Source organism: Capra hircus, chromosome 1 (assembly GCF_001704415.2).
Source record: "Capra hircus breed San Clemente chromosome 1, ASM170441v1, whole genome shotgun sequence".
NCBI lineage: Eukaryota > Metazoa > Chordata > Mammalia > Artiodactyla > Bovidae > Capra > Capra hircus.
Genome location: NC_030808.1, coordinates 43,871,521 through 44,353,516, shown reverse-complemented (window position 1 = coordinate 44,353,516; position 481,996 = coordinate 43,871,521). Strand labels below are relative to the sequence as shown.

At 40.3% G+C, this 481,996-nt stretch overlaps 3 protein-coding genes across 7 annotated transcripts; 1 reads left to right on the top strand and 2 right to left on the bottom strand.

Moving 5' to 3' along the window:
* On the bottom strand, positions 46,386 to 72,675 carry LOC102177192 (cell cycle control protein 50C). Its single transcript, XM_018058475.1, has 8 exons — positions 72,283 to 72,675; positions 71,079 to 71,277; positions 67,664 to 67,774; positions 59,375 to 59,476; positions 58,017 to 58,104; positions 57,481 to 57,621; positions 49,517 to 49,726; positions 46,386 to 46,810 (listed from the first exon to the last, which is right to left on the bottom strand). Exons 2-8 carry the CDS (start codon positions 71,268 to 71,270, stop codon positions 46,623 to 46,625), a joined length of 1,032 nt encoding a protein of 343 aa, XP_017913964.1. The 5' UTR covers positions 71,271 to 71,277; positions 72,283 to 72,675; the 3' UTR covers positions 46,386 to 46,622.
* CMSS1 (cms1 ribosomal small subunit homolog (yeast)) lies at positions 75,080 to 472,906 on the bottom strand. Of its 2 annotated transcripts, none has more exons than XM_018058548.1 (10): positions 472,688 to 472,906; positions 116,233 to 116,321; positions 99,593 to 99,664; positions 96,783 to 96,912; positions 89,675 to 89,734; positions 88,627 to 88,729; positions 85,274 to 85,334; positions 84,752 to 84,839; positions 76,783 to 76,871; positions 75,080 to 75,374 (listed from the first exon to the last, which is right to left on the bottom strand). In XM_018058548.1, exons 1-10 carry the CDS (start codon positions 472,749 to 472,751, stop codon positions 75,291 to 75,293), a joined length of 840 nt encoding a protein of 279 aa, XP_017914037.1. In that variant the 5' UTR covers positions 472,752 to 472,906; the 3' UTR covers positions 75,080 to 75,290. The 2 variants fall into 2 exon arrangements, with proteins under 2 accessions (XP_017914037.1, XP_017914094.1); XM_018058605.1 differs by lacking the exon at positions 472,688 to 472,906 and adding an exon at positions 258,358 to 258,381.
* Positions 153,025 to 445,490, top strand: FILIP1L (filamin A interacting protein 1 like). 4 transcript variants are annotated; one of them, XM_013972898.2, is made up of 5 exons: positions 153,025 to 153,495; positions 348,090 to 348,342; positions 349,074 to 349,247; positions 358,405 to 358,583; positions 442,339 to 445,135. In XM_013972898.2, the coding sequence occupies exons 2-5, from the start codon at positions 348,100 to 348,102 to the stop codon at positions 445,133 to 445,135; spliced, it is 3,393 nt and encodes a 1,130-aa protein (XP_013828352.1). In that variant the 5' UTR covers positions 153,025 to 153,495; positions 348,090 to 348,099. The 4 variants fall into 4 exon arrangements, with proteins under 4 accessions (XP_013828352.1, XP_017913766.1, XP_017913875.1 ...); XM_018058277.1 differs by lacking the exon at positions 153,025 to 153,495 and having other exon boundaries at positions 348,099 to 348,342; positions 442,339 to 445,490; XM_018058386.1 differs by lacking the exons at positions 153,025 to 153,495; positions 348,090 to 348,342; positions 349,074 to 349,247; positions 358,405 to 358,583 and adding an exon at positions 415,700 to 415,831 and having other exon boundaries at positions 442,339 to 445,490.

Here is a 481,996-nt window from a genome sequence, read left to right as displayed (position 1 = left end):
AATTTCTTTTAATGTGGCATGAGAGTCTAGATGACAGCTATCAAAAAGAATAAAAGGCATGGATCTGGGTCAAATTACCATCCCAATATTCAGGATCTCTACTGGGTCTCTTCAATTGTTGTCAGGGGGTTTTCAGAAGCTTTTCTAAAATGTTTTTTAAAACTGTTAAGCCAGTGACATGACAGTTGTTCATCAGTTAAGGTGATCCTAACCCTCACCTGTAATTCATCTTGAGAGTAATTAAGCCAGTGACTGCTTTATACTCCATGTGGTAAAAATATTATTCCACTAAAAACATATCACTTGACATTTTCAAGCATTTTTGTTCATTCTGTAGAAGACGAAACTTCCAACTTGCATTCTCTTTAATAGGGCCAGGGTCAGCTTCATGGGCGTGTAGTCTGTGCAACAGCACAGGACTCCATGCCATCTGGAAATTCTTTTCTTTTATTATTTTATTTATGTATTGATTGGTTTTTGGCTGTGCTGGGTCTTCGTTGCTGCGTGGGTTTTTCTCTAATGATGAGAGGGGGCCACTCTCTAGTTACCATGTACAGGCTTCTCATTGCAGAGGCTTATTGCAGAGCATGGGCTCTAGGACAAGCAGGATTCAGTAGGCGCAGTTCCCCGACTCCAGGTGGCTCATGGGCTTAGTTGCTCTGAGGCATGTACAATCTTCCCGGATCAGGAATCAAACCCATGTCTCCTGCACTGGCAGGTGGATTCTTTACCACTGAGCCACCAGGGAAGCCCTGGAAATTCTTAATTTTGGAACAGGAGGCCCCTCATTTTCATTTTGTACTAGGTACCCCCACAAATTATGTAGCCATTCCCAACAGGATCAATATGACATTGATATATACCCCGTGGGGCCAAGATTTCAATAGAAATTATTTAGTGATGATATCTTCTGAAGTGTTTAAATCATCTGTTCCTTACTCATCAAACCTTTCAGTGTCATACCGAGTACTCACTCTGAATTCATGATATCCACCAAGATGACATCCTCTTCCTCCAGTGGTAATTCTAGAAATCTGCTTGTTAGCCAAAGTCTTTGAAACTTGGCATGCCTTTAGTTCCTCTTGCTTGAACATGTTGCGCTGGCTGCACCGCACTCTCTGCAGTGTTTGCTTGTGTTTGGCTTGTTGATATCCAGGCTGCTGAATTCTCCAAGTGAGGCTTCAAAGGTATGTGAACCAAGAACTTCCAGATGTTCAAGCTGGATTTAGAAAAGGCAGAGGAACCAGAGATCAAATTGCCAACATCCACTGGGTCATAGAAAAAGCAGTTCCAGAAAACATCTGCTTTATTGACTATGCCAAAGCCTTTGACTGTGTGGATCACAACAAACTGTGGAAAAGTCTTAAAGAGATGTGAATACCAGACCACCTTACCTGCCTCCTGAGAAATCTGTATGCAGGTCAAAAAGCAACAATTAGAACCAGACATGGAACAACAGACTGGTTCCAAATAGGGAAAGGAGTACATGAAGGCTGTGTATTGTCACCCTGCTTATTTAACTAATATGCAGAGTACATCATGTGAAATGCCGGGCTGGATGAAGTACAAGCTGGAATAAAGACTGCCGAGAGAAATATCAATAACCTCAGATATGCAGATGACACCACCCTTATGGCAGAAAGCAAAGAGGAACTAAAGAGCCTCTTGATGAAGGTGAAAGAGGAGAGCGAAAAAGCAGGCTTAAAACTCAACATTCAAAAAACCAAGATCATGGCATCCCATTCTATCACTTCATGGCAAATAGACGGGGAAACAATGACAGAGTTTATTTTCTTAGGCTCCAAAATCACTGCAGATGGTGACTGCAGCCATGAAATTAAAAGACGCTTTCTCCTTGGAGGAAAAGCCATTTCCAACCTAGACAGCATGCTAAAAAGCAGAGACAGTACTTTGCCAACAAAGGTCTGTCTAGTCAAGGCTATGATTTTTCCAGTGGTCATGTATGGATGTGAGAGTTGAACCATAAAGAAAGATGAGCACCGAAGAATTGATGCTTTTGAACTGTGGTGTTGGAGAAGACTCTTGAGAGTCCCTAGGACTGCAAGGAGATTAAAAAAAAAAAAAAAGTCCTGAATGTTTATTGGAAGGACTGATGCTGAAGCTGAAGCTCCAATACTTTGGCCAACTTATGCGAAGAGCTGACTCATTAGAAAAGACCCTGATGCTGGGAAAGATTGAAGGCAGGAGGAGAAGTATCACTGACTTGATGGACATGAGTTTGAGCAAGCCCTGGGAGTTGGTGATGGACAGGGAAGCCTGGTGTGCTGCAGTCCATGGGATCGCAGAGTCAGACATGACTGAGCCACTGAACTGAACTGAACTGAGTTATTGCAGATCTCGATGTTGGTTGAGTCTTCTGCTCATAAGCCCTTTTTCCTTTTTCTCTTGCTCCGGATCAGGGTCATCCACGCTTCCCCTTCACTTTGTCTTGTCTTCTGAAAGGACAAACACCAGATTGGGTTATTGATCTCCAGTCTGCTAAGTTAGTTTTCTAACTCATGAGTTAGAGAAAATGAGAAAATTCATTTTAATGAGTTTTCTGATCTTTCCTCTTGATCTGGATCCAGTTTATCTACATTTTCCCCAACATGCCTCACTTCCTGAGATGACAACAATATTACTATGCCCAAAGAACATTCTCTAGCTGGCTACAAGTTTTTATACTTGTAACTTTCCTAGTATTTTTGTGCTTTTAAAAAAATCTCAAAGTCCTACCTTTTACCTGGATGGTTGTGAACTTAAAAGATATATAAGCATGAGATTACAGTAAAAATTTGTTAAATTCTAGTAGTAACTCTCTGCTTAAAAATTTTTTCAAGAGCTAGAGAAGATTTTATTATGAAATTGTCTAAATGTATTTTCTTACATTACTCTTTTCTCCTAATTATAAGAAGATTCCGTCAATGATACTAGGAGCTCTCTCTGCTTTTATACATCTTTGGTATCCTTCTGGAACAGAAGAAATTGGAATTTCTTTTTTCATAGACCTGCTAATGCTATTAATTGTGACCACCTGGTACACAATGGAGCCATTCCAAGATATGTCTTCAAGAAATGCATTTCCAGTCATCTACATAGAGTGTATTATCTGCCCGTGCATCACAGTTATTTGTATTTTCATCCCCAAATAGTAAGGGGTAGTAGTATTCTATATTATCCTTGGATAAAACCAAATTGCATTTTTATAAAGGGAAAATTAAAGTTTGTTGTTTTGAATGAAACTGTAAAAACCAAAAATATGTTTAATCACTTATTGGTGTTCTGTGCCATATAATTATGTAATTCCTATTGTATTAGATGTACACAGGTCATATTATGACACACAGCCTATTCTCAATACATACCTGTGAAATGAACTGAAGAATGTTTTTAAAATATTTTGGAATGGATGAAGTCATTCACCAATATAGAAACAGCTGGTTGGGACTAGAGGCACGTGAGGATTATTACCTCAACTGTGTGGTCAATTTTTATGTTGGGGGTAATAGCACTTATTTCAGCTTTTATTGTAGTATTATCATAGCATTTCTTTTAAAAGGGTAGACAGAAGCAGTCATAGCTCTTGATCTTTTCTTCCTTCTCAAGCAATCTTTTCTAAATTCTCCTGCATTCTTAGGTGAAGATGAACATCCACTAATGTGTATTAATCTATTGCTACATAAAAAACTACCCCCAAACTCAGCATCTCTAAACTATAAATATTTATTTATCATGATTTCTGTGGGTCAGGATTTAGAAGCCACTTAGCTAGATGTCCTGGCACCCCACTCCAGTACTCTTGCCTGGAAAATCCCATGGATGGAGGAGCCTGGCAGGCTGCAGCCCATGGGGTCACTAAGAGTCAGACACGACTGAGCGACTTCACTTTCACTTTTCACCTTCATGCATTGGAGAAGGCAATGGCAACCCACTCCAGTGTTCTTGCCGGGAGAATCCCAGGGACGGGGGAGCCTGATGGGCTGCCGTCTATGGGGTCGCACAAAGTCGGACACGACTGAAGTGACTTAGCAGCAGCAGCAGCAGCAGCTAGATGTTCTGACTCAGGGTCTCTTGAGGTTATAATCAAGATATTGGCCAGGGTTGCAGTCATGCAATCATCTGAAGGCCTCCCTGGGCTAGAGAGTCTTCTTGGACAGTGGCTCACTCACATGCCTGACAAGTTGGTGTTGGCTGTTGGCAGGATTCCTATGGTGCTCTCCAAATGAGACTTTCCATGGGCTACTTGAATGCCCTTTCAACATGGAGGCTGGCTTCCCCTAGAGCGAGAGTTAAGAGAGACCGAGATCAAAGTCACAGTATTTTTTTTATGACGCAGCCTCAAAAGTCACACTCTATCATTTCTGCCATATCATTGGTTACCCAGGTCTGCCCTATTCAGTGTGGGAGGAAACTACAAAAAGGCCTGAAGACTCAAAGGCAAGAATTATTTACGGCAGTCTTGGAGGCTGGATGCCACTTGAGGTAACATTAGACCCTATAGATTCTTCATTGTCCAATCAACTTACCCCTGAGGTTCCTGCCTATATTATCTCAGCTCTCAAGTTCTACCTCGTCTGAACTTGTAAAGGACTAGCAGCAGGCTCTCTTATCTGGGCACTGGTTCATACAGTATCATATATTCTTCAACTCTGAGAATGGCAACTAGTTCATTTTCTGAGTTCGTGTCCTCCACTACACCAAATGCAGAGCTGAAAGTGTAGATAGTGTCCAAAAATTCCTGCTGAATAACAAAAGATTGATTTTTGTTCCTTCCCGTATCATGTGAGAGTTTCAGAATTCGAAACTTTCCCAGGAATTTTCCTTATCTTACAAGGACAAATGTTTCCACAATTTTCAAAATTACTTTAGTTATTTGTAATTTTAAAACCCCATCAGGAACAGCATTCCAACACTCTTTAAACTACTGAAGCCTAACATTTAATTTAATGATGAACAAAACCAAGTTAATTCCCTTTCACAGATGACAAGTGTACAGTTGGCAGCAATTTCAACATCTGCTTTTAATTCATTTAAAAGTGTTGAGCAAACAGTGATAAAAAAAGAGCTGGAAACTATAATATTTCTCCATTATCCTTCTAGTGGTTGTCTTTGCTAATTGAAGTTGACTCTTAATTGGCTATATGGATGGACTCAGAGTAAACATTTGGACAGGGATTGACCCATTCTCGGGTTTGGGATGGTTATGCTTTAAAGTGGGAGCCTGTTTTACTCTTTCCTCTTTCTAAATTTGTTCCCAGATGTTCCAGATAAAAGGCTTTTATTAGGATTGAGACACTGCTGGTTAGAAACAGAGATAGTAAACAATATGTTGGCTGAAATAAGCTTTTATTTTAAAGACTTAACTTCCTGCTTTTTGTGAGTCCACACATTCACAATATGTAAACAATATCCTTAGATAATGATTGTGCTGTTCTTTATGTATCATCTGTCTCCATTCTCCTCGTACACTTATACTCACCTTCCTTTTAGGCATATGTCTTTTCCAATAAAAGAGTTAGCAAGTAACCACATAAGGTAACTAGATGAAATTGCATTATAAATGCTTTTAACAATATGTGTAAAAATACAGGTATGTATCACAATTTTTATGAATATGTTATTTGTAGACTGATTTCTCTAATACCCATGCTAACTTGTACAGCTTATCTCACTCCTGGGCATATACCCAGACAAAACTATAATTCAAAAAGATATGTTCATAGCAGCACTATTTACAATTGCCAAAATATGGAAGCAATCTAAATGTCTATCAACAGATTAATGGATGAAGAAGATGTGGTACTTATACACAATGGAAGACTACGTGCTAAGTTGCTTCAGTTGTGTCGACTCTTCGTGAAGCTATGGACTGTAGCCCACCAGGCTCTTCTGTCCATGGGATTCTCCAGGCAACAATACTGGAATGGGTTGCCATGCCCTTCTCCAGGGGATCTTCCCAATGCGGGGATCAAACCTGCATCTCTTGCAGCTTCTGCATTGCTGGTGAACTCTTTACCGCTGAGCCACCAGGGAATACTACTCAGCTATAAAAAAAGAATGAAATAATGTCACCTGCAGCAGAGATTATCATACTGAGTGAAGTCAGACAGAGAAAGGCAAATACCATATGATATCACTCATGTGTGGAATCTAAAATATGGCACAAATGAGACCTCCCTGGTGGTGCAATGGATAAGAATCCACTTTGCAATGCAAGAGACACCAGCTTGCCTAGGGCCACTGTGCTGAGAAGCCCATACACTGCAAGAAATAGTCTCTGCTCACTGCAGCTACAGAAAGCCTGCGGGCAGCAACACCACCACAAGTGAAAGTCGCTCAGTCACGTCCAGCTCTTTGCGACCCCATGGACTATACAGTCCACGGAATTCTCTAGGCCAGAATACCGGAGTGGGTAGCCTCTCTCTTCTCCAGGGGAATCTTCCCAACCCAGAGATCGAACCCAGGGCTTCCGCATTGCAGGCAGATTCTTTACCAGCTGAGCCACAAGGGAAGCCCAACAACCACAGCCAAGATAAATAAATAAATAGATCTTTTAAAAATATAAATAAAATATGGCACAATGAACCTATCTACAAAACAGACTCACTGATACAGAGCTCAGACTTGTGATTGCCCAGGGGAAGGAGGGCAGGGAGAGGGAATTTGGAGTTGGTAGATGCAAAACATTATGTTTAGAAAGGATAAACAATAAGCTCCTACTGTATAGCAAGGGAACTATATCCAATCTCTGGGATAAACCATAGTGGAAAAAGAATATTAAAAAAATATATATATAAATGTATATATGTATGTATAACTGAGTCACTTTGCTGTACAGCAGAGATTGGCATAATACTGAAGTCGACTGTACTACAATTTTTAAAATGAAGAAAATAAAAGAAATTGCACAGCTTATCACTGTCATTTCTACATTCCAAATTCACACAAGAATTTAAAAATTAAATAAAAAGAATTCTTAGGATGTAATGAATGAACTCCGGGAGTTGGTGATGGACAGGGAGGCCTGGCGTGCTGCGATTCATGGGGTCGCAGAGTCGGACATGACTGAGCGACTGAACTGAACTGAACAGAACTGAATGAATGTGAAAATTACCACAGAAACAAAAGCATTTAAAACATTTAAATAAAGAATTTCTTCTTTATAATTTTGCTCATACTTTGTTCTGGACAATATCAACTACTTCTCTGTTGTTAATTAGCATCTGTAACCTGATAAGTCCTAGGTCTGTATTTCCAACGCTGGCCTTTTATAGTTTGCATCGTAAATCTAGCCATCTGTTGGAGCTTGCATTTGGATGACCCATAAACACTTCAAACTCAATATTTCTAAACGTAAATTCGTTATGTCTACCTGCTCCCCAGTCCATATCATCTCTATAGAGGTAAATGGTTTTAGTATGTTTATTCATCCAGTCATCTAAGCCAGAAACGTGAGAGTTATTCTAGCCTTCTTCCCTTCTTCCTCCCCATGGGTCATCATGGGACTAGGCAGATTTTCCTCCCTACATAGTCTTCAAGCCAGCTAGTTCTTCACCATGCTCCAGTTTTTCTCTTGTTTTTGTTCCTCATTATGTTTTACATGAACAGATTCCTTAATTAGCTTCCAAACTTCTTCCACTGTTTTCCCCAAACAGTCAACATGGACTCTATATCCAGAGTTCATACTGACAGTCCTCAGATTTGCTTAGCAACTTTTATTCTGTCATTTTTAATCACTTGAATATCTTTATATACTTTTAGTTTGTCTCTTCCACCACTTTGGACCAGCCCCCAATTTATACGTTTGTCATTTGCTTGGTCCTCTTAAGCGACTTCACTTTCACTTTTCACTTTCATGCATTGGAGAAGGAAATGGCAACCCACTCCAGTACTCTTGCCTGGAGAATCCCAGGAACGGGGAGGCCTGGTGGACTGTCGTCTATGGGGTTGCACAGAGTCGGACACGACTGAAGCGACTTAGCAGCAGCAGCAGCAGCAGCAGCAGCAAAAGTATTTGAATTTGTGGCCCTTGCTGCATTTTCTAAAATGGAATTCTACCTAAAATCCTCCAATTGCTCATTATTCTCTATAAAGAATGTCTAAGTTCTTTATCATGGATACAGTACTCTCAGAACCTGAAGTATTTTCCCTTCTTCCCTTTCAACATATGCTTCAGCCATTCTATATTTACAGGCGATGCTTTTGAACTGTGGTGTTGGAGAAGACTCTTGAGAGTCCCTTGGACTGCAAGGAGATCCAACCAGTCCATTCTGAAGGAGATCAGCCCTGGGATTTCTTTGGAAGGAATGATGCTAAAGCTGAAACTCCAGTACTTTGACCATCTCACACGAAGAGTTGACTCATTGGAAAAGACGCTGATGCTGGGAGGGATTGGGGGCAGGAGGAGAAGGGGACGAGAGGATGAGATGGCTGGATGGAATCACTGACTTGATGGACATGAGTCTGAGTGAACTCTGGGAGTTGGTGATGGACAGAGAGGCCTGGTGTGCTGCGATTCATGGGGTCACAAAGAGTCGGACACGACTGAGCGACTGAACTGAACTGAACTGAATATGCCCTGCTCCTCCATGACTTTATGTCTTTGTTAAAACTTACTTCCTCTGCTTTGTTATGTCTAACTTCCTTCAACTGGTTACACTTAGCCACATGGTTTGAGCAACATTTTCTTTGTAACCCTCTCTCTCCAGCAGAATTATTTACCCCTGCCTTTTGCTACCACTTTCCCTTAAATATACCTCAAAACTTATATGCTTATGTATTTGTTTCTCTGCTAGACATTATATCCATAGGACCAGCTTATTATGTCTTTACACTGCTAGTGCCTAGCAGAGTCTTTTATACATAGCTGTAATCTGTTGTATGAGTAAATGGATGAATGGATTGTGTGTGTGAGTGTGTGTGTGTAACCTTGTTACTGCAAACACTTAAAGAATATTTACTATGTGTTGGCATTGTTCTGATTTCCCAGGTGGCACAGTAGTAAAGAATCTGCCTGCCAATGCAAGAGATGCAGGTTCAGTCCTGGGTCTGGAAGATACTCTGGAGAAGGAAGTGGCAACCTGATCTAGTATTCTTGCCTGGAAAATTCCATGGACAGAGGAGCCTGGTACAGTCCATGGGGTCAGAAAAGACAACCCCAGAACTGAGTGACTAAGCGCGCACACACACACACACACACACACACACACACACACAGAGGCATTGTTCTAAGCACTTCTAACTCATTTAATCCTCCCAACAACCTTACGAATTAGTAATGAATAAATATGAAACCAGATACAAGTTAGATCAAATAGGCGAGTAGTTTCTATTACAATTTAAGAAGCATTTCTTTAGAAGTAGAAATGATTGTCATGTTTGTATGAAATTTAAAAAAATAAGTTAATGAAGACACACAAAAGATGAAGAAGAGGCAGGCCATTACATCAGGGTCCTTATATATATATCACAAGGTGCTGTTGCTCAATTGGATGTTCCTGCTTCTGCTTAATGAAATCTTTCCTGGGAGAGGCAAAAATCTTGTGTCATCATTTTTAACCTGAGGAAAAATAATTTCTCCTTGCCATAAAAACTTTATCATTTTTTTAAATCATCGATTTGTATAAAGCACTTGGTGACAATCTATCAGCAGAAACAAAGCCTACATTCACAGATAATGATGATGCTTAAATTTTATCTAGTCACAGTCTTGACAATGTCCTACCAAGCTCTACATAATCTGCAACTCCAGTACTCCCTCCATCTAGAAAGCTCTTTCCCCAGATATGTTTATGGCTCACTGGGTAGACAGCGCCCGGGTAGCCAGAGATACGGGAAAGAACTTCAGGGAGGGACTGACACCATGAAATACAGAAAAGCCGCAGGCATGTTGGCGGTTCCGAGAGTAGGCCGGTGACGGGAGAGACAGCTCAGCTAGGATCTGGCAGGAATGAAGAGTAACTGAAAGTTCTCAAAGAGGACAAGGCTTTATGACCCAAGGAGAGTTTTACAAAGATGTCCAGGGGATTGAGTTCAGTTGGACTGAAGGTAAAAGAGATCAGAGATAGGGTGGTCAGCCCGGAGCCGATAAGATCCTAAACTGGGATATGAGCCACAGAGCCACAAGAAAAGTAATGAGTGAGAAAGATTGTGGGAAGAGAAAGATGATGAGAGACCGCATTCCTGATCAGATACGAGAGACAAGAGAAGGGGGGTGTGGTCCAGACGCTAGTGGCCGCAGCAGGAGCAGAGCCCTCAGGAGGGATCTGCTGGGGATAGAGGTTTGATTGAATGTGGGTATATTAGGCAGCTGGAAATAACGCTGTGGCCCAAAACGTGGGTTAGGTCTAAGGATACAAATTCTGTGAAATTCTGCTTCTGGTTCTTTCTGTAGGATGAGAAGTAATGAATCAAGAGACAGAGATGGAAATGGGCACTCTCACGTGCCACTGTGGGAGGTGAACTGATGCAATGTTTTTGGGTTAGAACTTGGAAATACTCATCAATATCTAAAATATGCATGCCCTAAACATTCTCTGTAGAATTTATCTTATAGAGATATCTCTATAGATATAGAGATATGTATAGAGATATCTGTATATCTTATAGAGATATCCATACTCTTGAGCAAGAGTACGGACAAGGATGGACTTTCCAGGTGGTGCTAGTGGTAAAGAACCTGCCTGCCAATGCAGGAGACACAAGAGACGTGGGTTCAATCCCCGGGTTGACAAGATTCCCTGGACCCACTCCAGTATTCTTTTCTGAAGAATCCCATGGACAGAGGAGACTAGTGATCTACAGTTTCAGGGTTGCAAAGAGTCAGACACAACTGAAGCCTCTTAGCACACATGCATATCAAGGATGCTCATTGATGTATTGTCTGGTTTGTAATGGCAAAAAACAAACAAACAAAAAAAAACCCTAATTGTCCATCATCAGATGGTACCTGTATATGAGAAATACCATGTTGCTGCTAAACAAAATGAGGTAAAACTATGTATAATTATACAAAAAGATGTCTATCATATATTAAGTTTAAAAAAAAGCAAGTTGTAAGTTGTAGATATGTTAAAAAACTAGATATGAGGAATCTTTTTTCTTTTTATGATGTGGACCATTTTTAAAGTCTTTATTGAATTTATTGTGTCAATATTGTTTCCTTTGTATGCTTTGGTTTTTTGGCCTCGAAGTATATGAGATCTTAGCTCCCAGCCCGGATCGAACCTGCACCCCCTGTATAAGAAGGCGAGGTTAAACATTGAACCACGAGGGAAGTCCCAGGAAGAAACTTTTCACAATGAATGACATGAAGTCACTCAGTCGTGTCCGACTCTTTGCGACCCCGTGGACTGTAGCCTACTGGGCTCCTCCATCCATGGGATTTTTCCAGGCAAGAGTACTGGAGTGGGTTGCCATTTCCTTCTCCAGAAGATCTTCCCAACCCAGGGATCGAACCCAGGTCTCCTGCATTGTAGGCAGATGCTTTACCGTTTGAGCCGCAAGGGGAAGCCCTCACAATGAATATGTATCAATGAATAATATCATATTATCACCACGTACACTACTTTTTCATGTACATTTTACGTATCTTTCCATTTTACTTGTCAATTATACCTCAATAAAGCTAAAAAAAAATTTTTTTTTTAAAAAACACGTTTAAAATCCCCACAGCCACCACTAACAGAACAGTTCACTGGTGTCTGTTCTGGTTCTACCTACCCTTGAAAAGCTGGGTCCAATAGCGAGTCATTTCTCCATCCTCCAGGAATTGTGTAAATCATTTTATTTATTTTTAAGTAAAACAAAAGGGTGGGGGGAAAGCAAGGTGCAAAATGATGTGTCTACTGCAATTCTACTTTTCGAAAAAACAGGGAGCTGTGTAGTTGGACATGCACCTAGGAAGGTCTGAGAGAATATGTGGACTTATTAACTGTGACGATTTAGGCTGGGCGTGACTTGAGAGGGCATTGACCTTCCACAGCGATAAATTGTTAGACTTTCTTCCACTAACCATGCATGATGCTTGTAATAAGAATAGGAGTGTGGAATGTTAGGAAAACCACTTTCAGACTTTCTTAAGTCACTGTCAGTAAAGGTGAGGTGAAAGTAGGTCAGAGCAAAGCAGGAAAAGATGAGGTGAACTGACTGTGCGCAAGGCATGTGGGGTGTATGTACACAAACAAGTGGACAGGGCCGTGCCCGTCTAGCCTCCTCTCCTAGCACCTTCCCCATCCCCTCACACTTGCCTCCTCTGTGTTCCTGGACTAAGCCTTTCAACACATGGCCTCTGCACATTCTGTCTCTGCCTTGAAAACACCCCCAAGCCCCAAACACACAGAGCTTCCAACATGCACACACCTTGCTCTTACTTCACATACCAGCTAAGCTGCCACTTCCCCCAGAGAAGTGATAGGATAGGACAGGCTTTCAGATTATAATAGCAGGCCCCTCTGTTGTATGAGTTCTTGGATACGTCACACATGATTTGCATGGGAAAACAAGAAATTTAAAATGGGAAAAGAGAAGGAAGGCAGAGACTGCCTTCCTTTCATAGTATTCATGTTTTGAAACTTTTCTTCTTCTTTCAAAAGATCCACATTATTTTTTGGATAATAAAGTAAAATCCACGTAAAAGTAGATCCGCATTATTTACTCTGCCTGCTTCTCCTACTTTTAAATGTACTTGTGGTTCTTCTTAGATATTTCCTATGAAGGGCAGCAAGAGAACCCAGAAATTGTTAGTAGATTGTTAGTTCCTGCAGCATCGTTTACAATTTCTCTTTGGACAAGTTCTTTCTGTGGTTGTTTATTGAGCACTTCAGCACGCATCAATATTAACTTCTGTTTGAGACCTGGGTGGAGATGACCTTCTCTGTCTCCCATCTTCCTATTTACACCTGTTCTACTCTCTTATGCAGTGAAAGCCCAGCCCATCACTGTGATTGTCAGTCTTCTGAGCAGTGGACTAACCCGAAGTGAAAGGGAAAGTGTTTTTTCAGTCGTGTTTGACTCTTTACCACCCTGTGGACTGTCTCTGTCCATGGAATTCTCCAGGCAAGAATTCTGGAGTGGGTAGCCATTCCCTTCTCCAGGAGATCTTCCTGAGCAAGGAACTGAACACGTGTCTCTTGCATTGCAGGCAGATTCTGTACCATCTGAGCCACCAAGGAAGCCCAAGGAGTTTTTTAAAGTGTGGGAATATATCCTCAGGGATTCTGACTCTGCTGATTTAGGATCAGACCCAAGCACAAGGGTGTTCTGAACGTTCCTTGGGTGATGCTAATGTGCAATCAGCATTAAGTACCATTGGCCAAAATTAATCTTGAAACAGAAACTCTATTTGGAGAACTGCAGAACATCTGACTTCTGGAAATCAAAGCCTGGGTGGTTGCAGTGGCCCTTGTCTCTTAGATGGTGTCTGAGTTGCTTCGTTCACAAAGGTAGAAGCTGAAGGCAGACATCATAAAGGGTGATGGCTGAAGCATCACCCTGAATCAAGGCTGATCACTTTGGACCCTAGCACTTGCTTGTAGGAAATAGCTTGATCACTTGAACAGCTGGAGTAGGGCAGGTGTTCATGCACAAGCAGACTAAATGCTTCTGGGGACCTATACTAACTTTCAGATTCTGTTCTCTGTCACTCATGTGTCTCAAAGACTTTCAGAACAAGCAAGTATGCTTTTAGGAGTTTAATGCATGGGGCACCTGAGGCCCTGGAAGGTTTATGCTTTATGCTGAAGGTTTATGGTTTATGCTGAAGAATATTCTTTAGCACAGTCCAGCTCCCTGGACTCCTGACTCCCAGAACTCCTGACTCCCAAACTCCAGAGGTTATCACCAGCTGTCCTACCTGAAGAAGGGCCTGAGTCCTAGTCCTGGCTCGGCCACTGAACAGATAGATGTGGGCCTCTTAAATCACCTCTTCACTCAGGGCTTTCGTTCCCTCCTTCCCTCGGATGAGCTCAGTTAAACCGTAGCCAAACCCCCTTCAGCATGAACAAGTGACACTAGGTGGCACTCATGTAACTCCGATGGGGAACGCTTGGCCCATGTGGGCTGTCAAGCTCCTGCCCCTGAAAAGATCCAAGGACAGGCGAAGCGCAGCTTGGGAAACAATGCATTTTATGAGGACTTCTTGGGCCTCGTTTCACCAAGACTTTTTGAATCTGTGAATGTCTGTTGTGTTTTACCAGATACTTTTTACTAATGTACTTCAGATTTCATATTCCTCTCCTTTTCATCATCTCAAATCTTTAAATGTTGTAGAGAAAACTATTCCCCATGGCTTAGCTACACACACATGCTTGTGTGACATAAAAGCGTGTGCTATTACCTTGCCAAGTTCTCCCTGTCATGTGCCACTACACGAGTAACTTCTAGGAAAGAGACTCGCTGTCCCAGCACCGAGCTTCAAGCAAATGGGATTCTTCCCTGCAACGAGTCGCCACTGGACACGGTGACCCAGACGTGGCTTTTGTTTGAAGCCTTGCTCCCCACAGCTGGTTTGTTCTCATGTTTCCAAGATGTTCATTCTGGTCCAGGTTCATTTCAAGTATGCAGTCTGGCTCAGCTTGAATTCAGGCCTTGAGCTTCATGATCAGGATATTATCTCAAAGGTGATGCTTTCTTCACTGACAAAAGTCACCTAAAACATCTTTCAGATGCTTCTTCACTCAAGGACCAGAGTAGTAGTGTGCAAGGATAAAAGTGAAAGTGTTAGTTGCTCAATCATGTCCAACTCTTTGCAACCCCATGGACTGTAGAAACAACAGCTGCTGCTGCTGCTGCTGCTAAGTCACTTCAGTCGTGTCCGACTCTGTGCGACCCCATAGACGGCAGCCCACCAGGCTCCCCCGTCCCTGGGATTCTCCAGGCAAGAGTACTGGAGTGGGTTGCCATTGCCTTCTCTGAGAAACAACAGACTGTTTCCAAATAGGAAAAGGAGTGCGTCAAGGCTGTATATAATCACCCTGCTTATTTAACTTATATGCAGAGTACATCATGAGAAACACTGGGCTGGAGGAAGCACAAGCTGGAATCAAGATTGCCGGGAGAAATATCAATAACCTCAGATATGCAGATGACACCACCCATATGGCCGAAAGTGAAGAGGAACTAAAGAGCCTCTCGATAAAAGTGAAAGAGGAGAGTGAAAAAGTTGGCTTAAATCTCAACATTCAGAAAACGAAGATCATGACATCCGGTCCCATCGCTTCATGGCAAATAGATGGAGAAACAGTGGAAACAGTGGCTGACTTTATTTTTGGGGGCCCCAAAATCACTGCAGATGGTGACTGCAGCCATGAAATTAAAAGATGCGTATTCCTTTGAAGGAAAGTTATGACCAACCTAGACAGCATATTAAAAAACAGAGACTACTTTGGCAGCAAAGATCCATCTAGTCAAGGCTATGGTTTTTCCAGTAGTCGTGTATGGATGTGAGAGTTGGACTATAAAGAAAGCTGAGCACTGAAAAATTGAAGCTTTTCAACTGTGGTGTTGGAGAAGACTCTTGAGAGTCCCTTGGACTGCCAGGAGATCCAACCAGTCCATCCTAAAGGAGATCAGTCCCGGGTGTTCACTGGAAGGACTGAGGTTAAAGCTGAAACTCCAATACTTGGGCCACCTCATGCAAAGAGCTGACTCATTGGAAAAGATCCTGATGCTGGGAAAGATTGAGGGCAGGAGGAGAAGGGGATGACAGAGGATGAGATGGCTGGATGGCATCACCGACTTGATGGACATGGGTTTGGGTGAGCTCCAGGAGATGGTGATGGACAGGGAGGCCTGGTGTGCTATGGCTCATGGGGTCTTAAAGAGTTGGACACGACTGAGCAACTGAACTGAACTCGACTGCAGGCTGCCAGGTTCCCTCTGTCCATGAGATTTCCTAAGCAAGAATACTGGAGTGGGTTGCCATTTCCTTCTCCAATCCAAGGGTATAGCAACAAAATAAACGTAGAGGACCTAAGTTTGGCATCCAAACCTGTGAGATCTGAGATTTAAGAAGTTTCATATTGTTAATTCATCTTGGGAGTAATAGGTAGATTTCAGTGACTTCACCCTCAATATAAAGGATCTTGAACTTGCATGAATGTCCTGGGTGAATTATAGTCATGACTTCCCAATGTAGCATGGTGTTAGAGTCAGAGTAAGGAAGTGAGGGTACATATGTGTGCACACTGGTGGACTATGAAGAGCTAAAGCCAAATGCTAATAGCAGTGGTGTTATGGGTAGCTTTCACTGTCATCTGTATCAGTTCAGTTCAATCGCTCAGTCGTGTCCGACTCTTTGCGACCCCATGAATCGCACGCCAGGCCTCCCTGTCCATCACCATCTCCCAGAGTTCACTCAGACTCAAACTCATCTGTATACATTTCTGTATTTCTCAAATTTCATTTAATGACTATGAAATTGTTTTTGCATTTTATTATTTCAAAGTTCAAGAGAAAAAAGAGGGAAAGAGAAAAGAATGATCAAGCAGGTTTCAGTAAAGAAACTGTTATTTGTAACTTACCTTGTTTGTGGTTTCTTTTTTTTTAAAAGAAACTAATAATAGTATGATTTCAAAAGGGGATTGTACTGTTTTGCCGCTGCTGCTAAGTCGCTTCAGTCGTGTCCGACTCTGTGCCACCCCATAGACAGCCTCCCATCAGGCTCCCCTGTCCCTGGGATTCTCCAGGCAAGAACACTGGAGTGGGGTGCCATTGCCTTCTCCAATGCATGAAACTGAAAAGTGAAAGTGAAGTCGCTCAGTCGTGTCCGACCCTCAGCGACCCCATGGACTGCAGCCTACCAGGCTCCTCCGTCCATGGGATTTTCCAGGCAAGAGTACTGGAGTGGGTTGCCATTGCCTTCTCCAATGCATGAAACTGAAAAGTGAAAGTGAAGTCGCTCAGTCGTGTCCAACTCTTAGCGACCCCATGGACTGCAGCCTACCAGGCTCCTCCGTCCATGGGATTTTCCAGGCAAGAGTACTGGAGTGGGGTGCCATCGCCTTCTCCAGTACTATTTCGCTAGGATGTAGAAATTACTTGACTCTGGGGTGATCCACTGACAGTGAAGTAACATCTGGAAACACCTCACATTAACATTACAATTTTCCTAAACATACATGAAAGGAATTGCTAAAATGAATACAAATATTTAGAATAATTTTTAATTCTCCTCTTGTTTACACAATATGTACTATGTTAAGGGTGAAGCTGTTTTCAACTATGATGTTTTACTTTTCTGCTTTATGCTAATTCTACAAAGCTTGGCAGATCCCCAACTGTGACTTCTTTTAGGACTTTTTGTTGCCACTCTTCATTCTGCTTAACATTCCCCCGGGGGTAAAGAGCACCAAGCTTGGAAACGATCTGGAGCAAGGTTCTAATCCACCTTTGGTACAGCCCAGGAGTGTAAGCACGGTCAGCTTACTTCAGTGTCGTGGGTTTCAGGTTTTCCATTTCTAAAGTGAAGCATGGTTGTTTTTATTATCTCTACCACCTCAGTTATTATAGGTATAAAATAAGATAATGGACGTGACAGGAGTCAAAATTCTATAGTGAGTTCTTTTGGAAACAGATGGTGAGATAAAGTTAGGAGTGAAAAAGGTTTTCTGAGGGTGTGACCCTCGTAAAAGGAAAGAGGAGTGAACAGGATTGAGGAGGGGAGTGGTCAGAGGGCAATGCTTTCTCAGCAGCCCAACAGGGAGCACAGAGCTCTGATGGCCAGTTTCCAGAGTCCGTGTTGGATGGGAATGGCCGGTTCATACACCACTGCCTCGCTCAGTCATTGCCTCGGGGGCTAATCTCATGAAGAGAGTGACTTCAGCTCCAGCACAGAGCAGGTTGTGGAAGGAGCTGACAGCCTCTAGTTCAGTGTCTAACCACACTTCTTGAAGCTGAATAGCAAGTCCTTTCTGGAAAGGAGGATGTGAGCAATAGATCTCACGTCTGCCACACTGGGCCCTAACACGATTCTACTTGGGGTCACCACTTGAGACAGGTGTACATTATATGTCAAGATTATGAGTTCCCTTCTTCTGACCACAGACTTCTGTCCTTTGATACTGTCCACTCCTTCTCTGAGCATTGAGCACGCCCCTCCACCTTCTGTGACCCCTCTCCTTCTCTCCCTTCCCTATCTTGACAGTCATCTCCTTCTGATTTCCCTGACCTCTCTAGCAAGGTTCACCAGCTTGGACTCAAGGGTCTGGCATTTTTAATATTGCCTTCTCTTGCTCCTCTTGACCCTTTGATTGTCTCTCCTGCTTGCCAGACTGATTTCTAATTCTGAGTCACCCCACAGTCTTCTGTCCTCTGAAACTTGAGTGCCAAAACTTACTGGAAAAATTCATGTAGGGAATTCCCTACAGGTCCAGTGGTTAGGACTCCAAGCTTCCACTGCCCGGGGCCAAGTCCCATCCCTCGTTGTCAGGGAACTAAGATCCCACAAGCTGCATGGTGCAGCCAAAAACAAACAAAAGTAACTCATGTAAATCCACTGCGCGGTAAACTACACTTCAATGACAGCCAATTTCACCAACACATTTACTGTAGCAATCCTTTTATCCAGTTCTAGTTGTCTTCCTGTTCCATTTATACTATGTCTAACTTGTAAGACATAGTTGACATTTATTCAATTCCACCTTATGCAGAAAGTATCTATGGAATTGATTTACTCCCTCCCACTCTTCTCCCTTCAACTTTTATATGGCAACTTAAAAAAATATTTATTCATTTATTTATATTTTTGGCTGTGCTGGGTCTTTGATGCTGTGCAGGCTTTCCCTGGCTGTGGTGAGCAGGGGATGCTCCTCCTCGACGTGTGCAGGGCTCTCCCTGCGGCAGCTCCTCTTGCTGCAGAGCACGGGCTCCAGGGCGAGTGTTGTCAACGGCCCAGGGGTTGTGGCACACCAGCTTAGTTGCCCTGAAGCATGTGGGATCTTCCTGCGGACCAGGGATTGAAACCCATGTCCCCTGCATTGGCAGGTGGATTCTTAACCACTGGTCAACCTGGGAAGTCCCTATATGGTGACTCTTGAAGGTTGAGCTATGACCTGAACTACCTTGACTCTTGTGCCTCACCCAGAACAGTGCCATAAGCTTATCTGGCACCGAAAAAAATTGTTGAATGAATAGTTGAATGAAGAAGAACAATTAAAGTTGTTTTGTTATATGTCTATTACAAGTTAAGGACAATGTCAAGTATTTTATGTACGTCACCTCAGTCTGCACAGGACTCCCATTTTGTAGGTTTTATAGATTTGTTTGTTGCCTATCTCGTGCTGCTAATATAAATTCCTTGAGGGCAAATAACTAGTCTGATTTGGTTCTTTGAGCTTCACTTTCCAGGTGATGCCTGGCACAAAGATGATGCTCAATAAAAGTTAGATGAGGGAGCAGATAAATGACGGGATGACAAATGAAGGGTCAGTGTTAAGACTGCTCAACATCAAAGCTTGTATACTTTGTGCCATGTCATGTGGCTGTGTCTGTTTTAAGTGTTGTCAACTGCCCAAAGCTTCACAACAATTTCATGACCAAATATGAATTAGAAGAAAATGATCCTCCATACCATACTTCAATCAAAATGGTGGCAGAAATTATAGTTGTCACTTGCTTTATTTACTTCTAAAGAATGTACCTAATAACATAGGAAGGATAATGGGCCAGCTCGTGAATTTTCTACCTCAAACATCTGACTATAATTGTTTCTTTATCTTGGTCTGAGGTCATCCATGACTCAGTGTATGTTTGGATATCATTTGGGAGCCATTTGAATTCATAAGTCTTCTATTTCCTACCATGAGAATAAGAATGGACAATATTTGCATATGCTAACCTTATAGTGGGAAAATTATAAAGAATGACTTAAACAAAATGGCACTTAGCAGATAGTGATAATTAAGTTCTTAATTAATCTTTCTGCCAGAATTTGGCTTTTAGTCAACCATTTGATAATAGTCCACATAATGTGGTAAGCACCAGAAAGATGGTTCTAGACAGCTCATGGATCTTAAAAGTATGCAAATCTTTGAACCTATTGTTGGAAATTGAAACAACAATAGAGGTGAGAGTCTAGAATTTCCATTCTTACTACTACTTATAATGGAACCAAACAACTGTGAATGAATTTTAGAGATTGCTGAGGCCTTTATTCATAAAGCATTTTATGAACATTTTAGTGTAAATACCAACTATTTGTAAATCTTATGATTCCATAACGAAATGTTTTCCTAAACAATTTGGACCACTCCATAATCGTTCTAATGGTTTCCCTATTAAGTACCTTTCAAAAATAGCCACAACATGTCTTTTTTAAATAGATGAGTATTAACCAAATGGAAGCATGCACTGAAAGTTTCTGCTAAAGCAATGAAACCAATATAGTCTATAGAATAAGGAACTCAAACTAAATGACCACTAAATTTGCTTTTAGGCATGGGGAAAAGAAATCTATGGCTGTAACCTTGAAAAAGTTTGTTGCTGCTGCTGCTGCTGCTAAGTCATGTCAGTCGTGTCCGACTCTGTGCGACCCCATAGATGGCAGCCCACCAGGCTCCCCGATCCCTGGGATTCTCCAGGCAAGAACACTGGAGGGGGTTGCCATTTCCTTCTCCACTGAAAAAGTTTAGTCAATGCTAAAACCTGAATACAATTCACATGCTCTGTTATTCATGCCTTACATGATGAATTCTTGCCCATTTAACTCAAATCTGAAGGGAAGTTAGCAACTCTATGTGAATTCATCCATTTGTTTTTATTAACTCATCTTTCTATCGCCATGTTTAATAAAATGGTCATAACCTAACAGGAACTTCCAGTTAAAGGAAGAGGCATTTTCAGAAATGTTTTTTCCTTATGTTTTTGGCAAAAGTGATGATGTATTTTCAAAACCCAGTTTTATGTTCCACAGTTATAATTTTGTGCCATATTTTCATATAAAAAGAGCTGATATTGCAGCACCTCTTCCAATAATAGCTTACCTTCCTATTACACAGTTTAACAAATTTATATTTATTTTTTGGCACTGAGACAGGATCTCAGTTCCTTGACCAGGAATGAAACCCAGGCCATGGCAATGAAAGCATGAAATCCTAACCCTAGGCGAGCAGGGAACTCCCCAAATTTATTTTTTCAGTTTTTAAATTTCCTATCACATTCACCACATTAACTCCTCTAAACCTTCTCATCACTCCTTAGGCACCCAGTCTCCTTGACCCCTCATTCTCTACCTTTGATCCCCTCAGTGACCCTGAAGAGAGAGCTTGGCAGGTATTCTCAGCCAGAAATGAGCAAACCAAACCTCAAGGAATCAAAGAAGCTAGCTTGTGGAAGATGATGCCTCAGATTACAATTTATATTGCATTGGTGAAGTTAACTTGAATGAAGTTTTGAATGAAAAAATAGTCATTTGGACAACTCAAAATGGCTAAAACCATTCTAGGAAAGTTGATAATTGATAGATCCATTTCAAGACCATTTGCCCACCCACAAGGATCCACAGGGACTTCTAAACTGAACTCATTATCTCCTGATGTGTTTTCTTCCTGCTATGCTCAGATGGGTTTGAGTTTAGACACTGCTGACTCCCTAACTCTGAGACATGTTGGATAGATGGCACATAACTGAACAAATATTTGTTGAATTAATAAGTGAACTTAAATTTTTAATAGGCTCATTTTTTATTAGCTGTTTCTTTGGTACAACTATTTTGGAAAACAATAAAACAACATATAGCAAGAACCATAGGAATATCTGTGTGATACTGTTTGATTCAGGAATTCTACACCAAATAATTTTTCGTAAAGAAAAAATCCTATGGGAGTAACATCTTGAAGGTATTCTCAAGATTATTAATCATAGGCAAAATACCAAAACAGCCTCAAAGCCCAGGATACAGTATCTATGAAGGATATAATTTCTGGCTGCTAAGCATGTTTCTTCCCTATCACTTCCTTCATCCCTTTCAAACATAAAGGTAGGCAAATGACCCAAAGCGACCAATCAAATTGTCCCATTTCCACAGCACACAGTGATTGCTTTAGGGATGAGCCAATAAAAGTCCTTTCCTAGGAATTTTCCTTTAGAATTACTTAGGAAGACATTCTTTTGCTCCTATTGTCAAGGATTGGAAAAATACAACTCCATGTTGCCAGCCACGTGGGGAAATTCCGGCTGGCTGCAGCAAAATCAAGTAAGGCCAATACACAAGCAGACACAAGAGGTGAAACGAGACAGAAACTCAGCTGGCACATTCCTGAAAACATAATGTGAGTCCTGAATCCTAACATCTCTCCCACTCATGTCTACTCCAGTTACATAGGCCATTAAGTCTCTATTTTTGTTTAAGCTGGGTTTCTGTCACTTAGAATTAAGAGCCCTGATTACTACATCCACACAAAGGAATGCTATGTAGCCTTTAAAATAGCAATTTTGCAGACACATGGGAAAATGTCTATAGCAAATGTTAAGTGGTAGTAACAAAAGACAAAATAATAGGTGTGTATGTATGAATATACAGAAAAAAGGTGGTTGTGTTAACAGTGCTTACTCCTGAGTGAGAGTGAGAAGGAATAAAATTTTACTTTTATATGCTTCTACTACTTAAAAATATTTCAGTGAACATGTGTAATATTGCTATTGTCCCTTAAAAAGAAAAAAGTACATACCTCAGGATTACCATGATGTAAATACACTTAAACCACCTGCAAGATTATATGAAAATAGCAATTATGCTAAAATGTGAGGTTTTAGTTGTTTAAATTTTTCAAAAACATCTTGGAGATGACCTTACTTATTTATTGGCTTTTCAGTAAGAAAGTAAACATTTTAAGGAATAAAATGAATTAACTCTTTCATGTGATAACTTGAAAGATTAAGACTAACAAAGGAGAAGAGTAATTTCATCTGTTGGGAATTTGTTTATAAATTATAATTTCATGTCAAATTAACGTTTCACTTTAACTTTAAAGTGCTTGTGGGGACGTTCAGTGCTAGATTGCTGATTTTCCTACCATTTGCTTGCCATTTCTCATAGTTCGTTTTAATGATTGTATAATTGTAAAATTTGTCCAGTTAATTTATACCAAGACTAGTTGTGGAGGAAATCATCTTTCCTTTTGCTTCATTTTAGTATTAGCCCTGGTAGTTAATTCCATGTACGATATCTCAGCTCACTTCTGCTCAGTTTTTCTTACATGGAAAATGAGAACTTTAGGTGTACAATTTTGTATATAAAATAAAGATTTTACCTGATGATGTGATTGGTTGTTTGGTTTAGAAAAAAATTTATTAGTCAACGATTTTAGATGGTTACTTCTTTTGGTAAATTTAGAATAATAAACTTCTATATACTTTATTTTTACTTCTACTAAGAGAAGTGAAATATATCTTTACTCATTTTTTTCTACCTGAATATTGGAATGTATGAGATATTGGTATATAATTAGTAACATATGATTCTGAAGCACCACTTCCTACTGAGAGGGAAAAAAAAACATAATTAAGACAAGGCATAACATTTCTTCACCTTCAATACAATAAAGCACTGTTTTAGCCCTGATTCACAAAGTAAAAAGTAATTTATGTACTTTTAAAAGATTATTTATCTTCTCTTTACCTCTTTTTTTTCAGTTATAATATAACTGAAAAAATATAATATAACTGGTGATGGATAGGGAGGCCTGGCGTGCTGCGGTTCACGGGGTCACAAAGAGTCAGACACAACTGAGCAACTGAACTGAACTGAACTGAACTTAGGACTTCCTGTCCATCACCAACTCCCAGAGGTCACTCAAACTCACGTCCATTGAGTCAGTGATGCCATCCAGCCATGTCATCTTCTGTCGACCCCTTCTCCTCCTGCCCTCAATCTTTCCCATCATCAGAGTCTTTTCCAATGAGTCAGCTCTTCGCATGGGGTGGCCAAAGTACTGGAGTTTCAGCTTCAGCATCATTCCTTCCAAGGAACACCCAGGACTGATCTCCTTTAGAATGGACTGGTTGGATCTCCTTGCAGTCCAAGGGACTGTGAAGAGTTTTCTCCAACACCACAGTTCAAAAGCATCAATTCTTTGGCACTCAGCTTTCTTTATAGTCCAACTCTCACATCCATACATGACTACTGGAAAAACTATAGCTTTGACTAGACGGACCTTTGTTGACAAAGTAATGTCTCTGCTTTTCACTATGCTATCTAGGTTGGTCATAACTTTTCTTTCAAGGAGTAAGCATCTTTTAATTTTATGGCTACAGTCACCATCTACAGTGATTTTGGAGCCCAAGAAAATAAAGTCTGACACTGTTTCCACTGTTTCCCCATCTATTACCCATGAAGTGATGGGACCAGATGCCATGATCTTTGTCTTCTGAATGTTGAGCTTTAAGCCAACTTTTTCACTCTCCTCTTTCACTTTCATCAAGAGGCTCTTTAGTTCTTCTTCGCTTTCTGCCATAAGAGTGGTGTCATCTGCATATCTGAGGTTATTGATGTTTCTCCTGGCAATCTTGATTCCAGCTTGTTCTTCTTCCAGCCCAGTGTTTCTCATGATGTACTCTGCATATAAGTTAAATAAGCAGGGTAACAATATACAGTCTTGACATACTCCTTTCCTAATTTGGAACCAGTCTGTTATTCTATGTCCAGTTCTAACTGTTGCTTCTTGACCTGCATCCAGATATTTCAGGAGGCAAGTCAGGTGTTCTAGTATTCCCATATCTTTCAGAATTTTCCACAGTTTGCTGTGATCCACATAGTCAAAGGCTTTGGCATAGTCAATAAAGCAGAAGTAGATGTGTTTCTGAAACTCTCTTGCTTTTTCAATGATCCAGTGGATGTTTGCAATTTGATCTCCGGTTCCTCTGCTTTTTCTAAAACCAGCTTGAACATCTGGAAGTTCATGGTTCATGTACTGTTGAAGCCTGGCTTGGAGAATTTTGAGCATTACTTTGCTAGTGTGTGAGATGAGTGCAATTGTGCAGTAGTTTGAATATTCTTTGGCATTGCTTTTCTTTGGGATTGGAATGAAAACTGACCTTTTCCAGTCCTGCGGCCACTGCTGAGTTTTCCAAATTTGCTGGCATATTGAGTGCAGCACTTTCACAGCATCATCTTTCAGGATTTGAAATAGCTCAACTGGAATTCCATCACCTCCACTATCTTTGCTTATAGTGATGTTTCCTAAGGTTAATTATCCTCATTTATGTAACAGTCACTCCAATGGAGAGTGTGACTCTATCCTGAGATGCTGTTTTAATTAGTTAATTAACAAAACATATATTTACAGACTGCTTCATGTGCTTGACACTAAGAACTCAGAGGTAAATAAGAGTAAGGAAGATAGGTACATATCTGGCTACATGTACTGAAAGCAATAATAAAGCATATGTAAACAGAAAAAGGACCTTGTTTTATTATACAAGTGGATATGGGACACATGAGAAAGATACTTTATGCTCCCTCCTATGGCATTTTCATTTACTTTGCTACCTCAGTTTCAGGTTACAGTAATTTATTCAAATAAAACCACAATCTGGCCAATACATTAATGCAACATCAAGGATGGAAAATGCTCATCTTTCATATTCTTGTTCTTTATTTTGGGTTGTTTTGGTTTTGGGCTTGTGTGTGTGTGTGTGTGGTTTTCTTGCTTTTGTTTTGTTTTTTTCTTTTTTGGCATCTTTCATAGCTCTTCTTGGAAATCATTTATCACTCCTTGACTTGAAGCTTATGAGCTATTTTCCGTTGGTCATTTCTGATGGATGCAGGCTCACAATCTTCTCCAAACAGCTGTTCATTGGCTTCCATTTGTATGTGTCCATCCCACACTTTCCATCCCCAGCTCCCAAGTTCACAGACTTGTTACATGTGCAAGAATTTAGTGGACAAAAACAAAAAAAAATACAATGCCAACAGATTAGTAGAGTATACCAATTGGTAGAGTGTGCCAATTGGTAGATTGTAGATTGGTACAGGGCACACTGCTGCTCCTGCTGCTGCTAAGTTGCTTCAGTCGTGTCTGACTCTGTGTGACCCCATAGACGGCAGCCCAACAGGCTCCCCCGTCCCTGGGATTCTCCAGGCAAGTGGGTTGCCATTTCCTTCTCCAGCTCATGAAAGTGAAAAGTGAAAGTGAAGTCACTCAGTCGTGTCTGACTCTTCAAGACCCCATGGACTGCAGCCTACCAGGCTTCTCCGTCCATGGGATTTTCCAGGCAACTAGCAGGTCATAAACCTTAACGAGCATAGGAATCACTGGAGTGTTCTAAATGCAGATTTCCAGATCCCACTCCAAGAAACTTTGATTCAATAGTTTTGACTCAGGAGTCTTCATTTAATAGTCAACCCAGTTGATTGTGATGGAGTTGGTTCTTGAACCTCATTTTAAGAAACCTCACTTTTTTTTCCTACTTAACAAACACACAAATACTCCACAGAGAAGATGCAAATCTCTGCTTGGCTCCTTCTCTATGCATATAGGCATTGTGCGTGTTTGTGTGTGTGTGTGCATTCTCAGTCGTGTCCTGACTCTTTGCGACCCGCTGGACTGTAGCCCACCCGGCTCCTCTGTCCATTGGATTTCCCAGGCAAGAATATTGGAGTGAGTTGCCATTTCCTACTGCAGGGTATCCTCCTGACTCAGGGATCAAATCCGTGTTTCTTGCATTGGCAGGAGGATTCTCAGCCCTCTTGTCAGCAGCTTTTTCAGGTTTTTGTTTTTTTTTTAGTGCACTTGATTTTTTTAGAAGAAGTTTCAGATTTATAGAAAAATCAAATAAAAGTACATAGAGTTCCATGTGTGTGCACTAAGTCGCTTCAGTTGTGTCTGACTCTGTGGCCTTATCGACTGTAGCCTGCCAGTCCACTGGATTATCGCAGCAAGAACTACAGTGTGTTGCCATTTCCTCCTCCAGAGGATCTTCCCGCCCCAGGCATGGAACTCTGTGTCCCTGGGATCTACAGGAAGCCCTGAGTTCCTATAGACCCATTAGAAATCCTGTGTGTTCCCCTATTCATCCTTCCCTTCACCAAATCTGTGATGACCACTGATCTTTTCACTGCTGGCATTTGGCATTGTCAATGTCTGGATTTTAGCCTTTCTAGGGGCTTCCCAGGTGGCACTAGTGGTAAAGAACTGGCCTGCCAATGCAGGAGACATAAGAGACTCGGGTTCGAGCCCTGGGTTGGGACGATCCCCTGGAGAAGGGCACGGCAACCCACTCCAGTATTTTTGCCTGGAGAATCACATGGACGGAAGAGCCTGGTGGGCTATATAGTACATAGGGTTGCAAAGAATCGGGCATGACTGAAGTGACTTAGCACGCATGCAGGAGGTATGTAGTGCCATCCCATTGTTTTAATTTGCAATTCCCTAATGGCATATGATGTGTATCCTTTCATATGCTTATTTGCCATCTGTATATGCAACTGCCGCTGCTGCTGCTGCTAAGTTGCTTCAGTCACGTCTGACTCTGTGCGACCCTGTGGACAGCCAGGCTCCTCCATCCCTGGGATTTTCCAGGCAAGAACATTAGAGTGGGTTGCCATTTCCTTCCCCAATGCATGCATGCAAAGTCGCTTCAGTTGCGTCTGACTCTGTGCGACCCCATGGACAGCAGCCCACCAGGCTCCTCTGTCCACTGGATTCTCAGGCAAGAACACTGGAGTGGGTTACCATTTCCTTCTCCAATGTAACTGCTAACACCATCTAACTCCCATTCTGTTAAAATATCTCCCTTGGGATGATGTCTCTTAATTCTAATCCCAGAGTGCTGTTGGCTTAAGGCTGTCTGTCCCCAATAGACATCTTGCTCTTTACATCCTCTTTACTCCTACATTTCATTAAAACAGAGGGCCCATGGATCTTTCAAACAATATACCAGTTCCTCTAGAGGCCTTGACTTGGGTTGCTGACAGAGAAATCTTTAAAAATGATATTATTCAAGACACACACAAGGGAAATGAATGATGAGAAGAAGAGGTACTATTACAAAAGTGGTCCCAGGATATTAGGTTTATCACAAAATTCTTTCCATGAGTCAGTTCATCTTTTCCATTTTCGTTTCAAGGAGGATATTTGATCCCTTGGAATTAGGAGTCTTCCCCTACTATAACCAAATTACTAAAGCCAATGAATATGCAAGTGAAATCTTATCCAAATTCGGGGCTCCCCTGACCACAGAGGACCCTCTGCCTGAATTATTGCTCCTGAAACTCACACAGCTGTCTCTGGAGAGCACAGAACGGAGGCCAAGTTTCTTGCATGAGATGCAGTAAGTTTTCCAAGGAGGTGGTTGATCCCAGAAAGCACACAGCTAATTCATAAGGAAGCAGCCACCTTGAGGATAATATATGAAGAATTCAAGAGGTTGAGAACTGACCTCCGTCCATATGGGAAACTCACTGGTTTTAACTGAAGAAGCTTACATGAAGCTATAGGCTCTCTAAAACCCCTGATGATGCTCCTTTATGTTTTAGACAGAAAGAGGCCAAAGGTAAAGATCTTGAAATACAAATTCTCCCTCTGCATTGGCTGGGAGACTCATGGCACCTGAGCCGGCTTGAAGGAGGCTGGGTAGTCGGAAATGCATGCCTAATGCATGCTAGTCCTGATCCTAGGATTTATCTTCAGTCTAAAAGAGTCCAATGGGTCTATATATTTTAATAGAAGAGAATTTTTCCAGTCTTAGAGTCTCTCTAGAAGCCAGTAAATCATGTTAAAAGAGGCTGAGATTATCTGTCTTCCTTCATCCTGAGGCCTCCACAAGATTGGGCATGACCTCATAGGACTGGTATGTGACGGATTCTATTCTGAGTCTTCCGATGAGCCCTTCATTTAGTCTTTCTTGAGAACCAGAGTTCAGAAAAAAATCTGTGAAACTGGAAGTGGCCCCCAGTCCCCTGGATCTTGCAGCCCCAGTTTCAAAGAGGTCAGTGTCTTCTTAAGGGCCATGTGGAGGCTCCAGCGTGTTCCCAGGAAAATGCATTCCTAGTACTAAGAACTTATCTACAGAGCATCTTAGATGGATTTCTGTTCAGTGCTGCAGTGACAGAAGATGTCTGCGGCTGAAGAACCTTTTGAGTTGTTAAATAATGGACTGTTTTAGTGAACCCAATAAACCCTAGTTAATAAAACTCTCCATTGATGTGGACAGTATTCATTTCCAATGAAACTAGCAAGACAGGACTCATACAACAAGCATGCTGTCCTAACTTGTTGGAAGATGACTACAGCTGAAAACTACAGCCGGTTTCACTCCATCTTCCTTGCTGGTATTTGACTTGATCAGATGCTTAACACAAGTGCAAAAAGCCACTCAAAACGGCTTTTTGCCGTCATTCTAAATTCCACGCTTGGCACATTGACCTTGAGATTTTTGTTTGTTTTGGTGGTAAAATATATATAACATAAAATTTACCCTTTTAACCATTCTTTAGTGTACAGTTCAGTGGCATTAAGTACACTCATACTGTTGCACAATCATCACAAGCCTCTACCTCAAGAACTACTTCATTTTCCCAAGATGAAAGTTTGTACTCATTAAACGACAACTTCCTACTCCCTTCTACCCCTAGCCTCTGGCAACCACTATGCTACTTTCCATCTCTATTTGACATAAGTATATCATAAAAGTAGAATTATACAATATTTGCCTTTTTGTGTCTGGCTTATTTTTTTCACTTAGCATAATGTCCTCTAGGTACATCCATGTTGTAGCACGTGCTATAGAATTTCATCACTTTTAAAGGCTCAGATAAATACTATTGTATGTATATACAAAGAAATGTATATACACACATACATATACACACATAGTGGGCCCTTGAGCAACATGGTATTGAATTGTGCAGATCCACCTATATACAGATCTTTTTCACTAAATATTACTACATGATATTACATGATTTGTGCTTGATTGTTCCTTGGATCCTGAACTGCAGATGTAAAGTCATATGCAGATTTTGACCACTCCTAAGGTCAATGCCCATAACCCCTAAGTTTACAAGGATCAACTATATGTATATGTGTCCGTCTGTCCACATATGTATATACATACACACAAAACAATATATTATGTTTATTCATTTGTCTATTGATGGACACGTGAGTTGCTGCCATCTTTTGGCTATTGTGAATAATGCTACTATGAACATGGGTGTACAAATATCTGTTAGAGTTCTTGCATGTTTGGGTATACACCCAGAAGTGGAATTGCTGGATCATTTCGTAATTCTATTTTTATTTTTTTGAAAGATCACCATACCATTTCCCACAGCAGCTGTACCATTTTACATTACTACCAGCAATGGGTTCTACTTTCTTCAATCCTTGTCAACACTTGTAACTCTGCCTTTTTTTTTTTTTTTTTTGGACAATAACTATTTGATATGAATTTCCCTATTGATTAGACATTGAGCATCTTTTCATGTGTTTAGTGGCCATTTGTACACTTTTAGAGATGTCTATTCAAGTCTTTTGCCCATTTAAAATTGGTTGGTTGGTTTTTTGTTGTTGGGATGCATTTTTAAAATATATATTCTGGATATTAATCTAAGACATATGATTTTTTATCCCACTCTTTTCATTCTGTTGATAGTGTCTTTTGATGTACAAACGTTCTTAAATTTGACAAAGTCCAACGCAACTATTTTTCTTTTCTGACAGTGCTTTTGGTGTCATATTTAGGAAATCACTGCCAAACCCAATATCATAAAGCTTTTTTATTCTTCTAAGTTTTAGCTGTAACATTTAAGTCTTTGATTCATTCTGAGTTAATATTTGTAAGGCTATGGTTTTTCCTGTGGTCATGTATGGATGTGAGAGTTGGACTGTGAAGAAGGCAGAGCACCGAAGAATTGATGCTTTTGAGCTGTGGTGCTGGAGAAGACTCTTGAGAGTCCCTTGGACTGCAAGGAGATCCAACCAGTCCATCCTAAAGGAAATCAGTCCTGAATATTCATTGGAAGGACTGATGCTAAAGCTGAAACTTCAGTACTTTGGCCACCTCATGCAAAGAGTTGACTCATTGGAAAAGACTCTGATGCTGGGAGGGATTGGGGGCAGGAGGAGAAGGGGACAACATAGGATGAGATGGCTGGATGGCATCATGGACGATGGACGTGAGTCTGAGTGAACTCCGGGAGTTGGTGATGGACGGGGGGCCTGGCGTGCTGCGATTCATGGGGTTGCAAAGAGTTGGACATGACTGAGCAACTGAACTGATTGAACTGAATATTTGTACATAGTGTAAGGTAAAGGTCAAACTTAACTTTTTTGCAGTTGCATTTTTCTGCATTTTGAAATGCAGTTTTCCCAACATTATTTGTTTAAAAGACTGTCTTTTCCCCATTAAATGGTCTTGGCACCCTTATAGAAAATTATTTGACCCTATTTATGGAAGTTTATTTCTGCGTCCTCTATTGTACTGTATTGTGTATATGTCTGTCTTTATGGTAGTACCAAACTGTTTTGATTGTCATAGAATTATAGTAAATTTTGAGATCAGGAATGTGAGCTCTCAAATGTTATTCTTTTTTTCCAAAAAAAAATATGTTTTGACTATTTCAGGTCACTTGATAAAATTCCATAATAAATTCAGGGCTAATTTTCTATCTGAAAAAAGTGTTGAAATTTTGATGAATCTGTAGATCCTGTTGGGTAGTATTGACATCTTAAAAATATTAAAACTTCCAATCTGTGAACATAGGATGTCTTTCCATTTATTGGTGCCTTTCTTTCAGGAATGTTTTGTAGTTTTCAAGTGTAATTAACCTCCTTGGTTAAGTTTATTGCCAAGTATTTCATTCTTTGATGCTACTGTAAGTTGAATTGCTTTATTAATCTCCTTTTAGACTGTTCATTGCTAGTGTATAGAAGCAAAACTAATTTTTTTAAAGCATGACTGGTGTGTGTGTGTGCTCGTGTGTGTATATGTGTATGTGTGTGTATCTGCATGTGTATGTGTGTACGTGGTGTGTGTGTCTGTGTGTGGTGTGTATGTGTCTGTATATACATGTGCTTGTGTGTCTGTGTGTTTGGTGTATATGTGTGTGCGTGTGTGTCTGTGTGTGTCTGTGTGGGGTTTGTGTCTGTATACATGTGTGCGTATCTGTGTGTGGTGTGTGTGTGTGTGTGTGTCTGTGTATATGTAGTGTGTGTGTGTGTGGTATGTATGTGTATGCATGTGTATCTGTGTGTGTGTGTGTGTGTGTGTGTGTGTGTGTGTGTTTGGCTGCACCATGCAACATGTGGGAATCTCAGTTGCCCGACCAGGAATCACACTCATGCCTCCTGCACTGGGAGTACAGAAGCCTCACCACTGGACTACCCGGAAAGCTCCTGCGTGTTGATTTTGTATTCTGCAACTTTGCTGAATTCTTTTATTGGTTCCAACAGAGAGAGAGAGAGAGAGAGAGAGTGTGTGTGTGTGTAATTTTTAGGGTTTTTCCTATGTATAGGATCTTATTACTTGCAGACAGAGATAATTTTACTTCTCTGCCAATTTGAATGCCTTTTATTTCTTTTATCTTGCTTAATTATTCTAAGTAAAGCTTCTAGTACCATATTGCCATGCCCTTCTCCAGGGGATCAGGGATCAAACCCACATTTCCTGCATTGGCAGGCAAGTTCTTTACCACCAGTGACACCTGGGAAGCCACGATGCTGAACTGAAGTGGTGAAAGTGAGCATCCTTACCTTATTCCTGATCTTTCACCATTGAATATGTTGGCTGTAAGTTTTTCATATACAGCCTTTACTATGTTGAAGTAAACTTTTCTAATCCTAGTCTATTGAGTTTTTTTATTAGGAAAGATGTTGAATTTTTTCAAATGCCTTTTTTTCTACATCGGTTGAAATCATGGACCCTGAGATTCTGTAACAAGGGAAACGGCTTTTTCTTTTGTTCTTCCACCCCCCAGCCCTAACTGGGAAAGGCCTCAGCAATTAAGAACTTGCGGCTTTATTTCTTGAAACTGTTCTCTTCCATATTTCTTAGTGAAGCCAACCACTGTTGTCAGTTACAGCAATCAGATATTCCCTTTCCTTACCTAGTTAAGCTCAACAGCAGCCAACTATAGCACATCCTCTTTCTTGTTAATAATTATATAAAAGAGTAAATCAATTTGGACTTAATATGAATGACTGGCTAGAAACTATTTTTAATGGGGTGAATTTAATTTTTAAATAATCACATAGTAATAAAATCACTGCAGATGGTGACTGCAGCCATGAAATTAAAAGATGCTTACTCCTTGGAAGAAAAGTTATGACCAACCTAGATAGCATATTGAAAAGCAGAGACATTACTTTGCCAACAAAGGTCCGCCTAGTCAAGGCTATGGTTTTTCCAGTGGTCATGTATGGATGTGAGAGTTGGACTGTGAAGAAAGATGAGTGCCAAAGAATTGATGCTTTTGAACTGTGTTGTTGGAGAAGACTCTAGAGAGTCCCTTGGACTGCAAGGAGATCCAACCAGTCCATTTTAAAGGAGATCAGCCCTGGGATTTCTTTGGAAGGAATGATGCTAAAGCTGAAACTCCAATACTTTGGCCACCTCATGTGAAGAGTTGACTCATTGGAAAAGACTCTGATGTGGGGAGGGATTGGGGGCAGGAGGAGAAGGGGACGACATAGGATGAGATGGCTGGATGGCATCACCGACTCGATGGACGTGAGTTTGAGGGAACTCCAGGAAATGGTGATGGACAGGGAGGCTTGGCGTGCTGTGATTCATGGGATCACAAACAGTCGGACACGACTGAGTGACTGAACTGAGCTGAACTGAATCATGTACAGTATGGGGCATGTATAGTCCTAGGAATAAACACAGGTATAGAGTCATGCAACTGCCACCACAATCAGAGCTCACTTCCATTACCCTAAAAAGGCTCCTGCATTCTATTCTTTTATTATTATTCCCCTTCCTTGAATCACTATTTTTGACTTTTTGAGAATGTCATACAGTGTAAAACATGTGTTTGTGAAAGGAAGCTTAAATATAACTGATGGCTTTGCTAGTAGCCATTATAAATAACAGAACAATTCTAAACTGGGAACCTGGTATCATCAACATGGTAGGAGACAATAATCATAGATTTATATATTGTATCAGTCTCAGAACTTCTATCAGTTTGCTAGGAAGAATGTTAGCCAAATTATAAGACTAATGGTTAAGGACTGGTGCCAACCTTTAAGCAATTGAATCATAAGAAATAACAGAATGTAAGGTTACCATCTGTGGTCCATGGTCATTTCATGGGGACTGTTAACAGGGACGCTGAGGAAGAAATGCACTAAGCTGAAAACCGCAGAACTGTACAAGAGATGATTTCCAACAGATTAGAGAGCAACTACACTTTATTTCCACTGCAGTGATCAGCAATATAATTTTCTGGCCAGATGAAACACATCTAGTGCAATAATATGGAAATCATCACATTTTTATCTATTAGAATGATTTTGGCTGCAAGTCATAGAATATCCATCTGAAAGTGGGTTAAAAAAAAACCCTCACATAAAAAGTCTCTAGAGGTAGGTAGTTTCAAGACTGAATCAGTGGTCTCAAAAATATCATGAGGAATCCAGCTGTTTAAAAAAAAAAAACCCACAAGATCTTCTCAATAGATGCAGAAAAGGTATCTGACAAAATTCAATACCCATTCATGATAGAAACAAAATCTCACCAAAGTGGGTATAAAGAGAACGTATCTCAACATAATAAAAAGCAATTTACATTGAATCCACAGCCAACATAATACTCAAAGGTGAAAAGCTGAAAGCCTTCCCGCTAATTGAAGAACGAGACAAGGATGCCCACTCTCACCACTTCTACTCCACACAGTACTGGAAATTCTACCCACGGCAATCAGATGGGGAAAAGTGGTAAAAGGTGTCCAAACTGGAAAGCAAAGAGCCAAACTGCTACTATCTGTGGATGACACCTGTTTTGTCATCTCACCAGGTTTTTGTCTCAACACAAAAACCATTAGAACTAACAAATGAATTCAGCAAGAGAGCAGGATACAAGATCAACATACAGAAATCTGTTGCATTTCTTTACACTAACAATGAAATACCAGGAAGAGATGGCAAAGAAACACTCCCATTTAAAACTGTTAGGGAGTTCCCTGGTGGTCTAGTGGTTAGGATTCTGGGCTTTCACTTCCGTTCAGTCCTCAGTTGGGGAACTGAGATCTTGCAAGTTGTGTGATGTGGCCCACCCCCCACTTCAAAAAAAAAAAGCCACCACCAGCATAAAAACAAACAAACAAACAAACAAACAAAGAACACCTAGGAATAAACTTAAGGAGGCGAAAGACCTAAACACTGAAAACTATAAACACTGATAAAGAAAACTGAATATGATTCAAAGAAATGGAAAGATACTCCATGCTCTTGGATTGGAAGAATTAATGCTGTTAAAATGGCCATCCTACCCAAAGAAATCTACAGATTGGTCGCAATCTCTATCAAAGTACCCGTGGCATTTCTCACAGCACGATAACAGATAATCCTAAAGTTTATATGGAACCACACAACATCCAGATTTGCCAAAGCAATCCTGAACAAAAAGAACAAGGCTGGAGACATAACCCTTCCAGACTTTAGATCTATAATTCTACAAAGCGACAGCAATCAAAGCAGCATGGTATTGGCACGAAAACAGAGATATAGATCAATGGAACAGAATAGACAGCCCAGAAATAAACCCACAAACCTATGGTCAATTAATCTACAACAAAGCAGGTAAATAGACAATGGAGAAAACACAGTCTCTTTAAGAAGTGGTATTGGGAAGCCTGGAAACAAGTGGTGTTGGAAATCAGCTACATTTAAATCAATGAATTTAGGACACTCCCTCATATCACATACAGAAATAAACTCAAAACGGTTTAAAGACCTAAGTATAAAGACATGGCGCCATCAGTTCAGTTCAGTTCAGTCGCTCAGTCGTGTCCGACTGTTTGTAACCCCATGAATAACGGCACGTCAGGCCTCCCTTGTCCATCACCATCTCCCGGAGTTCACTCAAACTCACATCCATCGAGTCCGTGATGCCATCCAACCATCTCATCCTCTGTCATCCCCTTCTCCTCCTGCCCCCAATCCCTCCCAGCATCAGAGTCTTTTTCAATGAGTCAACTCTTTGCATGAGGTGGCCAAAGTACTGGAGTTTGAGCTTTAGCATCATTCCTTCCAAAGAAATCCCAGGGCTGATCTCCTTTAAAATAGACTGAATGGATCTCCTTGCAATTCAAGGGGACTCTCAAGAGTCTTCTCCAACACCACAGATCAAAAGCATCAATTCTCTGTGTTCAGCTTTCTTCACAGTCCAACTCTCACATCCATACACGACCACTGGAAAAAACATAGCCCTGACTAGATGGACCTTTGTTGGCAAAGTAATGTCTCTGCTTTTCAATATGCTATCTAGGTTGGTCATAACTTTCCTTCCAAGGAGTAAGCGTCTTTTAATTCCATGGCTGCAATCACCATCTGCAGTGATTTTGGAGCCCCCCAAAATAAATCCTGACACTGTTTCCACTGTTTCCCCATCTATTTCCCATGAAGTGATGGGACCAGGTGCCATGATCATCTTCTTCTTCTTTTTTTTTTTTTTACTTTATTTTACTTTACAATACTGTATTGGTTTCATCAACATGAATCTGCCACGAGTGTACACGTGTTCCCAGTCCTGAACCCCCCCCCCGCCACCTCCCTCCCCATACCATCCCTCTGGGTCATCACAGTGCACCAGCCCCAAGATCCTGTATCCTGCATCAAACCTAGATTGGCGATTCATTTCTTATATGATATTATACATGTTTCAATGCCATTCTCCCAAATCATCCCACCCTCTCCCTCTCCCACAGAGTCCAAAAGACAGTTCTATACATCTGTGTCTCTTTTGCTGTCTTGCATACAGGGTTAGCGTTACCATCTTTCTAAATTCCATATATATGTATTAGTATACTGTGTTAGTGTTTTTCTTTCTGGCTTACTTCACTCTGTATAATCAGCTCCAGTTTCATCCACCTCATTAGAACTGATTCAAATGTATTCTTTTTAATGGCTGAGTAATACTCCATTGTGTATATGTACCACAGCTTTCTTATCCATTCGTCTGCTGATGGACGTCTAGGTTGCTTCCATGTCCTGGGTATTATAAACAGTGCTGCGATGAACACTGGGGTACACATGTCTCTTTCAATTCTGGTTTCCTTGGTGTGTATGCCTAGCAGTGGTATTGCTGGGTCATAAGGCAGTTCTATTTCCAGTTTTTTAAGGAATCTCCACACTGTTCTCCATAGTGGCTGTACTAGTTTGCATTCCCACCAACTGTGTAAGAGGGTTCCCTTTTTTCCACACCCTCTCCAGCATTTATTGCTTGTAGTGATCTTCGTTTTCTGAATGTTGAGCTTTAAGCCAACTTTTTCACTCTCCACTTTCACTTTCATCAAGAGGCTTTTTAGCTCCTCTTCACTTTCTCCCATAAGGGTGGTGTCATCTGCATATCTGAGGTTATTGATATTTCTCCCAGCAATCTTGAATCCAGTTTGTGCTTCTTCCAGCCCAGTGTTTCTCATGATGTACTCTGCATATAAGTTAAATAAGCAGGATGACAATATACAGCCTTGACGTACTCCTTTTCCGATTTGGAACCGGTCTGTTGTTCCATGTCCAGTTCTAACTGTTGCTTCCTGACCTGCATATAGGTTTCTCAAGAGGCAGGTCAGGTGGTCTGGTATTCCCATCTCTTTCAGAATTTTCCACAGTTTATTGTGATCCACACAGTCAAAGGCTTTGGCATAGTCAATAAAGCAGAAATAGATGTGTTTCTGGAACTCTCTTGATTTTTCCATGATCCAGCAGATGTTGGCAATTTGATCTCTGGTTCCTCTGCCTTTTCTAAAACCAGCGCAAACATCTGGAAGTTCACGGTTCACGTATTGCTGAAGCCTGGCTTGGAGAATTTTGAGCATTACTTTACTAGCGTGTGAGTTGAGTGCAATTGTGCAGTAGTTTGAGCATTCTTTGCCATTGCCTTTCTTTGGGATTGGAAAGAAAACTGATGTTTTCCAGTCCTGTGGCCACTGCTGAATTTTCCAAATTTGCTGGCATATTGAGTGCAGCACTTTCACAGCATCATCTTTCAGGATTTGAAAGAGCTCTACTGGAATTCCATCACCTCCACTAGCTTGGTTGGTAGTGATACGTTCTAAGGCCCACTTGACTTCACATTCTAGGATGTCTGGCTCTAGGTGAATGATCACACCATCGTGATTATCTGGGTCATGAAGATCTTTTTTGTACAGTTCTTCTGTGTATTCTTGCCACCTCTTCTTAATATCTTCTGCTTCTGTTAGGTAAATACCATTTCTGTCCTTTATTGAGCCCATCTTTCCATGAAATGTTCCCTTGGTATCTCTAATTTTCTTGAAGAGATCTCTAGTCTTTCCCATTCTGTTGTTTTCCTCTATTTCTTTGCATTGATTGCTGAGGAAGGCTTTCTTATCTCTTCTTGCTATTCTTTGGAACTCTGCATTCAGATGCTTATATCTTTCCTTTTCTCCTTTGCTTTTTGCTTCTCTCCTTTTCACAGCAATTTGTAAGGTCTCCTGAGACAACCATTTTGCTTTTTATAGGTGCCCAATATGCTACTGGAGATCAGTGGAGAAATAACTCTGGAAAGAATGAAGGGATGGAGCCAAAGCAAAAACAATACCCAGTTGTGGATGTGAATGATGATAGAAGCAATGTCCAATGGTGTAAAGAGCAATATTGCATAGGAACCTGGAATGTTAGGTCCATGAATCAAGGCAAATTGGAAGTGGTCAAACAGGAGATGGCAAGAGTGAACGTCAACATTCTAGGAATCAGTGAATTAAAATGGACTCGAATGGGTGAATTTAACTCAGATGACCATTATATCTACTACTGTGGGCAGGAATCCCTCAGAAGAAATGGAGTAGCCATCATGGTCAACAAAAGAGTCCTAAATGCAGTACTTGGATGCAATCTCAAAAACGACAGAATGATCTCTGTTCATTTCCAGGGCAAAGCATTAAATATCACAATAATCCAAGTCTATGCCCCAACCAGTAATGCTGAAGTAGCTGAAGTTGAACAGTTCTATGAAGACCTACAAGACCTTTTAGAACTAACACCCAAAAAAGATGTCCTTTTCATTATAGGGGACTGGAATGCAAAAGTAGGAAGTCAAGAAACATCTGGAGTAACAGGCAAATTTGGCCTTCGAATACGGAATGAAGCAGAGCAAAGGCTAATAGAGTTTTGCCAAGAAAATGCACTGGTCATAGCAAACACCCTCTTCCAACAACACAAGAGAAGACTCTACACATGGACATCACCAGATGGCCAACACTGAAATCAGATTGATTATATTCTTTGCAGCCAAAGATGGAGAAGCTCTATACAGTCAGCAAAAACAAGACCGGGAGCTGACTGTGGCTCAGATCATGAACTCCTTATTGCCAAATTCAGACTTAAATTGAAGAAAGTAGGGAAAACCACTAGACCATTCAGGTATGACCTAAATCAAATCCCTTATGATTATACAGTGGAAGTGAGAAATAGATTTAAGGGTCTAGATCTGATAGATAGAGTGCCTGATGAACTATGGACTGAGGTTCGTGACACGGCACCATAAAACTCCTAAAGTAGAACATAGGCAAAACATTCTTGGACATAAACCAGAATATTTTCTTAGATCAGTCTCCTAAAGTATAAGAAATAAGAGCAAAAATAAACAAATGGAAATCTAATCAAACTTAGAAGCTTTTGAGCAGCCAAGCTTATTGTAAAAAAAATTTAAAAGCTTTTCAATAGCCAGGATATGGAAACAACCCAGTGCCCATCAACAGATGAGTGACTTAAGAAGGTGTGGTATATACACAGTGGAATATTAGTGAGTCGTTATAAAGAATGAAATATTGCAATTTGCAGTAGTGTTGATGGACCTAGAAAATATTTATACTAAGTGAAGTAAGTCAAAGACAAATATATGGTATCAGTTATATGTGGAATCTAAAAAAAGTAATACAAATAAATCTATATACAAAATAGAAACAGATTTACAGACATAGAAGATAATGTATGGCTATCAAAGATTATAAACTAGGAGTAGTGATTAACACAAATGAATACACATAATACAGATAACCAACAAGGATCTACTGTGAAGCACAGGAAACTGTATTCAGTGTCTTGTAATAACCTATAATGGGAAATACTCTAAAAATATAGATGTATATATATAATCATCACTCTGCTGTACATCGGAAACAAATACAATCTTGTAAATCAACTATTCTTCAATTAAAAATAATTTATGAAAAAGAATCAAGCTCTTTCCACCCTTCAGTCTACCATCTTCAGGATGAAAACTTAGAGCCCTCAAATCTTTTACCTGTTGCCACAGCTCCAGGCATCATGCCCTTGTGAAAGTGAAAGTGCAGTTGCTCAGCCGCGTCCGACTCTTTGTGACCCCGTGGAGCCCATCAGGCTCCTCCGTCCATGGGATTCTCCAGGCAAGAATACTGGAGTGGGTTGCCATTTCCTTCTCCAGGGAATCTTCCCGACCCAGGGATCGAACCCAGGTCTCCCGCATTGCAGGCAGATGCTTTAACCTCTGAGCCACAGGAAAGCCCCTCATGTCCTTGTACAACCGCATTTATATGTAGGAAGCAGGTGGCAGGTAAGTGATGAGAGAGCTCTTCCCTTCCCAGTTCCACCAAGAGTCTTTCTCTTATGTCCCATAGTCAGAACTGGGTCCCTTGGCCATTCCTACCCAAAGGCAAAGAATGTGTCTAGTGGGCTTTGAGTCTCTTTGAGAAGGGTAAGGGAAGAGATTCATGGGAGGGTGACAGATTTGACTCGTCCCTTTGTTGCGAAGATGAAACGCAGCAATGTAGGCAGCGACATCTAATTGGGCCAGACACATCCTCAATTCTTTGTTTCATTTCCCCTCTTTCTCCCCCATCAGGGGAGAGCTTATTTTTCAGCTTTACAAGAAAGATGGAAATCCAAAAGATTTGCTCATCTTCCCTAAACCGAGGTACTGCTTGTCTTGTCTACCCCAACCTACTTTGTGGAGTTTTGTGGCTCTAATTTCCACAAACCATTTGGAGTCTTCCCCGACCTCTCAAGAAAGTTCCTGACCTCAAACTCAGGAATATATTTTTATGGTCAACACATGGATGTTGATTATAAGAAAGAAACAGAGAAATCTTTATAAACAAAAAAGAAAAAAAAGTCGACAGTCTAAGTTATTTCTGCCATGTTAGCCTGCACTAAAAATCATCTGTTTCAGTGGAGTAAAGCTCTTTCCATACAGAAAAGGGGCGAAAGGCGCCCCCACGCCCGTCTGCACAGATTGCTGGCTCTGTGGGTGCCGCAAGATGTTTCTTACCATCAGAGCAATGACTTCAGTTTTTCCATTCTAACTGTGGTGAAAATGAATAAGAAAACTGGATCCTGTCTCTGGAAGCAGGAGACAGGCTCCACTCTAATCAGAAAAGGAAGATTCAGTGTAAGACAATATTTCACTCCCCAGACTTTGAAGAGTTCCTACGTTCCTCAGAGTGGCTCTGAGTCATCTCGCTGATTGCTACAGGATTAGAAAGGGGACATTGCACAAGCCTGACCCTTTGCAGGAAAAGTTTTACCCCACCTAAAGAAGGTTTGGTAAAGCGTCTGCCTGCAGTGCAGGAGACCTGGGTTCGATCCCTGGGTTAGGAAGATCCCCTGGAGAAGGAAATGGCAACCCACTCCAGTACTCTTGCCTAGGAAATTCCATGGAGAGGAGCCTGGTGGGCTATACAGTCCATGGGGTCGCAAAGAGTCGGACACGACTGAGTGACTTGGATTGGATTAAAGAAGTTTGCTTGCTACTGAGTCATTGCAATCCAAATCTCATAATTTGACCTTCTTTCTTCTAATCATTTACCAGATAGCTAGCTATTTTAAGGGAACTGGTAGGGGGCCGGGCAGGGAGGAGTGTAGATAAAACATGGCTCATTCTATAGAGCATTTATCTAAGAAGTGTCAATGATACTGACACTGTCAACAGGTGAAAGGAGAATGAAGGCTTTTGAAACCTGGTTTAGCAGAGATGAAGACTTCAAGGTGCTGCACTTATTTGCCAAACTAAGGCTGATGTCTCAGAGGTTAAAGCATCTGCCTCCAATGCGGGAGACCCGGGTTCGATCCCTGGGTTGGGAAGATTCCCCTGGAGAAGGAAATGGTAACCCACTCTTGCCTGGAGAATCCCATGGACGGAGAAGCCTGGTAGGCTGCAGTTCACGGGGTTGCAAAGAGTCTGGCACGACTGAGCGACTTCACTTTCACTTTCACTTTCACTTTCAAGGCTGATTTAGCTACAGACTCATGAGCCAGGGCTGAGGAGTGGGACCCTGGGCTGAGCACCTGAGTAACTTGTGGCAGCAAGAAAGGGGCATGGGCTTCCCTGTGTTGCAAGCAGTAGAGAAGCCACAAGAAATCTGCTCTCCTGTCCTACACTTAGGAACATCCAGAGACTGAAATGTTGACAGCTGCAGGCTGCAGCGTGGTCCTGTCAAGGAAAACCACCAGCAGCTGTCTGAAGCTGGTTTTCCTTTATTAACACTTGGTTAATAAAGCCTCTACATGAAACAAACCAGCTGAAAACCCAGGCTTTGCAACAAAGGCTTTAGTGCAGGCTGGGAAGGATTACGTTTTTTATCAATTTAAGAACACCTCTGTGTGCCCAGTGTGGACTTTGGGGTTCTGGGATCACACTGCAGAGGTGGGGGTTGGTGCTGTCCTGAGGGGGGCATAGTCTCTCTTCAGTCCTGAGGCCAGACTGACATTTTAGCAAGCTGCGTGAAACCCACATTAGGCGAGTGTGGGATCCACGCTCAGCTGGGCAAATGGGATTTGAACGACAGAGAGACCTGTGTGAGAAGAGTCCCTTGAGACCAGGGCCCCAGCTGGCTCATTTTGGTATCCTTGGCATCGTGGATGTGTCACCTAGGCAGGGGATTAATTGGTTAAATTTCCAATAAAGGTTAACTCTACACTTTTATTCCCTGGTGGCTCTGACAGTGGAGAGTCTGCCTGCAATGTGGGAGACTCAGCTTCTATCCTTGGGTTGGGAGTATCCCCTGGAGAAGGGATAGGCTACCCACTCCAGTTTGCTTGGGCCTCCCTGGTGGCTCAGACGGTGAAGAATTAACCTGCAATGCGGGGTCTCAGGTTTGGTCCCTGGGTTGGGAAGATCCCTTGGAGTAGGAAATGGCAACACACTCCAGTATTCTTTTCTGGAGAGTTCCATGGACAGAGGAGCCTGGCGAGCTACAGTTCATGGCGTTGTAAAGAGTCAGACACGACTGAGCGACTATCACTTTCACTTTAACTGGGCCATGGTGCCCAGATATTTGGCCAAACATTGTTCTGGATGCTTCTGGGAGACTGTTTTTTAAAATTAATTATTTATTCGCACTTTGGCCGTGCTGGATCTTTGTTGAGGCTTTCTCTGGTTGTGGAGCACAGGCTCTGTTGCATGCAGGCTCAGTAGGTGTGGCAAGCATGTAAGGCTGCTTTTGGACGTGATCTATAGTTAAATCAGTCGACTGAGTAAAGCAGATTGCCCTCCATAATGTGAGTGGGTCTCATGCAGTCAGTGGAAAGCCTGTAGTACAAAGTGCTAACCTCCCCGGAATAAACGGGATTCTCCAGCTGACAGACTTCGGGCTCCTCTTGCAACACCAATTCCTCCTGGAGTTCTAGCAGATGGTCTTCCGGCTTGAACTGCGACTATTTCTTAAGCATCCACCCTGCTAGTCTCCCTCCCCCATCAGATTTTGCACTTGCCAAGCCCCCACAGTCATGCAAGCCATTTCCTGAAAATAAATCTCCCTACACACACACACACACACACACACACACACACACACTCACACACACACACACACACTTACACACACACCTCCAATCTGTTTCTCTGGAGAACCTTGACTAATACAGCAGTTTATAAGCTGACAAACAAGACTGAGATGTAACAGATGTCTTCATGACTTTTTCCAATCAACATCATAACTGAGGAGTGTGGACTGAAGGGGCGAGGGCCCAGAGTCTGAAGTCGCTGGGTTTGGTTCCTGTGTGAGCACTGTTCCTTCCTAGCTCTCTGCCCTGGACCGGTCACCTAAGCTCAAGAAACCACAATCGTTCAGATGACCAGAGCATTGCCAACCCATGGTATTAATATATTAGTTTTCTATCGCTACTGTAACAACTTACCATACTTGTACTAAAAACAACACAAATTAATTTTCTTACAGTTCTAGAGGTCAGAGCTCTCAAATTTAGGTGTCAGCAGGACTTTTAGCAGCTTGTGTCTCTTGCTTTTTTCAGCTTCTAGAGGCTGCCTGCATTCTTTGGATCACAACTCCTTCTTTGTATCACCCCAACCTCTTGATTCCATAGACACATCCCCCCTACTCCTCTGATCTCCTGCCTCACTTTTATAAGGGCCCTTATGATTACATTCGGAGAAGACAATGGCACCCCACTCCAGTACTCTTGCCTGGAGAATCCCATGGATGGAGGAGCCTGGTAGGCTGCAGTCCATGGGGTCGCTAAGAGTCAGACACGACTGAGCAACTTCACTTTCACTTTTTACTTTCATGAGTTGGAGAAGGAAATGGCAACCCACTCCAGTGTTCTTGCCTGGAGAATCCCAGGGATGGGGGAGCCTGGTGGGCTGCCGTCTCTGGGGTCGCACACAGTCAGACACGACTGAAGCGACTTAGCAGCAGCAGCATGATTATATTAGGCCCACACAAATAATCCAGTACAGTCTCCCCATGTCAGTATCCATAGCTTAAGCATATCTGCAAACTGTCTTCTGGGCTTCCGAGGCGGCGCAATGGTAAAGAATCTGCCTGCCAATGGAGTAGATGCAAGAAATGCAGGTTCAATCCGTGGGTTGGGAAGATCCCACTCCAACTTTCTTGCCTGGAAAATCCCATGCCCGAGAAGATCCCACTGCAATATTCTTGGCTGGAAAATCCCATGGAAAAAAGCCTGCGCCTGGCAGGCTACAGTCCACGGGGTCACAAAGAGCTGGACACGACTGAGAGACTGAGCACACACCCACACGAAGTGTCTTCTGGGTACAAGCTCACATTCACAGGTTCCAGGGATGAGGATGTGGGTATCTTTGCAGTGGGCATTACTCAGCCTACTACAGCCTGGTCAAGCGAGGTCAGTGGTTGGCACCTGAAACCGTTTTGTTTCCTTTGGAAAAGTACTTGGCCATTTGGTGAACATAGAAAGTTGCAGCAAAGAAATGCTTTCTCGGCTGCTAAAGAGACATCTATGTATTGGTACTATGTTTCTCTCTAACAACGAAAATTCTGCTCTTAGAGCTACCATAGAGAAAAGCTTCCCTCAACCTCAAAAAATAAAAATAATATATAAACATGTTTTTTACAGTACAATACGCTGGTTATCTAGTTATGCAGATCCAACAAGTCTCCTGCCCTGCCAGCTTGACCAAGTACAGCTGATCCTCGAACAACACAGGTTTGAAGTACAAGTGTCTACTCGGATAGGGTTTTTTTTCAATAAACACTTCAGTACTACATGATCCACAGTTGGTTGCATCCGTGGATGTATCGATAGAACCACAGGTATTAATGGCCAACTGTAAATTTATAGGTGGATTCTTGATGGAGTGGGGGTCCGCGCCACTAACCCCTGTGCTGTTCAGATACATGCCATTCAGTCTCCTTTAAAGTGGCCTTTAGCAGGACTTCAAATCTTTTAAGATGGACCCTAACAACTCCCTCAAAATGTATAATTCAAGTATCACAAATCCGCGTCGCCACCTGCGTTCTAGAGAATGTCATTCCGATATAAGTTTCAGAACTGTGTTGCACACTCACATGCTGAGTACAGTTTTTGAGAGCATCAGTCACTTTCAGTACTTCCTTTTTGGCCTCATGAGTAGCTTTAGGGAAATTCCTAGACTTTCTTTTTGGTGTATTGATGTATTTTGGGTGCTGTGAGGACTACTGCCATAACCTTCACTTGGCTTACTCTCAGTAAGAAAACTTCATTTTGACCCACAGAAAGAAGAGAACATTGAATAAATCCATTTTCAAAAATCACCCTGATTGTTCAATTCAGTGATCAAAAATTGTTGCTGGGGAGTCTATAATTTCAACCAGCCAATGGAGGATCATGGTCTGAGCCTGACTGATGGTTAAAAAGGACTCACCTAATCTTGGGGCCCCAGGTTTACTTCCTCTCATCTGGTGATGCTACCCTCCCAGGCATTCACCTGTTTTCAGGCACAAGGGCTTCAAATAAATACCCGAGACTTGGTTTAGCGCTCAAGGATGATTTATCCTCCCCATTTCAAGGACATTTTACTATACCTAATTTTCTCTCCTCCCCTTCTTTATCTTTACTCTGAAACTCTTATTGCATCTCTCTCTGGAAGAACACTTGGTCAGTCGGTCCAGTTCCCCTTGGTAGAATGCCCCATTTTGAGATCTTTGGCTCCACCACTTCACTGTCCATTTCTGTATTTTCTGCTTTTCTTTTTAACGCTTGACTTTACTACTGGAGGAAGAACGTTTTCCTTTCTTTCAGCTTCAGGTGAACTGCCATCATGGAAAAGGAGGCCAACAGAGTCACAGCTCCCGTCACCAGATAGGCGAGGGCTAAGAAAAGGCTGCTGCCTCCACTCCACGTCAGGGTGGAAAGAACAACTGCTTTTTGTCCTTGGAACCTGCCTACGGGAAAGTCTAAGGAAAGACAATTGGTTAAGGATCTGTCTCAGCACTTCTCAGCCCCACCTCTACACCTAATATTGCTGTTTTTGTTGGTAATAAATGGTTGACTATTCAATTTCATTTAGCGTAATTTTTACCAAGCAGTATGTTTTATCTTGCTGGTAACTAAGTGAAAACAAGGCCTCCCTCTACATAGTTGTAATTTACGAAAGAAACTGACACAAATAGATCTGAATGACTTACAGAAAACTCAATAATATGAACAAATGTGGTTAATTTACAAACCCAAGGAAATGAAAAGCCTATAGACAGATTGTGCACCAAGCCGAAATTTGTGTTTGTGGATCAGGACACCCAGGGTAGGCTCAAGTCCTTTAGAGGCTAAGGTTCAAATCTGTACCTCAGGGAAAATTCTTCAAGAGGAGTGAAGAAAAAAAGAGTAGTGAGAGAGATGGCAAAACATTTTTGGTGGTGTATTCAAGTTTTGAAAAGGCCAGCATCCCTCACTGCTAGGGAGAAAGTGTTTGAAGTGGCTTTGCTATCATTAGCATTTGAATGATGTCATTTTGATTATGCATGTGGCCTGAGGTTTTTAAACATCTGGTGCTTTTTGTAAACCGAACTAATAAACAAATAAAGGCTTCTCATAGCAACGGCATTTCCCAGCAAAGCTCTTAAAAGGCCTCAAATCACTTGGCAACATGCTATTTAAAGGCACAAAGAAACTTGTTAGGAAAGCTAGTTTGCTTTCTTTTCCATCAAAATTCCTCTTGGTCACCAGGTTCCTGGGCTCCTTGGGTGCAGGTCCTCAACTAGCCCTCTGATTCTTTTCTCCCCCACTCCCCCGATTTCGTTAAGAGGGTCTTTTCCTCACAAGGGGTCAGTGGTAGAACTATCTGCAGCTCAGGCTTAGTTCTCTGCATATTAGCCAGGCCGTGAGGCTGGACGGGTAATACTCACACTAGGGTTCGACATAGGTGGTATAGGTATAGGGCTGAAGCTCAGGATTGAGGTTCTGAGCTAAAGATTTAGGTTGGAGAGTTGTCAGCATTAAAATTTTCCTGTGAATAAACACATCCAAGGAGAGCATGTTTCACGCAGAGAAATAGTGTCTTCTTTGTTTGAAAGTGGACTCCCTCTTTCCATCAACCTTAAACTCACTGCAGTGCCTTGTGAGACCACCAGTGCCCAGGGGTTTTTTCCCCTGTGTCTTGATTGCTATCCTAACTGCTTTACTGGTAGGGTCATCACAGAAAAAGCTGATGAGAACTGAAGGTCCAATTTGAAAGACTACTTTGAGCAACTTTCAGTCTCAAATTTTCTAGGAGGCAGAGAGAGGGGTGGTGAAATCCTATTGAAAAGGTAATGTTCTATGGCCTGGTCTTTGATCTGTACACACAGAGAGCAATTTCTGACTTTCCTTTTCACAGACTAGCATTAGGGACCATGCTAAAGGAACAGCTGAAGGCAAACCATACTCCTGGTCAGTAAACAGAAGGAAGCAATAAGCTGAGAGGCAGAGATGGTGTCTCTTCAGTGGAGGTCTCTCTGCCCAAGGAACATCCCCACTCCTGTGTCAGGGAGGAAACCTCTGCTCTAGGACAGAAAAGAAGAAAAGACGGAGCAGGGAACTGGAACACATATCATCATTCACGGACCCAAGAATGTTTCAGTCAAACTCCTCGAGTGTAAAGAAACAAAAGAGGTGGAGAGTTCAGTGTTCAGATCCTCCAGGCTGCTGGGGGTCCTGTGAAAAACTCCAGTGGCCCTGAGATGCCACGGGGGTGCTGATGCCTAATGGGCTGACATCTCAAAACTGTGTACAAGTCCTGAAAAGACCTGCCTCTGGGAGAATTCTGCCTCAGAGAGAATCATGACAGGACTTGAAACCTAAGTCTGAAGACCAGAGTTAGTACAAATTATATATATTAAAAATATATATATATATATATATATATATATATATATATGAAAAGATAGTGTTTGGTGTCATTTTGAAGTTAAGAACTTTTTGTTCTTAAGTTAAGAGTGACATTTATATTTTTAAAGTAACTGAGAACACTCAGAATCTCATATTCAAGTATGTCTCCTAATGTGGGCCATATGTCCACAACCAAGGCCTTGGAGCCTACTAGCTGGCTTCGGACCAGTACAGAAAGAGCAGGGCATCCTCAGTGCAGAGCTGGTGGTGCAGCTCACGTGGGCTGGAGGAATCCAACCTGCTCCCTGAATCCAGAGCTGCTCCCTCGGCCCATGAGACTTACGCCTAAAATACAAGGTTCTACCATCCCTCTCAGTTTTCGTTGTTTTTAGTCCATATTCAAATCTACTTCTTCGTAATCCTATCTTTACTTCCAGGGTCCTCCATGTCATCCCATCCTCTGTAACAGGCTTCTCCTCATTGTTTTAGATCTCTAGGCCCAGTGTTACTTAATTTTTCTCCTAGGGAAGAAACAGTCCTTCCTTATTTACCCATACCTGCTTACCTAATGTCGCTACTGTTACTCCTTAAAAAAAGTGCACATTTGATTATATATAAAGTAGACACAAATAGCTATGTGGTGATGGAGGGACAGTATTGCCTATAAGATAAATATGTATTTCTTTTACAGTGTATATAGATTTGATTGGAGAATAGAGAAGTATAGAATGAAATAGTTCGATAACTAGTAGGCAGATGGACCCTGATTTTCCTTTAGCCCTGGAATAAAAGGATACTGTAGTTTATGATGAAACTATAGCTACCAGCAGGTAAGCCTTCGGTAAAATTGCCTATTCGATGGAGTCGGCGGTAGAGTTTCTTGAAATTGGGAAAGGCGGCTGTCCGCATCCACACGATGAAGTCATCATTGACGAAGCCGTTGTTCCCTGGGTCCTTTTCATCTAGTTCATAGACAGGCTTAGGCCAGTTCGGAGGCTTTGCAGTTCCTGCGGAAAGTTAATAATGGATGTGGTTGAGAAAAATCATCTACCGCCTTCAGTTTTTCTTAAAATGTACAGAATGGAACAACTTTCATATTCTTGAGGAATTGAAATTACATTTTTTTTTAAAGTATGTGTGTGTAAGCTACATGAATATGCAACCTTTAAAGATAATGATTATAGGGCTTCCCTGTTGGCTCAGGAATAAAGAATCCGCCTGCCAGGGCGGGAGACACAGGTTGTATCCCTGATCTGGGACGATCCCACCTGCCAAGGAGCAACTAAACCCACGTACCACAAGTACGGAAGCCCTCCTGCTCTAGAGCCTTGCTCTGTAGCGAGAGAAGCCACTGCGACTAAAACTTGTGCACCGCATCTAGAGAGCAGGCCCGGCTTGATACAGCTAGAGAGAAGCCCGCTTGCAGCAATGAAGAGTTTTGACTTAGTGCAGTCAAAAATAAACAATTATATAAATAAAATAATAAAATTTAAAAAAGATAATAAAGACTCTAAGGAAATGTCGGGGGCCAGGAATGCTGATGATACTGTTATAGGGTTAAAAAAAAGCAGAATATCACATTGTATGTGTATTATTTATCCAACTATGTGCTGTGCTGTGCTTAGTCACTTAGTTGTGCCCAACTCTTTGCAACCCCATGGACTATAGCCCGCCAGGCTCCTCTGGCCATGGGGATTCTCCAGGCAGGAATACTGGAGTGGGTTGCCATGCCCTCCTCCAGCAGATCTTCCCAACCCAGGGATTGAACCCAGGTCTCGCTCATTGAGGGTGGATTCCTTACCATCTGAACCACCAGAGAAGCCCGTATTCAACTATATTAAATGTATAACAATTGAAAACATTGGAAAAATAGGTGCAGCAAAATACTAGTGGTGGTTGGTACTCAACGAGAGCATCATGGGCAATGCATATTTTCTTTACCTTCACTGGTAATGTAGAGAACAAATTAAAACAAGATACCGTTTCTCCTCAAAATGGGCTAATATTTAATGAAGAAAAGAATGAAAATCACTCATGAGGCAGTGGAAATGGGAATTCTTGTACAGAGCAGATAGATGCATGGATTAATGACATCTTTGGTAATCTAGGAACAAGCAGCAAAAGATTAAATGTATCTTGCATATGTTTTAGCTCAGGAATTCTACTTCTAGGACTGTATTCTAAGGAAATGATCATGGGAAGTGCATGAAGATTATGTTACACAGATACTCCCCGCAGACCTGCGCCTAAGAGCGTGAAGTTGGAAGCAAGGAAGAGGAATTGGTAGAAGGGAGAAGGTGGAGAGCAGAGGGGTGGCAAGCCTGTTCTAAAGCCAGGAAGCCTGGTGGGTCTGGGAGCGGGCGCTCGGGTGGAGGGCTGGCGCCTTGAGTCCAGTCTGTTGAGTTTACTCTCATCCTCTACTTCCCGCTTTACAGTGGTAGCCATGTCTCTCTCCCACTGGACAGCAGACTCTTGAGTTCAATGTCTTCCTCACTGTGGTTTCATTGTCATTTAGTCCAACCCCTGGCACATGGTAGGTATTCAATAAATGCCTGATAAAGGGAGGAGCGATTACGATGAAAGTTGACCGAAGTTGATAATTAAAAAGCATTCTGAATTTTGAAAAAGCCAACAAGAAGTTGTTCAGTGAGCCTTTCACTTCTGTAAAAATGGTTCTACTATTTGTAAGGAACCATTCTTTCTTAACTCTGACCACTGACTATTTTCTCTTAAAAGAAACACAGTCTTATTTCTAAGCATGGGCTGTAGTGCTTATAAAGGTATGTGCTAAGTTTGGTTGGATTAATCTGCTGAATTCTGTTTGTAGACTTATACTTCCTCTGGAAATAACCCTTTGCTGAGAAATTTCCTCTCCAAAAACGGTGGAGACGTTGGTTGTCCCGAAGACTTCAATGGTTGTTGATAGAAGAATTTTGATCGACATTGAAATTGTCTTTGGTGCCTGCACGTGGATGAGCTTCTCTGGGAGCTCGTTGGTCAAGAATCCACCTGCAATGCAGGAGACGCAGGAAATGTGGGTTCAATCCCTGAGTCTGGAAGATCTCTTGGAGGAGGGCATGGCAGCCCATTTCAGTATTCTGGCCTGGAGAATCCCACAGACAGAGGAGCCTGGCAGGCTACAGTCTACGGGGCTGCAAAGAGTCAGATGTGACTGAAGGGACTTAGCAGGCATGCCTGCACACGGACCACACACTCTTTATTTTAGCCAGAGCTCATGCTCCAAGACAATGTGTCCTGTGGACCAATGACATCCAAATCACCAACGGAGTGAAAAATGCAGGTTCAAACATGCCTTTCCTTACCAACCTCCAATCCCATCCTATCCCATGTCTCCAGAGAGTATGAGTATAGGAAGAACCAATTTCTTTCATTTTCCAAGTTCAGCTGGGTCCTTGGTATCCCTCCATTCACTCAACAATAAGCATTTCTCGATTGCTCACTTGTATCAAGCACCAGGGATTTAAAACTGTATGAGATCTAATCCTTTTCCTCAAGGAATTAACGTACCAAATGGGAATGACAAGTATTCAGACAGATAATTACAGTAAAATATGGTAACTCCTACAACAGAAGTTAAGAACAAAGTGCAGTGGGAGATAGCCAAGGATGCTTATGTTACATGGCTGTGGTTTTGGTACGACAAAACAATAGCATGTTGCCAAGTTCCTTTCTAGGAGTTTAATTACAGATACAGTGTGCATACCTGCCAGTGTGCCTAGGACAGTCTCATTTATGTTTGTTGTCCATTGTCTCATCTGATTTAGCATTTATCCCAAGCGAATAATGTAAGTATAATTTCATCCTCTCTATTCTAGTCATGGTCTTAGCTAGTAGTGAGAGATACCTATATATGGTGAACAAGAGTGCTTACTTTAACATGTTATTGATGAAAGATAACCAGAGGTTTTTCACAGCAGAACATAACATATCCCCATGACTCTTGCCACTGTTTGATAGTACAGCCAGTTAGACCACAGCCTCTGTTTCAATTTGTGTGATGTATTAATATGAAGCTGCCAGGTTGCAAGTCATTGGGCTTAGTAGAAAAAGTGGGATGTTGCAGTTTATGTTATATGGACATAGTATGAAATACAGATAGTGTGAAAATATATAGTGTGAAAAAAATGTACAGTGTGAGAATAGCGTGAAAAACAGATACTGAGCAGTCTTTCTGATAGTAGTTGGAACTCTCTTGCAACAGTGTTATTTATTATATGGTGTAAAAATATAACTATTTTATTGTTCAGTATCCATTTTTTAATTTGCTAGTAAATTCTTTTACTAGCTGTGGAGAGCTAAAAAAAGAACACACATGTTCAATGAAAAATTAAGTACAATTTTTTCAAGGATGTAGATGAATGTGATACTTGCAATGTTGGCTGACATTTACTCTCTACCACAGGAGCCATTATGATGTCAATGATCACGTGAAAATCCAAAGATATAAATCTGCTGAAGAATATCAAAATCTACTTCAAAAGTTTGCACTTATTTTTAGAAGAGTGTATTCAAAACAGTGCTTTACCTCATGTAGCTACAGAAAGTTCATTTATATATCATTATGTGAACATGACTTTTCATTTAGATCAAATAAGTTTCTGTCTAGTGTCATTAAAAACATTTTTTTTGTAATCAAAGGAAAGTTTTAATGTTTTGGCATTGTAATCACATAAAGAACCTTGTAAACGGTTAAATGAAGTCAGTTTTACATCAGTCTTTTCAGATGTATTCATCTCTGAATACATTGGCTTGATTTTATTGATTTGATTTTTGATGGAATCAAAGCAAAGATTTTCAATGTTTAATACTGGAAGATAAAACTTCTGACAAAGTTATAAATATTACTATAAATTAAGTTAAAATCAACAATCAAGTCTAAATTTTCGGGTTTTATAGTGATACTATAAATACAAATTTGGTAGAGTACAGGCAGAGTAAAGAAAATATTCTTAGTAAATCAAGAAATTTATGGAGAGATGGGGCTTAAAATTGGTTGTGAAACATAAATAATAACTATATCCAAACAAACTACAATATTTTGTTAATCAAGAGAGGTGTAATTATGCAAATTTAAATATTTTTATATAGTCATAGAGAAAATGAACTTTAAAGTTTTTACAATGACAAAGATGTTAAAGAAATGGTTCAGCACGGTAGTACTTTTTTTGCTACACAACGTCAATCAAAATTTTAGAAATCTTTGAGCCTTCAAAGGGCTATTTTCTCTATCAAATGATGAGTCCTACAATTAGCCTGAATTTTTTCTTGGTAAATGAGCCCTCTAACTTTTGGTGAAGTTTTAATCAAAATAGTTGAAAAGTTTTAGACAAAGTATTCTAAATGTGGAAGGCCAGAAATCTTAGGTTTTGAAGGTATAGTTAATTGTAATTATCAAAAATCAAGTTTGCAAACAAGAAGGTACTGAAATTTACCCCTATGAAAGCAAGGGAACAATTTAACATATTATATAATGATCCTATCATATAATGATAGTTCAAAATGTGTACAAGATTTAATTTTTAAATTCTATAATTGTGCTTTGGAAAATCTCAACTTATGTGAAAAATATTTTGATGGAGCTCCTATTTTAATAAGATCAAATTTTCTTCTCGATGAGAATTAAATGATATCCAGAAAGCCTAAGATTTCGTACCATCTAAAACTAGTAACACATTTAAAAAATCATAGAAAAAAAGTGAAGTAAAAAAAAAAAAAGACCTTGCCTATAAAAACATTTGGGTTGCATATTCTAAAACAAAAGAATTGAAAATGAGAATATCCTCCATTTAGTAAAATGACTGTGAGCGTAATAGGTATCTCAATACCTATAGATATTTTCTTAAAAATAAAAAAAAAGGCCAAAGGAGAAGGATCATCTACAGGTGCTACAGTTGAAAGTGATTAACCATAAAATGCTCTTCAAAAAAGACTGCGGCTCAGACAGGACAGGGTCCGAAGAGGACCGCCGGCGGGGATCTGCGCGCCTGGAGCCGGGCGCGAGCAGTGGAGCGGCTGCTCTCCGCCCTAATTCTCCTCGCCTCCTCGGCCGCCACCCAGCCTCAGAGGCCCTCGCCCGGGCAGCCCCGTCTCCCCTGCACGTGCCGCGCCCGCGAGCGAGCTTAACAGCAGAAAAAAAATCCTCAGCACCAACCAGGCACCTGGCCCAGAGGAAAAGGGGAGAGATGGTCATGCCAAGAAGGCTGAGGAGGAGGAGAGGACCGACACTGATCTGCCGGCACCAGAAACAGAAGGCTGCCCTCGCCGTTGCGGGCAAATTCCGGCCACTGCGGAAAAGGAGGAAGGATCCCAGCTCCCGAAGAGCCAGCCTTACCCTTCACTCGGCTCCCTTCTCTTCCCTCTCCACGGCTCTGACTCCCATGAATCTGTGTCTCTTGGTTCCTCTAGCCGCTGGGGGAGGCATGGTCAACCCTTAGACATTATTTGCCCTGCCCCGTCAAGCCATCTCAGGCCCCTTAGCTGTTGAGGCACCAGGGACGTGTGTGTGTGGAACATGTGTATGTGTGTAACGTGTGTGTGTGTGTGCTCAGTCGCTCAGTCCTGGGACTCTTTGTGACCCCTCGGACTGTAGCTTGCCAGGCTCCTCTGTCCATGGGACTCTGAAAGGCAAGAATATTGGAGAAGGTTGCCATTTCTCCTCCAGGGGGTCTTCTGGCCCAGGGTCCATTAGGCATCTCCTGAGTCTCTTGCACTGGCAGGAGGAATCTTTATCACTGAAACACCAGGAAAGCCTACAAGGCACACGGGGAGGATGAATTCAACAGGCAGTCCCTCCTCTAAGGGTGGACCATTTTCTCCTGGAGATGTAGCTTCTATGCACAGTGCCTATGCCTGCCCTTTGAGGCTAAAGAGCAAGAGGTTTTGAGGTTGAGAGAGGGACCCCTGGCAATGTGGGAGGGAGGGAAAAGCCTTCAGAGTAGGGTGTTTGAGGGTGGGGCATATACCCTGTTCCGCTACTTACAATATTCTCATTTTAGATAGCATTCTTTCCTCTTCATGTCCCCTTAGTCCTCCTATGAACTAAGCCAGAGTGGGACCTGGAGTCTCTCTTTCCCCTGGGCAGACCTAAATAGCTGCTTCCATGTTAGTGCATGATGAGGGACAAGGAAAAGTTTCTTGCATCATCTAGTCTAGAACCATAAGAAGCAGAAGTGAAAGAGGTTCAAGGAGCCACAGCAGGGAAATGGAAAGATTTGGAAAGGAAAGAAAAATGGGGTAGGAGGAGATCTCTAAAGACCCAAGTTACTACGGCTGAAGGTGTATAACCTGCCTACCTCTAACCCCTCACGTCTAGCCACCCCCAGAGGCCACACAAACCAAGTGACCCCTGTAGCTACCACCTGCCCCACTGTGGAGTCAGAGCAAAGTTGGAACAGCCACTCTGTGTGATTCTAGCATGCGTAATAATTATGAAAACAAAACCAAAAAGCCTCAAGTGGGGGATATTTGGGAAAAAAAACAAAAAGATTGTAGATAATTTTGTGATTTTTTTTCCCACAAAAATTCAAAATTTTAATTAGAAAAATATAGGGGCATTTAATTAAGACTTATATGGCCAAGAAACTGATTAAAGTATGTGACTCCATATCCAGAATAATTATTCTGTTATCTTTTAGCATTTAGATAATATTTAAAGCATTTTTAAAGTTGGTTTAATGTACACAGATATAGTCTTTTAACTTTTGAAAGCATTGTATTTTAAAAATAATTTATAATAGAATTATTTTATCGGCCCATCAATATGGTAATATCAACTTGTTGATCAATAAACATCACTTTCTAATAAATATGTAACTTTAGTTATTCCTGTGACCTCTTTCACTCTCAAGAATGCACTAGTTTGGACAGTAAATTATATGATCACTCTAATTATAGATAAAGGAACAAGTTTCTTAAAACATTGCCTTTTTCCTGATGGTAATCTAGAAGGAACCAGGCTACCAATCATTTTGTGTTTCTGATAGGGATGTGAAGGATGCTTACTCCTTGGAAGGAAAGTTATGACCAACCTGGACAGCATATTGATAAGCAGAGACATTACTTTGCCAACAAAGATCTGTCTAGTCAAGGCTATGGTTTTTCCAATGGTCATGTATGAATGTGAGAGTTGGACTGTGAAGAAAGCTGAGCGCTGAAGAATTGATGCTTTTGAACTGTGGTGTTGGAGAAGACTCTTGAGAGTCCCTTGGCCTGCAAGGAGATCCAACCAGTCCATTCTGAAGGAGATCAGCCCTGGGTGTTCTTTGGAAGGAATGATGCTAAAGCTGAAACTCCAATACTTTGGCCGCCTCATGCAAAGAGTTGACTCATTGGAAAAGACTCTGATGCTGTGAGGGATTGGGGGCAGGAGGAGAAGGTGATGACAGAGGATGAGATGGCTGGATGGCATCACCGACTCGATGGATGTGAGTTTGAGTGAACTCGGGGAGTTGGTGATGGATAGGGAGGCCTGGCGTGCTGCGATTCATGCGGTCGCAAAGAGTCGGATACGACTGAGTGACCGAACTGAACTGAACTGAACTGAATCTAGAAGGAACCAGGGTACCAATCATTTTGTGTTTCTGATAGGTATGTGATAGAGATACTCACAGGCAGGAAAAGTTAGAAACGAAGGTAATAAAAAAAAGAAGTAAAGAAGGAGGAATCATAAACATGCCCCCACAGATCAAAACCAATGTTTTCAGAAAGAGAGAGGAATACTGAGCTAATGTATGGATCTTACCTGCAAATGCACTAGAAAGATTTTGGAAAGTTGGATTCTGAAACTTGACATACTTGTCTGTCCACCATGCAGTTTCAGTCCTTACCATTGGGACTCTGATATGTGTAGATGAATTAAAGTTGTACAAAAGAACAATGGTGTCTGTGGGGAAAATTAAAGACTGTGTTAAGAGATTCAGGCAAGCATTTTCGCCACGCTTGGAAGTGCACAATCAGACACAGCTGAAAAAGCAGGGTTTGAGCAGACTCTCCACATGCCTGCATGCCATAGATGCTGGAATCGGAAGACGATTCCTTTTCTTTCTAAGGCCCCAATTATTGAGAAATACTCTTAGGCTCCATTTAACTAATGTTTCCCAACTACTTCAAATCTCTGGTGAAGAACTTACTTGCCAATGAAGTATCATAAATCAGTGGATAATGTATACAAACATTAAAAAAAACAACCTGCCACTCAGCTGCAGGAGTCATCTTCTGGACATTAGGTTTTACACGCTTATGAAAGGAAAGATGCTGGAGACAGAAAAAGTCACCTACCATTGAACATGCTGTTGGCAATCGCACCGCAAGGAGCGATGGGGAGCCCATTGTCAGAGGTTTTGAATGGAGCACAGTTTCTAACATCCTGGAGGAGAAATAACACAGGAGTACGTGATTTTGGTAAATTCTTACAATGCTGGAAGTGAAAACACTGGCAATGTCAACCAACTCACTCTGACCCATTGGCACAGACTGAGATTATGGACTGCTGCCTGTTGTTCCCAGGCTTCTGGCCCACCTGGGCTAGAAAATGTTTGTGTTTTGAAGATATTTATGTGTGTATACACATGTGTGTAGTTTCTTTCCTCATTAACAGTACATAGCATACTGAGTATGGATGCAGGAAGAAATTTTACTTTCCTGGCTATGCTAAATATCACACTAAGCCTACATTGGAATGCATTTTAAAAAGTTTTTCTTATTGGAGTATAATATGTTCTAAAAACTATATAAATTGTGAGTCTACAGCTAGATGACAGACCACAGGGAAATCCACCTACATAACTACCAGAATATATTTTAAAAAGAATGGCTGCTAAAAACCATTTGGTTATCCCTTTTATATAGTGTCAGTATAGAAAAGGTTTCCTTTAGCTTTTCCTGCCAGTATGTTGAATATCATCTACCTAAAGTAAAGTTTTGTAATCTTAGGTCTGAAAGGATATTCAGTAAACCAAAGGCTTTTATTCAATCAAGTAGAGCCCAGTTTCCTTAAACTAGGCTGCCTGAAGGCCCCAGTTATAAACAAAAGACAGTGGTGGATACAGAGTGAACCAGATGGAGATGAACCACTCAAGGTTACTATCAAAATGGTTGGTGCATCCATCTACTAAAACGGGGAAGTTTAAAGAAAACTACAGAAATCAAGTGTGCAAAAATACTGAAATCTATTTGATGTGTCAGTCATTCAAAGAAGCAAACACTCTACTGTTTGAAGCAGCTCCAGTATGCCATCAGCTTATTAACAGAAACAAATCCTGAATTGTGGTTGAAAAGGTACTTGAAGATTTGCCCTTCTGACACATTCATTATCTCCAAGACTTGGGCAGTCCAGTATGAATCTGGCTTTAATATAAGACGTTGTTAAACTGAAAAATGGGTGACACGTGAAAGGATAACCATCTCATTGGAGAAGACTCACATTCCTGTTCTGAGGAGGGGAAGGGCTCATTCTCAACAGCAGTTATCCTGAATACTCAGCCCCTTTAGTTCACAAAAGAAAGAAAGGAGCATTTCTGTCTTGTAAAACCTTAGCTTTTGAGTTTATTTTCCATATGCTCATTTAGACTGAAAGATCTATCTGGTTAAAAAAAAACAACACAAGGAGTATTATACCAAATTTAATAAAGCCCTACCTTTACATCTGTACCCACCAGCTGGATATTACTTCTGGACAGAATATACCGATAGAGGTTCTGATAGAAGCCATACAGTTTATAGTACAGATAAACATTACCCTGTGGAGGAGAACATCAAGATATAAGAAGAAAGAAAAATAAATGGAAATATTAATAAACATGGATGGGATTTGTTAAATATAAGTAGTACCAAAAATATTGATTGGGAACTGAAAATTTCCTTATTTCAAATAGAAATCCAAGAAATTGTTTTTAAAAATCAGTGTTGGAAAATCCTAGTATATAGTGTATACAGAATTATTAAAATGAGTAAATAACTTATTTTTAATGTTTATGTAAGGGTTACTACATTCCTGCCTTGAAAAAAATTTTATAACTAGGCTTTGTATTCTTAATACATAAAATCTGATTCTTCAAATATTTCCCTCAAACACTAAGAAAGTTGCTTTGCCTAGGGGTTGTGGTAGGCATCAAGTTCACGTAGTTTCAAAGCAAATCCATGAAATATAATTTAAAATTGGAGCCACTAAGCATATTTAGGTGCATGTGCCCACTGTCTAGAGACAAAAACCCGACTCCAGGGCTGCACTCACTGTCCATAAACCCAGCTCCAGGGCTGTGCCCACTGTCCACAGACATACACCCAGCTCCAGGGCTGTGCCCACTGTCCACAGACATACACCCGGCTCCAGTGCTGTACCCACTGTCCATAAACCCAGCTCCAGGGCTGTGCCCACTGTCCACAGACATACACCTGGCTCCAGGGCTGTGCCCACTGTCCAGAGACATACACCCAGCTCTAGGGCTGTGCCCACTGTCCATAAACCCAGCTCCAGGACTGTGCCCACTGTCCAGAGACATAAACCCAGCTCCAGGACTGTGCCCACTGTCCAGAAATAAAAACCTGGCTCCAGGGCTGTGCCCACTGTCCACAGACATACACCCGGCTCCAGTGCTGTGCCCATTGTCTAGAGACATATACCTGGCTCCAGTGCTGTGCCCACTGTCCATAAACCCAGCTCCAGGGCTGTGCCCACTATCTACAGACATAGACCTGGCTCCAGTGCTGTGCCCACTGTCCACAGACATAGACCCAGCTCCAGGGCTGTGCCCACTGTCCACAGACATAGACCTGGGTCCAGGGCTGTGCCCACTGTCCATAAACCCAGCTCCAGGGCTGTGCCCACTGTTCATAGACATAGACCCGGCTCCAGCACTGTGCCCTCTGTCCACCAACATAGACCTGGCTCCAGGGCTGTGCCCACTGTCCACAGACATAGACCCGGCTCCAGCGCTGTGCCCACTGTCCACAGACATAGACCCGGCTCCAGTGCTGTCCTTTTATCTTAAGATCAAACACAGACCCATAGCATGTATCACTTGATCAAGAAATGGTGATCCATTTGTTATGGACAGAAAGATGGAATAGTTCACTAATCTAGAAGAATGATGATTTTCATCTTAGCAATAAGTAGTCTTGGTGCCATGAGAGATACACCTTTTCATGGATGCTGCCATGAGACTGCCCACTTACCGGCTACCATCATGCTTCTGCCCCTTTGGTGACATACCAGGGCCCTTCTCTAGCAGGGCTTGATACCGATTTTACTAACAGCACATATGATGCAAATGTAAATGTCCAGTGTAGCTACTTATTATAGCCCTCCAGGCTCCTCTGTCCATGGAATTCTCCAGTCAAGAATACTGGAGTGGGTAGCCATTCCCTTCTCCAGGGGATCTTCTTGACCCAGAAGTCAAACCAGTTCTCTTGCTTTGCAGGCAGAGTCTTTACCATCTGAGCCACCAGGGGAGCCCCAAATAATACACTACCTATCTCCAAAATAATAAAGGCGTGCATCTAAAACTATGAAGGTCTAAGTTTTTATTAAGTGACTCCTAAATGTTAGGTGCTATATTCAGTGCTAGAAATACAAAAGTATTCCATTCCAGTTCCCTGAGCTAACTGATTCTCTTATGCTACGCAAATTTGCCCTTGCCCTAAGGATCTCTAAGAGGATGAGTATGGGAGATGGGATCTGGGACCCAGGGCAGGCTGAAAATAAAGGTCATAGTAAGTGTGGCCAGTGACAGAAAATCACAAAGCCTGAAGAGCTTAGTCCCTGGTAAGAGAAAAGTCTCTGGGACACTGAGAAGGGGAGATGCTAGGCCCTGACAAAGGCAGGTTGCAACATCATAAACAGAGAGCATGGATGTGAAGGCAAACAAGTCAGGGGTAGTGGGAATGACGGATTGCATTTCCTCACACAGAGCTGCTGCTGCTGCTGCTGCTGAGTCACTTCAGTCGTGTCTGACTCTGTGCGACCCCAGAGACGGCAGCCCACCAGGCTCCCCCATCCCTGGGATTCTCCAGGCAAGAACACTGGAGTGGGTTACCATTTCCTTCTCCAATGCAGGAAAGTGAAAAGTGAAAGTGAAGTCGCTCAGTCGTGTCCGACTCTTTGCGACCCCATGGACTGCAGCCTACCAGGCTCCTCCGTCCATGGGGTTTTCCAGGCAGGAGTACTGGAGTGGGGTGCCATTGCCTTCTCTGCCTCACACAGAGAGGTAACCTCTATTGATGACCCATAACAGCAGAAATAGGAAGTCCATAGGATGGAATTTGCCATACATTTTCTTGGGAGCTAAGAAGAGAATTCTACTTACCCAAAGTTATATATCCATATAAACATGACAGAATAAATAGTGAACACTCACACTTTAGAGACAGGAGTGTTTTTAATAAACTTTTTTCAGTGATCCTTTGTCCAAGATTTTACAAGGCCTCCTTGATTGTCGTCTTTTTGATTAGTCCTGGAGGCAAATGCACTGTATGGTATTTCTTCTCTTCAGTGCAGGATTCCTAGGTCAAGGCCGAGAGCCTTGCATGATCTAGCATGTGTAATGTGTGTGAACTGGCGAGGGGAAGGCCCTGTGGTGGCCCTGAACAGTTTGGTTAGATTTTTATGAGAAAGACTCTGTCTGAAAGGAATGGTCAGCAGCTGGTAACACTTATTTGCCTTTAGGATTTCAAAGGACACAGACAGATGGGAACTTGAAGCCTTTTAAGGTTTTATCTTTTGGATTTTTTTTTTTTTTTTCAAAAAAGCACACTGAGCCCCTAAGAAGAAACCAATCCTGCTGACACTTTGATTTCAGATTTCTGATTTCTAGAATTATGAGAGAATAAATGTCTAATGTTTTAAGAATTTAAAAAAAAAGCAGCGCTAACTTTACTTTTGGGTGGTGGTAGCATGGTGAGTTGAGGAAGGCAAGAAGGCACACAATTGTAGACAGCTAGAATTTTGATCTCTAACAAAAGAACACAGATATGAAACTTCCCCATGGACTTTATATACACATCACTTTTGACCCAAGTACTGATTCTCTTATGCTATGCAAATTTGGCCTCGCCCTAAGGACTTTAAGAGGATGAGTATGGAAGATGGGAGCTGGAACCCAGGGCAGGCTGAAAATAAAGGTCATGGTACATGTGACCAGTGATTCAGTAATTTTCATACAATTTCCATGTGAATTACTCAAAAAATAATTAAAGATATAGTTGTATTCATACTATTACTGATGCCAACATGCTTTCATCTGGGATCAAGGGGGAAAGGGACACATAGAACCAAAACTTCTTAGAGCATAAAGCCATAACATCAAGCACTGTATCTTTTTTCCATTCGTTAAAATTTCAGCGTCTAGACATTACTGTGCTGACTAAGGTCCGTCTAGTCAAGGCTATGGTTTTTCCTGTGGTCATGTATGGATGTGAGAGTTGGACTGTGAAGAAGGCTGAGCACCGAAGAATTGATGCTTTTGAACTGTGGTGTTGGAGAAGACTCTTGAGAGTCCCTTGGCCTGCAAGGAGATCCAACCAGTCCATTCTGAAGGAGATCAGCCCTGGGTATTCTTTGGAAGGAATGATGCTAAAATTGAAACTCCAGTACTTTGGCCACCTCATGCGAAGAGTTGACTCTTTGGAAAAGACTCTGATGTGGGGAGGGATTGGGGGCAGGAGGAGAAGGGGACGACAGAGGATGAGATGGCTGGATGGCATCACGGACTTGATGGATGTGAGTCTGAGTGAACTCCGGGAGTTGGTGATGGACAGGGAGGCCTGGCGTGCTGTGATTCATGGGGTTGCAGAGTCGGACATGACTGAGCAACTGAACTGACTGAACTGAACCACGTATACTGTGCTATGCACTGTGGAGAAAGCAGAGGTTCTTATGTTCACCCAAAACCATTAACAGAAACTACAGGTTGCCAGACAGTTATAGGTGAGCATGCATGCTAAGTTGCTCAGTTGTGTCCAACTCTTTGCAACCCTATGCACCATAGCCCACCCGGCTCCTCTGTGGGAGGAGCCCAGTCCTCTGGAGTGGGTTGCCATGCCCTCCTCCAGGGGATCTTCCTGACCCAGGAGTTGAACCCAATGTCTCCTGCATTGGCAGGTGGGTTCTTTACCTCTAGCACCACCTGGGAAGACCAGTTAGTTGTAGGTGAGAGACAGACAATAAACAATACATATAATAATCTGTTCATTTATATAGTAAGTTCAAAGGTGATAAGCATAAATGGAAATTACAGCAAGGTAACATGAATCAGGAGTGCAGGGGCAGGGTGAGTAGACAGGCAGCAGTATGAAATAGGACGGTTAGCTGATAACTGAGCCAAGCAAGACCTGAAGGCAGCAGGGGCGTTAGCCGAGGGGATGTCAGGCATGCGGACGAAGAGAATGCCTGACTTGTCTGTGGAACAAAGAGCCCACTGTGGTCAGAGAGTGGGTAGGGAAGAGAATGGAGAAAGGAGGTGAGAGAGGAAATCAGTAGTCAGATCATGTAAGGCCTTGGAAGGACTTGCGGTTTTTCATGGAGTGGAAAGAGAGGCCATTGCAGGGATTTTTTAGCAAAGGAATAACATGATAGGACTCAACGGTTTAAAAAGTTCAGTCTGGCTGTTATTCAAGATTTGGATATAACAGGGAGATCTGGTAGGAAGCTATTGCAGAAATCCTGGTGAGAGCTGAGTGTGGAGCTGGGAGCAGCAGCAGAGGTGGGTAGAGGTGAGCAGACTCTGGATATATTCCAAAGGTAGAGCCAGGAGGATGGGTTGGATGTGAGCTGTGAGAGAATGAAAGTAGTCAAGAATCACCCTGGGCTTTTAGCCTGAGCATCCGAAGGACAGACTTGTTGCCAGCTGAGATGGAGAAGTCTGTAGGTTGGAATGGTATATTTTTTGGGGGGAGGGCATGGAATAGGTAAGGGGGAAAAGTGGATATTCATTGAGTTTTAGAAACATTAAGCTTTAGATAGCTATTAGACACTTGAATGCTGACATTAGGAAGGCAGCTGGAAATACAAGTGTGGATATTGGAAGAGATGTTTGGGATAGGGAAAGGAAAGAGAGCATTGGTGATAGAGGGTGTTTAAATCTAGGAGGTAGATGATGTTTCCTAGGAAGTGAGTGCAGACTGAGAGGAGAAGACCAGAGACCAAGACTAGAGCCCCGAAGCTCTCCACAGAAAGGGCCTGGGGAAAACAGGAGGAACAGCACAGGAACCAAAGAAGGGCAGTCAGAGAGGAAGGAGGGAAACCAAGGGAGAAAGATCTCTGAGAGGAGAAGATGTGTCGAGGAAGAGGGAGCGGCCACCTGTGTACAGCGGGTGACAAGGCCCCGGGGACTGAGCCCTGGATCTGTCCAGAAGGGAGGCATGGGGAACCCTGCAGTTTCGCTGAGTGAGGGAATGAGAAGAATTAGAAATAGCCACGACAGACTCCTCTGGCTACGTTTCCTGCTGATCTGAGGAAAGAAATGGGCCGATGGCAGGCTGGGAAATTGCGGAGAATAGAAGACTGCTTTGTTTCTTAAAAGATAGGTGAGGGACTTCCCTGGTAGTCCAGTGGCTAAGACTCTGTGCTCCCAATTCAGGGGGCCTGGGTTTGATCCCTGGCTAGGGAACTGGATCCCACATGCCACAGCTAAGAGTTCACACGCTGCAGCTAAGATCCTGCACAGCCAAGTAAGCAAAGTAAATATATATATATATATATTTAAAGATAGGTGAAACAATGTGTCTCAGTGCTGGTGGGAATTATCCAGTAGACAGGAAAGTTGATGATGTATGAGAAGCGAGAACTGCTGAGTTAAATCCTTACAAAGGCAAGAAAGACTGGCATCTACCGCACAAGAGGAGAGGTGAGCCTTCAGATGGGAGCATGGGTGGTTCACCTGTGATCACAAGCGGGAAGGCTTAGTATGCAGTATAGAGATGAGTAGGTGTGTAGTTGTGGTGTGGCATGTCAAGCATGGTCCCTATCCTCAGGGACGTTCCTGTGAATAGTGGAAGTGAGTACAGGATATACGAGTGATTGTAAGTTCATCAGAGGAGAGGAAACAGCGCTCCCAGAATACAAATGTGGGCAAATGCTTGCTGGAGGCATGGGTGAAAAAGAGGCTCAGGGAATACTGGGGGTGATATTAGGGGCTCAAAACTAGTGAGATCTTACAAGTGCAAGTGAACGGGGAGACTTTCTAGGCAAAAGAACAGCAAGAACATAGAGAGTTGTATTGTGGCAAAGCAAACTGGTCAGTTTGGCAGGAGTACAAGGTCTCTTGCAGAGATAGAGATGAAAAGGTAGTTGGTCCTCAGGTGTTGAAAAGCAATCTGAAAGAGTGCACACTTTGAGGGGGTGCAGGGCGCGGTCTACCGTTTCTGCAAATAACAATGGGAGACAAATAGGAGAAGCCAAAGGCTGGAAGTGCAGTTAAGGCTGCTGTGCCACAAGACCAGGAGAGCCCGAGCTCGGGTGATGCCAAGGAACTGGAGGGACAAAGTGGCTGGGAGAGACATGGAATACAGAACAATGCTTACACATCAGAGGTGTGGATGAGAACGGAGCAGGCAGGGCGGAGTTAAGGAAGAGAATTTTGAGTCGTGGTGATGAGATCTTTCCCAGAAATAAGGATTCTTTCCCAGAAGTCAGGAGGATTTTTTCAGGAGATGATGCTGAGTCTGGTTTTGGAAGGAAGCAGGGCCTTGAGGACTGGATGGTCAGTGATTAGCTCAAGAGAAGTCCTGCCCACAAGGGAAGACTCCTATGCAGAATCTCTAAGCAGGGGAAAGAGAGGGAATGAGGCAGTTTAGGGAGGAGGGCACTGTCAGGGGAGAGGTGTGGAGACAAGGGGGCAGGATCTTTGAAAAGTTGTAGGAAACACATTTTCATTTGATCATATCTTTGCCACCTAGAAAGACTGTGGAGGCCCTGAAAAGGTGCTTCTTGATCTCCTAACTGCAGGGAGTGGACTGAAGGGACCGCCCCGGTGGCCGTGCTCTGAGGTCGTCCTGTGTTTGCACTGAGGTCATGCTTCCCATGGCTGGTCCCAGCCAGTGGCTCAGCCATAGTGATCCTGAGGGAAGGACTCTCTGTTGGCCTTGCTGAAACTTTCAGAAGCACACACTGCATCTGAGATCTTCCTTCCCTCCTCCCTCCTATTCTCCCTGTCTCTCTGCCCTCCTCTTCCTCTGTCCCTCCATCCTTCCTTCTCCCCTTCCTGCTCCTTCCCTGAGGGGTGGGAGTGGTGTTGTGGTTCAACAGCTCTCCCAGCCTTCTCCATATTTTCCAAGGCAGGCAGTTCCCTCGGTACATCTCTGGCGTGTCTAATCCTGTCCTGGCATCTGGTTCTCAGGAGGACCTGGACTAACACGAGACTTTAATCAGTGCAAGAGCAGGGACAGCTCTTAATATTTCTTCGGCATTTCTCACAGTGTCTGACAGCCAGGCAGGAGTCGCCTTAGGGATTAGGCAACTGCATGCAAAGGATGACTTGGAGAGGGGCCCAAGGAGAGTCCCACCAGGTGTGTGACCCTTGACACTAACTCAGCGTGTGACCTTGGCCAAGTCACTTAACCTCTCAACCCATTAATTTTCTCACTATAAAATGAATGGCCAGATTCAGAGATTTCTATGGTCTCCTCCTGTGCTGACACTTGCCGTACAATCTGTTTGACTGATGTTAAGAATTATGTTACAAAGTTAAGTAAAGAATCTGGAAATTTAGACACAAAGGAGAAGAATGAAAATTCCAAGGGGGAAAAAAATGGTCAGGGAAGAGAGTTGCACACAAACTCAATACTTTATAAGACCGGCTGCCATTCCCACCCTGCTTTACTTTTTTGTATTTTCAGTTTTGGAAAGCATTTAGTGGAGATCACAAACTCACTGCCATGTGTTAATTAGGAACAGAGCAGCATAGAGCCAGATGAAGGCTCCTGAATCTCACCTCCATTTTCTGTGGAAGGTAAAAGGAAATAGAACAGTTGCATTCTTTGTCAAAATTAGTGGCATCTTCCCGCAGTTTTGCACAAGTTGCACATTTTGCTGTATAATTAATCTGTCAGGGAAAATAACAATTATTAATTAAAAAGGGATGTGAGTACATATCTTAAAATCCTGAGTCCACTCAAGTCACCAGGCTCACCGGGTCAAGGGCATGCTGTCTGGGACATGAACCAAGGGCTGCTCCCTCGATGCGCAGGAGAAGTGGGCCTCCTTTCATTTTGGCACCTGGCAGTATTCTGCCATGTACTGGAGTTCCGGGTTTCTACTGCATGTTTAGCCCGTTGTGATGAAGGCTTACACCTCCATTATAAGAAGTCACCATTAGGAAAGTATTAGCCAGTGACTCAGGAGAACTGGGCCCACGGCCCAGGTCTAATCAGCTTTATGGGGAAGTCACTCCACTGGTTTTCCATGTTATCATATGGAAAATACTTATACCAGTGAATTCTTCTGCATGATGTCTTGAGGAAGTTATTAAAAATGACCAAACATAGAAGAAGTGTTTCAGAAATGTAGAATTACAGACGTATGTGAAGCAATTGTTTTAAAAATGCTGTTACGTTCTGTAAAAGTTAAATTCTGTGCAAAATGGAATAAGTGGACTCTTTAAAAAAAGGGTAGTGTGTCCCACATGGGCAAATTCTGTGAGCTTTGGCTCCACTCAGTGACATGAAGATGGAGTTGGAAGGAGAGTTGGGAACGGAGGAGCAGAGAGAGGCCATGGGGCCACGCATTTCCCTCCTGCTCCAGGGAACACTCATCTTGGGCACGCGGGGGTGGTGTGGCTGCTGCTGGCAGCTTCTGCTTTTTCCTCACCCGTGCTGAGGAGTAATTAGAAGAGTCTGGGGATGGGAGACGAGCAGGGACTGGCTTTCTTCCCAGTAAATTACCAATCAGATTTTAGATTCTCTGGGAGAGAAGACTAACAAGAAAGAAGGAATTTTGAATACTTGCAAAGCCACTGGGTGTTTGGAAGTCAAATGGGTAAAGTGTGAATACTAAATTAAAGATTAGCCAAAAGGCTACTTAATTGTACTCAGTTGCTTATATTTACTTAAATCATTCTTTAAGTATGCAGAAAAACTTGAACTATTATTTTTTAAAATACTGACACCTTTTCTGTTTGTGAAACTGCATTCCAATTTTTTAAAAGCAATAAAGAACAGGGCTGTATCTAACTGAGAGCTAGCACACTGAACTGTGTTCATCCAGTCTCTGATATTGAGTTAAATACTTAACCTCCAGGGCCCACATTTTGTTCACCAGGATCATTTTGGCTAGCAATGAATTGATTTGTGAGCTCACTGTAGTAGCGTACATTGTACTTCACGGATTCTTATGAGAGTTCTATAACGCCAAAACAGAAAAAGCGTCTTTGTTGATGAATAAATTTTTGAATAGATGACATCCAATGTGCTTTCTAGCTCTAAAAAATTTTATGAGGAAGAAGTATCAAAAATCAACGTGTTTAATCTACTTTGCTGCGTGAGTGCTTCTATAAGCCTGTAGCTCTAAAATGACAGCAAAGATCATAGTCTGCTCCTCACAGAATTTTGGAGAGGCAGGAATTATCATTCTTGCTTAAAGTGAATTTGCAAAAAGGGCACTTTCTTGTTGTGCCTCAGGGCTGACTGAGAAGAGGAAAACCAGCTCAGAACTCTTCTACTAAGTGTGTGTTGACAACACTGGCCTGATACACACACTTCATCTCATCACCCATTATAATAAAACACTTTCATGTACAACAGAGGATCACACTCTATGGGTGGCTTCTGGTTTTTCTGTATAAAAACAAAACGTTTAGAAACAGTCCTAGCTGAAGTGGCTTAAAAGAACAGTCGATTGAAAAATCCTCTTAAGATCATGATAAAACCATTCTGTTGAGACTTGTTTGCAGAGTGGCCTTGGCCAACCATGGGGTGAGGTTCTCCTCTCACATATAAGGTGACATCATTCAGCAATGGCTGCCTTGTGATGGAGGCGGCACTTCATAGTGGGTGGGGATGGGTGCTCAGAAGGGAGGAAGCTGAAGGACACGGGAAGAGGAGGGGAAGAACAAGAAAGAAAGGGGTTGGTGAAGAATAAAATGGAAAAGTAAACAGGATGAGCTCTCTGTGGAAATGAGTATCAACCTTGTAAGCCAATTACTTTGCAATCACCTTCAGCAAGGCAAGCTTATTTTCCTCCTGCCATTTTGGCCTCTGCCACATGGTAGGGCCTGGCAGTTTACATGATCACACTGGAGGACTCAAGAGGACTTAGGGGCATTGGGAAGCCAAGCTGCCAGGAGTGGGAGGGGAGAGCAGAACATTTCAGGGGAAAGGCAACACAGCAGGATGTGTTGGTGGGAGGAGTGGGACCTGAAATGACATTTTCCTTCTTTGAAGTCTGTTTGCCCAAATCTGTTCTTTCGATAAGTGAGTGCCTGTTATGCACTGGCAACATGCAAGAAAAGGGTTGTGGATACAGCAAACAAGCCAGCCGCAGCTGAGCTCTCTGTTCTTGGCACCCACCGTCTTGCTTACTCTATCATTAGCTCACTGAAGGCAGGAATTGACTCTTATTTGGAGTTGACTCATCTGCACACCCAAAAGAACTCTGAGCATGTTCATATACTCATGAATGTTAAATCGGTGTTGCCAGACTTAGCCTCGATGGTAATTTTGCCGCTAGCCTATGGGGAGAGGGACTAGATGAGCTTTCCACAACGGCCTTCAGAACAGAGGTCATATGGTCTTGGTAATCTGCTCAGAGCTGATTGGCATGAAGCATTTACTTAATTTATTAAACCAAATGTGGGTATGGCATCAGGCCAGATCTGAGCTCCCCTCCCCAGACCAGCCTCTGGGCTTCTCATTCTCCAATAGCTTGTTAGTCAAATTGGCAAAAGGCTTATGACTGAGGGGGTCACAGCTTAGCTTCAGCTTTTCTCAGAGTAGAACTGATTTATTTTAGTAAGAATCCTTTAGAGGCCAGAAAGATTTGCGTTCTTTCCTTTCCTGGATTAAGACAATGATCTGAGGGAGTTTATTTGCAAAGGCAAAGGCAAATGCTTGAAAGTGGCACAAATTTGAAGAGCTGTATCTTTGGCTCTTCACTCTTTTTATCAATATGATTCACAGGCGTCTGGCAGGTCCCTATAAACAAGTATGGCTGAACTGAGCAGGTTGAGAGTGCCTGTTCTCAAGAGGGAGGAGGGATGAATAAAGCACACAGAAGGTCTATCACCATCTGCAAAAGGGATGCTCCAGTCTCATCTAGTTCCCTGTGGTGGGGCTGAGCTCTCAAACTGACCATTCTTTACAGTCTCAAAGCTAAAATTCTTAGAATGCATTAAAATGTAAGATGGGACAAACCTCTACTTCCCTGATGCTCTTTGCAGACAACAGAAGGATGATGCCCATGCCAAGGCAGAATAGCCCTATGGCAAAAAAGCCAGAGAGGATTTCATTGGCTGAGAGCTGGAGCCGGAAGGCAGGCAACTGCTGCTGCTTCATCGCAGTGTTGTCTGGCAATCTGGACTCGTAGTCCTGGCATTTCCTCTTCATTCTGGTCCTGCAGGTGACCCACATATACTTCTCAGGCATTTATGACATTACTGTTCAGAGTAATACCACTTAATGTTAAGAATTATGTGACTCTTCCCTTGTGGTGGCAAAGTATCTCTGCTTCCTAGAATTATTCGTTAATCAGACCTGCTGTTCAGTAAGAGCACAGCTCCCTTCAATCAGCCACGGCTTCGTACATTTTTCTTAGGTTCAAACACCTTGTTGTGCTAAGTGCCATGCCTAGGAGGAATAGTCCCCAGCAGGTCTGTATAAACCAACATCTGGCGACACTGGGAAGCAGTTACAGCAGGCTATTTCTGGGACGTGGTGACTAATTCAAGGCAAGCCTTTCCTGAAAGGGGAAAATGGATTTAAGAACTTGCCCAAATCCTTGGAGATTAATACAAAAAACAGAAGTGAGTGCAGTCAACTTTCAACAAATGTGGTTGTCCATTAACATGAATATAAACTAAGTTGGGAAAATGCTAACTTTTTCCCAGGTTATAGTTAACTTTGCTCTTTGTGATAATGAGGGAGGGAGAAAGAAACAGGAATTGCAGAACACAGATGTCTAATCTCAGTAGTTTCCAACTCTCTCATATATAAGAAAGACTCTGGTAAGAAGGTGTAGATGAAAAACATCTCTTCCTAATCTTTCTCCGAGCACCCGCTTTGATGGAGCCCAAATGAGGTAAGAGAAAGCAAAAGGAAAATAATCCTTTAAGTGTTCAATATTGTAATATGGTATTATTGCTTGGCTTGGTTTTGCTTTTTCACATATTAGAAATCTACTAACATTATTTTCATTAGGCTATTAATAATTACTTCTTCAAGATGCATTTAAAATGTAGAATTAGGATTTTAAAAAAATTAGGCAGCAGATGAGTTTCTAATCTTTTTTTATTAACATTAGGCAGACAAGCCATGCTGGACTCTTTTTATATTAAAGACGACAATGACTTTGGCAAATCTACCTAGTTTAAAAGAATACAGAACAAATATAACTACTTACACTGGGATGTTTCCAATTCAGAGTCAAAGTTTCCCCTTGCAAGACTGGAAAAAAGCAGAACACCAATGGGAACTTTTCAGCAAGCCATTTGAATCGGGCTTGAGGGTAGTGACAAGTATGGCTGTTGGTATCAGGCAGATTTGTGTGAGAAGACGGTAGTGAACACTTCTAGTTCACACCTACTATTTGTTTTAATAAGTAAATGTGGTCAAGAACCTTAGTTCAGTAACAGCCCGTGAGATTAGATTAAGTGTGCAGAGTTGGCCTACAAAATATCAGGTATGTTTGCAATCTAGGTACTTGTTTCAACACTGGGTGAGATTATAGTAAACAGGTAACGTCTACCAGAGGGGTCATTACAAGAACAAATCAAGAACAGTATTTGTTACACTTTTTATAGAGTGACAAAACCAATCTAGCCAAAATCCCAAACTAAAAGGTGCTTCACAGGAGTATAATAGGATTTCCAGAGAAATCCTAATCACAAAGAATTGGCTCACAGGACTACAGAGGAGGTTGACAAGTCCAAAATCTGCAGAGCTGATGTTCCTCAAGTCTGAGTTTGAAGGCCAAAAGCTGCTGAAGAACCAGAAACTGGCGGCGTGTCAGTTTGAAGGTCATCAGGCAGGAAGAGGTGATGCTTCAGTTGGAAGGCGGAATTCTGTCTTACTTGGGGGAGGGTCAGCCCCACAAGGGTTACACTGAGCTATATATAGCTTGCGTGAATTTTCTTTCTGTGGAGGCTTTCTTTCTTTTTCCTCTAACTTTTTGAGTTTGTTCCGAGGTCCCGCAGAATGGAACTTGCTCCCTTAGCCTCGGAATTCCTGTGTGTGGCTTCTAGCCCACAGAGGCGCATGAGCAGCAGGCAGCTGGTGTGAGGAAGCAGGTGATTTGCTGGAGTGTGATTTGCCATGCTGCTAGGCTCCTTTAAAATTTCACAGCATTCGAATGTGGAATGCACTAATGGCATCTGTTTGCTTTATTTTCTCATTTGTTGTATATGCCTGACTCTCCAAACAGATAACCATGGTGTCTTTAAGTGAGTATGGGAGATCTGGGTTTGCCTTCTGGTTCTGCTGCTTAAATTAATGTGTATCCTTTCTGAGATTCTGTTTCATCATCTATAAAATATAAATAATAAGACATTTCCTCCAGAATTATTTTAATGATTAAATGTGACAGAGTATACATATTTTTCTAAATATATTTTCTAAGGAATGACAACTATATGCAGTGTGGGATCCTTGACTGGATCTTGGAATAGAAAAAGGACATCAGTGGGAAAACTGGTAAAAATCCAAATGAAGTCTTTAGTTTAGTTAGTTAAATTGTACCCATGTTGATTTCTTAGTTTTGATAACTGTACTACGATTATACAAGATGTTAACACGGCGGGACGCTGGGGGAAGGGAATATGGGAATTCTCTATGCTATTTTTTTCTGTAACTATGAAATTATCTCAAAACAAAGAGTTAAACAGATGAATAAGGTAGTTGTAGTTATACTGTTGTCTTTTATTTATAAATTGCCACATGTTCTTGCAGCTCTTTCCACCACTACACCCTTCACATTGGGACCAGGCATTGCAGCTGATGAATCTGTTCCACATGTACCATCTCATGAAATACTCAGCAATCCTGCAAGGTGGTATTCCCATTTCACAGCTAATGAAACTGAGGCTCAGAGAGGGAAGGGGCTTGCCTGAGGCTGCCCAGATGCTCCTTCCCTTTGTAAGAGAGCGCAGCCCTTAGCAGGTAGCCGTTGCTGTGCATCATTACTTTGCACCCTGTTACCAGGCAACAGGTCCTGCTCACCCACTGGTCAGAGCCTCACTGGGCCCTGCCCACAAGCAACCAACTGTCAGTGGGTGACCGTTAGTAGCCCTGCTCAGCTACTGGTCAGCACTGCAGGGGGCCCTGCCCACAAGTAACAATCTGTCAATGAGGGTCCATTAGGGAAATGATTAAGCCAACAGTCAGTGGTGTGGTGGTCGTCAGGTATAGAGTGAGGTAAGAGGCAAATTCAGGCCTTCTCTGGGAGGCCCCCCCCAGTTCAGCTAGCCCTGGGCCAGTGGACAGACTGGGGGCTGTGTCCAGCAGGACTCCAGAGCCCTCGCCAGAGCCACTCACTGGTCTTGAGGCTGTGGTGACTCTCCCCCAGCCCTGTCTCTGCTACCTTAGAGCAGTGGCCTTCTGCCTGGGTCGCAGTCTGAGGAACCTGGTTCCACCCACCAGGCCCCTCACCCCTTGTATGGGGGGCGAGGAGCCTGAGGGCCAGCTGGGTTGGATGTCTGGCTCCCTCAGCGATGACGGCTGGGCAGGGTGTGGGAACCTGGCTCTGAGGAAGCTGCCGACTAAAATCTACCTCCTCTTAGCCAGGACCAAGACCCTGAAGGACGATAGCTATTCCTTGGGACCTTGCCCTTTCTTGTCAGAACAGAGAACAACATTTGTTTGGTAGAGATTTATAGGAACATCGTTTCTGATCATGGCCTGACCTCAAGAACAAAGGAGCTGACACTAAGAAATCTGCACCAACTACACCCTCTTTCCTCACTTTCCTAGAAAATGGCTTTGCTGAAAGCTTTCAGTAATTTTGGGGTTCTTAAGGGATGAGCTACCCATCTCCTTGCAGGAACCTGTAATAAACCTTTATTTGTTCCAAACGTCCATGTTTTAGAATTGTTTGGCCTCACTGTGCATCGGGCAAATGGACTTGTGATTTGGTCCTACTGTCTCTTGTATAGTCACGTCAGAGGCCAGCTGGTGAAAGAAAAACTCAGTCTCCTTAACAAAACTCACACACAAGTTAGTGATGCTTTATTACACAAGGGATTTGGCAAAGGACACATTCATTTTGTAAAAGAATCCCCACCTAAGATTCCTAGTGATCCATCTGGTGATATAGTCAACTTAATAAACAATAGCTGGTATTTACCAAGTGCTTGCAATGGGCCAGAGCCATACAAATCCCACCAGGAAAACAGGACTTTGCATTAGGATCCGGATTTAGAAAAGGCCCAGCTTCAAAGATTCTGTCTTGCACAGACTTAGGACTCCCATTTCCAGAAGTTCAAAAACTTCCTTTCTTATCTAAGGGAGAGAAAAGAAGAAAAAAAAAAAGTTTAAGATCAAGAGAGGATGGATTTGGTGAATAAATTCAACTATCTGGATTCCCTGGTATTTATGCAGCTGTTATGGCCAGAATCAGGAAGAGTAAAACCTACATTTTATTCAGGTTTGAAATATTTACATAAGTAAAGGAAGAGGAACTATATAAGACATCAGTTTCATGTAGATGTCCTTTTGTTTGTAGCCCTTCAAAATAAAATCTCATAGAAAAAAATCTTACACAATGGTGTTTCTCTAAGATATCCAAAGTATGTCTAGACTATACACAGTATTTTAATACAGGCTAACTACTAATAATGACATCATCACAATAAAAATAAGTCTGGGTTAAAAGAGTTTTTGTGAATACTATTTCTTCCTCATATTATAATTAGAAAACTAGTAGTGGCTTACTCAATTTAACATTATAAGCAAAATCATCAAATGTGACCTCATGTGCCTGACATCAAGTTGGTTAAACTGGTTTTAAGAAACCAGTCAGTTCAGGAGACTCTGTGTGTGTGTATACATATGTGTGTGTGTAGGAAACTCAGACAGTGGTTTTTAGCCTAACTCACTAATCAGTTAAAATCAGGTTTGGTTATTCTGAGGATATAGTTTTATACAGCAAATTAATTCAGCATATTTGGATTGCAAGCTTCTTTGATAGTCACTGTCATGATTTACTCCTGGTTGGTGACTGGCAGCCATGTTTATTACTGCACAACCCTGTTCTCTCCAGCAGCTACTTCTAAGCATCAGGCTAGACTGAAAGATTAGCCCCATGATAACATGGTGGGTGTCAAGTCAATTGGCACTTTATGATGATAATGGATGACTTTCATAAATATATAACCAGCTAATGCTGGTCCCACAAAGGTATTCAATCAGTTTTAATTCACTGAGACATCAAAAAAATTTCCCCGCTCCTCAAAATGTAAATCGCTCATTAAGTAAGCAGGTTTTTGGGTATGTGGAGATGCAAGCAATGAGGCAACTTTGTGCCCCTCACCTCCAAATGCACTTCTAAGGATAAAAAGGCAAAGATGATCATGTCTCTAAAACAAGGCACAGGGAAATACACCAAGTCCTCCAGACCTTCCTGTTTCCCAACAGTACAGTATAGATGTGGACCCCAGAGGGGCAGAGGCCATTGGGCATTTAATGAAGAAACAAAGCTGATTCCTATAAAACACATGGAAAGGATACAGTTATGTGTAAGGGGTGAGATGGCCTCTATAATTGTAGTTACTTCAGAGTTAAATCATTTCAAAGGCCAGAATGTGCTGGCTCCCCATGTCAAAGACTTTATTGCTGTGTTTGAACTCAAGTTCAAATTGAAAAAAAAAAAAGATTAAAGGGAAGTGCTGGATTGCTGGTTACACGGTACCTCGGGAATGTCCATCATCCTTCTCAACTTCTGATCTCTCCAGTTCCAGTCAAAAATCAGAAACTTTAAGGGGTTCAAATGAAGGCCACCTGAAAGAGACAGAGAGTTGCTACATTAAAGAACTCATGACATAAGCTTATTAAAAGGATTTTTTATTCCTTTGGTTGCTTTTTTTTTCTGGCCTCATTTGTTCTTTTCTCCCCACCCCATCCCCCCAACACTGGCAACTAATCTCTGCACATTAAGTGCTGTCCCTGTCTGATGGAAAACAAATGCAGCGCTCCGAGACTTGCTCTCCTTATAATCTTATCACTGATTCTTGGGGAAGCTGCTCTTGCTAAGCTTGTGAAATGTTCAAGGGCTGGCAAAGAATCAATCCCAGGCCTCCATTTCACCAAGCCCCAGAGGGTGAAGTCTCATTCTGACAGGAATTTGGTAAGATGTATCCTACAGTTCATGAGTTTGAGTAAACTTTGGGAGCTGGTGATGGACAGGGAGGCCTGGCGTGCTGCAGTCCATGGGTCGCAAAGAGTCGGACATGACTGAGCAACTGAACTGAACTGATCCTACAGGTCAGGGCAGGGACCCTTCAGGAGTTGAATCCAGTAGAGTCTGCCTGTCTCTGAAAAGGTGAATCAGCAGAAGTTTGAAGACAGGGCTGAGAGGTTAATTTCAGGCAGAGAAGAGAGTTAAGATGAAAGAGCTCCAAAGTCTGTTGTCCTTTGAGAAGACTGGTAGACGACTCATTCCTGCTGCCTTCCTGTCTATCTAGAGACAATATTGAAATGCGGGGTGGAAGGGGACCTCAGGGACTGTCTTTTCTTCAGAGGTCCCAGAATTGGGCAGTCAGCTTTTCCCTACTCCCCATTGCCCGCAAGCTGTCACATCTGGAAACATAAATAACAAAGCCTTCTTTTATCCCGCAGCCCTTCCCCTCATTACTGGTTTATTTCAGTAATTTTCTCTCTCCCTAAAGACTTTTTCATGCTTCTTATAACTACAATGCCTCTTATTTAAGACTCTCTCTGTAAATTAAAAATGATATAAATGAAGAAAGACAATGGCTTGATAGTGTTCCTTTAAAAATAATTGACCTGATGGTGGGATAGCAAACAGGTACAGCCTCTCTGGAAGGCAACTGGACATGATATAACATGAGCTTTAAAATGCTTGGAGTTTGATAAAATAATTCTTCTTCCATTTCAATAAAACACCAGAAACTTAAGCAGTTACTTAAAAGATGATAACTGTGTACCTACTTATACAAGCAAAAAAATTAGAAACAACCCAATATTCTGCCTTAATAGAACTGTTAAACACCCATATAACTTGGAATCAATATCCAAAATATATAAAGAACTGGTAACAGCTCCATGGCAAAAAAAAAAAGAGGCTGATTTAAAAATCGGTGTAGGAACTGCATAGATATTTTTTCCAAAGTAGACGTCCAAATGGCCAACAGCTATATAAAAGGAGCTCAACATCACTAACCAACAGGGAAACGGCAAATCAAATCCACAATGACCTGTCACTTTTTACCTGTGAGAATGACTGTTACCAAAAGACAAGAGATAACAAGTACAGGCAAGGATGTGGAGAAAAAGAAACCCATGCGCACTTCTGGGGGGACTGTAAATTTGTGCAGCCATTATGGAAAACACTATAGAGGATTCTCTACAAATTAAAAGTAGAACTCACACTACAGCCCAGTAAATCCACTTCTGGGTATATATCCAAAGGAAACGAATTCACTATCTTGAAAAGATATATGCACCCCAATGTTCACTGCAAAATTACTTCGAATAACTAAGACACAGAAACAACCTAAGTGCCCACTGACAAATGAATGGATAAAGAATGTCAGTGTTCTTTGTCACACACACAGACACACACACACACAAACATTAAAATCTTGCCATTTCTGACAACATGGGTGGTCCCTGATGGCATTATACTGAGTGCAACAAGTCAGACAGAGAAAGACAAACACTGTATTATTTCACTTCTATGTTGAGCCTGAAAACAAACAAACAAACAAACCAAAAAATGAACTCATAGCTACAGAGAATAGATTGATGGTGGTTGCCAGAGGTGAGAGGCAGGAATAATAGATGAAGGTGGTCAAAGGGTAAAAACTTCCAGCTGTAAGGTAAATAAGTGCTGGAGATGTAAAATATAGCATGGTGATTACAGTTAACAACACTGTACTCTGTATATGTGAAAGTGGCTAAAGAGAGTAGAACTTAAAAGTTCTCATGACAAGGAAAACAATTGGAACTATGTGAAGTGACTGATGTTAATCAAACCTACTATAGTAATTATTTCACAGGTATCATATGTACCCATGATAAGAAAAAAAAATGGGGAACTATGCGAAGTGACAGATATTAATCTAATTTATTGTAGTAATCATTTCATAGTTATCATATGTACCAGTCACGCACACCTTGGTTAATACAATGATATATGTCAATTATATCTCTGCTAAACTGGAAAAAAGCCCAACAGGATATTATGCAGCCACTAAAAATGAAAAAATAAAACTATTTCATGCCATGGAAAGTTCTCATGATATATTGACATATTGGGTGCTGTGCTTAGTCGTGTCCCACTCTTTGTGACCCCATGAACTGCAGCCCGCCAGGCTCCTCTGTCCATGTGGATTCTCCAGGCAAGAATACTGGAGTGGGTTGCCATACCCCCCTTCAGGGGATCTTCCCAACCCAGGGATTGAACCCAGGTCTCACAGTGCAGGCGGATTCTTTATTGTCTGAGCCACCAGGGAAGCATATTAAGTAGAGAAGACAGTTATAAAGTTATGATATGCAGCATGATTTCCACTTATAAAAATATATTGATAAATGCATAAAAAAAGACTGAAAAGAAATATAGTTAATATTAGCTGATAAGTGATATCTCTAAAGTAACTTCTTTTCTGTATCTTTCTGCATTTTACAAAGGCTCTTATAATTGGAAAATCCCCTTATTAAATAAAACAATACAATTCTGTCTGTAAATGTTATGGGATAGCTTTTGACGTTTAGAAACTCTCCTTAATATAGCATATATATAAACATCTCAAGTCATAAACAGCTACATAAAATGTGGTATGTGCCATTTGACTTACTTTGTTAAATTTTCAGTTTTTAGAGTGATGGAATTGTTTCTCTTTAAACGCTTTGTATACAGCCTAACATCTGTAGTCAATGAATATTAAACCATTCATTCAGTCAGAATCAGAAGAGTTATTTTCCTTTTATAAAAAAGTCAATAGCTCCTTAAATGATTTTTCCACTTCTTAGATGAAGTAAGGTTTCACAGTGAGTTTTCACAACTCTGTAGAACTCTAATTTCAACAATCTGAACAGCTTTGTTTTCTCTGTCTCCCTCTCTCTCTTTTAAATATTAAATATGGAAAAAAGTGGCCCTGTTGCCTGGGGTGGGGGTGGGGCGGTGGTGGTGACACACAGAAAACATGTGGAATACACTAAGGGAGCGGTGAGCCTTTGGCTAAGTGGTGGAGACGACCGCGCATCCCTGGGCCCTCCGGCTGCCCAGCCAGTCTCTCCTGACTCCATGTCTCCCAGATGGACTATGAGCACCTCTCACCTGCTCTTTCACTTTCAACACCCTCCTGAGGCCACAAGACAAAAATCCAGGCAATCACTGTGCAAGGGCCTGCCTCCAAAATCTGACTTTCTTTCCAACTGAAGTACAGACTACTATAGCCAGTAAAGTCTCCAACCAAGAAAGGTGGTCTCTTTTATAAAAGTAGTAACTAGTATTTGTTGCAGAGAAGGCAATGGCACCCCACTCCACTACTCTTGTCTGGAAAATCCCATGGACGGAGGAGCCTGGTGGGCTGCAGTCCATGGGGTCGCTAAGAGTCGGACACGACTGAGCGACTTCCCTTTCACTTTTCACTTTCATGCATTGGAGAAGGAAATGGCAACCCACTCCAGTGTTCTTGCCTGGAGAATCCCAGGGATGGGGAAGCCTGGTGGGCTGCCGTCTATGGGGTCACAGAGTCGGACACGACTGAAGCAACTTAGCAGCAACAGCAGCAGTATTTGTTGAGCTCCTAAGGAGTGACACTCACTGTGTTTAGTTTTTTATTGGCGTAACATACCCCTTGTTATTCGGTCGCTCGATAGTGTCCCACTTTTTCAACCCCATGGACTGCAGCATGCCAGGCTTTTCTGTCCTTCACCATCTCCTGGAGCTTGCTCAAACCCATGTCTATTGAGTCAGTGATGCCATCCAACCATCTTGTCCTCTTGTCGTCCCCTTCTCCTCCTGCCTTCAATCCTTTCCAGCATCAGGGTCTTTTCTAAGGAGTTGGGTCTTTTCTAACGAGTTGGCTCTTCACATCAGGTGGCCAAAGTACTGGAGCTTCAGTCTCAGCATCAGTCCTTCTAATGAATATTCAGGATTGATTGCCTTTGCAATGGACTGGTTGGATCTCCTTGCAGTCCAAGGGACTCTCAAGCGTCTTCTCCAACACGACAGTTCAAAAGCATCAATTCTTCAGTGCTCAGCCTTCTTTATGGTCCAACTCTCACATCCATACATGACTACTGAAGAAACCATAGCCTTGACTAGACGGACCTTTGTTGGCAAAGTAATGTCTCCGCTTTTTAGTATGCTGTGTAGGTAGGTCATACCTTTTTTTTTCCAAGAGCAAACGTCTTTTAATTTCATGGCTGCAATCACCATCTGCAGTGATTTTGGAGCCCCCCAAAATAAAGTCTGCCACTGTTTCCATGGTTTCCCCATCTATTTGCCATGAAGTGATGGGACTGGATGCCATGATCTTAGTTTTCTGAATGTTGAGTTTTAAGCCAACTTTTTCACTCTCCTCTTTCACTTTCATCAAGAGACTCTTTAGCTCTTCTTTGCTTTCTGCCATAAAGGTAGTGTCATCTGCATATCTGAGGTTATTGACATTTCTCCTGGCAATCTTGATTCCAGCTTGTGCTTCATCCAGCCTGGCATTTTGTATGATGTACTCTGAATATACGTTAAAACAGGGTGACAACATATAGCCTTGACATACTCCTTTCCCAGTTTGGAACCAGTCTGTTTTCCCAAGTCTGGTTCTAACTGTTGCTTCTTGACTTGCATACAGATTTCTCACGAGGCAAGTAAGGTAGTCTGGTATTCCCATCTCTAAAAAATTTCCACAGTTTGTTGTGATCCACACAATCAAAGGCTTTAGCATAGTCAATGAAGCAGAAGTAGATGTTTTTCTGGAACTCTCTTGCTTTTTCGATGATCCAACAGATGTTGGCAATTTGATCTCTGGTTCTTTTGCCTTTTCTAAATCCAGCTTGAACATCTGGAAGTTCTTGGTTGAAGTACTGTTGAAGCGTGGCTTGGAGAATTTTGAGCATTATTTCGTTAGTATGTGAAATGAGTGCAATTGTGCAGTAGTTTGAACATTCTTTGGCACTGCCTTTCTTTGGGATTGGAATGAAACCTGACCTTTTCCAGTCCTGTAACCACTGCTGAGTTTTCCGTATTTGCTGGCATATTGACTGCAGCACTTTAACAGCATCATCTTTTAGGATGGCCTTCCTTGGTGGCTCAGCTCCTGCAATGCAGGAGCTCTGGGTTCAATCCCTGGGTTGGGAAGATCCCCTGGAGAAGGGCATGATTACCCACTCCAGTATTCTGGCCTGGAGAATTTCAGAGATGCAAAGAGTCAGACACAACTGAGAAACCTTCACTTCTTTTAGGATTTGAACTAGCCCAGCTGAAATTCCATCATCTCCACTAGCTTTGTTCATACTGATGCTTCCTAAAGCCCACCTGACTTCACATTCCAGGATGTCTGGCTCTAGGTAAGTGATCATACCTCGTGGTTATCTGGGTCATGAAGATCTTTTTTGTATATTTCTTCTGTGTATTCTTGCCACCTCTTCTTAATATCTTCTGCTTCTGTTAGGTCCATACCATTTCTGTCATTTATCAAGCCCATCTTTGCATGAAATGTTCCCTTGGTATCTCTAATTTTCTTGAAGAGACCTCCAGTCTTTCCTATTCTATTGTTTTCCGTTATTTCTTTGCATTGTTCACTGAGGAAGGCTTTCTTATCTCTCCTTGCTATTCTTTGGAACTCTGCATTCAGATGGGTATATCTCTCCTTTTCTCCTTTGCCTTTTGCATCTCTTCGTTTCTCAGCTCTTTGTAAGGTCTCTTCAGGCAGCCATTTTGCCTTTTTGCATTTCTTTTCCTTGGGGGTGGTTTTGATCACCACTTTCTATATAATGTCGTGAACCTCTGTCCACAGTTCTTCAGGCACTCTGTTTATCAGATCTAATGCCTTGAATCTATTTGTCTCATCGTAAGAGATTTGATTTAGGTTATCCCTTTATGGCCTAGTGGTTTTCCCTACTTTCTTCAACTTAAGTCTGAATTTTGCAATAAGGTGGGTGCATTTCTCATCTCTGTCATTCAGATAAAGAAACAGGTTCAGAAATGTTAAGAAACTTGCCAAGCCCCAGAGATGGTAGCTGCCAGATCTGGGATGTGCACCCAGAGGCTTCAGTCTACAGCAGAGGCTCTTCTCCTTGACACGATATTGCTTATGTGTTTCCTCCTCTATATAGACTGTGTATCTACATGCCTACTTCTGATTCAGCTGTTCTCTCATTCCTGAATGCTTTTCTCACATCTCCATACTTCAAAGATCCTATTTTAATCCTATCCATACTTCAAATATCAGTTAAAGACTCCTTTCTCTATAAAGCCTTCCTTGCAGATTCAGCCACCGAAACAACCTCTCCTTCATCTCAACTCATACAGACCCCTGCTGGTTTGGCCCTCAGCTCTTCCTGCTGTCATTCTCATTCCATGTACACTTATCTCTTCAACTAGATCAGTAGTTTCTTGAAGGGGAAAGCCTCTGGAATCAGGAAGGCCTGGAATGAGAGGGTCTTGGGAGGGGCTACGTAACCCTTCCAAGCTGCAGTTTTCTCTCTTAAGAAATAAGAATGCTAGCCTGCAACGATGCTGTGTGTACTAAATGAGATATGTAAGGGTGTTTAGCATAGCACTCAGTACAAGTAGGAACTCAAAAAATATTTCTTTCCCTCTCCTTGTCTGGGTCTACCAAGTTTGCTACCTGTAATTGCACAGACTTCTGCATATAGTAGGTTCATTAATGCATGGTTTTCATCTGGAGAGAAACAATAGTATTTTTAGCTCTTTTTTGCTTCCAGGTAAAAGACCATCTCTATACTGAGATACTATGTTGATGAACACATTACTTTTAGACACACAGAAATCAAGGAACAGCTCCAGACAGTTATAAAATAAAGTTTTGAACATGTCATTTGGAAATGAGCATTTAAAAGAAATACTTTAATCTGTCTGGCAGGTAGAAAAATATACTAAGATCATCAGTAGGCCAAAAGGTTTTTAGGCTACTGGCTTTGAGAAAGTCATCAAACTATAAAAACCCACCAGTGAATGCTACCTGGAATACTTTCTGGGTAAAGCACTAAAAGGAAATGAACTCGCGAGAAGTGTTCTAGAATACTTGAATTTCATCCATAGAAACTGCGTTTTTTTAACATGTTTTCTATATCAGCCCTCAACTGGAATGGGAGCCTTGGGGAGCCTCTCAATTAAGTGAGAGGGAAACACTCAACACATTAGCTTTACAAAGTCCAGAGGCTGCAAACTGGTGTAATAAACTGTGAATCCACCAACCTCCTTAAAGCAACTGGAATGTGAATGTGTTTAGATGGGCACACGTACTGTAGTTTGCAACAGTCCTTATCATTCCCCACTGCACTACACCTGCTGGCTGGTTTTTCGAGACTAAAGGCTGAGCTTCCAACCCTGAATTAACTAAAAACACAGAGGTCTGGTCTCACTGCATCACACACGTGATTTCCCAGACTCACGCAGGGTAAGGCAAACACTCAGCTCTGGGTAGGAGTATTACTACCTCTTTTCATACCTTGTTTAATGAGCTCTTTAATCCTCCCTGGAGTTCCTACACCCAGGTGTACTACCCGCTTCTCCAGCAATTTTACCTGCTCCTGGACCTATTTCAAAATGGAAGAGAAGGGAAAAAAGAAGAGTCATTAGAAAGTTCAATCACAGCCCAATTTTAAGAGCATTTAATCTAAAAGCTAAACAGCAGAAGTGAAACAGCAAAAGGAGCTACTCCTGTTTAGGGTCAACTTCCAGGGCAAAGAAGGTTAACATCAAGACAGAAGAGAACATCTCCCTAGAAAACTGGTTAAGCCTCAGCTTCTGTACAAGAATATCAGAGCACAGAGGAATGGTGACTGTTGTGGGGACAAAGGCAGGGAATGCAAAGAAAATCAGATTGGGTGTTAAATATGTAAGGAAGGCACCAAAGAACACGCTTGCTAAGGAGATAAGGTAAAGCGGTTGAAGTGAAGAAACTGAGGTCTGGAAGTGGCCCTGAGGTATCACTTCCACTCCTCACCAGGAACCACAGGCCCTCGCTTACCTTTATGTGTTTTGCGAATAATTTTATAACTTTGCTGTCTCCTTTGAATGCAGTCATTGACCTAATGAAAAGAAATAGATTTACTTGTAAGAAAACTCACTCATTCAGGGCCATGCCAACTACTTATGTATTACCCTTTGATTTATTTAAAAGAATATGCACATTTATGTAGGTATATATGTACATATATATGTGGATATACACACATAAACAGAAATCCTGATTTTCAGCCCATCTCTGGAACAAAAGTGGGGTGGCCTTTATTCAGGCATGCATCTGGATTGGCTTTTAACTTTCAGAAACAAGGTTAACTTTACTTAGGTTTCCTTGATTACTGAAACATGTAGACTTGCCTTTTACCTGTATTAAAATGAAAACCACAGTCTCAACATGGCATCACTCTTGCTAAAAGCTCATGATACTGAACCCAGATTTAATATTTGATCTAACTACAGTTTCCACTTCTCTCAGAAATGTAATCTTAATCAACCAGTCTGAAATTTCTGGTCAAGCCCCAGTAAGATAACCTGTTCTGTGGGGCTCTCCAACCCCCAAAGGAAGCTAAAACCTTGCTGCTTCCTCCCCTACCCCAAAAGATGTTTTGGCCTAATAATAGGTCGTTCTGCTCTCCCCTTGCTCCACCGTTTTTCCAAAAAACCTTCCACTGTGCACAACCCCTCAGGGTGCCCTTCTAGTAGCTAGATGGGATGCTGCCTGATCCACGAATTGTTGAAAAAGTCGATTTGACCTTTAATTTACTTGGTTGGATTTTGTTTTTTAACACCTTTAATACAAAAGTTCTATATTTTAGATCCCTGGCGGAGAATTTATCTTCAAACTCTGCAGTATAGTTCTCACCCAAAATTTGGTTGGGAGAATCTTAGCAGTGATGTCAGCCTGTGCTCCTCGGAGCCCAAGGCCATGTACAGAGGTCTGTGTGTGGCTGCCCAGAGGGCTCAGGGTAAGCGGGCTCGTGCCCTGCATTCAGAGGAGCCTCCTACTTTTATTGACTTTGAAGAGTGAGCTTATCTGTAAAATTTTACATGTGGGAATGCTTTGGGTATAAATGTGTAAAACTGGGTATAAAAGAAAAATCTTCTAGTTGATGTTTGGGATGAGAACATGGGAATGCTGCTTGGAATACTACTCTCCTTTATATATCACTATTATACTTGAGAAATATTACTGACCAGTGGGAATATATGAAGTTACAAAGTGGTGACTCATTCTACACAAATTCTGTTGCACTTGAGTCTGTACTTATATATGAGCTTTCTCCGTGATGAGGTTAACTAAGAAGACAATTTAGGGGCCATATTTAATATAGCGTATGGTTCTCAAGAGAACAGGTAATCTTACAAAATTTAGAATTATTCAATAGTCACCTTTATGAATAGGGTTCATTGTGCCTGCTCAGAAATCACCTTCTGCAAATCACTTAACCTTGACATGGATCATAATATTACTGAAGACACAGAAAAACACCGAGAATTGGCAAATGAAGTACAACACCACGGTGCTTCTATGCCTCTCAGAAAGGCATTTATGTACTCAAATCGATGTGACAGCTTGTTTTTAAGAAGCCATCTTCAGGCCAACCCCTTTGCCACTAGTGTTTGAATCTGAAATAAGTTCTGCAGCAGTAGTTTTTTAAACACTGAAAAGTCAATGTGAACTCCTATGATTTCAGAGCCAGCAAGTACAGCTGTCCAAAACCAGTTGGAGTCTTAGAGATCAATTATGTTTAGAGCAGAAAAAAGGAACACTTCTGTTTTACTGAGAGGGAATTTTACAATTTAATGTGAGTGCCGAGCAGGAAAGAAGGATTTGAAGGACTATTAACAATCATTAAAAACTACTCATGGTCAGATTACTTCATTTAGAAAAATAGAGGCTAAATAACTACCAAGAATCTACTTTGCACTTTAGTGTATTTGATCAAGTTCTTTTTCTTCAGGACTTGGATTCTTCTTTGTTTTGTCTCTGGTCAAAGCTAAGCAAGAGCCTGGCTCCGGGAGAGGGCTGAGTCCCAGTAAATCCATTTTACTCTGATGGCTCTTCTTTGAAACTGAATGTTACTACAGATTCAGTGGAAGCCTTTTTGTTTATTCTACAAAAACTACAGTAAATGAAAAGGTATGTGAAAGCACTTAGTAAAGTACCTACAAATTATCTATAAAATGGAATTTTTATATGTAAATTTTTGGTCCATTTGGCATTTTTCTTGGTATAAGAAGTGAGATGTGGATCCAAGTTAATTTTTTCAGATGGCTACCTGGTTGTTCCAATGCCAATTATTAAAGTCTATATTTCCCTACTAATTTGTTACTTTTGCCATATTCTGTACATATACACATGGGTCTACTTACGAACTTATAATTCTGCTCCACTGTTTTGACCTGTCATGCACATGCCCGTTCCATACTGTTTTGATTGTTGAGACTTTGCAATATGGCTCTTAATAAAACAATCTGATGGATACTATAGGCCTTTATTACCATTCTTTTTTCGAATTTCCACAGCTATTATTTCTTCTGTATTATATGAATTTAGAACTATTTTATCTAGCGTAAAAAACAACTTTATAGAAGTTTCATTGGAAATCTATGAAATTTGTAGATTATTCTAGGTAAACAGATATATTTACATCAAATTTTCCAATTTAACAACATGGTTCACTTTTCTGTTTAAGATGTTCTGCATCCCTTGTGTAATATTTTCTTCATCTAAATTTTGAGAGGTTTATGCATTGGTGTTCTATTTTTTCTTGTTATATGGTTTTAAATTAGATCTTTTCTTTCATTTATTTCTCCAAATTGGTTATTGCCTGTATAATCTCCCAGCTTTCACCCTTGCCCTCTACAAAGTGTGTTCTCCACACAGGAGCCGAAGTGAACCTTTAGAATAATAATTCAGATCATGTGACTCCTCTGCTCAAATCCTCCAACGGTACTCCATCTCAGGGCCTTTTGTATCTACTATGCCCTCTGCCTGGAACACTCTTCTCCCAGACATCTGCTTGGCGTTCTCATTCACTGTGCAAAACTCTCTGTCCAAATGTCAGTCTCCTAAGAGAGGCTTTCTGCAATTATCCTTTTAAAAGCAGCCCCCATTCTCTTCTATTCCTTTGCCATGAGTTGTTTTTTTCTTACATAACTTATCACTACTTGACATTATAATGTGTATTTTATTTGTTTATCATCTGTCTCCCTCATTGGAGAGTAAGTTCCATGAGAGAGGAGACTCTGTGTATTTCGTTCACTGCTACATTGCCAGCAAATAGAACCTATCAGCTTGGCATACATCGGTTACTCAGAAAACAGTCACGAAATAGAACAGGTGAAGCTTCCAACCTAATGAGCTCCAGAGCTCGGATGGCAGAGCCACAGATAATCAGCATCAGGACTGATTTCTTCTCACTGTGGTTTTTCCGAAGCTTCACCCATTTGGGGCAGACTGAAAAAAGAGCATAAGGAAAACATCACCCTACGTATAGCAAACTAAGGCTCCAGAGTTGAACACTGTCCAGTTACTTCACTATTATTTCATACAGTGAGCATTGTCAGATACTATTCTCTGGTTATGCTAGACATTAAAATGGAACATCATTAATTTATACCACAAAACATAAAGTACGCTAACTAAATAACTAAATGCGACCAGCTTTAGAACTAAGTAAAAAAAGTTTGTACAAAAGAAAAAAGACAAAGAAAACTTAATAACCAGTGAGACTGATTCTATTATTACCTGCATTTACATTTGCTGTATTTGAGGCTAAGAAAGGTTTATGAACTCAAGTTGAGTGTCATCAGAATTGGTTAGAATGTGAAAAAAGAAGGCTAAATTACTGTATCTAAACTAGCTCATTATTGGTCACAATGAATGACTATCTACCATGAGTAATCTAATTATTACCGCCTACATACAATGAAAAAGACAAAGTCAGACCGAGCAACAGCCAAGGTCTGAGTTCTGAACATGGGAACAGAATTTCAGAGTTGGGGTCAAGATCATAGCCCCACTTCCCAGTCTTTCAGATAACAAAAGAGTCCTGGAGGAGTCCTCAGTAACTTGTGCCAAGTCAAACATCAAATTGATGGGGTACTTGGGGCGAGAACACCAATATAATTCTCTGGATTCCAAGAGCAACACATCTAATGTGCTGTACAACAAAAACAAGACCAAAACTCAAATCCCCAAAACCAGAGAAAAACAAGAAAAAATTAAAGTAAATAAATTAAATATCAAGATGGACCTAAAAAACATTAATTTAAAATCCACTTAGGATGGGAACTTCATTTTAAATTTGAGGTTTTAAAAGTTTTTATTTTAAAGAGACAAACCTCATGTTTTAATGGAAATAACAATTTGATGAATAGTTTTTTAAAAAAGTTTACTTACCTTCTTTTAGATATGACGAAAGACTGTGAGTTAAATCATTGGCCTTGAGGAAGCAGGAGTCTAGAAATATGAGAAGCATACTTTGTAGACGATTTTGCAAACACACTCGAAACATTAAATGTGAATGATGTATTCTTGAACAGGTTGTACAACATTAATGAGTTGAGGACTCATTTATTTTAAAGTGTTGTCTAGCATTTTAAACAACAGCAGCACCAACAATAGACTTTTAACTGCCCATCATTTTTTTTTCCTTTGAGCTGTGAGTTCAGTTTTATTTGGGACAAAACGAGGATTATCGCCTGGGAGACAGCATTTCAGAAAGCTCTGAAAAACTGTTACAAAGAGTTAGGGAGGAAGGTCAGGATACACATAATTTTAGTATAGGGAGAGTGCATGCAATCAAGCACATTTGTTTGCAGAAAGTTGCTGCTACTACCAGTCATATGAAGGTTACTGCTAGTCACAAAGAGCATACACTCACCATGAAGGCTTCTCTAGATATGAAAAGATGGAAGAATTGGGCTCAGAAAATCGTCTCCTGAAAATAATCTATCTGAGGACCTGTTCTGCCAGTTCTTCCAGAGCACAGGGTGCTTCATTTCTTTTTTTTTAATTAAATTTATTTATATTAATTGGAGGGAGGCTAATTACTTTACAATATTGTATTGGTTTTGCCATATATCAACATGAATACGCCATGGGTATACACATGTTCCCTACCCTGAACCCCCCTCCGACCTCCCTCCCCATACCATCCCTCTGGGTCATCCCAGTGCACCAGCCCCGAGCATCCTGTATCCTGCATTGAACCTGGACTGGTGATTCATTGCACATATGATATTATACATGTTTCAATGCCATTCTCCCAAATCATCCCACCCTCTCCCTCTCCCACAGAGTCCAAAAGTCTGTTCTATACATCTGTGTCTCTTTTGCTGTCTTGCATACAGGGTTATCGCTACCATCTTTCTAAATTCCATATATATGCATTAGTACACTGTATTGGTGTTTTTCTTTCTGGCTTACTTTGCTCTCTATAATAGGCTCTAGTTTCATCCACCTCATTAGAACTGATTCAAATGTATTCTTTTTAATGGCTGAGTAATACTCCATTGTGTATATGTACCACTGCTTTCTTATCCATTTGTCTGCTGATGGACATCTAGGTTGCTTCCATGTCCTGGGTATTATAAACAGTGCTTCGATGAACACTGGGGTACACGTGTCTCTTTCAATTCTGGTTTCCTCAGTGTCTATGCCCAGCAGTGGGATTGCTGGGTCATAAGGCAGTTCTATTTCCAGTTTTTTGAGGAATCTCCACACTGTTCTCCATAGTGGCTGTACTAGTTTGCATTCCCACCAACTGTGTAAGAGGGTTCCCTTTTCTCCACACCCTCTCCAGCATTTATTGCTTGTAGACTTTTGGATAGCAGCCATTCTGACTGGCATGAAATGGTAACTCATTGTGGTTTTGATTTGCATTTCTCTGATAATGAGTGACCTAAACAGACATTTCTCCAAAGAAGACTGCCCATCATTTTTTCAGTTCAGTTCAGTTCAATTCAGTCGCTCAGTCGTGCCTGACTCTTTGCGACCCCATGAATCACAGAACGCCAGGCCTCCCTGTCCATCACCATCTCCCGGAGTTCACTCAGACTCACGTACATCAAGTCCGTGATGCCATCCAGCCATCTCATCCTCTGTCGTCCCCTTCTCCTCCTGCCCCCAATCCCTCCCAGCATCAGAGTCTTTTCCAATGAGTCAACTCTTCACATGAGGTGGCCAAAGTACTGGAGCTTCAGCTTTAGCATCATTACTTCCAAAGAAATCCCAGGGTTGATTTCCTTCAGAATGGACTGGTTGGATCTCCTTGCAGTCCAAGGAACTCTCAAGAGTCTTCTCCAACACCACAGTTCAAAAGCAATTCTTCGGTGCTCAGCCTTCTTCACAGTCCAACTCTCACATCCATACATGACTACTGGAAAAACCATAGCCTTGACTAGACAGACCTTAGTCGGCAAAGTAATGTCTCTGCTTCTGAATATGCTATCTAGGTTGGTCATAACTTTTCTTCCAAGGAGTAAGCGTCTTTTAATTTCATGGCTGCAGTCACCATCTGCAGTGATTTGGGAGCCCAAAAAACTAAAGTCTGACGCTGTTTCCACGGTTTCCCCATCTATTTCCCATGAAGTGATGGGACCAGATGCCATGATCTTCGTTTTCTGAATGTTGAGCTTTAAGCCAACTTTTTCACTCTCCTCTTTCACTTTCATCAAGAGGCTTTTTAGCTCCTCTTCACTTTCTGCCATAAGGGTGGTATCATCTGCATGTCTGAGGTTATTGATATTTCTCCCGGCAAGCTTGTGTTTCTTCCAGTCCAGCGTTTCTCATGATGTACTCTGCATAGAAGTTAAATAAGCAGGGTGACAATATACAGCCTTGAGGTACTCCTTTTCCTATTTGGAGCCAGTCTGTTGTTCCACGTCCAGTTCTAACTGTTGCTTCCTGACCTGCATACAGATTTCTCAAGAGGCAGGTCAGGTGGTCTGATATTCCCATCTCTTTCAGAATTTTCCACAGTTTATTGTGATCCACACAGTCAAAGGCTTTGGCATAGTCAAGAAAGCAGAAATAGGTGTTTTTCTGGAACTTTCTTGCTTTGTCCATGATCCAGCGGATGTTGGCAATTTTATCTCTGGTTCCTCTGCCTTTTCTAAAACCAGCGCAAACATCTGGAAGTTCACAGTTCACGTATTGCTGAAGCCTGGCTTGGAGAATTTTGAGCATTACTTTACTAGCATGTGAGATGAGTGCAATTGTGTGGTAGTTTGAGCATTCTTTGGCATTGCCTTTCTTTGGGATTGGAATGAAAACTGACCTTTTCCAGTCCTATGGCCACTGCTGAGTTTTCCCAATTTGCTGGCATTTGAGTGCAGCACTTTCACAGCATCATCTTTCAGGATTTGAACAGCTCAACTGGAATTCTATCACCTCCACTAGCTTTGTTCGTAGTGATGCTTTCTAAGGCCCACTTGACTTCACATTCCAAGATGTCTGGCTCTAGATTAGTGATCACATCAACATGATTAACTGGGTTGTGAAGATCTCTTTTGTACAGTTCTTCCGTGTATTCTTGCCACCTCTTCTTAATATCTTCTGCTTCTGTTAGGTCCATACCATTTCTGTCCTTTATCAAGCCCATCTTTGCATGAAATGTTCCCTTGGTATCTCTAATTTTCTTGAAGAGATCTCTAGTCTTTCCATTCTGTTGTTTTCCTCTATTTCTTTGCATTGATTGCTGAAGAAGGCTTTGTTATCTCTTCTTGCTATTCTTTGGAACTCTGCCTTCAGATGCTTATATCTTTCTCCTTTGCTTTTCACCTCTCTTCTTTTCACAACTATTTGTAAGGCCTCCCCAGACAGCCATTTTGCTTTTTTACATTTCTTTTCCATGGGGATGGTCTTGATCCCTGTCTCCTGTGCAATGTCACGAACCTCATTCCATAGTTCATCAGGCACTCTATCTATCAGATCTAGGCCCTTAAATCTATTTCTCACTTCCACTGTATAATCATAAGGGATTTTATTTAAGTCATACCTGAATGGTCTAGTGGTTTTCCCTACTTTCTTCAATTTGAGTCATCATTTTTTAGAGTAGTGAAAGAGAAGCTTGTTGTACATTCAGTGGACTAATGAAACATTTTTATTTTCAAATCCATGGAAATAGGCAATATACAAAGGTAAAGCTGAAACAGCTAACGGATCTTTGTGGAGATGCCCAAACTCACCAGTCACCATAGACGTACAAATTAATATAAGATGAGATAACATTGTGCATATACATTAGAATGGCAGTTGTTAAAAAGATGTACCAAGTATTGCTGAGAAGGTAGGATGATGGAAATTCTTGGGAACTACTGGTGAAGTATAAAGTGGTATTGTTATGCTGGATAGTAATAAAATTAAGGCGTACATCGTGAAGAAAGCTGAGCACCGAAGAATTGATGCTTTTGAACTGTGGTGTTGGAGAACACTCTTGAAAGTCCCTTGGACTGCAAGGAGATCCAACCCTCCATGCTAAAGGAGATCAGTCCTGGGTGTTCATTGGAAGGACTGATGCTAAAGCTGAAACTCCAATATTTTGGCCACCTCATGAGAAGAGTTGACTCATTGGAAAAGACTGTGATGCTGGGAGGGATTGAGGGCAGGAGGAGAAGGGGGTGACGGAGGATGAGATGGCTGGATGGCATCATTGACTCAATGAACATGGGTTTGGGTGAACTCTGGGAGTTGGTGATGGACAGGGAGGCCTGGTGTGCTGCAATTCATGGGGTCACAAAGAGTTGGACACGACTGAGCTACTGAACTGAACTGAACTGATATCATATCCCTATGAACCCAGGATTACATTCCTGGAATGTAATGGAAAGAAAGAAACATTATGGAAAGAAATTCTCATGTAGTCTATAAAGACACACTCAAAACCTTCACACAAGTATTATTTGTAATGCTGGAGAACTAGAAGCAACCTAAACATCCATATAGGAGAAAATGCATGAACAATAAGTGGTAGATGAACTCACTGGAATACTATGTAGCATTTTAGAAGCAATGAACTACATGTACGTAAAGCTACACAGGTATCCTGAAAAAGCTTTCAGGGAGGAAAGAGAAGGAGAGGTGCAGCACAACTTCATTTAAATAAACTGTAAAAAGCTTCCACGTGCAACAATGTGACATACGCATTTTAAAAAATGAACAGTGACTCATTAGCGTCGATGCCTATGGAGAAAGGAAATCGGAGTGTGGGTGGGGAAGAGCAGGAATAACACATCAAAATGCGATATTAACACAACAGAGCACAGCACCACAATGAAAGACAATGAAACAAACCGCAATAAAACACAGGGGCCTTGATCAACCAATGATGAGCATGGTCTAGCAACCAAGCAGTATTATTAATGCTGTACCTAAGATGTATAAAAAAGCATGTCTATCTTCCAAATTCTTTATGTCAGAAGAAGTCTGTCTATAAATACTTCAGAGTGTTAGGGAGTAAACTATTACTGAATTAAATGAGACTTATGTTGTGACCCAGTGCATACAAATTCACAGTATGTGAGTAACTTCAAAGATGTTGCCCTCTGTATCCTGTTGTAGAGCCTCTGATGATCTTTAAAATTATAATCTCCCAAGTCTGGATATGATCAGACTTGCCTGCAGAGCATTACAATAGATACAGATTCCTGGAATGGAGTCCCCTTGGCACAGTAAGTCAGAATTCCTTGGGGCTGGGCCTGGGAATTTGCTTTTTAAGTTTCTGGGTGATTCAGTTGCTTACAGGCATTTAGCACTGATCTGAACTACAATGCAGCTCTCAGGAGGACAGCTAAGTTAGCTCTAAGTGATTCTTGCTTCAAAACTCTAATTAAGTTCCCATGTATATGACATTAACAATGTACAGTGCACAGTATTAATTGAAAAGACATGTTCCTTCCCTACAGACACAAACAACGTGCAAACCACAACCAAGTCAGACACTGGGCAAACTAAATAGGAACAGTATTTTATTACTTATATCCATATAAGTAATATATGCCCCTTCCTGAGACTGTTCTGATAACCGATGGCATGTCCCTCCTTCAAATAACAGAGACCTCCTCTCTGTCTCGGCCCTGACGGTGTAGTGATGGGCCTTTTCTCTAAAACCTTATGATGTTTTCATACACTGTGACTCAGAATGGCCTAATTTCTTAACTAAAAATGAAAACCTGTTCCTTTTGGCTACAACAGTCTTCTTTTAACATATTTTAAATATTTTCCCCTAAGTCAATCATGACCACATATTCTTACCTAACTATATTATTGAACTCTAATGATGATATAATATAAACTCACTATGGAACTCAAGTGACTCCTTAAAGGGTTCTTCTGACTTTTGACTCTCTGCAATTCTAACAAAGAACTGGAAGGGAAAATTGACTGCTGAGTCACAATGAAATCAAACTGCAGTTAAACCTTGAAGAGGCTTTGTTACAGCACCTGGTTCCTGAGATAGAGGAGTCAGGAGGAGCTCTCCTCCTGAGGAGCTGCTGTGCTTAGAAGAGTCATCGCTAATTGCTATTGGGGTTTCTGAGCTCAGTAAGTAGGAAACTTCAGGACTCACTCATGTAGAAATGAGTTCCTTCAATTCTCTACAGGGCATTTCTTTTGGAAAAGGAACAGACAGGGGAACTGGTGTCTCCAATCCAGTGTGCATTAAAAAAAAACCATGCACACATCATTTTATGAAAGAATTATAAAAATTCAGGGAACGGGCTGTTTTTCAGCTTCTCGAGTCTCTAGAAAGTATAAAGTTGTAATGGAAAAAGGAAATCAAGCCACCTCTGACTTTTTCCAAAAGCGGTGTTAGATATTCCTAGTAGTCTACAGATAGCTCATCTGAAGCCGTGGTGCCCGATATTTTGTTGTTTGATTTTACGACATCTATTTTCTTCAGTCTCAGAACGAAAGAGTAATAGATCATGTCATTATTTTGAAATTCATTAAAATTGGTTTTTAAAAGAATTTTCCAATATTTTTAACTTAATTATAAATATTCTAAGGCAGTAGATCTCATTTAATAGTATACTTAAGAATCATACATGGTGAGGTGTCAGCCTTGCTAAAAAATGTAGAATTTTGTTCATATCTTTAGATGGTTTGCTTGAGAAAGTCTTGGTTGGAAGCTAAAATACTACCCTAAAAGCAGAACAATGACTAGACATCCACGATGAGGGCAACAACAGAACTAGAATGTTATTAAAGCTTAAGTTCTTGTCTATAAAGGATGAGTAAATTAATCACCTCTACTTTTAAATGTGTGCTTTATTTTTATTTAACTTCTATCTTCGTTAACGATTCTTATTCATTGAAAAATCTGCCCCCAAAACACACCCACTACCTTTGCAGTAAAAAAATTTACCAATCTATTAGATTGAACAAATACCATTTAGCATCTTAATGAAGAAATCATGCAACAGTTAAAATGAAAAGGTTCAGGAAAGGAGTACCAGCACATGGAAAACACGGTCATTAGAGGGAAGAACAGGAAGCCTGGTTGCACCTGGTAGGGTTAGTTCTTCTAATTCAATCACTGAGCGACTGCTGCTGTAATAGCCCTTCATCAGCTTCTGTAGGTCTTCAGGTGTCCCTGGTTTTGGCTCTGATCTTGCAAGAATATCAGTAATTTTCTTCTGATGAGAAAGAAGTAAAAATAGGAAGACAGATTTTTTGAGTGGCATTTGGCCGAGGATAGGTTGATAACTCTGGCATTTAAACTGTAAATAGGTTCTGGTGATGGCCAAGCATGAATGGGAGTTCTAGTAAATACACTTGAGAAAACTTGAAAGATACTTTTTAGACGTAACTACTGCTTTGAAAAGTGGATGATCTAAGAGACTCCTTGGTCTATGATTTCTAGGAGAACTACAAATTTTGCAGGAGTCTATAATACGTGCTGCTGCTGCTGCTGCTGCTGCTAAGTCGCTTCAGTCATGTCCAACTCTGTGAGACCCCATAGATGGCAGCCCACCAGGCTGCCCCATCCCTGGGATTCTCCAGGTATTTTCTGTTAAAAGTCAGTAAGTGTTTATTTTATTTTTTGATTCTTTCACTTACTTGTGTTATATACAGAGCTTGCAGTCAGTGTGATACAATTTCTTTAAAAACTGTTAACTGACATTTGCATTATGCCCAGGCATGTGGTCAGTTTCTGTAAATGATCCTTGTGGGTTTTTTTTTTTTCTTTTTTAGAGTTTTTATTTATTTTACTATTTCTTTATTTATTTATTTTGGCCATGCTGGGTTTTCATTGCCGCACAGGCTTTTCTCTAGTTGTGGCAAGCAGGGGCTACTTTCCAGTTGTGGTGTGCTGGCTTCTCACTGTGGTGACTTCTCTTTTTGTGGAGTGTGGGCCAGGGTGCTCGGGCTTCAGTAGTTGCCACACGTAAGCTGAGTAGTTGCATCTCCCGGGCCTTGGAGCACAGACTCAACAGTTGTGGTACACGGGCTTAGTTGCTTTGCGACAAGTGAGATCTTCCTGGATCGGGGATTGAACCCGTGTCTCCCATACTGGCAGGTGGATTCTTTAATCGCTGAGCCACCTTGGGCTTCCCTGATGGCTCAGAGGGTAAAGAATCTGCCTGCAATATGGGAGACCTGGGTTTGATCCCTGGGTTGAGAAGATCCCCTGGAGAAGGAAATGGCTGCCCACTTCAGTATTCTTGCCTGGAGAATTCCACGCAGAGGAGCCTGGTGGGCTATAGTGCATTGGGTCGCAAATAGTTGGACACGACTGTGCAACTATGACTTTCACCAAGGAAGTCCTAAAAGTCAGTAAATCTTGTTGCTTATGGAAACCCCTTTCTAAGCTTCAGACAATGTGTATTCCTGGGAGAGTAGAATTTGAGAATTTCTTGTGTAACCTGGATCTTAAGGCATTGAGTTTCAGTTTGGATTTCTGGGATTCAAGAGCTGCAGGAGTAATCCCAGCAAAGGAGCACACTGGAAAAGGGCACTTAAGACCCTCAATGCTCAAGTCTTGGGAGAGATATCTCGAATTGGCCCCATAAAAAGCAGAACAGGAAATGCTCTACAACATCTATTTTGATTTGGATTTATTTGTGTAGCATATTCCAAATGCCTGCAATGTACTAGGAACATAAATTGTTCATTTAACTTTCATCATGAATTTCCCTTCTTATATCTTTCTAATATTTCACCAAAAATTCAGAAAGGCCCTTCCTTGCTTCCTACGCCACCTTTTTCCCCCTCCGTCCATACTATGTTCCTTTTCATACCATTGCCAAGAACAAAGCTCTGTTAAATGAATCAACTTTACAAAAAATATATATATATATCAGTGGGCAGATTTCAGCATGACCTCAGCCAAGGCTAAACTATCTAGCTAGAGTTCTGACCTTGAGCCCCAAGAACGTAACACTCTTGAGGCTATTAGTGTACAAACTATCAAAGGGAAGTTAAAGTCATTTCTTTAAGGACTTGCCAAACCTCAGCCAATTTGGCATCTCCCATCTTCCTATTTGGCCATATGCAGGCAAGGAAAACATAGGCACACACACTCTCAGTTTTCTAAAAGCTTGCTGTTAAGTAATTGGTTTGCATCCATCTTCTTTCCTCTAATCCCAATCATATTTCCTCTGCTGACTACAGCAGTAGACCCTTCTTGGCAGGGAGAGAATTACACTGCTGTTTTCATAACAGTGGTAGAAGGTCAAAGCTAACCACACTTTCTTCAAGGCTGAGCCATAAGAAAAGTCTGTATAGGAGCAACAGAGTTTCCCATATGTTCACAGGCAAGTCTGAAAATGCAAGGGTAGTCTTTTGCTTTAAATTATGGTTCAAACTTAGAGTCAGAAATGCCTTATACTTACACTACTTTCATCTGCTTAATCTTTTCTTATTAATACTCTGAGATATAAGATTTTTTAAAAATGAAATGGTTAAGAAAAGAAGGTTGGTAAATTTCTTTTCTTGGATAAATCCAGAGGGGCCAGAGGGCAGGACAGCTCTGGGCCACTTCTAGAATTAGAAACCCATGTCTGACTTCTAACCACAGTGAAAACACAGGGTAACAAAGATGCCTGGTAATCCACAAGACTGAAATAGGAATTCGAAGAATTTATTTTTAGCTCCAGCAAAAACACTTATTACTAGTGACCTTAAGAGAGTCACCAAAGCTCAATGAGTTTTACAACTTTTGCATCTCTAAAGTGGGGATTACAATAACTGCCTCATCAAAGTACACGATATAACAATGTGATGAAAAAAAAAAGAAAAACAAACAAACAAAAAAAAACCAATGTGATGAAAACCATACAGGGCCATACCACTGTAAAAAATAACTAATATTACCTTTTTCCTCTTCCTGGTCTTGGTGGCATCTTCATTTGTTTCCTTTGGTTGTATCAAGAAACATTCTTTAGGCTATAAAGAAACATAAATGAGAAAACTTTCATCTTAGCATGATGAGCCATTCCCTGGTGGCTCAGCTGATAAAGAATCTGCCTGCGGTGTGGTAGCCCTGCATTTGATCCCTGGGTGAGGAAGATCCCCCGGAGAAGGGAACAGTTATCCACTCCAATATTCTAGCCTGGATTTCTGGAGAATTCCATGGACTATATAGTACATGGAGTCGCAAAGAGTCAGACACGACTAAGCGACTTTCACTTCACTTAGCATGATGAGGTGTCAACTAATGGTATGAATCCCAAAGTACCTATTGTCATGCATGTATTCTTCAGAATATCTTGGTAATACGGACAAAGAAATGTTGCAACATCTACTGTAGGCTATCATGCAGGGGCTGGCTGACAGAATTTGTAAAAGTGAGAAAGTGCAGATGATCTAAGACAGGAAAGTCTATGAACAAAGGTCAAAATGTGTGAGTGAGTGAATATATGTTTTGAGGTGGTGGTGCAGGGTATTCAAAGTGGAAGACAGTGGCCAGGTTTGTAAAATATAGGCAGAAAGAGATATGGTTAAAATTAAGATGTAGTAAAAATAAAAGTCTGACTAGCATGACTGGTGTGGTCTACGAACCAGCAATGTGTGAGACTGTATTTCCAAGCCACTGACTTATCATTTTGTTATCCATTTCTTTCCTCTTCTCAATAGGCACACAAAATCTGAAGTAGGATATATTTACTTACATTTTTATAAAACCAGCTGCACCAAATGCCTTATCTATAGTGACTATAAAATGAATGTTTCTGCTAATGGTCTGACAAAAGTCTCAGCACCATGGCATCCTGAGTAATTGATTTTGCCTGTTGCCTTGACCCCTGGAGTACCCTATACAGTTTAGTGCTATTTTTACCCTAAGGGTTTTTTTTTAAAGTGTAGAAAAACAGGAAATTTGGGCTAAGACTTTGATTTATAAAATGGAATGCTTCAAATTCCATATTTATTAATCATAAGCAGTTGTATAAAATGTTTCCTGTGTTGGATCTTTTATGCAACATTTTCAAACCAGTTGCCAAGTAAGATATAAAACGTAAGTGAAAACTTATTCCAAGTTTTTTCTTCATTGAGTTTCCATTCCAACTAGAGAGTACTCAGTTTTAGCTGGTAAACTACTAACTACAGCAATCTTGTCTCCACTGGTTCTGTTTAAAATGATTACAGATGAAGCTTTCTATTAAAGTTTGCAGACAGTCTGAAGATTAAGAATGCCTATGGCCTGAAGCCAGAGAAATATAATGCTACATAATTTCTTCAAGACATGGGGCCAGGACCAGCAGTTTCTAGACTCTATTTCAGTGGTAGAGAAGTAGATTCAAATGGGAATCTTGAAATCTCAGCTGGTTCTTAGTTAAAACAAAAACCCTGCAAAGTACAAAAGTATCATAGCTAAAGAAAGAAAGATATTATGATCTCTCTTATTTAGAAAGTTAAACTGTCTTGTAGATGCAGATACACTCTAATTTGATGCCAATTAGAACCGGGGCCATGGCCGCTAATATGTCACAGAAGCTGCCAGACAGTCCTAAGAGTCCAGTTACAGATCAGGTCAACATCGGCTTATGCTCCTATGGCAAAACCTGCATACAGTTAGTAGATCCCTAGGTGCCTCAAGGCATACTGCAGTATCTTGTCACCAGCAGCAAGGTTTTGGGGAAGCAAATGCAAAATCTATTTCATTTCCCTATTGAGCAAATGGAGGTGCTCTCTGAGAGTATGTTCAATGTGTGGAGCTGTATTCATGTTAGGTTTACAAAGCTAATTAAACACAACAGAAATTAAATGTGGAAATGAGCTCAGTTATAAGGACATGGATTCTCCAATTCCAGAAGGAAAAAAAAAAATCAACAATTCTGAATCATGCAAAGAAAAAAAAAAAAACAGGCTTGACAATTGCTTTTGTCAAGATTCTGTATATTAGGTTCAAATTCTTCCATCATCTTAAAGGAAATACAGTATGATATTTATTTTCTGGGAGCAGTCACTTTAGCTGGCTGCAGTAGGATGCTAAGGAAGATGCAAGTTTATGGGGTCAATTTCCATAGAAGTAAGATGACTTTATGAAGAAATACAAATCCCACAGTATTGAAACTTCTTAAACTTTGCTAACTGCATTACAAATGCTGATGTTTACCCTCAGAGAGATGAGGTAAGAAGATGAGGAAGCACCACAGCCAGCCAGCTAACCATTTAAAGAATCAATTTCAACAGTATCTGTCTTTGGCAGGTAATAAAGTAATGTCATTTCTTTATGCAGTGATTTTTAAAATATGTACCTGGAGCATGAAGTTAAAGATTTAGAAGAATCACATTTGTCCCAAAACATTTAACAGAAAAACTTATAAAGCATTTAGAAAAGCAATTAATTGGGGGTATGTTTTCAATTACTTAAAGTGTCAAAAATTATATTCTTTAAGAATGAGGCTTCTGGTTTTAACCATGGCAAATCATTTTCAAAACACTACTAAATGAAAATAAAGGAAACTGAAAAGATATAAATCTATAAGGACCAAGAAACCAGAAGAGAGGACAACAGTAGTGGAGAGATTTCAACAATGTTTTGAAAAATGGAAAGTGGCTGAAACTGGATGGATGCTATTTAGCAGAGGGAGAGAGATAGCTAGGCCCTGAGTTTCTAGCGAGCTGGCAGCTAGCAATAAGTGTGTCTGTTTCACCTACTGGGCCCTGAAAAGGTTGAGTAGTCGGTGGTACAGGGTACTACTGAGGGGGAAGGGCTTGAAATAAAAAGAGACTGGATGAAAGTTTACATTTAGAACAATTTGCCTCCTTCCTACTCCCATCTGGCTCTATCTTCTGTCCAGGCAGCCAAGCAATTATCCTATTACTGCTTCCTCTCATCTTGCTCTTCCTGACAGAAGACTGGAGATTTATGCTCTGGAGAGAATAAGACCAAGAAGTCTAGCACAGGGGAGACAGGGCAGAGACTGAGACTCATCTCCTTTTCTTGTTCCTCTTTCAGGATGTCTCAAGCCAGGTTATACAGTACAGACAGGAGACTACTGAATTCTTCTCTGGAAAAATAAAATGACCTAAGACAAATGCTACAAGAGAGTGACTTTGGGGGTTCCATAGTAAAAGTCCTGCTTTCTTATCATATCACCCTACCAAAAGGTCTACTAACTGACAAGTCCCATTGATGCACAACAGTTTTCCATCAACTTTTTAGCATATCTCTCTTCAATATGACTAGAAAGCTAATCAGACATCTAAGGAAAGTCTCTAACATGAGAGCAAATAAACAAAAAGAAAAAAGAACCCCAAGGAAACAAATTACAATTACAATACTATTCTTAGAAGTACAATTACAAACAAAATGATTACAAATTATTCAAAACAATTACAATTAGTATTCACAGAGAGATGAGGAAAGAATTTCCAGCTATGAAACAAAAACAGGATGCTATACACAAGGGGAAAAAAATCAGAAAAAAATTAAACATTAAAACAAATAAGAAAGTTGGAATAAAAATACAGGAGGAAGGCTTGAAGAAAAGTAGAAAAATCTTCCAGAAAGATGAAAAATAATAAGAAAAAAGTAGTAACAAAATTAGAGAATCAGCTTAAGAGAGTCAACATGACAATAAAAGGTATTATAGAAAGTAAGAATCATATAAAACAGTGGGAAAGAAGTGATAAAAAATAAGAAAAACTTTCTGAACTAAAAGAAACTTTCTAGAACATGAAACTGCAAATTCAAAGTCCATTAAGTATACAGTACAATGGATAAGAAAAATACCCACACTAAGGAAAACTACTATGAAATTTCAGAACATCATGGACAAACAAAAGACTCTAAGAACTTCAAAAGAAAAACAGTAACATAAATAATAAAAAGGTCAAAGAAAATAATAGTGTCAGACCTTGCAACAACAGTAATGAAAGCCAGAACTCAGCGAGACAAAGCTTTCAAAATTATAGGGAAATTTTATTCGCAAATTATAGATTTTTTTATACCCAGAAAAACTATCAGTCAAGTTAAAAGGAAAACGTTTAGATTTCAGTAAACATTCTCAGATATTTAAGGTCTCAAAAAATTTACTTCCTACTTGCAGATACGAAAGGCTCTATTCCATCACAATAAAGGGCTAAATTAAGAAAGAGGATGACATAGGATTCAGAAAATAGAGAAACCAATCCAGAAGACAACTGAGGGAATAGCAAAGAGAAATCTCAGTTGCTCTGCAAGTCTAGAAAATAACCAGTTCCAAGTGGAAAAAAGAGTGTGGAGATGCATAGGAAAGGACAATAACTGTTCTACTTGAGCATATGGAAAATATTATTTATGGGCATGTGGAAGAGATGTTGTAACATATGGGAGCAATTAACAACAGGAACATAGCAAGTCAGGCAAATGAAGAAATGAGGTAATTATTAATGCCATGAAAATAAACAGTTGTATAAGAAAGTAGAGATGATTATAGCTTCTCTTTTTCTCGGCATTAAGCAGTGTTTCCATGGTCATAATAATGAAAGAGTGACAACTGCTGTAACCAAAATGTAATATTGTGTTGGCAGAGGAGGTAGCAGCTGGAGAGGGACTAGGGCACAGATGACAGGATCATGTCTTTGTATGCCACCTCAGGGAGATAATGTCAAAAATTGGGAAGTCAAGAAACTGCAATATAAAATATAAGGTAGCAAATAAGAAAAACAGTTAAAGACTGAGAGTGGCTGCCACTGAGGAAAGACTTAGATAAGAGAAGGGAAGAAGATTGCTGTTTTTCCACTAAAAACCTTTAATTGTCATCATCGTTGTCTTGAAGTCACTCAGTCGTGTCCAACACTTTGCGACCCCATAGACTGTAGCCTACCAGGCTCCTCACTCCATGGGATTCTCCAGGCAAGAGTACTTGAGTGGGTTGCCATTTCCTTCTCCAGGGGATCTTCCCAATCCAGGGATTGAACCTGGGTCTCCTGCATTCTAGGCAGACGTTTTAACCTCTGAGCCACCAGGGAAGCGGTGAAAAAACCTTTAATAGTGTCTGATTATTGCTTTGGTAAAAAGATAAAATTTATAACAAATTTTATAACAAAAACAAGCATGTTTACTGTAAAAATTAAGACAACGTAGGGACCTCCTTCATGGTCCAGTGATTAGGAATCTGCCTGCCAATGTTGTGAACATGGGTTCAATCCCTGGTCCGGGAAGATTCCACATGTTGTGGGGCAACTAAGCCTGTGTGTCATGAGTGAGCCCTCAGCTCTAGAGACTGTGCCCCATAACAGCAGAAGCCACTTCGATGAGAAGCCCACACACCTTGGCTAGAGAAAGCCTATGTGCAGTAATGAGGACCCAGCACACCCAAAAATAAATAAAATAAATGAGTAAATATTTAAAAAACAAGCAACTTAGAACTGCTTATTTGGTTTGGTCAAAAGTCATTCAATATACACTCACCAAAATGTTTAAATAAAAAGACTGATTACTCCAAAAGTTGATAAGAGAATAAGGCAAGTGAAACTAATATACTGACAGTGTAAGTGGAAAAATGGAACACTCAGTTTTGAAAAAAAGTCTAGCAGTTTGTACAAAACTAAATATGATCCAGCAGTTCTATTCCTGTGTGTTTACTCAAGGGAAATAAAGATTTATGTTAACAAAAAGGCTTGTACATGAATGTTGATTACAGATTTATTCATAATAGACCCTAACAAGAAATAGTCACAGGCATCCATTAATAGAATAATGGATAATAAACTGTGACACATTCATATAATTGAAATTATTTAGTGTTATGGACTGAATTGTGACCCCCATAATTTATATGCTGAAGCCCCAATCCCTAATGTGACCATATTTGGAGACAGGGCCTTTAAAGAGGCAATTAAAGATAAAGAGATCATAGAGATGAGGTCATAATCCAGCAGGACTTGTGTCTTTGCAGGAGGAGGAAAAGACACCATGAATGTACATACACAGAATTAGACCACATGAGGACATAGTGAAAAGGCAGCCATTCACAAGCCAAAGAGAAAAGCACCAGGAGGAACCACACCTGTCAACACCTTGACCATGGACTTCCACCTTCCAAAACTGTGAGAAATACAATTCTGTTGTTTACACCACCCAGGCACTTTGTTATGACAGCACTACAGACTAATACACTCAGCAAAACAAAAGAGAAAGAGAAAACAAAGAAAGACCACTACCATCAACACAGATGAATCTAAATAATATTGTGCTGAATAAAAGACATCTAGAGCCAAAGAGTGTACCCTGTATGATTTAATTTGTGTGAAATTCTAGAAAAAGGAAAACTAATTTTGGGGGGAAAACATCAGAACAATGGTTGCCTCAGGGGTAAGCAGTTTTGAAGAAGACATTCGACACTTCTGTATTTTTTTGTATGTCAACTTTACTTTAAAAGGGAAAAAAAAGAACTTAAAAATTTTTATTTATTTATAAATATTTTGATAATATTTATATTAAATATTAAAATACATATTTATTTTAAAGTAAATATTGAACTTTAAAAAATAATATGCGTGGTGAAGCATCTGAGCAGATTGTACTGATTTTGCAAATTACTTTGAAATGTATCAAAAATAAGGTGATAGATGGATAGTATCTGAGCACACTGTTCAAAACTTTTGGACAGAGACACAATCACATAAGAAATCTTGAAAGGGAATTCCCTGGCAGTTCAGTGGTTAGGACTCTGTACTTTAACTTCTGAGGGCCCAGGTTTGATACCTGGTCAAGGAAATAGGGGAGAAGGAAATGGCACCCCACTCCAGTACTCTTGCCTGGAAAATCCCATGGATGCAGGAGCCTGGCAGGCTGCAGTCCATGGGGTTGCTAAGAGTAGGACACAACTGAGTGACTTCACTTTCACTTTTCACATTCATACACTGGAGAAGGAAATGGTAACCCACTCCAGTATTCTTGCCTGGAGAATCCCAGGGACAGAGGAGCCTGGTGGGCTGCTGTCTATGGGGTTGCACAGAGTTGAACATGACTGAAGTGACTTAGCAGCAGCAGAAGCAAGGAACTAGGATCCCACAAGCTCCACATTGCAGCCAAATTAACAAACAAAAGTCTTTAAAGAAATTAAAGGTGTGCCTTGGCAATTCTCTCAAACACAAGTCTAGGAAGCTTAAGGGGTCTTGTCCAGTAATTGTCTCAGCTGAGGCCCAAGGTACAGAAGGCTTTATCTGTTTCTGTTCTGTAAGTTCATTTTGTATCATTTCTTTTTAGATTCCACATATAAGGGAGGCCATACGATATTTCTCCTTCTCTGTCTGATTTATTTCACTCAGTATGACACTCTCTAGGTCTATTCATGTTGCTGCAAATGACATTATTTCATTCATTTTAATGGCAGAGTAATATTCCATTGCATAGCACATGGAACTCTACTCAATGTTATGTGCCAGCCTGGGTGGGAGTTGGGTTTAGGGGGAATGGACACATATATATGTATGGTTAGGTCCCTTTGCTGTTCACCAGAAACTACAAACATTGTTAACTGGCTATATCCCAATACAAAATGGGCTTCCCTTGTGGCTCAGCTGATAAAAGAATCTGCCTGTAATGTGTAAGACCTGGGATTGATCCCTGGATTGGGAAGATCCCCTGGAGAAGGGAAAGGCTGCCCACTCCTGTATTCTGGCCTAGAGAATTCTATGGACCATACAGTCCATGGAGTCACAAAGAGCTGGACATGACCGAGCAAATTTCACTTCACTTTGATACAAAATAAAAAGGTTAAAGTTTGGGGAAAAAAAAAAAAAAGATGGTTTATCTGGAAAAGATTTGTGGGTGTGACTTCTGTCTAATAGAGTAAATCCCCAGAAGAATCATAGGAAACCCACAAAATTCCTAAAGTAGTTATATATTCAGAAACTGAGAAGATCAGAGATAAACCCTCAGATTTCTATTGTCAAGAAGCAAGCTGAAAGAGCTGCTTAGTTGCAAATACATGTTACCTTTCATTTTTTTTTTTTTAAAGAGAGGATGACTCAAAGGACAGAACAAGAACCTAAAGAGCAGAGCCAAGAACCATAAGACCTTGAGCCTTAAGACTTAATTAAGAAACTCCCAACACTTTCTGAATGTTGTGGACCAATGACTCCGTTCCTCTGGTTTGAACAGAAATGTCTATAAAGTCATCCAGTGTTTGTCTTACTGCTTGGTGTTGGATACATAGAGGTTACATAACTTGTCTCTTTAGTTACACAGGTTGAGAAGAAATATACTCAAAGAGCTATACTTAAGGGATTAAATCCAAGGAACCTCAACTGCATGTGGACTTGATCTATACAATGAAATTCTGGGCACTGAACTCATGCTATAATGGCATCAGATTTTTGCAGCCTTGGGGAAGGGTGAATATATTCTGCATATGTAGTAGTAGTAGCGTTAGTCGCTCAGTCGTGTCCCACTCTTTCCAACTGTATGGAGTGCAGTCTGCCAGGCTCCTCTGTCCATGGGATTCTCCAAGCAAGATTACTGGAGTGGGTTGCCATGCCCTCCTCCAGGGGATCTTTCTGACCCAGGGATTGAACCTAGTTCTCCTGCAATGCAGGCGGATTCTTTACCATCTGAGCTGGGCTAGAGGGAAGAACCATTCTGCATATGGGAGGAATGTAAATCACTAGGGGTCAGAGGACAGACTGTACCCAGACCCCAGGACACTGCTGCTGCTGCTGCTAAGTTGCTTCAGTTGTGTCCAACTCTGTGCGACCCCATAGACAGCAGCCCACCAGGTTCCCTCGTCCCTGGGATTCTCCAGGCAAGAACACCGGAGTGGGTTGCCATTTCCTTCTCCAATGCATGAAAGTGAAAAGTGAAAATGAAGTCGCTCAGTCGTGTCAGACTAGTGAACATTATATCCTGGTATTCATCCCCTCCTCTTAAATGTGGATCAGATTTACTGATCTACTTCTAATAGCATATGGAGGAAGTGATGTGATGTCAGTTCTGAGTTAGTCTGAGATTAGTTCTGGTTTCAGTCTTGAATGATCTTGCTCATTCCCTCATGGGTCATGTGGCCTGGAGGAAGCCAGGGGCAATGTTGTGAGGCAGCCCTAAGGAGAGGCTCACTTGATGAGGAAGTTCAGTTCAGTTCAGTCCCTCAGTCAGGTCCAACGCTTTGTGACACCATGGACTGCAGCACACCAGGCCTCCCTGTCCATCACCAACTCCCGGAGTTTACCCAAACTCATGTCCATTGAGTTGGTGATGCCATCCAACTATCTCATCCTCTGCCATCCCCTTCTTCTCCGACCTTTAATCTTTCCCGTCAGGTGGGAAATGCTCTTTGCATCAGGTGGCCAAAGTATTGGAGTTTCAGCTTCAACATCAGTCCTTCCAATGAACACTCAGGACTGATCTCCTTTAGGATAGACTGGTTGGATCTCCTTGCAGTCCAAGGGACTCTAAGAGGCTTCTTCAGCTCCACAGTTTAAAAGCATCAATTCTTTGTGCTCAGCTTCCTTTATAGTCCAACTCTCACTTCCATACATGACCACTGGAAAAACCATAGCCTTGACTAGACAGACCTTTGCTGGCAAAGTAATGCCTCTGCTTTTTAATATGCTGTCTAGGTTGGTCATAACTTTCCTTCCAAGGAGCAAGCATCTTTTAATTTGATGGCTGCAATCACCATCTGCAGTGATTTTGGAGCCCCCAAAATAAAGTCAGCCACTGTTTCCACTGTTTCCCCATCTATTTCCCATGAAGTGATGCAGCTGGATGCCATGATCTTAGTTTTCTGAATGTTGAGTTTTAAGCCAACTTTTTCACTCTCCTCTTTCACTTTCATCAAGAGGCTCTTTAATTCTTCTTTACTTTCTGCCATACGGGTGGTGTCATCTGCATATCTGAGGTTATTGATATTTCTCCCAGCAATCCTGATTCCAGCTTTGGTTCATCTAGCCCAGTGTTTCTCATGGTGTACTCTGCATATAAGTTAAGCAGGGTGACAATATACAGCCTTGACGTACTTCTTTCCCAATTTGGAACCAGTCTGTTGTTCTGTGTTCAGTTCTAACTGTTGCATCCTGACCTGCATACAGGTTTCTCAAGAGGCAGGTCAGGTGGTCTGGTATTCTCATCTCTTTCAGAATTTTCCATAGTTTATTGTGATCCACACAGTCAAAGGCTTTGGCATAGTCAAGAAAGCAGAAATAGGTGTTTTTCTGGAACTCTCTTGCTTTGTCCATGATCCAACAGATGTTGGTAATTTGATCTTTGGTTCCTCTGCCTTTTCTAAAACCAGCTTGAACATCAGGGAGTTCACAGTTCACGTATTGCTGAAGCCTGGCTTGGAGAATTTTGGGCATTACTTTGTTAGGGTGTGAGATGAGTGCAATTGTGAGGTAGTTTGAGCATTCTTTGGCATTGCCTTTCTTTGGGACTGGAATGAAAACTGACCTTTTCCAGTCCTGCGGCCACTGCTGAGTTTTCCAGATTTGCTGGCATATTGAGTGCAGCACTTTCACAGCATCATCTTGTAGAATCAGAAATAGCTCAACTGGAATTCTATCACCTCCACTAGCTTTGTTCATAGTGATGCTTCCTAAGGCCCACTTGACTCACATTCCAGGATATCTGGCTCTAGGTGACTGATCATACCATTGTTGTTATCTGGGTCATGAAGATCTTTTTTGTATAGTTCTGTGTATTCTTGCCACCTCTTCTTAATATCTTCTGCTTCTTTTAGGTCCATCCCTGGAGAAGGAAATGGCAACCCACACCAGTAATGTGGGGTTTCTTGCCTGGAAAATTCCATGGACAGAGGAGCCTTTTAGGCTACAGTCCATGGGGTCACAAAGAGTCAGACATGACTGAGTGACTTCACTCACTGTTAGGTCCATACCGTTTCTGTCCTTAATTGGGCCCATCTGTCGTTTTTGAGATTGCATCCAAGTACTGCATTTCGGACTTTTTTGTTGACTATGATGGCTACTCCATTGCCTCTAAGGGATTCTTGCCCATGGTAGTTGATATAATGGTCATCTGAGTTAAATTCACCCATTCCAGTCCATTTTAGTTCCTAAAATGTCAACATTCACTCTTGCCATCTCCTGTTTGACCACTTCCAATTTGCCTTGATTCAGGAAACTAACATTCCAGGTTCCTATGCAATATTGCTCTTTATAGCATCAGACCTTGCTTCCATCACCAGTCACATCCACACCTGGATGCTGTTTTTGCTTTGGCTCCTTCTCCTCATTCTTTCTGGAGTTATTTCTCCCTGATCTCCAGCATGATACTGGGCACCTACTGACCTGGGGAGTTTATCTTTCAGTGTCTTATCTTCTTGCCTTTTGATACTGTTCATCAGTTTCTCAAGGCAAGAATATTGAAGTGGTTTGCCAGTGGTCCTGTGGACCACATTTTGTTAGAACTCTCCACCATGACCTGTCCATCTCGGGTGGCCCTACACGGCAGGGCTCATAGTTTCATTGAGCTGGACAAGGCTGTGGTCCATGTGATTAGATTGGTTAGTTTGCTGTGATCATGGTTTTTAGTCTGTTTGTCCTCTGATGGAGGAAGTGAGGCCTGACAACAGCCACCTGAATGAGTTTTGAGGAGGCTTCTTCACAGTGGAGCCACTAACCCTCAGCTCATAACCTGACTGATGACTGATGAGATATAGGTAACAGAAGCTGAGATAAGGAACCTTCTCTGTTTTAAGCTACTAACTTTGGACGTAATTTGTTATGCAACAAGAGATTATTACAAAGAGAGAGAGCATTAAGACACTGTATGGAAAGGAAGAAGGTAAATCAGAGAGTGGACAGGACATAGTCCTCTTTTTTCTTCATCAAGAATAATACTGAAGTTAAAGAGCAGGAGAGATATGAAATGATCACTGTGAAAATAACTAGTAAAAATATGCTGCAGTGAGAAAGATAAGTAAGAGGGGAAAGTGATAAGTACTTTTGCTGAAGATTCTTTTATGATCCAAGGAGATAAACAAAAAGCTAGTTCAAGAAAAAAGAAGTTCAGTGTGGTCTCTGAGGGGGAGAGGATGGGTCATGGAACCATTAAAAGACTACTGACATCATGGAGGCATCAATGAAAAGTCACGAAATCCCTCATAAGGGATTACATTCTGGGAACCATAATTACAAAGTCACTAAGGGCTAGCTCTGAAATGACTGATGTTGAGGAGGAAAGAGGGTGATGCAATCTCTAGAAGTAGGGGAGTTCATGATTTATTTTGGAAGCAGTATTTGGAAAAAAAAAAAAAAAAGAACTCTTGGCAAATCTTTATACTCACATTATTAAGGAGGCCAAGGATGATTATTCAGATGTAAAATGGTTGCTAGAGATGATGTAGTTGTAAGGGTAAAAAACTTTTATAAAGTTATAAATCTGCTGCTTGAAAAACTGGACAGATGGGAGATGTAGACTCAGTAAGAGAAATGCAGGCCCAGCTATGGCAAAGGAGGAAACACCATCCAACTGGACACATACTCTCACCTGGTGATATTAAAGTCTAAATGTGCATTACAGCTAAAAGCATAAGGCCAGGCAGCTACTATGCAAGTTTAAAAAATCAAAACAAACAAACAAAAAACCTTAAAGAACAGCAAACAACTAAGTGAATCTGAAAAAAAAAATTCAAAACTTGAATATAGCAAAAAATAATTTCTTTTATTTTCCTTTTTTATCCAGGAAAAAAAAAATAAAATTACTGTTAGAAAACAAATACTTGGTTATATGTGCCAAACAAATCATGCACCTATGGCTGTGCTAGGTTACCACAGTGGACACAAATGAAATGCTGGTCCCTAAGGACCTGACCTACCTCTTGAGAAATCTGTATGCAGGTCAGGAAGCAACAGTTAGAACTGGACATGGAACAACAGACTGGTTCCAAATAGGAAAAGGAGGACGTCAAGGCTGTATATTGTCACCCTGCTTATTTAACTTCTATGCAGAGTACATCATGAGAAACGCTGGACTGGAAGAAATAGCAATAACCTCAGATATGCAGATGACACCACCCTTATGGCAGAAAGTGAAGAGGAACTAAAAAGTCTCTTGATGAAAATGAAAGAGGAGAGTGAAAAAGTTGGCTTAAAGCTCAACATTCAGAAAACGAAGATCATGGCATCTGGTCCCATCACTTCATGGGAAATAGATGGGGAAACAGTGGAAACAGTGTCAGACTTTATTTTGGGGGGCTCCAAAATCACTGCAGATGGTGACTGCAGCCATGAAATTAAAAGACACTTACTCCTTGGAAGAAAAGTTATGACCAACCTAGATAGCATATTCAAAAGCAGAGACATTACTTTGCCGACTAAGGTCCATCTAGCCAAGGCTATGGTTTTTCCAGTAGTTATGTATGGATGTGAGAGTTGGACTGTGAAGAAGGCTGAGCACTGAAGAATTGATGCTTTTGAACTGTGGTGTTGGAGAAGACTCTTGAGAGTCCCTTGGACTGCAAGGAGATCCAACCAGTCCATTCTGAAGGAGATCAACCCTGGGATTTCTTTGGAAGGAATGATGCTAAAGCTGAAACTCCAGTATTTTGGCCACCTCATGCGAAGAGTTGACTCATTGGAAAAGACTTTGATGCTGGGAGGGATTGGGGGCAGGAGGAGAAGGGGACGACAGAGGATGAGATGGCAGGATGGCATCACTGACTAGATGGATGTGAGTCTGAGTGAACTCTGGGAGTTGGTGATGGATAGGGAGGCCTGGCGTGCTGCGATTCATGGGGTCACAAAGAGTCGGACACGACTGAATGATTGAACTGAACTGAAGATGCTTATGGACTAGCTGGAGACTCAACCTTTATGTGCATAAACAGCTCGAGAAGGACTCAAGAAAGCACAGTCAGCCTGATGAAAAGGTGGTCCTTGGGATGATGAGATGCGTTCCAGAGGGAGCAGAGCATCAGGAGACAGGACGGGGAGGCCAGAGAGGAGCTCAAGGGACTGTGTGGTACTAGGGCTGGAAGAGGAAAGATTCCCAGCTCTAGTATCAAGGTGGGGGACCCTTCAAGGAGGGGCTGATGATAGGACAAGCGTCAGGGGGCTCCACTGGCAGCAGAGTCAGGGAGCTGATGCCTCACAGCTGGGACATGAAGGGTTGAGATGGGAAGGGTGGTAAGAAAACTGGGATTCCAGTCTAGTCATTCATGCCTCCTTTTCACAAATGAGTGTCAGTTCAGGGAAGGTTCTGTGCCAGTGGCAGTGAAGATGCACAGAGGTGTACAGCCTGGTGGGGAGACCAGGGAGTGAGATGGATAACACTTAAATAAGGCAGAGGGCACAAGGAGATCCCTGTGTGAATTCTCTGATCAGGACAGTAAAGACAGGCCTGGGAGAGTGATTAGGGCCCTGTGTCTACCTAGGACCTTGATTCTTTAAAGCTATTTGTTAGCAAAAGAAATCAGAGCAGGGTGAAAGAGGTTAAAATGAACAGTCAAATCTTAATTTTTTGTGATTTTTTTTTTTCCCTTAGCAGAAAATAACAATGGTATGTGACCAACAAAGCACTTGATGACGCAGTAAATCTAATTTTTCCAAGCTGAATGAGGAAGGACAGGTGGAAAGGGAACTGGAAGCAGTGTCATTCTCAGGGAGTGCCTTGAAGGCAGTCAAATGGGTCATAACTCCTGGTACCCCTTACTCTGAGCTTCAGGTTCTTTGTCAAATGGGATCTCCCTGCCCTCCCAGGGCAGCTGTGATGATTTTGAGTCATGACCTTACACAGCGCCTGTACTGAGTGCTCAACCAATTGTTTTATTGTTATTGAAACGGGTTGCTGAAAGATAGGTGAATGCTCATGGCAATTAAGAACGTGTTTAACTTTTTCTTCCTCAATTTTCCTCTTTTCTTCCTGTGGTTCTCTGTCATTTACCTAACTTGATCGTGGGAAAAGAAGACTCAAGGAGGAAGAAGGTAAAAAAAACAGGTGGATATTCAGCAAGGTGAAAGCTCTGCCAATAAAAAGAGTACAGATTCAGACCTGAGTGAGTTTATTAATGCAAATTTATTCTTTCACCAAATAGCCCAGAAAAAGTGAGGTGCAATCAAAAAGAAAATCAAGGGAGAAAGTAAGGAAAAAGAAAGTCAATGGGCTACAAAGGATACTGGGAAACAAGTTCTGCAGTGAGGCACCGATCAGAGGCGGAGGTTAAAGGAGGCATGACTATGGTGTGGTCAGTGGAGTAAGTTAAGATAAAAATCAAACCCCATCTTGGTGAGATAAATTGAAAAGCTAAAGATGTTAACCTGTAGGTCTTAGAAAGAATGGTTAAAACTGAAATTTATACAGGACGTTGGAGTTAAATATTTAATGGCTGGAGAGAAAACCAAGATGGATTATACATTAACTATGTAAATTTTTCTGCATCCCCCACCTCACAAAGAAAAAATAAAAGACCTGAAGTATATTTCACTATAATATTTATCACTTCAGTGCTTACTCTTTGCCAACCACTGTTTAAAGAGCTTATTTATTTAATCCCCGGAGCAACTCTGTGAAGAAAATACAATTAACACCATTTTACCAATAGAGACATGAGGCACAGAGAGTTTAACTTGCCCAAGGAATCACAGCTTGCAGGTAACCGCAATGCAAAAACTGCTTCCCACAATTATCCTAAGCCTGGTCACAAACTTTGAGTAGAGTCACCCTCTAGTGGAATGAGTTTAGGGCCACCTACAATGAGAATGGGCTTCCCTGGTGGCTCAGTGGTAAAGAATCTGCCTCCCAAAGCAGGAAAGCCGGGTCTGACCCCTGGGTTGGGAAGATCCCCCAGAGAAGGAAATAGCAACCCACTCCAGTAGTCTTGCCCGGGAAGTCCCAAGAACAGAGGAGCCTGGCGGGCTACAGTCCAGAGGGTCGCAAAGAGTAGGACGTGATTTAGTGACTACACAACAACAATGAATAAGATCACAAATCATTCCTGAGAAGGAGATGGTGACTTTGGACTGACAGTAGGTAGTCCTTTAAAAATCATACACGGTTGCCAGTTCGGTTGGAGGGACACATAAGGTGAAAAAGCTGCAAATGGATGTGAGTGGCCAGTAAAAAGAATGAAAAGGCAATAAAAGATCGTAAGTCCAAGGAACAAAGTTTATCAGATTCCCACTTGTGGTAATACAAAGGTGGAGAATCTCTGATAAGAATTCGCACAACAGACATGGTGCTAGACAGTCATGAGGCTCTGAGAGCCTCCTCACAGCATGGTTTGCCCTGAGACCATGTATTGGTGTGGGGCTCATCTTGCCTATATTTATGCTATTTGTCTCCTCCTAGGAACGATACCCAAAAGAATAAGGCTGGGTCTTTGGTAAGAATATACTACAAGAATCTGAGATATCATTATCATACAGTACATTTCTATTATAAAGAAACACACAAACCACTAGAGGGAAAATTTACCTTGCTGGTCTGTAATTAATGAAGCCTGACTCTTTCAAAGGCAGAGAAGGTACAAGCTTCCCTCAAACCCCACCCACAACTGGCGCTGGAACACAGGGAATGCTGCAGAAGGGAAGAGGCTGATTTCAGAGCCAACAATTGTGACTCTCACCGGTTTGATTTTCTTTGACGGGGCAGGACCTGGAGCTGTCTCCTGCTGAGTCATTTCCGTGTCTCCTCCTCCTTCACCATCTGATGCTCCTAGGAAACATAATGATTAAAAATTAGAAAAGCACCTCTCTCATTCTCCCATTTCTAGCATAATCTTGGTACCGTTTTTTCAGAGGGTTCTGTCCCTTGACTCCTTAATTTCAGCTCTAAGAAGCTGAATTTAAGAAAATGATCCAAAATGAAGAAAGCGATTGAAGAACCAAGGTGGCAGTGTTATTTATAAAACTGCACAAATGAAGATTATTCAGATGTCTAAAACTGAGCCTGTTTAATTAAGGAACACACACTGAGTTCCCTGGTTGAACTCTTCATTTTCAGATAGAAAACTTGTTGCTTGTAGGGATAAAGTAATTTGCCCTAGGTCACATACCTGGGAACCCAGATCTATCTGAGTCCAAACTCTTCCCCCACAAGTGACGCTGCCTGTACTGAGAACCAGCCAGCTCTCAACACCTGCGTGTTGGCCCCAGGGGTAACGAAAGAAAACGTGACAAAAGATTATACATCATGAGAAATTCTTATTTTAAATTTATAAAATCTTTCAACACTGGAAAAAGTAAATTCTTATCCTAAGAATCAGGGAAAAAAAAAGTTTTAAACAATTTTTCTGTTTAAAAAGCTCTTTTTTTTTTTTTAAAGAGGCTATTTTTTAAATTTAATTTTATTTTTTATAATTTTAAAATCTTTAATTCTTACATGCGTTCCCAAACATGAACCCCCCCTCCCACCTCCCTCCCCATAACATCTCTCTGGGTCATCCCCATGCACCAACCCCAAGCATGCTGTATCCTGCGTCAGACATAGACTGGCGATTCAATTCTTACATGATAGTATACATGTTAGAATGCCATTCTCCCAAATCATCCCACCCTCTCCCTCTCCCTCTGAGTCCAAAAGTCCGTTATACACAGCTGTGTCTCCTTTGCTGTCCTGCATACAGGGTCGTCATTGCCGTCTTTCTAAATTCCATATATATGTGTTAATATACTGTATTGGTGTTTTTCTTTCTGGCTTACTTCACTCTGTATAATCGGCTCCAGTTTCATCCATCTCATCAGAACTGATTCAAATGAATTCTTTTAACGGCTGAGTAATACTCCATTGTGTATATGTACCACAGCTTTCTTATCCATTCATCTGCTGATGGACAAGGGTGCCCACTTTCACTACTACTATTCAACATAGTTCTGGAAGTTTTGGCCACAGCAATCAGAGCAGAAAAAGAAATAAAAGGAATCCAAATTGGAAAAGAAGAAGTAAAACTCTCACTGTTTGCAGATGACATGATCCTCTACATGGAAAACCCTAAAGACTCCACCAGAAAATTACTAGAGCTCATCAATGAATATAGTAAAGTTGCAGGATATAAAATCAACACACAGAAATCCCTTGCATTCCTATACACTAATAATGAGAAAGTAGAAAAAGAAATTAAGGAAACAATTCCATTCACCATTGCAACAAAAAGAATAAAATACCTAGGAATATATCTACCTAAAGAAACTAAAGACCTATATATAGAAAACTATAAAACACTGATGAAAGAAATAAAAAGCTCTTTTAAAGAAACATGGTAACCCTAAGTTTTTTACTTCCCATAATGCTATCCTGTCTTCCAGATTTTAGTGGCTGTTCTATCTGAACACATTTTTGAATCTTTGAAAGACTTCACTCACTCCCTTTGAGTTTTTCTGTACATCTCAAAGTCCAAAATGTGAGTCTTGAGTAATACTGGTCAGAATTCATATTTAGGTACAGATTAACTAGTCCGGTAGTCCTGAGATGGTTAGTTTTATGTATCAACTTGATTGGGCCACAGGGTGGTCCAGATATTTGGTCAAACATTACTCTGATGTTTCTCTGTAGGTGTTTCTGGTTGAGATTAACATCTGAATGGGTGGATTGAATAAAGCTGACTGCCCTCCCTAATGTGGAAGGATATATCCAATCAGGTATGGCTGGAATAGGACTAAAAGTATGACTCACACTGAGTAAGATAATTTTTTCTGCCTTTGGACTTGAAATGAAACATTTGGCTCTTCCTGGATCTAGAGCCTGCAGGCCAATGGGCTGGAACTATACCATCAGCTCTCCTGTTTCTCGAAGCCTTCTGACTAGAATTGTAACTAAACAATTGGCTCTCCAGGGTGGCCAGCTAGTCGGTCCACTCTGCTGATCTTGGGGCTTGACAGCCTCCATAACTGCATGAGCTAACTCCTTTAAACACACACACACACGTGACAGAGAGACAAAGAGAGAGAACAATAAATATAGATAGATATGTAGCAAAGATATCTATTTCCCTATTGCTTCTGTTTTTCAGGAGAATCTTGCTTAATAACTGTGTAGAGTGAAAAAAAGGACTCTACCCAATGAAGCAGTAGCAGGTAGAAGATTAACAGGGCTTTTTAAATGAATGATTAAGTTGGCACTAAAAGTATTTATAGAACTGCTTCTGGGAAGAAGGTAGTAGTAGTCATATTTTCCCCTATTCCTCCTATTAAGTTACAGCGAAAACCCCTGAACATTATACATAAAACAAACAGAGGAAATCTTTGAAAGGTGGAGAGAAGTCAGACGGGCTAGGGACCTTGAGGCCCAGGGAACAACACAGTGGTGAGCTCAGTAGATTTTCTTTTAGCTCATTATCTCAGACTTGGAGCTAAAGAAGCTAGTAACTTGGAAATGCTAAGTGAGAGCAGAAAAAAAAAGCCCCAACAAACATATGCTATATTTAACAAAATGACCAGGAAAAAGACAGCCTACCAAGACTGAAAACCTTTAGATAACAACTACTTGATTCCAGCCAAACACAACGGAAAAGCTGTGACCCTGCCTACACCAGCAAAGGCTGAGTGGGGTCCAAGCCTTCCACCTTTGTCTGGCTATAATGAGGCACCCCAACTTTTCTTCTACCTTCCCTCAGGGTGGTGGTCAGAAGTGGTCAAGTAGGGACTGAACTCCTGAAGAGATTTTCATCCCTGATGGGTTGTGGGAAAGCCCTGTTCTCTAGCACCGCCACCACCAATGCAGTTCAGTGGAGAACATGTTGTGAGCCTGGACTTACACCTCCTCCTGGTAGTAATGAAGGGCACCTCTCTTCCCCACTAGGGTCAGGGAAAGCCTAGTTGAGAATCAGGACTCTCCATACTGCCCAGTGGTAATGAGGCCAACACCTACACTAGTGTTTTAGCAACCACTAAAAAAGCTATACAAAGAGGTACACTCAAAAATATTAAGACAAATCAAAACAGAATTCTAAAAAGTTCAAGTAACTCACAAGAAGGCAGGAAAGATAAACAAGAAATAGCATATAAACAGAAAAGATGAGATAAAATGACAGATTTGAATCCCAACATATCAATAATTATATAAATTTAAATGATCTAAACACACCAGTTTAAAGACAGAGACTGACAAAGTGGATTAAAAAACATGACCTAACTATATGCTGGGGCTTCCCGGATGGCTCAGTGGTAAAGAACCTGATTGCAATATGGGAGACGTAGGTTCAGTTCCTGGATCAGGAAGATCCCCTGGAGTAGGAAATGGCAACCCATTCCAGTATTCTTGCCTAGAATATTCCATGGACAGAGGAGCCAGCCAGGCTACAGTCCATGGGGTTGCAAAGAGTCGGACATGACTGAGCATGCATACAGCTATATGCTATTTATAAGAAGCTTATCTCAAATATAACTATAGCTGAAAGCAAAATGATGGAGGAAATGTAACATGTAAATATCAATAAAAAGCAGGGGTTATATTACTACATTATACTCTATTGATTATATTAATATCAGCCTACATTAACATCATATTTATATATATCAGATATTAATATCAGACAAAGGTTGAATAAATTAGTTGTCTCTTTAGCCTGTGATGCTTTTTAGTTCCAAAAAGAAAACTGCTCTTCTGAAGTAAAGATGCTAGTTCTGTGATTTCCATTAAGAAAGTATGACAAGAACAGCATGGGGACCCAATCTAGCCAGCCTGGCTCCAGCATCTAGATCCCTCCAGGACTGCTGGCATTTGAGGAATTGAAGCCAGGACTGCGCCACTCAGTCCCAGTGGCTGATTCAGCCCATGGAGTGGAGTCCCCAGGACAGGCTGCCTTGTTTCCAACTCCCTGAGGATCTACATTAAAAAAATGACACAACCAGATGGGATTCGTTAAACTCTTCCAGAAGTGGAGTCAAGTACACTGTTCTTTTTCAACCCCAGGGGAAAAGAGCAAAAAGCTAAAATTAAAAGTTGCACATATCTTTTTCCTTCAATCCCTGTCTTTGTCCTCTTCATGAGAAGTATCAGAAATCCAATTTCTCAGCAACTTCTGTAAGCTTCTAAGTATTTGCTTGCATGGACTCCTTCAAGTCCCTAGGGAGAGTACTGGCAGTGGATCGGAGTTAATTTTCCTTTAAAAATTAGCAAAATACAGATATATGGGGATTAAAATAAATACAGTAGACCACTGTCTATTTCCACTCAGAACTCATCTCTGTCGCTATCCTAGTGAGTGATGTTGGAGCTGGAGTGAGCATTCTGGGGATCCAATTAGAGGGAGATGACTGGACAGACTCTGAGTTTAATGAAATATTATAATATAACCTTATAATAAGGCTCATAATCATAAAGCCTATAGTTAAACTACTGCAGGCTGTCCTGGTGTAGGAATGTTTCCAGGAATATTCCTACCACCCTATGCCAACTTACCAGACATCTGACACAAAGTGTGCAGGGACAGAAGTTGTGGATTGTGATGCCTCCTTCCTTGGAATGATGCAGGAAGTGGAGGAGAAAGCAGGTTTGGGATGAATGAAACTAGAAACTAGTCAGTGGAAAATTCTTCTAATCATCAGAAATGTAAAACTCTAAGCAGAAAATTAGGTTCTCGTTTTGTGTGTTCAAAATGGAAAGTCTCTCTCATATAGGAATATATTAGATAAAGCATTTTACAGTTAAAAAAAATTTTTTTTCATATCTAATGAAAATGAATAAAATAAAACTTTTCAGAATTCTTGTGTTTATAACAGTACTGTTATGATTTCTTATTTAAAACAATGTATTTCATATCTTATTTTGTATCTGTAATTTTGTATTCTTTTTCTGAGAGGCCCCACCCCACCAAACTACATAAGATTCAGGCCTCACAAAACTTAGATCTGCCCTAGCTATAGACCTGCTTAACTCCCCTATGGTTCTCATATTTTCTCAGCAGAATAAATTCCTGAAACATACAACCTGGTAAGTTTCAAAAGCATGACGCTAAGCAAAAGAAGCCAGAATCAAAAGGCCATATAATGTGTGGTACTAGAGAAGGCAAAACTATAGGAATAAAAAACAGATCAATAGTTACTGGGGATTGGAGACGGGAAACTTCTGGGGCTGTTGAAAATGTCCTATATCTTAATTGTGGTAGTGGTTACAGAACTGTCAGTCAGTCAGTATGTGCTTAGTTGCGTCTGACTCTTTGTGACCCTATGGACTCTTCTGTTTATGGGATTCTCCAGACAAGAATACTGGAGTGGGTTGCATTACAAAAAACTCATGGAATCATACACAAAAATGGGTTAATTTTACTATGTAAATTATTTACTATGTAAATTATTCCTCAATAAGCCCAACTTTAAAAAATAATGATAGAAGCTAACTTTTTAATGTCTGAGTCTACAAGCTTAACCCTCACACTACCCTTGCATGAGAAGATGGTGCTTATTAGCTAAATGTTTAGCTAAATGACATTTCCTTCTATTCTGGTTGCTAAGAGGTTTGTTTGTCCTTTCATTTTAAAACCATGAATAGGGAGACTTCCCTGGTGGTCTAGTGGTTAAGACTTCACCTTCCAATGCAGGGGTTTTGAGTCTGATTCCTGGTAGGGGAGCTAAGATCCCACATGCCTAGTAGCCATAAAACAAGAAAAAAGGACCAAAACATGAAACGGAAGCAATATTGTAACACATGCAATAAAGACTTTTAAAAAATGGTCCACATCCCCCCCCCCGCAAAAAATAAATAAAACCATGAATAGGTGTTAAGCTTAATGCAATGCTTTTTATTTTTGCATTAATTGAGATGATCTTATGGGCTTCTCCTATAATCTGTTAATGTGGAAAACTGTAAAAATAAGTTGTCTAATATTAAATAAACCATTCTTGCTATTCCTAGGATAAATCCCAATTTGTCAAGATATATTTCTTTTTTAATAATGTTGGTTATATTTTGGCTACCATTTTATTTTAGACATTTATTTAGATAATTTTCCTTCCTAGTATTGTTCCTGTCTTGTTTAAGTATTGAGGTCATATTAGCTACATAAAAGGGCTTTCCTGGTAGCACAGATGGTAAAAAATCTGCCTGCAAGCAGGAGACATGGATTCAATCCCTGGGTGGGGAACACCCCTGGAGAAGAGAATGGCTACCCTGTCTAGTATTCTTGCCGGGAGAATTCCATAGACAGAGGAGCCTGGTAGGCTACAGTCCATGGGTTGCAGAGAGTCAGACATGACTGAGCAACTACCACTTTCACCTTTTTTAACTTCATAAAAGGGTTGGGAACATCTCCTCATTTTCTGTTCTCTGAAATATTTGTATATAGTTAAGATGACCTGTTTATTGATATTTGGTAAAATCTGTTAGTAAAAGAAGCAGAGTGTAGTATTCTTTTTGTAGGTATGTTTTAACAAATGCTTCAATTTCTAATGGCTATATAATTATTTAGATGTTTCATTTTTTAACCTCAATTTTGGTAAATAATATTTTTCTTTGCCGACTAAGGTACATCTAGTCAAGGCTATGGTTTTTCCAGTGGTCATGTATAGATGTGAGAGTTGTACTGTGAAGAAAGCTGAGCACCGAAGAATTGATGCGTTTGAACTGTGGTGTTGGAGAAGACTCTTGAGAGTTCCTTGGACTGCAAGGAGATCCAACCAGTCCATCCTAAAGGAGATCAGCCCTGGGATTTCTTTGGAAGGAATGATGCTAAAGCTGAAACTCCAGTACTTTGGCCACCTCATGCGAAGAGTTGACTCATTGGAAAAGACTCTGATGCTGGGAGGGATGATTGGGGGCAGGAGGAGAAGGGGACGACAGAGGATGAGATGGCTGGATGGCATCACTGACTCGATGGACACGAGTCTGAGTGAACTCCGGGAGTTGGTGATGGACAGGGAGGCCTGGCGTGCTGCGATTCATGGGGTCGCAAAGAGTCGGACATGACTGAGCGACTGAAGTGAACTGAACTGAATATTTTTCTAGGTAATTTGTTGTTTTACTTTTCAAATTTATTGGAGAGAGGTGATCATTATATGTATATATGTTTTTTTTTTCTTTTCTCACATTTTTTATTTGCAACCTGTTTTTCTTGTTCTATCTTGGAGAGGTATTTCTTAAAAAAAAAAACCAACTAGGTTCTTTATTATGCTTTCTATTGCTTCTTTGATTTCTAGTGCACTAGTTAAGATTCTTTACTTTAAGTATACTCTATTGAGGTCTTAATTTTTGTAGTTGGATATTTAGCCCACTGTTTTTCTTCATCTGATATAAGCATTAAGGATATAAAATTTCTTGTGTGTGTGTGCTTAGTCGTTAGTTGTGTGCAACTCTTTGTGACCCTTTGGACTGTAACCCATCAGGCTCTTCTGTCCATGGGATTTTTCAAACAAGGATACTGGAGGGGGTTGCCATATCCTTCTCCAGGGGATCTTCCTGACCCAGGGACTAAACCGTTGCCTTCTGTGTTTTCTGCATTGCTGGTGGATTCTTTTCCTCTTGAGCCACTGGGGAAGTCCATATATTTTCTTAACACTTTATAACTTAATCTGAATACCATACATTTTAATATTATAGCATTTTCATTATTATTTAATTCTAAATATTGTTTAAGACTCTATAATGACTTTCTTTGACTGATGAGTTATTTAGAAGTGTATTGTTGCATTTCCAAACTGATTTTTTTAAAGTTACCTTTTTGTTATATTGTGGTTGGAAAAATGGCCTGCATTTTTTAATAAAAGACTTATTTAATAAGACTTTTTAATAAAAGACTTGTTTTATTTTCTAGCACAGGGATCAATGCACTTTTTAGGTTTTTAGGGCCACACAGAAGATAATCTGTAGGATTTGCAGAGCAATAGGGTCTCTGTCATTAATTACTGGATTCTGCTACTATGCAAAATCAGCCCTAGACAGTATGTAAATGATTGGGTGTGGCTGTTTTCTGATAAAATTTATTAACAAAAATACATTCGGGTTGGATTTGGGCTATGGGTCATAGTTTGCCAGCTTCTGACCTAGTAGATAAATATTTATTTAAAATATTTATATATATTTTAAATAGTTGACATACAATATCACATGGATGTCAGGTAAATTACATAGTAGTTTGATATTTGCATACATTATGAAATCATCACCACATAAGTAACCATCTGCCTCCATACCCAATCAATTAAAAATTTTTTTAATAGAATATGCAGGATCTAATTGTTAGGGGCACAGTTCTATACAGGATTATGGATAGACTTAATTATGTTTTTCAAATCTGCTATATGTTTATGAATTTTTATGTTTTATCAGCTGGGCCTCCCTGGTGGCTCACTGGCAATTACTGACATGTATATTAACATCTTCCACTCTTATTTTGAAGTTCTTCATGTTTTCTAATAATTCTAGCAGTTTTTAGTTACATATCTAAGAGGTATATTAGATATATGCAAGTGTAGAATTGTTACAAGTTCCTGTCGGTTGATCCTTCCTTTTATCACTATGTAGGGACCCATCTTGTTTAAAAAATCCATCTTGTTTACTTTAGTTCAAATTCACTAATTTGGGGAGGGGTGTTCTATATTTCTAGAGGTAGTCAGCTGTTCTCTTGGAAATATAACTATACACACTGAAAACTCATGTTGGAGACACAGCTGTAGTTCAACAGTCTAAAGTGTTTTGCTAAAATTACTCATCCCTAGGAACCAGAATGTTTTATTTGGCCAGGCGAGGCCAGGCTAGGAACTACTCTTTAAGAACCGTGTTCCCAGCTCATTAAGGGACTCCCACCAGCATCATTGAGAAGGAACACAATTCCCACATCCAAAGAACAGGACCATGTAAAAGTGAACTCAGTGAAGGCCCAAAGCAAATAACACAGGGCAGGGGAAGGGGCGCACAGAGGACGAGGGAGTGGGGAGACTAGGAGGAGGGAGGGGAGGGGAGAAACAGTGAGAAATGTAGCCAATGAAAGAAGAGGGCTCTCAATTCTGACTCCATGTACACTAACAGTCATACAGTGAAGGAAGCTCCGTCCAAAATAATTCCTACAGGTATGCCAAAAAGTAAGGGCTTACAATTAATGGGTCCATGCCAGAAAAGAATCTGACATCTGGAAGTGGACCTCTCATTGACTCTGGGTGTGCAGAACGCCTGCTTCTCCCTTTATCTCTTGTCATTTCTCCTTCTCTATCAAAATCTTAGTCCCATCTTCTAAAATTCAACACAAGTCATGTCCTCCCCCCTACCGCCACCCGTGTAGAGACCTTCCAAAAATAGGAACAAAAATACCTTAGGACTATAATCTAGCAAAGAGCTCCAACTTTCGCTGGTTAAAGAAAATGCTGAGAAAAGAACAGGATCCAGCATGCAAACGAAGAATTACGTGATCAGCAGCAGGAGGAATAGCAAACCCTGGGCCAAGTCTATCGTGCCCAATCCAGGGCACCTGGCTGTATGGAAGCGCTACTCTGAGAAGCCTGGGCAGGTTCAGTCCTTAGCCTCCTGGCCTTTTCTGACCGCAGAGTCCCCACCTTGGATACAGGGACACTGGACCACTCAAAGTCTTCTGTAGCCTAGTGGTGGCTCGTTAGGCTTTACATTAGCATGGCATATGTCTCTCTGATTTTGTCTCGTTTTTCTGAGGTACCATCTGTTTCTTTTTCATTTGCATATGCAGCAAGAAACTGGGCATGATTCACCTTTTCCAACTCTCAGGCTCTTTAAGATGTTCTCTTCCTTTCTCCAAAAGATTTGAGAAAACAAATGCTTCTGAATGTAAGTCCCCTGTGAGTTAGTTCTTCCCATCAGAAGTTTTCCTTGCATTCTCAACTGGAATGGGGAATGGGGTAGGGAATCCCTTTTCCCATTAAATTTTGCTGTTTCCAGTGGCAACTGCTACAGCCAATAATGTTTCAATTAAGTTCCTATTTTCATAGCTGAAGATGTCCCTAGCAACAGTTTCAGACTTTGTTTATAAAATATGTTTCCAGTTTCCACAGAAAACTTTAAAGTTAGATGGTACAACTCTAAACTGTTGTCATTTTAAAACTCTGAAAGAAGGTAAAGTACTAAGACCAATAACATCACCTCAAAAATACATAACCAAAGAAAAATACTTCACCTTCCGTGGGGATCTTAAACACTACACAATTTGCTGCCAGTTACTTGTAACTATACATTACAAGTTGTCATGTATAGAACTATGTAATGACTATGTTGTGGATTGGGAACTAACATAATGTTACAGGTCAGGGAAAAGTGAAAGTGTTGGTTGCTCAGTTGTGTCTGACTCTTTATGACCCCATGGACTGCAGCTCTCCAGGCTCCTCTGTTCACTGAATTCTGCAGGCAAGAATACTGGAGTAGGTAGCCATTCCCTTCTCCAGGGTATCTTCCTGACCCAGCGATTGAACCCTGGTCTCCTGCATTGCAGGCAGACTCTTTACCATCTGAGCCACCAGGGAAGCCCAATTATACTTCAAAAACAAAAACATAGAAAAAGAGATCAGCTTTGTGGTCATCTGAAGGAGGGGGTGCTGGGAGAGAGAACTGGATGAAGGTGGTTAAAGATAAGAACTTCCAGTTACAATAAACAAGTATTAGGGATGAAAGGTACGTCATGACTAACACTTCTGTATGTTATATATGAAAGTCATCAAGAGAGTAAATTGGAAGAGTTCTCATCATTAGGAAAGAAAAATTCTCTCTTTTTCTTTCAGTTTATATCTATATGAGATGATGAGCTTCCCTGGTGGCTTAGCGGTAAAGAATTCATCTGCAATGCAGGAGATGCAGGCTCAATCCTTGGGTCAGGAAGATCCCCTGGAGAAGGGAATGGTAACCCACTCCAGCATTCTTGCCTGGAGAATCCCATGGACAGAAGAGCCTGGAGGGCTACAGTCCATGGGGTCGCAAAGAGTTGGGCAAGTCTGAGCAACTGAACACAATATGAGATGACAGATGCTCACTAAACTTACTGTGTTAGTCATTTCACGATGTGTGTAAGTCAAAACAGTATGTCATATACCCGAAACTTACATAGAGCCATAATGGGGGTCCACCTCTCTGCCTGGAAAAGGTGTGGACATGACCCATCTTTAGCCAAGAAGGCCTGAGCTATGTTTTGATGGCAGAAAAGGTTTACTTTTTTATGGACATGATTGGTCTCACAGGATACTTGTGACAGATTTTTCGAGTCTCCAAGTCGCCCAACCTGGATAATGACTTGCCTCATGTTGCTCTGGTTTGCATAATAATAAAGACCTTATTTTAAAAAATTAGATCTCTATAAAACTGGAAGAAAGAAAAAAAAAACACTTAACTAAAAAGCAAAACAAACAAAAACATATACAGGACAGGCTCCTCATAAAGGGGTAAAACACCCAAAGCCACAAGAGCCTGATCTCTTCTGTAAATGCTCACACTTAAGCATGGCTGCGGTGGCAGCAGAAAACAACCTTTAATGCCAAAACTGAGGGTGCCATGGAACCTAATGATAATAACACAGTCCTTATTTTGAGCAAAACAGTGTTCTAAATGCTCTACACATATTAACTCACTTAATTCACATGTCAGTCTTACAAGATGGGTACTGTTACTATTAATATAATCTCTGTTTTACAGAGGTGGAGATGGAAGCACTTGCCCAAGATCAATGAGAGAACATGCCAGGATTTGGATCTAATTGGTTTTTATTCAGTTTGCTCTTAACCATTATGCAATATGGGCTTCCCAGGTGGTGCTAGTGTAAAGAATCTGCTTGCCAATGCAGGAGACACAGGGATGAGGGTTCGACCCCTGAGTTGCAAAGATCCCCTTGAGGAGGTCATGGCAACCCACTCCAGTATTCTTGCCTGGAGAATCCCATGGACAGAGGAGCCTGGTGTGCCGCGGTCCATAGGGTGTCAAAGAGTTGGATGTGACTGAAGCGACAGCACGAGCGTGCATTGTGCAATACCACTGCCCCCTAACTTAGAAAGAAAACTAGGTGTCTCTCAGGTGGTACTAGTCATTAAGCTGGGTACTGGAATCACAGGGCTTTGTATGCAGAGCCCAGTTTAACAGTAACATATGTTCTTACATTTGAATAAGACTCATCTAACTGGAGAAGGAAATGGCAACCCATTCCAGTATTCTTGCCTAGAGAATTCTGTGGACAGAGGTGCCTGGACACCTCTGTCGGACACATCTGAAGCGATTTAGCATGCATGCATGCATTGGAGGAGAAAATGGCAACCCACTCTAGTATTCTTGCCTGGAGAATCCCAGGGACAGAGGAGCCTGGTGGGCTGCCATCTATGGGGTTGCACAGAGTTGGACACAACTGAAGTGACTTAGCAGCAGCAGCGGCATCTAACTGAGGCAGAAGCTGCTGCTTCTGGTGACTAGCTCCTCTCCTCCAAAATAAACACACCCAGAATCTGTTAGCAACTCTCCCCCACCACCCCTGCTTCCATCCTATATTTTGGCTTGGGAGAAAATATATTCTGATTTAGCAAGGGTATTCCTCGTTTATGCTTGTCATTCCCACATCCCATCTGATTTAGTATCTGTCTTATTGCAGGGATCCTTTAATATATTATGCATTACTACTCTCCAAGTGTGAGAACAGAAATGAGATCATCCTTGGGTTTATTTAACCCCTGAACTCTGCTCTTTGCAGCACAACTGTTAACAGCTCCCAGAATAGCACTCTGTGCACACCTTTTGTAAAGTTCCAGCATAGATGAGTGAAAAGGGAAGTTCTAGAAGTCTCAGCTTCTAGTTCCAACTTTTGTGATCTTGGGCTAATCATTTATTTTATGCCACAGTCTTCCCATTTATGCAAGGATGAAGTCATACTGCTATGATTTATGATTCTCTTCTGGTTCAGGCCAATTTCTACTAAGAATGCTATATGCCCTGGACAAGTCAAAATTTCCAGAGTGAGGTGAAATGTTGAAGTACAGAGGTATAGGGTAACATTAAAAAAATATAGGTGAACGTGGCCTGTTACATGATTATGTGAGTTACGTCATGTCCCCTGAACAGAAATTTCATAAGGAGAAGGCCTATGAGGCTGCAGTTAGACCTGCTCTCCATTCACCCTTGTGAAAAAGTATGAGCCCAAGAGGAGAAATGTTGAAGGGAAAAGCACAGTTTCTGTTATGACTGCCCTAAGCCTTCACAGAGACTTCCACTACCTATTAGATGACTTCATGTAGGCTGTTAATGTGCATCCTGTGAACTGTTAAAGGTGGGGGTAATGTTCACATGCCCTGCCTGCTCCAGGATCCTTAACCTTCTTGTCCAGCTTTCTCAATGGAAAACCCAGATCTTAACTCCCTTTTTGTATACCCTAGGAAAAGGTACTTTATTTAAAGGTACTTTAAAGTTTCCTGCAGGTAAACTGGGCTTAAGGATGTTCGTGAAAGTTGCTCAGTTGTGTCTAACTCGTTGCAACCTTGTGAACTATACAGTCCATGGAATTCTCTAGGCAAGAATACTGGATTGAAAAAAAAAAAAAAGAATACTGGACTGGGTAGTCTTTTCCTTCTCCAGGGGAATCTTCCCAACCTAGGGATCGAACTCAGGTCTCCCACATTGCAGGTGGATTCTTTACCAGCTGAGCCACAGAGGAAGCTACTTATCAGCTAATTACCAACTACATGGGAAATATAGAGAGAGGGGTTTGTGTTGGGAATGATCTTCCAGAACTGTAACTCTGAGGTCTTCCATGATAGTGCGGGATACATCTCAGATGTAACAGTCAAATGTGGTAAATAAATAAGAGATTAAAATAAGACTTGATTTGCCAATCCTTTGCTATCATTTTGATGGGGTCATCATTAAAAAATTTTTTTTTACCTTTTTCCTTGATATAAAGTCATACATACTAATCATAGAGAGCTCAGAAAATACAGAAAAGTAAAAATCTGGTACTACCATAAAAAGATAGTCCCACTATAATAAGAGATATATTTTTATAATCGTGATACAATAACTTCCACTTTTTGTTCTGCCTCTGTGTATATGAGTATGTGTGCATGGGTGCTAAGTCACTTTAGTCGGGTCTGACTCTCTGTGACCTCATGAACTATAGCCTGACAGGTTCCTCGGCCCGTGGGGATTGTCCAGGCAAGAATTCTGGGAGTGGGTTGCCATGCCCTTCTCCAGGGGATCTTCCCGACCCAGGGACTGCACCTGCGTTTCTTACGTCTCCTGCATTGCTAGGTGGTTCTTCACCACTAGTGCCACCTAGGAAGCCCATGTATATATATGTTATACATATGTGTGTGTGTGTATACATACATATACATATGAGTATGTGTTAGTCATGTCCAACTCTTTGTGACCCCAAGGACTATAGCCCACCCTCCAGGATCCTCTGTCCATGGGATTTTCCAGGCAAGACTACTGGAGTGGGTTGCCTTTCCCTTCTCCAATATATGAGTATATGTATGCATATATATGGGGCTTCCCTGGAAGCCCAGATGGTAAAGAATCTGCCTGTAATGCTGGAGACCTGGGTTTGATTCCTGGATTGGGAAGATCCCCTGGAGAAGGGAATGGCTACCCACCCCAGTATTTCTGCTGGCTGGAGGGCCACAGTCCATGGGGTTGCAAAGAATCGGACAGGACTGAAGCGATTTAACACAAACAAATACATACACATATATATCTGGAACTACATGTTGTATACAAATACTGTATCTTTTAATATTATATCATTAGCATTTTCCCATGTCAGTAGTACTGAAAAATATTTTTAATGGCTATATGACAAACTATTGCTTACTTACAGTATATTTAATTTGTTCTTCTATCATTAGATTATTTCTAAAAGTTGCTTTTGTAAATTTATTGTAATAGACATTTTTATAACTTTTATGCATTTCTGATTAGAGCAGAATTCTAGAAGAGAAATCACATTGTGAGAAAATATGCACGTTTCTTAAGGGTTTTAACAACTTCTGAACTGTTTTTCAGATGGTTTGGGGTCAATTTTAAAGTCATCAACATGTATAAAAACACCTTTTGCATCACACTACAGCAAATACTCAACTTTTAGACATTGCTAAGAGGTAAAAATGATACTGTATTTTAATTTTATTCATTTGATATGACCAAGAGTATTTTGCTGTTTTTATTAGCTATGTGTATATCTTATAGGAATAGACTGGTCTTCACCTCTGTTAATTTGTCAAGAAGGGTTTTAATGTTTTCTTTGTATAAATCTTAGTATTTGAAATACAGAATACAAATTTGAAATACAAAATACAAATACAGATTTTTACAAATCTTTCAATGTTAAGGTTAACTTGTTTTATCTCTTAATTTTAAAAATTATTTTTGACGTAGAGATGCTATAAATTGCAATGAGATCAAACATGTCACCTTTCTTCATTGCAATTATGCTTTGCAAAGTTCACCCTAAAGTAGATACTTTTACTTAGTTTAAAGTTATATGATCCTTTTTTAAACATTTAACTTAAATCCTATATAGTAGATTTTGTTGTATAGTATAAAGTAAAGCTCTAACTTTATTATCTTTTCACATATTTAATCAGTTGCCCTAACCTCTTACTGAAGGATTCTTTTTTCTCTCATTATCTTATTCTAGCACTTTCATTTAATCAAAATACGAATCATACACATTCCTGGGTCTGGTTCTGTTGATCTGCATGTGAGTCTTCTATAGGTAACACACCATCATGTTATTTTAAAAGACATATTGAACTTTTAAAAAAGTTTTCTAAGTGGCTAAAACATTGGGGTGCAGGGAGTAACAAAATAGGGAGCACCAGATTCAGGCCAAAATCTCTGGTAGAGGTAGAAAGCACCACGGACGATGGAGGTCAGTAAGAATGTAGGGATAGAAGTTGAGCTGCTTCTCTCCAGAATCTCACATCACACCTCTGTCACTCAATAGCTGTTTGGCTTTGGGTAAGTTAATTCACCTTTCTGTGCCGTGATTTCCTTATATGAAAAATGAGGTTGTTAAGAGGTTAAATGAGTTAGTGTAAAACTCTTAGGACAATGCGTAGCTCATGGCAAACATTACTGTCAAGTAGTTATTTGAAGCGATCTTCTACTTCCATCGGGCTTCCCTAACGGCTCAGATGGCAAAGAATCCGCCCGCAACATGGAAGACCCAGGTTCAAGCCCTGGGTTGGGAAGATCCTCCGGAGAAGGGCAAAGCACTCCAGTATTTTTGCCTGGAGAATTCCACGGACAGAGGAGACTGAGGGATTATAGTATATGGGGTTGTGAAGAGTCAGACATGACTGAGCGACTAATACACTTTCTGCTTCCATCATGCCACTGACGTTACTCTTGCTAAGGACATCAATGATCCCTTAATTGTCAAATTAACATGGGACAGGGATTAAAAATACAGGCTCTCTGGAATCAGGCTGCCCAGATTAAAACAATACCTCTGCATTTTAAAGCTGTGTGACTTTAGCAAAGTTACTTGCTCATTCTGTGCCTTAATTTCTTCATCCATAAAATGGGAATATTAATAGAGCCAACCTTACAGGGGTATTACATGGAGTCCAGACACAATAAATGTAAATTGCTTGATGCACACTCCTGACATAATAAAAGTAAATTTCTTGGTGTACAGCCTACCACACAAGCAAATTCTCAGGAAATGGTCATTATAACCATCATCTTATCTTACCTGACTGCCTTGGGGAATTTGGCACTGATGCTGACCCTCAACTTTTCGATACACTTTTCTCCTTTGTGTTCTGGCGCACTATGGTTTGGTTCTCAACCCACTACTTGCACTCTCTTCTTTCATCTATGCTGTAAAGTGCTGGCATTCTCCAAGGTGTCCTCCACTTACCCTATTCTTTGGTGACCATACACTTTCTTGGTATTCCTTCCTCTAAGCCAGGAGTTGGAAAAATTTTTATTAGAGGATCAGATAGTTAATATTTTAGGCTTGTGGACTCTACAGTCTCTGTCACAACTACACATTGAATCATGAAAACATTCACTGAAAACATGTAAATGAATGGGCATGACTTTGTTACAAACAAAACTTCCATGTACAAACAAAACTTTGTACATGGAAACAGGCAGTCAGAAAATGGCCCAGAGTTTTTCAACTCTTCCTCTAAGTAGTTGTTACAGCTCAGGTATCCCTTACTTAGACTACTCATCACACAGTATCTGTCCTCCCTTCTGGACGGAGGGCTACCCAAGAGCCCAGTGCCCTTCCATCCTTGCATGCTCTGAATGTAGCATAGAATCTGGCTGCTATAGTAAATCACCATCTGCTGAAAACACTGAATGAGATGAGCATATAATATCAATCTTAACAGTTAAAACTTTGTTGTGCTGTAGGGAAGAAGGCACTTCTTCCATATGAACCCTTCAGTAGCTACCAAAACAAACTATAGAGAAGACCTCATGGCCTGTATAACACACTGGGATGCCTACTAGAGTTAATCTTTCTTTCCCAAATGTGAAAGGGAAACTCAGGTCCAGGAAATTCGCAATTTCAAGGACCAAGTAATATTGCAGACATCAAAACAGAGCTGTCCAGCATGATCTATAAAACAGGACGCACTATATAGGAATTGAGAAACAGCTGTTTCCCCATTTCTGCCTTAAAAGGAATAGGCAACAGGGCTCAGGGGTATATGGTAAGCATATGGAAAAAATTTATTTGCTTAAAGAAATGTGACATGGAGCTGGCAAAGGGCTCAGTTTGTAAGAGATAATGTCGTGGTGGGTAAAATTAAGAGTATTGGAAGGATATATACAGAGTCATTTCAGCATTGTGATTAATGAAAAAGGAAACACCAATAAACACTGGAGGGAAAAAAAGAAAAGTAAAGCTTAAGCTGGAAAGAACCGAATATACTCCAGGGAAGACAACTGGCTGGAGGAACCAAGTATCACTTGCAATAATAATGACTTTAGTAAAATAAATTTTAGATAAAGGTGACACTGATTTAGTGGAAAATAAGGAAACCAAAACTTGAGTCACAAGTAACAGGGTGAATACTGAGCTTCTCCAAATATAGTGCAGAGAATACTTATAGACCTAAGAATACCTGGAAAATATATTAAAGACTCTGGGAAGAATTTGAGACTTCTGAAATACCCTCAGAATAGGTAATAGACAAAGAAGCATGTTTAACTGTTTCCTTTTAATTTCCATGTTTAAACTTAACCGGTAGTAATATTTTCAGTATAATCAAACATTTGTTGAACTCCTTTTAGGGGTGATTACTCATTTGTGTGATCCAACATATTTTTTCAAGTGGCCAATTACCAGGCAGCACTCTTTAGAATTTCGTAAAATTATAAAATTATTATTCTGTGAAAAAAAGACCTAAAGACTTTCTTAAAAAGAATAGAGTTAATACTGATTTTTTTAGCTTTCTACTTACTCTTGTCTCTTAAGAATTATGAGAGGATTCATTATGTGGCTGTGAAAGCTGTTTAGTCATGTTCAACTCTTGTGACCCCATGGACTGTATACTCCATGGAATTCTCCAGGCCAGAATACTTCTCCAGGGGATCTTCCCAACCTAGAGATCGAACTCAGGTCTCCCGCATTGCAGGTGGATTCTTTACCAGCTGAGCCACAAGGGAAGCCCAAGAATACTGGAGTGGGTAGCCTACCCCTTCTCTAGCAGGTTTTCCTGACCCAGGAATTGAACTGGGGTCTCCTACATTGCAGGCAGATTCTTTACCAACTGAGCTATGAAGCTCTCATATGTGGCTATATGGACATTAATTCATTCATCCTTCAAGTAATTAATAGGCACCTGCTTATGTACCAGGTTGGAGAAGGCAATGGCACCCCACTCCAGTACTCTTGCCTGGAAAATCCCATGGGCGGAGGAGCCTGGTAGGCTGCAGTCCATGGGGTCGAGAAGAGTCAGACAAGACTGAGCGACTTCACTTTCACTTTTCACTTTCATGAGTTGGAGAAGGAAATGGCAACCCACTCCAGTGTTCTTACCTGGAAAATCCCAGGGATGGGGGAGCCTGATGGGCTGCCATCTATGGGGTCGCACAGAGCCGGACACAACTGAAGTGACTTAGCAGTAGCAGTATGTACCAGGTACTGTGCTAAGCATAGATGAGGCAAGAGGAATAAAGAAGGATCCTTACTCTGTAAAGTTGATAGTACAGTGAGAACAACAGATGTGTATAAGCAATTAAAATGCAGTGTGCTTAGGGACTTGGGGTGGGAGGAGGGTAGGACTATAAAGCGAGCACCAGGGAGTTTTCTAAGGTGACAGGACTGTTTGCATACTGATTGTGGTGCTGGTCATACATGTCTGTAAGCATGTTAAAATTCACAGACCTGTATGTCAGAAGAAAAAAAGGATAATGTTACTGTACAACAATTTAAAAAATAAGATGACAAAACATGATAGATGTTCAACAATAGGAGAAGAGATAAATAAACTCTGGTATATTTGTATGATGGAACACTAATGAGCAATAAAAGGAATGGACTATTGATAAATACAACGAGGGAGGTGAATCTCGAAAGCATGTAGTGAAAGCTGAGTGAAAGAAACAAGATACAGTGAAACACAGCCTGCTTGAGTTCATTTATACGAACTTCTAGAGTAGGCGACATTAATATGGGATGGCAGAAATCAGATCGGGGTGGCTTTGGTAGGGAGGGTGAGGGTGGGGCAGGTATTGACTGGGAAAGGAGCTCAGGGAACTTCAGGTGTGACTGAAATGCTCTGGGTCAAAACTGACTAAAGATTTGAGAATCTTAATACATGTAAATTATATACCTCAATAAAAAATATGCATTTAGCTATCCTGACTTCTCTTTCACAACACAGAATTTATAATTGTGTTTAAAGATGTAAAATATAAAACATTAACAACCTGTCTACCATATGAAATCATTTTCTTTTTAAGATAAATTAGAGTTCCTTTTGATTTCTTAATGAAATAATAGTCAACAGTAAATCTCATGACAAACATAATTAAAATGCAAGTGCAGAGTATGCAGCAGTAGGGGGGCAGGGAGGTCAGAGCCCTGCATTCTGCTGGGTTGAGGACGTGTTACCATGGAAGACCTTCAGAAAGAAGTGAATCTCATTGGGATGCTGAAGAAAGAGTAGGAAATGCTCAGGGCAAAGACCAGGAAAAGAATGGCCTTCCAGGATGACGTGTGTAAAGTCACAGATATGAGGGTTGGGGTATGTCCTTCTGGGTGAGGTGCACTCAGGGGACATGAAGCTGTAAAGGAGGGCTGGGCCTGGACCATAAAGACCACCCCCTTCCCTCACCCACCCTCTAGCACACCAGTGCTAAGCACTTTATGTGGACAGTTTAATTTAATCACAGCCATCTCCAGTTTTCAGAACCGGGGTTTGGCAAGGTGCAGGACCCTACGAAGGGTTCTTGCCCTTTAAGGTTCCCACACAGATAGCCCAGCTCCAGCTTTCACTCTGATCCTCAGCCGTGTGTTTCTTCCTATTCTCCATGCTGAGAAGTCTGGCCTTGATTATGACACTGATGGGACCTAATGGAAGCCTTTACTTGTCCAGAATCTGCTTTACAGAGATAACAGGCCTCTGACAAGGATGGATCATTTGAACTGTGGTTCTCAGTCTTTTTCCCCCCCTGCCTCAATTCCCTTGAGAGCTATTTTTAATATCATTAGTAATGATGGTTAAGCAGTAATCACCAAAGGCTGTCTCCATGCCCTTCTCACCATTCTACAAATATTCCCCCACCAAGAGGTTCTAATTTGGGGACTGGGTCAGCAACAAAATGATTGCTCTATAAGTCTTTAAGTGGGAGATGGTGTATCTTTGGAATCCGCAAATCTAAATGGGAACATGTGTGGAGTGGAGGGGATGGTATTGGGGAATTCCGTGCAGAGTCTGAGATCCTAAGGTAAGTGGATTTGTTGATCAGCTATTTTCCAGGCTTGGTGATCTAGATGGTCCTGGCCCCTGGCCCATCTGAGCTATGGAACTCTGTCAAGTTTGAGGTTTCAGAGACGTGCTTGAAGAGAGGACATTGCCTCTGTGGTGCTCTAAGGATTATGGTTCTCTGCTCTAAGGAATCCCAAGAAGGCTCTGATCTCAGAGTAGACACTTCCTGAGAAGCACCATCTTCTGGGTGGAGATGAAGACTGAGTAAAGGGCTTGGCACTGGCATTGGAGAATCGCCTTAATTGATAATGGATTTAAAATAATCACAACAAAGTGTCACAGAGCTCTGTAACCTATCAAGTGTGTTTACATTTGTTATCTAAAAATAATTTTGAGGCCCAAGAAAATGCTGGAGGGCAGATGAGGAGGAGCCTGGTAGGCAGCAGTCCATGGGGTCGCTAGGAGTCGGACACTTCTGAGCAACTTAACTTTCCCTTTTCACTTTCATGCACTGGAGAAGGAAATGGCAACCCACTCCAGTGTTCTTGCCTGGAGAATCCCAGGGATGGGGGAGCCTGATGGGCTGCCGTCTATGGGGTCGCACAGAACCGGACACGACTGAAGTGACTTAGCAGCAGCAGCAGCGGCAGATGAGGAAACTGAGGCTTAAGGAGGTTAAACTGTTGATACTTGCATGGTTTGCCTGCCTTCCTTCCTTTTTTTCCTTAGTTCTCTTCCTTCCTAACTTCCTTCTTTCAGTTTTAAAAAATATCTAGCTATTTGAGTTAACTATGGGCCATCTTATTCTAGAAAGGATTCAAGGCAGCTTGAGTGAGTGAAGTCGCTCAGTTGTGTTTGACTCTTTGTGATCCCATGGACCGCAGCCTACCAGGCTCCTTCATCCATGGAATTTTCCAAACAAGAGTACTGAAGTGGGTTGCCATTTCCTTCTCCTCAAGGCAGCTTACAAGGCTACAAAAAAAAAAAAAGAAAAAAAAAAGTATAAAAGTGGGAGTGAATGTGAAAGAAAAATAAGTATTAGAACTGAAATCAATCCAAGAGTTACACTAAAGATGTTATAACGACATATATATTTGTTACTGATGGGGCACAAACTGGACTCTAAGTTTCTAGCTGTTGGTGTGAAAAAAAGGAAACCACAACACTATTCAGAGTGGCCACTTGCTAAAAACTAATAGCAGTAGCAAAACAATCGATTCCTCAGAAATATGGCTTTGGGTTCTTAATTACAACGTAAGCCAAAATGCATAGCAACTTCCTTTATAATTTAACAGCTTTGAACTTAGGCCTTAAGGGGCTTACCTGGTGGCTTAGATGGTAAAGAATCTGCCTGCAATGTGGGAGACCTGGGATAGATCCCTGGGTCAGGAAGATTCCCTGGAGAAGGGAATGGCTAGCCACTCCATATTCCTGCCTGGAGAATTCCATGGACAGAGGAGCCTGGTGGGCTACAGTCCATGAGTTCACAAAGAGTAAGACACGATTGACTGACTAAGCATGCACACAACTAGGCTTTAAAAGGTAATTCTGATTTTCACACAAGAGAAACTACCATGTCATGGTTTAAAGAACATGAAAAGCAGACCACCTCTCTGAACTCCTGTAGCAAATTCTATTTACAGAAACCAAAGCAGGTGAGACCCTAGTGAACTCATTAGTTGTTGAAACAGCTTTAGGACCAAGGGAGACAGGCAGGGTGACTATTTCCATACCTGCTAAGGGGAAGAGACAGAAAAAAAAAAACACCCCACCTACCTACCAGGCTACAGGAATAAGAAGGTCTTCGTAGTGATAGTTCATCTTATTTTGTAAATTATTTTAACTTCATGATTAGCACTTGGTGGCAAATATTAACAGGACCTTTTTATCTCTTACGTTTCTAATGATGACTATGTTGGACTGCCAGTTTCTATATTGTACATCTTGTGCCTTTAGGTCCCAAGGCCAGGTTTTATTTATATTGGCTATTTTATACGCTCTTCACTCAACCATCCAGTTTCCCTTACTTTTACGACAAGGAACAAGCACAGAGTTTTTCCTTTCTATAATTTATGTATGCAGAAAAATAAATCCAGGTCAGGAATACCCCTTGCATCCACAAGAAGAGTCTGGAGCCACCTGACTCATTGACACAACAAGCCCCAAAATAGAAAAAGCAATCTGGATGAAAGGCAAAGATGAGTGGAAACTTCTAAGCCAGCACTAAGGTGCTATGTCATGTGAAATTAATTCTCTGAGGTCAGCAGTTAGAGTCAGGTTACACCCCAAATGTAATTCTGCCTGCTAATTACTTGACCCGGTATTTGTTTCGTTAAGCAAGATGCCCAGCCACAACTTCCAAGTATGGGCTTGGGGGCAGAGGGAAGGAAGCAGACAGCCAGAGAAATAGCAGCTCCTTTCTTTTACAAATAGATGTGTCTCCCAGGCCCCTAACTGAAACGATTTACCTTCCTTTCTAAAGTGAGAGATCAGATGTGTCATGCTCTCCCTTTCCAGCAAAATGAGGCACCTGAGGTCAAGGAACTCTTTAGCCAGTGGATAAGATGCCTGAAGAAACAGTTGTGTCCTGTCACAAGAAGCTCGGAGCTAAGATGCTAACAAAACCACCCTTTGTAAGGCAAAGAGGAGGAAGCCAGGTGGGAATGGAATGGTGGATGTATGTATCTTTGGACTTACTTATATCTCCCACAATAAAGACATTCAGAGTGGCAGTAAGAAGGAATGTCACTTGCCAGATGGAAATGTTGGATTAATGAGAGTACCATGAACAGGAATGACTCTCAAATACAGGGAGTAAATTAGGACAACAGCCTTTCCTTAAAGGAGGTGTCACATAGTTGCCCGAGAGGTTGATGAGGGTGCAGAAAAAACAGTAGAAACAGGATAAAAAAGCTGGAACCTGACCACATGAGACTCATCAATAATAAAAACAATGGCGTCAGCAGGTGCTGTCACCCTATGCTACAGGACTGCTCTGGGCCAGACAGTGCACCAAGAGCTTTATGTCTGTGACCTTGCTGATGAGTGCTGTCCCCTCCCTTCTCACATGGCTCCCACGGGGCATTCTGCCATCTGGGGATGTTTCTCCCCTTACGGGATGTCCGTGATATTCAAACAAGCTAGTGGCACCTAAATAACAATGGTGGACGGAAAGAAGACATCTACCCCATGACTGGCTTGCTGCTGGCCCTGAATCATGAAGTTGCTGAGAGGGTCAAGGTCACCAGCTGTGTGACCTGGGGGCCGATGGGAAGGCCAGAGTTCCCCAACCTCTTTCTTTCCCCCATCATTCTCATTTCTGCCCCTAAATCAACACACAGTGAAAGAAAAGAAGGGAAAGACTGATGCCTATAGCTGAAGTGCGCAGTTTAATGGCCAGAAACCAGACTTGTCACATGTAATCAAATCATCATAGTGCTGGTGACAGAGTTAAGACAGTTGAAAAAACAGTTGCTATTCCAACTTCCAATTTTCAAGTTATTGTTGGGGCTGAAATTTCTCTCACCTCAAGAGTTTTTATTTTGGAAAATCTCCAAAGCACACTTTTAGCCATATTCGGGTAACTGAAACATGAAAAAAACAGCAATGCTTTTCAGTCATATTAAATTCTAACCAGATGCTCTTAAAAAACTTTTCGCACATACACAGCACCTTTTATTCTAGAGGAGTCATTTTTTTTTTCACCCTGAATTGTATTCACCACAGACTGACAATACTAACTCTTTAAGAGACCTGGTAACCCCACTGATACATCGTCTCCAGAGAGGAAGTAAAGAGGACCTCATCGGCCTTTCTAATTCTCCCTCTACTCACACTACTGGGAATCCAAGTCAAATCAATCTAACAAACAAAACATTTACTGAATACTTTCTGCATACTGGGAACAAAGCTGAAGAACAGTGGAAAGTTGGCATGAATTTAACTGACCTGCAAAGTGAAAATGACATAGAGGATTCCTATAAAAAAGTGCTAGGGCAAGAACTCTACCTGAATAACTCATCTGACTGACTCACCTAAAAAACAGTGCTTCTGGCATCTTTTCCTCTATGAACCATGAGGCAAAGAGAGAAATGGCTTGGTGTTTGGAGAAAAAGCAGAGTGGAGAAAAATTAATAATATTGTCTAGAGTCCATGAGATCTCAGGTCACTATCCTCAGGAAAACCCCAGAGCATGACCCAGCAGTACCTTGCCTGGTCCCCCACTAACCAGTTTGACCCCTTCTATTCTCTACATGAAAGCCAGAAAGACCTTTTGAAAATATAAACAGGACTACACAATCTTCCAGTTTAAAACTCCACAGAAGTTTGCTTTCACACATAGAATTACATCCCTATTCCGTACCACAAAGCACAGGCCCTGCCGTGACTGGCCTCCACTTACCCCTTCTGCCTCCCTTGTTCTCCTCCATGGCCCACTGCACCCCAGTCACACTGACCTCCCGAGGCCCCTGGAACGTGCCAACCCCCTTCTCGCCTCAGAGCATTTGCGCTCATTGTTCTCACACTTGGACTGCTCCTCCTGGTCTAGCTCCTTCCCAGTACTCAGGTCCAGCTTCAATGTCACCTCTTCAGAGGTCTCCTCTGACATCCCAAGTGGGCCCTCTCCTCCCTCTCCATCCTCTGCCTCAATTTTCTCTTATTTTCTACCACAGCACTATTGTAAGTTGTCGTTACCTGATTTATTTATTTGATCCATCCATGACTTTAAATTCCAAGATGGCAGGAGCCAATAACGTCTGTTTTGTGTGTGTGTGTGTGTGTGTTTGCCATATTTCCAGGGTTCAAGATAGTCTCTGGACACAGCAGAAAGGCAATAAATAATTGTTGAATGGACAAATGAAGTGAATACAACTGCAAATAGTAAACTGGAAAAAACAATAGAAGAGAGTCATCTTTTTATGTTTTCGCTACCATAAATACTGTTATACTGCTGAAAATCTTGGCTTTGCTTGAGGTTTTTCATGTATTCATTTTAACCAGGACCACCCTGACTGAACTTAAGAGGCTAAAGGAATGGTGACCTAACTTATGGCTACAATTAGAAAGTTTCAAAATGATGGCTTTATAAGACCAGGTTTGGCATACAATACAGTTTGAGTAAGAGGGGGATTAGCCCTTTCTCATTCAGAGATGCTTGTGGTTGAAAGTAGAGCTGCTGTTACGCATGTAGCACAGTGTTCCTCAGGAAACGTGACAAAAGAACCTTATAGCCACGCACCTGAACAGTAAGAATGGTGACAGGATGAGGTATTCCTGGGAAGCTCCTAAGAAGCTGGTCCGAGTGGAATGTCCTTGTCACCCTGCCGTGTGGCCCTGGCCTGGGATGCCGAACAATGGAGTTGCCTGGAAACTCAGAAGGACGCTGGGCAGCAGGCCTTCCTCTTCACCTCTGCCCACCTCTGACTAAAAAATAATATCAGGAGTGTGTTCTGTCTGGTTCTTTGGTGCATAAGAACCATGACTGGTCTGGCCATACTAGAAAGGGAGCCTAGAATTGCCTTCCTGCCGGGGGACACTCCCTGGAGTGCCTGCAGTGGCCCCAGCTCCTCGTCCACTGGGTGTAGAGCAGACTTTTTCCAATTACTTCCTGATTTGTCCAGCCCTTAGGATAGAATTTTCTCCTTGGTTTCCTCAGCATACTCAGCTTTTCTGCTCGGACTACAGATGCTCAGCACCTAGTTATTTGGATGGGGTTCAGCTTTCCTGCACAGTTCCTGTCTTTCCCTGTCTCCTCCTCCCCATTCCCTAGCTGCTGCCTGGGATCTGGTCCCACCTCAGGCAGCTCACTTGGCCCCTCACTGCAGCCGCCTACCCAGATTCTCCGGGCAGGGCTGAAATAACTCCACTTGTAATGTATGCTGCCCAGTCCCCATGCTGGGGCCGCCTCCCCCATTCTCCATTCTCCACCCCACAGAGGTCCTAGCATCTTTCATCAGTCAAGTGCACAGAGGTGACATTAGTGGTCCCCTCAGGTCACAGGGACAACCTTGTTTAAACCAGGGATGACTCTAGGGAATCTGTGATGTAGTGGCTTCTCTAAGGCTTCATGTCAAGTAGAGGGCAACCAGTGGTGTGAAATTTAAACCTGAGTTACACAATTTTCATGAATAAAACATGAGGCTAAAATTAGATGAGCACTGAGCTTCTTTTCAGGAGAAACACCCCAGAGTCCCACACAGAGCCCTTCCGGATCCAAATCCTGAAGGTTTCCCACTATACCTCTCTGACCATAATTTTCTGCTAAAATGCCTCTGGTGGCTCCCCACTGTCTGTGCGGTTATAACATCTGGCATCAACGCATCAAGGCTCTTAACATTTTGGACCCAAACAAAGATTCTACTTTACCTAAGACAAGGCTGGACACCACATCCCTGTTCTCCGGGCATAGGAGAGCTCGACTCTGCTGGGCCCATCCTGTGCTTTCCTGCCAGCCTGCCTGGGCTCACACTGTGTCCTCTGTTGAGAATGCTCTCCTTCTTAACCCTGGCCCTGGCAGAAACCCACTCCTCCTCCCCCAGGGCGTTCAGTTCAAATATTTCCACCCCACCTCCACCCTGTGCAGCTTCCCAGACCTGCAGTTCAAGTAGACTCAGACAGCATTATGTTAAGCCCTATATTACAATGCACAGCCCATCAAAATTATAATTGTGATGAGTGTCTCTCCTACTACATTCGGAGTTTTGCATGGTATGTTGCGGGCACTCAGTAAATATCTGTGGAAGTGAGCTAAAACCGGTGTGCTTATACTTGTATAACTGGCTATTAAAGACAAAAGTTACTAAGCCAAGATTTGAGCTGAAAAAGGAATCAACTTTGTGCTGATATAACATGTCTTTGTAAGATGTGTCATTAGAAAGGAAAAACAAGACTAGACTAAAACAACATTGTCAAGAGAAGAAGAGCTGAGAGGGGAGAAATTCTTCTAACTCATGTATTTTCCTGTTCACAAAGGAACTTTCTAGTCAAGGAGAAAACATTGATTCAGTTTGAGAGGTTGCTGGAATTCTCTCCTTTTTCCTCTAGTTTTGGGAGAACTAGCACCCATTTGGAAAAGTAATGGGGATGTAAAAGTGAAGACAGCAATGCGGCGATATGCATCAACAAGGCTACTGAGTGATGATACAGCTATGCCCAGAGAGAAACATTACAGAGCAACATTAAGTAGGACACTTGAGGAATGCCTTAGAACTGAGACAGCTGTCACCTGATATTCTGACATTTTTGAAGTATGTGAAGAAATAGCACCTGGAAACCAAAAAGTATAAATTGTTTGTAACAATGACATTCCAAAGTCAAAAGTATATTTTCCTCATCTTTTAAAAAAAAGTTAACCTGTTAGCATCATTCTCACTTTAGAAAAATGTGAAACCCTAAAACATGTATAATTCTAGAACATTGTATATAGGTGGCCTTCAAAAGAGAGAGCTGCCCTTCACTATACCAGATTTTCCTAAACAGACTTGTTTACCTGGAGGTATTTTTCTGTTTTGTGGATTATCCAGAACTTTTTTCCACCTCTTAAAATTTTTTTTTTTAATTGGAGTATAGCTGCTATACAATGCTGTGTTAGTTTCAAGTGTAGAGCAAAGTGAATCAGTTATACATGTTATACAGACCTTTTATTTTTACATATAAGTCATTAATCCAACCCTTAGGGAAGATGAAAGAAAGGATAATATGTGAAATTTAAATCTGTCCATTTCTCTGCTGGTAAATGTTTACTAGGAAAAATTTTAAAAGCCTGGAATTTAAAAATGACTGATTGATAGGTTTAATATGTAAGCTTTCTTCTTTCATGACCTTTCAGCTCACGGAGACACTATTCTAAAGCTGCTTTACTCGAAGGTTGCTTCTTCCTCTATCCACTAAAATGGCCAGTGATCCTGCCTCCACACAGTACATATTTACTGAGCTCTGACTTTGTGCTCAGGGCTGGGGCTACAGCTCTCTGCTCTAAGAACTCCCAGATGCAGAGCAGGGGGGAGAGACAAGTGTGCTGGCAGTTGTAATTAAACTGGGATTGAGGGAAAGGTACAGTTAAGCTCTGGGTGCCTTGGGAGTACCAGGGAGGAACATAATCCATGTGGGCCCGAAGAGGACAGTGGGAAGGAAGGGTCTGGAATGTGGGTCAGCATGAAGTGAGGTATGCCCAGGGAACAGTGTCTCGGATGCCCAGTGATCCAGCTCTGCTGCTGAGACCCCTGCACTTCTTTTCACAGATCACAGAAATAAAGAGACAAAAAAGGACAAACAGTTTAAAATGAGTTTAAATCTCACTATATTTTTAAGAACTGATACTGATACATCTCTCAATACCCTGCAGATATCCACAGTGATAACTATTAGTAAGAGTTGAGCAAAAGGCATACATAGCGTTAGTGCTTTCCGGGATCATTTTCAGGTTGTCAATTGACAGCCTCATGGAATATTAGTGCTTAACTAGAACCAAGATCTTTCAGTCCAGAACCTTCACAAAGGGGGAAATTGAAGCTCAGGATGAGTGAAAAAAAAATGACCACTAAAAGATAAGGGATACCTTCTCCTGCTATTTCCCTTCTTTACTTGGTTGTTTGGTCACCTGTGAGTAGACGGAAACACAATCCTTTAGAGAATCTGTTCTGGTTATGTGCTCACAATTCTATCAGCTGTCTGTTCCGCCACAGAACTACGAGTCTGCCCAGCTTTCCGTTCCCTCCTCCCCTGCAGATACCCGTTGGCAGTCGACACTGTGATAGGAGGGCTACAGGAAGGGGAGAGAATGACTGTCTTGGGACCCAGTTTTCAAAATTTAATGGTCAGACTAATATTAACTCCATGGACCCAAAGAAACTTTAATCATGATGGAATTTATGACAATTATATTTCAGGGTATACATAAAGTGAACAGTCGAAGTGTTAGTTGCTCAGTCATGTTTGACTCTTGGTGACCCCATGGACTTAGCCTGTCAGGCTCCTTAGTCCATTGGATTCTCCAGGCAAGAATACTGGAGTGGGTTGCCATTCCCAACTCCAGGGGATCTTCCCAACTCAGGGACTGAACTCAGGTCTCCTGCATTGCAGGCAGCTTCTTTACTGGCTTAGCCACCAAGTTGAGACAATTATATCAGTTCTGGAAAGAGGCCTAGTGGATATTGTGCAAATGGAAAATAAGAAATTATTAAAACAACAAATGGTTACTTGTCTCATAAAGTTGCTTATATCTCAAAAGTATATCTTATTAGTATAACTTTAAGTGAAAAGCTGCCCTTTAACTTTTTCAAAGGTGAGTAAACAAAAACGTGAAAAGTCTGATTCAGACCCCTGGCAGTATACCAGAATCTCTTCAATATGCCATGTGAAAAGGGAAAGACTGACAAGGAATTTGCTTCATTTTATTCATAAATATAATACTACAGCAGTGCTGTCTGACGGAGATATAAGCCACCTATGTAACGTTAAATTTTTTAGTAGTCTCATGCAAAAGTAAAAAAAAAAAAAAAGAAGATAAAAACAATTTTAAAAAACTATGGTAAAATATAAATAAGAATTTACTGTCTTAACCATTTTTGAATGTAAAATTCAATGGTATCAAGTATATACATTCACACTGTTGTGCAACCACCATTACTATCCACTTCCAGAATCTTCCTCTCATCCCAAAAGAAACTCTATACTTGTGAAATAATAACTTCCTAGCCCTACCCCCCAGCCCTTGGTAACCTTACTTTACTTTCTATGAATTTCACTATTCTAGGTACCTTATACAAGCAGAATCAGACAGTATTTGTTCCTTTGGCTTATTTCACTTAGATTTGTCGTCAAGTTTCATCAATATTATAGCATACATCAGATTTCCATTCTTTTTTAAAGACTGAATAATATTCTACTATAGGCATATGCCGTATTTTGTTTATCTACTCATCTGTTGTTAGACATTTGAGTTGTTTCCACTTTTTGGCTATAGTGAAGGTAAAAATAATTTTAATGTATTTTATTTAACTCAATATATCTGAAGTATTAAACTTCAACATGGCCAATATAAAAATAATTAATGAGATATTTTCTATTCTTTTTTGCAACAAGTACCTGAAATTCAGTGTGTATTTCATAACTATAGCACATGTCAATTTGGATTAGCCAAGTATCTTGTACTAGTTAGCCACATATAGCTAGCAGTTAATATAGGAGGGTTTGTAGTCAGGTTTTGGTAAATCATGACTCCTCCTGCAACACATCTTAGTGGATAATCACACTTAATTGGTTCTCATGTAGCCCAAGTGTTTAGAACTGGGGCTCTGGAGTCAGATTAATCTAAATTCAAATTTCAGATCTCTCACTAATTACCTCAGTATATTACAAAGGTTACTTATTAATAATATTTCCAAATGTTAGTTTCTTCATCTGTAATATGGATCAAAAACACTATTTCTCCCACAGGGTTGCTGTGAATTAAGTTAAGTAACACAAAATGCTTAACATAGCATTGCCACAAAATGCTACTAGTAAGTATAATTAAAAAAAGTCGTATTCCGGTTCATTAAGACCTTTGTTTTTGTATAGTTCTGTGTATTCTTGCCACTTCTTCTTAATCTCTTCTGCTTCTATAAGGTTCTTACTGTTTCTGTCTTATCACGCCCATCCTGCATGAAATGTTCCTTTGATAGCTCCAATTTTCTTCAAGAGATCTCTAATCCTTCCAATTCTATTGTTTTCCTCGATTTCTTTGCATTTTTCAATTCGCATATTCTTGCATTGATCATGATGGTATGATCACTCACCTAGAGCCAGACACCCTGGAATGCAAAGTCATGTGGGCCTTAGGAAGCATCACTAAGAACAAAGCTAGTGAAGGTGATGGAATTCCAGTTGAGCTATTTCATATCTTAAAGATGATGCTGTGAAAGTGCTGCACTCAATATGCCAGCAAATTTGGAAAACTCAGAACGGCCACAGGACTGGAAGAGGTCAGTTTTCATTCCAATCCCAAAGAAAGGCAATGCCAAAGAATGTTCAAACTACTGCACAATTGCATTCATCTCACACAATAGCAAGTTCAGTTCAGTTGCTCAGTCATGTCTGACTCTTCGTGACCCCATGAATCGCAGCACAACAGGCCTCCTTGCCCATTGCCAACACCCAGAGTTAATTCAAACTCATGTCCATTGAGTCGGTGATGCCATCCAGCCATCTCATCCTCTGTCATCTCCTTCTCCTCCTGCCCTCAAGCTTTCCCAGCATCAGGGTCTTTTCCAATGAGTTGGTTCTTCACATCAGGTGACCAAAGTATTGGAGTTTCAGTTTCAGCATCAGTCCTTCCAAGGAACACTCCAGACTGATTTTGTTTAGGATGGGCTGGTTGGATCTCTTTGAGTCCAGGGGACTCTCAAGAGTCTTCTCCAGCACCACAGTTCAAAAGCATCAGTTCTTTGGAGCTCAGTTTTCTTTATAGCCCAACTCTCATATCCATACACGACTACTGGAAAAACCATGGCCTTGAACGAGACTGACCTTTGCTGGCAAAGTAATGTCTCTGCTTTTGAATATGCTAGGCTGGTCATAACTTTCCTTCCAAGGAGTAAGCATCTTTTAATTTCATGGCTGCAGTCACCATCTGCAGTGATTTTGGAGCCCCCAAAAATAAAGTCAGCCACTGTTTCCCCATCTATTTGCATGAAGTGATGGGACCGGATGCCATGATCTTCGTTTTTTGAATGTTGAGCTTTAAGCCAACTTTTCGCTTTCCTCTTTCAATTTCATCAAGAAGCTCTTTAGTTCTTCTTCACTTTCTGCCATAACGGTGGTGTCATCTGCATATCTGAGGTTATTGGTATTTCTCCCGGCAATCCTGATTCCAGCTTGTGCTTCCTCCAGCCCAGTGTTTCTCATGATGTACTCTGCATAGAAGTTAAATAAGCAGGGTGACAATACACAGCCTTGATGTACTCCTTTTCCTATTTGGAACCAGTCTGTCGTTCCATGCCAAGTTCTAACTGTTGCTTCCTGACCTGCATACAGATTTCTCAGGAGGCAGGTCAGGTGGTCTGGTATTCCCATCTCTTTCAGAATTTTCCATAGTTGATTGTGATCCACACAGTCAAAGGCTTTGGCATAGTCAATAAAGCAGAAATAGATGTTTTTCTAGAACTCTCTTCCTTTTTCAATGATCCAGCAGATGTTGGCAATTTGATTTCTGGTTCCTCAGTTCAATTCACTTCAGTCACTCAGTCGTGTCCGACTATTTGTGACCACATGAACCTCAGCACGCCAGGCTTCCCTGTCCATCACTAACTCCCGGAGTCCACCCAAAACCATGTCCATTGAGTCAGTGATGCCATCCAACCGTCTCATCCTCTGTCGTCCCCTTCTCCTCCTGCACTCAATCTTTCCCAGCATCAGGGTCTTTTCCAATGAGTCAGCTCTTCGTATCAGGTGGCCACACTAGCAAAGTAATGCTCAAAATTCTCCATGCCATCCTTCAATGATACATGAATTGTGAACTTCCTGATGTTCAAGCTGGATTTAGAAAAGGCAGAGGAACCAGAAATCAAATTGACAACATCCGCTGGATCATCGAAAAAACAAGAGAGTTCCAGAAAAACATCTAATTCTGCCTTATTGATTATGCCAAAGCCTTGGACTGTGTGGATCACAATAAACTGACCTCTTGAGAAATCTGTATGCAGGTCAGGAAGCAACAGTTAGAACTGGACATGGAACAACAGACTGATTCCAAATAGGAAAAGGAGAACGTCAAGGCTGTATATTGTCACCCTGCTTATTTAACTTTTATGCAGAGTACATCATGAGAAACGCTAGACTGGAAGAAACAGAAGCTGGAATCAAGATTGACGGGAGAAATATCATTAACCTCAGATATGCAGATGACACCACCCGTATGGCAGAAAGTGAAGAGGAAGTAAAAAGCCTCTTGATGATAGTGAAAGAGGCGAGTGAAAAAGTTGGCTTAAAGCTCAACATTCAGAAAACGAAGATCATGGCATCCGGTCCCATCACTTCATGGGAAATAGATGGGGAAACAGTGGAAACAGTGTCAGACTTTATTTTGGGGGGCTCCAAAATCACTGTAGATGGTGACTGCAGCCATGAAATTAAAAGATGCTTACTCCTTGGAAGAAAAGTTATGACCAACCTAGATAGCATATTCAAAAGCAGAGACATTACTTTGCCGACTAAGGTCCATCTAGTCAAGGCTATGGTTTTTCCAGTGGTCATGTATGGATGTGAGAGTTGGACTGTGAAGAAAGCTGAGCACCAAAGAATTAATGCTTTTGAACTGTGGTGTTGGAGAAGACTTTTGAGAGTCCCTTGGACTGCAAGGAGATCCAACCAGTCCATTCTGAAGGAGATCAGCCCTGGGATTTCTTTGGAAGGAATGACCAACCTAGACAGCATATTAAAAAGCAGATACATTACTTTGCCAACAAAGGTCCATCTAGTCAAAGCTATGGTTTTTCCAGTAGTCATGTATGGATGTGAGCTGGACTATAAAGAAAGCTGAGCCCTGAAAAATTGATGCTTTTGAACTGTGGTGTTGGAGAAGACTCTTGAGAGTGTCTTGGACTTCAGGGAGATCCAACCAGTCTATCCTAAACGAGATAAGTCCTGAGTGTTCCTTGGAAGGACTGATGCTGAAGCTAAAACTCCAATACTTTGGCCACCTGATGTGAAGAGCTGACTCATTTGAAAAGACCCTGATGCTGGGAAAGATTGAAGGCAGGAGGAGAAGGGGACGAAAGGGGATGACATGGTTGGATGGCATCACTGAGTCAATGGACATGAGTTCAATTAGGCTCCGGGAGTTAGTGATGGACAGGGAGGCCTGGTGTGCTGCAGTCCATGGGGTCTGAATGAGTTGGACATGACTGAGCAACTAAAATGAACTGAACTGAACGAAATTTCTTTGCATTGTTCATTCCAGAAGGGCTTGTTTTCTCTCCTTGGTGTTCTCTGAAACTCTGCCTTCAGTTGGGCATATCTTTCTCTTTCTCCTTCGTCTATAGCTTCTCTTCTTTCCTCAGCTATTTGTATAGCCTCCTCAGACAACTCTTCAAAAACGTCATCACCAAAGACAAAGAAAGACTGAAACACTGTTCAGATTGAGGGAGAGCCATGACCACTAAATGCTGCACATAATCCTGGAACAAAAGAAAAATAAAATTTCCCGATGCAAATAATACTATGAGATAGTTGGTAAAAAGTTGAATGGGGACTATGGATTAGAAAATAATCTGGTGTCAATATTAATATACTGAATTTGATAGTCATATTATAGTTGTGTAGAAAAGTGTACTTGCTTTTAGGATAATAACACTGAAGCACATAAGTTGATTCAGAAAAACACACACACGTATATAAACACAAGGGGATAGGTGGGAAGAGGGAGATTAGAGGAAAAAAGAGAGAGAGACAGTAAATGTGGCAAAATGCTAAACTTTGGAGAACCTGAATGAAGAGTACACAGGAGTTGTTTACTATTCATGTGTCTTTTCTGTAAGTTTGAAATTATTTCAATGATAATAGCTAAAAATAAAGAGCATGGGTTTCAGTGGGACTCAGATCGAAGTTTGAATTCCGAGTCTGATATTTATCATCCAGGAGACTGTAGGGAGGTTCATTACTGGGAGCTTTGGTTTTCTTATTTGATCACCAGCTCAAGCCCAGCTTGGTCTTCCCAGATGGCTCTAGTGATAAAGAACCTGCCTGCCAGTGCAGGAGACATAAGAGACGCAGGTTCAAACTCTGTGTCTGGATGATCGCCTGGAGGAGGGGATGGCAACCCACTCCAGTAATCTTGTCTGGACAGAAGAGCCTAGCAGACAATTTGCATGCACAGGACTGACTTAAAGCGGTGCTGTGATGGTTACGTAAAACAATACACAGAATGGAGCACCTGGCTAGTGGTGAATCTGCCTGGCAGAGGACCTGATGCCTAACTGGTTAGGAAGTATATACTCGCTAAAGACATGAACAAGCTCCTTCCTCCTGCCCCTCCCCACCAATCAGATTAAGTGATAGCACTTAGAGAAAACGAACAACTTTTAACGAAGTATGAGATTTTTCTTAACATCTGCATAACACAAAACAAAAACCTTGATTAATCATAATAAATATCATCATACATTTGAATGTTGCTTTTAAGTTTCCTCAGCATTTGCCCTCATGTCTCATATGACACTGAATGGAACAGGCAGGCATTCAAGTTAAAGTTCAACACAGCGTTAATAATAGCAAGTCTCTGCAGTGCCTTGGGTCATGACTGTCAAAGAAGAGGGCATGCCCTTATTACTTAAATCTCAAACAGGGCTTGCATCAGTTCTTGGTTGCAGGGTACAAAATGAGGTGCGGTCTAACGTCCATCTGGGCATCTGTCCTTAGGATGCTCGCGCCGCTGTTTGTTGCGGTTCACAGTGTATCTGGGGCAGTGACAGGGCACAGAAGGGGACCCAGGTTGTGCCTGGGAGGTTTCTTCTCTCGGCCAAGATGTGCACATAAATTTGAAATCACCCAAGAGGGTGCTTTCAGAGTTGCCTGCCAAAGAGTGGTGTCTGCTAATCCGGAGAGCAGCTGCTGGGCACAGGCATACACACACACACACACAGACAGACACACACACACCCAGACACACTCAAGGAGCCTATACCTGCCTCTACTTGTCTGCTCTGGGCAGATGGCTCCCGGGTCTTGGGTCGTCTCATTCTGCACCTCAGTCCAGTTAGACCCTTTCTTCTGTGGAGGCTGGCAAGCTGTGGGGTGAGGGATTCAGCCAGGTTGCCTGCCTTCTGAGTATGAAGGACACAGCCTGGAGAGGGAGGAGGGTTATTTTTAGTGTTTGGGCCCAGTCAGTGTTGGGCTCCCCTCTGCCTCTCCTCTGCAGAACTGTCAGTGGACCCTGGTTGCAAGTTCTCCTTGACTTTGAAGCCCACAAAACAAAAACTGAGAGACTGTCCAAAAAGAAAAGAAGAAAACGCTGTTGGTCCCTGGATTCCACTGTTGGATTTGGTGGGGATGAGAAGAGAGGACCACCGGGTGTGACTGAGCAGAGGCACCTGCGCAGTAAGGTAAGTGTCCCCAGTGCCACTGAGAAGAGGCTTTGGGGACGTGTCTGTGATATCCAACATCCAGGAACTGCCCCCACTGCTCTCCAGGAGCAGAAGCTTCTGGGCATTATGCAAGGGAATAGAGTAAATCTTAGGCATGATTAAGGGCTTAAGAAGGGTGATGATGTTTTTTAATATGAAGAAGAGCTGCGTGCAAAATAGAGGAACTATCCTGACAGGAGATATGAAAGGAGACCAAAATAAAATCTTATTTGCTATCCTCTTTAGAGTAAGACAAATGGTCAAAAATTTTAAAATGGTTTGGGCAGATGACTTTGCTTGGTAACAGCTTGATTTTGCAAACTAATGTAAATGATCAATGCATAATTTGAAAATCATCCCAAATGTGGTATCAATGGAGAAATGTATTGGATAGGCTAGACTGGTTAGGAGGCATTTTCTTTTTATGGAAAGACAGAAGAAATTAACATCTTAAAATGGCAACTTAGAGGTATTCCTTTTCATTTCCTTTTGTTCCTATTTCTTTGGTGCTAAAGATTTGATGAATGGGGGCCAGAGAAGAGAAGCAGATTCTTGAGGTGGGGTTTTTTGGAAGGTCTTGGAAGATACCTATCACCCCAAAGCATGACTGGATGTTTATGGCACAACAAACCTCAATGTCAATGGGAAATGAAGCCTGATTGCTGCCAAATGATACCAGAGAAAGTTCTGAACTTGCTCAGTGGGAGTATTAGTCAGTGTTTAGGGTGAATGCATAGTTTTGAATACAGATCCAGTTCGAGAGATACATGTTCAGCTAAAATTTTTGTGACATATTCAATCACTCTTTTTCATTACACCTGATGATCACATCTTTCTTCAATATCTATGCAAGTCTTACGAAGGACTGCAAGAAATGCAATGCGTACACTGCTCAGCTACATCCACCATGTTCTACGTGTGCGTTAGGCTTGTAATAAAGGAGGGCAAGGGGTAGCATACTACTGGTGAAAACTCTTCCAAACTGTGGCAATGCTCCTCTTGCTTCAACTAAAAATACGTTTCCTATGATGATACTTTCTAATACATCAATCTTCTATCCTCCCAAAACAAATATTCCAAGTAAATACATCTCTACAGTCATCAGTTGACACTATTATGAAACTCATATTATGCTTAATTAAAAATCAGCATAAATATTTAAACAGCTCTTTGCTACTGAAAATTTCTAAAGGCAGCAATAATATTCATGGGCTATTTTTATTTCTTTAAAACAAATATGTTGGGCAATCAAGACAAGTCTATGCTTACAAGAGTTTTTCAGGTAATTTCCCAGAGCAATGTTGAGTTTGGGTTCTTAAGATTACCAGTGCAAAAATATTCTGTAAAAATTCTAGGATGAAGAAGGTATTGATTATAAACATACAGTGTAAAAAAATTTTTTTTAAGAGTTTAGCTTCTGTTAAAGTTTGTATGTAGTTTTCTTTTTTCATTTAAACTGTTGTTGAATAAAAAAATTTGTTAGCCAAGAATTGGTCTTAGGTACTGACATTGTCACTGGAGATACAGATACTTTATTGTGGTTTCAAAATGATGATCCATTTACCTGCTGTATGGGCTAGATGTTGCAATGTGCCAAGAGTTGAGGAGCAATGGGGATGAGCTCCACGGATGGGGAAAAACAGAAGTAAAGGACCCTGTATTCTTCAGAAGAAAGTCCATGTTATTCTTGTCTTAACGTAAAAAAAAGTTTTCATTACTACTGAAATACATGTCTCGCCTCTTCAATATGTTACATTAAAAAACATTTAAAGAAAAAAATGTTGCTTTTATTTGCATTTGGACAGAACTAAGTGGCCACCAGCATTTAATAGCCATTCATACAGAGAACAACATAATTTTTTTTGTTTTGTTTGTTTCATTGTAATTAGGTAGACCAGTCTTATGGTAAAAGGGCTTAATTAGTTTGTTCACTTGTTCATTCATTCAACAAAGGTTTAGAGTGCCTACTACATGTTGGGTTACCAGAGATACAGCAGTGAATGGACCAAAAGTGGTTTCCATATTCTCTAAGTATAGAGATCTTCACAGAGGGGCCAATTATTAGTGATTTGAACCTTAATACTGTTCATTTTTCTCAAGAGGCAGGACAGGTGGTCTGGTATCCCCATCTCTTTCAGAATTTTCCAGTTTACTGTGATCCACACAGTCAAAGGCTTTGGCAGAGTCAATAAAGCAAAAATAGATGTTTTCCTGGAACTCTCTTGCTCTTTTGATGATCCAGTGGATGTTGGCAATTTCATCTCTGGTTCCTCTGCCTTTTCTATAACCAGATTGAACATCTGGAAATTCACAGTTCCGTATTGCTGAAGCCTGGCTTGGAGAATTTTGAGCATTACTTTACTAGCATGTGAGATGAGTGCAATTGTGCGGTAGTTTGAGCATTCTTTGGCATTGCCTTTCTCTGGGATTCGAATGAAAACTGACCTCTTCCAGTCCTGTGGCCACTGCTGAGTTTTCCAAATTTGCTGGCATATTGAGTGCAGCACTTTCATAGCATCATCTTTCAGGATTTGAAACAGCTCAACTGGAATTTCATCACTTCCACTAGCTTTGTTCATAGTGATGCTTTCTAAGGCCCACTTGACTTCACATTCCAGGATGTCTGGCTCTAGGTGAGTGATCACACCATCGTGATTATCTTGGTCATGAAGATCTTTTTTGTATAGTTCTTCTGTGTATTCTTGCCACCTCTTCCTAATATCTTCTGCTTCTGTTACATCCATACCATGTATGAAATGTTCCCTTGGTATCTCTAATTTTCTTGAAGAGATCTTTAGTCTTTCCCATTCTGTTGTTTTCCTCTATTTCTTTGCATTGATTGCTGAGGAAGGCTTTCTTATCTCTTTTTGCTATTCTTTGGAACTCTGCATTCAGATGCTTATATGTTTCCTTTTCTCCTTTGCTTTTCGCTTCTCTTCTTTTCATAGCTATTTTTAAGGCCTCCCCAGAGAGCATCACCAACTCGATGGACGTGAGTTTGAGTGAACTCCGGGAGATGGTGAAAGACAGGGAGGCCTGGCGTGCTGCAATTCATGGGGTCGCAGAGTCAGACACGACTGAGCAACTGAACTAACTAACTAACCAACAGTTCATGTTGCCTGCCATGGTATTTTCTCCCTTGTTTCTAAGTAAAAGACTAGAAAAAAAAAATTTCCTACTTATAAAGGTTGATTTAGTGTCTGCAAGATAGGGAGAGAATTCCAGGGACCAAATAATCAAATAATCAGATTGGAATATACATTTTATTGAAACTACTTGAGGCTTCTTTGAGGGACATTAACATTTCTGTTCTAAATCATAGATGTCAAACAAAGACTCATATACCAATAGTTTGCTCCTTCAGAATTGGGTCAGACAAGATGTCTCTAACGAGGACATTAGAGCAAAATTTGTATTAGATAGCCTCATAGCTATCTGGGGCTCAAATCTGATGAGGGTTCAAGATGTTTCTGTCTGATTTGTCTGACAAAGACAGTCAATCACCAGAGGCTACAACAGAAAGAGTGGCAGTACTATGCTCTCACTATGGTTGAGGAAACTTTGTATAATATTTGTAACCACAGGGTCATTTTATACCTGGGAGGTGTCCTACATTGTTTACAGAATTCGAGCATCAGTCACTCACTTGATCCTAAGGTGACCGTGCATGATAGGAAATGCAAGTATTATTCCCTGTTCAGCCGATGGAAAAACTAGGTTTTAGACTTTTAAGGAACCAGCCCAGCTATGTTCTTTCTAATGCAGTCTCCTTAAATAATTTCTCAAATGAAGTCTAGAAAAATTCTGAGTTTTCAACATGAGTACTCACAGTTCCGAGCACTGGTTGAAGGTGGTGGTGGCCAACTGGAAGCTGCCAATGGGAGAGTTTCAGGCCTTCCCACACACCATTGTCTTCCTGCCTCTACCTCCCTTCTACACTCATCCAACAGTTCTTTTCTCTGGCCCTCAAAATAGTGTAGTTTCTAAACAAGATATAAGCTACTGCTTTTTTCTTCTTTTTATGATGGGAACAGGATAGTATACTCATCTACATGTGAATATAGATAGAATTTTAAACTTCTGGTTAGTGCCAAAAGTCTGGCAACATAAAAAGCTGTCAGATCAGATTAGACCAATTGTCCACCCAGCCCAGATCCTGCTACTAGTGGATGCATAAGTGGGCCCTTGAGAGAAGCAGTTTATCAATGGTAAGTGAAAATATCACAGGACAAAATTATGGGGGAAAATGGTAAGCTGACAGCTATATCAACTGAGACATATGAGTTAACTGAGAGCTCTATCAATATCGGCAGAGCTGATCAGAGCAGTCTTGAGTGAAGGTCTCCCTGGTGGATTTCAAGAGAGTAAACTGATCTGCGGGTAACTGGGATACTGAAGCTAACAGGGTGTAGGGTACTACTCATAGCTAGTATTCTCTGTTACAGCTAGCTATGATCAATCAAATCCACTTTGTTTCTTTCTTACATTTTTTTCCTGGAATTTATTGTGTACCTATTTAAGGTTTATTATAATTGTTTGGAGGTGTTTAGCTATTGGGTTGGCCAGAAAGTTTCTTTGGGTTTTCTCGTAACATCTTATGGGAAAATCCGAACAAAGTTTTTGGCCAACCCAATACTTTGTTCTAGCGGCTTGGACAGAATGTCTCAGATCCCCTTGACGGATCCAGGGACAATCCTCTGACTAGGAAAGTAGAGTTTAGGGAGGACAGGAATGTGGGTAAAGCAGAGGCTGCTTCTGTGCTGCTTCTAGGAGCTGCTGCTGCAAGCCTTGAGACAGAAAGAGACAGAGGCAGCTGCCTCTGAGCCACGGTATTAACTGCCAGGTTGTGACTAGGGACACCAACCAGCTCCTTAGTTTTCAGCTGCTCCAAACATCTTCACCCGGAGCTATTTTAAGAACCTTTGCATTTGATCAGGGAGCATGTGGGGTTAAGCCTTGTGTTTTCCATTTCAGTTTTAGATCCCAAGCAGGTGCAGTTAGTAGTTCAGAGTTTAAAAACTTATTATTGTATTTCTCCCCAATCAATGCAAAATAACTTCATATTAGGGGAGAAAAATCATGTAACTGAGATCAAGACTTGTTTCTTAAATAAAATTAAAAGTATTTAGAACTTGAACTTAAAAAAATCACTAGCATTTTCCATTATAATTCTTGTTTGGCAAACTTGGCTAAAAGTATGAAAGAATAAATAAAGTCATTTGGCTACAGTAGTCATGTATGGATGTGAGAGTTGGACTATGAAGAAAGCTGAGTGCCGAAGAATTGATGCTTTTGAACTGTGGTGTTGGAGAAGACTATTGAGAGTCTCTTGGACTGCAAGGAGATCCAACCTGTCCATCTTAAAGGAAATCAGTCCTGAATATTCTTTGGAAAGACTGATGCTTAAGCTGAAACTCCAATACTTTGGCCACCTGATGCGAAGACCTGACTCATTTGAAGAGACCCTGATGCTGGGAAAGATTGAAGGTGGGAGGAGAAGGGGACGACAGAGGATGAGATAGTTGGATGGCATCACTGTCTCAACGGACACGAGTTTGAGTGAACTCTGGGAGTTGGTGATGGACAGGGAGGCCTGGCGTGCTGCAGTCTATGACGTCGCAGAGTTGGACATGATGAGCAACTGAACTGAACTGAACTGAAAAGTCAGGACGATATATAACTATTTGTGCTACTGTCCATTAATCTAATGCTGTGCATGTGTGCTCAGTAGCTCAGTCATGTCCAACTCTTGCAACCCCATAGACTGTAGTCTGCCAGGTTCCTCTATCCATGGAATTTCCCAGGCAAGAATACTGGAGTGGGTTGCCAATTCCTACTCCAGGGGATCTTCCCGAGCCAGGGACAGAATCTGCATCTCTTGCGTCTCCTGCATTGGCAGGTGGATTCTTAACCACTGAACCACTTGACAAGTCTCAGTCTAACCCTACATTCTACTTAGTATGCTTAGAATATTGCTGACAAGGACATCTTTGTATATTAGGGACATTTATGATGGTCTGACAATGTCAAACAATGATTTAACCACTTGAACTTTGACAATCAGAGAAAGGTTTCCTCTAAGACTCAGCCTACTCCCTGAAGAGATAGAGTTGAAAAAAAAGTGAAGGCAATATAAAACAAAAAATTATTTCTTTCACAAATCTTTCAAGCTAAGTATCTGTAAATTCCTCCAAAATTTATATAGGTCTTTCTTGGTCTGTTCAAGTTCTGTATCTCTACTGGTCCACTACACACTTATGAATCTGAGCCAGAGTTGCCCAATTTCTTAGTTTAAAAGATTTATTTGTACCCTTCAGGAGATTCAACAAAGCAGAAGCGCTGGAATCTGGGGCTTGGATACAGCTCTGGAAAAATAAAGGAGGTAGGACAATCATTGGTCGAGGAGTATTTGGGACTGTGGAATTTTCTAGGCTTCAGGACTTTCACTGCTAAAATCAGAATTGTCCCGGGAAAACTGGGGCAGTGGGTCACCCTAAATGGAGAACACACAACTGAAAGGATCAAATTATAGTGCCTACTGCTATAGAGGATCGGGGTACAGAAACCAGGTGCCCTAATTCTGTCTGGTGCACTGTATACATGGCAGATTCCTTGTTTAGGGAGATGTGGGGAGAGCTTTGGTCATGAAGATTCACCTGTTTATGGAATCTCACCCTTCCTAACACAAGAAGAGATCTGGAGGCATAATAACGAAGCGCCATCTTGAAGCTTGGGAAGTTCAAGTTTCCCAGTGAATTGGCTCAGCTTCCCACCAAAAACAACCAAGACTCCAAGATTATTCAGGTATTCCACAGTTATATTTTTTGTTTAAAACTTTACAAGGGCAACATAGACATATGCACACAAATTCAAGGGGCAGCAGTGCATAAAATGTACAAGTCCACCAAACTTCTAGACCAGAGTAGGAAAAGAGTAAGGGCTATCTGAACTGGCTATCAATATCAAACAAAAGCCAGTTATTACTAAACCAGCAAATGGATATACTCATTAGCATAACGCCTAATGCCTAAGAGCATGGATTTTTTCCAGATGACATCATGGGTTTTAATCTCCAAAAAGTTACTTAACCTCTCAAAGCTTTAAGTTTCTTCATAAAATGAAGATAATAACTGTATTTGTCTTCTGGGGAACAATAAATGAGAAATATAAAGTGTTAACTACAGTTAGTGACAAATAATAAGTGCTCGATAATCAGGAGATATTTATGGCAATCCAGTCCAGTATTCGTGCCTAGAGAATTCTGTGGACAGAGGAGCCTGGTGGGCTGCTGTCTATGGGGTCGCACAGAGTTGGACATGACTGAAGCGACCTAGCAGCAGCAGCAGCATTACTACCATCATTAATAATATAGAAAATTCCCAGTGTTATAGATTGGGTCTAACAAAATTCAGTCTTGAAAATGTGGCATGTCAGGTCTTCCTGAAAAGCTGGTAAACATTACAAGATCCTGGATACACAAAGACAAATTGAACCAAATTAAGAAGTCTTGGGTTAGAAATGTCATCTAGAAATCACGGGAACCGGCATTTGAATAATGTGTTTCCTTAGGGACTCTAAGAACCACTGCTTTAGATACTACATGCCCACAGACAGGTATGAATTTAAAGCCAAATTTTGTGGTTTGGGCATAAAAAAATTTTCAGAAAGTTGATTATTGAAAGTAAACCACAAATTTCCTTGCAGTATGCTAAATAAGCAGGAATATTCTTTTCCCTTCCTTGAGCTTCTCTAACCATAAGTGTCACTACTTTTTTGCAATTCTCTTGCTCTCTCCTTCCATAAAAGTTAGATTGTGTATGGAAGTTCCATCAAAATGTAATAATTTATGGGCCCACAGCCCAGAAGATTTTGAGGAGACAATCAAATTCCTAAATGTGTGCAAATTATTCCAGAATGGGAAATGACTCTTCCGGTGTAGCAGTAATTATTTATGTAACATTACCTTGGGAGAATGTTAATGGTAGAGCATTAAATTTCTCCTGCTAAAACAAAGGCACTTCTACAGGGTTTTATATCTTCTTTCCTAATTTGGAAAGACAGCATTTGTACACACAGAATAGCAAGTTTTACTATTTTACTGTTAAGTGGTTAGGTCAGGTTTCAGACAGACTGTCCTGACACATTAAATACCTGTCATTTGTGTGGAAGGAAAACTCCAGTTCAAATCGTGACAGAGTTGCACATGCATCACTCTTAAAGTAACCAAAGTAAGCAGCAAATTCCAATACCAAAAAAGTGCCCAAAGAGGCCATAATGCCTATTGAAGGGAGAAAAACTTTAGTTTACCTCAAATTTACATGCACTTAGTAATTTCCCCAGATGGCATCATAAAACTGCAATCATGACCTAAATAATCTCAGTTATTTCAGCACGTAATTCTATTATTATGTTCCCATCCACATCTGGATAGTTTATTTGTACAAGGAAATTTCAGTTGAAAAAAAGAACTCCAAAAGTTCAGCTAGGTCTAGTGGAACTAATCTGTGTATAAACAAGGATTTTTTTTTTTTAAACAGGATGGAAGAATATAAAGATTTTCACCTGTACTTGCAGCACTAAAACAGTAGTTCAGTCTGAACTGGGAGCTACAGATTTACTTCTCTTGACTCTGTCACAAAATCCGTAAGAACTTAATACTTTCAGGGTTAGACCAGATAGAGTCAGTGGCAAAACGCCAGCCACCATCTTAGTGGGGTTTTTGCATTTCAACCCATTGCCCTAGTGACCAAAAAACATTTTCCTTAGCGTTTCCTTTAGCATACTTGTGCTATCTTATTAAATTTCAGCAGTTTTTTTTTTTTAAACAGTAAAATAACCTCTGGCATTTAAAAATTTCCAAACATGTGAAAACATACTATGGGAATCACAGTATCAGCCTGGGATTATAGAACAGCCAGACACCACTTGAGTGAATCAGATGGTGCTGAACTTATCTAAAGGATTCCAAAGGAAGTGAGCATTCCTAGCAGGAAGGTGAGCAACACACCCCAGCACAAGCAATGGTACAAGCTTCTGAACTGAGAGCTCTCACAAGGACGTGCATGCGTGCTAAGTCACTTCAGTCGTGTCCAACTCTTTGTGACCCTATGCACGGTAGTCTGCCAAGCTCCTCTGTCCATGATTCTCCAGGCAAGAATACTGGAATGGGCTGCCATGCCCTCCTCCAGGGGGATCTTCCTGACTCAGGAATTGAACCTGCGTCTCCTGCATCTCCTGTACGGCAGGTGGATTCTTTACCACTGAGTCACTGGGGAAGCGCCTCTCACAAGGACACACAGTTATAGAATATGATGCCTGTGCATGAAGGCAGACCTTAAAAAACCCCACAACTCAGTGATCATCCCCTAGCTTTTAACTCTTTTTAAAAAGCCAAAGTAGGGCTTCCTGGAACAATCCTTCACCAGGTAGCTCTAGTTTTCCTGCCATGCTTTCTCACTATCTCCACCACAGTCCTAGAAGTCACACTGAACCCTGCTTAATCTTGAAATTAATGAATCTGTCCAGATGGGAGCGTTGTTAGAACAGATCTAGATTAGCAGGCATGCAGAATGGATTTAGTCTACACTGGCCTGGAGGAGAAAAGAGATCCCACCAAGTCTGGCATTATCTGCAAGGGTACAGCTCTGGTGGTATTCTGCAGTCTGGAAGCATGTACTCTGTCTATCATCCTGGCCAGACTGACTTGTTTCTGTGTCCTTATGATGAATCAACCTCTTCAGATTTACTGAGGTGTTGTCTAGGTCTGATTGTTCCATTAACCCCAGCCTACCACTGACAGTGACTGCAGCCATGAAATTAAAAGATGCTTGTTCCTTGGAAGAAAAGCTATGACCAACTTAGACAGCATATTAAAAAGCAGAGACATTACTTTACCAATACAGGTCCATTAGTCAAAGCTATGGTTTTTCCAGTAGTCATGTATGGATGTGAGAGTTGGACTGTGAAGAAAGCTGAGCACCAAAGAACTGATGCTTTTGAACTGTGGTGTTGGAGAAGACTCTTGAGAGTCCCTTGGACTGCAAAGAGATCCAACCAGTCCATCCTAAAGGACATCAGTCCTGAATATTCTTTGGAAGGACTGATGCTGAAGCTGAAACTCCAATACTTTGATCACCTGATGTGAAGAACCGACTCATTGGAAAAAACCCTGATGCTAAGAAAGACTGAAGGCATGAGGAGAAGGGAACGACAGAAGATGAGATAATTGGATGGCATCACCGATGCAACAGACATGAGTTCGAGTAGGCTCCAGGAGTTGGTGATGGACAGGGAAGCCTGGTGTGCTGAAGTCCATGGGGTCACAAAGAGTTGGACATGCCTGAGCGACTGAACTGAGCTGAACTGAACCACTGACAGTAACTTTCTATTTCCTGCATATCTTATGCCTTGAATGTACAAATATGTTATTTAACTGAAACTGTAGGAAATATACTCTGATTGGTTGGATTTCTAGACTCCCAAGCACAACTCTGTTCACTCCAATAAATGAGTCTGATAGTGAGAAGCTATGTGAAAACAAAGGACTTCCAAGATGAGTTTCATCTGAGAAAGAGTGTGAAGAGGAAGCCAACTTATAAAAGAGATTTTGTTTGTGGAGAAAGGGAATGAGAACAGTAGTTAAGTATGGGCTTCTGCAAAGGTAACATCTTCTGAAACATCTCCTGGGACTGTATCATCTTGACCCAGCTGTTGTTTTTCATTGCTACTTTCCGAGCTACCTTTGTGTAAGGATTAATGACCTTCCCTTAGTCCATTAACTCAGAGTGCCATTAATCTCCAGGAAATATCTTGTCAGTACTGCCTGAAGGATACATGAGAAATGCTATATTTAAGGTTAAAAATGGTTAATTGTACAGCTCCTTAACTACCTTTTTTTTTAACAGAAGTATTTTTATTTATTTTTTTTACTTTACAATATTGTATTGGTTTTGCCATACATCAACATGAATGCACCACAGGTGAACACGTGTTCCCAATCCTGAACCCCCCTCCCACCTCCCTCCCTGTACCATCCCTCTGGGTCATCCCAGTGCACCAGCCCCAAGCATCCTGTATCCTGCATTGAACCTGGACTGGCGATTTGTTTCTTATATGATATTATACATGTTTCAATGCTATTCTCCCAAATCATCCCACCCTCTCCCTCTCCCACAGAGTCCAAAAGACTGTTCTATACATGTGTCTCTTTTGCTATCTCACATACAGGGTTATCATTACCATCTTTCTAAATTCCATATATATGCATTAGTATACTGTATTGGTGTTTTTCTTTCTGGCTTACTTCACTCTGTATAACCGGCTCCAGTTTCATCCACCTCATTAGGACTGATTCAAATGTATTCTTTTTTAATGGCTGAGAAATACTCCATTGTGTATATGTACCACTGCTTTCTTATCCATTTGTCTGCTGATGGACATCTAGGTTGCTTCCATGACCTGGCTATTATAAACAGGGTTGCAATGAACATTGGGGTACACGTGTCTCTTTCAATTCTGGTTTCCTCGGTGTGTATACCCAGCGGTGGGATTGCTGGGTCATAAGGCAGTTCCATTTCCAGTTTTTTAAGGAATCGCCACACTGTTCTCCATAGTGGCTGTACTAGTTTGCATTCCCACCAACAGTGTAAGAGGGTTCCCTTTTCTCCACACCCTCTCCAGCATTTATTGCTTGTAGTCTTTTGGATCACAGCCATTCTGACTGGTGTGAAATGGTACCTCACTGTGGTTTTGATTTGCATTTCTCTGATAATGAGTGATGCTGAGCATCTTTCCATGTGTTTGTTAGCCATCTGTCTGTCTTCTTTGGAGAAATGTCTATTTAGTTCTTTGGCCCATTTTTTGATTGGGTCATTTATTTTTCTGGAATTGAGCTGCAGGAGTTGCTTGTATATTTTTGAGATTAGTTGTTTGTCAGTTGCTTCATTTGCTATTATTTTCTCCCATTCAGAAGGCTGTCTTTTCACCTTGCTTATAATTTCCTTTGTTGTGCAGAAGCTTTTAAGTTTAATTAGGTCCCATTTGTTTATTTTTGCTTTTATTTCCAGAATTCTGGGAGGTGGGTCTTAGAGGATCCTGCTGTGATTTATGTCAGAGAGTGTTTTGCCTATGTTCTCCTCTAGGAGTTTTATAGTTTCTGATCTTACATTTAGATCTTTAATCCATTTTGAGTTTATTTTTGTGTGTGGTGTTAGAAAGTGTTCTAGTTTCATTCTTTTACAAGTGGTTGACCAGTTTTCCCAGCACCACTTGTTAAAGAGATTGTCTTTTCTCCATTGTATATTCTTGCCTCCTTTGTCAAAGATAAGGTGTCCATATGTGTGTGGATTTATCTCTGGGCTTTCTATTTTGTTCCATTGATCTATATTTCTGTCTTTGTGCCAGTACCATACTGTCTTGATGACTGTGGCTTTGTAGTCGAGCCTGAAGTCAGGCAGGTTGATTCCTCCAGTTCCATTCTTCTTTCTCAAGATTGCTTTGGCTATTTGAGGTTTTTTGTATTTCTAAACAAATTGTGAAATTATTTGTTCTAGCTCTGTGAAAAATACCGTTGGTAGCCTTGATTACAGACTCTTTTTGGAGTTCTCTTTGCCCCAGAATTTAATATTTTAATTAGAGTCTTAACTTGTAAGCTGTGAAGTTTACAGCTTAGGGAAATAGGGACTGCAACTGATCCAAAAGAAATGTCTTTCTGGAGAGTAAACTGAGTTTTCAAAAATACATGTAAAAAAGGATTCTACCAAACTAAATTTCTATAATTCCTATGTGTCTTATGTATTTGGAAACTGAATGTTGCTAACCCCAAATCTGCATTGTTGGTCAGCTCTAGTTATGGGTTATTTCAATTTTAATCTTTGGTAGAAGAATATGTTATCTACTAAATCAGCTTTGTAAAATGTCTAGAAAAGTTGACATAGGTATAAATATTTGTATACTTTTAAAGGAATGTTTAAGAGACTTAAATAATACTTCCTGTTAAATGTTCTTGAGGGCACTCCAAGAAAAGGCTAAAAAGAGTAATAGCTACAGTCAACAACGGCAGGAAAAAAACACTCATAAATGAGATTTCCTATAAAATATAAATTATCTCCTAAGGAAAAAGTTAGATAAAGGCAGATTCTTTTAACGGAAATATTAGAATGAAAGCATAGTGGGGATTTTGGCTGTTACGGAGAGAAGTGATGACAGAAGCAGGAAGCGTGCAAGAAACGAGGATGCCCACGGTCGGGCAGTGAGCTAGCTACGCTGAAGTTGGTGGCTCAGTCTCGAGCTGAGGGCAAAATACCAGAAGTGATTGTTTTCATCCCCGCTTTTCCTGAACTTCTCTTCCACTCGAGGAGAGTTAACAAGCGGAGGGCACTGGTGCAAATCAGCAAAGCAGCAGGGCCAAAGTCACTGCCATCCCAGCAGAAAGGGAAGAGGCCCTCAGTGCTGACACTGGGTTCCTGGCTTTTGCCAGAGCAGGTCGCAGTCAGCCAGCTCTGAACTGGATTCTTCTCTGCTTTGGTCACTGTCCTCGGGGTCCTGAGAAGACTGGCCTGTGCTCCAAAGCCATTGTTCTTTAAACAAAGTTGTGAACCACTAACAGTTTTGTTTAAAAGTTTATAAAAGGGTAACCACATTGCTACATCTTTCTGGAATATCTCAAACAAAATGTGGTTCAAATTTCTTGTTAAAAAAAAAAAAAAAAAAAAAAGAAGTCCAGAGTTCCCAAATAAACAAAGACAGCCGATACAGTTAACAGGCTTTCTGTGACCACAGCTCTATTGTTTTGTCTTCTGCTTCTTGCTTTGGGTAGAGGGCAGGGTGGCCATTCAGTGAAGGAGCCTCTGACTAGTCCCACAGCTCAGGAGCTGCCTGAGCGAGCTTCAGTGTGGCCCCCCTCCCTTGCACCTCGGCAGGACTGGTGGGAGGGGTAGGCAGAGAGGCTACCTTACCTGGAGCCTGCCCCCTCCTACTTAGACACATACACACAGCAGTTACTCCATTTCGGGCAACTGAGAAGCCAGCTCCATGTGGAGGATCACAAGGAGCCTCAACTTGGTGACTTGGCCTCTGTGCCTATAAGCACATAAGAGGTACAAATGGACACCTCTACTAATTGAAAACTGCTGCATTGATGCAGCTGATTAAACAAATGATGGAAATCTTGGCAGGGACCTGCTCATGGCTTTTATTAATAGACATTGATTGATCTTTATATAGAGATCACTGATAATGCCTCAAACACACAGGGTACAAAGATTCTTTCCTTTAGGGTAGATGAGACAGATCCATCTTAGCGCAACAATCTATTATTTGGACAAACATGCTTACCCCAAAGCCAGGCCACCCAAATCCAAGCAACCACTGGATATGACCACCCTAGAGCTTCTTGTACAACCCATGCTGCAGGCAACGTGCATCTCCCCATCCCAGCTTCAGTCCTTCATTGACCATCCCTCCTTTCTGCTTGACATTCAGGATGACTGTGGCTACTTGCCCCATCGATGCTTCAACTTTCCAAGAAAGGCCAGATTCAAGATTTGAGGGGGAAAAAACCCCTAAAGACTCTAGCTCTTTAGTTTCACAGAGGGATGCGTGCTCAGATTCTGCAAACATTAAAACAGCTGTCCTGTCACTGATTTGGTTTCCTGTCAATGTCTGTGCAGCAGTTCCTGAAGGAGCAACAGCAGCCTTCAGCAAAGAGCTGCTCTGCCTAGGACTCGGGGTTCCATGTGTGTCCTTCTGGCTGGCTCTCCCCGTTCCCTCTGCTCTTGCCATTCTGAGCTTCTGCCATCTCCCTGGGATAAGTGGGTTCCTCTTAAAGGGCCACTCACTTTGCTCATACAGTAAGATCTCTAGTCATCAGCTGCTTTTGGAAGACTCTGAGCCTGAGATCACCGAGTACACAGGAATATACAAAGGTCGGGGAAGGTATTTAAAACACACATAGAGCTCTGCACGCTGGTTGGTTGGTTGGCTCCATTTTTACAGCACTTAGCATCCCAAGCTGCAATCACACACATTTTCCTCCTCTCCTGGCACCTGTGCTGGTGTGAGCAGAAGGCATTACATTGCTTTTTCCTTTGAAACCACCCTTGCCAATCTGCTCTGCCCTGACGGAGCTTGGACGTAGATGGAAAGGCTATTTTTGATGAGAGGGCTTAGCAACATTCCCTAAACAGAAAGTATCTCTCCTACACACTCAAAGCATTATAGAATACTTTTTATCTACTTGAGTCCCTGATCCTGGAGAAAGGAGAAAGTTGGCTTTGTAAGGTGTCATCTTTGTTGGCCAAGAAAAGAGTTTAGTAAAGAAATTTAGAGGAATCACAGTGTCCTTGGGTTCGTTCTTTCAGTTGAACACTGAGGAGCTACTGAGTACAAAGCGCTGCAGATGGTACAGAATGGACAGCGCACTATCGCTGTCTCTGAAGAAGCACCAGTTCAACAGAAGCAGAAAAAACAAAAACTACAGAAGAGTGTGGAAGGTGAAACGTGTCACAACAGAGGTGGAGATAATGCGGCAGCATGATTCAAGGGAAAAAGAGAATCTTCCCCCTGTAAAGAAGCAGAAACCACGTTTACAACAAGCATCCAACTTCTGCAAGCAGCCTATGCCTAGCACAGGGTTTTAAGGCTATTTCCACTTCTGTTTCCTTATTATCCCCTTTCTGAGGGCATTTCTTCATGCTCTCACTGCCCAACCCCTCCTGTGACGAACGGGATCAGACGGCACCTGTGTTACTTTGAAGGGCATGTTTATTTTTACCTCAATCAAGAATTCCAGCAGGAAGACCTTAACTGAAAGCAAGGTCGTGAGGTTCATAACTTCTTCAGTTACTTACTTGTCCTTTTTTCCTGTTCTTTGCGTTTTCTAACCTGATCTCTCTCACCTGAGGCCACTCTTACCTGGCTGCAGAGCTGGACTGCCACCACTCCCCTTAGGTACCAAAACCTGCTTCCAGAAAAGTCTCTGGTCCTCTCCTGGGCCCATAAATGTCAATGTATAATACTACACATGGGACTGCTGTTTCAGCTGCAGCATTAACTGTCCCCCAGTAAAGGAAAGTAGGACGTTAGCTGTGCCAGGATGCTGAGGAAGGAAAAAAAATACTTTCTTCCCCAGACTCTGTTAAAAAGCCGTCTTGGACAGTAACTACTAACTGCCACCTGGGAGAGGCTGATATATGTGTTTGCTTTTCACCATAGTCTAATGAAAATTCCAGCTTGCATCACACAGCTCCAGAGGTCCCCAAGCACAAAGTGGCCAAGGCACCTCAATATCTGATGGGCTGCCACCCTTCATGCAAGTGAGAGGTCATCTCACACATCCTTCTCTGCTCTCTATTGTCTGGGCTGAAAGACTGATCACTGACACTTAGGAAGCTAAGCCTCTTTGACCATCCTGCCAGGAGAAGTTGACCTTTGTTACTATCTGCCCTGGGAGAATTTTCTTCAAAAGACATTACAATACCTTGACAGCAGTGCTCCCCCGGGACCTGCAGCAAGGCAATCACTAGCCTCACCAGGCCTCATCTCTGCTAGAGGTCTCAGTGGCTCTCATCCTCACAGCCCTGGCATTTCCAGCCACCAGCAAAAATGCAAGCATCACTAGGGAATAGTCCTCTATTGTATCTTCATTCCCATGTGACTCTGCTTCCTTCCTCGGGTTCTTCCCTTCTCTGATTTCCCTCCAAATCCCTTGCATGGTGCTCTCTGAACGTCTCTGAAGACACGTGAAATGGTGCAAAAGCTCAGCTTTGCAGTCAGGCAGATCTGGGTTTAGAGGTTCTAACGTGGACTTGCTGTGTGACCTTAAATGATGCATGTGACCTCTTTGGACCTTATGCCCTTATTTGTAAAATCCAGATGACAGGCATTCGTTTGTAGCATCCTGTGAAGACTAACTGTACAAAACAGCCAAACACAATAGCTGGTACATCTGAGGAGCGCAATAAACAAAAGTTATTGCTATTACTGGAGGCCCTACATGCTCAAGGGCTTCCCAGGGGGCTCAGTGGGTCAAGAATCTGCCTGCAATGCAGGAGACACAGGAGATTAGGGTTTGATTCCTGGGTCAGAAGAGCCCTTGGAGGAGGGCATGACCACCCACTCCAATATTCTTGCCTGGAGAATCCCATGGACAGAGCAGCCTGGCAGGCTACAGTCCATGGGGTCGCAAAGAGCTGGACACGACTGAAGCGACTGAGCATACACATGCATGCCACATGCTTACCCTTCTTACATACTCGTCTTCCCTCCTCCTGTTCCACTTGTTGTCCAGCTCTTCCCCCAGGACTTATACTCTTTCAGCCCCTCAAGAGAAGACTGGTCATACTCCCACAGCCCAAGCCCTAAGCCTGGGGCAGTACCATTCTCCAGGCTTCACAGTGATGCTTCCTCGCCATTCCTTGCCATCTTCACATCACTGGCCACCGGCTTCCCTTGAGGTTCACGTCATCTGCCCTTACACGCTTGTCCAATTCCCAGTTCTGCCATCTACTGACTTTTCTTCATCATTCCACCTATTTAATAAGGACTGGCAATTGGATCAAGCTTTTTTCCCTCTTAATTCCCTCCATGTTGAGGGTAGCCTCAACTTGAACATAGACGATCTTTACAAGAATGTGTCTTCAGTGTTTCTCAACTCTAAAAGCACACTGCATCTCAGTAATTCAGTTCCACCGCTACCCCTGGAATGTTCTGCCTCTGCACACCTGTGATGTTTCATGGTACTTAAGTGCTTCCCGTGTCTCTCTTTGGTGAACTGTTACACAGTAGGTGTCTGCTCCCCGTAGGTGTCTGTACGCAGTAGGTGTTTAATAAATATTTATGGAATGAGTAACATAGTACATCAGTATAGTTTTTTAGAGCTTATATGCTTCTCTGTCCATTATCTTATTTGATCATCACTTTAGGAAGGCAGAGACATGATCACAATTCCCCTGTATAAATATGGAAATGAGGCTCAGAAAAACTAACGACTTACTCAAGGTTACCTGGTTAGACCACAACAAATACCTATTTATTATAGCCCATAGATGCCAGCTAGGGCTTTTCCTGACATCCTAGCAATGAAAACAGTCCTGTTCTTCCCTGCCTTCCTTACCCCTGTGTACTTATTTCCTTTGAAAACTTAAGAGAAAAATTGGAAACACGATAGCTTGGTCATCTTAGGTACATACGAACAGTTCTGAGGAATATGTCTCTCTGTGCTCCCAAGGGTCTCCTGCCATCAGACTGTACATTAAACTCTCAGGATCTTCTTTAAAGAATTATGTAATGTTATATTTCATTGCCCCAGTGTGAACACTAACATCATAAATGTTCAGTCTATTACTAACATTATGCAGATTTCAAAACTGGAAAATGCAGAAACCTAACCTTGTGTTCTCTGATTAATTCAATCCTGGATTTAAGCTCCCCGATAAAGCCCACAAAATGACAACTCAAAACTCCTCTGGTTACCAGTGAAAGATGATCATTGGCAGAGATATGAAAACTCTCTTTTAATATATAAAGATGAGTTCTGCAATTGGCAAAGCAAAAACAGCTTCCTGAATCACTCCGCACCACATCCCACACACACAGCTGAATCCAATAAGTTCTTAACTGGAATTTGATTTACAATCCCAAACTACAAAGTATCTAGTTTCAGGCAGTGAATGAAAAGTCTTTCTTATCTGGGCCATTTGCTATCTTTAAAGCATTTTCCTAGTTTAAGGAAGCCGTTTTAAAAAAGGGATTATAGCTAATGGGTTCTTTTCATGGTAAGATTCCACTCCTGTGTATGGCAATGATTTTTGTGAAATCCAGCATTCTTCAGGAAGGTACTGTGCTAGACACTGAGGTGTAAACAAAGTATGTAAAGTACTTGTTCCCTGAAAACCACAAAAAGCTGATGAAAGAAATCAAAGATCTAAAGAGACAGAGACACATAGTATGTTCATAGACTGGGATACTCAATACAGCAAATATTTCATTGTTGTTGTTTAGTCGCTCAGCCGACTCCTTTGTGATCCCATGGACTGCCCCCCACCAGGCTCTTCTGTGCATGGGATTCTCCAGGCAAGAATACTGGAGTGGGTTGCTATTTCCTACTCTAGGGGATCTTCCCCACTCAGGGATCCAACTGGCATCTCCAGTACTGCAGGCGGATTCTTTAGTGCTGAGTCACAGGGGAAGCTCTGCAAATATTTTGATTTGCCCCCAATTGATAAACAGGTTTAATGAAATTCCAACCAAGATTTCAACACACTTTTTTTTTTTTTTTTTCTGTCGATATAGACAAGATAATTCTAAAATTTCCATGGGGAGGTAAAGAAACTAGGAAGCTAAGATACTGTTGAATAAGAAGAAAAGTGGGAGCTATCAGTGTACCTAATTTCAAGATTTATATAGCTGCAATAATCAAGACTGTGCATATTGGTGGAGGGACAGACACACAGATCAATGGAACAGAACAGAGAACCCAGAAATAGACTCATGCAAATATGCCTGACTGAGAAGGAATTAAACAACAACAACAAAAAGATATGTTTTTTCAACAAACAGTTCTGGAGCAATTGGACATTCAGAGGGAAAAAAATGAAACTCAACCTAAGTCTACTGCCTTACACAAAAACTTAACTCAAAATGGATCATGGACTTAAATATAAAAGATTTATCTGTAAAACTCTTAGAAAAAACAATTAAGTGAAGATCTTTGAGGTTGAGGACTAGGCAAAGAGCTCCTACACCTGACACCAAAAGCTCAGTCCATAGAAACAAACAGAGAGACATTAGATTTAAAATGAAAAAGCTTCTGCTCTGTGAAAAACTCCTTTTAGAGGATGAAAAGAATCTTGAGATTGAAAAAAAAAAAGCAAACCACACATATAACAAAGGATCACTGTCTAGAATACATAAAGCCTCAAAATTTAATAGTAAAAAACCCTATAATCCAATCAGAAAATATGCAAAAGATAGGAACAGACATTTCATCATTGTGGATATTCAGATGGTAAATAGGCATATGAAAAGATATTCTACATCATTAACCATTAGGGAAATGCAAATTAAAACCAGAACAATGTATCACTACATGCCTCTCAGGATGGCTAAAATTAAAAAAAATAGTAACAATAAATGCTGGTGAAGATTCAGAGAAATTAGATTATTTCACATTGCTGGTGTGAATGTAAATAGGTATAACCACTCTGGAAAACAGTTTGGCAGTTTCTTAAAACTAAAATATGGCTCAGCAATTGTACTTCTGGGCATTTATCTCAGAGAAATGAAAGCTTAGGTTCACCCTACAAGTTATACACAAATGTTTATGGCAGCTTCATTTGTTAGCAGTCCCAAATTGGAAATAATGCAAATATTCTTTGAAGGTGAGTAGTATGGTTTATTGGAGAGGGAAATGGCAACCCACTCCAGTACTCTTGCCTGGAAAATCCCATGGATGGAGGAGCCTGGTGGGCTGCCATCTATGGGGACGCACAGAGTCGGACATGACTGAAGTGACTTAGCAGCAGCAGCAGTATGGTTTATAACCATGCTATAGAATATTACTTGGCAAATAGAAGGAACAAACTATTAAGACACACAGCAACCTAGAATAAATCTCCAGAAGGTTACGCTGGATGGAAAAAATTAATCTCAAAAGGTTATATACTGCTGCTCCTAAGTTGCTTCAGTCGTGTCCAACTCTGTGCGACCCCATAGACGGCAGCCTGCCAGGCTCCCCCGTCCCTGGGATTCTCCAGGCAAGAATACTGGAGTGGGTTGCCATTTCACTACATGATTCCATTTATACAACATTCTTGAAATAATAAAATTACTGAAATAGAGAACAGAATACTGGTTGCTAGGATTTAAGAAGTGGAGGTGGCAGGGAAACAATTTTAACTATAAAAGGTTCTTGTTTTGTATGCTGATGGCATCGATGTTAATGTCCTGGTTGTGATGCTATACAACAGCTTTGCAAGATACTACCATTCAGGGAAACTGGATAAAGGACACATGGGATCTCTCCACATCATTCTTACAATGGCATGTGAATCTGTAATGATATCAGAGTAAGACATTAAACTAAAAATATCAAAAGTATATATTTCATTTTTTTTAATAAGAAAAGAATGAGAAGCTATGTATCAGAATCTTTACCCTTAGGTAGTAGTGAATCAGTGACTTTTATTTTCTTCTTTTGCATTATCTGACTTTTTCTACAATGAACATTAATTGTTTTGGTAATTAAAAAGGAAGACATTGGCTGTAAGGAAAGAACTAAATTCTTATGTCTTAAGCTGTGAAGAAGGCTGACCGCCAAAGAATTGATGCTTTTGAACTGTGGTGTTGGAGAAGACTCTTGAGAGTCCCTTGGACGGCAAGGAGATCCAACCAGTCCATCCTAAAGGAAATCAGTCCTGAATATTCATTGGAAGGACTGATGCTAAAGCTGAAACTTCAGTACTTTGGCCACCTCATGCAGAGTTGACTCATTGGAAATGACTCTGATGCTGGGAGGGATTGGGGGCAGGAGGAGAAGGGGACGACAGAGGATGAGATGGCTGGATGGCATCACTGACTCGATGGACGTGAGTCTGAGTGAGCTCCGGGAGTTGGTGATGGACAGGGAGGCCTGGTGTGCTGTGATTCATAGGGTCGCAAAGAGTCGGACACGACTGAGCGACTGAACTGAACTGAACTGAACTGAAGCTGTCCAACTTGGAATACTTGGTTATATGTTAGACCAGGGATCTCTGCCTTGACTTTGAGATTTTAAAGGGTCTAGTTTAAAATGAGTCAGGCTTTCTTTTTTAAATTTCACATTTCAATGTTTTTAATTCAGTATTCTATTTTTTTCAGTTATCCAGTAATATCTAATTTATTAAGGTACTTATGAAATTGCAGATTCCCAATTTATGATACTTTTAGCATTAGGTTGGATCCATACATTAAGAAAATTATGTGTATCTAGGAGAAGAAAACACTTATGGACAGCCAAACTAAATGGAATTTGACCAGAAAGTTCCAGTAGTTATACTTGGAGTGAGTTTGTCTCAGGAGAAGAATAAAACTGTAATCCTAATAGAGCTAACAGATTTTTCTGATAGTTAGTGGCTTAATTCTAAAATTAAATTACCTGAATGCAGACAGGTAAGGTTTGAGGACAAGGTAGAAACTCAAAATAAGTAGGCATTATTCTTTCTGGAGGGGGAACCTAACAATAATAATAGTTATAATAACTTACTTTTTGCTCAGGGCTTATTAGATACCAGGAAATGTTCTAAGAGCTTAATGTTTACCGACTTATTTAACCAACTAGTGGTCTTCGTACCAAGGTACTAGATATGCAAATATTTTACAAGATAATGCACATGCAGGGGTATTTTAAAGAAATTAGTCTCCGGACTTTAACTTTCATTTGTGCTTTATTTTTTAACTGCTTGAGAATTCACCTTGCATTCATATCAGCCCTTTCTCTTTATTAAACAGCAAATGCTTCATCTAAGACAAGTATTTTAATTACTGCCTTGGACTTCATTGTCTTTGGAGTACACACACTTTCTGCAATCCAAACATGCTGTGATTAGCAAGCATCCTGTATTCTATCTCATACTCATTTTTACTAAGTGTGAGATTTAGTCAATATTGAGATGTTCTGAACTCTTAACAACGGCCGGGGTAGAATGCATAAATGATGCAGATGCTTTTACATGTTGTGAGCATCATTTCTGAGAATGAAAAATTACTCAAATACAGATTCAAAAAATATGAATACCTGTTTTCATTTCTTTCCAGTTTTCTCTGAGTTACTCAGCAAAGCAAGCCAAACATGTTTTCAAATCGTGTTAACTATTTCAGCCGTATCAATCCTCGTCTTAGCTCATGTTATACTCCTTTCTGCCTGTGTGCATGCTAATTGTTTTCAGCCGTGTCCAACTTTTTGCGACTCCATGGACTGTAGCACCGCAGGCTCCTCTGTCCATGGGATTTTCCAGGCAAGAATACTGGAGTGGGTTGCCGTGCCTGCCTCCAGGGGATCTTCCCAGGGATTGAACCCAGGTCTGTTACTGTCCACCTGCCATTGGCAGGTGGGTTCTTTACCACTGACACCACCTGGGAAGCCTGTCTGCTGTTGCTAAGTCACTTCAGTCGTGTCCGACTCTGTGTGACCCCTTAGACGGCAGCCAACCAGGCTCCCCCGTCCCTGGGATTCTCCAGGCAAGAACACTGGAGTGGGTTGCCATTTCCTTCTCTAATGCATGAAAGTGAAAAGTGAAAGTGAAGTCACTCAGTCGTGTCTGACTCAGCAACCCCATGGACTGCAGCCTACCAGGCTCCTTTGTCCATGGGAGTTTCCAGGCAAGAGTACTGGAGTGGGAAGCCTGTCTACCTCTTACCAAAAATAAGCTTTGAAACCTATGATGAAAAGTTTTAGATCTCAACTTGAAAATGTGTGAGGATGTATACAGGTTTTAAAATTTATTTTGGGAGTACATTTTTCAAGTCCTCTACTCATAACACCCTATGAGGTAGATATTAATACCCCCATCCCCATTTTACAGAACTAGCATAAATGAAGCCCAGAGAGGTTGAGCAACTTGCCCTAGAACACACAGCTTTTAAAGGTCAGAGTTAAGAGTCTAACTGGTAGAATATGGCTCAGAACCTGAGCTCTTAACCACAAGACATACTGTCTTCAGGGTTTCAATTAGATTTACTCAGGCCTGACACAGAATCAGAACTGTGTACCTCTGATTCATGAGAGAAGATACTGGAAAAAGACTCTGTCTTAAGGAAATGTTGGAGAATGTCCATAAAGAGAAGTTTAGCTTGTACCTAATGATACTGGTAGAAAATTGCTAGTTTTCCAAAATTACTCTTCTCTTCCAGAGACGATGGAAACAGGAATTTGGGATATTCAACTGGGTTCAAATACAAGGATTATTTGGAAAATTGAGGGGCCCATATGTTTTTCAAACATGCCAGGCACAAAGTTAGAACATGTTTATACTTCTAGTGACAGAATAACTTGTGATGCTTATTACTTGGGGATATGGAAGAAGCCATACAAGCTAAGTATCTTTAAAATTAGATGCTCTTTCCTTGTTAACATTTTCACACTTTGCTTCTTCCCTTACAAAACACTAGGTCTTTCCAATCAAATTCCACAAACATTTATGAAAGCATTTTGTTTTAAGGGAAGTGGACACACACACACGCACATATACATACAAACACACATCCCTTAAAGACAGGGTACCAAGAATGGCATTTTCCAAATGACCATGGGTTAAAATTACTTGTAAGCCCAAGTCTCTTTGCAAATGTTTAACCTCTACACTAAGTTCAAGTTTTAAGATATACTTTAGACTACGTGGGATGGAATGAAGTAGGCCAGCCTGGGGAGGGTTGGGGACACCTGGGGTTAGACTGGTCCATCACACCGGTACACCTGCAAGGAGCCCTCTCTGCTCAGAGAGTGCAGTGAGACAACTTTTGTGGTTCCTTTAGAGCTTTTCTCAGCATCCAGACAGGCTAATCATGTAGATCTCATTGTTCACGCCGACAAAACTCATGCTCAGAGTGAGGCAGGGAAGGCAATGGGAAATGCTAGAGGGAACATGACTGCAACCCCCAAACAGTCTGCTGTGGCTCTGTAAAGGCTGAGACTGGTAACCCAGGGGGAGGGCCCAGTCGGGGGTCCCAGAACAGCTTTACAACCTACTGTCTCAGAGGCCCTGGGCAAGTCACCTATCTCTAGGGCCTGCCTTACTCTCCAAGTCTGTGGCTCAGAAAATCCGAGATGGAAGTTTCTCTAAATTTATTAGAAAACATTAGAGAAACAGAATAGGTAGAGAAATAACCTTTTCCCTGAAAAAGCACGCTCAGCATGACAGAATCGCATGCTTGCATTCCCAGCTGCACTTTCCTAAAAAGGTGTTTTCAATTATTTTCAGTGAGCTAATGTTCCCCCGACTATCTTAAAGTCTTAGAAGCGCAGGACAATTAAATTTGAATCTTGACGAAAATGAGCAAACAGCTGCACAGTGGACCTGGGCAGATACAGACGCCTGTGGCTGGACTGGAAGTGGCCCTCCCAGAGAGCTGCCCGGTCCACAGAGCCACAGCCCTGGAGCAAGCCCGCCAGGAAAGGAGCTCCAATGGGCAACCACAGTGAAAAACAGAGCAGAAAGAGCTCTGAGAAAATGGGAACGTTTTCTGTGGCCACACGCACCTGTACTTGTATTATGAGAAAAAATGGCTGCCTTTGGGGTGGTATAGGGGAGGAAACTCAGTGTGTGACTTCCACCCCCCTTGAATTTTGTTAAGAACCAGGAGACCTTAAAGATCATGGAATTTATTTTCTACATTTCACAACTGAGGAAATGTAAAATGAAGGCCTAGCTGACTTGTCCTAGGTCAGCTAGCCAGCTGGTTAGTAAGTGGCAAAGTGGAGACCAGAACCCAGCTGTTTCTACCACATATGCCACTTAAAGAGCCTGCCCAAATCTTCCTCAATCATGCACCAGTGTTTTCTCCTTCAGATTACTAAGGAGCAATGAAACATTACTTTATATAAATGAAATGGATGTTTATACTATTTATATTACTTCCATAGAGAGGTATCTTTTCCATCAGGGGTAAAATATCAAGTACATGTTGCAGTCACAGAAGACCATATAAAGAATCATAATGAAGAATGCTGAATTCCACTTCGTTAAACTAAAGCATGATTATTTTAGAAATGTTTCCTGCTTCACATGCTTTTTGCCTGACATAATGCTTTGACCCACAGGTGAATATGGAAATATCTTCATATCTCCATTTCCTCTTTAATGCTTTTAAATTAGGTTACTACATTATTTATATAAAGTTCAGTTCAGTTCAGTCGTTCAATTGTGTCCAACTCTTTGCAGCCCCGTGGACTGTAGCATGCCGAGCTTCTCTGTCCATCAAGAACTCCTGGAGCTTGCTCAAACTCATGCCCATTGAGTTGGTGATACCATTCAACCACCTCATCCATGGTGGTCCCCTTCTCCTCCTGCCTTCAATCTTTCCCAGCATCAGGGTCTTTTCCAATGAGTCGGTTCTTCACATCAGGTGGCCAAAGTACTGGAGCTTCAGCTTCAGCATCAGTCCTTCCAGTGAATATTCAGGACTGATTTCCTTTAGGATGGACTGGTTGGATCTCCTTGAAGTCTAAGGGACTCTCAAGAGTCTTCTCCAACACCACAGTTCAAAAGCATCAATTCTTCAGTGCTCAACTTTCTTTATGGTTCAACTCTCACATCCATACGTGACTAATGGAAAAACCCTAGTTTTAACTAGACAGACCTTTGTTGGCAAAGTAATGTCTCTGTTTTTTAATATGCTGTCTAGGTTTGTCATAGCTTTTCTTCCAAGGAGCAAGCATCTTTTAATTTCATGCCTGCAGTCACCATTCGCAATGATTTTGCAGCCTGAGAAAATAAACTCTGTCACTGTTTCCATTGTTTCCCCATCTATTTGCCATGAAGTGATGGGGCTGGATGCCATGATCTTTGTTTTTTTGAATGTTGAGTTTTAAGCCAGGTTTTTCACTCTCCTCCTTTTTCTAACTTGTATAAAGTTAGTAAAACTAAAAAAGATTTAGTTTTTAAGAAATTAGCCATTATTAAGCAGGAAAGAATTAGAAAGTCATGTAAACATCTTGGATGGTTTAGATTTTGGATATGCATGCAGTAGTATGAGGAAAATGAAACTGAGGGTCAATAAATAAAAAAACTTCTGTCGGGAAAACGTAGTCAGAAAATTGGAAAGCAAAACAATAAAATGACTAAATTTCTTTAAACTGCTGAAAATAAGGGTTAGATATTGGAATGTATTAACAAAATAACCATGTCTAGAGACTGTTAAAAATAAAAGAAGGAACACAGTGTCCCTCATCATCCAGAAACTCAAAGGGTTAAGTTATAACCCACTGCCTCTGCCCACCCACAAGGCAATGCACCCCAGAAGGGAGTTCAGGATGGGAAAAAAAAAAAAAAACAGGATGAGGCATACAGTGCTTTGAATAAATGGGCCTGCAGATGGTTATGATGCACATCTTAGGAAGAACTTCAGCGACTCCAGATTTTTGCATCTTTCCATACACAGAAAAGCACGAAAAGCATCCACCTGAGAAATCTGCTCTTTGCGGACAGCAGTAATCTTTTACCAAGATACTTGTTCTGCTACATGTTTTCCCTAGTCAAAAAAAAAAAAAAAATCATATACGTACTGGTTCCTCCCCTACTTCTCTGGAAAGGTTTACTCAGAGCTAACTGAGAGGCTGTCTTCCAGGCTACAGTCCTCAGTAAGACCTTGAACAAAACTTCAACTTGCAACTATCATGCTGCATGTTTTCCTTTAAGTCAGCAACACCTAATGTTGATGATATCAGGCACATTTTAAAACTGGGATACTTTACTGGCAGAAAATGGCTAAAAGAATCCTTGATGGTGCTTTCAAATACTGATGCTTTGCAGAGAAGAATGGCTAAAACAAGAGAAAACAAGCAAAACTTAACCAACCAACCAACCAACCAACCAAACACTGACAATGCCAAGTGCTGGTGAGGATGTAGGGTAACTGGAACTCTCATATACTGTGGGAATGCAGAATGCTACAGTCTCTTTGGGATACATCCTTATAAAATGTTAAACATACATTTACAACAAAATACAATAATCTAACTCCCAGAGAAACATCCCAGAGAAATAAAAAGTTATGGTTACTTAAAAACCTGTTCATGAACATTTATAGTGATTTTTTTCATAATGACTCCAAACAGGAAACAACCCAAATGTCCTTCAACCAATGAGTGGATAAGCAGACTGTGGTATGTCTACATGATGGAATATTACATGTTGGCAAAATGGAACAAGCTATTGGTATACACAGCAACCTGGGTGAATTGCAAGTAAATTATGCTAAATGAAAGAAACCAGATTAAAAATGCTATTACTCGATTCATGTGACATTTAGGAAAAGGTGACATTAGAGGAGAAAACAGAGTGGTTGCCAAGGGTTGAGAGTGGGGATAGGGGTTGACTTAAAAAGCCAGCAAGAGGGAATTTCTTGGGTGTGATGAAAGTGTTCTATATTTCAATTGTGGTGGTGGTAACATCACAGTATGCATTCATCTATATCATGGCACTACACATAATAAAGTGAATTTAAGTCTACGTAAATTTTTAAAAAGTGAAAAACTGGGTTACCTGTTGCTCTCAACTTCCCAGTGAATTTATTAAATATTTTTAAGAGGTTCTACACTAAACAGTTGTAATGATCCATAGGAATAGACATCATATTTTGGACTACAGCCTGCTGGGTAATATCTTAAAATTAAAAAAAATAATTTAAATTGAAAAATAAAGTACTCAGTGTGTCAACTAGGGGTCAGGTACTGTTATTAAATGGTAAAAATATAGCCATGAATAGGATTTGTTTTGGGCCTTGTACAGTGTTAGAACTGGAAGGTGCTGTACAGTGGGGAAGCTGAGTCAATGGTGTTTCTCTAGAGCCAAACTTGAAATGATACAGTCATTGTTGTTGATGTCCAAACAAGCACAGGCAACTTCGTGGCTTTTTGCTCCCTTTCATCTGTAGTGCTGACAATGAATTGTTCTGCTAATCAGCTCAACAGGTTAACTGTATGAGACTGAATAAAATAAAGCAGCATGTGGCAGGTTAAAGATTTCCTGCCACTGCCAGTAAAGAAATGTAACTATGCTATGTGCTTTATGCTGGTCTGCTGCAGAAAGGTACACGTTTATTTCATTAAAAGTTATTTTATTACCTGGGGGAAACCAAATGTCAAGTTTAGCTCTCTAACACGAATCATATTTTATCCAAATGCAGATGTACTTTTGAACTATGGCAGTCATTTGATTAACTCGTCCAATGACTAAGCTCATGACCTTCTATATTAAATGTGGTGATCTTTATGCCAAAGAATCTAACCCAGAGCAAAATTATCCATTAAAATCCAACTTGGGACTATGTTACTCTTCACAAAAAAGTAACCTCCTCTGTTTCTGCTAGAGGGGGTCTCCAGAGAAACACCAAATGAATAAAAGACATGTAATTTCTTTTATTCGGCCATTTAGGAAGGGGGTCATCAACACACAGAGCTCTGATTCTCAGGTAACAGACAAAGCTGACAGAACACTGAGGTGGCTGAGAATACTTCAGAAACACTTCAGTTGGAGGAAGGGTATTCAGTGTCCTCATGGGAGTTGGAAGGCCTATGTATGAGGAGGTTATTTGCTTGCATCTTAGGGCTGTGTTGACATGCAGGATAGAAGAGGACCATAGAGGGGCCCTGGTGATAAGGGAAGATGGAATAGGAACATTTTTGCTTCTGAACAAAAGAGGAAAGAAACTTTGGACTGACACACAGTTTTGAGAAACCATAAATGCCTATAAAAAGCATAGTCCCAAATGGGCAACATATATATGAAAAAGACTGCTATATAGTAAAACTCAGTCATTTTCCCCTAAGTGAGGAAAACATAGTAAGAAATGGATTCTTAAAGAGAACTCACAATGTCATTCGTCTTGCTATGAAATAACTCTCATTAATTTACAGTCACCATCAAGTACTAAAATAAGCTGTCCTGTCCAAAAATCAATGTTCTGTTCAGGCACACAGTTATCCACTCTGCCAGCACAGTAGAATCACCTTAAACACCTAAAAATATTCCATCGCCAGTGAGTTTAAAGCCATTGATCAAGGTTGTGTACAAGTATCAGCAGGTTCCAAAGTTCCTCTGGCGATTCAATGGAGTAGTCAGGGCAGTGAACTGCTTTAGGGGATAAGACTTGGTTATTAGGATGATCACTCTGAAGCTAAAGAAATGGACAGGGAATAAACTTCTACATTATGAAATAATTCCTGGATTCATTCCTTAAGAGTGGCCCTTCATATAGTGGCTATTTTTCACTAACTTAATGCTAAGCTGGGGATGACTGGGGATAGGTGTTTTAGCTGCCATATTCCAGCCAAGCTAGCAAAAGGGAAGATACAGCATCTATAAGATGATAATATGAGCCAACTAAAACTATGATTTTATTTATAAATATTGCTTTTATCTGACTTTTTAGGAAAACATTTTAGTGGAAAAAGTGAAGAACACCTGTATATCCATATGCTTGTGTTTATACATAAGAGATGATTTCTCTAACTTGTGATTTTTATAATCAAATCCCTCGCAAATATAGAGTAAAACCACAGCAGTTCCTGTTTATAAAGCTTCCTTGAATAGACACAGTCACCATAAGGTTCTTATTTCCCATAATATCATATTATCTTCCAGTTTTTAGAGGATGCCTCCTTGAAGCAAACCTTTAAATCTTTAAAAATCTTAACTATTCCATGTGTTTTTCTTTGTATCTCAAAGTGAACACAAAATGTGAATTAGAAAGCAACCTGATCAGAATTCATATTTAGGACCAAATTAACCTGGTAGGTTGACCTGAGTTTATCAATGCTGGCATACTTAAAAGAATGTAGCATGAAAAAAAAAAAAAATCTCTACCCAATAGGATAGTGAGAAATAGTGGGTGGAAAAGTAAGAAGGCATTTTTAAAATGAGCCATTCAAAAAGTTTGCATTAAAACTATTTATATGTGCGCATGAAATAACAATATGGAACTTTTGGTACACATGAAGAATCTGGAAGCCCAGACATGCAGTGAACGAAGATGAATCTCTTCGTCCAAAGTTTTCCTTGAAAACTGAGCACCTTTCTGGGATTTCCATGGTGGTCCAGTGGTTGAGAATCTACCTTCCAGTGCAGAGGATGTGGGTTAGATCCCTAGTCAGGAAATTTAGGTTCCACACGCCGAGGAGCAACTAAGCCCATGCATCACAAATGCTGAGCCCATGCACTCTGGAGCCTGCAAGCCACACCAAGAGAGAAGTCCATGTGTCAAAACGAAAGATCCTGTGTGCTGCAACTAAGGCCCGATGCAGCCAAATAAATAATTTTAAAAACTAAAAACCAAAACAAAACTCCCAAACAGCACCTTTCTGTTGGCATGAAGTAAGTAGATTCTTAATGCAAGCATTATTCTTATAACTTTATGAAGGGAAGGAGTAACACAAATTATCTATGACTTAGTGAAATGAACCTTGAAAACCAGCTGTCAACTTCAGAATACCTAATTTTTATAATTCTCTTCAGAACCTTAATACTTTTGTTCAAAAAGCGACTGAAGATCATCTATGGCAGAATCAAAGAAATGGTGATGCTTAAAGTTTTTTGTAAAGTTGAAAACAGAACTTAGTTAAGACTGATTTTAAAGACCTTTTTAAAATATGAGAGTAAATGTAGACCTCATTTATTGTGTGTGTGTGCTCAATCACTTAGTCATATGTCCAACTCTTTGTGACCCCAGGGACTGTAGCCCACCAGGCTCCTCTGTCCATAAAATTCTGCAGCCAAGAATACTGGAGTAGGTAGCCATTCCCTTCTCTAAGGGATCTACTTCTGAGTAAGTTATATTTTCTTCTTGATAAAAATCTGCTTTTTATAGCATCAGAGATGATGACCATCAAATCAGGTAAGGGAAAAAAGTCACAATGATTTTGAGTCTAAAACAATGGTTCTCAAATCTTGGTGTGCACCAGAACCACTCAGAGAGCTTGTTAAAATACAAGATTTCTGGGCTTCCCTGGTGGCTCAGTGGTAAATAGTCCGCCTGCCAATGCAGGAGACATGGGTCTGATCCCCGGCCGGGAAGCACCCCACGTGCCACGGAGCTGCTATGCTGGTGCGCCACAACTATCGAGCCTGGTGAGCCATGGCTTCTGAGTCCATGTGCCGCAATGAATGAAGCCCGGGTGCCTAGAGCCTGTGACTGCAACCAGAGAAGCCACTGCGACGAGAAGCCAGAACACTGCAACTACAGTAGCCACCCTCACTGCAACAAGAGAAAAAGCCTGTGCAGCAACGAAGACCAAGCACAGCCATAAATAAAGATAGATGCATAAATACAAATTATTTTCAAATTAAAAAAATGTCTGGCTCTCAACCCCAGAGTTTCTGGAGTTGGGTCCAGAAATTCTCATTTCTAATTAGTTCCCAGGTGATGTGAATATTGCTGTTGCAAGTAACATACTTTGAGAACTGTTCATCTACAGTAATCCTTTTGCAATTAACTAGTTGGTAAAGATTTTTTTTTTTTTAAGTAGCTACAGGTTCAAGCACTCCTGAGATTCAGTAAAAATCCTTTCCTTGAATCATTTGCTAGACAACTCTGACCCCAGTAAGGCACTGACCCTGAACAGTAAAACCTACATAACTTTTCAGAGATTTAAACTGCTGCTAAAGAATTGTGATTTCATTAATGTAGCCAGTCAGATGTATACATTCTAAATTACTATATTAAACTTGAACTTTTCTAAATAGTAAATAAAACCACAAGGGCAAGGAGTTCTCCATTTATTCTTCTTTCAAAACCACAGGCAAGTCAATTTGTGGAATGTATGATAGGTCATTTTTACAAAAGAAATCCCAATGGGTGAATTATCTCTTCAAACTAGGTGGTGTCTTAAGTCAGCAAGGATAAGTCTTTGAATATCATGCTGACAAGCAGATTTTGTGACATTTATGGACCTCACAGAAACAGAAACATGTAACAATAAATTTAAGCAAGGGTATAAGAAAGTAGGTGTGTTTGTGTGGTGTCTATAAAGTTTCCCTAAGGAAAATTTATTAGAGCTTGACTATAACTAAAAAGTGGCTACTCTGGGGAACTGTTTCCCAGAGCTCATTCTTATGACCAGAAACATGGATGCCATGTTGCTATTAAAGGCCTTCCTAGCTGGCTCGTGTTTCAGCCAGGTTTTATGGGCCATCTTCTCCAAGACATTTCTGCAAATGAATAATATTTTGCTGATAGAAGGCAATAAAAACCATTAACTAATTACCAGCCTTAGGCTATTAATGAATGAGTTTTCTCATCTATAATGATAAAAAATTATTTTCTCCCTAACAGTATAGAAGAGTTCCTTTAAGTTTCTGCTATACTGTATTTGTAAATTTTTGCCCATGAGTTATATGATTACTAGGTAATATTTACATTGTACATGTGTAGTTTCAGTGGGTTAAACAAAAACAAACACTATTTTAAGAATGCTATGTGGTCTACTTTATTCTATGATACTGGGCTCCTTAGTTTAATAAGAACGTTCTTGGCGTGTTGGAGACAACATGATGAAGAATCAAGATTATTGTATGTTGCACCTCCATTCTAAAGATTCAGCAGAACTAAAAAAAGTCTAGAATCATGCCATCTTTGGGTAATGATACTTTCAAAACATTACACAGTACTTTTTTGAAGAAGGAGAGGGAATATAGTAAGTTCTTTTTCCAGCAGCCTTAGGTCTAAATATGCCTTGCCTCATGTTCTAAAATAGTGGTCCTCAGCTGCAGGTGACTTTGTCCGTGGCAGACCTCTGGCAGTATCTGGACACAGTTTTAATTGCTGCAGTGGGAGAGGACTACTTGCTTCTGGTGGGTAGAGGCCAGGGATGCAGCTAAACATCCTACGATGCAAAGAACAACCTCCCTACCCCCACAACTTAGGTATATCGAGCACAAGATGTCAACAGTGCTACTGCTGAGAAACCAACCCTGCTCTAAAACAACTAAGGGATGACATTAACCATTAAAAAACATGATGTAATGTAGTAACAGCGCCAGCTTGACCATCCTGCTAAAGATCCTATTATTTTCTTGGGTTCATGTATATAAAAAGTACACTTCCTAGAGAACTTTTGGTGACAGTCACACTAATAAAATCAAACTACACTGGCACAAAGGCTTTAAGGATGCAACGGTTAGAGTGCAGAGGCCAAGCTACAAGATTTCAGTCCCAAACCAAGAAATCTTCATGAGCAGTTAATCCCTACGCTACCCACAGAGATCTTTCTACACAAATATATATATGGAAGATAAGGGGTGCCAAGTACTCTTTCAAGGGGTTGACATTGAGAGATAAGATTAGTCTGAGCAAGAGTATGACACTGGGCTTTCAAATACTGCTAGGTTTTCAAGGACATAAATTAACTATCAGCATATCTGCTGGATGATGATAAAAGGTGGTATATAATTTGCTTTATATGAAAGATGATCCACTATTCTCCACTGTTATTGCTGAGAAAAAATAGAAAGTTTTCTTTAATTGCATCAATGTAGATTAAGATTAGTAGAAGACAGGCAGAGATTGTGAAAAATGTCAGACTGTAAAGTATTCTAAAGAATCTTCATCTCTTGAAAATGTTAAGAGCAGAAGATGGACTCTTAGGTAGTTTAGCCAAGGTTCACTTTAGGAGCAGATTATGTACCATGGAAGTGGTGTGAAGTTCCTCAACTTTTCCCCTAAAATTAGGGAGCATCAGATGAGGGCCCAGAATATCAGCAAGATTAATGAATAAAACACTGGCTGCTTACAGCACTAAACAACGCCTTCCACATAGAAGACGCTCAATAGACATGTCTTGAATAAATAATAATGACAGAAATACACGAATCTATCTTTTACAAACAAAACTAAAAGCAATCTGTAGTCTAAACTCATATTTTAAGACAGCAATATGAGCCACAGTTGCAAGTGGACTGGTTTGGTAGCCATGGTGGGAAAGCATATATACGTACCTCAAAACAGGGCCAAGCAAGAAAATCCAGCCCATGCCTTATTTGGGTAATAAGTGATGGCATTTCTTATCTATTCTCACAAGCCTTCCAGCTCCAATGAAAATAAATAATTAGGTGAAGGAGCCCAAGAAATGACATCATTGTAACTATTCGTAAGTCCAAGAACTGTCTTGCTGCCACTTTAACTGCATCTTGTCAGTGAGGGAATAGAAAGAGGCATCTACCTTCCAAACCTCACCAGTTTCAGTCTTTCTAGGACTGGTAGGGAGAAATTTAAGAGGGATTTCTCAAAATGAGGCCCACAGATTAGCTCTGCCTGCATTACCTGAAGGATTAAGTTCATATTCCTGGGCTCCACTTCTCACTATAGGACTGGAATTGTCTGGGGTGGGGTGAGGGGTGGGGGTCCTTCCCGGAATTTACATTTTAACATGTTCCCTGGTGATTTTGACTTTTGTAAAGAGAGACTCTGCTCAGGGAAATTTAGAACCCTAGAATTAGAAAAAGGTTTTTTTTCTCCCCCCACCCCCAAGTTAGCTTATGAGAGCTTTAAGGATAGTGGCTAACTTATTTCAGCAGAAGGATGCACTAAAGGTTAAAAAAAAATACTGTGGAAGACCCAAAACTGAGACTATCACTTTTAAAATGCAGTTTCTCACATGGTTGCTTGATTGATCTACTCCAAGATTCTACTGTTTCTCAACATACCATGGGAATCTTTGATAGAGATTACATTACACCACAAGGGTGTTTGTTATACTTTTAATAAGTAAAAAAAAAAGGAAACTCACAACCATGTCCATTTTATTCTGTGTGAATTCTTTTTAAATAATGGGGATATCACACCTTGATTTTTTTTTAAGGTTAACATAAAGGTTATGAGCCATAGAAATTTTAAAATGGCAGTAACCACCCCAGTCTGGGCTTCATCAGGGAATTAATTTTTGTTCTGAAATATGAACATAGGTATTCACTATTTTGGGAATTCACAAGACCTCATTAAAAATAATAGAATCTGCAAATGAAGAGAAAATCAGAAAAATTTGGACGACTGTTTTCATTTCACACACTTATAGAGTTTTAATAACCAGAAGTGACATTAGCTGTATCTATCCAAAAATTTGAAAAATCTACTTTCTTGCTGATATGCTGAAACAATTTTGATTTTTCATGAAATACAAAATAAATTCCCCTACAAAGTGACAACATAAGCATCACCTCAAATGCAACCAAGGACATTAAGAAGTTCAAATATAACATTCATATAGTCAGTAAACAAATATTTACTAAGCAACCATATGGTAAATTAAAGATGGCCACAAATTCTTTGCCATTCGTGATGTCAAGAGATATTGGATATTTCCTTTCCTCTTGGATCTAGGCTGGCCTTGTAACTGCTTTGACCAATAGGAAGCATCAAAAATGACCCTCAGCTGTTTCTGGCTATAAGTTAATCTTTTTTTTTTTGGCTGCACTGAGTCTTAGCTGTGGGACGCAGGATCTTCAATCTTTGTTGAGGGATGCAGGATCTAAGTGCCCTGATTAGGGACTGATCTTGGGCCCCCTGCACTGGGACTGTGGAGTCTTAGCTACTGGACCACCAGGGAAGTTCCTGTAAGTTAGCCTTAAAATGGCTTGGTGCTTTCATTTTTGCACTCTTGGAGGCCAGCCACCACACTGTGAAGAAATCTGCTACAGACTGCTGGATACTGAGAAGGATATGGATAGAGTCCTTGGAGGATGAGGGGCTATTTTGTGTGTTTTCAGCCTCAGCTGAAGTCTCCGCTGAATACTACTTCAAGAGACATTACTCCACACCATGTGGAGAAGAGCCACTTAGCTAAGCCCAGTCAATAAATAAACCGTTGCTCTAAACCACTTGGAGTGGTATGTTATGCAGCAATAGAGAACTAAAATAACCACCATGTACCATATTCTTTGCTGTTCCAAGTCTCAGAACTAAAACAGAGAAAAAAGTAGACAAATGTTTCCTATTTGCTCTGATTTAATCTACTGTTAGCTAAAATAAAAATGTTAAATATGAAAGGTTGTTATTTCTGGTGAGCATTTAATTTTATTAAGAACTGTAATTTTCTCTGCAATATATTGAGACTTTGAGAAGTTCATTTTTCTCTTTCTTTAGTTGTTCCAAATAAGAAGTGGGTCTAAATATATTAACACCAATGATTCACGGGGTCGCAAAGAGTCAGACACGACTTAGCGACTGAACTGAATGTTTATATCCTGAAATACTGAGATGAAATTGTTATCAAACCAGTATTTATTACCATCTTAAAAAAAGCCCAATTCTAAGTTATCAATAGAATAATATTGCTAGTATAATTAATAATCTTGTAGCTGGTCATTATACTGTGTTGTGCTTAGTCACTCAGGTGTGTCTGACCCTTTGTGACCCCATGGACTGCAGAACGCCAGGCTCCTAGGTCCATGGGATTCTCCAGGCAAGAATCATGGAGTGGATTGCCATGCCCTCCCTTCAGGAGATCTTCCCAACCCAGGGACTGAACCCAGGTCTCCCGCATTGCAGGTGGATTCTTTACCATCTGAACCACCTATTGACATTCTATTTTAGAGTCTGAATGAATGAAAGTATGTTTCTCCAATCTCTATTTTAATAATTAATTATTATTAAAAAAATCTATATTCTTGTTAACAAACTTATTTCATTCTGTATTATTTACACAGCAAGTTAACTCAGGAATACAGGTTATTTTGTAATTCTTCTACCTGGAATGTTATTCTCCCCTCTTCATTTGCCTAAATCATCCTTATCTTAAATACGCACTGCCTTGTATTAACTTTTTATACAATAAACTCCTTGAAGGTGGAATCCTGCCATGGTCTAGTAGCTAAACACCTACATATTTAAGAGCTTTCATTTTTCGAGTCCAATTGCTGCCCTGAAACACTCTAGTGATATGCAAATACATTCTGCTTCTCAGACTGTAACTGAGAGACAACACTGGTACTTTCCTAGGGGTCTGCTTCTTAAAAATACCATGCTCACGGGATACTGGCAGGGTCTGGGTCTCTGTGTTATGGTGTGCTGCCATTTGCTCCCACAAACCTATGTATCTATGAACAATGTGTGCATAACTGGTTTTCCTCAGGTCTTTGCAGGTCAAATAAGGGCTCTTCCAACATCTACTCTTCTTTCAAAGGGCCCAGATTTCAAAACACAGCTATCTGTGATATTGGGAGACCTAACCAGAATTTGCAAACAAGCTTACGTAAGCATACACTGGTCAGCCTTGTACTGAGAGGCCTATGTGAATGAGGGTTTTGATTTCTCTTGTGGACAGCAAAGGATCTTCCTGAAAGAGGCATCTCCTTTCTGAACTGTAATCCGAAGAGTACCCTTTGGATTTTATTCTTAACTGTACAGGACAAAACGCTGGGCAAGAAACAATAGCAGAAATGTAAAACACTGAGTCTGTATGATGTCCAAGCTGTGTAATAGTTTCACTAACAACTTTACTGATGACCTGGAAGCTTGAGTGGATGCTACAATATTAAGTCTCTCAGATGGCACTAAATGTAGAGATGGCAAAGGAGACAGAATTGAAGTGAAAATCGCTCAGTCATGTCCAACTCTGTGACCCCATGGACTATACAGTCCATGGAATTCTCCAGGCCAGAATACTGGAGTGGGTAGTCTTTCCCTTCTCCAGCGGATCTTCCCAACCCAGGGATTAAACCCAGGTCTCCCACATTGCAGGTGGATTCTTTACTAGTTGAGCCCAAGGGAAGCCCAGAGGAGACAGAGGTGAGGCCAAATAATATTAATGGACCTGTGGAGATTATGGGCAGTAAAGTACATCAGGAGTTCAGTTTGGCAAAAACACAATGAAGTACAAGCATCAAGGGAAAAATAACACAGAAGACTGACATTCACTGGGTAGATGGAACTTCAAACACATGTCAAGAACAACTAGATAGATATTATAACCCAAAGAAGAGACAGGATTTTGCTGTGTAATGGAAATAGCAAAGTATGAAGTTTATAACAAGCTTTCCATCAGAGGGCCTCAACAAATGATGATGGTGGTAGGGGGGAAAAGTTAGTAAAAGAACTCAGTTCTTGGGTACAAGAGTGTGAGAACTTGGACTTCTGCTTTGGATTTAAACAACCTTTCAGGAAGATGAAAGCGCCTGAAAGATGTGAGGGATTTTTTTTTTTTTTTTTTAAATAGAAATAAGCTATGATGGAGTTTCCCTCGTGGCTCAGTGGTAAAGAATTTGCCTGCCAATGCAGGAGATATGGGTTCGATCCTGGGTTGGAAAGATCCCCTGGAGAAGGAAATGGCAACCCACTCCAGTATTCTTGCCTGGGAATCCCCATGGACAGAAGAACCTGGCAGACTCCATGGAGTTGCAAAAGAGTCTGACAGACTTAGTAACTAAACAACAACAAAGCTTATGATGAGAGAGTAAACAAATCAGACAAAACTCTGACGAGTAATGACCAAAAGGGGTATTTAACTCTGATAAAAGTTGTTATTTACATGTTAAGGGTTTTCCAGATAAGATAATAAATATATTTTTTTAGTTATACATATGGCAGACAAAGTAGTGAGTTTATGGGAAGCAGCAGACTTGTACAAAGCCATGCAGTTGAAAGAAGACCCAGGATCACAAAATCTTAGAGAAAAGGGGATATAAGAGATGATCTATTTTGTTGTCTTCACGGCAAGGTCTGAGGGCCACCTATTTCAGAACTGCCTGGGGAACCTGTTAAAAATGATTTCTCAGCTCCTACTCAGCCCTCCTGGATCCGACTACTGAAGGATTGCCTTGAAAAGCTTGCAGTGCTTAAGGGTCTCTTCCTACAAATAAGGAAACTGAGATCCAGACACGTAAGCTGCCCAAGGTCAGGAACCAGTGAGTCCTGGTTCCTGGTCCAAGGTTGTTACCACCACGTGGGGGTAAAACTTTCCTGAATCTGTAACTTGTCTTTATTATCATATTATGCAATTTTCTGAAAATATAATTCATAATTCATATTCTAGATGTTGTTTCAAATAATAAGGGAAGGAAGATGAAAGAAAATAGAGAACAAAGGTTGGGGTAGGAGGCAGAAAGGAAAAACTCAGACAGGCAGGAGCAGGAATCACAAAGAGTCTCTGATGACGATGACATAATATCTACATGGGTGAAGTTCAATCACAGTCTGAACAGAAAGGCCTTCCATCCACTCCACAACTAACTCCCCCACCCCTCACCAAAACACACACTTAGAAGAAAAACATCTGATGGAAGTTGGCCCTAAAAGGAACCTGAGGTTAATAAATAGGTTTGGGTTTTGGCTTAATCCTCTGGGCCTTGTCCAAGTTATGTTGAAAGAGATGGACATGAGATGGGCTACCACATGGGGTGGTACTATGAGGACCTCTTTTCCAATTCTAAATTATTTCTAAATACACAGTGCCATGTAAAACACACAAAGACAGAACCAGATGATGTGCTGTATTCAAAGATTTTTCTTATAGCTTTTCAGTTCTCACAGACTTGTTCCCACAACTCAAGAACTACTGGCCAAAATTTTAAAGAAACTAAAATCAAACCTCCCATCTTCCTGTTCCCATAATCGCATGACGGTTTTAGAATTCCACTACCTTCTAGATTCTCTGATTTATATTACTTTTAACTTCTCAAGAAAAAAAAAATTAGAGTGTAATAAAGCTTCCATGGAAAGAGAACTTAGAAAAAAAAAAAACAAAACCACTGCCTTATAATCACACACCTTTTGCTCCTATGGGGTGAAGGTCACAGGGATAAGACGCAGATTGTGGCTTATCCCTGTTACTATTTCTGTGGCAGTGATTGGCATGTTCTTGATAGTTCTCCCATCTCATTAGAGCCCTGTTATTTGAAAAGTGATCATGTTGCATTGACATGGCATCAGAAGTAAGAGTTGGCCAAGGAGTATTTCCAGGTTGGCCATTTCTTGTTTGACAGTTTCTAATACTATAATGGGAGTCTGGGTCTGTCCCCAAGGCAGACGAAAACAAACGAAAGTGAAGTAACATTGATCAATAACATAAATTATGAAAAATACAATAGGTTAAAACAGCTTTATTAAAAAAACCCGCTTATTATCAAAGAGACCTTATGTTTGACATGCACAGAAAATGAGATGATTTAAAAAAACTGGAAACTGAACTTTAAAAGAAAGATATATCACTAAAGGCACAGTTTTTATTAGTTTTCAGAAAAAAAGAAAGCTCATTGTACTACAATTTGCCAAACTTACTGACTATAAAATGGACTTACGAAAAGATTTCCGTAACATGATGAAAAGATCTATAGAGAAAATAGTGGAAGGAAGATTATGCAGTCAAGTTACATTTGGAGTACAAAAGGCCTCCGGAAACCAGGTCTCAAAGAACATATTCATACAAAGGAAGAAGACCCTTGATTTCTTATAAAGGCAAAAGTCTGACATCTTGCCTGTTCCTGGAGGGCAGGAGGCAGATTCAGTAGCAGAAGTCTTTGCCTTATGTTTTGGAACAGTCCTGGGAGAGCAGCAGAGAGCTCGCCACAGTTGGCCTGGAGGGCCCGGGGGGCTTTCCAATTTAGAGCTCTGGTACTCTTCTGCAGGATAAACAGCTCTGGATTCTTCTTTAATGACAACAGCATATCAGCTCCTTTTGAGGTTACAGCATACATAAACAGGATCTGCCTCATATTTTCCAATTGTGGAGAAGGGAAGGCAAAAAAAAAAAAAAAAAAAAACAAGTCCCCACAAACCTTTTCCTGCAGTTGACTATGGAAGACAGTTGACCCATAATGCAAGATTGAAAAAAGGTAAGAAGGGAGAACCACAGAATAGAAAGAAACCGTTTCCAGAAAGGACACAGGAAAAGCATTACTTCCTGTGTGTGAGAACATCAGGGAGCAATCAGAGGGAGAAAGGTAATGCTGAATGAACTCTAGGGTGTTCAAGTCGCTTGGTCATGCTGGACTTTGTGACGCCACGGACTATGAAGAAAAGCCTAAGAAGAGTGAGCAGAAAGGGTTCCTAATAAAGTCTTCTTGGTGCCAAAACCCAGAGACATCAATTGGGAAGTCTTGCCGACACGCTTCCTGCTCTTCACTTTGAATGTTAGAGTGAACACTGGCTGTCAGGTTAAGGAGACAAGCAGGCTATTTCCCAGGATCCCTTGAGGGATCAGCTTGGCACTGAAAACTTCCTGGCTTTCAAGAAGCCCCAACAAAATGCCCCAAATGAAGATATTTGCTCAGAGAACTCACTTTCTTGCATCCTGAGCCCAAATTCCTTGTTCAGTTTTGTTCGTAAGGTCTAAAGGAAAAACCTCAAGATTTCTGTTTTATTGACCTAGGCTTATCAGTCTCCCCCTTCACCTCCCTGACCCCAATATTTTCCAGAAAGCTGCAGAGGAAAGCTATTTCATTTGTATTTAAGATATACTTTAGTGATGCGAAAGCTTGCTTCATTTTTCTATCAATTAGGGGTCAGCAAACTTTTTCTGCATCATTCAAAACAGTGAGTTGACAAAGTAAGAGTCACAAGAAAAAAAGAGAAGCCAGTTAGTTAGGATCAGAAGTAGAGGAGATACCAGCCAGAGACAAATCTATTGTCAGAATCCCAAGCCTGAGTCAAAGGGAGCTCTCAGATTTAGGCTTAAGTTAGAGTCTGGATTTGGAAATGAAGGGGATCAACTAGGGCAGATGGCCATTGAGAAAACTGTCTCCCATCTCTAAGAACATTCCCTTCATAGCTGAATAATCCATGGGTTTGTGGAAACAATAGGCGGAGGATCTTTGCACATGAGATTTGAAGTGGCTAAGATCAGTGAAAAGAAAAGAAATGCAAAAAAGCAAAATGGCTGTCTGGGGAGGCCTTAATAGCTGTGAAAAGAAGAGAAGCGAAAAGCAACGGGGAAAAGGAAAGATATAAACATCTGAATGCAGAGTTCCAAAGAACAGCAAAAAGAGATAAGAAAGCCTTCCTCAGCAATCAATGCAAAGAAATAGAGGAAAACAACAGAATGGGAAAGACTAGAGATCTCTTCAAGAAAATCAGAGATACCAAGGGAACATTTCATGCAAAGATGGGCTCGATAAAGGACAGAAATGGTATGGACCTAACAGAAGCAGAAGATATTAAGAAGAGGTGGCAAGATACACAGAAGAACTGTACAAAAGAGATCTACACGATCAAGATAATCACGACGGTGTGATCACTCTCCTAGCGCCAGACATTCTGGAACGTGAAATCAAGTGGGCCTTAGAAAGCATCACAATGAACAAAGCTAGTGGAGGTGATGAAATTCCTGTTGAGCTATTTCAAATCCTGAAAGATGATGCTGTGAAAGTGCTGCACTCACTATGCCAGCAAATTGGGAAAACTCAGCAGTGACCACAGGACTGGAAAAGGTCAGTTTTCATTCCAATCCCAAAGAAAGGCAGTGCCAAAGAATGCTCAAACTACCACACAATTGCACTCATCTCACACGCTAGTAAAGTAATGCTCAAAATTCTCCAAGCCAGGCTTCAGCAATACGTGAACCGTGAACTTCCAGATGTTTGAGCTGGTTTTAGAAAAGGCAGAGGAACCAGAGATCAAATTGCCAACATCCGGTGGATCATCGAAAAAGCAAGAGTTCCAGAAAAACATCTATTTCTGCTTTATTGACTCTGCCAAAGCCTTTGACTGTGTGGATCACAACAAACTGCAGAAAATTCTGAAAGAGATGGGAATACCAGACCACTTGACCTGCCTCTTGAGAAAATTGTATGCAGGTCAGGAAGCAACAGTTAGAACTGGACATGGGAACAACAGACTGGTTCCAAATAGGAAAAGGAGTACATCAAGGCTGTATATTGTCACCCTGCTTATTTAACTTCTATGCAGAGTACATCATGAGAAACGCTGGGCTGGAAGAAGCACAAGCTGGAATCAAGATTGCTGGGAGAAATATAATAACCTCAGATATGCAGATGACACCACCCTTATGGCAGAAAGTGAAGAGGAACTAAAAAGCCTCTTGATGAAAGTGAAAGAGGAGAGTGAAAAAGTTGGCTTAAAGCTCAACATTCAGAAAACGAAGATCATGGCATCTGGTCCCATCACTTCATGGGAAATAGATGGGGAAACAGTGGAAACAGTGTCAGACTTTATTTCGGGGGGCTCCAAAATCACTGCAGATCGTGATTGCAGCCACGAAATTAAAAGACACTTACTCCTTGGAAGAAAAGTTATGATCAACCTAGATAGCATATTGAAAAGCAGGCATTACTTTGCCAACAAAGGTCCGTCTAGTCAAGGCTATGGTTTTTCCAGTGGTCATGTATGGATGTGAGAGTTGGACTGTGAAGAAAGCTGAGCGCCGAAGAACTGATGCTTTTGAACGGTGGTGTTGGAGAAGACTCTTGAGAGTCCCTTGGACTGCAAGGAGATCCAATCAGTCCATTCTGAAGGAGATCAGCCCTGGAATTTCTTTGGAAGGAATGATGCTAAAGCTGAAACTCCAGTACTTTGGCCACCTCATGTGAAGGGTTGACTCATTGGCAAAGACTCTGATGCTGGGAGGGATTGGGGGCAGGAGGAAAAGGGGACGACAGAGATGAGATGGCTGGATGGCATCACTGACTCGATGGATGTGAATCTGAGTGAACTCCGGGAGATGGTGATGGACAGGGAGGCCTGGTGTGCTGCGATTCATGGGGTCGCACAGAGTTGGACACGATTGAGAGACTGAACTGAACTGAAGTGAAGATCAGTGAACTTCTAATTCACATATTACTGCTGAGTGCTCTGTCCTAAAATATGGTCCATGCAACACTCAAAGAGTGGTAAATACAACTTGCTTATCTAAAAGAATGGCAGTTTAAGGATGACATCTTTCTCCTGACATGTGCTAATTAGCCTGCCACAGGAAAGACTAGTCCTTTACCTCTGCAGGTAAGAGTACTCTGTATTTCAGTTTCGGTCTGTGGATCAAGTTTCGGTCTTGTGTATTAAGTTATAAAAATGTAATTAACTAGCTGATCTGGCAAAGCCCTCTAGAAGGCACTTGATTGATAGCTCACTGGTTCACAGTTGGGAAAAAATCCAGTTGGGGGCACAATCCTTCTGAGAACTTTAATCACCTCTCCAGATTAGCTGTCACAGGGACTCTTCTAGTGGAAACCAAGAGCCAGTGGCAGCTAAGAGAAAAAGAGACCAGGGCAGGAAGAGGAGGACAAGAGTTGAAATCATAGGGAAGGCAGACATGGCTCATCCAGGGAGAAACAGTGTTGGCTAGGATAGGTGAAGTAGAGTGACAGAGAGGCCTGAGCATGGACCAAGAAACATGTGTTCAGGGTCAGCCTCCAGGGCTACCAGCCCACCCCCCAATACACACACACCCCAAACTCCCCGGCCACTCCACACACATACACATCAAAGATGCGGCTTGGCTCTGACTGAAATCAGGACTTGGACACTGACACCCTTGGTTTTTTCTAAACTTCCTCTATCCCCCTTTCCAAGGAGGTTTTAATGAATGCCTTGAAACCAGGGAAGGTTTCCCAAGAGGCAGAAACAATGTCCATTCTGAGTGCTTTGCGCAGGTGGGGGCAATATGGGAGAGGTTGACAGTCTCAACAGGGACTGAATACCTACTGAGGCATTTCGTCCCCAGAGAACAGCCCTATTCTTGACTATCTTCTGGGTCTATACGTTTCTCCATTATATCCAGCTAGTTGTGTAACATGTGCAAAATTTTAATTAAAAGATGCAACGGGTGAGAGAAAATCAGGATCAAATCTACTTTTCCTCTACTTCTCCAACATAAATTGATGGTGATATATCCAAAACAGGGGCAATTATAAGGACTTGACATAAAAAGGGAGTTTAGAAATGTTAGCGTACCTAGACTCTTTAAAAACAAGTTTCTTAAGTCTAGGAAAGGGGTACTACATAGGAAAGAGTTTAATAAGGAAACTCACAAAGAGAGAAAACCACAATATTACTGGCATAAAATATTTTTTCATGGGCAACTTTTGATAGGTTTGGGGTAGCAACTTATCACAACCCCATATATTCTCTTAAATTGGCACAATTGATCTTTAGGTTATATAACCTTATGATGTACTTAGGCTGAAGTGTAAGCAGATTAGGAGAGTAAAGCAACATGCAGAGTATTTGAAATCAGTGCTAGTATGAAAAAATACTTCTAATTCACTGTTTAGAAGAGAGCAGAAATCTTTTCTGATGTCTTTTATCAGTTTTTTCCTCTTAACCACATTGTTTTAGTATTATGGTGATCAACTTCCCTCAAAAACTTGCATGGGAAAAGCAATGAGAGTCTCCATTCCTACCCCAGTCAAAAACTAAGTTCAATCAGTGTCCTAGAGCAACATTCAATATCTCTTGCATTAATGAGATTCAGATCTGTGCTCTGGCCATAACAGGGGTGAGCAAAGAGCACCGAGAGTTAGCCATTTGGTAATAATTATCCAAAGCCATGGCCTCTTTTATGCATACCTTATGGCCATACCACGTGCGCATACATAATCAAATGCTATTAATTTTTAATGCGTGAGTTTTCTATTTGAGGATCAAAAGAGTTCAGAATTGTGTTTGAAATAAGAAGGAACAAAAATGAGAGAAAAAACAAATCTCTCAGTGAACCATAGACTTGAGTTGCCTTCTCACATCAGATTTTTTTTTTTTTTTAAGTTTGCCAGAATGAGCTGGAATTTGTTTATAGCTTTAGAGCCATCTACAGCTCATGTTCAGGGCAGGCATCACCTCTCAGTCTTTCGGCAAATGTATGATTTCTTCCTATGCACCCACGAATGGACTTGTGTGCCATTGCCCCATCCTCTATACCAGTTCTGAAATTTCTGGCAGAAAAGAGATCTGTCAAAACAGGTTACTTGTATTTTTATTGGTTCCTCCAGACCATGACGACATTTCCTGAAAGGCAGTGCCAGGAAACTATTAATGTCTGTGAAGAAGAAGTGAAAGTTCTTATGAGCATAAACTGTCTGGTGGCCCAGGAGACTGCAGCCTGAAGGAGCCACTGGTCTTAGACTATGACACTGATTCAATTGGCTGATCTACTGGAACTCCAAAATGCAACCATCAGAGTAGAGGAGGAAAGAGTCCTTCCAAAAAGAGAGGCCTGGGAGAGGCAACAGGCTATTTCCACTCTTTCTCTTAACCACTTGCTTACTTAGAGCATCTGCTGCTGCTAAGTCGCTTCAGTCGTGTCCGACTCTGTGTGACCCCATAGACGGCAGCCCACTAGGCTCCCCCGTCCCTGGGATTCTCCAGGCAAGAACGCTGGAGTGGGTTGCCATTTCCTTCTCCAATGCATGAAAGTGAAAAGTGAAAGTGAAGTCGCCCAGTCATGTCCGACTCTTCGCGACCCCATGGACTGCAGCCCACCAGGCTCCTCTGTCCATGAGGTTTTCCAGGCAAGAGTACTGGAGTGGGGTGCCACTGCCGTCTCCGGTGGAGTATCTGAGCAGGCAGCTAATAATGACTGGCTCAGTCAAGGCTGAAACACCAATTAGTTATTTCATTCAAGTAGTTAATGGATCCTTTCCCAAGCAGGAGGTGTAATAAGGCCTACACCTGGAAGAGGAGAGCGCGGCCTTCTCCACAAATGGGAAGAGAGAATCCATTCTAACATCCGGGTGCAGGACCAGGATTGTACCTTTTTATAGGATCTCAGCAATCTGGTTAAGGCTAGAGTCACAATGCTGTGAGCACTTCACATGGCTGATCTTAAAGGAAGAAGGAGCTTTACAGAAGACTGGAAACTAAACATAACTTGTTTGAGGCACTAGACCTTTAGGAGACTTTCAAGTATTTCAACTGATATGTTAAGTGCCAAAATCATGTGGGTACTTGCTAAGGTTGCAGCTGGGTTTGTGGAGCAGAAAGGCAGCTTACTGCACTGTCATATCCCTCTATTTCACAGCGCCACCTGCTGGGCAAGGGTGGAAAGAGCTGAACTTTGTTTCTTGGATTGATAACCTATGAATTCAGGAGAAGGGGACCGCAGAGGATGAGATGGTTGGATGGCATCACCAACTCAATGGACATGAGTTTGAGTAAATCCTGGGAGTTGGTGATGGACAGGGAGGTCTGGCGCGCTGCAGTCCATGGGGTTGCAAAAAGTCGGACACGACCAAGTGCCTGAATTGAACTGACTGACTGAATGAATTCAAAGAAAGAAGAAAAGTCTTTACCTTTTCCACGGTATACAAAACACTGAGAAAGTGTTCTCCATAGTGGCAAGTTCACAAAGAAGGAGACAGCTCTGCTCATCTTTGCTGCTGTCCTAGCCAGCCACAGTCCAGTGATGTGTGTTTTCTTTTGAAGTGTCCAAACAGGGAATAGGAGCATTAAGACCAAGAACATAAACTATGAACTTTTGCATGTTGACTAAACAGCCAGGTCTTCTGAATCATGACGTTTAATATAGGAATGGTTTTTTTCATTATCTTTAATAGAGCATTGTCCTTTCCAGATGAAGTTAATTTTATTCTCATAATTAACCCTCTTTGGCTTCCCTGATAGCTCAATTGGTAAAGAATCTGGCTGCAAGGCAGGAGACCAGACTTTGATCCCTGGGTTGGGAAGATCCCCTGGAGAAGGACTTCCCTGGAAACCCATGGACAGAGGAACCTGGTGGGCTATAGTCCATGGGTCGCAAGAGTCGGACACGACTTAGCGGCTAAACCACCACTAACCCTCTTCAGGAGAATATTTAATATCCAGTCTCAACATATGAATAGTGAACACCTAAACTCAGGGAAACTAAGAAAAAACTGTGGCTAGAGAAACACTCACTGTCACATAAAGCACTGGGTTCCATACATGGAATGTTAAAAATAAGTTAATCCATATCTGAAGCACTATTGTTCAACTTTGAATATGTCAATTTCTCCTTTCTGAAGAAGCTATAGGCTCCAAATGCCTCATCAGGAACTCCTAGACCAAAAAATTTCAGAATTTTTTAGATTTTAGAAAAGTAAAATAGTATATACATTATTATATAACACTTCCAGCGGGTTCTTGGGCAAGACCCACTAATCAAACAATATTCCTGCAGGAAGCTAAGCGAATATTCATAGCCAATGATTAGAGACTGTAAAGAGAATTGTGACAGTTCAGATCAGGTTTTGTTTTCAAATGAGTCTGTATAAAACTTAACAAGTTGCCCTTTGGGGGACTTCTTGAATTCCAGAATTGAGAATAAAGGATTATGGACCTGTGCAAGTCAGTCTTGATGTTAATGAAAAAGAGGCAAAGCAGCAGAAAAGAATTCTTTAGAAGGCTGAAACCCAGGTGTTAATCTTGGTTATTTGATTCTGTGGCCCTTACTTACTGCTTTTAGCCTTGGTTTTCTTGCTGGTGGCATTGTGGCGGGGATGGAGGAGGGAGTGGCAGTGGATGGGGGTTCCAAGAGAGGTAGGAGAGAACCAGCATCCATCCAATGACTGCAAAATTTCAGTCCTGTGTTAACGGCTTCTAGTTCTTCAATAGTATAAACAGTAGTGTGATAAGCAGGAGCTAAATCTTTATACATGTCCCTTATGACTTCTTTGGGATAAATACCTTAAAATGTAATTGCTGGATCAAAAGACTAACTGCCTAATTGTCATCTGTCCGTCCATCAATCTGGGTTTATGCTAACATTGCAAAACTGCCTTTAAGGTAACTTACACTAACAGCAGTGTGCAAGAGCACCTATTTCCTGTACCTTCGTCAATGCCAGGAATGACAGTAACAAAATTCTACCCATTTGAAATGTGAAAAAGGGTATTTCTTTGATTAAACATGCATTTCTCTGATTGTCCTGCATTTCTACATGGGCTCCATGTAATCTTCCATAATTTTACGAAGCAGTTATTCCGAACTTTCCATCATTAGCAGTAGATCCAGGTCTGTTTGACTTCAGAGCTTAACCTCCTTCCAGACCCTCCGTGAATTTTAAGTTGCATTGCAGAGGGGCTTGAAAGGGGCCCCGGAGGTGAACTGGGTCTTTGGAACTCAAGGGCACGAGTGAGTTGTGGGATTGTATTTGTGTACTGCATTGTGCTTCTATAGGGTGCTTCTCTACTAAGCCTAGGGGCTTCCCAGGTGGTCAACAAAACCTCTTTGAAATGGCAGCCCTCATGGCTTAAGGCTTGGGGAGAGACCCTGGGGAATGTATTTTATATTACTATTCACCAGCACTCAGAGCAAAGTACATAGTTTTAAAACTTGCTAATCATTAATTTATTAACCAAAACTAGTATGCCACTGACTTGTTGGATAGCCTAGATAATCTTATTAGTTCTAGACATTTCTCCCTCCCCATATGGGTTTATATTGACATTAAATAAACCTGTAAAACAGTAACACATCTGCAAAGCTCTGACATTAAATAAACCTGTAAAACAGTAACACATCTGCAAAGCTCAGATGATATGACAGCATTTTAGATAAAGTGACTGAGGTCAGACTTTACCTGCAAATCACACACTATTTTCAGTCATATACACCCATGGAAGAATGGGATGAATCGGACACAGGGATTCAACAACATTCCAAAAGCCATCATCTTTCTTAATTATAAAACCCTCAGCAGGGTATTAGCTACTAGCTTTGCAATGTATGAGTGTCACATTCTTTCTATACTCTGACCTGCCCCACAGGAGAGACATAAATAACTTGTGAAAATGCTGAGAAAGGGCAGGAAGGTAAAGCGTCAGTATAAATCAGTCTGAATAAGAATCTCCCACGTTAGGCCAACTATGAGCACTGGCAGTTTCTCTATTTCATAAACGCAGGCAGGGCAAGAGCGGGGCAAAGCTCCTGTAACTTATGGGACTGGGAGTGTGCAACCTGGTGCCCTTATATTGGATAACCCAATCACAGTGCAGGCTTGCTCTTCTGTATATAAAGCACACCTGAGTGGAAATCTGTGTAGCATACACATTTTTCAGGTATCTCTCTGAAGAAGACAAACAGATTTCTCTCGAAATATAATATCCTGAGAAAAAACAAGCAATAACTGGCTGTAAATATACAAACAAAAATCTATAACTGTGACCCAGGATTTCAGATGTCGGTCCGGTCTCAGGTTATTTAGGGAGCACAGCCTTCTGCATTATCTTTGCTTTAATCCTCACTGTCCATGACGTCACCATCCAGACCATGTATTTAGTCTGTTTTCAAGCTCACCACATGGCAAATGACTGCCTACACCAACAGAACAATTCAGTTCTATAAGAATTCTTTGCAATTGAGACCCGTGGAGAGAGAGGAAAAAAAGTGTAATTGTCATCTAAAATATGTTGAAATTTCTGTAACTGGTTTTATAAATAAGTGACTGACTCTCATTAAAAGAGGACGGAAAAAACCCTGCAAACTGCTGCAAAAGGCATTTCTGAATCTTGCAGACACAGTAAAGCAAAACTGGTAAAGCAAAATCATAATACCTACATGAGCTCTTAGTTATCAGAAATCCCAAGTTGAATTTAGCTATTCACAGGTGGGCAAGGTAACACAGATAATATCTTTCTCAGTGAAGACTAGGTCTCTAACTTCTCATACCCCTTATGGTGCATGTGTGTGCATGTGCTAACTTCCGAGAGTTTGTATCTAACTCTTTGTGACCTCATGGACTGTAGCCTGCCAGGCTCCTCTGTCCATGGGATTCTCCGGGCAAGAATACTGGAGTGGGTTGCCATGCCCTCCTCCAGGGGATCTTCCTGACCCAGGGATCGAACCCATGTCTTCTGCACTGGTAGGCAGGTTCTTTACCACTAGCACCATCTGGGAAACCCAACCAAGAAAGAACTCTTCAAGAGAATGTTTTTCATGGTTTTCAAACTTTAGTATGCATTGGAATCATCTAGAAGAATTTTAAGAACAGGCTACTGGGCCCCACCCCCAGAGTTCCTGACAGAAGGCCCAGGTAAGGCCCAATATGCGCACAGGTAACAAGTTCCCAGGTGATCCTGCTGGTCCAGGGACCACATTTTGAGCACCACTGCCTTATAATGCAGAGCACACCATTAGGCAAATGGTATGTGGAATAAATATACATAGACGTATGCTGATTAAATAGAATTCAACTTCCCTGGTGGCTCAGATGGTAAAGCATCTGTCTACCACATGGGAGACCTGGGTTCGATCCCTGGGTCGGGAAGATCCCCTGGAGAAGGAAATGGCAATCCACTTCAGTACTATTGCCTGGAATATCACATGGAGAGAGGAGCCTGGTAGGCTACAGTCCATGAGGTCGCAAAAGAGTCAGACACGACTGAGCAACTTCACTTCACTTCACTTCAAAAATAAGGTTTTCTTCCTCATCCGAAACCTAATTTGTACTGACATGCTGGTGCACCAATCAGGCACAAGGGTGTAGTTGCTGGGGATATCAACTGATCATCTGATGATTACGTGGTCAGAAAAACAAACCTAAAGTGTCCTCTGCACCTTGGCCTCACGGTGACAACAGCTATGGGGCACTACGGCAGTGGCAAAGTTATTAAGGTCAGTGCTTTCTATGTAGGCAGAAAGAGTAACACCACAAGTGGAAAATCAAGAAAGAACTCTTTCAGAGAATGTTTTTCATGGTTGACACTTTCTAGGATGAGACAGCAGGCAGTGGCATGAGGACTACAGATGGCATGACACAGATATGGTTCAAGAGAATCAGAACTGTATTAACAATATTAATACTGTTGATACTGTAACAGTAATATCAGCTGTTACTTTTGGCAAAATTAATCTCTGACACTCCCATTTCCCCTCACCTCTGATTTGGATGATAATAACTACCAAGAGGATTAGAGTAGCCTGGGGAACTAAGGCTTAGAACAATGGTTCTCAAATTTTAGAGGGCAAAAGAATTACCTGGAGAATCTTGTTAAAACATAAAAACTTCTTAAAATACAGATTACTGGGCCACCCCCTAGTCAGAGAGTTGGAACCTGCAGATCTAGAGTGGGCCTGAGAATCTGTGTCTCCGATGCTGATGCAGCCAGTTCTCAGACTACACTTGGGAGTAGCACTGGGGCGGCAATCCACTTCCAGCGCCACAAACATCACACCAAGCAGATTTCTCAATGTATATCTTAATTAGATCACTTTCCACATTCTATTTCATCAATTGGGCTCATGGGTTTCAACCCTATCAGACTTACCCTAAAGCAAGAATTGCGTCTTGTTCTTCCCTATATCAAACACAATGTCTAGAATAGTGTTTTGCTGTGCACACACAGGGGTGAGTGTGTGACATATGCTAGGGTTGATATATCCTGCATACATGGGTAAGCAACAAGAATAAACATATTGTTTGCTTATTTAGGTTTCTTTTTGCTCAAATCTGCCCTCTACCAATCTGTTTACTGCATACAAATCTACCGCTGAACTTCTTAAAAAATTAGTTACTTGGAAAAACCAGCCTTGTGTGGTAGATGGCAACACGGAACTTATTAAAAGCATTCTTATGAGTGTGATTTGCCAACATGCCCTCAATGAATCTGAGGCTAAAGAAAACCAGCAAGTGGAAATCACAAGTTCCATTAGGACTGTAAGCATTTTCCAAGCCCTCTGCCAGAGTCTCCCTCCCTCCATTTCAAGGCCTTCTGTCCCCTAGAGAACCAAGGGGTCTTTAAGTCAGTTTTCTGCATTTAATACTGGGCTGCATATGTCAAAACATAAAGAATGAAAACTGGCTTATACCAGTGGAGTGGCTCTAATGTTAAAGTCACCTCTAGAGGGGCTTTAATGTTAAAAAGAAAAAAGTGTGTGTGTGTGGGGGTGGTGTGTGTGTTGGGGGGGTCAGATGGGCGAGTAGTTGAGAAAAGACAGGCAGTGGGTCTGGGAAGCTGGTGACAAATTTGTTCCTTAAGATATACAGGAAATAGTCTGAGGTTTTATCTACTTAGTAAGTAAATTGCAAAGCAGAAGCTCATATAATGTTTACTTTGGTATATCCTCTGTCTTCCCAGTCCACTACATTGCAAATACATTTTCAGAAGAAAATCCTGAAACTCCAGAAGAAAAGAGGCCTAGAAGGTTTAAGGCAGACTGAAACCCACTTTCAAAATCTCCCTTCCTAAGAAAAGTTTTTTAAAATAATAAAATAAAATTCCATTCTTCTGGGATCTCTGACATTAGAAATAAAAAAACAAAACCCAAAGAAAACAAAAAACAAATAACAATGACAAAACCAAGAGCTCTACCACCTGATTCTAAAAGGTCCAGAAGTTGAGTTTGAGAGGAGGACTAGAAGCAACTTTTCCAGTCTTTGGTGTGAGCATTCAGTACCAGCAATGGTTATGATTGATAGTTTGATTTGCAATGATCTTGGAGGTGGGGGGGGGGGGGAATATGTGGAGAGATTTTAACATTTGATTAGGTTTCATCTCCATACTTCAAACAACAGGACAGACCAGCTTCTCTCTTCAACTGGAACCCTCTTTACAGATAGAAAGAATGAGATGCTTTTAAAAATTACTTTTCCCACTGTGCCCCAAAGCCCAGAGTTTTAATGAGATTTTTTGCAGATTGACTTTTCTTATGACCGTGTAAACTAGAAAACAAAAACCAGCTGATCAAGTTTTTTAAAATGAAAAGTAAAACCCTCAAGTTAAAATGATCCTTAAAATAACTTCTAAAGACTGTCAAACTCCGGACAAGAAAGTATTCATCTCTGCACATTAGCTGCTAGTTGTTCAGGGTACAGTAGAAGCTCAAGAGTTTGTAAATTTGGCTTATAAAGTTGCTTAAAAAATTAAACTATATATATATGTGTGTATACACAACCCCGCCCCAAATTCACCCAGAGAAAATTAAAGCTGTCATTCTTTGAATTATGATGATCCAGGTGCTAAGTTGTATCCAACTCTTGTGACCACATGGACTGTAGCCTGCCAGGCTCCTCTGTCCATGGGATTCTCCAGGCAAGAATACTGGAGTGGGTTGCCATTTCTTTCTCCTCTTTGAATTATAGTAGTTAGCTATTTGGATAAGACAATAATAAAAATAATAACACAGTAACAATAATTATGTTCACAGTAATAATACAACTATTTAGATATACAGTAATAAGACATTTAGATTTGTACCGGTTGACTGAAATCATTATTAAGGATGAAGTCAATTTTAAAATTTTCTGTTGAAAAATTTTTGCTTTAAACTGGGAAGACAGGGGAAGGAGAAGAAATACCAGGAGTTATTTGAGAATAAACAGAACAGAGACAGCATCTCGGGGTAACAAGGTTTTCAGTGACCAACACACAGGTTTCATGACTGTAATGCATACAGTGGCTCAAGAGGGCAAGTGGGGGAGGAATGGATGCTAATACTGATAAGTATTAAATCCTCTGTATTAAAAGAAGACAGTTTTACCACAGAGGGTGGTGGACTGTTTCAGATCTCTATCACTAGGGAGGCAAAAGAGATGGTTAAAGTGAAGTAAAGCAGAAAGAATAAGGATAAATAAAATAAGGGCCTCAGAAAATTAATACCATGCATGATCCAATCTGGAATAACCAACAACTGCCTACATCAACCGGACATTTAGATTCCAACCGCCAAGCAAAATTGTGTAGGGTCCTGAACCAGCTATGAAGATGTTTAAAAGTCCGTAAGCCTGGACCCATCTGAGCTAACCAATGCCGAGGGTCCAAGGCGGGGCACAGGGAATGGTCCACTGATGTACAGGAAGAGCCCGTTATCTCACAAACATACTCTGTACTTAGCGATGACTCATCTTTGGCCCTTTAGGATCATCTGCAAGACGATCTGCTATATATTGTAACATTGAAAAATGTGTGCCCTCCCCTTTTATAATGGCACTTTTCTGTATTCTATGTGCACGTCTATTGGTCACTTAAGTAAGAAAATTTTGCAATAAATGTTAGGTGGTTTCCGACCGTGGGTATTGCTGAGCTAGTCCTGATCAGCTAGTATACCTAATTAGAATGCAGGTCTGCACCTTCCCGTGCCCATTTTAGAGACACATAGGTCTTGCTTACTGCATAGATCTGTGTCTCAAAGAGATGCCTCATTTATTTTTCGAACTGTGTTCCCCCTCACACCCCTCTTAGGGAGAGGCGGTGGCTATAGTTTGTCGTTTTTTCCTTGGTGCGGGTACCATTCTAATTTGGTCTGGTTTCATTTTCCTGTTCTGGTTTAGGGCACTGGCATACTTTAAAGATATCTTGCTAGAGGGTGGCTTCTTCTCTTAGAAGTACATTAGGTGGACAGTTTGGGGATGTGTGCAGAGAGGTGGAAGAGGAAGTGGAATGGAAAACAGGAAAGCCTGATAGCAAGAGTCTGCTGATGGTTTCTTCTTGCATGTTGCTTTACCCCTTACTCACCGACAACTTTCATTTTCTAAATTAGCAGATCAACAAATCCTCAGTGGCTCCCTGGGACCTAGGAAGTCGAGTCCAATGTCCTCAGCCTGGCACTGGAGGCCTCCCACCACCACATGGCCTCAGTGGGTCTCCACATTCTTCACACACACTCTCTAGTTTCCTCACACCCCTTACCTGCCTGGTGCAGCCCCCGAGGCCCATCTTTCTCCCCTCTCCTTGGTCCTTCTCCTTTCTCTGAACTTCTCCAGCAGGCACTGTCTGTGTCACTCATTAGGGCTTAGTCATAGAAGCCACATTTTAAATTAATGATTTTATACATGTATGATTTATCTCACTAACCAGACCAGAGCTCCCCGAACTAGAGGCCCATGGGTTGAACTCAGCCCACCAACATGTTTTGTTTGGCCCACACAATGGTTTTGAAGAGTCTGAATTAGTTGCCAGAATTTTTTAAAAATCAGGAGATGGCATATCATAAAAATTTGATTTTGTGACTTCTTGTGACAAGCCAGAGGCTCTGACAATGCTGGGCTGGCATTCTAGGATGGCTCCAGTCAGCTGGAGCTGCTGACTGGAGTAATGATGGTCCCTTCAGAGTGATGCATCCTTTCCACCTTGGCAGGGTCCGAATCACGCCTCTGACCCGCGCCGGCCCCTTCCTGATCTCACAGACCTTCCTGTCTCCTGCAGTCATTTAAACTTGCAACCTCTGAACTACACCCTCTGTCCTTGGAGGACATGGTCTTTGTCTTCATTTCCTCACCTCCTCAGTGTCTGAACACTGCTATTTACATAACAGGTGCTGAAAAAATACTTCCTGAATGGAAGGAAAAAAGGCCAGAATTGAAGAAGCAGATGAAAGTGATAGGGAGATGAGGGTTAAAGGAGGCCAAGGCTAAGGACAAATGATGAAGTGTTTTCCAGTGCCTCAAAAAGGATGTGAAACCAAGACTTTTGAAACCCTACAAATATGATTAAAATCTAAACTGTTCTGCTTTAAATCTTTTTTAATGTATCAAAAGTCCTGCTTTAGTGACATATTAGTCCCACCAGAAAATAACCCCAACACCCCCTTTATAGCTTCAAATGGCAGTGATTTATAAGGCTCTTTTAGAAAATAAAAAGAGGTATTTTGTTTTTAAAATGATAATTTCCCAGAAGCGGGACAAGAGAAACTCAGATTATCTAGTGAGGCTCTTCAACTCTGAGTGTACTTTACTGTGTCAATAGTGAAATGAGCCAGTCTGTCCTTTTTAAAAGAAAAACCATAAAACGTTAAGCCTTACTTTGTACTGCTGACTAGGTAAGAGAAATTACCCCAAAGGCTGCCTTCAGTTCACATCTGTCTACAAAATCTCAAAAGAAACACACTGTTTAAGAGATGCATGTTACCAAAGACGTTTTCCTGAACTTGCACCAAATTCCTCCTAGGTGTCGTCCAAGCTGCCCCTTTCCACTCAAGTGAGAGTGAAGTTCAGAAGATTAGGAAGAGCAGGGCTCCAGAATACTAGACACATCATTCAATGACTGAACTTTAAGTTAAACTTCACAGATGAAACTGTGATTCCAGAGGAGAAATTGGGCCTTAACTTAGTGTTCTAACACTGGAGGTTTTACAGCCTTCCTTTTCTCTAAAAACCCTCTGAACTCTGTTGTGAAGGGAACAGGAGGGAGAAACTGGTCTTACTGATGCCTCGACACCTCTAGGTTTGAGGGCATAAAGTGAATGGAGTTGGCACTGAGGCGCTGGGGAGGGATGAAGTGGAGAGACTTCAACTTGTCCACTGTGAGAGTTCATGTTTGAGGTAGAAGTTTGAGGAACTAAAGCTGAGCAAAGCTTTAGGTCTTGGATGTGAGTATTTCAAGCTGCTGGGATAGAGAGGAACTCACTAATGGGAGATGTGTAGAGGCATCCAAGAACAGACATCTGCCTCATTTGACTCTTAGTCAATTTTTTTCTTCAGTCTGCCTGCTGAGGTGACCTAATTTTTTCACTTCAAGAAATTAGAACTTAAAACCCATACCCACTTATAAGCATCAGATTGTGGAAAGTTTCATTCCGTAGGCAGGGGCTTATCACAGTCTTCTAAAATCCTTGTGTCCTGAGAGACAGTGGAGTGTGGCAGTAACAGTATGGGTTCTGGGGTCAGGCAAGACTTAGGATGGAGTCCTAACTCCGCCAGTCAGAGGATCTGCAGCCCTAGGAAAGTCAGTTAACTTCTTCCAGCCACACTTTTCTCACCCCCAAAAGGAGAATAAAAATAGTACACTTGCATGGGATTACTCTGAGGTGTGAGTGAGAGAGCGCACGCAGATGACTTATCACAGCACCCTGCACGGACCTGGCCACCCCAAACATGCTGTTTTCATCACGGTCTCTCACAGTACAGGAAAATTCAGATGGTCAGTTGGGTGAAAGGTCATCAGGATCTTCGAGGAGTTCATAACTTGGCTGGGCATATTGCTCATAGCTCGTAATTCTAAACAAGGCTGAGGTCAGTTACTCCTGTCAGAACTTGGGCTGGAAATGATTTTTCCAGTAGGAAGGAGGTTATGCTGAGCTGGCCATGCTCACACCTCTGCCCTCTGTGATCAGATATATGCATTTCTCAACCAGCCAGACAAGGGGAAGCTGCTCTGCAGGAAGCCAACTGTCCCACACAGGGCCTGTCCCACAGCCTTGAGTTTTATCTAGCGGAGTTAACTCGTACCAGATAACCAAAGGCATGCTCCCGACTTGCAGAAGATCAGCTAACTTTTACAGGGACATAGCATGAACACTTTAATAAGATGCAGAACACAAAATGCATTTCAGTAATACCCAAGAAGATGTAATGTTTCAGAGTTTGGAAAAAACACAGCTACTCTGTCCATTCCAATTTATAAGCAGATTCTACAGCCTGAGAGGTCTGGGCTTTTACTGGCCTTTTTCCCTGATGATGTAATGAGTATCTGAAACTGACAAATCTAAGGCTGGACAAGAAACTCAGAACTAGAGATCACGTCATCTTTCCTTAAAGTAACATCTCACTGCCTGCTTACTTTCCTGCAGAAAGACTGGACTGAGACTCACCACAGTAACCAGTCATGTCACACTTTCAGCCAGTAATAATTCTTGGTACCCTAACATTTTCTATTTAAAATGCACCTAAATGGCTTTCCTCTCTATTCCCTTGCCTTTTCTCTTTAAACCCCACTTAAGATCTTGGTCCATCATAGCTGACACTACCATGCACCTGGTTCTACATACTACCTTTCTCAACTATGAATCTTCTTCTATCTACAACCAGATTAGTCAGGAATCCCTTTCTTGAATACTGTCTTAGTTTAGGCTGCTTGAATAGAATAGCGTAGAGTGAGTGGCTGATAAACAACAGAATTTTATTTCTCACAGTTCTAAATGCTGGAAGTCCAAGACTGGGGTGTCAGCACGGTCATGTCGTGGTACAGGTTCTTGTCTGGATTGTAGATTGCTGACTTTTCATATCTTTCCACAGTGAAGAGCAGAGAGAGGAAGCAATGTCTCTCATGATTCTTTTATGGGCACTAATCTCATTTATGAGGACTCTGCCCTCATAACCTCTTTATCACTTTCCAAAGGTCCTACCTCCTAATATCATTACATTCAGGGAGAGGGCAGGGGTTCAACATGCAAATTTGGGGAGGGGAGCACAGTTCGGTTTATAACAGAGGTCTAAGTCTAAGCCAGGACTCCACACACATGAGTTGGCCATGATACAACCTATCCTATACCAGAAAAATGAGAGAACTATACAGATGATCTGTAGACTCCTTGGGGGTAGTCATGAAAAATCTAGAATCATGTGGTGGGAGGCTAAAATAATTTAACATAAAACAAGCAAGAATGTATATAATGTTGAGAACATTCTGAAATGGTTAAGGCTAGAATTTTCTCGAGTTACATAACTATTTCTTCTAAATTTTTGGGATAATCATAGAAATTATCCTTCTCTCAAGGCTATTTGAACACTAAAAAAGTGGGCAAGGAAGAGATTAAAATGTAAAAGAAATTAAAGTGAAGATGAAATTAAAATAAAAAGAAACATGTCAAAATGCTAGTAGTTGTTATTTCTAGGTGCTATGGTTATGCGTAATTTTGATCTTTTTCTTTGTATCTTTGTGTATTTTCCACATCCTCTACAATGAACATGTGACTCTGATAAGCAGAAAGAAACTCCAAGAAGCTGTAAGATAAAGATAAAGATGAGGTCTTCCACATATTTGATGAAAGACAAATTAGGGTTCTTCTATCATCAGTTGGTGATTGCCATAACATGATAACATATCCTGTGAATTTCTAGGAAGAGTATGTGGTCACAAAAATCATATAATAAATACAATTTTCCATGGGCTGTAGGGATAGAGCATGCCAATGGTGTTGGGGATAATGAATAACTGAATCTTTCAGTGTTATCGATACTTTTGGGGAAAGCAAGAGAGGCACTGTTCAGGACTCCAGGGTCAGTGCTTTAGGTAATAGGCTTATACTGAAGGGCTGTGAGTACAAAAAGAAACTGGTGACAGGACAGGGAGAATGCGAGACTCTAAAACCAGGATAGCAGCTGCCCAGACATGTTCTATAGGGAAGACGTCAGTAAGAGTCTGAGATAAGAGACTTCCAGAAAGACACTTGTAACGTAAAGGGGTAAAGACTGAAGCATGGAAGCAGCATGGATGAGTAAGAAGGGCCAAAGGGGGAGCCCCAGGCTAGGAAAGGGCATTTAAAAGTGTCTAGAAGGGCCTGTGCTATAACTGATGTAGTCCAAACTTGAGGCTGAATTTGAAAATTTCAGTTCTTGCATATGAATTCAACTGTAACACCAGAGATGGTGAGAAAAAAGAAGGGTGGGAAGGCTATGGAATCCAGAGGCCCTGTGAAGGATACTGAAGGGTCCTTGAAGGATATTGGTGGAAATTTGCCAAAAGACCGTGCAAAACAGAGGGAGGGAAAACCAGTGATCTGCCCTCCTTTGCCCCAGTGTGTTCCATATAGTTCCTTTGAACAACACGAGGAAGAAATGAACGCTGAATTCCTAAGCCTTTGGGTCAGACAGGTAACATAAACAAATGAAGCAGTCCAGTCCAGAGTGGTCTACAGTGTAGGCAAGAGCCCATCGTACTCTGCTTGAAGGGACAGCTGTGGAAATATGGGCCTACGGTTGCCAAGTCTGAGTTTTCAAGAAAAGCCAGATATCTGGATTTCTCTGAGAAGTGTTATTGTTAGCAACTAATCAAATCTCTAAAAAACCATCAGGCAAGTCAAAGAAGACATACACGGGGAGGAACACGGGGTCGGGGGCCTGGGCGAGTGTGAGACCCATTCCTGGACTCCTTCCTCAGTACAGCTGCAGCTTTGGTTGTGGAATAGATTTAAACACGACACGCTATCTAGAAAGCATACAAATATCTGACCTCTGGCCAGTCCTGAGGCTACCAGGAACACTCAAGGAGCAAAAGAAATTGGTATAATGGCATCACTGCTAATACCTTGGGGAGAGAATTACACAAGTTTAAGTAAGCCTAATGTCCAGATGTATAAAGAACAAAGTATAGAATCTGGGAATGACTTAAATGTGGGCCAGAGTCAATGCCTGAAAGCACTTGCACGCTGTTTTCTAGTAGAAAGCTGCACTTGAATACTGAAGAACAAAACCTGCCCCTGGGGGCAATTTTACACAATAATACAGACTTGGCATACGCCATGGTAGTGATCAGAGAATTGATTAGTTAGGATTTCTGTGGCTTTGGATACATTTCCAGGTAAGAGAGATGTTACAGTGAATACAATTATCCACGTCCCAAGTGGATGGAAAGCTCAAGACTGCTCTGTTTCAGGTCGGAAAGTAGAAGTGCTTAAGTGCAGACCCCCTAAATGCTCAGAGGAGTGACAGAATTCAACAAGATTCCTACCACCTACACCAGGTTCATTAGTGTGTGTCCCCTTCTCCCTCCATTCATGTTCACTGAGAACCTGTAAATCTGACTTCGTTTGGAAATATGGTCTTTCCAGATACAAATAAGATGAGGTCGTACTGGATGCAGGGGGGCCCTGATACAATGATTGGTGTTCTTATGAGAAGAGGGAATTTGGACACAGACACACGTTGAAGGAAGATAACCATGTGATGGCAGAAGCAGATTTTGGAGTTGCCACCACCACACCCAAAGAGTGCTAAGGACTGCTGGCAACCTGGAGATTCCACAAGAGTCAAGGAAGGATTCTTCCCGCAAGCCTTTGCAGGAAGAAGCACGGCCCTGCTGGCACTTTGATTTCCAGCCTCCAGAACTGAGAGAACATATTTCTATTGTTATAAAATACCGAGTTTGTGATAATGTGTTATAGCAGCCCTAGGAAACCGAGATTTTTTTCAAGCTACTTCTGGAATGACAGGCTTGCTGTGGTGGATTATACAATGACTTACAATTATGCCCCAAACTAGAGCAATATGGAGGGTACAAGATAAAGGCACAGGAAACATTCTGCCAACAGAGCATGAAAACCCTTGTTTTTGGAAAGAATGGAAATGAGGAATAATGACTAGTAACCAAATAGAGAGCAAGAGAACTTCCAGTTCCAATGGTGTTATACATAGCATTTATCCCAGAGTTGAACTAAATTTAATTTCATTTAAGGGAAACTACACATTACAGATTTTAAAAATTCTAGTCATCTTATCCTTTTCCAACTTAGTTTCCTTTCTGTAAAGAAAAAAACCAAGCCCTGAAAAATAACTACAAGTCATTTTACGTTCTTTACATTTCTAAAGAATAAGATTAAATATTAAGTTATTTATAACTTTATCCCACTTCATATGCAAAAGTTTTCCTAATATACACTTACATGATTGTTGAGGGGTGGGGTTCTTTTCATTTGCCTTTGTAAAAATTTAAAGTATAGTTATTTTAAAATCTGGTTATATTAGAAATAAACATAGTATTGATTTATCTATGGGTCTGCAGTGTTACTTTTTCTTTGGTTTTGCATTTCATGTCTCAGACCTTTCTTCTCATATCAGCTAGTCTAAGCCAAGGGAAAGGAAGGAGAGGCTTCATTTATCTCACTTGCTGCTGCTGCTGCTAAGTCGCTTCAGTTGTGTCCGACTCTGTGCGAGCCCATAGATGGCAGCCCACTAGGCTCCCCCGTCCCTGGGATTCTCCAGGCAAGAACACTGGAGTGGGTTGCCATTGCCTTCTCCAATGATGAAAGTGAAAAGTGAAAGTGAAGTCGCTCAGTCGTGCCCGACTCTTAGTGACCCCATGGACTGCAGCCCACCAGGCTCCTCCGTCCATGGGATTTTCCAGGCAAGAGTACTGGAGTGGGGTGCCATTGCCTTCCCCGTTATCTCACTTAGAGGTTCAATTACTAAAACCACAACAATAACACGAACCATGCCATTAAGGCCTATCGTCCAACTAGATGTACTCGCCCACATTATCACTACCAACTATAATTACTACCACCACACAGACCTTGGACCAAAAGCCTCTCTTACAATTTTGGTACATGTAAGTGAATTTCTTTTAAAAATGCTGTTCATTAGGAAGGGTATTGCTCTGTATCATATTTGAATGATTTCTAGACTATAAGTGTCTGCTCATGTAAAACTCCAGGGTAGTACATAACTATAACATATGTGTGCCATACTCAGTACATATTAAGAAAGTTTAAACACATCCACTTATTTACATTATATGATCCTGGCCAGCTCTGTGGGAGCTGACACCTCAGACCACAAGTTATGCCTACTGGTAGCCTAAATAACATGACAGACAATACATATGTCATGATAATATTATAGATCATTTAAGGGTGTATAGGTAAACTGTGTGTGCTTCCTGTGTGATATATTGTATTTTTTATACATTTATAATATATGTGTATAAATATATAACATTTGATATTTCATATCATGAAAATGTCATTAAACAAAATATATATTTACAAATATATGATATATAAAATACTGGCGCTGACAGAGAATGATATCCATTTAAATTTCTGATTTGTGGAAAGGGTTTCAGTGGTTTCAACAATTGTCTTTAAGATAAGTAGATTTATGACAAACTAAAATTAAATTTAGAGTAATAAAATATCACTTATGTGTATTCTCTGTGTTGAAGGTAGACAGATGACTGTTTGGAGGAAAGAATCTTGCTGCATAGAACATTTAAAAATGTTTTGTGGAGGGCATTCCTGAGCTGCCTTTGGACCAAATTCTGACTCTGAACACTTTCACCCACAAGGAACCACCTCTATGTTCCAAGAAATAAGTCTCAGAGAGGCATCTTCCAAGGTCCTATGTGATAATTAACAAGACCCAGAAGGATAGGCAGAATTTACAGAGACTTCTGTTAAAAAAAGAAAATCATGAAAATGTACCTGGTCTAATTTGGATTTATCCATAAACAGGTAAACATTCCATTTTAGCATTAAAACATGGCTAAAATCAATTTTAAGAGATTTTATATTTACATACAGAGCATTTCACACAAATCTAATAAAGATATGCCTTTCTCTGAAATTGCCTGAGAGCTCTGTCATTATAAGCTCCTAATACATTAAAAGGTGCTCAAGGAATGTTCATAAATGAATAAACGGGTAAAAAAAACCACTGCTCCTGAACACTGCCCTGTGATGCCCTTAATAAATTTATTCCACGGGATGACTCTGGGTGATTAAAATGGTATGCTCCCTTTCACTTAGGCCACTAAGAAGCTTAGAGCTAAATTTGTGATTTACTTCTAACAAACATAAAGGACCAGAGAGTATATATTTTGGTTTCCCATTCTTATCTCTGGTTTTATATATCAATTACTGATTCCCTCAACTACTTCTTTATTCTTCTGTATTGCATGTTCTTTAGAAGTGAGGTATAAAATAGACTAACAAAAAGAAGAATCTTTCTTAAAACCATAACACCTTACTAACCTCTCCTATAACACTCAGTGATTTTTTTTTTTTTTTCAAAAGAGCTCTCCCCAAAGTAATCATTCTGCTTTGTTCTTAGTTGCTCAGTCGTGACTGACTCTTTGTGACCCCATGGACTGCAGCCTGCCAGGCTCCTCCGTCCATGGGGATTCTCCAGGCAAGAATCCTGGAGCGGGCTGCCATGCCTTCTGGGGATCTTCCCAACCCAGGGATTGAACCCAGTCTCTCACATTGCAGGCAGATTCTTTACTGTCTGAGCCACCAGGGAAGCCCGATTAACCATTCTATCTTTGGTAAATTCTTGAAAACCCTAGAGTTTAATGGGAAAGTTAGAAAAGCAATGGCCTAAGCCTCTGATCATTGTTGGATCTGCTTGTCCCTCAAAAGGGAGGATATTCCTCTGAAGCAGTACTAAACAAAACAAGAGATTGAGCTGTTTGCTCTTGTGGCTTATATTTGCCACTTTCCTATAATGTACAGAAGCCATATGTTCCCAAAGGCTTAACTTTAAACACCAGGGTAAGAAGGTAAGAGAAACAAAAGAGGAGAGAGAATTGTCTGTGTCAGAGGCAACTCTCCACAGTTCTTTCCCACCGAATGTAGACATCAACTTAGTTTTGGCCTAACAAATTTATGCTTAGTTTTTTTTTTTTTTCTATGTTCTTTTATTCTCTTTAAGATGCAATCCATTTAGGTTTCAAAACAGACTATTGTGTATGTGGTAACTTTCATTCCAAGACACAAACAAAAGTGCTTTTCAACAATTGTCCATGTCCATATTTAAGCAATTAGTTTAGACAATCATGTCAAGCCTTATACAATTCTGCACAATGGATTTTCTTTAAAGAATAAGATACAATTTAAGAAGCTGAAAGTAAGCTTAACTAGGAGAAAAACCCCAGGGGGCTAGACAGGAAATTCTGAAAACCCAGTCTCTATCCATGTATAGGAGTTAAGAAGCATAAAACCCACCTGGACTTGAAGGCTGCCTTCAGCTGATATGTCAAAAGAGAGGAATGGATTCCTGACTTGGGTTTTGTTTTCCCTGTTTAGATGGTAGTCCAAGACAGTAGAATAAGAAAAGTGCTGCTTTGGCTCTCTGCAGCCGGCCCCACTCTCCCTTCCTTCTCTTATTCCCTGCCCCTTGCCCTCCGCCACCTCAACTAATGCTTCAGGCAGCTGCCACACTAAGGTGGTGGCTGTGCCCAAGGCTCTGAAGATGAGGGAAGGGGAGAGACAAGGGGGAGCTCTGTGACTAAGGCGTAACCCACTGCAGGGATGGGTAAGTGAGCTAAGTGTAACCCTGCTGCTAGTCTTCCTGGTAGAATCGAGACCATAGAGAAGGTACGTGGTCCAGACTTGTCTGTCTCCTTCCATGAGGGCACCTTAGTAGAGCTTGGGATTCCAGCGTTTGAAAGGAGGACAGGACAAGAATGGAAGAAGACGATGGAAACAAAGTGGACATGGAGTGTGGCTATGTGCTCCATACATCCCAGTCTGCCTGAGATAGCTCTGGTATTATTAACTGCGTCTCCCTTTTACTCTCCACAGCTCTGACCCAGTGTTTCTTAGGAGTGCATATTTGCACTGTACGGAGACAATTCTTCCTTTCAGGAGACTGCTTTGCTCAGTGTAGAAAATTTAGCAGACCTACTTCTGTCCACTAAATGCCAACAGCATCCTCCCCCCACCCTATCATTTTTTGCACACCCTGTCATTTTGACAAGCATAAATGTCCTCCCTCTTTTCAAATGCCTTCTGGGGAGAGTAGTAAAGCCCTGGTGAAGTCACTGAATGCTTTCTCAGTGAAGAAATAAGTAAGGTGAGGTTCAGAGAGGTGAAATGATTTAAGGCCATTGCTAGAAAATGACCCAGGAATTAACTGTTTCTTAATTTTACATACTGTGCTCCTTCCAGGACAAAATCCTACTGTCCCATGACACACCTGTAGCTGAATCACTGTCTGCAGAGGCCCAAACTGCAGGGAAGAATTTACATGTGGTAAAAGCAGTGTTTTATTTGTGACTACTTACTGGTGTGTAGTCAGTAGTCAAGCTTCATAACGTTGAAAACTACCATTGTTATTAATAACCTTTGAAACTACCAAGGGTTAGGAAGCTACTGACTTTAGATTTCAAAACACATGACATATGGAGGTAAGTCACAAATGCTTTCCAGAAAAGGTGTAAGGTTGTCATTATTTTTTAAATAAATGAAGCTTAAACAGGGATTTACCAGTTAACAACAATGGCACCTATAAATACACTTTTGAAGAATCTTTTCTTCAAGGAACTAAAAACCTTTTTTTCTTCCAAAAATTTTTAAGATTACAGTATTCTCAAAACAAATCAATAACAACACTTACCTCCTATGGTTCTTATTAGCTTGACTTTCTGAATAAGATTTAATCCTGAAATAACTCTAGGGGGCAGGCTGAGAAAGTATTATTCCCATTCTGTACGCATGCGTGCGTGCTCAGTCACTTCGGTTGTGTCCAACTCTGTGCGACCCCGGGGACTGTAGCCCCCCAGGCTCCTCTGTCCATGGAATTCTCCAGGCAGGAATACTGGAGTGGGTTGCCATGCCCTCCTCCAGGGCATCTTCCTGACCCAGGGATTGAACCCACATCTACTGCGTCCCTGCACTGCAGGCGGATTCTTTACCGCTGAGCCACCAAGGGAGCCCACTGACCAAGAAATTGGGGTTGAGAAATTTTAGGGGCTTGCTAGAGGGTCGGATCTCCAGTCCAGCATTCTTATATCTTGGAAACTCAAGTCAGGAGCACTGTTGAGAGTCAACTAGCACACTTACCTAAATAATCCCACCTCTTTCTCCAGCATTTAGGAGAAAATATTATTTCCTTCACATAATTACTCATGGTTGTTTGTAGTCACTAACAGCAGGACTCCTGAGCCATGGGGAACGGGCAAACTGGGCTGCTGGCACACTCACCACTCGCTGAGCACTTACTTTGTCTCAGACCTTGGCTGAGGCACTGAGGCCGCAAAGGCTAATCAGAGCTGGCTTGCCTTTGATGGGTTCAAAACCATCTTGAGAGCACCTGTAATATTTTCAGTCAGAGCTGACTCCCTTCTGTTACCCTGAGCTGATATGGCCAAACGGTTCACCATGACTGGCTGGCCATGCCCAAACCAGGATCCTTCCCTGGGATGCCTAAGTGACCCCTCTTTCGCTCAGCCCTCCCCTCACAAAACCCTCAACAACAACAGACTGTAACATGAACTCCAAACCCTGGGACACAGTCTTTGTGTAGATAAGTTCTAGAAATAAACCTATGGCACACCAGTTGGACTACTACTGCTACATTAAGAAAAACAAAAAGGTTGTTTATTTGGTTTTGCTGACAACATTGAGAAGCAGATGAAGAATGATCTGACACTTTCGTCTACATTGCCAAAGAACGATGATTTTCAGTTTCTCTTTTTTAGACACATGTGGAGTAGGAGGAGAGGTGGAGTGTCTAGAACTAAGCTTCTCTACAGCTCTAAAGCAGTTACTGGGATCTAAATTGCTGTAATATCCTGTGCTGAGCAATTTCAAATATTCTAGAGATTAGATTCATAGGCTTATCAGTACTCTGGAGATTTGATTCGCTTGTTACTGTGAATACTGGTAACTGCAGCTTCGGGCGGGGCAGGAGGAACCTCATATGAAACAGTTCCTCACCATCCCCTAGTCTCTCCATTCCCTCTTCTTAATAAATAAAGCAAGCATGTGGCAAAAATGTTTCTATTTTTCACCAAGAATACAGATGTGACAGCTTCTTCCCCTCCTCTTCTCTCATCCTCCCTCCTCAGCTCCATCTTTCCCCCTCCCTACCAAATGACCTCATTTCTGCGCAGAAAGGACACCAGCTGCAGGGAGGGTGCCTGCACCAAGTGGGATCATTATCATCATTAGGAATGCCAAGACACTCAGATGGGCTCATCCACATGCGCCATGTGCTACAGCTCTGCGGTCTCCCAGCATCCACAACCAGGCTGCTGTCTGGAACTGGAAAGGCTCGGCCTTCCTGAAAATTGTGTTACTAAAAAACCATTTAGATATTTCTTAACAAATCCATAAGTGACAGGAGCAACAATTAATATAACCTGCCAGGATGATGAACCTGGTGGCAGCCTTGAAAGTCATTTGGGTGCAAAATTCCCATTTAAGAAAAATGAAGACATGTGAATTTTCAGGGTGAGAATTGTTAAGAGCTTGTTTGCAAGGGGAGGGCTGTCTAGAAAATAAAAATTAGAAAAAGAAATCTAACATACAGGCAACAATAAAAGGTAATGTTATGATCTCTATTTTCACAGGCACATCCCTGTAGATCCAGGTTCATTTCTTCATGGGCTCATTCACTCTTCTCCACACTACTGTCTGTTCATTAGTGCTAACACATTCCAGAGAATGAGGCTGTGAGGTTTTATGAGACACAGTGGGAACAGCAATTACCATACACTGAGTGCCTACTATGAGCTGGGCATAGGGCTATGTGCTAAATGCATGCTTCTCAACATCTCTGCACAGACAGATCATTACTTCCATGTTACAGATGAGACAACTGAGGCTCAGAGAGGCTTCCTACGTCCTCTTTTTACAACTCTTTCTCAGTGGTCTTGTCCACACTCTCAGCTTTAAATGTCATCTATAAGCTATTATCCAATTTACATCTCTAGTCTAGATATATCTTCTGAGCTCCAAATCTGTTCTTATAATTAAATACCTGCACGACATCTTCATTAGGATGAATCACAAACATTATAGATCAAACATGCCTCAAACTGAATGTGGGATCTACTCTTGCCTGCCTCCCCCATCTCACCCCACCCCCAGGCTAGGCTCTACCCCAATGTCAGAAACTGGAAGTCATCGGTGACGCTCTCATCTTCTGCAATGCCACCAATCCCGGGAGCCATCAAGTCTGGTAAATTCTAAATCTCCTAAACCTGTCTTGAATCCATCGATCTTGACATTGACTGCCACCATCATCACTCACCTGGAAAATGTCATTAGTCTCCCTGGTTTCCTTTTTGTACTTCCCTAGTCCAGCGTGTGATGAGATTAAAAAAAAATCGGTGTGATTCAAACATAAATATGATCATGTTTATCCTTCTCCTACCCCTACAAAAAACCTTTCACTGTTTCAGTTCAATTCAGTTCAGTCGCTCAGTTGTGTCCGACCCTTTGCGACCCCATGAATCGCAGCACGCCAGGCCTCCCTGTACATCACCAACTCCCGGAGTTCACTCAGACTCACGTCCATCGAGTTCGTGATGCCATCCAGCCATCTCATCCTCTGTCGTCCCCTTCTCCTCCTGCCCCCAATCCCTCCCAGCATCAGAGTCTTTTCCAATGAGTCAACTCTTCGCATGAGGTGGCCAAAGTACTGGAGTTTCAGCTTCAGCATCATTCCTCCCAAGAAATCCCAGGGCTGATCTCCTTCAGAATGGACTGGTTGGATCTCCTTGCAGTCCAAGGACTCTCAAGAGTCTTCTCCAACACCACAGTTCAAAAGCATCAATTCTTTGGCGCTCAGCTTTCTTCACAGTCCAAGTCTCACATCCATATTTTTCACTGCTTACTCGTTGCTATTAGAAAAGACCCAAAGTCTCATCAGTGCCTACAAGGCCCTCTTTAATATCCCTTCCCCACCCCTCACTTTTGCTTCTGAATCTCTCCACTTTCCTCTCATTCACTGGGCTCTAGTCTAGCTTGTCTTCTCTCAGTCCTTTTTTGCATCAAGTTCCTTCTTGACTCTGGTTTTGGAGGCTTGGCCCTCAGCCTGTGATGCTCTTATGCTGCCTCTTCATCTGGCTAACTCCTACCTATTCTTTAAGTCTCAGCTGAAATATTATTTCACAGAATTGTTTTCCCTGCTCCTTTGACTCAATTAAATACCCTGTGTGTTTCTTATTTTTTATATTTACTATTATTGAAGTATTTATTTGAAAACTTATTCTTCTTTGGCTTTCCCAACTGGAGTATAAATTTAACGAGGTAAAGAAAGACCATGTCTGTCTTGTTAACAACTGCATTCATCATGCCTAATGCAATGCCTGGAACACAGAAGATAATCAATATCTGTTAAGTGAATAGAAGAGACAAATAACTTGCTCAGGGTCACAGCATCTGAACCCAAATCTCTCTGTCCTTAAGTGCATTCTCTTTGAAAACCTTGCAAAGCAGAAAAGAGGACTTTATAAATTCAGCATATCATAATCAGTTTTAGGGATGTAAATTTCCCAAGTCTCAAAGTACTGACTGACTGAAATGGATGGATGGATGGATGGATGGTTATATGGCTGAAAGGAATGGGGCCTGGGAGTAAGGTGGGATTGGGAGGAAACTACCTCCCACAGTCTATGTGACATAAAAACATCTACCGACCTTCATGAGTACTCATAATAGACAAACGAGAGTATGGATGCAAGAGGGGAGATCATTAGAGATTGCTAAGCTGCTGCTGCTGCTGCTGCTAAGTCACTTCAGTCGTGTCCGACTCTGTGTGACCCCATAGACGGCAGCCCACCAGGCTTCCCCGTCCCTGGGATTCTCCAGGCAAGAACACTGGAGTGGGTTGCCATTGCCGTCTCTAATGCATGAAAGTGAAAAGTGAAAGTGAAGTCGCTCAGTCGTGTCCGACTCTTAGCAACCCCATGGACTGCAGCCTACCAGGCTCCTCCGCCCATGGGATTTTCCAGGCAAGAGGACTGGAGTGGGATGCCATTGAAGCTGCTACAAGTCTGAACAAAAAACATTTAAAACCAAGGGAACAAATCTTTAATATGGCTGAAAAGAGCAAAGGTAGAAAGATTTTGAATAGACAAAATATCATCTTTTATGAAGGAAGAAAAATTACTGAAGGTTGTTTTTGCATATATCTTCTCTCCGTGTGTGTGTGTGTGTGTGTGTGTGTGTGTGTGTGTGTGTGTGTCTAGGATGTGGTACAGATAAAGCAGAAGAGGATGAAGAATGGACTGTTGGGAATGCCTGAAGAAAGCTTCTTTGACCTTTGAGGAACAGGGAATAATTCTTTTCCATCTGAGACCTAGGATATTTGCCTCTGTCAATACTTTCCTAAAAGTGTTTTCTGCTTGGTGGGCTGTCAAGACCAACACAGGGTATTTAGGCCCTTATTCCTTGAGTCTGGTCATACAATCCAATTTTCTTCTAAAAAATGCAAGACTTCACATTTTTCGACAATGAATGTAGGCTTCTTACATTTGCCCAAGTTGTCAAGGTCTCGGAACTTTGGCTTTGTTCCTCGACTTCAACCCTTTTATTTTCTTGAACTGTCCAAGCTTCTCCCAAGTTCTCAATTATTAGGAACTTTTTAGGAAAGTTATTTCTCATGTTGCTGTCCCTTTGTAAGGATGAAATGGTGTGATAACATTAGGTTATCAGCTTTTTGGCAAAAGAAAAAGATAACAAAAACAAAAACCTGTTCTCCATTTCCTCCTCTGGTTCTCCATAAGAGATAACAAAACTCTTTTGTAAATTCAGTGTCATCCAGCATGGTTGAAATTGTTCTGATTAATTACATACTTTGGTTAATAGTGTCTCAACCACACATGGAGCACCAATTTTCAAATAATTAAAATAACACATACTTAGGGACAGGGGAGCCTGGTGGGCTGCCGTCTATGGGGTTGCACAGAGTCAGATACGACTGAGGCGACTTAGCAGCAGCAGCAGCAGTAGTGAAATGACACAGGACTCTAACGTCATCTTCTAATGAATCAGAAGGTGCACAGGATCCTGTAGTTTGAACATTTTGATCATTTTACTGCATGATTGTGCTTAGCAGCTGGCTAATGAAACATTAGATAACAGAGTTTAAAGTATCTATCATTGGCTGGTCACAGAGCCAACTGCATTTGCTACTAGTTGGTTTTCTATTAGAATACAAAAAAAAAATGAAGCTATACATTGATTTTGACATTTATGGTACTAAGTTCTGTAATTGGATAATTCTGTTTGTTTCAAGGTTTTGGGGGCATTTTCTGATTTCAGTGACTAAGTTTTTTTCCTTCAGTGTCATGATTTTTGCTCTTTTCAGCTCCTTTAATATTTGATAATAACTTTAAAGACAACGGTCTAGCATTTCTATTGATCTGACAACGTTTTAGGAAAAGATCAAGATCCTGGTCTTATGGCAAGAGAAAAAAGGACATAGAAGGAGACCTATGTTAGAGGAAGAAGTGACAAAGAATGCACTTCCCAGGTGGCGCAAGTGGTAAAGAATCCACCCGTCAGTGCAGGAGATGCAAGAGAGTTGGGTGATCCCTGGATTGGGAGGATCTCCTGGAGAAGGAAATGGCAACCCACTCCAGTTATTTCTTGCCTGGAAAATTCCATGGACATAGGAGCCTGGTGGGCTACAGTCCATGGAGTTGCAAAGAGCTGGACACAACTGAGCACGCCACACGCTAGACAAAGTGACAAAGACAATGGAACAGAGAACAGAGGAAGGAAGGGCTCACGCCCTGACAGTTCAAAAGCTGCAGACCGTGCCTTTCTGTTGCATCTTCCATGGCCACTATTTTAAAAGTGGAATTGTAGCTGGGGTCTATGGACACGAGAGACTATCATTTTGAAAGAAGAAAAGGCTGAGAGAAACCAAGGCACAAGGTGAATTATACTTTCCCTGAATTTTATAGTTTAAAAAGATCCCCAGTAGACTTAAAACCATGCCATGTAGCCATAAAATACTCCATTTCACCCCATAGCTTGGCTGTCTGCACTCATTCCCCACTCCCCAAAATGAATACATACAACAAATTCTGTTTTCTTTTTTTTGGGGGGGGGGGAGGGCAATTGTTGATTAATGAATCATCTTTCCTGTAATTTTTATTTTTTGTAGACTTAGTTTGGCTAGGTTCCCTGGCATTCCTGTTGAGATATGTAATGGAAAATTTGACCTCACACTCTTTGCTTTTTTGTAACATCACAAAACACTGATATAACAGATTTACAAAAAAGTAGCTTGGAAATGAAGGGATGCACACAAAAAGAGAAAACTCAGTGTGGAAAGGAACAAAGATACATTAAATCATCTGGAAAGTAAATATTTAGCTTCACAGACATGGAGTTACATTTATCTTTAAGAACAGCTCATTTGTTACAGCCTAGGATGTCACAGTGTTTCCATCATAATTCTGCTTTTCTAAAGAGATTATAAACCAGACATAAAAAGTCATTCTCAAAATTAACTTGGAACACAGGCAGCCCATTTTGTAGATCTTGTAACTTTTTCCCAAAATGGTGATTTAGGGAGGGGCAGACAGAATAAAGGTGTCAGTAAGTGATTTCTTGCATTTAGTCATATCTGAGTTGAAATAAAAGCTTGGCAATCATCCTTCTGTGATCACATCCAAAAGTCTACGGAAAATGTAACAGGTCATACAGAGTCAACTTTGGTACCGTGAAACTTGGGATTTGGCAGAAGAGACATGCTTTAGGACAGGTCTGTCAGCAGAACTCACGGAATGAACAAATGGCTGTTAAAACTGTCTTTTTACATGCTAATATAATGAGACTGTACTACTCAAGATGAGACTATGCTCTCTTCCCAAAGTTAAAGGAATCAGTTCTTTAAATGTACAGTCCTAAAAATCTTCTAGGTCTTATTTGGTCTCTGGCTTCTCTGATCTACTCACACTGAGGAGGACACTGACCCAGCCCACTGACTATGAGCTGAGAAATCACTGACTTAAGAGTCCACATGGCTCCCACCACCAGCCTCTCCAAAGGCCACAGGGCCCTGGTATAGGGCATCCAATGAGGTGTTCATGATAGCAACAGAGAGTGACGTGTGTGTTCTCAACCCTCACAAGTCCCCATGGTTGTCAGAATGCATATACAGAGAGTTCAGTTTATTAACCATCTGGACATGCTGAAAAAGGAAGAAAGGAAAGAGCAGATGCAGAGAAGGCTGCGCAAATCACTACTTAGTTACTCAGGCTGCTGGAAAACGCGCAGATGTTTCTTGATGGTACCTAAGTTGTTTCTAAAACCACTGTCACATCTGTGTAGTCTTGTCTATAAAAATGCAGCATTATTAATTGGAACTATACAAATAATTTTCAGTGGAAAAAGCTTTATTATATGCCACTGATGGACTAGATGAGTAATCTTTATTTGAATAATAATGATTTTTGTTTTTTTTAGAAGAGGGAGTTACAACAGGAGAACCATGAAGTATGCAAATAAGCCACAAGAGAAGAGTTTCTCTTTGTTTTTATGTTGTAAGTGGTAACAGATGGCTACCTATTCCAGAGACTGTCTTAGGTTTTACTTCTCACTGATTTGGCAGACGCAGACAAAAGGTATTCAGACAGCTTGGAATAATTGTATTTATCCACTTATAAAATGCAGGTGGACTGATAAAGAAAGCTTTTAACTACAAAGAGAACCATTAGGGAAAAAATTAATATGTGTCACTTAATATCCTGTTTAAGGGAAGCATGAGATTTTGGTTGAAAAAAATTGGTGATATATTAAAATATCAACTCCAGGGAGGATGTTCTTGTAGAGTCTTCTGAATTCCTAAAAAAATTTCTAGGTCTTATTTGGTCTCTGGCTTCTCTGATTTACTTACACTATGGATGTGAGAGTTGGACTGTGAAGAAAGCTGAGCACCGAAGAATTGATGCTTTTGAACTGTGGTGTTGGAGAGGACTCTTGAGAGTCCCCTGGACTGCAAGGGGATCCAACCAGTCCATTCTGAAGGCGATCAGCCCTGGGATTTCTTTGGAAGGAATGATGCTAAAGCTGAAACTCCAGTACTTTGGCCACCTCATGTGAAGGGTTGACTCATTGGCAAAGACTCTGATGCTGGGAGGGATTGGGGGCAGGAGGAAAAGGGGACGACAGAGGATGAGATGGCTGGATGGCATCACTGACTCTATGGCCATGAGTCTGAGTGAACTCTGGGAGTTGGTGATGGACAGGGAGGCCTGGCGTGCTGCGATTCACGGGGTCGCAAAGAGTTGGATACAACTGAGCGACTGAACTGAACTGACTGAACCTTATACTAACTTGAAGTAAATTTTACCCTACACTTGCCTTGGGGTATTAAACCAAATTGGTATTTTGGTAGAACCCCACTTAAATCAGCTTTATACTTTTCAGCTCTGAATATTCCTGTGAGTCTTGTTTTCATTCATGGGATGTACTCCTGTGACCAAAAACACTTAAGAAACAAAAACTGATCAGTCTTTTTTTGCGATCAAGTTAATATGTAAATTGGAACAATTGAATCAGGCAAAAAGCATAATGATTTGCATCATTACAGTGAAAGAGCTGGACGTTTTTGATAAACTATCATTTTAAGACAGCAATTTTCACAACAATAAAACAGAGGTGAAAAGTACCACTTCTTATTTTCTTCTATAAGTATTAAATTTAGGAACATCTATTAATGCCATAGGGCTTCCCTGGTGGCTCAGACAGTAAAAAATCTGCCTGCAATGCAGAAGACTTGGTTTGATCACTGGGTCAGGAAGATCCCCTGGAGAAGGGCATGGCAACCCACTCCAATATTCTTGCCTGGAGAAATCCATGGACAGAGGAGCCTGGAGGGCCCCAGTCCATGGGGTTGCAAAAAGTCGGAGAGGACCGAGCGACTAACAGTTTTACTTTTCTCTCACTAATGCTATTGGGCTTCCCAGGTGGCTCAGTGGTAAAGAATTCACCTGCCAATGCAGAGATGCAGGAGACGTGGGTTTGATCTCTGGGTCAGGAAAATCCCCTGGAGGAGGAAATGGCAACCCATTCCAATACTCTGGACTGGAAAATTCCATGCACAGAAGAGCCTTGAGGGCCCCAGTCCATGGGGTTGCAACGAGTCGCACATGACTGAGCGACTAGGCACGCATTAATGCAGAAATTAATGAACTTGTTCCCCAACATCAAATTCTCATTTCCTTATGCAAACAGTTTTGAATGTATGTATCTTTTCAGTGACATTTCATTCATATGCAGACAAACATATATACTGTATATATACACACAAATACATATTCTGTCCTCCTTTTATTATATACAAATGGTAGCACTCCATATACACTGCTCTGTCTGTGCTTTTTGGACTTAACATTATACTTTGGAGATCTTTCCATATCAATACATAAAGACTTTTCCAGTCTTTGTTTATTGTAAAGTGAAAGTGAAAGTGAAGTCGCCCAGTCGTGTCCAACTCTTTGCGACCCCATGGGCTAGTAGCCTACCAGGCTCCTCCCTCCATGGGATTCTCCAGGCAAGAGTACTGGAGTGGGTTTATTCCACCAATATTAAACATCCTTATCAAAGTACATTTATTTCCAATCTTTTGCTATGACAATGTTAATTTTTAAATTAAATCAAACTGTTTATAAGAAAATACATTTGACTGATGAGTTTTTGCTTGCTGCTATGTCCTAACCCAATTCTATATGAACAGAAATTAAGTTTAAAAAAAAAAAAAGAGGAAGAGGCAAGATGGGGTCTTGGCTAATCGGTTTTTGGATAACAATGTCTTACTCTTTTTTTCTGTGATTAGTAAAGCAATATTTTTAGGATAGTCTTAAAATAATAGACATGTTATCTCATTACTATTCTTATTATTTCTGTAACAGTTATATTTTAATGAGAAGAAGACAGAAAAAAGGGAAAACTCAAGAAGTTCAGAGCTAGCTCTCTTAAGGCATGGATTCAAATGACCTGAAAGAAACTACTCAGGTAATTGGGAAAGAGAAATCTGAAGTACAGCCTTAGCTCTGCAAAAGCCTTAATCTGTATTTTGGAGCAAGTTATCAATCACCCTTATTTTCTTCAAAAGCATTTAAGCACAAATACAGAACCAACTCTATGTTGTGAGGAGCTCTGCAAAGCCAGCCAGCCAGATGCAGCAACTCTTAGTGGAAGAGAGCTAAAAGAAATGCAGCTATACCTCTCTTTACAGATGAGGTTTGGGAAATTGTCTATATTCATTACATTTTTAAAAATCTTATAATTTTATTAGAAAAATTATTAAATGATTTCTGTAGCAAATTTGTTGGGAGAAAACATTTTATATTCCCCAGCTCATCTTTTAGTATGAATTTCAGATTTCAGTATTTTGAATTAGCTTTATTTAAACTGAAGACAACTAACTCTCTGTGCCTGTGTGTATGATTATGTGTATAGTTGCTTTGTTTTAGCATTTAAATTTTTAAAATTTTGAATCAACTTCAAACTTGAGAGAAGTTGCAAGAATAGCATAAAAAACTCTTCCATCTTCTATCCAGATTCACCAAGTGGTAAAAATCTGCTTCTTTTTCTCTTTCCATATATACATTGTTTTCCTAAGCCATCTGAGTTGCAGATATCATGTCCTTTTGCCACTAAATATTTCAATATATATTTCCTAAGAACAAAGGTAATCACTTAGTTTATGACAGCACAATAAAAATAAGGAGAATTACATAGTCACATTATTATTATTTAATTAACAGAACTAACTTGAATTTTACCAACTATCTCGATAATGCAACTTTTTTCCTAGTCCAGGATCCAAACTGGCATCAAACATACGTGTAAATATTCCTTTCTCTTTGGTTTTCTTTAACCTGAAATAGCTCCTCAGCTTTTCTTTGTGTATCAGGACACTGACACTTTTGTAGAGTATCTTTCACTTTGCGTTTGTCTGATATTTCCTTAATATTAATTATGCATTTTTGGAGACAAGGATATCACAGATGTCTTTCTCAATGCATAACATCAAGAGGCACATGATGTCAGTCTGTTTGACTACTTGTGAGTTTAATTTTGATCACTTGGTTAAGGTGTGACTATCAGGCCTCTCCACTCGAATGCTACTATTCCCCATGGATGTTACTAGATTGGTGCAAAGTAATCACGGTTTTGCATCATTGAGCTTGGCATTTGACATTGCAGTACACTCTTAAATGTGGTTGTGTCTACATGATTTTAATGTGCATTCCCTAGCTTTATCTTTTTTTTGCTAATGACTTATTACTTGTTGTTTATATTTATTTTAGATTATAGAAATGATGTTACACAGAAAGCAAATTATAGCAATTTTAAAATTTGATTTCAAAATGGGTCATAAAACAGTGGAGACAACTCACAATATCAACAACCTATCTGGCCCAGGAATTGCTAACGAATATACAGTGCAATGGTGGATCAAGAAGTTTTGCAAAGGAAATAAGAGCCCTGAAAATGAGGAGTGTTGTGGCCAGCCATGGGAAGTTGACTATGACCAACTGAGAGGATCATCAAAGCTGATCCTCTTACAATTACATGAGAAATTGCTGAAGAACTCAGTGTCTACCACTCTACGGTCATGTGGCATTTGAAGCAAACTGGAAAGGTGAAAAGGCTTGATAAGTGGGTGCCTCGTGAGCTGACCACAAATCAGAAAAATCATCATTCTGAAGTCTCATCTTTTCTTATTCCATGCAACAACAATGAACAATTTCTCAATCGGATTGTGACATGGGACAAAAAGTGGATTTTATATGACAATCATTGATGACCAGCTCAGTGGTTGGACCAAGAAGTTCCAAAGTACTTCCGAAAGCCAAACTTATACCCAAAAAAGGTCATAGTCACTGTTTGGTGGTCTGTCGCTGGTCTGATCCACTATAGCTTTCTGAATCCTGGCTAAACCATTACATCTGAGAAGTATGCTTGGCAAATCAGTGAGATACACTGAAAACTGCAAAGCTTGTAGCCAGTATCAATCAATGTAACGGGCCCAACTCTTTTCCATGAAAACACCCCACTGTACGTCGCACAACCAACACTTAAAAAGTTGAACAAATAGGGCTATGAAATTTTGCTTCATCTGCCATGTTCACCTGGTCTCTTGCCAACCGACTACCACTTCAAGCATCTCAGTGACTTTTTGCAGGGAAAATGCTTCCACAACCACTAGGAGGTAGACAATGCTTTCCAAGAGTTCACTGAATCTTGAAGCACAGATTTTTACGCTATGGGTATAAACAAACATTTCTCCCAGAGTTTGTTCAAACTCATGTCCATTGAGTCAGTGAGGCCACCCAACCACCTCATCCTCTGACATTCCCTTCTCCTTCTGCTTTCAGTCCTTCCCAGCATCAGGGTCTTTTTCAGTGAGTCGGCTCTTCACATCAGGTGGCCCAAGTATTGGAGCTTCAGCTTCAGCATCAGCCCTTCCAATGAATATTCAGGGTGGATTTTCCTTAGGATTGCTTGGCTTGCTCTCCTTGCAGTCCAAGGGACACTCAGGAGTCTTCTCCAGCACCACAGTTCGAAAGCATCAATTCTATGGTGCTCAGACTTCTTTATAGTCCAACTCTCACATCCGTACGTGACTACTGGATAAATCATAGCTTTGATGATACGGACTTCTGTCTGCAAAATGATGGGTCTACTTTTTAATATGCTGTCTAGGTGTGTCATAGCTTTCTTTCCAAGGAGCAAGTGTCTTAATTTCATGGCTGCAGTCAATGCCTGCAGTGATTCTGGAGCCCAAGAAAATAAAATCTGCCACTACTTTCCCTTTCTCACCATTTATTTGCCATGAAGTGATTGGACTGGATGCCATGATTTTTGAATGTTGAGTTTTAAGCCAGCTTTTTCACTTTCTCTTTCACCTTCATCAAGAGGCTCTTTAGTTCCTCTTCACTTTCTGCCATTAAAGTGGTATCATCTGCATATCTGAGATTGTTGATATTTTTCCTGGCATTTTTATTCCAGCTTGTGAGTCATCCAGCCTGGCATTTCACATGATGCACTCTGCATATAAGTTAAATAAGCAGGGTGACAATGTACAGACTTGACGTACTCCTTTCCCAATTTTGAACCAATCAATTGTTCCATGTCTGATTCTAACTGTTGCTTCTTGACTTAAACACAGATTTCTCAGGAGGCAGGTAATGTGGTCTGCTAGTCCCATCTCTTTAAGAATTATCCACAGTTTGTTGTGAATCACACAGTCGAAGGCTTCAGTGTAGTCAATGAAGCAAAAGTAGATTTGGCATTTTTTGCAATTCTCTTGCTTTTTCGATGACCCAGCAGGTATTGGCAATTTGATCTCTGGTTCCTCAGCTTTTTCTAAATCCAGCTTGTACATCTGGAATTTCTCAGTTCACATACTGATGAAACTTAGCTTGAAGGAATTTGAGCATAATCTTACTAATTTGGGTCATTTTTAAAATTCCATATATAAGTGATATTATACAATATTTGTCTTTCTCTGTCTGCCTCACTTAAATCTCTAGATCCATTCATGTTGTTGCAAATGGTATTATTCATTATTTTTTATGGATGAATAATATTCCACTGTATGTATGTATGCGTGTGTGTGTGTGTATAATTTAAATAATTGATAGTCAAAACATTAAAACCAGAAAGTAGAAAGCTACAGTCATTTAGATACCTTACTCTAGGGTGAAAAAACCCACCTCAGACCGATACACACACACACACACACACACATATACACTGATAAGTGTGGACATTCTCCTGAGGCTGCTTATTTAACAGGAAGTCTTGGCTTGTAAAGCATGGTGCTCCTTCCCATTAGGAAAACTGACACTGTTATCCTTGATCAGCATAACTTCAAGAAAGCTGGTTTTGAATTATAAGGGGTTATCCATCATAAATCTGAACTGACTTACTAGTCAATATTTTCTGTTAAATTTAAAACAACATGTCTGCTTAGTCTGACTGATAAGGCAATATACTCAAGTGTCTAAGAATAGCCAATTCAGATGGGATTTGAGGCCCCCAATCATTTTTTTCCTTTATTCAAGCAACAGAAAGAACCTTTTAGGGTTCTAAAACTAAATGACAACCTTTTATCCAATGTTGATTTAAAAGGTGCATTCCTTACAAAAGCTAGTGTTAAAATGCTAGTGAGTTCTTTCCATTATGTCTGGGTACAATCTGAATGCTCACATTCTGTAGCTTGCACATTTTAAATAAATACAGACCAAATAACTTCTTATTGCTGCCAGGAGCATAGATTTTCTCCAGACAGTAAGTGGTACATTAGCACATATTTGTCTCCTGGCTGCAGCTTTTTTTTCCTCCCTGATTTCCTTGACATACTAGTGGGACAATCTAGAAAAATCAATGTTGTGATACATACAGATCAGGAAATTATCTCCTGATGGAGTTTTGTGTCTGTAATCACTAGCAGCCAGTCTTGCCAATTTCAACAGATGATGATGCAAATATACTTTTTTTCTTAAGTGTATTAATGTTATTAATGTAAGTAAAATAAAGCATGGCAGGGTCAATAACAGCAACCATATTTCTTCAACTGAATATCCATACTGTATGTCTGGTTATAGTTTCAAAGAAATCTGGATTAAATAACATGATTCACATATGAAAAGACTGCTAAAAACTGGATTTTGGTTTCATTCAGTCATACAAAAAACAGCTATTTTGTACTATATTGCCACATTCAGAGAAAATGAAATTGCTTGCTCTGAGACACATATACTGGACAGCTGAATCCTGAACACAATTCATAGAAAGAATAAAATTGAGCGGGCTAAGAAGAGGGATATATCACCTGATATTCTCGGTACACCAGGGATTTTTATTTAATTCTGATCTGTCAAAGAGGCACTATCGGAAATTCATTAAGCTTTCCAATTTTCCTACTGAATATCTGAAATACTCTCATCCTAGTACTGAAATACTCTCTCCAGATTACTGGGTAAAAATTTAGGGTCTAGCAGTTGAGGAGCAGTAAATGTCTTGGTGTGGAAAAGTTAACACAGAGCTCAAGTTAAGGAATCTTGGTCTTGCAGACAGTGTTTTGCAGTGGAAGTTTTACAACATTACAAGCATTCGTCATAACCTTCAAGATAACAGCAAGCTCTAGGAACTGTGATTTTCAAAGGGGATGTGGGAATGAGGGTTTTGATGGAAGCTTTCCAGAGCTGCAGCTGCCGAGCCTGTGGGTTTTTCATTGGCTGTCACTTGACAGAGGTAGGGTGGGAGAAGAATTCTTTGAGGGCAAGTTCAGACAGTGAATAGTTCAAGGCTGCAGCCTGCCTAAGAGCTGCGAGCAATAAATGGACACACAGAACACAAATGTTAAAAGACACAATTGGTTTGATTTCTGAAGGTTTTAAGGGGCTGAAATCATTCTATTACTGTACAATAACCATGCGGAGTAAAACTAATATGAAATAATAGTAGTCAACAACAGAGCTGAGGATGGTTTTCCTAAACTCTGTTCTTTTTGGACACCATTCCTCATCATGGTAACGGCGCAGTGGGAACAGCATCAATTTTTGTGTTAGGGCGACAAAGATTTGGCCCTGCTGCTCAGTGTGTGTGTGGCCTGGGCTCAATTTCATCTTCAACAGGGGAGTGATACCACCTTGCAGGGCTGTTGTGGGAATAAATGAGCTAATGTACGCTAGGTAGCAGTAGGTAGTAGCATCAGCTCAAAGAAAGGTAACTGGATTATCATTATCTTAAAATTGATGCTCCTTCGTTATAAGAAGTACATTACCATCTATGCAATTGCTATCAGTAAGCTGACCTACAGAGCAAGAAATGCTATATTCAGCTTTATGTAAATCACTCATACTATTTTTTAAAAAGGTCCTTTATGGTTTTGAGTTTACAAGATTTTTCAATTTAAATTTTATCAGTATAGTTTTTATGTCATTAAAATGGAGATTTTTATGGGTTCTTTCAACACAGTAGAAAACATATTCTGTGAGAGCTTTACAATGTCATGAACTAGTTTCTGCTAAAGAATAATACACTAAGCTGTTTCTTCCCTGCCTCAGACAGATTTCACAATGATTCACCAATAATGAAAACCACCAGCTGCCATTCCTAATAAAATGGTCTATTAGAGCTACATACCTTATGGTAAACTCTAAGTCACATGCCCTCTTCTTATTTCTGCCTTTCTTCTCTAAGGCCAGTTAAAACCTGTCTTTCACAAATCATGAGAGAGTAAATCAAAATAACCAACCTGGAATTTGACCAAATACCAACCAAGATTACCTAAAATAGAATCAAGGGTCAGGGCATCTCCATATACGCATAGTTGTCCATCATTTCCCTGATGACATTTAAATCATCTGTCCTTTAGGTATCGTATTTTATCTCTTCATGTTTTAACACCTAAAGTCTTCCTTGTATTTTATTATTTATTCCTCAAGGGCAAGGGTTAGCAAACTGTGGCTAGTGGTTCAAAATCTGGCTCACAATCTTTTTTTTGTATAGCCCACAAGAATGATTTTTAAATTTTTAAACAGTTGAGAAAAAAAATCAAATAATCCTTCCTGACATATGAGAAATATACAAAACTGAAATTTCAGTGACCATAAATAAAGTTTTATTGGAACACATCCATGCTCATTTGTTCACATATTATCTGTGGTTGCTTTTGTGTTACAATGATAGGGGTGAGCAGTTGTTATAGAGACCATATGGCTGGCAAAGCCTAAAATATTTACATCTGAACTTTTACAGCTGAAGTTTGTTGACACTGCCATAGGGGGTCTTTCTCTTGAAAGAAAATGAGGTAAATACACATAAGCTTGACCTCCCTGTCTAGTCAGCCTTGGAAAGAAAGGCAACAGAGCCTAGCCTGACTTTTCAGTAAGGGTGGAATGGAACATTAAAAAAAATAAGAACTGGCATAGGAAACATGTGACATGGATCTCAGGTTTTATTTTTATGGTTGTTCTGAACAATTATGTACTCAACTTTCCTAGACCTATAACATGACTTCTCTCTTGCTGTGTTCAGCTTGTTTGGAAAAAAGTCAGTCCTTCACTGCCTTATAGAATCACCAGGATAATATGTGAAATATTACCCTCATCCCCTCCCTTACTCCATTTCCCCAGATCAATCCAGGGTCAGCAAAATTCAAGGAAATGAGGTATTCCCAGACGACTATGGGATGGAAGTTTAAAACTCAGTTTAAAGCCTATGGAGATAAGCCCCCAACCACATATTTACAACAATGAATAATTCACCTTGGTCTCTACTATGTTATGGCAACACTTAGGGCATATGAAACTTTCCGGAAATTCCCTTTTATAAATATGACTGTTATCTACATAGTGTGAAAATGTTGATACCTGAGAAAATGTCTTCTAAATTATAGCAGAAAAACGGATCTAAAGCTGGACAAAGGGATGGTGATGGGATGAAGAGAGATAACTTTATATTCACAGTAGAGCAGTCTGCAGAGATACGTACATTCATACAGATATCATCAAACGCCAAATACACTTCTAATCAGAGTTCCTAGCTCATGCATTTTCTACAGCAATGAGAATCTACACCTTCTCATTCCTAAGCCAAGATTAGGCTATATAACTGCACAGTAAAGAGATTTTTACCATCATCTATTTAAAAAATATATTTTACATTATTGGATTATGAAATACCCAAAACTTTATATTATTCTAATTTCTTGCCATAGAGTAGGAGAGGGGATTGATTTCTTGCATAGATTTTCACTTTGCTAACTATCCCGCCAATTTATATTTGTGTGATAGAAAAAAATCATTAGTTATTGGATACTAGTTTAATGCAAAAGGTTAGAGTTATGGGTACGATGACTACTCATCATTAAAAGTGGTGAAGAGAGCAGGGAGCCTTGACATTCTTTCTGGTCACACTGAATTACTAAGTCACTTTGGAACAGGTGCTCTCAAAGGGAAAGCAGGTTCTGAGAAAAGGATACAGTGAATGACATAAGCATGGATGAGAATGAATAAGAATTTTTGTAAGTTGCGAGGACAAATAATTACTCTGCTACAAATATTATTAAAATCACCAAAACTCATTAAAATAGAGTTGGAAAAGTTCTTAAAGGACTCTGAACCAAGTTTCCTTCATGGAAAGTCAACATGCATGTGAGGTAGCCATTTTTCAGTCTCTACCTCATTATTCATTTCTTCCTGTCCTCATTCATACCAACTCACTCCATTTTGGTACAACTCCAGTGATTACACAGTCAAAAATGCACAAGAAAGTAGATCAAATAATACTGACACAGAAAATAGGAGTTCCAGATTCCAAATTCAGCCTCCATGAACTCTAGTTGTGTGACACTGAGCAAGTCTTTAGTGTTCTCTGGACCTCAGTTTCCTCACTGTAAAATAAGGTTTTTTCCAGTTCTCTCTGGTGGTTTACAGTTCTGAATTTCCCTGCGTCTATAATGTGTACCTTATGCTATAGAAATGAAAGCTACGAAGAGCTGTAGACTTTCTTCTTACATTTTTTATTTATGTCAAACCTGGGCTGCCTCTGTTTATTCCAACACTTTCTAAATTTCATCCTAACACTTTGTTTTTACCTCAGCTTTCCAGATTACTGATAGCTTGATTTTTCTAATCAGAGTTCCTATCTCATACATTTTCTATATCTCAATGCTACCATGAATCAGAATTTGCCCTTTTATAGTCACTCAATAGCCAAGGCTAAACTACAAAACCCTCCATGTGGCTTAGTTTGGCTTGGAAAACCCTGAAGTTAAAAAACAAAAACAAACAAAAGATCATGAGAAATGTTTTACTGTTCTTAAACAAAACTAAAAATGTCTTCGGTCTTCAAAAGACTGTTAGTAAACTGCTCAATATCTGATTTGACTCTTTTTTCATGATGAGAACATATGGGTCAGAATAAATTGTGAGCTCAAAGAAATGCTATACTTTTTATAAAAATTACAATGCACATTTGGTATGTCTAAGTATATATAAAAATTTTTTTGGAAGCAAAAATGCTGTACATTTTAATATGATAGTAGCTTGGCAAAGGTTGCAAATGCAACAGGAGAATGACTATGCAGCATTTTCTTTTTGTAACTAGAGTAGGTATAGTTAAAAAGACTAAATGTGTCTGGGGAACCTTCCTCTACTAAACAACCATTATAACCCATATCTACAGTGTTATATAACTAAAACCAAGTTTGTTATTATTTTTTTGCTAAATAAATACATTTAGTTATGTAAGTAAGATATTTAAAAATTAACTTCAATATTTCAGTTATAAATATGAACACAAACAATATTTTCTCAGCTATTTAAGTTCAAAAAGAATTTTTTTTAAAGCGAAAGGAATGGAGTCTAGGCGATAAAATAACTGCTAACAATTGACTGACTTGTTTGAAAAATATCACCAGGATATAAATATGCCATACTTCAGTAAAAAGTTGCATCAAAGAAATTACCATTATGAACAGTTTATAGTAATGTAATGAGTTTTGAGTCTTCCCACTGAGCCGAAGAATCGAAACTCCTTATCATGGCCTGTAAGATTTGACCCTGCCTGCCTCTCCAATACTTTTCCTGTATCTTTTCTCCTTCACTCCCTACTTACTCTAAGTTTCACTTGATCTATTCCAAAGAATCAAACTTTTTTCTAGCTGTGTGTTTTCATATATGATTTTCCCTGTTTCTGTGGGCTTCCCAGGTGGCTCTAGTGGTAAGAAACCGGCCTGTCAATGCAGGAGACGTAAGAGATATGGGTTTGATTCCTGGGTCGGGATGATCCCCTGGAGGAAGGCATGGCAACCCACTCCAGTACTCTTGCCTGGAGACTCCAATGGACACGGGAGCCTGGCGGGCTACAATCCATAGGGTCACAAAGAGTCGGATAAGACTGAAGCAACTTAGCACGCACTCTGTTCATGGTGCTCCATCTCTTAATCATTGCTTGTACAACTCTAAACTCTGTTGTGAAAATGCAAGTAAAACTGTTTAAATGTTTCCTACCTTCAGAAGTTTGTAGTTCACACAAGAAGCTGAATTAATCCACTTATCATTTTCTAGATTCTAAACAGCAGTGCATCAGGACAAACAGTGTTGAGGGTAAAATAAGAAGCAAGCGCTGAGTTCCGCAGGGTGGAGCAGGAGGACACAGTGAGCAGGGATGAGGGACTCTTGTTTTCTGGGCAGGGCAGGTGTGACGCAGTCATGAAACCTGTCCCCAAGCCAATATATGCAGCTGAAGAACTGCTCTCTCTTCTCGACCCTGCGTCAGAAGACGACCTGTGTTTGGCCCACTTAAGAGTTTTGTCTGGCTAGAAGCTGAAAATCGGGAAAGGAGTACATCAAGGCTGCATATTGTCACCCTGCTTACTTAACTTATATGCAGAGTACATCATGCGAAATACAGGGCTGGATGAAGCACTAGCTGGAATCAAGATTTGCCAGGAGAAATATCAATAACCTCAGATATGCAGATGACACCACCCTTATGGCAGAAAGCAAAGAACTAAAGAGCCTCCTGATGAAAGTGAAAGAGGAGTGAAAAAGCTGGCTTACAACTCCACATTCAAAAACGAAGATTATGGCATCTGGTCCCATCACTTCAGGGCAAATAGATGGAAACAGTGGCAGACTTTACTTTTGGGAGCTCTAAAATCACTGCAGATGGTGACTGCAGTCATGAAATTAAAAGATGCTTGCTCCTTGGAAGAAAAGCTATGACCAAATTAGACAGCATATTCAAAAGCAAAGACATTACTTTGCCAACAAAGGTCCATCTAGTCAAAGCTATTGTTTTTCCAGTGGTCATGTATGGATGTGAGAGTTGAACTATAAAGAAAGCTGAGCATTGAAGAATTGATGCTTTTGAATTGTGGTGTTGAAGAAGACTCTTGAGAGTCCCTTGGACTGCAAGGAGATCCAACCAGTCTATTCTAAAGGAAGTCAGTCCTGAATATTCATTAGAAGGACTGATGCTGAAGCTGAAACTTCAATACTTTGGCCACCTGATATGAAGAACCGACTCACTGGAAAAGACCCTGATGCTGGGAAACATTGAAGGCAGGAGAAGAAGGGGATGACAGAGGATGAGATGGTTGGATGGCATCACTGACTCAACGGACATGAGTCTGAGAAAGCTCTGGAAGTTGGTGACAGACAGGGAGGCCTGGTGTGCTACAGTCCATGGAGTCACAAAGAGTCGGACACGACTGAGTGACTGAACTGAACTGAGAAGTTGAAAAAGTTGTTGTCTTTTTAAGATTCATTTATTTATCAAACAGTTATTGAGCATCTACCATTTATTGAGGCACTTTTCTCAACGCTAACTATAGAGCAGGGACCAAGCACACAAAAATATACAAAGTTCCTACCCTTTTGGAACCTACAGTCTCATGTGGAAGACAGGTAATAAACAAGAAAAATGTGTAGTGCATTAGATCATGATACGTGCTAAAAACAAAGCCAAGGGGGAAAAGGAAGGGTGTGAGTCTGTGTGCGTGTGGCAACAAGTTTAGACAGTGTGGCCAAGGAAGGCCTCATGGAGAAGGTGACATTTCAGAAAAGGGTTGGAAGGGATGAATGGGTCATGAAAATACCTGAGGAAAGAGCATTCCAGGCAACGGAACAGCAAGGGTGAAGGTCTTCATGAGGTAATAAGTTGGTATATTTGAGCAAAACTGGCAGGAGGCCACTGTGGCTGCAGAGATGACATCAGAGAGCCTCATGGGGCACTGGGAGAACTCTGGCTTTCATTCTGAGTGAGACAGGAAGCCAGAGGGTTGTGAGCAGAGGAGCAACATGATCTGACTTGTGCTTCAGTAAATAGATCCCTCTGGCTGTAAGAGAGAAAGCATGGATGGAAAAAAAGTCGGGAGACTACTGCAGTAATCCTGGAGAGAGATGATGGCGGTTTGGGCTACAGTAGTGCAACAGGAAATCACTAACAAGTGATCAGATTCTGAATATATTTTGAGGGAAGAGCCAACAGGATTTCCAGATGGATTAGATGTGGGTTTTGAAAGGAAGAGAGGAGTCAAGGACAACTAAAAAGTTTCTGGCTTAAGCAAGTGGAAGAAAGGAGTTGCCAACATTCAAAATCAGAAGGTTTAATAATCCACACTTCCATCTCCCAAAACACTAGAAGATGCGGTCAATGGTTATCTGCTCTTTTCACAAGACAAAAATCAGCTGGAGCTGTGAAGCAGCTGGTCCCTGGAGAGGGGCCACTGGCCCTTTGGTACATATAGGTCTTACTCCCTGTTGTCTTCAACCTGGCCTTTTGTATGAGCAGCTGTTTGGGCCAGCCTGACTGCTGCAGAAAGCTTGGGTTTGGGACCCCTGCCCAAAATTCTCTCATAACTCTACTGTCACAAAAACACACCATAAACTTGCCCATAATTCTGACTGAAGAAAGTGAAGTTTTGAGAAAGTATTTTTTTAAAAACAGGGTATATACAGCACATCTCTTATTCTAGGTTTCCCCTCCATTAGTGATTTGACAGCAACCCGGGACAGAGGTCTATCCTCTGTCTCTCTTCTCAGTGAAAGGAGAAGCTCGTTGAAGAAAACCCTCTTCCACATATTCTGGCTTCAAGTCTAAATCCCACTCACTTGACTGTCCATGGCTCCAGTGCCCAATAGTGACTCTGGTTCATATGGTTCTGAACCATACCAGGTCAAGTACCACATCTCACTCTATCCATAAATTACAATTTCAAAATGATCATAATTCAGAATTTGACCATAAGAGTAAGATTAATTTATTTAAATGCATCAATATGATCTTTGCTCAATGCAGCAAACATTTATAAGGCCACCTCATGTTCAAGATATAAATTATGAATATTTTCTCTTTATTTGTAAATTAGATTCACCATAAACATGTTCTATGATGATTACCTATTTCACTCAGTTCAATTCAGTCAGTCAGTTGTGTCTGACTCTTTGCGACCCCATGGACTGCAGCACACCAGGCCTCCCTGCCTATCACCAAATCCCAGAGTTTACTCAAATTCATGTCTATTGAGTCAGTGAAACCATCCAGCCATCTTATCCTCTGTCGTCCCCTTCTCCTCTTGCCTTCAATCTCTTCCTGCAGCAGGGTCTTTTCCAGTGAGTCAATTCTTCACATCAGGTGGTCAAAGTAAAGGAGCTTCAGCTTCAGCATTAGTCCTGCCAATGAATATTCAGGACTGATTTCCTTTAGGATGGACTGGTTGGATCTCCTTGCAGTCCAAGGGACTCTCAAGAGTCTTCTCCAACACCACAGTTCAAAAGCATCAATTCTTTGGCATTGAGCTTTCTTTATGGTCCAGTTCTCATATCCACACATGACAAGTGGAAAAACCATAGCTTTGACCATATGGACCCTTGTTGGCAAAACTGGCTTAGCATAAAGTGCCTGGTAACAAAGTCTAAGTGCAAGACCTGCTATGTTTGCTAAAGCTATATGCTTTAGCCAATAAAAATAATGTGAACACAAATATCTTTTTTGCTTTACCTATCAGGAAGCTCAGAGCTAAATTTAATGTTCAATAATAACTAAAACAATAATACTAACTTGGGGTTTGAGTACAACATTTTCCCCTTTCCTTCATATTCATCCAAATGGTTTTATTTTTAGCTGCTCAGCTCTAAGCACATTTTGACTCTAGGCAACATCAAATCTTTCCTGATAGGGGGTGGGGCAGGAGGGAAGCACTGGAAGGAAGGGTGGGGAAAAGGAAAGTGATTAAAAAAAACTTTCCTATTTGATATTAGAAAAGTCAGCATATATGGTTTGTGAAAGAAATCAAATAATATAAACCTCACTGCCCTGCCTAAACCCCAAAGCAGCTTTGTCTCACAAAAGCAGCCATGAACAGGACAGGGATGTAGATTGGGGAGGAGGGTAAGTCCTGCCAGGAAAATTCTTCCCCGCAGTCTCTCTCTCTCTCACCTAATTATGGTCATTTAGACACAGAAACAATAAATCTCATGACATGGATTAACTCCCTATAATAAAGAAGGCTCATTTTTGATATCAAGGAGAATTTAAAGAAAAACATGTGCTAATCAGTAACCCCAAAACTATGGTTAAAATAAGTGTCAAGACAGATAACTTGTGGTAATAAATCAAAATGCACTTTATAAAGCTGCATTCAGCCAGCAGAAGGACAAGTACAACAAAGGGCTTGGATATCAGTTCTCTGGTGTCATAGGAAAACTGTGGCTTGGGAGTCAGGATACTCAGCTTGGCTTCCATCTAGTTTGGTGACCTTGCATAAGTCCTGTAACCAGGCCAGGTCTTGTCTATAAAATGAAGAGAATGTGAAGAGCACAGATACAGAAGTTTTCATACCTTCAGTTCAGTTCAGTTCAGTTCAGTCGCTCAGTCGTATCCAACTCTTTGAGACCCCATGAATCGCAGCACGCCAGGCCTCCCTGTCTATGACCAACTCCCGGAGTTCACCCAAATTCATGTGCATCGAGTCAGTGATGCCATGCAGCCATCTCATCCTCTGTCGTCCCCCTCTGCTCCTGCCCCCAATCCCTCCCAGCATCAGAGTCTTTTCCAATGAGTCAACTCTTCCCATGAGGTGGCCAAAAGTATTGGAGTTTCAGCCTCAGCATCAGTCCTTCCAATGAGCACCCAGGACTGGTCTCCTTTAGGATGGACTGGTTGGTTTTCCTTGCAGTCCAAGGGACTCACAAGAGTCTTCTCCAACAACACAGTTCAAAAGCATCAATTCTTTGGCACTCAACTTTCTTCACAGTCCAACTCTCACATCGATACATGACCACTGGAAAAACCATAGCCTTGACTAGACGGACCGTTGTTGGCAAAGTAATGTCTCTGCTTTTGAATATGCTATCTAGCTTGGTCATAACTTTCCTTCCAAGGAGTAAGTGTCTTTTACTTTCATGGCTGCAATCACCATCTGCAGTGATTTTGGAGCCCCCCGAAATAAAGTCTGACACTGTTTCCACTGTTTCCCCATCTATTTCCCATGAAGTGATGGGACCAGATGCCATGATCTTCGTTTTCTGAATGTTGAGCTTTAAGCCAACTTTTCACTCTCCACTTTCACTTTCATCAAGAGGCTTTTTAGTTCCTCTTCACTTTCTGCCATAAGGGTGGTGTCATCTGCATATCTGAGGTTATTGATATTACTCCAGGCAATCTTGATTCCAGCTTGTGCTTCTTCCAGCCCAGCGTTTCTCATGATGTACTCTGCATAGAAGTTAAATAAGCAGGGTGACAATATACAGCCTTGACGTACTCCTTTGCCTATTTGGAGCCAGTCTGTTGTTCCATGTCCTGTTCTAACTGTTGCTTCCTGACCTGCATACAGGTTTCTCAAGAGGCAGGTCAGGTGGTCTGGTATTCCTATCTCTTTCAGAATTTTCCACAGTTTATTGTGATCCACACAGTCAAAGGCTTTGGCATAGTCAATAAAGCAGAAATAGAGGTTTTTCTGGAACTCTCTTGCTTTTTCCATGATCCAGCGGATGTTGACAATTTGATCTCTGGTTCCTCTGCCTTTTCTAAAACCACCTTGAACATCTGGAAGTTCACAGTTCACGTATTGCTGAAGCCTGACTTGGAGAATTTTGAGCATTACTTTACTAGTGTGTGAGATGAGTGCAATTGTTAGAGCGCCACTTATGAAATTTGGTCCTTTTGTTTAACTCAGGGCCGAGCCCACACATACTGAATGCTGGAGGTTAGAAGGCTAGTCTCCAGTGAGCCCCCTGCAACTTCTTCCAAGTGTTTAAAGAGTGTTGTTTGCTCCCAAGGCTGGTAATGCCTGTTGAACTTGCAATTACATAACTTAATCAACTCTTACGTAATTTGATGAAACATGACAGTGAAAGGCAGAGTTGTTTTCCACACAAACTACACTGAGTAACTGAGAAGACCTGATAAAGGCAAATCACTTAAAATGACTATTAAGGCAGATATAGGTCAGACAATTCTAAAAGAATGGAAAACGAATTATGAAAATCTAGGATTCTTTCTAAAGTCTTTTTCTACTTTACAAAATTGGTATGGGAAACCACAGAAAATGCAATCAGTAAGGTATAATTAATGCAAGAAATATGTTAGGAAATTATAATCAACAGATCTATAATCGAAGAAAAGGTCTTGACCCTACATCAAGGTTTCTACTACAATGGAAAAAAGAATAAGAACCATGGAGAAATGTTACCAAGTCCCCACGCTCTTATTTAAAACCAGATGAAATAGGCAGTGATGACACTGAAACAGCTTTCCAGTAAGTGGTTAGGGAGGGAGAGGGAAAGTGGAAGACTGGGTTAGGGTCATGGGAAGCAGGGGCAGACAGACACACAGACACTACTTTTGACAGTCTGGCATGTCCTTGATCCACTTCTTCAGAGAGTCACAGGTTCATCTCTACTCAAGATTTCTTTAACTAGAAATCTTAGTAGATTTTAGTTAAAAGTTGCTAACTGTAAAAAGTTAGTAACTAAACTCTGCCCTTGCATTCTGAAGTTTTAAAATTATATATTTGATAAATTAATGAGTAATAATGTTAGCTGAATTTACTTGGGCAAGGAGCATTGAGAACAAGAACCCCAGATACTTTGGTTTTGTAAGAGTAATACATGCAGAATGTGAGTAGTCCTAGGTAGAAATAATAGTTTTCAACAGTAAGACCAGGCCTATAATTTTCTGCAGTACACTATGACATCATGGTTTACATGAGGCCAACTCCATAAATCAAGATTTACCTAATTAGAGATTCTTCTGCAGATCTAGTCAATACATTATTAGAGCAAATAATTAAAACTGCCTAGGCAATAATACAAGCCAGATCTGTTTACAAAAATGTTCTTTTCCCCCAAAAAAACTCTTTTAGTCTCACCACCACTTACAGACCTTTCACATTTAGTAAATTATAGACTTAGAGCATTTCTTTTAGTCTGACTTCACTTTCAAGGAATTCTTCAATTAACTTCACGTTGCTTTAAGCTGTTCATCCGACGAGAAAACAATCTGTGGCTTCTGACTCCTTTGCGTGCCAATGGCTGCCATCCATGTTTGACTTTCAGATACACTGTCTCTTGAGAGCCAGGCTCTGTTTGCATAAAACCAGCCAGTTGTCATAGCATTCTGACAAGCACTATAGAAAAACAAGGAACAGTACTCCAGAGTGGCTACACTGGGAGAATTACCACTGCAATGCTAACTGCATGGGGGACACACAGGACATCCACACCCAACCACCTGGCCCAAGCCAGAAGGTCACACGTACTGCACTTTCATCTGTGAACTTTCCATTTTCAGGCGTCATCTCTTTATCATCAATTCCTTCTTGTCCCTTCTCCTCTTCTTTCAAAATGGATAAAACACCAGAAACTCATAGAAAAGTGTGGTTACTCTAACAACAGGCAAAAATGCCAGTGGCAATCTAGGAAGCAAGAGATTGTACTGCCTTTCCAATGGTTACAATGCATCTAGTGTCAGAGCATCAGCCAAATACAGGTTAGAAACAAAACAAAAACATGAGCTCAGAGGTGGGACCTTAGTCGCAAACTTTGAATTTTCTCAGAGTCTGGTAGAGCACCTCAATCTTCTTTGCTTCTTAAGGGTCACTCACTGATGCTTTTTTAAAAAAGTAGTACAAAAATAACAATTGGACAGTGGAAGATAACCATGGGAACAAATGAAAACAAATGATGATCACTGAAGAAAAAAGATTTTCAGACTTTCTACCCATTACAGCTGACTCAGGCAGCACGGAATCTCTCTCACTTTCCTTCCCCCTGGGTTTTGGCAGTTTCTCCATGTTCCTCACCTATGTCTGTCCTAAGGAAGCACCCGTGAAGCCAACAGAATAATAAACCGAGAATGATGTTTTGAAGGACTCTTGGATACTCAGGCTCAATGTAAGAGGCACAGGAGGTACCCCCCCTTCCCCCAGTTAGGCTCAGTGCTGTTCCCGTAACAGGATGTGCAACTGTTGAAACTGAAGGCAACAGAATGAACATTCAGGCAGAGCCGGAGGAACAAGAAAGAATGCACAGGCCCGGTGAAGCCCAGTGGCTGGTAGTGGACTTGGCACTGGTTCACCACGGGCTGATGAGGGATGCACAGACCTACGGAAAGTCTCCTCTTCAGAACAGAACAGCACCTTGACCTCCCCTTAATGTTACTGCTTCTGTACCTGAGTCAAAAGACCTGTAGGATTCCTGGTCGGAGTCCTGAGATACCCAAACTTATTTTAAGAGCATTCTTTCCCCTTGGTCTTCCCTCCCTATTTTTATTTAAAATCCCCACGTGAATATGATTATGTTTTGTTTGCAAGCTATTAACAGCTTCTCTGTAGAAAAAGATGATGGGTAGAACTATGTCTGTCTCCTGTCTGCTGTCTTTCTCTCATCTTCTGAAAGGGACCAATACAGACACAGGTGCGCGCGCGCGCACACACACACACACACACACACACAGAGCTAGCACCTACATTAAAAGGATAAGAGTTTTATAAGTATCTGATTTTTTTTCTTTAACTTACAAATAATCGTATCTATAGAATTATCTTTATGTTTCTTCTGAGATTTAAAAAATACAAACCAAAGATACCTGATATACTAATTTGTTCAAAGTGTTGCTTAATGGATGGCCAGCACTTTTATAAGTAGGGTCATAATGCAGACCTTGCTTCAAACTCAAGAGCTCAAGAGAGCTCTTCTCCTACCTCTTTGTTTTCTCTAATACTTAGACTCTTCAAATAAAACAAAATGTTCTATAAATTTTCTTTGCAATGAGGCAATCCTGAAATTTGGAAAAGGGTTCCTTTTCTCTTGAAGCTTCTTGCTTAATCTTGTGTACCATTAGCTTACTTCTGGAAGTAAAGGTGGCTGAGATGCCTAACTTGGAAGGACAAATGAATCAAAAGGGATAGAGTTGAGGGTATAAACATATTACATCCCACTTCTTGGAAACTCCAAAGAATAAAGAACTTACTATGTATAAGGAGAACTCTAGAGTGTGTCACCAGTAACTCAAGTACTTCTAACAGCTTTGTTTGATCCCTAGCAATAGCAGTGGCAAAGGGCTGACTGAGTTCTCGATTTCGAGGTGAGAGCAGTGAGCTGGGGAATTCTGTATTGGGATTTGTGGTCTAGGCAATCGACAGGCCTTGAAAAATAGAGCATATTAAGACAAAGAAAACCCCAAATTATTCATTACCTTCTAATAAAACAGCTCTTCGTAAGTAAACAGCAACACATTTAGTGACTTAGTAAGTTTTAAGTCATTAAAAATAAATGGTTTTAAAACACTTTAAAACTTATGTGCAAAAAATGTTATCAGTTACTATTCAACTCTAATCTGATGTTCCCCTTGGTGAGAGTCAGGTGAGAAAAGCTTCTCTCTTCTAATTTATATCTTTATGTCTTTTAGGCCTTGGCAAAGATACCACCCCATCTACAGCTCTCAAAAAAGAATGGCCAAAACAAAGTTGGGCCTCACAAACTCTGTATTAGAACTTCAAAATACTGCAGAGCTTAATAAATCAATTCTGTTTCTTTGCTGATGGCATCTAACTTCCTTTGGAAATTCAGGGACCAAAGAGAAAAAATTTTGGCTTTCTAGTGTAAATTTGTACAGATTTTGAACTTACAGTTTCTGGCTGTAAAGTTGTCTTTCACCAAGAAGCCACAATACTAGACCATTAAGTGAGATAATTCCACTTTTAGAAAATCTGCAAATGATTTAAGATTTACTTGAAGAATAGAAAAGTGAATTGCAAAGAATTGTCTGAAATAGAGAAGAGGGTGTAAGAGCAAATAAGATATATGAGGATACAAGGTTTTTGAAAGGTTGCATGGGGGAAATGAAGACATCAAACGCCACGATTTCAGAAAATAAAACTACAAGGTACATGATATGCTAGCAAAGTTCTCGATTATAGTAAGGCTTTCCAGGAAATAAGAAAACCTGTATGGCTGTTACCCAGGGTGATTACTGAATCAGAGACATTACTCAGAAAATAAAACTGCCTATAATACATAGGCATTGCAAGCCAGTTTCCTTGTACCACACTCCCCCTGTCCTTAATGTCACACTAGTTACTTCCTCTAACTGACAAAAAAAAAAAAAAAAAACAACACTGTGTAGCTTTCTGGGATTTACCCATAAATTCCAAGTGAGTTAAAAACAAAGGAAAAGAATCCATGAAAGCAGATGACAATATGATGAAAATTCTCTTACTCTTTAAGGCTGTGATAACAGCTTGAAAAAAAGATTATACTCCCATAGAATATCAATAGCAGGGTTCATGTTTGGGAACGCATGTAAGAATTAAAGATTTTAAAATTTAAAAAATAAAAAAATAAATTAAAAAAAAAAAAAGAATATCAATAGCACCCTTACACACTCATCTGTTTACCTTTATATCATTTAAAAGGAGAAGACTTAAATAGAAAAGGGTTGGAAAGAGACATTCAAACATTACAGTTAAGAAATCTAGAAATAATTTCAGAGAAAAAGGATCATTAAGTAGACCAAAATACAAAAATGGCAGATGACCCATGACTCAGGTTTCTTTATTAATTGACTCTTCAGAAAAGATCTCAGTATATATGTTGCTGGTAACACAAAGTACATATAGAGGAATTTCATTTTTTAGTTACTATGGTGCTTCTTGCTCTCATATGGTAAGGTGGGTGCTAGGTGGATTTGAGCACACAAATAGGACAGAGGGTTAAAGAGGATAAAAAGGGGCTGAAGAGATGTGAGGAGCTAACTAACAGTTATCAGTAACTGGTGATATAATAGCAGTACTGTTATAATTAACATGGGGGCTTCCCTGGTGACTCAGTGATAAAGAACCCGCCTGCCAATGCAGGAGATGCAGGTTCAATCCCTGGGTTGGGAAGATCCCCTGGAGAAGGAAATGGCAAACCACTCCAGTATTCTTGCCTGGGAAATCCCATGGACAGAGGAGCCTAGTGGGCTGCAGTCCATGTGGTTGCAAGAGCTGGACACAACTTAGCGACTAAACAACAGCAGCGTGATTAACATACGTTAGAAAGCTCATCTAGCTTTACTTATTGTTCTAAACCATATCAGACCCTCAGAATCCCTTGCTGATCTAACATGTTAGTTCTTTCAGCTCTGTATAATATACAGACTGAGTTAGACTTTTCCCCAGCACTTGCTTCATTTTCAGCTTAACTGGTAATCAGAGCCATAAGATTTTTAAAATATTCTGTAAATACTGCTTTTTAATGATAGATATTCTCAGGACTTCTCATTTTGACAAAGGAGAAAATCAATATGAACCTCTTATAGGAGCCTTTTTAAAAATGGAAGTGTATTTGATTTATAATTCATAATAATATAATTCATTTCAGGTGTACAGCACAGTAATCCAGTATTTTGGTAGATTATACTCCAGTATTGGCTATTACAAGATAGGAATGGTTATAATTCCTTGTATATAAAGTATATCCATGTTGCTTAACTATTTTATATACAACAGTTTGTATCTGTTAATCTCATACTTCTAATTTGTCTCTACCCCAAAAGCCTTTATTAAGAATATACACACATAGTCTGGCAAACTGTGAATTTGAAAAATGAATACAAATTCACTTAAAAGTCTCCACTGTAGCTTAAAATTAAAACTAGTCTCAGGGAAATATGAAATGGTACATAAGTAAGGTGTGGACTATAATAATTTGATGAGAACACTAGGATTAATATTTTAGGCACAACTAATTCTCATTTGGTCCTTGGATAACACAGGCCAAGGTGTTGTAAAACCTGAACCTGTTTCTAGAACCACTATTAAGAAAGGGAATAAAGGAAATGTGTGCTTCATAAACTCATAGCAACATTTTACGATTCAAGAAATAAGCAAAAGGATAAAAAGGAGCCTTGAACAACCACAATCTACAAATTTCATGGAATTTACATATATTAAAGAGCCTTTTAGTCTGTGCTTAATTTATATGCATATTTGTATGAATGGTTATTTTAGCTTCAAAGTCACAGAAGGTTAGAAGTACAGACTAGTGAGGAAGGTTCAGAGAGTTACCCTCACAGGAATATGCCAGTCTTCACACCAACAGTCCCAAAACACAGCAATCTGAAGCTGTGTAGTATAGTGGTAAAAAGATCTATGTTTCCAAAAGAGGCTGGGAGGGACATTACACATAGGAGATGCTAAATAAACACAAGCTGAAATGAATTGAATTATGACCTTGAGCTATCAAAAAAAGTTTAAATATGGTTAATGTATGTTCTTTTAAGGCAAATGAATGGCAATATTTTAGAAAAGTTTTCATCTAAATCAGTTAAAATAATATACATACTCTTGAAATGGCAACCCACTATAGTATTCTTGCCTGGAAAATCCCATGGACAGAGGAGCCCACGTGGTCACAAGAGTCAGACATGACTTAGAGACTAAACCACCACCAATGTGGCTGACATTTTACATTTATTGTACCTCTTCTCACCTATCAGATGCTCGGTGAGCAACTACTGTGACCTGGCAGGATGGCAACTGTCATAGGTACAGAAATGAGCAAAAGGAGACAGTCCCTAAATATGGGGCTTTGGCCCACTGAATTTAAGAGCTCACTTCTCTTTTCTAACGTCAGTCATAGCTGTAGCAATTTTTACTTCAATAATCTCAGCATTCAGTTTCAAGGACCATTAGAATTCTAGAAGCAATGCACTTAAGATTGAGAATACTTTAAAAAATATCTTTCAAATGTTTAGAAAGAACTTATTTCTAAACAAAAATAATATGGTCATTCCATTTTCTATTAAATTTAATTTCAAATATTTTCCGTATATAATTCATTGATCTTAAAGTGGGACTGCTATCAAAATCTGCTTGGAGTGGAGTGAAAGACACTCAGTCGTGTCTGACTCTTTGCAGCTCCATGGACTATACATACAGTCCATGGAATTCTCTAGGCCAGAATACTGGAGTGGGTAACCTTTCCCTTCTCCAGGGGATCTTTCCAACCCAGGGATCAAACCCAGGTCTCCCTCATTGCAGGAGGATTCTTTACCAACTGAGCCACAAGGGAAGCCCCAAAATCTGCTTAGTGGACACAGAAATCAATCTACCACTGGTGTCTTAGTCTCAATATCAACTCATTTCATAATTATCAGCTATATGCTTTTTTTTTTTTTTTTTTTGCTGAGGGCAGTTTAGCTGAGATAAAACTGAACTGAGTGTATACTTCATGAGTGCATACTTACTTTGGCATGGGGTGGGGAACCTGAATTCTTCTTTAAGCATAGAACTTCTCTCAGTCTTCACAGTATTAGGAAGGATTCTTATCCCTAGATGCTCTAACCCTTTACTAAGTGACATATGTTCTTCAAAAGGCTTCTGATTTTCTCTAAAGTTATAACACTGGAATTTTCTCTGGATGACCAATCTCTTTGGAAACGCAAAAATAATTTTCTTGGTTTTAGGCTTTTAATGACATTAATGAGAAACCAGAGAGATTCTTAGCAAAGGAAAAGGGAAAACAGCATTGAAATTAATTTCTTTTTCTACAACTCATATCTAGCAGACTTTATGACTGGTTGACAAGACGGTAATTCTACCAATCTTCTTTCTAATAAAGGGACCAGACAGAATTTTTAGATATTTTATACTTTTGAAATACAGAAGACAAATGAAGATGTTAAAAATTCAACTTAGGTATAGAATCGACCAACATTTTAGTTTTGCTTAAATTGTTTTTGAATACTTTGAGTTAAATCCATTCCTGCTCCTCACCTAACATTCTTCTCACAGAGGTTTTCAAAACACATCTAATTTAGGCACATGATTATTGATAGGGAATGATCAGAACCTCAATATGAGAAAGCATCCACACAATAGGATATGTGCTGAGCATAAGGTAGATATGACTAAAATGGGAAGTTCTCCATCAGAAATTCCAGCATTACAGGCCAATATCACTAATGAACACAGACGCAAAAATCCTCAACAAAATTTTAGCAAACAGAATCCAACAACACATTAAAAACAGCATACATCATGATCAAGTGGGCTTTATCCCAGGGTTACAAAGATTCTTTAATACATGCAAATCAATCAATATGATTGAAAAAGAAATACAAGAAGGCAAAGTGGTTGTCTGAGGAGGCTTTACAAATAGCTGAGAAAAGAGAAGTGATAGGCAAGGGAGAAAGAGAAAGATATACCCAACTGAATGCAGAGTTTCAGAGAATAGTGAAGAGAGATAAGAAAGCCTTCTTAAGAGAACAATGTAAAGAAACAGAGGAAAACAACAGAATAGGAAAGACTCGCGATCTCTTCAAGACAATTAGAGATATTCAAGGGAACATTTCATGTAAGAATAGGCATGAAAAAGGACAGAAACAGTAAGGCCCTAACAGAAGCAGAAGGGATTAAGAAAACGTGGCAAGAATAAACAGAACTATACAAAAAAAATCTTAATGACCTGGATAACTATGATGATGTAGTCATCATCAGAGCTAGACAAGAGCTAGACAAGAGCTAGACAAGAGCTCTAGACATCCTGGAGTGTGAAGTCAAGTGGGCTTTAGGAGGCATTACAATGAACAAAGCTAGCGGAGGTGACAGAAATCCAGGTGAGCTACTTAAAATCCTTAAACAAAATGATGCTGCCAAAGTGCTGCACTCAATATGTTAGCAAATTTGGAAAACTCAGCAGTGGCCACAAGACTGGAAAAGGTGTTTTCACTCCAATCCCAAAGAAGAGCAATGCCAAAGAATGTTTAACTACCTCACAATTGTGCTCATTTCACATGTGATCAAGGTATTGCTCAAAATCCTTCAAGGTAGGCTTCAGCAGAGTGTGAACTGAGAACTTCCAGACATACAGCTGGATTTAAAAAAGGTACAGGATGCGGAGATTACAGTGCCAACATTTGCTGAATCATTGAGAAAGCAAGGGAATTCCAGAAAAACTACTTCTGATTCATTAAATATGCCAAACTCTTTAACTGTGTGGATCACAACAAACTGTGGATAATTCTTAAAAAGATGGGAATACCAGACCACTTTAGGTATCTCCTGAGAAACCTGTATGCAGGTCAGGAAGCAACAGTTAGACCCAGACATAGAACAACTGGTTCCAAATTGGGAAAGGAGTAAGATAAATGCTGTATATTGTCACCCTGCTTATTTAATTTACATGCAGAGTACATCATGTAAAATGCCAAGCTGGATAAATCACAAACTAGAATCAAGACTACCAAGAGAAATATCAATAACCTCAGACATGCAGATGAGACTACCCTAATGGCAGAAAGAGAAGAGGAAATAAAGAGTCTCTTGATGAGGGTGAAAAAGAAGAGTGAAAAAGACGGCTTAAAACTCAACATTCAAAAAATGAAGCTCATGGCATTCAGTCCCATCACTTTATGGCAAATAGAAGGGGAAAAAGTGGAAGCAGTGACAGATCTTTTCTTGGGCTCCAAAATCACTGCAGCCATAAAATTAAGACACTTGCTTCTTGGAAGGAAAGTTATGACAAACCTAGACAGTGTATGAGAAAGCAGAGACATCACTTTGCTGACAAAGGTCCATATAGTCAGTTGCCAACAAAGGTTGGCATAGTGAAAGCTATGGTTTTTCCAGTAGTCATGTACGGATGTGAGAGTTGGATCATCAAGAAGGCTGAGCACCAAAGACTGATGCTTTCTAATTGTGGTGCTGGAGAAGACTCTTGAGAGTCCCTTGGATTGCAAGGAGATCAAACCAGGCAATCCTAAAGGAAATCAACCCTGACTATTCATTGGAAGGACTGATCTGAAGCTGAAGTTCCAATACTTTGGCCACCTGATGAGAAGAGCTGACTCACTGGAAAAGACCCTGAATCTGGGAAGGACTAAGGGCAAAAGGAGAAGGGGGTGACAGAGGAAGAGACGGTTGGACAGCATTACCATCTCGATGGACATGAGTTTCAGCAAACTCCAGGAGATAGTAAAGGAGAGGGAAGCCTTGTATGCTGCTGTCCATGGGTCGCAAAGAGTTGGACATGACTTAGCAATTAAACAACAACATATTCACAAATTGAAAGATAAAAAACCATAAGATCATCTCAATAGATGCAGAGAAAATTTTTGACAAAATTCAACACTCATTTATGATAAAAATCTCCAGAAAGTAGGCATAGAAGGAACACAGCTCAACATAATAAAGGCCATATGCGACAAACCCCCAGCAAACATTATTCTCAATGGTAAACAACTGAAAGCATTTCCTCCAAAATCAGGAACAAGACAAGGGTGCCCACTCTTGCCACTATTATTCAACATGGTTTTGGAAGTCCTAGCCAGAACAATCAGAGAAGAAAAAGAAATAAAAGGAATCCAGACTGGAAAAGAAGAAGTAAAACTCTCACTGTTTGCAGATGGTATAATACTATACATAGAAGACCCTAAAGATGCCACCAGAAAATTACTAGAGCTAATCAATGAATATAGTGAAATGGGAGATATAAAATTGATACACAGAAATCCCTTGCATTCCTATACACTAATAATGAAAAATCAGAAAGTCACCTCTGTGCCATAGAATCCTGGTTTTATGCTTCTAAAACTATATGTTTGTTTCTTCTACTTAATAATAATGTTTTAAAATGAAACAGATTCTGAAGACTTACAATTCTAATTTCAAAGAAAAGCTGTCTGATGATACAGAATGGCTTTCCCAAGATGTAGATCAACATTTTGAGGAATGTCAGATTTTCACCAAATACAATCAAGAAACTACAGCTCTAAAACTTAATGAGATTGTCTGAAGTAAGCCCAATCTTTTCTAAATAAAATTAAATATAATAACTCAATTCCTGAAGTTCTAATGAGCAAAATTGATGAAAATAGCTATAAAGATGTAGGTTTCTTTCAACAGTAAGGTTTTTTTTGATATAGAAATAATAGTTGTTTGCCTTTTCACTTATTTCCTAGTTTTTCTCCCTTTCTCTCTTTCTCTCATATTTTTTTGTCCTTAAGACAGAGCATATTCTAAAGGTCAATGTTGTGGGAAAATACAAATTGAGAAATCACGAAAACCAAACTTTATATCATTTGATAAAAATAGTAATACTTTACCAAATGGAAAATTCCATCAAATGAAATGTCACTCCAATCAGATGACTTACCTAAAAAACAAGATTAGAAGAAAGTGAGCATTTAGTATTGTATTCAATCTTAAATAGACTATAGTTAAAAACATGGCAGTTATCTTAAATTGATGGACTATCCAAAACAAATAGAAAGTATACCAGGTCAGGAAACACCAATTTCTTCAGAAACGGTAATTAATGTTAGAAAGGAAATGACAAACAGGGAGCAAAAGCAATGAAGAAAGGAAGTGGTATCTACTTCCAAATCACTTGACTCATATATATTGTAAGAGGTCAGTTTTGAAAATGTGGACACACTAAACTGTGATGCTATCTGCATGTTACTTTCTCTCCCAAGGCTTCTGGTTACTGTCTTAAAGAAAGACTGTCAAAGCTACAAACTTTCAAGTAATTTCGCCTCGTATGACTCAAGAAAATGGTGCCACTGTATCAAGTGCTACTTAATTTCCTCTGTTGATTTTCTTTCCCTCTTAACACTTAGATGTTTTGGGTGTTTGCTTTTTTATTTTCCAAAGTGAACACTGATGTTCATGAAAGGTGCCAGATTAACAACCAGGGGAAATTAAGAGCTCACCCTATCGAGAGAAAAGGCTCAGTGTAGCAGAGGTGATGAAAGTTTCCCCTGTACCGTGCTTGCCTATGTATGTTAGCTCTGACCCACGGTCACCCCAGCTCTCCAGTTTTCACGGTCCATTAATGCCTTTGATTACTCACACTGCTAACAGGGGCAGGCAATCTTGTTCCTGCTTTTAATGCTATCATTATTGTTACCACTACCATGAGCTCTAACTATGTGGAAATTTATATCAGCCATCATTTTGTTTTAGGATAACAGAAAAATAAACTGCAGATGACTCTTGTATCCTTAACTAAATTGCAGGTTTGGTTAAAAATCCCTTAATTTCTTCAAACAAGAGGGAAAGTTCTGAGTGGTTAAACTGAAACAGGTCTTGCTAAACTCAGCCACCTGCACTCAATCTGAACTCCCACTCAGGGACATCCTAATATTTAAAGGCCACAGATTTTTTATTTTTCTTTTGAGTCTACCATAAGCCAGTCAACTCTATTACTCATTAGCAACTATGGTAAAGGTTTGGTGGATGTTGAGGCTAAAACTATCATTATATATGAGATTTGGAAATCACTGTCAGCCAAACAGAAAAAAAAAACAAAAACAAAAAACCCTTTTCTTTGTATTTGTAGGTAGGTGTTCCAGGTTTCTGAATGGTCTGAATATTTTGTAAGTATTGATTGTTAATCAATATTCCCTATAACCAGGGATCTATGAAATCATTTTGCTTCCTCTAGTCAGTTACCCAACAACTGTTTATTTTGTGTTGGCACTTTCTGTGCTACGCTCGTTCTTTATGCAGGGCCAGAGCAAGATCACAATGCTTTTTCTATCTAGACTTTGTAACAATAAGGGAAGCAAAGCTAACAAACACACAAAAAATATGAATGTAACAATGAAGGACAACATTGAGTGCTGCTGTCTTCAACAGACAATTATTTGGAATGATCACAGGATTAATCCCATAGTTGTTCCGTCTTTGCCTTTCTGTCAAATTCTCTGTAGCTAGAGTAGGTGTCCATGTTGACATAGCTAGCTAGCAATTCCTATAATTTCTAATCTCTAGAAGAGCTGAAGAATGAGAATTGCAGGGTGCCAATGACTATGGCAAACATAGGGTAACTATTAGATGAAGGGTGCCCTAACTACATCTCATATGGAAATCTTGAAAAAAAAGTTTGGGAATTTTGTTTTTTCCTCTGCCATGCATAGCCTTTATCAAGTGAGTCCTTATGGCATTAAACCATTTGGCACTAACTCAAGTCTATGCTATTGCTGGCAGGGGATCTAACTGGGAAGGAGGGGTGGAGTAGTTACCTTTATCAAGGAAAGACCTCAACTTTATGGAAAAGGTCTTTCCTCCCCATTACTTAAGTAGCTTTACTTAAAGAAAGACTTAAACCCAGATGTGAGCAGAGAGATTATCTTCAAGAGCAGCAGCAATTTATTGTAATTATGTTAGTACAAAGATTAGGAAGGTGGAAAATATTATGCTAGGTTAGTGGATGAGAAGGGCAACACCCTGTATATAGGGCAAGGTTGTGCTAGGAAAATCAACTCTAACCCTGAAGTCCCAGGGAGGCCTCAGTTTCCCAAACTGCAAGAAAATAAGAACTTAACTACTTATGAAACCAATTAACCCACAGTATGTAGTAACCAATGGGTGGGGGCCATAAGAATCCAATAGATATGATTTGATATCTGCCTCTATTCCCTCAGCGGTCAGCTCCTGCCATCTTCCTACTGCTCCCAGACAACTCATACATCTCCTGTCAGCCCTGTATGACAAGTCATCAAGGTGGCTGTCAAAGTCACAAAGGAACAAGGTCCATTTTGCCTGTAGGACACTCTAACTTCCCTCAGTGAAGAACTGGTCTGATTTAAAGTACTTAGAGGTTGGCCTTGTATATCGCTCGGTTGTGTCCGACTCTTTTCGACCCCATGTACTGTAGGCTGCCAGGCTCCTCTGTCCATGGAATTCTCTAGGCAAGAGTACTGGAGTGGGTAGCCATTCCCTTCTCCAGGGGATCTTCCCGACCCAGGGATCGACTCCAGGTCTCCTTATTGCAGGCGGGTTCTTTACTGTCTAAGCCACCAAGGAAGCCCTGCGACTGGAGCAAAATCTGTATATATTCTGGGTCAGTCCTAGGCTTACTGCGCCTCAGCCATCCAACTAAGTATATCTGTCCCTAACTCCTTTCTGCATTGCATACTGGGTCTCTTATTAGTTTCTCCTGACTGGATTTTCGCTTCCTTCATAATTTGATTTGCCTCATCGTACCAACTTTTTATGGTGGGAGATGTATAAGCATAAATTTTCAGAATTTGGTATTTCGTACAAAACGGATCAGTGAATACAGCTAGAACTTCTCTGTGGGCAAGTCAGTCTACTCTCCATAGTCTTCTAGTCGAATGAAGATCTCAGGCAATAAGACATTTTGATTCTGATAAGCAAAGACAAAAAGGCTAAACCTAAGAATCCCAAATTATTGACTCTCATGGTCATGGAGATAAAAACAGGAAAAGTAATAAAGCCTTTAGAGCAAAAAACAACAGGTGATTTCTTCTTTTCTTCCCGTTACAAACATCTGACAATAGGATAATGGATGCCAAGGACACGAGAAACATAGCGAGTCAGAGAAAATTATAGGCCACAAGATGGTATAAACTTTATATGAAAAAATACTAGCACCAAGAAAGTCAGTAAATACTGAAAAAGTAATTAAGATTATTATGCTCAGGTTATGAACAAAGAGTACATAAAATAAGACCAGACAAAAATACTTTAAAAACAAGTTTGTGTTTTGTTTTGCTTCTCACAATGCACATTAGAGCTCAATTTTAACAGCTTGCAGAGGTTTAGTAATCAAACAGCTCAAGACAAAGCATCACAGTTCCACCTAGGAAGAACATTTTCTTACTTTGGCTGACATGCTGCAATTATTAATTTGATTATCTGATGCTAAACAGAGTCAGAGACACTTGCTCTTAGCTTTAATTTCTTTGCTTAAGGAGCAAATTCTAGGAGTTACCATGCTAAGGGCTGAGTGCATTTAAAGTTGGAATTTTCTTACGGGAAGAGAAATTATAAGATAAACAAGCTGAATTCTCATCATTCCAAAGCCAAGTTTTAATAATATAAAATTAAAAGGGTAAAACTAAAATGTCTGGAATTTGGATGATGGATGCCATGACTATGTAGAATAAATATTATTTTAAAAGGAGCCTTTAGAGCAGAAAATTGCAGATGATCACCCCCTGAAAAGGGGTGAAAGGAGGGACTCAAACTGACCAATCTGTGGGTAGTAGGGATGTTGATTACAAGGAAGGAGGAAAGGAGTGTGCTGCTGCATGTTCTCAAAGGAGCTACATAATTTGAAGAAACTTTTGAGATTATTTAGGGAAATGACTTATAGAAAGGTAACAATCAAAGACAACAAAAACAAAATTTACATAAGAGCCAAACAACCGAGGAGGGCTGAGGAAGAGATTAGTTTGGGTTAGTTTCTGAGGCTATGAACAGGAGCAGAGGAATTGGAGCCAGTCTTTATTATTGCCGCAATGGCACCCCACTCCAGTACTCTTGCCTGGAGAATCCCATGGACGGAGGAGCCTGGTGGGCTGCAGTCCATGGGGTCGCTAAGAGTTGGACACGACTTCACTTTCACTTTCATGCACTGGAGGAGGCAATGGCAACCCACTCCAGTGTTCTTGCCTGGAGAATCCCAGGGACGGGGGAGCCTGGTGGCCTGCCGTCTATGGGGTCGCACAGAGTTGGACACGACTGAAGCGACTTAGCAGCAGCAGTAGCAGCTACCCCTAGCACTTCCCCAAAGCGCCTACATCCCACATAGTTTACAACCACAACAAACGGTTTTATTCAAAGAGCTATGGCTAAGGGCTTTCTGTCTTAAGGTTTCAAGTCTTTTTATAAACTAGAAATATTGCTTCCCTCCTTTCCATAACTTATACAACTTCAATTCTATTTCCTATCAAACTGCTTTTCTCTTATCCAGTAATTACCGCCTCTAGTTCTGGTGTATCAGAGTTGAAAAAGCAGTAGCGGAGGTGGGGATGAATGGAACACAGCTGGCTTGTAGAAAAGGACTGTGAGTAGGAAGCAGCTGTACTTTAGAGCAAGAAGAACAAAGAATTAGGATCTTCAAAGCTAGGGAAAGCTTCTCCCTGTGTTCTTCCCTCCTTTCACCTCTTCCCCTTCTTAGGAAAAGACAGAAATTTTACAAAACATACAGTCTTTGTGAATTCATAACAATATTATTTTCTTCATACTCACATGTTTAATTTATTACTACTGCTAACATTTTACATGTAGTTTGTATTAACATTTTTCTCTTAAAGAGTTTCAAAGAGGTTTATAAATTTCCATTGAAACAAATATGCCTGAGTATGTTTTTATATTAATAAAATTTAACTTTAGAGTAATGAGAATTCAATCTGTTAAAATGTTACTTTTTAAGAATTTAGGAATATATTTTCTAGGTCAGTGGTTCTTACATTTTAGGCTTCATAAGAATCCTCAGGGGCACTTATTAAATGCATATTCTTGAGGCACATCTGATCATGGATTTATATTTAGTTGCTCTAGAGTGGAACCCTGGAATTTACATTTTTAATAAGCAGCCAAAGAGATTCTCATACACACAGTGGGGGGTGGAAGGGGCCCCAGAGACCCTGTCCTAATTGGGGCATCCTAGCCTCCCAGCTTCAACTTTTCCAAGGCAGCCTGTTTCTTAGGGGCAGTAGTCAAGCAAGCAATCTCCTATAGTCCACACAGAGCAGTGAGTCAAAAATACAAAGTGAGCAATCTGAGAGAAAGAAAATGATCAACAACAAGATTTCACTTTTAACAATGCAAGGTGCTATTAGCTGCACAAACACAGGAAAGAAAGGGAGGTGTCCCTGTTTTAACTTCACTTCCTTGAATGTGATGAGGTTTGGTATTATAAATGAGTTGGTGTTCTGTTCACGAGAGCTGAACCTTTACTGGCTCTCCAGCTGCATTCTGGCACCCTTTTCCCTAACCCACTGACAGCCCCGCACAGCCAGCTTTGATTTCTCAAATTGCAAGCAAATTGGAACCTAACTACTTAGAAACGCAACTGTGTGAGATCCAAAGTGCAGGGGGTACAAAGCTATGAGAAGCTGCTTGTCAGTACACACCAAAAACTCTCCTGCCTCTACTCCCTCAGAGGTCAGTGCCTGCCCACACGCACTACATGGGGAATCTCAGATAAACTCAGAAGCCAGAATTCTTCTTGAGGATGCCATGTGCTTCTACTTTTAACCTCCAAATCCTACATTTTAGGTACTACTGTCACCAGCTCATGTCCTCAGTTCTGTGACCCTGTGCCCTGACTTACTGCTGAGCCATACTGTCAGAGTCATATCTTGCTGACTACTTCGACCTACTATTAGATGCTGTTTAACTCCTTGTGCTTTCCTGTGGCTCAGTGGTAAACAATCCGCCTGCCAATGCAGGGGATGTGGGTTCGATCCCTGGGTTGGGAAGATCCCCTGGAAGAGCAAACGGCAATCCACTCCAGTATTCTTGCCTGGGAAATCCCACGGACAGAGGAGCCTGGTGGGCTATAGTCCAAGGAGGTGCAAAAGAGTCGGATACGACTTCATGACTAAACAACAATAACTCCCTGTATCTTGCTTCTGACCTTATGGCTGATCACAAAGACTCTCAAACCAGTAGCTGAATTCAGTGGATTTTTCTTAATCTTCTCTCTCTCTACACTGTGTTGAGTGACCCCATCATACTTTTCCTTCCATTGATTCTCTTCCCTTGGTTTCAGTGATGACAAAATTCTCTTGACAACATAGTTCTTTCATGGACATAGTGAGCATCTAATCTGCTTGGTATTAATCCCCCCAACCTGGCACAACACACGAAAAATGAAAGATATGTTTAGCCACCAATATGTACAATGTTGAAGAGCCCAAGACAGTTTCAGTTCAACCTAAAGAAAAAGTCCCTGCCTGATTATATGCAAGCCCATGCCAACCTAGAGGAGCTGCATTTTACTTGGGGTTTGGGCTTTTTAAAGAATATGTAAGGAAAAAACAAAAAACAAAAACAAACAAGTTGTGTCCAAATTACTTTGAAAATACCCTAGGAAGGCCCCATGCTGGAAGTCAATATACTGTCTCTCAGTAGGCCCCATCCAGGTGGGTTTTTCCTCCTGCATTGGTATAGATTATTATGCCTTTGGTTGACTACAAGATGGAATATTTGGCTTGTATGTATTTAAGATGCAGGCTATCCCAAACAGGACACTGAGCAAGGCAAGATACTCGCCCTGAGAGAGAACACGGGAACAGTCACGGACTGAGAAAAAACAATATACATCTCAGTTTCACTCCTGGGCATACACTCATTGAATATAACTTATACCTGAGTAGACTTATCTGCAAAATGTAAATTATTCTTCCTCCTCTTTTTATATTCATTTGCTGAGCAGGTATAGTTGAATCCACGCAAATTCAATGTTTGTATGCTACAACTCCACCAAATGACTTGAGTTTGGCTGGTTATTTTGGTAAATATACACATGCCTACTCTCTTGACTTCTAGTATCCCAAGGAAAACGAACAGGGTGGGAGGGGTACCAGATCAAGTATGAATATCAACCAGACAGAACTGGATATTTTTCTGGCAAAATTTTTTTTGATTACATAAATCAAAGTCATTTGTTATGTAGCATAAAAAGTACTATGTTTGCTGTCAAGAGACCAGGATTCCAATCCCAATTCTGACACACTTAGTTGAACTGGGCCAGTGTCCTAACCTCTAATCCGAGTACAAGTAGTAACTGCTTTGAGGTCTACAAGAAAAAGCGTAAAGTATGCATCATAGTCACTGACACAGGTAGGTACTTGCTACGGGTTTGTTCGCTGTGAATCTGTTGAACTGAAGCTGAGAGACAAAATAGCCATCTAAGGAAGAAAACCATTAGTGTCAACATTATGGGGCACATAGTTAAGTACTATGTAAGTATTTAACGACCCATATTGAGAGATCAAGCTGATCTGACCAAGTCAATATGTAATATTCCTATTCGAACATTCTTTTCTTTTCTCTACATGGTCATCGGTGCAAGTCCAGTTAAGGCTTCATAAACATGGGCTCAAAACAAAAGTGCTTCTAATCAGATTTGGCAAGAAAAGGAGAGAAACATAGGGTGAGGTAAGTGTGAGGCTACAGTGCTGAATAACAGGGATGGCAGTGGCTCAGTACATGAGTCACACGGACATGGAGCAGTACACAGCTAGAGATAATTCTCAGGTAAACGCTGCATGAGCCATAACGTCATCCCTCCTTTGCCCTTTCTTCATCAATCATGTCGCCTGGACTCTGATGCAACCTAGCAAGAATGTCTGATTTGCAGACAGTAGAAAGAGCCTTAGAACACACACATACTCATCATGGAGAGTAATATGAACTCAAGCTAAAGCTTTTGGCATTTCCTTTTGTTTAAATCATGCTTTAGAGGGGAAGTCTTATGGGTGGGATGTGTAACTACAGGTTAAGCCATCTGGTCTGAAGACCTCAAGGACTAGGCTTCATCATTTCAGACAAGTCACTCCATGTCTATAGGCCCTTTCCACATTTGTACAATTAGATGATCATCAAGGTCCCTCCCAGTTCTGTGATTTCATCATTAAAAATCCAGGCCAATCATACCCATACAATAGGCAGATAAACATTTAGCTGTATAAGTCAGCTTTATTTATTCTCAGCCAGACAGGTCATTCAAATGTTTGGCTACCTCCATCACCATTCTGAAATACTGAAAGAGGAGGTAACTATGCACACATCTTGTTAAAGCACGGAAAAACTGGTGGGTAGGAACTGGTGGTTCAGAAAATATGAATGTTCATACCTGAGGTAATGTGCTTTGTTGCTCAGTCATGCCCAACTCTTTGTGACCCCATGAGCAGAGGAGCCTGGCAGGGAATTCTCCAGGCAAGAATACTGGAGTGGGTTGCCATGCCCTCCTCCAAGGGATCTTCCCAACCCAGCAATCAAACCCTGTCTCCTGCATTGCAGGCGGACTCTTTACCATATGAGCCAGCAGGGAAGCCCAAGAACACTAAAGTGGGTAGCCTATCCCTTCTCGAGGGGATCTTCCTGAGCCAGGAATCGAACCAGGCTTACCTGCATTGCAGGTGGATTCTTTACCAGCTGAGCTACTAGGGAGGTCCTCTAAATCACATAAGTGTAAAAGTAAATGCTCTTCAGGGGATATAATGCATTAATACCTAATTTTCTGTAGGGGCAATGGTTTAAACAAAAAAGAAGAGTCACAAGGGATGCAAACAAGAAACAGGGGTACAAAATGGGCAGTCTAGCTTCCAAATAATTCAAATTTGTTATAACCCTAACTCTAAACCAAATGCAGGGCCAGTATGTACATGATTTAGTCAAGAGCTATCGGTTTCTAAGTTCACACACCACCAGCCCAAAGGAGGCACTCATTTGAGACCAGGAAGACCTGGTAAGCCTGTCCCCCCATAATGCTGTCCATCTGTCACGGCGCCGCATCTTTCCAAACTGACCAGTGCAAACACTTTAAGAGCTATCACTGCAAGATTTTCAATGGAATCTCCAGAGAGGAGCATTTTCAACAAACTTGATACTGGGGAAAACAGACAAGCTCAGCGAAGGAAAAAAAACCGAAGACCTTCCCTCAAAACCGACACTGTGTGGGGTCCCCTACCTTGTATGCTGAGTGGCTGGGGTCAGGGGCGGGTCGCTGCACCTGGAGCAGCATTCAACAAAGCACCCAGCCCTTTAATTGTTCAGCCAAATGATTTATGAAGCTTGGCAGCAAAGACAGGGCAGACTGGTTTAAATTCAAAGGATCCAACCTACAGGTATTTTGAAAATCTTGGGCGCATCTGTAACAAGTACTGTTCTCCTTGGGAGGGGAGAGAATAGGAAGGGAGAAGATGTGACCTGCCTGACAGGAAAATGGGACCCAGCTAGACAGAACATGCCTCCCAATCCCTTTCCTATCCTATCCCTCACCCATCCTCTGGCAGACTTCCTTGCTACAGAAAGCAAACAGACATATACAGTCAATTCTTTCTTTAGCTAGAAATGAGTAACACCTCAGAACCATCAACACATTCTTACACACTGGGCTCCCGTGGCTTATTCTGATTCTTTCCTGATTGTATAATATTTTTAATCAACTGGGGCAGGAATCAACCAACTCTCCCGCCAAACAACCAGACAATAAATATTTTAGATTTTGTGGGTTCTGTGATTTCTGTTACAATACTCACCTCTACCATTATAGCACAGAAGCAGCTATTGATGGTATGTAAATGAATGAGCACAATTCATTATTTATAAGCACAGGTGAAGGGTTAGACTTAGGCTGCATGGTTCACTGATCCCTGAATCAGTATGTTTCCAAAGAGCTAAACTGTGATAAACTGAGGAAGTACTACAAAACTTACACCCTTCAGTTCAGTTCAGTCGCTCAGTCGTGTCTGACTCTTTGCGACCTAATGAATTGCAGCACACCAGGCCTCCCTGTCTATGACCAACTCCTGGAGTTCACTCAGACTCACGTCCATTAAGTCAATGATGCCATCCAGCCATTTCATCCTCTGTCATCCCCTTTTCCTCCTGCCCCCAATCCCTCCCAGCATCACAGTCTTCTCCAATGAGTCAACTCTTCCCATTAGGTGGCCAAAGTACTGGAGTTTCAGAGATTCAGCATGATTCCCTCCAAAGAAATCCAAGGGCTGATCTCCTTCAGAATGGACTGGTTGGATCTCCTTGCAGTCCAAGGCACTCGCAAGAGTCTTCTCCAACACCACAGTTCAAAAGCATCAGTACTTCAGCGTTCAGCTTTCCTCACAGTCCTACTCTCACATCCATACATGACCACTGGAAAAATCATAGCCTTGACTAGATGGACCTTTGTTGGCAAAGTAATGTCTCTGTTTTTCAATATGCTATCTAGGTTGGTCATAACTTTCCTTCCAAGAAGTAAGAGTCTTTTAATTTCATGGCTGCAATCACCATCTGCAGTGATTTTGGAGTCCCAAAAATAAAGTCTGACACTGTTTCCACTGTTTCCCCATCTATTTCCCATGAAGTGATGGGACCAGATGCCATGATCTTCGTTTTCTGAAAGTTGAGCTTTAAGCCAACTTTTCACTCTCCTCTTTCACTTTCATCAAGAGGCTTCTTAGTTTCCTCTTCACTTTCTGCCATAAGGGTGGTGTCATCTGCATATCTGAGGTTATTGATATTTCTCCTGGCAATCTTGATTCCAGCTTGTGCTTCTTCCAGCCCAGCATTTCTCATGAGGTACTCTGCATAGAGTTAAATAAGTTAAATAATAATACTCTGTTAACTAAGCAGGGTGACAATATACAGCCTTGACGTCCTTCTTTTCCTACTTGGAACCAGTCTATTGTTCCATGTCCAGTTCTAACTATTGCTTCCTGACCTGCATACAGGTTTCTCAAGAGGCAGGTCAGGTGGTCTGGTATGCCCATCTCTTTCAGAATTTTCCACAGTTGATTGTGATCCAGACAGTCAAAGGCTTTGGCATAGTCAATAAAGCAGAAATAGAGGTTTTTCTGGAACTCTCTTGCTTTTTCGATGATCCAGCGGATGTTGGCAATTTGATCTCTGGTTCCTCTGCCTTTTCTAAAACCACCTTGAACATCTGGAAGTTCACGGTTCACGTATTGCTGAAGCCTGGCTTGGAGAATTTTGAGCATTACTTTACTAGCGTGTAAGATGAGTGCAATTGTGCGGTAGTTTGAGCATTCTTTGGCATTGCCTTTCTTTGGGATTGGAATGAAAACTGACCTTTTCCAGTCCTGTGGCCACTGCTGAGTTTTCCAAATTTGCTGGCATATTGAATGCAGCACTTTCACAGCATCATCTTTCAGGATTTGAAAGAGCTCAACTGGAATTCCATCCCCTCCACTAGCTTCGTTCGTAGTGATGCTCTCCAAGGCCCACTTGAATTCACATTCCAGGATGTCTGGCTCTAGGTAAGCGGTCACACCATCGTGATTATCTTGGTGGTGAAGCTCTTTTTGGTATAGTTCTTCTGTGTATTCTTGCCACCTCTTCTTAATATCTTCTGCTTCTGTTAGGTCCAGACCATTTCTGTCCTTTATTGAGCCCATCTTTGCATGAAATGTTCCCTTGGTGTCTCTAATTTTCTTGAAGAGATCTCTAGTCATTCCCATTCTTTTGTTTTCCTCTATTTCTTTGCATTGATCGCTGAAGAAGGCTTTCTTATCTCTTCTTGCTATTCTTTGGAACTCTGCATTCAGATGCTTATATCTTTCCTTTTCTCTGTTGCTTTTTGCTTCTCTTCTTTTGTGAGGCCTCCTCAGACAGCCATTTTGCTTTTTTGCATTTCTTTTCCATGCAGATGGTCTTTATCCCTGTCTTCTGTACAATGTCACAAACCTCATTCCATAGTTCATCAGGCACTCTATCTATCAGATCTAGTCTCTTAAATCTATTTCTCACTTCCACTGTATAGTCATAAGGGATTTGATTTAGGTCATACCTGAATGGTTTAGTGGTTTTCCCTACTTTCTTCAATTTAAGTCTGAATTTGGCAATAAGGAGTTCATGATCTGAGCCACAGTCACCTCCTGGTCTTGTTTTTGTTGACTGTATAGAGCTTCTCCATCTTTGGCTGCAAAGAATATAGTCAATCTGATTTTGGTGTTGACTATCTGGTGATGTCCATGTATAGAGTCTTCTCTTGTTTTGTTGGAAGAGGGTGTTTGCTATGACCAGTACATTTTCTTGGCAAAACTCTATTAGTCTTTGCCCTGCTTCATTCTGTATTCCAAGGCCAAATTCGCCTGTTACTCCAGGTGTTTCTTGACTTCCTACTTTTGCATTCCAGTCTCCTAAAATGAAAAGGACATCTCTTTTGGGTGTTAGTTCTAAAAGGTCTTGTAGGTCTTCATAGAACCGTTCAACTTCAGCTTCTTCAGCGTTACTGGTTGGGGCATAGACTTGGATTACTGTGATACTGAATGGGTTGCCTTGGAAACGAACAGAGATCATTCTGACGTTTTTGAGATTGCATCCAAGTACTGCGTTTTGGACTCTTTTGTTGACCACGATGGCTACTCCATTTCTTCTAAGGGATTCCTGTCCGCAGTAGTAGATATAATGGTCACTGAGTTAAATTCACCCATTCCAGTCCATTTACCAACCTTAAAATAATTTAAATCTAAGCCTCACTTTTGGGAGAACTCACTTCTAAAACAAATTTCATTATCAGTAGGTACAGTAAGAACTCATTTTCAGGAAGTGTGTGTGTGTGTGTAAAAAACAAGGTGAAACAAGATAAACTGAACACTTTCAATCATTCAGTAACTTAGGTTTTTCGTTTTCACAAAATCATCAAGTTACCCTTACAGGTGTCTTGCCAAAGGGCAACTCCAGGCTTTAACTACATGTTTACATATACCACAGTTACTGAGTAATACATTTTTAAAGTGTCCAGTTCTGTTTTATCCAGCTTGTATATTATTTGTGTACATATTATAAAATACTTTAAATGATAAATACTAAATTATAAATAATGGTTACTCCTAGAGAATGGGGGTTAGAAGTTACACTTTTAGCAGTGCTGCTTGAATTTGTAACAACTATACACTACTTAGTGAATAAAAAGGTGTTTTGTTTTTCTTTTATAAAAAGTGGTCACAGTGGGTAATCTTTGGCATTGCAACTTATATCATCGACCGGCCACATCGAAGGCCAGCTGTGACTCTCTTCTAACAGTAGATGCCAATAAATATCTCATCAAGTTCATAACTTAGCAACAGGGCCAGATAATAAACAAACAAAAAAAATCCATAAATACATGTTATTTTCAGATTATGGTAAATGTCCTGAGCCACAGGGTAAGGGAGGAGGCCCACAGAAAAGCTGACACTTAGGTAGAGACCTGAAGGATAAGAAGGAGGCAGTCATGTGAGGTAAACTCCAAGCTAAGTGTTAGGTTTTCTGGCCCAATCAATTTGCCAAAACCTGGTTAAACATTAAAAGCAACTGGGGCACTTTCAAAAAATACTGATGCCCAGGCAATGCTGCAGGCCAGTAACTCCCTGGAGGTGGGGTCAGGTATTGCTTTGCCTTTTTTTAAAGCTAGGACTGAGAATTGCTGTTCTAGAGTCTAGACACTTCTATGTCAGCATGAACAGAGCCTTCAGAGATTAGAGGGAGCAACAGTACGGGTGACACTGAACTGTTAACTTTCAGAATGGTGTGGGGTTTTTTCTGTTTTGCTGTAATCTAACAAGATTAACTGGATGCATTGTTCAGCAATGTGATGAAGGCCTGGGGATTCTCCCCTTACCGTTGAGCAAGAGACCACAGAAACACACAGATCTTTTAACTGGGACCTTTTGCCTGGGCCGCTGGCAAACTGTAAAGCAAATGAACCATCAAGTGACAGACTTTGATGTATCTAGCAAAGGGCTAACTGCAAAGGCTAGGCCCTGAGCTCCTCCCTGAAGGCTAACAGATTCATAACTGGCTGAACCACAAAAAAGAAGTTCCCATGGCAAATATTTACCCTATAGAGTGTTAGGACAAACACATTCTCATATTCACACACCCCTATTCACCTAATTCTCAATGAATTTGGTAACAAATGACAAGGAGGGTAAGGATCACGAGAACTTGATCATCATCTCACTAAGTTTAGGCAGCTGTTGCAATTTCCTTTCATTCACCTATCCATCCATCCATCCAGCATATAGCTATCGTTGCACACCTACTCTGTACTTCCCACTGTGAAGCATGGGATATGCATGCCTTGCGTTCCACCGGGAAACATAAGTAATAATCACAAAAAATTGTAACATGTGCTATAAGACAGTGTTCTGATTCTTCCTGCCTGTTATTTCTTCCTCCCTGTAATTTCTCTTCTACAATGCAAAACTTCACATACTTTCTATAATTTGCTTAAATATTTTTTCTCAGCTAGAGGTCTTTAAAAAAACAAGGGCTGTCTTATTCTGTATTCTTAATGCTAAATATAATTCACAGCACAAAGCAGGCATTCAACAACTGTGGATTGAATCCAATGTGTGTGTGTGTATATACATACGTGTGATCAAATCAGATTATACAATATAGACATACATACAGTGGAAGAAGTGCCTATGGAACCAGGGAAGGCTTCACAGAGGAGTGGTGTCTGAGAAAAGTCTTAAAGGATAAACCAAAAATCTAGCAGAGGTTGCCTCTCTGTGTGTTTGGACTTTGTTCCAAAGGTGGTGGAGAAGTACTGTAAGTTTCTAGGGTGAAGGGAAAGATGGTGTGGTGGAGTCAGGTTTGATTTTAAGGATCATTTCTCTGGAAGCACTGTGGGGAAGTGAATGGGAGGCTGGGAAAGCAGTAAGTTTGGGGCAGTAAGTTTGCTGGCAAAGAAGAATCCAGAGCAATTCAGGATGTTGAACTAACTGGCGGGATGTAGCTGGCTGGACTTCATGGCGTGTGTCCTGGGTGCCTATCTCACTTCTGAGTTCATCTGTTTTTCTTGTCCTTATTTCTCTTTTGCCCAGATCCCCTCCTTTACTACCACTGGGAGAGAAATTATTCTGTCCTGCCCTATACACGTATTGTTGAGTTAACTAAATCTTCTGTGAGACACGGTGGAGACATCCACGTATCAAGTAGATGCAGAAGCTCTGGCTTTCTGCAAGGAAGATAGGAGAATGAATGGTGGGGCTGTTAGCCAAAGCATGGGCTAGGGCAGGAGATCGCTGGATTGGGAGAACATAATGAGTTCCATTTGGGCATTCAAGCGAAGCTGGCCAGAAATCAGCTGGGAATAATGGCTGGAGCTCAGAAAGTGTGAGACACAGGTTTGGAAACTGGCAGCATACACGTCATTGCTGAAGCCAGTGGCATGCTGTTAAACTCTCAGAAAAAAAAAAAAAAATTACCCCTCCTTGGTTTGTAGCATTTGCCTGTTTCTGTGGCATACATCCTCCCACATGGGCCAGTTTCAAACTACCAAGATGATGGTTATGAACAAAAAGTTGAAACGAGATGTGGACAACTTGTTCTTACAAACAGGCACTAACATACCACTGACTGAAGCCAAAAATGAACAAAATTATCCAGGGACTAAATGCAAAGCAAGAGAGCTGGGAATAAAACTCTGGGAAGTATGGACATTTATGAGACGGACAGAAGAAGATGAGCCATCAAAGGGACTTGAGAAAGAGCAGACATAGGAGCAGGGAGAAAACAGGAGCAAAAGAAGTCACACAGGACAAGGGAAGAATTAATTCAAGATGGATATGGTATGATATATATGGTATGATACATATGGTATGATTAATAAATGTTATTAAAAGGTTAAGTAAGATAAACAAGGGTAAAAAGTATCTACTAGTCGTGACTGCAAGGATACTAGATGTGACCTGTATGGTGGGAGCTCAAATGTTAACACTAAAATGTCTTAGCAATGTTTTTAGGTTGAGAGGATGTTGGGGAGAAAGGGGAGGCTGAGGCTACATGAGTGAGAAGGCCAACTTGAAGTTGTCTGTTTTAGAGTAAATCAGCTGTTATTGAATTGAGGATACAGATTACAGACGAAATGAACTCACTGTGGGTAGGAGAAGGAACAATTCTTTTTCTAGAAATGAGATACCAAGTGATTATTAGGAAGACTAACAACATTGAGTTTCATCTCTCTTTAATTAGCCCAAAGAAATCTCAGTAAGTTATATAATCAAAAGACAATCAGGAGATGAAAGGAATAAGAGGCTAACAAAAGGTCTACATAATCCAAAAGAGAACTAAACTCCAAAAACTTTGAAATAGGCTGTAGTTTTCCCCTAGGAAAGCAGCACCACCCATAAACCCTACTTCCCTTGGAAACTATGGTTGGTAAAAGTCTAATTAAAAGATGAACATTCTTTTTATATGTATGTAAATATAGCTCTTCCTCTCCATTTATAAATATATTTAGAGACTGTGGTGGTACACATACATTTAAACACACGAAAAATGAATTAAAACTCATCTTATTTAAAGATGTTTTCAATAGGCTACCATGATAGAAAATATCACCTAAAAAAAAAAAAAAACCTTTTAGATCTATAGTCCTAAACTAGGACTATCTATGCTAGATCTATACTTCACAAATAGTATTACTTTATGTAATTAAGTAATTTTTCAGATAGAAACAGATCTTGCTTAGATTAAATACTTTTTTTGATTAAATACTTTTCAGTAATGCAATATGATTCTGAATTTCTATACAAGACTAAACTGGTTTCAACTCTACGGTCTAGCAAGAGCCTGGAGTGATTGGTCTGAAAAACTTTATTCAATTTGATCTTGACTCGTGATGTGGAAAGCATTAGCCCATATTTTCAAAGCAATTTTCTTCAGGATACATTACATTTAATTTACATTTTAATAAGGTTTATATAATAAGAGAGTGACTTGTGACTTAGGTTACCAGACATTTGGTATTTATGGGATATCAAACCTCTGTTACTTCATGCTACCCTTATTTTATCTCTTCATAAAAACTCTCTAGTTTCATAGCTATGTACAAAGTTTTAAACTATTAACTCATCTATTCTAATGTTCACTTCAGAGGAGGTAACACTAAGGCTCACAAGCACCTATGTTATTTCCCTGCTGCCCTCCCTTTCTTCATCTCCCGCTGCTCCCTCCATATATTATTAGGCAATACTGATGAGCTGCAGCAGCTGCTGCTAAGTCGCTTCAGTTGTGTCTGATTCTGCGCAACCCCATAGACGGCAGCCCACCAGGCTCCCCTGTCCCTGGGATTCTCCAGGCAAGAACACTGGAGTGGGTTGCCATTGTCTTCTCCAATGCATGAAAGTGAAAAGTGAAAGTGAAGTCACTCAATCGTGTCCAACTCCCAGCAACCCCATGGACTGCAGCCTACCAAGCTCCTCCGTCCCTGGGATTTGCCAGGCAAGAATACTGGAGTGGGGTGCCATTGCCTTCTCCACTGATGAGCTGGTCCCTGGTAATTTTGAAAAAGTTCCCTGAGTATTCTGATGTGTACTTAAGACTGAAGGCCACTGGATATTTGAAAGAACAATGGACTTGGAAGACTTTAGCTCAAAAACTAGATTTGTTACTTAATAGTGACAAGTGGTTTGTTTTCTCAATAATGTCTTTGTTGAGGATTAAATAGTATGTGAAATCACTTCATATATTTTCAACAATAGGAATATTGCTTGAAATAATTATTATATTCCTAAATGTATTCCTACTTATAATTATTATTATGAAAGTTTAGTCACTCAGTCATCGACTCTTTGTGACGCCATGGACTGTAGCCCACCAGGTTCCTGTGTCCATGGGATTCTCCAGGCAAGAATACTGGAGTGGGTTGCCATTCCCTTCCCCAGGGGATCTTCCTGACCCAGATCAAACCTGTTATTATTATATTCTTCAATAAATTCCTATTTATTCCTAAAAACATCACTGGAAACATTCAGTGACTGTTGTCAGCCTTTGGAGATGCATGTGACCTGAAGTAAATGTCACAATTCACAAATTGGTATTAATAGATCAGCCATTTGAAATGGTTACATTTATTGCTAATGAGAGCATCTTCTCTTGCTTCTTGAGTGAAAGGGCATGCTTTATACTTTTTCCAACTCCCCTCCATTCACAGAAGGAGTCAAATGTTTATTTACTGGATAAAAATAGAAGGAAAAATAAGTGTCTAACTCCCCCACCTTCTTCATGAATTCCAGAAAGGTATTATCTTTTATAAACATGAGTGGATTTTCTTCTTATTTTTTAAATTTATTTTCCCTTTGAGCACCTGATGGGAAATGCACTCTCTGGCTGTTTATCAAAATCACAGGAAGCTTTGAAGAAATATTGATGCCAGGATATCATCTCCAAGTTCTGATTTAATTGGTTTTAAGAGGAGTATGTGGGGAAGTGTTAGTTGCTCAGTCATGTCTGACTTTTTGCGATCCCATGGGCTATAGCCTGCCAGGCTCCTCTGTCCATGGAATTCTCCAGGAAAGAATACTGGAGTGGGTAGCCTTTCCCTTCTCCAAGGGATCTTCCCGACCCATGAACTGAACCCGGGTCTCCTGCATTGCAGGCAGATTCTTTACTGACTGAGCCACCAGGGATGCCCAAGAGGAGTGTAAGCATTGTTATATTTTTTTAATGGTTCTGTTGTAATTCTAATCGTAGCCAGGAGTGAAAACCTAGAGGAACACATAATAGGTGTTCACTAAATAAAGAAGTTGAGAGGTGAGGTTGGGATTAGGGGGGCAGCAGCTCGCAGTGTAACTGTGGTGGGATAGTAAGCAGGTAGGTGAACAGATCGATGTTAAGTTCTCTGATGTGCTATAGTTCCACCGTGATTGTGGGTTCAAGTTCTGATATGGAAACTCTTTCTATTTTTCTGCTTTTACCTTTCTCTCTTCTCTTGACCTCTTTCTCCTGCCTCCCAATGGAACTATCATTAGGGCTGGCACTTTCTGATTTATTCATCACTGTATTTCTAGGGCTTACAATAGTATCAGGCATATAATTGCTGTTGGTAGTTAGTCACTAAATTATGTCAGACTCTTTGCAATCTCATGGACTGTAGCCCACCAGGTTCCTCTGTCCATGGGATTCTCCAGGCAAGAATACTGGAGTGGGCTAACATTTCCTTCTCCAGGGGATCTTCCTGACCCAGGGATTGAACGGACACCTCCCGCTTAGCAGGCACTTTCTTTACCACTGAGCCACATGGGAGGCCCCATCTGGCATGTAATAGACACTCAGAAAATATGAGTTCAATATACTTCTCTTTCTCTCTCATGTATAAACATAAAATGCAAATAAGGAGTTGCAAAAATAATCCTTTTATGAGATTTTAAGACCCAGCCTTCTTAATATTATATTCAGATACAAAACACTGGCATTTCTGCTCTTGTAAAGTAAAATTCATTCTTCCACTAGCAAGAAGGTGCCAGAAGCTTTAGAACTAAGGGGAGAACTACCTCAGTTTCTGTATCTATCTGAAACATAGAGTCAGTCTTAACATAGAGTCAGAGTCAATCTTAACGTTGACTATGAATAATATGTCTTGTTAAAACTAATCTGAACAAGTGAAAGTTTGTTATTTCTACTTTCCTTTCTCTCACATTAATGCTAACTTTTAATATTAACACACCAATACCATATTAGTATATTAAAACTTGACTACTCTTGCACCTTAAATATTTTTCTGTAGGAAAAGATATAAAGGAGAAAAACTGATGAATATTAATTTAAAAAAACTGCTTTGGATGTAACAATTCCACAATTTATAAAATGTTTCATTATACAGGCAAAGTGCCTTGCAGGAACAGTGAAATGCAGGAGCAGGACGACTAAGAGAAGAGGGTCTCAGCTTAGACCAATGAATGGGACTGAGAGCTGGAGTCACCTGGAGAAACTGGGCAAAGCAAGTGCTGCAGTACTGGGGCTTCAGAGGAAACAGGTTACTGCACAGGAAGAGATGCTCTTCTCGACCAGGGGATTTTCCCGTTTTTCCCCTTGCCGCCCCTGCCTTCCCCTACTCCTCTGGCCCCTACTGAATTGCCTACAGTCCCAAACACATGGCCTGGAGTCCCTGAGAAAGCAGAGCAGAACTCAGGACTGGAGCCCAAAAGGCAGGAACCAGAACACCTGGCTGTTAATTTCTGGAGGCTCAATTTGGACTTTGCGAGCTTCCGAGCCATAAGGGAAGTCGCTCAGTCATGTCTGACTCTTTGCGACCCCATGGACTGTAGTCCACCAGGCTCCTCCATCCACGGAATTTTCTAGACAAGAGTACTGGAGTGGGTTGCTATTTCCTTCTCCAGGGGATCTTCCCAACCCAGGGATCGAACCCAGGTCTCCCGCATTTCGGGTCTGAGCCATCAGGGAATCCCTACTCCAAGCCATAAGCCTCACTGAAATTGTCAGTTCATTTATCTCTAAGGAGAGTATAATAACAGTCACTTCATACAGTTGTTGCTAGATCCAGACAAGAAAATACATAGGAAAATGCTCTGTAAACTGTGAATCATTAGATAAATGTTATTCTCACTGTTAGATTGAAGAATTTGTTGAGGAAAAAAAATCACCACTTCACAATCCACAAGAAAATGTACCTGTGCTAAAGGTATAATCTTAGTTACACCACATTTCTAACAATCCCATACAAAAATCTGAAAACACAGAAAGTTTCTAATTACCTAGTACTATGAAACAAGTTTTAATAGAAACCAAAATAGCTGCTTTTAGCTAGGAGAATGAAGGCACCTGCCAGATTTAGGACTAAGGCACAAATTACTGACTGGAAGTACCGGTTCCTACAATGAACAATTGGCCATTAGTGCAAGTTAAAGTGTATACGTTTGTAACAAGTGTTCCTGTAAAAAGTACAGAGCTAATCTAGACAATTCTATGTATCCATGTTTTGAGGAAGCTAACAGAAAGGGTTGTTTTTGTTTATTTGTACCATCTAGATACCAGTCAGAACTGAACTGATATAAATGGCTTTTAAAACAGTTTTTCTTACAAGAGAAACTCAGAAGACTGAAATTTCAGACTTTCTAAAGAAGAGAAAACATATGGTTTGGATTAAAATCAAGGGCCTCATAACAATGTTTTTAGCTTTTATTCATTTATTATAGGAATAAAAAAATTGTTAAACTAGAACAATAGTTAAAAAAAGCTTATTATAAACATGTATTGACAAACAATGAAATTAATCCATCTTTGCATTCTGATGTACCAACTTTTAACTTTAATTTGATTTGTAAAACATAGATATTCCTCAAAAACAGACTAATAACCTAGAAGAATATGATCCTTGAAATCTTTCAAGAATCTAACAGGAGAAGAGATTGGTGGCTCTGTTTTAAAACTATGTGCATTATTGTTTGCCAGATCAAGTTAATGAAATGTTTACTGCTAGAGTATCATTTTTAAGTTAACAAAAGCATTTTTGCTGACTTGCTTATTGGACATATGCATGCAATTTAAAATGGAATTTCAAAATAGTTTTATTACATGCACCCATCAAGAGAACAACTGAGGTCTCAAAACTAATTCTGACATTGTGTTAATAACAGAATTATTAGTCTTGTCAAAATTGTGGCTTTGTTTTTAATAAGATTAAGGCCTCAGGGTTTAGGCTTCTTCAGTTTGAATTTCTTGCACCTCAAGATTCCTTTGTACAGTCCCCCAGTGTATTCTTGCTCTCTCAACTAGATCCGGGTTTCCCAGCCTTGGCACTACAGGTGTTTTGGAATGGATAATTCTCTTTTGTGAGGGGCTGCTCTGTGCACTGTACGATGCTTAGCAGTGACCATGCCAAATGCCCAGTTAAGTAGAGGAAGACCCGTTCTCCTCCCTATACTTGAGTTCTTGGGTCCATACCCACGACCACTTCATTTCTTCCTAGTAAGCCTCTCTCTCCCCATCTGCTATCTGTGCTTTCTCTCATTGACAAACTAACATCTCAATTCTTCCCATTAAAAGAATGTAAACATACTAATCAGCCAACCTCAAGTAAATTCTATAACTCATGTAATTACTCTCCTCTTGTCCTCTTTCACTAGAAATTTTTAGAAAACTAAGGGGCTTCCCTGGTGGCTCAAAGGTTAAAGCGTCTGCCTGCAATGCAGGAGACCTGGGTTCGATCCCTGGGTCGGGAAGATTCCTCTGGAGAAGGAAATGGCAACCCACTCCAGTATTCTTGCCTGGAGAATCCCATGGACAGAGGAGCCTAGTGGGCTACAGTCCATGGGGGTTGCAGAGTCGGACACGACTGAGCGACTTCACTTTCACTTTCAACCTTCATTAGAATTAAAATGAGCTGTTAAAAATAATCTATGCCAGTGATATACGTTTTTATTTTTTTTTAAAGCAACAAAACCCACCAAACACACACATATCTTTATTCTCTTTATTTTACAATGGTATGTCTTTATGATTATGAAATGGAGGGAGGGCCATATATATTTAGGGTACCGAGCTTCATGAAAGACTCCCTAATCCAAGATGTATTTATCACAATCAACTTACACACTGATGCCTAAGCACTGTCCATCAAGTACCCTGTTGATGGAAGCTATCTGTATGTCTTATAATTTCAATACATTTGGCATATTTGGTTCTTATTAAAATAAAAATGATTAGAATTTTCTACTTTGTATCCTGTTACAAAACTCAAAACAGATATAAAAGAATATGATATCTTACAGCAATTAATTCTTTTGTGAATATATTTTTTGCTATTGACTTAGATCTATGTGCAAACTGTTATCTCATTAAGGTCGTATTAGTATCCGAAGACCCTGACGCTGAGAAAGACAAAGGGAAAAAGGAGAATGGGAAAACAGAGGATAAGATGGTTAAATGGATTCAGTGATTCAATGGGCATTGAGTATGAGAAAACTCTGGGAGATAGTGAAGGACAGGGAAGCCTGGCATGCTGTAGTTCATGGGGTCTCAAAGAGTCGGACACGGCTTTAGGGACTGAATAACAATTAGCATCAAAGCATTGTGATACAAATGTGTCCTGGGGTCACAATGGCTTTAGTCTTCAATGTGCTTCATGGATATATGCAACAGGACTTTAGAAATGGCCTCTAAAACAAAGCTTTTCTTATGATTATAAGACACACTCAGAAGGCTGAAGGGAAATTTCAGACTTACTTTAAAAGAATGGTTTGGCTAGCTTACTTTCCTGGGACTTATATCTTACTAGACAACCAGTTCCATTTGGGAGCTCTTTAAATATTCTGAATCAATGTTTCTTAACCTTAAAAAAAGAAAAACTATGACCCCCACTAGGATTTGTCACTCAACTCTCTCTGTAATCCAATTAATCCGTCTTACTGAGAAATGTGTTATTTCATATGCACATTGAATTAAGAGATGATTTCAGTATTTATGCTTCCCTGGTGGCTCAGCTGGTAAAGAATCCGCCTGCGGCAAAGGAGACCTGGGTTTGATCCCTGGGTTGGGAAGATCCCCTGGAGAAGGGAAAGGCTACCCACTCTGGTGTTCTGGCCCAAAGAATTCCATGGACTGTATAGTCCATGGGATCGCAAAGATTCAGACATGACTGAGCTACTTTCACTTCGGTATTTATTCTGTACACTATGCCTTGGGCTGCTACTTGGCAGCGCAGAAGGTCTTCAATAAATATTAGCTGTATATGACTTTAACTTAGCTTCTCAATCAGGCAGGATACTGAGTAGAAAATAGGTTTTTCTACACACAAGCCTTTACTACTACACAAGCCTTTCCTTTTGACACACTGCGATTCAGCCCCCATAGTGGTTAAAATGGCTGGCCAGAGAGGAGACTTATTCTTTCTAAAATACACCCAAAGGAGGAAATTCTTGGCAAACACCATGAGAATAGAAGCCCCTTGCAGTGACCAGGGATAGAGGACAACTGACCACATCAGAAAGTTGTAAGAAAGTTAATATAAGTGATAGAATTTCACAAACCTTTAGAGTTCACAAAAAAGTTATCCAGGGCTCATGAGCTAATGCAGACTAACTGGTGCCTTCTGTTTCTGCTCTGCTATTATCTATCAGTAATAAATGGTTTAATCCTAAAAATATATTATGTGGTTTTCATTCTTGGCTCTAGATTACTCGTGGAGAAGACAAAATATAACCTTTAATTTGGTTTGACAAGACATCCTACATAATAAATAAATGAATTGCTACTAGTAAAATTGCACTCAAAGAATGCATTTTTGGCTCCCAAACAATCACATTCCAATTTCACTATATATGCATATAAAAATCTGCTTAAGTCAATCTGTGACATACTTCCAGAAGTACGGATCAATCATATCGTACCTCAACATTTGGTAGGACTCAGTTTCATGTTTCCCTGTGCTTTACACCTGAACACACACACATACACATACGTATATCTTTTTCCTTTTGATTAACATACCACAGAAAACAAAACAAAAAAGAAAACCTATCAGATAATTGATTTATATCATGTAGTACAGGAATTTTTCCCCTTCTGGCCTTCCTCCAGCCTGTTCAGACCAAACTCACGTTCTTACTTCTTTTGGCAAATAATTCTACATTCTGAAATGATTCCATCAGATGGTCTCTTCTCCTTTACTTTCATCCTCTGATTTTACTTTTCTCAGTAACTATTGTAGCAGCCAACTGGTTTGAACAGTTGATAATGGAGATTGTAGATGAACAATGGGATGCTTCAATTTCTCTATATCAGTACTAGAGAAATTTTTCTTGGCTACTTCAATAACTCAGAGAAGTCAGAGAAAAATATCCTTGAGAAATTATTTTCAAAAGTCTTTAAACACAATTGCTGTAAAAAAAGGTTTTGACCCATCTGAAAGGCATTTTTTATTAACTTCATTATTGTGTTTTTCATTCCTCATGGACACAGAACAATGAATTCCCTCATATTTGTAGAGTGGGTACAAAAGCTCTGCTAATATGGGGGTACTTCAAAGACATCCTCCCTACACATTCTCAAACAGCACTGTATGTATTACTTTGATGTAAGAGACTAAAAAACATGCTTAACACAGCTGCCTTCAGCTGCAAGCCAACATTACATGGATTTATTTATCTTTTTATTGCTGCATAAATTACCATTTCATAGGGTTGGGTTGTTCAATTGTCATCACAAATTTTATAAGCACATTTTTGAAAAACGAGGATGGATCTTTCTATGAAATACTACATATGGCATTACAGAATCATACAAATGAGTGGCAGTCTGGATAGTTCCATGGTTCAAAATAGTTTAAAAAATCACCTGAACAAAAATTTGTACTCACTCACAAAAAAAAGGCCTCAGATTAAATTGGTGGCTGCAAAACGTATAACAAGCATAAGAAAAAAGCACAGAAAAGAAAAGGTAATATTTGTACATCTATACAATTAAAGAGCATGTGTGTGTGCGTGCATGCTAAGTTGCTTCCATTATGCCTGACTCTGTGATCCTATGGACACAAAGCCTGCCAGACTTCTCTATCCATGAAATTCTCCAGGCAAGAATACTGGAGTGGGTAACCATTCCCTTCTCCAGGGGATCTTCCTGATGTGGGGATAGAACCTGGGTCTCCTGCACTGCAGACAGATTGTTTACTGTCTGAACCACTAGGGAAGCACATATACTAAAGTACATATATCAAAATACTTCTATGGTGTGCTACCCCAAATTTCTACATGTCTTCACAGGAATAGAATCTTTAAAACTAGACAACAAATATTATCAATTAGTACTAGAATAAAACATGGAGAATGAATGGCTCTTACACATCACTGACCTGAGCACTCATCTCTGAATTCTTCCAGATAGGATGATATGTCTACAGGATAAAAGCTTTAATTATCTATGAAATATTTTAGCATGGGATATGTTCAGATAGGACAGTCTCAAACTCTTTAGTTTCTATGTAGTAATCTCCTAATAGTACCAGTTTCAGAAACATACAGGAACAGCAGGACTATTCAGTTGTCTTTTCAGTACAAAATGAAGATATCTGCTGCTCTAATTACTGAGATCACTAAAGAATTTATCAGTTCATATATATTTACTATATATATGATATAGACTGCTGGGTCTCCTGCATTGCAGGCAGATTCTTTACCGTCTGAAATACCATAAAACCCCACTTATGTAAATTATGAACACAGGTCTTCATCCATGGAGAAATATCTAGAATGAAGCTCATCAACATCTTATATTTCAGTTCAGTTCAGTTCAGTCGCTCAGTCGTGTCCGACTCTTTGCAACCCATGAATTACAGCACGCCAGGCCTCCCTGTCCATTACCAACTCTCGGAGTTCACTCAAACTCATGTCCATCGAGTCGGTGATGCCATCCAGCCATCTCATCCTCTGTCTTCCCCTTCTCCTCCTGCCCCCAATCCCTCTCAGCATCAGGCTCTTTTCCAATGAGTCAACTCTTCCCATCAGGTGGCCAAAGTATTGGAGTTTCAGCTTTAGCATCAGTCCTTCCAATGAACACCCAGGACTGATCTCCTTTAGAATGGACTGGTTGGATCTCCTTGCAGTCCAAGGGACTCTCAAGAGTCTTCTCCAACAACACAGTTCAAAAGCATCAATTCTTCAGCGTTCAGCTTTCTTCACAGTCCAACTCTCACATCCATACACGACCACTGGAAAAACCATAGCCTTGACTAGATGGACCTTTGTTGGCAAAGTAATGTCTCTGCTTTTCAATATGCTATCTAGGTTGTTCATAACTTTCCTTCCAAGGAGTAAGCGTCTTTTAATTTCATGGCTGCAATCACCATCTGCAGTGATTTTGGAGCCGAGAAAAATAAAGTCTGACAGTTTCCACTGTTTCCCCATCTATTTCCCATGATGTGATGGGACCAGATGCCATGATCTTCGTTTTCTGAATGTTGAGCTTTAAGCCAACTTTTTCACTCTCCTCTTTCACTTTCATCAAGAGGCTTTTTAGTTCCTCTTTGCTTTCTGCCATAAGGGTGGTGTCATCTGCATGTCTGAGGTTATGGATAGTTCTCCAGGCAATCTTGATTCCAGCTTGTGCTTCTTCCAGCCCAGCATTTCTCATGGTGTACTCTGCATAGAAGTTAAATAAGCAGGGTGACAATATACAGCCTTGACGTCCTCCTTTTCCTATTTGGAACCAGTCTGTTGTTCCATGTCCAGTTCTAACTGTTGCTTCCTGACCTGCATATAGGTTTCTCAAGAGGCAGGTCAGGTGGTCTGGTATGCCCATCTCTTTCAGAATTTTCCACAGTTGATTGTGCTCCAGACAGTCAAAGGCTTCGGCATAGTCAACAGAGCAGAAATACAGGTTTTTCTGGAACTCTCTTGCTTTTCCAATGAAAAAGCAGATTCACTGGCAATTTGAAAAAGTGGATGTTGGTAATTTGATCTCTGGTTCCTCTGCCTTTTCTAAAACCAGCTTGAACATCTGGAAGTTCACGGTTCACGTATTGCTGAAGCCTGGCTTGGAGAATTTTGAGCATTACTTTATTAGCATGTGAGATGAGTGCAATTGTGCTGTAGTTTGAGCATTCTTTGGCACTGCCTTTCTTTGGGATTGGAATGAAAACTGACTTTTTCTTGTCCTGTGGTCACTGCTGAGTTTTCCAAATTTGCTGGCATATTGAATGCAGCACTTTCACAGCATCATCTTTCAGGATTTGAAATAGCTCAACTGGAATTCCTTCACCTCTACTAGCTTTGTTCATAGTGATACTTTCTAAGGCCCACTTGACTTCACATTCCAGGATGTCTGGCTCTAGGTGAGTGATCACACCATTGTGATTATCTGGGTCGTGAAGATCTTTTTTGTACAGTTCTTCCGTGTATTCTTGCCACCTCTTCTTAATATCTTCTGCTTCTGTTAGGTCCATACTATTTCTGTCCTTTATTGAGCCCATATTTGCATGAAATGTTCCCTTGGTGTCTCTAATTTTCTTGAAGAGATCTGTAGTCTTTCCCATTCTGTTGTCTTCCTCTATTTCTTTGCACTGATTGCAAGGAAGGCTTTCTTATCTCTCTTGCTATTCTTTGCAATATCTTATATTTAATAGGAAGTTATTTCTGGGTAGTGGATCTTGTATGGTTTTTACTAACTTCTTCCCATTTCTCTATATTGTTTTAGTGTTTTAAACTAATGCTCATGTTAGATTTACAAAAATATAGTGTTAGTCACTCAGTCGTGCCCGACTCTTTGCGACCCCATGGACTGCAGCCCACCAGGCTTCTCTGTCCATGAGATTTTCCAGGCAAGGATACTGGAGTGGGTTGCCATTTCCTTCAAAAATATAAGGAGGTGTGAAAGGACAGGGTTAGGAGTTAACAACTATTTCAGGGACTTTCCTGGTGGTCCAGTGGTTAAGACTCCATGTTTCCACTTCAGGGATTTGATCCCTGGCTGGATAACTAAGTTCCTGCAAGTCATATGGAGTGGCAGGAAAAAGAAGAAGGAGAAAGAGGAAAAGGAGGGGAAGGTGAGGAAGAGGAAGTAGAACAAGAAGAAGAAGAAAAGAAACAACTGTTGCAAAGCATAAACATCTACTTATATTTACAAATGACTGAAAGGGCATGTTGTACTACAGGAAAAAAAATACTTGGTTTTATAAGACCCTCCCATGTACCTTCTCTAGTATTCACACATGTACATGTGTGAATGAACATCTATACACATTTTTTTTTTCATCCTTTAAGTGAAGATGAGAAAATAAAATGGACTTTAGAAACAAGCATACCTGGTTTAAACCCCAGTTCCAACCAGACTGCAGAATGTTTTTGAAATACTCTGACTTTTCCACTTGGAAAGTGGAGATTCACACAATGATTAAATCTGTGTTAAATGTCAGTTGTGTGTTGTTGAGGATGCTGGGAATACTAACGGGAATGGGAAGACTGAACACACACATGAGGAAGAAAGGCAACATGCCAAATGCTGTGACAGAAGCCTGGATGGAGGAAGAAAAGTTTGACTCTTCCTAAGTCATTTAAGGAAGGCTTCACTGAAGAGGTAACATCCAAGCTTTGTCCCTAGTGATCAAGTAGGAGTAGGCCAGGAGGCTGGGGGCACAGTAAAGATTGGGGCAGCAGAGGTAACATGGTTAAATGTAAGGAGGTGTGAAAAGACAGGTCGGGTGCCAAAAAACTACAAGCAACACCCCCCAGCATAAGGTGCTCATGAGGGCTCCCAGAGCAATGCACAGGACAGAGCTCTGACAGTGTGCCCACGCAAACCCACAACGCCATTTGTTTCCCAAACCTTGGGCTCCTTTTTACTTCCTCCTTCACCCTTCTATTTCCTAGCACGTCCACTGTCTCTTTGCTCTCACTGTTCTCCCAGGTTCATTACATGTAATTTGGCTGGAAGAATCGCAACTGTCCAGCAAACACAATATGTACTTCACCAGTATCAAACGCTTTCAACCTCCTGACTCTAGCCTAGCTGGAGACCTTGGAAATGTCATTTGCTCTCTCATGTCACTTGTAACTAGGAATGCACAGAGAGTAACAATGAACACTTACCAAGTACCAGGCAGGGTGTGAGCCCTTCAAATATACTGTTCCATTTGAGTCTTACAATAACCTTCTGAGATGATACTACTACAGGTCTGTAATCCTTTATCCATAATTTTGAGATCTAAAAAGCACTGAATTTGAGGAGTTTTCCCTTAGTCTGTAGCAAATTCATTTGAATAAAACCTGAATTGAATGCATATAAGGCCATGTATCATTTTTATTCCACTTATAAATTCTCACATTGCCTGCTGTGGAAACACAAATGCATTGGTTCTGAGGCACTGCCTGAGACTTTGTTGGGGAAGTTATCTAACAGTTGTAATCACTATACAATATAATCTTTCTGAAAAATTCCAAATTTCAAAACATCTGATGTAATAATTGTATTTCTTATCATAGATAAGCAAGCTGAAACACAGAGAGGTTAAGTAACTTGTCCAAAGTCACACAGCTAATATTTAGTAGACCCAGGTCTCAAACCCAAGCAATTTGACTAGTTCCTAGACTCTCTTAACCTTTTAGTTAAACTTGGTCTGAGTGTCTTATAAACTCCAAAGGCTTCCAAAGACAGCTATAAGGTACGGTTAAGTCTCGCTTTATTAACCTTATTGCTTCATCTGAAATAGGCTCTCATCACTTCTACGACACATTCTTTGCTTTCCAACTTCTACATAATCTTTGCTCAGATTTCCCTTTACTCCATTGCTGCTTTAATACTTCCTTCCCATTCCTTCAGGTTCAGCTTCAATGTCAGGTTCGTCAAGATAATGTTCTGGTTTCCCTCAGCCACAAATGAGTTTAGTATCTCACTCTTCATAGTACTCTGTATTTCTTTTTTTAAGGCATTGTGTGTGTTTTAGTCGGTCAGTCGTGTCTGACTCCTTGCGATCCCATGGACTGTAGCCCGTCAGGCTCCTCTGTTTATGGAATTCTCCAGGCAACAACTGGAGTGGGTTGCCATTCCCTTCTCCAGGGGATCTTCCTGATGTGGGGATAGAACCTGGGTCTCCTGCACTGCAGGCAGATTCTTTATCATCTGAGTCACCAGGGAAGCCCCTTGAATGGAACTTCGTTAGGAGACAATTCTCTTCTGCAGCTGAGCTGGGGGAAGGCGAGAGGAAGCCTAATGGTGCTGGGGTGCCCTGAGAAGGAGGTCACCTCAGGGAAGCTGAACTAGAGGTGGAGGGGACCACTGAGCCTGACAACGTCCCTGAGCCCTCAGACAAATTCAACTCCATGTAACTGTTATTTGTGAACCTGTCTCCCAACTAAATTGTGCCCTGTTTCAGAGCTGGCAGGAACCATGTCCCATTCATTTTTATATCTCCAGAGCACTAGTCAAATGCTATGGATATTACCATTGTCCCATAAATGTTGGTTGCAAGAATAAAAAGAGAACCATATTTTAATTAATGAGTTTCATATTGATGTACATAGGTGATGTTCTAATACTCACACAATGACAGACTTAACCTTTCTCTTTTAAAAACATTACCATCTTCAAGTGGAACTTTCATGAAGAAAGAATTTTCTCCTGTTTTTTATGAGACTGAACTAAAAAAGCAAAACAAAACCCCCCAAACAGGGAAAGAAAAATAAACCATTTCTACTTATGAACATCTAGACTCTAATGCCGGTTCATCACCGTAAACTTTAGTTCCCATGAAGAAATTATCCTATTAGGAAAATGAACATGATATAGCATCTTATTAGAATCTTTCCATTCTGATGAATTTGGTTGGCAGAGGGAATTATTGAAAGGAGCAGTTCATATTTATATTCTACTCTGAGTACACAAATTCTAAATGTTTTACTATTAAGAATTTATTTCTAATATTTTCCAGGGGTAGAGCTTAAAAATATTTGTTTTTTAAGTGTCTGTTTCATATTTTATGTAAACGATGGCTATAGGTAGAATTATGAGGGGCTTTAAAATGGAATAATAATCTTAAAAAGGACCAGCTGATATAATAATTTGTACATGGAAATTTTGGCCTATTCCTATTTTCCTTGCAGTTTTTTCTTTTAGGTTAATGATGTATATATGCATATTATTTGCTTTGAACTGGCTTTCTAGCAATGGCAATGGATTCCTCTTACTCCATCTACATTTACATTCTATTGTAAATGACTGGCTAGAATTAGGCCATCAAACAAAACAAGCTAACTGTTCCATAAAGAAATCCATCCAACAGTTCTGATCTCAGAAGTCTCCTGCTCCATTCAAAAGATTTCATTCTATTATTTTTCTGAGAAAATTTGGAACTTAAATAAGCTTGGTTAAAATATACTATTTGTGATGTACATTTTATGGCCTCTATGCTAAAATCAACTACTTCTGTTGTTGAAATGTATTTCATGGAAATACCAAAGAAGAATTTTATTCCTTTTAAAGTCAAAATCCCATGTAAACAAATCATTTTGGGTACATTTACTAACTTTCTTGGGCTTCCTCTGTGGCTCAGTGGTAAAGAATTTGCCTATAATACAGGAGACACAGGAGACCTGGGTTTGATCCCTGGGTCAGGAAGATCCCCTGGAGGAAGGCATGGCAACCCACTCCAGTATTGGAAAAATCCCGTGGGCAGAGAAGCCTGGTGGGCTACAGTCCAAAGGGCCACAAAGAATTGGACATGACTGAAGCAACTGAGCACGCACACACTATCTTCCTTAGCATCTCTCATATTCGATCTATCCACCTCCTCTCTGACTTCGCTTCTGTTGCCTACCGGCTCACATCATATCATGCTGAACCACTGGAAAATAGTTTTAATTTGCTTCTCCTGCCTCGGATCCCTCCTAAGCTGTCCTCCACTTAGATGCCAGAATGACTTCTAAAATGTGAACCCATTAAAGTTATTTTTCGATTTAAATCTCTTCCCTGGCTTCCCATTGTCTCTAAGATGGTCAGCTGCATTGTGTGGCATACTTTCTTTCCATGCTGTGCTGCCTACCTGCTCATCTAGTTAGATGCTCCTTATAATGAAACTGTGTACAATTCATTCCAGGTTGCTTCATCCCTCCATGCCAGTGTGCCTGTTCTCTCTGTCCAGAAAACAAGAAATAGCAGCAAAATTCAACATTTAACTAGCTCTCTTGACATTTGTTGATTGGCACTGGTTAGTGTGGGGCTTCCTAGGCGGCACTAGTGGTAAAGAACCTGCATGTCAATGCAGAGAACGTAAGAGACATGGGTTTGATCCCTGGGTCAGGAAGATCCCCTGGAGGAGGGTATGGTAATCCACTCCAGTATTCTTGCCTGGAGAAGCCTATGGACAGAGGAGACTGGTGGGCTACAATCTGTAGGGCTGCAAAGAGTTGGACATGACTGACGTGACTTAGCATGCATGCACACACTGGTTGGTGTGGAGCTTCTGGTAAACATTTAATCTCAACTCTAGAGGTCAAATGACACCGCCCTTATGGAAGAAAGTGAAGAAGAACTAAAGAGCCTCTTAATGAAAGTGAAAGAGGAGAGTGAAAAAGTTGGCTTAAAACTTAACATTCAGAAAACTAAGATCATGGTATCTGGTCCCATCACTTCATGGCAAATAGATGGGGAAATAATGGGAACAGTGGCAGATTTTATTTTCTGGGGGGCTCCAAAATCACTGCAGATGGTGACTGCAACCATGAAATTAAAAGACACTTGCTCCTTGGAAGAAAAGCTATGACTAACCTGGACAGCATAGTAAAAAGCAGAGACATTACTTTACCAACAAAGGTCCATCTAGTCAAAGCTATGGTTTTTCCAGTAGTTATGTATGGATGTGAGAGTTTGCACTATAAAGAAAGCTGAATGCCAAAGAATTGATGCTTTTGAACTGTGGTGTTGGAAAAGACTCTTGAGAGTCCCTTGGACTGCAAGGAGATCCAATCAGTCCATCCTAAAGAAAATCAGTCCTGAATATTCATTGGAAGGACTGATGCTGAAGCTAAAACTCTAATACTTTGGCCACTTGATGTGAAGAACCAGCTCACTGGAAAAGAACCTGATGCTGGGAAAGACTGAAGGTGGGAGGAGAAGGGAACGACAGAGGATGAGATGGTTGGATGGCATCACTGACACAATGGACATGAGTTTGAGTAGGCTCTGGGAGGATGCACAGGGAAGCCTGGTGTGCTGAAGTCCATGGGGTCACAAAGAGTCAGACGTGACTGAGTGACTGAACTGACAAGAGGTCCAATCTTTGGCTTCCCTGGATTCAGATCACTGTCGTCATGGCAACTTCTGTTGGTCCCTACCCTATATGAAAACTCATTAGGAGTTTACCTTCATTAGTGCTTGTAATCCAAACATTTAATCAGAAATGACTTTTAGGAGAAGCCTACCAGAAATAATAGATGCTGTATACACTGCTTTTGTCTAAAACTAAGCCAGGGTTTAGTATTTAGCACAAAAAATTCTAAACTGCTCTACAGTAACAAAACACACTACCATAAAAACAGTCATTTTTTTTCATTCACTTAACAAACTTTCACAGTGTAGCTAGGCTTTTTAAAATCACTATTTGGAGAAAAAATTCAGCAAAATTTTCCTATGGAAAATGTTAGCCAACAAAGAGGCATGCTCTACAGCAGAAAAAAATTGTCGAATTATAAATGAAGTTTCTTAAAATGTGTAGAATATCTTTAATTTATGCTATATATACCAAATAATAAGAGTTAATCTTTTGAAAGAAATATGATTTCTCTGAGTATATCTTTATTACCATCTAACCCTTATGAACTAAAGCTTGTAAATCTAGTCTCCTAAGATATGGAGATTTCAATAGCTTTCCATGAAAGTGTCCATTTTTGACTACTTTGTGATGTTTTATATCAAGGATAAACCACCAGTTGACATTCAGAATGAAGATGTCTAGAACTAAAGAGAAATACCTGCTAGCAGGAGATTCAATGTGGCTCCCTCTCCTGTCCATTCTATCATGTTTACCAAAAATAAAACTGATAGGCATATTTCACAGCATGAATGATTTTAAAGTCCTTTCAAGTCCCAGTCATCCACAGTTTAATTTGATTCTCAATGACTTGGCTTTCCTGAAATGCTACTTTACTTAAAGGAAAAAAAAAAAAGTCACTTTGCTTAATTTCTTCACCCTAGAAATATTATTTTTCCATTTAAAAAAGCCCAACCTCAAAACTATAACCATTAAAATTAAATACTATACCTTAGGGACTTTTCTTCTACAGCAAAGACTTTGACTGTCACTTAATAAGCACACACAATGCCTCAACTGTGAGCACCAAGACAAGGAATGCCTACAAGTAAGGGAACAAATCTTAAGCTACTTAATTTTCCAGACCTTGCTGCTCAGTGCCTCTGGCACTCAGTGAATGTTCAATGAGAATATGTTCAATGAAGAATGAATGAAAATGTCTGCAGTAGCAAGTGGAGGTAGTGGAATGAATAAGACTCTGTTGATACATACACTATCTTAAATTTATTCTGAAAAGAAAATAGAAATAGACCAAAACAAACCTGCTTTCCATAATTATGCTACAGTCGTTTGGCCTTTACTTTCTGACTCCTAAAGCATTTTAAACAATATTTACTGTATTAAGTCTCATTTCATCCTGAAGGGTAATAGGACAATTATCACTTAATCTACAAGTGGAAAAATGAAACTATAGCAAAAAAAAAAAAAAAAAAAAAGTGAGATTGAGAGACACACACACAGAGACCTATATTATATAGGAAAAGAAATAAACTTTCACAATGAATTCAGACTCCCACTTAAACATTCTAATTACCAGTCTGGTTCATAGTTCATGGTTTGAAACCCATACTCTGGAACCAGTCTGCCTAAATTTGAGTCCTGAGTCTGCTCTTCATTAACTGTGTATGCATGTGCTAAGTCTCTTCAGTCATGTCTGACTCTTTGTGATCCCTTCCTTTTCCATGGGATTCTCCAAGAATACTGGAGTGGGTAGCCATGCTCTCTTCCAGGGGATCTTCCCGACCCAGGCACTGTGTTATCTCATACATACCATATATCTATTCCCTCATCTGATTAATAGGAATGATAATAGTACCTACTTCATAGGGTTGATATAAGGATTAAATTAATAATACATATGTAAAATGCAATGTACAAGTAGGTGACTCATTGTAAGGTCTATTTAAATGTTTGCTAATATTATTATTCTTTCTACTAAATCAGTGAAAATTAAATTTATTTCTTGGGGCATGCATATATGGCAGTAGAATTATTGAAAACCAAATATGTAGCTGCTGCAGCTGCTGCTAAGTCGCTTCAGTCGTGTCCGACTCTGTGAGATCCCATAGATGGCAGCCCACCAGGCTCCCCTGTCCCTGGGATTTTCCAGGCAAGAGTACTGGAGTGGGCTGCCATTGCCTTCTCTGAAATATGCAGAACTTCAATAAATAAACAGATAAAAGGAGTTTTTCCTTAAAAAATTATCTCATACATTTAAATGTGTGATGCAGTCTAAAGTTAACTGTGTTCATAATGAGGATGTTTTGTCATAAAAATTCATAATTTGTAAAATGACAGTCACACACTTCTCAATTTTCACCTTGTTTTCATATTTCATTTTTGTTGCACCGTGTCAAGAAAAGTTTGATTTACACAGATAAGTAGTTTTTTTTTTTTTAAGTCTTCAATGAAATTGATTCAAGGGCTTGACAAAGGAATAGAAGGAACTTTTTTCCAAGTATAATTATTAGAAATATTTAAAAACTTTTTACACTCCTTGTAATAAATCAAATAAAGAAAAGAACAATATGTGCTAATAACATAAAGTCATGATGCAGCATGCTAGCCATTCACTTGTTCCTGCATAAGCAACCAGTGTTCAGTGAAGACAGGTGTCATTGATGCTGCCTGGCATTTAACTGACTGCTGTATATGTGTGCTTGCAATAGTTAGCCCTGCCTTTGCAATTTTACATGTGCAGACAGGAACAGGGTTGGATTTGGACATGCAAGGTCATATTCTCCTAATCAATGCCATGGGTACTAGAAGTTCAAAGACAGTGTGAAGCGGTGACAGGAGACTTCTCGAGGTCTAAAAAAAAAAACAATAGTTAACAGAGCAACACAGTTATTTAAGTTGGTAGTTCTCCAATGTGACTTTGGAATATAAGACATTTTAGTGATTTATTTTATTACAATTTTTAGACAGTTAAAATATTTATAAAATAAAATTTGAATTACATGTTTGTGGAGCTCCTAAAGCACATCTGTAGAATAATTTAAAAATCACTGGACTAGGATTCTAATTCCACCCAGAATATAGAAAGCTGGAGTGTCACATTCACCATAAAAAGAAGAAAAAGTAGAATAAAACGTAAAAACATAACTTTATTTGAGTCCAGAAAGTTCAGAACACAGGGTAAGCAGTCTGAAATCCAAGAAGGAACAGGTTCCTCCAAGGAAATTTGGAAACTGTAGACTGGCTCACTTGTGGCAGCACTCAGAGACACCACACACTACAAACAGTTCAGAAGAATTCAGCTAGATATTTAAGAAATTGCTAAAGGACAAGTATAGGTTAGACAGACTATAGGACTTTTGGGAGCTGCAATCACCAGGGCATTCAAACCCACTCTCCACCAGGTGCTTATGAGAAAGATGGGAAAAGGTGGGAAAGAATAGGAGAGAACAAGAAGAAAATGGTCAAAATTCCCCCCACCCATATAATTAAAGACATAAAATCACAGGTCCAAGAAACTTGGAGAACCCTGAGAAGGATAAATAACAATAAGTACAAAATCATATATTCAAATTTCCCAAAATTAAAAAAGGAAATTTTTTAAGGCAGCCAAAAAAAGAAAAAGATAGTATAGAGGAACAAGCATAAGAATTGTACCAAATTTCTTGCCACAAACTATACAAGCCAGAAGACAATCAAGTGACATCTTTAACATGCTGAAAGAAAATCACTAGGCTAAGACTTTTTCTTGGAGTCTAGCTTAGATCCTGGAGAAGGGAATGGCAACCCATTCCGGTATTCTTGCCTGGAAAATCCCATTGACAGAGGAACCTGTCCGGCTATAGTCCATGGCGTCACAGAGAGTTGGACATGACTGAGTGTGCACACACAGCTTAGATCCAACAAGAGTCCTACTAGTAGTCTGGCTGCACTTCTCATGAGGAGTTACTTTTCCCAGGTTCATTGTGTCTATATATTTGCTTTGGGCATGGCTTAATAATTTACCTAAAATATCCAATAAATAGACAACACCACAGTGTTGATGTTGTTTAGTCGCTAAATTGCATCAGACTCTTTGTGACCTCATGGAAGACAGCCCACCAGATTCCTCTATCCATGAGATTTCTCAGACAAGAATACTAGAGTGGGTTACCATTTCCTTCTCCAGGGGATCTTCCCAACCCATGTCTCCTGCATTGGCAGGTGGGTTCTTTACTGCTGAGCCACCAGGGAATTCATATTACCACATTACCATTCAATTGTATTCTATATGTATGGTTTCTTATGATTGCTGTTTAGTTATAAACAGAGATGAGTAGCGTATGTAGGTTACAGTATCTTTGTACTACCCTCAGATAGACTAAAAATAGCATATACTTACAGAGCCTCACCATGTTCTACTTCTCAGTGTTTCATATTTAATAAGAGACACTCTAGTATTACTGTTCGCATGCTAGCCCAAAGAAAATATACATTAATATAAGTTGTTGATTTTTCTAACCTTTCTTTCTACAACTCACTGCATATTTGATTTCTACATCTGAGTAAGAATGTTACTTTTGGAATGACTCTGATACTGAGATTGCTGAAATGTCTCTTTTCCTAGACTATACTATCCAAAATAGAACTTTTTTCCTCTTCCATGTCTCCTGGTATTGCAGTCACTTTCTATCTGCTTACTCTATTTTATTATTTATTTTCATAGCACTTATTATTACATGACATAGAACATCTTAAATATATTTGCCTGTCCATTGTCAGTCTCCCGTGCTGGCATCAATGGTAGGGGCTTTGTTTCTCTCGGTCACTGTTTTATCTCCAGCACTTAGAATAGTTCCTGGAACTAGGTGGAATTCATTATGTATTTGTTGAAAGAGCATGTGCAAACAAATGGGAGAATACATGAACGAAAAAAGCACAATCCCTTTTGTCTGAGGGATCTGGTAAACTTGGGATGGGAAAGAGCACAAGTAGGTAGAAGGTGAATGGCTGCTATTTGAAAGGGGCTTCACTGGTCTGTCTAGTCAAGGCTATGGTTTTTCCAGTGGTCATGTATGGATGTGAGAGTTGGACTGTGAAGAAAGCTGAGTGCTGAAGAATTGATGCTTTTGAACTGTGGTGTTGGAGAAGACTCTTGAGAGTCCCATGGACTGCAAGGAGATCCAACCCGTCCATTCTAAAGGAGATCAGTCCTGGGTGTTCATTGGAAGGACTGATCCTAAAGCTGAAACTCTAATACTTTGGACACCTGATGTGAAGAGCTGACTCATTGGAAAAGACCCTGATGCTGGGAGGGATTGAGGGCAGGAGGAGAAGGGGAAGACAGAGGATGAGATAGCTGGATGGCATCACCGACTTGATGGACGTGAGTTTGAGTGAACTCCGGGAGTTGGTGATGGACAGGAAGGCCTGGCGTGCTGCGATTCATGGGGTCGCAAAGAGTCGGACATGACTGAGTGACTGAACTGAACTGAACTCACTGGCTTCAGCTAAGATGTCTAGCACAGACTGTGGAGCATTAGCAGACATTCAATATTATTAGTTATAATTACCAATTGTCCTTATCTCATGAACTGCTCTTAACAAAGTGGTGAGGACCATTTTCTGGTTTTGCAAATTCATAAAAGTCCAACAACACGTTCATGTTTACAGAGTAAGGAAGTGGTTGTGCTGAATCTACCCAGATGTGGCAGGCACCAGAGCCCATTCCCAGAGGTGGGAAAGAGAACACTAAACTGTTGACTGTCTATTTCCTTGAAGCTTGCTTCATGCATTCATTACTTCATCTTGCTTCCTAAGGGCTAAATTATGATCTTCAGTTGAATAAAACTGAATGAATTTTTTATTATATGTCTTTACCCTAAATTTGGGTTTTTATTCTTGTTTCTAATTTGTTTGAGTTGACAGTGATAACTTTAAAGTCAACAAGATTAAAAAAAAAAAAAAAAAAAGGACTTTACTAAAGTTACCAAAAAAAATTCAGTTTAATGAAGCCCACTAAAAACTGCAGATCCACACCATAATAAATCAACCTTGTGCTTGAAAGCACAAACTGTATATACTGGCACCCAATTCAGCTAAGATAAAAATGACAAGTACTTCAATGATAAATTGTCCTCTATATCATCCAACGGAAATATTCAAATTGTCCAATACCTACAAGCAACTAGAAGGATTGAGTTTAACTTTCAGATTAAAAGGACATTAAGATGGAGCACAGTCCCCCAATCTGTCTCTCAAAAATATTCATAGAACCTTCTTGGTCTTAAAGCTTGGGAGGAATAGGGTATGTTTTCAGAGAGCAATTCAGCCAGCTATTACAAGTGCAGACTACAAGAAACTGAGGGATAAAATAAAATAAGAAACTGTGCAGGATCTCTTACCAGTTGCCTGTGGTGGTGGTGGTTTAGTCGCTAAGTCGTGTCCGACTCTTGCAACCCCATGGACTGTAGCTTGCCAGGCTCCTCTGTCCATGGGATTCTCCAGGCAAAAATACTGGAGTGGGTTACCGTTCCCTTCTCCAGGGGATCTTCCCAAACCAGGAATCAAACCCGGGTCTCTTGCATTGCAGGCAGATTCTTTACTGATTAAACTATGAGGGAAGCCCTCTGGTAGCTTCCCTTGAGAAGGGAAGCAATTAACAGTTGCTTAACAATTACATATTATCAATCGAGGAGAGCTAAACTTTGAGCAAACCTGCTCTCTGCCTCCCCTCTGGACCACAAAACTAGGCCTAGGAAAAGAGGTACTGAATATGTGACAGGATATCTGCATCCCCAATCTCTATTTTCCTCATTGTTCCCCAAACTGGGAAAGATGTGTACTGAAAAAGAGGTTTAAGTCCATTTATCTCTTATAAAGTATGTAGTGTGTTCCTTATTCCCTTTACCATGGTGGGATTTTGCTTTCCAATCTATGAGTTACCTATAGGATGCGAGTATGAATTCTATAAGGCATGAGGCGAGATGTTGATAAGTTCCACACAATAAAGCAGATAATAGATGTCTACCAAGACTTGGCAATACAATTTGAATATCTACCCACTGATATCAACAAGGAGTTCTCAAATGAGTATTGAAAATTTATTAACACACCCACTAACTCCTATGGAAATCACAGGAAGAGAGATAGAGAACATTTTTATTTCTTTCCTTTACGCTCTGTATACATAATGCTCTTAAATTCTAGAAATTCATTGAGTTCTAATACTGATCTCTGTATACATAATGCTCTTAAATGCTAGAAATTCATTGAGTTCTAATACTGATCTCCAAATCAGCTTTACCATTCAGGTGGACCCATTCTGTCCTTCAACTTTCTTAACAATTATCATTTCATCCACTATGCCCATAGTTCTGCACCCAATTTTGTGAACAGATAAAAGAGAGGCCTTTAGTGGTGTCTGCCCCAAATTCTTTGGCCAGTTTCTGGCTCTCAGCTTTGATTGCCAAAGGCGTGAAGATCAAAAGATGTTCTCTGCTGAAGTGTTTACTGCCCTTTAACATATCCTCTCACAACAAAGGAGTTCTTTATTTACATCTAAGATGAAAGAGTAAGTTACAAAGTAAAAGGCCTGCATTACACAGATGCAAACGACAGAATTTGCTTGCCCCATCCTCAAGAAAATTCACATCATTAATATTAATATACAGTCAGCCTAAAAGTCCTCCAGAGCAAAATATACCTCTCAGGGAGGGGGTGCAGCCCTGGCTTTCTGAGGGATTTCCTTGGCTTCACCCATAACTTCAATCTTCCCCAACAGGGTGGTGACATACGTTCATTTCACAAGCACAGCAACATCTCGCGACAGCCCTGGAAACATGAACCACTATTTACACTGGAAAGAATGACTGGGAGCAGCTGCGCCCAGCAGCAGACAGCACTCGAGGCAGAAAATGGGGCTGTGTCGCCAATCTGTTATTACGGTAATAACTAATGGAGAGGAATAAAATGGATTACCAGTGCTAAATCAAACTGGGAGGTTTCTGATGCTGCTGCAGGACATTGGCTTCTCACAGTTTATGATATCACCAGGCTTCCTGATGAATTTACAGTCTGGTAATCCTGCCATGGCATTAGTTTTCCACACGCAAATCCTTGGAATATAAGTCAACTCTGCAAATGAACAGGACTAGGGAACTCCACTGGGCCAAGTTTATTTCAACCTCAGGGAAAGCTAAGACTGGTTGTCTTCCTGTTCCTTACTATGTTTATTAAGCCCATGAAATGAATTGTTTGAGTGGCATCTTTTCCCATGCTTTGTATATTCGTTGATTCTTAATATGTCTATGCAATATTGTTCTTTTGGTCTCAGAACCAGGCCCCTTCCCATTAATAACATTAGCACTGATTCACTCACTTCTCAGCTAGACTGCATTATCTATATTTTACCATTTTACCCATTTGTTGACTATATTTTTTGTTGGTATGCTAGTTATATGCCTAATTCACAGTTCCATCTAGTTTACAAAACCTTGGCCAGGAACTAGGTCTACATAATTAACTTGTACCAGACCCACCAAAATAGTATACAGGTGGCTTTTTAGGATGACTTAAATTCAGTAACTCCAATGTGATTATTTAGTCATTCATTCATGCTAGTGTTTAGAAAAACAAACAAACCAGAGTGTTGCTCATCATCCAAATATGTGAAGGGTTAAATCTCATCCCACTGCTCCCTGAGGGGAATTCAAATTGGGGTTGGGGTAGGGAGGCACAGGTTGAGGTATTCCATGCTAAGGATAAAAGGCCCTTAGATAGTTAAGATGCATATCTCAGGAGGAATTTCAATGACCCAAGATTCTTGCATCTTCCCCCACACACAGAAAAGTACTAAAATCATTAACTTCAGATATCTGTTTTTCCTGATTAGCAGTAATCTTTTACCAGAGATGTGTGTTTGACTATTTGTTTCCTTCCCTATCTCTTTGGGGGAGTTCCTCAGAGCCATCTGTGAGGCTGTTTCTCAGGCCACAGTACTCAGAAAGAACCTGAATAAAACTTGAACTCACAACTTTCCTTTTGCACATTTTTCTTTCAGTGGGCACTAGGAAGCTGCTCTTCCCTCTTTCATGGGAATGATGTTGCAGGGAGAGGGCTGCTCTCAGCAGCTGGAGGCTTACTGGCTGTCCCAGACCCTACCCTGGACCCTTGCATGATTCCACAGGGTGAGGCCCTGAGGAAGGCACCTAGCCCAAAGCGACAGGCCACTCAGGTCCCTGTCTCCACATTTTGGTACTAACTTAGATCAAGGAATGGCCACACGGTAGATACTGATGGAGATAGTGGCAATTTTAGAAGTGAATCTCAGAAATACCAGGCAATACTAACATTTTCATTTGCATCTCCCATGACACCTGGTTCCTGAATCCCAGACCTGTATTTCTACTTGGATTCTAGAGACAGCTTGCACTCAACATACAGAGAAAGAGGATTCCTTCTAAATCAACTTCTTTTCTTGCATGGTGATCTTAGTTGCTGATTTAAGGAATCCACACTCTCTTAGGCGCCAAAACCTGCCTATTCTTGCTATTAAATACCTTAGGGAATATACCCCTCCTTTTTAGTTACATAGCTAGGATCATTGCCAAGCCCGATTCCTTCATATACAGGCTTCGAAGGTGGCTCAGTAGTAAAGAATCTGTCTGCAAATGCGAGAGACAGGAGACATGGGTTTAATCCCTGGGTCGGGAAGATCCCCTGGAAGAGGAAATGGCAATCGTACTCCAGTATTCTTGCCTGGGAAATCCCAGGGACAGAAGAGCCTTGCAGGTTCCAGTCCATGGGGTCACAAAGAGTCGGACACAACTGAGCAGCTGAGCACTCAGGTATTCCTTTACATGGATAACTGCAGCAGCTTCCTAACTCAATTTCCTGCCTCTAGTCTTTTCCTCCTTAAACTGCATTTTTACATTTATCTACAGTTGAACCTTGAACAACAAGGGGGTTTGGGGAACCAACCCTCCCCATCGTCAAAAATCTGCGTTTAACTTACAGCCCTCCATATTTGTAATCACTCCACATCCACATTTCTATGACTGTGGGTTCAACCACCTGCAGATCATGTAGTACTGCAGTACTTACTGCTGGAAAAAAAAAAATCCATGAATAAGTGGATTCAGGGAGTTCAAACATTGTTGTTCAAGAAGCACCTGTATAATTTGTTCATGGTATTTCGCTGCTTAAAATCGTCCCGATGGTTGGCTACAACATGGAGGATGTTTCAGTTCTTCAAACTGGCAAAAAGTCTTTCAAGACCCACCCCTGCTTCTGGCTTAACCTCTATCACTCCCTCTTACAAACTACCTCTCCCAATATCCTGACTGATGTCCTGTGTATAGCATGCCTTGTCATTTTATGAATGAATTCTTTGCTCTTTCTCAAATTCCTATGACCCTGTAAATGTTTGGAATTCTCCTCCTTCGACTAGTAAACTCCTTCTAGTTTACTAGAAAATCAGGGACACGTTAATTTCAGTTAGATAAGGAGAGAGAGAGAGCACTCTACCACTAGGTCTGAGAGTGAAGGAGAACACAATAGAAAGGGTGGGGAAGCCCAGAACATGTTGGTATGAGATTCTGTGAAGGATTAGACCGTGTTCATTTGCTTTACGGCAGGGGTCCCAACCCCCGGGCCAAGGATCGATACTGGTCCATGGCCTGTTCAAACCTGGCTGCATAGCGGTAAGTGAGCAAGCACAGTTTCACCTGTATTGACAGTTGCTCCTCATTGTTCGTATTAGAGCTTGAGCTCCACCTCCTTTCAGATCAGCAGTGGCATAATAAATGTAATGCACTTGAGTCACCCTGAACAACCCCTTGCCCCCAGCTGGGGAAAAATTGTCTTCCATGAAACTGGTCTCTGGTGCCAAAAAGGTTGGGGACTGTTTTGTTGTTGTTGTTGTTGTTGAGTTGCTAAGTCCTGTCCGATTCTTTTGTGACCCCATGGACTGTGGCCCGCCAGGCTCCTTTGTCTGTGGGATTTTTCCAGGCAAGAATACTGGGGTGGGTTGCCATTTCCTTCTTCAGGACTGCTGCTTTATGGCTTTTATCTCAGTTTACTATACACTCGAGAGGAGTTGAGTCTCATATATCTCACTCCCTGCTCAAGTTTAAAGGGCAGTGGGGGAAGGGTGGGCATTCTCTATTGAGAGATAGACTGCAAGCTCTAGAGCCAGACTGCCAAGGTCTGTAGCTGGGCTCAACTTCTGTCAATTTCTCTTCTCCACTTATCCCCACCACTGCTATTAATACTTATCAGATGACCTTGGGCAAGTTACTTATTATTCCTGTGGTTCTGCTAAACGTGTTTAATTGTTAAATGGTAATCTACTTCAGAAGGTGGCTGTGAGAATGAATGAGCTAATACATATACAGTATGAGGCTGAACAGTATGAAATTACCCTGGTGGCTCAGACAGTAAACAATCTGCCTGCAAAAGGCAGGAGGCCTGGGTTCGATCCCTAAGTTGGAAAGATCCCCTAGAGGAGTGGGCATGGCAACCCAACTCCAGTATTCTTGCCTGGAGAATCCCATAGACAGAGGAGCCTGGTGTGCTACAGTCCATGGGGTTGCAAAGAGTTGGACACAACTGAGTGACTAAGCACAGTACAGCGCATGAGGTTGAATAGCATGAAAATTACCATTTTTATAGATCAAAATGCCCAAAACTCAGCAAGTGCATATGGTTCAACCAAACATTTAAAATAATGTCTAATGAACAATACACACCCAAAAAATGTGATTATTTCTTCTCATAGATGCTTCTAAACAAGCTGTTGAGATTTATATCACCCAATGGTCTTTTCTCCATGATGTCCTCTTACTAATCTCATTCCTTTAAAACAAGACTAAGCCACTTGGCTATAATCTTTAACATATCCCTTGTCAGATCACATCCTGGATGACTTCAGTATCCATCTAGAAAAACCTATCCAACTCCTTACCTTCTTCAACTCCAGGCTCACCCACATCAAGGTCACCTGAAATAAATCATCAGGTGGGGCTCACTTGCTATCCCATATCCAGAGATGATGACAATCTCTGATCCTTCTAGTCTTCCTCAGCTTTAACTACCTCCTTTCTTCAGTCCCTGGATAACCATAGTTTCTTGACCCCTCGCCTGGCCTCACTGCTTTACTCAGCTGGGACAGCCTGGCTCATCACCCGAACCACCCACCGAAAGCTTCAACTACATTGGACCTCACTTCACTTGTTTAACAAAATCTCAACACAGGATCAATTCAAAAATATACTTTCTATATTTCATGACCCAGCTTTTAAACACAGTTGGACAAAATCAGCTTTCAGATTGATGCCACTATAAATTTGCAGCCCTCAATCTCTGGTCAGTCTCTCACTCATTCTTGTTTAGCTTGCTTATATTTTACTTAGCAACATTTCAAAATTGTCATTATGCTCAAGACTCCAGCCAAAGCCACATCCCTCTCAACATATGACATCATCTTCTACTTCAAGGAGACAATTACACACATACACATAAACACACATACACATATGTCAGCATCTGCCTCTTCCTAGATATCTCTGGACCCATTCTTAGACTCTTTCTTCCTGTTCAGAAGATGATGTATCCCTTACTCTGCTTCAAGGCTCTGCTCTCTGCACATGGCCCCAATCTCCTTTCGTCTCTCTGAGGATCTTGTCCTGTCAATCATCTCGCCTTTTCCCTAAATATTCAACCTACTTGCTTTTTCCCTTAAGCCTAGAAGCCTACATAAATCTTTCATCATATTAAATTTTTTCTCCTTCTTGAACCTGGTTGCCCCTCCCAGGAACCACCCCCTTCCTTCTCCTCTTTTATTCCAAGTGATCTGAAAGAGAGGTCTGCACTCACTATCTCAATTTCCTGACTCTTTCCATTTACCTTACAACAAACTATAGTCTGACATCTGCCCAGTCCATTGCGCTGAGAAACTTTTCTCATGAGCCCACCAAAGAACTTCATGATGCCATCCTGATGGACAAGGATCAAATGTCTGTTTTCTCTGCTTTTCCTTTCCAGTCTCCCTCATGGGTTCCTCTTCTTTTTTAAAAAATTTAATTTTATTTATTTTTAATTTTTGGCTGTGCTGGGTCTCCATTGCTGTGCAGGGTCTCCATTGCTGTGCAGGACTTTGCAGATTGCAGCGAACTGTGGCTATTCTCCAGCTGTGGTGCTCGGCTTCTTGCTGCAGTGGCTTCTCTCGTTGCAGGGCGCTGGCTCTCGGGCGCTCGGGCTTCAGTAGCTGCGGTATGTGGTCGGGAGTAGTGGCTCCTGGGCTCTAGAGCACAGGATCAGTAGTTGCGGCGCATCGGATTAGTTGCTCCGTGGCACGTGGGATCTTCCTGGATCAGGGATTGAACCCATGACCCCTGCGTTGGCAGGCGGGTTCTTTACCACTGATCCTCCAGGGAAGTCTGGTTCGTCTTCTTCTGTTTGCCCTTCAATGTATTTGTCAAGACTTCTCCTTTGGTACTTTGCTCTGCTCATTCTACATACTCTACTTGTATAATTTCATTAGCTCTTGATTTTAAATATCATTGATAAGGGGTGACTTCCAAATCTGTATTTCTAGTCCAGAGTCTCTTCCAATGCCTGTCACATTTATTTACTTGGAAAGCCCACAGGGACTTAAACCCAACATATTTTTCATTCAGTCTTTAAAAAAATATTTATTGATGACCCACACTTCATACTAGTATTTAGTAGTAAATAAGACAGCAAGATAGGCCCTTTATCTTAAGCACTGTTTCTCACTCCCTCTTCCAATTAACTTTTGAAAAATGAAAGTGTTAGTTGTTCAGTCATGTCTGACTTTTTGCTACCTGATGGACGTAGTCCGCCAGGATCCTCTGTCCATGGGGATTCTCCAGGCAAGAATACTGGAGTGGGTAGCCATTCCCTTCTCCAGAGGATCTTCCCAACCCAGGGATCAAACCTGGGTCTCCCACACTGCAGGCAGATTCTTTACCATCTGAGCCACCAGGGAAGCCCTAATTAACCCTTAGGCCATAGTGATACAAGATTTTCTGTAGTCTGCCATTTTCTGTTGAAAGAAGGCTAAACACTGGGGGCCTCTGAATCTTTCAGCCTGGAATTTTGGTTTCGCATTCTTTTCAATTTTTAAGACTTTAAGAGAAGTCTTGCCCTCCAGAAGCCTTCTCTAAATTCCCAACCTGAGCTAAGAGCCCTTCATCACTGCACTGGCTAGGATGTGCTAAAACTATGTATTTGCATACGTGTTCCCCACTGGATCTCCAGGGCAGGAATGATGGCTCTCCAAAGAACATGCTTGGTACATAGGAGATAAATGCTTGGGATTACTCAGCTAAACGTAATCTTTTCCCTCTTCAAACACCGAAATACTGTGATGCATTTCTAACTCTCCCCAGGATGGTGGCACGTATCAACCTGTAAATCTCATTCTCCACCCATTGTTAATACCAGTTAACTTTCTTGAGTACGCTGTGCCTCTTTCATTCTCTACACTGCTGAAAATGATGTATATAATGGACACTCAAGAAACAATGGCTGAATTGAGCTGAAATGAACAGAGAAAACGTTCTCATATTATCCTTTTCTATCTCTGGAACCCTTTAGTGGCATTGTGTAGTCCAGGGCTAATTTTCCAGGTGTGTTTCTGCCTCAACCAAAGTCCTAAAGTGCTATCAAATGTGTTTTGACTGTCCTTCAAGATCTGGATAAATCCCAAGACTACCCTGATAGCATATATGCTGCTGCTGCTAAGTGCTTCAGTCGTGTCCAACTCTGTGGCACCCCATAGACGGCAGCTCACTAGGCTCCCCCATCCCTGGGATTCTCCAGGCAAGAATACTGGAGTGGGTTGCCACTGCCTTCTCCAGACAGTGTATATAGAATCTCTCATTCATATATACGGACTCTCATATTTTCTCAATTCACAAAAAATGGAGGAAAGATGGAACTCTTATGGAATAAAAATTCATTTGGCCACTGGATCACTATGTACCATATGTCCTCCTGCAATACATTGAATTCAGACTCTTATGACTTAAGTTCATTTCAAAAAAATGAATACTTGTATTTATTTCTCACAAGAAGCTTCATTCTCAGTATACATAAAATGCTTTGAGCTCTCCATGAAAGGAATGATGTAAACACAGGACATTATTACTAACATTCTCCTCTAGATAACCTCATGAGCTAAGTATTAATGTCAGAGGGAATATTATTTTACAGGTGGGTAGGTCAGTCGACTTGCTCAGAGTCAAAGGTAGTAGTAAGAGCCAAGAACACACTCCAAGAGTCCTATGCTTATATTTATTGCCAGACCTAATCCACGCTTTTCAATAAGTGTTCCTTCTGGTGTGAAGAGAATCTACGGACTTTCTCTCTGCTTCTTTTGACTGTTTTTGCCCTATCCCTCTTTCCTTCTTATCAATTTTCCTTCTCAAAAGGGGATGCAATGGTCACCTAGCAGTCATCCAACCCCCAACCTGTGTAGTATGTGGTATAATGCAGAGGGCCTGTCAGGCTTACTCCATCTAACCTCTTATCCAGGGCTCCCAATCAAGGCAGCTCAGAGCTTTGCCAGCTTGAGTTAATTCAGTTCTAATAAATTGCTCTGTCGTGCAAGTGTGGCATGCTCCACTGCATTCATCCTTCAGTTACATCTCACGCAGGTGGCCTGCATAAATTAACAGTGAGACCACTTTTCAAACAGCTTTTCAAATCTGACACACTACATTTATTAGGACAATTCTGACTAAGTCTCTGAACTATTCTGATGGTCCCTGTATGATAGCAATCATTTATGGAGAAGTAGAAATCTGCTAGACTGAATTATATCTATATCCATGCTCTCAAACTTTACACAGTCAAAAAAGTTACTGCTGTCTGGAAGGATGCAGGCCTTAGGCTGAGAAGGAAAAAGAATAAAAAGTGGAAAAAGTAAAGAAGATGAGAGGAACAACACTTTTTGTGGTAATAAACAACAACAAAAAACAACAAAAAAGCTGATAACTTGTTTCCTTTATTTAAGGAGAGCTGCAGAAATTAAAATGTTAAAGTGCTATAGCTGATCAATGGTATGTTTAGATTCTGGGAGAAGGGCACACATATCATTTACTTATAAATTATTAAGGGCCCACTGTTTACTTTACACTGGGGATACAAAGATAAATAGAAATGTGAACTATTACTATTCACCGAGATGGTAGCTTTAATTGCCATTAGGCATTTTTGTACACAACGGAAACAGAAAGGAGGGAAACTGAAAAGTCATTATGCCTTTGCTTGGTCTTTTTTGGAGAAGGAAATGGTGACCCACTCCAGTATTCTTGCCTGGAGAATCCCAGGGACAGAGGAGCCTAGCGGGCTATAGTCCAAGGGGTCGCAAACAGCCAGACATGACATAGTGCCTGTGCATAGCATATTGTCTTTTTAAACCCCAATCCAAGTAGGCAGCACTGTCTAAGATGAAGATATGTAACCTAGAGACAACAGACTTGGTCTCACTGGGATAAACACCACATCCCTCCTTCCTGCTTGTTGGCACATGGTCATAACATCCACTGGTGTGCTGGTAAATGATTAACAACTGGCTCTCTGGGAAAAAGTTGATTTGCTACATTTGTTGATTTCCATGGTGCAAATATTCCCATGATGGCTGATTTCAAGCTATCAACATGACATCACTGAATACAGAGCTGGGAAGAGAAGAGGCATAAATAACCTTGAGAGCACAGTGTAGTAAAATTATTAAGCGACGAATTTCAGCAATCCTTAGCCCTGTTTGCAAGAATTTGCCCATTTATTTGAAGTTAAGATTATTTAATTTTTAATAATGACTGTGCTTAACAAAGCTTGCTGCTGTGAGTCAGTAAGGGCCAGCTGCAGCATACCACTGGAATCATACCCTTGGCATGCCAGGGGCAGGGGCAGTGATCCAGATCCATGTTTACCAAAATGCTGTGCTTCGCTTCACTCCTTGCTGTCCTCTTCCCATCTTACCCCAAACCAAGATAAGAAACAGCTATTCCAGGTTCACTGTGCACTCTCTCCGCCCTCTTCTCTGCCTCCAATGACCTTCAATAATGTGTACCACCCTCCACGGGAAGAGAGACTTCACATCCCGGTGCTGAATAACAGACTGCATTTGCTGATCACTAGTAACTTTATAGGTGAAGGTGAAGTCGCTCAGTCGTGTCAGGCTCTTTGCGACCCCATGGACTGTAGCCTACCACACTCCTCCATCCATGAGATTTTCCAGGCAAGAACACTGGAGTGGGTTATCATTTCCTTCTCCAGGGGATCTTTCCGACCCAGGGATCAAACCCTGGTCTCCCACATTGTAGGCAGACACTTTACCATCTGAGCTACCAGGGAGGTCCCATTAACTTTATAAACATTTGGCAAATGGGCTCTTATTATTACTGCTCTTCAATGCCCTTCCCTCCCTGTTTACAGTCTGATTCAAGATGCCAGCATATTTAAGTGGCACTTTCAAGGTTTAAAGGGAGTCAGTATTCTTAGTATCAGCAGATTTTCAGTCAAGGTGTGATGGAGCATGCAGAAAGGAAGGGCCACTGGTGGGGGAACCTACTTCACTCCAGAAGATTTGCCCAGAGTTTGACCACTTTAACTCCCAACCCCTTTCAAGTTCCTAAGCCCAGCCTCTGCAGTCGGCTTAGGTGCCCTCTCAATCTACTTCTTAGATAAGAAACAATTTCTCTAAGGACTCATTTATCCTATAAACTGCGAAAATTTTATTTAGCTGTCTTAAGAGATATCATGGAGAGATATCCCTATAAATAGCCATTTATCTGTTAAAATACAAAAGTATCCAGAAAAGTACCTGAGACGAATTCAGAGCTACAAATTTATTATTTTATCTCAGTTCTAAAGGTCTGGAAAATCAGTCACGACCCTCAAAGAACAAAGTCCTACATCCACAGAACACGTATGATGCTGGACGAAGCATGTGCCACGTACCTGACTGAGCAACAAATGCAACAGCCTGCACAGATAAAAATGAGTTCTAACTTTCCTTCTCTGATTAAAAAAATTATATAGTGTCCCCACAGATGAAGAATACAAGAAAGAAGGTCATGAACTGCTTAGCCTCAAAAGAAAAATAACTGACCCATGTATTTGTTGTTTCACAATTTAAGCTTATACCCTTAATCTCATGGTGGGGACTTAGTGATACGTTTGGATAGTAGGATTTATATTTTTTCACCACCACAGTGAGAAGCCCGCAAGTACAGAGTAGCCATCACTCACTGCAACTAGGGAAAAAGCCGGTGAGCAACGACAAAGACCCAGTACAGTCAAAAATAAATTTCTTCAGAAAACATGGGTCCAAGTGATCTAATGTTAATTTAGGGAAGCAGTTTCCAACTGTTGCTGGAAACTCAGTGGATGAGAGAGAAGTGTACGAAGATAGGAAGATCTGATCCCTGGATCTGCTTGGCAGTGCCTGGGCCAGTGAGTACCCTTAGGGTCTCCTCGCTTCAGCTGCCCTTCAAAAGCCTTCATTTTTCACCCTAATGTCCTAAATAAACATCACCCTTTTCTCTGTGAGCGAAATTGGGAAATACCAGGCTGGGAAGCACTAGCTTAGTGAATATTGGCTTCCTATGGGTGCTTGGCACAAACCCAGGTCACTGCAAGAACTTGACTCATTAGCTGTGTCAGCATGTCACGGTGCGAAGAGCTGAGGTGGGAATAAAACTTGGGTTGTGGCTCAGGCTTCCTCACTGCTGAGCCCTGATGCCTTAGCAAATCACTTTAAATGTCAGGACCTCAACTGCTTCAGCTGTAACATAAGCTGACTGGCGTAGATCCCTGTGATGCTGAGCACCATAAACCTTGTACTGGGCTAGGTGTGGGAGGGGAAACTTAGAGGAGACACAGACGCTGCCCCTGATCTTAAGGAAGCTGCAATCAGCTAGAGATAAGATCATTAATAAAGATACACAGCAATGAGTAAATATAAAATCTAGCTGAACTATAATGAGTTTCGAGGTCTGAGAATTATCATGGCTTATAATACCTCAATGGCATTTTCCACTGGGCATATAAATCTATAGAGTAAAATTTGCATCACAGACTAGTCTATGACCTCTCATTTTATTTTGTCATGCAACAGAATAAACAGCATGTTCAAATATTCAAACATGTGCTCCAAGATTACAAAGTCACGTGAACTTAAAAGATCAGCTTCACCTTGGCTGTACCTAGGAGTTCTGACCTGACCTATCTAACATTTTCATTATGACATACTTCAATTAAATTATTAACAGACTGGTATATGTTCAGATAACACTGACCAAGTCAAGGATGAGTGTCAAGAGTCCTCTTCTGAAAAAAATTTTAAACATTTTAAACATCCTGTTCATGGAACATTCGTCCTTTCATGCAATTGCTCCTGCCTCACTTCTTTCTGGACCCAGAGATCCCAATCCCTCCACTGGATCCTTATGCACCAGCCCACACCTACTTTCACATCTTTTCCTATCCAGCACAGGCTCGATGCATCATCACTTCAACCTCTCTCTTACTTATTTTCATCCCTTCTGTCCCCAAGAAACACTTGTCTGCACATATTCAACATGAAATCAATCCATTTAACAAAGAAATTATGCATGCTTGAAAACTGGGGCAGCTATACATTCATGGTTACCAGCATGGCCTGGCCTGGGAATTCTGTATCCTTAGAATTAAGGGTATTTCAAACTTTCTCTGGTTTACTGTTACCCTAATTCTCCTACCCTCCCTAGGCAGGCTAAACCCTCTTTGAAAGTGGCAGGAGGCAGGGAGGTCAACTGAGATTGCAGGCAACCATAACTTCTAGTGAGACACATTCAGGGCCAACCCCTGAATGCCATCAGGAGAGTGGTCTCCTCCATACAGTAATGCCTGTGGATTAGGTATGAAATGTGGAGTTATGAATACTTGCTCTGTTTATTCTGGTCATGACCACATCAGCAAGTGTGTGTGGTTGTGACCATCAACGGCGGGCAGGAGCCATTTCCACAGATGTTTTGAATTGTGGGGGCTTCCTTTACCTAGAACTTACGTCTTTCTCCACATGTTCTTAGGGCTTGAAATCAAATCCTAGCTCTGCCACTTAGCTTTCTATCCTGTGGTAAGTTATTTAAACTCTCTGTATCTAGGGATAATACTTAACTTGTAGAGTTAATGTGGGCATCAAATTTGTTACTATTAACAGGGCCAAGCCCATACTAATATAGAAGTGTTTGCTATGATTACTCTTGTTGTCCTGTGTATAAGAGTCATCCACATTTTCTCACAGTCATTAGAATGTTACAACTGTGTTATCTCTTTCCTCCTCTTGTTTCTCCAAATCCAGTTAGAGAAATGGTCTTGCTACTGAAAGATCCATACCTATCTAATCCTGATGATTGATGACATTCTTTCTCTAACAACAAAACATAATACACAAAATATTTCCAAACCTGTATGACCTCATACAGAACCTGTTATGTTCCCATAGTTGTTGGGTAACCGAGAGAACAATAAATAGTCTTCCTAATCAGGACAATCTCTCCTGTAATGTCTGATTCCATCCCCCCACCCTTCCATCTGTTAGCTCTGCTTTCTGCTTCCAGCACTTCTGCATTTTCATCTCCACTCACTACCTCCCCATTTACTGCCTTACCTGAACGGAACTACTCTCCCTTCCCTGAACCCCTATTCAGCATTTCCAGCAAGCTGGTTCTTTTACCTGACCCCCTTTCCTCACCTCATTCACACTGCTTCCTTGGGACAATCCTTGTACTCTTCTGGACTTTAATTACACAATGCCTCACCAGAGAACTTTCCTCGACAAGTTCAAGCTCCAATCAGCAAGGCTGAATTTGGTGCTCCTCCTATAGCCCTTATCACTCTATAATTAATTAGACCAGAAGTTTCCTAAGAGCAGAGATCACAACGGCTTCCCTAGTTTCTGCATCTAACATATACATAGTTTGTACTCTACAAATGGACAAATGAACTGTAATGTAATACTTTCACACACGTATGGATGTGTGACACCTAAAAAGGGAATGGGGCAAGATCACTGTCATTGTCTTCAAACACCTACAAATATCATGGAAGAAGAACAATTCTTTTCTGTAGCTTCAGAGAGAGACATCCAGAGTAACACTGTAGACTGTGGGGAGTCACATGTCAAAACAACACAACAAACAACTTTCTAAAATGTCAAGCATGAGACACTCTGGTCAGTATTCAGCTGCATATAGTTGGACAGGTTTATGTAGGAGCTGGCAAAATGAACTGGGTGATGCCTAGTCTCCTTGCAACTTAAGACTCTGACTCACAAAATTCTACTTGGGCACCTGGGCATGCATGTGTAGGATAAGAGTCATGCTGAACATAAAAAGGAGATCAAAGGTTATATATTAATGTTACCACAAGACTGCCACACCATGGAGTACTGGGCAAAGGAATAGTCAGAGAAGTTTAAATAAAACAAAGTAATCCAACCCAAAGCCAGCATTCCAACCCAGGGGACAAGCCTGGAGAGGGGCAAAGCCAGGTCCCCTGGGGCATTCTCCACACCACCTCCCTCATCCTGGAGGAGGCAATTTAACTTTACAACTTTCGAGAAACTTCCCATTAGAAGTGGTTTTAACTTTAGATTTATTGCATTTTCCAAGGTTACGTCATTTGGGCTGTGCACACTCCGGAGTGACTCCAGGGGCTACACTGTAAACTGTTACAATAAATATTAACGAAGAGTAGGCCTGATAAAACCTGTAATCTGCACACAAGCACCCACACAAAAAGGGACTTTTCACCTTATATGGTTACTTTAAAAAATTGACGCTTTTTCCGTTCCACTTTGTTGGTCTGCCAAACACACAGAGTACATCTACTTTAAAAACACCAATTAAAAATATTAACAACACAAAAATACATAAACCGTGGTTCAGAGCCAAGGACACATAAATCGACATGGATTCAGATGGTAAGTAAACATAAAATGAGTAACAGAAACTACGACATCATCCAAAAGGAAGCAGGAACAATAGCCCTACAAGTACAAGCGATCCTTCCCGCCCCCCACCCCCACCCTCAGTACTCCAACTCTCCCACTCCAGCGGGCACGGCAATGATTAGGAGGCAGGCAAAATGACTGCATGAGGGAGGGAACGAGGAAAGACCTGTAGGAGGTGGGGAAGAAAGCAGACGCAACCTCATTTCACACTGCAACCTTGGACAGCCCCATGGGCTTTTTTACTTCTTCCTAGAAGCACTGCATCCCAAGTGCTCAAAACCTCAAACACTAGGGTGGTGTAACGGAGAAGCAGCCGTGGAGAGAAAGCTGGGTTGGAGTTACAGTCTTTGGACTGGCATTACTATTATCATCTAGTTCCTGTCACTTACCATTTCTAAGCCTTGTTGTTGTTCAGTCACTCAATCATGTCCAGCTCCTTGCGCCCCCATAGACTGTAGCATGCCAGGCTTCCCTGTTCTTTGCTATTCCTCATCTTTAAAATGGGGATCCTAAACCTACCTCATTACAACCTTGATAGGAATAACTAAAACCAGATATGCAAAAGTGAAGAATCTAGCTAGAAAAATACAAATCCCTCAATGATTCCATTTGTCTGTTCAAACAGAAAAGAACTATTTCCCTCTCTGGTACCTGACAGGTTGAGCTATCACTATTTTTCCCAAAACTGAACTCAGCCCAGGACAGAGTGAAGCTCATCAGTATAATACGAGAGGCATGATGCTACACACGCTGCAGACAATTAATGTGTGATGATAGGAGAGAGCCAGAAGATGAAAGGAGAAGGAAAGAACTAGGCATAATCCCAACACTTCTTTCTGCAAGAGGAACAGACATGAACCCTCAAGGGTTCCCTTGCACTTCTTAGGGGTGGTCTGAGTCTTACTACTACCACAGTGCATGAGCTTGAGGTCTTGGCCAGAGAACCATGTTCAATGCTCATAATCTTACTGTTAGGTTGTTCTAAAAGAAGTCATATTAGTACAATTCTTTCCTTTAATTGTTCTCTACACAATTATCCCAGACCCTCTGGGAGTTAATCTGGAAGCTCACTGGAGACTCACTACTATTCTATCTCTGGAGTCTGTTAGAAATAAATGTTTCTATTAAATCTAATTTTGTTTCTTCCATCTCTAAAGCTTCTTTATGGGCTGTAGCATTTTGATCTATGGATTACTAAATTCAATTTATCAGTCAGGAAGAGAAATTTTACATGTGGAAAACTAAGGCTTGGGAAAGTCCAGAGAATTAATACAGCCCCTATAATGAATTAGGACTGCCTGAACATTTATACAATATATTTTTAAAAATTATGATCATATCCTACTATGCTTTCTAGTTAGACTAGATTTATAATATATTCTTTTTAAAAAGCACTATTTCTCTGTTTTTAAAATTGAACTATAGTTGATTTACAATGCTGTATGAGTTTCAGGTGTACAGTAAAGGGATATACACACGTATTTATTTTCTTTTTCAGATTTTTTTTCATTGTAGGCTATTACAAGATGAGTATAGCGCCCTGTGAATAATATATTCCAGTAATTTATCTGACAGAAAAAAATGATGAAATGTTTATTAAGGCATGACAATTTGCTACACTACTACTCTTAAGATCTCAGTAATGCTGAGGTCATTATCCCCATCTCAGAGATAAAAAAGACTATATCTGATGACTTCCCACTGCCTTAAGCAAAAAGGAAACAACTCCCTAAGATGATACTGCTACTGCTAAGTCACTTCAGTCGTGTCCGACTCTGTGCGACCCCACAGACGGCAGCCCACCAGGCTCCCCCGTCCCTGGGATTCTCCAGGCAAGAACACTGGAGTGGGTTGCCATTTCCTTCTCCAATGCATGAAAGTGAAAAGTGGAAGTGAAGTTGCTCAGTCGTGTCCGACCCTCAGCGACCCTATGGACTGTAGCCTTCCAGGCTCCTCCATCCATGGGATTTTCCAGGCAAGAGGACTGGAGTGGGGTGCCATTGATAGGTTAGTCCCAAAGAATGGCTCCCTCTCCAGTTTATTCTGGCATCTTCCCCTGTTCCCTCCAGGCCTCCTCTGTATCTTGAGCCCCTCCATAACCTGCTCTTCAGTTCCTGAATGAGCTCTGCTGGTTCCTGCCTCTAGGCTTTACTCTGCCCCCAGCAATCTCCTTCCTCTGCACAGACACCAAGATTCCAATGAAGCTTCACCTCAGGATTCTCTGAAATGCTATCTCAGTCTCCCATGCTCCATGGCAACTTCCCCTAGGGACCCCTCCGACTCTTCTGTGGCACCTGCAACATGGCACAGTCCTTCTTGGTACAAAACCCTCTCCATTCTGTTAACTTCTATGAAAGCAAGGGTGGAGTCCTATGGAAGCACTTTTCTGCTGGGCCTCAGTGACACATGCTTTGTCAAGCTTGCTGTGATGAGCCCTAGTTCTACATCGTCATGACTCTGCCCAAGTAGGGCAACACACTCTGGGTGAAAACAGTTACACACAGTGAAAACACACTCCGGGTAGCTGATTGTTTTCCTCTTTTGTTATTATTCCCCCAATTCAAATCAAACCTTCTTCATTCTGCTTCGAACAAAGAAACACCAGACTTATAGGGTATGGGGAAAACAAGGTCAAAGGGGCACATGACAGTTTTGTAAAAGAAAGAGGGAGAATGGCATGCAGGCTGACCACTATAGCTTCACTTTCAGGTCAAGGACTGAATAGGTTTGGAGAGGTTCATGGATGGCCCCAAAGTGAGGGCATTCCAACTATACGGTACAGAAAAGTGATTAAAAGACTGCTTTGTTCCTTACAGACTTCTGACGATAACATGACACAGAAACTTAATGAGGATCTTGTATACATATGCAAATACATAAATTTTATGCTGATATTTCAAAAAATGTCATAACTGTGAAAAACCAGAACACTCTGACTCAAAGTGTTGGTTGGGTTGGCCTTTCTTCAACTAGATACTTTCTGCTAGTGCTTAGAATGTGTGGAAATCGGAATTTTGAAGAATACACGGCTTTGCATAAAATGCATGTGGTTCATTCATGACTTTTACTGCTTTCCATACTTTCTCACTGGCTTGGCCTTTTGCTTCTATTAACATCCTACTGCCAAATGAGATCACTCTAACGAATATTTTTAAGTCACTCCTCTGTTTTATACATTATCTTTTGTTGTACTGTTGTTCAGTTGCTAAGTCATGCCTGACTCTTTCAACCCAATGGACTGCAGCATGCCAGGCTTCCCTGTCCTTCACTCTCTCCTGGGGTTTGCTCAAACTCACGTCCATTGCATTAATGGTGTATACCTTCTAAAAAATAAACTTACAAATATAAACACAAGTCTTATTTTTCTTATAGAGGAGAGTATGTTAAGGGCTGGTTTTAGAAAAGACAGAGGAACCAAAGATCCAAAAAGGAAGAGAGTTCCAGAAAAACATCTATTTCTGCTTTATTGACTATGCCAAAGTCTTTGACTGTGTGGACCACAATCAACTGTGGAAAATTCTGAAAGAGACGGGCATACCAGACCACCTGACCTGCCTCTTGAGAATCTGTATGCAGGTCAGGAAGCAACAGTTAGAACTGGACATGGAACAACAGACTGGTTCCAAATAGGAAAAGGAGGACGTCAAGGCTGTATATTGTCATCCTGCTTATTTAACTTCTATGCAGAGTACATCATGAGAAACGCTGGGCTGGAAGAAGCACAAGCTGGAATCAAGATTGCTGGGAGAAATATCAATAACCTCAGATATGCAGATGACACCACCCTTATGGCAGAAAGTGAAGAAGAACTAAAGAGCCTCTTGATGAAAGTGAAAGAGGAGAGTGAAAAAGCTGGCTTAAAGCTCAACATTCAGAAAATGAAGATCATGGCATCTGGTCCCATCACTTCATGGCAGATAGATGGGGAAAAGTGCAAACAGTGACTGACTTTATTTTGGGGGGCTCCAAAATCACTGCAGATGATGATTGCAGCCATGAAATTAAAAGACGCTTACCCCTTGGAAACAAAGTTATGACCAACCTAGACAGCATATTCAAAAGCAGAGACATTACTTTGCCAACAAAGGTCCATCTAGTCAAGGCTATGGTTTTCCAGTGGTCATGTATGGATGTGAGAATTGGACTGTGAAGAAAGCTGAGCACCGAAGAATTGATGCTTTTGAACTGTGTTGTTGGAGAAGACTCTTGCGAATCCCTTGGACTGCAAGGAGATCCATCCAGTCCATTCTAAAGGAGATCAGTCCTGGGTGTTCATTGGAAGGACTGATGTTGAAGCTGCAACTTCAAAACTTTGGCCACCTGATGTGAAGAGCTGACTCATTGGAAAAGATCTTGATGCTGGGAAAGATTGAGGGCAGGAGGAAAAAGGGACGACAGAGGATGAGATGGTTGGAAGGCATCACCAACTCGATGGACATGGGTTTGGGTGGACTCCAGGAGCTGCTGATGGACAGGGAGGCCTGGCATGCTGTGGTTCATCGAGTCGCAGTCGGACATGACTGAGCGACTGAACTGATACGGATACTGATGTTAAGGGGAAATGGGTGAGTGGAAAATGACACCAAGATTTCTAGCCTGGATAGCTGTGGAAAGAGCATAATTAAATCCACCTAGAAGCTTGGGCTGGAACATGAAGACCAAGAGCAGTTTCCTGGATCTGGAAATTCAGAAGCCACTGGTGAGGACAGGAGCCACATGACAAATAGGCGGGTGGGAAGTTAAGAGGCTAAAAGAATGAGGTCACAAAATACGAAGACAGGAGATAAACTGGCAGTTAGCTATGGGAGCAGTGAAAGCTAAGATATTAGAAAAAAGGGTACATAAGGGAAAGGAGGTATCTGAGGGGCAAGATTCCAGAGGTGATGCCTATGATCCAAAGCTCAGATGAGGGTAAGAATTTGGAAACCAAGAGGAATATTCTTTTAGGACAGGAAAAGAAGAAAATGCCTAAAGAAGAGGAGAGGCTTTGAAGGCAGAGAACTGGACATGACAGGTGAGGTAGTGAGCAGAAGGGAGGCAGTGGGAAGAATGGAAAAGATGTGAACTCATAGTTTAGCAATGAGACAGATTCCAGCAACAAGGAAAGAAAGAACCTATCATTGATAGTAGGGGTCCATAGAAGCTGGAAGTTTAAAAACATGTTCTTTAAGTCAGTCAGTCAGTTGGTGAATGAACATTTACTGAGCAACTCCAAAGGTGCAGGCACCGTGCAGCCGTAGCCAGGAAGTACTCCAGGGTCCAGTTGGAAAGTCAGGTAAGAACACAAACCATAAGGCAATGTAGCAAGCTCTTTGTTAGAGGTCAACATAGGATACATGGGAGAAGGGAGAAGATACATTTAATCCAGGGGTATAGTTTCCTAGAGGGGGAGTTGCAAATTATTAAAACAGTCCTATCTATAAAACTGTTGAGAATGAAGGATGGGCCATTGGGAACTTCATCTCCTTCCTGGATATACTAATGAGGAAGGTATATAACCATACCCCGTGTGAAATCAAGTAATTCCACACATCAGCACTGAGGAATCTTGACCATTGGTGCTTGAGGATGTAATTTCATGATCACCAATAAGTTAAACTGATGGAGTTCCTTAGGATCATGATCAAAACAAAAACTTTCACAGACTTTCCCAAGCAACAGAGTGTCTGGCTGTGGCTGAATATCTCGTTAGAGTTCTCAAACTTGGCTGCAAACTGTTCTGGGGAACTGGCTTCCTGATTCATCTTGGGCTACTAAATTCCAGTTTAATAATTACTTGTATTCTATTATTCCCTGGAGCCAAGCACAAAGCAAATATTTTCTTAAATACCTTTGCTAAAAAAATCAATTATCTGGCTTTTGTTTCCATCTTAAAATGCTGTAGGTATCTTATCTTTCCATGAGAAACAAATACTCCCAAAGTCCTCACTGTTTATACTACTTGTCATTTACAACTCTGAAAATCAAAGTCAGCACTCAGCTTTGCTAATGGGCTCTGTTCAATCCTCTGCTGGAGCAAACCACACCTTTACTGTGGAAAGCACTGGAGGTTCGACTTCCAATTCCTTAAAGGAAAACATAGTCCTCCATTGCTCCAATGGTACAGTTTCAGAACTGGAAGAAACCTCAAAGCCACTTGTGTAATTGCTTAGGTGATGAAGGACAAATTACCCAGTGCTTGATCTAACTTTTTGTTTTAAATGAGGGAAGACACCCTTTCATTTACCATTAATATAATACAATCTTTGTAATACTGAGATAGTGGAATAGCAGGATTTTTCTATTCAAAGTGATTCTGCCTTTGCTGTGCTAAATTATTTATAGCTAACATTTATTGAGGGCTTATTATGTGCCAGGCACTACGCTAAGCACTTTACAAGAATTATTGCATTTTGTCCTGAGAGACTGATGCCATTATTGTTCTTATTTTTACAGTGAGGAAATTGAGACTTAGAGAAGTTAAGGGTTAGAGCTCCTATTCTGAGTTTGCCGTTAACTGATGTGTGACTGTCATCAGGTCACCTAAACTCACATGTCTGTGAGTAAACTGGGAATAATTTATGATACCTACTTCACAGGGTAGATGGGAGGATTGCATAGCATACCAGCCCAAAGCACACCTGCCATGAATCCAATTTTCCTTCTTGGAGGGACTGTTGGGGGTACTAGAAAGAATCTGGGCTGTGGAATCAGATCTGGGCGCAAAGCCCAGCTCTGCTTCTTGTTAGGATATGTGATACTGGGCATGTACTTCACTCCTCTGACCCTCAGTTTCCTCATCTATAAAATATGAAGACAATACTTCATGAAGTTACTGAAGGATCAAGTGAGATAATCTCTCACAAACAGCTTGCTTAGCCTCAGGCTGCTACAAACAGCGATGCCTTCTTCTTTTCTTCTTTGAGGGTCACATAGTAACTCTCTTAAGAGCATGACAAAACTGAGGAATGTGACTTCTAAGAAGACTGCAGGGGAGGTTTAAGAGAACTATTATGTGGGGAAGGATGCACTGGTCAACCACAGAGTGGGTCAGCAGAAGGTGTCCCTTGTTGCCTTCTGATTCCAGCATCGGCAGGTTATCTGGGCATCAAGGAGGAGACAGGAGTCCCCATAAAAGGGTATAACTGAACAAGCTAGCTAATTGCTCACATGGACTGCTTCAGGCAGTTCCCTATCAACATCAGTGGAATTCTTAGGAAGGCTCTCACTGTGATTTCACATCTATGAAAAGCACATTCTAGCAGAAATGATGAGTAAGAAGTGTTTCAAAGATATTTATAGCATCTTCTTATGAGCAGGACAACTGGAATAGACACCTATAAAGTCACCTTAGACAAGACTGGTTGGATTTTATTTATTCTTTAGAAATGTAGAAATTTAGGACCCTACTCAAAGGTAATATGGTCCACTATGTCATGATACAGACACACATCAACTGCCATCTTCCTGGGACACAATTTTTATACAACTTCAATCTAGATAAAAGGATGTAAAGATATCTACACTTCAAATGACTCTCAGAACTTCTACACCAAAAACATTACTTCATCCTTTAGAACCTTGCTAGTTACCTGATTTCTTAACCCGTGGTAGATCTAAAAGCAAAAACCAGATACAGGAAGGTAGAAGCAGATTGAGAGGAGCAAATAAATGACTGGTTATAATATGATACAGAAGAGGCAGAAAGCAAAATAAAAATTTAATACTTCAGTTGCTGTTCATGTAACTAACAGTGAACTTCAAATAAGCAGGAAAGTATGGCTTTACCTTTAAAAATATCTATCAAACTTTAAACTTTATTTTTAAAAAAATTTCTGGCACTTGACAGTGTAGACAGTTGTGGGAAAACCCATCTTTGCCAACAACCTGGTTTAATGACAAAAACCAACTCAATAAAATATTATTCTGGATTCTTTCTAAACCAACCTATAATTCTCTTGCCCATTTTGCGAATATATTTCTATAGCATATATTTTGCCACTGTGTGGCAGAAAATCAATTTAAAATATAAAGATTAACATCCTCAACCACCTCAAATTAAATTCAAATTAAATACATGAGAAAAAATTTCTTGCATTTCCCCTTAGGAATATTAATGAGCAATTTAATAAACAGCATTAAGTGTTTCTCTGTTTTCTTCCTTCTTCATTCAAAACTAGTAAACAAAGACATAAGGGAATCTGGGGTGGCAAGGGGAAAATTGTGCTTTTTCTATAGCTCTCTTATGTGTGTATGTGAGTTTAAAAAGCAGTGTATCCATTTCTGTAACAACTGTGACATAGTGTTTTCTAGCACCAGAAGTTTAAGAAACAGAGAAAATAAACGATCCATTTCATTTGGCTTTTATTCCACAATGACCAAACTAACCATGAATGAACTCCACATAGATCCTAAATTCTTTACACAGGTTCTAAGAGTCGAAATTTCTGGGCTGTGTGTAGGGTGAGCCGGAAAATTCTTTTGTTTCCAGGATTTGAAAAGAAAGAATGACTACTCAAGAACAGATGAGGAAAATGCTCAAATTCTGTAGTGCAATACTATAACCTGCTCTTTATGAAAACACTTTAGACATCTAGCTAAAGCCAAAAAGAATTCCACTGAAATTGTCCTAGTTTGTTTAAGACACAGATTTTGTGGCCAGAGACTATATCAGATGTCAAATAGAAACTGCCCCTTATTTAATCAATGGGGGGGACAGGAGACAAAGGCCTGTGAAACATCCTAGCTCTCACAGCCCTGGTGCTGTCCATGCCACATCTACCTCATCTATTTAACAGCTCCACCGTCGGCTCTAGGTCTTACGCAGAGTCACACATATCCTGCAGGAACAAATAAAGACCTTGTGAATAACTTTCATCTAAGGGGGTGGAGAGTCATTCTTTCAGACTGACTTATTTGTAGGTTCCTTCATGATTGCTTCATAATATCATCTACAGCAGGGGTCAGCAAAAACAGCAAACCATGGCTGTTTCTGTCAATGAAGTTTTACTGAAACACAGCCATGGCCACAAGTTTGTTGTCCACTTAGTGACTGGATGTCATTAGGAAACAGATGTCATGTAGCCAACCAAGCTCAATATAGTGGGGGGGTGTGTGGTGGGTGAAGCAGCAGGAAGAAAGAGTACCATGTCAGCACTTGTCATTGCTTTTCCCCATCTTTCTCCATTTCATATCCAACTGCTTTGTAACATCTGAATTCTGCTAGGTCAAGTCTGTGAATCTGGCCAGAAAGATTGGACCAAAAATCTGGTCCTTGGATGAGGAAACAAACACATTCAGTTATTCAGTAAGTCATTCAAGAAACTGAGTACATACTATGAGCAAAGTGCCAGGGACATAATGACGAGTAAACATACTATCTGTATTCATGGAACTCACAGTTCAGTAGGGGAGGTCAAAATTCTCTAGCTAATACAGATGTATATAAAATTGCTATTTTAATTGGTATAAGAAAGAGATCATAGTGCCACTGAAGTGTCTAACAGGGTCATGACCTAGTCAGAAAGGTCAGGGAGGGCTTCCTCAGGAACCCTCACCAGAGCTGAAGGTGGAGGGCTGAGATGGAAGAGCTAACTGGGTGCCGAACAGAGGGGAGGCGTCCAAGCGGAGAGCACAGGGCGGGCCTGGAGGCGGGGGGAGAAAGGTGTACTAAGTGGCCAGCATATTCGGAGCAGAAAGAGTGAAGAAGGGAGGAGAATGAGGTGAAGTTGTAGGCCAGATCAAGCATGGCCTTGGAAGTCCTATTAACAAGTTGTGAGTTAACCAGGGTTAAACCTAGTGATTCCTGGGTGACAGTCTTTCTCCCTTGGGCCATTCTGTTTTCCTGACCAGCTAGTGTTTTTCTCCTTTTCCCACTTCTTTCTCCCTTCCTTCTTTTTAAAATCCTGAGCCAAAAGACACTCTATTTTGAATATTTACTTGTCTTCATCATATTCAATGGGCATAAAAAAGGGGGGAGGGGACAAGATAGTAAAGAATTTACTTGCACATCTTTAATACAATGCTATATATCAACTATACCCCAAAAAACAGAAAAATATTAAGATAAGTTGAAAAACAAAAACAAGAATTTACTCAGGAGCTTTCTGTGAATACATTACTAATACATAAAGGGAACTATGTGGGCTACCTCCATCATTCTTTCTAATTGGGGAGGTGAGTGGGTAGGAATATTCATCTAGCCATGGGCTACTTCTGCTGGGAACAGAAAATTTTAAAACTTCAATTATACTGTTTGATGAATAGTACTTTGTAGCTGAAAGGCAAAGAAAGGCACCAGAGGAGACTGAAAATAGGAGGTAATACCAAAAAGAGAAAAAAATTCTGGGAACAAGGCATCTGCACATGGCTCAGTCACTTAGTAACTGTTTGATCCTGGGCAAGCTACTTAATTTTTCTGATTTCTAGATTCCCCATTTGTAAAAATGAGAATAATCAGGTGTCCACCACAGAGTCGTTATGGGGATTAAGTCAGATAATGTAAAGGTTTCTAACAGGGCTTTCCAGGCAGTGCTAGTGGTAAAGAACCTGCCTGCCAGTGCAGGAGACAAGACACGGGTGCAATCCCTGGCTCGGGAAGATCCCCTGGAGGAGGGTGTGGCACCTCACTCAGTATTCTTGCCTAGAGAACCCCATGGACAGAGGAGCCAGGTGGGCTACGGTCCACAGGGCTGCACACAGTTGGACATGGCTGAAGTGACTTAGCACACAGACATGCATGTAAAGGTTTCTAATACTTAGTATGAGAGAAACCAGGGTAAGTGGTAATAGAAGATACAGATAAGGAAGTAAAGGTGGAAAAAGTTTTATCTGTAGTTATAGTACATGGCTTCCTTGTTGGTTTACAGTGCTTTGTAACCTTTACCATCTTTTGTTGTCTAATCTCGTGACTGAAAATGACTAATACCTTAAAATGACCATAGCCCCAATTCTACTAAGCAGGTAAAAAACAAACAAACCATAAAGTCAAAGGTTGAGATGTATCTTTGGTTATGGAATTGACTTATTATGGACGGATTTATAAATTAAAAAACAGCAACAACAAAACTCAGTCTGACACCTCCCCACTTCATAACGTGTGCATATGCTGCCATGTACCATAACTACAGAGAAGACTTTTTCCACCTATACTTTCCTATCGGTATCTTCTATCACCACTTACCCTGGTTTCTTTGTCCCATAATATATATCAGAAATAGACTTTACTATCAGGAAAGAAAGAAAATAATATCTGCATACGCAGCTGGTAAGAATGTCACTGGTAATCACTGTGACTGACTTTAAGGTACCATTATCAAAGGAAATTATTATTTCTACATATGAAATCAGTCTTACTCTGATTCTTAGAACTCAGCAGAACTAAAAAGTAAAAATTATGCTTTAGAAATAAAATGGCCTACAGAACCACTACAGATGTCTTGTTGTGCAACTCCAACCATCTTTTACGCATGTTGTACCTTTTGATTAGGAAATGCTAACGTAAGCACCATGCAGTTCTTTGTACCTTTTAGGAAAACATTAAGTGCTTTGAAATGTAGCCAAGTCAGTGCTCTGAAAAGGAGCCCAAGGTGGCTATTGGATTGTTTTTCATTCTTTCAACTGATGACGGGCACAGAGAATCAAGTGGCTTATTTAACGTGGTATTATAGATGGAAGCATGAACAGTCATGGATTTCTGGCTTCCCCAAATGAAGACTCGAACTGTGCTGTACAGCTGAGCATCCAGACAAAGCTCAAGGACAAAAATTGAAAGCATATTTAAGTATTTCAACAAGAAGACAGCTGTCAATTATCAAGGTTTCATTTAAAGTTATTTTATTAAAAATGAATAGACTGAATAGTACCATTATGCCAAAACAGAATTTGGGGAAACAGCCTAAGATTTCTTGGTAGGCTGAGCGTTAGCATTTTTAGAACCAGGAGCTTACGATGGCAAAATTTTCTCTTAATTATATCCTTAATGAAAATCACTCTGGCTACTTGCTCAGTTTGTGGGATACCTTGCCCATCTTTCACATTTAGGAAGTCTTCCTTGCTTGAAATTTACTCAGCATAATTTATATTATCAGGTGGCATTCAGTTAATAACAGTGCCATAGGAAATAAAAATGGCACAAATATTTTGGACACATCTTGAAAGAATTGGCTACGTTTTCAAAAACCACAGAGTTATGAAAAATGAAGGCTCACGGAGTGGATGAGTGCTTGTCAGAGCGGTGTCCCTTCCCCACTTACTGCCTGCTGGGGAAGAGCTGGGCAAGCCCATCTCCCAGCTCTTCCCACTGCAATGCTGTTTTATGATTTATGTGTTATGATTCTGAGACTCTTTTCTAGAGCAGTGTGGTCCTTCTCTGCACATCCTAAGCCATGAAATAACTGAATATTTGGTACACAGCTTGGTAACCAGGTTTATGCACAAAGTACTGTCTTTCGGTAACAGAGGAATATCAAAACAAGGACACACTCCAAAGATCAGAAATTGAATGCTATTGTTCTAAAAGAAAAAAAATATTTCTTTTCTTACCACCACCAGTCTCTAATCAGCTTTGCTTCTACTCTTTATGAAATATACTCCCTAAGCCTGATTCTCATCTTTTGAATTCAAGTCTACGTAACAAAGTAAATTGTGAATAAAATAGTAGCCTCTTCCATTAAGAGAAAACATTTGTGAAAGTAAATATCCTTCAATTGTTAAAGATGAATTACTTGAATACATTATTTCAATTCTTATTTTATTTTCAAACTCTCAATTTTCAGGGCCTGAAAAGGCAGTAGAGTGGTCTACTCTAACAGTATCTAATGATTTCTATATTTTTTTACCTTCTTAAAAGTATCCAAACATTTTTCATATATTGAATTTGGTAGAGGGGAAAGAATTTAGAGAGGAGATAGAATAACAGTTATGAGCTGTGATTAAATTCTGCAGAAGCCAAAATCATGACTTTAAAACACAGAGATTTTTCTGAGCCAAAGCCAGTTTTTACAGATTCCAGCCAGTTTCATTAAGTCCAGACAGTGGTCAAGGATCCTTGTTAGCTCTGGATCCTTTCTGGATCCATAGGATATAGGCTTTTACAGTGAAGGTTGGGAAGGAGGAAGGAAGGACTCAAAAGAGGATGGTAAACTAAATATCCAGCAGGAGGAGAATAGTTATTAATAACGATGCCGTCACATAATGAAATACAACCATTAAAAACTGTGGTTTGGAAAAATGACAATGAATACTATTCTCTAAACAACATGCGCATGATAATAGATAGAGAAGAGAAGAAAGTGCGGAAGAAATTACATTACAAGATGAAGAGCAAGGCTGGATTAATGACGAATTTTTTTATTCTTTATGTTTGCGTCCCTATTTTCAGTGCTTAATATATATTGCTTTTTAATTAGGACATTTTCCTCCTTATTTAGAAAAGGGAAATCTTGACAGAAAAGGAAGAAGAAAAAAAATACAACGATAATAAATCAATCAGAGCAGAAGGCAGGCATTTGTCAGCGCCTATGCAATGAATGCTATAACTCCCTGATGAAGAAAGGGGCTATGCTTGGCAATTTGGTCCTTTATATTCTAGAGCCAACAAACTTCTATTTTAAAAACTATAGCCAACACACTGGAAGAAGCAGTCCCTACTAAAGTCTAAAAATAAGAATACTCTGGATCCAGTCCTCAGCATGTAGCCACCACCAAGTTAAACTGCAATAATTTCTCACCTGAAAGTAATTACTTTGTATATGGTAACTTGCACTGAAGAGAGTAGATGCATGAATTCTCATATTATACTAAAGCAAACTTCATTTATAGTTTTTAAGATCAACAACTTGAAAGATCAAATGTCTTCAGTCCACTTCTCAGCTGCAAATGCAACCAACAAGGGGTTCTGATCCAGACGTGAAACCATGTAGGATCAGGAAACATAGTAGTAGAAGGTTCAGTACCAAGAAAACAGGAGCCTCTAGCTTAGCTGCTACAAAAAAGAAGTTCAGATGCTTTTTACTCATCTTTTCCAGGATAACTCCTTTTCCATAACAGAAAAAGTTTCCTAATTCCCCACGGACAGTAGTTGCAGCTTTTCACAGAATGAAGAAAGACATAACCACAAAAGCCTACAACAAATTCAGAAAACCTTTAAATGGCTTGTATGCTCTCAATCACAACAGCCTCCATTCTGGAGACACATCACACTTGGTTTCTCACAATGCTTTTGGAATATGACTGGAAGCCTCCTTAGACAACTTTGAAGGTTCCTAGGGGTTCTGGGTTCATAGGCTGAGAATCACTACTGCAAAGCATATGCCACATAAGGAATCTCAAGAACTTTATCTTTTCGATGGTTGTCACTGGAAATACAGCTATCAACCATCTTCATGCACACACTCACAAAGAAATACACAATTTCATGGTGAAGTGCTAAGTGGAGGAAATGAAAACAGCCATGAATGAGTAACATGCTGTGGGCTTTGAAGTGTGTGTGGCACTTCTGAGCCCAAGGGCTTCTTCTGTTGGCTCTGTGGCAGAGGTTTAGCATAGAGGGTAGGGGCTGAGAACTGTGGCAGGGAATTTCTTTCCTAAAAAATGCAGGGTTTTAGTTGCCTTCTTTTTCCTTATAAAACCTTCCTGTGTCAATAGGCTATCTGCCTCCAACCCCCCAGCAAAAACAAGGGTGGCCCCTACATGCCAAAAGAATAATTGTCTGGGCTTTGCATGCTGAAACTGACTTGGCAAGCTCTCCATCTTGCAAAGAACACAAAGAGCTTAGTTTAGTCTGTGTGTTAGTGCTTTACAATCATTACGAAAATACCCAAAGCAACATGCTCAAGGGAGGGTAGTGATTCTTTGTCTCTTCCCCCATCCTTCCCCCCTTAATTGTAAGCTCTGACATCCATTTATTTACTTATAGCTCCTAGCAGAAGCCGCCCTCTTTGGTCAACACACACTCTTGGCTGCCTTAGGCACTTTCAAACAAAGGGTTATGTGGAACCACACACAGTGGGTAGTACCTCCGAGCTCAATCTATCCCAGTCCCATGTCCCATGTCTGAGGTCCAAATCTATTCAACAGGACTTGGAAGGGGTCTCCCTAATTAAAAACTGCTGGAAATGCATACTTTCATAAGATTAATGTGACTAGGGGCTTGGTGAACCCTTCTTAGAGGACACAAGGAGAGTCCTGACACCAGTTAAAAGAACACTGATAATTAGTCCGACCCAAGCTCATAGGATCTAGGCCAGGTCACACTATCTAGGCCCAGTGTCCACCCTGCTGCATGTGGTTGTCTGGATGCTTTTGGATGCTCCCTGATGCTTCCTGACTAGAGAAGACTTCCTGCTCCATAATTCCCAAGCTAATACTCAGAAAAGTGAAAGTGAAGTCACTCAGTTGTGTCTGACTCTTTGTGACCCCATGGACTGTAGCCTACCAGGCCCCTCCATCCATGGGATTTTCCAGGCAAGAATACTGGAGTGGCTTGCCATTTCCTTCTCCAGGAGATCTTCCCGACCCAGGGATTGAACCCAGGTCTTCTGCATTGTAGGCAGATGCTCTGAGTTGAATAATGGAGAATTGTGAAGGAGCAAGAACTTGATTCACACTGGGCTCCAATCTGAGATCCAACCTAGCCTAGGTAATTTTTCTTACTCCCTGGAGATATCTCTTCTCTTATTGCTTCATCATGCAGGTCTTTGGTGAAAGGACTCTGGCCCTTTTTTATTTTATCAGTGTAGTCAAATTTATGCCATGATTACCGAAGAGATTTCTCCTCCCCTTTATACAGATCATTATTCTGAGTGAGAAAGAACTCAGGCAACATAAGCTTTGCAAAGACTAGGTGGGTTCTAAAGCCAGCAGGAATTCCTGCCCTGCTGTAGTGTTCTGTGGCTTAGGGGCAGACTGACTTTACCTCTTTCAATTTAAATTTCCAATAAAGCACAGGTTAATAGTGGTATTTGCTGATAGGCTGTTTCCAGTATCAAAGGGAATAGTATATTTAAAGTGCTTTAGCAGAGTGCCCAGCCAGGAAGACAGTAAGTTATATGTTGCTGTGGTATTAGAGAAGATTTAAAAGTTTTGGTTGGTGGAAGAGGAACACCAATAAGAGCTTGGGTGAGCCTATCCCTTTGAATCAGCAGCCTTCGTCATCTTGTTTGGAACAGTTATGCCAGTTTGGACCAAGAAGCTAGTCACTTTATGTTAAGTCCCTCCAGATTGGCAGGATCATAGTTCCCTATTACCTCTCTGCTAAATAACAGGCACTGGTTCTTGGCCAGTTTCCAATTTCTTCAGCTTGCCAATCTCCATCTTGGCAAGGAACCGAATAACACACTTTCTGAAAATACAGGTTTAGCAGTGACTAAAAGAACTCCCCTTGCCTTCAGCGATGTAAAGCTGAGCAATATATTCTCCTCATGATGCTAAAAGGCAAAAATCCATTTGTTATGTTCTTATCTCACTTGATGTCCCAAGAGGAAAGGTATGTCTGATGAATCAAGAGATAAAATTGTATCACTACGCCTCTACCAAGATAAGTCACATGTTCCCGTCATATGTGCGGCACTGGGCACAGCATTCGATACGTATTATCTCAAACTCTCCCAACAACCCTGCAAAGACAGAGTCCTGAAGAAGTGAAGGAATTTGCCCCAAACTGGACAGCATGAAGGGATGGAGACAGGACTGTCACTTGGCTGGCCAGCTCCAGAGCCTGCACTCCTGCCCCTGCCATTCACCATGTCGTCTCCTACATTTTTGCTTGTCCGGAAGCTTCTGACTCTAGAAAACCACCAGAAGCTTTGGGACACCAAAGATCCGACATATAACTAAAGTAGATGGAATATTCAAAACAAAACAAAAGCTTGAAGTTATAAATCCATCTGTGTCATTCTGTCAAAAGTTTTCCTATATGAAGCTTATTCTGATAATGCGTCATGGCTGACAGGTTTTGGAAACATTTTCAAAACTGGTTCAAAGACCACATACAAAACCCAGTCTCATTATTTTAAGGTCACAATTCGTTCTTTGACCAAAAACAGTATTAGCGGACCCAAATCCTGACTTCATTCACTAGATTTGGCTCCAAGGAACTTTTCCCTGTGGTAAGAAGTTACATTCACCTTCAATGAACCAGATTTTGCCATGGCTGAGAGATAGTCCAAAAAACAGAAAACTCCAAAAGTAGAGTTCCAAAACTGTTCTGAGCAGTGGCAATGTTGTTAAAAAAAAAAAGTCACAGCATCTCTCTGCTCCTTGAAATCATTTTCTTTCTTGGTTCCTGGGACACAGCTCAGCTTTCTGCTTCTCTGTCTCTGTCAGACACCCCCAAATTAGTGTCTTCTTTCTCTTTACCCTGTACCTTTTGCTCCCCTCCTCTTGAAACTTCTTAAAAGTTTATGTATTCAACACTATGTCTGTGTGTGTGTCTATTTAAATCTTTAGTCATGAACATTTCCAAATTTATAGAAAGTAAAAAGAATATAACAAAGACCATGTACTCACCCACCCTTAAACAACCATTAAAATTTTGCCAAACTTATTTTTCCTCTACTCTCTGCCTTTATTTTTTCTGAAATATTTACAAGTAAAGTGCATGAGTCACTCCTATCTGAGGCCTGTCTGTCCTCCATAGATGTTAGAGTCTGCAACCCTAGGCCTGCAGTCTTCTCATATGTGGACATATGAGAAGGACATCGTATCATTTCACAGTAGGATACTTCGCTATGTATCTAGAAAAATAGAAAGGACATTCTCTCACATAAATATGATGTCATTAATACAGCTAACAAAATTAACAATAACTTTTTATTAACATCTAATACATAGAATACACATTCAAACTTCCTTGCTGGTCTTCTCCTTTACTTCAGCCATAAGGAATAACTTGATATTTGCCACACGCTGTTCTTCATCCACCTTCAACCTGTCCATATGAGCCAGCTACTCTTATCCTCTAAGGCTCAACTTATCTCTGAGGTGCTTTCACTCACCAATCTTTGGCACAGTTAGACATTTCCTCTCAAATGCTCCCAACACACTTTGTACATTGGACATTATTTACAGCATTTATTGGTATTCTGTATTTAGTCTTGACCCTATATTTCTATTCAATTGTGAATTTCTCAATGTCTCAGTCTTTTCATCTTTAAAATAAGGAGAATAATACCAAGTCCATGTGTTTGATTTTTTTTTTAAAAGAGATGTAAAGAATAGAAAGCATGAGTCATATAATCTGGCAAATAATCGGAGTTTTACAAATTGAGTTTCTTTCTTTTCCCCTAATAAGATCAAGCATACATGAGCCAGACTAGACGCAGATGCCTGGGAGGCAAGCAGGGACCTGTTCCCCAGTACAGGAAGATAGACTCAGTAACGGCAGATGTGGGAAAGGAGCAGTAAAATGGCTCCGGCCGAGTACCGCTCTAGGACTTTACCAGCTGCCACATTTGTTTAGTAACACACTGTTGGTCTATTCCAGTCACAGGTCAGTAGATAAGAGAAGAAAAAGGAAAGATGTCGTTTGGAATCTATAGATGGAAACTCTTGATCTCAAATCTCCCGTTCATCTCTGAGCTCTTTATTATGCTAGGTTGGTCTAGCCAAGAGGAGGCCGAAAGGCAGTCAGGGTGACTTACTGTCAATTAATGGGTGAGGAAGAGGTCGAGAAAGTCAACAAAAATTTGTGGGATACTTTGGGTTCTACAAAGATGCATTTTTTATCTTTTAAGATTCATATCTTTCTAGGGCTGGAAGAAGTAGGGGCTGGCCTGTTGAACATGTAGCGTTGCTATGGAAACAGCAACAGAGCTGTAGGCAAGAGTTCTGGCTTCTGGGGCTGGATCTGGTCATGACCAAGGGCACATTAACTTCCAATGGGTTTCAGAAGAGGGAGATTGGAAGAAACTGGTTCCAAGAGCCAAAGAGACAAAAATTCAAAGAGAACAGAAAGGTTAAGTGACTGGCTCAATATCACCATGCTTCTAAGAAAAAACAGAGAGCAGACTTGGAAGAAATATGAAAAGTGATGTAGTTTGAAAACTGTTAAAAGAATCATATGATTTTCAAGAGCGCTGATCCAGTGCTGGGAGTGTGGCATTTTAAAATGCACTTAAAGTTAACTTGGACTATATGAAAATAATTTTCTTCTTCTGTTCTATTCCACAAAGATCTGGAAAACATTCCCAGCCCTGTGTCAACCTGAAATGAGAAAAGAATATTTAAAGAGCCACTGATTTGTAATGGAAAACTTGGATAAATCGACTATTTATACTTGGAGATTTTTATATTTCTTTTTGTCCTTTCTTCAGAACACACAGCTAAGAAAAGCCATGATGTAAGTCTGCTCTATTAGACCCCATTGGCAGGCTGTTTATTCTGTATCTACAGCACAGCAGCTTCTCTGACTCTAGCACTTTGTGGAAAAGCAACCAAAGAACATATTCGAGCTTATAAAAAAGTACAGTGTTGATATATCTAGCATGAGACTGGAGAGAAAGGGGTGTCAGAATGCCTGAGTTTTCAGTTTTGGCTCAAGGTTTATTAACCAAAGTTATTTAAGCTTTCTGAACCTCAAACTCATCTTGAAAAACAGGGTGAATAATTATCTATTTACTGATATAAAGAGCAATGTACACATGAAAGGTATTATAAGCACACATCTGTAAGCAAAACTGGAATAAGTCTTCATTAAATGCCTACTATAAAATTATTGATCTATACTGAGATCCAATATCAGAGATCTATCTGAGATCCAATATCAAAAGACTGAGGTCTTCCCTAAGTATATACTCTTACTATTTCATTAGTTTAGTTGTGTTTATTATCTGGGAAATCATGCCCAACTCTATGCATTTCTTTAAGAAACACCTAACCCAATGAAGCATAATTCTTAAGGGTGCAATCAAAATGTATGGTGAGATGGTGTGTTGGATGAGGGAGACTAAACCACACAATGTGAGATGTGGTGAGTGTTACATCTGGAAAAAAGAACAGAGTACTTCCCACTGAAGGGCCACAATGTGGCAAGAGAAGTAGCCTCGCTTGACTTAGCTCTGGAGGCAGGAGAAGGATAAATGAATAAAGATCCTGGGAGCTGTATTTCAGCTCACAAGGAAGCTCACAAGGAAGCACTTGTGTATGTTAGGAAGCAATTTCAGACACTTGTGTATGTTAGTCGCTCAGTCATGTCTGACTCTTCACGACCCCACGGACTGTAGCCCACCAGGCTCCTCTGTCCATGGGACTCTCCAGCAAGAATACTGGAGTGGGTTGCCATTTCCTTCTCCAGGGGATCTTCCCGACCCAGGGATCAAACCTGGGTCTCCTGCATTGCAGGCAGATTCTTTACCATCTGAGCCACCAGGGAAGCCCTTACTTACAGCTGTGTAACAATGGCATAGATGGGCACAGGACAATGTGCAACAATGGAGTAGATGGGCATAGAAAATACCTAGTGCCTGATACTATGTTGACTTTGTCAACAAAGGTCCGTCTAGTCAAGGCTATGGTTTTTCCTGTGGTCATGTATGGATGTGACTGTTGGACTATAAAGAAAGCTGAGCGCTGAAGAATTGATGCTTTTGAACTGTGGTGTTGGATAAGACTCTTGAGAGTCCCTTGGACTGCAAGGAGATCCAACCAGTCCATCTTAAAGGAGATCAGTCCTGGGTGTTCATGGGAAGGACAGATGCTGAAGCTGAAACTACAATACTTTGGCCATCTGATGAAAAGAGCTGACTCATTTGAAAAGACCCTGATGCTGGGAGGGACTGGGGGCAGGAGGAGAAGGAGACGACAGAGGATGAGATGGCTGGATGGCATCACTGACTCAATGGACATGGGTCTGGGTGGACTCCAGGAGTCGGTGATGGACATGGTGGCCTGGTGTGCTACAGTTCATGGGGTCGCAAAGAGTCAGACACGACTGAATGACTGAATTGACTGATACTATGGAAGATGGATGAGATGACTACACTGCCTTCTGAACCTCACATTTGATGTGAAAGTAATCCTGAATTTCTTTTAGGAGTTAGGATTCTTAAGAATATGGACCTGAGTCACAGATCCCCAAGTTCTATTCCCCTCTCTGAAGCCCTATGCGTGCCTTTCCTACAAGTAAAAACACCGTTAAGGGAATGTTTCAATGACTTTTACTCAAAATGGAAGAAAAAGATAAAGGGGGCCATTGCTAAATTAGGTTATCTGGTTTTCAATGTGTCTTTTTTAGCCATCAGATAGCTCTGCTGTAGCTGGCTGAATTTAGTGTCTTCAAATGTGGGTGACTAGGGCAATAAAAGGAAACAAACTTTTATTTTTTCATTTTAAGAGAAACCAAATAAAATACTCAACAGGATTTTTTCCCCAAATGTGGCCATGCAAGTACAACCTGGCTGATCTGCAACTGAGCACTATTAACATCTATTTATAGCCAGTATTTTCATAGATGAATCACATTTACCATGAGACAGTTAATATTAAGGGCTCAACCAGCTCTGCTGAGAACCCCATAATCTTACTACTTCTCTTTCCATTCTCCTTTCAGGGAACTAAGTTATAGCTTTATGGATCCACACAGAGAGAGGGTGAAATCCAAGTGGAAATGTAAAGCTAGCCGACAGTCTGCTCCCTAAATGTTAAACACATTCAAACTTAAGGCACTGAATCACTTTCAAGGTTGTCCCTTGGCAAAGAGCATCCTCCAGTCGGCACAGACTCACTGTGCGTTATGCAGCCATCTTGCCATCAAAACAGTTCACCCCCCAAACTTTCTACAAACGAGTTTAAATGGCACTGCATTATATCACAGACATAAAAATAGGACTAAGGACTGTTCAAGGTGCTGTCAAATAAAAAGGAGTGCGGTGGATGTTGAACTCATTTTATGCATGTGAACCTGTAATCAGGGAGGTGAGGGTGAGATAGAACGAAGGGTCAGGGTATATATGATAAAGGTTCTGAAAATTCAATGACTTTAACTGCAATTTTCTAGTAAGTCTTGGGGACCGAGTGTCCCTTCTCCACCCACATGTGTGCAAACACACACACTAAACTTTGTGTAAGTACCAGCACTACCCTGATTGTTGTTGTTCAGTTACTAAGTTGTGTTTGACTCTTTGCAGCACCATGTATTGTAGCATACCAGGCTTCCCTGTCCTTCATTATCTCCCGGAGTCAGGTTAAATGCATGTCCATTGAGTTGGTGAGGTGATGCTATCTAACCATCTCATCCTCTGCTGCCCCCTTCTCCTTTTGCCTTCAACCTTTTCCAGCATCAGGGTCTTTTCCAATGAGGTGACTCTTCCCATCAGGTGGCCAAAGTACTGGAGCTTCAGCTTCAGCATCAATCCTTGCAATGAATATTCAGGGTTAATTTCCTTTAGGATTGACTGGTTTGATTTCCTTGCAGTCCAAGGGACTCTCCAAGAGTCTTCTCCAGCACCCCAATTTGAAAGCAACAGTTCTTTGGTGCTCAGCAGAATTCTTCTTTATGGTCCAACTCTCAACATTGTACATGGGTACTGGCAAAACCAGAGCTTTAATTACATACAACTTTGTTGGCAAAATGATGTCTCTGCTTTTTAATATGCTGTCTAGGTTTGTCATAGCTTTCTTTCCAAGGAGTAGTGTGTTCTGTTGGCAAAACTCTGCTAGCCTTTACCTTACTTCATTTTGTACTACAAGGCCAAATGTGCCTGATATTCCGGGTGTCTCTTGACTTCCTACTTTTGCATTTTAATCCCCTTTGATGAAAAGGACATCTTTTTTTAGTGTTGGTTCTAGAAGGTCTTATAGGTCTTCAGAGAACAGGTCAACTTCAGCTTCTTCGGCATCAGTGGTTGGGGCATAGACGTGGATTACTGTGAATTGGCTTGCCTTGGAAATGAATCAGCATCATTCTGTCATTTTTGAGATTGCACCCAAGTACTGCATTTCAAACTCGTTGTTCACTATGAGTGCTACTCCATTTCTTTTAAGGGATTCTTGCCCACAGTAGTAGATATAATGGTCATCTGAATTAAATTTGCCCCTGCCTGTCCATTTCAGTTCACTGATTCCCTCAGATGCCCATGTTCACTCTTACTACCTCCTGTTTGTCCACATCCAGTTTACCTTGATTCATGGACCTAACATTACAGGTTCCCATGCAATACTGTTCTTTACAGCATCAGACTTTACTTTCACCACAACTGAGTGTTGTTTCCACTTTGGCCCAGCCGCTTCATTCTTTCAGGAGCTATTACTAATTGCCCTCTGCTCTTCCCCAGTAGGACACTGGACACTTTCTGATAAGGGGGGCTCATTTTTCAAGGGTCACATCTTTTTGCCTTTTCATACTGTTCATGGGATTCTCCAGGAAAGAATACTGCAGTTGGCTGCCATTTCCTCCTCCAGCAGACCACATTTTGTCAGAACTCTTCACTATAATCCATCTTTCTTAGGTGGCCATGCACAGCACTATGCCCTTTTGCCACTACAAGGCGGTGATTCATGAAGGGGATTACCTTCATATTGATATTAATTTTTGTCTTTGAGAGTCTCCACCCTTAGTTTAGCTTTACCATGCCCTTTCCAACAGTCTTTACTAAGGGTAAAACTCTTTAAGATTAAATGATGACATACACAAAGCATTTATGATAGCACCCGGCATGTGGTAAGAGATCTACGCACATTAGCTGCTTCTATCAGATTCTCAGTACCATTTTTTTGAATTTCTAGCCCATGGTTCACAGATGACTCATCTTTACTATGAGGCAGCCCCTACTGATACTTAAGAGCTGATCAGCTCTATTGAGGACTGCATGATTCAGTCATTCAAATGAATCCCTGCTGAGGTCCAACTCTGTTGAACACTACAGAGACAGACATGACCAACAGGGACCCTAAGCTCACAGAGCATGAACGATAAACTCATTACCAGGTGGCATTATCTCCATTTTACATCTGAAGGCTCACAGAGGTATAGTAAGTTGTTCAAGGCCACAGAGCTAACATGATGGAGTAGTGATTCAAATCCAGATCCATTTGATCCCATAATCTCACAGTCCTTCTTGCCATGCTCCCTCTGCCCACACCCAAGATGCCAGCAAAGTGTCTGAGAAAAGCCACTTTGTGGCTTAGTTTCTGCACATAAATAATGCATGAAAACAAAACATCTTTACTGAATAGACCAACTGCTGAAAGGGCCAGAAGTTGTGAATTCATTAATATTCATATTTTTGTGTAATTCTGGGTAGCCAGAATTAACTGTACCCATATCAACAAAACAGACATTAGTCCAGATACAGAAATAAGCCTGCACAAATTAGCAAATATGATAACTGATATAGTGGGTAGTTCATAAATGTTTATTGAATAACAATGTTGAAGCAGGATATTTTCCTTTACTAAGTATACCTTCTTATGAAACCCTAAGTAGATACAGCATAGTGATTTGCTGAATTCGAAAGCCAGACGCCCATGCTGGGACCTGGCTCTGCTACTTTCTAGCAGTATGACCTTCAGCAAGTTACTAAGCAGCTATGCCTCAGTTTCTTCTACTGCAAAACAGAGAAAAAGTTCTTGAGAAGACTATAGGGTTTAACCAAAAGAAAGCATTTAGTACTTATTTGCTAAGTACTGAATTAATGTAAGCTATCATTGTTATTTCCTTCTTTAAATTGGAGTAGTTTTGATTGGTTACCCTGATATCATAGTAAATGATCAAGACCACAACCAATTTCTTTCACTGAGGCATCCTGAAGTTCTTTTATACAGCCAAATAACCTGTTTCCACCATTCAAACATGGAAATAAACAGGTATGCAGAGACTAAATTACATCTAAGTAGCATCCAAATATGTAGAAAAAGCAGTTTTTGTTATACAAAGAAAGAATGATTAAGAAAATTCAACGTTTATAGTAAGGAGTTGGCTAGAGGCTTGTACGCAGGGGGTAGGTGGTAGTTAGAACAGGCCTCAATTGACATTTGGCTATTTCTTGTAACTAAATTAAGTAAATAATTGCAAAAAATTCTGTTTGTCCTTCTTCTGCATGAACACATCCTTACCAAAATATATCACAATTTCAACCAGCTTACGCCAAAGAAAAGCTGACTGAGGTCACTGCACAGGAAAACAAAGCAGAATCTGCTTCTCAGGGCCAACTGCACTGTATCTGTATCCATAGATACAAGAAAACAGAGAAGCACAAAATTCTAAAGCGGGAAGTCCCAGGACCTCAGAGATCATCTAGTCTCAGGCACAAATTCTGTAGTAAGGGGGACCCATTAGGGAGTGAGGACCAGGGTAGAGGTCAAGGGAAAGAAACCTTATTTCATCCTGAATGACCTCATGGGGCCAACCCAGCCTAATAGCCTTATTTTACGAGCTGCGACCTAGAGCCTAGCTAATTAAAAGCAGAATTGAGATCAGAAGTCCTGTTTCCTGATTCCCAGTCTATCACTCTGTTACATTTCTGAGGGCTGCCATTCTATGGCTCTGAGAGTCACAGATAATCAACACACTAGGCTGTTAAACTTGACAACTAGGCAGGTTTCCTCTTTGCAAAACCATCAGGCATTATGTCACTAGCGACAGTTATGAAAGGAGTAAGGCATCATGATTTGTTATAAACAAAAGCAATTTTCCATTTCATTTTTTTCCCTTTGTAACCTGAAAATCCCAAACCACCGCTGCTATTACAAAATTTTTCTTTTCCTCAGTATGCACCCCTGGGCCAAGCACAGATGCATAAAAAATTTGCCAAGAGAAACAATGAAGTCACTGATAATACAAAGCATGAGAGTATCATGAAATTCATGTCTTTGTTTTCTTCCTCTTGATACTTAATTACTTCTCATTACTGATCATTTTGTGGTTGTTGGCAGAAGGGTAAGGAAACTCCACCACTGTAAACACGAGAGACACACACTCCTCAGTCAACCCAAAGTCTGCACACGAAGAGTCTGTTCATAAACCCAACTGAGCACCAGCAAGAATGCTGAAGCTATTTTCCCTAGTCCCCAAAGAAGATAGATGGTTTCAGAAAAACTCTAAACAATTTAAAAAGGATAAACATAACATAAAAATGTTTCAGCGCATTCCTTTTTTTAAAAAAAAATCACATAAATATTATCATTGGCAAATGATATGTGCACTCCTGGAGGATTTCACTCAACTCACTTTAACAATGAGGTGAGGAGGAATACAGCCAATATTTTATAATAACTAACTATAAATGGAATACAACCTTTAAAAATGATGAACCACTATATTTTACACCTGTAACATATAATATTGTACATCAACTATAACTCAATTTAAAAAAAAAAGAATGAGAGGTGAGGGAAGACAGTGCATATATGGAGATCCACTCAGTTTTCTGTAGCAGTTTGTGCTCCATGCTAGGTTGCTTCAGTTGTGTCCGACTGTGTGACTCTATGGACTACAGCCCACCAGGCTCCTCTGTCCATGGGGATTCTCCAGGCAAGAATACTGGAGTGGGTTGCCATGCTCGCCTGCAGGGGATCTTCCTGACCCAGGGATGGAACCTGCGTCTGTTACGTCTAACCTGCATTGGCAGGTGGATTCTTTTACCACTAGTGCCACCTGGGAAGCCCTGTAGTAGTTCAGAGTTGCCTTACACTCAAAGAGCCACACGTACGAGCAATGCTTAGCAAGCTACCCTGCTAAACAGAAACTTACATTATCTTGGAATTCTGGAAGGCATACCTGGGATAAGATTAATGGTGACAGAGGAATCCTTATTGAATAGTAACAGAATGCAAGTTGATTCTTATCAGCAGGCTACTGTTCCACATTTGACTGCCTGGGTAGCATGAAAGCACAGGAATGCATCATAGAAGTCACAAAATAACCCTATGCTTCCAGGGAACTAAAAGAAGCAAAGAATCAGACACATTTTACCTCTCTTTTAAACTAGGCTTCTATTTGATTTTCACAGAAATATGAATCTGTAAGTGTGACAGATGAGTTTGTCAAAGATGGCTGCAGTTAATTCTTCCCAGTCCTCTGCAATGTGACTCTGCAGCTCCTTCCATTGAGAAGTGAAATCTATTCCCCCACTTCCTGAATTTGGGGTGGCCTTGTAATGCTCTTTTACCAAAAAAACTGAAGACTTGGAGTAGGGGAGAATAAGCGATGCAGGGGAGAGTCGATGACAACTACCGCCACAGATCACTGTTCATCACATTCTTGGGATGCTGCCCTGAGTCCGCTCTACGGGGAAGCCTGATCCAGCCCACCAGAGGCTGAAAGCCCACATGGAGCAGAGATGAGATGATCCAGCTGAGATCAAGTTTGTCTAGCTGAGAGTCAGATATGGAGTGAACCCATCTTAGCCCATTCACACCGAGGTGAGCTGCAAGATGACTGAAAATGCAGAGTGACCTACAGAGTTTTGAGCCGCTGTTAGTTAGCAATGTTACCTAAATTGTGGATAGGCCACAAAGTGGAAGGAATAAATCAGTCATTTTCTTGAATAGCCATTAGGTATGAAATACCAGGTCAGAAATCCCAAGGGACACATGAATGTATTAGATAGAATATCTGAATGTATTAGATATTAATATTAGATACAAGAAACTGAAGGCCTTGTCCTTCATGTGAGAACATTTATATAAACAAAATGGTACATAATATTTAAGTGTTTTAAACATATCTACTCTATATTAACAACCCTCCATTATTCCTATAGGCCAGAGTAATGATCTCCCTGAGGTAATCAAGATAATCCAATGGGGTGGGAGAAAAAAAAATGGATTTCTTAATTTTTATTAATATTTTTCCTTTTTATTTTTGAATATGTTTTCATAAGTGAAGTCACTCAGTCGTGTCTGACTCTTAGCGATCCCATGGACTGCAGCCTACCAGGCTCCTCCGCTGTGGGATTTTCCAGGCAAGAGTACTGGAATGCGGTGCCATTGCCTTCTCCCATAAGGTACATACCATATATTAATATTCTAGTATAGGAACATTATTTATTAGCACATATACACATAATGGGGCTTTCTACAGTCAAAACTTCTATATATCCTAACCTTCCATCCCTACATAAAAATATACTCCCTTTATGCCTTTGCATTTCTCAAATAAATAAGTCCTTTCCTGGATATGTAGCGGAGTGAAAGTGAAAGTCACTCAGTCATGTCCAACTCTTTGCAACCCCATGGACTATACACTCCATGGAATTCTTCAGGCCAGAATACTGGAGTGGGTAGCCTTTCGCTTCTCCAGAGGATCTTCCCAATCCAGGGATCGAACCCAGGTTTCCTGCACTGCAGGCTGATTCTTTACCAGCTGAGCCACCAGGGAAGGCCAAGTAGTGGACAGTCAGTGACAACTACTGCCACAGATCACTGCTCATCTCTACTGTAATTATTGATAAGCAATCTCTTCAACGAGGCTACAAGCATTTTTCACACATGGTGTCTGTATCCATCTCAGACAGGGTGTTCATAACCACCTGGCTTTGGCAGTACGGTACAATAGCATGAGCATGACTTTTTAAGAGCACAGGTAGTAGAGCCGGGTTGTCTGGATTCAAATCCCAGTTCTTCCACTTACTAGCTGTGCAGCCTTCATTGGTGCTTCCCTTTCTTTGCTGTAAATAAAGATAATAATATCCCCACACTTCATGGGGTCGTTGTGGAGAACTAATGCGTTAACACATGTAAAATGCTTAGAAGAATGCCTGGCATGTAGTAACTTCTCATTAAGTATTAGCTATCATCAATATTACCACCACCATCACCACCATTACTGCTGATCTCTAGCAGCTAATAGAGGAATTAAATATGTGATGGAGGAAAGTCAGAGTGAACATCAATTACAGAGAAAAGATACTACAAGACTTGTTAAAACTTTGACAGCGAATGTTTTAAGTTTCTCCAGATAGACCCTGTAACTTTAAGGCAGGGTGCCCCACTAGTATCACTTGATAGTTGGTTTGTTACTGACAAAACACATAATAAACAGGTAAGCCACTAACACCTTCCAGTTCTGCTTTTACAGCCTGATTGTTATGATGAGGCTACTGAACAATTCTCATTGAAAATTAACTCTGGGATTCTTTCCTTAAGCGCTGTCTTTTAACTGTGATCTCTACTCTGGTGAAAACCATTAGACACAGGTTTACTGCATATCCATACGCAGTGTTTAGATTTCTGTGGATTTCCTCTAGGGCGCAGACCCACAAATCCATGTCTTTTAAATACACTACTGAGATATATCTATGCTAAAAGAAAGGCACAGTGGCAAGAATCATTATATATCCTAGGAGAAAGGGGGTCATAGAGATCACCTCCTCAGCCCCCTCACCTCACAAATCAGGACACTGCACTCAGGGAGGGTCACGTCTTAACTAAGTGCCACAGCTGATTTGTGATAGAATTCTTTTTACCTGACTTCTGTCTAGTTCAGTACACTTTTCATGACCCCAGATTTATAAACTATTTCCATAACTTTACACTTGAAAAGTGTACCACCTGTATTAAGAAAAGTAAGACAGTCACACCAAAAATAACCAATTTAGTGCAGGACACAACAGTGGGCCTTCAATAAATGCTTGTTGAAGGATGGGTAGAGAGATGAATGGACGCTTAGCTGGTTGGTTATGAAGTCCTCAAGGTTCCTAAACCGTTCTGCACTCTGATTTCTCAAGTGGTGCCAGCAAAGTGGAACTGGAAAGAGTCACTCCTTCAATAGAGTACCCAGGAAAGACACAAAACCATTCTTTCAATCTTCTTTTCTTTCCCCCTGAATTCACGGTTTACAACTCATTAGATCAAACAGATAATCAAATAAACTTGCTTTAGTTCTTAAATTTTTTTCTAACTATAAAGGTAGTACAGAATCACTATAAAATTGGAGGGAATAAAAGTAAAGTTAATAATGTTAATAATAAAAACTAATGTTTATTTGGTGATAATATTGTATTAAACATGCTGTAAACATACAACATGTATTGACTAATTTAGTCCTCACAGCAACTTTAGGTTATGGATATACTACTATTATCATGCTCATTTTACAGATGAGAAAGGCATAGAGGTATCAAGTAACTTGCCAAAGTTGTATAGCCAATAAGTAATGGAGGAGAGATATGAACTCAGGCAGAGTGGTTCCTGAGTTCATGGTCTTAACCATTCTATTATACTGCCACTGCTCAGATTTTGGTTTCTAATGCAAATTATAAAGGAAAGAACTGATTTATTATTAGAGAAATGCAGATCAGAACTACAGTGAGGTATCATCTCACACTGGTCAAAATGGCCACCATAAAAAAAAAATTTATAAACAATAAATACTGAAGAGGCTGTGGAGGAAGGGAACCCTCTTGCACTGTTGGTGGGAATGTAAACTGATATAGCCACTAAGAGGAACAGTATGGACATTCCTTAAAAAACTAGGAATAAAACTTCCATTATAATCTCGCTCAGTCATGTCCAACTCTTTGCGACCCTGTGGACTGTAGCCTACCAGGCTCCTCCATCCATGGGATTCTCCAGGCAAGAATACTGGAGTGGGTTGCCACTTCCTTCTCCAGGGGATCTTCCTGACCCAGGGATTGAACCTGGGTCTCCCACATTGGAGGCATACACTTTAACCTCTGAGCCATGACCCAATAATCCCACTACTGGGCATATACCCTGAGGAAACCATAATTGAAAAAAACACATGTACCCCAATGTTCATTGCAGTACTATTTACAACAGATAGGACACGGAAGCAACCTAGAAGTCCATTGACAGATGAATGGATAAAGAAGTTGTGGTACATATATACAATGGAATATCACTCAGCTATAAAAAGGAACGCATCTGAATCAGTTCTAATGAGGTAGATGAACCTAGAGCCTATTATACAGAGTGAAGTTAAGTCGGAAAGAGAAAAACAAGTATCATGTATTAACACATATACATGGAATCTGGAAGGGTACTGCTGAGCCTGTTTGCAGGGCAGCAATGGAGATGCAAAAACAGAGAACAGACTTGTGGACACAGAGGGGAAGCAGAGGGTGGGAGGAATTGAAAGCGCAGCTCTGAAGCATACACTTTACCAAGTGTGAAACGGATAGCCAGCGGGAATTTGCTGTGTGATGCAGGGAGTTTGAACCCAGTTCTCTGTGACAACCTGCAGGGGTGGGATGGGGTGGAGGAAAGTTCAAGAGAGAGGGGATGTATGTACACCTGTGGCTGATTCATGTTGATGTATGGCAGAAATCAACACAATATTGTAAAGCAATTATCTTCCAATTAAAAAATGAAGATCTGATTTAAAAACTGATTAACTTGACTAAATTAAACTGAAAACTTCTTTACCACAAAAGACATAAAGTGAAAATGTTTAAGCTACTATCAGAAGAAATAACAGCAAAACAATAGAATATGTAATAAATTCCTATAAATTTATAAGCAAAAGACAACTAATATTTACAAAAGGAAAATGGGCAAAGACTATGAACAAGCAATTTATGAAGAAACTCAAATGCCATCTAAACACATAAAAGGATGCTGCTCTTAATGAATTTAGGATGCAAATCAGATACTATTTCATTTATCATATTGGTATAAATTCCATAATAGCACATGTTGATGAAGATATAGAGCAAGGAGAACACTTATACTCTGCTATAAATTGGTACTCCACTCAGGAGAGCAGTAACCCCTAGTAATGTTGAGAACACAATATAGCAGAGTCCAAAAATCCCACTCTTATGCCATAAAGAATACCATGTACACAGGAAGAAAATGTAAAAGTATGTTCACAGCTGCATTTTTTTCTAACACAAAAAACACATAAATTATACAGTAAAATGGATAAGTAAATGGTGGATTATTCATACAGTGTAATATCATATAGCAGTCAAATATGTAAAATAAGTAAAATGGAACAAGAATCTCAAAAACACAGTACAAAAAAAAACTTTCAGAATGCTACACTCAATATGCTGTTTACATTAGGTTTGAAAATCTGTAAAGTAAAACTATAAATGGCTCAGCAATATATATTTTAACATATAGAATGTTAAATATATATATAATTTATATATATTTTATATATTTATATATAATATATATATTTATATATAATATATATTTTATATATTTATATATATGATTTATATATATAAATATATTTTAACATGCATTAAAAATATAAAGTATAAAACATGCATGGGAAGAATAAACACCAAATTCAAGATGGTTACTTATGGGGTCGGATATGTAGGAAGTAGGTTAAGGAAGACATACATAGGGCTTCTACTCTATCTATAATATTTTACTTAAAAAACTATTTTCTAATGTATTGGATTGTTTGGGTTAATCTGTAAGATATTACCCAAATATATAATAAATGGAGATTTTACAAATCTGTGTGGTAGCATGTAGTGACTCATTATATTTTCATACGTCTCTGTATGCTTGAACTTTTCCAGGTTTTTTTTCTTTTTCTTTTTGGCCATGTCTAGTTTGCCAGACAGGGATAGAGCTATTCCCCCTGCAGTGGAAGCCAGAGCCCCAGTCACTGGACCACCAGGAAATTCCCTCTAGAATTTTTTTTTTAATGTAATTTTGGCTGTAGTGGGTCTCTGATGCAGTGCACAGGCTCTTCATTGCTGCCCGCGGGATTTCTCTAGCTGTGGTGAGTGAGGGCTACTCTCTTGTTGCGATACTGTGGCCTTCCTGTTGCAGTAGCTTATCTTATTGTGAGAGCCTGAGCTCTAGGTGAGCGGGGTTTAGGAGTTGCAGTGCACGGGTTCAGTAGTTATGGCACACGGGTTAAGCTGCCCTGCAACATGTGGAATCTTAGTTCCTAGACCAGGGATGGAACCCATGTCCCCTGCATTGGCAGGCAAATTCTTAGCCACTGGACCACCAAGGAAGTTCTACCCCTTCTGATTTTTAAAGAAATATTATTACAAATGAAAAGCAAGGCACCAATGATGATGATAGTTTCTTGACTTGTAGGAATGAGTAAAATTAACAGTCTTTTTGAACATCACTGAAGTAGACTGTAAGTTCAATTGATATTTTCTTTTTTCATTAGAAACCTCAAAAGTGGAACAAATTATTGTGCTATTGTAATTTAATTTCAATACCTATATAATAAGATGTACAGCTAAAATTGTCCCTTAAATATTACTTTATCTTATATTGTTTTCATAAAAATCAACTACCATAGGCACTAGGGTTCTTATTTTGGAGATAAGGGTTCTAAATATAAACCCTTGACTTATCCAAGGACGGTTCTGGAATTTTAGCAGAATGTCAGGGATGCAGCCAGGAACCAAGCCTTCATTCCTTTAATATTAGACTTTATCATCATAACAAAATAACCCAAAGTATTTTGTAGCAGTAATTCTGATAATTCTATCTTAAAGCACCAAAGGTTAAGAAATTTAAAAACTTTTTTTTAAGTTCCACAAAGGTTTCCTTGTGGAACCACCTTGTGAATCTGCAGAAAGTTGGAATAATTAGCAAATTTACCATTTTATAATTATGTTAAGTACGTCTTAAGTAAGCACTTAAGCCGAGGTTGGAGGTATGACCCAGGTCCCTCAGGTGGAATGCCTGGCGGATGAAGTTCAAATACAGTCTGTTTACCCATGGACATAAGTGGCCTTAATCAAAGCAGAACACATTTTTTTAAATGTTGATTTTAAAAACAGATGTGTAAATAAGACTGTGATTTATGAATCTGCTAATACCCTTCTGTGCTGTAGACTTCAGAAAGATTGAGTCTTTGGCTGTGGTAAATATAACAGGAGTGCAGACTTGTCAAAGCAGTAATAGGTTCTCTTATTAAAATTCCACTTCCACTAAGCGTTACAAATTGTCTTTCTTCTTTCCAGCCCTTAAAGTATGCGTTCCAAAAGCAGTGACAAGGAGGGCTCAGCCCCAAAGCAATTTCCAAGGCCTGGAAAAGACCACAGTTTCCAAGGGCCTGAGGACAAGAAGCAGAGACAGCAAGACAAAGACCCCACCAGGGAGTCGGATGCAATCCTTCCATATCCTAAGTCACACAGTGGTAACGGCCACCAAGGAGAAGACCTCTCCAGAGATGACCTCTTATTTCTTCTCAGCATTCTGGAGGGGGAACTGCAGGTCAGCTGGCTTAGAATCATTGTCCTCATGCTTCCTGGGGAAGGCTGCTTATGAATTTGCTGTGTAGGCTGCCACAGACATAGCTATCTGTGCTTCACACTTGTATGCACATGAAAGCAAAGTGTAAGGACACATACACAGAATTCTCTTCTGGCAACACGAAGAGTAATTAGTCACATCTAAAAGGGCTGTCATGATGACATGCGATTGGCATGCACATGTGAAAGGTCATATCCTCCACTCAGGCTGCTTCAGTGCACAGGCTCGGAAGGGTAACAATAATAGCTGATGACTTCTGGGTCAGTTTTAAATGACAGTAGGTGTTTTTATACCTCACGTGAACTGGCTCCGAGATTTGCCCCAGCATTATTAACCTACACAAAATAAACAGCTGCTATACACACAGGACAATCTTATTTCGTATCCCTGAATATGAAAATACCAGTCCATTGAGGAATAGCATGTTATCTACTTGTCAAACACAATGAAAAATAGAGAATTCTCTCCATGTTGTCTAGTTATCACAATAAAAAGCATTATTCATGTGTAACTAGATTGTAAGAAGGATAAAGGGACGTAATTTTGCTACCTTTTGTAAAACGTGCTATAACAGAATATGATGTTTATATTTGAAAGAGAAGAAACAAGAAAAAACACTCAACACAAAAAATCACTTGCAGAGACTGCTCATAGATAAAGTGGGCTTTCTGAAATGCCTTTTGTTCCCACAGGCTCGAGATGAAGTCATAGGCGTTTTAAAGGCTGAAAAAATGGACTTGGCTTTGCTGGAAGCTCAGTACGGGTTTGTCACTCCAAAAAAGGTGCTAGAAGCTCTCCAGCGAGATGCTTTTCAAGCAAAATCTGCCCCTTGGCAGGAGGACATCTATGAGAAACCAATGAATGAGGTATGTATTATAATCAGGAGAGTGCACCTAGGGAGATGAAGTAAGCTCACCAGCTAGTAAAGCACTGGGCCTGGCAGGTGAGCACGACATGTAACTCTTTTTTCGGTTATTTATAGTTGTATGTTTAAAACCTACCCAAGGAAGATAAACACTACATGCTCTACAGGAAAGAAAAGGAGAATAAATCATGGACAGGAAGCAGGATGTTCTCACTGGGTTTGTTTCTTGACATCAGACTAAAACCTAATAAATGCAAGAGAATTCCTCTCTCTCTCTCTCCCCCTCCTTGTACAAACACGGACACATACACACACACACACGCAAAGAAACACAGACACTTGGACCCAGACACACACACACACACACACACACACACACACACACACATACACACACACAGGTCTGTACTTCTTTTACAGATCTGAAGGCAATAATAAAAAACAGATAAAGTTCAACCATGGAGATTAATTTATTTGAAAACACTGGAGTATTATGTCATAGAAATTCTGAGCTTGAATGGAAATGATCTGAAGAACTGTCCAAGAAACAGAGTTTTAGGAAGTATACACTTTAGATGAGTACATATCCTCTTTTTCTTTCAATCGTTCGATGACAGTGAAGACTTTGCCCCCGCCAAGTGTGCCCAGCAAGGACAATGGCAAAGGTGAACAGTTTCTACATGCCCACCACTGCACGAAGATACGGCACTGCTTGCTCTTTCACTTGCTGACATTTCTGAAACTCCTTTGCATCCTTAGTTTATTCTTCCATTTTCCTCTGAGACCTTGATGGAAAATTTCATAATTTTTCATTCTTATAAAAAAGAAACAACTAGGAGCATAAGCTAAGGCTGAAGAGAGTGAAAGCACGCTTTGGACAAAGCCCCCCCATGGTCTGGCAGCCTACCTCAGGAATGACCTCTCATGTCGCTGCTATTCTTGCCTTGGGTGTCTCATGAGAGAAGCCTACCATCTTGCCAAATTGTTAAGGAGTTTGCTCATATGGATCTGCTTCTCTGAGGGGTGAAGATGAGACCACCCAAAGTCTGTTGATTGAGCTTTAATCCAAATTTCAAACAAGAGGAGCCGAACCCTCATTCAAGTCAATAGTGTTAAAACTATCCAAGCTCCCAGCACAGTGACTGTGAAACAGCATTAAGCACAAATTTCACAAATGCAAATTAACGATCACTGAACATATCCTCACAGAACTCCACAAATGGCATAGCCCCTCAATACTTCAGTATAAAATGAAACAGAGTAATTTCAAACTTATCTTGAAATCAGTAGGAAGAAGCTTTAGTTACAAAATCTACTGCACACTGCAAAATTGGAAATACCCTCTCTGCAAATGCTTGCAATCCTAACTTTGCAAAGTGTCCCTGAAAGTTAATCATAATTTGGCCCCGCTTTATAAATCCAACCTTCCTTGATTACTCTTCCAAGAAATACCCTCCCCCGACATACACCACACACACACACATCTTATATTCCCACGTCTATGATTTGTCTGTTTTCTTCTCTTGCCTACTGCATCCCTCCTATAAATTTCTCTCCTCGGCTACAAGACTCTCTCAGTTCCTTGAAGACCATATACACCCAGTTGCCTGCCCTCTTCCTCTATCTAGGAAGTGATGGATGAGGGGAGATATGTAGACAATAAACAATAAGGGAAAAATATGATAATGAGTCCCTAGGGCTGCAGAAAAGAAAGGAGGAGGAGTGTTCCCACTACAACCATACCAGGGAGCACCATAACTGTATCAGGATAAGGATGCATATACAAAAAATTTATTATTTTGTTTTTTTCCATCCTTCTTCTTCCCCCCCAATAATGTTCTTTTAAAAAAATGTAAAAAATCTCAACTATGTCTAGGGTAAACTAGAGGGGATTTACCTATTCATAATGCAAAATACCTTAGAAAAAAACTGTTCTCAGCTACGTCACATGTTAGGAACACTGACTTAAGGTGGAGGCCTGCAAGATAGGCCCGCAAAGGGTATGGATGGGGAGATAGGGAGGGAAGAACGCAGAATCCAGGACTGTTTCAACCTCCTATTTATTTCCAACCTGCTTACCTTATTAGCATTACCTTAAGGTAATTCTTAAAGTACTTATTTTAATCAACTGTATAATTTTGCTTTTAAATTTTATTTTATAATTTTCACTGTATAAAAATAGTTGTGTTTCTGTCTTCAGAGTGCTTAATGTCTAAAAGAGTGACAGACAACAAAAGATCACACAAAAAGTATATTTTATACACACACACACACACACAATGTTAATTTTTGTAGTGAAAACCACAAAGCAGTATGAGAAAGTATAACAGGGAATCAAGTTTAGATAGGAGAATCAGGAAAGCCAAGCACCAGAGAATGAGTAGGGGTTAGTCAAGTACAGCATAAAGAAATTCCACTTCCAGCAACACTGTGAAGGACATATGATGAAATCATATCACTAAAAAACACATTAAAACACTTATAAAATATCTAGAATCTTCTCAAGTGCATGGATGAGCTTTACATGGAGCTAGAGAAATCCTGAAGCCAGGAACTTTCCAAAGGCTAGATTCTGGTTCCACATATTTTGAACCTTTCTCTTTAACAATCCACACACTTCCAGGGCTAGGAGCCAAAAGACACATGGTGTTCATTTTGCAATACACTGGTCTTTCATTTCTGATGGTGGCTGGGTGAGCTGGCACATGCAGAATGCTCCCAAGATGGACAGGAGAAAGGCAGATTGCAAGAGTGACCTGAAGCTCAGCAGCTGACTACATATGAATGACAGTGGACTATCACCATTCAGGGGACAATAAACAAGGAAGGGCTTTCAGCAGAGTCCAGCAATGGTAGTGCAGAGCCATGAGAATCATGCCCCCATTTCCAGCACCTGAGATCCTGGGCAATGTGAGAATTAGCAGTCTCTATTTTAGGATTCTACTATTATCTAAGAAAACCAGGCTTCAGTAAAGACAGAGAAGATGGAACATTCTATGAACAGCTTATTTGGTTACCTTTGATCTACTAAAACAGCTAAATAATTTCTCAGCTGTCTGAACTAGCTTTATCTCTACCACTACATTCAAGGTAATCAAAGAAAAGGACAATCTTCAAAGGGCCAACGAAAAAGAACAAAGAGAACCAAAGCTGTAGCTCAGAAAGAAGATCAAATCCCAAATTAGGGTGATCTGTGACTCAGGAGTTATTAAAACAAAGGTCATTATTTTCTAAGCGTATATTAAGTGACCCAAAGCAAAAAGATTGACAAATTCTCTGTTCTTCATTCTGCTTAACCACTGGGACAATCCAACCTACTCAAAAACACTGGATTTCCTTCATCCCGGGCAAGGAGCTGGATTGCGTTAGGGTTTGCGGGTAGGATATGACATCAAGGAGGCTAAAATGATAAGCAGGAAGACTGTCACTGCATGGTAAACATTAAGGAGCCACTGTTAATCTTTCTGTACCTGACACTCCCCTAAAGTGACTAAGTCTTCCTGTTTTCTTCCCCAGGCTTCATTCAATCTGTAAGTGGGGCTAAATCAAAAAGGGGCAGTGGTTCTCTGATAGTCCCATAGTGCTTAATGATACACCACCTCACACTGTTCCTAATTGTTTAATGTGTAAATCTTATCTGTCTAGTAAGAGTATAAGCACTGAGACTTTGAAATTCTCCATGGCAACTATCATAATACTAAGTACATACAGCAAAATAGACGCTTAATAGTTTTTACCTTGAGAAAACTGTGGCAAAACAATTGCTCTTAGAAATCAAGCCCAATCACTAAACTTATAGTAAAAAAAAACCACAGAAGTACAGAACACTGAAGTAGTTTCACCAAGCATACACACACAACTGGTGGGAAATGAAATGAGTTCAGAAGAGCTCAGGTCCATCATTTGATGTGGCAGGAATGAAGAAGAGACTGAACTGAGAACCAGTGGCATATTTCTAAGCATTTGGGGTATGGAGAAATGAAGGAATAGAATAAAACTTCAAGCATCAGCTAAAATATCTCTAGAATCACTTACACTTCCTTCAGGAACTTTCCCTCTGCAAGGTCACTATTCAACACCTTTCCAATTTCTGCCATTGACAAACATGAGGTCCTTACCTGTTGCACCAAACAGCATGCAGTAAATTTAGGCCTTCCTTTAAGAGTCATGGAAGGTGAGAGAAGGAAATCCCAGAGAAAGTTATAAAGGAAGAACAGGAAAAATTTGGGGTGGAAGGCTGAAAAGGTTTCCATGTTCCAACACTGGAAAAAAAGCAGAACTGAAGCACCACCATGTGTTTTAAGAACTACTTGAAGCCTGGTGTGGCTAAAGACTAAGTGAGAAAGTACGGAATGAGAATGGGGCAGAAAGGTCAGGAGGCCAGATGGTGAGAGATGTTTCAGCTCTGAATAGGAGAGTGGAGTAATCCCACTAGTGGAAGATCATGCTATCATTGATGAGGAAGGGCTGGGGCGGGGGGTGGCGGGGGGACAGTGGCTTGAAGGAAGGGACAGCCCTTACGAAGTTATGTAATAAATAACGGGCAATGATTCTTTCCAATCTTCCTTCCTTACAAACAAACTAAGTAGGGAAAAACACAAAGGAAGGTAATAATAGATGAACTAAAGCTTCTTTTTCTTTTTTTGGCCTGAACAAAGTTTCATATTTATGTCCATATAACTACAAGAAGCTATCTGATGAAGCTTCTCTTATGAAGCTGCCCTGTCATTCATTTATGCTGTTACTAAATACCTACTGTGAGCTTCTCTGGTGGTGCAGATGGTAAAGAATCTGCTGGGTTCGATCCCTGGATTGGGAAGATGCCCTGGAGAAGGGCATGGCAACCCACTCCAGTATTCTTGCCTGGAGAATCCCCATGGGCAGAGGAGCCTGGTGGGCTACAGTCCGTGAAGTTGCAAAGAGTCACACACAATGAGTGACTAAGCACAGATACCTTAACAATAATTATTCATTTATTAATTCTAGGGCCAATCTTGTGATCAATTGAATGTTTCTCTAAGTAAAATGTCAAGATCTCCAAATTAAGGCTGATTCTATCACTATTCCACTTTCAAATTCTAAAAGCAGTTGATTTGAATTTCCCTTATAATGCAGTCTAATGTTTGGGCAACTGGAAGGAGTTTTCAGAGAACTATAGTTTCTTGAGACCCAGGACAGTTAACACAACAACCTCCCTCTCAGAAGGTGGTCATTAGTTAAAAGTGACTCTGCCAGCAGGCAATATAACCAAGCAATTTCTGCTCCACAAAAGGCCTGGTCACATTTATTAAAAGTCATGAACACCTGTAATGACATGAAGTACTTTTGTGTGTGTTAAAGCATCATTATAAACTCATATTGGAAAACCAGACAGCCAGCTTAAATGTTTAGAGGTCAGCTGGATTCTGCCTGCTGGCATATCTATATTCCCTTCTTTTTCCAAAATGATTTGGCCATTTTTGTGCTTTGGATTCCTAGTCAAATATGTGCTTTTTAAGGATGTACAATTTAAACTGGCTTCAAATTCAAGAATCACAAATTTTAAATCTTTTATGATAAAAGCAAAGGGCTTTTATTAAATTAACCAATGTTAATATTAAATTAACCAATATTATGGGTTATAGTTTTGTGTTTAGCTTATCTAGAAAGCCACATGCTTTCAAAACCATGGTCTTATATGGATTTGGATTTATCACTGGCCAAAGCTCCTGAGCTACTTTTGTTTTAATCAGCCTACTTCCTTCTTTTCTTTCTTTCTTTTTTAAAAAATGTTTAATTGGAGCTTTACAATACTGTGTTGGTTTCTGCCATACATCAATATGAATCAGCCATAAGTATAGAGTCCCCTCCCTCTCGAAACTCCCTCCCAAACCTCCTTCCCACTTCCCACCGCATCCCACCCCTCTAGGTTGTCACAGAGCACCAGATTGGAGCTCTCTGCATCATGCAGCAAATTTCCACGTGCTATATATTTTACAGATGGTAATTTATACGTTTCCATGCTATTCTTCCAATTCGTCCCACCATTTCCTTCCCCCATTGTGTCCACAAGTCTGTTCTCAATGTCTGTGTTTCCACTGCTGCCCTACAAATCGGCTCATCAGTACCATCTTTCTAGAGCCCCTATATATGCATTAATATGCAATACTTGTTTTTCTCTCCACTCTGTATAACAGGTTCTAGGTTCATTTACCTCATTAGGAGTGATTTAAATGTATTCTTTTTAATGGCTGAGTAATATTCCACTACATGTATGTACGACATCTTCTTTATCCAATCATCAGTCAGTGAACATCTAGATTGCCTCCATGTCCTAGCTGTTGCAAATAGTGCTGCAGTGAACACTGGGGTACATGCATCTCTTTCAATTATGGTTTCCCCAGGATATATGCCCAGCAGTGGGATTGTTGGGTCATACAGTAGTTCTATTACAAGTATTTTAAGGACTTGCCATACTGTTCTCCACAGTGGCTGCATCAATTTACACTCCCACCAACAGTACAAGTGGGTTCCCTTTTCTCCACACCCTTTCCAACATTTATTGCTTGTGAATTTTTTGATGATGGCCATTCTGACCAGTGTGAGGTGATACCTCATTGGTGTTTTGTTTTGCATTTCTCCAATAATTGAGTGGTGCTTGGAAAACTGGACAGCTACATGTAAAAGAAAAAAAAAAACTAGAGCACTTCTTGACACCATACAAACTCAAAATGTATTAGAGACTTAAATGTAAGGCCAGAAACTATAAAACTCTTAGAGAGAAACATAGGTAGTACACTCTTTGACATACATCATAGTAAGATCCTCTTTGACCCACCTCCTCGTGTGTGTGCTGGGTTTCCCAGGTGGTGCTAGTGATAGAGAACCTGTCTGCCAATGTAGAAGACAAAGACTAATGGAAATAAAAATAAAAATAAACAAATGGGACCGAATTAAACTTAAAAGGCTTTGCATAGCAAAGGAAACAATAAGCAAGATTAAAAGACAGTCCTAAGAATGAGACAAAATAACTGCAAATGAAACAACTGACAGAGGATTAATCTCCAGAATATATAAGCAGCTCATACAGCTCAGCATCAGGCTGTCTTTTCTCCACTGTATATTCTTGCCTCCTTTGTTAAAGATAAGATACTCATAGGTGTGTGGTTTATCTCTGGGCTTTCTATCTTATTTCATTGCTCTATATTTCTGTTTTTGTGCCAGTACCAGACTATCTTAACGACTGTTGCCATTGTAGCATAGTCTGAAGCCAGGAAGGTTATTCCTCCAGCTCTGTTCTTTGTTCTCAAGACTGCTTTGGCTATTCAGGATCTTTTGTGTTTCCACACAAATTGTTAAAATTTTTGTTCTAGTTCTGTGAAAAATACCACTGGAAGTTTGATAGGAATTGCATTGAATCTATGGAGAAGGCAATGGCACCCCACTCCAGTACTCTTGTCTGGAAAATCCCATGGACGGAAGAGCCTGGTAGGCTGTGGTCTATGGGGTTGCTAAGAGTTGGACACGACTGAGTGACTTCACTTTCACTTTCATGCATTGGAGAAGGAAATGGCAACCCACTCCAGTGTTCTGGCTTGGCAAATTCCAGGGACGGGGGAGCCTGGTGGGCTGCCATCTATAGGGTCACACAGAGTCGGAGATGAATGAAGTGACTTAGCAGCAGCAGCAGCATTGAATCTATACATTGCTTTGCACAGTATAATCATTTTCACAATATTGACTCTTTATCTCTTTATCTGTTTGTGTCATCTTTGATTTCTTTCATCAGTGTCTTGTAGTTTAGGTCTTTTGTCTCTTTCGGTAGGTTTATTCCTAAGTATTTTTTTGTTTTTGTTGCAATGGTGAATGGGATAGTTTCCTTAACTTCTCTTTCTAATTTTTCATTAGAAATGCATTAGAAATGCAAGGGATTTCTGTTTATTAATTTTATATCCTGAAACTTTACTATATTCATTGATTAGCTCTAGTAATTTTCTGGTGGAATTTTTAGAGTTTTCTATGTATAGTATCAAGTCATCTGCAAACAGTGAGAGTTTTACTTCTTTTTTTCTGGTCTAGATTCTCTTTATTTCTTTTTCTTCTCTGATTGTAGTGGCTAGGACTTCCAAAACTATGCTGAATAATAGTGGCGAGAGAGGGTACCCTTGTCTTATTCCTGATCTTAGAGAAAATGCTTTCAGTTTTTCAGCATTGAGAATAATGTTTGCTGTGAGTTTGTCAAATATGGCCTTTATTACGTTCAGGAGGTTCCTCCTACACCTACTTCCTGGAAGGTTCAATATACACAAATCAATCAATGTGATACACCATATCAACAAACTGAAAGTTGAAAACCACATGATTATCTCAATAGATGCAGAGAAATCTTTCAACAAAATTCAACACCCATTTATGATAAAACCCTCTTTTCTTTCTTGATTCCTTGCTTGCTTATTTTGTTTTCAATCTGTAACCATATACTAGGCACCTACTGTAGGCAAATCACTCTATTAGATGCTAAGAATTTAAGAAAAATAGAACGTAGGCCCTGCTTCCAGGGAGTTCACAGTCCAGTAGAGTAGACAAGTGTAAGTAAGACAAAAGGACTTGGTGTTTACATTGGGTCACATTCACACTCTATACCAAGACAGAATTGATTCTCAAGTATTTGAAAAGAGTACGCCAACAGTTTCATACATAATGCTGTGAAAAACTGACTGTGGACCCAAGAAACATACATGGGCAGAGAACTTTAGGGAGGGCTGGGGCAGGATCCATCAGCTAAGGGAGTGGCAGAATCAAACACTGTCCTTCACTTTCCATCATTCCTCTGATATGGTTTCTCTGGAGAGCAAAAGAAGAAGTAGAAAGATATTCAGGTATCTACAGAGGCACTGATTTTTATTTTTGGTTAAGAAAAACATGATGATGTGGGAACTAAGATTCCACAAGCCATGTGCTGTGGCCAAAAAAAAAAAAAAAAAAAAAGACGGAAGGTTACATTTGTGTTGAAACATATCAAAAGGTATCAAAATTAAGAAGAGTAATGATAAAAACTAAACAAGGAAATCAGAAACCCATTGCTGAATTTGTTAAAACTAGGACATTTTTAAAAGCAGGAGAGATGGCAGTTTTATGAATGCTTTGTACTTAGATTATTAATGTATTTTCTTTTGTAGTTGGACAAAGTCGTGGAAAAACATAAAGAATCACATAGACGAATCCTGGAACAGCTTTTAATGGTAGAAAAATCTCACAGGCAAACCATACTAGAACTGGAGGAAGAAAAGAGAAAACACAAAGAATACATGGAGAAGAGTGATGAATTCATAAGCTTGCTAGAACAGGAATGTGAAAGGTAAGGTTACTTGGGACAAGACAATGAACTATTCTGCAAACTCTTCCTAACCTCTCACTATGGGTTGGGCATTATACCAAGGGATACAGGGATATATGATGAATACGACAGCCTCTGGTTTCAAAAACCTCATGGTACAGAGTGAAGAAAAAGATATGTTTAAAAACAGTATCAGTACAACACAAGAATAATCAGGTGTGATAGGACTGTGGAAATGTAAGTGCTGGGCACCTCACCTACTTCTTCAAGGGGGTGCCCTGTGAAAGCTGCAGAGAGGAGGTAATGGGTCTAGTCCTTACGCAAATAAGAATGGAAACCATACACAAGGCAAGGGCAGAAATAAGTGCCACAACATAGAGATAAGACAAGAGTATGGGTACTGAGTGAACGCAAGCTTTCCACAAGCTTTCCATATGGCTATAGCACAGAGCGTGAGCAAAGCAAAGGCTGGCCACGGGCGCTGGATTTTATACTGTTGGCAAGAAGGAACAAATGACAAGTTATGAGAAGGAGAATGAATTGATTAGGGATGCTTTCTTAATGAACCATTAAGGAGAGATAGAAGAAAGACAGGCGGGGCTTTAACCTGGAGGCAGATATGTGTTCCAATGGCTAGAGGGTTTAGGGATAACGGGGTGTAAGGGGAATTGTTTATGAGGTATAGTCAATGCGAATTTGTGACTAATGTGACTAGAGAGCAGAGAAAGGAAAACATAAATGCTACTCTCCCAAATCATCCCACCCTCGCCCTCCAGTTAAAATAAATAAATTTATATTTAAAAAAAGGAAACAAAGTTACACTCCTGGTTATCCACCAAGGTACAGAAGGTGGGAGTGGCGCACAGCTTTTTGCTGTTGCAGGGTTTCTGGTTCAAAAGGGGGAAGAGGGTCTTGCTTCAGACAAGTTGAGCATGAGGAACCTGGAGTGTTCCACTGTCCAGTGGGGAGAACAATATGTCTAAATAGACAATCCATGGTTAGAAATGTAGGTCTGGGAAAGGCTGGGCTGGTGATGTTTTTGCAGCTGGTAAGAGCTGAAGCTATGGGTGTTGGTTTGGCAAGGGAAAGAATTTTGAGATGGGAACTCTAGAAAACAACACAACAACCCATCAAGTTAGGGTTTTCATCCAAAAAAAAAAAAAAAGGGTCAAAAAAGGAAGCTGAGAAAGAATAAAGAAGGGTGGAGGACAAGAAGATTTGATTAAGACATTACAGTATACAATTTGGAATTCAATAAGACAATGTCATATTAAATACTATTTCAAACCCCTGGGGTTTGGCGCCCATGGCCTCATTTGGCCTCCACACTTACTTGGCACTAACTTGTTGAACACAGACACTTCCTTTCATCTCTCATTATTATGAATATTTATTCACCAGGGTCAGAGTGTTGCCCACCACAGAATAAAGAAGTAGGCAGGTAAATCCCTGCCCCAGGGGCTTACCAAACATTAACAGAGAAGACAAGAGGATACAGATTTAGGGTGGAAATGTGGAAGGCTCTTGGTGGTATAGTCCTAATGCTCACGGTTGTGTCTCTACTGTCCTCTGAAGGAAGGTTGAGAAGGGCTATCCAGAAGTAACACTATAAAGTTGGGAGGCAGATGGTGAAGATTATTTAAATCAATAGAGAGTAAAGAGGAACAGCACTGAGAAGTGAGAACACAAGAGCAACAGGAATAAAGGCCATGGCTGAGCAAAAGGAAAATAGTGAGATGAATGTAAATTGTACACCATGGACTCAATACATTAAGAATGGTATTGCCACATGTATCAAAGTAATTTAACGGGAAGAATTTTAAAAGGTCATATTTTTTAGCCATATAGGACACAAAGTTTTTCCTGTAAGCCATTAACCCCCCAAATTGGAAAAAATGACTGCAGTGATTCTCATTCTGTGTTTAGCCATTTCAGAAGACATGGGAATATTCACCTATTTCTATTTGCCCAGATACAGCTTCCAGATGGAACTGTTTGGGTATGAAAGTGTTAAGCCTACTCTCGACTCACACGATGACACAGACAATACTTCTGCTCTACCTGTACGTCACAGTTCCCGGAGCCTGGCCGTGTTCGTGCACAGACCTTTCCTGCCGCCATGCTTGTAGCAGGGAGACTGTGGGCCTCATAAGGCATAATTGACTTCTACTTGCTTTAAGGCCATGTGCATAAAAATACTTAACGAACACCACCTTATGAAGAGGAAATGGGGGAAATAGTAATTTCAGGTAAATATATACTGAGGAGGTGCTTACACAAGAGAGTAAAGTACCATTCACACGTCTCATTCTATGACAACAAATGACAGAACACAAACCTAACTTTAGTGAGAGTACTTCCTCTCAAACATGCAGCCACCCCTCACAAAAACAAAGCTAATTTTTTCTAAGAAGTCAAAGAATAATGTTTACTTCCTTCCTCTAACAGAGTGATGTAAGCCACTCCCGAATCAGTGACCCTCAGTACAAAGAAACAAAGATATCATAACCGCCATAAAAGTGGTTTGAGTAAATACGGCCATAAGTATAGCTCTATAACTATAATATGGTTTCTGACTGGAACTCTGAAAAAACACTGTGAAAGTTCAGAGCTCCTATTTTTAGTGTTAGATAACATCTACTTGGAAATTAAATAAAAATTAAGAAATACACGATTGAGATAGTTAATGAGACCTTAGAGGGTGTAATAATGGATTTCAAATTCAGGCTCCATTTCTGTGTTTTCTTTGGAGAATTCATTTTATGTGGAAAACCCTAAAGGAGGCTGATGTCACACACTGAGTTTAGGCCAAAATGTCTGCCAAATGATGTCGTTGTCGTAATCAGTAAACAATTGGCTTTCCCACTGCAGAAGGGTGGGGGCAGGGAACAGCTCAGGAAACCCTGTTCCCAAGCGTGTTAATGTAAAGTTTCCTTCACTGTAATCTGTGCAGTTTGGTCTGTCCATAAAATAATATTAAGTCCACACTTCATGACAACTTTCTGTTCACCAACCAGCTCCAATGTGTGGATATGTGTGTCACTGATGACCTGAATTATGTACTTGGCTGACTTACAAGTGTGAAAGGTTTTATACAAAAGCAATGCCAGTAATTTTTGGCCTTTTTGGAGGGCTTCACAGGAAATCCAAAACAAAAATCACTTTTAGTCAGTGCAGTTTTGCAAAATTTTCCCATAAGTGAAAAGCCAATTTTGTCTGTACTTTCAAAATAGTTTGCATAATTTTTTTTTCCTTTTTCAGTTTCAACGGGGGAAAAGGCTGGGAAGAAAAAAAAAAGTTTCCTATTTTTTTTTTTTTAAATCATGCTTTCTTTCTTAGAACACTAAAGCAAACCATGTATACTAACCATATATATTATTGCACTTCTGGCCTTGAAACCACCACTGAAGTGGGAAACAAATATTGTTATGGCAACTCTGTCTAAAACTGTGACTTCAACTATGGATTTTTTGAAAACCTTAAATTACTTTTCATAATACCTTGGCCAAGTAGGTTAGCACTGATAGTTGTGATCTTATAAAGCAGGACTTCAAATGGTAGCTTCTCAAAAGCCACATAGTAAGGAATGAGTCACAGGCAGAATTAATTTATTGCTGCTGTCCTGTCCAAGTGTGATAGACAGAAAAATGGCTCAGGGGGCAGAAGGGTCTTTGTAGCAAAGTCAGCAGGAACTCAGCTTCAAGGTTGTTGCCTTGACCACATCTTGGGTTAAGTCCTTAGGAAAGAACAAAGCATTTTCACCTTTCCCTTTGGCTGAAGCAACTTTATAAAGATTTCTATCATTAACTCTTTTCTACTATGACAGGCCTGTTTTCTAGATGGGCACCAGGAAAAGTAAGTGAAACATTGAGCCATATTTGACTCTCCTGTTAACTGAATATACTGGATTACTTTCAAGGGTTTCTCTCAAAAGACATCAAATCTTCTTCCTAGAGGCTTTGAATACTGCCTTGAAATATATATAAATTAATGAGTGTATTAATCTATTTAAGTTTTTAGTTAAACTAACTAGTTACTTAGCTATTTAATGCTGCTGGCCACTTACTCATTCACTAAAACCAAAACAAACAAACAAACAAAAAACACCACCCCAAACCCAAACTAAAAACACCCCAATTAATTAAATGCCTGCTACATGCCAGGTCCTACACTAGATACTAACTAGGAGAAGGCTTCCCTGGTAGCTCAGAGGTTAAAGCGTCTTCCTGGAATGCGGGAGACCTAGGTTCGATCCCTGGGTCGGGAAGATCCCCTGGAGAAGGAAATGGCAGCCCACTCCAGTACTCTTGCCTGGAGAATCCCATGGAGGGAGGAGCCTGGTAGGCTACAGTCCATGGGGTCGCAGAGAGTCGGATACCACTGAGCAACTTCACTTTCACTTTCACATGCCAGGTCCTACACTAGATACTAGGAGAAGGAAGTAGATAAGTTCCTCACTGGCATATAACCCCAACTCATTTGTGCATGTGTAGGACAGAGACACCACTGTAGCCTTTATGATTTGATACTAAGGCTTCCAGGGCACTATGAGATCATGGTGGGTAGGGGAGAAAAGCACCAGTATGGTACAAAAACATAATACGTTAAATACTCATGAAAATAAAACAGGAGAATTCAATAAACACATTAAACTACAGTACTTCAAGAGGATCCAGTATCTTGCAACTATTATCATTAGGATTTTCAAATTTTTTGGTCTTAAATCCCAGCTTTAAAAAATATCCCACAAAGCATAACACAGAGGGCATAATGTTTTTAAAAAATAAATAAGCTAAAGTCTACTTTTTAAAAATCCTATTTGGAAAGCCAGCAGTTTTAAATTTCATGCACACTAAACTATTGTTGTAGAATGCATTGTACTCAAATGTAATCATTTCCTTTCAGTTTTCTGGCAAGGAGCTATATGTATTACATATTCTCGAGGCTATGTCTTGCAAGTAGTGGAATGGATGGCAGATCTCCATTTGACCTTTGTCATTGGTATTCAGTTCTTTGTCAGAACAAAATGGAGACCACCACAAACATATTTTATATTGTAACTCTACAGAGACTCACAATGTGATCAGCCCAGTGTTCATACACCTCAGATCTAACATGAGGTCTGGGTAGGGATGCAGAGAGATTACCTCACGAGGATAACCAAAAAACCCATTCATTTAGGACTGTACATCATGACTTAACTTTCAGCAGATGTCACAAAACCATACCCTTGTAACTGCATAATTCAGTGGTTTCTATACAACACCATTTAATTATAGAGGTCAAAATTCGGCTACAATGATGACGCTATTTGATTGCTTTTCCTTCCCAGAAAGCTGAACTAAATTTTACAAATAATTCTGGGTGTGTATTTAGATGTACAATGATTCATGAATTTACTGCTCATAAAAGAATACTACAAACGTTAAAAAGCAGTCTAAAAGGAAATATAACAAGCACAGTGAGGGATGAACTGGGAACTTGGAGAAAGGGGATGCTGGTCTGCAAACTCAATTTGCAGCTAGACCAGATTTGGGCAAATTCCATTTCTCCAATCTTGTATGTAAACAAATGGGACAGGCTATATCTGTGTGTCTTTTTCAGATTTAAAACACTGTGATTACGTGATACTATTATGAATAAGTATCTTTTACTTCAACCCTATTATTCTAAGCCACACTAGCAAAAGAGGTCACTAAGAATGATAGCACCTCAACCACCAAATTCAAATCTACGTCAGCAGTGTTTCCATTTTTAGAGGGTATCTAGATTTAGGTACCTCCTATTGCTTCTTGAATGTTACATATTAGAAACTGAACTTAATATCACCTTCGCAAATTCAGGTCAATTTACAGCCTTTCTATTCCGTTTATTCTACCACAGAGAATCAATCTATGAGACAGCCATAAAAAATTACAGAAATCTCTTAATCCTAAATTTAAATGAGTAAAGATCTAGCAATAAAGACCAATTCTCTAATTTCTGAATTGTGAAAAGTGAAGCCCATCAAGACTCAGTTAGAAACCCCCAGATCTTGCTGCTAAATAGAAGTAGGGCCAGACCAGAGGCTAGCTCTGATAACATAGTGAGTGATATTCTCCCCAGAATCATTACTAGGTGCTCAACCCTTGTGCCTGCTATTCCAAAGGAAGTTAAGACATAATTACACCACAATTGAAAAGATAAGACCTTCATAAAATATCTACAGAAAATGCAGGTGTTCATTCTGTGGTACTGACACTGGTGTTGCAACATGATGAAAGGTCAGTCAAAAAGGATATTAAGAAGTGCAATTATCCAATGACCCACATAGCCCTAGGAGAGTGGAGGACATACAGTAAGTCTTGGATAAATATATCTAACTGACTCATAGCCACTAGCTTAACAACTCTATAAAACAGGAAGTCAAAGACTGAATATGGAAAGGCAACCCCAAACTTCTGTTCCATCTGGCTATAAAATACCAAGAGGAGGAAGAGTCATTAAGCCATATCAAAATGGAAAATTCTGCCTCATAAATGGAAACCAAGGTGGAACATTAGAATTAAGCTGTACCCTGAATTTCCAACTGGTAGGTAAACTTTTCTGGCAAATATATTATTTCTCATGAGAAGATGAAGCCAAACAGCTTTGGCCAGCCATGAGACTAGGAAATGCCTGGCATAAATGTTGAGTAAATATCAATGTACAGAAACGCCTTTCCTTAGAAGGGTGTACATATAGTAATGGGTTAAAAGCATAGGCTCTGGAGTCAGAACCAACAGGAGTTTGAACCATGCTCCCATCCTCTAATCTGGTCCTACTAGCTATTTAACCTTGAACAAAGTACTTACTCTCGGTAAGTCTCAATTTTATCATCTGTTAATAAAATGATACGGATCTCACAGGTTGCTGAAATTACTAAATTATACAATGCATAGGAAGTGCTAAGTATGGTGGCTGACAGTCAGTATGCACTGGCATCTTTCTGCAAATTTGCCTTTCTTCAAGTTAGTTCATTTGCATTCGCTTTACTACACCACTGGGCATATTATGGATTGCTAGGAAGAAACCTAATTGGAGCCTATGCTGGTGCTAAGGATTGCTGATGAATAAAAGTTTCCAAGGGACATACCCTTTGGTATGGGGAACAAAGACACAAAACAAGTGTCATGCTGTGTTTCAGGTAGAATGACAGCTGAGAATACAGAGCAGGCACAAATAAGCGGTCCTTTTCTAGGCCAGGTTGTATCTTATTTCCTTTAGATAGGGGAATTGCTGAATGTCCTAAGGATCTAACACTCTAACACTGAGCTGGACACCATAGTACTCAATAATTTCCCCCTCATCTCCTAAACCATGGAGACCTATGGCCCCTTATGGAAATCATAAATAGAAAGGTTAATGCAATGATATTATGAAAAGCACAGTCTATCACATACTCAAAATAAAGACTAACCTCAAATGATGGTTTCTAAGTGCACCAACTGACTCCACTGGCTCTTGGGCAAAGGCAGTGTCACAAGATCCCACACTAACAAGATCCCACACTAACCACATCATCTTGACTAAAGGAATTATAAAAAATCAAATATTCCCATAATAAGGTAAGCGGGCTTCTGATTTACTTTGTTCACAATTCCTTCTATAGGGCCAAGCACATGGAGAAGTTTAATAAATATTTACTGAATAAGTGACTAGAATGTAGAAAAAGTTGTTACATTTTAATTTAGTACTTTTCATTAATATCTTCTCAAACATTATCTTCTGGATTAGTTCTTTTCACTTAGCCCAGCTTTAGAGAATAATATATAAAACAAGTCAATTTTGGTAGAGGAAGCAAAATATGCTTGAGAGCTTTGGGATCATTCCACTGAAAGCAGATATAAAACAGGGTAGGTCCTTTATCAAGGCACTTGAGGAGAGAACCATCCAAAGATAGGATTTCGGTTTAAGAACATCAGAAATATTAACTGTTTTAAAAAACTAAAAATAACTCTCTCAACTCATACTTTGCATAGTTTTTGTATCTTGTTTTTTTCACTGACAAAAACACGAACATTTTCCTAAATCACCAACTATTCCGGAATTTTTAAGTACATAATTTTTAAGTACATGAATACTACTGTCATACAGACGTAATTTATTTAAATTCCCTATTGTGGGAGTTTAGATTCATTCTACTTTTTCACTTTTATAAAGAACACTATGAAGAAAAGCCTCACATCCTGGTTAATTTTTATGCCTTCCTGACTGTTGCCATAGAATAAAGTTTTCGATGTGGAATTGCTAGGTCAAAAGTTATAAAACTTTTCCAGATTTTAAAAACTATAGCTAAGTTGCATTCTATTGATATAAATAGACCATTTATACTATCACTCTCAATGAAGGAGCGTACCCATTTCTTACTTTATAACTTTGCCTGAGACTAATCCTGAATCTGATCTCGTTTAAAACGTGTTAAACCATGTAAAGTGAGAGAATGTTCATAACCCGAATCAGACTTTCCCACTGACTTGGAATTTAATTTTAGAGATGTATTACTTCTGACCAAAAAAAAAAAAAAAATTCTAACATATCATCAAAAACATACTCAAACATAACATTTTCTTGAAGGAATATTTTGCCAATGTCAATATAATTTCAGTACATTTCCTTTTCCTCATCAAATTCAAATTTTAATGGCCTACCACCACCAATCCTCCAAAACACTGCTTCTGTTGCTCTTTCTCTGAAAGGTCTGAAACCCTCTGTACAATCCCACAAAAGCTGTAAGGTCCCAAGTCAGGATCCTGGCCTACCTTACCTACCGCATGACAAATCTGGCAACAGTTCATACTGCTTATAGTACTGGCCTTCCACAGACAAGTGTGACTTGTTTAACACTGCAGAATCCAAAGTACACTTTGTCAAATTCCCTTTTTAATAATTTGGTTGATTAGGAGTATGTGAGAATTTTCAATCAGTTTCTCCTATTTAATTCAATTTCTACCCACCAATTCTCACTTCCTCACGTATCTTCCCTATTTATCATGCATAATACATTATGCCCATAGCATTGTCTCATTTATTTCCATGATTTGCCTAATGACAGCATGAAATATTTGAGACTCCTGGTGAACAGATAATTTATATCTTCATAAAATGTTTCAGACGAAACATATTTGCAGGATTTATGAGGCTGAGTACGTGTTTCTTCAAAATAAGTAATTTCTACCATATAGTTTGTCACTTTATAGCACACTTTTTTTTGTTTGTTCTAACTTCCCTGATAGCTCAGTTGGTAAAGAATCTGCCTGCAATGAGGAGACCCTGGCTCATTTTCTGGGTTGGGAAGATCCCCTGGAGAAGGGAAAGGCTACCCACAACAATATTCTGGCCTGGAGAATTCCATGGATTATATAGTCCATGGGGACGCAAAGAGCCAGACACAACTGAGTGACTTTCACTGTTTTGTTCTAAGTACATATGACATTCAAAGCATTTCATGTCATAGCAAACACTGCAATATGTATATATATGTATACACACATATGTATACGTATATGTGTGCACATATATGTAAAGAAATAATTTGGGGAAAAGAAAATCATATGCGGCTGATCTCAAAATGCAATATTTATCAGTAATGGCATTAGTGAGGACCAAATACAAATGGCCATAAAAATAAAAAGACCATTTCCCTGTGAGGCTCATCTGTCATTTGCTTTATGTCAAATTACTTCTTACTCTAAACATATTTGTCAATTAATCAAAACTCCACTTAATAATCTTCTCAAGAACACTACAGCTGTTTTATAGACATACTTCTAAGCATGACAGCATTGACCCATTAGGACAGCACATAGATTAAATGAATGGCCTTTTCATGTGTTTATTTGTGGATACAAAGATAGAGAATTCCCGTGGCTTCTTCATATAGAAGAATTCAGTGGCTTACTCTCACCTTTCCTCTGAAGGATAAGATTTTATCAATAAACAAAGTAAGAAGCACAAAACAACAAAAATGTTAGAAGAGGGAGAAATTACTCCTTAATTTTCACCTGTGTTGAAATCTAAGTGAGGATGCCTCAATGATGACAAAGCAGAGAAATGAGAGAAAACTTCATCCTGAAAAAACATCTAGATGGCAGCAAATGAATTCTCTTCTAGACTAGAAGAGTTTAATCTTGAAACATGTCTCCCTTTTCTTCTCTGTATAAGTCTGTATTCTTTCAAATTGATTTTATTTTGTTAGGGAACATGTGGGGTAGTCAGTCAGTTCCCACTTCCAGTTCCAAAAAGAAGCCTTAGGAATCCAAAGAGGTGTGTAGCTTCAGAATGAATTGTTCCTGTACCATGACTGAATGCTCACAACTCACCAAATCATGCAAAAAACCCAAAGAAAGTTTCTTTAGTTTTCAGATATTCAAATTCTTTTTATTAAATAGTGATAGCTAATTCATACTTTCTTACAGATAGTGTCTTATCGACAACTATTTTAATTTAAAATATGTAATGCTGTTGTTCTTTAGTCACTAAGTCATGTCTGACTCTGTGACCCCATAGACTGCAGCCCACCAGGCTCCTCTGTCCATGAAATTTCCTGGGCAAGAATACTGGAGTGGGTTGCCATTTCCTTCTCCAGGGGATCTTCCTGACCCAGGGATCAACCTGGGTATCCTGCATTGGCAGGCAGATTCTTTACTGCTGAAACATAAAAAGGCATGGGGTAGGGGCACTGTTACAGCCTCTAATGCCTTCAGGGGACAGCATGGTAAGGAAAATGACAGGAATAGGATGTTTGGGATTTGCTTCAAAATAATCCAGATTGAGAAGCATAGCATAGTGGAGCAAAAATAATTCCCTCTCTACCCTTTTGAGATCTTGGTTGAGACCCACTGAAATAAAAGACAGATTAAGAAGAGAAAACCAAACAGAAGTTTATTAACATATATACCTCATATATACATAGTAGATACCCAGGGAAAATGAGAAACTCTATAAAATGACCTAAACTACAATCCTAAATACCACCTTCAGCTAAAGACGAAAGAAAGTAGTGAGGAATGAGGAAAAGGGTAGCCAGTTACGGGAAGTTACCAGAAAAATCCTGTGTATGGTTGTTATTCAGACTTAAATTGGTGACTTCTTTGCTGATAAGCTTCTCTTACGGTTTAGTCATCCTTCTCTGGAGATACCTTTACACAGAGATTTCCTTCATAAATGCAAATTTCCCTAACAGAAGAGTAACTCTACTCTTGTTTTCAGAACTTTTCCTATACCTGCTGTTTATTTAAACATTCAGCTCAAAATATTTCTTATACTAAAGAGATATATTTTTGGTGGCATATTCTGCTACCCTTCAGTAGGGTGATACAGAAGAAACAAGACTGGCCAAGAGTTAGTAAGTACTGAAGCTGTAAGAGGGACCCAAAGGGGTTCATCATATTATCATCTCCACTTCTTTACGTGTTAGAAATAACACATAAGTGAAAAATAATAACACAAGAATACAGTTAGAAATTTTAAATGAACAGGAAAGTATAAAATAAAAATTAAGTATAAAGTGAAGATTTATAAAACTAAAATGAAAATTAACCTTTCTCTGACTTTTCCTCATTTCCGACTCCCCAAAAGTAAGCTAGAGATAATAGTTTTCCGTGTATGTATCTAAAAATTTACTGTAAGAATATATCATAAGTAATTCATAAAAGAGATCTTTCTACCTTAAAAAAAATTGGCTGCATATTATTTCATTCTAGAGATGCAATTCATTTGGCCAGGCTTTAGCTAGCATTCTTTTTTCTTTTATTTGTTACCAAACATTGCCTGGTCAATTGACTCTCGATAAATTCATATATAGGTTAATTCCAACTTTCTTTCAGAAACAAGTTACTCAGTAGTAACTTTGCATTTTTTTCTTTCTTTTTTTTTTTTTTTTTTGCATAATGAAGAACTAAAACCCACAAGAAAAGAAGCCTTTGCATGGGATGCTCAAGACAACACAGAAGATAGTAGTGGGGGTGAGGACAGGGACAGCAGGGAGATGACACTTGCAGAGTCAGGTCCACAGACCACACTCATTTACTTGTCAGCACTTCCCCAAAAGGTCTTCAGAGCTAGCAGGTGATGGTGAGGATTTAGTTGCTAAGTCGTATCCTCTTTGTGACCCCATGGACTGTAGCCTGCCAGGCTCCTTTGTCTGTGGGATCGGTCCTCCAGGCAACAATACTGGAGTGGGTTGCCATTTTGTAAAAGCTACAGAGCAGGGATTTGCTGCAAGAGCAGAAGCTCAGGCAGTTCAAACGAAATCTGTACTTAGTTGCAGTAGCATCTGCCTGAGAAAGTGAACAAAGTGACCACAGAAGAATCAATGGTAACAGAATTCTAGAAGTAAAGCCCACATATACTTTCTTTATGCTGTCCCCAAAACAAGGAATGCTACTTATTTGGATAACACACTGCCTGTGAGGGGAATAGGACATGATTCACGAGCTCCAAACTGTCCCTAGAAATTTTCTGGAAAATCAGAAATAAAGCAAAATAAGAGATAAAACTATTGGGAATCTGTGAGCTATTGTAATCTATGGCCACTTTCTTCTTTCAGAGAAAATGATACAAGTAATTTTTTTTTTCTTTTCTAAACTAAGTTTTACAAAAACGCTATAAATCTCAACAGATAATAGTGTTAATGTATGCTCATACAGCTTATGGGTGGAATAAAGTTTCTCTTCAAACTACAAAACTAAGACAGATAATATATACATATAAAGCATTCCTGCTAAGTTGTTGGGAGAAGGCAATGGCAACCCACTACAACACTCTTGCCTGGAAAATCCCATGGATGGAGGAGTCTGGTGGGCTGCAATCTGTAGGGTCGCTAAGAGTAAGACATGACTGAGCATCTTCACTTTCACTTTTCACTTTCATGCATTGGAGAAGGAAATAGCAACCCACTCCAGTGTTCTTGCCTGGGGAATCCCGGGGACGGGGGAGCCTGGTGGGCTGCCGTCTATGGGGTCGCACAGATCGGACACGACTGAAGCGACTTAGCAGCAGCAGCTAAGTTGCTTGAGTTCTGTCTGACTCTTTGCGACCTTATGGACTGTGGCCCACCAAGCTCCCCTGTGCATGGGCTTCTCCAGGCAAGAACACTGGAGTGGGTTGCCATGCCCTCCTCCGGAGTATATTCCTGACCCAGGGATTGAACTCACGTCTCTTACAACTCCTGCATTGCCAGGCGGGTTCTTTACTACTAATGTCACCTGGGAAGCCAAATGTAGCTCACAAGGTCATATAAAAATTTAGATCTAGGCACAGATCAAATAATATCAATGTTTTTTTAGGAAAAATGAACAATCTTGAAACACTTTTGTTAAACTGATAACAATGATAATAACAGTGGTAACAATTAGATCCTAAGAAACCCACTGAAAAAACTACTGCTGCTGCTGCTGCTAAGTCACTTCAGTCGTGTCCAACTCTGTGCGACCCCATAGACAGCAGCCCACTAGGCCCCTCTGTCTCTGGGATTCTCCAGGCAAGAAAAAGCTACTAGAACTAATAAATAAGCTCAGCAAGCTTGTAAAATACAAGCTAGATCAATACACAAAAATCAATTGTATATCTACATAGTAACTGTGAGCAAATTAAAAATGAAATTCAGAAAACAATTTCATTTACAATAACACCAAAAAGAAATAAAGATTTGGAAATAAACAAAAGAAGTACAAGACATACTCTGAAAACTACAAAACAACATTGACAGAAACTAAAGAAGCCCTAGAGAAGATTCTACACATGGACATCCCAGATGGTCAACACTGAAATCAGATTGATTTTATATTCTTTGCAGCCAAAGATGGAGAAGCTCTATACAATCAGCAAAAACAAGACTGGGAGCTGACTGTGGCCCGATCATGAACTTCTTCCTGCCAAATTCAGACTTAAATTGAAGAAAGTAGGGAAAACCACTAGGCCATTCAGGTATGACCTAAATCAAATCCCTTATGATTATACAGTGGAAGTGAGAAATAGATTTAAGGGACTAGATCTGATAGACAGAGTGCCTGATGAACTATGGACGGAGGTTCATGACATTGTACACGAGACAGGAATCAAAACCATCCCCAAGAAAAAGAAATGCAAAAAAGTAAAATGGCTGTCTGAGGAGGCCTTACAAATAGCTGTGGAAAGAAGAGAAGTGAAAAGAAAAGGAGAAAAGGAAAGATATAAACATCTGAATGCAGAGTTCCAAAGAATAGCAAGGAAAGATAAGAAAGCCTTCCTCAGTGATCAGTGCAAAGAAACAGAGGAAAACAACAGAATGGGAAAGACTAGAGATCTCTTCAAGAAACTCAGAGATACCAAGGGAACATTTCATGCAAAGATAAAGGACAGAAATGGTATGGACCTAACAGAAGCAGAAGATATGAAGAAGAGGTGGCAAGAATACACAGAAGAACTATACAAAAAAGATCGTCATGACCCAGATAATCACGATGGTGTGATCACTCACCTAGAGCCAGACATCCTGGAATGTGAAGTCAAGTGGGCCTTAGAAAGCATCACTACCAACAAAGCTAGTGGAGGTGATGGAATTCCAGTATGAGCTATTTCAAATCCTAAAAGATGATGCTGTGAAAGTGCTGCACTCAATATGCCAGCAAATTTAGAAAACTCAGCAGTGGCCAAAGGACTGGAAAAGGTCAGTTTTCATTCTAATCCCAAAGAAAGAAAGAAAGAAAGTGAAGTCGCCCAGTCGTGTCCGACTCTTTGCGACCCCATGGACAGTAGCCTGCACCAGGCTCCTCTGCCAATGGGATTTTCTAGGCCAGAGTACGGGAGTGGGTTGCCATTTCCTTCTCCAGGGAATCTTCCCGACCCAGGGATCAAACCCAGGTCTCCTGCATTGTAGACAGACGCTTTACCATCTGAGCCACCAGGGAAGTCATCCCAAAGAAAGGCAATCCCAAAGAATGCTCAAACTACCACAGAATTGCACTCATCTCACACACTGCTAAAGTAATGCTCAAAATTCTCCAAGCCAGCCTTCAGCAATACGTGAACTGTGAACTTCCTGATGTTCAAGCTGGTTTTAGAAAAGCAGAGGAACCAGAGATCAAATTGCCAACATCCGGTGGATCATCGAAAAGCAAGAGAGTTCTAGAAAAACATCTATTTCTGCTTTATTGACTATGCCAAAGCCTTTGACTGTGTGGATCACAATAAACTGTAGAAAATTCTGAAAGAGATGGGCATACCAGAACACCTGACCTGCCTCTTGAGAAACCTATATGCAGGTCAGGAAGCAACAGTTAGAACTGGATATGGAACAACAGACTGGTTCCAAATAGGAAAAGGAGGATGTCAAGGCTGTATATTGTCACCCTGCTTGTTTAACTTATATGCAGAGTACCTTATGAGACATGCTGGGCTGGAAGAAGCACAAGCTGGAATCAAGATTTTTGGGAGAAATATCAATAACCTCAGATATGCAGATGACACCACTCTTATGGAAGAAAGTGAAGAGGAACTAAAAAGCCTCTTGATGAAAGTGAAAGAGGAGAGTGAAAAAGTTGGCTTAAAGCTCAACATTCAGAAAACGAAGATCGTGGCATATGGTCCCATCACTTCATGGAAAGATGGGGAAACAGTGGAAACAGTGTCAGACTTTATTTTTGGGGGTTCCAAAACCACTGCAAATGGTGACTGCCGCCATGAAATTCAAAGACACTTACTCCTTGGGAGGAACATTATGACCAACCTAGATAGCATATTGAAAAGCAGAGACAATACTTTGCCAACAAAGGTCTGTCTAGTCAAGGCTATGGTTTTTCCAGTTGTCATGTATGGATGTGAGAGTTGGACTGTGAAGAAAGCTGAGCACCAAAGAATTGATGCTTTTGAACTGTGGTGTTGGAGAAGACTCTTGCGAGCCCCTTGGACTGCAAGGAGATCCAACCAGTACATTCTAAAGGAGATTAGTCCTGAGTGATCATTGGAAGGACTGATCCTAAAGCTGAAACTCCAATACTTTGGCCATCTCATGTGAAGAGTTGACTCATTGGAAAAGACCCGGATGCTGAAAGGGATTGGGGGCAGGAGGAGACGGGGAAGACAGAGGATGAGATGGCTGGATGACATCACTGACTCGATGGACATGAGTTTGAGTAAACTCCAGGAGTTGGTGATGGACAGGGAGGTCTGGCGTGCTGCGATTCATGGGGTAGCAAGGAGTCGGACATGACTGAGTGTCTGAACTAAACTGAACTGAAAGAAGCCCTAAGTAAATGGCAAGAAGACATCCTTCCCATGTTCATGAATCAAGACTTAATACTGTTAAGCCTGTAATACTTGCCAAATTGATCTAGAGATTCAACATAATTCTTATTAAAATCTCAGATGATTATATGATAGAAATTGAGATGCTGATCTTAATTCATATGGAAATTCATGGGGCCCAGATAGCCAAAACAGTATTAAAAAAGTTGAGCAAAGTTGAATATTTGATACTTCCCAGTTTTAAAACTTACTACAAAGCTACAATAATCAAGACAGTATGGTACTGGTGAAAGGATATGAAAATAGATCAATGGGATAGAATTAAGAGTACAGAAATAAACTGTCATGCTGCTGGTCAACTGATTTTTAGCAAGTGTGCCAAGACAATTCAGTGGGGGAAAAACAGTCTTAAAAAGACTGTTTTACAAAAGAGTAGTGCTAGTCACAAACAAAAGAATAAAGCTGGATCCTATACCTCACATTACATTCAAAATTTAACTCAAAATAGATCAGAGACCCAACTAAATATGACACCTAAAATGGTAAAACTCCTAGAAGAAAACAAAGGCATAAATCTTTGTGAACATTGATTAGGCAATAGTTTCTTAGATATGACATCAAAAACAAACAAATAAATTTGACAAACATCATCAAAATTAAAAATGTTTGGTCTTCAAAGGACTCCATAAAGAAAGTGAAAAGTCAGCCCGAGATTGAAAATATCTATAGATCCTACATCTGAGAAAGGGTTTGTATCCAGAATAAATAAGTCTCTAAAAAATCAACAATAAAAAAGATTAAAAAATTGGCAAAAATGCCAGTTCTCCATAGAACATGTATAAATGGGCGATAAGCACAGAAAAAGGTGTTCAACATCATCAATCATCAGGAAAATGTAAATCAAAACCATGAGACATTACTTTTTGCAATCAATGTGCACACTTATTTGCTCAGTTGTATCTAACTCCTTGTGACCCTGTGGACTGCAGCCCACCCACCTCCTCTGTCCATGGGATTTCCCAGACAAGAATACTGGAGTGAGTTGCCATTTGCTACTCCAGGGGATCTTCCTGACCCAGGGATCGACCAATTTCCCTATATCCTTACTAACACTTGTTGTGATCTGTCTGTTTTAGTACAATCATACTTTACAGCCACTAGGATAAAAATAATAAAAAAGATAGATCATAATAAGTGTTAGTGAGGATGTAGGGAAATTGGAACCTTTACATACTGCTGTAGGAATATAAAATGATGAAGCTGCTCTGGAAAATAGTCTGTCAATTCTTCAAACAGTCAATTATAACAGTATATGACCCAGCAATTCTACTCCTAGAGAAATTCCACTCCATGAGAAAGGAAAACATATGCCCATACAAAAACTTAAATATGAATATTCATAGCAGCATTATTCAAAATAGCCCCAAACAGAAATAATTCAAATGTCCATCAACATAAATGATCAATAAACCTACGGTATATGCATACAATGGACTACTATTTGGCAATAAAATGAAAGCCTGTGTCCGTTAGCAGTCACTCTCCATTTCCCCTCCCTACCCCTGGAAACCATTAATATGCTTTCTGTCTCTATGGTTTGGCCTGTTCTGGACATTTCATATAAATGGAATACAATATATAGCCTTTTGTATCTGACTTCTTTCACTTAGCATAATGTTTTCAAGCTTCATCCATATTGTGGGACCTAAAAAGCACTTCGTTCCTTTTTATGGTTGAACAAAACCCTTTCTGGTCTTTATGGATAAAACTTGACTGATCTAAATGATCAGTATGATAGATATAAAACTATTAATGACAATAGATATTTCTCATGAGATATAGGTTAGTTGTTTTCTTAAAATTTTACAAGGAAGGCCTTTTAATACCAGATCACACTCTTGAACCAAAGGGCAAAGACCTGAAAATAAGGTAATGGGGATATACCAAAGTGAAGTGCTCAAAGGCAAATGAATATTTGCTGGAGGTGGGGTAGGGGAGCTTGGGAAACATTTTTGTTCTATACAGAAGGGGGAAAAAAAGGGGACAATGAGGGTATATATCATCCATTCATTCATCATTTGGCATTCATTTAACCGAACACTATACATGGAACTAGGAACTTCGGAAAAAGCAATGAATAAGATATGGAGGCTGTCTTTGAGGTCTCAGTAGAAAACATAAGTAGGATGAGGTAATTAACTGTGGGCTACAATGAAAGCCATGTACAGACAGCTCCAGGATCCCATTTGAGGGATGGATTAGTTCTTCATGGAGACAATGTGAAAGCATCCCAGCAGGGAGCAATTAGCCTGAAGGCCTGCTGCTGCTAAGTCACTTCAGTCCTGTTCGACTCTGTGCGATCCCACAGATGGCAGCCCACCAGGCTCCCCCGCCCCTGGGATTCTCCAGGCAAGAACACTGGAGTGGGTTGCCATTTCCTAACTTGAAGGCCTAGTGGACTCTTATCTGATAGAGAGGAGCAGAAATGGTATTCCAGGCAGAAAACTATACCCATAGGCACAAAAGGACTGTAGAGGAGTCTGTGGAACTAAGTCTCTGTTGAAGATAAGTAGTTTAGGGCCAGGGTACACACACCCTACATGCCATTACCCTGGGATTCCCCTTTATCCTGAGCCCAAGAAAAATCTCAACTTGACATGGGTGATCTGTCAGAGAACCTACAGCATACACAAAACACTATGTTAGGTGTGTTCAGAGTCAAATTTGGAAAGAACATATTGTAATAAAAATATTAACAACACCACCCAGAAAACTACTACTATAAGTAAAATACCAAAGAGGGCAAGGCTCTTCAGAAATGGATTCCACGTTACCAATTGCTATACAACTTCTTGATAAAGACTTAACAGTAAAATGGGATTGGAGAAGTACATGCTCATTTAGTTAAAGTAAATGGAAAAATAAATCTCGTTCCATCCTAAATCCCAGCAAGAGAGATGTGGGTGTGTAATATGCTAGCTAATCCCTTTTGCAAGGCCTAAACTTGGCTAATTACAGCAACATGTGAATAAACACGGCACAGAGATATAACTAACTAGAAAACAGAAAGGAACAGGAGCATCTACTTAGTTTGAATGTAGCCTGACCTCTGCCAAGAAAACATCCTAATTTCATCCTTGAAAAAAGTTACTTAGCTAATCTTTCTTACAGAATATCCCTGTCTCTAGCCATTTTTTGAGTTTGGTCTCAATTTTCCTGAGCAAACTTGATAAAAAACAAAACAAAAACAAACTTGAGTTCTGGGCTGATGTATCCATCTACAAAATGAGCAGAAATAGTCTTCCTACCTACCACTTCTCTTGTTGTTGTTGTTTAGTTGCTAAGTCATGTCAGACCCTTTGAGACTTCATGGACTGTAGCCTGCCAGACTCCTCTGTCCATGGGATTTCTCAGGCAAGAATATTGGACTGGGTTGCCGTTTCCTTCTCCAGATCACTTTTCTTGCACAAAGGCTAATTAAGAAAAATAAGGGCAACTATTTGGGCAAAGAATTTGAGATCTGTGGATCAGAAGTGAAATATGAATCGAATGAAATATTTATTTACATATGGGAATATTCTGAATTATAGAACATTACTTTTATCAGTCCAAGGGCTAACTACTAATATTTCCCAGATAACCTTTAAAAATTACTTCTTTTAGGAGCTTCCCTGGTGGCTAAGTGGTAAAGAATCTGCCTGCCAATGCAGGAGACACAGGTTCAATCCTTGATCTGGGAATATCCCACATGCCACTGAGCAACTAAGCCTGTGTGCCACAACTGCTGAGCCTATGCTCTAGGGCTCACACACTACAACAACTACTGAAGCCTGTGCCCTAGAGCACAGGCTCCACAACGAGAAGCCACAGCAATGAGAAGCCTGCACACCACAACTAGAGAATAGCCTCCTCTCTCCGCAAATAGAGAAAAGTTCCTGCAGCAATGAAGACCCAGGACAGCCAAAAATAAAATAAATAAATTTATAAAAATTATTAAAAGTTACTTTCTTTAGAAACCATAAACAAAATGAAAAGACTGCCCAGAAAATGGGAGAAAATATTTGCAAATTAAGCAATGGACAAGGGATTAACTCTCCAAATATACAAACAGCTCATGGAGCTCAACATCAAGAAAAAAACAAAAATCAAACAAACCAAATAACCCAATCAAAAAATGAGTGAAAGATCTAAACACACATTTTTCCAGATATCCAGATGGCCAAAAAGCACATGAAAAGATGATCAACATCACTAATTATTAGAAAAAGGCAAGTCAAAACTACAATGAAGTATTATTACTTCACACTGTTCAGAATGGTCATCATCAGAAAGTCTATAAACAGTAAATGCTGCAGAGAGAGTGGGCCTGGAGAAAAGGTAACCCTCTTACACGGCTGGTGAGAATGTAAACTGGTATAGTCACTATGGAAGAGAGTACGGATGTTCCTTAAAAAACGAAAATTGAGCTACCATATGATCTAGCAATCCTGCTCCTGGCCATATAAATGGAGAAAACCATAATTTGAAAATATACAGGCACCCCAGTGTTCACTATAGCACTGTTTACGACAGCCAAGACATGAAAGTGACCGAAATGTCCACTGACAGATGAATGGATGAAGATGTGGTACATACACACAATGGAATATCACTCAGCCATAAAAAGGATGCACTAATACCATCTGCAGCAACATGGATGGACCCAAAAATCATCATGCTAAGTAGATCAGGCAGAGAAAGAAGTATCATATGACATCACTTATATGTGGGATCTAAAAAGATGATACAAATGAACTTACTTACAAACAGACTCACAGAACTCAGAAACAAACTTGCAGTTACCAAAGGGCAAAGGTGAGCGATTAACATATATACACTAATATATATAAAATATATAATCAACAGGGACCTTCTGTATAGCATAGGAAACTCTTAGTAAATATTCTGCAATAATCTATATGGAAAAGGAATCTGAAAAAGAATGCATGTACCTATATGTATAGCTGAACCACTTTGCAGTACACCTAAAACTAACACATCACTGTAAATCAACTATAGTGTTAGTCGCCCAGTTGTGTCCAACTCTTTGCTATCCCAAGGACTGCAGTCTGCCGGGCTCCTCTGTCCATGAAATTCTCCAGGCAAGAATACTGGGGTGGGTATCCATGCCCTTCTCCAGGGGATCTTCTCCACCCAGGGATCAAACCTGGGTCGCCCCCACTGAGGGCAGATTCTTTACCATCTGAGCCACAAGGGAATCCCTAACCTTTTGGTTAACAGCCGAAATCAACTATTTCCCAACATAAAATAGAAATTAAAATTTTTAAAAATTACGTCCTTTAAGAGCTGCAAAGAGGTAATGGATACAGTAGTATGCCTATGCTGCCTCTCTAGCACGTAACAACTGTAAAGACATGAATTTGTTTATTTTGAAAGCTCTTAGTGATAGGAAGATTTATTAGAGAAATGAAACACTTCACCTCTAAAAGCTCAAAGAACTCTGTTTTTATTGCATTAGTCTTGCCAGGAGAATTCTGAATGTGTTTGTATTCTATCAGTTGACAGTGTGAGTCAGTCTGTCCCAAACCGGTTTTCTAACCAGAAAACTGAGAAGTCTGATGACACATTTAGGTAAACATGCTCACTGGATGAAGTTATTTAAAATTTTATAGCCTTTTTAATCCTCTCTAAGCCTCTGAAATCCAGATAGGTTTTTAGACAAGATATAAGTTCATATGAGTCAAAGAGTAGAAAATATATATAAACCAGCTCTATTAAGAATCCCACAGGTTCTGGATAACTAAGAAAGTCTAATGCTTGAGAGAGCAATGAGGGTAATCTGAACCCCAAATGAAGCCTTTAACTGTTAACTAATCAACCTTGTTTTTAATTAAAATTTCAGCTCTAAATACAGGTCTTACCCCAAGAACTAAAATTTTTCTCATCTGTTCTGGTCAGATGACAGCAGCTCTTTGTTGACAGTGATAAATGAACTCCGTGAAGGGTTTACTAAAGTGAGAGTCGTAGACCATGACTCTCATCACCTATTCTCCAGGCAATTTGAGAATTCAATATGCAGTTGAATGCAAATAGAATCAGAACATGGCAAAATAGAAGTCAATCTCAATTATCTAACTAGAAATGATAGCAATAGTGTTATTGTAAGAGCTAACTAATCCACATAGATCAAAGGTATATAATGCATGAGCCACGTATAGAAATAGCTGATTATAAACCTATAGAGGGATTTTTTTTAATTGTATTGGAGGGTTGGTGCCCCCAACCCTGTGTTATTCAAGGGTCAACAGTTTATTCCCCTTGTAACATGCTACTTTTAGCCATAGCATTACTTTTTTATGCAAAGAACACTATTAAGATAAATCCACTCATTCTTTTGTTCTAGAAAGTTTCTGCTTTATCTAAAAAGAAATCTTGTTTCTGTTCCAAACTTTAACTTATTATTCACTGATACCCTGGGGAGTAAATTTAAACAATAACTAAGGTACAAGGGAGTGGCTTGAAAACTTTCTGATGCTGTAACTCTTCACTAATCCTAGTCCCTCCCTCCTGCTCCAAGGATTCCATACCCATCATTCCTCCACTGATATATGAAACACACATCCCAGAACTCAGGTTACCTTGAAGTTGCTGTGCTGTGCTGTGCTTAGTCGCTCAGTCGCATCTGACTCTTTGTGACCCCATGGACTGTAGCCCACCAGGCTCCTCTGTCCATGGGGATCCTCCAGGCAAGAATACTGAAGTGGGTTGTCACGCCCTCCTACAGGGGATCTTCTCAACCCAAGGATCGAACCCAGGTCTCCTGCATCGCAGGTGGATTCTTTAGCAACACCAAACCCTAGGTCAGATTATCTCTGCTCCATTCTCTGATGTTGGACCAGACAGAGAATTTTATAAACAGAGACCAGAATTTGAAATAGGTGACTCTCTGCACTTGTTAGCCAAAGCCTCAACTTTGAGCTCCTAAGTTTTGATAGCATTAACGTTCAGTTCTCAAACATTCCAGGAAAGCATTTATTTGTAATACTCCCCTATACAGGCACACACACAACCCCAGAGTAATAGTCCCTCAGTACTTAAAACCAAACAGCATGGGGTGGCTAACTGGTAAATTATTTATGATGAGGAACTGTGATCAGAGTAATCCCACATACTCTTTTAAATAAATGCCTGAAACTAAGAACTCTATTAAAGACCACACATACTCATATAACATGAATCCTTTTTATAGAGACAATAGATTCTACTTTGTACATTTTATATAAAAACAATACAAATTCTTTAAAAGAACTCAATAACTAGTGATAATACTAATAGTAACAATAGTTATATTTTATTGAATATTTACTGTTAAACACTGTCCTTAGCATATGAAATGCATTATCTCATATAATCCTCATAACAATCTTTTAAAGTAGATACTGGTATTGTCCACATAATATTCAGATAATCAAACTGAAGTTTAAGGACATTACATTACTTTCCCAAAGTTATACTACTGCTAGTAACTGTAGAGAAGAATTAGAACTCAAGTCTATCTGACCCCTGAATCTTAACCTTTCTCTGTGAGTGGTTCCCAAAATTAAGTGAGTGATCATCAAAGTTGCCAGGGGAACTATTTAAAAGTACAGATTTCTGGGCCCAACCCCAGATATCCTGAATCAGAATCTCCAATGGGAGCATTTAGAAATAGGAACACAATGGCATCTCAAACATGGTTTAAATGTTCTTTTAAGACGCCAAGAGAACCTGAGTGAAGCCAGTTGTCACATTGCTGTCTGTGTCAAATCATCAGCTTTGAAAAGAAAATAGCATCTCTTTTACCATGAGAAACTCTTTTCACTATATAGCAATCAGAAAGGTCTTATGTGCTGAAAGGTCAAATGAAGTCATGGTCACACTATGTCAGCAATTAGTATCAGGACAGCCAGCTGTACAGGCTGTGTTATGGAAGGTGAAAGTGATACAGCACAGCAAAACTGCTGAGTCAGAACTGCTGAGTCAGAACCACAGCAAAGAGAAGGCACAGAACCAGTGTGGAGACAGCTTAAATTTCCAGCGAGGCTACACTCATTATATGACCAGATCAACGTTTCTTAATATTATATATATAGTTTTTGTTGTTGTTTAGTCACTCAGTCATGTCTGAGTCTTTGTGACCCCATGGACTGCAGCATACCAGGCTTCCCTGTCCTTCACTATCTCTCGGAGCTTGCTCAAACTCATGTTCACTGAGTCAATGATGCCATCCAAGCATCTCATCCCCTGTTGCCCCCTTCTCTTCCTGCTCACAATCTTTTCCAACATCAGGGTCTTTTCCAGTGAGTGGGTTCTTCACATCAGGTGGCCAAAGGATTAGAGCTTCAGCTTCAGTCCTTCCAATGAATATTAAGCATTGATTTCTTTAGGACTGACTGGTTTGATCTCCTTGCTGTCCAAAGGACTCTTAAAGAGTCTTCTCCAGCACTACAGTTCGAAAGAATCAATTCTTCCGCGCTCAGCCTTCTTTACAGTCCAACTTTCACCTCTGTACATGACTAGAGGAAAAACCATAGTTTTGACTAGATGGCCCTTTGTCAGCAAAGTGATGTCTCTGTTTTTTAATACGCTGTCTAGGTTGTTCATAGCTTTTCTTCCAAGGAGGAAGCATCTTTTAATTTCATAGCTGCAGATACCACCTGCAGTGATTTTGGAGCCCAAGAAAATAAAGTCTGTCACCATTTCCATTTATTCCCCTTCTATTTGCCATGAAGTGATGGGACTGGATGCCGTGATCTTCGTTTTCTGAATGCTGAGTTTTAAGCCAGCTTTTTCACTCTCCTCTTTTACCTTCATCAAGAGGCTCTTTAGTTCCTCTTCGCTCTCTGCCATTAGGGTGGTATCATCTGTATATCCAAGGTTATTGCTATTTCTCCTGGCAATCTTGATCCCAGCTTGAGCTTCATTCAGCCAAGCATTTCACATGATGTACTCTGCCTATAAATTAAATAAGCAGGGTGACAATATACAGCCTTGCTGTACTCCTTTCCCAATCCTAAAAAATTCACTTATTGTCTAATTTATCCATTAATTTCAAAACAATTACTGAGTGTCTAATGTGTGCAAGGCACTAAAACACAAAAATGATCCTTGCCCTCAGGGGCAGAAAAGCATTCAGGTGGCAGAAGAAAGAGGTGAATACTAATTAGGGGACAAGATTAGGTTTCATGGAAAAAGTGGCATTTGAGCTACCTTTATTGAATAATTGAAAATATTATTTAAATAAACTTAAGTATGCTCAGCTCCATGAGATCATTCAGAATGTTGTCTTCATCTGCATGATCAAAGCTGAAACCCCACTTTGTCTCTCTTTGGAGGATGGAGAGGATGGGAAAGAAGGGTAAAAAACATGAAAAGTATCTTGCTATCAAGTTGGAGTTGACCATCTCTATTATTCACATTCCACTAATCGAATCCAAACTCACTTAGCCTCTTCTCAATACAGGGAGAGGTGGCAATGTCTGGCTGGGCAGCCATATAAGCCCAGGAAGGAAAAAGCCAATTGATGTTTCAAAGATAACTAACAAGTCTGCCATAACCTTAGCACAAACCACTTAACCTCTCTGTGCCTCAGTTTATCTTCATGATCTTGAAAAGGACGCAAGACCCCTAATCATAAAAGATTACTTATTAGACTTTATTAAAATTAATCAATTCATTATAAATTAATAAATTAATCTAAATATAACAATAATCAGATGAAAAGGTGTCTTGTCAAGCGCTGAACCCATGGTAGGCAAGGTGCAAGTTGGGAAGCTAGAAGAAAATGAGAGAAGCCCTAGGAACTGCAGACATGCTTTATTCACCAATGGCTGACGCACCAGAAAGGGCTGTTTCAGGTGGGTTTAATATAGGTATACATGAACAAAGGTGGCAATTTGCCAAGCTATTACATCAAGACGTGTGTGCACACTGCTGTGGATGATCTCAGCTGTTACACAACCATGCAAAGTCATTGTTTATAGGAAGTGGGGAGAGAAAGCCTGACCATCACCATCTTGGCTAATTACTATTCCTCTACAAAAGGCAAAGCACTGATTGGGAGAAGATACCTGCATACATATAACCAACAAAAGACTAACATCCAGAATATATAAAGAACTTGTAAAAATCAATTAAAAAGAAAACACTGGCAAGCCAATATAAAAAAGGAAAAGACTTAAGGACACTTATTTGGATAACCAAAGAATCATGTGAAAAGGAAGTTCAACATTATTAATCATCAGAGAAATGCAAACTAAACTACAATGATACCACTACAGTCCTACCAGAAAGGCTAAAATTAAACTGACAATATCAAGTATTGCTGAAGAAGTAGAGCAACTGGAACTTATATATATATATATATCTGGTAGCAATATAAATTCTATTTATATGAAGCTGAATTTCCATTAATATGAGCATGAATTTGCATGAAGTTCAGGAAAGCAAATTAAACCATGGTAATAGACGTCAAAATGGTGGTTACATCCTGGGAAGAAAGTGGATATCAACTGGAAGGTGGCACAAAGGAGGTCTGCGGCAGACTCGGACATATTCTACATTTTGATCTGCATAGTGTTTATACAAGTATATGCATCTATAAAAACTCACTAACCTGCATGTTTAATGTGTGTGCACATTAACAAATATAAAGTATACCTCAATAAGGGAAAAAATGGAAAAACAGTACTTATAAGTTGTGAAATGAGATATGCTACACATTCTGTAAGTGCAAGAAGTAGAAATGACTGAACTCAGAAACTCTTATCAGCCTGGTAACAAGAAGACTGGGTCTCATAACAGTAACTGGAAGATTCAGAGAGGCAGATGAGTTTGATTTTGGGATGTTGAGCTTGAGAAACTGAGAAGGCATCTAGGAGTAATTGCACACATGGGACCAGAGAGAATTCAGGCCAACAGTGGCTAATGTCAGAGATGTTGGAGTTCTAGCATGGAAAGGTAGATTGAAAGAGTAGGAGCAGATTAGAGTATCTGGTAGTATAGAATGCAAAGGGCTAGATTGTCCTAGCAAATGCCTACATTCAGAGGATAAGAAAAGGGGAATAAGCTATCAAGGAAAATAGAGAAGAAGCAGTCTATGATATTGAAAGAGAATTGAAAGAGTCCAGTGTCTTAGAAGCCAAAGGAAGAATATCAAGGAGTGGATAGGTAGCTAACTGTGTTAACTGGCCGAGAGAAGTAGCAGAGGGTGAAGTTTGCTGGACCTGATGATGAAATCGCCAAAGACCTCTGAGAATAATTTCATCAGAATGGCAGGAGCCAAAACCAGATTTGAAGGAACCAGAGTATGGTTAGGATGTAGACACACTGAGTATAGTGATAGTGTTTCAAGAAATTCACCAGGGATGGGAAGGGAAAAGACTGCCCACTTGTAGAAATAGCAAAGTTGAAGGAAAGGGGCCAATTAAGACTGAAAGATGATGGAACAAGAGAGTCAAGTCCCAAGGAAGACAAGTGAGCATGGGAGGCAACAAAGAGATAGTTACTACAGACAGTGATGGGGAGTTAAAATAAGCATGAATCTCAGGTTGACTGAGAAGTAAGGCGCAGTCATGAAAACAATGGCAAAGAAAAAGTATAGAAACCTCTAAGCTTCCTAGGGTTAGAATAGGAAGATGGCAAACTAACAAAAATTAATGTTCGGAAAGTTCTTTGACTTCATTTTAATGGACTAGCTTATTTTAAAGATGCATGCTCAATATATTTGTAAAAGGTCCTATTTTAATTTGGTCATTGAAAAAATGCCAGTGCCAAAAAAAAAAAAAACAAAAAACCAACCTGCCTTAACAGAAATGAAATACATTTTTACCAGGCAGGTTCTACTACTTAAAGAGGTTATAACACATGTACACCCGTGGCGGATTCATGTTGATGTATGGCAAAACCAATACAGTATTGTAAAGTAATTACCCTCCAATCAAAATAAATAAATTAATATTAAAAAAAGAAGTTATAAATATTTGATTGGAAAACAATGTTTTTCTCTTCCTACTGAAAGATCTATTCCAAGACTAGAACAAAAATACTAGCAAATGATGGAAATAACAAAATAAGCACATTCTAATGGTTAAACAATCTGGCCTATGGTCCTTACAGACCCTTCTTTCTAGTGAGAATAAAAACCACACACTTATCATTAAGAGCAACAATAACAAAAACATTCATCACACTCACTGCTGCCAGAAATGCAAAGTGCTTGTCTGAAAACTGGGCAACTCAAGCCAGGTAAACAGATTAAAGCCCACTCAGATTCCAAAGTAGGAGCATTTGCTTGGAAAAACAAGATGCATATCTCAATAGTTACGTTTCCTGGCCAAAGATCTTGCTTAACTCAATTAGCTTGGGCTTGTTTCTATTACTGGAAGTCATACTTTTTTATTACCAAATGAAGAGTTTTTCATTTAGGACAAATTAGTACAAGCAAATGAAGCAGCAGGAAGGAGAGCTTTATCTTTATCTCATTATTTCAGCCTGGGAAATAGCTGCGTGGTTTTCTGTGTGAAGCATTTTAGTAAGAACAGAAACAAATACTTTTTGGGTCAGGTCACTGATCAAACCAGCCAACCAGTCCAAGATTCCTGTCTCTTATGGAAGCCTTTTAGGGGCCTGTGCGGATGCAACCTTAAAAAATAAATTACTCTAAATAGCCAATTTTGGATTTCAAATGTAAGTAATTCTTCTAAAGCTACTTATTTTTTCAACCCACCTGATCTATATGGCAAATGCTTTAAAACAAGCACATGTACACACACACAGAGCTTACTCTATGCCAGCTGTTTTAAGTGCTTTTCACTTAATCTTTAATCCTTGTAACAGCTGTACGAGATAGGTACTATTATTAGCAGCATTTTCTAGATGAAGAAACTAAAGACTGAGAAGATGGGGTGATTAAGGACCCAGAGTTAGAAATGGACAGGGAGCTGAACTGAACCCAGCAGTCTGGCCTTTTGTCTATAATGCTTAACCACGAGGCGGCCACGTACTCTAGTGCACTGCTTTTTGAGTAAATGCATTTCCTTCAAGACTCCAATTCTAACAATTCTAGGCTGGGTAAACAAGTGTGTTTGCCCTGCCACACTCTATACGATTTTTATACATTTCAGTCATATGCTTTTTTCTTCCCAGTTTTATTGAAGTATAATTAACATATAGTACTGTGTAAGTTTAAGGTGTACAGGATAATGATTTAACTTACATCATGAAATGATATTCACAGTAAGTTCAGTGAACATCCTGGGTTTCCCTGGTGGCTCAGATGGTAAAAAATCTGCCTGCAAGGCAGAAGACCTAGGTTCGATCCCTGGGTCGGGAAGATGCCCTGGAGAAGGAAATGGCTACCTATTCCAGTACCCACTGAAATAGTCTTGCTTGGAGAATTCCACTGATAGAGGAGCCTGGCAAGCTATAGTCCACGGGGTCACAAAGATTCAGACACAACCGAGTAATTAACACTTTCGTGAACATCCATCATTTCATATATATATGACATTAAATAAATAGGAAAAATTTTTCCTTGTGATGAGAACTCAGGATTTACTCTCTTGTATATATAACATACAGCAGTGTTAATTAAATTTGTAATGCTGTACATTATATCCTTTGTACTTATAGATAAATAACTGGAAGTTTATATCGTTGGACTATTTTTGCTCAGTTAGTAAGTTGTGTCTGACTCTTTGCAATCCCAGGGACTGCAGCACGCTAGGCTTCCCTGTCCTTCACTATCTCCCGGAATTTGCTCAAACTTCATGTCCATTGAGTCAGTGATGCTATCCAACCATCTCATCTCTGTTGACCCCCTCTCCTCCTACCCTCAATCTTTCCCAGCATTAGGGTCTTTTCCAGTGAGGCAGCTCTTTGCATCAGGTGGCCAAAATATTGGAGCTTCAGCATCAGTCCTTCCAATGAATATGGATTCCTTTAGGCTTGACTGGTTTGATCTCTTTGCAGTCCAAGGGACTCTCAAGAGTCTTCTCTAGCACCACAATTCAAAAGCATCAATTCTTCAGTGCTCAACCTTCTGTATGGTCCAACTCTCTCAAGTTTTGACTGTTGCTGCTGCTGCTGCTGCTGCTAAGTCGCTTCAGTCGTGTCCAACTCTGTGCGACCCCAGAGATGGCAGCCCACCAGGCTCCCCCATCCCTGGGATTCCCCAGGCAAGAACACTGGAGTGGGTTGCCATTTCCTTCTCCAATGCATGAGAGTGAAAAGTGAAAGTGAAGTCGCTCAGTCGTGTCTGACCCTTAGCGACCCCATGGACTGCAGCCTACCAGGCTCCTCCATCCATGGGATTTTCCAGGCAAGAGTACTGGAGTTGGGTGCCACTGCCTTCTCCGCAAGTTTTGATTACCTTCATCCTATCCCCTCTCCTCCTAACACCCTCGCCCCTACCACCACCACAGTGTCTGGTAACCACAGTCTGGTCTTGTTTTCTATGAGTGTTTTTCTTTGTTTTTGAGGTATAACTGACCTACAACACTATGTTAGTTCCTGGTGTACAACATAGCAATTTGATATTTCTATATATTTTTAAATGATCACCATAAGTCTAGTTGTCATCTGTCACCAAGACATTATATAATTATTGACCATATTCTCCACATTGTACATTTTATACCTGTGATTCTTTCATTTTGTAACTGAAAATTTATACCTCTTCATCTCCTTCACTTATTTCACCTATTTTTCTCCTCCTCCACTTCCCTCCCCTCTGTCCTCTGTATCCATAACTCTGCTTCTGTTTAGTTCATTTGTTTTGCTTTTTAGATTCCACATGTAAGTGTAAGTGAAATCATACAGCATTTATCTTTCTTTGTCTGACTTGTTTTACTTATTGTAATAGTCTCTAGGTCCATCCGTGTTGTCACAGATGGCAAGACTTCATTCTTTTTCATTTACGGCTGAGTAATACTCCACTGTGTGTATATACCACATCTTCTTCATCCATTCATCTATTGATGGACACTTAGATTGCTTCCATATCTTGGCTGTTGTAAATAATGCTGCAATGAACATATGTGAGTGCGTTTACCTTTTTGAATTCATGCTTTCTTTTTCTTTGGATAGATAACCAGGAGTGGAATCGCTAGATCGAATGGTAGCTTACCACTTTGTTTGCACTTACATGAAACCTCCAACTCTGGTTAAACCTTTTTTTTCAGGACAGGAAACTAGTATGACAGAAAACATAACATTTGGATATGCTACATTTTAAATTGAAAAATAAGATCATGCTATTAATTTAGTGTGAATCCCTTCGCATTCTGTTGTTAGTCCTTTCTGGCTGTCCAGTTTTTCCCTTAGATCAAAACTACAGTTTTCAGATGCAGCTTGAATTAACCACTCTTCACACCATTTTCCATCTTAGAATGGGCTAATGACTAGATATCCTTGTGAATGAGGATAATTTCCTTGGGAATGATGGTCCATCACCCCGCTACAGAATCACTCTGAAGGTGCTTAATTCTCACTGCCTTTCCCATGTCCTCTCATGGAACTACACCTGAAAAATTGGTTCGAATCATGTAAGAGATAAGCATGAGTAGAAAGTCTGCTCAACAAACACCTACTGAGCACCTACTCTTTCCTAGGTGCTGGGTGTGCCACAAACTTTCATGAGTAGTCCCATACTTTCGGTTGCCAGATCATGCTCCCAAATGCCTATTCAAAAAATGCCACATGGTACTAAAAATGTCTCAGTTACTAATACTCAGTCAACCACACTGATGAAAATGTTTCCTAAAAATGTCTCATCTAACATTGTAAATATCCTCTTTATTTAGAAGTCAGTGAAAGCAAGCCTATCATTAGATTTCTTGTTCCTAAAAAATATGATGTAGTTAGCTTAACACTGATTTAAGAGAGCTCATATAGTAGCAGACAGACCATAGGAAGTTAATGAAAATGTTCTGTTTTGTTCATCGGTATCATATATTATCAGCAATACACACATACACATATATAAACTACATACAAAACATTACACTGAGCTCCTCTGGGGACAAGATATTTGGTATTACTTACACAGAAACAAATATATAAATCTTTTTTAAAAGTATATATATGTATACGGGTATACCTGTATACACACAACAGACACAGAAAAGTATTTTTAGGCTTCTTGGAATCTGTGCTACTTAACAATAACATAATGTAGAGAAAAATACTTTACCTGTTAGGCATATTCGGCCCAGAGTTTAACAAAGATAAAAATCACTTGTCTGAGAGTGGAGTTATACAAATTATTTAAGCAAAAAGACTGAGCTTTGCTTGACGATTAAGCTTTAGAATACACACCGCTGATATTTAAGCAGCGTAACTGTGTAGGCTCATTGTCAGCGCAAATCACAGGTCTTCACGTGTGGCAAGCTTTTCCAAAGAACATCTGGCTAATAGCCAAGCAAAAGTACATAATTTAAAACATTCAATCAGTTTCATTCTGAGGCATTTTTGTTTAGTGTTTAATAGCTTCTCCAGGGACAGGAAAATTACAAAAGCGAATTGTTTTGACATGAGCTAAAATGAGTCATCGCTCGTCACTACATTTTTGAGGATTTGGCATTAACCTTCTGAGACGATAAACCATAAACATTTGAAATAAATATCAATTTTCCTAAACAGTTTAGTAAAGCCAGTTTACTCTTCTCACTGGAACAATAACTATAACCTTAAGGGAAAGCACAACCCTTTTCCCACTTACAGCAATTTTGTTTTTTTCCAAATGTTTCCTGAACATTTTCAATGGCCATGTATGGCCCCATGACTAAGGCAATAGGAAAGCTTAATTGACTTTTTTAAAATAACAAGTTAAAAGAATAACATATACAGTTTAATCCCTGGGTAACTTTCAAATTCATTGTTATCTAGTATTTCCACTGTATGCATGCAGAGGAAGGAATCCTTAACAAGACACCATGCAAACAGGCTTGAGTTTCAACTTCCGCATGCCTCAAGGTCCCTGCTTACCTCCATGCCCTACCCCCTCAGACATGCTCTCGAGTTCAAACAAATTTCATTTTCCTTTAGATCAATGGACCTAAAACTTTGCTAGATATCAGAATCACTAGAGAAGCTTTAAAAAATCCCAGTGTTCATGGCACACCAGTTAAGTCAGAATCTCTAACTCTTAAGCATCAACAGTGCTGAAAGCTCTCCAAGTAATTCCAGTGTGTAGCCCCGTTTGAGTATCAGTGCTTTTAGACTTGCATGGGAGAGCAGAAAGAGGCAGAGTTAGGCAATGATCAATACCTTTGGTACTTAATGATTGTTAGGATGAACATTAAATCAAGAAAAAAAAGGTTGCACTAAATAACTGTAATGAAACTATCACTTATTTACAACAGAGTTAAGTGCACAGATTCCGCAGCCAAACTTTCTGAGCTGAATTTTGGTTATTTTAATCTCTCAGACTCTGTTTCTTTACCTATTCAATGAGGATAATACTAGTACTCACCTTATCGGTTGCTATAAAGATTCAATGAATTAATCTACATAAATGTAACATGTTTAGAACAGTATTTTACACAGAATAAGCACCAGATATATTTTAGTTGTTATTAATATTCTTATTATAATCTATGTACATATATATGAGAGTTGAATAATCTCTCCTAAACCTAAAAGAGTTGAATGGATTTCATTTCCAGAATTTATTCATTATGAATTTTAAAATTTTAAGAATGACATCACTAACATTTATGATATGTTCAATTTAACATAACAGTATGTATAATATTTTCAATTGTAATTAATCCTTTAATTTTAATAAACATTTTATTAATATTTATTTCATCCTAAAATACTGTCAAGGGCTTCCCCACCGCCTCTGCAGTGAAGAGTCAGATTGTATGCCAAGCAGGAGATGCGGATTTGATTCCTTCATCGAGAAGATCCCCTGGAGGAGGAAATGGCAACCCACTCCACTATTCTTGCCTGAAAAATCCCATGGACAGAGGAGCCTGGCAGGCTACAGTCCATGGGGTTGCAAAAGAGTCGGATACAACTTAGAGACTAAACAACAAATTACTGTCACGTTGATTCTGACCTTAGAATTAGAAGGGTTTCAAAGATCCAAAACAACCAGAACACCACAGATGGCATCTTAGGAATGTATAATAAGAGCTAAATAGACGAATGGGAAAAAAAAAAAAAAAAGGAAGTGAAAGCGTTAGTCACTCAGTGGTATCTGATTCTTTGTGACCCCTATGGACTGCGGCCCACCAGGTTCCTCTGTCCATGGAATTCTCCAGGCAAGAAAACTGGTATGGGTAGCCATTCCCTTTTCCAGGGGATCTTCCCCACCTAGGGATTGAACCCGAGTCTCTTGCATGCCGGCAGATACTTTATTGTCTGAGCCACCAGGGAAGCACAACTAGTTGAATACTTACTGTTTAGGTGCTATTCTAACCATTTACAAGCCGTAATTCATTTAATACTCAACAACCCTATGAGGAAGGTACTCTTTCTGTCTTCATTGCATAGAAGAAGAAACAGATGCACAAAGAGGTTACAAAATCAATAAATGAAGAGCTTAAGATCAAATGCAGGGAGTCTGATTTCAGAGCCTTGCTTATCATCCTTGAGATGTTAACGTGCATTGAGGAAAAATGCCCTGAAGGTGAACTATGGTGGAGTCAAGATGGAAGTGGAAATCCAAAATGTACATCATAAGAATTTTAAAAACAGTGCACCTTCTCTGATATTCCTCACACTTTATCTTAGAAATATTTTGTTAAAGAATGCAAGAGAGGATAGGAAGTTGCTAGAAAAAAAGTAACAACAGTAATCACAACAGCTACCACATAGATTTCACAAAAACCTAAAACCTTTATATTCAATAACTTTTAAGTATTTTAGTTATATAGTCAATACAATTTACGGAGAACTTCTTTGTAGACACAATTTAGAGTATTTCTTAATATGGTCTTAAAATACATGTTTTTAATGCCCATTAAAGTTAAAAGGATATATCACAGTAAGGAACCACTAAAACACCTGCAAAATGTAATAACTTGGTGTCAGAAGCCAGCAATCTGCTTTGAAAAACCATAACCAATGTTCAGTTCAAAATAAAATTGAACAGACTTCTTATATGATATTAAAAAAAAACATCAATGAACACCAGAAACTACTTTCTTTAAAAGGGTTTTTTTGGATGAAAAGAAATGAGTTTTTAGTTGAGGCCTCTAAATAAATGCACACATAAAATTTTAATCTAATATAACCAAAACATATCTATTGTAGCTGTCTCTAAGGCCCTAAATAAAAAGGAGTGTTCACACTTTATATATATATTCAGCCTTCTTCAGGTTAATACACATTAACCCAATGTGTATTAATATTAGTAATCATCTAATAAAGAATATTAATACAGACTGGATTTCTCTTGGTATTTCAAATAACAGAATAGTTTGAAATGAATACTTAAACTTATATAGTATACACTTCGTGTTTGTGGAATACACCTCATTTAACTGTACCTTATTCTGACATTCTTGTGTGATCAAGTCATATTAAAATAAACGAAACTACTAGGACGATGTGAAAAATGCATACATGTGTTTATGTGTGGGTGTGCATGTTAAAAGTTGATTTGTAAGACATCTGTCACTAGCGAAGAAAGCTTTTGTTTAACTGAAATTTCTAGGTTTCTATTTTTAAAGGAAGTGAGTTTGAAAAGGATGAGATTGGACATAAAGAATCAGAGCAAATGTGGTCCCTGGGCATTGTGTAATTCCATATAAAACAATTTACTTGAGACATCTTCCATTCTATATGCCTATGAAATGACACACCTCTAAAAATAATGCTATCTACAATACAGAAATACAGCCTTTGTCTAACAACCTTTTAAAAATGAAATGAAATATGAAATATGAAAATATGAAACAAAAATAATAATGTATCACATCTAAACTCTCAAATAAGCAACCAAGACTTTTGAATGTTTCCTTCTGTTCTGAGAATCTGATAAATTAGATTAAGTCTATTTAGAAATACATATTAATGACTATCAAGGTATAAAAAAAATCCACTGTTAGAACAATAAATACAACATTAGTATGAGGACTCCAAATTGGAATCAGGATATCTTCTATTAATATTCTTACTTATGGTGATTAAACAACAAGGAAAACTTCATTTAGTCATAAGCATTACACACTTCTCTGGTGCCTTGTTTTGCCACGTACACTTTAGCAGAAAGCTTTGACACAATACAGGGGTGTCTCTTACAGAATTCCTCTATAATCTCCATAACTCATTCTAGACATCCCCTTCTAGAAAAGGTAAAATAAGAGAAAGTGATCTGACTGGAATATACGAAACTAAATAGAACCAGCTCAAAACCTCACAGCTTCCCATTAGTCTTAGAAACAAAACTTTGGTTTTCTACTTTCACTGTTGTACAACAGATTTCTCCTCAAATGTACATTACCTCAGTACTCTACCAAAAGGTATCCATTATCTTGACAATAATGGATTAATAAATCTTCAGAGAATATAAATGATCAAAGATCAAAAAAAGTACTAGTACAGAAAATTCAAAATTTGGTGTTGGGCTGCTTGCTGCTGCTGCTGCTAAATTGCTTCAGTCATGTCTGACTCTGTGCAACCCCATAGACGGCAGCCTACCAGGCTCCCCCGTCCCTGGCATTTTCCAGGCAAGATCACTGGAGTGGGTTGCCATTTCCTTCAAATGAACACAAATTAGTTGGGATACAGAAAGCTAAACTTTCAGGTGCCCCCACATATTTGTTTCATTTTGAACTGTACTTATTGCCAAAGCTATAGAACAGTGGTCAGCAACCTGTCTTTTGTAAAGGAACAGCTAATAAGTGTTTTAAGCTTTGTAGGCCAGATGGTCTTCTTTCCACTATTCAATTCTGCTGTTATACCAGGAAAGCAGCCAGTAATATGTAAACAGATGGGTGTGGTTATCTTTCAGTCAAGCTTTACGGATATTAAAATCTGAATTCCATATAATGTTTGCATTTGCATATTACCAAATATTATTCTTATTTTGGAATATTATTATTTTCCAATTATTTAAAAATAGAAAAGCCATTCTTAACTTGATACCAAAACTGATAGTGGGCAGGCTATAATGCATAGTCATGTCTTCTCTCTGCCATGCCCTACTTTCTCATACATGTAAATGTATAAAGAAATTTCTGACTACAAACAAAACACTTTGTTTATATTAGCTTCTTAGGCATCCATTTTTAAAGCATGAGACCAGAAATAAAAAAATATATGCCACTGATACCAATCATAATAAAGCAGGATACTTGGAGAGAAGGTACAGAATAACTGGGTTCTGCAGCACTGACACATTTACAGACATACACATATTAGTAAGTTCTTTGTTCATCTTAGTATTATTCATTGTCAAGGCCCAAATCAATAATGACACCAATGGCTTTTTCCCCAGAATCTGAACAACTGAAGTTAAGCCTTATTAAAAAATTAATTAAATTTTAGACACATAAAAGTTAGTAATATCTTTTGCCATAATCATTTCTATGCAAACAAAACAAAACAAAAAATTATGCTGAGCAACAAATTATGCTTCTCTCTAGTGTGTGTGTGCTCAGTCATGGCCAACTCTTTGCAACCCCATGGGCTGTAGCCCACCAGGCTTCTCTGTCCACTGGATTCTCCAGGCAAGAATACTGGATTGGGTGGCCATTTCCTCCTATAGGGTTCTCTCTCTAGTATTTATCTCTAATATAACAAAATGTCATAATTAAATTTTGGAGACTTAAAACACAGTTCTTATTTATTAGTCATGTAAAATATACAATTGGGAATGTGCACTTAGTATACATAGATTTCTTTTTACTGTTGAGAAAATTATTTTTTTCAAAGTAAGTTATTGTGTTTTGGGTTTGTTAGAAGGTAAATATTGATTAATTCACAGTTTGTGAAATCAAAACAACAAACACTTTCCCTTTAAGGTAACTTGTGAAATCTCAAACTACTGAGCAAAGATTTAGTTGCTATGGCAACAAATAAATCCTAAACACTGTCACTGCAGAATTATCATTTAAAAGAAGAAGATGCCTGAAGACAGTAATTTGGGGCCCATTCTTCTATTCTCAGGCCTTCAAAAATGACTGTTTCAAAGTGCTTTCCCACACTTCATTTTTGGTATTTTAATAAAACGTCTTCTTTCCTGCTTAAATTCTGTCTTTCCCCTCTGGGAACCTTTCTCACAAGACCTCTATATGGAATGAGAAGGTTTAAGGTGACTGCCATTCATAAGAAAAAAGATACCACCACCGAAAATGCTAGAAAACCTATATACTCCATACACAGAAATGATGTTCTAATGGGGCATGCAGACTTTTTAAAGCAAAACAGTCCCTCAATGGAAGAGCACACCAATTGTGCAGCTAACGTTAGTGCTGCAGCCCATGGGGTGGCAAACAGTCGGACATGACTGAGCGACTGAAGTGAACTGAACGTTAGTGCAACAAATTTTCCCTTACCTTCCTATTGCCATATGCCTGTCATTTTCTCCCTACAGTTTCCACTCACTGTTTCAAACATATGTTGCCACTTATTTGCCAGGAGAGTAATCTCTGAACTACCCGCTTTATGTATGATGAAATGGCAGACGGAACGGAGCCAGAGACGGCACCATTAGCAGTTATTCACACTTCTGTTTTCTCTTAGCTTCCTTTTCTCTAAAGTTTATTCCTCATATGTTAAGAGGGATGTGTAATCATAAAGACATCCATGACTCATACTGTAGCATATGGAAACACAGCAATTCCCTGTGGAAGCAAATGGTTTTCTCTTCCACAGAGCTGCATGCCTCTGCTACAGAAAGCCTATCTTTACAGCTTAGAGCCTGACAAACCCTGGCGAGAGGCTTCTTTGTCAACCCTCACCGACTATCAACATTCTTTTCTTTTCCGGTAATCACTGCTAGAGTTTACCCAACATTTAACCTCAGTCTTTTAATAAGGCACCTGCTTCATGGGTTCAGGTTGCTAGGTGATCAATTGCCCTGAGTCAAGAGAAGAAAATGCCATGGAGATTAGTTAAGAAAAAGGGGTTTTCCAGTAAAGATGAAGGGAATTTATGGAGATAAAGTGGGGAAGTCTGGTGTTAGAAATACAGTAAAAAGAAATGAATGCTATTTCAGTCTGTATTGATTATCCTCTTCTGGCTTACTGAAACCGATCTATAGGCCAAGAAACACTGCCATGGATTAATAGTTACGTTACTGTTGAGCTAAGTTCCTTGAACTATATATCCGGCAAACCCTACCAGGAACTTGGCCTCTTGTGAAAAAGTGGTGAAAAAATAAGCTCTTGTCAATAAGCAGAAAGGAAATATAGTACCTTGAAGCCACAAAATACTACCACTATTCATATGTGAATACTGTACAAAAAAGATCTTCAAAACCCAAATAATCATGATGGTGTGATCACTCACCTAGAGCCAGACATCCTGGAATGTGAAGTCAAGTGGGCCTTAGGAAGCATCACTATGAACAAAGCTAGTGGAGGGGATGGAATTCCAGTTGGGCTCGTTCAAATCCTGAAAGATGATGCTGTGAAAGTGCTGCACTCAATATGTCAGCAAATTTGGAAAACTTAGCAGTAGCCACTGGAAAAGGTCAGTTCTCATTCTAATCCCAAAGAAAGGCAACGCCAAAGAATGCTCAAACTACCACACAATTGCACTCATCTCACACGCTACTAAAGTAATGCTCAAAATTCTCCAAGCCAGCCTTCAGCAATACGTGAACCATGAACTTCCACATGTTCAAGCCGGTTTTAGAAAAGGCAGAGGAACCAGAGATCAAGTTGCCAACATCCACTGGATCATCGGAAAAGCAAGAGAGTTCCAGAAAAACATCTATTTCTGCTTTAGTGACTATGCCAAAGCCTTTGACTGTGTGGATCCCAATAAACTGTGGAAAATTCTGAAAGAGATGGGAATAGCAGACCATCTGCCCTACCTCTTGAGACACCTGTATGCAGGTCAGGAAGCAACAGTTAGAACTGGACATGGAACAACAGAAAACCTATCTCATTCCAAATTGGGAAAGGAGTACGTCAAGGCTGTATATTGTCATCCTGCTTATTTAACTTCTATGCAGAGTACATCATGAAAAATGCTGGACTGGAAGAAGCACAAGCTGGAATCACGATTGTTGGGAGAAATATCAATAACCTCAGATACGCAGATGACACCACCCTTATGGCAGAAAGTGAACAAGAACTAAAGAGCCTCTTGATGAAAGTTAAAGAGAGTGAAGAAGCTGGCTTAAAGCTCAACATTCAGAAAACGAAGATCTGGTCCCATCACTTCATGGGAAATAGATGGGGAAACAGTGGAAACAGTGGCTGACTTTATATTTTGGGGCTCCAAATCACTGCAGATGGTAATTGCAGCCATGAAATTAAAAGACGCTTACTCCTTGGAAGAAAAGTTATGACTAACCTAGATAGCATATTCAAAGGCAGAGACGTTACTTTGTCAACAAAGATCTGTCTAGTCAAGGCTATGGTTTTTCCAGTGGTCATGTACGGATGTGAGAGTTGGACTATAAAGAAAGCTGAGCACCGAAGAACTGATGCTTTTGAACTGTGGTGTTGGAGAAAACTCTTGAGAGTCTCTTGGACTGCAAGGAGATCAAACCAGTCCATTCTAAAGGATATCAGTCCTGGGTGTTCATTGGAAGGACTGATGTTGAAGCTGAAACTCCAATACTTTGGGTACCTAATGCGAAGAGCTGACTCATTTGAAAAGACCCTGATGCTGAAAGATTGTGGGCAGGAAGAGAAGGGGACAACAGAGGATGAGATGGTTGGACGGGATCACCGACTCAATGGCAAGAGTTTGGGTAAACTCCAGAAGCTGGTGATGGACAGGGAGGCCTGGTGTGCTGTGGTTCATGGGGTCGCAAAGAGTCAGATACGACTGAGCAACTGAACTGAACTGAACTGATTCATAAGTGATGGGATATGGCAAAACATAAAAACCAGTCCTGCTGAGGGACAGCCCACTAAATCTATTAAGCTAACTGCAAAGCTAGTTGAATTATGATTCATTCTTTAAAGGGGGATGTTTTCAGCTTTTCCAGTCATGAACATGGGTGACTTCAAGTTGCTTAAAAGAACATGTTGTCATCCTTGAACCTGTGAGAGCTAAGAATAAAATATACTAAGCTTAACCCTCCAGGCCACATAAAATACATACCAGCATTCTCTGGGTTATGAACACCTGACTTGTTAACATTCCTTCTATATAAAAAACCAACCTACATTCGGCTCAAAAGGATGATACCTGGAGAGCAAGAGCATTTCCAGAGCTATTTCATATTCCTCAGGCTAGTTGCCCAGGGGCTGCCATGGACATGGCAGGGAGGTGTTCACCTAGAATACAAAGTGGGAACCTGGAATGCATTTACTAATACGCATCATGTTCTATGTAAAACATTGGCTCCCAGCTAGTTCACAAAAAGCTGGCTGACCCAAAATATAGTTTAAATTTCTATACATTTGCAAGAATATTGTTCTCTATTACGTGCTACAATAATTACATTATATGTAACTCTTGTGAGCTATATGACTGTGCTACAATATTACCATACTGCCGTGGGCGGAGTTCCTCACGCTGGCCCCCGGCATCATACTATCACACTATCCGAAATACAGGTTTTCAGCTTCATTATGGGTTTAGTAAATCTCCCTGTGCTAACCTGGGAACCAATTCTCTACTTTGTAACTTAATAACATTGCTTCTGTGGGAAAGATATTTGAAATGAACCTTTCAAATAATCTTTTTGCAACATGGGGCAATTCTTACATATTGAAGATGAACATATTCACTTGTCTTCTTGCTATAAGAATCCAAGTTGTCCTAAGTAAAGTCGCTTAGTCGTGTCCGACTCTTTGCGATCACATGGACTGTAGCCTACCAGGCTCCTCCCTCTATGGGATTCTCCAGGCAAGAATACTGGAGTGGGTTGCCATTTCCTTCTCCAGGGGATCTTCCCAACCCAGGGATCAAACCCAGGCCTCCTGCATTCCAAGCAGACGCTTTAACCTCTGAGCCACCAGGGAAGCCCATATATAAATTCTTCATTATCCCAGCTTTCTTCCATGAGCAAAAGAAACCATAAGCAACATAGACTTTAAAAGCATAAAAAACAAACAAACAAAAAAGCAAGAAATGGTTATTTGTGGAAAGAAGAGGGCAGCACATGAGCACACAAGAGTAATGTGGATAGTAACTCTGCCCTCCAGCCCCCTTGGGCCAGATTTGGTACCAGACCAGCTCCTCCTTAGAGGCTGCGCATTTTACGTGTCCACAACAGAGGAGCAGAGTGGGTGGAACTTTACCTCAACTCCTCAGTGCCACCTTGTCTCACACCTTCCCAGATGCCTAACTTTTTCATCTGCACGTGAAGGCACTTTTTGTATGTACCCTGTGTAATTCACTTAGCTTTTAACCAGTATCTCTTCTTCCATATGAATACCTCCCTAACCAACTCCCAGCTGTAAATTCCCTGAAGCAAGGAATCTGTCTTATTTTCCACCATATAGCACAAAACTTTGGCTATAAAAGCACAGAGGAAAGGACCCTATTACATCCTGGTTGCATGTTAAATGGCTTTCTTCCCATCAGATTTGTGTCATTTAACCTAAGAAAGTGAAAGTGAAGTCGCTCAGTTGTGCCCGACCCTTAGTGACCCCATGGACTGCAGCCCACCAGGCTCCTCCATCCATGGGATTTTCCAGGTAAGAGTACTGGAGTGGGGTGCCATTGCCTTCTCCATTAAACAGAATAAAAATATATCAAATTGTGCTGTACACATTAAATGCTTATGTTAGGAAAGAGGGACGTCTCAAATAAATACCTCAGTTTCCATCATGACAAAAATGGGGAGAAGGGAGCAAATTAAACCAAAATCAAGCATAAGAAAGAAAATAATAAAAACAAGCAGAGATCAACAAAACAGAAAACAGAAAAACCATAGAGAAGAGCTAAAGAAACTAAAAGCTGATTTTTCAGGTAATTACTAAAACTGATAAACCACTGCTGCTGCTGCTGATGCTAAGTCGCTTCAGTCGTGTCTGACTCTGTGCGACCCCATAGATGGCAGCCCACCAGGCTCCCCCGTTCCTGGGATTCTCCACGCAAGAACACTGGAGTGGGTTGCCATTTCCTTCTCCTAGGTAGGTACTTAATAAATGAAAGCTGAATGTCTACTCACCCAGCTACAATAAAAAGAAAACTGTAAAGAAACTGATAGAAACATTTGTGGATTCAGGGAAGAGGTAATCAGATTTTTTACCTTCAAAATGCCTTTGGTGTTGGTGGTAAAATCTAACTAAAAAATATCTACATATTCTATGATGGATGTTGGTAAACAAAAACTGCTCTCAGTAGCATGGAACTCTACTTCTATTTTATAGTGATAAGTATAAAGTAATTATCTATAACGCATAAAGAAGTATGGAGATTCTACAAAAATGGACAATATTTTTGTGCTTACCATTCAGAAATACCTAGGCTCTAAAAATATTGTTACTGAAGATGGAGATACTTGAAAGCAGAAGGATGTGTCCTGGGTGTCCCAGATTCCCTCACAGGAACACCTTGAAGGGACAGACACAGAGCCTGCTGCATTCATCCAAACAAGGCATCACCGCCCCAGTCCGCAGTCACCACCACACACCTCATCCACTCGGTCTTCTCTGGGAATGGCCCATAGAAGACTGGCAAAGGCCACAGAACGTGAAGACCTGACCTGGGACAAGGACTACAAACCTGTTCATCCAACTGTTGAAGACTTCAAATCATTCCTTCTTGAAAATCATCTTCAGAATCTCATTCCCTCAGTTCTTAAGCTGAGGACTGCTGCTGCTGCTAAGTTGCTTCAGTTGTGTCTGACTCTGTGCAACCCTATAGACGGCAGCCCACCAGGCTCCTCCGTCCCTGGGATTCTCCAGGCAAGAGCACTGGAGTGGGTTGCCATTTCCTTCTCCAATGCATGAAAGTGAAAAGTGAAAGTGAAGTGGCTCAGTCGTGTCTGACCCTCAGCGACCTCATGGACTGCAGCCTTCCAGGCTCCTCCGTCCATGGGATTTTCCAGGCAAGAGTACTGGAGTGGGGTGTCATGAGGACAAGCACCTGCAATACAGTGATAAGGAAAACATATGCACACACAAACAGCTACTCTAACAAACACTTGCACACACATGCAGGCACTCTCATCTAACTAAAGATACACAAACAGAAATAATAGTTTCTGTGATATTTAAAACAAATTTAGTCACCATATCATATCAAAAAGAGCAATGATCTAGCAACAAAATATGGTAACATCCCAACAAATAGTCTTTGGCAAATGATTTTTTATTTTTTTTCCAACTAGACAGTTCAGGCTTTATCAAAATCAGAAAACACTGTCAGAACCCTCAATAACACTTCTATCCATTGAAACTCTTCAATTTCATTACTTCTGTTTCTATTCCAATACTAGTTTTCATTTTTAAGGGTAAAGGAATGATAGTGAATTAAGAGCAAGGAAAAATCTGGGGAGATAGGAAATAAGGAAGCTTATCATATGAACTTTTTCTAAATCAGAAGTATAGTGGGGCGCACAAAGAACAAAAGCTGGCTTTTGCTTGGAGAGCACTGTTTGAATGCTGTGACAGAGAACCCAAGCTGGCTTTTGCTTGGAGAACATTGTTTGAATGCTGCGACAGAGAACCCAACCTGGCTTTTGCTTGGAGAGGACTGTTTGAATGCTGCAAATTTTTTTATGGCACCGTAGGGCACAGAGGACAAAGCCCAGGGTCTTCCCAGCCCCACATAAAGTTGCGATTGCAAAGAGCTAAGCCATCGGTGTAAAGGTGACTAAGAAACAAAACCAACCTTTAGGAATGGTAAGGAAAAGTACTTTTCTTAAACTATGGCATTGGGAGGAAGCGAATAGATAAATTCCACTGAGTATTTATAATAACGTTACCCAACACGAGAATTTGCAGTCCAAATTCACACTACCTGGGTGGTCCAGGAACAAAAAATAAAAAGCCTACAGATTCTGGGCTGACAATACCCCTTGGTACCTGGCAAAAATAAACCTAAATCCTCTCTAGAGGAAGCCATCTTCAACCCAAGGTTCGAAGAATTGCCACATACAAAAGTCTAAGGTGTTTAAGTTCATATTTTTTAAAGAATCTAAGAACATACTAGAAAATAATGCATAATGATTGAAAGCCAGAGAAATCAGAATCAGAGCTGCTGATATTTAAAGACCTCAGATATTTAAATTATCAAATAGCATATAAAATCTACTTAATATATTAAAAAGGGAAACTGAAATTTCTAGTTAATTAAAAGAGTAACAGACTACAAAAAAATCAGATAGATTAGTGGAAAAAAAGAAAATTTTGGATATGAAAACCATAACTGCAGATCAGCAAAGGGAACTGTCAAGTCAAGCGTCAGTCGCTCATTCGTGACCAACTCAGGGTGACCCCATGGACTGTAGCCCACCAGGCTCCTCTGTCCATGGAATTCTCCAGGCAAGAATACTGGAACGGGTAGCCATCCCCTTCTCCAGGGGATCTTCCTGATCCAGGGATTGAATCCCAGTCTCCTGTACTGTGGGCAGATTTTTTACCACATGAGCCACAATAATGAACTGAAAGAAAAATCTGAGGAGATAATAAAATTCAGCCTGAAGAGCTAAAGAGATGGAACAAGTGAAAGAATAGTTAAGGGATATGAAGATTAGAGTAAGATAGTCTAATTTGTGTCTAAGTTTTAAAAGGTAAGGAGACAAAAAGTTATTCAGAAGTCATATTTGACGAGTTAACACTGAGAACTTCCTAGAAGTCAGGAAAGACACCGATTCATGCATACAGGAGTCTTAATGAAGCCCAGAAAGTATAAGATTAAGAAATCTATACTTAAGTATATCATATGGTAGAATAACAAAAGACAAAGGAAAAATCACAAACAGACTGATGACTAACTTTTCAACAGTAACATGGGAGTCAGTGGAATAATACTTCCAATGTCCCGACAGAAAGAGTATCAACCTAGAAGTCTATTTGCTGTAAAAATCTTCCTAAGAACAAGGGCAAAATAAAGACATGTTCAAATAAATAAAAAGACAGAGTCTGAAAAAAGCACACTTCCATTACAGAAACTTCAAAATATATATTTAGGTTGAAGAAAAGAATTCCCAGATGAAGTATGGAATAAAAGAAGGGATGATGAGCGAAGGAAGTGGTACATATGTTGGTAACTCTAAACCAACGCTGACTAAAAGAACAAAAATAGATGATGATGGTATCTTATAGAATTTTTAAAAAGAACTGTTTAAAAGATATTTCAGCAATAATATTAAAATTGGGAAGGTATGCTTAAAAGTGTTCTGAAGTCCTTAAAATCTCTGGTGGGATTAAAATAGTGATTAGCTTTAGACTCTGATAATTTAACCTGCGAGGCAGAATGTATAGGCATAGAATAGAAACAGTGTATAACTCCGAGTAGAGAAGGCGAAAATGAATAAAAATAAAATCCAAAAGAAGTGAAGAAATGAGACAAAACAACAGCAGAAAAGGTGGTAAAAAACAGAACCATCAAATAAGATGACAAAAGTAAATCCAAATACATCAATAATCACTGTAACAGACTAAATACATTAAAAGACAAAGACTGTCAGGCTGGATTAAAACAATTCTAACAATAATAATTCCCAACTGTATGGAAAAAGAGACATTATCAGGCAACCACTAATCAAAAGAAAGGTTATACAGCTATATTAATATAAAGGGACTTTATTTAGGTGGAAAGCATCTATAAAGAGTAAGTATATAATGTGAAGAACTTCCATTTCCTAGGAATAGTTTGATGGTCACTGGCACTGGACAAAAAAAGTAACATAGAGAGCCTTTGGGAAGTAGATTTTCATTCCTGACCTAAAAAGTTGAATTTTATTATTCTTCATTTTCTCTTATAGTTGTGAGTGAGCATACATAAAGGCCAGAAAGTGTGCTTACACAGTGTGTGTGTGTTTTAGGGCCAGGGGTAAGAGGTTGTAAGCAATGAGGAGGGAAGAAGACATCTGTTCCACAAGGTTTCAGCAAACAACAGCCATAGAGGATGGATGGTTGGATAGAGTCTGCTTTTAACCAAAAGTTGTTCAGCACACATCAGAGATGAAGCAAGACCTAAGCCATTTTCATGTTTTGAACCTACTGATATATTAAAAAGAGGAAATGAAGAAATGCCAATATAAGTTTATGAATGCATGCTAATTTAAAATACTTGCATTTAGGAAAGAACTTTTAATTTTTGTAATGAAAGGTCAGGTAATGGAATATACCTGAGCTATTCACAGGATTTATTTGAAAATTAATTTATAGCACACTCTTAAGTGGCATAAAGTAGCATGAGACAAAGAAGTAATCTTATGATAAACGTATCACTTTTGTCAATCTTATCAGAGTAGATCAGCATTTGGAGATTGAGAGTCCAAATTTGAGGTCACTCAAAGTCAACACCAGTGACTCCAGATTCCCAGTGTGAGTATGTGAATTGGAACATGGATATTCTGGCATCACTAGGGCAGGAGCCATTCATGGTAACTGAAATTGATTCTATGTGTTTCAAAATTCAACTGGATCAGTTTTCATCAGAATTTATTATATTTAAAAAGAAATCAGCTCTATTTTGAGTTATGTTTGACCAAGAGACAAGTGCTAGGAGGAAACTCTGTCCCTGCAGTTTTTACTCCTCAAGTTCTCAGGCTGTCAGCGCTATCATGACAGACTTTTCCCTACTTGCATGATTAAATACAATCCCATGGGGGAATCTTCCCTACTGAATAATATTTGTGATCAAGGAAATTAAAGAAACTTGATTAAATGTAATAAAGAATAGCTTCTGGATCAAGACTTAATCAGTATCATGTTGAGTTAAAAGTACGAGGCCAAAATCTATTACTGCAAATAGGATCCCATAACATCCTGCACACACATGTGCCTTCACAGATGTGAAATAAATGGCACATAAAATGATGCAAAAGCTGAGAGTCAATGAGTAGGAATAGTGTGTACATGATCATCACCTCTTTCTCTTTCTCCTGCTGGATCCAAAGTACTTCTTTCCAGTCATTTCCTCATTCAGCAGGCTTTGGAACACTCACCCTGTGCAGGGTATTGTGCCAGTCCTCATATAGAATCTCAGAGAGTGGAAAGCAGGTTTGAGACATCAAGGTAGAGGGCTGGGCAGAGTAATCACCACATATGAGGCTCTCAATAAATGACAGCAGTTCCTTGACATTCTCTTCCCACTCCTTAAATCTTCTTTGAACTATGAAACTTAAGTCAGAGAGATTTTAAGAATATATTTGATAAGATTTTTAAACCTATGTCATAATCTCAAAAGATAAAAAACTTACAGATTCAGAAGCTGGAAATAAATGAAAACAGTTTAAAACACAGTATGGTAGGATTTTTAAGTGATCCTTTCAATGTGATTTGTATTACTGTTACTGTTGTTTTAATGCTTTGATGCCAAAAATAACTGGAGAGGGAGAGAAGACAGGAAGGAAGAAAGAGAAGAGGAATGGGGGGAAGGAGAAGACAGAAGAAACTGTACAAGCTGAAATACTTCTGAGTTCTGCAGCAGAAAAGTGTGGTGCACACACAGGCCTGAACTGTGCCCTCTCTGCATGTCCCTGAACAGGCTACTGCACAGTTGAGTTTCAGTTATACAAACTACAAGATGAGGGAAGCTGAGCAGATGATCTCCAAGATTCATCCTCACTCTACTACCCCATGAAGCAACAGTGAAAGTGTCAGTTGCTCAGTCCTGTCCAACTCTTTGCAACCATGATCTGTAGCCCACCAGGCTCCTCTGTCCACAGAATTCTCCAAGCAAGAATACTGGAGATCTTCTCCAGATCTTCTCCCTTCTCCAGATCTTCCTGAGCTAGGTATTGAACCTGGGTCTCCTGCATTACAGGTGAATTCTTTACCTTCTGAGCCATCAGGGAAGCCCCTGATACCCTACAGTGCAAGCCTAATGAACTAGATGGCAGATAAGAGAGATACAAAGTTCCATGACTCCAGGCTTAGTACTGTTTGCCCCCAAGACCAAATTCTACTACAAGACACTGAGTGTGATATCAGAGGTTGCTGAAGTCAGTCTGCAATTCAAATCCTGGTGCCACTCTTCACTAGCCTTGGATCTTATACAAGTTACTTCACCTCCCTGTTTGTTCCTTGGTTATTTAACTCACAGAGTCATTATGTGGACAAAGTTGCTATATATGTAAAGCATACAGTTCATGGCATCCATTAAATAATAAATGTGTTACATATAATTGTTATTAAACAAAGATATAAACAAAACCAACACAGGATAGAAGTGATTAACCCAGATTATCACAGGAGCAGTGCATGATGAAAATACTTAAGTGTGAGGTTGTTCATTAGGAGGCTGGTGATCAGGAAGCTCAATGACACAGTAGTTTGATGTAGATTGTCTTAGATAATTATCTTAAAATGCTTAGATAATTTAGGTACACATGCAAAGTCTGTAAGTCTATGAAGGGGAAGATGATCCTAATACACAGAAGTAAATTGCTCATTTTGAGCTCCAAACCATAAGACGTGAAAGGACTCATATCAAACAGGCACAGCTGACAACTGAGGACAAACTGTCTTCAAATACTTAAAAACCTGTCATGTCAAAGCAATGCATGTATTCAACACAGCTCCATGGGAAGATCAGGAATGTCAGTGGAAGTTGGAAAAAGCCAGTTTTTAGATTGGAATGGAGTGGACTTGTTGAGGAAGTAACAAATCGCTGGGGCTATTCAGCTCTAGTGACAACTGAATTGTGTATGCACCAATTCCTGGGAAGAAGGTTGAGATTCTCACTTGATAGAGATTCCAATTTAAGGGTGAAGACAGAACTTTTTATCTCCCTCCCAAACCTGTATTTTATGCAGGATTTCAGTTATAAAAGGATTTCTCATGTACAGAATAAACAATTGGCAAGTATGTAAGACAATGTTGTTATATGATAACGCAGTATTAATATTCAAAGTTCAGATATTTATGCCCAGAGCTGTCAACCCATTACCAAATTGGTGGCTTGGGTTGATTACCAGTATCATACAGATCTTTAATTTAAAAGAAATTCAACAAACTATTGCATTTTTAATCCGTAAAGTAAATACTTCCTCGTTAATGTTCCATAAATTAGTATAAACCATGGTAGATTATACTAATATTACAATAACTAGGATTTCGGATACATTCTTTTTGACCGTTCTAATCACATCATTTAGTTAGTCACTTTTGATTTTTCATGTTTCCCAACAGAGGCATGCAGACCCATAAAACACAGTGGCTGGATCACCAGTTTATTGTTTGACCTTGGGGCAAGTCCTTTAACCTCTCTGAGCTCCAATTATCTCATCTACCTAAAAAGGGAGAACAAAGAGTGGAAATAAGCAGAGTAGATGTTTCCTGAGGTCTTTTACACTATAAAATATGATTTTATGAAATAATCATCCTTCCTAATGAAACTCAAAGCACATCCCTCATTTCTTAATTTGTCTGTCATTTTATTCCAGTCAAGATATCTTATCTTTAGCCATAACGCAGGGAAGTGAAGCATTTAGTCTATACCACTACCACTGACTGCTCCATGAGATAGTTTTATTCTATCCCTCGGGGGTTTGGAAGTAGTTGCCTCATTGAGGGAAAGAATTTAACAACCAGAAGCCACCTTCACAACAAGCAATAATCAACTGTAAATAATGGACAAAGCAGAACCAGGGACAGGAGGGAAGATCATAAAATGTCTCCTTCATAAAAATAACCTTAGAATGAGCCATTTTACTCTTATTTCCTCTTTATTTCATAAGTGCTTTATTTCCTTAGGCCTTCTAGACCCATTTCAATGAATTTACGTGATTAAAAGTTTATCCTCATGCATTGTTATATTTGACTTTCCAGGGATAAAAGAAAACATAAATTCAACTCACCCATCTGTTTTATCCTTAGTTAGTCAACTATTCTAGTAACATCCTGAACTGCTACAATGAGTTTCAACTAAAAAACCTGTTCACCTGTACTTTGAATCCATAGGTCTTCCTCCAAAAATACTTAGCCTGAAATCAAGCTTCACAATGATAAAGAAAAATATGTCAGAGAAGTTGCTTTTTAAATGCATTACTTTAAAAAGACATGAAGCATAAACTAGTTTACAAGGTCCCTTTAAAAAAATGGACTGAACAAAGTATTGAGAACAATCTGTACTGGCAAGGGACAAAGAAGATGACCTAATAGGTCTTTTCTGTCTAATTTCTGTGATTCGAGGATTTTATTTTTTTTTTTACTCTTGCAGTAATACTTGTGAGTGCAACAATTTCTCAAAACTATTATTAGTTACCAAGGAAACATAAAATGTTTACAGGAATAAATAAGCAAAAGGACTGGACCTAAATAGCAGGCTTTTCCTGCTTCCCATTTAATAATCTTACGGTGGCATCGTATTATCAATACTTCATTGTCTCCAAGTTATCCTGCTCACCAACTGGCATGCTCACTAGTGTCCTATAGTCAACTCATAGCATCCCACGTAAACCAAGAACAGGAGGTCTCTGAAGCAGGGGAGTCTCCATTAACTATGCACTTCCTTGTTTCACTTATTGAAGAAAAAACAATGGTGATGTCAGTGGTTGGCTTTGTGACCCACCATTTCTAGGGAAAATATGTAAATATATGCTTTTAAATGACCCAATATCTATAGAAAAGACAGGAACATAATTTAAAAATATATATGAAAAGGTAAAAAAGTAAGAAGCAATATACAATTATATCCCACAGTATGAAAACAATCATGCTTTACAAATGCTTAGAAAAAGACTAAAAGGAAACACAGTACATGGAATTGTTAATAGCTGGCAGTAATCATGTGGTAGGACTAGTTGTAAAATGTCTTTTTGACTTTTTTGCATTTTCCAAATTATGACATGGGCACTGAACTATTTTAAAATTAATTTTTAAAGCCATAGAATAGCATTCATTTTAACGTGAATAAAGGGCTTCCCATTACCACTGATACTGTTGCTATCAGCCCAAGTTAACTCTCAAAGGGATTGGTCCCTTTTTAAAACCAAAGTCAGCTAAAGTATGAATGGCATTCCCAGGTGGCTCCGTGATAGAGAATCTGCCTGCCAAGCACATGTGGGTTCGATTCCTGGGTGGGAAAGATCCCCTGGAGAAGGAAATGCAACCCACTCCAAAATTTTTGCCTGGAGAATCCCATCGACAGAGGAGCCTGGTGGGCTGCAGTCCACAGCGTTGCAGAGTCAGACAGGACTGAGTGACTAAGCATGTATGCATATGGAGGCCTAGGACAGGAGACTTGGGCTGCAGGTAAAAGCGAGACGACCTACATGTAAATTAAAGTTCACTGCAGCCCATTAACTAATGGTTCACCATCACTTTCAAGCTCTCCGTGCACATGTTAAATGATGTACTGCCTGGGGACGTGGTATATTTCATGTGGGCATTTATGTGTACAGAGTGAAGCAGATACCACCAGGGAACTGAAAGAAGGGTAAAAAGAAAGAGGTACGTCAGAAAACTGATTGTCCCTGGCATGGAGAGAAGCTGTTTTCACTCTCAGACTTTCCTTTTGGCTCCATGTTCCACAGCTGTCCACCGGGGTGCTCAGTCCCTTTAGCCTTCCTCCTAAATTGTGGAGCAGCAGAGAAGCCATCAGTACCACATCCATGTCAGGCTTGTCCAATGCTCAGCAGCAAAGCCATGTGGCAAGAAGTCTGCCCGTGAGATGTTAGAATGGTCTGTCAGGAGGAGTGTCTTAGCACCAAAGACTCATGCTCTGGCCAATCCAACTGCAGCCTGATGCAATGGAGGACCACAGCATTCTGCCTTGCCCCATGCCATCCTGCACCTGCCCCCCGTTCCCTTCAGCTTCTCATAACAGAACCATGCCCATAATAAAAATTGTTGCTTTTCTTTGCCTATTACAGTGTTTCCACGTAAACTCTCTGAGAGGCAAAGGAGCAAATGTGTCCCATTCAGAGTTAGCATTACCATCCCAGAGCTTACAGCAGAGCTTCACATCTCTCCTAAACTGATTAAAGAGCCAGCAGGGAAAACTGTGGGCGGTTCTAGAAAAGGTTCAGCTAATTACGAATACCGCTTCTCTGGCACTTATTTGGATGACTAAAAGACTTTACCAATCACAAGAAGAAACAAAGGCATAGAGACAGGACAAGAAAGAAAGAGCAGTCACTTCACAAAGAGACACTGGCTCTGTTATGTTCAGTAACATGTTAACGGTATTTTAAAACAGTTAAATAATGATGACATTGTGGACATTACTAATAACATTGGTTGCTGTGGTCACTGTAATAACCTCCTGGCAATAGCTTGAACCATGGGAAACTGCTGATACTCAACTGTTTTTGACTATTTAACAAAAGTGACCTCACACAGTTCAATCAAATCAACATATCCTAGTCTCCAGCCTTGCTGCCTACAAATCTTACTTCCACATTAGAAAGCAATTAGCTTAGAAAAATTCCTTTTACCATCTCCAAATGATAACCTAAACTATCGCTGATTTAGATTGTAAATCAGCTTACTCACTATAGAAAGGACTTTTATTTGTAGGTATACTTATTTGTACAAAATTCTTGATTATAAAATGAAGAGTCACACAGGAATTGGGCAGTAAAATTTTCCGTAAAAAGGGAAGTAACAACTTGGCCAAGACTGTGGCACAATGGTCACATCGCTATTCTTTTCGTAATAAATATATGTGAGAAGCTAAAAGAACAAAAATTACATCACAAAGAGAATGCTGATAAGAGGAAAGGAGATAAAAGCCTACTCACTGACATGCGGCAGTGGCGCGCAAGGCCAATGGCTGGCTGAAGTGTGCGCTATAAGACCCAGGGTGCCCTGGTGTCAGTTAGATAAAGATGCTCCTTCTTCAAAATGTTCCACTTTCAACTGCTGGAGAACTGTTACAGTATTCTAAGTTTATTAGAACATGTTGCCAACATCCTCAAGAAAACTATCTTAGTAAATATACAAATCCACAGTGTCTTCAACGTAAACAACACTCCCTGGGGTTATTCAGCACACAGTCAGGGCGGCTTTGGTGTGTAGCCCCTGAAGAGTGTGAGTTTTACCTTTCCTAAACACTCAGTCTGGAAAATAAAGACACAAACTTCTTAGTTAAATCTGATTATTTATTTACTAACAACACCTCTGAGAGATTCTGAGTAAATCCCTAAGGGAGGGTAGGACTAAGCCTGTATACATATAAACACTGCTTCAAATTTTTCTTTTCATTACTTTACCAGAAGTATGACTGGTCAAGTAATTTTACCCTTTCAAATGTGTTTTGTCATCTGAAAACTGTGGATAAACTACCTCAGAATGTTATGCAGATTGAATGATGGAGTGCATGCAGAGCACTACACACCGTGACTGGTGTGTGCTACAAGCTCAACCACCAAGAGTCACAAACTGGTTCCTGAAGAGAGTGGTCACATACCATGACCTTCCTTGCAAGGCTGAGTCATGGCTGTGTCAGGGACCAGTGCTTCAAGGAGTAAGAGCATAGGCAAGGAATTTGGGGGTAGGACCACTCATCTTCTTTCCTTTTGCTTCAAGAATCCTAGACAAGCCTTGCAGCCATTTAACTTCTCTAGTCTTTAGTTACTTCAAACAAAGAAAATGAGGAAATAATCCTGACAAATTTCACAGGGAAACTGGGAAGTCAAAAGCATAAATGCAAAGCAGAAGTACAAAAACATAAGAAAGAAATAAAAGGTAGTGTCAAACGTGAGGAAGTCTCTGTATCCATCAGAGGGGAAAGGAGGCAGAACAAGTTACAAAAATGCTAGCTTTGGGTAGAGGTACTTTACCTTACCAGTTTGGAACTGAGATTCAGGAATTTGTGCTTCATGCAGCTTTCGTTAACAGTCATTTTGTCTCATTTGTAACAGTAGAAAAATCTCAAAGTATGTTTAATAAGTACAAGGTAAGCACAGGACACACACACACACACAAGATTTAAATACACTTCATGGGCTTCCCTAGTGGCTCAGATGGTAAAGAATGCAGGAGACGCAGGTTCAACTCCTGGGTCCAGAAGACCCCTGGAGAAGGGAATGGCTACCCACTCCAATATTCTTGCTGGGAGAATCCCATGGACAGACAAGCCTATGGGCTATGTCCATGAGGTCACCAAGAGTCAGACAGGACTGAGTGACTAACATACACACACATACAACATAAGGCAAAGTAACCATTAAAACCAACAAACTAACATCTAAAATGTTAATACAAAACTGCAAATCAAATATTAAAGTTTAAGTTCCGCTGAAGTGAATGGTCATTCACTTCTCTTTTTAAAAGAGTATATACAAAAAGCGGGGCTTAGTTTAATATGCTTCTCAGTAGACAGGTAGAGTGATCTAGAACTGTCAACATGAGCCCACTATTAAAGATGATACACACTTCTTTTGGGGCCCTGCATCTTTTCTCCACACCATTTTCACTAACTATAAATCCTCTGCAACCAGCCTTTCTCCACTCCACACTAAAGAAAAGAAACAGGCAGACTATTTTTATTATTTCTGTTTGACAAAACATATGGAAACAATAATTCCATAGACATGTACATTATAATAGGAAGCAATCCTATTTTAATGTAATTTAAAAAATTAAACAGACTCAGTTATTTAAACTACTCAGTTTATTTGAAACTTACAAATGAGGCAGCCATGTCTCTAATTTACTTAGCAGATTCATATAGTTGGCTAGGACTTTTTGAGATTACTTCTCTTATCGATGTGCAAAGCAATTAGGAAGTTAATTCTCATTTACTAGAAAAAGTTTTTAAACAAGTAAATTTGCCCCAGAGTAAAAGGCTTAACTCAGTCATATTTGGTCGGTTTCTTTTTTCCTCTCAGGTTTTTTTTCATGTTGTTTTATTTTGTAGAAGAGAACAGATGAATTAAAACCAGTTTTGAAGTGCTATTTTTATACTATCTTGAAAGTACAGCAGAAAACATTAAATTTCTTTAATAAATACTGTCCCTGCCAAATAAACCGATTAGTTTTAACTACTTTCATTAAAACACAGGCATGCAGAAATGAGGAATGAGGAGGTTCTTTCAGGAAAAACACTGAAAAAAATAAGATTTCATCTGGCCTTCCCATCATCACTTGAAGAATTGTTTGGTAGTTACATCATCAGGAAATAAAATACTATCCTCTGAGGACCCCTACTCTTTACAAAGAGGAAAGAGAAGGTTTGAAGTCTAAATCACTCCCGGAGATGTCTTGCCCCACCACCAAAAAAAGAAAAACAGAGAGACTTCCCGCCTCCACACCCTCCCTCCGCCCCCAGCGAGCAAAAAACAAACTTAAGAAAAACGTATTTACAAAGCACATACATAAGAATAACATGATGTATATTTAAGAATCCCAAGCAATAACAGAAGCTTTAGCGCCCCAGAGGAATAAAAAGTTACAAGCTGATCGACCATGACCCCCAAAGACTAGGATAGCCCGGCTGGAGGGCGCCAGCGTCCCCGGCCCGCCGCCCATTCCCCTCCGCGGGGAGCCGGGACCGACGGGTCGTTCACACGGTCCGAGCGTCTGCGGGGCCGGGGCGCGCTGCAGCGCCGCCGCTGCGGGTCTGGCTGTCACCGGCGCCCCCGCCGCCCGCGCCGCACACGCGGAGCGCCTTATAAGGCAGCGCAGTGACGTAACGCCCATAGGCCGGGCGCGCTCGGCGCCCCGCTCGCATTGTTCGGGCGACTCCCGGAGCGCGCACAGCCCGCTCGCGACGCCGCGCGACTGCGGCCCCCGCCCGGTCCCCGCCCGGCCCCGGCGCAGGCGACTCAGGTAAGCCCGGGAGAGTCGCTCCGCTCCAGCAAGGGGAGCGGAGAGCCAGGCAGTCTGTAGGTGGCTTTTAAAGTTATCAGCATCACGAACTGCAAACAGGTTTCGAAAAGCGCGTCCAATGAACTCTAGGATCAAAATCTTTCCCAACTCACATAAAACTTAAAAAGTTTTCTCTGATGGAGAATACAGATTTGGGATTTAGTTTTAAATGTGGAGGTGAGGGATGACTATATATTACAGACGCCTTCGTATCCTGCCTCTATTGAGAAATCTTTGGGGGAGAGGGTGGGGGGAATATGCTATAATACAACAACTCTCCTGATCTTATCTCTCCTAGGACTCAAACTCCTTTCAGTCTTACAAGAGCACAAAGCGAAAAACCACCACAAGATAGTGGCTTTCTTTCCCACCCAGTGTCCTCTCTCTTTTATAAATAAATCTTCATATGAAAGACGAGAAAACCCTTATTAGGAATACATCTTGTAATTAGGATGAATCTAACTTTAAAAGTAAAGCACTTTTTAAGATTCAAAAAAATCCTACAAATGCTAATCTGTCTTAAAAACAAGTTTTAATTAGTACAAGAAAGTAACGATTACAGTTTTGTGTTCTAACTTTTTACGTCAACTCCAGTCAATAGGTAAATGACAAACTGCACTGCAATTAAAGATAAAGCTAGTTTCTGTGCAGTAATATGTTGGACAGTAGTTTATAATGTAGAAATACATAATAAATTTAAAAAGGAAAGCCTATAGAAGAATTTTGTTAATCAGTGGCATTTTGAGCCATTATTTATTACCTCTAAACCTTGAATAGACTACTGCTATAAATGAATCCTTACAGTATGATAACTGAACAAGTGGCAGATGCTGAAAATCGACTTATTTTACTTTACTTTTCAGAATAAAAATCAGCAGAGGAATTAAAAATAAAATATGCTATGTCAAAAACACTGGAATATGAGATGAAAAAATGATTTATCACTTAAATTTTATTTGGTCAAAACAAAACTTAAAAGTGTGTGAAAGAACTATTTTCCTTGTAAAATAGTCTCTATGTTTTATATATCATTTGAAACATAGATTTGCTTTACCTGGTCAAAATGTGGAATATATCTGTATTTCTAGTAATTCTGTGGTTGAGTTTTTAAAAGTATATGACATTGGTGCCTGCCATTTTTGCTTCAGAGGGTTTTTGTTTTGTTAGCTAATTTTGTTTGGAGCAATGCAGGCCTTTGGTTTTAGTATTCTAAAAGAAAAATTATATGTTCCTTGGCCTGAAGATAGGCTTTATAAACTGCAGGTTAGTATTGAGAAGTAGGATTTCCTCAAAACTATTATTTCAAATCTAGGGAAGCCTACCATAATGAGAAGAGAGTGGGGGCAATACCCAGGTTACTGTGGAGAAGTACAGAATATGCAACAGAATAGTTGTTTATTTGATATTTGCTGTAATTGGAAACTGAAAAAGATTCCTGTCTTGGAAAAAAGGTATTCCACTCTTTTGAATTTAATAGAGGAGGAGGGAAACAGAAACCATCAATTATTGTTTTAGCTTTACCCAAAGTACCATCTGTATCATAAACTATTAGCTCAACTGTTGAAAATCATAACCTCTATCAAAGTTCTAACGGCTGTGTTTCAAGAGTCTGTATTTTATTTTTTTAAAACAGACAAGCATCAGTTTGTAAAAAAATTTTAAATGACACACTTTAATATTCCACACTATTTTCCAATTATTAACTTTAAAGCACAGTTGAAAGAACAATCACCTGTTAAAATCCCTTTTAAAATTGAAAGTTAAAAAGGTTTTTCATGGATACATTATCTCACAGTGGGCTCTCTGAGTGAGCATTTCTTAGTTCTTGAGACAATTTATATGATGGAAAAAATGTTTTGGATTGAATCAATGTGAATTTTTACATCTTCAAAAAACATATTAATTTTATAATTAATAAACTAATTTACCCTTCTATGGCGATTAACCTTACCTGTTAAGCCCTGGTATTTTTGTGATATTTTCCTAATGCTGTGATGAAGTCTGTAGGAACAGTCAATATGAAAATACAAATCAAGCTTAGAACTTCTCAAGTCCACTTATAATTCCCATTAATCTGCTTTCTCAAAATGCTCTGAATTTTGCTTGGATTCTTTGCTACCTCTCCCCCTCCAAAAATTGCCTTTGGTACTAAATGGATTTTGAGATAAAAATGAAAATGGGAGAGAGGAAGAATAAAATTCCATTAATTCTTCTTAGGTCATGTTCTGTCTATATCTGTTGCTTCAGGGCAAAGTGAATGCTTTTACAAGGTGAATGGAGAAAAAAAAATAAAGCCTCCTATTAAAAGGAAGAAGGAAGGGGGGGGCAGGAAGAGAACTGTTTATAAAAGAATGGATATTATGAAGTAATATCAGGGTATGAAAAGCAATATTGGTCTCAACCTGCTTCAGGAATTAAAATCTGTTATCCACATAGCCAATCATTATCTTGGAAAAATTGAACACACCTTATCCTCTTGGACTTTTAAATGATTTTTAGAGTTTAATTTACATTTGACTGTGAATTTAGCTTCAATAAAAACTGATTTAGTTTTTGTAAATTATGTTTAAATAAGATTTAAAGATGAAGAGACACTGCATATGCAGCATAAGACTTTCAGAGAAATATTTTTATGGCTGCCTCTGCCATCACTACAGTCTATACGGGCCACCAACTCAATCACTTAATGTTTCTTTCATGTGTGCTGCAAAGACTTTTAGAAAATCCTCTGGCCAGTTAGTTTCTGCTTAGAGGGTTAGGTGCACTAATTCCTTAGCAGATCATCACCAACACTGTTGTAAGTCCTCCTACATTTCCTTTTTTTAAAAACAGAATTGAGATTCTCTCCCCCGGCCTTCTTCTGCACTAACATTACCTCCGACTGGGAAAGCTGCAAGGCAAATAAAAGTGGGAAGGCTCTCCAAGGAAAGTCACTTGGTTCTTTTTTCAGATATGGGAGGACTTCCTTTTCATGCTTCCTTCCAGGAGATTCTAATTTAGAAGGTTAGATAGGACAACAGCAGTTTTCATTCTGAGCCCAAGAACAGAGAGTAAGACATTAGCAGCGTTCTTTCTCCAGTCTGACCATCCTCACATTCCTCTGCCCTACTGGTTTCAAAATAAGGTTAACTCTTAAAGATATAATTATTACTTTTTTTTAAGGACTAGCTTAGGAAATGATACGTCTCTGTGTGGGGGAAGGGGTAAGAAGGTATGCAGAGGAGCAGGTAGGTAAGTGTATCCACCACTGGGACAGGTGGAAGTGCAAATTCCTTGTTTCTGGTTATGGCAGCTACTGATTCTAGGCTCAAGGACAGTTACTGTCAGTAAAAGAGAGTGTAGTATGTCAGAATAGCAAACACTGAATCCCACAGATGTGAGTTTGAGAAGTGCCTTGATAAATTCTTATGGACTGTGGGATGTCCCAGGCCCCAGAGAGTGGGTGTACACACTCAAGCGTGTGCACATATACTCCCACACACACATGCGTGCACGTGCACATATACACCCACCCACACACACCCCAGCAAGGAATGTCCATAGAACTTGATAACTGGAAGAGGCCTTGGAAGCCATTGATCCAAATGCCTCACCTTGCAGAAGAAATTCATGTCCACTGTGTGACTTGCCTCAGAGACACAGAGCTACTTAGAGACAGAGCCAGGGCCGCATGCATTTTTAGGCTACAGCCTTTGGTTTCCCCTTAAATGAATGGCAGGAAGAGATGAGAACAGAAGCCCCAGAAGAAGCCTTGGTACTGTAGGTGTTAATTTGGATATAAAATCCATTTTAAAAAAGAAAGTAGAAAGGTTCAAAGTTCTTGTTAATAAGTACAAGTAGTAAGAAGACAAAGAGAAAGGAAGGAGGTGAAAATCAATACAGTTTAACCAGGCTACAACAATGGAAGGGAGGTGATAAAGGAGAACAAAGAAAACAAATAATAAATGTACTTACAGGTCCTCTGGGTGGCAAAGCTCTCTCTCTGCCCAAAAGCTGAGAGGTGCCCTGCAAAGAGTGTGTATGCTTTACAGTTAAAGTCACTTAGGCCTGAACCACTAACATGACAAGTGACCTCTTCTCAGCACCTTCCAACTAAGCATTCTTCATTCCCTATACTTCCCCAGCTAGCAGGTTCCCTTTAAAAACCCAAAGTGACTCAATGCCTTTGAAACAACCCTCCCAAAACTTTCAGAGGAAGTCACTGTGGTCTTTAAGCTCCAGTGATACTTGCTTTACTTTACTTCATATCATGCATTTCTTATGACATTAAATTGCACATTAACTGCTAATTTGTTTATCATCTATCTCCTGGACTATAAACTCCTTGAGGGTGAGTTTTGCTACCACTTTATCCCTAGCACCTGGAAAAAAAGAAAGACCTAGTTAAGTTAGTAGGTGTGTCACAAGGCCAAGAAGGGTACTGAAAGAACATATGAACAAAATACAACCTAGAAGCTTCTTATTTGGTAAAAAAAAAAAAAAAAGAATATTTCTGGAAACAGTGGGCTAGGAAGGGCCCCTTCAGACTTTGTGCAGGAGCCCTAAACAGATCTCTGCCACATAGAACTGACTTACAAACACAAAAACCAGAAAACAAATTAGGCTGAGATTAAAAGTCACGGCAGTGAAGGCAAAGCAATCTGCTTTTACTGTACATTATATGGTGTGTAGGCAGACTTCAGGTCAGATGCTTCTCTGTCGACCCACCTCCACCTCCTTCACTTTAACATCCTCCCCAAAATAATGAGAATGAAGATGGTGAAAGAGTACCAGGTGAATTGCCTCTGGGCAAGGAGTGGACGGGACGCAAAACATGAAACAGCAGAGTGTAGTGCCTTTGTCTTTAATGAAGGGTATTCCTCTGTTTCCCACTAATCGCTGTGCCTCAGCTAAATGCCTGCCCCCTACTGCATTCATGGGGAACAAACAGTTTGTCCTTGCTGTGACTAGAAATTAGCAGATGCCCGTTTCCCAAGTATATACTTTGATTCCAAAGTTTCTGTGGGTAATCCAGTGCATCTGCCAGGTTTTTCAGAAAAGGAACGATTTTTCTGTAGTTTCAAAGTTAGGTAATGCCAGTGTCAACCTGTGAAGCCAGCCTAGGGCTTGTGACTCCTCATCAGTACCAAACATTTACTGAGTGCCTACTAGGCACGGTGCTCAGTACAAGGCGGGACAAGCCTAGCAACTAAATTCTCCACACGCCACACCATGTGGCTAACACAGCTACACCTACCACTGATGACAAGGGCTAAGATCATCAGTAGCTCTTGCACAATAGTTTCAATCATTGGTCACTGTCCTGTTTAGGCTCTTTTTTAATGAATTGATAAAGCAATATAGATAATGTAGGTCAGCTATACATAAAAATAAAATAAAGATAAGCCATGTGGGACTATTTTTTAAAAGAATACAACACAAATGTAGTCAATCTCCAAGCTTCTTTACTAGTGACACTAAATTGATAGACAAACAGTGTTATCTCAACACTAAGACTACAGAGTAGGAATGATGGTACGTAAATCAAGTTCTGCTCTTCTTGGCTCTGCCATCCATGCTCTGCATAAGCCTCCTGTAGCCTTGGCTTCCATTAACTTAAAAAAGGACATGATGTCATCCACTATAAGCATCTCTCAATACTAGGTAAGGACAGAATAGTGTGCCGTCACCCCCAAGAGAATTCTGATCAAGTACAGCCAAAGACTATAAAAATACAACCTACTGATCGTTCATTACAGAGACACATCAGCTAAAGAAAATGGGAAGAATGTGAGGGGAAAAGTCCAATCTGAAGCCAGAAGCAAGATTCACATAACTATACCCCTGAGCCTGTGAGAGCTCCGAATCATCCTACCAAGAGCAGCCTCAAGGATGAGGTCAGACCTTCGAGATGAGCAATTCTGACAAGAGTGAACCTTCCAGATTTATCATATCTCATGGCCCACCAGTCTCAGAACAAAAGTTTAAAGGTGAACCAAGTTTTTCTCTCTCTTTTTAAAATTCTTTTTTAAGTGAATCAAAACAAAAACAAATCTCTGAGCAGAAATCATAAGAGGAATGTAAAATATTCATCACATTTGGGCTGACAAGACTTAAGTGACCGCTGCTGTTACATTTGAAGAAAAAGGAAGAAGCTGCTTTGTCTAAGCACTTGGGGAGAGCATAAGGAAGTTCCTTCTTGATGAAGACAAAGGGCCTGCAGTGAGATGCAGTGTAAGTCTCTCAGCCTTGGCAGGGACTGGTCAGTTAATTGGGAAGCAGAGGACGCAAATCATTCTGTGGAGTTTTGTGAAAAGTAATCCTTTGCTGCTAATGAGATTAATTATTCTTTAACAATAATATCAATTCATTTATCATCAAGGTAGTTAAACACTCATTTTGTTAGAAGAAATACATTATGTTTGAGGTTCCATATTATCCTTCGGGCTTTGATACAACTGCCTACATAGGGCAGACCAAGATCTTTTAGATAAAGATGAGAACAACTTTGTTAAGTGATTATGGTTTTACTCATGTCCTCTAAAATTATGCTATACAGGAATCTTCTAACAGTCCCATAAAATTCACTGGGCCGAGCAAAGATGCAAAGAAACACAGGCAAAGTTAACATTCTCTGGCTAGTTTTCCCACATCTGTACTTGATTTAAATTTGTGTTGAAGTGACTTCATGTCACTGAATGATTCTCCCTCCTCAGAAGTGACAGGAAAAAGAGGAACAAAATTCTACTTCTCTTTCTTTTGCTCTAATAATTAGAGTAAATTCTGAAAACTTTAAGTGGCATTCAGTCTAACAGGCAGTCATGCTCCCCCTTAGAAATGGGTCTTCTTACCTCTCAAATTGTTTGGTCATCCAGTATGTACCAAGTTCAGACCCATGCGGAGAACACAGAGGTATCAAATCTTCTAGGAGCTTATAGTTAGTTCAAAAGCAAAACTAATACAACATAACAAACTAGAAAGTGGTATAAAATGATACAGAGGATTTGTGTCACAAAACTGTTAAGAGCTGTGGGAACTCAGCCAAGGTCAGACAAGTTAGGGAACATTCATGGAAAAGATATAAAATGAAATGTAGCATTCTAAAAAATGATGACAGATTTATTCCTTGGAAGTCTACTCTGAAAAGGGAATCTGAGGTAAAAAGAGAAAGAAGGCTTGACCTAGCATCACAACACCTGAAGTCTGATTTTTAATTCCATCGTTGCCTTTAGAACAACCTGGACTTCCATAGTGGTTTCAGTCCTTAAAATGAAGATTAAAAGTGATGATAAAGCAGTTGGCCCAATGCCAGACCCATAGGAGACACTCAGTAAATGGTACCTCTTACTATTTAGATATTATGTAGTCTGCTCATTCATCATATTATGAAGAATGATGCTCCATCAGCATCTGATGCTGTTGGGGTCCACCAGGCTGAGGCGCAAGGGGTTGCCTTAGGGCCAAAGAGGAGGTGCTTTGCAGGATGCAGTCCCAAAGAACTCATGTTTTCGTAATCCAGCCATGGGTGATAGTAAAGGATAAAGCTTACTGGAGAAAATCCATGTCTCTAGTGCTTAACTTCAGCGACTCTGAAAAGTGAGGTTATCTTTTATCCTATGTTCTCTGCTGGAAAGGAATCCCTAGTATGAGAAACCCGCTTAAGCTTTCCTAAAGAAGTTGTAGTCACCTGAAATAAAAACCAAGTCACTGAATAAAGGATCAAGGAGAGAGAGTAAAAGGCTTAAAAGCTAATCTGGAATCTCCCTGTTTTACCTTGAAAGTCCTACCAGGCTGGAGAGGCACCCATATAAAACAAATAGGTGAGACAGATTTTAGGCAGCATGAGCTTAAGTAGCATTTATTATGTCCTAGCCACAGACAATAAAGATTCCCTTTCAGAAACTACTAAATACTTGTTAGGTGTTCAATTTTCAGTTTAGTTATACTTTCAATTTAGCTTAACATTTCAGGTGTCAGACACTAAAATGATTTATTTCTGTACTTTTACAGCACGCTTATAACCTTGAACTACAATAAATGGCTGACATATAAAGAACCCCAGATAAATGTGAATCCCATGAAATTCCAATAAACGTTGCCTTATAGTTATGAACCACAGATCAGATGAGTCACAAAATCTCTGACAGAATGGAATATACATTTTTGACATGTGAATTTGTGTACAGTGCTATATAGGAAAGAAGAGAGGGAAAGGACTTTAAAGGTTGGTAAAAGTGTAAGTCAAAGTTGCTCAGTCTAGTTGGACTCTTTGCAACTCCATGGAATTATCCAGGCCAGAGTACTGGAATGGGTAGCCTTTCCCTTCTCCAGGGGATCTTTGCAACCCAGGGATCGAACCGAGGTCTCTTGCATTGCAGGCGGATTCTTTACCAGCTGAACCACCAGGGAAGCCCAAGAACACTGGATGGGTAGCCTATCCCTTCTCCAGGGGATTTTCCCAAACCAGGAATGGAACCGCATTGCAGGTGAATTCTTTACCAACTGAGCTATCAGGAAAGCCCTTTAGGGTCAATAGTGGTTTTATCCTGTGCAACCGGGATTTGAGGATCGTTAAAGGCTTTGTAAACCATCGAGACAAAGGTGTATTGCTTTCCCCCTGTTGCAGCTGAGGTAGCATGCAGATGAGCAAAGGTCACAGAGTTAAGTGGATGGCAGATTTTGGTCAAATATCCCTGTCCATTGAATACATGGCTCCTTCAAAAGTGGCCTGTGGTTTAAGAATTGGGGTTTTGCTTTTTTTCTTTGTTTTTAGCTGTGAACTTTAAGAGAGTGAACTTTGAAAGTGAGGGAGAGTGAAGTTAGTGCTTTTTTTCAATGACTTAAAAAAAAACAATGACACTGTTTTCAACTACTGCAAACATGAAATAGTTTGCCCTTTCTCAAAATTCAAATCTTAAAATGAAATAAAATTCAAAAGTAAGATATATATGGTCAGGGCAGAATAGACTGGTCTTCATATAGCGCATGCACAGGTACACTACATAGCCTTTTCTTCAATTCTGCTACAATTTCTCATGCAGATTCATATAACTAAACGGGGACACTTTTGCCCAAGGACAGAATCCACTGCAAACAGGCCCAGGGCCAAGGGAAGTAAAGTATTAAGTCACTGCTCTCACCTCTAGCAGTCCTATTGCAAACCACTGTAACATCTTGATGGAATTGCCCCTTACTGCACAAGCTAAGTATTCTCTAGAATACATTCATCCAACTTCTAAGAAGAGAAACCCAACTTCTAAGAGAGAAAATAGGATCAAACTCTGTGCTCATGCTTTCTGTCTTCTCAATGCTCAGAAGTGGCAGAAAAGGGAAATATAACCCGATGCTCTGAATTGTTATGGAAAATTAAACAAGGTTAGATGACCAAAATAATTTTAATTTTTAAAATGTATGCAAGAGGACATGTACAGTCCGTAAGAAAAACAGTCATTTATATTACAACAGATTTTAGAATAAAACTTTCCCACCTATCTGTAATGAAAATTTACATGTGGCCCAGATTAATCAAAACATCATGTTGGAGTCAGAAAGCAATCACCTTCTGGAACTATTAATAAGAAAAGTGAGTAAGGTTACATGGAGGATGTTCATTGTGGTTCATGATTCAGTTGTTCAGCAGGCAGTCAGGCCAAGCATCAAGCTTCATCTCCCAACTGCTTTGACCTCCACATACTATTTAATGATATTAAATGCTCCTACTTTCTTTGCCTTCCTTATTTACTGATTTACTAGTAGAGCTAAAAGGGAAAGGGAGAAAGAAGGAAGTTCTCTCGGGATCAAAATGTCTCACATTGTATATTCTTGGGGTTCCTATCTGGCTTGTTTCTCATAGCAAGCTTGTGACTTCAGTAGTCACAATAAAACATAAGCGTCTGTTGTTGTGGTTTCTAAATTTCTGAAGTCTAAATTTCCCACTAACAAGTTAGGAAACGTTTGGTTTCCCAAGCATACCATGTTAGCCGCTGCCTCTGTATAGGCAGCCAGACTGCAGGGAGGTGAAAACCAATGAACTCATCCGCTCTGGCACATGACTGCTCCATGCTTTGGCCTTTTATGTTAAATATGAATGCCAGTGAATTAAGTATGAAAGCCAAATAAAAGAGGAAAACCTTAAAAAAAAAAACTTACAGGAACTAGGGGCTAAAAAAATTTTTTTTTGGCTCAGAGTAAGATTCAAGAAAGGATTATTCTTTGTGACTTTTAAAAAAAGAGAATAAAAGAAAGAAAAACAACCTACCAAGGAATAAGCTTTAAGAGAAAGGAATTATACTAATCCTCCAAAATAGCAATTTGCAATATATGAATGAAAATAACCTGTGATCTGGGAAGAGAAAAAAGAGATGAAAGAGATTAAAAACAAAATTCTGCAGCTACATCAGAATGCTTTTCTAAAGAATTTATTTGTTTTCCTCAATCCACTAAAGGGACATCTGAATATAAATGGATTTTGCAATAGGATAAATACATATAAATATTACTAATAAGATAAAATACATACAACACACATTTAAGGGTATACAGCATTATGCCCTTGAAGTCTGTTTGAGAAAAGGCTGCCCGTTAAAAATATTTTCCGAGAACTTTAAGTTCCTTGAAATGTTCTACGGAAATGGTATTTATGACAAACCCACCTCCTCTAGGGAACATGAGATGTTATTACTGGCAAAGTCACAATTTTTTAAACCATCCAGAAATAATCACGAATTTATGCCAGATGACTAAACATGTTTTATTATTACAATGATTAAGGGAATATTTGCTCACGTCTCATGATCAAGCTCAGAGTAGTCTTACAGAGAGCTTATAGAGAGTAACAGTGACAAAACGGTAGATTGCAAGTGGTAGGGATTCTCTGTGCCTTTCCTGGGCAGAATATTACAGCACACATATTCACTGAAGAGGATGGGACACGTGAGATAGCTGTGCATGCATGTTATGGTGGTGGCAAACTGCTTTTCTGTAACATGAGAATAATAATAGTTGCTTCTTATGACTGTTTCCAGAACTAGCATGGTACATGGCATGTAGTAATTGCTCAATAAGTGATTAACTGCTTAATCAATGAGCGTAGAGGAAAGGAACTATTAACAGTCATCCCTCAGTATCCAAGTGGGAGTGGTTTCAGGACTCCCACAGATACCAAAACCAGCAGATGCTCAAGTCTCTCATATAAAATGGTGTAGTATGATCAGCCCTCCTTACCTGTGGCTTCTACATCCGCAGATACAGAGGGGGACAGCACCACATGTCTGTTGCTTACAGTGATAAAACACTCTAGTTCAAAGGTGGAACAGGTGTTTGTTCAAATATGTAACAAATACTTAATGAGCCAATTACATACTAGGTACTGTTCTTGAGCTAGAAAATACAGCAGTGATGAAAACAGACCAGTACTTGAGCTGTCACTGAACACACACACACACACACACACACACACACACACACACACACACTCTCACACACAGACATCCCCGCCTCCCTGCTCACATGAAGTTTACATTCTAGTAGGAGAGACAGCCAGTGATCAAATAAGTAAAATACAGTAAGCATGCCAGGTGGCACTACAAGAACTGGGGGAGAGGCCTTCCCTGGGAAGGCAGGCAGTACACAAGCCAGAGGCCTGCTGTGTTCAGGGAACAACATGGAAATTGGTATGACTGGAGTAGACCGAGCAAAGGTAGGAGGGGTCAGGGAGTCAATGGGATAGGGACACAGCGCAGGAATGAACACGAAAAGCATGAGACGAGAGAAAGAGGAAACTCTTGTGAGGTCAGTACTCTGTCTGGGCTTTCTAGCATGTAGACTGTTTAGTTGAAAGAGCACATGCTTTGCAGACAGTGACTTTTTATTCTGGCTTGCTTATTTGTGCTATTTGGCAATTATTTAACCTCTCTATATTTTAGTTTTTTGGTCCTTACCCTCATCTGTAAAACAGGAATAATACCTCATAAGGTTGTTTTAAGAATCAACCCACTCCAGTGTTCTTGCCTGGAGAATCCCAGGGACGGGGGAGCCTGGTGGGCTGCCGTCTATGGGGTCACACAGAGTCGGACATGACTGAAGTGACTTAGCAGCAACAGCAAGATCAAGAGGCACAGGCTAGACCCTCAATATGCTTGTTTCTTTTTTGCTATAAACTAAATCACACCCTGGATAGCGACTGGGAATTGGAGTCTGTGTTCCAGTACCAGGGCTACTGTAACAATGGCCTTGCATGTTATTTAATCTTTCTGGGCTTCAGTTTCCTAAGAAAATGTAGATGCTACAAACAGACATTATAAAAACAGATATAAATCAGTTAAGCCGTTGTTATAAAATGATAATCAAAAATATTACTATTACAATTTATCCTAATGTTAAAAATTCAAAACTGCAAAAGTATATGACTCCTCTTCCTCTATGTCACTTCATCTCACAAATCCTACAAATTTTAATTTTTTAAGCATGAAGTTGTAAAGATTTATTTAGTAGCCATGTTGATTTTCATTCCCATATCCTGCCCCTGCTGAAGAACACTGATCTAATAGAAAGATCTCAAAAAAATGTTCAACTGCAAAAATCAAGGTGAAGGATAAAGAATAAGCTATTTTTTATTTGTATTTTCTTTGTTTATTCATAAAGACACTATAGAAGTACATGTAAGAAGCTAGTATCAGTGGTTGGAGAAGGCAATGGCACCCCACTCCAGTACTCTTGCCTGGAAAATCCCATGGACTGAGGAGCCTGGTAGGCTGCAGTCCATGGGGTCGCTAAGAGTCAGACACGACTGAGCGACTTCACTTTCAATTTTCACTTTCATGCATTGGAGAAGGAAATGGCAACCCACTCCAGTATTCTTGCCTGGAGAATTCCAGGGACGGGGGAGCCTGGTGGGCTGCCGTCTATGGGGTCGCACAGAGTTGGACACGACTGAAGCGACTTAGCAGCAGCAGCAGCAGTATCAGTGGTTATAAGTTGGTGAAGAGGAACTGGCAGATGAAGGATGAGGTCAGATCCTATACCTTTTAATATACATATTTTGAAATGTATTTAATACATTTAGGAATGCTAATCTAAAATCCCAAGACTGAAGTTCAGACTTGTGAAGAGTTAAGACTGAGCAAAGAAAACTTTTTAATTACAAAGCTAAGTATACAACAGTATGAAAACCTCAAATGACCTCTTTCTCAGATAATCTGGGTATCCTTCAACCTGTTTGTACTTTTTTTTTAATGAAATGCTCAAAAAGAATTTAAAATATCATCAATAGTCTTCTTCACAGTTTCCACTATGAAAACTAAACCTGGCAGTAGCACATACAGAAAAAGGTCTGTCAGCCCACCCCACTGCTGAGTCCCCAAGTGGACAAGTCTTGGAGCGTATTATCTCAGCAGAGAAGGTGCACTGCACATTTACACTCAAGAAACAACAAACAGGAGAAACAGGAACAGAGCATCAGAGAGGCTTTGGGAGAATCAGCTATTAGCATCCATTGTGGTGTGCTGGTATGGCACTGGATAACGCACATTCAAAGTATTGTACTGTACCAGGAAGGGAGAAGAGCTTGTGGTGTAGACCTGTGAACAAAAGAGAAATGGAAAATACTGATCCTAAATATATTTCAGCAGCAAATAGTGAAGTTATGAATGTTAGATCTCTTTGTTGTCTCTGACATTCCTAAGTTTTCAAAAAAAAATCACCTGTGCCCTAAAATGGTGGTTACCAGAGGCAGCTTCCCCCTGCCCCCGGATGTCCTTCGCTGCTGTCATCATCATTGGTTCAGCTTCCTACTCTAGCAATAACTGATACATACATTGTGCCAGGCAGTATGCTAGGTGCTTTTGTGTAGATCGTTTTACTTAATCCTTAGAACAGCACTGTTATGAGGGAGGTTCCAATATTATCTCTGTCCCACAGATGAAGAAAATGAGACCTATAGAAGTTAAACTGCTTGCTCCGTCACACTGGGTAGAAGTGGGGAAACCAAGACTCAGCTTTGAAGACTGAATTCCAACACTATCCTGCCTCCCACAGGATTCCACTGCCTCTTCCCCGTTGGTGCATCAGTCCTGGGGGGTGTACTGGCTCCCTGTCAGTCACTCTGCCTGCTCCTTGCCCTTAGCCACCTGCACTGCTTGCTGCCATCTGCTGCTGTAGGGAATAGGCAGCAGAGAGGACATCATTCCCATCCTAAAACAGGCTACTACCATCATGGAGCCAGTAAATAAGATACAGAAGAACACAGATCACAGAGGGTACCCACAGAGAGGGGAGGAAGAAATGAAAGAATGAGAAACAGTCAGTGTTAGGAACGTGGGGACAAGCCAATATCACCATTATCATCAACTTAAAGATGGCTCTGCATGCTATCTACCAGGCAAGGTGCTCTCAGGAATATAGATGCATAGTTGTATCTGTGACAGTCCAAGGCATCACATGCTGGGTGACTTTTTTACATGCTTCCTCTAGAAAAGAAAAAGGCAGCCAGGGAAGGCACCATGGCTGTGGGAGCCCCAGGCAGGCCTTGATGGATCAGGGAGATGAAACTTTTAGTTGGCCAAGAACCTGAAGTCTCAATCTGTTAAAAGACAGGCTAGTTTGCTTTTTCCTCCCTAAGTTTTTTAGTGTAGCAATCAAAATGGAAAGTCTGGAGAAGAAAAAAAAGTTATAATATTGACCTGAGGAACTGCTTTCAAATAATTAAGAACCACATTCAAAGTGGTGGGGCAGGAGGACATGAAAAGTGAATAGGCTCTTTAGTGCATACTCAAAGTAATTGTTTTTTAAAGTTTCTTCTTGATGGCTGTAATATATTCAAAGCAAAGGAAAAAAAATCCTATTCAGCAAATGGCAAAAAGAAAAATTCATCTGAGAAGATATTTTTCAATATGAAAAAGTAAAATGGGTGTTAAGGAAGCACAAACTTACTGGTATTCAATGACTATCCATCATGCGATAGTTCTTTATAGAAAGTAACTTAACTGACAATACAGCACTGAAGAAGTAACAACATATAATTCAGGCTCTAAGTAATTATCCTGGTACACATTTGCACAGGCTATCCTTATTGTAACTCCCTTGTTAGTTTCCATTTCCTCCCCTGGCCCTAGACTGAGAACCTTTTTAAGTCTCCACCTGGCCCTTTGATTGGAGGGTGCAGTGTCTCCTAGACTAGATTCCACCGTCTCAAAATGAAAATATTCTTCTCAAGTTTTGTGCTGGTGAGCTCTTAGACTGATCTTTTTCTGCTTCTGAAACTTTGCCTTTCAGTAGTTTTTCTTTCTAGGAGATTCTTTGTTTCCATTTCTTTAAAGATTTTCTCCCAATACTGGTCCTTTTGCTCAATGTGAGGATTTTATAAGCTCCTCTTAGGATCCTGTTTCTCTGCTAAAAGCTCCTTAACCTCCTGATAATTAGTAGGTCGTTCGACTATTTGTGTCTTATTAATTCACTTCCTATGACCCTTGGGGAGCCAAACAAGATTGTTCAGATGCTGAAAAGTCCTGACTCACCGCACCCTATTTTTACTTTATATTTCTCTGACACCAACTAAAGCCTTCTGTATCACTTCTTGCTGCAATTCTTGTTTCACAGTGAAGGAAAATAGCAACCCAGTTTCCTGGATCTGGACCCATTTATGGTGTCTCTAAGTGATCTCAATGATGATGACAGTATCTTCAGTAATAGGGACATAAAGCAGACACAGATTTATACTCATACAGACGTTTTGGCTAGCAGACGCCAAAAAACGTGTTACTGTTCTTCTGTATCTTGCTGACCAAGTCAAATGAATCAAGCGTTACATTATGACTATGGTATGCTGGAGCTGTAATTTTTTTTTAAAAAACCTTTGACTTCTGAGAGAAATAAAAGGAAGCAGCATACATAGAATAAAAAAGACTAGTCATAGCTATTTTTATGAGTGCCCCTAAAAATTAGACTAAACAGTGAAAAGTCCCATTGAAAAAGCAGAGAGTAGAGCAAGGAAACATAAATTACTGGTTAATTACCAAGAACCTATCTCAACCTAAGGAAGCTTTCTAACACATTCCATGTAATTACTCTAAACTGCTTAGAATTCTGTGGTTATTGAACCATAAACCCAGCTGCTATCAATACAATGCAACAATTAAAAACATATTGGGTAAAAACTGCTAAGAGATATAGGGGGTTATCATCATAGTCAGACTATCAAAGTCTAGCCCTGAGAGCAGACATAAAGGTGAATAAAGCAGAGTATGTAGTTTCTTGCTTATTAGTTAACATGTTAAATCAAGAAGAAAAAGTAATGTATTAAACTAGCATGGAAAGAATGAAAGCAAATATAGGAATTGAGAGCCATCAAGGTGAGGTTACACAGTTAGGTCTAGGCATGAGAGAGATAACTATTTTTTATATCTTCAGAAAAGACCAAACAAGATTTGGTACCATCACACTATTTGGTTGTTGATGGGCAACTATTTTAAATGACTAGAGTGATGTCTGCAAATATACAGGCAGGTTTTAACAGAAAAAAGGTAAACTGACAAATAACAGGCACAGTACTTTGCATATAGTAGTTGCTCACTATAGTGATATAATAAAAGTCTGAAATGAATTAACTGTCAGCTGACCTGCACAGCACTGAGGATGAACCCATTTAAGAACCAGGTCATTCAGTGGTTTCCATGCCCTTATTTCAAATTGTGTTTCAAACAAAACATGATGTCTTATGGAGAGAGCTTTGTCATTTAGGATTTTTCTAAGAACTGGGAAAGAGGTATTTTCTGAAGGAAGGGAATCTTCCACATAGCTGTTACGGGTAGCAATTAGTTTAATTAATGACATAAACATTGAAGCAGTGACTAGGCCAGTGAGTCTGGGGACTTCATCAGTGTGTTATGAAGCGAAGGGCTCACTCAGTAACAGCCTGCAGAAGTGACAGCCTAAACCAAAGACTTCTCCAGAGAAAGAACCACTTGCCATTTATGCTTCAACCACCTATCCTCAAGGTGAAGAGTGATTCTCAAAGGCTGGCCCCTTTCAGGAGGTCTATGAGGTTAAAGCTGTTTTCACAGTAACACTAGCTTTTTCACTCAATCCCTCACAAGGAGTTTTTCAGAGATGTGACGTGTGCTGATGTCATTGCTCTGACAGCTGATGGGATGTATGAAACAGCTCTGAGAATCCAGCTGCCTTCAATTAAGCCAGGTATTAGAGTTTGTAGAAATACAAACAACACAGCCCTTTCCACCAAGTTCTGGCATTATAAAAAGTGATTTTTCATTAAAAAAATACGTTATTTATGTTTACTATTTTAATGAATAAATATATAAATATTTTAAAATATCTTGGTCTGAATTTCTAATACTATAAATATTGGTAGACATAACCCACACAATCAAAAGTTCTTCAGAGTCCTCAATTATTTTTTAAGAGTGTAAAGGAGTCATGAGACCAAGAAGTTTTAAGAACAGCTGCTATGGAGACTTTACTGAGTTGCACTGAAATTATCTGCTCATCTTTCCCAAGAGCCTACAAACTCTGGAGAACAGGAGTCTCCCCTCTTCATCTCAGTATAGCCCGGTAATATATTCCTTTGTTGTTTGCAAATTAAATGAACAAAAGTGTTGCTATATTCATAACATCAAAAACTTTAAATTTCAGGTCCACACAGTATATTTGTCTCCTGAAAGATGACACATGAGAAGCCAAGCTGACTCTGAAGTTGTCCACTACTTGTAGGTTGGTTTCTGCAGCTACCAGAAACAACACAATGCCACGAATGGCTTGTGAAACTGGTTTCTTTGGTCAGTGATCATGCTAAGCTTATTTATATGGGCCAGTTGTCTGAAAAATTAGGAAAGAATCTGGAAAAGCAGAACCAGAATTGGTGTGTTAGGGTGGTCAGATCAGAGATGAATATCTCCTTTTCAGTTTCATTTGTTTGTTGACGTAATGTTGTTTGTGTAGTAAACAAACATACTTGTCCAGTAGAGCTCTAGCTCTGAGGAAAAAATAAAAAGGACCACTCCTTTGTTTGCAGAGATGAAGGTATCACAGAAGAGTGAGGGGCTAGGATGTGGACGGTAGCAACCATCTCCCTTCTCAAACAAGCAAGCACATACAGTTCTAATACATGGTTCTGAAGAAGGAAGAGAAGATATTCCAACAGTCTCGATTCTTTCCAGAGGCCACTGTACTTAACCAATTATACCTAATTTTCTTAAATACCTAAAACTATGCTCATGGTAAGCACCAGAGCACCTTCTTTTAAAAATGAATAAAATTAGTTAGGATAATAGTACAGTATTTTCCACAGGAAAATGTTCATTCATTCATTTAAAAAACCATTCATTTGGTACCTTCTACATGTAAGGGCTTTGCAGTAGACACTATAGAAGACACAAATGAATCAATCACATATGTCCTGTGCTTAAGAAGCTTATATTTTAGAGTGTTGATTGTAAATACATAAATAAAAATAAAAAGTGAGAATTATATATAAATCATTATGGGTATGACTGGCATTTAGACACACCATCTGTATCCTATGTCTTATATGATGCAATTACTAACAGTCTTACATAGAGGAGATAAAATACAGTCATACATGTGTGATGACATGTGTGTATGTAAATAAAAACTGCAAAGATGCTCTGAATGTACAATTTATAATAAGGAGCCAGCATTATGGTTAGTACCAAAGAACACTCAAGATGACAGATGTGATTATTTTTGAAAAAACAAGGAGCTGGTGTTGCACATAATAATAATGATAAACCGCAGTAAATTAAAATAGTTCTGAGCCATAATAGAAACTCTAAAGAACTGCCATAAGCCACTGCTGTTAACCAGTTTGGATTTAACTACCTCGCATTTGTGTCCGTAAAAGCAGCTTCTACAACCTGTTTTTACTGGACAAGATTCAGGGACTGTTCCTATAATCTTCTTGTGTCAGTCCTTCAACATGAATATGAGTACTCCAAGACAAGATTCTTCAAACTGGAGTACATATACTCTTTAGCACACACAAGCATGGAGAACATGAAGGGAATCGGTATCTATAGCTGCAGTTCTCACACATGCTTTCCAAGACTGATCTGCCAGGAAAAAAAAAAAAGCTTGTGCTCTAAAAGCTTCCTTTTCAAAAAAGTCATACTTATTAGAATCTCACCAAATGCATTTTCCTGGGTTGGAAACCCCTCTATGGTACAGATGTAGGGACAACTCTAGGAACACTTACTTCTTATATAATCCCATGAGAGCAGAGCATCAGCAGCTTCACAACCAACCACTGGATGGAAATACACAAATAACAGTACCTGTTATTTCATCTGGGCCTCATCTCTTTTAGAAGTGAAGTGGCTGCCAGAGGGATGTGTATTTACACATTGGCTTAAGTTGGAAAAAAAAAAAAGCCAGACTTTTCCTGAACGTCTGTTTTGGCTGACTGGTTTGCCAATGATGACTTTTGGATTATATGGCAGATGTTAATATGTATCTTCTGCAGTTGTTTAAACCCTGAATACAAAATTCCAGATTCCAGTGAAGTGCTACTTAGTTTAAAAAAATTATTTTAGAACAAATTATCAAAAGAGAAGTTAAGAAAACCCCATTTAAAATAGCACCAAAATGAATAACATACTTAGGAGTAAGTTTAATAACCAAGAAGGTAAAAGATCTATATATTAAAAACTGTAAGACATTGATGAAATAAAATGAAGAAGACACAGAAAAATGGACTGATGTTCCATGTTCATGGACTGGAAGAAAATATTGTTAAAATGTCCATACTACCCAAATTATGAAAAGATTCAATGTAATTCCTATCAAAATTACAATGTATTTTTTCACAGAAATGGAAAAATCAATCCTAAAATGTATATGGAACCAAAAAGATGTTGAATAGCCAAAGCAGTCTTGAGAAAGAACAAAGCTGGAGGCATTACATGTCCTGATTTCAAAGTATACCAGAAGGCTATAATAATGACAACAGTTGGTATTAGCATAAAAAAAAGACACAAGGGACCAGTAAAGTACAAAAGAGAGCCCAGACATAAACCCATCAATATATGGTCAATTAATCTTCAACAAAGGAGCCAAGAATATACAAGGGGAAAACGATAGTCTCTTCAATAACCGGGGCTGGAAAAACAGGACATGCACATGCAAAAGAATGAAATTGGACTCCTATCTTACATTACACACAAAAATAAACTCAAAATGGATTAAAGATTTGAACCTAAAACCTGAAACTAACATTCCTAGAAAAAAATACAGGGGATGAGCTCCCTGATACTGTTCTTGGCAATGAGTTTTTAAACTTGATACCAAAAGCAAAGGTAACATAAGCAAAAATAAGCAGATGGGATTACATCAGACTGAAAAGCTTCTGCACAGCAGAGGAAACTGAACATAATGAAAAGGTAACTTATGGAATGAGAGAAGATATTTGCAAACCACATATATCTGACAAGGGGTTAATATCCAAAATATACAAACTCATACAATAGCAGAAAATCCAAATAACCCAATTAAAAAATGGGCAATGAACCCAAATAGACATTTTTCTAAAAAAGATACACAAAGAAGCAAGTGTATGAAAAAGTACTCATCGTTACTAATCATTAGGGACATGCAGAACCACCATGATGAGATATCATCTCACATCTGTGAGGATGTCTTTATCAAAAAAGCAAGAGATGGATGTGGAGAAAAGGGAACATTTCTTGTACGCTGTAGATGAGAATGTAAACTGGCACAGTCACTACAGAAAACATTATGAAGGTGTTTCAAGAAATTAAAAACAAATTACCATGTGATCCTTTGGTATATACCCGAACAAAAATAAATCTGTCTTGAAGAGATATCTACAACTATGTTCACTGCAGCATTACTCATTATTCATTCTAGCCAAGGTATGGAAACAGCCTAAGTGTCTGACAACGAATGAGTGGATAAGGAAAAGGTGGCATGTATTTGTGTTTAAATACAAATGTATTTTACATATGTAAATATGCAAATACTTTACATATGTAAATGTATATGTGTAAAGTACATTTTATAAGATGTATATAAATGTATAACATTTATATTAGTGGATGCATGTTACATATGATACACTATATAACATATCTACAGTACATACATACATTTATATATGTGTATACAGACATATATATGGTGGAATATTATTCAGCCTTTAAAAAAGAAGCAAGTCCTGACATTTGTGATAACATGGATGAACCTAAAGGGCATTATGCTAAGTGAAATAAGCCAGGCAGAGAAAGACAAACGGCACATGGAACTGCTTAAATGTGGAATCTAAAAACAAGTTGAACTCAGAGAGTAGAATGGTGGCTGCCAGGGACTGAGGGAATGGGGGGAAATAGGAAGGAGCTGGTAAAACTACAGTTACAAGATGAATAAGGCCTGAGGTTACAATGTATAACATGTGACTACAGTTAATAATACCATATTTTATAACTGAAATTTGCTAAGGGAGTAGAACCTAAGTGTTTTTACATACACAGAAGGTGAATTGAATATGTGAGGTGATGGAACTACTGGTGGGACTCCTTCCATAATTCATATATATCTCACCACATTGCATGCTTTAAATATATCTTTCAATTATACTTCAGTAAAGATAGCATTTGCTAAAAGAAAGTGCTATAATTCGGCTTCCCTGGTGGCTCAGTGGTAAAGAATCCACCTGCCAGTGCAGGAGACACAGGTTTGATCCTTGGGTCAGGAAGGTCCCTTGGAGAAGGAAATGGCAACTCACTCCAGTATCAGTCCATAGGGTCGCAAAAGAGTTATACAGAACTTAGCAACTAAACAACAAGATAATTATTCTTTACAAGAACAAATTAATTGAACCTAATAGAAAATTATTTTAGGAGCTATAAGAGCAAACATTTGAAAACCACTGCTCTGTGAGATATGAACTAAAAAGAATGTAAGCACGATGATAAATGAGACTTTTTATTTAGGCTGGTAAGTTTCTCTGATGCATAGAATGTCCCTTGAGAAAGACACCAGATGAGGACCAGGTCCATGAAATAGTTGGTGTTCCTGTTAGAGAGGCAGTGTGGTTGGGGAAAGAGAACAGGCTTTGCCCCTTCTGATCTTTCTGACTCTCCATTTTCATTTTCTCTGTAAAACAGAATAATCTCAAACCCTATAGGCTTACCATGAGAATCAGAACCAACAGCTATAGTTAAAGACTTAGCCTAGTGCTTGGCAGCACATCGCCAGCCCTAAAAGGTAACCATTATACAGTCTCATACATTGTAGTCTTTGGGTTGAAACTAAAGTTATTTACTGCCTTTTTAAAGGAGAAAATTTAGTTACTAACTCAAACACTTCCGATACGCATTTTAAGTCATTTTTCCAGTAATAACAACAGATTTTAGATTAGTCATTAGTTCTGCTGGATGCTCTCTGTGAGGAAAATGGATGGCCCTGTAGGTCAGGAATACAGGCTATACCCACCCACAGTTTGGGATATTATTAATAATGAACAATTAGGTAAGTTAATATTCAGCCAGAATACCATTACTAGAAAACATCTGACACATAAATAGTAAAGTCTTAGTCCTGACATCACCTGGGAACTTGTGATAATGCGAATGTTGAGGTCCACTCTTTGCCTTCAGAATTGGAATTCACCATTTAACAAGATTCCCAGGTGATTCAATTGAACGTTAAACTGTGAGAAGCACAGGTAAAGCGAAGATGCCGCCACCAGGTGTAATGCGGGTGGGAAAGCTGAGTAAGGCAGGACCATAAAGAGCCTAACTTCTAATGACAGACTGATAGATACACATGTCTATAAACACACAATACATACACAGGTGTAGATCACAGTGGTTTTCAATGGGGGGTGGTTCTGCACCCCGGAAGACATTGGGCAGTGTCTGGAGATATTCTTGGTTGTCACAACTGGTGAGATGCTCCGGGTGGGCGTCTACTGGGCAGAGACCAAGGACGCTGCTAAAACATATTACAAGGGCCCCTACCATAAAGAATTAGTTGGCCCAAAATATCAGTAGTGCTGAAGATGAAGAACCCCTAGCATAGATTATACAAACCTATCAACTGGAAAAGGCACTAAGGCATATTAATTGGAACTATTCATGGGAGAAGGAGCAATAATTTGACCTCACAGCTCTGATGGAAGAATTTCATATCTGGATATCTCAAGATCTGTGCTGCTTTCAAGTTATGAGTATCCTGATTAAAAGCTCTCAGATTTACTTACCTGCTATTACTACTAAAACCAGAGTCAATGATAACCTTGTTACATGTAAAATCAGTCAGCTTCAATACCTAAAACCCGTTAACATGCAAAGAAAGATAAAGGAAACAAAACTATTACTGTTTGGTTTAAATCCCAAGGAAGAAAGCTGCCTCAGGGGACCCTCAATTGCTAAACTGTGACAGCGAAACTTCTCCTTACATGAACTAATTTGTCTGTGAAACCTGAATAGATGTGAGGCTATTTATTATCTTAATTACTCCACTTAGTGTACCTATTCACATAGCTCACTATGGAAGTATTGCAAGATTTGCTTAGGAGATGGTGCCACAGACCTTACTGGAGCTATTATATAATATGTGGTAGATGCTCCTTACTGCCTTTCTAAAATTGGAAAACTCTAGAATTTTGGAAACATTTGGCTTCAGAAGTTTTAGATAAGTGATTGTGAACCTGAAATGACTAACATGCAGTCAATAGCTTTCTTGTTTAGGGCACTACACACAACAGGTCGGGCTTGCAGCTTGAAATCTTGTAAGACTAGTAACTTTCCAAAGAAACACCTTTCTTCAAGACTATAAACCTCAAACTTTATCCTTCAAAATGTTTCTGGCAAGAAATAGTGAATGATTTAGGATAAACCCATTCACCATACCAGAAAAGCTGATTCCAATTCAGTAGCATGACTGGTGTCTCTGTCTCTTTCTGTCTCTCTCTCACACATATACACATCCCTGCAATGTGTAATAGCACAATGTGTAGCAAGCACCCAGCTGGCCCCGGGATTGATCATCAGGGCCTCCCTCCTATCATGGTTTCTGCTGGTTGATGGTTGGGGGTGTAACTCTTTCTGCATATAAATTCCTATCTTCTTCCCTGAAAGGCTTTACCAGACTACCTAAGGTGTGCTCATGGGACTGGCCCAGGGAAATAGCAGGTTGTTAAGAAACAAGTAGTAAGGAAATGCTGAGGCATATGTATTCAAATTGTCACTTTTACGTGTCTAACCATGTAAAATGGAGCTTGGAAACTGATGGGGATACCAGCCGATTTTCAGAAACTACAGAAAAAGCTAAATGAACTTGCACCATGCTGAAAAAGATGCATCATGCTTGCTCCAAGAAAACACTGAACACAGTGGAAACAACTGAAATGTCTTTAAACTCTTTTTTGCCAGTTTGGCAATGCCAGGATCCACTGATGACCATTCAATTTTAATGCTCTTTTTTCATCATACTCCAAACAATCTTCCCTTCCTCATATCCTAAGAAAACATACCTTCTTCTCATGAAAATGAAATAGCACATGGCATTGTTTAATAAGCTGAAAAGAAATCCTGAAAAGCTTTTGTGAAACTATTCTCTAATAAAATTCTAAGAACTGTGATGTAGAGAGGGGAAAATATTTCACTGCAGTATTGTTAAATACCATCCTAATGCTCATGTGGGAGGAAGAAGCACTTTGCCAGTTTCTGTAACGACTTCACCACCGGCACAGTTTACCATGGACTCTGCCACTGAGTTGTGAAGCCCCACTGCCTTTTCAGGAGGCACTATGTTTCTCTTCTCAGGTTCCCATGTGTATCAAATGGGAATGGGGCAGGGCCAGAAGCCCTGGGCAAGCCTGCCAAGAGTGTGGATTAGATCATCAACCAACCCACCCCAGCTTCCTCAGAAGTGCACAGGCCACAACCCTTGGGCCAGCCAGTCAGGTTCTCAAAACAGGAAAAACTAAAAGTGGATCCTCCCCATAAAAAAGTTTGAAAGTTCTTACATCATACAATTATTTTAAACACACTGCCTCTTGCATAGTGTAATTACAGAAGAGCAGATTCGAATCTCAAAAAGGACTCTATTTCCAAGAATACCCCAAGTTAATTTCCCTGTACAATGTCCTCTCACATACTTAAACAATTTTAAAAAGAAAGTTCTGTGGCAAGGATTAAAGACTTGCATTGGATAATTAACTCATTCCTAGTAGATAAGATACGCTAAAACTCTCTATGCTTGATCAAGAAAACAAATATTTACAACTTTTCACCCATGACAAGTCCTTCAGTTAAATTCTTCAGGGATTCCATCCTATTTTAGCTTCTGTATAACAATACTGCAAAGCTGTAATTACATCCTCTATAATCAGCCATTCCCAGTGTAATTAGGAGTGCCACAAATTTAAAACTGTGACCTCAATACTGAGGGAAAAAGTGTGTGGAAGAGAGAGTTTATACTGCATGCAATATGTCTTCCATGGTTTGTTGACAAATTTAAAACATAAAGAAAAAAAAAAACATGTTATCAAAGTCATCATTCAAAGGACTTATGATTCAAAAGGGTTCCTGATAAGAGTTTTTCCTCCATCATTTCTAATGTCTGACACTCATAAAGCTCTTTTGTATAAAATCCCATGCTCTTCCCATATGTTATGAAAACTCTAAACCCCTTCAGGTATTTGTCAGTTCCTCTCATTCAACTACCATCCACTGTAGGAATAAAGATAGATGTGCATGGATTCCTGACACAGTGTCAGGCTAGTGTAAACCAAGTTTAAACTGGCAAATAGGTCCATTAGTAAAGTGCCTAACTTATAAGCAATGTGAATAAATTTAATCTTAACTAAGAATAAGGAAGCTGATCAAACATTAGTAATCACATAATGTTTTAAGCAAACCATTTGATAAATACAGTAATAACCACATTAATAAAACAGATCAACAGCAACAAAACGTCTCAAATGCTTATGGGTCAGCACTGTGAGAATCTTAGATAAATTATTATCTCATTTAGTTTTCACAAATGGCCCCTGGATAATAAAGTTATCACCTCCAGTTTTCACAGAGGAAACTGAAGCCCAGGGGATGTTAAGTAACTGACCAGGTTAATTAGTTGGTAAGAGTAGGGCCAGTCTTGAAGCTTGGTCCAAGTCTCAAGCTTGTGCTTGTTTTTACAACCTTCAGGCTATAATGTCTATTGATTATATGTTACACAAGCAATTTAAACCAAACATTCTTGTCCTCACTCTTTCACCAAGGCTCCTGGTGAACTAAAACTGTTAACAATCAATGAGGGGTGGGAAGAAAGCAGGAAGTGGAAAAAAAAGAGCAAGATTCCCCACCTCCATCAAATTCAGGAACTCCTTTCCGTTATGGTATGAGTCGATACTGTCTAAATTACATACATGTTTACTCACAGCCCATAAGTTACTAAAGCACCAGTTACAAAACAGAATGCATTCTTGTATTTTTCAGATTAAAAAGGCTCATTGACCAAGAAACTGAGTCCCAGGAGAAGAAGGAGCAAGAAAAAGAGAAGAGGGTCACCGCCCTGAAAGAGGAGCTGACCAAACTGAAATCTTTTGCTTTGATGGTGGTGGACGAACAACAAAGGCTGACGGCACAGCTTGCCCTTCAAAGACAGAAAATCCAGGACCTAACCACAAGTGCAAAGGAAACACATGCTAAACTAGCCCTTGCTGAAGCCAGAGCTCAGGAAGAGGAACAGAAGGCAACCAGACTAGAGAACGAACTGCAAACGCAGACCACAGAATTTCACCAGAACCAAGAAGCGATTATGGCGAAGCTCACCAATGAGGACAGCCAAAATCGCCAGCTTCGACAAAAGCTGGCAGCACTCAGCCGGCAAATTGATGAGTTAGAAGAGACAAATAGGTCTTTACGAAAAGCAGAAGAAGAGCTGCAAGATATAAAAGAAAAAATTAACAAGGGAGAATATGGAAACTCTAGTATCATGACTGAGGTAGAGGAGCTCAGGAAACGTGTGCTAGAAATGGAAGGGAAGGATGAAGAGCTCATAAAAATGGAGGAGCAGTGCAGAGATCTCAATAAGAGGCTAGAAAAGGAAACATCACAGAGTAAAGACTTTAAACTTGAGGTTGAAAAACTCAATAAAAGGATTATGGCTCTGGAAAAATTAGAAGATGCTTTCAGCAAAAGCAAACAAGAATGCTACTCGCTGAAATGCAATTTAGAAAAAGAAAGGATGACCACAAAGCAACTGTCTCAGGAACTAGAGAGTTTAAAGATAAGGATCAAAGAGCTAGAAACCATTGAAAGTCGTCTGGAAAAGACAGAATTCACCTTAAAAGAGGATTTAACTAAATTGAAAACATTAACTGTGATGCTAGTAGATGAACGGAAAACAATGAGTGAAAAATTAAAGCAAACTGAAGATAAGTTACAAGCTGCTGCTTCTCAGCTTCAAGTGGAGCAAAATAAAGTGACAGCAGTTACGGAGAAGTTAATTGAGGAAACTAAAAGGGCACTGAAGTCCAAAACTGATGTGGAAGAAAAAATGTACAGTGTAACCAAAGAGAGAGACGATCTAAAAAGCAAACTGAAAGCAGAGGAAGAGAAAGGAAATGATCTCCTGTCCAAGGTTAATGTGTTGAAAAATAGGCTTCAATCCTTGGAAGCAATTGAGAAAGATTTCCTAAAAAACAAATTAAATCAGGATTCTGGTAAATCCACAACAGCATTACACCAAGAGAACAATAAGATTAAAGAGCTTTCTCAAGAAGTGGAGAGACTGAAACTGAAGTTAAAGGATATGAAAGCCATCGAGGATGACCTCATGAAAACTGAAGATGAGTATGAGACGCTGGAACGAAGGTATGCTAATGAACGCGACAAAGCTCAGTTTTTATCTGAAGAGCTGGAGCATGTTAAAATGGAACTTGCCAAGTACAAGTTAGCAGAAAAGACGGAGTCCAGCCATGAACAATGGCTTTTCAAAAGGCTTCAAGAAGAAGAAGCTAAGTCAGGTCACCTCTCAAGAGAAGTGGATGCACTGAAAGAGAAAATTCACGAATACATGGCAACTGAGGACCTGATATGTCACCTCCAGGGAGATCATTCGGTTCTGCAAAAGAAACTCAGTCAACAAGAGAACAGGAACAGAGATTTAGGAAGAGAGATTGAAAACCTCACTAAAGAGTTAGAGCGGTATCGTCACTTCAGTAAGAGCCTCCGGCCCAATCTCAACGGAAGAAGAATCTCTGACCCTCAAGTATTTTCTAAAGAAGTTCAAACAGAAGCAGCAGACAATGAGCCACCTGATTATAAGAGTCTCATTCCTCTGGAACGAGCAGTCATCAATGGTCAGTTATATGAGGAGAGTGAGGACCAGGACGAGGACCCTAATGATGAGGAGTCTGTGCTTTCCTTCAAATGCAACTCATCTACTCCCTGTCCTGTTAACAGGAAGCTCTGGATTCCTTGGATGAAGTCCAAGGAGGGCCATCCTCAGAATGGCAAAATACAGACTAAACCCAATGGCAACTTCATGCAACCTGGAGATTTAGTGCTAAGCCACACACCTGGGCAACCACTTCATATAAAGGTTACTCCAGACCATGTCCAAAACACAGCCACTCTTGAAATCACAAGTCCAACCACAGAGAGTCCTCACTCTTACACAAGCACTGCAGTGATACCAAACTGTGGCACCCCAAAGCAAAGGATCACCATCCTCCAAAATGCCTCCATAACACCAGTGAAATCAAAAACCTCTGCTGAAGGCCTGATGAATTTAGAGCAAGGCATGTCCCCAATTACCATGGCAACCTTTGCCAGGGCACAGACCCCAGAGTCCTGTGGTTCCATAACTCCAGAAAGGACAATGTCACCTATTCAGGTTTTGGCTGTTACTGGTTCAGCTAGCTCCCCTGAGCAGGGACGCTCTCCCGAGCCGATAGAAATCAGTGCCAAGCACGCAATTTTCAGAGTCTCCCCTGACCGGCAATCATCATGGCAGTTTCAACGTTCAAACAGTAACAGTTCAAGTGTGATAACTACTGAGGATAATAAAATCCACATTCACTTAGGAAGTCCTTACATGCAAGCTGTAGCCAGCCCCGTGAGACCTGCCAGCCCTTCAGCACCACTGCAGGATAACAGAACTCAAGGCTTAACTAATGGGGCACTAAACAAAACAACCAATAAAGTCACCAGCAGTATTACTATCACACCAACAGCCACACCTCTTCCTCGACAATCACAAATTACAGTAAGTAATATATATAACTGACGACCCTTCCTTATCCGGTTTATACTGATATTATTGCAAGGAACTCAGTCCTTTCTAATTATCCCTCCACATGCCCCCAAAGACTGACTGAACTTGTACTTTGGGAAGGTTTATGCATGAACTATCCAAGAGTATCTGAAACTAACTAAGTGTTGCCTGCATAGTCATATCAAGTGTGCACTTACTGTATATCTTTTCATTTACATACCCTGTATGGAAAATATTTAGTCTGCACTTGTTTAAATACATCTTTATGTATTTCATTTTCCATAACTCACATTAATTTGACTGCAACTTGTCTCGGTGAAATACTTTAACATTATAAAGCAGTAAATAATTTGTTATTTTTACCACTGCTTGCTGAATTTTCTTTTGGTCATTCTGTGTTTTTTTTCTTTTTTTTTTTGCATGTATAATAGAATTTTATTTCCTGTTCATAATGTCTGTTAATTCTTCATTAAAAACAAACAGGATCTATTTCCCATTTATAGTCAACTTCTGATCACGTATTAGAGAAGGAAGTAGTTGAAATAAATAAAATTTTATGGCTCTTTGATTTCAAGGTGAACTACAAGATCTCACAGGAGCAAACTTGACTTCACGCTTGAGATGTATCCTAATATCACTGGTGCCCAGCACAGTATTTAGCACATATTAGGAATTTAGGAACTTAATAAAATGTTTACTCATAATCGCTGAATAAAATAATATTAATTTGCTTCTGTGAGCATGTATGAGCTGAGGCATGTCAGGTGAAAGTAAGACGTATGTTAGGAAGCCAGAAAAAGCACATTTGGAAATACAAGTTACCTTGACAATCAAGAGTTGACTGTGTTTCTACATTAAAAATCCCCTTAAAATGTTTGTCTACATCTAAACAGCCACTAAAACATATGCTAGAATCAGCCACTAAAACATATGCTCTTGAACAGTCTGCTTCGAACCAAAAATGTCATTATTGTTCTTTTCTCCTGTTTGGCTCCCAGAATAGTTTGAATTACTTAAGGTAGCTGCTTTCTACCTTGCTTGTTAGTAGTCTGCATTCAGAAGCTTAAGCTTGATTGTAGGTTGTTTTTTTTTTTTTTTTAACCTCCCAACAAGCAAATAAAAAGCAAAGATAGTTACAAACATAAGTTATAGAAAAGGCATATTTTAAAAAATACTGTATGTTAGTTGAGGAAGTTTCTTCTGTGATTATTGTTATCTGATTTTCAAGGTAGGCGAGAAAAACTCAGTAATTCTTAAAGATAAAAAAAGCATCCTAGGAATTCTGATACTGGGACTGTAGGCATAACCTGTACCTCTGTAGCAGAGAACAACAGCTTTCAGATGAACATTTCATATTACAAATCTGGTCCCCAAGCCACATTCCAAAAACATGATTTCAGACAGAGTAGCTCACTGCCATTTTCCCTTTTCCAACCTTATAGCTGTTAATTTAGTGTGGTCAATTTTATTGCCAGTTATTGATTTTAAACACAATTCATTTAGACACCCAGGAAAACTGTGAAGATCTTCAGAAGTAAAAGCCATCTTTCACAATTATCCTCCTTTCCCTGCAAAATCAATTTCATGATAGCAAAGCAAGGATTTGTTGACAGAAACACTTCCATGGTGATGAACTGCAACACCAACGCTGTGGGCTTGCATCATCATTAAATAAATTTGGATGAAAACTGAGGTTAGTGATGAATGAGAAAGCTTCTGTTTAAACACATTTATCATGGGAATCGGCAGTGACCCAACTGTATTACAAAATACATGACAGTCTAAATGTTTTCCAAAACTTTTTATTTTTAAGTTACCTTGAATTAGAACTTTAGAAGAAACTACAACTGTTATTTTACATCTTTTAAAGTAGTCACTGATAATATTGCTACATGGGATATCTTTTAAGATGATAATCAAAAGAGTACATATAAAGTTTTGGTGAATAGTGATCAACTAATAAAAAACAGAAATAGTTTGTAATCAACTAATAATAAACAAACAGAAACTAGAAAGAATTAAAATACAAAGTCTTCCCAGCATTTCCCCACTTACGTCACATAATGACACAAACGGAAAACACACTGGATGGATAAAGAGGCAGAGGTGATGAGCTGAGGGACTCCTGTCACCCCCAGGCTATTCCCGGCTGCCCCAGGTACTGAGGAAAAGACCCATTTTTGGCACACTTGTAACTAAGAGTTTGAGAGGTTCTGGACTATTCATTAGTTGAACTATTTTGTAAGGATTCAATTTCTTATCTTATGTGAGCCAAGCAATTTTATATAATAAAGTTAATACCCCAAGTCCTGTGCTCTATGATTATAATGCACAAATTCTCAGTTTATCATCTTGCTCCAGATATTAACTACCAATAGGCTTCCCAAGTAATTAACATTATTGGAAATCTACTGGACTTTCAAGGAACTGAACCTCTTTTAGAGGTTCCTCTACTAGGACTACTTCAGTGTAACAATTCATATCCACGTCAAAATTTATGAACACTGTTGTATTAATAACATATATAGATTACTAAAAGTGCTACTAACCAAAGTTTATGGTAAAGAGAGCATCATCTCTTAAAAAAAGTTTCTTTTCCATAAAATCATACAATGATTCTATTAGTACTTAGAGAGTTTCTACAACTACATTTCAGAATGCCGAGACATTAGGCAAAGCTTAAACTAGGTTGCACTGTGAGATGACCATAAAAGGGGTATTTAATTAAAAATTTTTAGACTTGTAAAAGGATTCTGTGATCTTTATTGACTAAAATATAACTCCACACAAAAACATATTTTTCACAGCTGTTTTGATTCTTAATCTTTACCAAGTGAGTCTTTCTTTGAAACTTGTTAGACAAAGGCAGGGAGAGAGCTTTAATAACACTCTAGTTTCCCTACATTTTGGCTTCTGATACTGTCTTTTCCTCCAGATAATCATTTTGCTTTGCAATCCTAAGAGAAAAAATAATTAGGCAATAATGCATGCCCCAAACAATAGGATCTATATTTCTCAAAGTAAAATTCAAAAACACATTATGAAAATCCCCTGATGTCCCACTCAGGGCTATCAAATCCCAATCTCTGAGGGAAGGGCGCAGGAAGCTGCATTTTTTAGCAAGTTCCTCTGCTGCTTACTATGTACCTAAAGAAGGAATTGGGCTTCCCAGGCAACACTGATGGTAAAAAACCCACCTGCCAATGCAGGAGACATAAGAGACACAGGTCCAATCCTTGGGTCAGGAAGATCCCCTGGAGGAGAGCAAGGCAAAGGACTCCAGTATTCCTGCCTGGAGAATCCCATGGATAGAGGAGCCTGGTGGCTACAGTCCATAGCGCTGCAAAGAGTTGGACATAACTAAAGCCACTCAGCACACACACACACAAAGAAGGATTCCATTGTTTTAGACAGTTCTATTGATATATTGATAAACACTAGCAAATATGTTCTGACTCTAGTCTTGCTCTACCAGAATGAATTACACCTGTTTCAGGAAGTGTGACTATTCCACCCTCTAGTGGCTGGCATAACAAACAGATGGCTTATTCGCCAGGTTTTCTTTTTATTCAAAAGAAAAGCTCAATAAAAACTGCCGTCTTATAAGGTGGAAAGGTTCCCAGTTTTACAACAGTAGCAAGGCATAGATGTCTGATTCTTTGAGCAGTAGCAGGCTGTCTGACAACTACAAGCTCTGTTTCACCTTCAGGTCCCTGGGCCTCAACATAACCCTACAGCATTTCTTGGGAATGGTCCAGAACATACATTAAAGAGAGCAGTTTGGATGAGCCAAAACAAAGGACTCCATTCACCTTAGGCCACAGTGAAGCAAATCCAAGAAAGAATAAGGCAGATAAGTTGTTCAATAAAATCCGCAAACCTTCAAACTCCTTAAAACTCATTTTCATTTAGATTAAGCTCCAAGTCCTTTCCTTTGCAACTGGTGGATCCTTCTACTGTGCAGTCAGAGCAAGTGCTCCCCAAAGGCAAAACTGTAGGATAAAGAATCCTTAAGGAGTCGAGCAAGTTAACCAGCCAACACCCCTCTAAGTACCTTGCTGCTGCTGCTGCTAAGTTGCTTCAGTCGTGTCTGACTGTGCGACCCCATAGACGGCAGCCCACTAGGCTCCTCTGTCCCTGGGATTCTCCAGGCAAGAACACTGGAGTGGGTTGCCATTTCCTTCTCCAATGCATGAAAGTGAAAAGTGAAAGTGAAGTTGCTCAGTTGTGTCCAACTCCTGGCGACCTCATGGACTGCAGCCTACCAGGCTCCTCCGTCCTTGGGATTTTCCAGGCAAGAGTACTGGAGTGGGGTGCCACCAGACCTACAAAGGCTGTCTCACTCTCTGCCACTCTTTAGGCCTCTGGAAGGGTGGAATAGGTTTACTGACATAGCACCCCTGTCTCGGTGACATGCACAGCATCTCAGCATTAGTGTCTCCTCTTCAAAGAACCACAATGGATACAACAGATCAATCCACTGATAATGATAAACTGAACAGGGTGGGTACTAAGGAGAAAGATCCACTGTTCTTCAAGAGCTTCCTATATCTGATATACAGAGATGAGAATCTTGAACCAGACTAAAATAAGCCTCAAAGCAACTTTAAAAATCTACGCTGAGGAGTTTCATTGCATAAGGCTTGTTTCTACTAATTTGATAGATAGGCCTGGAGCACATGCATATTTGAATGTTTTTATTTGTATTAATACCTTTTACCTTTGTCTCTTTCAAAGATACCGTACTACAAACCAATATTTTCAGATGAGCTTTCCATTCTTCACATGCCTTTGGAAGAAACATTAGTCTAGACAACCAACCAACTTTGCTTTGGTTGGCAAAATGGGGGAAAGGTGGGTTTCAGCAGGATTCCTAAGAACTTAAGAAATAACCCTTTACTGTTTAGAACTTTCTAAAGTCTTCTGTGAGGAGTTTCAATCCCATTTGTATTAGGTTATAATACAGAATCACCAAAGGTGATTCTATGTCTTCTATGAGGATACCAGCACCATTCATTCCTCAACAAATCACTTACAAGAATGAACCCACAAACACTTATGAAACACCTAACATTTACTCATTGCCGTGCAAGACAGCTACGCAGGTGATAAGACTTAGAATCTAAGGCAAGAGTTGAGAACTACCTTAAAAGGTAATTAAGAGCACAATACGGAAAAGGAATTCTATAGATGGCAAGTTCTGTAGGCCTTTGGAGGAGGAGTAGATTACCCTGGACAGGGTTCAGGGGTCAGGTTTCAGACACAGATAGGATCTGACTGGAGGAGAGGTAGCTGTCAGAGAGAAGGAAAACTGGGATAGAGATTCCAGGAGGATCTCAGAGCAGAGGTGCGGGGGCAGGCAGGAGAGCAGAAAACCAGCATTTGAGGAACAGTGAGTGATGCAGTGTGGCTGATGTTGACACGGCTGGGGAGTGGTCACAAAGAGTCGGACATGACTAAGCGAGTAAACAACAACAAGATGCACAGGGCACAGTACTGTCAGAACCTGAAGGTCCTTGACTACCATGCTAGGGACAATCTGTCCTCAAGTTCTCTGGGTAGTGAGGTCAGAGAAAACCAATGCTTTATACATTGTTATTTTATTTCGTAATAACCCTGTAAAGTGGATATCATCACAATTTTAGAGATGACGCATAATAAATCATATCTAATCCTGCTCAGAACACAGACAGGGCACCTGACATTAGCTGCTTGCGCTCTGCCTCACAGTCTGCCGCTTCAGCCAGAACGCTGGGAACACCCCTTACGTACACACATGGGGCTTTTCCCTGCCTCCTCCCCACTGCTCTACCTGGAGAGAATTCTCTGCTCTAATCTACAGCGAAAGGTCTGGCTTGAGCCTGACCTCTTCTGAAACCTTCCAAGGTCACTACAGACGAGAGCAGCAATCTGCCTCCTCTTTCAACTCCTCCCACCTGCAGACCACTGTTAAGAGATAACGAAGGAAAAAAAAAAAAAAAAAGAGATAACGAAGGTGAGAGGCCAAGCCCCACACCAATGGGCAGGCATGGGGAAGACTGACTGGGGATGATGCGGTGGACAGAAGATGCGAGAAAGCAAGGCCATGGAGAGGTACAAGCTGCCAGGGACCACTAAGCCCACTCTATCCTAAAACAGGAGTCTGTAAGCAAAGGCACAGACTCCAGGAGTGAAGGATGAGTTTGGACAGGCTATCAGTCTGTGAAGAACAGAGGTACCTGATCTCCTCAGAGGTGGCTGGAGTGAAAAGCATCAGAAACGAGTGACAATGATCCACAGAAGCAACATCACAACCACACACATAAAAGTTTTTAAGCAGGTGGCCACGGTGACAGTCCTGATAGTCCTGACCTAAAATTTCCAGAGAAGGCAATCTAGGGATCAAGGTCTGGTCATCAAAAAGACAAGCACCACCAGCTTAGCTCAGAGGTGGTGAGACTTCTGCCTTTGTAGAACCCTAGAAAATCTTCCTGGGATGGCATACCCTAATTTAGGGTTTCCATTTCTCAAGCAGCATCATGACTTACAAGGAAAGACTTAAGGTCCCAAAATCAGTTTACAAAAACAGAATTGTGTATTTTTTGAGCTCAGGGGGAGAAGTGTTAGGGTTCAAGCTTGCATGCATGCTTGCTCAGTTGTTTCAGTCGTGTCCGACTCTTTGAGACCTCATGGACTGTAGCCCGCCAGGCTCCTCTGTCCATGGGATTCTCCAGGCAAGAATACTGGAGTGGAGAGCCATGCCCTCCTCCAGGGGATCTTTCTGACTCAGGCATCAAACACATCTCCAGCATCTCCTGCATTGTAGGCAGATTCTTTACCCCTTGAGGCACATGGGAAGCCCAGGGTTCAACCCTGTCAGTCTCTAAATTCTGCTTCCAATTCAGAATTAAATAACTGTAAACTTAGGGAGTTATCACAAATAAAATTGTCATTTTAGAGAAAAATCTTCAAATTGATCTCCAGTTATCTCTCACAACAATTGCTGTTTAGTTGCTAAGTCGTGTCTGACTCTTTTTCCAACCCCACGGACTGTATCCTGACAGGCTCCTCTGTCCCTGGGCTTTTCCAGGAAACAGTACTGGAGCGGGTTGCCATTTCCTTCTCCAGAGGACCTTCCCGACTCAGGGATGAACCCGGATCTCCTGCATTGCAGGCAGACGCTTTACCCTCTGAGCCCCCAGGGATGCCTGAGCTACCAGGGAAGCCCCTCATAACAATTAAGTACATATAAAGACCTGCTTCAATGCAACCACTCAAAGCAATTCCTCAAGAACAAATTATCAGCCTTTACCATTTAGTCAGTTGGCTGTTTTTCTTCCCCTTCTCTTTTTTTAGAAAGAGCTACTCCTTTTCTGTTCTGTCTTTTAATGGAGTTCTTGCTTAAATTCACTGATACCAGACAGTTTTGAGGCCTCAGAGAAGTATCATTTTATAGAAAGAGGAGTTAACTAAAAACTGCAATAGATCCCTAAAGAGTCCATTACATGAGAGACATTTAAACACCTGACGGGTCCCTTCAGGGTAGCAGGGATCACTCTGAGTAGGACAATCTCTCTCACAGTGACAGACACAAGCAGCACTATTTTTTATATAAAACTTTATTCTGATTATAATAACGCATATATATTGTAAAAATATAAATGCTGCTGGAGTTGTTGATTTTAGCTTCTAAGAAGCACAATGAGAGAACTAGGGAGAACAATGGACAATTAGTACTATTTTTTTAGGCCGACCTATCAACTATGGCTCTGTTCCAGGCGTTCTCAGACTGCCAATAAGGAAGGAAATGTGCTATAGGGGGACCATCCTGTAGTTACTGAACACCCCTGTGCTAAGGGTCTCCCTCAGAGACTGCAAGTTTAAGTATTCTGTCTGTTCAGCCCAAATACAATGGCCCAGGGGCCAGCCTGGTAACCACAGGAGAGGGGCAGGGTTTCCCTCCCCTCAGAGAGCCAATCGATGCTTGGAAAACGGCTCAATCACTGTGCATTGTTCAAGTACTGGAAAGAAACTTCTCCTTAGAGGGCTACTCTCAGAACTAGTCACACTCTTATCAGTTAATAAGACAGGCAGCCTTGCAGTGGGAATGTGGGCATAAAACTCACTTCTCAGGCTTTGGGAAAATTATACAGAAGTACCCACGCTGGGAGAAGGAAAAAGTGGCAGGTGAGGGGGAATCACATTTTCTCCCTGGGCTGCCTCAGCCACTTGAATGGTATCGGCAGTTTTTCTATGATGATTCTCAAAGCAGCATCTCCAAGTTTTCAATGCCTACCAAACAGCTGCATATGGAAGACGGGACTGCACTTCAAACCTGGCATGTGCCCACACCCCTGGGCTCTGTCACTCTTGGATTGCTCTCTGATTGCTTTGTCTCACTTCTGGTGGTGTTCCACCACCTTCCCTGTCACCCAGGGTCGACATCTGAGTCCTGTTCTCCGCTTCTCGGCTCATCCTCTAGATCCAGCCGACCACTCTGCCCTGGTATTTCTCCCTCTGCCCTCTCTCTTTTATCTGTGCTGCTGCTGCTGCTGCTGCTGCTGCTAAGTCGCTTCAGTCGTGTCTGACTCTGTGTGATCCCATAGATGGCAGCCCATCAGGCTCCCCCATCCTGGGATTCTCCAGGCAAGAACACTGGAGTCGGTTGCCATTTCCTTCTACAGTGCACGCATGCATGCTAAGTCGCTTCAGTCTCTGTGTGACCCTATGGACAGCAGCCCACCAGGCTCCTCTGACCACGGGATTCTCTATGCAAGAATACTGGAGTGGGTTGCCATTTCCTTCTCCAATGCATGAAAGTGAAAAGTGAAAGTGAAGTCACTCAGTCGTGTTCAACTCATAGCGATGCCATGGACTGCAGCCCACCAGGCTCCTCCATCCATGGGATTTTCCAGGCAAGAGTACTGCAGTGGGGTGCCATTGCCTTCTCCTTATCTGTGCTGGTACACCCCAAAACCAGACTTCAGAACAGATGCTACTGTAAAATAGTTAAACTATTGGATTTAACACCACACCTCTAATACAACCTTCACTTGTGTTGCTGGTGATCTTTCTACAACCCTGTCCTGACCATGGCAATTCTCCAGTCCCTCGCCTCAAAAGCACACTTATTTGGCATTTACATTACTGAGTAGCACAAATCCAGACTTTCAGTCAGGCCTCCACCTGTCACCTCCTCTCCCTTTGAAACTCTGGACGTAATGGGCGCCCTCAGCAGGACACTGGACTGGCCATCTCCTCACACACCACAGGCCTTCTAGCGCCAGGCCTTTGCTCATGCTGTTCCTTGGACAATAATGCTCTTCTCTCTTTGTTCCTTTACTGAAATCTTACTCCTACCTCAAGTGTCGATTCCTCCAGAAAATTCTTTATTTTTCTCGATTTTCCTGAGTTTCCAAATCATTTCTGTTTGTACTTTTATTATAGCACTTAATTTTGCCTCATTCTAGTCTTTTGTCACCCCTCTTACACTATAATCCTATAATCTCTTGAGTAAGAATAAGCTGTCATTTATTTTTTGAAACTCTCATATTAATGTTTCTCAAAATGATCGCATTTATCAGAATTACCAAGACCTCCACAGATTTCCACATCCCCAGACCTGTGAAATCCAGTGCAAGAATGTGCATCTTAACAAGCTGCCTGGCTCATTCTTGGGTTTATAAACATTAAGAACCACTGTACTACATTATCCAGGACTTAAATATTGCTGGTAACAGGAGCTCAGCAAAAGTGCACAGGTCTAACAACACACCTGGGGGCCACAGTTGACTTGCACTTGTTGTTTTCATAGAATCACTGAATGTCAGGGTCAAAAGACTTTATAGATGGTATAAATGCTTCATTTTTGAACAATTAAAAGACAGGACAGAATATGTTTTCAAATAAACTCTAAAAAAGAAAGACAATGAATAGACTAAGTAGGATGAGGGCAGAAAAGGATGTGTGAAGGTTTTCTGGGCCAGGGGTGGTTAGAAACACAGCTCAGTACCTGGCACTACCTGGTCAGCTGCTGCAACTGCTATGCTTAGCAATATGTTTCCAAGAATTAACTGGAGAGATGGGAGAGCAAGAGATAAAGCAGAAAAACAAGAAATGTAAAATAACCAAAGAAGACAAGTTATCGTTATGATCAAGAAATGAGTACCTGAAGAACAAAAAGAAAGAAAAAGTACAAGTAAAAAAGAAAAGAAAAAAGTAAAGATAATAATGTTGACATTAGTAACAACTAGCACTTTGGATGCGCCAGGGACTTTCCTACACAGTATCTCTACCCGCTAAGGAACTTGCAAGTAGGCAGTCTAATCCTAAGGGTTACAAGATGAGGAAACTAAGGTCGGCCACAGGCTGACTGGCTTGGTCAAGAGCACACAGATAGTGGTGCCAGAACCAGAATCGAGACCCACCCAGGTCTACCCGGCTCCACACCCAGTGCTCTAGTCACTAACCCAGGGCTGTTGTAAAATATAAGCTGGAGAATGATTTTTAAAAGTTACTTGGGTGTATGTAAGGGAAGGAGAAAGACAGGAGTGGGTACCAAAATAGAAGAAAAAGAAAAAAGCTGAGCTGAAAAACCTGACAGATGAATAAAAAGAAAGGGGATAAACAAAACAGTTCAAGGTTAGTATATCTGAACATTCTGTTTCTAAATGGGATGCTATGTGTCTGAACACAAAAATGGAAGTAACTAGGTTAGGAAGGATTTTTGAAAACTGTACTTCAATGCTTATTCTTGGACTACCCATGGTGTAATTACCACAGAAAGATTGGGAGGTGACTAGGTACAACCACAAACCATGTTACATTATAAAATGAAGGCATCAATTTCCTCTAGCCTTCACCTCAGAAACTGGACAACTCTTAAATATAAATCACAGCACTGCAGTTCTATTTAAATCCAAACGTTCTCTCACAAGACATTAGTGGGAATGAGCTAATGAAACTACAGAGTTTCCTTTTGAAGGACCGTTTGCCATATAAAACTAAAATTTTAGTGACAAAGTTTTATTGTATAATGAGGAAGTTCTGAGAAAATCAAGAGAAAAACGCCAAAGCAGCATATGAAATTCTGGGCTATCTGCCAGATTCATTATCTGCTGTTTCCTTTAAAAAAAAAAAAAATTAGCAGTGATTTACCAAACAATACAAAAGACAAAAGGCAATTATATTCCAAAGACATTTTTTCTCATTTTAGCATTTCCTTCTTTTCATCACCATATCCATCATCATTACTTATGTACTTTCCCATAAACAGAGATAAAAACAAAAATACAAAACACTGTCATTCTGATAACACCAGGGCCTTGACCAAAGCATTCCATAGCTGGGTCCCTAAGCGAGTCAGGCAGCCCTGACTCCGCCCCTCCCTTGCCTACCCCAGTGACCACAGATGAAAACCACTCAAGGTCTCTGGAAGTCCTGAGCCTTTCAACCTCTAGAGTTAAAGGTGTAGTGAGGGCCCTGCAGTCCCTGGAGTCAAGAACACTCCTGAGGGAACACAGCTTTCTTACACAATATGTTGCCAATACATCTCCAAAAAGTTCAAAGTACTTACACAATTAATTTCATTTAGAGAAAAGGAAACATTCTGATTCCAGCTGTGTAACTAGGATCTGATAGTTTCCTCATACAAGGAAACTAATTTTGTTCCAGTGTTTGCCCTCCAGTATAGTGTGAAGGAGGACAAGGATCAAGTAGAAATTGGATTGCAGAACTGAGATTTTGAATAAAACATTTTCCCTTTCAGTACTTCTTTTGGTCATTAAGGCTCACTGCTATCTAATGACTTGCTGTAATCATAATCATATAGATAGCTCGGTTTCTTTTAAGAACCTACAGGCTAAACAAGCTAACATTTTAAGAACTTAATGAATTCTCCTTTTCTTTCTACTGTTACCTAAATATAAGTGAGGCCTCTGCCTCACTGAACTCAGCATCTTTTAAACTTGTAATCCATTCCAAACCCCAATCTCCATGTTAAACTGAGTTAAACATTAAAAAAAAAAAAAAAAACCCACAAACTTTTCTTCTATGAATGAGCTTTCCAACTTGCTTAATCTCCTCCAAGACATCTGCTTTCTGATGAAACCCAGGAACCTCCAATTCTTAATCACTGTGTGGTCTTAAAAGAGCCATATGCATCGATTCCTCCTTCAATATGCTCTCCAAATTCGGATAAAGCTTTCTTGGAGCTATTTGACACAGTGTTCTATAAAAATGATCCAAGAGATGACACATTTTAAAGCTCTCTACCTCATTTACTGAAACATGTCCAAGTATAAAATTCATACAAACAAAAAAAACATAGCTTTTTTCTTTAAGATTTGGGAATGAAATTTAGAGTTGTCCTAATAATATAACTAGCCTCTGCTGCCATCTAAAGGTAAAAACTATGAAGTGAGATCAAGAGTTATCAAGAAAACCAAAATTAACTTGCAGAATCAATGGTGTAGAAACAATGGGAACCCAGTAACTTTCAGGCAGCTGACCCTACCAATGACTATTCCAAGCCATGTTGTCTTTACAAACATGTATCAGTATAGCTCACCAGAAACAAGACCCATAAATACTGTCTTCAATACCAATTAGTTTATTGGACAGATTTCAGTTCTGACTAACCTGCTCATTCCACATTCCTAGACAATCTGAGTCGGGAGATTTTGAGATGGGATCTGCGCATCTGCAGTGCTTTAAAAGCCCCACAGGTGGTTCTGATGAGCATCTAGGACCACTGGGCCACGAAACACTAGCTTCTACAGTACTAAACCTCCCACACCCAAGCAGACAAGAGTTCTAGGTAGAAAGAAACCTTAAAGCTTATTATCTAAATGAGATTCAACTATGGCAGTGTTTATCAAAGTATGTCAGGCTGACCACCCTGCATCAGATAAATCACCTTGAGAGTTTATTTAAAATGCAGATTCCTGGGTGTATCCATAGACATTTAAATGAATTACAGTTTCCAGAGGTAAGGCCCAAGAATCCACAATTAAAGTAGAATCCCAACACAGATTTTTGTACACTAAACAGGACAACCGATCTAATTCTTGACAAAGGTAAAGGACATCACTGAAACCTATTTTGTAGAGGCTATTATTAATGCTGTGGTTATAAGGTCAGCCGACTTACTCATGGTTTGCACAATATGTTGATGTTCACAGAACTGTCCTGATCTCTTCAGTATTTATTTCCTTTTTATCCTTTAATATAACTTAGTGTGTGTTTTTTTTTAAACTATATACTTCTTAATTACAGAAAATGTAGTGTACAGAGAAGATATAAGAAAAATGGAAAACACTATAACTCCACTAACCAGAGTTAACCACTGATTTGTTGTTGTTCAATCACTAAGTTGTGTCTCACTCTTTGCGACCCCAGGGACCGAAGCTTGCCAGGCTTTCCTGTCCTTCCCTATCTCCTGGAGTTTGCTCAGACTAATGTCCATTGAGTCTGTGATGCCATCAAACCATCTCATCCTGTGTCGTCCCCTTCTCCTATTGCCCTCAATTTTTCCCAGCATCAGTGTCTTTTTCCAATGAGTTGGCTCTTCGCATCAGGTGGCCAAAGTACTGGAGCTTCAGCTTCAGCCATCAGTCCTCCCAGTGAATATTCAGGGTTGATTTCCTTTAGGATTGGCTAGTTTGATCTCCCCACTGGTGTATTTTCTCCTCAAATATACACAGTTAAAGCATGTATACAGTTTTAAATCCTGCTTTTAACATTTCCAGTAAACAGTTTTCTATATCTTCAAGAGCATCATTATTTAAAGACAGCATAATATTTTCATGTGATTACAGTGTAATTCATTTACTCTATACTGATTATTACAGCCTTAAACTATGTCCATTTTTCATTGTTATAAATAATGTTAAAACAAAGAGCCTTGCCTGCATTTGTGATTATTTCCTGGCAGGAGAATGGTATCAGAGTATCAATATTTCATTTGCTATGCTTGCTGTGCTGTGCTTAGTCTCTCAGTCATGTCCAATTCTTTGTGACCCCATGAACTGTAGCCCACTAGGCTCCTCTGTCCATGGGGATTCTGCAGGCAAGAATACTGGAGTGGGTTGCCATGCTTAGGATTAAGTATTAAAAAAAAATGTCAGTAAGAACACTAAAGCCTAACAACTCTCCTAGTGCCTAGGCATAGAGAAGGCTGTACCAAAAGAAAGCATATTCCTCATATTATTTTATTGAAGGATTCATATTTTATAGCCAAGTCTGTGTAGTATTTATTTGAAAACCTAAATGTGGTTGCTATTAATAGTTAGGGGGCACTTAAAATAAGTGAATGTTTACATAAAGAGACCATGGGACTTTACTGTACTTTTATCAGTATAATAAAAATGTGTAAACAGATTTCTACAGAATAAAAAACAACACAAAAAGGGTTTCCGTAAGAACACTATTTGAAATCTATGATGAAAATGACAATGCATTTTTAAAAGATTTCTATTTTTCAAGTCAGAGCAACAAAATGGGGGAAGTTGTCTTCATCATCGTCATCCCTGTGGGTTATAATGGGAGAACTGCAGTTACCCGAGACCTTTTTCCCATCTCTTTACCAACACGTATTCTTAATCCAGAATATTCTTCCTAAGTAAATAAGAGTATATTTCTAAGCAAATATAAACTAAATCAAGCCTTTACTCTTTGACACTCCACAACCTACTTTCCCAGTCAAGATCATTCAACCTGTGACTCCTCTCTCACCCTTCATATGCTGTGGACAAATATTAGTTCAATTGTACCTCCACAATATGCCTTCCCTCAGCCTAAGTCCTTATTATTCCCCTACCACCACCCATCCACCCCCCCACCCCCCGCCCCTCACACACAGAGTCTATAGAATCAGGTACAATTTCCCCTATCTAGCCCTAGTCTCCATTCCCATTCTGTTTCTCAAACACAACCTAATTTAAAGTCATTCCATTTCTCAACTGTATCCAATTCCTATCTCAAGAACATTGTCAAAGTATTCCTTTACTCTGGAATGCTCTCCCGTTCTGCTGTTAACAATCCTACTAGTCTTTGGAGTGAGTGAAGTTGCTCAGTCATGTCCAACTTTTTGCAACCCCATGGACTATAGCCTACCAGGCTCCTCTGTCCATGTAATTTTCCAGGCAAGAGTACTGGAGTGGGTTGCCATTTCCTTCTCCAGAGAATCTTCTCGACCCAAGGATCAAACCCAGCTCTCCAGCATTGGAGGCAGACGTTTTACCCTGTGAGCCATCAGGGAAGCCCCTAGTCTTTGGAGGCCCAAGACAAATGTTACTTTCTCAATGAAGCTCTCTTAGACCCCTCATTTGAAATTCACCTTTCTCTGGAAATCTCCTTAAACTTTGAGATGAATTTGGGACACTTCTCTTGTTTATCTACCACTATACCATGATTGTTAAAAAGCAAGAAACATAACCTATTTATCTCTGTATCTAACATTATCTATACTTGAGGGTCTTGAACACAGCACACACACTTAACTCATGTTGGTGAACTGTTTAACTGAAGTTTTTTTCTTCAACATGACAATCCTTAATCTGATATGTCCCTGCTGCTGCTGCTGCTAAGTTATGTCAGTCGTGTCCGACCCTGTGCAACTGCAGAGATGGCAGCCCACCAGGCTCCCCCATCCCTGGGATTCTCCAGGCAAGAACACTGGAGGGGGTTGCCATTTCCTTCTCCAATGCATGAAAGTGAAAAGTGAAAGCGAAGTCACTCAGTCATGTCCAACTCCCAGCGACCCCATGGCCTGCAGCCTTCCAGGCTCCTCCGTCCATGGGATTTGCCAGGCAAGAGTACTGGAGTGGGGTGCCACTGCCTTCTCCGGATATGTCCCTAGAACCTAGATATGTCCCTAGAACCTAGTGTTTTCAAAAAAGCCAAAATCTCCAATCTGACCCTATGTCCTGAACAATGTCTGCTTCTCTACCAACTGTACTATTAACTACCTTCTGTTTTTCTGTTTAATTCAAGATCAAGGAGGTATGCAAGCAGAGAATTCCAACACGGATCCCTAAACCAAAATCTACAGGCATCACTAAGCCTTCCCCTAAAGCTCCTCCAGGGCCTACGGATAAGGCTGGCTGTGGGAAGCTACACATCATAAGGACTGTCACCTCTAACACTTTCCTCCACTTGGGAGGGAAAAGGTAAGTCATGCCAATGCAGGGCCTGGATACATTCACTGACAGAAATATCTCGGAACCTGGAGTTTTAAGCATGGAAGGACAAAGATAAAGGGCCACCTCTCCAGGAAATGGCGACGCAGCAGACAGACAGACAGATGGTTCGTTCACAGGCTGCTGGGCCTGGTGAATGCCATCCTGAAGGAGCAGCACAACTACCATTCTTTCACCTATGTATGCATATGCATACACATACAGATAAAATCATAGGCCCAGACACACACCCCAGATCCTCCCAACTCGCCATCCTGCTTGTAATGCAACCCAAAGCTGGACATTAGCCCAAAACAGGACTGGATTTGTTGGAATACTTTGAAAATTTTCTGGCGAACCCGGAAGTAATTCTTCATTCCACAGAACTTTGCTAAGAATATGTGGTAGCAAGAATTCCTACTCTGCTTCAAGAAAGTCAGATTAAAAATGGCAGGTTCGTTAAAATCATACTTTAAGGTCTAAAAATATGACTTCTTTTGACCAGGACGGGGGTGGAAAAAATTCTTAGTTACAAGAAGGAAAGGAACAACAAAAATGAGTAACAGCCAAACACGTCCTTTTTGTGGCCTACCTGGTACCTGCTGGGGTAGTGTGTACACTCGGCTGCAGGCACTTAATCTTCTGTCCTTTTCCTAGTAAGTTGCCCCTCCTGTATATACCAGGCCACGGAATCTCACTGCTAGGCTTGTAAAGCAAACCATTTTAGATTGATATCTGCCCTTTCTATAGTAATCAGGACACCTGAGAGTCAAAGGTCACCAATACTGAGATCTTTTAGGGAGATATGAATCACTGTCTTGGATGTTTTAAAAAAAAAAATTTATCATCTCATATGACATTTTTTAAATTACATCTGAATCAACACTATAGAAAAAGCACTTGATTTAACAAAAGCTTGTGATCAGGAGACTCAAGTTCCAATTCAAAATTTTCACTCATTTGACACAGAGCTTGGCATTCATTAGCCTAGGCCCTGAGTTTCCAGAATGCAAAAACAGAAAAGCTAAATAATTCCCCTGGTTCCTTAAGTTCTGATCATCCATGACTACGTCCAACTACAGAATACTGAATTCAACCAATCATCTACAAGGCAGAGCTCAGGTTCCTGGCAGTAAACTAGTTATTTTCTTCACACTAAAAACTAGGGAAATCTAGAGAAAGAATCTAGAAAGCATCTAGAGAAAGGTGTGTCTGTAATTTAGTGTGGGCAGAGTAACACAATGATGTTTTAAGACAAATGTATTTTTGACATGGGACTCAGTTACATCTCACAAAGCTTCAGTCAGAAAAAAAAAAAAAAAAATTCTAGAAGAGTATGACCCAAGGTTTTCTGTACTTCAGCACCAAGAACTGGAGACATGATCCTGGAAGAAATCCTCCTGGTTAAGGACAGTGCTTTAGCTCACTGTCCTGGGATGCAGTCAGCAGAGCAGGAGCAAAGGAACTGCCATTTCCACATTCATACAGCCAAGCCCACTCCAGTGCACTGATGTCACTATACAAATGCCCCTGGGGCCCACTTCAATTTCAGGGAATTGGAGATGGGGCTGAAAGCCTGGGCAGCACTGAGCTATGCAAGTCAAAAAGAGGGATGACGTGCAGCAGTCAGCAGGCAAGTGGATAAGGGGAAGGTAGGGGGTTAACTGGATTAAAAACACCAAGTGGAAAAGTCTAAGCTAAAGGAAAGCAGTAAGAGAACAATGGAAGGAATGGATTACAAAAGATGATAACCCACTGACATGACAGTTCAGAAGGAAGTACAGGGCAGTAACAGGTAGATGGTGAAGTGGGAAAAAGTGGAGGGTGCTTATGACCGTGTCTGATATTAGCAGGTAATATTCAGCAAACAGAGAATGAGTGAATGAGGGACAGAAAAGCCATTCAGTTAAGAATTAAGTGAGAAAATGTACTAAGAGATAGCAATGGTACATGACAGGGTCAGGAAAAGCGCTTATACTGCATAACATTCAACACTGATAATTATGCTAATACAAAGAGGAAACACTGAACCTCGTAGGGTGGAACCCAAACAGACTGGAAGGAAGCATGAAACAAAACAGGGAAAACAAGCACCAACAGTACTCACAGAAAAACACAACATCCTGGGAATATTTTACCTTGAAGATGAGCAAGCAAGCAGCAGAAATCCATCTTTAAATGGATTTTATTTTCTTGGGCTCCAAAATCACTGCGGACAGTTACTGCAGCCATGAAATTAAAAGATACTTGCTCCCTAGAAGAAAAGCTGTAACAAACCTAGGCAGCAAATTAAAAAGCAGAGACATTACTTTGCCAACAAAGGTCTGTACAGTCAAAGTTGTGGTTTTTCCAGTAGTCATGTATGGATGTGAGAGTTGTACCATAACAAAGGCTGAGAGCCAAAGAATTGGTCCTTTCGAGCTGTGGTGTTGGAAAAGACTCTTGAGAGTCCCTTGGACTTCAAGGAGATCAAACCAGTCAATCCTAAAGGGAATCAGTCCTGAATATTCACTGCAAGGACTGATGCCAAAACTAAAGCTCCAATACTTTGACCACTGATGCGAAGAACTGATTCACTGGAAAAGATCCTGATACTATAGGAGACTGAAGGCAGGAGAAGGGGCCAAGAGAGGACGAGATGGTTGGATGGCATTACTGACTCGATGGACATGAGTTTGAGCAAGCTCCGGAAGTTGGTGATGGACTGGGAAGCCTGGCGTGCTGCAGTCCATGGGGTTGAAAAGAGTTGGACATGACTGAGTGACTGAACTGAACTGAATATTATTTAGACAGGTCTTTAAAATAACAAAATCTATTCTAACAAAAGGATTACCAGCCAAAAACTATACTTCTTATTTTAAAGCAATATGTAATACGGTAAAAATGCATGAACAACTTACAACCAGGGTAAATTCAACAAAATGGTGTTTGACCTGTAACACAACCAAAATATAAAGAATTCTGCCTCCTGAGCATAATCCTGTTTCTGCAGAAATATGCTCCTTCTGAAAATAAAAATAAAAGAAGCTATCCTAATAATTTTAGAGTGCTTTTATTAGGTTAAAATTTTTGAAAACAGATAAAAATACAAGTGAACAAAGATACATTCAAATTGTGAAAAAAAAGTTTAATAACCTGATGTTTGTATGGTGGAGTCTTTCCTCGGCTCTTCATTTAACTTCAATGATTTCTGAACTGATCTTGTAACTTTTTAGAATCAAGTGTCTGATTTTAACAGGAAAATGACTGATCTAATACATGACTGGCAATTATGGGCTAAGTAATGCAGGATCTGATGTGATGTGGAATTCTCTTTGGGACGTGTTTCATGATATGTGTCATAACACTGGGGGTCTAACACTGAGTCTGAGGCAGGGATCTGCAGCCCACAGGCCAAATTCAGCCCACTGTCTTTCTGTATGTTCTGCAAGTTAAGAATAGTTTTTATATTTTTAAATAGGAAAAAACATCAAGAAGAATATTTTGTGAGATGTGAAAATTACATGAAATTCAGATTTTGTTGTCTATGGATAACATTCTATTGGAACACAGCCATGTTCATTTGTTTACATGTGTATTATATGATCATTTTTACACTACAATAGCAGAGTTGAGTAGCTGTGACACTGACTGGCCAAACACAGCTTAAACTATTTACTATCTGGCCTTTTACAAAAGAAGTTTCCTTACTGCTGTTCTAGTGTGATCTAGATTAATAAGGAACTCAACAACTTAAGAAGAGCTTAATCAACTAATTGGTAAAAGCAATGTTAGCAATTTAAGAATGTGATTAAAAATTCCATAAAACCTGATGAAAATGAAAAAACTACATTTCAAGCTTGCTTGTGATCTCTTTTGTAAAATGTATACTTCTACATATGCACTAAAGTGTTCAATTAAAGAACATCAGATAAGAACAGGTCAAAGGATTTATATCACAAAATAACGTAATGTGCTATTGCTGAATCTGAGTGGGGAAATAAACTATTTCTAGGCCTTCTAAATTTCTGGTATTTTCTAAGACAGCAGAACTACTATGTTATTTAGAGAAAGATGTGTAAATCAGCACCTTTAAACATTCATAATTGTTGTCAAGAACCACTTCTTTAGGGATTCCCAGATGGAGCAGTGGTAAAGAATTCACCTGCCAATTCAGGAGATGCAAGAGGCATGGGTTTGATCCTGGGTCGGGAAGATCCCCTGGAGAAGGGAATGGCAACCCACTCTGGTATCCTTGCCTGGAAAATTCCACGGACAGAAGAGCCTGGTGAGCTACAGTCCATGGGGTCTCAGTCAGACATGACTGAGCATGCATGCATACCTACACATACCGCTTGTTCAATCATTTACAAGAATCATAGAAATTGTGTAAGTAAAGTAAAACTTGGTCCATTAGTTACAATCTTCAAGTACAGAACAAAAATGTTGTATGCTCTCTCCTCTTTCTTTTTAAAATTTATCCGACCCCTGTTTTCTGCCCTTAAACATCTGTCTTAAAATAATATTACCTGCATTTTGATTGAACCATATCAATGTGTAAATCTCATAAGGTAAACAGATTATGTTTTTTCCTCTAACTCCATTGCAATTTCTAAAAGAGGGCCAAGCATGAGGGCTCAATAAATGATTTTGAAAACAATGTGCTCTGAAATTGATCCTCTGATGTATGTTATCAACATCAACTGTAAATAGTCCAAGTCTGAATTTTATATGCAGAGACAATGCTTTACAACATCTACCATGCCTGGATGCCTATAGGTAAAATTAATGCTATAAGGCCTAACTTTGATGTTAAAAAAGCAAAAAAACACAAAAACTTAAGCTATTTATGCTTAAAAAATCCAAGGTGTGCACCAACTTCACTACTTCCAGAAGGAACTTAGCATAAAGCAATGTGATTTTTTAAGTAATATTACAACATTACAATATTTTTAAGTAATATTACAACAAAAATATTTATAATGCTTACTTCAGCAATTTCAAACAAAATGAACAATCACAAAGATTTCAGGTGATAAAAGCCATCATCACTGGGAATTACCAGCTCATTTACAAAGCAAAAGTCTTCTGTCCTTTCAAATACAGAATTTCAAAACATAAGTTAAAAACTAAACCCAAATGTGGTTAGAATGAAACAGTAGTAGACACAGTTGTAAAACACGGACTTCTAATACATTTTCAGAAAGAGAAAAGCAACATCTGCCAAGTTTAACAAAAGCCTGAGCAAGATGTTAACAACACTTCCAGTGGACCAAGTTTCTTCAGATGTAGAAATCCTATGTTAACGTCTCCAAGATGTGGCTGGGAAATACTAACAGTTAATTTCTTAATGAACAAATTCTTAATGAGTGTCTTCTAAGTAGCCCTGAGGTTACAGCAAAGAACAAGATAAACAAATCTCTGCTCACATGGTACTTATGTACTAGTGTGGGAAGACTGCAATAATTTAATAAGGAAAATAATAGCTGGTGACCAATGCTCTGATGAGAATTACTATAACATGATAATGTAAGTGGATAGCTACTCTAGACTGACTGAACAGGAAGGGCTTCCTATTTAGTATGTTTGAACTTAGGTCTTAATGTCAAGAAAAGGCCAACCATTCAAAATTCATTAGCTACTGCAAATGGATAAGACAGAATGAGCTTGGTCAGTTGCAGCACATTAAGAAGGCTGGTGTGGCTGGTACAGCATAATCTACAGGAGAGTAAGTAGGTTCCAGCAGATAGCAACCATGGTAAGTAATCCAGGGGGGAAGCCACTGACAGGTTTAAGCAGGAATGTGATGAGATTGATCACTACAGCTGCTGAGTGAAGAATAGAGGGACAAGATGGAAACTGGGAGTCCTGTTTAGGCAAGGGAGGACGACAGCACATATTCAGATGATGTAAACAAACAAGCAAAAAAATAATAATAAAAGGAAAGATAAATTCAGGATGTGTTTTGGCGACAGAGACAAGACTGGATAGATCAGATGTAACAGGTGAGAAAAGTAAATGAATAAATTTGTGAAATTGGTTAATTGGTGATTGAATTTACTGAGATAGGGAAGTCTGGAGAAAAAGCAGATTTGGGGAAAAATTCAGGAGTTGAGTCTCATTTATATTTAACATTTTCATCAAATAAGTAAAGACTTCAAGAAGACAGCCAGGTATATGAGCCTCGTGTTCTAGGGCCAAGTATGAGTGTCTGAGAAGAGACTGTTCCAAAAAGTCCAATGGTGCAACCTGATTGCATCTCACAATAGTCAGTGTTCTTTAGAACAGTACACTTTGGGAGACAATTTAACAGACAGTTTGACAACAACGACTTATATAAACAAAAGGTTTATAAACTATTATTTTAGAGATGAAATTGTTAGCATTGATAATTAAATAACTTTGAGAAATTTAAGTGCACAGACTGGCTTCCTGACTGCCTGTCTATGAATCTCTGCCTCTCCACTTACCAACTGAATAACAGTGGGCAAATCACTTAACTACCTCAATTTCCTCCTTAAAAAAAAAAAGGAGATAATAGTAACTATATCATGGTTATAGAATAATCTGTGAAGATTAAATGAGCCAGTACATGGAATGCAATCAAAACTGTATCTGGCAAAGAGTCACCACTCAACAAGTGCAAATCAGTATTGTCACCTGTGATCTCCCTGCACTGTACACAGAAATGTCTTCATACTTCAGTTTTCTAGTTAGATGCTGAGTAAGAGATGGCATCAGTTCAGTTCAGTTCAGTCGCTCAGTCGTGTCCGACTCTTTGCAACCCCATGAATCGCAGCACGCCAGGCCTCCCTGTCCATCACCAACTCCTGGAGTTCACTCAGACTCACGTCCATAGAGTTGGTGATGCCATCCAGCCATCTCATCCTCTGTCGTCCCCTTCTCCTCCTGCCCCCAATCCCTCCCAGCATCAAAGTCTTTTCCAATGAGTCAACTCTTCGCAGGAGGTGGCCAAAGTACTGGAGTTTCAGCTTTAGCATCATTCCTTCCAAAGAAATCCCAGGGCTGATCTCCTTCAGAATGGACTGGTTGGATCTCCTTGCAGTCATCAAAGGTTTAGAATAAGCCAGGGAAACATATGAAAAACCCGCTTCAAAAGAAGTGGAAGCGAAGAGTCCTGCAGTTTGCTAAAAATATTCTTTTTAAAAGTAAGTTATACATGTGCCAGTCATTCCTAAATCCATTTCTCCAGATGCAACCCTGGAGCTGCAGACTCATAAACCCAGCTGTCTACTGGACTCTTGACTTGATAATTTAGTGAGCATATTATTGGAATAAAAAGGGAAAACAATCAGTGTTCTCTTCAGTTTGTGAATGACTGACTGCTTCCAACAGCAAGAATTCTCTGCTCTGCTCCGTAAGTCACAAAAACTGTAATGTGAGTAACATTCAGCTTCACACTGAGAAAGTGCCCAGTTTGGTGAACTGCACCTGGTCACTTTAGCACTAATGTTTTGGAATCATGATTCTAATGCATGTACTGTTTACTGTATGTATTGCAGTAATTATGTGTTATGTAGTATTACGTGTAGTTGTTTAGTCACTAAGTCATGTCCCACTCTTTGCAACCCCAGGGACTACAGCATGCAAGTCAATAATTTCTTAAGGTAGGCAAGGAATAAAGCAGAGAATAAGGAAATAAGTGAAATGAAGTGAAATGAAATATTAGAAATCACTAGAGGATTCCTAGGTTCTGTTGCCTGAGGCAGATTGGGCAGCACACACCTCAGCAGAGGCAACTCTCAGTTGCCTTGTCCTGGGCCATGACTCCAATCCCCACCAATGATGATGCCAACAGACATCTCAAGTAGACAGTCCCAGCAAAATTCTAAGAGCACGGCTTTCCACTCTCAAAAGGTGTCTAGACTGGATGAGAAGTTGTATGTCTACTTGTGTACATTATCACCAAAAGTCCTGTAGCATGCATTCACTCATTCAGCTAATATCTAGTAAACATCTACCAAGTGCCAGGTCCCATGTTGGCCTCCAGTACGATTCAGGATCCTAGCACAGGCATACCTTGGAGTTTCAGTTGAGTTCCAGGCCACCACAATAAAGTGAGTATCACAATAAAGAAAGTCACATGAATTTTTTGGTTTCCCAGTGTGTATAAAAGTTACATTTCACTATTCTGTACTCCTTTAAGTGTGCAATAGCATTACATATAAAAAGAGTACATACCTTAAGTAAAAAATAATTTATTGCCAAAAAAGGCTAACCAACACAGGGTCAATGCAAACCTTCAATTGTTTAAAAAAAAAAATGTAGTATCTGTGAAGCACAATAAAGTTAAGTGCAAAAAAAAAAGGAATGACTCTAGAAAAACAACAGGTTATGAAAAGACAAACTGCTGCTGCTGCTAAGTCACTTCAGTCGTGTCCGACTCTGTGCGACCCCATAGACGGCAGCCTACCAGGCTCCTCCGTCCTTGGGATTCTCCAGGCAAGAATACTGGAGTGGGCTGTCATTTCCTTCTCCAATGTATGAAAGTGAAAAGTGAAAGGGGAAGTCGCTCAGTCGTGTCCAACTCTTCATGACCCCATGGACTGCAGCCTACCAGGCTCCTCCGTCCATGGGATTTTCCAGGCAAGAGTATTGGAGTAGGGTGCCATTGCTTTCTCCATGAAAAGCTAAAAGATGTATGCAAAAAAAGGTCATATGTAGATCAAGACCTTTAGTAATGAACTCTGAATTACAAAGCACATCCAAGAAGTCATGAAAACAACAAAAACAGTTCATTTACTTGACAACAGATAGCTGGATGAGTATTATATGCAGTATGTGTCAGGATTTGGGCATCCATGTGTATATATAGCTTCCTCTTAGAAAATGTACATAAGAATTCATAACCACGAATGTTAGGCTTTTGTGGTAGATAAATGTAGACTTTGGAATCAATGACTAAATGTTCTATCACCTTGCCACCATAAGCATGAACTGGGAACAGGGGATTTTCAAGGAAAGATGTTTACTTTTATAGGCAAGTAGCATAACATATCAGTTTTAAAAAGAACCCGCCTGCCAATGCAGGAGACGCGTGTTCGATTTCTGGGTTGGGGAGATTCCCTGGAGTAGGAAAGGACAACCTGCTCCAGTATTCTTGGCTGGAAAATTCCATGGACAGAGGAGCCTGGTGGGCTACAGTCCATGAAGTTCTAAAGAGCTGGACACGACTGAGCGTACACACACAGTGCAACACATACAGGAATAAAGGCATTTTACAACTATCTTCTCTTTCTGTGACTTAAGGCACTATTTCTCTTTTAACTTTCAAAACAAAATATAATTCACACATTTCAGACTGATGTTTCTCTATTAACACTGGTAGGATTAGGAAACTTGGATTGGTGCAACTGTGATTTCTTCTGAATCAGAAACATTATTCAGATTAGTGAGACAAATCACCAGTAACTAATCAACCAAGCAGATCTCAAGGAAGCACATACACTTACTTATCTTCAAAGCAGGTAACAAAGCAAAGGCCTCTGATAAATTTAATGTTGGCAATTTTCAAAGCCCAGACTTACAGTTAGAAAGAACCTAAAAAGTAGGGTGATCCTGGAGACTCCAACATACCTTGATGGGAATCCTGGCAACTTAGATGAGAGAGGCTGTAGCACTTCACAGTCCTATCTAGGTTCAAAGTTTAAAACTCTTTGTTGGTAAAACCCTTAAAGAGGCGATCTCTAAGGATCCCTCACTTTACAGATTGTGACCCTGAGGACCAGAGAAGCCACACAGTAATGTGGGAAAAGTGTGATCTTAAAAGTCAGGTGCTCTTGACTAACCTCTTGCCAGATCTCTCCCTTGTCTGTCATTTAAACATAAAGGTAACACTTACCTTTTAGGCATGTTATGAATATTAAATTAAAATGCTTACTTTTTAAGCATGTTATGAAGATTAAATGAATTCATATTTATGAGAACATCTGGCATACAGTAGATCGATACTCAATACATGTTAATTTCCTTCTTTTCAAAGGGTGACTAACTTCAGAGACATATAGCTGGCAATGGGCAAGAGAAAAGACTAGAACCAAGAATTAAGATTCCCCTTTACCACTCAAAAAGTGTTTACTTCTTAATTAGCCTTTATCCTTGAATCGTGCCATGAAATATAGTTTTTAACACCTCAGTTATGAGAGGCAGGGGTTATTAAATGTGAAATACCACAACCCACAAAAAATGGTATTTGTGCCTTCAAGCACATACATCTGCTAAAAACAAAGCGACAAAAAGGGTCAAGAAGTTTAATCAAGGAAGTATTATATTGTCAACCTTTGTAAAAATGCCATCTGCTCAGGTTGTACCTAAAGCCTGTCCTTCTGGAAACAATGCTGTAGTAAATAGAATTCTGTTGTTTTTAATGGCTGTTTCTCAACTGATATTTCAACATTAGTGTTTGTAGCAAATATGTATTAACTGTCAATTATGTGCAAGGCCCTGTGGACTCTACAGACATGAATCAGGCTTTGGCTTTTTCTTCAAAACATCTTAGAATCTAGTAAAGAGGAGAGGCAGACCTTGAAGAATGATTTTTTTTTTAATTGTATATTAAGCCAGGGACTTGAAAAATTCAAGGCCAGCCTGTGGTTAGGAGTTACTTAGTGTTTTATTTAATGCTATCTACTCAAGGATAAAATGTTCACTGCACTGGCAGTGGGTACACACAACGTAATAAACACTGTCCGAAGTGTGTTAACTGAATTCTAGTCTTGTTTCTGACACCAACCAGCTTTGTGAACTTGTCATGTTTTTTGATAGCTTTAGGTCTCATGTTCCTTAGCTGTCAAACGCGTGAGTCCAAGCGAATCTCCAAGTCTCAGGTTCTAAAAGTCCAAATTACATGATGATGATGATAATAATGACAGCAAGAAAAACTAAAGCTTATATTTACTGCGCACATGTTATGTACCAGGCACTATGCTCAAGGGCAACATTTGCGTTATCTTCATTTAATCTTCACGACAATCTTAGGAAACTGGCATCATTATCCTTATTTTACGGATGAGGAAGAGGAGGCGAAACTATTAAAGGGCTGTAGGAGCGAGCTGAACAGAAGCAGTCTGAATCTAATCCAGGAGTTAACCCTTAATCGCTAGCTCAAACTCCCAGTCTCCGCATAAACTGTCTTATCCATTAAGAAATAAGGAAGAACAGAAACCAGCTCGGGAAGGGATTCCTCCTGGCTAGAGGGCAGATCTGAGTTACTGTCACACTTGTCTGTTTCACGTGTTAGTAGATCTCTTGCCCCACTTGCTCCGCAGCGCTAGCGCGCTTCCACAGAGGCGCGCACCACCGCGCGACAGACCGCGGCCACCGCCAGCTGCTGCGCGGGCCCGGGCTGAGGCTCACGGAAGGGCTGGGGGTGCGGGAGGCCCCGCAGGAGCGCGGGCAGAGTGGGTACCTGGGCTGCTGGCTGCTCCTGCCGGCTGGTTCTCCCACCACTCGTCTCCAAGGTCGTCTGCCATCTCCACGCGGGACTCGGCCGGGGCGGAACACCGGGGAAAAGCAGGCGCTAGCCGGGATTCGCGCTGCCTCAGAGCCGGGTAGCGGGCGTTGCAGCACGCGGAGCCCCTACTCAGACACTGTCGCCTCCGCCCCGTGGCGATGACATCATAACATCGGCCCCGCCTCCCCGGCAGCCGTGTCCAACTCGTCGCAGTTTCTACACCGGTGTGGACGAGCAGCGTCAGTTTGAAGACTTAAAATAAACCCCTACAAAAGCCAAAAGAAGAGAAGACACGAATAAAAGTGTATCAACTTTTTAAATGCTTATTTTAAAACTTTTTGTTTAGGTTTTATTTTTGCCGAATAGATATGTCGAAAGTGCGAGACAGAATGCTAAGACAGTTTTTCTCCATTCAGTTTCAAAGGCTTTGGCTCGCGGGAGAAAACCGTAGCACGTGGATGTGTTTTCGTCTGTATGTTACAGTTTGGGCGTCAGTATTTTGCACTGTTTGCTTTTTTAAAAAACGTGCACAAGTCATGACCATAAATTTTGGACCTTTGTGGTAGATGAGAGTATTGCTTTTTAAAAATATATATATACGATATGAGGGAAGAAAATGTTGACTGGTCCAAAAAGGATTGCCCACGGACAGACCCGAGAAATCAGGGTTTCAGATCCCCTTCGGTTTTGTGAAACAAGGGAAGAAGAAAGGAGCCAGTCGCTGCCCAAGTTTAGGTAAGAGACCTACAATGCTGGTCTCATGTCCTGGAGTGGCAGAGATGGCCGCTTGGCACCTTGTGCTGGGGTCAGCTGGAAAGTAAGTGTGGATGATACTTTTCAGGACAGACACTGAGGTGAAAATCATACAAAATGCATTAAATACACGCCGTGTGCCTGGCACTATGTTTTGAATACTGGTTTAAAAATAAGTAGGATATGATCCGGCCTTCCAGATTTCACCAACTTGAGAGGGAAGCTACTGCATGTAAGAGTAAAGGTCTAAGCTAATGATGGGAATGCATTCTCAGAAAGGACCGGGACTCTCAATCTGATGAGGATGAATCAGAATCAGTTCAGTCACTCAGTCGTGTCCGACTCTTTGTGGCCTCATGGACTGCAGCAGGGCAGGCTTCCCTGTCCGGCACCAACTCCCAGAGCTTACTCAAACTCATGTCCTTAGAGCTGGTGATGCCATCCAACTCTTTCATCCTCTGACATCCCCTTCTCCTCCTGCTTTCAGTCTTTCCCATCCAGCATCAGGGTCTTTTCCAATGAGTCAGTTCTTTGAATCAGGTGGCCAAAGTATTGGAGCTTCAGCTTCAGCATCAGTCTTTCCAATGAATATTCAGGACTGATTTCCTTTAGGATGGACTGGTTGGATCTTCTTGCTGTCCAAGGGACTCTCAAGAGTCTTCTCCAACACGACACTTTAAAAGCATCAATTATTTGGCTTTCTTATGGTACAACTCTCACGTGCATACATGACTACTGGAAAAACCATAGCTTTGACTAGACAGAACTTTGTTGGCAAAGTAATGTCTCTGCATTTTAACATGCTGTCTAGGTTGGACATAGCTTTTCTTCCAAGGAGCAAGCATCTTTTAATTTCATGGCTGAAGTCACCATCTGTAGTGATTTTGGACCCAAGAAAATAAAGTCTCTCCTTGTTTCCATTGTTACCTCATCTATTTGCCATGAAGTGTGGGACTGGATGCCATGATCTTAGTTTTCTAAATGTTGAATTTTAAGCCAACTTTTCCACTCTCCTCTTTCACTTTCATCAAGAGGCTCTGTAGTTCTTCACTTTCTGCCATAAGGGTGGTATCATCTTCACATCTGGGTTATTGATATTTCTCTGGGCAGTCTTGATTCCAGCTTGTGCTTCATCCAGCCTGGCATTTCTCATGATGTACTCTGCATATAAGTTAAATAAGCGGGGTGACAATATACAGCCTTGACCTTACTCCTTTCCCAATTTGGAACCAGTCTATTTTTCCATGTCCAGTTCTAACTGTTTTTCTTGACCTTCATATACATTTCTCAGGAGGCAGGTCAGGTGGTCTGGTATTCCCATCTCTTGAAGAATTTTCCACAGTTTGTTGTGATCTACACAGTCAAAGGCTTTGGCATAGTCAATAAAGCAGAAATAGATGTTTTTCTGGAACTCCCTTGCTTTTTCGATGATCCAACGGGTGTTGGCAATTTGATCTCTGGTTCCTCTGCCATTTCTAAAACCAGCTTGAATATCTGGAAGTTCACGGTTCACGTACTGCTGAAGCCTGGCTTGGAGAATTTTGAGCATTACTTTACTAGCATGTGAGATGAGTGCAACTGTGCGGTAGTTTGAACATTCTTTGGCATTTCCTTTCTTTGGGGTTGGAATGAAAACTGAACTTTTCCAGTCCTGTAGCCACTGCTGAGTTTTCCAAATTTGCTGACATATTGAGTGCAGCACTTTCACAGCATCATCTTTCAGGATTTGAAATAGCTCAACTGGAATTCCATCACCTCCATTAGCTTTGTTCATAGTGATGCTTCTTAGGCCCACTTGACTACAGATTCCAAGATGTCTGGCTCTAGGTGAGTAATCACACACCATCGTGGTTATCTGGGTCATTAAGACCTTTTTTGTATAGTTCTCCTGTGTATTCTTGCCATCTCTTCTTCATATCTTCTTCTTCTGTTAGGTCCATACCATTTTTGTCCTTTATTGAACCCATGTTTGCATGAAATGTTCCCTTGGTATATCTAATTTTCTTGAAGAGGTCTCTGGTCTTTCCCAATCTATTGTTTTCTTCTATTTCTTTGCACTGACCACTAAGGAAGGCTTTGTTATCTCTCCCTGCTCTTCTTTGGAACTCTGCATTCAAATGGTTATGTCTTTCCTTTCCTCTTTTGCCTTTCAAGTCTTTTTTTTTTCCCCTCAGCTATTTGTAAGGCCTTCTCAGACAACCATTTTGCCTTTTTGCATTTTTTTTTTCTTGGAGATGATCTTGATCACTGCCTCCTGTACAATGTCACGAACCTCCATCCACAGTTCATCAAGCATTCTATCAGATCTAATCCCTTGAATCTATTTGTCACTTCCACTGTGTAAGGGATTTGATTTAGGAAAAGTTATTCATCTTCTATTGACCACCTACTACCTATGCAAGAAATAGAAAACAGCATTTGGTGCATTTGTTTAGATTTTACACCTAACCTATGCCATACTAGAAAATACTGCTCTAACTCACTTATCAGTGGAGTCAAAAGGCTGCCAGTTTTGAGTAGGGGCAAAAGAAGAGAAAAGTCAGCAGTGGGTCCAGGCTGTGAACATGCTGCTCTCATCCTTAGTTCATAATGGTGTGGCAGATGCCGTGGTGCTGGACGATAGTTAATGATGCCATGTAGAGACTGGCAAGACCTGAAAGAAGAGCCACAGCACCACTCCTAGGGTTTTAGAGTATGGCCATGCCTTCAGTTTTTCCAGTAGTCATGTTTGGATGTGAGAGTTGGACTATAAAGAAAGCTGAGCACTAAAGAATTGATGCTTTTAAACTGTAGTGTTGAAGATTCCTGAGAGTCCCTTGGACTGCAAGGGGATCAAACCAATCAATCCTAAAGGAAATCAGTCCTGAATATTCATTGGAAAGACTGATGCTGAAGCTGAAACTCCAATACTTTAGTCACCTAATTCAAAGAACTGACTCATTGGAAAAGACCCTGATGCTGGGAAAGATTGAAGGTGGGAGGAGAAAAGGACGACAGAGGATGAGATGGTTGGATGGCATCACTGACTTAATGGACATGAGTTTGAGTAAGCTCTGAGAGTTGGTGATAGACAGGGAAGCCTGGTGTGCTGCAGTCCAGGGGGTCACAAAGAGTTGGATAGGACTGAGCCACTGGACTGATCTGAAGTGATGCCTTCCTCAGCCAACTATTCAGAAAGCAGTTACTGACATGATACAGAGTTCTAGCCGAAACTAAGCATTTGATTGTGGGGCATCAAATGAATATATTACCAGAGCTGTCCTTCTGGACCTAGGTTTTGTAAGGTTGGGTGCACACAGATAGCACCCAGTGAAAAACAGAAATGCTATACATGGGATCATGTCTAAGCAGTCCAGAGGTTTTAATTTACATGAACAGGTGGCGAAGATCTCTGTGTCTTGTATTCCTTACTCACGCCTGTTGCTTCATGAGGTATTCCCTGTGACCAGTTGATGATAATGGTGGAAATATTCACAACTGATTCAGGCCTGATATGTTATTAGAGCTGAAAATGGACTGCTACTGCACTGCAGTCCCACTAGGGAGGGGTCCTGAAGAACAGTAGTGAGGAGAGTCCTTCTAGTAGGCAGAACTTCAAGGTGGACATTTAGCTGTCTCCTTTGCATGGGGAGAGATACAGCATGAGCTCAGGATAAATAGAGCCCTCCCTGAGCAATAGTGAACTGTATGGCTGAGTGGGCCAGGGTCCTAGAAGATATAATGTTTAAAGTTCGATAGCAAGGAGATCTGGGAAGAGACATGTGCAGGGAACCAGGTAGTGGGCAAAAGTGTGTGCATCTTTGTGTCCCATGTCCAGGTCCACTGGTGAGGATCCACTATAGATGAGACACTAAATATCTAGGAAGACATACTGCCAGTTATATTTAACAAAGATGGCCACCAGTGCTTCCCATCCCGCATACTCTTCTTACAATGTGACCTTGATGCGCTTTCCATTGAGTAGTGGAGTCTGGTTCCCTCTCTGTGAACCTGGACAAGCATTCATCACCTCCATTGGGCTTCTCAGGTGGCTCAGTGGTAAAGAATCCACCTGTCAATGCAGGGGACATGGGTTCGATCCCTGGGTTGGGACGATCTCCTGGCAAAGGGAATGGCAACCCACTCCAGTATTCTTGCTTGGAGAATTCCATGGACAGAGGACTCTGGTGGGCTACAGTCCATGGGGTCACAAAAGAGTCAGATATGATTTAGTGACTAAACAACAGCGAAACAACTGATAGAATATGGTAGGAAAGATATTCTGTGACTTCTGAGGCTGGATCTTAAAACTCCCGCTCATTTCCGCATGGCTCCCTTGGAGTATGTGCTTGGAATCCAGGTGTAGTACGGTGAGAAAACCACACAGAGAAACCACATGAAAAGGACATATGTTATTGAGAAACAGCTCAGCTGAGGTCCCTGCTGACTGCCAGCATCAGCAGGCGGACCTGTAAATGAAGATGCTTTCAGATGATTACAGGCCTCAGTTGTTGATTTCCCTCCAGCTATAGCCCCAGACATCATGGAACAGAAACAAACCATCCCCACTCTTGTCCTCAGAAGTGAATTACAGACCTACTTTTCTCACGTAAGAAAAAAAAACCTGTCTGTGGAACTGTTGTTTCTCCTCTGGCCGCAAGAGGGAGACCTTGTTCCTTAGGAAACCTGTAAATTGCAGAAACCATGCTTCCAGTCTCTTATGGCCTGCAGGGTACCCTACTTAGAATTGCAATGAATTTTCCACCTTTTTCCCCACAGGGCCTGGCGAAGTCACGTGGCTAAAGTAAAACTTATGGTTAAAAAGAGTGCATATGTTGAATATGTATGAGCCCTAGAGATCCCCTCATTTGGAAGAAACACATGATGTTTAGCTTCACCTTTGGAACCAGAAAATTGACGTGGAGACTACATGTTTAGGCTTCAAGAAGAAACTCAATTCTGGTTTGCCCTTTGGAGTCATTGGGTGAAAGTGGACTGTCTGCCTCTGGCTGCCAGGTCTTAAGCTCCCTAGAAGGTCACATGCACTGAAGTGGAGCAAATGCAGTAGGCGCCAGCCCCGTGGTGGTCTGCAGAACTTCCCTGGGAGAGGCTAGGGCTTCTGCTTGTGGTTTCTGGACCGCCACTGTGCTACTGCTAAGATTCCTTACCCTTTTGGTGAGCACTGTGGTGAACTTGGTAAAGGAGGCTGCTGGAGGTCATTTTCAGTGACCTCCTACATCATGGGTTAGTCCTATTAACAGATGTTTTCCCTTTAGGTTGTTTTTTTTTTTTAAGATTATTATTATCAATTAATGCACATCACATAAAATTTACCATGTTAACTACTTTTGAGTGTACAGGTCAGTGGCATTTGATATATACACATTGCAGTGTAACCATCACCACCATCCATGTCCAGAACTCCTTTCATCTTGCAAAACAAACTCTACACCCACTAAGCAATACTTCCTCATCCCTTTCTCCCTCAAGCACAAAATCACCCTTCTGCTCTGTCTCTGGATTTGACTTCTCTATGTGTCTCATATAAGTGGAATCATACTGTTTTTGTCCTTTTGTTATTTGCTCATTTCTGTTACCATAATGCTCCCCAGGATCATCCATGAGGTAACATGTCTCAGAATTTCCTTCTTATGTAAAGCCTGAATAATATTCCATTATATGCGTATACCACGTTCTGTTTGTCCATTGATCCCTCAAAGAACATTTAGGTTGCTTTTACCTTTTAGATATTGTGAATAATGTTGCTATGAATTGGAGTGTGCCAAATGACTCTTTGCGTCCCTGCTTTCAGATCTTTGGGGTATCTACTCAGAACTGGAAATGTTGGGTCACACAGTAATTCTGTTTTTCATTTTTCAAGGGTCCTCTGTACTGTTTTCCACAGCTGCTGCCTAACTTTACTTTCCCATCAGCAGTGCACAGGACTTGCAATTTCTCCATATTCTCACCAACACTTGTTATTTTGGGTATTGTTTTGTGTTGTTTCATAGTAGCCATCCTAATAGGTGTGAGATAGTCCCTTTAGTTTTTAAAGCCAGCTGCCCTCGTATCTCTTAAGGGAGAAGGATGTCACAATGACATCTGTCAATATATAGCCTTTGGGTAGCTGGCTGTCTCTGTTGTCTCTGGTAAGGACAATAACTAAGAAATAACTGAGGTCATCGGTCTCTCTCTGGGGGCAAGCTAATGTTCTAAGCCCTCACTGGCAGGGTTTGCTTCTTAGGCAGCTGAGAACTTTTCTGTCCTGCCTTTAGGCAATATGGTGTAATAGCTCAGGGCGTGGACTGTGGAGCCAGATGCATGGGTTACAATTTTGGCATTGCCTTTTATTAGATCTTGGACAAGTTACCTTGCCTCAGTTTCTTCCCCTGTAATATGGAGCTAATAATAGAGTCATTATAAGGAGTAACTAAGTTAATACATAAAGACATTTAGAGCATTTTGATCCCTGGTGGTCGCTCAGTAAATAGTGGCAGTCGTTACCCCTCCATAACAGACTGTAATACCGGCCACAACTTCATCCAGCCTCCCAAGTGTTGAAGATAGTTACTGTTACCACCTACTGTTTTATAAGTGCAAAAGCTGAAGTTTAGAGACCTTAAAATAATTGACTCAAGATATCACAGCTGGTAGAGGAGCTGAGATTGGTTCTCTGCCCCTGGCCCCAGAACCCTCTCCTAACGCGTTCTGTATTGGTGACTCTGATTTTGGCAGAACAAATGACAAAGCCATCATTGTCCTTGGTGAGGAAAGGCAGCTCTTACTAGCAGGCAGTTGGAGCCTAGTAAGCATTCCATCAACTTTCCCCATTGTGTTTGTCACGCACAAATAAGAGCAGATGGGAACGTTGCTGCCAGCCACTCACTCATCAGATGAGAACTGGCTTGGCCATGCTCATTAAGAATTAATTTTTAGATCTTGGTGGTTTTAAACAAAGCATGTAAATTGTAGGTCTCCACAAGAATCATAAACTTTAATTTAGAAGTGCCTTTGAATCTAATAGTCCATTTTTACTTGCATTAAGATAGCAAAGGAAAAAAACCTCTGAAAAGGTTCTGGATGCCTCAAAGGAAAATTCAGTTAGATGGTTCTGTGTTTCAGTAACATACACAAGAAACTTCTGAGTAATTTGTTAAAATGGGATAATGTGCCCCACTTTTAAAATTCCAGTGCACTTATCTCTAGAAATTAGCAAAAAATAATTTTCTAATAATAAGTCATTAACAGGTATTTGATATCATAAAGAATAGCTTACTTGAGAATAAAATTGACCCTGATACAAAGTATTGGTTTTGAAAATGAAAGCATCAGAAATCCTGTGTAACCCTTTGCCAGAAGAAAGATAACTCTAAGGCTATTCCATAGATATTTTTCTTTTTCGTAATATGGAATGAACATGATATTTACTTTTAGAGTCACAAGAACCATTAAAAAGAAAAACTTTTCTGAAACATAGTAAAACGTGATTGATTTGCACTCTTTGTTGGCCGTATGTATTTGGAATTCATCGTAATTCCATGTGGGTTGGGATGACATTTCCCTTTGCTGTGTCTATGATGAAAGGATTTGTCAAATACATTCCTGCAACGAGTAAGGGAGATTTTAAAGCAGTCCAGTCATTTTTGTCTGCAAATGGTGCCACTGATTTTGAGTGAGTCTTTTCTCTCCCTCTTATTACCATAGGCCACCAGGTGTCTCTCCAGCCTCATGGCTCCACCCCTTATCTTCTCAGCAAATACACGTCTGGACACAGACAGATCCCACAAGCCCATGTATAAACCAAGCATCTCTTCTTTCCCTGCCTGGAGCAGGCTCCCCTGCGAGACTGCCTGTTTCCATCAGGGGCACCGTCTCTATTTTCCAGGTGTATCAGTGAGAGGAAACCATCTCGGAGTCAAACTTCCATTGCCCTCATAAGGCCATTCTGGGATTGTCCCCAGGTTCAGTTCAGTCTATCAACTGTCTCTTCAGTTTCCAGTTCTTCTTCATTCCACTTCCTAGCCCTTGAGGTAGCTCCATGGTTATGCAGTCCTTAAACCCTGACACTGACCTGACATTTACTCTCACTCTTGAGACTTGGTTAGGCTCCCTCAACCATCAACCCATCATCCCATTCCTGGATTAAAGCTATTCTGGTCTAGTCAGTGGTTTTGTTACCTGTATCATGGCTTCTCCATAGAATTATCAAAGTAACTTTTCTAAAATGCTTATGTTCATACCATTTTTTCTGCTTAAGGACCTGCAATGTCTTATTGCATATTAGATAAAATATAAATGTATCTTCCCTATATGTAAAGCCCTGCATCATGTGATTCTGCTTTGGTTATTAAATATTTCCTTTTAGTTTTTGAGTAATACTTCTGGTCTGCTGCTGCTGCTGCTGCTAAGTCTCTTCAGTCTTGTCCGACTCTGTGCGACCCCATGGACTGCAGCCTACCAGGCTTCTCCATCCATGGGATTTTCCAGGCAGGAGTACTGGAGTGGGGTGCCATTAGTCAGGCCATTTCCCTT

What these genes read in the sequence shown, in the direction of transcription:
- LOC102177192 (XM_018058475.1), bottom strand. Translation starts at nt 71,270, where the DNA reads ATGAAGAGGAAATGCCAGGACTACGAGTCCAGATTGCCAGACAACACT. An exon ending in AGAGCATCAGGGAAGTAGAG is followed by an intron (nt 67,775 to 71,078) that starts GTTTGTCCCATC and finishes TTTCCCTGACAG; the next exon opens with ATTAATTATACAGCAAAATG. An exon ending in TCTTTCTAGTGCATTTGCAG is followed by an intron (nt 49,727 to 57,480) that starts GTAAGATCCATA and finishes AACTTTCCGCAG; the next exon opens with GAACTGCAAAGCCTCCGAAC.
- FILIP1L (XM_018058277.1), top strand. Translation starts at nt 348,100, where the DNA reads ATGCGTTCCAAAAGCAGTGACAAGGAGGGCTCAGCCCCAAAGCAATTT. An exon ending in TTCTGGAGGGGGAACTGCAG is followed by an intron (nt 348,343 to 349,073) that starts GTCAGCTGGCTT and finishes TTGTTCCCACAG; the next exon opens with GCTCGAGATGAAGTCATAGG. An exon ending in ATGAGAAACCAATGAATGAG is followed by an intron (nt 349,248 to 358,404) that starts GTATGTATTATA and finishes TTTCTTTTGTAG; the next exon opens with TTGGACAAAGTCGTGGAAAA.
- CMSS1 (XM_018058548.1), bottom strand. Translation starts at nt 472,751, where the DNA reads ATGGCAGACGACCTTGGAGACGAGTGGTGGGAGAACCAGCCGGCAGGA. An exon ending in CGTCAAAGAAAATCAAACCG is followed by an intron (nt 99,665 to 116,232) that starts GTGAGAGTCACA and finishes GTTTCTTTATAG; the next exon opens with CCTAAAGAATGTTTCTTGAT. An exon ending in AGACCAGGAAGAGGAAAAAG is followed by an intron (nt 96,913 to 99,592) that starts GTAATATTAGTT and finishes CTTTCTCATCAG; the next exon opens with AAGAAAATTACTGATATTCT.